Below are 488,864 nucleotides of genomic sequence, written 5' to 3' on the forward strand. Positions count from 1 at the left end.
AACACAGTAAAAATAAAAGGAACCCCGATATCTACTGCGAACAACTCGAGCGCGATGTGCCCGACATTGATGTCAGGAGAGTGGAATAATCGCTACAATACATCGGCATATCAAAGGACTGCGGAGAATGCGGTACAAGATAACAATACCGCATCTTGGCAATCTCAAATACTGAACAGCACAGATTCTTCGCCATATCAACGAGGAGCTCCGAATACGGAATCACGAAGCGACATTGTCAGCATGCAATGGCAACCTCAAAGTTACAATTACGAAGCTCCCTCGTTTATAACATACAAGCCCGAACTCCCTTCACATCCGACCTCATATACCCCTTCGCAAAAACCAACGACTATAGAATGCCCACCTCAATCTCAAAGTTCCAGTGTCTCAGACTCAACATCTCAAGCCGAATCACAATGGACACCCCCAAAACATCCTCTCGAAACCATCACTCCGTTCATAAACCCGACTCCATTTGCCTCCACTCTGACATCCACATTTCACTTCTTCTATTCTCACTCCCTCCTATACAAATCGGGTGTTACGCCTCATGAACTACAAATGCATCTTGCCGCCGGCTCCTGCGGCGTAACTATACACGGAACTGTTTCCATTCCCGAAAACACCGACTGTTACCAAAACGGCACACTCGGCCTCATAATCGCGCAAGAAATGCCTCTAACTCCCCGTTTGTATTTACCCACCCAGCGTAAGAAGATTTCTGAATCCATGCGTCAGGTTGTGTGGGAGTTGCATGAAAAGGGAATTGTGCACGGTGATATCTATCTTTCGAATTTTCTGCTCTGCGCTTCTGGAAATTCAAACGATCACGTCGGTGTTAAACTTAATAATTTCCACGATTCTCTCTTTATTTCAAATTCTTCTTCTCAAACTTCACTTGATCATGAAAAAGAAGAACAATGGACACCAATACTTAACGGAAGGATAGTTTCCCCAAATCGGGCAAATGAGTGGATGAAAGGAAGGGATAGGAAAGCGACCAAAGAAGACGATCTTTATGCGTTGGGGATTTGTATGTGGGAGTTGTGGAGTGGAAAGAGGTACGATGAAACGTGTGGAATTTGGGGAGATGTGAGGAGGGGTGACCTAAAAGGAAGAGGGGTTGATATGAAGGGGGTAGGGGATAAGGAGGTTAGAGCATGGGTTAGGGCGTGGTTGAGAGGCGGGGGAGCAATTGTTTGATATCTTGAATCTGGTTTAGAATTATAGTAGAAAAACATTCATAGGGCCCCTTGTTGGAGCTGATTGCACTGTGTATTGCTTGAGTTCTCCCCTTAATAACCTTGGAACAGTTTGATGTGCAATATTTAGTGCAAATTTATATTCATCATTCTCAAAAGTCAACGAAAGGACTAATTTACAACTCTGAGCCTAGATAAGACGCATCGAACGACACACTGATTCACCACAACTCTACTGTTTAATTATCCCACTAACTGCTAGGAAGAATTCTGAGATTATATAGCTGCTGCTTTTGGGGTTTGAAGAGAGTGACTAGTAGATCGAGACGCACAACAAGTCTTACCTTGATTAAAGTTCCAATCCTTAGCTTAAATTACAAAAACATCGATTTGCTCGAAAACAATGTGATATTCATCAGCCAGATTGTTCACCATGTGCCTCGAAACTCGAATCGATGGAACTTTGAGTGAAGTGATCTCTTTGCACTGACATTTCCCTGCTTTCTCTCTCTTGGATTATCGCGCCCAAAAAATATTGTCAGGTAAAATAGAGAATAAAATGGCAAAAATTCAATCTCTCCTAGATAGCGCGTACGGAGACCGGAACCAAACCAGACGAACTGAGTTATCAAGCAAATTAGTCTTCGGACATTAAGCAGAGGTCCCGTTTTAGGGGATGTGAAAAACCTAGTGCGCTGCCACTAAGCCATCTGGACTATGTTTGTTGTTAGAGAACCGAGCTTGTTTTGATTCATAATTAAGCGGTTTGTGTTTGCTGTGTTTGCTCATAATTAAATTTTGTGATGAGAGCGAAAAGATGAGATAAGAACAACGTATGAGCTTTCATGGTTTATACTCTTCCAAAAGCGGTCTCAGTGAAAGAATGATATCCACGTCACTGAAGGGGATAAGCGGAAAAGACTCGGGCACGGCTGAAAGTAGAGTTTTGATACTACGCAGAAACCATACGATATCAGCGATTGATTGGTATGCCAATATATTCAGGTTTAAGCAATCCATCAATTTCGCGTTTGAAAGATTATTCATCTCATCACAACGATTCTATTCCTTGCCACTAACATGGCGTTGTGCCATTTACACTTGTGACGCATATAAATATAAAACTATATCTGTGTATCACAACATTTATAGGGTAAGCTCATGACTGCGCTTGCTAGTGGATCTGAAGTTTCGGTTAAGTAGATGCTGCTTTAGACTGTACACATCCCCATGGGGAAAGCATGAAACAAATGAAGAGGGGTAAGAAAACAGCTGAAGACACATGTTCAACCGACGCATCAATCGCTAGGCCCTCGAAGGTTCACAATTTGATCTCGTGGTAGAAGCGCCTCAATAGGCGTACGCAATCCAAGTAAGTAGAAAACGGCATTATCAAATATTGATATATAATGCAATGTAACCCAAAAGTTCATGAGAAACCTGGAAGGAAGAATCAACAGGGAGCAATACGGGGAAAACATTGAAGCGAAATCGAAGCGAACACCTCGGCATATACGGTTAGAAATTAATCACCGATTCAGAATTTCAGATCAATAGATACCCACGGTCTTGGAAGATTTTATATATCCCTTTGGTAAAACCTTGGCCGATGATATCCTATGAATATTCGACATCAGATGTATCATCCATTAACATTTCAAATAAGCCTTGCTTACGGTCAATACAGCGGAGCAATTTAAGTGCTTATCAACAGGACGGACCGCAGATAGTCTCTTGATACGGTACATGGTGCATGGCACATTATGACATCAAAAATCAAGTTTCCGTAGCTTGTCGATGTCTGCCTACAGTGCAGTATTCGAATGAAATGGATAAGATGTGATTGTAAACGTCGTGACAAGGCCCGAGGCACGAGAGGGTGTGGTGGAGTGTGGTGAAGTGTGTGTGGGACCGTGGGTGGTTCATGCCAAGCGAACGGAAGTCACCATCAATTTAAGATGCATGTGATCAACATCTCCTTCCAACAACAACAAAAACATCAACAAGGATTTAGATTGTCTGAAACTTCTTATTGGTGATTTTATCGGCTTATCGAGGGGCTGGACATTTTCTACCTTCCTAACTGCTACCTCTGCATCTTTACCTTTTACCATATTTGTTCATTTTTGTTGTGATATTTTCATTCTACCTGCACCTACTTAACGAAGCATGGGCTAGTCATTGAATGATATTCTCTACCTAGGCCTTGTATATTCTATCTCTGCCAGAACATAATCGTTATCGAATGCTTCTTGTATATTGTGTTGTTTTGTCATGGAATGAATAATCATTCTTCATGTGGATTCGAAGAGAGCTCAGCTGCTACAACGGCGATCGCCTAGATCTTTCCCCCCAGAATGTTTTCTCAATACGATTTGCGGATCTGCTTACTTGTTTATGTCCTTCCGTGTCCCGCGTCCAATCAAATTATTCATCTAGGCGCAGCAAACTGCCGGTCAAGTGAAAAACGGCTCTTCGAGCCCTAATCATTGCTTCCTTCTTGGCCATCCTGATAGGCTTTTTATCTTTTCATGCATTCAGTATACTGGGGCCGCCCACACCCAATAATTCTTTAGTGAAGTAGTGCGCGCTTATGGCTACTTCATCCGCATCCAATAAGATGATCATAAACTTTTGGGACGACCCGACAGTTTGGTTGAGTGCACTGATTAGGCTGTGTGTCGTGGTGTCATCCCGCCGATCCTCGCAACAATACCTGCGACTTTTTTGCTTTTCGCATCAAAAGCCCCCAAGGCTCAGGTATACCTAGATCAATATGCACAAGGTTTAATTGAAAATCATCCGCTTCTTCTTTCTAATATATCTGATATATAGGTTGGTATGGTAGCACAGACCCAATTCTACATTTTTACGTTCTTTCCTTAGTCTTTCGATAAATCCGATATGTGAAACTGTATTCAGCGGACACAAGATTGAAATGTTGTGTTGGCTCATCTTCATTGATCTGGTGCTGCTAGTCTCATCTATGTCGTCTCCTGGAGAATTCGTCAATCCGAGTGCAGAGGCGACCCAGAATCCGATCTGGGTGACAGGGACTCAGCAAATGTTATCATGGGAAACGAATCTTAACAACTACACAATCGCATTATGGAATCAAAACTCGGATGGAAATGGATATTCCAAAGGTCCGGCTCTTTTAGGTAAGATGATTGTTTCCTCGTTGCCGCAACCATTGTCTCTTACTAATTCTGATATCACAGAATCCTATGATGGAGATACGTCACTGAACTGGACAGTTCAGACATACGCATTTTCATTATCTTCATCTCCTGTGTTTTACCTACTACTTGTAAGCATGGCGAAATTTCTTCCAAAGACATCAGATCAGTATCTTTATCATTTGGGCATTGTATCACGGGCGCGTTTGTGAGGGCAGACCATGAAAAGCTTCATGCGAATAAATTGGGCGGTTACAAATAAAAGTCTAGTTTTGGTAAATGTTTATGTTTGTACCGTATCATTGGCAGCACCCATCTCTTTACGCGTCGTTTCAGTATGCTAAGTGATGAGAATGCGCGAAAGCATGAAGTGTCATCATTTACTCCATTAAGTTTTCGAATCTAACATTTCTGATCGAATATAATCACATTGAGCATACTGACGAATTGACAGGAACCCGGGACTCTCAACGATAACGGCAACACCACCATACCAACGAGTCAATCTATCGTCTCGCATACTTTCAACATAACCACTACGACACCGAGTGCAGAAGGGGACAAGAAAGATCACAAACTGGGACTTATCCTCGCTCTATCCCTGACCATTCCATTCGTTCTTATATGCACCGCATTAGCTATCTACCTCATTCGCTCGAGACGACGACGACAACGCGCCCTTGAAACTCCACCCCACTATCAATACCCCCATCATGTTGGATTTCGACGTCGGCCGAATCGGTTCTTCGCCACAAGCAGCTCCCCTACTGCATTTACTTTTCCAGATCAAGAAGACTCTCAAGATCAAAGGCGAAAAGGCAGCAAAAGCAGCAATAACGGCATTTACTTTCCACCTCCTCCGACCACTCCAAAGTCGCCTCTATCATTCGCATCTAGTCTCAAAAGCCTACGCGGTCTCAAAGGGAATACGATGAGTCCAGGTCAAAACTCAATTAATAATTATCGTTTTAGTCCAACATATCCTCCAAGTCATCCTCGAGGCCCTGGCGAATATCATCAGACTAATCATATATCACCTACATATTACCCTCTGCAAAGAATTCCATCACTTACCTCGACAGAGGCTGGGAATCCGCACATTCAACAATTGCAAGAAGCGCAAGAGGAGCTTACTATCGAGCGTCAAAAACAAGGGCCACGGATGGGTTACCAGCCTCCAGAGATAAGTCCATACGACGGACCTCGAGTCGGACAAGACCACGGAGATCAGAAATGGGTCATTAAACCTTACATGCCACCGGAAATGCCAGCGTCTGTCAAGAAGAGATATCTTGAAGAACAGGCCGAAGAAAGAATTGCGAGAAGGAAATACGATTATGATCAGCCGGATGAATTATGGTAGGGAATAATGAACGGTGTTCAGGCTCAAAGACGATGTGAGCTGCGGCACAATTTCGCTTCAAGTTTGTCACCCGTCTTCATTGCAATTTTCACTTCTCCTGTATATAATTAAGGACGCGACGGAGATTTTTTCTGGACATCGGAATATCTGTAGAGACTATATGGAGAGATACCCAAATATGCAACGGCTAATCACGAAGCCATTATTTCATAACCTATCATGTAATTCACAAAGAAACAAATTCAATTCATTGTTTTTTAGTAAGCCCAGCCAATGGAAAGCCAATTCTTACAGAAGCTATTGAGTGGCCAGTCAATACTACTTCACGACCACATCGCGTCCAAAGCTCCTGTATCATTTGGACCGATTTCGCGTTCCCTGCATGCGTGGATTGAGGCACAGCAATGTGATAATACGACCTGACCCCACCAAACATCCATACCCCTCACCATTGTACTACTGTGACACAGGAGCAATTTAGCCGGTTGTTAACATCGTACGATGTTTGATTCGGAAAACAGGGGGCATACAGATTTCCATTCATGGGGTTTAAGTACTGATTCAATTCGGCAATTGGTTGAAACTATCACTGCGTTAGAAGTATACTTAAATCTAGATCCTAGGATTAGCTAAACAATACTCAATTTATGGGCTTATGAATGCTTCGAATCTTAATTCTAAAATCGTAAGGAAATTATTTTAAACTTTTGGGGTTCGCTTATCGGGCTACCTAAACCTAAACTCTTGGCTTAAAACACCCTAAATAATGACTCGGCGGATGTCAAGTTTTCCGAGCAAACACAATCAGTTCTGATTCATGGCTCATTCACTCATGAAAGTAGAAACAATACTTGATTTAAACTGTATTACCATTCTATCACGGGTAAATATGAGATGAAATGCAACTATTTCGCCTTAGGAAGAGGTAGTGGTTGTGATAACGGTCCATCCCCTGGTCTCTTCGCAATAATATACTGCTGCATTTCTGGATCACACCTTGGGTTGTCTGGTTGGAACAAATCAATTGTTTCGCTCACAATCTCCAGGCCCATCGATCGGAAAAAGTTCCTTTGGCCCTCTGCGCTCATTAAAAAGGTTGGCAGCGGCTCTCCCATAAAGGGGACATTGTAGTCCTCAACGTAGGTTCTAGTTTCATCATACGCGGACTCTTCTTTGACATGGTGATCTCCTGGCGACTGTCCCAGAGCGATGATTCCCCCAGGTTGAAGCGCTCTGGCATATTTATACACTGCGGCATGAACGGCAGCGTACGACATCTGGAGATGGGCAAAGATCATGAAGACTCCTGCAAACGTTTCCTCCTTGACTTCGTACTCGGCCATGTCGGCTACGGAGAAGCTGCCCTTAACTCTACTTTGTGCAAGCTGCGTCATTTTAGGAGAAATGTCGAAGCCGACGACATCTAGACCGGCTTGAGATAACATTTGTGAAACCGGAATTCCGGTTCCACAACCAACATCAAGGACCTTCGATCCCGAAGGGAGTATGGAGATGGCCTTCGTAACACAGGCAATTTTGAATTTGTTGTTTTGATAGGCCTTTTCATAATCTATATTGATGCCCTCGAAAGTCTCGAGTCCCGCCTTAGAACCCACATCTGTAGTCGCCATAGCTGAGATATAATAGAAGGCAGCAACTTGAATCTTATGAGTGAATTGATGGATGGAAAATCAAAAAGCTTTTCGTCTATCTGAGTGGAGATTTCGGTTGTGGTGTGTCTAATTGGCGGTATGTGTATTGAGGCTATATTCTCGATTCGCGAAGGTTGATCAATCTGATCCGCGACAATGACATGCATACGAAAAACCTTTGGTTCAATACTTCAACGGTGAAGGTAGTAACCATCTGAATTTATCTGAGAGAATTTACCGGATAATTTGACGGGAAGAGATATTGCTGAAGATATCTCCGAGGACCGATGCAAGGGGCTTTCCTGAAAGAATTAATTTCAAGGACCACAATCAGTTGCATCTATGACTATCTATCTGTGGGGAGGATGAATTAAATCTTACCAGGGAATAGAGGAGAGATGTGGATTCCTCCACAGTTTTGCTTATGCTTAAAGCAAATTATCTGCATCAGGCAAAATTTCAAATGTGCATATCAACGTTCTGTCACACAAATCTACATGGAATAGTCGCTTACCGAGCCAGAAAACCAGTGAGCTGATTCTCAAGGGACTTCAGACAGAGGCCAGAGGATTAAAACCCCACAGGCATGCAGAGTATCATTAAATTCTCCAAGCAGATAAGTCGCATCTTAGTGTAATGCAATCTAAATGGTAAAGCCACAAGATAGGAAAGTAGTTTTACCGTGATTTCTCGGTTCCGAATCTGGCAACGAATTGGCCCTGTACTCGTTGGCGAGTTGAATTTGGAATGGTGTGTAAGAATGCAATGATATTCCGGAAAGGAAATGATCACCTCAAATATTGCAGATTGCTTTAGTTCGTTAGTACTACGTCAGATCTAATACTCTTTATGTCTATTTCTAGCGGCTTTTGCGCTAACAGAGCCTCATGTTGCACCAGACTCTTATCGCATTGATATTTGAATCGTACATTAAGTTGGTGTGCTTTTCATTTTTGGATTGTCTTATCTTGCTCCCCAGCCGTCACAAAAAATAGAGTATCGCTCGTTGAATTTGACTTTACCTTTTGATTATCAGTAGTTGAGAACAAGCATGGCCTACACGATCAGCAAAGAAAATGGCACTAACTTTGCGACCCACGAGCTTATTACCTTGGAATCTCCCATTGCAGAATCTAATGGCCAAGACATGGAGAAGATGGGAGTTGATGGTATTCCTGGACAGGTTGCGGAGAAATGGCGAGGTACTCAATCAGACAAGCATGATATGGCTGTCTTAGGAAAGAAGCAGGAGCTACGCGTAATTATCATTCTTCATCTCATGGTGCTCAAGTAGATTATTAACTTGTGCTATAGCGAAACTTTAAGTTCATTAACATCTTGGGTTTATCAAGCACCGCCATGGCAAGTTGGGAAATACTACTTCCGTAAGAAATTTGATATCTCCATTTCATTTATGAATGACGATGGTGGTTTCTAATTGTAGTCTAGATTATTCGCTTACTCTCTAGAAGATGGAGGGACTGCCGATATGTTCTGGGGTTTCATCGTTGGTACTTTTGGTATGAGTTTGGTATACGCCAGTATCGCCGAGATGGCTTCAATGTGAGTAGTTTATCACATAGGTTTCCTATGCTCATATACCGATGGTTAGATCGCCTACTTCCGGAGGCCAATATCATTGGGTATCGGAATTTGCGCCACCTAAGATCCAAAAGTTTTTTAGCTATCTCGTCGGTAAGTCAATTTTAGTTCTTAAAGTAGGTAAATCAGAAGCTAATTGTGTCTAGGCTGGCTTTCTGCTATCGGATGGCAACTTTACTTGGCCGGAGTTTGCTTCGTGGTCGCTCTGATTATCGTAAGCACAATCGATCTTTGCACACCAATCGATCTCAAATTTCTGCATCACAATTTATCATTTTTTTTCCCTCGATTTACATACGAATTGCTATCTGGGTTTACGCCAGAGCTCTCCACGTCAAATAATGGCTGATTCACCGGTATTGTAGCAAGGTCTCATCGCTTTAAATATCGAGGATTATATAAGGCAAAGTTACCACGGGACTTTGCTCACCATTGCCGTGCTCGCATTCTCAGTCATTTTTAACACTTCGATATCTTCGCATTTGCCTATGATTGAAAGTGTAATGTTAGTTCTGCACGTATTCGGCATGTTAGCAATTACCATTCCTATTTGGATTTTAACCCCTAATCTCAGCCACGCCTCGGAAGTTTTACTCACTTTCACAAATGAAGGCAGTTGGCCAAGTAGAGGATTATCGGCTATGATTGGCTTGACGGTACCTTTTGGTGCTTTGGTTGGTTTCGATTGCTCTATTCATATGTGTAGGATATTCCATTCCTTCTGTTATATTGAACATCGACCAGTAGACACTCGGCAACGGTCGCCAACACTGATCAATGTGCTGATATCCAAATTTTGTAGCTGAAGAAATCCAAGATGCATCTATCACAATCCCCAGAGCTATTATGTGGTCCATCGTACCAAATGCTGCCATGGCATTTTTCATGATTCTCACCTTGATCTTTTGTATCGGGGACGTAGACAGTATTCTCGACAGTAAAACTGGAGAGCCATTTATCCAGCTATTGTACAACTCTACTCAGAGTTACACTGCTACCAATATTATGGTTACACTAATAATTATCTTGCTTCTATCTTGCTGCGTCAGCGAAGTAGCCACCACATCCCGACAAATTTGGTCTTTTGCCAGAGATCAGGGCCTTCCTGCTTCCGGCTGGTTATCCAAGGTAATGATTCTCTCGCCATTTGTATGTGTATTTTGTTCTGAATTATGAGATAGATTTCACCAGGTTGGAATATTCCTCTTCGAGCAGTATGCGTATCGATTGTTGTGAGCTGCTTGCTGTCTCTCATCAACCTGGGCTCCGCATTTGCGCTCAACGCTATCAACTCTCTTGGCGTTGTTTCCATTCTCTCATCTTACTATATCACCATCAGCTGTCTTATTTGGAGACGCACGCAAGGACCACTCCCCAATCGCAGATGGTCTCTTGGAAAATACGGAATGGCGATTAACATCGGGGCCCTGATGTTCCTGACACCCTTTTGGTTCTTTGCTTTCTGGCCACTTACTCTTCCGGTGACGCTTGAGAACATGAATTGGTCTTCGGTTATGTTTGTTGGTGCTTTTAGCATTTCTCTCATCTACTACTATTTCAAAGCACGACATGTATATAAGGGGCCTATGGTACTTGTCAAGAGGGATGAGTAGGGGGTGGTCTATTCTCAAAAGATATATGAGCATAAGATATAGAAAATTGTTTGATCATAATAGATTGGTACAACTTGAACTCACTGTAACTTCTACTCCTTTCAAACTCGCATCATTCACCAAATTACCTGAGCCATTGCCAATAGTCACTCTATGTCACAAATAAAAATGGGAGACATTTCTGCATACTCGAATCAGGTTCATATTCACAATCACAACCCATCTTTGCACCTACACACCCATATCGCTTCGTCAAAACCCTCTACCCTCACATCCTAACATGAAACCATCAATCCTTCCCAAATTCAACCAAACATTAACATTTCATCACTAACGGAAGTGAGAGGTGGTTTAAGGGACATGTGATTGCGAACATTGGCCTAGTGTACCCTTGCGAAACTCCATTGGCAGCGATACCAGTAGCAACTGAAATGGATTATTCAAAGCCTATACTAGGGGAAACCATCTCCGGGGAATGCAGAACTACGGGAAAATGAATCTCTCACTTTTGGATACTCTCGTCACAGATGGCAGGTTTTCAAGAGTGGAAATTGTTTAGAATTGAAACTATCGCTACGTGGTCTCAAAAGTTTGATCTCAAATGATCCGGTACGAGAGCCTAAACACCCCGCATGCCCTTGATGGCGACCTTGCTGTCGAATTTGAAGAAAATTGTGGACTCAATGTTCTTCTTCAATCCAACCAGTCCTTTCAACTCTGGAAACTTCTCACCTTGCTTTTCCAATCGGTGGCAAGCTTCATTGATAACTTAGTGAAGCTCCGCTGGCTCTACTTTGCATATCATTTGCCTTTCTCTTATCAATTTTCCAAATTGCTCGATAATGGACCATTTTCGCTGAATTTGATAGAAGCTGCCGACAATGACAAATGGGACGGTCAAAAGTAGAATCTTATTATTGAGGCAGCTGGGACAAGCCTTGAAGACCAAGAAAGCCATGGTGATAGTTCGATACGTGGGTTGAAGGAGGTCTGAGTTTTCGAAGCTGTTGATTGAGGGGGCAATGAGAATCCGAATCTCGAGAATTTTGGCGAAGATAGTGATGAATGGATGATAACTACGGACTTTCGAGGTTTTTCTACTTGTGGGGGTTTAACTTTTGTGCTAAGGAAGACTTGTGCGAAGCTAACTAATATCTAGAGTAAGTGCAACGGGACAATCTTTCACACTATAGGTGACATCACTTGTTTCACTGTTATATAACCTAGATGGAACTTAGAATAGATAGACTTAGACTTAAGATGAACAAAACATTTACCCTCATGCTCATACATTAACATACACCTCTTTTGTTTGTATATACTCTTCTTTGGTCAAGTATTCGTTACAGGTTAAACCAGGAAGAGGGGGAAAGTATTTTCAGAACTACCAAGATGCATCCTCTACGGCAGGGAAATAAGTAACAGGATTTGGGTACTTCAACCTCATTGATTAATTGGAACTACAAATCAACTTACTTTCTCTTTAACTTAAATTTCATAACAGAATAAATCTTGTTCAATTTTGAAAAGGATCAGTTGAGTTGTAAAGACCTTTCGAACGCACTCAACCCCCATTAATTTCGCTTACGTAGAGGCATCATGTATAACAACAGAAAGCAACCACCAAAAGCAGTAAGCGTTAAGAATCAGTTGACCTAAAGAGATCTGTATATTTATTACTCAATAATTAACACTTAACGTAAATCGGTCCTAAACGGCAATTTCCTTTACAGCATTTTCAGACTACTCGAAATAATTCCGAGCAGTCAAAAGCGTTGGCCATTATTTCCCACTCGGTAATCCAACTCATACCGAAGCGTTGAATCCATTCAAGAAAGAAATATAAGAAATGGAAGATGCAAGTGCATTCTTATAGCTTAAGTTCAATTTGCGTGACTTCACAAGATGACTGAGTCGTGGGCCATGGCAGCTTGCAGGCCTCAAGAGTTGAGACGTTGATGGTTCTTCGAAGCTACTACTGGGAGCAATTTGTTGTTCTAGGCGCATGAGAGCATACAGACACTTGAGCCACTTGACAAAAGGAATGCGGTGCTGAGACTCCAATGCGAGCAAATCATTAGAGACGCGATATAAATATCATCCTGATCATCATACACCAGAAACAGCCAAACGAATCAATATAACGCAATCGATCGATATCGTAACACTGTTGAGAATCAATCAACATGCATGCATATATATATGTACGAGGTTCGTCCAAAGATCCATCGTTGACGAGGCTGAATAGCAGCCTTGTTTTAATTGGTCAAGGCTCGGTCTCGACAACCATCTTTCGTTAATGCGAATAGATAGCATCAAGCAACTCCATGAAACCATATCATCAACAATATGAGTTCCGAGGCTTCGCGGCCATTGATTCTGCCTCAAAATCGGAAACTACGGCACTTACAAGGCATATACGTCCGAAATCTGACTCTTTCTCGTCCGCGGGGGAAAACAATCGACGATGCAGGTCTAAATAAATCACCACAGAAGCTCGAGGCTTTGCGCCGCGAGTCGCAATTGCATCATGCGCAATCGTCGGGGGATTTACGACCTTCTGCGAGAACCAGGAGATCGAGTTCCAATTGGGTAGGGGCAAGTCCGTCTATAAGACAGAAGAAATTGGAGGATGTAAGGGATAGTCGAATGGCAGATAGCTTCTTCACATTGCATTGCGAGGGTCAGGATGATCCGATATATATCAGCGAGGTTGTAGAGAAGGCAATGAATCCTACGTTTCGATCCTTCGATTTATCTCCATTCGGTCCTGCGACGACGCGACTCGATACTGTTATTGTAAAGATATGGGTTAAACGACAAGATTTCGTTCCACTGATCGAAGAGGAAGTTAATCTCCAGTCATTGCAATTCTTAGGACGACTGGAGAATCACCCTTTCCCACCCAATTCTATTATTTTCCAGCTCGTAGATGGCATATATACCATTGATCTTACTTCCAAGCCGCCTCGACCAAGGCCTAGCATTGCGCTTCCTACATCCTCCTACAATGCATTGATGCGCCTCTCGAATCTCGATGAATCCATCCAAGATGCTTTAGCTACCCGCGAACAACTAACTTCTCAAATAAACAACATACTTACCAACAACACTTCTCCGTCAACATATATCCCCGTTGCCAAAGAGTCTCTCGCCCTCGCAAAACGTTATGTTACCACATCCCGCAAACTCCTCCACCAATCCCAAGCTCGTCAGCACGATCTAAAAGCATCTATATCCTCACGGCGCGCCGCAATTTCCTCCGGTTATGCGGTCCAATCTGCCGCCGAGACCGATGTTCAAAATGCCCAGGAACATCTCAATAATTCCCGTACTCTCCTCACAAATACTAAGTCCCTTATCCGCGATCATCGCCGTCGCCTCTGTGAAGAACTCATCGAAATCTACCCCATCGAACCCACCTCTCACCCTCTTCTCTTCACAATCTGCGGTCTCCCTCTCCCAAACACCACTGATGACGACAATATCTCTTCTGCCGACGAGGATGTCGTAGCCGCCGCTCTAGGCTATGTCGCGCAATTGGTCAATCATCTCCAGTACTATCTAGGAGTTCCACTCCCCTACCCCATCACACCGCATGCTTCCCGATCTCTCATCCACGACCCTATCTCCCTCGTACAAGACCGGCAAAGAATTTTCCCCCTCTACCCCCAATCGGTCATTCGCTTCCGTTTCGACTGGGGCGTATTTCTCCTGAACAAAAACATCGAAGCACTAGCCGAATCTCAGGGTCTCCGTGTCCTAGATATCAGACAAACAGTTCCGAATCTAAAATACCTATTGTACGTTTGTAGCGCAGGCTCCGAAGAATTACCAGAAAGGAAAAGAGGCGGGGTAAAAGGATTGCTAATTGGAGGTGCTGGAACCATCAGAGGAGGAAGCAGAAGGGGAAGCGAAGATAGCGCGGTGGCGACGGGGGTCGGTGATGCGGTGAGAAAGGCATTGGAACATGGAAATGGGGGAGTAGGACTTGGATCGGGCTTGGAAAATGGTGCTGGGAATGGAAATGCACAGGCGGCGCATAATGGTCAAATTCAAAAGGAGCCATTGGTCATGGCAGGACGTAGTTTGAGGACAAGTGGGTTGAGAGAAAATGTTCATTAGATAAAGCGAGGTAATTTTTGGGTTGGGAGGGCTTAAATGCCCCTGGTTATATACTTAATACTGTGTTTGCTCAATACAACACTAGCGAAGAAGAAGGGCGAAAGCAATAGCGAGAATAAATTAATTAATGCTTTGACTATACGTATGCATGCATATCATCTCAACCTTTTCATTAAAAAAAGGTGATATAAAGTGATGGGAAGGTCAAAAGCGTTGTCACAAATATCGACTCCAATCAGAAGTTAAAAAGACAATGCCATAATACTGACAAATCGCAAATCAAGCTGGTGACTATCAAGTCTCATTTGAATCTAAAATATCTAACAACTCTTCTATATCCGAGTCCATTCAACAAACTTCAAATATGAGAAACAAGAAGTGTTCCATAAGCGAAAAGGTAATACACGTATCATAAGCCTCCGCTAAATATCGTTGGAAAAAAAAACAGTCCCGTTGCTATGAACAAACCCCTAACGCCATTTTCTTCATGCAATCGCACTTCTCTATGCCTATACATTAAATACTATCTCCTATTTCTTCGCTCCTGCACCTCTAAGAACAGCAGCCGGAGACAAGGCAGCCATACCAGCTCTCTCTCGCATAGCTGTCATTGCTGCAGTCACTGGTGTTTGTGCACCACTTGCTGGGCCTGGGGTATTGGCTCTTGTGGCTGGGGCACTTCTGTTGTGTGCCATATGACTCTGTACGAGATGACCAGCTGCCAAAGCACTACACAAAGAAAGTTCACCAGCCAAGACAGCTGCGGCGATCACACGTGCAAGTTTGCGGGCATTGTCACCAGGGTTCGTTGGGTGAGAGCCTCTAACGCCAAGAAGATCTAACATGGCACTTTGAGGTTCAAGAATAGTACCACCACCCAAAGTACCAACTTCGATAGAAGGCATGGAAACACTAATTTGCAAGTTACCGCGAAGACTGTAGAATGTTGTTAGTGAATATGTCCCTGAACTTTAATATAAGCAACTTACTTCTTCATGAGTGTGATACAACTACTGCTCTCGACTACTTGTGCGGGGTCTTGACCCGTAGCCAAGAAGATTGCAGCGACGATATTAGCAGCGTGGGCGTTGAAACCACCCATAGCACCGGCCATTGCACTTCCAACGAGATTCTTGGCGATGTTCAGTTCAACCAAAGCATCTACATCAGTCTTGAGAACCTTGCGAACGACATCACCGGGAATAATTGCTTCAGCAACAACACTTTTACCACGTCCATCGATCCAGTTAACAGCAGCAGCCTTCTTATCGGTACAAAAGTTACCCGAGACTGATATGATTTCCATGTCGTCAAAGCCACATTCGGTAGACATAATTTTCAGAGCGTGCTCAACGCCCTTTGAGATCATGTTCATTCCCATTGCATCTCCGGTAGTAGTTTTGAAACGAGGGTAGAGATTGGTACCTGCCAAGGCTGTCTTGATAGATTGAAGTCTTGCGAATCTACTGGTAGAGTTGAATGCTTCGGTCATAGTCTGCTGACCAGCTTCGGAATCAAGCCAAACCTTAGCGGCTCCTGCACGCTCAAGAGTCTCGAAAGCAATACATGGGCCACGAGTCATACCATCACCAGTCAACACGGTAACAGCACCACCACCAGAGTTGATGGCCTTGCAGCCGCGACTGGTACTTGCGACAAGAACACCTTCAGTTGTGGCCATGGGCAAGAAGAAACTTTGTCCATCGATGACAATTGGACCAGCGACACCAAGAGGCAATGGAAGATAACCAATGACGTTTTCGCAGCAGGCGCCCAGAACACGATCGTAGTTGTAGTGCTTGTATGGCAACAATGAAGTTTCGAGAAGATGTGTGGTTTCCGAAGTAGCAGGGGTTCGTGAGATGATGGCACGTCTGATTTTCACGGCGCGAGTGGTATCTTTCAAAGTTTTTTCTAACGAGTAGCCAGGAATCTTGCCTTGCATGGATAACTCTATGAGTTCCGCATCATTCAACTCTGGCGCACGTTTCGCTTCGAGCATTTTTTCAAGCTCTTGCTGACTTCGGCGCAATTGAGATTGAGTTGTACTCTTATCAGGCATTGTTAATCCCTCGTCCTCATCGTCAGTGGAAACCGGAGTCATAGCTGGCGTTCTCGCGGGGGTCAATGGTACATTGTCGGAAGCATTAGGATCGATGTTTGCCAACCTCAATACAGGGGTGGAGGCAGAGTTGTTGAATCTCTCAGCCTGGTCGAGCTCCTTGGGATCAACAGTATGGTGTGGGGGCATTTGAAGTGGCTCCTTGCCAATACTCCATTTAGCGGCATTGAAAAGATATCCATTGAGCACAACACTCAATGTGAGAGCGACGACGATCCATTTGGAAAGAACGGGGTCCTCAAAACTCTTCAAAAGATTGTCCACAACTCGACCACCCATTCCATATTCGGCAAATTCAGCATCAAAGTCATCAGCAGCATGTTTACGATGCTTAGATGCCGGTTCAGCGTAATGAATTGAAGGATACTCGAGCTCATATTTGATTGGCGTAAGTACGGTCACAATTGTTGACTTATCATGGGCTTTTGCCATCTCGGCAATCATATCCAGGCCGTTAGATGCAACCTTGAAGGGATCCATTGGCGGTGGTGTCAAGACACTTGAGAAACTTGACCCTGAAAGCATGTTTACACCTGGAAATTGAATACTGCTGTTGCCGCCTCGGAATGGGATAGTGCAGAGGTTGAGAAGATTGATGATGATAAACCCAGAAACCATCAACCCTTTGAACTTTGGGATGCTGCTACCCTTGACCTTACGGCCAAAGATGTTTGCCTCACTAGTCTTGGAACCGTCGGCCTGAGGCCAGTCGTCACTTTGGGCAACGTTCTCAGCTACTCGTGGGCTAACTCCATCGTCCTCCAATGCCTGGCGCAGAGCAACATGGCGTTTGATTCGGTTAATTTCAAGCTTAACACTCAAAATTGCAGTATAGAAAGTGAACAAGAGAACACAGTCGAAGAATAGAATCCAGGCAGCCAAGAAACAGAACTGCTGAAGACCTCCCTGGACGCCCGAAGCAGCTCCCGCAATCAATATGCAAATTTCAATGGCATAATCCCTGACAATCTCGAATCCCTTCTCGCTTATGGCAACTTGGACTGCGTATTGAATGGAAGTAGGAGATACCCCGTGCTTCTTCTCTGCCACTTCAGCATTAGGTCTTTGGGTATTGAGTGACGCCGACAAAACCGCCTTTGTCAAGACAATAGCCTTCTCAAATCCGATGGTCACAACGAGAAAAGGGAGACCTTCCGACAACAATACCATGTTCATGGGAACACCCAATTTTGTAGTGACGATCAACCCGAAGAGGAAGGCAAAAACCGATGAGAAGAGTGTGGTAGCAAAAAGCCAAAAGTTTGAACCCATACGCCTCATGGAGACAAACAACGAGACAAAGGTAAGATGCATCGATATGTAACCAAGTACCATGATGATGATGTCAAGTGTCTCGGCATTCTTGAGAAGGTCTACAAATTCAGTCCAGGCGTTTGTTGCCCAATTTCTCAATCCTCCTTTGGTTTCATCTCCCTTTGCAGCTTTCATAATCCACATCTTTTTCTCCTTGATAAGCTCTGCCTCCTGTCCTTGACGAGCATTAGGATCGGTGGGAATTGTAGCAGCGGAATTGGGCAATTCTTGTGACTTGGCGAGGAATTCAGGGGCTTGATTGTAGGGAACAGCAAAAGCTAAAGTACTGTCTTGTGACAGGGAAGCCAAAGGGTTCGAAGTTATTGGAAGAGGAGTGACTGAAAGGTTTTGTGGTAATGGTACCGAATCTGCTAATGGGGCTGCCTGCAAAGAATTGGCGGCAGCAGAGTCTGGGAAGACAAAAGTCAAAAGTGCCAAGTGATCAACGTTAGATGGCACAATTTCCACATCCGAGGCCTGCCATTTCCAGGCAGTCTCGGAACCGATCTGAAGTTGACGGTTACCGGCAACAAGAGAGCTCCATGTTGCTTTATCGGCACCACTAGCTTTCACGGAATCAAAGAGACTACTGTCCAAAAGTCCCATGTATGTGGTACTCGCCAAAACCGCAACTATAACGATGGTATGGATTGGATGTAGACATGCTCGTCGGGAGAGAAGCTGGAGAAGTGGGGTGGCCTTCTTATTGAGCCATAACGGAGAGGCATTGGTTTCACTGGTAGACGAGGCTCCCCTGAACCGCGAGGGTAGGAACGAATTTCCGATCATCGTGGAAGAAGTACAAACAGGCTTAGTTGTATTCTAAATCAAAGCCATCGACAAGGGAAGTATGTGGTTCCGAAAAGGCTGGATCTGAAGAAACCGTCAGTAGATGAGCCAAAAGCGTGTGTCGGGCAAATGAGCAAAGGAGCAAAACTGGGGATGGACCCAAGACGAAAGAAACTCCCGCTCCCATGTGCTGAGCTGACGAGAAAGAAAGCTCGCACAACAGAGAGTTCTGAAGTAAATGCATGGCTTGTAAGAGAATACAACCTACCGATGTGCTTTTGAAGTTATCTGTCTCTACAACTCCAAGAATGGCGACGAGATGGCTTTTGAAAAGGAAAAAAGGAGTGGTGTGCTGGTGTTGAGACCGAGCAAAAAAAGATGAGATATAAGCAAAGATAGAAGTGGCGCGATATCTCCTGGAGGTGGGATATCTTGATTTGTGTGACCAAGAGAAAGAGATCAAAGGACACAACGGGGCGTGATTGTCATGTAATGGTCAAGTAATAGTTATCACATAAAAATCCACCGCGAGAGTTTAAGCTTTAAGAAGAAGGGACTCCATAGTGGAAAGGAAGCGTGATATATTTGTTGACTTTTTGCTTGTCAATCAGGGATCAAATTAATCATTAGCTAGGCGGTGACACTATCTGCGAGTTAACCTTGAAAGGGATTAGTGTTTGCATCAAGCATGGTTTGTGATAAAGGAAATTAGAAAAGTCGATCTTTTAGAAATCTTTTTCAATTCCACTCCAACCGACTTCAACTTTTTTCTGCCCCTTGGAAAAGATTCAATCTCTTTCTCTCAGATCCTTCATATTGTTCTTCCATCCCTCAAACATTGTTCATTTGTTTGGCTGTTTGGCTGTTTGGCTGTTTACTTGCACACATTCTCACGTCTACATATCGTTCTCATCCCACACAAACCAGTCAATCCTAAAGTGCCAAAGTATACCGAGTATGTTGAGAGCTACTACTGGATCCAGGTATAAAACAAAAAGGCCTCATCACTCTGCACACTGTACAGCTGTTCCGACTGTTGTCCTGTCCTGTCCTGTCCTGTCCTGTCCGAGACTTCCTTTCTGCAGGAACAAGTCTCTTTCTTTTCATTGACCAATTCATCAAGCAGACATGAGAAGTTCTTATCCAATAGTATAATAGTATTGGCTAATATCCCGTCCCGACAAATCAGCATCAGCTATCCGTATCGGAAATAAGCTTTCTCCTTCTACCGCATACGTATGCCGCATATCGTATTTCCATTCCCTTCCAGCTTCTTTCTATTCCTTCCATCAAGAACTTTCATCAAGAACCAAATCACATGATGCTGCTGCTTTGTATCGGCATCAAACCCTTTTCATCGTGAATGCCAATGTTTTCTTGGTGGGGTTGATGTCAAAGTTCAATCTTTTATCATTGTTGGAGTCCATCCAGATACAACATCAAAACAGACCACAAGTTGGTTCATACTTTGTCGGATAAGAATAAACTTTGGGAATTTAATCTATTTTATCGATAGTTACTTCACCAACAATCACTATCTGATCAATCAACACCAACTATCCATCATATCAGTCCAACTAACTTTATCATGTCACCTCCTTCCATTTTCAAGCCTGCTCTAATTGTTGTAGATCTTCAAGAAGATTTTTTACCTCCAGTAAGTTACAATTCCTATCAACTCCACTCCCCTTTCATCCATCCACCAATTCATACTGACAAATCTCCAGAATGGTTCTTTAGCTGTGACCAATGGTAGAGATACAATTCCTATCATCAACAACCTCCTCAGTCTTCCATTTCACCTTAAGATCGCCACCAAAGATTGGCATCCTTCAAACCATACATCTTTTGCTTCAAACCATGCAGGTAAACAACCATTTGCAGATTTTACCACGATCATCAACCCATCCAATCCTTCCGAGACTTATCAAACACGTCTCTGGCCACCTCATTGCATTCAGGACACGCTCGGCTCCGAGTTCCCATTTGAGTTGGACACACCTAAGTTTACCCAAATTATTCTCAAGGGACAACATCCTGATGTAGAAATGTATTCAGCATTTTACGATCCCTTGAAGAGTCCTCGGTGTAGTGATAGTGGATTGGCGATCTATCTACAAGACGAAGGTATCACCCATGTCTATGTAGTAGGTCTAGCTGCCGATTATTGTGTCAAGTGCACTGCCGAGGATTCCGCGGCGGAAGGTTTCAACACTTTCATTCTGGAAGAGGGAACTCGGGCCGTTGATCCCAAATCTTGGGAGACTGTGAAGTTAGGTTTGAAAGGAGTCGAAGTTGTGAGTGTGATTGGAGAGGAAGTCAATCGAGTAAGAAGGTTAGGCAACTGAGGGAAGGTCTAGCACGGATGTCAAATTACAATTCGGTCTTTTTTCAATGACTGTTGGTTGTGCCGAAGATGTGCTGAAAGCAAAATCATGCAAGTATCTCAGGTGGTGACACCGAGTACAATGTCCGTACTTCAATAACCTTCTTTATGAAGGGGAAGTCATTGTATTGCAAACATACCATTTCAATTTAATTAGAATAATAGAAATGTCAACCGGATATCACAACATCATCTCCCACTTTGCAAACTGTAACCTTGAATCGCATGTTATCATGATCTCCATGTCTCTTCCCACTCCATGCAATTTCACAGGTGATGGGGTGAAAGGGTAATGACCTAGGCCCTGTAAAGTTGTCGGCATGACATCATGTTGATCAAGATGAGAAATGTAGAAGTCATAAATTTACCGTACATTTAGCTCATCCAGTTTATTCACTTCATCACAACATGGTATCCCCCAGGCCTTGATGATACCACTTTTACATTCATATACTTATTCCAATTCGTACATGCATACGTATATCATGCACCGGGTATGTAGATATCTTCAAGGGAGAAGAAAAGGAATTTGGAAGTGTCTTTCTCTTTCTCTTTCTTACCTACACATCTATCTATATCTAGGTAGCTAGACTCTAGAGAAACCTGGCAGAAATTATATAATGCTTTCAATCTCAAGATTCATGTCGAATATCAGTATGAACTAGGTCGCGACTCACAATCCAGCGTGTAGAAGAATCAAAAAGTTGAGTAGGTATATATTGTATGTTATATCATAGCTATCTATCTATCTACCTAGCTAGATATACTATATCAGATGTTAGATGGGTATTAGGATTACTGATACACACTTGTAAAGTTCATCTACTTGTTACCTTTGCAAATTTGATTTACTGTTTTGAGATGTATTAGGTGTTTGTATGTGTATATGTGTATATGTGTATGTGAATAGACTCTATCTCGTGTTGTCTCTCTCTTCTCCTTCTCCTCTCTATTAGTATCCATCTCCATTAACCGACCTCCTATCCGAGGAAGGTAGATAGATACGGCTAATAGCTAATAGCCAAATTATTCATCCACGATTTGGATTCCATACATATTCATCCATCCATCCATCTCTACCCCTATGCCGCAACCCACCCTCTCCCCTCCAAGAATCAACAAGCAACACCCAAAGTCCAAGATACACAACCTACAAACTATATACAGTCTAAAAAACTCAAGAAGGCAATAAATTCAACGTATATTCATCCAGTCATATACCTACCTACCTACCTACCAAACAAACAAAAAACATCACTGAATCAGACTACAACAAGCACAATAAGTACAACCGACACACACGTATAGACACATATAGATATATATAGATGTATATAGACAACCACAATAAACATCCAAGTCCAAGGTCGTAGGTAAACCAAATCATCTAATCATCTGACATTCCCATGATCCAACACTCCACCAATTCCAATCATCCAACACAGAAGAAAGCCCAAGATCTTCTTCTCCAGAACCCACACCGAGTATCTAGCTATATCTACTCACCCATGAAGAAATCGTGACTTACAAGTTCGTACTAGCCATGGATGCGAACAACCACGTCGCATTCGCATCACTGCGCGTTCGAGACGAGAGGAGAGAAAAAACACGACCTAGGTAGGTATTCAATTTCCATAGTAATATATCTATTCCCCGTTTCCTCTTCTCGCTGGCCTAAATCCCCAAAATATGAATACATATATATCAATATTAGGATATACTAAAAGATACGAATATATAGACTCATCCACATACTCAATACAATACAATACAATACACACAGACCAAAAAGATACGTAAAGCATGAACACATAAAAACGTTATAGCATAATTCTTCCTATCAAAAAATGCATCATTAGACCCCATCCATCCATTCATCCATCATCAATATCATGCTAATCCAGCAACCCCTATGAATTCCCTTCCCTTCCTTCCATTTCCCAATTCATCCTACTCCTACCATAGCATCACAGAGACAGAGTTAAGACATATCAGAAAGTTCCTTTTCCTTTGCACTCCCTTTCCTAGAAAATCTAGAAAATCCATCCCAATCTCCCAATCGATTCAATTCAATTCCTATAATAACGTATCATATATGGCACACACATCCATCCAATCACCTGGTATCACTATCAAATCCGAAGAATCCCACCCCAAAATTCATATTCCATCTCGTCTACTAATTCATAATACTCGTGAGCAATGTATGTTTGGGTTATCGAGCCGGAGTTTCGTGTGTCTCGTTTGTTGTGTCATTAGAAGAATCGGCGGGGCTTTCGGGGCTTTGAACGGCGACTGATGGTGAGAGCTTTACTTCCGAATCTGAATGAGTGGATTCAATAGGTGCTGTATTACTACTCGGCTGCTCTTCAAGCTGCCCATTTGTAGCTTCTCGACTACTGGGTCTTTCTATAAGACCCTCATGAGAGTTAGGTATAGTAGGCGTATTGGCTTGACTGCCACCTCGTTGCCCATGATAATGTATAACTTGAGGTGGAGCTTGACCAGCCTGTGTTCCCAGAAGATGTTGAGGGTATAGGTGTAAATCTTTAGAGGATGTTGAGAAGGTAGATACTACAGGCTGTTGATACCCATTGCTCCCATTACTCGAACTTGGGTTGTGCCCGAATGCTTGGTTGTGTTCCGCTTGAGTAGGTGTACCCGAGTCACCTCCCACGGGACTAGCAAGCTCAACTTGTCCTGTTAAGCTGTTTAAGCCTCCTTGAATATCTCTCAGTAGCCTAACATATTCTTCAGGAACCAAACCGCTTTCCTGTGTTTTGGGATCTTCTGCGACAAGCCAGCCTTGGCCATGTCGATATGAGACCCAAATTACTTGACCCTCTACCAAAGGCAGTTCATTTTCATTCTCTCGTTCAAAGTCAAATAATGCAACGGCTTTACCATGCATCTCTTCGTCCGGCGAGGCAATTGTAAACTGATAATCGCGAGAATATCTCGATTCATCATGTCTAGTCATGCCGGGCGATGATGCAGTACTCGAAGCATCAGACTCCGAGCGGTAGTCTTGGCCACTCTCGTCCGTATATGAGCGACTGGGCAAAAGGCCAGCGAAGTGAGAATCTCGTTGACCTGGAACATTATACGGCGCTAGCATTGAGCGTCTTGCCAACTCCGAGGGGTATGTAACATATTCTCCACCAGGTCCATCTGCCTCCTCTCCTTGATTGACATAATATCTTTCGCTATTATCACCACTGCCACCGGCGAAATATCCTCCGTCGTCCTCAAAGTTCTCTTGACTTAGCATGCTTGTTCTGCGCTCTCCATCCCTGGGCGTTCGCCCTCTCCCACGCGAATGTCCATATTCTCCCACTGATGATTTGTGCTTCCTGTGGCGTGAACTAACGACAACCGGACTTTGTAGATCCTCGTCTTCACTCCATGGAGGTCCATCACCAAAGTGTATAGGCGCCAATTGTTCCCCTTTCATAAATCCATCACCACCCCATGGACCAGGTCCCCAAGATCCGCGATTATCCCATGAAGTTGGGGGATCTGACAATCGTTTATGCGATTCGCTAGCTGGTGTCGAGAGGCCCGATGGCGGTTGAGACGGCTCTAGAGGCGGTCCATAGTGCATAGGATGCAAAGAAGGGTATGCGAAATCGCGAACTGTCGTGTATGAAAGACTAGAATGAAAGACCGGAAAGATATGTGAAGGAGGTCGCGAACGTGACGGCGCAGAATAATTCGAGTATTGTGATAATCTATTCTTTGAGGCATGAGATGTAGGACGCTGCAAATTTGGTCGCTTTGCGGTTGGTGAAGTGTTTAAAGGTGGGAGGGAAGGATGGTTAGGATTCGACGAGGGAGAACTAACTGGTGATGGAGACGTAGCTGGAGACGTTGGAGAAATTACGGCTGCCATATCGAAGCAAATATATTTGCGATCAGCTTGAAGGCTGCGCTTTGAGGACAAAATTGTATGCTTTGATTCAGACAAATGGGCCTAATGTGAACAATTACTTGCCCAGCAAGCTTGCCGTTATGTTTCGCAGTGAGAAGGCTGGCAGAAAGACAGTCACTTGTCGTTCAAGATTTGAGATTGAAGGGAGGATCTAATGGTCCTAGCGCTTAAAGCAAGCCCGAGGTTGGCCTCAATTATGTCGAGTATGAGACGGAGAAAGGTATCGTCGACGATGTGTATTAGGAATGGTAGATAGTCGTTCAAACGAGTTGGTGCTAGCGCGGCAGGCGCGCAGTTGCAAAAGGATAAATACTGAGAGAACGAAAGTCAAATTCTTGATAGCGCTTGTCAATAATTGAGGTGGGTTGTGAACTTGTATGAGCGTATAGGTTGATTGGAGTTCGAATTCAATGTTAAAAAAGATCAGAGGAAGCTCGTGCGTATTGTCAGACCTTTTCCCTCAACTTTCAAGGTATCCAATTACAAACCAACAGGGCTCCAACGAAACAATGAAGCAAAGAGAAAAGAAAAGAGTCTCTGGGATTGCAAATGCAGGATACTGTTGACTTTGAAGATTCACAAATCAACAGAGTAGTCTTTGCGCCGAAGGGATGCTTTGCTTTGAATTAACGCTCTAGAGTTCAAAACGACTAAGGCGAAGTTCCTTTGAAGCTGCGTGAGTTGTCTACGAAGCGCCGAGGGTTCAAGGCTCGAGGTCCTTTTTCAAAATTCTCTTGGGTGGATTTCGACAAGGGACCCCGCACACTTCGAGTATTTGACATGGAAATTAGGCAATGAATGTATGCAGATAGCAGTCTGGGATGTATGAATGGACTGGGAGATGGAGGAAACCGGTGGTACTGTCAACGTAGGTAGGTAGGGAGGCAGACATGCGAATCAAAAGAGTTATACGATGTACAGATAGATTTACCCCAGACTATAAAAGCAGAGAGACGGAAGAATTGGAAAAAGAAAAGAAAGGAAAAGAAGAAGCTTGAAGTTTGTGCTAGAGATATAATGATAAGTCATACAAAGTCGTTTCTCCCACTCTCCAGGTCGAACGGAGTACAACACCTAGAAGAAGATGGGGAGGTCGATCATAATAGAGAGAAGTAGGTAAGGGCGAAGCAAATACTATAGAAGTTTCAAGACATGTGTGTTCACTCATCACTCATCACTCATCAATCTTCGCTCTTTACTCTTCACTCTTCACTCTTTTCAGTCTGTCCATTTCGTTCTTGAGTTGAGTGGCTTACAAGACACTTTGTATGAAAATACATGCGCTCTATTCGGTTTCGGGTTGGAAAGTCCGTTTCTCGTTGATGCGATTGATCAATTTGAGTCGAGTGGGCTTTTCAGTTGATGACTTTAAGAACAATTTCCATTTCTATTTCTATTTCTATTTCTATTTCGGTAACACGCCATTACAATTCCCACCAACACCAAAGGGTAGGTAATGATCGTTTTTTCCCAAGTTCCGTTTCAACGTTTCAGACTTGCAGAAGAGCCAATCATGTGTTAGGAAGAGAACACCAAATTGATGTAAACATGCACGTAGGTGCCACAGGCTGCAAGTAGTTGATCAGCATGTGCTCTTCAGTTGGTTGATCTTTTTGGATGCTACGACACCTAGATATATACCTTGTACGTGCTGTACGTGCTACTCTCCGTAAGAGGCTAAGTGCGATTCAGCATAATTCAATATTATTGGTTCATCTTTCTCTCTTTTAACCGAGAATTTTCTTAGCTTCATTATTAATAAGCTTTCAAGCTCTTCCATGTTTTAATCATACAACACCACCATCGTCAACATCTCTCTTGATTTGACTTGAATCAATGTCTCTTGCGATTCTCACTCTACTGGAAACTTTACAGTAGAACTTGAAATGTTTGGTATGTACCATATCCTGAAAGGAACCAATATCTTCCTGGGTCTTCTCTCTCTCTTTCTTCCTGCCCCATCCCGCTGTAGCAACCTGATGATTCCTATTATTGGAGCTGTCTTATCAAAAACTGATGACACAATTTTTATTTACGCAACTTAACAATATCTGAATGCTCTGCAAAACAATTCTGTTTATGATCACATACATTGTAGTGTATTGACACGTAGCTGACTTTGAACATAGCTTCTGCAGTAATATCCACAACTTGAATTCGGTACCATTGGAAGTTTGAACCCCGTGTCGAGACGAAAAGTGCCCGAACTTCTTCTGTCCCCGCAAATATCTAGATTGCAATAACTTTACAACAACTACAATTCCTCAAGAATCATGTCTCAAGCTCCAGTATCGACTGCCAATGGTGGTAGCACACCTCAGTTCGCGTCAAACGGTGAACGAGTAGATTCGGGAGGCTTCAAACTCAAATTCTGCACTGTTTGTGCCAGCAACAATAATAGGTACACTGAACACATCTCATATTTCTTCTAGTTTGTATCTAACATGGTCCTCTCACAGATCCATGGAATCACACCTACGTCTCGCTGCTGCTCACTACCCTGTAATATCATTTGGAACAGGTTCTTTAGTTAGATTACCAGGACCTTCCATAACACAACCTAATGTCTACCAATTCAACAAGACGTCGTATGATAGCATGTATAAAGAACTCGAATCTAAAGATCCGCGTCTCTATCGCGCGAATGGTATTTTGAATATGCTTGGGCGGAATAGATCAGTAAAATGGGGGCCAGAGAGATGGCAAGATTGGCAAGTCGGTGTTCCAAGACTACAACACAATACAGATCAAGGTGCCGAAGGAGTAGAAGGAGGTGTCGTTGACGTTGTTATTACCTGTGAAGAAAGATGCTGGGATGCTGTCGTGGATGACCTCCTCAATCGTGGCTCCCCATTAAATCGTCCAGTGCATGTCATCAATGTTGATATCAAAGATAATCATGAAGAGGCTCTAGTCGGCGGCAGGGGAATTCTTGACCTTGCCGATTCCCTCAACAAAGCTGCTGCCGAGGAAAGGGAACTTAATCCTACCGGATTCGACAGTGGTAGTGCTCATAGCAGGGCCGGTTTTGATGAAAGAGTGCCGGAAATAATCGGAGAGTGGCAGGAAAGATGGCCAAATCTACCAGCAGTATGGACATTAGCATGGTTTTGAACAGTTGCATTACGATTTTCTTATAGTGGCGTTGAGATTACGAGGGTATACCCATTTCTTGTGGCGTTCAGGGCGGGGATCTGATATGAATGAGCGTCTTCTTAGAAAGAAAGATAGAGGAATGAAACACTTGATATCACTCGCAATCGCATAATGCATTGTTCAGATTCGTACCTAGCATGACACCTACTCACATACTAATGACCGGTGACCCAGAACCCGTTGAAATTAATAAGTAGAACATGGCTGTGCTTGAACAGTTCTTAAAGGGAAATAAAGAGACGGGCCAAGGAAATTGATATGCTGGGATTAGATTGATGAGTATGGGGGCCAATGACTGAAAAGGTCAAAAGGGCTAACGAAGTTCACAAAGTTCTACTCCATAGTCTAGAACTTATGGAAGAAGGGACAAATCTAGAAGCAGAAAAGGACTCTATTCTATAAGATTGGAACTCGGATTAATCGAAGTCGAATCACCGGAGGGAACACTGGGATGAATGTGTGATATTGTATATACGTAGGTCTGTACTATGTATACGGAATACAAAGTAATGTAAACGAATGCTTGAATTCATTATTGTTCCAATTATCGAGAATACCTAGCAACCTAGGTACCAAAAGCAAAAGCTGTACATGCACACGTGCACAAATGAAGTAAATCCGAACCACAAGGTGCGGTACTGCGTGGATTGACCAAGGAGAAGCCGCGTATGGCGGGTTCCCCTTGCTCGTGATCGCTCGAGCTGGCGAAGGAAATGAGGAATGATGAAAGTGGAAGGACGGATTCCTAGGTCCTCTTACAATAGAATCTCAAGGCGAGGTTGATGATTTATGATGATTTTGAGGTGATGAAGACTTATCTATCTCGTATGCTCGTATAATCGTACAATCGTACAATCGGACACTCGAGTATATCTACTAGGTAGCTACTCAGTACTCTGAGTCAACATGGTCTGAACCATCGAGGGGAGACGAGCTGAAGTGCAGAGCGGGAAGTTGGGGATATTCCTTTTGCCCAGAATTTCTGTTTCGCCTTGAATTGTCTTGTATCACCGTTTCCATGACATAATTCGTACATTTACGCCCTGGGAGAAGATGGGAAATGTTGTTTTTAGCATAATGGAATATGGAAATTTTACCTACACATTACCTACACATGTAATCTGTACATCCGAGTTACAAATCATTCTCCTATACCACTTCAAGCTTTCCACATATTGAACAAACTCGAACAAACTCGAACAAACTTGATCAATATCCAAAAACTCAATTTCCCCTAATTTCAAGCCATTTCCTTATCGATCGACCACACAGGTATGGAATCTTTGTCGGCCTTCTTTTCCACATCAATACCCGCCCACGACCCAATCTAATAAATCCCCTGGAAGCTGGGCGACGGGCGTTCCTGGGAAACAAACCAACCACATTCAATTCCGTAAAAGGCAGCTACCACTAGCCTAAACGCGAAAGTGAACCTGGTGAACCTGGTGAACCCAAGATTCAGGAGAGAAAAGTATCTTTTGAGACTTTGGACCTATTTTGATTGACTGGCGGGACAACTGGAGAAAAATAATAATCCCCAGGATATATTCGAAATTACTTGGAATTGAGCTATCACCTGCATCAAGACAAACAGCCATCCATCCATCCATCCATCCAGCCTACCTGCCAGCCAGCTATCCATCCATCCATCCATCCATCCATCCATCCATCCACCACTTTACTTTCTGCATTGGAATTGGAACGGTACTGACTTTCTTACGCACAAACAAAATTCTCTGTTCTCCTCTCAAAAATTAAACTATGAATTACGATTTCTAGAATAAATTGTAGAAACGTCATATTACAGTTTATTTGTTCTCCTCATCTACCTACCTACCTACCTACCTACCTACCTGCTCAAGGTAAATTCATTGTCGCTGTACAACAATTCAGTTACACAGTCCTTACCACTCCAAGACGAATTCATTCCTCAAAATACCACCATTCTAATTGCCCCGATTTTCCAATCCTTCAGCTTCGCTATCTCGCTTTGACCGAACGACCTTGTCAATTCACTTCGTTTCAAGGAGACTATTGAGTTGTTCCAGCCTGAAATTATCCGCATCGCATGTGTTGATCACATAACACGATATATCATTCTCTCGCACCTTAACCGTCAGCTATTAAGCTTTCGAAGTGTCTCGCTCTTGTTTTTCAATAATCGAAGGGTTGCGCTGATCTATTCTCCGAGTCCAAAGGGTTGCTCATTCCATTCATAACCGCGACTTTACGATGAACAATCGCAATGGACCTTTGTCACCAGTTTCAATAGGAAGCAACAACGAATGGTCAGGAATTGAAAAATATCAAGACGATAACGATTCGCCCTACCCGATGAATCGCGGACAACTTGCTTCACCGCCGATATCGAGCGGATCAAACGGTACAATGAATGGGGGAGATTTCCCACCTAGAGGTCCTTCTGGTGGCAGCCCTGGCAATCCATCTCCTCCAAGCTCCATCGGCCGTTCAAGCATTGGCACAGGTTTATACGCAGGAAGCGAAAGTGGGCAGGACAAGAAAGATGAACAATTCGAGGCCTTACTATCAGAGCACTACGTCTCATTGAAACGATACCTGGCAGCGTCATTGAGAGATGAGAAGGGGAATCCTAGACCCAACAGAGCGCGAGACAAGTTGCTACGATTGTCTCCTGTTCAATTCCAGGAACTTAGTACCGATGTCTTTGATGAACTTTTACGAAGGCAGCAGGCAGGGAGAAGGACTCCCAATGGACAGAGAAATGATCAAGGACCTCCGCCGTACTTGTTGCCGAAAAACACGTTCCACCCGAAACGAAATCAGGCCCGCCAGAAGTTATCTACGCTGCCACCGCCCAGGTTTAGAGATTTAGCTACAGATGTATTCTATGAATTGGAGCGAAGGTTTCCGCAATTCACTGCTAGTGATAGAAGTCGCATGGGTAGTCCCGTATCTACAAGAGGACCTCCAAGCAGGAGTGGGAATGGCACACCTGTGGATATGCCACCGAGAGGCCCAAGCCGTATGCGCCGACCTTCAGACGCTAGCTCTATAGGTCCCTATTCAATAAGAAGCGAAAGGAGAAGTGAGAGAAGCGAATCACGCAATGGGTCAAGGATGGCGCCGCCAAATGGTCCAAATGGTAGTTTGGGTATCCCACCTTCGCCTGGTATACCACCTAATGATTACGGCCGACCGACACCCAAAACCTTTCAAAGTAACACGATTGTACCGAACAAAAGTACCATGGTTGAAGATGATGAGAGCGGGCCTGAAGATAATGATGATGATGATGGGGATGCTTTCGGATTGGAGGGAGCTGCAAGAGATCGAGAGAGTAAGAAAAGCATGGGGGGTTCAGAGGTAAGATCAGTGCCTACTTATCTTTCTAACTCTATTCTAACTTCGCAGATCGATAAGAAACTTATCGATGATTACCAATCCCAAATTGCAGAGCTTCAAGAACGACTTGATTCTATGGAAGATGACTTGAAACGAAAGGACGATGAACTTAATATTGTTATGGACCAGCAAAGGGGAAGGGATGCATCGGCAGATGCGGATAGAAAGGAGTGGGAAGACCTTAGAATAGATCTTGAAAACAAGCTTGCAGATGCGCAAAATCTTAACGACACTCTACAATCAGAGATTGACCGAGCACGGGACTCACAAGCAAATTCGGATAGAGAGCTAAAGTCTCAGATTGAAGAGCTTCAAATTGCTCTTGTAGACGCTGGTAAAGGTATAGGATCCGGAGATGCAGATCTGGAACGGGAAAACGAAGAGCTCAGAGCTGAGCTGAGAGAGCAACAAGAAATCACCGAGGACGTTCGAAGTGAAGCTCAGGAGTTCCTTCGCGAAATGAGGATGTTGTCCGAACGAAGCACTGCATCTTATGAACGCGAGGAGCAACTTGAGACCATGGTAAACAAATTAGAGGATGAAGTTAAAGAATGGAGAAATCGATATGCGAAAACAAAGACGCAGCTGCGCACCCTAAGAGCATCTTCAATTGGCCTCTCGATACAAGATGCAGCCAAGTATGCAAAAGACACTGGATTTACAGCAGAGAACGGTCTTATCAAGGATGTTCACATTACTAAGTTTCAACTTTCGATTGATGAGCTTTTACAGACTGCACGCTCCAGCGACCCTGAAAAGGTCATTGAATACATGAAGAATGTAGTTATCAATGTGCGACAAATCTCTCAAGATATCGATCAAGCACCACAAAGTAGTGCAGAATTAGCCCAGAAGCAGGTCAAGCTTAAGTCTAGACTCTCGGCGACAGCGAATAATCTGATCACCGCATCCAAGAATTTTGCTGGGGCCAAGGGACTCTCGCCTGTTTCATTACTGGATGCAGCCGCTTCCCACCTTACCACGGCGGTAGTCGAGCTTGTCCGGACGGTAAAGATCAGACCTACTCCCGCAGGAGAGCTAGAAGACAATGGTGATGGTACTTTACTCTCAAACGACGTAGTAGCACCTGCGCCTGTATCAATTCAACCCTCTACCATTGGAGGACTTTTCTCATCTAAGTCTGCAACAACAACTGAACCCAAGCCTGCAACAACTAAACCTGCTACTGGAGGCATCTTTGGATTCTTTGCATCGCGTGAAGTCAAGCAAGAGAATGTTCCACCACAGCAAGAAGCCCCTCAACCACCAATAGAGAATGTTCAACCTCTAAAGAATAATAGCAAGCAAAGCATAGATTCGCCACGTCAAAGTTTAGACAATTTCGACAGGCAAAGCGAGGACTTACCGAGGGAAAGCTTCGATGACTACGTCCCTGGCCCATTCCTTGGTCTCGGAAATAATCGTGCTAGCACCAATTCGTCTATGTACAGTCCTATCAATTCTCCTCGCGAGTCAATCGTCATTCCCACAAGTTCTGTAAAAGACATATTAAATGCACCTGAACCTAGTCCTAGAGAAAATTCTTTGAGTCCAATGACTAATGGCGCCGAGCCTCTTAATGGGAGCGCGAAGCCACTTCCATTGGCGCTACAAGCGCCCCGAGGCCCCCCAAGTGGTCCTCCAAGTCCCCTGCCAGCTTCAATGGGGGCAGGATTTGGCCTCAGATCGCAAGATAGTGATATTGAAGATCTCAAGGTATGGAACTAAATTATCCCCCAGGGAATTGCTTATGCTAATAATATTCTTCGCAGATATATCTAGAAGATCAAACGGCGCTCTTAGTCCAGAACATTCAGTCACTAGTCTCTTCCATTCGTTCAGAAGGCGGCATAAATGCTATTTCAACCCAGATTGATGCAATTGCCAGTGTCGTTGGTGAAGTTGTTGCTTCTACTGAGGAAGCCATGGTTAACAATCCAGCACTCCGCTCACAATGTCAACCAGTCTTGACAAAACTTTCTGGGTGCAGAGAGAAAATCATGGCTGCAGGCGAAGAGGGCAGAGAAATTGCAATTGAGGGAAGAGAAGATGACGAAGGTGATGCAGAATGGCGAGCTTGGAACCAAAGCCTACCACCTATCGCGTTCGAAATTGCCCGAGAAACCAAAGAATTGGTCTTAAGAGTTGATGTCCTTGATGGGGAAGGTGGTGGAGATGACGACTTTTCATAATGATTCGTCCAGTTATTAATGGGTTCCCGGGCACCTCTTCATGCAAGGACCACCCACATATCGTCGTTTGTTCAGTCTTTTTGCTGTCTGCTTCATTTTTGCATAGCTATGGATGGTCTATTTCGTTTGACGCTCTGTTCCCAATTTCTGTTGTTTTGCATTGGAATTTTACCCCTTTTGCGTTCAACATTTTTGTGTTTTTCTACTTTTTTCTTGTTATACGACAGAGCACCATCAGACGAGCGCACCAATTGACGATTTGAATTGATTGAATGGGCACATATTTTTGGAGGTAGTGGCACACCTCACACACGCATGCATTATTGATGGATACCTTTTTATGTTATTTTGGGGGAGGGGTTTCTTTATTTTGCCTGCCTAAATGCTAGCTGGCATTTCTGCTTCTGACTCAGGGTTTGAATCGCATACAGCATAATACGTATCTACCGAGTCATTAATGAGAAGATAATTGCTAGTTTTATTTTGGGGATGGAATGAGAATGAGTTGGGATGGACATTTTATCAGTTCAGTCTTAGGGGTCACCGGATTAAGGAGAGGAGGCCATTCAGACTTGTGTATATATTTGTGGGATATGAAATGGGGAGATGGGATGGGAGATACAAAGTTCTCATAAACTAGGTACTTGCTCATTTTCGAGAAGTGCCAGTTGGCAAAATGGAATGGAACATTGGGAAGGCATGAGATTAGGGTGGTGATAAAGGAAAGGGGGCGGCAATGATAATAAGATTCAAAATGAATGTTGATACCTGCATGTTTGTAATGTGTTAGGAGTGTGTTTAATGTTTCTGGAGAAACAGTGATAAAAGTATATTCTAAAAAAGATCTGAATTCTGGGTGTCAAACATTTGAGGATTCTAAGTTAAAGTTCCAAACTCTGGTCAAGAAAGACAGACAGAAGTCTATGTATGATTGATTTGCATCCATCTAATTTAACCTTGCATCAGATACCACGCTTGAATTCTGAGTTAGGCTAGGGGTCTGGAGATTGCAATAGTCCCTGTTTTATAGATGTAAAGTGGAAAAGTAGACTTTGAAGTGAAAAGTTAACTTTGCATAGTTGATAAAAACAGTCAAATAGGCTCAGACAGATCATTTAGACATTAGACATCTAGACCCCTAGGAGTAGTCAAAGATGTTGGATAGCCTTGCTCGAGCCTTGTTTCCCCCACCATCCCAAAATAATTACTCATGTGATTTGAACAAGAAGCTCGGACCATTCGAGGCGGGCATCGAAAGCTCTGGAAACAAGTGGAGGGAAAATAAAGAGATGCTTGTCCAACCTCCGACTCAACTTTATAATTTGAGCATTCGAGTTTTAGTATTACTTTTCGACCTTTAATTATCATATTTTCTGATTTTCTACTTTCATAACTCTCTCACACATCATGGCGGACGCATTAAAAGCTGCTGGCAATAAAGCCATTGCAGAGAAGAATTTCGACGAGGCTGTGTAAGTTTTCCTTTTCTTCGTCTTTCTAAGGCTGTATAACTCTGAAGAGCTATCTATGGTATTGTTGCACTGAGTTCTTGTTGAGGAGGAATATACGTGAAGAGAAGTTACTAATGACTTCATAGCGAAAAATTCACCGAAGCTATTGCTATCGAACCAGAAAACCACATCCTATACTCCAATAGATCGGCTGCATATGCTTCAAAACGAGACTTTGAAAACTCCTTGAAGGATGCTGAAAAGTGTACGAGTATTAAGCCTGACTGGGCCAAGGGATGGGGCAGAGTTGGTACTGCTAAGCAAAGTTTGGGAGATCTTTTGGGAGCGCATGATGCTTACGAAGAGGCTTTGAAGCTTGATGCAAATTATGCGGTTGCTACCAAGGGTTTGGCACAAGTCAAGAAATCCATCGATGCAGAGGCTAAAGCAGGTGAGTTTTGGAAAGTCTAGAGTTACATAGACGATTGGCTAACAAAGCATTTCTAGATGGTGTAAAGGGTGATCCAACAGAAGGACTAGGAAATATGTTCAGTGATCCTCAACTCATCAATAAATTAGCAGCGAACTCAAAGACCGCCCAATTCCTTTCAGACCCAACCTTCATGTCAAAACTTCAACAAATCAAGTCCAACCCAGGCAATACTCAAGAACTTTTCTCAGATCCACGTATGATTCAAGTCTTGGGTGTCCTGATGGGTGTCGACATGTCTTTCGCCGATTCGGGTGCTTTTGGTGGCGCTCCAGGTGCTGAGGGTGCTTCCGCGCCTAAGGAGGCTGAGGAAGATATCGCAATGCCAGATGTACGTCCAAGCTCGCAAGAACCACAAGCCAAGAAAGCCAAGACCGAGCCAGAACCGGAGCCAGAGGATGAGGAGGCTGCCGAAAAGAAGAAGGCAAAGGCCGAGGCCGACGAGGAAAAGAGACTTGGTACCGAACAGTACAAGAAGAAAAACTTTGATGAGGCGATTGCACATTACAGCAAGGCTTGGGAAATCTACAAGGATATCACATATCTTAACAACCTTGGTGCTGCATATTTCGAAAAGGGAGAGTATGAAGAGGCCATTAAAGCATGTGAGAAGGCTGTTGAAGAGGGACGAGAAATTTACGCCGATTTCAAGATGATCGCTAAATCATACGCCCGTATCGGAACTTCTTATGAGAAGATTGGAGATCTGTCAAAAGCCATTGAGAACTACAACAAGTCGCTCACCGAACATCGTACCCCTGACGTCGTCAACAAGCTCCGTGCCGCAGAGAAGAACAAGATTGATAGTGCCAGAAAGGCTTACATCGATCCAGCAAAGGCTGAAGAGGCTCGTGAACTCGGAAACCAAAAGTTCAAGGAGTCAGATTGGCCTGGAGCAGTCGAGGCTTATAGTGAGATGATTAAGCGTGCTCCCGAGGATCCAAGAGGTTACAGTAACCGTGCAGCTTCTTTCATCAAGCTTCTTGAATTCCCTTCTGCTTTGGAAGATTGCGACAAGGCAATCTCCAAGGATTCTAAGTTTGTCAGAGCATACATCCGAAAAGCACAAGCATACTTTGGCATGAGAGATTACTCCAAATCTCTTGATGCTTGTAACGAAGCTAGCGAGGCTGATGTTTCAAAGGCCAATGCTAGAGAAATTGAGCAGCAACAGCAGAAGGCTGTTACTGCCATGTACAGTGCCAGAGAGAATGAGACTGAGGAACAGACTAAGGAGAGACTTTCAAGAGACCCTGAGGTAGGTTTAAAAGTAGATTTTTCCGAGATTGTGTCGCTAACAACCATTACAGATCCAAAGAATCATGGGTGATCCAGTCATGCAAAGCATTCTCCAACAAGCTCAAAACGACCCCGCCGCTCTTCAAGAACACATGAAGAATCCACAAATCAGATCCAAGATCCAACAACTCATCGCTGCCGGTGTCATTCGTGTAGGAAGATGATCGGATTGAAGATCTGATTTGATGGAATGGAAGGTAACTTGAAGAAGATGAGTTATAGGTTTAATAATTAATCGTTCCCGAGGCTCGTCTCTGGAAATGATGATTTGATATGATATGATATGATATAACACGATCCATGAGATGAAAATGAACTACGGGGGAGGAGGAAAATACCATGAGAATGCATGCAAAGGGGGATGTATGTTAAAAGATATCGGGCGTGCGTGTCAGTTTCATTTTTATGGAATGCACAGCAGGGTACTTAGGTAGTCAAGCACTTAACTTAATATTCACAATTTACTCAATTCGGAATTCTCTTTTCTTTTCCTCTCTATTTGGGAGCACCTCTGTCTCCTTGTTTGACTTCGCAGTTAAATTCAACCTGAACCACGCTTCGTTTTCTACAGTTCAAAGCGACATTCAATCTAGATATGTTCGAGAACAACGATGTATAAGTGTGAATATTTCTCTCTTTGACATCAGCTATTGTATGTAATGGATCAACTGCACTACTATGTCCGCCAGCCCTGTATTTTCAACCGTCGACTCCGATCCCAACATGCCCCCAAGTCCCGCCTCCCTCCCACCCATCCATCCATATACATCCCATGCGATCGGATAAAAGTGAAATTATATCGATCTATGTGTCCCGCCTGCCCCCTCATTCATTCGTTTATTCATCAGTCACCTCCCTGAACACCCCGGAATCGACCTCTTCAAATTTCCTTTGAAACCCTTCCCCGCCGATCATGTCCTTCCCATCCATCCCACCATCCCACCATCCCATTCATATGGACCCGAACCATGTATACCAGCCAGAACCCGGAATCAAAAGCCGAGGCCCATCGAAAATATGTCGATAAAGAAAAATAAAAGTAAAATAAGATAAACATTCGCTAAAGGAGCACAGAATCATAAGAGACTTGTGACGGACTAGAAAATTCTGAAGACTAGCTCAAATACTGAGATGTATCGAGTGTCTTGGTATCTGAGTGTATGTACAATGCCTGGGATATGACGGATCGAAATTAGGTATTGAGACGACTGAAAAGGGGGTGGGTTGAGATCGTTTGCTGGATTGGGACATGGGCACTTTCGGATTGGTGGGTTGATGGGAAAGGTCAGCGAATTGGAAGCGACTTGGAAATGTTTGTTGAGAAATGGTTGCAAAGGATCAGGTACAGCTTGGTAGGTATGTACTCGTGATTACACGGTCACAGGTAATTCTCACTGTGGTGATGCCAATGATATCACTGAATTGTTCTCGAAAATTCCCCACGCACTCAATAGACGACTCAACTTGCCCAGTTGAAGCTCAGTTATCCTCAAGCAAAACGATGACCTGCTTCTAGCTGAGAAGGCGTTGGCTCGGCATTGGCTGATTGTGCCGAAGCATTTCCTGTGGCTCTATTACTACCAGGCATGCGGATTCCGGTGAAAGCCGCCGGTATTCTTGGCCTCCATCTGCTTGCTGCTGGAGCAGTGGTGACTTCGGGTGCTCCTCCATCGGCTGCTACACTCGTCGGTCCAGCTTGAGCTTGGCGTGCGCGCCTAGTTTGTCGTTCATCACGATTTCGGGTATCCACATTTGATCTAGCGGATGCTCCGAATATTCCTGGCATACCTCGAATTCCAGTCCAAGCTGATTGTGGCTGTTGGGGCATATTTGCCCTCGAGGCGTGCGCTCTACGTGAATGTCGCTCAGGCTCAGGCTCACCTTCAGGTCGGGGTTTTGGTGTAAAATAGTCCGCCTTGCAAAGTGGGCAGCAAGCACGACGACTAGTCAACCATGGATCTAAGCACGAGGCATGGAAAGCATGACCACAAGTCAAACCACGAACGTCATCATCCTCTTCTAGGGAGTCGATGCAGATAGCACATGAATCTCCTGGGTTGTTGAGGAGCTCGAGAGGTACGGCGGTATGAATATGGTCATCCTCGTCATCATCCTCAACGTCTTCGACTGTTGCGATATTCTTATTATCGATTGTGCTGGCTCTCGTTGGAACTTCTTCCAAATGATGTAGTTCTTCCTTACGCTCCTCGGTCGTTGCAGGTGTCTTCTCCGCAATTACCGCATCCATACTCTTTCTGTCGCCATACCCACCTCTAATAGTATGTGCTGGCGATGATGGTGTTGCTTCATCTCTGTTCGAAGTGGCTGTGGCTGGCCTGGTGTTGATAGAATGCTTTGTGCCAACAGGCGAAGATGGTTCTACACCCTCCACTTCTGCCACGCTTGCAGCTCGGCTTGGCGGCGCTGTAACACCCCCACTAGTTGGTAGTCCTTCGCTAGCTCGATTTGCTACCCAGGTTTTGTATTTCGTCAGAGGAAATCGTTCGTTCACTTCGTCCATGGTCATAAGCTTCTTTTCCCGGCGCCTTCGGTGTGGTCGGGGTGGCATATTATCGAGATTAATTGGGTTCTCACCCATCTCTCGCGCTGCCCGATTCCTAGCATTGTATCGAAAGCAGTATTTGACACCAACAATAATCCTTCGCAAAGGTTAGTGATAAGCAGTCATTCGAACCCTTTGAGATACTTACCATAAATTTGTAAATACGACACCGAATCCCAGCGCAACAAAGAACAACAGTGGTGAACTAGTCGGGCTACTGTTGTTGGATGATGTTGGTGTAGATGGAGTAGCAGATGCTGAGGTTGATGAGATCGGGGACGAAGCTGCTGCTGTTGACGAAGGTGCGATTGTAGTCTGCCTCCCGACGATCTTGATGACCTCTAGCATTCCATTAACTAGCGCCATCTTTTAGTTGAGCGATGTGTTGTTGTAATTGTGCAGCGCCGTTCAACCCTCTAACTTTCCCAGAGTTAGGTCGTATGGGTGGGTCAATGCAATACAGGATGGGATTATTGATTGCCACAGTGGTCGTGAATGAATCAAAGAAATCCTTTTACCGAGATCATTTGAAACTATTGATTGATGTTCAATTCATTTGAAGCAATCTTTTCCGGTTTCCAATGATTAATACTATTGGCGAGAGTGAAAATTCAAGGTTGAAGTGAGAGGTGAAAGAAGGTAAAGTAAAGTGAAGCGATTCACACGAGTCCTTTCCTTGGTGCGACAATGTGCATTAATGGGGGATGGGGGAGATGGGGAGGGGGTGGATGGATAGATGTATGGGTGGATGAAATTGAGAGGCTGTCTTTGTGGATAAAGTACCCAAAACTGGGCGTAGAGGGCGAAGGCTGGAGAAAAAAAGATGGGGTCAGCAAGTTTAATGGATGATGAATGGGATCTTGCAACAAGACGCACGAAACAAGTAAAAATTTATCCTTATCAATTGAAAAGGGTCATTTTTGAATGTGACTTGCAAACATACCTTTTTAATTATTTGATCTTGAGTTGGGGGTAGATTGAGGGTTGAAAGTTGGAGTTGAGTTGAATGAAGTTGGAGTTGGAGTTGGAGTTAGAGTTGGAGTTGGAGTTGGCTTAATAATAAGAGATCAAAGTCTTTTTGATTTTGATTAAATAGATGGCTAAAGAGGAAGTCAAAGCAACCGACAATTATTGGCCAATCGAGCTGAAAGTTGATCAAATCGAGTCAGGGTGGAATGGTAATGATAATGTGGTAAATCAACAACAACAATAATCAAAGAGGACTCGGGTTAGATATTTTGACTGGATTTGACTGGATTTGACTGGATTTGTCTTGATGTTGATATTGATATTGATACCGTTCCCGTTCCCATTCCCGTTCCCAATATCAATCTCAATCTCAAATCAGTTGAAGTGATATGTGAGATTGATAGGTAGATGAGTGAATTAAATTATATAGTCAGGTACTTCCCGAATGCGTACAGACAGGTTTTGGAATTCCTTTTGGCGGAGTCCTTGAGTCGGTAGATGGTGGATCTAAAGAACTGGGTACAAAGTATATGTAAGTGCTCAAATATCGTACATCGTACATCGTATATACCAGTAACAGTATTTGATAATGAAAGAGAACAATGAGAAAAGACAGGAATAAGGAATAAAGGAGCTTGAACTCTTTCATTTCTTACCCTGACAACTCTCTGCGAAGCTCAATGCGGTAATGTAGCAATATGTAACAAGTAATATATTCTTCACTTCCATTCTACGCCTCCCTTTTCGCCTCCCTTTTCGCCTCTCCCATACCACCCAAAGTATTTGAAATACATCTCATCATCTCACTTCCATACACAAATAAAAGAACAGTCGGGTCCTACCTACACCTTACAAGTTTGGTAACGGTTTACGGCAAACGGCCATCCGTAAGAAATGATTGGACTTCATGAAAAGCATCGACTGTGTTGCGACACTTGCAATGGAATGGGCAAGACAAATCCCGAATGGTAAGCCACATGAAATCTAGATATTGATCGGATACACAATCCGGAATTCTCCTCGTTACTCTAGACGCATCCATCCACATCCACATTAATGGGTTTTGGAATTTTGATTCTGGTGTGTGCATGTAAGATTACTATCTACCTGCCTACCTACTACATCGTGGATATCTAGCCATGTTCTCACTTCCAAAAGATGTTCATGAAATATGGATAGGCCGGAAGCGATCATGAATTTTCCAAAAACGTTTAAATCTGAGACAATTGTGTCTCCTTCTTTGAAACTCAAAATGAATGCTAAGAGATGGGATTACAGTACATTCAGCATATGCATATGCACACAACGTCCGTCTCAATACAATCTGAACTGATATCATTGGATAATATCAACCCGGGGATTTCGGAGCGTGTTGAGTTAGTTTGATACTAAACCATCCCTCCTTGATTCATCATGCAAGAACACCTATCGAAAGTTCGAAACCTGGAAGATCGCAGAGTGAGGTGACATCTCATGATACCTACCAGTACATCACCGGTTTGAAGATATGCATGCACTCACTCGTATTGATCTTTCCGATGCCAAATCTCTTTTTGTTGTGAAGTGCACTGTTTTCCAGATTATCAATGAATCTCTGCCCCATCCCAAGCTCAAAGAAATTGAGATTGAACGCCGTTCTCCTCTCGCTTCCATGTATCTGGCTGGTGTATCGTATGGCCACTTTCATACATGCAGCCAACGATTGATCTATTGGCATATGCACATGTCAGAAATCCTACCTCATGAAAGTTAGCGGCCAAGCAATGTCACATAGATATAGGAACACTACACTTTTGGCCGAGAGCCTTGAGTATTCGATCATGGGTAGGTAATGATTCTTGACGATTCGTGACAGTGATAAGATACCTACTAGTATCCTCCCCCTTACCTCCCCTCCCCTCCTCTCCTCTCCTCTCTCTCCAGTCAAAAGACTCAAATCTGTGCCGCATTTTCCAGCAGTGGATTGATTCATCCATTCATCAAGATCTATGATGAAAAATCAAGCTTTTCTGATTTTCCCCTCGCAAAACCCTTGTAACTTTTCCAATTAGTTCTGCACGTATATGACGCTAAACTTTACAAAGCGACGATCAATCTTGTCTGCCGAGAGACCTTTTTTCTAAGGAATGACCCGTGTTTTTCCAAATACCACACAAAGATCAACACCTGACAACGAAAGACCTAACACCTAGGTGACCATCTAATTGGCCTTACATCATCCAAATCATTCTCGAGATTTTTGATTCGATAAGGAATTCTTTGTCTCCTCATTAATCATACGGCTTCTATTTGCCCACAACACTTCTAGATCTATTGTTAAACCCTGTCAAAGATTACAATTCCCGATTCCCCTCCAATACACCGTATTGAATACGCTTTGGACCTCTTGATACAATTCGGGAACGATACCTACGCTTGCAGGAGGACAATCGGAGTTAATCAGAAAGATTTCCTCTTTCTGACATATCTCAACACTCCAAACACCACACCCTCAACACCCACCCTTGAAAATATGCCACCAACTCAGTTACCCGCGTCGGGGAACCCTCTGTTCGTATACCTAGCTGATGCAACCTTCAACGTGTGGAGAAGATCACGATGTACTGACAAATATGTGAATAGAGTCTTCTTTGATATCACAATTGGAGGTTAGTCATTTTCACGGCATGATCCATCCATCCATCCATCCAGCCAGCCAGCCAGAAACTATACTATTTTTCATGCATATCTTTAAACACGGAAATGGCGGAGTCTAAATGTTAGCATTCCGAAGTACCAGGTCGTTCCACATCAAATCGTGTGATCGCTGATCTCTTTGTCTTTTGCTTCTTTTGTCCACGTGCTTCACTCCCCTTAATTTTTTGAAGGAGTGTTCCGGTATTTCCAGCTAGTAGCTTGAGGAACCAGTTTTTTTTGTTGGTTCATTGAAATTCATCACGTGTTATCTTCGAACATCTCCCATTCTGAAGATGGTACATGATTCTCTAACATCAACCAGGTGAGCCACTCGGTCGTATCCAATTTGAGCTCTTCGCCGATGTAGTTCCCAAGACGGCCGAAAATTTCCGCCAATTCTGTACCGGGGAAACCAAAAACCATCATGGTAGACCGCAAGGATACAAAGGCAGTAGATTTCATCGAATCGTATGACCCCTTCCCTCTTCCGCTAATTCAGTTCTAATATGTTATGTAGATCAAGGATTTCATGTGTCAGGGTGGTGATTTCTTGAATAGTGATGGTACGGGCTCTACTTGTATCTATGGATTGAGTAAATTCGATGATGAGAATTTTACCCATAAGCATACGGAACCGGGACTTTTGTCGATGGCGGTATGTTTTGAGTCCAATTCTCCTGGTATTCTTGAAGCTGGATATGAAGCTAATATGGATATAGAATGCTGGTCCAAATACCAATGGTTCTCAGTGTAAGTCATCTCAACTTCTTACATCTCATTTACATATCCCTCCCCTTTACTTCATCCATCATATCCAAATCAAACCATTAATATCCCTCCAGTCTTCATAACCACAGTCCCCACTCCCTTTCTCGACAATAAACATGTCGTCTTTGGCAAAGTAGTCGATGGAATGGACGTCGTTCGTAAAATGGAAAATACTCGCACGAATCCAAAGGATGCTCCGCAATTACCTGTTGTCATTTCTTTATGCGGGGAAATGTAAATACGGAAATGGAAAAAAGGGGTTTGGATCAGTTGTGAACGCGATGAGAAAATGAGAGCGTGAAAAAAGAGGTAGGGTTCCTCTATGATAAGGCGAGCTAAGAAAGTTCTTCCAAGAAGGACGAGAGATGTCAAATCTGAACGTATTACATCATACCGAAATCGAAGTACCACATTGAGATATTGAAGGATAAGATAGAAAATCTCATCTTATTCATTCGTCTATCCACATTTTCTCATCTATCATACATAACGAATGGTCCGTTCTGGTATCACATTTTCCCTCGAAACTCACAAGTATCGAAATACATGCCATACATACATATATCCTTCCAATCTCCCTCTCTCCCTTTGCCTTTAAAACTTGAATCCATCATACCGCTCAACTTATCCATCATTCATTCATGGCTCCTTCATTTATTCATAACTCTTTACACATAAATCCTTGATCACTCTCCCTCCCCATTTCTCTCCCTCTCTTCTAATATAATATCTATCTCATCAACACATATAAATCATACCCAAAACACCACACCACACCACGAAACACAATACAATACATCTCAACCCAATCATACTTCCATCCTCCCACTCGTACTCATCACTATTATCATTTGATCCTCACTATGCTCATTACCTCGCATCTAGAACTCTGGATTCGATCGTGTTTCAATCTGTCTATGCAAGGAGACGGGGAGATGGGGAAGTAAGCAAACAAAACAAGAACACCAAGGAACAAAATCAAGTACCGAGAAACAATTACTATGGAGTTTGAAATTCGAAATTGAGGATTGGTCGGAACTGGGGTGTTTGGAGCAGAGCAGGTGTGTATATCTAGGTGACTAATTCTACGATAGAGTATCCATCTATCTACTCTTTCTTTTGATTTCATTCCCCCTTATTGCCTAGATTAATCACTACGCACCTCATCGCACACATCATATATATGAATGACACACATCTAAATACCATTATTCAAATTTCAAATTTCACAAGAGTTTTTCCATTCATTCATTCATTCATTCATAACCAGCTACGAACGATTTGACATCTAACCTCCTAAACACCTAAACACCCAAACACCTAAACATCTAAACATCTGAAAACCCTTCCTCCCTTCTCCATATGTAAGAAAAAAGAAACAAAAAACGAGTGTAGTAAAAAGCCATGCAAGTCCAATGGGGTATCATCCATATCCATATACTTTTCATATCCGTTCCATGCACCAAACTAATCCAAATGCCTGATATGTATTCATCCATATGCACCAAATCCAAATCCATCACCGCAAGCAAAAAGTCGTCATCATCATCATCATCGTCATAAAAAAGCAAAGAGTAAAAGTAACGTAAAGTAAAACGTAAAGTTAACAAAAGAAAAAACAATCTGTGTTGTGCTGTATAAACCAGCCAGCCAGCCATCTCGAAGAACCATAAAGAATTCTAAAAGAAAAGAAGGAGAAGAGAAGAGAAGAGAATGAAAGAGGAAAACCGCCTGCAAACTCCGTAGTAATGTAAAAAAACAAAAACAAACTGAACTCCGAGGGTATCCTATCTATCTATCTATCAATTTTGGCTGTGCTATGCTGTGAAAGTAATTGAGTTGCCTCAAAGGAAAAAGGGGGTATCTATCTAATCTATCTATGTATTTATCCGCTCATCTATTCCTCCAATCCGTCCGTTGACTCTATCCATCCCTGTTGAACTCAGTTCACGTTGCGACCTCGGATCTGGAGGGAGCGCTTCATGAAAGGTTGGATGGCAGGGTAAGGAGCGTAGGAGCCGCTTGCGGAAGCAACACCTGAAGGTGCTGAGGCACTTGCTGATGCAAATACAGAAGGAGAAGCAGAAGCTACACTTGAAGGGATTGAGGTGCTTCCTGATGCGAATCCAGAAGGAGAAACGGAGGGAGCTCCAACGCCTGCTTGCGCACCGGTGGCGACACCTGTTGGATTGGATACGCCGGAGGTCTGGGTAACGTAGACGGTAACGGTGGTGAAGCCTTGATGTGTAGAGACTGAGGTAGCGGTTGCTACTTGTTGGGTGGTGGATGATTGTTGCTGAGAGATGGAGGCTGCAGTGGTTGGTTGAACGTGAGCTGTTGTTCCAGCTGCAGCGACGACGGTTGGCTTAGCAAAGAGATCGGTAGTTGCGCGCATAGACCATGGTTTTTGAGCGGCGGTGGGATCGACGACAAAGGGATTGACCATCTGACTCCATTGCGCAGCGCTGTTGAGATCTTGAGGTGCAACATAAGAGACTTCTTCCTTGTTGGCAGTACCAGTGATAGCGATGTCGGCACATGAAGTGTAGATTTCGCTGACCGTTGTCTTGCCAGTCTTCTTATCCATGGTAGGCCAATCCCAAACCCAGTAAATGCTGTAGTCCTTGTTTGCTTGTGCTTCTTCTGGAATCTGGAAATCAGTCTGGCACCAGAGATTTGCGCCCATCTGAGTTGTCGGTGCGAATTTATAAGCTTCTGCTCTTGCCATAGCAATAGTAACTTTGTTGGTCGGTGCGTCGACGAATAGGTTGCCATTAGTATTGCCTGCAAGGAAGCATGCCATGTCATCAAAGTACTGAGTGGCAAGGAGCTTTCCTCGCTTGTCTCCGCCAGTTCCATCTTTGTTCCATACTTTGTGAATGGAGTTGAATTTGTCAGTTGCTTTGCTGTCAGCGGTACCGTAAACGTAAACAATACCGCTGCCAAAGCCCTTGCCTTGTTCTGGAGTGTCTGCTTGTGTAGGCTCAGTAACGTGTCCATTCTCTTGATATCTGACGGCAACGAAGTCTCCTGGGGCAGCGCTCAAAACTTGTTGAGATGAGTCTAGAGGTTTTGCTCCTGGCACTTGTTTTGGGTTACAGATCGTGGTAGAATCGGGAACAGTGTCCAAGAGTTTCCAGAGGTTGTCATCGGGGTTGTATGCTCCAGTCCGGGGAGTGTAAGCACGGGGGTAGCCTTTCGGAGTTGTAAAGGTTCCATTTCGTGCAATGACTCTCAGTTCATCTGCCCACGTATGGGCTACGGTTATTTGGAAAAACAGTGCGAGAGCCGCAATGCTGATTGAAATTGTAGACTTCATGTTGAAGTTTTTTGAGTTTCGAGCTGTATGTTTGAATATTTGAATCGGAGGATTTTTTCTTGCCTGCAAGGAAGTGTATTTGATTTAAACTTAGAGGTTCGAGTTTTGATTCTTCTGATCGAGTTCTATGTAAATATTTATTCGATTCGGAGAGTTGTGAGATTGAAAGAAGTAATGGTTCGATTTATGAAGAAGACATTGAAAGGTTATTGTGTAGAACTTTATAGATGATTCCCGGCCAGCGTGAACATTGTTTAGTATGACTGAACAATAGATATACTCGAGTAACAACAATGATTGTAAACCAAATAAAGACTATTGTATGAATCGAAGGTTCTTTATTGTGACAGAGAACAATGGGGTGACTCCTCAAGCGAACTCGAGTGAATGCACTCGAGGAAAAGAAACAAACAATAGAACAATGCAAAAGCGAGATAGACGTCAAGAAGGAAAGTTGAAAAGTGAAGGTCCTTGGCATATGCTTTCTCTTTGTACTTCCAGAGACAAAGAAAACTTCAAGGGAATGTATCACAACAGACCGGCTGGTATAATGGAAAGGAATGAGCAATAACTGGGGAACATTGTATTAAAACTGTTTCTTGTAAACAGAGAAACGAGTAATGGAAGAAAGAAAGAGGAAGACCCAAAGCAAACAATTGGTTGGCAAGAAAGCTTAACAATTTTGACAGTACCTAACTAGCAGCAGATACCCATCCAAGTCCTTTCAAGTGTCTCCCAAGTGTCTCCCAAGTGGAGTATTCAGGTAAACTTTGTAAGAAGAGAACGGCTAAGGTCCTATCGTCGGTCCCAAGTATGAATATTCTGATATTGGAAACATTTTCTGATCATTAGTTTGAATGACTGAAGAGCCAGGACGTGTTTTTGCGGGGTTGTGCAAGGGGTAACTCGGGAGAGAGCATTGCAAGAAACGAAATGTCGCGAAAATGCTTGGTCGATGGTCAAAGTGTTTTTTTGGACCTTGTCATAAATTAACCATATCCAATTAAAATAGTCCCGTCAGGTCGAGATGGGAATCTTAACGTTGGCTTCAATTACCAATCAACTGATATCTCTTAATTCATCTGTGGCACATTTTCGGTCTGGATGTCGGAGGTTGAGCCATTTAAGTCGATTCAAGTGGCTTGAAAAGAGACACAATCAGGAATGCCTAGCCAGGAAGTGTAGAGAGAATTCATCGATTCATCGTTCGAATGGTGTGTGTTGTTTTCGTTTTTCATCATCATATGAGATAAACGCCGACCTCTTGCCACCCCATATTATCATCATTCTAGACTCCAGTCCAAGGCACCTAGTAGATAGTACTTTGATGCTAAGGCCATACTGAATCCTCTGATGTTTTCGGAATTTATGCGGTTTGGACTGTGCAGGTCATCTCGTCTGAGGTTTGAGAGAGATGTGATGAGGTGTGTATAGGTTGAGATGGAATTACAAAGGTTCATTAAACAAACATCCGAAGTTTGAACCAGTTCGGCCCAGATATTTCGATGGGCGTGTACTTTATACCGTGTTTCAAGTATCATTGTGTAGGGTGATTCTGCAGTGCGATGTAAAGGCAATCTGTAACGAAGAATGATCGAGTATCGCGGCCCTTGTTTCAAATTTGAGAGAGAAACAAAATGTGACACGTTCCCGTGGTAGATTCGATCTAGATGTTCAGCAAAGAAGTTTGTCTCGAGATTACTGCCGATAGTTGAGTAGAGGTTCCTTTGAAGAATCGCCATTTTTGAGTCATGTGTCGGAGAAGATACGCCTCTTGCTGTATAATTTCATGTGAGGGATTATTTGAGTGTTCTGAATGCCCACCTAGGTAGATACTCGTACCTTCTATTAACATCTGCTAATAAATGTTGTGTTTAATGAAAGTTTGAAGAGTATTTGACAAGCGATACTTGGTATATCGATAAATATCTGGGGTCAACAGAAAAAAATGGTATAGTTGCAATTACATAGATGTTGGTTAGACTGCCTCGATACTCCCTAGCTCCCTGGTACATTTAACACTCGGAAAGAAAATGCATTTCGCTCCAAGATCGGATTATCCACACATCCTTCAATCAGCCTTCATTACGCACAGACAGGTAGATCAGCATAATCTTTGGTTGATATTTGCTTACGAAAGAACATATGACTGACTGACTGGTGACTGACATGAAAACAAACAGACGAAGAGTGCCTTTACATCAATTGCCCATAACTTACCTTTTGTGACCTAGCTAGTGACCATTCGAAACATGTTTGGCGGGCACATGAAACTGATTACTACACCTAGCTAGGTACATGCATTTCACGACATATCTTCTCAACCGCATCTCCAATCCATCGTCAAATCTGTTGACTTCACACATCTACCTATCTACTATCATATCTTTTGCCCCGCCAGTACATAGTGAGAGTGGATAGGTAGGTAGGTAGGTACAGGTAGCCTTATCAAATAACAACTGGAATGGATAGATGATGTCATAGACACAACTCACAGGATGGATGGACCATCTTAAGGCCAGCGAGTAAATCATCATCAGATACTTCACATCTCATTGGCTTTCCTGCGAAACGGCTCTGAAGGACTGGTCTATCACAAGAATAACGGCTACCTGTGATTTGTTATGAAAGCCATCTCTAATCTGAACACATCAGTTTCTCCTTCCTCAACGGGCGTTATAGAGAATAACATCCTGTTATTCTCGTCGCTGGAAATCTTGCCGTGATGGCTGACTTGAGCTTACCTTCAACAAGCTTTGTGAGCAGAAGGTTAAATCCTTCTACCTTTGTAGTATCAGAGGACGATTCGTATGGAGAGCAACCATATATCTACATCAAATTGGGTTTCAACTCCGTGATCATAACGGATACGGGATGCAATTCGCCTCGAGACAGGACAATCAAACTTACATCATTACGCCAATTTATCGAAAGATACCCTATTTCATCCTTTAACAATCAAAGTTTGAATCCGAATGGCGAGAAGCCATACATCATAATCTGCACTCATTGTCACTATGATCATATTCTTGGCCTTCCAGACTTTCTGTCGTCAAAACCTACCATTGTAGCCTCGGAGAATGGTAAATCTTTCATTCTCGAAGATTTGCCGACGAGTTCTCTTTGTAAATATATGAACGTATCGACACCCAATTACAAAGTGTCACACTGGGCTCGTCAGCTGGAGTACTTCTCGATGCACAACACCCACTTCCGCATCCAGTTCATACAAATCCCAGGCGTAAGCTCGATCGGCCATTTCATATCATTCTCTACTATCTTCAGTTTTACTTGAATGTTTCATCTACCACGTCCTCCTTCTCTTCCGAAAGTCTTCCTTCATGTGCGATCACTAATTCTCGGCGTTAGCATACACCCGACTCACTTGCCTGGTATGATATTGAAGAACAATATTTGTTTGTTGGGGATACTCTCTACACAAGACACAGATATCCTGTCATATCCGAGCTTCCAGATGAGGCAGATCAAAATCCTAGTCCACCTTCTACTCAAGGCGCGATAATTTTTCCGGAAGAGGGAGGCAATTGGATTCAATACATGGCATCACTTAACCTACTCTCATCTTTCGCAAAGCATCGAAATTCTGAACTCAGTAGGCTGCATGAATCGAGCGAGACAGCGGTACCAAGAGTACGAGTTGCTTGTGGCCACTTGACGTATGCAGTGGACGCGGAGGAGATGATACTCGAGGTACAAGCTTTGTTCTGCAGGATCATTTCAGGAAAGGTTGCAGTGAAAAGGACTGACGTGAAGAGAGGGGTCATACACGACTATTGGTTGGAGAGCGATGAGTCTAAATACGGAGTTATGGCACCTCGTCATCTCGCCGAGGAGGCGAGACTACACTTTCAACCTAAGCAATGAGCAGTAAAGTATCTGAAGTATTGATTTTCAGCCTCAATGTCTTGGTATGGCTGTGATCTCGATCTCAGCTATTACAAGGGCAGTTCTCTAGTTGCAGAATTCGCTACATCAATTCGCGATCCATGCAAGCCATCAAAGGTTTGGACAGGGAACCTTGAAATATCATTCTTGACCGCTACAATGCATACAATTCAAGGAACAATTGACTTCCGGAATGAACTGCATTTGACATTGACATGTCCGCACTACAGAAACACGTGCTTCATCCCCTCTGGTACTTCTGATACGCAAATCATGAAACGCATCTGAGATAAACGTTGATTGAAACGTTGCATTGCCTTTGTATATCAGGGCTACTTTCCCGCTGGTCATATGGTACTCAGAGCATTGCATACACCTAATTCATTTTAGCGTTTCCAAAAAATTTCTTCAATTTAATCCCAAACCCCCAAAATCGGCTGTCTGCCCAACAAGACTTAAGCATAATAGACAATAAATACATCAGATGAGACATCCATTCCCATGCTACGAACTCGCAAGCCCAAAATCGGAAAGGCGCAGTACCCCTCCACCAAAGTGAAAGGCTTGGAAGGCACGTGAGATACTCGTGCAATGGTCTGGTGGATGTGCTGTCACGGAAAGGTGCAGATTCCAAGGGTACGAAAACCGCTCGGAAAGGTGCAGAGGTACTGAGGTTGTGAGAGACGGGATGGTTATAGAGATGAATATCGGAGAATTGTATCTCTAATAGCGATGCTGTGAAATTACATTCAGTGTTTCGTGCGCCAAAATGAGAGAATGTCTGATTGTCTAGGTGAGGCGAGGGGAGAAAAGGGGCATAAAATTAGCTGAAACATACAGGTCCCGACCAATCAGTTGTACCTTAGCGCCACTTTCCTAGCTGCCAGAAGAAAGAAGAAAGTTCACATCGGACCGTTGCACAAGAAAAACAAACGCCGAACTTCTAACCCATTTGGTTCACCCGGACAGTTCCGATCGGTTATGCTTTCCGCTCGCACACTAGAAGGTGTCAATTAATCTATCGCTTGAAGCGACTGGTTGGCACATGTGAATAAGATTTATTCAGGGAAAGATAAGCATTTGAGTGAATATCTGATCTTGTCACAAGCATTGATGAAGCTTTCGGTACTTCCTCCATAATGCTCATGCCATTAATCTTTCCGTATCGTCTTCTAAGGTCATTGCTTCTCATTATTCCTCACTCCCTTTGAACGTCAGCTCATTTCCTCCACACCTCTGCACATTCACAATCATCATGGTGAGACAAACTCAAACCTAGCCTCCACCCCTCGGTGGCTTTCACAAAGCTCATTGACTTATCAATGAACGCTGCACAAACCATCAAATCACATCCCAACTACGTCGGCTCAGAAACCCATTTCAATATTTTCCCTTACAAAAATGCCACCGACAAAGCTGTCGTATAACCCGATATGCACACCACAATGCAGAATCCATGAAGTGGTTTCTACTATTGTTCTCACCGTGGTACTGCATATACTTTGCAGTAATCAGTACTTTTATCATTTTGAGTTGCTGTTGTATGCGTAAGTGACTTGGGATTGCATCCTGGATTACCTTGTATAAAGTTTATTTCCAATTGTTTATATTAAAGATCTGATAGTTGGATTGTTGTTTTCTTCTACGTATACTATTCTGGAAATAAATTCGCTACGTTTTTATCCCGCTGCTTGCGGATTATCTTTTCCGCAATATCATTTCGGCATCGCCTACTTTCCCGCAGGAGGTCAATTTGTTTGCTACAGAAGATATGTCATCCTACAATATCTAGCAATCACTCATACTGAATTCCTATCTGAAACTTCCTGGTAGAAAACGGCGGCATTTAGTATCCGTTGGTCGGTCTCGGTGGCACCTTCATACTCCACACTCTCCTCTCCACTTGATTATAAAGAGCTGGTAAACTTGACATTCTGTGAATCATACAATCCTGTCTTAAGATCCCAGATGATGATCGATGAAAGGAGAGAGATACTGTGATTGCTTCATCCACTAGCTTTTGGACATTTGAATCGAATAAATCACAGGGGAGTTGACTGAAAGTTGAATGGTAATTCACTTACACTGAATCACCTATACGGAAATCAAGCCCCATACGGATCCAATATCTAAGATCAGCCTCTACTAGCATAGCCCAGGCTATGAGATTAATTCCTTGAAATTTTGGGGCTGTCAAAGTCTTTCCACGTCTCCAAACAGACATAAAAGAAGCAAGACTTCCTTCAACCTCCTCCCCATATCCCACAACCAAACAATATAACAAATAACAACACTCTCTCAAACATGCCCTTCACAAGAGAAAGGGTCTACGACCCCGAAATCGCCCAAACCCACACCACCACCTCCTCAGACCAAGACCAACCCCTCAACTCCAAGGAAATCGCAATTCACAGAACATCCCTCCAAGAAGGGAGTACCTGGTACGCCAAAGCTCATCGCTACACCAGTCGTTTCGGCGTCGAATCCCGCGGTATCGAACGCGTTCCCAGCGATGAACGCAGTACTGCTGGTATGAGCCAGATAGGCACGTTATGGTTATCAGCCAACTTGGTCGTGTCGTCTTTTGCGCTTGGGGCATTGAGCTACCCGGTTTTTCATCTGGGGTTTGTGGATACGGTGCTGATTATTCTGTTTGTGAATTTGCTGGGGGTGGTACCAGTTGCGTTTTTCTCAATGTTTGGACCGAGGTTTGGGTTGAGACAGATGGTTTTGAGTAGGTTTTATTTTGGATGGTATGGAGTTAAGATTAGTGAGTTTGCCTCCCTTTTTTCTGAATCTATTGTATCATCAAGTTTCGCTCGGAAAATTATACTAATTTCTCTAGTTGCAATCCTTAACTGTCTTGCATGTATTGGCTGGTCCGCCGTGAACGTCATAGTCGGCGCGCAACTCTTCAACGCTGTGAACCCTCGCATGCCTGGCTGGGCGGGCATAATCGTCATCGCAGTGGCTACCTTCGTCGTGACCCTTTTTGGCTACAAAATCGTACACACTTATGAACGCTACTCCTGGATCCCCTGTCTCATAATCTTCCTCATTGTGCTTGGAGAATTTGCCCATAGTGGCAACTTCATCAACACTCCCATGGGCATGGGTAAATCCGAAACAGGCGCTTGTCTCTCCTTCGCAGCGAATATTTTTGGTTTTGCCACGGGCTGGACAAGCTATGCCGCAGATTATACCGTATATCAACCTGTCGACCGCAGTCGACAATCCATCTTCCTCTGGACATTCGCCGGTTTGATATTTCCGCTTCTATTCACCGAAATGTTGGGCGCAGCTGTCGCTACGGCAATGGCTGGCAACGGAGGAAACAACGTCTTCATGAGCAACTACACCAATTCAGGAATCGGAGGACTCCTCTCTTCAGTCCTCGACCCCCCACTTGGCAGATTCGGACAATTCTGCATCATCATCCTCGCTCTCTCCATCATCGCAAACAACTGTCCAAACATCTATTCCGTCTCTCTCTCCCTGCAAGTGCTATCCTCAGCCACCGCACGCGTACCGCGTTTCGTGTGGACCTTCATCGGAACACTCATCTACTGCGCGATTGCCATTCCGGGGTACGGAAATTTCGAATCGGTGCTGGAGAATTTCATGCTCGTGATCGCGTACTGGCTTGCGATATATGAGGGAATCGCACTCTCGGAGCATGTGTTCTTTAAAAAGGGATTCCAAGGATATAGACCCGAGAATTACATGGATGCGAGTCGGTTGCCGCCGGGAATAGCTGCCATGGTGGCTTTTCTTTTTGGGGTCATGGGCGCGGTGTTGGGTATGGCGCAGGTGTGGTTCACGGGGCCGATTGGGAAACTTTGTGGTGCGGAGTATGGCGGGGATGTTGGGTTTGAGCTGGCTTTTGCGTTTTCGGCAATCTCGTATTGTGGCTTGAGGTGGTTGGAGATTAGGAGGTTTGGTAGGTAGGTGACATGGTGGGTCTGGGGTTGGATGCGTCGCGCTAGGTTGAATGTATAATATATGACATGACTTGACTTGACATGACATGATGCGATTTGGGATATGGTGGCGGGTGCTTTGTTCATGGAACTATCATGGCGACGGGTTTATTCTATAAAAATATCAGGACAAAGGTTGGTGGGCGGCGAGATTTATGAAAGTATGTATTCATAGGTAGGAGAGGAAAGCAAAGCAAGCAATAGAAAGCAAATATCAAATGTTAATGCGACTGACCTCTATTGGTCCTAACAGCCGCACTTGGGTATCTATCTTTGTGAGCGTAAAAATTATGCGAGCAACCTCTATTGGTCCTAACAGCCGCACTTGGGTATCTATCTTTGTGAGCGTAAAAATTATGCGAGCAACCTCTATTATGCATTGCATTCTCGTGAATTCTCTATCCTTGCTCCGGTTTAAATGGCCTTCCTGGTTCAACCACGCTGCATCACAGATAGCTACCCTTCTGAAATCGACTGCCGAAGTCCGCCGCTTTATTCAGCAATTCCTTCTTCTTTGCATGTCCTAATCGCCCCCCTAATGCCATATCCTTTTCTCTATCAAAACCCCTCTTACTTGGGTCATCCTCTTCCTCCTTCTTTCCCTTTCCTCCTACTACGCTCCCTTCCGCATGTGCTTCATATAGAGATTTCCCTCTATTCTTAGCGTTGTATTCCCTGACCCTCCTATCTGTCTCTTCCGCCGCCCTACTTTCAGCTATTGTACGCGCAGATCCATTACTAGTAGAGGCAGCAGATTCTTGACGGCCCAAGACCGCATCCTCAAGCCGTTGACGCTTTTCTTCCGGAGTTTCAGTCCAGATAGCAGATACGCCGGTCTTCTCCGCCGGAGCTTTGGAGCCCTTGCCTCCTGCAAACTTGCGCGCTTTCAGCTTGGTAGGATCGATCTTGGTGGTCCAGTCGGAGGAAGTGGGAGGGGCAAGCATCCAGTCTGGACGTTGGGGTTTTGCGGGTTCATTTGATTTAGCGGCCGCGGCCTGGGCTTCACGCGCCTGCTGAGATGCGAGAGCAATGGCGGCAGCACTTCCTGCTGTAGGAGGGAGGGAAGGGCCATAGTCCGAGTCGCTGTCGGAATCTGAATTCGCTGGATATGAAGGTCGTTCCGAGAGAGAAGCGGGTGGAGGAGCGGGCCCTAAAACGCGTTTTGGCGGCGGGGATGGCTTTCGTTGATTAGGAGTTGAAGGACCATATGAATCGTCATCGTCTGAACTTGCGATTTCGAGCTCATCTGGGTTTTTGGAAGGTAGGGATGGTCCTGTCATGCGTGGAGAGGTAGGTTTCGGTGGTGCAGAGGGTCCTATAACTCTTCGTGGTGGAGATCGAGATATCTTGGCGTTGGAGGACTGAATGGATGGGCCATAGTCATCATCATCGCTGCTCTCTATATTGACTTCATCTGGATTTGTTGAAGATGGTAGAGGGGGACCAAGAACTCGTGGTGGAGCTGCTGCTTGTATTTTGCGCGGTGGTGAATTAGGTAGTTCGGAATCGTCAATTGAGCGTTTTCGCTTTTGAAGATGGGGAGGTAGTTCAGGGCCTACGGAAGGCATGATGGTATTCAGTAAATTATTTTCTGGGTATGAAATGTCGAATATGATTAAAGGTGTATGTTGTGGAAAGAGGATGTGAGGATGGTTAACTTCAATATTTATGTAACCACGATCCAATTGGATAGTTATTTCCGAGCCGTGCCACAGAATCTCAGAAGGTTGCGTGCCTGAGCGATTGTCATCACGAATCAATCAGCACTTAATTCATCACTTGCAGTTGGTTTGACTTGTCCTGTGAATACTTGACTTTATAATAGGGATAAAACGTCGCGAGTGCAGTAAAATAATTGTCGCCGGTTGTAAGCGACTTGTCCTATCACAAGCTTGAAGCTATTACATAGGGTCTCAAACACCACCTTAGAGCTCACCAGCCCATGCAACACAATTACGATAACACTTTGCAAAGGATCAAATCACGACGCTTCTAAATTTGTTTTGTACTAGATGTTGGTCTGAGAAACCAGGTCTGCGAGAGTCCACGGACTGCGGCGCAAACAATTTAAGCTGTGGAATGATGCGCCAGAGCAGGTAGTCTCGATGACCCCTCCTTCGGAAAACAGTGGTGGTGCGGAGGAAGATACGGTTGATGAACACGATATTCTCGGAAATGGATTCGCGGATACATCGCAAGACGTCGACACAGAAGATGTAGAGCATTTGGCTAGAGGTCGGATTTCTGAGCTGCTACAAGAAGAGAGAGATGAGGGCACCTTGACGCCGCAGAAGTTGGGGAATGGTACAAAGTACAAGCAGCCTCAAGATTTTGAGAATGCATCCGAGGATGGATCTGTGGGAGCACCTCCTCGGAGGATCAGTAGTCCTATAGACTCAGTCTTATCTATTCCGGACGATTCTCCCTCTGTCCAGGTAGGATAAATCATGAAGGCAATAGAAGATTGCTAATATTTGGTAGGGCTCAATGTTGTCTTCTCCTGCTGGAAGTGGTATACTGCCATCAGTCGCATCAAGGCCGGGCCTCGATAGTCCTACTCCATCGTTTCGACCATTCGACCGCCGGTTCTCCTCGCGTCTTTCCATATCATCCTTAAACGTTCCTCGCTCTAGCTCGCCTGGATTCATGAGACCACATTCGCGGCAGGTTTCAATTAACAGCCAGATGTTACAAGATTCAGGAGATACAGATACACCGTCCCCACCTTGGGAGGTTGTGCGGTGGACAAAATTGAAGAAACTTAGCGGGCAAGCGTTTTCTGAAGTTGGCAAGCGTAATTTTGGTACAACAACATGTATAGCAGTTTCTGCATCTATAGTGCTAGGCACATCGAAAGGAGTAATTTTAATTTTTGACTACCATCAAAATCTCAAATCTATAATTGGACCAGGTACAAAGGGTAAGCATCCAAGATTCAATATTCGTTTTAGCTCTATAACTGATCACCCTAGCTGTTGAATCTGGCGCCGTAACTTCTATTGCCATATCTGCTGATCATCTTGTGGTTGCTGGTGGTCATGCCAATGGCAGTATTTTCACGTGGGAAACCGCAAGACCAGCCCGCCCATTTCTTCATATTCCATCGCTCGAACCCTTCCAATTAGCGAACCGCAGTGCCGATGGCCATGCTCCAAACATTGCGATTCGACATCTAGGATTCTTGGGCACTAGACATACGGCACTTGTGTCAGCAGATGATCGTGGAATGGCCTTTTCGCATCTTGCAACAAGAGGTATGGGTGCTGTTGGACGAACAGTCCGAACCACTAGAATACTCGGTCGGTATCCCAACGACATCGGCACTTCCGGGAAGCCTCGAAAACCAAGCACGGTCTTGGCTTTCTCACCTCTGCCGCTTGGAAATGTAGAAAAAGGAACTGATACTCTAGGGTTGACTGCAATGCTAACTCCTTATCTACTCGTAATTGTGTCCACAACTCCAATCGCTCAAACTCAACACAAAGCTGCTCGACCAAAAGAGGTTGCTGCTCACAGCGCTATGAGTGGTTGCCTCGCATGGTTTCCTGCAGTAAAACTGAAGGTTCCAGATCCTGATGATGGTAGCCAGAGCTCTAAAGTTAAGCTGGTATATTGTTGGTCCAACATTTTGACTGTGCTGGACGTGGAAGAAACGCCATCTGACAACAAAGATAAACCACCAAGTCTATCCTTTAAACCTCGTAGTCGGTGGAGGGCGGAAGAAGCTATTGTTGCCGTTCAGTGGCTTAGTCGATCCGTTCTCACAGTATTGACGATTACACAGCGCCTGATAATTTTGGAAGACGTAAGTATGCGAATGACTGAAGCATTCGACTTAGTACACAAACATATCTTTCACCAGGATTTGTTTTCCGAACAACTGCATACCTTGGTGGAGCAATTGGACGAAGAAGATCCATCTATGCATGGTGTTGTTGCAGATGCATTTTATACGAGCTTTAAAGCTTACAAGAGTCGAATGTTTCTCCTTGGCTTCAATGATGTATCAATAGGAACACTATCAAATTGGGCAGACCGACTAATCGCATTGATGGAAGATGGTGATTACATTGGTGCCATTCAATTGGCGACATCTTACTATACTGGTGATGCAGATAAGTTGACCATTGGGCTACCGGAGGATACTACATTACGACATTCTATGGTACAAGACAAATTGGTCGAGATTATGACTGCTTCTCTCAAATTTGCTTTCGGTCAGCGACAAAGATACCCGGCTGCTACAGATGACCACCTCAAGCAATTGGCTGAAGCTTGCTTCGAAGCATCTCTTAGTATCAACGACGTTGATTTCCTCTTCGATGAGGCTTTTGAATGGTACGAGGATGGAGGTTCGGAAGGTATTTTTCTTGAGGTTCTAGAACAGTACATATTAGAACAACGTCTTACCTCGATACCACCTACTGTGGTTAAATCCATGGTTTCCTACTTCGTTAGCAAAGGCTTCGAAAGTCGCTTGGAAGAGATGATTTGCCAAATGGAGACGGCAACATTAGATATCGACGAGGTCACTACCCTCTGCAAACAGCACAATCTTTACGATGCCCTTATTTACGTCTGGAACCAAGCATTGCACGATTACATAACCCCTCTCATTGATCTTCTCACATTATTGGTTCCCCTGGTTCAAAATGGCGAATCTTTCCACGATGGGAACTTGATGGAAGATCCCATTTTTGGTGTTAATGCATTGAAAATGTTTCCATACATGTCATATACGTTTACAGGCCGAGTTTACCCTACCGGCGATCAACTTGAGGACCAAGAAGCTATGAACGCTAAAGCCGAACTATACTGGTTTCTCTTCTCTGGAAAAACAATTTCTTGGCCGAAAGGAAATACTAAGCCCTTTCTAACAAAGCCGAACGAAGAGATTGAGCCTTCTTTTCCTTACTTAAGAATGATTCTCAAATTTGATGCACCAAGCTTTCTCAGTGCTTTAAACGAGGCATTCGAGGATTCTTTTCTCAATGATACGCCCGACCGTGCTGTCAATGGTGGCTCAAATCGTGATATGTCGGAGGAGCATGTGTTTGGCCTTTCCGTCAACAGACAATATATCGTCACGATACTCCTAGAGGTGATGAATGCCCACGAATTTGCATCAGAAGATACTATCTATTTGGATATGTTCATCGCTCGGAATTTACCAAAGTTTCCTCAGTATTTATTGCTCTCTGGGACATCTCTGCACAAAGTCTTGACAGGCTTATGTAATTATCCTGGTGAGGATCTTGCAGATGATGCTCAACTCAGTGCAGAATACCTACTTTCAGTATACCATCCGACTGATCTAGCCTCATTAATGCCTTTATTTCAAAAGGCAGGTTTTTATCGAGTTCTGAAAAGCATATACAAATCAGACAAACAATATAGCCAACTTGTTCAGGCATACTTTGATGATCCCGAGGATCGAGAAAAAACATTCGATTGTATAGCTGACTGCCTGAGACCTCGCTCTGGATTAACCAAGCGACAGGTTCGAGAGGTGCATGAAGTTATTGAGAAGCATGCAAGTGATCTGGTCGGGCTCGACGCTAAAAAAGCTGCCTTGACGATCCATAACTATGCTCCTACTCTCCACGAAAAGACGTTGGCCTCTCTTCCCGAACTTTCAGAGGTACAGTATATCTATTTGCACAGTATTATGGAAGCAGCAACTGGACAAGAAGAGAGCCCAAAACGCCCATCCCCTAGTGAATATACCGAGCAATATGTTCAGCTTATGTGTAAATATGACGCTCAACATGTGGTGGATTACGTTGAATTAGTGCAATCATCTGATCTCCGACTTGAGAAAGTCTTACCTTATATGGAAGAGAGCGGCGTTGTCGATGCTGCTGTGGTTTTGATGGCTCGCGAAGGTCAAATCAGAGCTGGTATGGATCGACTGATAGAACATTTAAGGGTATTAGAGGCTACTCTGACGGGTATTCTTTTCGCATCGGCTGACGCTACGGGATCCTTGAATGCAAGCGAAGCCGTAGAAAATGCTCTCACTGCGCTTCAAAAATATATCAATGTGGGAATTTGGTTATGCCAAAGCCAAACGTCGACGCAATCAAACCATATGAACGGAACTCCTAGTAAAAGAAAGTCTTCCGGAAAATCTGAGCTTCTTCCCGAAGAGGTGCTTTGGTTAGATCTTATAGATATTGCGGTACAAATCACCCGCACACTGTCTCCAGGCCTGGACGACGCAAAAGCATCAATGCCAAATGAAGTGGATCGTGAGAAGTTCACCACTCAACTCCGTACTCTTGTCCAGCGAACTTTTACAGCTCTCTTAACCTCGACATCAACGCCAACGTCCTTCGGTGAAAACTTATCTTTCTTGCGTATCTTACGAGCATTCTTGACGAAGGCATCAATTTCGTCTCCAAACCTTAGTGATCTGCGCTCCGTGCTTGCTTCAGTATTTTCAGCATATGCTTATGAGGAGAGTATTCTGAGCTTAGCGAATCGATTACTCGACAAAGATCTCTTCGTCAATGTGCAGTCTGTTACCAATCTTCGTCAAAGAGGATGGAGACCACGAGGCTCCACTTGTGAGGGTTGTGGTCGAAGGGCATGGGGGCCTGGTGTTTCGGGTGATGTATTTTCTCAGTGGGAAGAACGACAAGAGCTGGAAGAACAGGAGCGACAGAAAAGACGAATGCTTTTGAGCGGAGGTGCTCCTGAACGAGGGAAGGGGGTAGCTCCAGCTAGAAGTGATAGTTTACCAAAGTTTGACGATGATAGTAGTGGGCACAGGAATGGCAAAGGTAAAGGAAAGAGCATGGATGAAGAATCGGCAGCAGGGCCTCGAGATGAATTGAATAGTCAACGGGGTGGCAATGATGATAATGATAACAAGGGTCAGCAGGAGTTAGGACCACTAGTGGTGTTTGCTTGTAGACATATTTATCATCGGGCTTGCTTGGAGGCAATACAAACCGATGATACTGCGACAAGGCATGGGATTCATGATGGAAGGGAATTCAGGTGTCCTATAGATGGGTAGTAATAGGAATACATTAATGGTATTTGTTGTGTAATATTTTAGTTGACTCGCATATCCTTTTCAAAACTTAGTTTTCCCGTGACGACCACCATTTCATCACAACAAAGTTCCATACGAACGCTGTATCATGAGTCCGTAGAGCAAACCGTTATTGATGCGAAGCTCTTTGACTTCACTTAACTTAAAAATGTTCAAGCATCTTGCTTCGTATTCTCCACCACCGTACGGAAACATACAAATTTTCCGGACCAGCCACACTTTTACATTTCCAGCCACGCTGCGACTAGTACATCGGTACCTGAAGCTAATTTAGATGACTAATCTGGCAGAAACGAATCATGTCCTTGATTTTGACAGAAAGGATGATCACTGAGGTATTTTTGTATGGAAATTAGCAGGTGAGACCATAAACCGGAGGATCTTGGCCGTATTCCAAGCCACCAAATATATGTGATGTTGTTAGTATAAGGTTCTCGTTCGGACATCTTTCGTGCTTGCGACGTATCCTACTTTTCTTGTCTCACATTTCCTACTTACTCTGAAGTCGTGATTTAAAAGCAACTCGCGAGTCGCAATCAATATTCATTAAAGAAATACCCTAGACCTCAAACGAAGTCTTGGTGTTGGATACGCTTCTGTAACACCGCATGAAACTCGACAGCCGGGTATTGAGATTACCGTGTGAAAGAGACCCAAGCACCGCCTCGTTGGATTTGGGTACTTCTGGAGTACTTCTCTAGAGCAGGAAGTCCTGAGTCTTGGTTTTGGTACTTTGTTTACACTAATTCCTACAATCAAACGATAGCGAACGGACGGGAGATATTATTAAACGATAACATTTCATATATTGTGATTTCGAAGACGACATAATTGGGGTGTTGATCGAAAGATGGACGGCGACTTGTCAATAATTATGGAGCGGGCGGCCAATGAGACTACAATCGAATGTGATAGATATGGTACTTGTTTTGAAAGTGATGATGTTCCTTTTTGGCTCACCAAGGTTTGTTTGCTGGTTGAAATAGAAAGTTAGGCTATATACTAACGATGTTCAATAGACGGGACAAATAATCAGATGGTCAGTCTTCTGGGGGCTGTTCCTCATTTTCATGCTATGGATTATTGTCGGATATTGGCATGCGAAGAGAAGAATAAGAAAGGGCTTGAAACCGTTGGCATATCATAGGGTAAGGAGCCTTAAACAGACTGCACGGAAGGACAATGCTAACAATGAGTAGTGGATGTTGAACAGACGACAACGAGCACAATATGACCCAGCCTATCAGACCCCCAACGTATACTACAATCAATTTCCAGCGGCAGGGGGACAATATGGCATGCACCCTATGCCACCGCCAATGTATGATCCGAATGCGCCATTGCCACCCACATATCAACCACCTGCTGGAGCGACTAAAGTCGATCCGTCACAATGGAGATCAGAACCAACAAGACGTCCAGCCGATGATGGTGGAGAGTCTGCTCCCGATTATGAGGCACCTCCTGGACCTCCTCCAAATCTCCAAACAAACAATACTGGCGCGAGCAATAATCCATTTCGAGGTTAGTCGTAAAGGGATGTTTAATGAATGTTAGTGTTTGGGTATGCTTAATACGGCTGGTGAGGAGATTGAAATTGAAGAGGGATCAGCTTTCATGAGAAATCATTGTGAATAAATGTACTATCCGGAATAGAACAATAGAAGATGCTGAAATTCAAAATATGTTATTACCCATTACATAGTCTTACACACCACTAAGTGAAGCATTGGACACTATCCAAGGTCCATAGCATCAGGATCATCTTCTATAGCTTCCACACTCATATCTTCTACGTCAGTATCCCCTCCAATCATACTATTTGTATAGGTACGATCTTGTACAACTTCACCCACCGTTCCATCTGCCCCTCTCTCCTCCAGCCTCGCCTTCTCGTCCCACTTAGCTCTAGCCTTCTCCCTCGCCTCCAGAAATGCCTTCCGCACCAAATCTTGTTCCTCGGGAACATTGTGATTCCTTGGAACAGCTGTATCGTATAAGATGAGCTGATTGCTCATACCGGCCAACTGTCCGTCTTTGTTTGCCAGGATGTGAGGTGGAATCCGTGTTTCTCGCAGATGTTTGGATATGTCGGGGAGAAATATTAGCCGTCCATCATCGGAGGCGTCACTGTCTGATAGCTCATCGTCAAGATCGTAGATGTAGACTTTGTGTTTGGAATCGTCTAGTTGCATTACATCACCTGCATCTTGCTGTTGTGTCCTTTTAGGTTTTATGGGTTTATGATCGCTGGCAGTAAATGTAGAGCTGGTGGTCGGTAGATCTGAGCTTAAGGTGGGTTGCTCGACTGGAACGTAGAGTTTCTGGCCATTGCGCTCTAGAATATTGTTAGCCTGTGAACCTCGTGTATTTGAATAGAGATAGTATTAAATTATTGTAGGATATTTACCAAGATTAAGCAAGCTCATCCGTTTGGAAAGTCGTTCATTGTCTTGTGTTTCTGCCTTCCTCTTCCTAATACCTGTCGCTTGATCCATCTCAACAACCCATCCCTCCCCTGATCACAAAGCTTCTTTTCTGTTACTTAATGTGTGCACGATAAAATAAATCTCAATCTGTATGAACAGAAGAATAATTGTCAGTTGAAAATCTTCCTTTCCTAGGGAAATTTGTATTCTTATAGAATTGAGCGAATGAATGCGTTGCGTGGAAGATTGAATCTGAACGTCGCAAGAGTTCCAGGTCCACTGAGTCACTGCTCGAGAATATTCTACGAACCAGAGACGACACGACTTTCTTTGTTCAACTCGCGCACCACCTCAATAAGTTCTTACAACACAACCTTGTATCGAAAATATTCTGGGACGTCGAAAATTATGGCGAGCTCTCAAGATACCACTAAATGGACGGCCCCGGTGGTCAGGAAACAATTCTTAAGCTTTTTTGAGAAGAATGCTCATTCTGTTGGTAAGTGGCGGTGTAATTCTTTTTGGGATCTCTGGGGAACTTCAACCACTGTCTTCCTCTGAATGGGACTATACTTCTTCTGCGGCCATGGCGCCTGTCTGCGATTGTTTGAAACGTCTATTCAAGCGATTATTCTAACAAAATGCAGTACCATCATCTTCTGTGGTCCCTCACAATGATCCCACTCTCCTCTTTACGAATGCTGGTATGAACCAGTTCAAGCCGATTTTCCTCGGTACGGTGGGCAAGACCGATGATATGGCACAATTAAAGAGAGCGGTGGATACACAGAAGGTAGATGATTGTGTTGCTGCTGTTATTGTAGGGTTGTGCTAACGGAGTTGTAGTGTATTCGTGCTGGAGGAAAACATAACGTAGGGCTATCTGATTTCGGGCTGGAAAGTATATGATCTGATGGTTTATAGGATCTCGATGATGTCGGAAAAGACAGTTATCATCATGTAAGTTGACACTTTGACATGCTACATTTGAGCAGCTTTAACATGTGAGTCATAGACCTTCTTCGAGATGTTGGGAAATTGGTCGTTTGGCGACTACTTCAAGACAGATGCTATTGGAATGGCATGGGAGTTACTTACAAAGGTCTATGGGTTAGATCCAGATCGCTTATACGTTACATATTTTGAAGGAGATTCGGAGAATAATGTACCAGCGGACACAGAGGCCAAGAACTTATGGTTGAAGGCTGGAGTCAAGGAGGATCATATCTTGACAGGAAACATGAAAGATAATTTCTGGGAAATGGGAGAGACAGGACCATGTGGACCTTGTAGTGAAATCCATTACGACAGAATAGGGGGAGGACGCAATGCTGCTCACCTTGTTAATCAAGATGACCCTAACGTATTGGAGATCTGGAACATCGTATTTATCCAATTCGATCGCCAGAAGGATAGATCTTTGAAGACTCTACCAGCTAAGCATATTGATACTGGTATGGGTTACGAACGTTTAGTTTCGGTATTGCAAGATAAATCATCGAATTACGACACAGATGTGTTCTCGCCATTATTTGCCAAGATTCAAGAGGTCACAAACGCCAGACCTTATACCGATAAATACGGAAAGGATGATACTGATGGGATCGATACTGCTTATCGTGTTGTTGCTGACCATATTCGTTTACTTACTTTCGCTATTTCAGATGGAGGCGTTCCCAACAACGAGGGACGTGGTTATGTTGTACGCCGGGTCTTGAGAAGAGGATCTCGTTATGCTCGAAAATACTTCAATGCCGAAATTGGTAGCTTTTTCTCCAAGATCCTGCCAGCTCTTGTTGAACAAATGGGCGAGCAATTCCCTGAAATTGTGAAAAAGCAACAAGATGTGAAGGAAATCTTAGATGAAGAGGAAGAGGCTTTCGCTAGAACATTAGATCGCGGTGAGAAGATGTTCGAGAAATATGCCGCTCAAGCCATCAAGACGAATACCAAGAAGCTTTCTGGTGCAGATGTATGGAGATTATATGACACCTTTGGTTTCCCAGAAGATTTGACCAAGATCATGGCGGAAGAGCGTGGCCTTGAGACAGATGAAGGAGAAATCGAGATTGCAAAAGAGAAGGCAAGGGAGGCCAGTAAATCCGTCAAGGAAGCTGCCCACACTTTCGCCAAATTGGATGTTCATCAAATTGCCGAGCTGGACAACATGGGTATTCCTCGACCCAATGATGATGCTAAATTTTCGAAGGGCGATTCAACTGGCAAGATCCAACTCATCTACGATGGCAAGAGCTTCCTTAAGAGCACTGCGGATTTGCCTAATGATAAACCATTTGGTATCCTATTAGATAAGACAAACTTCTACGCTGAACAAGGTGGGCAAGTTTTCGATACCGGAAAAATCATAATTGATGGTGTTGCGGAATTCAAAGTCCTTGATACTCAAGCATATGGTGGATACATTGTGCACAATGGTTACATGGACTATGGAGACTTCAAGGCCGGTGATGAAGTTATTTGCGAATACGACGAATTAAGGAGACAACCTATCCGCAATAACCATACCGGTACCCATATCCTTAATCATGCATTGAGGGAGCACTTGGGTGAAGATATAAACCAGAAGGGATCACTTGTTGACCAAGAGAAACTACGATTTGATTTCTCGCATAAAGCTCAAGTCACACTACCTGAACTCAAGAATATTGAAGATTCTGCAAACTCTTATATCAAGCAAAATTGCAAGATCTACTCGAAAGACGTTGATCTTGATATCGCAAAGGGCATTGAAGGTGTACGTGCTGTCTTCGGCGAAACATACCCAAACCCCGTTCGAGTGGTGTCTGTTGGTGTCGAAGTTGACGTTCTGCTCGCCGAGCCCAAGAATCCAGAATGGCGAAAGGTCAGTGTTGAATTCTGCGGTGGAACTCACGTCGACCAAACCGGCATTATCAAGGACCTCGTTATTGTCGAGGAAAGCGGTATTGCTAAAGGAATCCGAAGAATCATCGCTTATACTGGTGATGCCGCGCATGAGGTACAAAGAATTGCCTCGGAATTCGGCCAACGTATCGCAGCTTTGGATGCTATGCCTCACGGCGTCGAGAAGGAACAAGAGGTCAAGGCAACACAAAATGATTTGAACCACCTCACTATTTCGGTACTTGCTAAGGAGGACCTAAAGAAGAAATTCGCCAAGGTTCAGAAGGATGTCCTTGATGAACAAAAGAAAAAGCAAAAGGCCGAATCCAAGACTGCTTTGGATACTGTTATTGCTTATTTTGCTGATTCAAAGAACAAAGACAGCACCGCGTATATCGCACAATTGCCAATCTCTGCAAATTCCAAGGCTATTGCTGATGTCATGAACCATTTTAAGTCTAAGGCAAAGGATAAGACAGTTTATCTCTTTGGAGGAAGTGCTAGTGAGGGTGCTGTTGTGCACGGAGTATATGTTGGTACAGTAAGTTCAAAACGCCCTTTTTACCTCAAAAAAGTCACTAACACTGCATAGGATGCTTCTTCTAAGGGTGTGAGTGCGGAGCAATGGGCCGCAGCAGTCTCGGAGGTTGTAGGAGGTCGATCAGGTGGCAAGGAGCCAACCCGTACTGGTCAAGGTACCAACCCTGATAAAATTGAGGATGCGGTTGCTGTTGCCGAGAAATGGTTTGCCGAAAAATTGAAGCTTTGAGAATTATACCCCGGCCCGAGAGGATTATCTTAGAGCAGAAGCTACTTTTTCAACATTTAGACTTCAATCAAGGTTTCAGGAGGAAATTCCTACTTTCACTGGCTTGTTTCAACTAATATTGTATTGTTTAACATCAATCTCGATTAGTTGATAAACGGAAGGGTATAGGTGAACCACTCGGTTCGACTTCAATCTACCAGTTGTTCATTACACTGCTTAGACTTTATCATCTCCGTGTTTTTTTTTTTGTTTTTTTTTGTTTTTTTTCAAAATGAGGAGCTGTAAGTTGGCTTTCATTTTCATGTGATTTTTCATGCAGCTTGCGTTCTAATCATAAGAACCTTTGGCTTGCTTTTTTCAATACCCATGTCTGCTATCGAGAATTTTCAGGAATTGATCTAGGATATGGAAAGTGTGGTTATATAAAACTCTCAACCTCAAACCCGAAATAGAAAGGGCAACTATAAAGTAGGTGTCCAAGTATGCCCTCCAATCTCGAATTCAGAGGAATTGCTCTAAACAAGTTCCCGCCAATTCTGCACAGCAAGTCCAGTCGGTATGAATACTTCTTGTTCTTCGAGACATCCTCACTGCTCGTTAATCCATTTACATTTCATTACTTTTTTGCTTATCACTTTGTAGTATTAGCAACTCGCGATCATGCACGGTCATGATGGTAACTCTTACGACGAACATGGCAATACTCAAAGCGATTACATAGGCTTTCCACCACGCTATATACCGCCAAATAATCCACCTTCTCAAGATAGTCACTCAAATGCCCCATAACAACAACCATCACAGTCTCAATCGCTAGAATCCTCTCAACAACAGCAACCTCTTGATGAACGATATGAAAGTTTTGGTCGGCACAATTCTCTTGAACGTTGACAGCTGCATCAGCCGCAAACATTTGTCCAACAACAAGTCCCGTCTTAATACCTAACGCCACAACCGTCGTCAAAGCCACATCCATATTTATTGCCTCCAATCCAGTCGTCTCAACTCCAATCGATGTCCCAATCGCAGCCATTGCCCCGATTGCAAGATTTCATTGGTCTTGATGTCATGATTTCCTTCAAGACTCAATCTCAGTCCTCAGTACAAAGTCATCCATGAATGTCCACGGATTCCTCCTCGGGCTCAATGCGAAAAATTGAGAAGTCGGCCTTGTCTGAAGTCGAAAAACCTCAACAAGAGATTTGGTATCTGCTTTTCGAGACCGTCTTCTTTCACGCAGCTACTTTTGTTTCCGTTGGAACAGAGACCTGGAACATATTCTCTCAATTCACGTTTCGGAAGCTCTCAATGACGTACATATTGCCATCGGCCAACTGTGGCCCACATTTTCTAAGTCTGACATCAAACTGGCACATTCGATGCTGTTCAATATGCAATACCAAGATCCTTCGATGGCGAAGAGACCTTTTGAGTATCTTCTCGAGAATCGACTCGCCCAGCTTCTTCAATGCCTGGGCTGCGACTTGCATCGAGTTTGCATTATTCGCAAAACCCTGATGTTCATATGCAACCAAAGAGTATCCGGAATCGCGGATAGTATTGGAATCCAACCTCTATTAAACCACATCTACTCTACTGGAAAGAAAGTGGTACTTATGTCTAGGGGCAAAAGCAAGAACAGTGATAGGGTTTACAGAAGCTATTTCTGTTTCCCGGTAGAAACAGAGGAAAGGAATCAAGTCTACGCTCCTCTAAAAATTCCGATTTATATATATGGCATCTCAGAATCTTTTGATGCAAGAAATCACGGGGATATTTTCGAAATTGTAGGACAAGCTTTTAAGGTCAAAGACGATCAAATGTTGCGAGCGGTGATGGAAGACTTGTCGTGCAAGGCAGATGACATGGTTCTTATGAGGAACAATGTACATGACACTGAATCTATGACACTGGATGGTATCTTGCTGGTAGATATCCAGACAGTGGGGACGAGACCGCCAACCTTGTATTCCACACATGAAATGCGGTACGGAGTCAATTCACACACGACCCTGACACGTATTTTGGCAGGCGATTTGGACGTCTTGTAAAAAAAATCATTGATAAAGACAAATAATGTACGTCAGTATCATTGGTTCCGAATTTGGAATGTGATGGTATAATCTTAAGGTTGATGCGTACATAGGAAGACCTAAACTTAATCGTTAAATAAAATTGCTCCCTAGTTTGTGTCAAATACCGAAGTGGAGATGGATTCTCCATCAGTGTGTATTTGATGATTGCCATAAGCGCCATAGACACCCAACAGATATAACTTTCAAGGCACAGTCACAAATAACGTCCAAGTGCCTAGATTTTGAGATTGTGCAGAGTTGGTTCTCAATTTGAATCTGTTTGAAATATAGGATGAGGTCTGATTCACCAACGTTCAAGGGACGATAGAGGAAGGTAAATACGTCTTCGAATGTAAAGTAAAAATTTGACCTAATTGGTAAGATTCCTCCTCGGCCTTATTTTGGAAGATTCGAACTCGGTGTCGAGTTCAATTGCGAAGACCCAAACGTGTATTGGATGTCAAGAAACGCCAGAAACATATATGAAACCCAAATAAAATATTGGTTGGTAGATCCTTTCCAAGACTGACTGTCCTCTTGATATCCCTCAAACCACACATACATTAAAGATCCATTCTTCTTTTCTTTTCCCTGGAACAACTCGTCTTATCCCTTGAGCTGCTCGAATTCGTCCTCGTCCTACATCTTCCCCTCTCCACATCCTCGTCTCCTAAGATGCACCGCTCACAGCGACTTTCGCTATAACTTCCGAACCCAGGACCGGATTCCTCACCACCGTGTCTTTTTTGCATCCCTCCACTTCCACAGTGGCATTGTCTACTGTTGCTAATCATGTCCGACCTTTCCGAACCCGTTGAGCCAGCACGATCCCGCGATTCAGGACGCCAATCTGATGGTGCGGATGTGGGTGTGAAGTTTCGTGATTGGTGTAGTGATGACGAGGAGGATGTTTCATTTCCATTCATGATGAGCTGGTTTAGAGAAAACGGATTGAAGTTCGGACTTGAGGATTCAGAGTTTGAGAGAGACATTGCGGTGGGTGAGTTGAAAGGGGTGTCTGGGACGTTGTCTGGAGAGTGAGATACGTCTAGACGGGTATAATCGCGGTGTTTTTTATTTGTAGGATCGAGATACGGGTTGTGCTTTGGAGGGAAATTCATGATTTTTATGATCTTTGAGAGAGTGCTTTTGGAGATTTTAGGTAATGTAGGAAAAGAAATATTCAGAAATTGTTTCGAGTTTCGAGGAGCAGTAGTTGGTATTAGATATATTATTTGGTTTCTTGTTTTGTTCTTATATTAGAGCCGTTTGACTATGTGCATGAGATGGGATGGAAACTATGAGCAAGTGGTGCGACAACATTGCGAGAAAACGGGGATCTAGACATGGCATTGATCTTCTTGTTTATTGCTGATCGATTTTGGTGTTTCGATGTGATTGGAATTTCGAAAATCAGGGCATCATTCGCAGGGATATCATTGTCTGGGGTGAGCATAATGTATAGGGCTGTGCAAGCTCGGTTTCCATTCTTGTCTCCACGCTGTGTCCACAATTAACACGCGTAAATGGACCATGTGGGGAGATTGAGAAGATTTATAGAGATCGCATGGAAGATCGAGGGGAAGTGAATGAGTTGGAATGTATGGACTGTTGAATTCTAGAAGGGCTAGAATTGAGTATTGGTATTAAAAGTTACTCCTTTGAATGAGGTATGATGGTACAGAATACGAGGTTAAGAAAATAAACTTTCCTCTTCCCTCTTTCCTCTTTGCCAAGTAGGTCTATTGACCGGCTTTCTCGGAAAGGACATAAGAATTGAGGTTTCATGTATGTATTTCATAAAATGAAGATACTTTTTCAAGTAAAACAAAAGTAATTAGGATCAAAGTACATCTTACTATATGCAGACAACACGTGCTATTAAAAGCGTACGGCTGAAATGCCCCTTTTCCCTCTCGGTACTTGTGATTTCAGCCAAAATAGACAAGATTCCGCTATCTTCAATAACATCACTAGCACGAGTTCAGAGTGAGCAACTAGTAACGCCCTTGTGTCATTTTCTTCTTCTCTTTCCTTAGTCGCGTTCCATTTGCTCAAACTCTCGCGCATGTTTAAAAGGAAAAAAAGTCGACTTACCAGCCCCGCGCCCATGCACCCCAGGAATTGACCGTCTTTCATTCAACAAACAAAAGTGCAAAAATTCAATGAACAGAGGGGGATTCGAACCCCCGCGGGCTAAGCCCATGAGAATGCTAATTGATTGAATCAACTAAGCTGTTGAGCTTGAGTCACACGCCATAACCACTCGGCCATCTGTCCTAATTGCTTGTGTGAGTGGGGTTCATTTTAATATATTAACTGTTTGAAGCCGAATATTCAGGTGAACCATCTCTCCAAGCCATAGAACTCCAACAGCGGGCGAAAGAAGGTCCCATCATGCAATGATATGAGCCGCAGACGGTGTATGGAGTGGCGCTCAATATCCCTCCCCTTTCATGACAGCCAAGCACTTATGAATTGCGGTGAATAGAAGCAGAAGAATGTATGACATGTACATTATTTTTGAGGTACTGTCCGACCACAGCTTGCCAGCCTGTGAACTCTTGGTCATCTTCGATTGAAATTCGAGACTTCTCAGTATGAATTGTTGTCTCTTCTAGACTGGTTTTCCTGGAGAGAATGACAGATAGATTATCATTAAATACATACTAGAAATCATGTACTCGAGTATTGTAAAGTTTAAGGGGTTCTGACACTTGTCCCTAACTATTAAAGTCAAAGTTACCCGTGGATAAACCTTCGACATTGTTCATCAATGTCCTATCAGACTACATATCTCCGAACTACTTCAGAAAACATAGTATAGAGTAAGCATGATATCTAGGTACCTAATCCTTTGAGTTAGCAATAGCAATAAAAAAATCAATCTGATATTCACTTGTTAAGCTTACACAATATCCCTTAACATTGGTCCAAGGGAAGGAACTGGAGTCAAAGAGATAACTAGATTTAATTAATTAACATTCACTAATGATTCTTGCAAAATAAACGGTCAAGCCTGACAGCGTCAAAGCGAGCACCCCTAAATAATGACATCTTCAGGGTCGGCCGCACAGTCTTCGTACATCAACATATATTGGATTGGTAATATTTCCATATAATTCTATCCACACTTTCAATCTCTTCGGACCAAGCATTTTCCAAAATTCTGTAGCTTGGATCTACTAGATGAAAGTGCTTTAGTGATCGTCTACAAAAGCGTCATGTTCGGAGACTATCAGAACCAGCAGGCAATCGCTATCCCACCAAATTCGACGTACCCCTCAGCGTTATCGATTCCCCCTACTGTCCCACCTAGCAACCCCGATGATGTTCGGCGGCCATCAACATCGGCTCCTACTGCAGTTCCCACTGGACTGAATGCGCGGTCATGTGTTACATGTCGCAGACGAAAGGTCAAATGCGACAAAAAGGTGCCTTGCTCGAATTGTACCAAGGCGCAATCACCATGCGTATTTCCAGCACCGGGTAGAGCGCCCAGACGCCCCAGGGTCGGAGGAAAGCCTATTAGTGATCGAGAAGCGGAACTTCTAAAAAGACTAAGAAGATTGGAAGGAGTGGTGGAAGAACTCAGCGGACAAGTGGAGGCGGAAAATCCGAAGGCCTCCCCATCAAGCAGCCATTCCTCCCCGCACAACAATGTTGAATCGAGCAGCGAGTCTCCTGGTGGAACGGCGAGAACTATAACGAATAGGGTGAATGGAATTGATGAAGAAAAGGGCACAAAACGACAATGGGCTACGAGATCTTTCAATATGGGACTTGCAGCTCCGAAAACTGCATTCACTATGGAAGAAGGAATAGGACGCCTGGTATTGGATTCCGGAAAGAGTCAATATGTATCAAATCCGTTCTGGGCAGAATTATCGCAAGAGATAGCAGAGCTCCGGGCCATGTTTGATGAGGATGAGGAGGACACTGATGGAGATTCCCCGATTCCAGCTCTATCTTCCACCACCCAACCAGATCATCAGAGTTTTGTGATGGGTTATAGCTCTGCCGATGTCAATATGAAGGCTTTACATCCTTTACCCTCTCAAATACCTTTTTACTGGTCAACGTTTCTGGAGAATGTGATGCCACTGGTTAAGCTTCTCCATGTGCCTACGACAGGGAAAATTATTAAAGAGGTTCAACATAATCTAGACACTATAAGCAAGAGCACAGAAGCCTTGATGTTCTCTATATATTTCGCAACTATCACTTCTATGTCAGATGAAGAGGTTTGTATTTCTAATTCGCCCTATGAAGCTATGACTGACGTTTTTAAGGTTGCTACCAACTTTGGAGTCGAGAAAGATGCCTTACTAAAAAAGTACCGATTTGGTACCGAGCAGGCTCTTGCCAGGGCAGGCTTCCTCAATACAAACGAAATTATGACTGTTCAAGCATTCGTGATATTTTTGACTTGCGTTCGTAGACATGACGATACTCGATTTGTATGGTCCCTAACTGGACTCGTTATGAGAATTGGCCAATCGCTTGGTGAGTTCTTGTGTAAGTGATTCTCAAATTAAATATCTAACAAGCTCAGGATTGCATCGTGACGGGGAGAAGTTTGGGTTATCCCCCTATAATACGGAAATGAGGAGACGGCTTTGGTGGCAAATATGTGTCCTGGACGTGAGGGCGTCTGAGGACCATGGATCTGACCCTTCGATATTTGATCATACATTTGATACCAAATTCCCACTTTCGATAAACGATGAAGATTTAGATCCAGACGCAAAGGAACCACCACAACCCCGAGAAGGAGTTTCGGATATGACATTTGTTCTTGTAAGGTTTGAGATATGTGCTTTATCAAAACGCCTTCAATACACTCCACCAGGTCGTGGTCCTTGTCCCATAGGAAATCCAACGAAACTTACACTCGAAGAGAAGGAAGAATTGATCAAAGAGACTGCGGCTCGAATGGAAGAAAAATATCTCAAATACTGTGAGAATGCAGGCCCTCTCTATGTAAGCAAAAGCTTTCATTCGTGCTTTATCTTGATTATTCAAATCTACAAAGAAGACGCGATACATACCTCGCATACCTCGCGTATACCCGCATATTCTCATTGCATTGCTTATTTACTAATCTTTGAAACGGTAGTGGGTAGCGGGTACAGTGGCACGTCTCATATTTGCAAAGATGTCGTTGATAATTTACCATCCATTGATCCAACCTGGTAGGCCTCAATGTTTATCTCCACACACCAAGGATCGTCTTCTCAAGTCATCTATCGAAATTATCGAGTATTCAAGAATCTTGGAGACGGAAGCTTCTACCAAAAAATGGGGCTGGCTATTCCGCACTTATGTATGTATATGTTGGGCTTCTTGGTACTTGACACTACTAACCGCCATAACTACAGGTACAATGGCACGCCATTGCTTTTATTCTTGGCGAACTCTCTATTCGCAAGAATTCTCCACTCGTGGAGCGAGCTTGGCAAGCTATTGACAGCGCATTTGATGATTGGAGTTCTGCTGTCGGTAGCAGCAAACGCGGTATGTTTTGGCAACCCATGCGAAAACTCATGGCGAGAGCTCGGAGAAAGCGAGAAGAGAATATGCACTCGATGGAAGAAGAAAACGATGAAGACCATTGGGAAGGAGCCCCTCACGATTGTCCTGTCGCCATGCGCAGAGCTCAAACGTCAATGGACGATGCTACCAATGTACCGATTATGGAAGCGGAACAGACTTCAATCTATAGGGAGCAACAACATAACCCCAATAATGATTTCGGCATGGAAGTTTCTCCACAGGTAGTAGGAATGGGTATGCTAGCGCCCGAGCAGATACAACTTCAACTTCAAATGCAGCAACAGCAACAACAATTACAAGGCCAGACTCAAATATCTTGGTTGATGGATGACAATGCCTTATTAGATCTCGACATGAATGCTATTGATGGCGATCCTGGTTGGGTTGGCTGGGATGATTTAGCGAGGGATTTCCAAAATCAAACAGGCCAACAAGGACCGGATGCAAATACCTTGGGCGGTGTGGAGAATTGGTGGTAAACCCTTTTTGATTGCGTTGTTCGTCACAGGTTATGATCTTTTGATTGAGATTTGAACAATGAATGATTACATGAGAGCGATGATTTACATATAGTTTGGGCTCGGAGGCAATGGCGTTTTATGCATCTATATGCATTGGATAATCAATTCATATTCACGCATACGTAGGAGTGGATCGATTGGGCAACATAGGTTTTGGATATACAGTCTTGATGGGGAGTCACTTTATGATCTTTGAAGAGGTTATATTTCAAACTCATAAGTATGGGATGTCTACCAAAGGTCGTCTTCATGTAATCTTACATCCACATATTAGGATGGTATCTTTAGATAACTACTTTAGAGGACGGATTTTCTGTGATATAGGCTAGATATAAGGAGATAATATTTACTGCATTGGACAATCTCCATTTCATGTAAATAGTTTTCAGTGAATCTGAATCAAAATCATGAAAACTAAGTCTTGCTTCTAAATGCTTGTAATGGTTTATTAGTATTGGTCATTATTTCCTCATTAGCTAAACTTGAATCTTTCCTAACTTTCTATCTTGACCTTGCTGTCGTCAGCTTCTTTCCATCAAAATAATCTCAAATTCGGGTTTTCTCTCAAGTATGACAACTTTATGATTCCTTATCATTATGAGAAAGTCCCCTCGGGTTTATCCTGCTGAGACCGTTCTAAAAGAGCGAAATTTTAGTAAGAGTGCCCATCTTGGCAGGCAAATATGAAAGTCCTGCCTACTCCTCTGGAGTTCGTAAGAAGTCTGACATGGGCAAGCGCTTCTGTTCATTAGTATGCATGATCCCTCTAGACAGACAGCATTTGATGTGCTTTCCTGAGTCATCCCGGCTTTCTTTTTCTTGTTTACTGATAATATATTTTAGATATCCTGCTTGCCAATCCTTAGACTTGATTGTGTTCTTGAAAGTGGGGGATCTCTGTTAAAGATGTAGTCAAATACTCATTCTTGAGAGAGAGTTATACGTTAATGTGACCTCGAATCTGGTGGGCTCAACAGCTTGGGGAAAAAATTCAGTTTGTACTCTGCTTGTGATCTGACTCGTTGTACGGCTTTCTGGCTGTTTCTGTGCTCTCACCATCTATGTCAGGTCAGCTTGTCGTATCGCAAGGCTATATTCACGGTTGACCGGGAAAGAAAAAGAACGGCATGAGCGAGTCGGGTTTGTTGAAGGTAGATCCTTTTTGGGTACTGAGTTTAGGCTGGACGAAGCAGTATCTTTGTTACAGGTATTATTAAATTGTGAGTTTTATGAACTATATAATGAGACCGAAGCTTATATTTTGATTGTTGTTCGAATTCATCAGCACTGGCTCAAAGAGGGGGAAATGGGAAAAACATAACGGGGATGGAGTGGCGATTTGATACCATTAGACATTCATAGATTTGAATGTGAAAATGGGTATATAAGACGTAATCATTCTTCTTTGAGTTCACGAATTGAGGACTAACCAATAGACGAGAAAGTGTCTGCTAATAGCAGCTCTTTCCCTCAAAAGACATAGAGATGTTTCTAATCCGAGTTGATGAAAGGATATGTATACCCTTGATTATCTAGAACTCTAGGAAAACATTGTAGCAAAACATTGATATCATTAAACTGCACCTTTGAATGACCAACATGAGTAGTCAAACTAGAGGTAACTTCAACTATACAGAGAGATATGCAGTGTTATAGGAAATTAATCTTGGGTATGCGCGCTCAGGGACTCGCTCATTCTAGCATCAACATAACAGCAATTAACCAAATACTGGAGCAAGTAGAGGCATGAACTCGGACGATATTTGCCTAGTAAACCCTCTGGAAGATCGTTAAGATAATCATTGAACGAATAAGATAAAGATTATCTTCTGATTTATATCAATTGATCAAAGCATTTAAGCCTTAAAAGATACCGGATTTTCGAACTTTCGGATTTCCATTGGGAGGGATGAGAAGCCAAGAGAGAAAGATGCGTAGAGATGGATTCCGATTTCAGTAATCAGGTTGTGAAAATGCCAGGTACAAGAAAACTAATGTAGTATTGCCCCTTTACAGTACGATTTCACTTGTGCCTCTCTTTTCCCTATTAGAATAAAACATCATTATTAAAGAACCACATCGTAAACACTGAATTCACCCCACACCTCCCGCCAAGTAGCTGATACTCACGTGATGATCGCTTAAGTCTCTACAAGTTTTCTTCTATCGGCAAACGTGGAGAACATTAGGTAGTATAATCGACTCTCCTCCATCAAATATAACAGGTAATCCGGCATGGTGTAGTGGCTAGCATTTCCGCCTCTCAATGAAAGCTTCCACGCTTCAATTAGGTCGCGGGAGACCGGGGTTCAATTCCCCGTACCGGAAGGAGGTATTTTTTCGAATTTCTAATTCATTTTGACAAATACTTTGTTCACAGAGTGCTTGCTGATCAGGAACCAAAACTTCGCTGAAACGACGATTCACTGTAACACACCCGATGCTTGCTCCGGCGGCCATGACTAGTCCGCTTGTCCGGGACATAATCAGTAGATCCCGTCCGTTAGGCCGGAATCAATGAATTAAAGTTTTTGTTTTTGTTAATTCACCAGGAACCAGTTTATCACGCGGGATAGAAGAATCAGCAACAGCCACTAGGTCCGGAGTCAGTATCAGCTTTGACTGACTGACCGAGTCAAATAGGAGGTATGAAGTCCTTCTTTTGATAATCTCATCTCAGGAGTTCCTCATGCAATGTTATCAAATCTTGCTGTGGCAAAAACATTGATCAATACGAAAAAACCTTAAAATGCGCGAACAATTATGAGGTCAAGATTCGCTGTTCATGATTAATGTAAAAGGGGAATCGATTTTTGATATCCAGGCGCCAGGGATATCCGGTGTACACAAAGTCTCAGGCGAAGGTTTGACTGGACGGATAGATGCATCCTACATAGCATTGTGCAGCCAACACATCGATTCCCTGGTAACAACAATGATTCGAGATCTAACAGATTGTTTGCGTGGACCGGGAGTTCTTCGGGAAGTGACAGTAACTCTCCATTCGATTTTGAGAAAGAAAAATTGGTGTGCTGCATGCCTGTTAGCGGATCTACGAACACCTGCCGTGTGGCGTGATATGTACGCCGAGTATTGCATGTATCCTCGTGCTGTACCGTATATATGCAAAAGGATGAGTGTTCTCGGTATCGGAGAGTTGGAGTCCACGAAACATATTGGAATCCGATGGATATACATGGCGTCGAAGTTCTCGTCGCTGTCATCAGTCGTTGCGATTCAAGATTCTCATAGGCATAAAATCATACTTGTAGTCCGTGAAACCGTGGTTAGCTGTATGTCGTACGGTATTATTAGTCAGTTACATAGAAAATTTCTATAAAATTGAGGTCATCGACATGGCCATGCATTTGATCATGACCACTTTTTAACTTTTTGTGGATAATCAAAAACTCAAAAAGCTTGTTCGTGAGAGTGTCATGAGAAAAATCGTACCTTTGAGTGATGGCTGGATGGTTTCCCCCCACTTAAAAATCTCATTTGCCGAAAAGCATGCATACAAACCGTCTTGCATCCTTGGCTCCCGTCGTCTTCAAAGCTCAAACACACCATTCAAAGTCGAAATCTTAAACACTTTGAGATGAAAATGAAGACAATACTACACAATAACTGTCTTCTTGGTCACTCCCTGAATACTACTTGTTGTTACAGCCAACTTGATAGAGTAGACCGTGGAGCTGACTTACTTCTTTCAGTACGACAATGCTACATGCTAACCGCTGACAACCCCCAACAGCCTTCCGCGACAGCCCTCCCTCAATTTTAGATGGCCTGCAATAACCTGAGTCATTCCATATGCTTATCCGCATCTGCTGTCATACGCATCTGGCTGGTGCGCCTGGTGATCATTGGTTAGCAGAAAAATTAAGCTCTAAATCATACTCCGGCATTTGCTATGCCATGCCATTCATGCAATGAAATGAAAGAATGATTGAGGCAGTGGTCATCAATATGCCATAAAAAGCTCGGGACTTTCGGGAGTGGATACTCAATCAAAAATTCTCAGGCATATAAAGGTAAGTGCCAGCCATGCTGAGCCGTCTGGTTTTGCTTTTTGTGCTTGATGCAATACTTTTTTTCCAATTCCAATATTGGATTATGCTTTTGGCTCTCCCGAAAACCAATACAGTATCTCGCAACATAATCCCAACGCTCCTAAATATCCGCAATATCACGATCACGTGGCTTCGATATTGTCCAATCATGTCCTCGACACAATCTTCACGAGAAGGAAGTTTCGAAAGAGAACTCCGCAGCACACCTTCGACTCCTGGAAAAGACAGTCAAAGCTCTTCACCACTCGCCCAAACCTCCGGTGGACTTCCGGATATTTTGAGGTCACGGGTTTTGGCCAGTCCAAAAGAGTCCGATGCAGAATGCTGGGAAAGGATGTTGACATTGCAGAAGGAGTATCATTGCTACCAATCTGCAAGATTGGAAGCTGCTGTAGAGGCTTTGGAAAACGGTTGGCTTCCTGAGGATGTTCCTAGACGTTAGTACAATCTTGAACTATGATGATTCTTCAATATACATGCTCACACAAGCACAGCATCTCGACTTTGCTTAGATCTTATTAACGATGGTTTGAAGGCTCAGATTCAAACATTTGATACCTTTCAAGGAGACTTGGTACAATAAGAGTAGGCTCTGGTTGCATCGCAGGATCTATATCTGTTGAACGACGACGAGACCACAGTGTAATGGGTGGAGGGAAACGCCGGAGTACGGGTACATTCATTGGGAAAGCCAGCGAATATTGGTATTTTAGCATTGGCGTTATGGAATGGGTAAATTTGGACACGATAATATTGGATGGAAATCGATACCCACGGTCTGTAGTTTTGCGTTCTTGAAGGCTCATTTATAATTCTGGAGGATAATGACTCCAGAATGGTAGGGCGTTAGATCGGGACATATTTTGATACATAATATAGAATTATCAACCATAGATGGAAAATATATAAGAATCGCCCAAACTGAGGAATCGAGCAGTGACTCTCATGCACTTGAGCTGAATACAGCAGGTACATATATTAGTTGCATGAAATGGGAAGGCCTGGCCTGGTGTGCCATGTCACGTGTCGTCTGTGTTAGGCCAGAGGGAGTGAAACCCAGTGTTATTTTTCCAAACGAGTAGCAAAATTGTATTCAACTTTTCTACGCATTGGATTAGAGAAACTTTCTGCATCAGATATTCTTCTCAACTATTATACAATGATCCTCTGTGAATGGATTGAAAATAAGGCAGGAATAGAATATCAAAATTCGAATGACATTCAATGCTTTTCCTTCTTCGATCACTCATCCAGATTGCGAGTGTGATGCACACCAATATCGTAACGGGGGTTGCAGAATATCATTCGGCTCTTACGGGAAATTAATCTCAGGTCCTCGCTGTGGTTCAGCTTCTCTAAATTACAACTTGTTTACGGCTGATCACATATTTTATATCAACCTCCCGTGGTACATATCCAACCGTTCTTTCACTGCCGTGTGACTGCAACCCGGTCTGGTTCCGAGTGGAGACTATGTTTTCGGATCAACTACCTTTATCTTTTAATACCTGACTGACAATATCCCAGTATCGACATGATGGACCGCTTCGTGAAGCTGGCCTCAATTGATGTGGCTTTGATTATCATGATGGTACCGGTCTCTTCTCGACTGATTATATCATACCTATCAGGAAGCTCAATCAACGTATCCTTCGTGGGGTGGCACATAAATACCCGGAGATAGGGCCTCGGTTCGGTACGTGGAACAGTACCACAAATGGATGCTTTGGCCTATCTTGGTCAGTCTTTGTGCCAACAGAGAATGGAATTTAGGGAGGAGCTTCATACTCTACGCTTTGGAATCAGAATGTGCCTATCCTTCTATCTATTGCAGTAACAAATTCGAAGAAAAGGATCCACGACTCAGCCTTGCAAGATGACTCGTTACTGCGAGCCCCCTGCGAAATTCATGATCGACCACCCACATGTTCTGTGACCCCCACGTATCCAAGTACATTTGCTCTGTAGGTACTGTCAAAGCTTATCGTGACCTCGGGACCATTTACACAAATTTGAAGCAGAAGTCTTCCAAAGTTGTTTGGATGAATCAAACACGAGACACCTACCCGAGAGCACACCGAACCAGAGATACTTCCAGACTCTCTCGAAGGATCTTTCAATAGTTTGAAGAGGAAATGGTACACGAAGGCTCATTTTTTGCGAAATAGAACGGAGGATTGTTTGGATACTGCCAATCATATACTCCGCATGCAATGAGACATCCTCCAGCAGCATGGCATTGATATTGTCCTGTAGATAACCGCATAGACGCCTCGTGGCAAAATTGATCTCAATAACGAGTTCTTCTCATCAGCGATCTTTTTGAGTCTTGTATTTCTTTAACCCCGCCAGAGAGATGGTACAGCTCATTTTCAAGTCATACAGAAACATGATCTGTCATATCAACGCAGATATCTGGAAATCGTTCTTACCGTTTAGATGATTCATGCATCGCAACGCTCATCTATTGTATCGCTATATACAAGATTGTTTCCGTCTAGACAATCTACAAATCCGGGTCTATTTACGACTTGAGTAACCAAAAACAATTCAACCACAGCGATACTGCACAGTGCAGATACATACCAAGACCTTGGACCACCTTGGTAATACTATACACAAATAAGGCTTGTCTCACTCAATACTTGCTGTCAAAGAAACTTTGATAAGGAGCCTCGTCACCACGCTATGCCTTAGCACCCGGTCAAGATTGCAAGGATAGCGATAAACCTATTGCTTACTCGTTTCGATAAATTCAATCCCTTGCACTATCAAGCAGTTCATGCAATTCAGGATTGCATCCAATGCACTGAAACCCACTAAATCTTCTCCAGGACTTTCTGTCTCACCCACGCGATCAATCAAAAGTGGAATATATGCCTTTTAGCTGGGATTCCCTCATGTTTTCGCCCCTCACCATCTGATCCTCGTTCCCGCTTTCGCACTGTTGCCAATAGATTACATCCAGCTTGTTATCACTTGCTTGTTATCTGCCAATCGCAACAACCCTACTTTCGTACTCGATCTATAACAGCTTGTGAAAATTTCTGAAAACTCCAGCCATGGAGTACAGAAGAAGCTCCATGGTTATGAATCGAAAGCAACAAGCTAGTACAAACCCTCAGATATATGCTAGCTTCGCCGGTGCTGGTGTCCCCCGGACCTCGAATGGAATCTTAGACGATATGCCTACAATGTGGTGGGATGAGGAAAGAATCCAAACCACTGTTACACGACAATTTGTGTCATCAAAATTACGTCCAGACGAGCAAGAGCGTCTAGACGAGCCATTAGGCTTTGGCGACGGCTTGACCGATGACACGTATATAGAATGGATTGAAGAGAAGGCCAAGAAAATATTTTTGATCTTGGTGGAATTGGGTGTGCCCGATCAAATATTTGGAGTCATCGACGATTCTTGGGGCGATGATGATTTACCAATACCCATGGACCAAGTTGGGAGGCTGCAATTGACCTACGATAGGAACGAAAAATTGGAAAAGAAGTTTTTCCAGCGCCAATTCAACTACCTGCTTAGATATATTGCTAAAGGCGAACATATTTACTACGATGATGTAGAAGTGGTACCGCTAGAGCTAGTAGAGAACAGACCCGCTAGATCAGTAACCAGTCTTCTACCGAACAGTGTTGACAAAGTTCATTTACCTGGGAGGCCAGACGCTGTCTTCCTACGCCGACGAGTACTCTTAGGCACTTCGCCAGACCGAATGCTACATGAGGAATTTCTTTCGGGCATCCAGGCAATGAAAGGTGTTGAACATACACATTTTACTTCCTTGTGGGCGTCTTATATACACCAGGATAAAGGCTACCTACTCTTGACTCCGGCCAACGCCAACTCGCTCAAATCCTTTCTCACAATAATACCTCAATCTTTTAAGATTTTAGCAAAGCAAGATCGCCGTATCCTCATTCTAAACTGGCTTCACTGCCTAGCCTGTGCCCTGTCCTTTCTTCATAAGACTGGCCTTTCGCATCGTAACATAAAGCCCTCAAATGTGATGCTCGACCTTGACAATCATATATTTCTAGGTGATTCTGGTGTTTTTCCTACACAGCTCTCAACTGGGGAGAAAGGAGGATTTGATAAAGAGACCTACGATTACTCTGCCCCAGAACAGCATCATTATACAGCAGCTTCTACATCCAGCCTCCCCAATACCCGGCTAGTGTCGTCGCGACCGCCGGCTTCTAGTCGGTCAGCTCGCATCCCGAGTGAGTCTATGTCTCAACCCGCTTCAACGTCCCTGGGAAATGATTCTTCGTCAATCTATACCACTTCAACCAGCTCACAATCAGAAGGCTCAGGTCCGTCGCAAATCAGGATACAGAGCAGAGCTGGCAGACATGATCCCCAGAAAGCCGATATATTTGCTTTAGGGGCCATTTTCATTGAAATTATAACATTTCTTATGAAGCGAGCCACAAGGAATTTTGCCTCTCATCGATCATCTAAAAACAAAACTCCGGGTCGTGGTGGAGGAATGCCAGATTCCAGCTTCCATAAAAACTTGGCACAAGTCGACAGCTGGATGAATACGCTTCTGAAAGACGCCACAAAAAAAGAGGACAAAATCTTCAGAGGCGTTTCTCAGTTGATTGCGATCTCTCAAAGAATGCTCTCGCCCGAGCCAGATGAAAGACCATCAGCGACGGAAGTCCAAGAGAGAATATACGCCATTTTGACTGAAAACTGTGGCCTGAGAGATAGTTCTGGAGGAACCAATACAGAAAAAGGAGAAATACACTGCGAAACTCGAATTACAGAAGATCAGTGGAACTTTGGATTCGATCAATTGCGCCTGGCAAGCCAGAGAGCCGCGGCAGAAGCGTGCGCTTCGGTGGCGGGTGATACGATGGCAAATATACCGCTTGGAAATGGAGGTGTAATATATGGCGTGGAAAGAGTAGCGACGGTAGTGAATAATGGAGTTCCTCTGTCGTCAATGGGAGGAAGAGAAGGAGATCGCGTTAGTATCAATACGAAAACTAGTAGTGCAAAAAGTAGCGAGGGAAAAGGTAAAGGCGCTGGAGAGGGAAAGGCAAGACCTAAAGCTAAGGCTTGGCAAGCTCCCATTTATGCCGGTATGTCCATGCAATTACATCTTGATCCATACTAATCTAGTATGCTTGTACTAAAAATTGTCGTGCAGAGCTTAGTTTCGGCTAACAACCCCCTTTTATTGCTGAACCGCCAGCGATCCGCGATTGTGAATTGTGATCGTTGAAGCACCCGAACTAAAAGAATGATGCAACAGATGAATTTTTATAATGAGATTTAATAGTGGAAGGGATGTGTTGGAGGTAGGTTCAATACAAACAGAGTGGGAATACTTAACACATATGAATACTGCCGGCAATGGATAGGCTGGTGCGATAAACTTTATTTTCGGGAGTTTTCTTTGGTTCTTTGGAATGTTTTCGCAGCAGTAATGGACAAAAACGGAATTGAATGCGATATGAGATGATATGATGACATGAGACACGACACAATTATCCAGATGGAGACTGTTATTTCATACGGTGTCTTTCTTTGTAGTATATAGCAGCCAGCTTCTACGTATTTAAAACGCATAATATGATCCGGATGGAGACAAATGTACTATAAAATACTCTGAGAAGGATCAGAAAATGTTTTTGAGATCCCAACCGAGTGCGAATTGAAACGGCGAGAAACACCAGTGACTCTTTTTTTCCCACCTTATCTTTTCTCCAACTCTCCAACCTGAAGCTTTTAAAACATTTTCAAAGTTGAAATTACCAAATCATCTGTGATTTCCATCAAAAGTAAAATCAGTTTCATCAATCTTGTTCAAGTAAGTGAATCAATCGTATTAAGGTAGGTAAGTTTGATGATTCTTTTCCTTTTCTATTTGGAATTCCCCCTTGGTCTTTTCCCCTTTCATATGATATATTCATCATCAATAAGCGAATACAACTAGTAGTACATCTCCAGATGTAAAGTAGCAAATACACCTTTCGCAAAACACGAAAGAGTCAGAAAACGCAAAAGCAGAGCCAGGAAGGAAATAAATCATAAGGAGATTCAAAACAAATCAAACGATGTTTTGAGGTTCAAATGCTCTTTTAGTGTATATTTATCTCGATCTGAGGAAAAAGTGTGCGCTGTCAAATATTTGAATATTATGATTTTTGTGCCGTGTTCTATGACTATTGGGACCATACCCTAGACGACTTATTGGACTGTAGTATAAGGTTGATTAGTTCTACAGAGTAGGGAAGACGGCAGGGAAGATGATACTTGGGTCGGTGTACAGATAATCTGTTCAATACATGGACACGGAGATGAGAACGAGGGTCAAAATGAGTGGCAGTGGTATTGGAGCTCAAATCCCAAAATTTCCTCGTCCTCATCTTATTCAGTCCAACATTTACGTGAATTATAACCATCTCATCTTGTTCATTCGTTCATTCGATATGTAGGATTACCGCGAAATTTTACGCTTATTATGTATGCCTTTTCGTCCGCTATCCAAAACCCCAAAGTTATGATCCCCTTTCCCATCCCTGTAAATATTTTCACGATTTAGACTTAATAGACGCTCCCCCTGATACTTTTGCCCAATATTTCAGCTTGTTGAATCTCAAGTAATTTGGGACTCGGCTCACCACCCTCATCACTCTGTCCTCCAGCATCATCATCCCCATCATCACTTTGATCCCCTAAAGCATCAGCCTTGACCCCCTTTCCCATCCCATCCGATTCTTCTCTTGTCAATTTCCGCGATAATACTGAGATCCCCAACCCGTTATTCCCGTTTCGCCCCTTCGCTAACCTTTTCCTAACATCTTCTTCTGCGCTAAATTCGGCATCGCTATTAGCACCACTAGCGCTTCCGCCCCCATCTCTTCCCGCATGGCGTATGCCAAGTAAATCATTGGGACTTCGAATGCGACTACCCAGTCGGTCTTCTATGCTAATGAAGCTGGGTGTTCCATCGGGACTGCTAACGGTTTCTTCGAGACTCTTTTGGACATCTAATTCAGGTGGTCCAGATTTCCCCCTTGGATCGTCCTCGTCTTCATCGGAGGAAGATTGCCAGCGACGGGCTGCGGGTCGACGGGCTGCGATTGTCTCTATATGCGTGGATGACGTGGATGCCAAGGCGATTGGGCGACCGTTCAGTTGCATTGCATGCATGGAGTTTTCCTTCTTGTAGTAATGCTTCCCGTGATCGCAGCCATTTGGACAGCCCCCCCATCTCTTATGTGTTGGTATTGGGCTAGAAGAACCTGCAGGAGATCGACCGGCCCCTAGTAGTCTACTCTCCTTTTCTTTGTCCTTTCCAGAGGTTTGCCCATTTTCGGGCGTTGAGGAAGGCGTTTTGGTTGCGGCGGCAATCGCTAGACGCTCTTGCCTTAGTTGAGACCATGTGCGTAGTTGATTTTCTAATATATACTTCCCGGAATCATTCGATTTGCGCATAATAAGGAATTCGCAGTGATTGACGTTTCGAAGATCTTCAAAGTACTCAACGGAGAAATGATACCATTTCATCAAAAAGACGCGAGACATAAGTCCATGAGTCACTGTCACCCATCATGTTAGTGATATTAAGATGTACGTGAATACTAAAACATACCTAGAACGCAAACGCTTGCGAAATCATCATCCCCAAATTGTCTCCATAGACTCTCATTGAATCCACTCACCCTATCATATGCATCCGCCGCACTCTCTCCATTAGGGATCCTATAGAAAAAGTGCCCATAATCTGCTCTTTCTTGCCACATTCTCTCCATTTCCGCACTGCAGGGCTGAAAGTTACCAAAGTCTTGCTCACGAAGGCGGGGCTCTTCATATACTTTTATAGAGTGCCTTGGGAACGGAGAAGGGCTTGGTGAGTCGGAGGTCAGGGTAGACAAAATGCCCTCTGTAGTTTCGCGGGTCCTTCGATAGGGAGAGGTGAAGAAATGGAGAGTATCATCTGGACGTAAGAGATTTCGCAGTTGTAAACCAGCTTCGTGAGCTTGTGTCCAGCCTTCGGGGGTGAGCTTTACTCGGTGATCGGGTATAGTTTGATGAATATCACGGTTCTCTGGATAGGTTAGCTAGAAATCAATAACAAGGCTGGCAGCCTCGTGAACGAAAGAATCGTGGGAACATACTGTTTCCCTCTGATTGAGCATGTCTAATCAAGATGATCATACGAGGTTTTCCCATATTGGCAAATCGAATACCATAATCTTCCGTTCCACGGATTTTTATGCTTCAGCAGTATAGAATATTTGAGTAACAGCGGAACGAAAGCCAATGAAGTGCTATCTTGTATTTGTAAGACCAAGAGAAAGGAGGCTTAAATCAGATTCTGTAACAATGCTGAGGAAGGAATACCGTGTGAGTTGTTTCAAGTCGCCACCCCTCTCCTAACGATCGTTCGTTATCGTCTTATCGTAAAGTACATTTGATGTGACGAAACATATAAATGGCATTTCAAAATTTGGCGGGCCTGGCCCAGGCTGCAGATTAGTCAGGGGCTGGCGACAAGGCTGCAGAACCTAAACTCCTAAATAAAACAAAACCTTATTCATCAAACCTCAAAATAGCTACCAAACGGTAAACATTGGAGCTGTTTTCCGCAATTCAATACAATATCAGCGCCGAAATTACAATAGAAACACCCAGAGCGAAACTTCTTGGCCAACAACAGACAGTCATCAGAGCATTTTCAACAATGTCCGAAAACATCCCCGAATCTATTCCCACATCCGCCGACCCTCGTTCCAAGCGTCCTCTGAAACGTCGTGCGATATCTCCTCGCTCAGAAACTGCCTCTCATATCGACAAGTTGATGTCCGCCGGCTTACCCGAAGATGGAAAATTCACAGAAAAAAATGCTTTAGGCACGAGAATAACAGGAGCTGTTCCTGAAATTGTGCAGAATGTGCAAGGAAGTTCCGCAGGAGCTGGATCGGGGGAGTTTCACGTATACAAAGCGAGTCGTAGAAGGGAATATGAGAGATTGAAAGGGATGGATGAGGAGGTTAAAAAGGAAGAGGAGGCGGAGCGATGGGAGAAGGAGAAAAAGGAGAGGGAAGAGAAAGATGCCGAAAAGACGAGGAAGGCTAGGGAGAAGAGGGAAAAGAAGAGACAGAAAAAAGGTGGTAAAGGCGACCATTCTAGCGGCGTTGCCGGTACGCATGCAGGAAAATTCATGCCTAGGATTGATGCAAGTGTTAAAGGAGATAATGATAATGAAGTATCTGGGACAAATACTGTTAGAGAGGCACAGGAACAAGTCGGCGTCATCATCCACGATGATGATTGATGCATAATACGAGTCAGGAAAAGCTCAACTTCACCAGTGATTTCAAATTCCGGCACAGTCAGAACTTTCATAGGGATTGGAAAGAGTGGCCAAAAATGGTATATTGGCTTGATATCTATTCATTGTCATAAACAGGAACATGCAATCATTAACCGTGAGCTCCATGCTATGGCTAAAAGGGTATGATCAACCATATTATCATCACTTTTTTTTATACACTGACATTGGAAGGTTTATTCCTCCCCACCTCCAGGTGCACCAGGTGCTCTTGCGGCTTTGGCGCTGCAAATATCATCGACCCTCAGGAGGAGGCAGGCGGACTGTAAATTAGATTAGTTAATGGCTCGCAAACTACTAAGCATATATCCACATACCTCAACTGCAGTTTTGATACTTTGTAATTTGACTGCCTCTGGCTCCCAAACACCGTACTCATTCATATCAACCAAGGTACCCTTGTCACCGTCAATGCCCCATGAACTTCCACCCTCAGCATGCTTTGCTCTCAATGCTGTGAGGACTCTGACCGGACTCTGACCGGCATTTTGAATCAAAGTTCTTGGGATGACTTCCATGGCTTCAGCTACAGCCTTGTATGGCCATTGTTGCACACCCTCGATACTCTTTGCGAGTTGGCCTAATCTGACTGCAACAGCCATTTCAGTAGCACCTCCTCCGGGTGATAATCTAGGGTGGAACATAACATTTCTTGCAACGGCCATAGCATCAGCCAAGTTTCTGTCAATCTCATTCAAGATATCTTTGGATGGACCTCTCAGTAAGATAGTGCATGCCTTTGGTGATTCGCATTTGGTCAAAAACGTGAAGTATTCGTCACCAATCTTCTCGATCTCGAAAAGGCCACACTGGGTTCCAACATCAGATTCCTGGAGGTCGTCCACTCTATTGACAACAGTGGCGCCAGTTGCACGAGCTATTCTGTTGTTATCTGTTTTTCGGACACGACGGAGTGCAGTAACGTTTCCTTTCATCAGGTAATGTTGTGCGAGATCTATCAAGGTTTAGCAAAACAAACTATAACGAGAGCAGTCAACATACCAGAGACACCCTTTTCAGTGATGACCAAATCTGGCTTAAGAGCAAGAATAGAATCGCACATAAGCTTGACCTGCTCCTCCTCAATCTGCAAAATCTTGTTCCAATCGTCCTCTTTGCTGATCTCAATGTTCGTCTGTGATTCTCCCTTCTTGTATTCCAATGTGCAATCTAATAGGATAATTCTGGGATTCTCGATTCTCCGTCTCATCTTTGGGTGGGTAATATCTTTATTAAGCATAACACCATCCAAAACTCTGCTGTCCTCGATTTCTCCACCTGGGATCTTTTCAACTCTTGCATAACGCTTGATGTCAACCTCTTTCTTGCCACCTCCGATCTCGTGAGTTACCGTTCGTACAGCCTTGAGTGCTAAGCTGCACATGAGTTCAGACCATCTAGAAACGAATTTTGTGCCGATTGAGGATGAGATGAGTTGATACATGGCTTTGTCATCGTTGATATCGACTGGGAGGGAAATTTCTTCAATGATCTCGAGAGCGTCTTTCAGTGCGGCCTTGAAAGCGGAAATAATAACGACAGGGTGGATGTTTCTTTCTAATTGTGGAAGAGATTGTGCCAACATTTCACCAGCTAGAAATTGTCAGCTGCGTTTTTTACAAGTTCCTAAAACCTTTTCATACCAAGAATAATAACACTAGTAGTTCCATCTCCAACTTCCTCGTCTTGTGTTCTGCTCAACTCAATCATACTCTTCGCTGCAGGATGTGACACTTCAATTTCTCTGAGAATGGCATGTCCGTCATTTGTCAAAACAATACCGCCCATAGGATCCAACAGCATCTTTAGCATAGCTTTTGGGCCCAAACATGATCGAATAATATCTGCGACACTATTTATGTGTCAGTTCTGGTTTGTTGAAATGGCGGGGTGCTCGGTATGTGCTGTGAAGAGCTCCTACGTTTTGGCTGCGGTGATATTCGACATCTGAGCTTTTCGACCAGTTTGTCTATCACCACTCTGGGTATCTAGAAGCTATAGTCAGCGTTCCGGTCGTTTCTTAAGGATGAGGGGTAGTGGGCAGAAGAGCTTCAAAGCCTTCGAAACTTACTCATTACTACTACAGGCGCCTGCATATTGGAAATTTTCTTGTATATCTGCTGTGAAGGGTAATAGGGTGAAGGGCCAGAATAAAATTAACACAACGTTTTCCTGTATAGTGGAGTGTTGTAGTGCCGTTTGAATAAGTTTCCACTACTCTGCGCGCTGATATCGCGTCTCGACAAATTTATTGAGCACAGACCAATTTTAGATTTTCGATTATTGTCGTCGCCTTAAAACATACCTAACTACTACGCCATGGCCAACAGCACACCACATCACTCACGTAACTTCACTGATCTTCACAAGTGTAGTTTGCCAGAGTATTGATAATCGATTGTTTATCACCCAACTCGCTACCAGTATATAATCTAAACAATGGCTAGTGCTATTTGATTGAATATCAATGCAACGGGATAGCTCTCTCAGTCCTTTCGTCACTCATGCATATTCTACTTAAATGTGGATAGAGTCATATAGCTAGAATTGGGATACTCTTCTTTGTACTAAAAGCACTTCATCGTTCTGCCTCCAGCAGTATGCCAGGCCAGTATTCCACATGTCAATAGATCTCTCCTTGAAAGATTGCTTCAAAAGATCATATCATCACTTTTCATGCCTAGCTCAAACACTCTGTCTGTAACCTGACAAACTTCCCTCCTAAATGCTATCAATTCTCTTTGCGCTCTTTCTGCGAATCATCGACGAGCTACAGTGCCTAATCTCGAGTTTTGATCACACGGTTGAGGATACAGAATCCTCAATTTTCAAAGGTTAACAGAAAGTCAATTGTCTCAATTTGCATACGATCATATATCAGGGGCGTGAATACCCTGTGGATACCCTTCCAATACTGCCTACAAATTGTGCCTACAGTGTAACTTTCAAGCATTTGATTTTATGTTCAAATATTATATACTCAAAGTGACAACCTTAATCGGAAAATGGGTTGCTTGGATCGAGATGTTCAAAGCAACAGACTATGCAGACATCAATCCAACGATCCAAATCATTAGTAAATTGAATTTATTTGGAGATTCAAAGCTTTTAATTGACAGGTTTCAATCCGAACTATTGGACAACACGTTTTTGGACAGAAGATGATAGTGCTTGACGCTATCCAAGAACAATATAGAAGCTCATCTTCAAGAGACCTTGCTTTTTTTGACACTATCCCGTCCGGTACCTAGGCAGTCACAGGCAGATAGAGGAATGTCATGTTGTTGCTGTATCGGACCAGTCTCGTTCTTTGCAAGTGGAGAATGCAATTAGCCGTATGCTAATCTATACTAGCTACTTCACCTCTTTGCGCTAGTCGATCTTTGTATTATTACTTGTGATAGTACTTTCTGTAACCTTATTCAAACACCTGATCAATTGAGCAAACTTCCGTAATCCATCTTTGTTGGGTATATAAAGTAGCAGGACGAGAGAACTTTCTACGCAATAAAATTTTATCTCCAGATTCAGCCGACACGCTTCAACGCCATGAGTCAACTCGCATTGCAGTTCCCTCCCAGTCACAACGAGAATTCAGATTGTTTCTACAGCTACCTAAAGTGTTATAAATCATGGTTTGGAAATATGCCTTAATTGACTGTGATCCACGAAGTGTCATCATCAGACCTGCAAACATGTGCGAAGCGCTTTCCTGGCTTCCTCTCCAGGAACTCAATACGATACAACGCCAAAGCATGCTGCGATTCTCCGCCTCTGCTACAAGTCTGTCATATCTCTAGAAAGGAAGCTCTTAAGAATTTTATTCTAGCATTTCGGTCGCCTCTTGTTGGTCCTATCTATGTTGATCCTAGCAAGGATACTCTTACAGTAAAGGACATGAAAGGATGAAAAAGCAATATTGAAAATGTACCAAGAGGTGATTCCTAAGGCAAAGACTCGAGTGATCAGGATTAGATTTGTGTCGTGTTAAGCTTGCAACCCCGCAAGATACACAAAAGGCTCTCTGACAGAGGAGACCTCACTAGCAAGACTAAAAGATTGATGAAACCATCAATTGTTCCCTGATTCACCTTTCTGTAGTCTATAGAATATGTAATTGGCTTTGATGGCTGAGGATATTGAGCAACAAAACCCAGTTCTTGATGTATTCAACAAAGAGAGCTGGAATGTGTTAACAAAGTTTCTCATCCTCTCTATTACAGAAACGGATTTAAGATTAAAGAGCGCTGAAATATTCTGAACCCAGTTTTTGTGCTCTCAAATTTCATTTCTTTCTTTTCATTGCTCTATATCAGTGTAGCATACTCCCTTCCTCCCCCGCAACACAACCTGTCGAAACATCCCAAGTCCAATCAGCTACTCTAAATTTTGCCATTTATGTTGAACTCTGTCATTATATATAAAGATAATGACGTTATATAAACCTTTCGAGGGAACGACAATAGAAGAGCTCAAGCTCCACCGTCCAAAAAGTCCAGACTTCTTGCTTTGCCACGTCTGTGGATTAAACTCAAGCCTACAGGAACATGACGCGTATTTCAGTCATGTCAAGGTCTCAATGAATTCCTGTAGGGGTATGTGGTCTCTGGGCGAAAAGTACTTTTTGAAAGAGCTCCCAAAACACGAAATGGGACGTCCCACGAAACCAAATTCGGACTATGCAATAAGTAAATTCTTGAGCGAGAATTCGAATGTTCCTGTAGCAAAAGATATGCGTGCTTGGGAAGATAGTACCAGCTACTGGCGATTGATGGAGAGAGTCCCTGGCATAACACTCCTGAACGCTTGGGACGATCTCACTTTAGAGCAGCATCGCACAATCGGCACGGAAATAGCAGAGTATTTGGCGGAAGCACGCAAATTCACATCGACAAAACCAGAAGCTCCAGATGGTAAGCCGCTCAGAGATCAAAATTTTGGAGCTCGATATTTCTATGTGGATCTGATGACTACTGATCGAGAAGAATGGTGGGCACGTACAGAGCCCCGAATTCTTAACCGATCCAGCACCCCGCAGGAAAGAATAATGAAGTTCAAGGAGAGTTATCCCCTCAAGGAAGGAGCAAAATATGTACTCTCTCATGGTGATCTCAACGCATCTAACATTATGGTAAAAGATGGACATGTTACCGCTATCATAGATTGGGAGCATGGAGGTTATCGTCCAGAATGGTGGGAATGGAGCGAGTGGCAGGGGAGTCGGGAGCCCATTTTGAACTTTATTCGAGACCATCCAGATGAAGTTACGTGGAACCATGTTGTTACAGAGCAGATGATACGGCTCGGTATCGATGTGGATATGCCTGCCGATGCTTCAGCCTGCGAATCATCGTATGCTCATGGTTGTAGGGAGCCCTCAGATGAAGAGGTACCTAAGTACGAGTGGGAAAAATTCGATAGGTACCTGTATTGGGGCTGCACCAATTACAAACGTTATCTTGACGATGAGGGTCCGATGGCGGGTTACCTTGCGGAAGAACGCAGAAAGAAGGCAAAGGAGGAAGCGAAAAAAGTAGCAATCGTGCGAGCTTTCGACAGGCTAAGCTCAGACGAGCAGGATATCTTCTTGACCGGAAAGATACAAAGGGGGTCGGGCGAAAAATGTAAAAGGCTTAGAAACTTGGATGATGATTTCGAAAAGCTAGGAATCTGAATGATCACAGCCTATAGTCATTTCCTATACGTATAGCGGGTGAAATATTCTTTATTATTGCAGCTTTCTATCAACCAGCTTGTCCTTAAAAGTTCCGCTGTTTTTTCTCCTTTAAAGTCATCAAATTTTACACACAAAAATTGGAATTTTCTAGCTATTAGCACCTTACAACAAGAAAAAAGCCTTTGGTCCTTACAACAAAGTATTAACACTGCGGAATGCCAAGCATAAATTTATTATAAACCCAATCTGCCATTACATTATACATAATCCATCTAACAAGCCAGGACGTCTCTAAAATGAAATCTCTCACTACATGATAAATCTCCCATGGCGTGTCCCCCCAAAATGATCAACTTATCTTATGAAATCTCCACTTCAACTTCTAAATTTACCATTGCAATATCCATCTAACAAATAAAAGCGCCTCTACTGGATTTCCTTCACTGAACCATACATTTTCCACCGCATCTTTCCTCTAAAATGTCGAACTTCGTCCCATCAAACTTGCCGCCTCGACTTATTCATCTTAAGGGAAAACGGCAGTCTCAGTGGTCTTATAGCGCCCCCCCAAAACATCACCAGGATTTTTCTGTGCGAAAGAAATCTTAACCCCGCGATGTTCACAACTGGGAGTCATCTGACAAGTGTCCTCTCCACAGTTCTCCACGATCACCACTAATGCTCTAAAGCCAAACAAGCGAATCTCAATAACCACATCTTTCATCTCTCCATCAGGAACACTTGTAACTTCTTTTCCATCAGAAGTTCCAATGTAATGCTCAATTGGTGCCATTTTTGTTGTACTCCCCTCTTTATTTGTGACGATGTAATGTTCGACGTAATCTTTAGTGGAGAGCAATGCTTGACAAGTATCGGTTGTGCAACAAGCAAGTTTTGACATGTTGTTCGTTCCAGAGATAGGACAGAGCATAGTAAATGTAAAGGGGTTGGTGATAGTGGACTGTCTGGATGACGAATAGATGATCTCGAGGATATAGGGATTCCTGAATTTTGAGCTAGCTCGATGTTAGCTACAAGACGAAAAGGAGTATGAGGGGCCGCAATGACAGGTGATGAATACACACAAATGGAGGAACTTCAGACGCTTAGGAAGATTTGTTCGATCACCTGAGTATTGGAGTGTACAGATGCGTTGCTGTTTGTTCATTTCGAGAGCCGGGCTCAAGCAATATATGTAGATATTATTGAAGTTTAAGGGAGGTCATGACAAAGCCAATCAACTGTGACTACTTACAATACTCAGATTTTTGAAAATCAATCACTTACATCATCTGAACCTGTTTCTACCTCAAACGATAGGGTTCAAAGTTATTGCCGTAATGGATAAAGGCTCGAAGATACTGAACGAACCCCAGGTCTCGCAGCCTATATCAGACCAGGGTAGAGGTGCAAAATTGGAATGCTCAAGCCGGAGAGTGCGCAAGACTTCGTGCCATGAGCTCCTCACCTTAGCAAAATATCCAGTTCGAGAGCTCAAATCCTTACACGAGGCCTTCTGAGACTTAAAGGTCCTATCATGATACATTAATTCGGACAGCAGACATAAATGTTAGCCGGCGAGCAAACGAAACGTGAGATAGTATGAGATACATAGGAATAGATGTAACTTCAACGAGGAAATCTTCTATGCAGGTACCATCACGTTAAAATTCCTTTGTTATTGAGGAGTTGAGTCGAACGGTGGCGTTGTGACACAGTCAATACCAAGGAACTTTCCTTTCTGTCGGATGAATCATTTGTTTAGCAATGTACATTTGAAGGAATGGAACGTCTTGTACCGACCGATATAAGATACTGAGACCCTTGAGCACAGGCAAAGCCAACACACCTGGAACAGTAGAGAATTACCAAATAACCCGAAAATCTTTTGACTCTTTATTTCCAAGTCTGCAAGTCTCCAATTCGTTGCATTGAGAATCGATGTCATATGCTAGTAGTATCAACGGCTGTGGGAATGACAGTGTGTGATTGATTTGGCCGAATCTTTTCGGCTGTTAGTGCTGGAGGATCACAGGTATTGAAAGATGACATTTTCAAGTGAAGAGAATAGTTCAAAAGGGATTTGAACGGAATCTTCGGAATGTTACCAAAATCTTTACTTCCTGAACGCGGATCCGATTCCAGCGTCGAACATGATTTCGGTGAAGTAGCACGCTTGCCATCCTAATAGTTATTATTAGCGTTACCAATCATGCTGCCTGTACCAACAACAGAAGAGCTTTTTCGAATATCAATCTCACTGCTTTCCTGTCAATTGCTGTCTTTCCTTCTACTTATGAGAAAATTCGTATTCAGCATGAAAGAACCGCAGCTAGGAATTTTAGGCGTTACATATATAATCACTCTAAGTGTGTTCAATTCCTTGACTGAATATCAAAATTTGATTTATTCATATGGGGATGTGAAGGAATATAACTTGTAAATTGGAAGAGGTATGATATCGAAGGGATTTTTCAGTAGAGTTCCGGGCGGATTAAGATACCATCCTAGACAGCTTTAGTCAATGTGATAACACCCAATAAAGTAATATGACTACAATACTGATTTGAAGTTCAAAATACGTGTTGAAGAGCTCGATATCATCTTTTCACAAGCTTGTGTTAAAACTAATGGGATTCAAGTAAGGTAGTGTCATCTTGCTTGATTTGACTATTGATTTAAGCATATGGTAGCATCAAAAAAGACGTTATGAGCACTTGCTGTATTAGCATTTTGTTCATTCGGGAAGCATAATTGACAGATATGCAGGGCACTTGAACCAGCGATATAAATTCATTATCACATCTCCATTTTCTACCTTCAAGTCAATCAATGTAATGTGTGGTATTCCAAAACCAGCCATAGTCTCTAAACGCCTCGCGTATACCGCCAGTTACCTTGACTCCGCACCCATAGATAGTGTGTCCCAGACAATCATACATAATATTACTTTTCGTTTGCCAAAACCATTTTCTCTCTTTCTGCTCGCCTCTTCGAGAATTGCTTCTTAGTATGTTTGCGTTCATTCTCTTGTCTGCGCTTAATGGCCTTGAGTTCCTCGGATTTGATCTCTCCAGCTTTCTTAATGACCTTGGGAACATGTCTGTGACGTTTGATGCGTCTAATTTCGGGCATATGAGCATATCGCTCCGACAATGCCTCATTATATTCCAGAGCAGTCCGCTGTTTTGCCGATTTAATGCCTTCTCGCTTTGAAGCATTGGCTCTCCATAATCGAATGTTGCCATCATCCGAACCAGAAAGAATGAACTTAGAATCTGGTGTCCATCTTGCCGAAAAAACCCTCTGCATACGCTTGGTGTGGTAAATATCTCTTGAGTGCCCCTTAGTCCGGCTCCATAGCCTGACTGTCCTGTCGTATGATGCTGTAACGAGCTCTTCACCAGTTGGGCTGAATTCTACATCCATGCAAGCAGCAACATGACCCTTCAACACATTTAATGCTCTCTCCATCTTTCTCATATCGAAAATATAGACATTGTGATCTTCGTTGGCTACCGCGAAATTAAATGCTTCCATAGGATTCCACGATATAGCGTTCGAGGCAAAATTGAGCAGCGTTTTGTGAATGGGAAGTCCAGTTCGAAGATCATATAATACGACCGACCTATCAGTAGCAGTGGAAGCAAGTATAGAGGTTTCAACCTGATTAAATGCCACGTTGGTAATAGTATCAGTCGAATTTGGCCATTTCAAAACATCGGGTGGCGCATTCTGTTTTTCGAGATCGTATATTGAGATGACTCCAGATGCCGCTGCGAATGCATTATTCGAACGGTGATGTGATAAACTTGTAAATGCATTGGTCCCCAACCACGTTGCCACGGGCGCAGATCCAGTAGTTGTATTGTAGGGGTCGAAAAGTTTGATCGATCGATCACTTGCGCAAGTTAAAAGTTTCTGGTCCCTTGTCCAACTCATGCCTTTGATGATATTCTCATGCGCACTAGTTTGCCATATCTCATCCCGAGAGGTCAGATCCCATACCTTCACAACACCATCACCACTACCACTTGCAAAACGTTCGAGAGCATTGGGATCCTTTGCCATCGTGTATACTCCATCGACATGTCCTTTTCCTAATTGCGCGATGAAAGGAGCGGCGAACATCCTCTCCATTTTTGTGGCATTGAGGGCGCGGGTGTATTCTCGGGCTCTTTCGAATGGATGTAATGCTGGATCTATAGAAAGTATCAATATCTGCCTTCCAGTGCCCTTCATAGAATCAATTATACATACCAAGGTTGCGGGGCTGTTTGGCTTCAGACCCTGGGGCCTGAATGGACGCCCGACTGAGTGCTTTAATCTTCTATAGAGAAGCTGAATTAGCAAAGTATACAGATCAATGATTGATTAAAATCTTAACTTACCATATTAAAATCAGTATGTTGTTGTCATTATTGAAAAATTGAAAGTTACAGTTGAAGTTATCGCAAAGAAATATTGAGGTGATAATAAAAATCCAGCCAAATAAATTTTTGCAGGGGTGTTGCTTTTTAGCGCAGTACCCACAAGCTCCAGGTTCCTAGTGGCATCGTAATGGCGAGTTTACCTACAAATGCGATTCCCTCAAAACATCAAACACAACTTCACAACTCTACCCAAATTTAATTCTCTAAAATTATCAAATATGGCACCAGCAGAATCATTAAGGATACAAGAAGCCCAAAAGTTGGCAAAGACAGATCCAAGAAAGGCAGAGGCAGAATACAAGGACATCATTTCCAAACCACCTTCAGTAACATCAGAAGCTTCTGTTCGAGAATACGAAACTGCGTTGGTGAGCTTGGGAGAATTGTATCGAGATGAAAAGTGAGCGGCATATAACCCAGAGCTTACTTAAATCTGGGGTAGTCACTGATTTCTGTATAGGAAAGCAAATGAGTTGGTAGATCTGATCACAACAAGCCGGACAGTATTATCATCATTCGCAAAAGCTAAAACAGCAAAGCTAGGTAAGAAGATTGGGAACTTCCATGTCTGGCCAGATAGTGGTCTGTATAATGGTATTGTTGGGACTTTGCTAATAAGCTTTTACTTCAGTGCGACAACTTTTGGATCTATTCAATGCCATTCCCAACACAACAGATACCCAAATTACCGTCACAAAATCATGTATCGAATGGGCCACATCCGAACGTCGTGGCTTCCTAAGACAGAACCTTGAAACCCGTCTCGTCAGTCTTTACATGATCAAGCAAGATTACTACGATGCTCTTACCCTCATCAACAGCCTCCTCCGCGAGCTCAAGCGTCTCGATGATAAGCTTGTCCTCGTCGAAGTTCAACTTCTGGAATCCCGCGTCTACCATGCTTTAGGAAACACAGCCAAAGGACGCGCCGCACTTACTGCTGCCAGAACAAGCGCCGCATCTGTGTATACCCCTCCTCTTCTCCAAGCCGGCCTTGATATGCAATCTGGAAAACTCCATGCCGAGGACAAAGACTTCAATACCGCATTCTCCTACTTCATCGAAGCATTAGATGGGTACCACACACAAGACGAGCCGGAGAAAGCTACCGCAGCGCTTCAATACATGCTTCTTTGCAAAATTATGCTCAACCTTGCCGACGATGTCAACCAACTCATGACCTCCAAACAAGCCATCAAATATGCAGGCAAGAATCTCGAAGCCATGAAAGCCGTCGCTCGTGCCCACTCCAACCGTTCTCTAGAAGAATATGAAAAAGCACTTGGCGATTACCGTCATGAACTCGGCTCCGATGCCTTCATCCGCAACCATCTCCGTCGTCTCTATGATGCCATGTTGGAACAGAATCTAATCAAAGTAATCGAGCCCTTTTCACGCGTTGAAATTGCCCATATTGCCAAGATGGTCGGTCTTGACACACAACAAGTAGAGAGGAAGTTATCACAGATGATTCTCGACAAGGTGATTATTGGAGTATTGGATCAAGGAGCCGGATGTCTGATTATTTACGATGAGACGGAGAGAGATGTAGGATATGATGCTGCATTGGCAACGATCGAAAAATTGAGCAGTGTGGTTGATGTGCTTTATACCAACCAAGCGAGTATGCTCGAGTAGGCTGGCGGATGGAAGGCCAGATGAGAAGATAATGCATGCTTGTATCATAGAGGCGTAAAGACTGGAAGAGGGCAAACGATATGATATGATATGAAATGGCTTTTAATTCCCAGTTCCAACATTCGAAACAATTTCCATTCATGAATAGTAAAATGAACACAAATACAAGTGATGCCACCAAAACATGCACAGCAAATCCTCTCTTGGTGTCCAATTTCGTCAATTCTCTTTCATCCTATCATAATATGGCTTCTTATAATAATACACGTAGTACTCTTGGGCTAAAACTCCGTACCCAAAAGAAGTAGCAGCAAACTCATTTTGCTTTTTACAGTCCACGCATTTTGCTTTTTACAGTCCACGCGTTTCGCTCCCAAAATCATACATGCACGCTATGCTTATGCTACCCAGGTATCCCTCCATCCCGACATTCCTTGACTCCAAAGTGCTCCAAATGATGAGCTCGCTCGTTCGCTTAAGACAGCTCCAAATACAAGGTATACAAGAACCATGATGTGTTCCAGAAACCCCCCAAAACCACACGTACATATTTACAGAGTAGAACAAAAGAAAGGAGAGGTGGGTGATGTGATTTATCCAACTATGCACCCGTCTCTCAGAACCCCATACCCGTTGTCCAAAGCTCAACCATAACTTTGATCAAACCACACTTTACCATTCATCCGCACCCACAGTGTCGGCAATCATTAAGAACTAACTCCCTTCCGCCTCCTCTCCTCTCCTATCAGTAGCGCAAAAACCCTCTTTGCCACAACTGCCTCATCCCACCCTGGAACTTCCCCCCTGAACTCATCCACCGCTTCCAAATGCCACTGTTCCAATCTCATCTTCTCATTCCCGATTTCTTTTCCGTCTTTATTCCCATTTTTGAAAACCCTAACTCCACCCTCGCCAATGCCCACTCCTTTATCTTTGAGATTTACTATTTTTCCCAATAGTCCACTAATAACTCTTGTGGAATTTCTTCTCCCGTATTTAGAATTTGAAGATCCAGTTGAATTGGCCTCGGAATCCGAGACCTCTTGATTCTGATTCTCGGGCTTCCAGGTTTGTAGAATGGAGTCGAGGAGAAGCCAGTGATCGCGTGTCCAGTGTGTAGGAGACAGTTGGGGGATTAGAGGAGAACTGGGTTGTGGAGAGGAGGAAGCAAAGACGACGTTTTTGCTAGGGGAAGGTTGAGACGGCGGGGCAGTAGAGCGTAGAGGTGAGCGGAGTATAGATTTGGCAGGGGAAGGAGGAATGGGAGCTTCGAGACGATGTTCGGTCCATTTTGGCTTAGGATTTTGAAGCTGTCGATTTTCTGTTGCTTTAACGGGCGCGGCTGTGTTAAGTACTGAAGGTTGGGAAGGCGAACTCTGGGTAGGGTCAGCTTGGATTGGGGGAACTTTGAGCTTGTTGCTCCTGCTTGGTGATGTGCTTGTCAGAGCACCGACTAAGGAGGATGATGATGTTTCTGGAGTTGGCAGATTGGTTCTTGTGGTTCTCAGTTTTCCAAAAATGCCTCTTATTGATTGAGAGATGGGTGCCTTTGGCGCTTCACCATTCTTACAAACTCGAGGTTGAAATCCCGCTTTTTGGGGAATGGGGGCAAATGGGCTCGTTTCTTCCTCGGTATCTCCAGATGGACTGTCTTGAGGAGGATCAAAATGAGATGCCCGAGGAGATGGTACCTCTTTCGACGATTGTCCCTCAGTGCTCGGCCGTTCTCTATTAAAAAGAGTTGGTAGACCGCCAAATGGCGATGATCGTAGAAGTGCAGATATATCAGGCTTCGTATTACCTAGGCTACGAATCTTTGGCTGAAAATTCTGCTTCTGTGGTATCTGCCACCCAGATAAGTCAAGGGTCGAGTCACTATCGGGTTGAGGATTTTTTTGAGAGCTTTTCGATACATCAACCTGCTTCGAACCGCTTTTTGGCGATGGCTCTTCAACCGTGGGAGCTTCTGCGTCATGGTCAGGTGATACGCTAGCAAGCTCATCGCTATACACTAAACGCTTGCTATTTGTTCTCCACGGGCTAGGAATTTTACTTCGTTTAGGTCGTTCCGCGTGGTCGGATTTGTCAGAGTGAAGCTGGTTTTCCTGGTTGGAAGCATCAAGGGTCTCCAGCAAGAGCCCAAAGCTTTCATCGTCTTCAAAGCCTTCTTCTTCATGATTACCGACACCATTATCGGCATTATCATCGTCTTCAGGATTGGCACGCATCTTTCCGGGTAAATTTTCCTGTTCTTCCCCTGCAGCCAGATCATCATCATCGTAATCTTCATCTCCGTCTTTATTGTCATCATCATCGGAACTTAGAACCATAACTTCATTGGTACTTGCTGTAGAGATTTGTTTGCTTATCGCAGCTCGTTCTGCAGCCCATTTCTCTTGTAAGCTACTCAAAGTTCTTTTAGTTTCCACGGGTTTCTTCTCCAATGACGATGACGACGGCACTGGCTTTTCAACGACTCCGTTGCGGCTATTCTCCTCAAGCTGCGAATTCATAGAATTGATGGTCCTTGACGACTCGTGCTGAGGAATGACCGCCGCATTTATAGAAACAGACATGCGACGGCTACTAGGTAGCTCAAGATTGACATTTTGAGATTTATCCGTAGATGGGTTTCTTTGTGCCGCCTCATTTCCAACAAATGGGCCCTCGTCGGGAACAGGTCTACTCCAGCTTCTTCTCCGCGAATGTTTCGAAGCCAAGTCTCCATTATGATCTAATTTTGGCAGCGACGTTTGAGGCTGCTCGGCAGGCATAGAACGACTAATATTGGTATCTGGATATGCGCTTGAACTTGATCTTCTCCCTGTTGCTGGACTCTTAAAGGGACTAGCTAGACTCTCAGATCTACTTCTGGGTAATGATGATGGTATGACAATATCTTGCAGAATACGGCCAGCCTTTTCAGCGGGTGATGATGCATTTGTGTTCGAAGATTCTGGCCTCTCGGATGGTTGCCTTGGTGGCTGGATAGGTGGTGGCAATGTGGGGGATGAGAACACAATAGCTGGAGTCTGTGCCAGCTTAGGGTTTGTTTGCCTTTGCTGTTGAACATGTGCTGTATATGTAAATCTGCGTGATGCAATTGCAGGCGGCGAGGAATGGATTTGCGAGTTGATGAAGGACTCTTCAGCAGGGTTTTCAGTATCTTGACTTCCTGTTAATTTGCCCTCACTGGTTTTTATCGAAGTTGGCTGCTTAGATTCTTTCGTTGGTGGCGAGGGCGATTTAGATGGCTTTGGCGATGTTGCAAGATGCGACGATTTCGCGCGATCTTGTGACGGCTTGGAATTTATCTTAGAATTAGGTCCCAACTTCTTTGTTGAACTCGGCCGAAGCGGTGCCTTGCGCATTAAACGTGGGGTGGCAGCGTCAAGTAGAGCTGCATGCTTGGTAGACGACGAATCCTCGCCCAATCCTCCAGTTTTTCTAGAAGGCTTGATACGAGTATCCGACAGGCTGCTATCAACATAGCCGGCTACATTTTCTCCGACTACCGTAGAACTTTCTGGATGTGACATCTTGACGCCCCTTTTTCGCGCAGGGGCTGGGGTTGCGGCCTCGAGAATTTCGGGTGGTATGCTTGAAAATGAATCATCAACTCGAGCTTCCTGAACGCGGAAAACGTGAGGATTTTTAGGTTTCTTGCCTGGTGTTGCAGCCTCAAGAATCTCTGGTGCTATACCCGAAAATGAATTGTGCTGTACTGTATTTTGGGCTGAGAGAACATTTTTATTCTGTGGACGTGCGGCTGAGTTTTGCCCCTCATCTTGAAGTACCCCATTCAGGGGCTTCCTCAACGATGGTACAGAATCAAGCGATATCAAACTAAACCCTTCACTCTCCATAATGGTGTCAAACTCAGGTCTATGATCCAAATCATCGTCCATTTCATCTTCAAAATCCTCTTCTTCCATTTCTTCGGTAGCATTTTTCATTTTTCCGTCGGAAAATTGTCTTATCTCACGCGTTTCGTCAAAATCTTCATCCGTCTCATCATCAAACCCATCGCCTCCATAATCGCCGTTGTCGTCATCATCTTCAATGGGACCATTTAATTCCAGAGGTGGAGCGCCATTTCCTAAACTTTCACTCAGAGGACTCGTTTCCTCTTGTGCCCTATTTGACGAACTTGGCATTTGGGAGGTCTCCAAAACGCTTGACCAACCTGTTGTTGGAGGCGTTTCTTCTCCAGGGTGAAATCTTGCAATGACAACATCCTCTTCAACATCTTCACTACTTGGGAAAGTCGATGTGAATTGATAGGCGGGGTACTGGGAAATTGGACTTTCCGAATTGGCATCAATGGTTGCCAAAAGATCAATCTCTTCCGGCATCATTCCCTCATGAATGTCAGCCTCTACCACCTTAGGCTCGGCATTGGGAGTTTTCAATTGCTCTGCCACATCACTTCCGTCAGATAGTCGTATTTCTTCTCGCAGCTTGGATCTTGGTCTACCACGACCTCTCTTGACAACACTCGATGAGACCAAATCCGAACTAGCTTTCCTCTTACGCGGTGTCGCCTTTTTGATAACCTTCGCTGACTTCGATCGTGATCTAGAATTTCCCGCCGAGACTTCTTCTTCGTTTACATCCTGGCTTTGATTGTCTACCTCCTCTCCAACACTTTTTCGTCCACGCTTCCCAACTCGATTCAAAGTGCCTTGTTTTTGGACCGGAGTATTTGATTTCCTTGGACGACCTCTGGGCCTCTTCGGCGTTACCTCATATCGAATGCTATTATCATTTTCAGAATCCGAAAGTCCTCGTAGAGGCACTGTTGTCGTCGTCGTTCGCTCTATTCGACGGGGTACTGGCGCAGGTGTAGGTGAACTGAAATTATGAGGTCTGAGGTTGGCATGATCATCCTCGCTGTCCGAATCTTCTGCTTCCACTGTAACTCTAATTTTCTGTGGTGATAGTGTGTTTCCTACGTCCAATTCGAAGATTTGTTTTTTTGGAGAACTGGCTGGTAATGGCAGTGATAAACGCGATGAGGGAGTCTTTCGTCGTTTCGAACTCGGTGGTGCCTGATATGTCAAGGAGTCGGCGAGGGGATCTGGGGAAGATAACAAGGCTTCATCCATGCCGTATTGGACCATCATAACAATGAATGCGCAAGAGCGCGATAAATAAATGAAAATCCTCTGTTTCTATGTTCTAATGGAGATAGATGTATGAAGATCATTCACTATCAAATTAATCCAATAATTTCATGTTATGCGGAGGCGTGTATAATTCGTTGTGAATATTGTCGCAAAATGATGTCTCTATAATCTTTCGAATATTTGAGTTGCGACGATGCGGTTTGTTTACATTGAAGTAAACTTAATTTACAGGCAATTTAGGACCTCAATCTTATTGGTTGATGGCTGGGCTCGCTTAGTAATCACCCATCCCTGAAACACAACGTTGGAATAATCGTTGAAACATATTTCTTCGCTACCGTCGTTTATTTAGGGAGGCATCTACTCTACTGGCTATGCTAGAACTATACTAAAGCCACAAAGAACTGTTCTTCTTCGTAAAATTTAGTGAACTCACGCAAACTCACATCAAGAACTTCAGAGCTTATTAGCAACGAAGGGCTTTTGTTATCAACTATCTAGATGGGCTCATAGGTAGGCTGGATTGACACCGTGTTTCTGCTTTCATTGCCCCTCACAATGCCTTGGCAATGCCCGTGTTATTGTCCACTGTGCGTAGATATCTCATTATCGAAGGTGGCTCGGCGGCTCGGTGGCATGGTGACTGATGTTTGAACTATAGATTCATCGCAAATGTGTCTTCGGACTCTCACATCAATGATTATCATTCAGTGATTACCTTGTAGTAATCATGATGAGACTCATCGGAATGATTTCCAATGTGTCAAGGCACTACCCTTCCACGCAGCGTCATGAGGTTCTCTGGTGCTGTTGTGCTACAGTGATAGATGAGTCGACTCTTCAAGCGACTGGAGTGTAATAAACTATATAGAACTCCCAACTTTGTAAACCTTAGTCAAAGCGTGAAAAAAGTGTACCTCCCTACCTATCTAAGGTTACCCTCGAGCCTCCCAAGTGCCTACTTATTATTATTAGTACCTAGTAGATCCATTGCCTAGGTAATGATTGAATCTGGGGTAAATCATGAAGATGGCTCGAGGATGGCTAGCTTACTAATTACGAAATTGAGTAATTCAAACTTTGATTGGTCTAAATTCTATTTGTCAACAAAAATCTAATATCCTCCTGGTGCCCCAACTTAACATGCTTACCTAATACTTGATTACTCAGTTCCAGCAACCCGATTTGTTGCATCACTCACCTCCGGCTAGTCACTCAGCAATTCCAAAGGAGACATCGCGGTATTCCGAAGCCACTTTGCCACATGGCGTGCTACTAATTGAATAGTCATCTCGCCCTCGGCTTTTGGGAAGGGAGAGGTACGCTTTTCGACGGTGATAAGATATGGCCGAGTAATCTTACCCCTCGATTTCTAAGATCTCAATGACGTGCTAGCACGGCACCGTTTTCGTTGCTTACAATATCAGAATTTGTCGTTGCATGCTCTTTGTACTTATACATACGCATATATATACGTCTATATCCATTGCTGTCAATTCATTTTCTTTACTTACATTAATACAATACAGCAATTCAAACACATATACATATACATACATTCTCGCATCAATTTGTTAGATTATAATTGCTAAACAATCAACATACACTTGACTACGTCACTCCTACGGTATTTGACCATCCAGCCTAGAAGTACGCATAGACAATTCAACATCATGACAACCGCTGCACCTCTCCACAACACACCCGCCCATAACCTCTCTCAATCTTCACGGATTGAAGCCGCCGGCCAAATCAGTATCAGAGACAGTAGTTTTGTCCCTCGCGGTGATACAATTGTCACCCTCAATTATTTCAGACCACCCGAAGACGGCGCCGCACCTTTCAATTACGTCGAAGCACCGCCCCAAGGACAACCTCAACGCAACTTTGGAGATTTTGACATCCAAGTTCCCATCAGCGATATCCGCGGCAAAGAATCACAATACAATCTTAACAAAGATGCATTCGAGGTAATCCTCGAAGTCCCGGAGTCTGCAGAAAGGGAATTTCGAGACGATGAATCAATCAAAACAAACTATTATCCCGAAGTCGAGAAATTAGTCTTGGATCATGTACCCGGCTCGAACAAGGTGTTTATTTTTGACCATACTGTTCGTCGCTCAGATCCCAATGCTCATCGAGGCCCGGTCGCAAGAGTCCATATCGATCAAACTTTGAAATCGGCCAAGCAACGTGTACATCGTCACTTGCCAGAAGAAGCAGAGAAACTCCTTCAAGGTCGATTTAGAATTATAAATGTATGGCGTCCAATCAATGGAGTTGTTCAGGGGAACCCGCTAGCATTCGCTAGCTCGGCATCTACTCTCGACGAAGATGTTATCCCGGTCGAACATCGATATCCAGATACAACTGGCGAAACAGCTGGTATCAGATATAACGAGGGACAAAAATGGCACTACCTGTCTGGAATGAAGAATGATGAGAGATTATTCTTAGAGTGCTTCGACAGTGAATCGTTGAAGCCTGGTACTGAGGTTCAGGGTGGTAGAGTGCCACATACTGCATTTGAAGATCCTAGAACACCCGAGGGTGCAAAAGGTAGAGAGAGTATCGAAGTTAGATGTTTGGTTTTTGGTCCTTGAGGAGCGAATTGTACTGCACAGGCGATAGAGGGTATCCATTTGGAGTTTTGATTTAGCATTAGGGGGTTACCATACATGATCTGAATTTACGAATTATTTAAACACCGTTTAGTCTTTGGTGGAGTGAAGAATCCGTGACTGCATGGCGATACGCACAAACACGTCAAGCTCTAATCTCTTTCTCTTCAGAAGATGACCAGCATTGTTCAATTTAGGTGCATGGAAATATCATCCAATGCATGCGTGAACAACCCATCGTATCCACCTATCTACCCCGAGTCAGTATCCATCACCACATCACCAAGTTCTCGCACCACCAAGAGAAATAATGATCGAATCTACGCGTTCCTACTACCATTACCAGAAAATCGTCATCAACAACGCAGTAGTATCATATCATTGCATACTCCACGTATCTGCGTGTGAAGAATCTTCTTGTTAAAACAGCACATCGATCTCAATTAAAATTACTAGCACTCAAATTTCATCCAATCCAGCAAGAGAAAAGTAAGTAGAAAAAATATGTTTCCATTTTCTTATAGTTTTTTTAATATAGATATTTCCCATCGATGCGAGGAGAATCTCTCAGAACGGTCGCTTAGGAAGTTAGGGGAAGAATGGCTGATTGATTGACTTAATTTGAGATGGGGGCTTAAGCTCGACGGTATACCGTGGTTTTGGAAATGGATAAGTGGATGATAAGTGCGAATTTGAGTTTCTTTGTAGGTTCTTGGATTGTGATAAAATTTTTGAGAGGGGTTCTCTTGGATTTGACGAAGTGATAGTCGGGTGCTGAGGATAAATCGCAAGGACAGTAGTGAAAGTGTTAGTGACGATGATGATGACGATGATGATGGATTGTCTTCTTTTGTTTCATTGATTTACTCTTACTCATTATTGATTTTGTATTGGATGAGTAGTTTGTATCTATCTACTTATCTAACTTCTACATCCTTTGCTCCGGAATGTCGAGGTCGGGTGTGTTATATTATATTCGTGAGCTTCTATATATCATTCTTTATGGTTCTTATGGAATGATAATGATGATGATGATGATGATGATGATGATAACGAAGCTATATCTAGAAATAAATGATATTCGAGAGCTTCTGGGCTTCTAGTTGAGAATCGGCGAGGACTTTGCAAGTCGGGATTTCTTATATATTTGGAGTTGGGGTGGTGATTTGAGTTTTGGGGGGACATTAGAGGGGTGCGTATGTGTAGAGAGAGAGAAAGAAAGAGAGAGAGAGAGAGCTGAAAGAATATCTACACACAGAAAGCATCTAGTAATTTCTTTCAAGGATATCAAGTATCCAACAAAGTCTCAGATATATACAATAGTAATCCTAACCAACATTTACGAGAGTCTCAACCCCCTTGAAAAAATATTTTCGAAAATGTGTAAAAGCGATTTCGTTCCATTAAACATACTCTCTCCTAAATACGAATCCGAAGATATTTATACATATTTATTTCTATTGGTTTGAAAAGAACACGAATGTCGCAGAACGTAACATGATAAGAGTTCTGGAGCCTACTTACCGCACAGATTTCGTTTTCCCCACTAAAACCATCAATTCTTCAATATTTAAACCCCTTGTTTATTCTTTTGATTTCTATATTAAATGATAAAAGTAATATTGATTTGCTTTTTAATTATTCAAATTAAATATAAAAAGCTAGTTTATTTTTAGTTATTTTATTTATAAAGTGATAAGCTTTTGAAGATAAAAATCATAAAAATTCTAAAAAAATCGCTTATTTTGTATGGGAAAAGTATTACAAGTTAGAAATTTTCTAATTTTTCAAATTGAAATTTATATGATTCTTTTATAAAAATAATGAAAAATATATAGTATATTTTTTCAAATAAAATATAATTTCAATTATATATTATTGAAATTTGAAAACAAAATTCCTCAAATTGAAAGAGTTATTAGTTTTTTTTAATTTATATAAAAAAAAAACATTTTTGCCCGGATTTTGTCACAAATTTAAGAGTGTGCGGTGAGTAGGTTCCAGAACTCTTACATATAGCTTCTAATGATCAATATATCTTCAGTCCCAACAGCCAACGATGCACAGAACAGAATGAGTAATTCTCAAGTAGGTCTTCGTACAAAAGCGAAAACCAGCATCTTTATCGCTCAAAAACTATCCATTCCCTCTCCATTCCCACCGTGCCCGATCCCGTTCCCAAACCCAGCCAACACATATTAATTTTCGCAGAAACAATTACGCAAAAGCTCAAGGGTGCAAGAAGCACGTTGAACCAACCGCGAGACCGGGAACAGCATCCGATACTAAACACGAAAACAAATCTTGCAAGATCTCGAGATCTCACAATCGGACGTGGTGCTTCGTGTGTGGAAGAGTGCAAAAGTACAGTGCCAACACAGAACCCCAAATCCAGAGGAGAAAAACGCAAAGAGCCAAGTACTTAGATACCTATACCTACCTATACTTACTCATAATAGAATACTATATTATACTATACTATACTCAACCCCCTCTTATTTACATCTCCATCTCCATCTCCATCTCCATCCAATCAATCCAATCCATCTCCTCACCCCTCTCAACCAAAAGTGAGATTTTCAAAACGCAAACCCCATGTAACAATCAATCAAATTCCAATCCCAATCCCAATTCCAATTCCAATCCCAATCCAGTTTCAAACCCCTACACAAACAACCCGGTATATAACAAAATCCACAATACGTTCTTTCTCCCTCCCTCCCTCCCGATCTATTAATATTCAAAATTATTATCAAAGAGTATGATACATATATGAATGTATCACGCACTATCACTAGCTACCTAATCCATGGTAAATTGAAAAAACGTCAACTAATGGGTAAGGGGCTCGCTTCGCGTTGTACTATGCATGTGTAATCTCATAATTATACTATATATCTAGTAGATTGAATACACCTACTGATTCATCTGTAGTACACCCATATACACTTTTCATCACATTACATTACATCACTGACTCACACGACAAAAGTCATCATCAGATAAAATATTATGACTCGGGAAGATTTTCATTGTTTATTCTCCCACTCCCTCAACCGCTTATAATTATCTCTCAAGTCTTGAAGAAAATTCATCTTTTCATATTCTCATCCCATTCCATCTCTCACACTCTCTCTTTCTACCAAATCCCACCCATCCACATTCTATCAACCACCTAAACAATGAACCCCCCAAATTCTTCTCAAGCCACAAAAAATCTCTCACATAAGCTGAAAACTCGCAGCTAAAAGATCAAGATCAAGATCCAGCTTGTCAGAGCCATCTTCAATGGCAACCACATCCACAATCAAATCTTTCTCATGTGTATACAACAGAAAAAGTCCCCCACACTGTAAATTCCCAGATCCAGGCCGTCATATAATTATCCCATCCATCCATTGAATGCAAAAGGATCCCTTACAAAAGAAAAATACCAGAACCCCAGGATATGAAACGCCAAAATAACGATCCCATCATAAAGCTCCAGGCGAAGGAAACAAAAACAACGCATAGAGCCAGTCCAGCAGATTCGTATATGCTTCCGCGATGCTCCTGTCCGTGCAATCCAGTTCCATCCCATCCAGTCCCATGCCATCCCAAGAACTCGACCCGCGAAATATTTGATGCAAGGGGAATCCTTTGAAGAGAGAGAAAAAAAAAACACAAGGAAGATGTAGTATGCCCGCTAACTACCATATTACCAAAGTGAAAAAGCAAAACAAATGAAAGTTTCTAGAATTAAATGAGTGGAGTTGTTTTTTTTTTGGTGGAAAATGACATAAATCATTCACGCCAAACTGTGGAGTATGCAGATGCCCGACCCCGTTAAAATGCAATCGCTAGCAAAAACGCGCAGCGCGAGCCACTTTTAATATCCCAGCCCTATGTGTGTGAATGCCGCCCGCGCCCTTTCAAAATGAAATCATAATCCTTATGCTGTGATATTGTAAATCGCTTGGTATCCTTTGTTGATTTCCCGAAATAAAAGTTGCGCCTCGCTCAAAAGAAAACGCGTGAAAAGAAACAAAGTCGAATATGGATCGATTAAACTCTCGAGACATCTGGATGCGCCGTATGAAACCGGAATTGTTGAACCAAAGAATTGATGACTGCTTCTGTCCAAAGAAATTGAAATGTAATATGGTATCTCGCCTTTTTGATACAAACGCCCCACATGATGTATATTACAATGGATATAGTATGTACAGATAAATCGAATATTGTTGAAGTATGAAGTAAGTTGGGATCATTGGTGATTGCTGTCGACGGAAGGTTTTGGTGAAAGAGGTGTTCGGTTGAAAACGGTACGACCGAGACTCTTAAGTACTCCAACGCTTTCGTTTGATTCAGCATTGACATAAATGCTTGTAGCTGGATCAATCTTGACACGACAGAAGAGTGTGGAGAAGAGGAATTGATCACCGTTTGTGTCGTAGAGAGGTAAAGTACGGTAACCTTGTTTGAGACTGCTGAGTTTGGCAGTATATGTAGCCAGTGGTAAAGTTTTATCGTTGTAACTGTGGCCGTCCGATGAGCATCTAACAGTCCAGCGAACAAAAACGAGTTCTGGAAATTTAGTTGTCAAAGCGAAATTGAATTTTTTATTGAAGACTGGATTAAACCCATTCTCTTGGACGATGTGTGTACGACGCTTGTGAGGGGCTCCTAAACCAGAAGAGCCATCTTTAGCAGAAGCGTCAAGACCGCCTTCACCAATGACACCTTTAGTCTCCTTGCTCTTATCATCAGCATGATAAACTTCGACTTCAATGTATGGATCGACAGAACGATTAGAAGGAAGACCCTTTGGGCGCATGAGTTGTTGAGCAGAGATAATGTCAATTGAGAAGTTAACATTTTTGCGTTCTCTCTTGACATGATCAGCTCCTGCTTCCTCTGGAACGCTAGGAAGCATTTTAATCTCTCGAAGCTCACTTGGCTTGAGAACATAACCGGATTGATCGGTTCCTCCTGCAAACATAGCATCATTCATTTGCATGCCCAGATCGTGAGTCTGCCAATTGAGAGCCACCATCTGAACACTTCGTCGCCAGTATTTGAGGGGATCAAAATTGGTAGATGCCACACGCCATCCATTAGGATACACTCGCATGAGATATCTCATGTTGTGTCTGGTCATCGCTCGGCGATCAATTTGCGTCTTGCTATTCCTGTCAAAGGTAGACTCCATGAATGAGAAGATGTGATTGTAAGCTTTGCTTTCTGGATCATCGAAACCACGGAATTTAACACCAGCACTGTAGATGCCAAGCTCTCCAAGGACCTTGACAATCTTGCTTGTCTTGGGCTTATCCTTAGGTCTGTCTTCGTTGCCTTCACTATCGCTACTGCTGCTACTCGTAGTTTCATCAGTTCCAGTCCTTCGAATGTTTTGCTTGATATTGCTTCCACTCGGGTTTGAGGTTGGTGGGGGTAATAGAGAGCCACTGGAAATGCTTGAGTTATCGAGTCCTGCAGGATAGACACGAGGTGAGCTAAGACTGTTGCCACGAGACCGACCATTGATCTTGGGGGGAGTTTCATCGGAGATTCTGGGTTTCTTGACCTTGATTAAGATTCGGTCCATCAATTGAGAGGGCGAAGGAAGCTCCTGGGATGATGGATCAAGAGGCTCTGTGACTAGTAAATCACCACACGCTTCTTTGATGATCTGAGCCATAGCTGCCTGCTGGGCATCGTTGCAGTGAACCTCGAGGGAAATCCATAATGGAAAGTGTGATTTGACAAATGCATATTTCGCAATAGTGTACATCACATCAGAGAACATGATAGGTCTGGTCATGGTGTGACCGTGATTGACAATCGGTCGCCCGTCCTTGCCATCCCAACAATCAATTTCAACACATCGGCAACCTTTAATCAAAGCGGATATGTAAGCCTCAACACTCGATTCCCCAGCGACTTGTCGCCCCATAAGATAGGTATTGTGAGAGCTAGAAATGAAGTATTCATGCATAGGACGATCGAGAGTAAAGGTTTCGGGCACAGTTTCGAGAGGAACGTTATGAACGGAGGTGAAAAAAGTGGCTAGAGCTTCTTCACTCATTCGTGCCGCCTCACCCTCTTGTAATGGCTGATCTCGTGATCTTGATCGACGGGCAAATTTGGCGAAGATAGATTCCCACTTCGCTCGGTCCTTCTCAACATTTTCCCCTTGCACTACACTGACGAAGTTAATAAACTCTTCAAGCGTAATTCCTTTGGCATTATCAGAAGCGAGGTCTTTGTAGATCTCGGAGACATCCCCTCTTCGTTTCATGAGCTTCACAAATTCTTGAAATTCGGAAAAGTTTAATTTCTTGGACTTGGTAGCATCTGCTTGTTGAAATCTCTCACGTAAGAATCTGGAAGAAGTGTTGATGTGGAGGTTTTTGCAAAGCTGCTCGACTCCTTCGAAATCGAGAGCCTCTTCATCTTCGGCATGAGGTACGTCGGAAAACTGCTTGGTCATCTCGCCTCGCCAGTAATTTCTGACTGCCTTTTCGTTAAACGCGACAAGACTTGACATGTTTTCATACCTATGCTTAGATATAGCTTCAAGGGTTGTTGTCCACAGGTCGAATGTTTGTTCATCTGGTGCGATCAAATGCATGATTTTGGTTGAGCGACCGGTTGACTTATTGTCAGGTACAACGTAAAGGATGGAGAAGAAACGAGGTTCGTCCTGAGAGTCAACCTTAAACTCCTCGCGATAGTTAAGAGCGTCAGATCCGAGTCGGATTTCCTTGATGTTGTCGATGAGGAAGCTTTTCGCGGGCCTTGTCTTATCCCACGATACTTTGCAAGCTTCATCTTCAAGAACAAAAGTTAGAACCTTTCTTTTCTTCTTTGTGATCTTGATCATCGTAGTGCCTTGGAGGAGAACCGTAGGTATAACAGGTCCGAATGCGAGGCCTGCGTTGCCGCCAGTCATTGTCGAAGAGCAAGCGAACGAGGCATTGGAACTTGGATAGTCACCGGCGAGACCTTCGATACCCAATGGCGAATCCACCCATTCAATGGTATCCTCGTGAGCATCCTCGTCGGAATCAGAGTTGATTGGGTAGTGTCTGGAATCTGGGGCTGTATTGGTACTGTCACTTCGACGTCGCAACATGACTGGACCAGCGCTTTGTTCCCGACTTGTGTTTGTAGACTGTCGTCTTGAAATCTTGTTCGATAACCTCCTCATCAACCCTTGCGATCGATTGCCATTGAATGATTCGGCCATGGCAGTTTGGCTGTGTTTCCTCGAGACTACTGAGTCGGGGAGGGGTTCGAAAGGGGGGAGGCGATACTCAGGTTCGCGCCCTCGTGGGCCTTCGGGCGATACTTGTAATGAGGAGTTGTTGGTCATGATTTGACCAATTTCGGGTGACATGATCGGCGATGCTTGTACAGAGCTTGAGGTTGTGACCGAGGAAGCCGACATTGGAACGGTGGGAGCGGAAGAAATAGTGGGCAGGAATTCGGTTCGCACACGCGATATACCACGTCTTCGATTTAGGGAGGATGATCTCTGTGGATATGAGGACATATGAGGAGATTGTTGTTGTGTGGGAGCTCTCGAGGTGGGAGTTAGGTTCGGACTCGAAGTAAGAGAAGACATCTTGGAAGAAGATTCGCTGTCATTCATATTGCGATTGAAACGGAAATGAATTGTTCAATGGCGCAGCTTCGTATAATAAACTAATAGCTGAACTCGGGGTTGAGAACACTATACCATGTAAATGTAATTGAGCGCATATCTTTTGAGAAATTGGAGAAAGTGGTCAAGTGGTAAATGGTGGGCGGTGATGGATGAGTCGTATGTTTTGCAGCAGGTATGGAATTTATGATTTCGAAAGGGGAATCGATTGGATGCGCCCAAACATGTAACTTCGTTTTCCTTTGGAGTAATTTAAATCATGTGCAATGTTTTTTCGTTTGTTCAGTGAGACGTCGGATCTGGATGATCTTGCATTTGATCGCAGTGAATCGTAGAAGTAGGAGACCAAATTGGGAATTCTTTTCGAGACCTTGATATTGCGTCGGAATGAAATTTGCGTGGATGGTGGGGGAAGGGAAGGGGGGGGGATTAAGTTTCGGTTTATTTATTTTTTGGGTTGATGTGTGGATGTAGGTGTAGGGAGTGGTGTGGCAGGTGGTGCAAATGGAGCAAATGGTAGGTAATAAGGGAGCAAGGTAGTGGTGATAAGTAAGGTGGTAAGGTAGTAAGGTAGTAAGGTAGTAAGGTAATAAGGTAGTAAGGCTAGCTTCGTAGTGCAGATGGGCTGTCTTTTTTTAGGTGGGTGGATGAGTGGATGAGTGGATATAATAATAGTAATAATAATAATATAATAATAATGAAAATAAAAATAAAAATATAATAATAAAAAGAAGTATAAATCTCAGTGCTATCAATAATAAAAGCTGGGGCACAGCCGACGGTATGGTGCAGGAGCTGATTATGCTCAAGAGCTAATATGGAAGGTCAAGGTAGAAAAAATTGAACAATGTGGATTTGGATTGAATTTTCGGATTTCGAGTGTCAATTGCAAATTGCCCTTTTCTTCCCTGGTCTTTTTTTTCTCTGGATTTCGATTCCCCCCCTTGGAGATGGAAAATGAAGGATAAGGAGAGAAGAATGAAGGAAGAATGAGGGAAGAATATTGTATTGTGTAATGGAATCAATGATTCTCTGGGTGCCTTTTCTTCTTCAATTTTCCACCGTGAAACGAAAAAGTCGATGAAGAGGTGTCGTTATATCGTTATGTCGTTTTATGCTTTGGGGGCTTCTTCTCGCCGGAAAGGAATGTAAATTTGATGATTGATATGATTATGATTGATCTTGTGTCAGGAAACAAAGGAAGGAGTGAGGTCAAAAATGACTGGTGATTTTTCCGTGTAGAGGAATTGAACGAATAATAAATGAACGAGGAATCGATGAATGAATCAATTAATAAGAAAGGAGTGATGATTGGAGATGATAATTATGATGATGATGATGATGATGATGATGTGACGATGATGATTTCTCTTTCCCCTCTCTCCCTCTCCGTAGTATTTCTCAATCCAAACGTTAACCCTAAAAACGTTCGTCCTTTCCTTTCTTTTTTCTTTCTTCTACTACCCTTAGGAGCCTTAGGTAGGTATCTAGCTAGTGAGTGGTTGGTGTGTACGAATCAATGAAGGATTAACCCAAGACCCAAGTTTCCCCTTCACTCGGTACCTATGATATTGGAGAGCCACTAAAGAACTAATTGTGTTGTGGGTTTGGGTTGGGTGATTTGGTGGTTTGATGATTTGGCGATTTGGTGAGGAATGGGTATCAAGTGTAGCGTCAAGTGTAGCGTCAAGTGTACGCTCTCACGCTGTAATATGAAGTGTAGGAAGTGTCTGTAGTGTATGTAGTGTATGTAATGCGTGTATACCTACACGTAGCTGTAGTGATACCCTCCCGCTATGATAGATAGACAGCTTAGGTACCTAGCTAAGGTATAGAGAGAGAGAGATGCCAATGAATCCGAATGGTCAGGCTGATTTAAGGCTGCTTAGGGTCGATGCTCTGAACACTAATGTAGTAATGAAGGACGCTACCAGACAGACCTTGATACTTTTAACTTTGGGACTCGATTGATCATCAGGGATTGGATTGACAGTTCCAGGTTTTGCTTGTCGTGCTGTGCTGCTTGCTGCTCGCTGGCCTTAAAACAAATTTATAATAAGAATTGCTCGGTGCTCCGTAATCTGGAAAAGTGTCCAGGCGATATGTGGAGGCCGGTGCCGAAATAAGTAATATCGCAAGTTTTGGGTCCAATATGATATGTCGCAGTCAGTCCATCAATCAATAATGAATAGGTAGTGTCTGGTGCGTCTAGTGGAGTTATTGTATCGACTCTTGCTTGCTCGCTCTGGGAATGTATTTGGTGGAGAGATAGATTAAATGTATGAATCGGTAAATCCGTGATATCCCATCAATTGCCGCAAAGGTAGCTTCTGGTGCTTGGAACTTTCAAACGTCGTACAGTCAGCAGCCAATGCGCCAAAATGGTTTCGCTTTTCTACGGATATCAAATGATTGAAGTGGAGAGCTATTTTCCAGATGTTTTACTTGAGGATCTTCACAATCATCCGTTTCCAAAAAGTATCTTTCTTTGGCTTCCCTCTTTCTTCCCGTCTTCCAATCCTTCTATCGCTAGGCCTTCCCTTCCTTCTCATCGATGGATCGAGGACCCTTTGCGACACGAGGCGAGATGAGATGAGATGAGACGAGACGAGACGAGAGGGTGGCTTTTAACTTCTGACTGCTTTAGTTGCTTGTTGACTACGCCGTGTGCATGTGATAAGTGGAGTGTGGTAAATCGCTATATAATTTGTCTTTGTTTGAAAGATGTGATTGGTAAGGGGGAGATAGGTCGATATACGAAAACCAAAGGTTAAGCCTTGATGTTTGATTTGACTTTGAGCTTCCTGCCGTCTTGTCCGCTGGAGCGTATGCCGATCGCAGCTGGCGTGTTGAGATACAAGGAACAAGGCTCTCGATGATTTGTTCGGAATAGATGCGATTCGTAAATTGAAGGGTGGAAAGGAGGTATGGTAGAAGGAGATAGCTGGGCACAAGTGATAGGTTTATCCTGACTTCGTTTGGGATGGCCGAAGGAGCAGGTTACAAATTCAAGGCAAGATGGCACGAGGAGAGCAACATGTATTTGACTGTACTCGAAGTAGATGTGATGAACTCTCGTGAGTAATCTCAGCACGTATGTCAAAGTCAAAGCAGGTCAGAATCCAGGATCAATTGCTTCATATGGAAACATAGACGTCAATCAGCATTAGGATTCTGGGGCTATACAATAATAATATTCCATCCTATTTCTGGAGCACCGTATATCGTGAGCAAATTGAAGAGAAGCAAAAGCCAAACTCAACATCATTCGTACACAACTCTTTCGTGCATACATCGCGATTGGGATCTGAAGCCCAGCAAATTCCCCCTCCCCTCAAGTTCCCAAGAACAAGGGACCAGGAGGAAGACCAACAGGCGGTCTCATCATCTCATCATTTACACAGTCAATTGCGCAGTGCAGTGTAGTGCAGTGCAGTGCAATATGCACAGGAAATACTGCAAATGATGCTACTCGCTGCAGACCATAACCTCTCGTACCCTGTCGTTATTTCACTGCCACAGCATTCTCCATTTCATCAATCCCATCTTATCCCATTCCATCAACAACCAACCGAATCCCCCCGAAAGTATTCCAGTATCGCGCCGTAAGAAATTTAGACGCTGTTCACCTGTGATAAAGTAGGTCTCGTGGTCACATTCATCAACAGGGGGACGGTGACAGTCAGGTTAGGTAGAAAAAGTAGGACCATGGCATATAATGTTGTCATTGGGAATCAATCATGAAATCAGAACCGACGAAGCATGTTGCTTCGTTGGCACACACGGTGATATCAACGGGGTCCAATTATAAATCATTACCCCTCGCGCACCTCGAGCAAGCAACATTTTCTCCCCCCCTCTTGTGCCTAATCGTCCATATGTTTGCAACCCCCATCCTTCACCGCTTCGAAAAATAATTTTCAATCTGTGCATACAGGATACCGACCACCAGTTCGACTGACTTGTTCTGCAGAAGAAACACTCACGAGACCAAATGTAATTAGAACAGACCCATCTCCCAGCCCTTCTCGGGTCTTCGCAAATACCTAATCGGCACAGTGCTCGCTCTCTCGTTCCTTCGTCCTCATGCTTGGCGTCGGAATGATGCGATCCTCAATGTTTCGCTCGGGGAAAATGTGGTTGTCTGCGACGGTTGGATTACATTCGGAAGATACAGATAGATAGATATCTCAATCTTGTACTCTACCTATGGATATCCATGAACCATCACATATTATTTTTTCCGTGCTTGTCTGCTAGCTACCCTTTCCCAGTAGGTAGTCTCCGTAACCCAGCTTCCCAGCTTGCAAGCAGGGTTATTACTTACAGGCTACCTGGGTATAACATGACGCGCTTGGAAAGACGGATAAGGTTAGATATAGATACAAGGGAACTAGAGAGTGAGTTCATGCAGCAAGATTATATGGAGATAAGAAGAGCGATAATGGACCATGAGAAACGTTCTCGTGTATAAGTGCCATTTTCAATCGCAGTCGGACTTCGGAGCTGGAGCTTATAGGTAAATGTCAGTATTTGAGCGCATTCACCATGGATCACCTTGAGGTCACTTGGGACGAGAAGCATATTTACGCTTGAATCCATCCTGCATGTACGGAGCTTCTACCCTTCACATCACATCCTGTACCACAGTGGAGCGAAGATGCAGCATCGATAACCTCGATAGAGTAATCAAAACAGAGTTTCCCCTCTTGCCCCTCAATCTCAATCCTACCTGAGAACGGTTATGTTCACTCAGGCCTCGGGAGATATGACTCCTCTTCGATGTTGTCCCAATATACCATCTATCATATTACATGCCTCTTTGAACAAATCATGTAAACATCGCGTTTGCACGTCGTTATTTCTTGCACGCCCATTCAATTCACGTTTAAGCCTGTCTGAGCCTGCCTATCATTCTATCCAAGCGCAAGGACAACCATTCCCTATCCCATTTCAGCCACAAAAAAAACGCCGTCGTACCGATCAGCATAACCGTTCAAGGAAGTCAGGAACCTTCCGTCATAAGGCTCAAACCTCCTTCAGCACTCAACCAATAGCAATAGCAAATCCCGCCCATCAAAAGAAAGCTGATGCTTGCCCCATGTGCTATATCCCCTGCATTGTATGTACTTTTCATGGCATGTAAGCCAAAAAGCAGCATTGATGTTTCGCCTTGTCTATTCATCCAGGTTGTTGATTAGTCGATGGCTTGGATTGCTTCGACAGATTACGAGGTGAGACCTCCCTATTGAAGGTACAACCCATGTTAATCATGGGGCTCCCTTGTAATCAGGGGAGAAGGATCGAAGCATTAAATTCGGTTACTTTTTATCGGATTCTTGGTTTGGCAGAAATCGTCTTTTGCTGATTAGACCTTTTAGATTAATCTTGAACTAATCCTCGGCCCTAGCGTTGCTTGGATGATCCTACCCGACAAGAAGGTAAATTGGATTACTAAAGAACGGTTATTTTTAAACGATTAAATAGTTCCGCTGATTTCGTGTCCCGTCCGGAGCATGACTTCCTCTATTCCTAGATTATAGACATTCTAGTGATTTCCGTATTGATTCTAAGTCAATGAAACATTTGAAGACCTAACCGCCTAAGATGACATACAATATTGGTAGCTTGGTCTTGGTATCATGAATAATAGTGTCAAGTGAGTTAGCGTTAACTCATCAGCCAGTCAACATGCACGCAGATTAAAAACAACGGACGAAGATGGATCTGTAGCTTTGACGTACCTCGGTACAAGTCGCGCTCTGTGCAGTGCAGCCAAGTCGGGCTGCGTGGCAGGATCTGGCGGGCGTTGTTTTGGCATTTGGAGATCATGCTACGATGTTTGGAAGCCCTGATGGAAAATTCTTCCTCAGCCCTCAGCTCTTGGCAAGGGCAACGAGATTGTTTCATCATCAAGCAGGTCGTACGCCCCACAACAGAGATTCGTGATCGTCCTTTTTATTATTTCCTTCCGTCCTAGCTTATTAGTTGGTAAATAGCTTCTGGTCTGCTGAAGGGAGGATGCTCGGGATTCGGATCCAGCGTACCAGCCACGGGATAGCTAAGACTGGATTTGTAAGAAACCTCCAAAACCAAGAGGGTTGGCATGTTAGGGTTGAAGCCTTGGAAGGTTGAGTAAATCAGGTACGGGGTCCAAATGCGAAGAGTAAATCCTTGCTCCCGCCACAGGAAGACAGCGGAAGAAAAAGTAGGAAGTCAGATAGAAACTGTTGAACCAAGGGGAGTGACCATGGCACGGTTGTGCTCGGTTTTCCTTCGCTCTCTAATTATTGGCATAAATCCAATCACTCCACTATAGCATACTTTCCTTATTATGGAATAAACTCTGGGTCGGGAGTGCGTTTAAATTCAGAAATTGACCATCCATAGGGCATAGCCTTAATATTCCACAATCATTCATTACACGATGCAAGTGAGTTTATACCATGAATTATACGACAAGGAAGGATCAGCTTCATGTACTCCGCAGAAGCGTTAACTCTGCAATGCACCAATGCGAGTGGGGTTTGCGAGCATGAGATAATCTCTTTGAAAGACTCAAAATGTGCTGTCGAATTGAGATGTGATGTTTTGGTAAGAGTAAGGAAAATCTCTGTGAACATCTTGGGTGAATCTAGTTGAGAAAGAAAGCCTCGAATGCTTATTCGTCAAGGCTTATTAGATTGAAAACAAATGAAAAATATGTTGTCTCAATCTCGTATCCGGGGTACGACTTCGTAGCCACATTCAGAACGATATCGAACTTTAGAAGCAATTCCCTTCTCTTCAACTTTTCTTTTTTCCTTCCATTGGATTCTCGGGGAAAATTTAATATGCAAGGCCCTTCCCACACCGGTTTTGGTCCCATCTTGGTACAACGTAAGCCCAGTTTCAGTCCACCTTCAGCGTTTATAATGACTTCTTTTTTCTTTTCTTTCTCTCCGTGGATTTGTGCGAAAGGGGCGACGAGACACGAGAGAACGTAAAACAAAATACGGTATACGGGACCGATTTGTTCGAGTATCCCCAGTTGTGGAGACAACAATGAGCTCGTGACTGTTACAAATGAAGATTCATACGATATGTACATTCGTACCTTCCTGTACTTAGAGAAAGATTGCCCGATAGTTACATTACCAAGGAACCTACAGACCTGCTTAATCTTTTGTCATGCAATGTCGACATCCCACATAATCACGCCGATGAGCAATTAAAAAAGCGTTCAAACGGCAAGTCCTGCTGCCTGGACCGTCTGTGGGTATCTAGGAGTGATATTCTTGCTTACTCACGATGGATTGTTATTGTCCTTGAATGGATATGACATTGCTCCAATCCGTGGCATTCGGCGTATTTGATACGACTCAATATACGCTCGGCGACGTGTACTCTATCTTATTTTAGGGATATACCTGCCAGTTCGGTTACTTATTGAATCTCCAAACGGCGAGATATGCGGCCAAGAAAACGGCATTCAGCAATGTAACGCCAAAACAACCCTCCTGCGTCTACATATGTAATATCAATACCTACGACACTGTAACTTTATGCTACTTACTTGGCATCATTCGATGCAGTTACGGGATAGGACGAGCACATTGTCTGTGTACAGTACAATTAATCAACTGATCCGAGGCAAATCCCCTCTGCATGTACAAGCTTTCTTTCTCCTTACGAGCGGGAACTCTAAAGTTTCCGTTGTATCTAGGAAGATCCCTCAGGGAATTAAGCAGGATTACGATCACTTCAGTACGAGTAGAGTCTCAAGACGTATTCAGCCCCTGGGAAGAAAAGCTGAGCCGGTTGTATCTCATACATCATTGCGTCAACACGTATCGTAAGACCCTTTCGAGCTACTCAACCTCGCATACGCTTTCCAACATCTTACGTTTTTCGCTCCAGCGACAAGGCACCAGGAAGCATGGCATCATCTTTCCATACTGCTAACAACCTGTCCGAATACTGATGCGAACAGACGGGTAGGTAGGTACCTGTAGCCTTTCAAACAAGAATACCGGCTTTGGTGACTATGAGGTTGCGTCTAGTCGGAATTCCCTGATCCATGATCATGATTTAATTTCTTATCAACCAAGATCCATCCCATCTAATTAATTAATCTGTATGTTACGAACCAACTCTCTGGATATTACAAAGTACTCACTTGGGGGACTTGATATATTGTTTCTATTGCGTGGCCAGTTCCATAGAATCGACCAATCATACTACTCAATTAACTCGGGAACACTGAAGTCTTCAAGTCGATTTTGGTAAGAAGACAAACGAGAATAGCTTCTCAGATCTTTCTGGAAGCTTTTTCGATGAAAACCCTTGGATATTGAAACCCTGCGCCCACATGTTTGGTTTGATCTACAGTGGTACTTTACCGTTTGATGCCGCTGTACGCTAAATAACCCCTCGTCCCTCTCATACGCAAGCAAGCAAGCATCATCATCTCATTTTCGTTTCATCGGACAAATTGGATACCAATCCCACCCACCCCCACTGACAATCCTAGAACATTGTAGGAACCTTGGAATGTACGGAGAAATATCTGGGGATAACATTTCTTTACCCACAGCGTTAATTCGATTTGTGAGTGTACGATGTACCTAGAGTCACATCACGATCCACGGCTCTCATATAATTTTATATCGTTCCAATTGCAAAAGCAAAAGCATCTACCGGACCAGTACAACCTCGAAAGGGTGCTGGTCTACCAGAAGACCAGGCTTAGGGCTCACAATCTCGGAAAAGTTCATCCTTTGGCCCCCAATGTTGGAATAACAGGGGCGCATGTGGTCCAGTTACATCAGGGGTGTTACAGCATATCTGCCAGTACTGGAAAGCAGCAAGGTTAAAGACAAGGAGAAGGAGAAGCAAGGTACCTGCACATCCTCGTGTTGAAGTATACGACCAAAATCACATGATGGATGTATAACTTCACGCAACATATTAGCTATTGTCATACAATGGGTACGCGCATTCCATTTCATCTATATTTCAACGCAAGTGTGTTTATACGCAGAACAAATGGAATGCTAAAGACCCTACATACCGTCATCATCGCCATGGCATCTGGCGTAGTTACATCACTTTTATATCAAATACATCATGACTGTCGTACTGCAGTGTATTTCTGCACACCGTGAAGGCATACACACATGTATATTACAATTAAACCAGCACCGAGATTGGATTGCTTAGTTGCATATCTTGGCAGATCCTTGTTGATAATTATGCCTCTACAGAAATCCTTCTCTAGGTCATATTTATTGTCTAACGGGTGAAGAGAGGAGAATCAAGATAAATGATAGATTTCTGCTTACTTGCTCGATTCTCGCACCAAAGCATCATTATTGGTAGTCCAATTAGGATAACTGGCGGATATCGCGGATAACTATTTCCTAATAACATAAATCTCCACGCAGAGAACGACATGGTTATATTCCCGAAATAGTTTCTACTGCATGAGCATGCAGAAAGACGTAGCTTCCCGAGCCGATTTTGTTTTCATCTCCACCGAATTTGACATTTATCTGTAATCCAAGAAAATTCTCCAGCAAAGTGCAGATAATCATTTATTGTGGGAATGGGTTTAATGTATGACAGGCTATTAACGACACTCTCTACGAGAGTTATGGGCTACCCCTCATCCTCACTAAAGAAACATTCCTCCAATGATTCTTTCGCCAGTCTGTTCTGCACATGAAAATGTGGGTGCTCTTTTTCATTTCGCTACATGATGCATCTGATAGATCGCATTCTTTAAGTGTATTCCAATTTCGCAATGTGACCGCCCGAATCACCTTTCTCAACTAGCTGCAAGTCGGCTACGCCCCATAATAGATTATCTCAAGAGAAGTATGATGGCCAAGTCACGCATCAGACGAGGTTCGCTACTGCACCTACCAATCTGATGAAGAAGAATCGTGTATCGCGATGAAGCTAGCCATTAAAGGAGTGCTCAAGATGGAATATAGTTTGTCGATCTTTCCAAGGCTTTCCAAATAGACGACTCACGCACATCTTCAGGCTGACATATGTTTCTAAAGCAGATCGGGAATGTACGCCTTGAAATGTGGCTATCTCTGATTGACCGGTAGATTCACTGTCTCACACTCGCTGATATCAAGAAAGTCTTCTCCAAGGTGCTGTGCGTATGGTTTCACTCAGCCGCACGTACAATGAGATCTCGGCGCACAAAATATCTCGTCGGTCTCGCCGGCATCTAAATGAGACGGCTATGAAGATATCTTTGATGAAACCTTCGACGAGAACCTGATTGGGTTTACTGGGGCCTTTCGACCGAATTGGATAGATTTTCATCGAGATTCAGGCCGACTCCAATAAAAGTCGTTGTGCTTCTGAAAGAGGCAATGTAACTCCTGTTGTATTACCGCCTCATTTGCCATCGATAAATCGGTACTTCTAGGCAGCAGTTTCACATCCTGAAGATGGAGAAAGGTAGATTTCCATACCCTTTCCATATCGTAGTGACACCGAAGGATAGAAAGCCCTATATTACATGATGGTATGGTATGGTATGATGTGATATGATGCTATGATATTTTCCCCCACCAACAGAGGTCGTGCACGTTGGCACCACTTTTAGCGGAGTTTGGCTGCAGGTACTTGTCTGCGACCAGGGGATTTCGGTCTGCGTGATGAAGATAGGGGAGCGAAAGGTACAAGATACAAGGCACAGACGCACTGTGGTCTTATTATATCATATCATCATCATGCCATAATGGCGCCAAAAAAAAAATTATCAACACAACGCTCCGGTTTATCTACCGTCTCCGCGTGTTGTAAATGTGAAGATATGCATCAAGGTAACCTGGTATATGCATGTAAAGACTAAATGGTGCAAATTGCGGGGCGAGGCGAGGGGCGCGGGCGCTGTACATGTCTTGCGGGGTAAACGGATGGGAACGTTTACTTTCAGATTGAAGTTGTCCATACTGCCGGGATAAATGGGACGAGGAGAAACAGGGCGGCATAGATAGGACTGGAAAGACATAGCTCGCGTTACAAAGCAGACATACTACATAGAATAATTGATCACCAGATCATCGGTCAATGTACGATAGCGCTTAGTGTTTTGCAACGGAAACTACTCAATTCTTCCCTCGCTTTGGGCGGGCGAGCGTAAGTAATATTCTTCGCCGGAGGTACGGACGCGAGTACAACGCGGTGGGGGTACACACGAATTACGCCATTTTGTATGTATGCAATGTACATCATTGTATGTTGTACGGAACGTCAAGCATTGACTTTCCTCCTCTTGAACATTTTGACGATAACAACACAGAGCCCGACGGCAACTTTAAGCTAAACCTTATTGGAAAGCTTCAACCTTGATTTTTGGAGGGGAAGTGGAGGCGTGGGGTGCTTCCGTCACACGTGGTTACATAGAACAGGTTTGGATGTAAATAAAACATCAAATTACTGTTGGACACGGCGTCGGGATCGCCGTACTAGATAGATAGTGAGGCGGGTGGGTGGATCTCGCATTTTGTAATGGGGACACGGGATTAGTGCATTGGCAGGAGAATTTGGTGATAGGGCCGTGGGCGGAACACATTTCGATGGCGATGGGATGTAATGTGATGTTTTGGTTCAACGTCATGTCGAGTGAGGATTCTGTAGCTTTTGTACCAACGACAGAGTGTTAAATTTCGATGTAATGCGATGATATGGGGCTACATCTGGAGGAGCTCGGCGTTCGGGAAATCGGGGATGGAGTCTTTTTGGGGGGGGGGGGGGGGGGGGTAGACTCGTGTATCTTTTTGTGTTGTTGAAAGAAGTACAGCGTTGGAGATAAGTTATGCGAGAATGAGGGCTCATGATTGATAGATCGGTGTAGCACAAGTGTGTGATGTTAATCACCTCCTTTCACGAGGAGAGAAGACTTTGTTTTGGGAACGGGAATGCGCAGTGGGTGGAGATGTGGGTTTTAGGGTGTTCTGGATCGGGGTTCTTTAATGCCTGTTTGTCTATATTCATCTCGGTGTGCTTTTGCGGTCGGTTGTTGCCGAAGTTTTGTGGGGAGGTGATCTGAATGGGATGTAGGTTGCCGTGATAGTTACACGGCGAGAGGGAAGACGCGTTGACGGATGGAATTGACGTACCTGGATGTGGAGGTGTTCGGGTGGTGAGTGGGGTTAGATATTGGAAAAGGGGGAGGGGATAAAATAAAGGTTGTTGTAATGGAAATAGGATATGGACGAGAGAGAAAATTTTAAATAGGCACAGCAAGGGAGATGGGAGTTCGAGACAAGTATGCTGAACTCCCGAGACTCGTCTCAAGTGGGCTCAAATGAAAACGTGTCTGAAAGCTTGAGAGGAGTTGCAGTTATTGCTCAGGGATCTCAAAAAATGATGCTGATTGTCGTGGAATTAGCCTTTCGAGTATAATGCACCAGGTAGACTATGAACGGCTTTCAAGTTCTCGATATTGTGTGATAGTTAGTCATATAAGTTGTCCTGCAAAATCAATCATTAGGGCTATTTTCATTGAAAGTATTCCTATATCTGTCGGTGAATCTGCATTGCTACATCTTGTTGTTGTCGTTATTTCCTCACATCATTGATCCAAGACACGCTTGCAAAACGACCTGATGATTAATGCCTTTAGGTGTTTTTGCCCAGTAGCCCTTTCTAGCAGAAATGGCACTAAGACTTGTCCAACCAATGTTTTACATAGTATCTTATGATTCACGGAACACACTCGTCAAACTCATTGCACGCGCGAGTATAGAATCGAGCAGGTCTCTCGTTGCAGCGTGATGGAATGTTGAGCGAGCTATACAGAAATAAAGACAAGTAACTTGGTTCCGGAAAGTGTTGAGCAATTACAATTTTGCTCCCGTTTCATTCTTTTTCCTAACTGAGCAATTATTCCTTCGATCAAGATACTTTTGAAAGCCACTCAAGATCCTAAAGGTTCTCGTGGTAGCAACAGAAATAGCATCAATTTTATTTTCCGTTCAATTCGCCACAACTTCATCGAGCCCAATTCTCTCTGCAAGTCTCACCAGCGGTAGGGGTCCCAGAGCCATGGTTCTAAGGGTAATGATTGCGTGTGATAACAGAGCAGTAGCTTTGATTTCAGCTGTCCACCAGAATCGCGAATTGGTCTCTCTCGCCTATTGCTTTATCGAGAACACGTGTTTGAATAGTGATAGCCTTTCTGTTCTTCTCGTTCATGGGAAGGCATGGGCGTCCTAGGGTGCTCATAGCTGTGCATTTTGGCTTGTGCTTTTGTCTTGCTTGGTGGTATCTTACTATAGGTTCGTTAGGATAGTCTACCTCAGGCTGGGATATCGTTGAATTTTAGGTAGCGAATAATGCCTTGATGTGTATATGAATAAAGTTGACCGCGCTGATCTTTCAAATGAAGCTCGGGAAACTGTCTAGTTGACGTAAAGAAAAAAGCGAGATATTAGTATACGACGCCGCACAGATCGTACTACATTATCATGTAATGTCAATTGTAATAGGCCTCGTTATACCATGCAACCATGGATAACTATCCAGGTACTTGACTACTTTTTGAACCAACCGAAAGACCTACTTTACCAGCAGCAAAAATAGCTAATTAATAGTCCTCCCAAGCCAAGCCTCATGCCAAAAGTTTAAATGAAGCTTTCAAGTCTAAAGAGTAGATCAAGATCTTCTGATGTCGGTGGAGACATGTTTAGTTTAGAGCCATTTCGACAGGCAGAAACGATAGAATTAAAGTGCGCGAACCAGCGATTATATATTGATATTGAGTGAGACAAGATAGCTAACAAGCAAAATCTTGATTCGATTGAATCTTCTACAGTAGATGGCAGCCATATCTACGCTAGTATTGGCCAATTGTTGCATAGAACCGAGTATCTGAGATTCATATGTAGGGTATTCAATATTCCGGACTATAATTCAACAATATAAGGGTTCGGATGTCTGAAAGCAATTAGAAATTTGAGAAAAGTACAGTAATCTAATCAAATTTAATATCTGAGATGATTCAAATGTTGTAATTGGTTTGGGGATTGAATAATCTTCATTGTTGGATTGTAGTCCGGAGTATTAGACACTCTGTTCATGTAGATAAAAGATCATCAGATGGTGATCAACATGCGCTTTTAGAATTCAGACTTTTCGAGACTCAAGCCAAAACTCGAAATTATTCAACACCAAGCTCAATTTCCCCTCTGAATTTAGACATAAATCAATCTAATAGGATCTGTCTGAAATCATTATACCCTTGAGCTTGTGAGGATGGGCCTGTAGAATGAAGAATTTAGACACGCGATGGAGCTCTCCTGGTAAAGTATTCGGTAAACCATCCCAAAAGCTTATTTATAGTGGCAGGAACCAGAGAAACTAATACTTGTAGTGCCTAATGGAACGAATGGCTGCTTTACTTGTCAGGACAAACCCTGCAAAAGTGAAGTTGTAGATGTGCAATAAATCTGCATGAAAAGTTTTCTAGACAGTTCTAAACTAATTACTACAATACTTTAGATGATTGTGGGGTAGCGAATAAGTTCGGAGTAGTGCGGAGAGCTACGAAGAGCTAAAGTCAGAATTTATTTACCCGAAGGCTTATTGGGATCCCCTTGTAATCCAGGAGTGGTAGACGTGCAACATTTCTTTTTGTGATTCTAGGTGGAATAGATCGCAAAACAAGTTGAAATATTCGTTTATTTGCCGAAATTATTGAAAAATGGGTTCAGTCACATTTAGCGTCAAAAGGCTAGGGTTCCTGGATATCTCGTCAACTTCCATGTTTTAGGATAACAAAGATCGTGCTAATCGTGAGTGTAAGAATCCTTCTAATGTATTTTAGTTGAGTGCGTGACATCTTCTGTACAACCCACTAAACGAATAGAGCCGAGCATTCCATCCTTATTGAACGCAACGACGGAAGTCTATCAGTATCGAATCTGAAAGTATCAAACTCTGAGACATACCACATGACATGTTGTAACTAGGTATCTTTTGTTGCAAATCTTATATTCAACCCCACCCTTTAGACTAAAGTGTGACCAAGACTGAGTAGAACCGAGAAAGTTCAACTACGTCTTCGGACCTCACTAATATCAAAGCTTACTGCTAGGACATACCTTATATCGAATAGCAATACACATATTCGGGTTGTCAGATCTGAATTGACATACCCCACTCTTCTTTTCTATGCGTGTATGGTATTGAAAGTTAGGTCGATCTCTAGTAAAAGGATGGAGTCTCGAGCGTGAGCCCGAAGATAAAATACATGACACATCTAAGAAAAAATAGCCTGAAGCCAGCCATTGACCAGGTCACCCAATGTCTCACGTATTTGTCAACAATGATTGTCTGACAGAGTACCTCCACTAACACGCCGTGCTCCATCTGAGAAATATTTCTGCTGGTTCACTTGCTTCACTTGAGATTTTTATGAAGAGAAAGCTTTTGAGCTTATGAATTGTGTATGATCCAAACGCGCTGAATCTAACACCAAAGTTTTTCATGGAGGTATGTAGGAGCTGAGAATTTAAGGTATTGATTCTACCAGTCATGCTCTGCCGTAACCATGATAATAAATTGCGGAATATTGAGTACGGAAAGTGCGAGGAAGAGTAAAAGATTGATCAAGAAAGAAACTCACAACTCATGTATCTCCAGAAGTAAGATCGAAGTTATAGAAGCTATGCTTCAAATTATGCAGAAATTGATGGTGAGGTGAGAGCGGTGATAGTTTGAACATTCAGATGATATGATGCCAATTGTCAGATTGCACTCATAGGTCCCTGAACGGAGAAATAGTCATTGATGAAAATCTGTTTAAGAAAATGTGTTATATCATTTGATTGGCTGAGATTTAAATCTTCATTTTTTTGTGTGAGCATCAAAATGACAATTCCATTTCATACGAAACGGGTTTTCTTGCGCCATGTAAAGGTTGAGAGACAAAGCTTTGAGTGTGTGTTAAAGATTCAAACCATTCTTGAGAATGATAGATACGAATAAAACTTTTCAGAAATACTCTTTGCGAACAATACTCGATAAACGTGAAATATGAATACTGCGAGTCTTATTATGAAAGCCATCACCTCGTGATAGAAAACTCTCTTTGTAATTCCAGCATACCTTCTCATACACTTACTTACTTAACACTCCCCAGACACACTCACTCTCTCTACTATATAAGGAGCAATCACTCAATTCCCAGTACCGGAGCGCAAAGGCAGCAAACAGGCTTGTTTGTGCAGGTCAAATGCGCTCTGGTGGTGGAGTGGTAACACGCCTGGCTCGAAACGACGAACGAACGGAAAAAAACCCCATCGAGGGGTTTCTCCTCCCGCCCCCTCGAGGGGGCGGCAAGGTTTTGCTTATCAGATCTGTGGGAGTCATTTTGTCATTTTTTCTGGTACCAGATGGAAAATGTGATCTGTTTATGAACGATTTTTTGGAATCGCTCGTCGTCGTCGTCGGATGTGGAGCGGGAGTGAAGTATCTCGCTTATTTCATCAATTTAATGGCGGCGAACTGAGATTACGCTAACGGCCTCGGAATTTTAACGAGGTTCTTACCGTTAAGGACTTTCAAATGACGAAAACTGATGCAGTGGAAGGCATGATACTCGTAATATGATAGTTTTCATTACACGGAATGTAATCTTCCACTTCTGTAGAGGAAGCCTGGTAGTTTATCCACACCTAGGTTTCCACGGCCAACACTATAAAAAGCATGGCGCCTTTGATCGCGCAGAACTCATTAAACTGAATACTTGACTATGTCGGTGAAAATGAGTTATCAGGAATACCTTTAATGGTTTGGCTGGAAATGATATTCGTAAGTGTCATAGTGAATTGATGAACTGGTAAGTAACTTGGAAGAACCTTGATCCATCGATTGCGGTTTGAAATTATTCAACAATTCACACGACTACCACAACAGACCACTCACAGATGTTTTTACTTTCTTTTGTTTAACTTTGCTGGGTAAAAGGCTGCTACATTAGACATTTACACTTATCTCATCTCGTCTAAAGCATAGCTGATTTCTTAACACTGTTTCAAGCACTGAAATTGAGAGATGGGAAGTAATCATCATACTAGTAATACACGAATGAAATCTTCTCTCAAAATGTGTACAGACAATGGCCAAGATACTTGATCCCTATACGTTGGCAATCAACCGAGGCGGCGCTCACGCGTCCTTCTTAAGATACCGATCCCAAAATGCAAGAACTCCATCTACTGGGATCTTCAAGCATGCTCCCATCTTTTTCCTTGCTTTACTACTGCAACAAGGAACAGCTGCAGCAGGCTTTCGGTATGATAAACGAACTCCGTAATTCCATGGTTCCATTAAGAGATTATCATGTGAAAAGTTCTTCGGATAAGGGTCAGACCCGAGTCGGATCATATAAATGACCCCCTCCCCAAGTCATTACAAAACTGTAGCTACGCTCTTCCTTGACGCTTGGCTTCAAGCAAGTGATCTACATGGCCGTTGACGTGTCATATATATCTGAAACGTTTAACCCCGTCAATTAGTGCATACCTCATTCTTCTCGAATTTGTTGCACATCTGCGTGCTCCTACCCCACCATTTAGTTCGGCCATGACGATATCCCTTGTTCATTCTAGATCAGCCGATTCCCAATAGGTAGACTCCAGGAGGACGAGGCCTAGCTCCTTTCTACGTTTCTTGCCATTTTAGCATTCTCACCAATTGAATATATCCTCTTATGATCACGGGTTCTTCTTCCACAAGCCTCACTCACCCATAGATAATATACGGCTTGAACATTCTTGAGATCGAAACCCCACCATATGGTCCGCCCTCTTCCGATAAAGTACACAATGTGAAATGTTGCACATCTGATACCCCACACCCCACCGTTTAGTTCAACTTCATTATTAAAACGATAAAGGTTCGTATGCTTGCACGAGGAAACAAAATCACAAAAGACGGATCTCACTTTATGGCTGCACTGAAAACTTATGTCAAGGCTCATCTGGCACTAGGTCATGAGAAGGTATTCAGAGACTCATATGCTAGTCATCTCTTGTGTACCACATAATGGGTCTGGCTATAAGTAGTGGTGTGGGTTAATCAAAGAGCTCAGCACAAGTAAGAGGATTCCGAGCCTGTTTAAAGATAGCACCAAATTTTAGGAAATGGGACTGATAGTAAAAGGTTGCATTTTCTTGCGCCGTGTTCACTTCCTGTCTATCTCTCAGGAAAATGTAAGGCTCCACCAAATCTCAAAAAATGCATTCCGACGGTTTGACTTCGTCTATTGGATTTCCTTTGGGTACTATCGGTGGAAGATCCCTTGAAGAATCATCAGAATCGACGTCTTCAGTGGTTGCCGGGGAGATATCGAAGATGGGGAAACGATATATATCAGGTCATAACAAAGGACGCGTACGTATCCAAGGCAGAGTGCTAGACTCCAAATCATGACAAACTCACCTTATGTTTGTTTTTGTACTAGAGCACGCTTCACTCTTTACCATTTGACCTCTTTATACTTCAACTTCAACTTCGAAATTTCTAGATTTCTCACATCAAGCCATGATTCGCCGGCTATGAGTGGGTTGAGTAGTCAGCCTCCAGCTTTGAGTCGAAGCAAACCTGACAACCTAAACAGGGATTTTGTGGTTGTACTCCATTCCCTGATTTTGGTTCTCATTATGATTGGCAGAATCCTCATCCGTGATTCTATCAGAGAGTTGTGGTCTCTGCTCATTCCACACAGTTACAGGAATCTTCTTTTCTATTATAGTAGCCAGAAGGTTCGCATGTTCAATCCCCATATGTGTTCCAATATATCGCAGGTTCTTGACACAAAACGCTCGAACGTCTGGAGTCGAAAGGCGCAAATTGCCTACTAGGAATAATGGCCAAATCAAAAAATATCCACCCGAGAATCTGATGGTGGGAAAATCTGTTCCAGAACCATCTTTCTCGAAGCCACTCCAGAGTTGTGTATGCCCACTGTTTCTCGAAACGTAGCCCATATGTTGCGGTACACTTGCGAGAATTTCTGCCTGTAGATGGTAGATTATTTCGGTGCAGATTTGGAATCGCTCTGCGTATTCGGACCCAAGTAACGATGGTACAGGAGAAGTAAAGTCTTTCAATAAGACCTCTCTGATCGTTTCATTAAGTAAAATTCTGAGTTCTCTTATTGCATTCCAGATTTGAGCTACCCAGTGATCGTAATATACGTGATAGTAGCCATCAAACACAACATCCGGATCTTTGTCCGTCTGAATTATTGCAAATTCCCACCCTTTTGGTATGTTTGTAAAAAAGGCGAGAAATCTTTCGTCCAAGGCCTCAGCATCATCAAGAAGTTCTTGAGCATCACTATAATAACCTGCGTGATATCTAGCATTGAAAGATGTGTAGTCGATCATTATTCTTTGAGCGATCCAGGCCGGATCAACATTTGTCATCTCCTTTTCTGCAAATTCTGTAATTTCAACGATGTATTTCGGTAGTGAGATATCCCTCTGAATACATGATATCAGCAGGCTCGAAGTCACTTGTGCTAACAAGCGTATGCCTCCACTTGTCTTGATGGCTTCCGGGCCCCGAAGCTTGACAACTGCCGCGGCACCATGAATGTGTTCTGCCCATGCTTTCATTGATTTTTGGTTGCTACCAGTGATAGTTTCGAAGATACCGAGGATCAATATCGCTAATAAGGTACTGTCTCTCTTGACGGCAGTTGGAGATTGAAGGGCAGTATTAGTAAGCTGAAGTGATTTGGCATATTGTGCGCGTGCTTGATTGATAAGATGGGGAGCTTTCGCCGAGTGTGCATAGCCGGCCAGACCCACTGCTTGAACTGCGGCAACAAGATTGTCATCTATGCTATCAGATTCGTACAAATCGGAAAGATGATCAAGGTGTCCTCGAGTTGGGCCATTATCGCCTATCACATAGTTTGACAGGAAGAACGCGGTAGCTTTATCTTCAATTGATGGCGTAATGTTGAGATAATTGACAGAGATAATCTGGTTGAATTGCGGAGCCTTAACGACGTCGCGTGGTGAGTTTCCTCGACTTAAATGTGGCGAAGGGGTGGTTGAACAAGAAGTAGCGGACTTTGGAGACACAGATTCCGCGCTCTTTTGCTTGACCTTCTCGTGTTTAATCTTTGCTTTTTTGATGACGTTTTTAGTTTCCTCCCGGAAAATCAGATCAACTTGGGATCTATACCCGGGGCATTTTCGACCCGCATTCGAACATTGAGTGCACCCAGTGGGTACTGCATCACACTTTCATTTGTTGGTCAGCAACTGACATGGACACATGGTGAATCTTCGCATGCGGAAAGTGCGCCAGATCAAGTAATTTGTGAACAAACCTACTTTTGTCTTTTTAGCTCGGCATGCATGGCAACCCTTAGAGGGTCGACCACAAAAAACCATAGTTGACCTGCAGTGTTGGCTTGGACAACAGAATCAGGTGCTTGATACTCCGCCGACCCTTGTTAAGTTCCCGGCCCTTTTAGGGGATGAGATACTGAAACAGAATCACAATATTGGGGACAAGTGCCGCAAGCGGTTGTTTTGGCAAATAGTTTAGATGATGTCCGACACGATAACGCAAATGTGAGGAAATCCAACGGGGATCGCTTCACTCTTCGCAATGGTGGCCTCGAAAGGGGTGGAAGAAGTATGTATCTTGAATGATACAATCTTAATAAAGTAGCCAAGAGAAGCAGCGAAACTCCAACATGGATTTGAGATCTTCAAAGCATATTGTTGGGACAGATCAGTCTTGTTTGACGTCTACGGTGTAAAGGGTAAGCATATCACGTGAAAGCTCATTCAATGCAATTGGTCGAGCTTTTTTCGTTTATATTTCCTATTAAAGGGTATGAGGAAGTTGACCAATGAGAACGGATCTATGAGCCGGCTGTCGGAGTTCTTCAACTAGTTAAGCCTGTATTTGTGGGACCACTAAAATAGTCTGACAAGGCACATCAGCATGCACCGACAATTTGGCGACCAAACGAAAACAACAATGTTCAGGGACGAATGAATAGATGTCCTTGATCTTTCTAATCTCCTCCCACTAGCACAAGGAGGGCATTGCCAAGAGTAGTGTATACCAATTTATAAGGTTTATGCCTTATATTAGGCTGCACACTTCAATTCACTCCTTCAGCTAGGTGAAGTAATTTAGGTAAGTGGGCTCTTTTGGCATGGCAGTAACATGGGGACATCAAATTTCCTAATTGGGCTACTATGAAGTTCCGTCGGCATCTATGCTTCATTGTGTGAAGTTAAATGTTCAAACGCAGCCCTGTGGATATTCAAAAGTGGCTCAGCTGGGTGAGGTCAACTGTACGGTCGTAGTATCAAAGCCTCATAATTTCCTAGTTTGGCCACCATGAAGTTGACATTAATGGTCGTTTATATTTCCCATAAATCTTCATGTTTCGGTTTTACCATTCTGTTATATACCAAATCAACCTCAATTATCTTACAGTGCTCTCATACGTTATATTCAGCTCCTGTAATACTTTTGTTCGAACGTTTTCGGCTCTCTAGTTTGCATATTTGTACCTTTCTGCGTAGAGATGGCGACTTATCTGTACAAAAAATGGAAAGCAACAAGAGAAACTCTTTCGGCTCCATCAGGACCCTCGATCGAAAGTTCAAAGTCTTCAAGCCCGTTCAAATTGTGCAAACACAGAGACGGTTCCCTAGATTTCACTACAGAGCAAGAGTCAGCAATTCTTCTCGAATCTCAAGCAAGGAACAGTGAAGGCAGAGAGGGTGGTACAAGTAAGCCACAAGCCGGTATATCTTACGACGAACCATGTAGTCTTTGTATACAAGAAGAGAAGGCATCCAGACGATATAGATGGAGGTTAACTGCCGGGCTTATGCTACCATATATGGTACAAGCCCTAGATATCACCATTATTGCCGGGGCTTTACCCTTCATTGCTTCAGATTTCAGTGAGCCCCAAATGATCCATCTCTTTCACCATCTTTAACTAATCGCTATTCAGACCAACTTTCACAACTTAATTGGATTATCTCCGCCTTCAATTTAACCGCAACGACATTTATACCAGCCTGGGGTCAACTTGCCGACATACTCGGCAGATACGCGACTCTTCAGGCAGCCTTAATTCTTACCTTGATTGGAAGTGCCCTTTGTGCTGGTGCACCAGTGACTGCTTTCCCCATGCTACTCTTCGGTAGGGCATTACAGGGACTCGGCTGTTCTGGACTTTTAATTTTGACCAAAGTTATCCTTGCCGATAAAGTCTCCCTCAAGGAAAATTCAAAGAATAATAGTTTATTCGCTGTTGTTGGTGGCCTGGCTTATGGATTTGGACCTATCGTTGGAGGAGAATTGACACAAGTTTCGTGGCGATGGTGCTTTATCATCAATATTCCCATTGCGCTAGTGGGTATGGTTGGTGTACACTTCCTTCTTCGACCAATAATGCTTGGGCCTCAGCCAATTAGACGAACAGACGATAATACCGAAATGGAAGGACCTCAAACATTGACAACAAGACTCTTAACACTCGACTTTTGGGGACAATTTTTATTTCTCTTTGGCATGGGTCTCTTTATTCTTGCCGTCACCTGGGCAGGAGCTTACTACCCATGGTCAGACGCCAAGGTGATTGTTCCTCTCGTCCTGGGTTCCCTCCTCCTCATTTTGTTCATAGTCTGGGAATACCTTATGATGCCAGGCTTAGCACTAGCAGTGCGATATCCATATCGTCGTGCCATGCTTCCATTCAAGCTCATCTTAAGCCGCAACTCTGGACTCCTAATGTACATCAATTTCATCACCGGAATGGCAATGTACGCCGTCTTCTACTTCGTCGATATATATTTCGCTCTCGTACTACAATTTTCTTCCAGTAAGGGGGGTAAGAATCTTCTTTACTATATTCCGGGTTTGGCAGGCGGCGTATACCTCGCCATGTTCGCCTGCAATGTATTCCCCCGCCAAACTTGGTATCCACTATTCTTAGGTGCGGTCATCGAACCTCTCGGTATCACTATCCTTGCTGCAGCCCTTTCTTGGGGTCACCTGCCTACCATCTACGGCATGCTTGCTTTGACTGGTGTCGGAACTGGTATCAGACTCATGCCCGGCACCCTCCATGCTATAGGCCATTATCCTACGCAAATCGCACCCCTTGTCTCAATGATGTCTCTTTCTTCTTCGCTCGGTGGCACACTCGCCCTGACAATTATGCTCAACATCTTCAATAACCACCTCTCCTCCTCCGGTATATCCGTATCCGGTACTACAACCGCAAGTTTCTCGGGCATCGCGACTTTAGAATCGGCAGAACAGGATTATGTGAGGAAGATGGCGAAGGAGGGGATAGTTTTAGCTTTTTATGCTATTTCGGCCTTTTTGTGGTTGGGAGTGGGTGCGAGTGTAGGATTGGGAAATGTATGGATTGCTAAGGGGGGTGAGGAGGGCAGAGCTAATGTGGAGGGGGGCGAAAAGGTGGGACAGACATGTGAAGGAAGTTTCCTTGGGAGTTTATTGAGGAGAAAGAGTAGGAATAATGCGGAAAAGGTTTGATGTGAATATAACAGTTGTCCATTCATCTGCCTATGAGATTATAATAGAAATGTAGCGTTAGAATACGGCTGTGGCGCATCCACAGATTTTGTAGGTTTTGTTTCTGTTGCACATCTACAGTTTAAATACAAACCCGAAAGTTCAAAATGTCAAACAGGAGAACAGAAATTAGAGATTTTTTGTCGCAAGTCTAAGTTGTATCAAGCGCGAAACTTAGCAAAAAGAACTTGGACAAAAAAGAAAGTGTCTGAAATTTGAACTCTCGAGGGCATTTTTTATCTTCAAGTCCCCAAATTCTGAAAAGTTTTTCCTTGTTGGATTGATCCAAGAGCAATAAATCAGATATGCAACGAATGGTTCCAAGAATGAAAAGAAGGTTCCTCATTGATCTCGGCTAACAATATCAAAGATTGTACCATAGATATTAAATTCAAAATTCGAAGACTACAAACCACCCCAAGCTCTTAACATGATATATTGGTATCCAGATCCACCGACTTAAACTCCATTGTTTTCAATGGCTTGACTAACAAAGCAACTTATAAATTCTCTTCCACATTGGCCACTCCTCCATCTCCATTTCTCTCCTCTGCCAACCCCTACTTCCTCTATACAACATCCCTGCATCCACTTCATTTCTTCCCGTCCTCAAATCAATATCTTCAATCTTCATCCATCTCGTTCTATACCAAAGTTTATACCCCGCATAGAAAATCAAGACCACTGGCATTGCCAAATACGCCTCAAAAAAGCTGCTAATCTTGGTATGAATCCCCGTATGTACGTTCCCGATCGGATCAACCGCTACCCAAAACTGTGCTATGAGAACCAATACTATCATGGCGAGGCCAATCCACGACCCAATTGTACCGACCGGGGATCGATAGATCAGAGAATTAACACTGTGGCCCTGCTGTGCCCACGCTTTACGAAACCGTATATGCGAATAACAGATAGTGCCCCAAGTGAAAAGCGAAGATAGCCCCGAAAGAGCTAGTAACCATGTAAATGCCGAACTTCCAGCAGGAGAGACATACAGATAAGCGAGGAGACCAAACGCGGAAGCGATAGCAATGGCAACCAAAGGACGGCCTTTTCGATCAATGTAAGCGAGAGGACGAGGAGCTTGGCCTTGCGCTGCGAGAGAAGCAAGGAGACGAGAAGAGCCGAATACGCAAGAATTAGCGACGGAGAGAACGGCGATTAGGATTACGACGTTCATTGCAGAGTCTAGACCAGTGATACCTGCGGATTGGATGGCGATTATAAAAGGAGAGGCTTTGTTGGTGCTGACATTTGCGGCGGAAATGAGAGAAGGAGAGTTGTAAGGAACGAGCAGGCCGATGATGGTTATACTCAGGATGTAGAACTAGGGAATTTTTAACTTTTGACAATTTAGTTGATAGAAGTAGCTTATACTCACTAAAACAATACGCCAAAAGACCTGCTTGATAGCTGTTGGTAGAGATTTGCTTGGATTATAGGTCTCGGCAGCTGCTAGTGCAACTAGTTCTGTTCCTGCAAAGGAGAATGCTGCCGTAACTAGAATATTACAAAATCCCTTGAAACCATGATTGAAAGCTCCTGGGTCGGTCCAATACATACCCCCTATATACCCTGTTTCAGGAGTTCCCGTGCAGTTTATCACTGCACCAAGAATACTAATGAAACCTTGTTAGAAAGAACAATTGAGAGAGACCTACTGAGTACTTACATGAAGCCTATTATAGCCGTGACTTTCAATATGGAGAAGGCATACTCTGCTTCGCCAAACGTCTTGATGCCACAAAGACTGATGAAGGTAACAGCGACTAGAAAAATTGTGATACTAGCCCAAGTTGGTATTGATGTACTCCAGAATTCGAGGGTGATTGCTGCAGCGATAATCTCTACTGGCATGATTATGAGGCATTGAATTGCATAGTTCCAGCCCGTTGCAAAGCCCCAAGCTGGATCTATGAACCTAGTCGCAAATGTTGAGAACGAACCTAACGTTTGTTAGTATTTTGCAGCCATCATAATCTTTACTTCCTTACCGGCAACTGGGAAAGTAACTGCCATTTCTCCTAGTGCTTGCACTGTACAAAACAACATCCCACCCATCAAGAGATATGCAATAAGAAGAGACCCAGGACCTCCAGTGGCTAGTGCTGCCCCAGAGCTTACGAATAAACCAGTGCCTACACATGTTAGTCATTCCAGACTTCAAAAACGCCCAGATATAACTAACCTATGGACCCTCCAATGGCTAACATCTATCTCAAAGAGTCATTTCTTGCACAAATAGTTTCATGTGGGATTTTCAATACCTGCAAATGACGACCTTTTAAGACCCTGACCAAGTGTGTGTTGGCTATATTTGAAGCCGCAGCTTTATCGTTGTATGTTCTTCCGTTTGTACCAACAAAAATAGTAGGTCCTACATCTTTCTGGGCATCGCTACGAAAGTTATCGAAAGCTTTAGTCGGAAACTTTCTTGTCTCTTTGGGTCTCATTAAAAGAGGTACAATAGTCGAACTTGTGGTTGCATAGACTTTCTCCATTGTCATGGCGGGGTCAACCATCACAGAAAAGGCCCTTGACACCTCAGGTTGTATAAATAAATCTGGTCTGGTTCTCGAAGAAGATGATGGGTTTTCTAGGGCAGTGAGGCCGTGGGGCAGCCCGTGAGTTTCAATGATATGAGATGCGATGGTTATCAAGAATCCTCGGTCCTGGAAATCGGATGATACAAACCGAGAAAACATGCATGTGCTTCACAAACCAGGCGATAAACTTTTATCTTGAAGCTTTTACAGTATGAAATTACTTCGCAATTTGAGAGATAATGTCGAAATGGGCATATCAACGGAAGAATACAAGACGAAGAGGTCCTAATCAAGGCCGATAAGTTGCCCCTGTGTAACGTGGCGTTGAGTAGTGAATGACATTCAAACTCGGGAATTGTACACGAAATGGTCTTATGCTGCTAGGTGTGTAAGGTAGTCGGCACGGAGATAATCGTCCCCTCATGATTGATTGTAGCAAGAATGCAGTATTTGTGTTCAAGTTTCAAAGGACACCAAGCCTCCAACCAGACTATCCGTTGGGAAGTATGCAAGGTACGGCCTGATGGCAAAGAACGATGCAATCTATTGATTCCAGTGCCCCTGGATTTGTGCATATGTGCCTGCAGAAAGCAGAGTGCAGCTCATAAAATATTGCTATCCAGACAAAGAGTGGTAAAAGTGCAAGAATTCGTCCCGCGAGTGTGGTAAACCTTTGGATATGGCATTTCTAAGCTTTAATTGAGCCGTTATTCCGATATCCTTATCAATACAAGTGCGACAGGACAACGTTGAATGTCCGAAACTCAAAAGGCTTGAAAAAAGTCGGTTGATAGGTTGAATGTTTTTGACGTTTCCGACGGGTACGCTAAAATATCATACTTCATCCACTTCATAGCTTCCTTTAGGAAAGCAACTCCGAGGTTTAATAACTTCCCGTCCCAAGAACAGAATTTATTCGTTCCGACCTCATTTTCTCAATTTTAACGTCTTCACAAATGAAAATTGCAATCTTACAATTCTGAATATTGTTGGTTCGGATCATGATATCTCTTATCTTTTAATCCCGCATTGCACCAGGTCCGAAAGCAGTCTTGGTCCATCTCTTCGGTAGCCATAATTCAAAACTCGAAGTCGAGTCTGCAGGGGAAAATGTCACCAGTGGAACGATTCTGCTTTCCGTTTCTCACGACCGCCGTAATGCTTGATAGCTACTCAATATCCGGTTAAAAGAGAAAAATATTGCCAACTCGTTTCTTGCCGGACATGAGAACGGGGAAGTAGTCCCCAAAGTTTGGAACTTTCATCTTCTTTCACACACACCGGCCAAGGGACTTGATTGTCTTGTTTGCATGTGCAGAATCGCATTTCCATAAGACTTCCCTCATCATGCTTTTAATCAACAGTTTTCGGTATTAGCACCTACACGAACAATGGAAGTTCTTCGACGTTATGCCACAGAAGCGCCCGAACAACGTGCTTGGATAGATACTAAGCCTACATTCATTGTCAGCTGGTGGTGTACATGTTTTGCCATTGTTATAATTTTGTTTCGAATTTTTGGAAGATATGTTCGGACGGAAAAGATCTATCTCGAAGACGGCATTATGGTGCTGGCCATCATACCGCTGCTCATGAGAATGGCTTTTGTTCATGTCATCTTGATGTTTGGCACCAACAATAGTCTAACATTCGGTTTAACATCAGAAGATGTGCGGAAAAGAACAATTGGCAGTCAACTCGTTTTAGTCTCTAGGATTATGTACGCTGTGTAGTATGTCAACGCCCGATCACCATCCAAAGAAATGTACTGACGATTGTAGCCTTTGGGCCATAAAGTACAGCATCAGCATATTCTTACGTTCTTTGACTGGTCAGATTTGGCAACGAGTACACCATAAATTACTCAGATATCTTCATATTATGCTCGGGGTGACGTTCTTAGCCACAGTCATTAGCGATATTTTTGAGTGCCAGCCTTTCACCCATTACTGGCAGGTTATTCCAGATCCTGGACCGAAATGCCGGCAAGGATATGCACAACTCTTCACGGCCGGTATTCTCAACATCACTACGAACGTGGCTCTCATTGTCTTTCCTATTCCGATGATTCTAAAATCAAATTTATCGACACACCTTAAACTCAGCGTCATTCTACGTTTAGCCCTCCCCGTTTTTTGTATTTTCGCAACGATCAACCAACTCAAAAAAGTTGTATCTCATAACGGCGATCAACAGATTCGCTCACTCTTAGCTTCTTGTGAGATCCTTTCTTTTACCACCCCATAACATGCAATCTCTAGCTAACAAAGAACAAAGTCGACATTCTCCTCACAACTCTGATATCCAATGCTTCGGTGATCGGCTCGCTACTCCAAGACAAAGGTTACAAGAAGACGAAATACAAAACTCCTATCTACCGCGACATTCCCTCCAGCGTCCCCTCTACTAGCTATACTCGAAGACATGACAGCGATGAGGACCTCATGATCACCAGTCCTGATACAGACGGAAAGGCAGCTATGATGATAGCACTGGAGGTTCTACATGAAACTGCAAGTCGGGAGAATAATGAGGCAAGAGATTTTGGGACAGGTGCATTGGGAAGCGGGGTCAGGAAACCCGAACATATCTGGGCTGGTGATCAGATTAGAGTTGAGAGGGCATGGGACGTGCAGGTATCAAGAGAGGAGCTACCCAGGAGCGCCTAGATGAATAAGAGAGGCTGTATGGATTATTTGCGGTCTGAATTATCCTCAGGTTTAGCGTATTGGGTTTATTGATACGCAATGCTGTACAAAATATTATGTCTCGTACGATCGAACTTCATGTATATAGGTATTGTTGGATACTGTACAATTTGATACGTAGTCTCTCTAATATTTTTGCTCATTTATGTGATAAATGAAATTGGACAGGTTTTGAGAATGACATCGATTATGCCTGATGGCTGCAAAATATATTCCCTCAAGTTCCCGGTGAGCTTAGAACTTGTTATTGTGAATGTGCTTGAAAACCCGTACCGACCTTCTTGCACAGGCTGACTTCAAATGAATTGGTGTATACTAAGTAGATATATATATTAATTTGCTCTGCAAAGAATTCTTACAGATTTCAATTTGAAGAAGGAAGTGCCAACATACTATGTTCGATCAATGAACCACAAATATTGGAAATATTTCTGTCTCGAGATCGACAACGTAGACATCAACACCAGGGTTCCTGGAGCTGTTGAAGTGTCTTCCCCACTTTCCCCCAGCGCATGTAATTTAAAGTTGACAACCCTAGCTTAACAATTGCCTTGATATTTCAGCTGGTCTAGGTACAGTACCGGCTTTTTTCCGAGGCTGTACAAACAATTCATGATTTTGGATGTCCAAGATACCTCTTTATTCTTCAGCCATTTCCTCGAAGCTCATCATCTTTTCAATTGTACAACAATAGATACTCAAGATGTCGTCTTCCTACGCTATGAAGTCAATGGGCTCTAAAGGTTAGATACATATCCCTCCAGACTGATTGCTTCTCGAAGTTCTTGATTTTCTGCGTTTGGTTTGTTGTACCATACTCACTCACTCAACAGCCTTTAACCATTCCTCTTCGAATGATGCTGAAGCTGAATATGACCGACTGCGCGACCTCGCTCATAAAGAAGCTGCCAAACGCTCTCAATGTTTCGATCAATCGCGTCAAGCTTACACATCCGGCGACGGTGCCAGAGCACACGATTTAAGTGTCGAAGGGAAGAAACACGCGGCGCAAATGGACGCATACAATAAACAAGCATCAGACTACATATTTCGAGAGAACAATGCCCAAGGCAGAGTCGGAGACGATGAAATCGATTTGCACGGACAGTATGTTGAGGAAGCAGAGCGCATTTTGGAGGACAGAATAAGATATGCCCGACAACAGGGACAAACTCATTTACATGTTATTGTCGGAAAGGGAAACCATAGCAAAGATCATGTCCAAAAGATCAAGCCGAAAGTGGAAGAGATTTGTAGGGAGTTAGGTTTGCAATATGCGACTGAAGAGAACGCGGGAAGGATGTATATCAACTTGCAAGGCGGTGCTGCAGTTATACCACCCAGCGGAGGAAGTCACGGAGGACAGCAGCATCATGGTGGCCAGCAAAATTCTGGACACCAACAACCCTCTTACCAGCAACCTCAGCAAGGATATCAACAACCTCAACAGAGTGGATATCAACAAGGAGGATACCAGCAAGGCGGTCAACAACAGCAACAACAACAGCAACAACAACAACAACAGAACAACAACGACAACAACGACGAATTGGAGAAATTGGCAAGGAAATTTCTCCCAAGAATATTACGAAAGGCAGAAAAAGCTTGTTGCGCGGTTATGTAAATATTTGGGTTGCACAGGTTGGATATATTTTTACATGCGTGGATTTAGTTTTCTTCAAAATATACCTTGGGTTCCACAGGGGTTTAATTGGGTGGTATGATATGGCTAGATGTTAATAGAGATGGTGTTTTAATGTTGAATATTATATGTAGATAGAAGATCACGATTTCATGATAGGTTGAATGAATGAATGTTTCTAATATTGGTCTTGATGTAGTTGTCTCAACTCATTTGCCCTGTAGAAACAAGTCGAGTTGTGCTAGATAGGTCTGTTATAGAACTCATTCATGGATATTTGCCAGTATATAATTGATGAAGAACAAGGCTTTCTTTCACCTCGAGAAATCTGCTTGTATGCAGAACTTCTATAGATGAATACCACGCTCCGCTAGACCACTGCCGTGGAGGCTTCTTCGCTTCGCTTTAAAATCTAAAATATTTCATCACACGGAAATTCCTTCTTCTCCTATTCTAGAGCGAAGCGAAGAAGCCTCCACGGCAGTGGCCAAGCGGAGCGTCATATTCAGATGTATTGATACATGAACCGAGAAGTGCACTTAATATGCTATAAAGGAGGATTTCATGACTACCTACCTACCTGTACCCACCTATGTACAAGTATCGTTATGTAGGCAATTGGATCATTCAAGATTTAATTGTTATTTTACACCTACCTGAATATCTACTTACCTATAGAAGTTACGCCTATATATCATCGTATAATTTACCTTGGTACTGTCATCTGATCTTTTATACTAAAAGTTTATCGGTTAGCGGAGAGGGAAAAAAACCACAAAAAGCCTTGACTCTTACCTAAGTATCACCGATAAGTAAATCTCTTCCTGCAACAACTGTGGACAATTGTCTTTCCTTTTAATTTAGCTTTAACAACCCCCCACCATCCGTAATCGGCCTCAATTGTTTAGAAGAGCGACACCGGACAGCCATTGACCCATTTGATTGCACAACGCAGAGGTGCCGATAGTTATCCTTTACAGCTTCCCTTCGTCCTAAATAAGAATCGCGGCTCAACTATCCGATACAGGATTATCGCGCATGGAGCCTTCACATGGGATTGTGGGCGGGGCACCCGCTTCCAGCCCAACCATAGGCGCGCGGCCAGGTACAGGAGAAGGCTTCAACAAACGCAAGAGAAGTGGTGCGGGTTTTGAGAGTAGTCCTGGAACTGGAAATGAACAAACAGGAAACGAACAAGATGATGAAGATGCCGAGAGGAAGCGACAACCAGCTGTGAAGAGAGCTTGCAATGAATGCCGTCAACAGAAAGTGAGTCATTACTTTCGAATCGGCTGAACACACTTGCAATGCAATGCAATCATGCGAAAGCGGTCTTATTCGAATCGTAGCCAAAGAGTTCTTCAATTGCTAATACTCAGTAACTACAGCTTCGATGTGATGTCGTTCAAAATCCTTACAGCACTTGCGGTCGATGTCAGCGATTAAAGCTCGAGTGTAAGATTGAGCATAACTTCAAAAGAGTGGGAAAACGAACCAAACATGCGGAGATGGAGAAGCAAATGGAAAGATATGAGCAATTAATAGCTCGTCAAGAACAATTAATAGCTCGCGCTCGACATCAAGGATTCGTTTACGATGATGAAGAACTTGGATCCCCAGTCACGAATAGCAGCGTTTATCAACATTCGAGAAATCAGTCATACATAGGAGGAGGATCAGATGAAGCCGTGTCATCTCTACTACATCTCAAGCAAGGAGGTTCTTACAAAGTACCACAATATGCGCGACAAATCGAGAACGTGGGACTAACGCAGGATGCCATTGACCATCTGTTCGCCGATTTCTTCCAATTTTACCACCCATATCTCCCATTTCTTAGCACTCAACAAACCCCCGATCAATATTACCAACAAGAACCCCTTCTTTTCTGGGTCATCATTACCACCGCGGCACGTCGATATACTGTGGACCCAGATTTATTGTCTAATCTTCGTCAACCTGTTACTAAAATGATGTGGTCGAAAATCGCTGACGTGCCTAACAATTATCATTTTGTGAAAGCAATAATTTTGTTATGTACTTGGCCAATGCCTGTAGCTTCAACGGCAGCAGACATCACGCATATTTTGTGCGGTGTAATGATGAAAGCTGCAACTGGCATTGGGCTTCATAGGCCAAATAATACTCAAGATTTCTCCCGGGTATCTGTTGATCTGAACAGGGAGCAGTTACATGATAGAGTTGTGACGTGGGCGGTCTGCAATATTGTAGCGCAAAGTATAGCGACTGGATATGGACAGCCAGCCTCAACATTATACGATTGGACACTTGCTCCTGTACAGCCAGGCGAAGAGGGGCCTTTTACACTCTCGCCAGAGCTTCAAGCTCGTCTTGATATCGAGAGGTTCTGCGATAAAGTCTCGAAGGAAATGTATAGCAATGCTAAAGATCCGAAGGGTGTTGCTGGTGATGATGCCAGGCGTCAATTGACTAGAATATTCCGCTACGAGTATGAAAAGATGGAGAAAACAACTCTATCTCAGCAGAATTCATCGCCAATGATTAAACTTTACTATCGTGCGGCTGGGCTGCACCTTCGCCTTTCGGGTTTCTTTGATTCAAGTACCACATCTGGGTACTTGGATGACTTGATGGGATTATGGCGGGCTACATATGAGTTCTTGGATGTTGTTTTCGAGCTTGAAAATCCATCATCTGGGAGCATTACTGGTGGTATCCTTCGATTCGCCACAGGCTACATCTCCCAACTAATCATTGCTGCTTCCTTTTCACTACTAAAGTTACTCAGTTCTTTCTTTGCCAAGTTCATGGATTTCGACCGCGGTCGCCAATTGTTCCATCGTGCAATCGACGCCATCAGATCCATGAGCATCGTACCAGGGGACTTGCCTCAGAGGCTTGCGGAACTTATGGCCCAGATGTACAATGGAGCTCGAGTTGAACAGCGCCAGATTGCACAACTAAATAATGGCAACGAACTAGGTTCGGGCTTTGGTGACATAGATGATAGCTTGCAATTGAAACTCAGATGCAGGATGAGCATGAGCTTGGTATATGATTCAATATGGAGATGGCGAGAGGAGTTTCAAAGCCAAGGCAGAAGTATTGAAGGTCAGTAATCTTTAACAAGTGTTCTGCATGATTTTAGTTCGTAAAAGATCTCCAACTAAGGACTCAGTACAGCAGCGATCCAAAATCCGACCAATCTCGATAGTTCCAACGAATCGTCTGCCTCTTCTACTCACTTGGACAGTACTCTTATTCCTCCAAATCATCAAATGCAGAATCAACTCCTCGCTGCAGTTAGCGCGGGCAACCCGAGCGATACCATTCTCGGTGTCGATCAGACGCTCGGTGGACTTTTTGGTTATGGCGAACCGAACTTCGAGGGAGGATTCGATTCGCATTCCTGGTTTTTCAATGGAGGAATGGATTTGGGAATGGATTTCCCCTACAATCGACAGGCACTTCAAGGTCTTGAAGCCAGCGGTTTTCTAGCTTGAAAGCCAGAGAGCTTTCAATTGCCAAGCTAACTTGCGCACTAGACCCATTCTTACCTATCCAAGGCTTTTTTCCATGATCTTTTGACCCTGGGGAATTCGGCCTCGAGAAACAATTGATGGGAATGATTATTTCCAGGGCTGCGTACTTTAACACCTTTGTTACTAACCGCCCAGTCTTGTTTCTTGATTCCGAGTTTAACATACTTTGACTCTGAGCCGCCTGCTTCTTTTCTTATTCTGTCTTCCATTTTCAATTTTACGAAATTCACGACTCTTTTAATGGCGCATTCGACGGTGGATAAAATACCCCTTTTGAAATTTCTTTCCTTTTTAACCGACTTGGCACATTTCGCTATATGCGATTCTGAAGTTATTCCTAATTATGCCTTGATTTTTTATACTTCGATTATAACTTAGTCTTCCTATGCTCGTGTGTCATATCACTAGTATGACAAGAACAATAGGTTGAAGTAATTTTCTTTGATGATTATATGTCCCCTTTGAGCGGAGTCGTTGGACGGAGCGGTGCTTGGAGAAAATTTTCTTTCGACAGTCGAATAGGCGATGTATAACTTGCCATTGTCTTTCTTCCGGGTGGGTGAGGGGATGGATGACAATGGGGTTACTGGGAACTGGGGTTTAGCTTGGGTGTGCAAGCTATTAGGCTGTGGTATACCCCAAGCGGGTTGATAACGGTCGCATGATAATTGATAATTTGCTTCGGTAAAATGAGTTGAAATTGACGGTTTCAGGGTCTAATTGCGGAGATTTTAAACATCCACTGCCATTAGTTGGCTGATTGATAGCTGATAGTTAGTTGATTGTTATTGTCGCATCGTAGGTCGTAGATAGCAATTAATTCACAGTCATCAGAGTAATTATGAGCGGTGACAATATGATCTTAGCGATGGGCGTACTATTGTGGCCATGGACCGCCTAGCCTTCTATGGTTTAGGAGATGTAGACGGGCCATTCATGTCGCACCCATATAATGGATAACTAGCAATGGATGAAATGGATGATTCGAAAATACTACACTCGATCAGATGTTATTGCCACATGTGCACATCCCATGTCCAAAGGTGCTGGTCTGAAATTCTCCGCTCACGTTAGATGGCCTGGAAAACATATGGTGAGAGGAAGAAAGGGAAACCTTAATTCACTTCTCGCTGTAAAGTATCAGGCGGGATAATACCTTTTAGTCTAGTGTTTAATCCACTGGCTGGGACGTCCTCGAATCCCGAATTCTGCTTAAATTTTGTGTGTAGGATGATCTCAATGAGCCGTCTTGTTTCGCGTGGCTTGATCGTTTTCAGATGGGGTGGTTCTTGTATTGTAATTTGTGTGAGAGAATAAATACGGTATGAAAGATACTCAATACTCTAGTGAGAGATTATCAATGCTGAAGAGCTGTTTGGTGTCAAAGAGAAGTCTTTTGCACAAAAGCGTATTGTGGTTGAGGGTACAGTGTATTTGTATATTTGTTCCTTTCTTCTCTTCAAACCCTTCTTCTGGGGGTTTAAATGTGTGGTATCGTTGGTGTTGGAGGCTAGGTCGAAGGTATATACGAAATCAACGGATTTTGAGAATTTGTGAAAGTTGTTGAGAATTTTGGGGGAGATACTGGGTTAAAGTGTTGTGAGGGGAAGTTACTGCTTAATTACTGATGCTTATTTGCGATGAGTTAGTTACAAAGCCTGTGGGAGGTTAGTATCGGTGTTAAGATGATGGTTCGCTAATGGAGGGGGTATCTATTTGATAGGCGCGGACGGAGTTGTGAAGCTCTTTAATCAGATACTTAGGTGGTTATAAGAGGATTCTGAAGATTGATCGGTAGGTGGTCTTGTTTGTGCGTGTTGTTGACGTCGTTTCTGGGTTGTGAAAATTTGTAGGAAAGGGCAGAAATACGATATTGAATGATATCCTGTGTATGAATGGAAGTAGATGTGATTGGAAAACACGACTCGGCACAAGTAAGGAATGTTTTGGGGGGTTGTCTAATACTCAAGCGTTTGGCTTTTTGGGAGCGCGTGGCTGTCTTCAACGGCCTTGCTTGACTTGTTGCACTGGAAATCTTCTCGGTATGCTTGAGATTCTGTGCTTTTGGATAGTAGTTGGACGAAAACGCTTTTTATGTGTCGTTCCTACAGTGTACGATTCCGCGGTTCCGCTTCCTCGACACGTAGTTCTAGCAGCAGAAGATGCCGACTATCAAAGATCAAGGAATGGGTGGCTGAGTAACTACTTTGCTTTGGGGTTTCGTTGGGTTTCTTTACTTGTGTGTATCGACTAAAGTTCGTCTTGGGCCGTAGCACCACTGGTATTTTGAAGGAGGGGGGCTTATTCTTTGCTTCCTAACAAGCTCTATAAGCTCGGGATTCTTGAGTTTAGTCACATTGGAAACTTGAACTCATCAATTGCGTCATTGCTTTCATGTTCCACATTTTTCTGCTAGATTCATTGATCATGACTGGAATTCACTTCCCGTGAACAGCTGGTTTCTTAATCTTACCTCTGGTTTATATATCTCATGGTATAACTTGGAGGCCATTGTTTTAGGTAATTTCTCAAGAGAAGTGAGTTTTTAGAGTGCGGGATTCCAAGCACACTCCCTCTGTCCATTCTTGAATTTGCTAAAACGAAGCGTAAATGTAGTCAACTCTGAGCAGATATTTATTGAGATATAGTAATTTATGATACTTTTAGACGCACACAACGACGTTCAAGCTTCGTTCGGCCAACAAAATGTTTACCTTGGAATGGAAAGTCGATGGCTCCATATCTGGGGATTTGGGTTGGCTAGTAAGTGAATTAAATCGATCAGTGAGCGGGCTTGAGAAATCAGTTTGAACTGTTGGCTTATGAACATCTGCTTAAATGAAATGACATAGCATATGAAGTGACTCCAGAGCCACTTTCTTTGTATCATTCATGCCAAAGACTTCATGTGCATAAATTATGGCTTGCGTTGTGCGAGATGCAATGGTTTACGGTCACATTGTCTCATTATTGGCTTCTCCATTGCAATGAGTGCCTGTAATTACTCGAGTACATCTAGCAATGACAAAATGTATAGTATTACAAATGATGAGATACACTAGGATGTCTGAGAGATTTCTGATTCCTCGAGGCATGCAAGACAGGACATTTCATATGCAGAATGTGATATTGAGGTGGCAGTATCATTTTGCTTAATCAATTGTAGCTCATGAATCTGCTACCTTAGGTCCCCAATCTCAGACGAGTTGATTAACTGAACTACAGCCAATTTCAACAAGTTCGTCTGCAATGAAAGATTATGGATTACCCTTTCCTTTTCCTCGAAATCCACTTGGATTTTCGGAGTAGAGATCTACACAAACTGTTTTCATCAACAAAAAACAAAACAAGAAGAAGATAGAGTGGTCATGAGAACCAAGACTATACACTCCATTGTCAAAAGAAATTCCCCAGAATGCAAACCACCTTCACCATGCAGCAACCCCACAAACAATTCCAAACCCACGTGTTCCAGCTTCCCGATATTCCATCACCGAGTACAACTATTCACGATCTCATAAACCCACAGCCCCACCAATACAACCCTACTCTTAATAGCATCTCCATACCAGCCCGACAATTCCAAATATAATCTCGCTCCCGTATCTCGCTCTCCCCTTCGCAATCGTACATCGTACACAGCCCACCACTCACATGCGCGCACTTCTTAACCCCGATTTTTGTCATCATACATCTGACCAGGTACATCGACATCCCAGCGAATCTAAATTCTTACCATTTTCTCGGAACGACGCCACATGTCTCGTTCGAGGCCATTGCATACAGTCTCTCACCCAATCTCAGAATGTTAATTTCCTAGTTCTTACTCTGAAGACTCGGCACCGCCGATATGCTTAGATATCTGCACTGATATTCAGGGTGCTTTGTTCTCTTTCGTTTTTGTTTTGGCTGCATATGTGGGTGAGAATTTAGCTTGCTTTTGGCCCCCAAATTATTGCTAGGGTATGTTTTGTAGGTAAGGTGATGTTGTCAGCTTACTTGCTTTTTTGGAATTGAATGTTTCCTATCATAACGGGTGAATTGTGTGCAATTTTATTGAAGGAAAAACATGTGAGAGTGAGATGGAGATGGCTAGTTTGCCGTGTGCATGGACTGCGCCCTAGCCCTATGTAAAGATTGCTAGCTTAAAGAGTTGTGGGCTTGTGGGCTTGTGGGCTTGCAGCGGATGACGGATGACGGATGACGGATTAGTGGAGAGATATGTATCATGATGTATGAGGTAGGTGATACGGGTAAGGCGATGTGAAGTGAGGGGAAGGGGACGGGATGCATCTAAGGAGAATGGCGATTTGTTGATTTACGGTCTTATCGATGATGGTGGGCTCAGAATGAAGTATCTTAGCCACGTGTTCTCAGTGTTAGGTCAGCGAGATAATGTACTCATGCATTTATGGTAATTTCGGAGACCGGGGAGAAAAGTTCAGTAATGTAGTGTTGGGGAAGTGATTGGAAGTGATTGCGGTGTGACGGGTTGATGGAATGGGATGCAAATATTCTAAGCAATATTCCGGATAGATATCGGTGTACTGTGCTTTGGTGAAACCATCAATGGGCAAACTTATGACAGACCAGATGTCTTCCTTGGCGGTAACGATACGAAGGGCAATTATGTGAGTATTCATTGATGAAATTGGATTGTGAAGAGGAGGCACGTTATCTGTCAAAACCTGTACTTGAGGGGAAAGCTCAAGGTAAAGTTTAATGCAGTAAATCTACCATTCAATGTCATATTGACAATCCATTTGATCTCCGCCTCCTATTAAAACAGGAGGAGAAACAGTGACATAGACTATCGCCCCATCTCTCCCAATTAGATGTATGAGTGGAATGTCAAATATGAAGGTTTCCGTCTCATAATGGCTCTCATTTCGAGCTGATGGGATCGATGATCTACCTACCTACCTCTAGGCGAGTAGTTCTCACTCAGATGCCTTCTCCATTGTCATTGCGATACCGAAAGAGGCCTCATTGAAACAACTGACGCAAACATGTCAAAACATATCACATTCTCATCATAATCCTTCAAAGACGGCACACAACGTCATTCCTTCAGTGAATCCCAAGACATCTCCACAGTATGATATGGGCCGACCTAGATATTATAGAATTCAGATAAAGAATGCGCAATACGAAATTAAATTCGTAAAAGGTGGATCGGGTTCCAAAGGAAAGCGCTTGCTTTCATTTCTGCCTCGAAGGATTCATTCTGTAAGCCGAACAACCGTGTTGTTGTCCCGAGCTTCAGGACCACTTGGTTTCATAGAGGATTATCCCGCCATTGAGTGAAGCCTTTCTTTATCGCATTTATGTGTAGAATGTAGATGCCGAAACTATATTATACGCGTTATCTGGCTTACATTTATTGGTACTGCGGTAATTGTTGGGTTTCATCTGTTGCGGATGCAAAATGTTAGTTTATGTTGTGTTGTTGTTTCTGGGGAAGATGGTGTGGAGTGGGGTTGACAGAAGCTTGGACTTACTATTCTGAAGGATGGACCATGTTGCCATGTGAAGTTATTTTGAGATATTCTTAGGGCGGAATGTGGTGGAGATGTGCTATCAAGGTTATGAAATGTTGGTCTTGGCGGCAGCGGCAATATCAGTTCTGGTAGTAGAAAAGCGGGTTGAAGGTTTTGAGAAGAAGGGGATCGTGAGTGTTTCGATAATTGTGCCCGTAATGGTAAAGAATGCTCCGATCCGAGTGATTTGCCGTTCATGCCATGGCGAAGTTAAAGAGAAGGAACATGTTGTATAATGTTTGTGGCACAACAATGAGCTAAGAACTTGGGTTGTGAAATTCTTTTCTTTGAAGATTCAGTGTCTTCTATGATTGTCAGCAAATTTGACCCAGAAAAAACCGAAGTGGCATCTAAAAAAGCAACCTGGATGAAATCCTTCAAGAAGTTGACCCCATCATGAAATAACCTTAGTTTAAGTCGAGGTTACAATCAAGGAGATCAGCAGGCGACCACAAAATTTCCCCCTTTCAGAATTAAACTCTAATATTGCAAGGCATTGCAGAGACTTGAGGGTGTACTGTCGTCGGCTTTGATCAAATGGCAGGCTTAACATCCAGCCATTTTGTGATATTGATGTGAATTAGATTCTGTGGGTTACATGAAAAAGGTGACTTGCAGTTACGAAACATCCTTCTCATCCTGAGGGTGTGGTGATGTTACAGTAGAGGCCGTCAACCATGTGGCCACTTGTGCTGCAACGAGAGACTTTCCCCGTAGAATACTCTAGTAAGGTTCTTCGCACTGTGAAAGCTTTCGGGGATTCCTATTTTGTCGTATCGCCAAAATTAATACATCGATACTTGTGGATTGATAGTACGAAAGCCTTGAGTGCGTATTCACAAAGAACAATTTACAAATTCAAAAGGTCGAAAATCCCATGAAAACGAACAAGGGAATGTAATCGATCCTTCTCGTGGCAGGGTTGGTAACCAACTTCTGTCAGCTCACCATCCTGAAAGCTCAAGATGGGTTGAATTCTAGAGAATTTAAGCTTCAGATAGCCATTGAATGAATATCGAAACACGTTCTGTGGGGGAGGGGGTGGCACAAAGAGTGTGAATGTGGGCTGTTATGTGCCATATCCCAGCATTAGCTTTGGATATTTCATCCTGTCCAGTATTGCCTGTTGCCACGCCGCCATCCTTGGTCTCCAAAGCTCCAGAAGAGAAAAAAAGACTCGCCAAGGTTCTCGCCAAGGTTCTTGACAGGAGTTTCTGTCACCGTTTGATGGCATGCTTGTTAATCGCAATTCGAAATCTGGGGGCCATGAAGTCACTCGTACCTCAGTCCATAGTTTGTTCTGAATCTCATCAACAATTTGATTGATGACCAGGGTTAATGGCTTTTGTGGGTTGCCATGAGATTGCCTACCGTTACCTCAGAGGGAACCACTGATCCTTCGTGAATATTGCCATTTCAATCGGAGCATACACCTGAACATGTTTCTGACCTTCCAAAAGCTGACTATCTGCCGATCTAATTTTTCGTCAACGCAGCCTTATGGTAAGATATCCGCCATCGATAGCTAAGATAGAAGGTGCATTGTGTGGTTTTATCTCGCATGAAACTGGTTGGTTGTTAAGCTTTTTCGTCGGACCCGTGAGCATCTATCTCATTCCGACAAACTGGTAAAGACCGGAAATCCAAGCCTCTTCTGAGTATGCATACAGATGGTAGCAGCCAACCTGACCGATCAAAACATCTATCAAACTGCTGGATTACACTGTGAGATCCTGGTTCTATTGGAGATTCTGGCGGTGTGTCTGCCTGCATTAATATCCGCAATCGAAAGAGAATGGTGGTCTGGAATCCTATGAACCAAACGACTGGATTAATTTGTCCTCTTTTGAGAAGTTTTTTCACTCGCTCAGAAATGTATGTCCGTGTAGGTAGTGAAGGCACGATCGATGGAAAAATGGACGGGCTAGATGTCCGTTCACCACGTTCAAGGGGTTCAGATAGTACTACTTCTTACCCCAGCATTATCGGCACATCGTTTTTTCCCACTTTGTATCCTATGATTGGCTGGTTGATTACGAGCCGAAATCCGTTTACAAAGCCAGATAGGAATGGATAATTCCAATATTAGTTTCGATAATTTTAATCTCATTAAAACCTTGCATATTAGGATTAGGGTTGAACTTCATCGAGGGATATTCTCTCCATTGTACCGCATTGCGTTGTATCGGGGAAAAGGAGGGAGGGTTCCGTTGACAACTGATAATTATTCATGGTTGAAGGGTGAATCGTCGAGATTATCAAGATCGAGATCAAGTATCCGTTATTTCTCCAAAGCCTAAGCTATGTTAGTACCCAGTAAACCTTGAGTTCGAGAGGTCTTAGGCAATCGAGTGATGTATACGTGGCTGCGCATGGCATGATGGTCATCTCCTTATGCTTAAGCTCTCACTTCCTCCCCGCCATATTGATACAGTGTATCTTGTACCATTACCACAGACGAAGCCGTGAAATGTTACATTCGGCAAGAAATCAGCCATGCATTTCGTGTTTATTGCTGTTTTGTGTCTAATTTTTGAAATCGGCACCGTCAACACTTTGCGGACCGTAAGATTCGTGATAGTTTTGGCAATCAGGATCAAATTAGCAGATTGATGATGTAATTTCATTGGAAAGATAGGATTAACCTATGAAACCCCCAAAATTTACCTGCTTTTACTGATAGGATGCATGATCTACAAGTATGAAAGATTGACTCTTCTCACCCCTCCATCATGTTCATCAAAGGGGGAATCACACTGTAGCTTTAGTAAATGGTCCTCCGGATCCGAGTTCATTGGCCCACATTGGTTTTGGTGTTTAAGCTGGCGCTGAGTTATAGAATGATTGTAAAAGTGGTCGCGGAAGGTTTTCGCCTGTATTGTTACCGACAGTTTGGTTCAGTCTAGCAGGGGGCGAGATAAAATGGTGTGCTGTCTCGAACGGTCGACCATTCAAAAAATATCATGAGACCGAGTAGACTTGCCGGTTATATTTGAAGTAATCACTAAACCTTTTTGAGAATCCCGTACAAATCGTACCATCTTTTCCATCTCACCCAGGAAATTTTTTGAATCATTGATTTTTACCCTTGATAGAATTCGTGTCATGCTTACGAAGTATCTTCAGTTGTTCATAACGGCTTTGATTGACGCGGCTGTCTTTATGCCAACAAAACCAACGGCGTCAAAATGCGCTTCTCTGTACCCCCTACATTCAGCTTAAGGATGTCTAAGTCGTTAATCGCGGATCAGTACCTTGGAGCTGAGATTTATCCTCGCTAGTAGATAGGCTGTGTGTATGCTCGTTCTTGCAAATGAGTACATTGTGGAGTGAGGTAAATTCAATTTCAGACGGCTAATGCAATGTCAATCACAAAAGAGAAATTTTGGTTGAGTCCCGAGTTCGGTTACTAGGATGTCTAGAGGGATGAAAGAGAAAACAGGGGGCTAGAGGAGCAAGAAGGGTTGTTGAGATGAGGGGATCTCGGAAGATAGCCCTAGATTAAACAAGAATTACTCACGGATTCGTTTATACATTAATTTCTCCTTCACAGCCAGCATCATGCTTTCTTTCAAGATGCCGTATTCCGTAGCGTTCCATGTGTGTGTATATATACGTACTTTGTACCGTGTGTAATGAAGTGTATATTATGCAATCTTTTCTGAAGTGGGCATCAATGATGTTTATTGTGTTTACGGAGTAAGCACTAGATTATATAAGGAAGCTGGATGGAAAGTACATTCGCTTCGAGATCATTCAAAAGAACGTGATTGGATACTGGCCCCATAAATTTTCTGTTAGTAAATCATATTAAGTTAGATCATATGGTCAACTGTCTAGAGACGCTAATGCAGAAACGTAAAGTTGTGATTTCTACATTCACAAATCCACAAAAGTCCACAAAAAGCGCGCGGTTCGAATAATTGTTCGCTTCGCTTGAATAATCCTCCATCAACATATGAACATGACAAGGCTCTACTTCCTTCTCCCCACCACATCTCACTATAGTCATTCCCACACCAACCGCTCTACAGGCTAAATACTTCACAGGCTCTCCTTCTATCGAACTTCTGATTTGTTCAATGTCCGAGTACTTTTTGAATCCCCACCATGGGAGGAACCGTTACCGTGCCCTCGGGATCAAGCACGTCGCTACTTTCGACACAATCACGTTACAATTGCCAGCATCCCTTGCCAGATTTCAGCAAAGCATGAAACATACCCCGTCAATTGGCAGGCTCCAAAGTGAATTTCCTTGTAGACAAGCTGTGCTGGCCTGATTTTATGGAGAATTCAGACTCTTGCGGACAGGTAAGCCTGCCAGTGGCCGTGTGCGTAATTTCTTCGGCTGCCCGGTGGCCACAAAATATGTCCTCGATTCGTGTGTCACAGGATGTTTTTCTTGTATCTGGAACCCAGAATTCTATCAGCTACCGAGGTACGGGCAAGACCTGAAAAACAATTCCCAATGAATACGATTGCGAAATGGTATTATTTGCATCCGATAATCACTGACCTAAATGATCTTTTGATCATCAAATAAAAGGACTCGCGTAATAGCTGCCGTCGGTCCGGACCCTTGAGATCGATCCCTTTATCACTGCACAGTACCCAGTGCACATACCCTTAGACTCTGAATCTTAGAGTGTGATGCCCGCAATTACTTGCTTAAGCCATATCAGCAATCCCAGGAAGGCGATAACGAAATTCAACATTGGCAATAGGCAAGGTTGTGTGACAACACCCAGCCGCCGTTGCACGCGCTGGGGTACCGTATACTTCTTAACTTTTAAGCTTGAAATAGCACTATGCCACATAGGGATAGTATAATAATCAAGAGCTAAGTCGGCTAAGACTCCCAGCGCTCAAATCATATTTGCTACCAAGTACCGTGCATTCCCCTCATATCCCGGCGGCTACCCCTTCCCCTTGCTAACATGCATATCCCACTCTGTTTAGTTAAGGCGCTACCTTGCTCCTGCTTGCTCACTGCCACCTGGTCCCCGGCCCAATGAGTGACCAGGGCTGAGTTTGCTGTGCCTCTCATTCTGTTTAAACTTATAGGTCCTGACTGGCATAAAAAAAGTCAACGATTTTTTACTTGCTACCAAGGCTTCTATTGACTCGACATTGTCAGGCAGATTGATTTCGTTGTGACTACATAATTATACCACGCTATACTAATTTCAAATGCTTGATATATATTCTGGTAAGATATCCTCTCTCCTGTCGGTCTCATAAATCCTCTCTCCATTTATTAAACTTTTTTACCAGCTCCTATTCCATCTCCTACATTCTTTGAGGATTCTTTTGCTGTTACATCTCCAGCTATCTTCAAGAAACCTCTTCTACCTCGTCTCAAGATGACCACCATGGGGGAGCCTGCCTTTGGCGGGGGTCATGGTGTACCTCACAGTGCAAGTCACACAAGCGCTAGAGCTTCAGATATTCCCTGGACTCCTTACAGTGCTGTACGTTTATGCTATTACGACTAGTAACCAGGAGTCTCTAATCAAGAATTTAGGTCTCGTCATTTAATCTTCCAGCACACTACGATTCATCTTTAATCACGCCTATTGCAATGGCACCATCTCCAAGCATTTCTTCAAGGCCAGCACCCACAGTGAGAGAAAGGGATATAAAGCTATCTCCATCCATGGAATCACCAGATTATCCGCTCTTTGGTGGGGGCGAAGACGACTTTGGTTCCAGACTCGGTTCTGCCCCAATGAAGCGAAAAGACCCAAGTTCCAATAATTCCAAGATTCCTACCAGCGAGCCTAATTATCCTACTTCTCCTGCTCTTTTCTGTCCTTCTCCGTATTATGGGGCATTTGGAGTTTCCGCTACGCCAAAAACAGGACGAACAGCTGAGTTAACATCTCCAAACATGAATACCAGTCCTCACAATACAAATTCAAGTGCTATGAGCGCCGATCTCCGAAGATCACGCCACGCCACACCAGCTCAAAGTCCTGAAAGCTACAGGGTAAACAATCCCGCACCGATACTGATTGCTCCTAATCCCAACACAATGCGACCAGCGACGGCTAGGCCTGGAGATATGCCATATGGCCGTCATGATTCTACGCATTCCATGCATTCCTATAACTCGACACCACCCCAATACCAAGAGCAACTTGCTCCCATTACTGCTCGAAGGAAGAGAAAGGGAGCTCCCACACAGTTGGACGGAGATATTCTTTATCATGAGAATATTACTCACGAGGAACAAATTCTGATGCAGCTATCAGATGTTGAAGGCCTCGCTTGGAAAGAGATTGCTAAGCAGTTCAATGAGAGGACAGGCAGGACTATGAAAGTGCCAGCTCTACAAATGCGCAAGAAGCGACTTTGTGAACGTCTCCGCGTTTGGACTGATTGCGAGGTACATCCCTAGCTCATTATGTATTTCGGTCAGATCAGTCACTAATCCAGGCAACGAAGAAGCTAACCGAAGCTTAGGAGCGAGCTTTGACACTTGCTTGGGAAGATTACGAGAGAGATAAATGGGAAGCAGTCGCAAAAGGCATGATGAAGCATGGAGTTGAAGAAAAGTGGAGTAAAGAAGCCGTCCAGAGAAAGTTCAACGAAATGTTCCCTCCCGACGATCGATCATACAATACGGAGTATGCATTATCCAAACATGCGGAGCAACTGAACTACGATATCAAGATTGAACCACGAACGCCGTGGCCAAATCATGATGAAAGAGACAGCGCAATTCACAGTCTCACAGACGAAGAGCAAACTTTAGTAGGCGAGTTGAGGAGTAGGACTGCAAGTGATGCTAGTTCGCTACATTATCAGCAGCATCAGCATCAACAAATCATGTATGCGCAACAGCATCAACAGCAGCATCAAGAGATGTGGGCAGGGAATTGAGCAGGGACTGATGAAGTACAGGATTCTGGGGCGATAGATATTGGTAATCTTTTTTAAATTTTTCTACAGTATATAGAATTCTCGTTGCTGCGAAGTTTTGGTACAATGAAAAATCGTTCTACGGAACCATTGGACTGCACGAAATCTTGTGTAGACGGAAAGTAAAACTGGGTTTACAGGCAGGCCATCAATAGAGACATGTCTCAGGGCGGCAAACATCTGACTTCATTGTCATGGAGAATCTATATTCCTAGAGAAATCCATATATATTCATTGTACAAATTAATAGAATAGTCTTGAAGAAGCAGCGTAGTCCTTCACTGGCGATATATATCTACCCGTCAAACTTTCCCAGATCGAGTTTTCCAACTTTCTACCAGTTTGTGGTGTGTGAGCGGCGCGGCAAAGTCCAAGGTTGACACCATTCTAATGTTTTCACTTGCAACAAACAAGGCATATCGACAAAATACTCTCCACCATGAACGTTAGAATTTGGCATACTCAGCAAACCCACAAATCAAGTGACCTCTCTATCATGCGGACAAGGGTATCTATGCATGCACACGAATTAAATATCGTGGACCTTCCTTGTAAGGCTGTGAACCAACTGTTTCCTTGACCAATGCGAGTCATACCCGAGTTATACCGTCAGGGGGTTGATAAACTACTGAGCCGTAAACACGTTTTGACTCGAATTCCAGGACTTGACAGCCAACTTTTTTCGCTGTCAACATAGCTTATCTTTGGGGTTTAGAATAGGTAGCACGTTTTCTGAGACCCGGGGGCCTTCGAAAGGATGGTTGAACGCAAAAACTCTTTCGGTTGCGGTGGGCCAAGTACACATGGTCTGCTGGGTTTAGAGTCGTATTGGCAATATGGTTCTGACCTTTCTGTGCCTCTTTGAAATTACGGTCTGTGATGGTTAATTGATTGACGGTGTAACAGTGAGAGTGCATAATAGAAACCTCCTAGGAATTCCCGGAAGTACTGAATATTCGTATCTTCTTACTATTCCAGAAATAAACCAACTAACTTCTTATTCTAGCGGCGCAGATTGTGCCAGAACGATCTTAAAACAAAATCTCGGAGTATTTGGAATTTGTGATATCTACAGCCCTGTATATAACTTTTTGTGGTTAGTTAGTTGATACGCGGAGACTGATCTCGTCGGTTTCGTATGACTGCTTGGCCCTGCGATGCACTTTTGAATTTCAGTGATTTCGGTCTTTCTCTTCCTCGAACATATCATACGGCCTCGTTTATCGGATTATATTGTGTGCATGTACCCTGGAAAATGAATGCCTGTTCATCAAGTGAACGATACTATCGGATCGATGAATGCTCATTTTGCATGATGTGATCGACTTGTTTTTATCCTATTCAGATTTCCACTTGCACCTTCTAGCCTTGAGCTCCTAAATCGCAACCAATCAAAAGTAAAATACAAATCTGGGGTGTGTAACGTGTGCTGCGGTACAACTTTTTCCTATTCTGTCATTCCTTCCTACGATCATCTCGTCGGTGAGCTCATCCTTTTCAATTTCATATCCTCCGCATGACAGATATACAACATCTTCTGAAGATACCCATTCATTGCAACACCCAAATTCTCGTCACCAACTTGAAGGAGTCGTTAAAAACAAACTTCCTCAAGCTTCATGAAGAAAGCCATTGGAGCCAAGAAATCCAGCCACCAAAGTTCTCACCATCTTCCATCCTTACTACCCCTAGCCTAGGAACACTCACTGCCGCTTCCAACACATTCAACAATAAGCGGCGGAGAAAGTGGGCTGAGAAAAATCATGGATTGTGCTTATGCTCTTTCGCATGCTTGATATCCACGCTGCGGCGTTGACAGATTACAACGGTTGGTTCAACAGGGGTGCACAAAACAAGGCAGAGCGGACGGCAGAAGCTCATGGATTGATGATTGAATTAATGATGCTGAGTGGCGCGCCTGACATGGCTCATCAATTAGCCTAGAGTTGTAAGTTTGTGTGGATTCCTGTTGCTCAATTTATGTTAAATGGGGCTTCGGGCAGCAGGCGATAAGTTAGCATGAAGGGGGTGGAGTTGAGTGAAGAAATTCGTCTCGGTAGTAGGATCAAGTGCGCGGTAGCGTTGATTAGGAGGAAAATTGATGGTTTTTGAGACAATACGTATGCGTTTTGTAGTATGGTAGGTCAATTCCACACATTGTAATGTAATGTTAACTTGACTAGGGAAGACGCACCCAGGTGTTTGACCTTGTCTCTCATCGAGTCTAGGTAAATTACTAGATCGGATGGTTATATTCGACGAAATTTCAAACGGTTGATTGCAATCAGATGTCTTCTCACAGAGTTTGAAAAAGCCATAGTCTCGCAATAGTGTCTAGCGGCAACTCTTCTTCCCCCTTTAGCACCAACGAAATTATATTGCCCTACCGCGCTCCCAGAATTTCCTAAACGGTAATTTCTAACCCGAGATTACACTTAGCTTAACGAAGCTTAAATTTTAAATGGAGTGTCGTGTAACAACTCTATGCAAGTATGGAGCAAGCATAAATTCATCTCGGGTCCTCGGTTGCCACATAAACATTGTACCGAAAGTATACCCAAGCGTAACCCTAACCCCTGATGTGAGGAACCACTCTCCAGGCTCAAAAACCCAAGCAACTAAGGCCGTTAAGACAATTGACCAACTGTGGATGTACAATTATTCGAACTTTTCCCTTGTAGTAAAATGGTTGTCATTCACTATTGTATGGCAGCAATTCAATGGGCACTATACCACGACAAACGATATAATATACACATCTTATCTCGTATAATTAAAGGATATAGTGGGGGAATGGTCATGTAGTGCAAAAATACTTCACGGCTAGAAGAGCGATTCTTCCCCGACCTCTCACTCCTTACAACGGTGAACTGGTGATGATCACTATTTGAAATACGGACGGAGACAGATCCGAACAGGCGCTAATATGAAGTTGAATACATAACAATGTTCCAACTGAATGTAAACGTTTTCTAATAGGGGCTGACCAGTACTGACATTTGGCTAACTTCACGGAATGTTCGTGGTGCCGAGAGATAGGCACTTGACAGTAATTTTGGGGGCTTGAGACATACAGAAAGCTTGCAATGGTATCGAAACTCTAGGGACGAATCAGCGGTACTGATAGGAGCTTGAATGAGCTTTTGTCCAACGCGTGATGATATTCGGATCATAAGTTAGTAGTGCCGCATGACAAGAATATGGATATGGCAACATCTAGCCCCGATGACAATCCACGATCTATTTGGTGTTTGCTATAGTCGTGATATACTACTTCTTTCATGGTTAGCACTCGTTGCATTACCATCTTTTTCATTCGTCTTTAATTACATGGTCAGTTATCATATTCGTTCTCTGCTTGCCTGTCTATGACACGCTTATCAAACGCTCCCCTTCAATTTTCACGTACATCTCTACAGGATAGTGAGACCATTTTACGAAAATTCAACGCATGTGCCTCTCCTTCTACAACAGTCTGCAGCATGACTTGAGCGTAATCTCTCTGGGCTAGAAGCTGAATCTACGCAATTTGCTTGAATGAGCTTACAGTGGCTTACCGTAGTGACTACTGCCCATAGAAAAGAATCGGGAGGGAACCGAAAAAAATTTGGTAGAAAAATCTTTCGATATCTTGATTGAAATTTTGTATGTATGACATCCCTCTCCAATCCTCTAGCCAATCGACACGAAACGAAAGGAATTGGGTGCCGAAGAGAATAGTCACCGAGAATTTACATTTATTCCAATGGCTGATCAGATGAGAATTTCAATTGTAATTTCTCTCGAATCGCGAACGATCTCAGAAGCTGTTGATTACACACCTAATGGTTCTATTCATTACATATCTTAGGTACCGTACACACATATCCTTATCCACCTCCAAAATGGACAAATTCCCGTCCCATAACCCATAAATCTCATCTCATCCTCTCACACATACAAAATCTCCAAGATATTTCTTCCCAAACAACTAACCTCCCAAGCCATAAACTCGACCTGAAAATTTCTCCTCATCGTCATCCCAAGCTTGTGTGACCACAAATCCCTATACAAAGCTACTTACCTACATAACAATGAAATCCCCTAAACAAGCGAACCAAGTCGCACAAAATCATCATCAGCAGCAGTATCACAACAATCCGCATCCACACCCACAGGCACGAGAAAGACTAGCATCTATCCGATTTCTAGAAGATTTCCAGGATGCTAGGTATGCTATTATCAATCTTCCATGGCTGTACCACGATACGATGTGTGCTCCTGTCTATAAGCATTACATATGCAATATCATGTACTAATTCAACTGGACCGCGACAAACTAAGATTCTGAAAGAAACAACGATTTATCTCTAATGCATGTAGTATATCAGCTCTAGATGTAAGAAAGAAGAAGAGTGATGTAAAAGAACAGGAGAGATGAAATATAACATAAATAACTTAATAACTAACCTTCTCCGACGAGAATAAAGCAAAAACAGATAAATGTATGTTTGAATAACACTTACGACTCTACGTGGATGGACCCGCTTCCAAACTAATGCGTCTGTCATATATTCTGAGTTTATCGCAGTAAAATGGATATCGTTCATTCCTCCAACCGTCCGCTTACATAGTCAATGCTCTCATTATGTGCAGGGTAGCATGATGGCCTTGCGTTACAGTACGGCTTCTATTTACTATGCCGGGTGTATGGAGAGAGTAGGCATTTGGATTTGGATCTTGACTTGCGTTGGAGGAATTTGGAAAGACGTGCCGTTAGAATACGGGATATCGAGAGTATGGTAAGGTGTGATGGTGTGATTGAAAACACTGGAAGAGCTGATAACTGGTATATGAACGTAACGAAAAGTCAAAAGAGAAAGAAAGAAACACAAATTACAGGACGTGAATAAATGTATTGAATTCCATGCTTGATTTAATTGCGATACCTTAGAGCAGCTGATTTGTTCTTAGAATGCACATCAAAAAGTATGCGTTGTACATCAGAAAAATACATCAAGCAGCAGATGCCCTCAAAAGGACTTTCTCAAAACTCAGTTGCACTATTCAGCTTCACTCCCACTAACTTCCGGTTCACTCTCACCTCCCCCGCCTTCATGAACCATCCCGCTCAAACCTCGCGTCTCCCCCAATAACGGTGCTCTTTCTCCCTCTTTTCTGAGAAAGTGACCTCCTAAACTAATACCCATCACGCTCAATCCATGTACCATTGTACTTCCGAACACCACGAAACATATTACCGGCCATATAATCCAAATTGCCTTTGTTTCCTCGCTGACGGGGCCTGGCTCGTTGGGAAATATTGGCTTAGGAAGAGGTAGTGATGTACCAGTTTCGAGTTGTGCTCTTGCTTCTATGGCAAGGAATAAAGCGCCTACGCCCATAGGACCAAAGTGTCCTGCAAAGAGCGCTTCGCGATAAGTACATATATCAGGAATGAAAGATTTGGTCAAGAGAAGGATTGGAATCCTGCGGAAGAGAAGAACAAGAATGAGGAAGAGGATGAGAGTCCAAGGTTTGATATGGGGTGTAATGGTTGTTGGTTGGAATTGATTCCACGGAATAATGGAGCCAAAGTATGCGAACATAGTAGAATTCAGTAGATGATCTACGATGACCGGAAAAGCCACGGTCTTGGTCTTTTTGGAGAACCATCCATCGTGGGCGAAACCGACTCCAGCACCAAAAGCGACTAGGAAATCATCTGAACCCAGGATAGATCCGATACCGATGGAAAGCATGGCAAGGAGAAGGTAAAATACCACAAAACAAGGTCTAGATATGTATTCCCGAGTATCTGAGAATCGAAGAAGTCGATTGGCTATATTTCCAAGTATGAGACCTGCTACGATGCCGAGTAGACATTGCCAGAGTAGTGTGATTGTTACCCATTCCTTGATAGCTTCTCCAGGACCTCCATGGGTAGTGAAGATCACAAGACCGATATACAGGAATGGAAAAGAGACTCCATCATTGCATGCCGACTCGGCTGAAAGAAGATGACGAATACGTGGAGGAACTCTTTCGCTGAATTGAGATTTGGAAAGGACGGATGCAGCGAGAATAGGATCAGTTGGTGAGAGGCAAGCTCCTATTATCAGAGCTGTGGGTACAGTGGTCTGAAAAATGAAGTAGGCGAATAATGAAGTGATGGCCCAGGAAAATGACATGACTGGACCTAGGAGATAGAGAACAGATTTCCAATGTCTTTTGAAATAATGTTTGGGAAGTTCTAACCCTACAGCAAAACATTGAATGCCTACGATCACACGAGTGATTTCCTGCATGATTTCATCGTCAAAGCCCCATTCTTCTGGGGTAAGTACCTTGAGAACATATGGTCCAAGGATGATACCAAAGAGAATGGCGAGAGGAGGCTCTGAGAGATGAAGATGATTGCGGATGAAATTTGAGAAGAGGGCATAAGTGATGAGAAAAAGTGGAAGGACAAAATATGTTATATGGGGAGCAGTTGGTTCCAATTGATCCCACATCTTGAGGTGCAACTTCACAATTTCTGTGACTGTTCTGTGGATGTTATGACAAGATTGATTGACATGAATTGTGAAGTATGGCGACCTGGTCATATAACAATGGCCAAATCTCAAGCTTTATCAGAACATGGAAAACAAAAATAAAACAAAGCAGTCATCATAAAAGTCAAAATAAACATTTCGAATCTTGGCAAAAGAGCTCCTTAATTCGTCGCCCCCCCCAAAGCTAGGGCGAAGGGATTGAATAGTGACGTAGGGGTCACGTGTGAGTTTATGTCAATCATGAACGGAGAAAATGCCACATGACTTTAAAAAGCGAAAGAGAGGGAACAACTGAAGACAATTTGGAAGGAATGGCACACCAAACGCTTGTTGGAGACATGAATAGGATATATTTCAATGTCCTATTTTGAAGAAAGATAGGCAGAAGTGACCAGAAGCGGTCAAGAGAATGGATCAAATCATATCAGTCAGTGATACTCAATCATCATACATGCTCGACCTCCATTCGAAACGAAGCTAACCTGACTTCTCCAGAACATGGTCGACTGCAATGAATAAAGATTGGAGACAGTGAGTTTTGAGACGAAAGATGGGTGATGGGTGGTGGATGCAGTATGAATGAAAATGGAAATAATCCAAAAAACGAATGGCGCAATGGAAAGAAAGTTTACGAAAAGGGGAAACAGGGGGGGAGGTCAACTAATTCATTCATCTCATGTTTCCATGCCACGAAACAGGATCACAGCCAAGGACCTTTCGACGACCCAAAAATGAAAAAACATACAACAGTGGGGATTCGCTGGTGGTCACCCACCCAACTACTAATCCACCGATCTGAAGCTTGTGTATGGCAGAGCGGACGGGATGCCCAATTCTCTTCAGTCTATGGTCGTATGTGTCATGATTTCTTCAATCTATCAATATATTTACCAATTATGTTTGTCCTAATCCCTAAACAATAACTACAATCTTTCCCGCCGCCCCCTCCGTCTCCATAACCCTATGCGCCTCCTCAATCTCTCCCAATCCCTCAAAAACTCTAATCGGGATTTTAACTTTCCCTTCCCTAACCAATCCCGCCACCCTGTCCAAAGGCGTTTCCAAAAATCTATCTACACTACTCGCATACGCCGTGAAATATCCCGCCCCTACCGCAAAAGAATTCCAATTTTCCATGATCCATTTGCCGCCACAAATACCCGCTTGACATATTATACCCCCAGCTTTCAACAGCTTGAAAGAATCATCCAGGGTGGTAGGACCGACTAGTTCGAGTATCTTGTCGAAACGGATATTAGTGGTGGGAGATATGAGACCAGATGGTGGATCGATGATAACGTGATGAGCACCTGTATCGAGAAGAAGTTGGGTGCGAGATGGTTGTCGAGTGGTGGATGTAACGATTGCGCCGTGGTGAGATGCTAGTGCTGCGGCTGCGAGACCGATCGAGGAAGTTCCGCCACGGATGAGGAGAGAGTCGCCTTCCTTGAGTTTGAGGGAAGAGAAGAGGGAGCCCCACTGTTGGGGTGTGGTTAGTATCATTAATAGATACCATAGACGTATGAGTGTATAAATAAGGAAAGACAAAAAGTAGATCACATAAAAAGAGACTACTCACAGAAGTCTGAATCATCTCTGGCAATGCACCCCAAATATCCCAACCCAACTCCTCCAACCCTGCTTCAACTCCAATCCTCACGACTTGTCCCCTAGGTACAACACAAAACTCCGCATATCCACCATCAAAAGCACGGCCCATTCCACCCATACACGTAGCTACTTTATCTCCAACCTTCAACCCATCTTTCCCTGCACCATCCTCCTCCACAACAGCAGCAACAGTGCCAACACACTCGATACCCAGAACTCTAGGGAGAGGAACGTCGCGGATAGGGGAGTGACCCTGTCTTGTAAAAACTTCTGAGCGGTTAAGACCGAACGCGCGAACTTTTATCAATACTTGGCCAGGTTGGGCGGTGGGAATGGGAATTGTTTCGATTTTGAGAGAGGAGGGAGGACCGGGGTTGCGGAGCATGACGGCACGCATGGTTTCGGGAATGGCGGTGGACATCTTGATGTGGTGGTATGATGTGGGGAGTTGTATAATAGGATAATTTGTGTGACGCGAAGTATAGTCAAAATACTAAGATGAGTACTCGATGAGTATTCAATATCAAAGGGGTGTTGCAAATTTAAATGATAATAGATACGTCTAGACACCCAACTCATGTCCACGGATATATCATTTGGTGAGTATGTTAAATTTCTTGTGGCATCGTAACTCCATGGAGTTAATGGATTTACCCGGGAATTTTCTCCTGTCGGACTATGTGTGGGAAAACTATATCAATTATCGGAAGTGCCAGTGACTACTGGCGATTGAACGAGATGCAGAAGAGGAGTCAGAATTTTAATGCTGACCAGAGAAGCTGTGATGTTTCTGGGGGAAATAAGACCATTCACCGTCTGGTAGATATTGAATTTCAAAGGGAATAGTTTCGAACTACGCGAGTCACATCTCAGTGAATCAAAGAATCAACAGCTTAAGGACATCAAAGAAGCTCAAATACGAAGAAAAAAATTTGCAATTCTTAATATTGGCCTCAATGGTATTTCTAACATCTTAGGAAAATTCCTTTTCTGTGCTCACTCTCCCTTACTTCAAACATAACCTGACACCCAACGAAAAGTGCACCCCAGGCCGTAATCAGAAAAACGATTCCTATTGTTTGGATTAGTTGAATGCCCCTTGCCAATATTTGAGTAAAGCGTACCTGAAAAGTCCTTGAAGATGCCAGAAATAATGCTCTTCAACCCATCAACACCGACAGCAAACCCAACCAAGTTTGCTATCATCATGAACATTAAATTCGCCACTGCACCAATACCGCAAATGACTCTGTAATATGTAAGATCATTGAGCCACTTCTTTCTTGGGAAGAGCATGCCAGCAATAACTTCCGGTAACATGAAGAAAACTATGAGCCAGCCCCACACCAAGAGGTTAAGACTTATATCATGCCATAAGGCGACAAATGTGAAAACAACGAGATAGTTGACAATTGATCGGACTTGGGCTTTCCAATTTTGCGATGAAGAACCTCCCATAGGGATGTAGATGTAGCGGATGATCCAGCGGTTGTAGCTGCGATGCCAGCTTCGCCAGAATTGAACAGTAGATGGGTTATCGGAAAGACAGCGAAGCATATTTTCCGGAGGGTCAATTCCATCGATGAGAGACCAAAGTCTGAAGAATCTCCAAGGTAAGAGAAGCTTCAACCATAGTACATGAAGATTGAAATATGAGAGTAAACTCAGTTGAGCTGGGGTGTAATCAGACCAGTTGGGATTGCCTTTGGAAATAGCCACACAATAATCGAAATGTAGGAGAAGTTCGATTGCCAACAGACAAAGTAGGAAACGAATACCATACTTAAAGGTTCGTTTACTGTCTATGCTAGCAGGGCGATATTTCGACTGAGAAATGTAATCGTTAAATGTAAAGATTGGTCCTGCTAAATACAAAGGGGCATAAATCGCATATGCGAAGTAGTTTCGATAATTGTAGTCTTTGTCCGGCGCAGGCATCGAAACACGATCTCTCTCGGAAAGATTGGCAGGGTTAAGTTGCTTCTTCTTTTGCGCATTAGTATTAGATGAGAGCATACGGACGGCACTTTGATGATGACCTACCTCTAATGCACTTCCAGCTCCTTTCTCTAAACTCCAGTAATAATCCAGATTGAAACTGATCAATCTCAAGACAGTAAGATTAAACAGAATCTCCCATCGTGGAATGATGCCCGAATAACTATCCATCCACTCTGCCCAGCTATGCAACATAGCCCCTTCTTGGAAACCGGCTTCATTCTTGGGAGATAAATATTGTGCTATTGATGTATATCTGTACCCATCTGAGAGCTCGTTGGCAAACAATATACCGATATTGAAAATCCATGTTGCTACAGGCACAAACTTTCGAGGAAGTCGAGTGGCCAGACAGTAGTTTGTATAGACTATCGCAATGACTTTAAAAGCGGAAAATCCATGCAAAGCGAGGAGGTATATGAAAGCAAAAATGAAGTCGAACCCGGTACGTTGTTGAAGTCTCGCATTGCCTTCCGCCACAGATATGTATGTGTTATTGCCGTTTAGTTTCGGCGATCCTACTCGAGCAGAGATGGGTCTGAGAAATTCATATATTCGTCGAAGGAGAGGATGAAAAACGACGAGAATTGCGAGATATGGTACATTGGTTCGAAAGTTATAATATTGTGCATCCGAAATATCCTACATTGAATTAGCATTTGCCATAGTCATCTCTTTCAAATAACCCATACAATCTTGCGCCCAGGAATCCATCCATCAGAAAGAAGGTGTTGGTATTTGTGGTAATTAGGATCGGAAGCTGGACAACAGTCAGATTTATCTTTGCTAGAGAAGCAAGTCATATACTAACGTCTAGACACATCGTAGGCGATCCAAAACATGTATGGCACGACCGTTAAGAAGACGAAGTAATAAAAATAAAACTCTGTGGTGTTCCATCTCGACGGCTGAGCAATTGGTCTGCCATTACTGTCTGTTCGTACCCCTTCGCCTGGTTTCGAGTCATCTCGTTTTGACTTTGCTGCAGCAGGATCAATTTCATATGGAGTTGAAGAAGAATTCGTGAAGCGTGTATCGATGGTATCTAGAGCATAAATGCTCCGCACATATGAGAAAATACTCATTGCTCAATCATATCATGGAATCGAGAGCTCTGTAGCGGCAAAGAACGAGGTATAGAAAAGGCGAGGAGGCTATGTGAGTGAGTGTATAGAAGTTGGAATTTATACAAGAAAGTGAAGAAAGACTGAGAATATATCAACAATTCATAACATGAATTCTAATCCTGATTAGGGGTTCAATTCAAATTGTGGGGGGTCCCTGATGGATTCAGCCAGATATGGAATTTATTACCTAGTTTCTACCTACCAAGTATTATTTTTATATTTTTGGCTTTCCTCGGCCCCTCTGGTGATCCCACGCCCATGCTGGTGGTGATTGATACACGGACACGTGACGGATCACGGAAGGTCGGTGCTCAAAGCAACGCGTTTCTCTATCGTATCAGGAACCCGGAATTTCTAAAATTGAGGCTACGACAGTGTCAATTCAGCTTAGTAAGCACAATTCAGTAGTCGCACCAACAAACGATTGCAAACAGTCACATTGCACCTAGGCAGTGATCAAGGCAGCGTCAACAACGTTTCTGGTATATGGTTTCCAAGTTGTGCTTGATTGAATACCATCTCAAGCATACCTATCATAATGTATATACAGCCAGGTGATTACAGGTTGTTATAGGTTACCGATGACCAAGGACTCTTACTTGACTGAGAATGCAACTTTGACTCCATTTCGACTGGATTTGGTCATCACATACTCCTCCACATACTCTATGCAATCATCCCGATTATGGATGGTCTTGAACTCTTGTACCATCCTGGCCAAGAAGTACGCCATATCAGTGTATGCGTTTTGCTGGGCCGGGCATGTGCGACGCCCTCCAGAAAATGTAATGAATTTCCAACTGTGTTTAAGTCGAACCATCCTGTCCGGGTTGAATTCGGATGCATCATCACCCTAGATATCTTTGTCTTTATGCATACAACCATACATCAGCTCGATTTGGTCGCCTGGTTGTAGTAAAATAGGGTCGTTCCCCGACTTCCCACCACCACGTGGTAGGATACAAGTGGATTAACATGTCCTCCAAGCTCGATCGACAGGATAAATTAGTCGAAGCGCTATGCATGTGTTAGTTGATATCTCAATATGTGTTTTGGAATACCACATCAACATACTTTCGTCAATCACAGCTTGCACATATTTCAACGATTTGAGAAACTCAAAAGTCAATTCTTGCTCAGGTGCGATAGCGGCAACTTTTTCTGTCAACTTTCCCCAACTTTCAGGACTTCTAGCGAGGAGAGATAGCATGCTAGAGGTGACCGTTCCTACTGAATCTCTAGCTGCAAAAAATGCATTCATGAGTTCATTTCGAATGAGAGTCTTGTCGTCTGGGTACTTTGTAACAAGCTTTTTGAGAAGAACATGTTGGTAACCCGATGAGCCATGGGTAAGCTTGGATGATGCACCTGGCAATTTTGACTGCTTTTGGAATTTGATCTCTTCGTCGATATAACTATCCAAGGTAGCATGGATCTTGGCGTATCGAGCAAGCCATTTCTTGTCAGGACCAACAAGGCGTCAAAATTTGTCTGTCGTGTAGTTGTTTCGCATTCCTCTGAGGCCCTCGTCAAAGTCCTCTGAGAACTGTTTGGCTTCGGCAGTTCTACGTACTCTGTAAGCATGTTTTCAACGAGATTAGTTGACTAAAAGAGATATACACACTGTTCGGAAGGTGAGAGGGAACCAGACGATTTGCCGAAGATAAACTCCATGGAACTATCTAAGAAAAGCCCCTGGGCGAGAGGTTGGATGTCGATCGTAGAACCATCACGAGGAATACGTTCGAGGAAGCGTTGCAGGTGAGATTCCAACCCTGATAATTGAGAAACTTGTGACCGACTGAAGACGGGTTGGAGAAGTTCTCGAGACCTCTTCCATATATGCCCATCGGTGGTAAAGGCGCCATCACCTAGTAACAGCCCATCTGGCTTACGATTTGAAGGCGCGCTTCCGAACTTATCGGCTTGAGTGGCGGCGACAGTTTGTATCATCAAGGGATCCATAGTCATCCAGTGATTTCTACCAAAAAGTAATGTATGCAATGTTTTTCCATATTTGGCGAACAATTCATCGTCTAGCGCCAGCAGATTCCCAGCTTTCGTGTATTTTATCTTCTTCGCGAGGAGGTCGAATCCTAAGATTGGATCAAGGTGTTTGTACTTGACCGGAGAAGAGCATCCGGCTTTATTTCTAGTAGACCAAGCCCGTATCTTTGTCCACATCCAGTAAATTGTTGGAAGAACAATACTCAACAGGAACAGGGTATTGAAAATTTCGCCATTTTTTAATTTATGCTGGCGTTGTTTAGATAGTTGGACCGTGGGCATGAAAATAACGAAATCAAATCCGTCGAAAGCCCAAGACTTATAAGAGAATCAGCACTAACTGTTGGTTTGTTAATATGTCCCCACCAACAACGGCCATTTGAATGATCTCTACAACACTGTATAATGCGAGTTTTCACCTTCTATATTTAATTGGCGTGTAAGTAGACGCAAAATCCGTCAGTATATAATATGTATTTACTTTCACGTCAAATTTCATTATCAACCGCATCCGAAAGAATCTTCTCTGGTTTTTAGACTGTTGCAACAATTGCTACGAGAAGCAATGCAGACTTCATACCTACCACCACCCAAAAGACATCAATTTGATTTGATCAGAGTATCAAATACGACCTAAACTCGCAAGAATTGAGTTCTAAATCTTCTGCTCTGCTCTACGCCTCCCCACATTATCTTTTCTTCGCTACCTTAAGGTACGTAATGATTGAATGTACGAAATTCGGTATTCAATCTTTTCAAAAAACAAGCACAAAACTGACCGAGACGAGGAAGTCTCTCAATCACCAATATCAAAAGCACCTAGTTCGAATTGGGACTGGTAAGGTTACCTTCGGCATCCTGTGCCATTTTGGTCTGCCTCCGTGTGTTATTGTCATTCTTGTTTCTCATTCTTGATACATTTCTATTGTTTCAACATGCAGCGTCAATCACTTAAAGCCATAGCTTTTACTCTCACCTCCCTTGCTGTCTCTAGTTGTGCCTTACCAAATCTAGTTCAGCCATTACCTACTCATGAGGCTGCTAATGCCACTCGCGTCTCCAATGACACCCACAGAAAACTAATCGCGATAAATACTGACAGTGGCACAAACAATCAAGTATCGATTTACACCAAACATGAGGAACCTCCATACGCCGTTCTTCTAGTGCAGTCCTTGCCCTCTTCTTACAATATCACGCTCCCTGTCTCTACCTGTCTTAGTATCACTGAGAATATAGATCTTAGCGTCAGAGAGAACCCCATTTGTCCTGATGGCCAGAAACTTTACACCCTGCTCTTCGACACAGCCTATTGTGTCGGTCAACCTCGGCATACATTGGAAGGAGCGAATCAAATGCTTAATGGGGGCATGTGGATACCCACTGAGCCCATAAGATAGATTGAGACATGGTCCATTATGTACAAATGTGCTCGCATCAAAAGAGATATGCTACATATCCTCGCAGAGACAAGTGGTGTCCAAACTCTGGACGCTCGCCGCATTCGAACTATCGTATATCCTATTATCAATGATAATGAAGTGGGTCTCGCTTTTGACCCTCCATCGGCAGGCATTCTTGGTCCGCAAGTAAACAAGCTTCCCGAAGGGGTCTGTCTTTGGTCCTCTTCTCCGGAATATGCTAATGTTACCCGTCTCATGCGTCCACTCAAATGTCCTGTACGCCAAAAGCCATACATGCACCTTTTCAATCAACGTGAATGTCGTGGTAAATATGTTCTCTCTGATAGTTTTGGATGGAATGCTACGCTTTTTGATAAGGTCGTGGAGGAGTGGTCAATTTTTTTTTACATGCTCCGACTATGGGTACGGAGCAGAAGATAGAGAACCAGCGATAGAGAGACTGCAAGAATTGGAAATTCGGGATGCAGAAGAAGAAACAGCCGCCATAGAATCACTTCTCACAAAAGTTAAACTCCCCGCAGCACATCAAATATCTGCCATTCCACAAAACGCAACTCTTGCACTGACTCAAACATACCATCCACAAATCTTCCAAATCCCACTCTCAACCTGTCTATCATCCACCTCAAAAACCCACATATTCTCCTCCTTTGTCCGCATCGTCACTCCATCTACATGTCCACCAGAACTACCGAAATTATGGACGTTAATATATGCCAAGCCAGGCTGTCTTGACCTTCGTCGCTCCTTGCCTACGGAGCACAGCTACCCGCTTTACAAATCGCTGTTCGAGAATTTTTCTAAGCCTAATCCAAGGGTAGATGGCTGGTCACTGGGGTTTGTATGCCATCCGATCCATTTTGATGGTCTTGACAATCCTAGATACTGGGAGATGGACGCGGAAATGGAGTTGATTTTGGAAAGAAAGGGGATGGATACTGCTGTGAAGGCTGTGAGGGCTGAGGCTGGCGAAAGGGGAGAAGAGGGGTCAACACAAGGTGTGCAGCTCGAAAGCCAGATGAAGATAGAAGCAGCAGCGCAAAAACCACTCAGAGATGCGTGAAAGTTACACAACCTGGCCGAGTTTGAACTGGCTTTTCTTTAGGGAAAACCAGCTTGGTATGCAGTCCGATCTCAAGAAACCTTCAATTATAAAACTTTGATTGTATAGTAAATGGATTCGATATGTAATATCTTCATAGGCTACTGAAGGTAGCAATTTCAGTGTTTTATTCGTTAATCCTCACTGCGATCATTTAATGCTTGGCACAATGTATCACGTCTCTTTCAACTTAGAACCCATTGTATCATTTGGTTATCCAACTCAATTTGTCCTCTACCTTCAATGAAGTGATACCGGCGATAAATCCGCAGTCTAGTTCTTTGGTAGGCTTTTCAAGATTGAGCAATTAGTCTTTAACGATGATACATTACTGAAATTTTACAGAGAATGAACCACCAAGACCAAAATAGACATTCTTGGAGCCAGATGTGGAAAACCTTAAAGCTCGAGCTGTTCTGAGACTACGAATATATTATTTTTTAATCTAAACATTGACAATCATCGATCCTACCGAATCTTCTCCGTTGACTTAGTAAACTTGGACACATAGTTGCGATTCGCAAGTTCGAGCATTGCAAAAGCAAATTCCAAAGTCTCTCAACTGTATACCCGAAATATGGTGCATCCGGCCTGTCCAAGTTATTACCAATTATAGTCTCATTGTGGCTCCAACCAGTCGTTGATGTTATCGCACTAAGCAATTCCTCATAGATGCCAAGTGGAATTCCTCTAATACGATTTGCGGAAGCTATAAACTGTCCTTTGTAAGACAGCAAGACAGGCTCCTCACACGTCTCATTATGATGCAGTCTCTTATATAAAGATGGCACCATTCCCCATTGATCTTCCCAACCCCATCGATCACTGCAATCTTTGCTATTACATAGCACACCGGCGAACCCTAAGTTAAGCATCCCCGTCTTCTCAACGAGGTAATTATCAATACGAGGTATCAGCTCGCGCATATTATGAGCATGTGCTTGAATAAACATTGTTTGTTGAGCCAAATTATCCCAATTTGTGACAATATGATGTAGGTAAGTGCCACCTTCTCGTCCGCGATTCTCGAGCTGCTGGACAGTATCTGCACCTGTAGAATTTCGTAGCGCAGTAAGATCGGATGACGGCTTCTTGGTGTAAATAATGACTCTTGGGTGAATTGTTTCGAGGAAAGTCGTGGACTTGATCGATGCAAGCATGGTCTTGACAGATACTGGATCTTCATCATACATGCTAACAACTATATCAAAACGAGACTCGGGAACGTAGTTTTTATCTAATTGTGCGGGGCTATCGGCAGGTACTGCATTATTGCTCGTTATAATCGCTGATACAAGTAACCAAATTATGGGCAGGGTCAAACCCAAGAAAACATTCCTCAATACTGCTGTTTTACTTATGAATCGCGAGACTTCAGCAGGAGAGTTTGCGCGAAACGTTGGACCGGGGATCATTCTTTCACTTTCTCTGAGACTGTGATAATGTGAACTGGTGTTGGTGGACTTTCCCGATAAGGCAAGTAAAGCAATTACTGTAGTGTAGTATACTATGTGCTGCACCGGCGAGACATAAGATATCGGGTTAGATAGCATCGAAAGCCAAAAGATCAAGGTAGATGAAGCGCTTGATGCAACAATATTAGAGACAAGTGATATGTCATCATTGTATTCTGGAGGTGTTCGTACAAAAAGCGTTGGGGAATATGCAAGCAACGAATTTCCTGATAGTATGGCTGCAGCAGTAGAACCAAAATTGATGAAAAGCAATACAGAGGTATGGCTCAGAATTGGACTCGAGTGAGTAAAATCTTCGAAGGCATAACTGGAGAATCCGGTGACGACAAGACCAAACACGGCGGTCAGAATAATAAATCCATGGTGAGCGCTCACTAGGACTGGAGGGGCCTTATTGAGTTCGATCCGTCTGCAAGCTAGGGAAAGCAAGGCTTTAGAAATCCCACAAGAAAGTATTCCGGTTACTCCAAAGATTATACCAGGTACTGTGAGTCGATATTCTTCCCAAAGAATGATGGTTGATGCAACAACGACTACTCCCGTTTCGCAGAGAGCATTTCCTCTTGTAGGTCCCGCTGTAGAGCCAGATATAAATATAACTATCCTATCTGTGGTCCACGCCAAAGGCTAACCAGCAGAATGTTAATTCTCAACCTCAACTGGGGGAAGAGTTAAACTCACAAATAGCATTACTAAGACAGGCAAGCTCGGCATATGTAAGATGGATTGCATAAGTAGAGGTATTGCAATTGCAGCGGCAATCGAGGCGGGAGCCATGCTCGTCCATCCTTCGAACCATGCTGTCTCTCGCCATAAATGGTTCCTGAGAGTTAATCGCTTCAAGTTGTTATGATAGAGGCCGGGCGGTTTGAGTTCTACGTATAATGATAGGATACCCGCACCCAGCAATAGGACAAAGAATCGAAAGGTAATCGTAAGAGCTGTGATTTCGTTATTCAGGAATCAAATGAATTAGATCGGATGGAGCGTACGGTAATCTAGATAGAGTTAGCTTACATAATTGAACGGTGGAGGGCTTGACTTGCGATATGAATGATGAACCAGAAGATGTTTGCTTGAATATATTGAAATTACAGCAGAGATTATCCAAAGACTGCAGAGGGGTCAAACTGTTAGCGGTTCGCATCGAATTAGACTCCACACCGAAGATAACCTAAGGAAACAAGCTTTACTTACTAGTGTCTTAGTCCATATGATGATCTAGGCTGCAAGTAGCCTACTTCTGGCTCAGATTCTCCTGGCATGTCTGCCTCTGGAACTAAAGTGCTCTGGAGCAAGACTCGACCTCGGTAAATTAGATTCTAGGTCGACACAATCGCTATAGCATTGTTTCTTGGTACCTTTTTTTTTGGAATTTGAAAGTGAGAATTGCTGTTCTATCTTTTATTGGAATCTGTTAGGTAGAACTACAATATGATTTGATTACATGAGGAAATATTGGCGGCGCAGCAGACGGAGATAATACTTCTTCGGATTGAAGTAAGATTCTAAGTTGGTCTCCATTCCTCCGTCGTTATAGAATGGACCTCTTAGGATGATTCGTTGCCACTCCATTGCATTACGACCGGGTCAGATCACGCACTCGATACTCGATTGAAACGTTTGTTTTTGATAATCTGGCCCGAATACCACCTACATGCGTAGAATAAATTATCATATCTGCTAATACCTCGGTACTCCGTTTAAACAACTTAAAATTACTAAACAATAGTGATTGTAAAAGCAAGATGCAAATCTAGGGCATGGAGCAGGGAAAATCGAGAAAAGTGGTTCATGTTGTTATGCTAAACAGCAAAATTCCATATCTTCAAGTCATCTTTGGTTCGGACCTGTTCCCCTATCAGGTTCGCTAGGCCGATCCAACTGTTGGGATGACGTTTGATGTACATAGCGGGACAAGGATATCGAAAGAACTACGGAAGAGGCTCCTTTTTAAGAGCACAAGAGATGGATCATATGTCAGACTGCCAATAATAAACTTCACAAAGAGCAGCTCTTCGGCTTCCGATTTCCCCGTTGCAGCGTCAAACTTTTCATACTAGTTGTGAGAATTTCTACTAACAGATAAGCTCTCAAGTTCCTGTTCCTAATGCGACCTGTGCTTCTTGCACAACAGCGGATCTGCCCCAGTGAAGATCTTGTACGGCAGTGGGTTCGAGAATCGCGAGAACGTCGAGGATTAAAAGTGGATTGAAAATAGACTAACGCAGGTCTCACCATGTTTGGTCTAATTCGGCTGGGGTAATGTCGCATTATCGCTTACCAGATGCAGGGGGTTCTAGGAGATTAGATCAACGCGGAACTACCAAAGCATCTTTGCTGAGTTGAAGACTTGAAGACTAATGAAAAGAGTCGCATCGCTTACCTAGACGGGTTAACCTTGCGGCAATTGTATCCTGGTACTTCTCTTATCGACTTCATACTGTGAAGTTATAGAATTTCGACCTGATGAAAGATCCAGTTCTCTGCGATGAATGGGTTATCTGATCAGATAACATCAATAGTGAATTCGAAGGAAAACGTGAGCGCCAATTCAGTATTGAACTTGGCCCACTTGTCAATTTCTTTACACATGGATTCGGTTTTGGTACGGATTGGGCTAGCCATATATTGATGATGTAATTTAAAACTCATGCCCAAGAAACACTACACATGATGAATTCTGAGAGCAAGGAAAGAAATAAATGGTTGCCTGACCATATATGACAGGAATAATGGCTGTAATTCATTTGAAAGAAACATCCACTCCCTGCTGCGATACTACCCACTAATCAATTTCACACTCGATCCCAGCCCTAAGACTACCCAGATCCAGCGTTCCTTATTTCGGAACCTCGATGATTCCATCGAGCGCCATTTTAGTGGCGTCGGTAACGAAAGCTTCGAAGCCAGCCAGGATTGCCTCTCCAATCTCGCAAATAGCTGGTGTATACCAGTAAACACTTCCGATTCTGCCTGCCGTGAAGTGCGTGTCCAATTCGGCGCAGCCCCCACCGATATCGCCGAGACCATCTTCGCCGTTTGTTCCGGGGTTGCAGTTCTGATTGGAGTATGCAAGCATACGCTGCCCGGACATAGCAACCAAATAGGCAGAGACATCTGTCTTGTCAAGAGAGACGCAGGCACAAAGACTTGGTGTGTGGGCCCATGTAGGCGTGTTGGATCCATCTTTGGCCAAACTGGTAAATGTTAGCAATAGTGGTTAGAATATTCGCTCACTCTTTCGATTATCAAAACACATAAGGAAATTTCGGGATTTGTTTATGTAAGTAATAGAATTCTTACCATTTTCTTCTGGATACTCATTGGCTTTATTAAGTGCACGAGGAAGTGTGTATCCTTGAACTGAGAGTCCTAGACCGAGGACTAAAGTCATAACGGAAGCTGTGGAGAATTGCATCTTTACTAGGAATGACAAGCTATTGGTTGAGATAAAAGGCGATTTTGAATAATGATAATGTAGCTATAAAAGGTGTTGAGATGGAATCGTAGTCTTCCAGAAGGTCAAATGAATGTGGTGCAGTTGGTGCTTCGTAATCTTTGAAAGTTAAATGAGTGTGTGCTGTTGAACGTTATGAGAACCTGAGGACTTATATATGTATCATTTCTCTTTTCAAATGTAATAGAAGAGAAGTTATCTCCAAAATACCTACATCCAAGAATAGAAAGTTTCTGGTTTCCAATTTACGAGGGAAACGCAAGGTTGAAGATCCAACTTGCTAATTGTGAGATATCCTACCAGCTTGAAATTGTCACTCGCAAGATTCGTTCTTTCAGCAATCTCCAACTCACTCAATCCTTCTCTTTTTCAAACACTCTTGCTCCTAGAAAACTCAAATGCTATGGTAGCAGTAGGAGGAGCGTGAGACTTTCCATCAACTTTCATTCGACAGTGAGCGTGATACGCTTACTCGTATCTGTATCAGCCTCTTGAAGATATCTTAAGAACTTTCGCGGGGGGTATGTATATATAGAACAGAAGAGCGAGAGGATGTATCGGCTCTGCAAGATCCAGTACATACCCATTTAGTGCTGTGCCTTATAAAATTGTTTGATGCTTTGCATGGATTATATAGTGCTCTTTGACTAAGAGATTATGAGCTTGATAAGAGTCTTCAACAAACAGTAATCTCGTTAGTCCATACGAAACTTTCCTTGCAAACCCCAGTTGCAACATGGTTTTAGACGTCGAGCTCACTGTTCTAGTTGGCTAGTCTGAATTCTTAATTGTAAGCTAAGCCAAAGAGAGCCATGCATTAAAAACAGTATCATCAACTTTGTATTCGTAATACTGCTTCTAATTTCTTACTATTCACTGAGAGAAAAGATGGCAAGATTTTCACAGGCTCTAAAAGCAAATACCACATCGTGTCTTCCTGCTGGAGCTATATCTCAACTTGATAGACCCGAAAGTAAGATCCCGACACGGATATCAAAAGTAGATGAATAGAAGCCTCCCACTTCCAACACAAACGCAAATAAGAACCTCGCTTACCCTCATACATCAAATTAACCCCTTCATCTCACTCGCCGAGACACGGTTGTGAATTCGATTCACCACTTTTCTGATGCAAACACGTACCAAAGACTAGGTGGGCTAAGTGAACTTTCTTGTAAATCAATAGCTAATGCAAAAGTTTTGTATCTCGAACCATGTTATTGTGTGTCCCTCCTAGATTCATGCCACGCTACTTAATATCACAATCGCAGCTCGCTACACAACTAAATGATCGCATAGCTTCCCTCTTTGACTCTACAATCCTTCCCTATTACTCAAATCAATTTTCTTATTCTCACATTGACTCAGCCAAGAAGTTGACATCTCTACGAGTGACTTCCTTTGAGCTTGAATCTTGCCTGTATCAATTTACATTCCACGTTCCTCTACTAACATTTTTATCTCGAGGCCGTTAAATCAACGCCAACTCATCAAGTTATCAAGCAAACGCCAAGAGCATGGATAGAAATAATGAGGCGTAATTAGATTGGCAATACTGAATGCCTAGCTAGCTTCACACATCCATTCAAATTTAACATCCCTGATGAATAGTTGAGCTCCATTCTCAATCACTCACGAACCATCCTACGAGTACTTTGACATGCATTCAGGAGAGTCTTGTGAAAATTCAGAGCCTAGAAAGACTGCAGCTAGCAGGGCCTAGCCCGATGATGAGAAAAAGAATACCTAGTAGTAACATCAAAATACACCATGTCACACGTAAAAAAATAACAAATCCAAACTATTGGTATTATTCTACTTGTCAAGTATCAAGTATCAACTTCCAACAGCAAATGCACCATGCATCGATCGGTAGCCCAAAACACCACGCTACACGCAGCAAACAAAAACATTTTCATCCTCCAGTCACCCCATAACAGACACACCCATGACCTATATCATCATCATCAGATCGATACTATATTCAATCAATTCCGCAGCTGAATCTCCATCTCCCAACTTTCCACAATACACCCCACATCCATTCCCGCATCCACACCCAACTGCCCCCACCCCTCCTCTTCACACCCCACCACAATTTGCGGAATATCTCCAAAAACACGCTCCCTCATCGAATACCCACTAGGGTTTCGAAAATTATCTACAAACTCCTCACTCTCACTCTTACTCTCACTCTCACTCAAAATCAAAACCTCACAATCCTCTCCCCCCTCATCCTTCGAACCCCTGTCCAACCGTCCCAAAACCAAAGGCGAACACGGCGTATTCGGCGGCGCAATCGGACTCATCACCAACTCTCCCCTTCCTCTTCCAGCCCCCTCACCATCGCACTCGGACTTGCACTCGCTAGAAGAAGACGAAGAACTCCAACCCTTACACCTCACACTCGGACTACCCACTCCAAAATCCGGGACTCCCAAATAGATATCTCGCACCTCCGGCGACGCGGGACTATTAACCGGCGTCAGCGGCGATGTCGGAATCGCATTCCTGCGATGGACTCTTAGATTTCTGGTTGAGGGTGAAGTCATCATGAAAAAACGAGGAATATTAAGAAAATTCGAGACGGAAGATTGAGGCGAAGAAGAGGAAAGCGAGGAGAACGAGGGGGTAAAAGGAGAAGAGGAGGAATAAGAAAAATGATCAAAATCTCCACCTACGATACAGGTATCGATGACGATGACTGGAGTTTCCAGCGCGGATGCGGATGCGGATGTAAGTGCGAATGTTGTCGACATCTTTCTTTCTGCATGCGCTCGCTCTTGCACTAATTCAATTCAATTCAACTAAATCTAGAAGCGGAAACGATAGAAGCAAACCAAAAGATACAAAATCAAATCTCTTTCAAAAGTCTCCAAAAATCCAGATGACAAGAAAAGCAATCCGAGTCAAACTCACAATCAAAAACCGGCACAGGCCTACTTGACACTTTAAATATATTTCTTCTCATGAGGTCTCCAGGAAGTCCCGGTCCTCTAAGTGGTTGCATCATTTACATGTGTTGGTTTTAATGCATTTCATCGGCTAACTGCTTTACTCGTGCCATGTTGATAGTCTGCCACACAATAATTTCAGGCTTACAACTCGGTTGCACCGCCTGCGTCCATACAAACCGTCCTTTGATGTCCAGGAATCTAGAAGCTCGAATTTTTCGAACCACCGCATTCATGGCCGACCAACTAGGTCTCGAACAATTTTTTGGGACTGTTTCGTGATAAGGGGGTGTAGATCGGTCTTCAGGGTGGCCTTTTCATAACATTGAAAAGAACAAATAGAAAGCGCTGCAAGGAAAACGAAAAACACACACACAAAAGCAATGCGAAAGAAAATGAACGATAGTTTCAATATATTTCTTTCTTTATTCTTTCTTTATTCTTTCTAACGAAATTGAACTGAGGGGATATCCATGCAAGGACTTCTATCTATAATGCCATGCCAAAAAAATTGAACTCGCCAAGGATAGAAAAATCTAAAGCAAAGGATTGGACCTATACTCAGGAACAACAACATTGCTACCCTTTTCAGCATCTGCCTTTTCCAAATCATTTTCAGCATCTTCTTGCTCGGCAAGGAACTTCTCGGCCTCGAGAGCTGCTATACATCCGGATCCTATAAATATAATTAGTCTTTTTCTCACCAAGTCTACAAAAATAGATAGATGACCTACCTGCACTAGTAATAGCCTGTCTGTATCTCTTGTCCTGAACATCACCAGCAGCGAAAACACCCTCGACGTTGGTATAACTGGTTCCGGGCTTGGTGACAATGTATCCTTCGGAATCCGTCTCGATTTGCTCCTTGAACAATGCGGTGGCTGGGTCATGTCCTACAGCATAGAACAATCCATTTGCCTCTACCTTTTCTTCCTCGCCAGTAGTAACGTTCTTGAAAACCATGTGGGTCATCAATCCCTTGTCATCACCAGTGATTTCGCCTCCCACAGTGTTGAATCTAACAGTAACTTTCTTATTGGCAAGCAATCTCTTAGCCATTGTTTTCGACGCGCGTAGATGATCTTTTCGGACCAAAACAGTAACGTGGGATCCGTATTTCGTGAGGAACATAGCCTCTTCCGCAGCACTATCTCCACCACCAATAACTACCAAAGGCTTGTTTCTGAAAATTGGAACAGCCCCGTCGCAGACTGCGCATGCGGAGATACCGTTTTGCCAATATTTCTCCTCTCCTGGAAGACCGAGTCTGCGAGCCGAGGCACCAGTAGCAATGATGATCGAATCGGCTGTGTGTTCTGTTTTGTCGTCCCATTCGGTCCAGTATTTGAAAGGACGTTTGGAGAGGTCTACTTTGGCAACGGTTTCGGTGATGATTTCGGTACCGAATCGTTCGGATTGTGCGCGCATGTTATCCTTTACACAGATTTATCAGTTGAAGTTCTACCTAATACATGTAAGCAGTGCTGATCTACTTACCATAAGTTCTTGTCCACCAATTCCCTTGGGGAAACCAGGGAAGTTCTCTACATCGGTAGTAGTGGTCAATTGACCACCGGCAGCAATTCCATTGGCAAGGAAACCTTCATAAAGAACAGCTAAATACCGAATGTCAGCCTGATACTCCTCCATCAATTCTCAATTTCCGATCTCAGGATATAGACTTACGTTTCAATTCCGCACGCGCAAGATAAACGGCAGCAGTGTGAGCCGCTGGGCCAGAGCCAATAACTATTTCACAAAGTCAGTATACGTTCGTAGATACCATCTCCTACATCCATTTCCTCATGTTCTCCATCTCACTCCCGTCCCATTCCCATCCCCCCCGCCACATTGAAAGAGAAGGGCAATACTCACTAACAACCTTACTATGCATCTTTCTCTCTATATTTCTTCCCAGTAAATTTGCAGCAGTATTACTCTTGACCGAATTCTTCTGTTGAAAACAAGCAGCAGCCGCAATTGAAACACCCGAACCGCTTGCCCTCAAAGTACGTTTAAGAGCTGAAGAAAACACCTTGTCGATTTGCAATGATCTGCCCCTCTTTTTGTTTTGTTTTTTATCCTGAAGTATGTGTATGTGACTGTGAAGTTCAAGGTCTTCGATCTATGAATCTATAAATCTACTCGCAGATATTGTAATGAATAATTATTGCACAGGAAAGAAGAAGGGAGAAAAGTAGTTGTGGTGTTAAGTATTCATTTATTTATTCGTTTGTATGTAAAAAGACTCGAAGATTCGTTATTACTATTATTACGATTATTGATTTCAAACAATGTTCCCAGTTCCCCGCCAAAATTTCGTGATCACCAAAGCCTTAAGGGATCTGGACCGCCTTTGTGTCTGGCTTTTGCATCAATAAGCAGAATTCACAATTTGTTATTATTGAGATACAGATTGGGCCTAGACAAAGGTTATTTATTACCTAGGTAAGATTTAAGTTGACATAATGAGATCAGATCAGGTCAGGTCAGATCAGATTAGATAACATTTATACTCTAGATCTTGGATTCCAACATTTTACAAACATATTCAAGGTTCAACGGCGAGACCGGATATCGTATTCATGCGAGTTCATGCGATTTCATCCGATAAATACTGGGTAGGTAGGTACTAGATATATATTTACGATATATCCCGAAATCCCAAGGTCAATTCTCGGTACCCCAAAGTAGATGGATCTCTATCGATCCTCACGCATTCCCCCTTGTCATTAATAAACACTGTCCAGAAACTCTTCAATCGTAATTCCGATACCAAACACGCTTTGAAACTCAACATCAATTTCTCTAACTGCAACGTTGTATTTTTGCAGCTTTCCTCTTGCTCAACCCTTCTTTTGTTCATTCCTTAGACTCATCTGCCTGCTATCTAAGCGATGACCTTCACCTCGGATCTTATCCGGCCCTGAGTCTCGAATTATGGTGACTACAACAAATAGGTCTATATTTTATTCAATTCACTATGCAAAAAGGTATCGTCACTACTACAGGACTGATTTTATTCTAAAGTCCATCCATAAACGTCCATCTGCTACTTGGTATAATCATCTATAGTCCCATCTCTCTTAGCACCAAACCTACCCCCTATATTCATCCCACCAAACCCAGACATATCTCGTCTGAAGAACTTTCCAATACTCTTCAGATTCCCTTCCACGGCAGACTTAGCATCCTCGCTCAAAGGACTTACCCCTCTATCGCCAACCCCTCCAGTTCCCATACTATCCCTGGCCGCACTAAATAACTTTTCTCCAAAACCTGCGGGGTCAAATCGTGTCTGTAATCCTGGCATACCACCAGGTGTTCCAATTCCTAGACCTGTACTACCAAGCCCGGCAACATTCATAAGTGGTGTGAGAAGAGGTGAGTTTTGAACCAGCTGCTCATTAGCCTTACCATCTCTGTGCATACCAAACATTTCCACCAATGCAGCCTGATCTTGCTTTCTGACACCCTTCAATTCTAAAATTTTCCGGAAATTTGTATCGCTACGATCGGCGATGTGAATTAGGTATGCTTGAACCAGTCCCTCTGGCGGTGAGGGACGGACCTGTAGCGTCTTGAGGAGCGGGTCCAGGCGAGCCATTATGTTATTCACACGCTTCTGAAATGCGGTATTTGCAGTGGCTGAAGAGGGAGTGGGGGAGTGAGAGAGCAAGGTGGTCAGTCCTTTAGTTAAGACGTATTTATCTAGTAGCATCTGAATAACAGGTTAGAAAAAAATGTTTAATAGAAGTGGGTACCTTGCACTCGGGAAATTTACATACCTGCTCTGCGCCTACCTCGGATACAGGTCGACATTGAACGATGTTTGCGATATACGTATTGGCCAAATGCTCGACAACGTTATCACAGAATGCACGCGCATATTGCTGCTTCCCCACCAACGGTAGTATTTCCCCCGCTTGATCATTGACATGTTTCAATAACTCTGCCACATAACTGCTCTGATCCCCCACGCTTTCCATTTTACTCCAATTTGTATTCTTCATCTCACGCCATGCTCCTTCGCAATCGAGTTCAACTCTGTTTACCAATGATAGAACTGCTGCGCTGGCAACACCCATAAAAGTATCGGATTGTGACGATAAGTCCACTTTGGGTGCCAATTCACTGTCAATTCTCCGTTTCAGATTATCTTCTAATTGCTGAGTGTTTGCGTGCCAATAATCCGCTGTGTTGAGAACAAGGATAGTGTTCTCAAGACTGGGTCCTCCAGCTCCTTGTAAGAAAAATAGTAAAACCTGCTGAGCATATTGATCGAGATATTTAGCTAAGATCTTTGAGAAGTCAAGAAGCCGTTCACTGGTTGACAACTTGGCACATTGAGCCAGGGATGTCTTGTAAAAATGGAAAAGCTCGATAGATGACGCAATCACAGCCTGTGGAGAGAACTCTTCATCGGCTGCTAATAATGGTTGAATTCGATATTTGGGTATCATTGTGGCGAGTTGCTTGTCTTGTGAATCAACCCAAAGACTAAGATATGGTTCGAAGGCTTCCGAAATAGACCCGTGAAATGTCAGAGGTTTATCCTCGAGTGAGCTGAGAGTATCAATGCTTGCTCTCGCCCCTGTAGCGAATCTCTTTTCAAGACTTTGCTCGAAATCCAGAGTTTCCTGTAGGCAACTTAGGAGCAAATTGACGTCTATCCTACTTCCATCTGTTCGCCTCATGCTCCGCTCCAAGATTCCCTTAAAATCATCCCTAGTGCCTTCGCAGAAGGCATTTGCCAGAACCTCATTGACTCTCCACCCAGCAGGAAATATTCCCGCATGTTCATCCTCGAATGTCTTCAGCATTCTCCTGAACCAACTGTATCTTCTACCAATATTATCCAAGCTTCCAGCTTCATCGTTTCCCCTGAACACCTGCCTATATTCCCTCAATTGCGTATTGACATACCACGTCACCAATCTTGCCCGAGCGTTATCTCCCAATGCGTCCATCACCAGACATGACTCTGCCAGCACTGCTTTCTTGCTCCCCACTTCTCCTTTGGCAAACGCCATCTCAAAGTCCTCGCAGACTTGCTCCAACAACTCTCTTTGTAACTCTGAAACACCTCTACTCAAGGTAGCAATCTGGTCTATGCTCCTATAGCTATTGAAATGCTTCATAAGTTGCAGTACAGCTTGAAGCAAGCTTGCACATTCTCGATATTGTCTTGTTTTGGCTAGACCCCTTAATTGTTCGTAAGCAGTTGTAAGCATTTGTAACCTTTTCAGAGCCGTCATGCTCAGGGTAAGGTTCTTCTTTGTGCCATCCAGTCTCTTGATATCTGCGGTCATCGAGGTGATCGTTTGCTCTGTTTGTATAGCCCGTGTTCGTACGGATTCAATCTTTCTAAAAAGATCTGCAAGCTCCGACTTTGCAGACTGCATCCGTTTGAGTGAGGAATCATCATTGTATGCTTGAGTGGCCACGAGATTCGCGATATTATTCGACAGCTCATCCTGATGAGTTTGTAGAGCAGCAGCCGTTTGATCTATAGAGGACAAAGTCGAAGGATGGGAAAATATCGTGTTCAAATGGTCAATAGGATCATAATCAGCTGCGGGGAGTGAGCATGATCAGTGGGGATTATTATTGAATGTCGTAGAAGTGAGGTTGGGGGACTTACATGCATCCAGGGATGAAGGGATCGATACGCCATTCATGCTGTAATGAGTGTAATGAAATAAATTAAATTATTGAGAACAGCACTCAATATACTAATGACCAATGCATGTATGAATAAACCAAGTAATTATTGATGTGCAGTTGTAAAAAGGTGTTTGGTATCATTCCTTTCTCATGATAAAGTAGAAAGTGGTCGCACTGTCTATGCGTGCATCCTCAACACATGTCAGCCTCGTCAGCCTTTCAACCAAGTTAAATTTCAAAAAAGGTTTGATATTTTTGAGCTCCATTACAGAAGTATGTTTTTTTTATGAATCGCCTTATTATACATTGAGCCGTATAGCTACTTATAGTATGAGTATGCTTGACCCCATAGTGTTTTAAGAACACCGCCCCATGCTATTTCTTTGTCGTTTCGTCATAACTCGTGATAATACCGAATAGAGAGCCGGCCTTCAATTCCATCTCCAAAAACAATCAAAACCCCTGAGAAGACTCTATTTCCCAAATCTGCCTAATCGGGTCCTTGAGCATTCAGAATATTTATGAATGTTGAAAGCCCTCGTCTTCCGAACCACCGAATTAGCACACTCGATGCGCCATACAAATACGAACATTCGGTTCTTTACGCATCATGTAGAGCTTTGAATCCAGCCGATATCAAACTTCGCGGGCCTGGTGCATCTGCTGTCCCGGTCCAGTAAAACAGTCCCTGAATTCTATCAGTAAACGCCTATGACCAACAGAAAAGGGGGCGACCTACTCCAAGACGCCTTTGTCTACAATAGTCAGCTTTCATTCTGACTGTTTGTGGGTTGTCGTAAGAGACCCATCCCCCGTCACCTCCATGACAGGAGGCTGAGATAGTGGTAGTATCAACTACTTCTTGAGTTCCAGGCCGCGGTAATAACTTGTACTCAAATGTTCCCTCTTCCCCACCGCAGCCTTGATATGGGTGCCCTGGTCCTCTAGAGTTCAAAAAGGATCTTCCATATACTGGAACTCCAAGTAATATCTTTGAGGCTGGGAACCCAGTCGATACAACATAATCGACAGCAGCACTTCCATTTGCTGCATCCGGCACGTTTCCAGGAAAAAGTTGGGCGTGATGTCCTGACTTTTGGGACCATGAACCATGAAAGTCGTAGGCCATAAGATTGATCAGATCTCTAAAACAAGAGAACATGTTAGTACAGCTAGTTTATGGAATACGGTAATGGGGAAAGAATGTATTTCATAGATCAAGACTTCATGGCTCGAGGATTGTGGGTATAAATCATCCTTACAAATAATCTTGAGCTTTATAAAGATCGATATTTTGCAAAGCCCATCGTCCGGCAGGTAAAGCAGCTGTTAAAAGATATCTTTCGTCGGGTAGATGAATTCGAATGGCAGCGAGAAGAGCAAGGAAATTTCGACCTTGTTCAGGATCTGATGGATGTTCCCAGTCGACTAGCTTGTCAGTATGATTGTTGTCAACCATAGAATCAAAACTTACTATCAACACCATTGAAACCTGTGGCATCAACTAGACCTCGGACCGACTTTCCGAAATGATCTCTCGTGGCAGCTGAAGCAGCAACTTGCGGAAAATGTTGGCTTGCCGCACCACCACCTATAGAGATGATGAGCTGGAGATGCGGATGCTGTTGTTTTAAACGCATGAATGACCCTAGACAGCCACCTCCAGTGGCACCGTCAACGGGCATTTGCATATCTGCCCATTCATCGCTCAACTGATGTAGTTAGCAATAGTCGGAGGTGTCATTTCAAGGGACGAAAAACCAACAAAAACTCCACCATCCGGGCCAACATGAGCAAAAGCATAAAAGACATGGCTGATACAGCCAAAGTTCAGTGATCCAGGTGTCTCTCCGCGATACACTCGATAGTTGGGGTAGTACACGGCGTTTTTATACATAATGTTAGAGATACTCGCGGCGATTGATGGTTGAGAGGGTCTCCGAGTGTCTATCTGTGGTCTCGAGTTCCAGGGTATAGGAGGAGCTCCGTATGGATATGACATCTTTAAGCAGGCGAGAAAGAATGGAAACCAGTGAATGAATTACCTCCCGCAGATACCTTCGTCTTGATTCAAGTCCACGTTGGGAAGCAAAAGTATCGAAGAGAAGGTAGATGAGTGACTGATTTAGAGAAAGATGGGGAAGATAAGAACTTGAAAGCAGCTCCCTTGATCTTGAGGGGAGCGTTAATGTTTGAACAAACTTGGTACCAATGAATTCACCTGCAAGGCTGATTATGCTTGAAGATGGAGAATCAAAGGTCGGTATTTGGTAGTACATATGCATGAGAAATGACGAAGGAGGAGATCAATCATACATATTCACTAATAAATCCACCAGCAGACTAGCATAGCTGAATTGTGGGAGCTTGTGATAGTGGAGCGATGAAGGAAAAAGTGTGTGGGGATGATGACTTTGTAAGGAAGTTCCTAGTTAAGGATAAATTTCAAAATCGACGGCAAGACGACCTAAGGGAAGATCCGAGCCATGAGCGATACTAGCCAAATTAAAGCTGGTTTCAATAAGTCGAATGGGACGATTGCCATGTACCAATAGGTATGTATGTAACTCTCTTCTTCCTCTGATACATACGTGAAGGGTCTAAAGATAAATCTATGACTGCCGCAGCCGTATATACACTCATACCTAGGGAGGTAGGTATCTTTAGGTTAGTATCCCGGAGGTAGATCTGCACCACCTGCACACCAGACCAACAAGCAATATGTGTATGTGGCTGTGGCGTTGCGTAAAACAGATCGAATCAAATTCACTGTTCCGTAGCTTTACCATTGGAATCAGAGAAAGCAGTATCGTATCGATGTAGGCTCAAAAAGAGTATCGGAAGAACGACGGAAGATCATTCGGCGAGCTGAGAATAGCTTTTCGTGAAAGAGGAGAACGTTTATTACCTTATTAGTTTGAAGAATGCATCTCAACCTCCACCGGCCAATATTATTTTGAGTATCACTATCAATCCAAATTTATATTCTGTTTGCCACGCCACCGAACCGACGATACCGTATTCGGAATCTTCCCCTTTGCTCTCGTCGAAGTTTGAACCATTCACCATTCGATTCATTAACCTGTTGCATTGAGATCGGGATTAGGATCAGGATCAGGATCAAGATTAAAAGTTAAACATGCTTTTCGACTATACCTGGGTACCCATTGCATCCACCATGTTACAGCAATCTAATGCAATGCTCATCGGCTAAACCCTTAGAAACTAGAGGGGTCAAAAAGAAAATAAATAGAAAATCCAGTGCTGGACAGATAAATGTACAATTTATTTTGCCAATTGAATGTGGGTTTTGAAGATTCCAATAACCAAGATCAACGTGCAAAGTTCGTGTTCTGACTCGTTCATCCATCCTGCATGCATGCATGGCATTGCATGCGCCATGGCTCATGATATCGATGCAAAATAGCGACCCTACCTCCTACCTAACTCATCTACTGAGCTACTGACCTGACATACCTAGTAGCTCCATACATATGACCTACTATCTACCTACTACCTCCCTACTATCTAGGTACCAGGTATCATCACCAGCCTACTCACAATATGTGAACAGCTCTGCAGCGTCAATGCACCTTCAGGCATCGGTAACCAATCTTTCAAAATTCACCGTCATCAACTGTTATAACCCTATCCTTGCTTCATCAGTATCGTGGGAAAATGTTTAAAACCTTCATGATCTTTTTTTGTGGAGATTTGGCTTGCTAAGGACAACTGGCAAGTATTTGGGTGAGGTGCTGGTATCTGAGAAAATGAGTGCAAACACCCAATGGCTTAGCCAGTAACCTATCGCAAGCTAATCTATGAGGATCGCCCGAGGTCTGATGTGTCAGTGGACATTCTGAGAAATCCGATACACTTATTGCTGTAGCAATGTGATAGAAGTTCCAGCTCTATATCTAACAGATGCATTGAGCAAGTATCATGGTACCGGCTCAGAATCGGCACAGGGCATTCCACAAAGATAAAAGATGCAAGCAGCATAGCAAAGAAATGTGAATCGGATCGGCAAAAGAAAAGATCAATGGCCATAGCTTTAGCCGCAAAACAACCTGAAATGCCGAATGGTAGGTCGCGCTCTTTATCTTGAACTGAGATGCAGAAGGAGCCGAGTTGGCACGCATATTGAAGTGCAGTAGGTGTATCTAGCCGAATCGTGCCAGTCCTCAGGTGTTACCTACCTCCCTACTTACTTATCTAGTACCGTACTTGTTGTTGGTGCGGCAGAGTAGTAAGTAGCTGCATCAAAAACTTGGTATCACTCAAATGAAGATTGATATCTCATTATTGGGCATGAGTAAAGCGTACCTACATGATTGCCCATTACCCGGTATGTTTGCTGTTCGGTTCTAAAAACTGTGCCAATTGTGGCTGCAATTATTATTAAAATACCCATCCACCTCGCGAATTCATTTATTTGGGTTAACATGCAGCTCAGGATGTTGAGGTGACCCCCAGTTTCACAATTATAATAGGCTGGCGCTAACCGTATTGATAATGATGAATTCTGGAATACGATTACTAATACGCGAGGCTGTCAAGAAATCAATCTTTCTAGACATCACCAGATCACTTCTTTGAAATCATCACTCTTTGTACACCCACACTCAAGTTGAGGTTCGGATCTTGATCCATATAATGTGAATTTCGCCTTTCAATCACAATACATATCGCACTGTTCAGGTAAATTCAAGGCACATCTTAATTGTCTATCTAATAAAACAAGCCTCAACACGTACATTGAGCTCCACCAGATTCGCAATCACCTACATAAATCGTCTGCTTTGCTCCCTCCGGCAGATCACATTGCGAAATCATTCAATCAGCAACAAAAAGCTCAGTTCTCAGCCGACCCATAAGATACCGAATATGGCTGAAATACTACGGCAGAAACCCAGTGCTTTCGCAGCACAGGCTTCAGCTTCTGCAGCCCAGCAAATTCTAGATCACAAAGCCCCAGCATACAAGTTTTCATTCACACCTTTTCTGTTTAACAACTATCGCATGGGTATTTCGCCCGATCGGCCTACGTGTAAAGCATATCTTCAAGGGCACTGTCCTCTCGGGGCTAATTGCCCTGATAAGCATGCTACCAATCCCAACAACTCATGGAATTTCAACAACATGGTTTGCAAACATTGGCTAAGGGCCTCTGTAAAAAAGGTGAAACATGCGAGTTTCTTCACGAGTTCAACTTGAGGAAGATGCCGGAATGCAACTTCTTTGTAAAGAACGGCTATTGCTCTAATGGAGGTAAGTTTGTACAGCTATCTGATGCTTCAAGAGTTACACTAACTAGTCTAGATGAGTGTCTTTATTTACATGTTGATCCTGCCTCGAAAATGGGAAATTGCCCGCATTATGATAAGGGGTTTTGTCCGCTGGGTCCCAGGTGCTCCAAAAAGCACATACGCAAAGCACTCTGCGAATTTTACCTAGCAGGATTTTGTCCAGATGGACCCAAATGTAAAAAGGCTCATCCCAGATGGCCTTCTGACTTACCGAAGCCAACTATCAAGGTCGAGAGGGATCCAGAAGAAGTTGCCGAAGAACAAGCGAGAATCAGAGAGAATGCAGAGAGAGAGGCGGACAGGGAAAGAGGATTTGGAGAAGGTCGACCTAGACAGAGGTGGAGGGGTGGATTTAGCTATCGTGGAAGGGGTGGTGGAGGCGAAAGGGGTCAACGAGGGCGCGGACATTAAGGATACGGGATGCGAAACCAAAACTCAATTATTATGCAGCTCATGAGGGGAACCCTGATGATGATGGACTACAATTACGGGATCTTGAGCTATTTTCCATCAGGACAAATTACTATCGACTTCCACGTTGTGGGTTACACAGGCCTTCCACTCCATACCCATCAAAATTATATCGATCTCGTTGGTCGTCTCACCGCTACTAACAAAGAAAACGGGTCTGTCATGCAAGGCAAGCCCCATCCTTCCCGCAACATATGCAAGAAAGCCGTCTTCATCACAACAAGGCTGAGACACGACTAAAAAGCTGGATATTACCAGCCACTTTATGAACAGGGTACTGAGCGACTCGACCAATAGACCGAGCTGCGTCATGCAAACATTCCCGAAAGCGGAAAAGCTCTCAATGGCATAGTGTCGATCAATTCTTTTCTTGTCATTTGTAGTTCCACATGGGATGATTATCTCAACCATATCGGTCTGGAACATCGTGACATTCCCAGGCACGGGAACGGCGTGGCTTGGGACATAACGAACATCAAGCCTGTTTGATGCCGAGTTTAGATCTACCAATAGTGCAATGCAAATTATATTCAATGAATTAAGAACTAGCATGGACTTTTGTAGAAGCCAGTACTATCGAAGAGGAGCATGCGGTGGAAAAGATAAATTGCACCCCAAAATGAAATTATGCCTTTGAACATCTGGCCCATCTAATAAACATCGTTAAATTATTGTTGTATTCGACTGGGATGTGTTTTATTCGTCCACTTTGTGAGAACTAAATCAATAACTATGGTGCAAACAACTTGACTATGTTTACAAGTGGAGATGTCTGCGCCTGTCCAAATCCCATATCCCCAAAACGCCATGTTTCACAATCCAAGATTCCAACGATGCAAACTAAAAACAACCACATGATCCAATCCACCCATTAGATTCCATAGCATGTCCTATATACCTTCTCAAGATGTCAACATCCGATGGCTTAATTTCCCTGTTGACTCGTAACCGAAATGTAGTCACTTCCGGCTAAGCCAGCTCCCCCGCTCATCTCGCTACTATCGGGCGTGAAAGGTCTGCCCTCAAAGCTCGATGTACTAGAACTTCCAGGTATGCTCGCGTGAGAAATTTCGTCAGCGGGTTCCGGCTTGAACTTCTTAACTCCCATCATCCACCCTACCAATCCCCGAGGCACCCATGCCCCAATAAATCCATACACGCTGCTTCCCATACCCACTCGAATGATTCCACCATTCTTTCTTTCCATGGCGTCGAAAACCGCATTGTTTAGTTCTCGGAGACTACTGCCTTTTCCGTAGCCTCCACCTTGTGATCCACAACCCATCGCTGCCCCTATGTTTGACCGATTTACGGCAGCATAATTGCGTGAATATACGTGCCGGGACGATGAATCCCAATCTGAGTTAGAAGGAGAGCGAACTCGGTATGATTGAAGTTGATTCTTAGGTCCAAAGAAAGAGAAATCAAAAGTTCCAAGCTGGAGGTTGATCACGGGGATGGAAAGAGGGGAAAGCTCGGATGTGAGAACTTGGGTAAATGTTTTGAGGAAAGATGTGGTGGAGGACTCGGGGCGTGGAATGCAGGTGAGAGAGACGGTATAATGTTGGGAGTCAAGACGAGAACGGAAGGCTTTGGAAAGTTCTTGCTATGAGTGCCCTGAAATGGTAACTCCGTGAGAAGAGGAAGGAAGTTTTGAAGGGTGAGAATGGGATTCAATAGACGAGTATTGAGGAGATCCGATAATGTCGACGCCGATAGAGTGGCGATCGGAGAAGATGGATAAGCAAGTGAAGGAATAAGAATAAGAGATCGGAATATCAAGTGATGGGTTTTACCACCTTGAAAAGGGGAATGTGGTGCTCGTAAATGCGCCGTGAATCTTTCGATTGCAGCAGAGGCGCTTGATGGCTACAATAACATTAGTTTACATAACTCGGGTGACAAATATTACAAACTCACATCAACGATATCGATCATCAAAGGTTTAATATCTTGCCTAGATTCGTTCTGTACGAGGACTTCTTCCTCTATCGTATTGCATACGACATAAACAATGAATCCTCGGCGCTCCAAATCCAAAGAGATCGACCTAGTTATTGGTTCTGACGGGGATCCTGCAATTACCACAACTTCTTGTCTTGCCCCGGTCGCTGCCCGCTTCGCTCTGCGTTTTTTGCGGTAGTTTGACTTCTTTCTAATGACATAATATGTCACTCCACCCATTACTACGATGATAGCTCCTGTGAGGAGCTTGTTCTTTGATACCCATTGTTCAATCCGGGTATATACTGATTGAGATGCCGCGACGGTCTGAGTTGACGGCGGTGGTCTGGGTCGCGCAGATGCAGGAATCCATTCTGCAGAGGCGAGAGACACTCTTATTGATTTAGCTACCTTATCAATATGTCTTTCGATATAATCTGCAACATCATTGCTATACTTCTTGATATCATTCGGTACGGAGGACAACTGTCAGAACATGCTATCAGCAGCTATGACCTTGAATAAAACAGGATACTTACAGTGTCAAAGAAAACTTGATCATCTGCAGACATTTTGAACAGCTTTTTGATGAAATTTACTCTCAAGTGACTTGGTGATATTTAATCTAGAAACTTGCTTGAAGTGTGGGGAAGGAAAGCTCGGCCGACATCATTTATCTTCAGCCTTGTGAGCCTTATCTTATCGACAAGCAAAATCTAGCGACCCATTTAAATTTCCATAATCGAAATGCGGGACAAGTATATGTGAATATGTTGGCGCGTCAGCCTTGTGTTTGCCTGCTTGATTACAATTTCGATACGACAGGATACCTTCCATTACCAATAAAGTCTTCCTTCTAGTAGTTTCTAGGGCCGTTCATTTAGGTTTATACAACGACAAAACTTTCCTCCTCCATCTTAGAGAAATCATAAACGGATCTATGCATATTCTTCCATAACCAACGGAATACTTGACCCCCTCATCATTGTTTTGCTAGCTGGTTCCTAAAAATGTCTACTAATACTGAACGCGATGCACTCATATCGTCATACTCTCACTTAAAAGGAATGAAACGGGAAGCTGAAGCACTCCATTCTCTCAAGAAAATTGCGTCGTTAGTCAAACCTATTATGAGAGCACGTCTTTGGCGTGTAGGTACTTTAACAGAATTCTACCCAGACCAGCAAAATCTACTAGGTATGCTGATCTACTCGCACGATTTGTAGCGGTAAAAGAACTCACTTTGGGAAACAGGTCTTAACGTAAATAGAGGGCAGAAAATATGTCTACGGTTGAGATATCCTGGAGATCAAAATCAATTTCTGCCGATAGAACAGGTGGTTGATACAATGCTTCATGAATTATGCCATAACGAGATCGGACCTCACAATCAAGAATTTCATGCTTTATGGGATCAACTACGGAAGGAACATGAAGGTCTGATAGACAAAGGATATACTGGAGAAGGTTTCCTGTCAGAAGGAAAGAGTTTGGGTGGACGCAGAGTACCACGACACGAAGCAAGACGTCTAGCCCGCATAGCTGCAGAGAAACGACAGAATTCTTTAAAGGGATCGGACCAGAAGCTGGGAGGTCGACCAGTGCCATATGGTACCGATATTCGGAAGGTTATCGTAGATGCGATCGAGCGCCGAAACAAAGTCCTCAAAGGTTGTGGAGAGAGCAGGATGAACCCTATCGAGATCAAAGATTTGGCCGATGAAGCTACGCACAATGGATTCAACACTGTAGCAGAAGAAGATTTAGCTAACGAGGCAGCAATTGCTCAAGCTATGTGGGAGCTTGTTCAAGAAGATCAGAAGAAGGAGTATGGAGACCTTTATGTTCCTCCTTCTGTCCAAAACCCTGCGGGAACTAGCGGCGGTAATGTTGAGGGGAGGGCATTGGATGAAAATTTCAAGTCTTCGTCTGAACAACCTTCAGCTGGACGACCCGCAACTTCGGCTTTGACCTCGGCCGGCTTGGGAACATCTCGGCAGCCTTTGGGCCATGTCAGTCGTCTAGTGCTCGAGAATTCAATCAAGTCAAAATCGCCCCCAAAGCCAAAGGATCCTCAAAACGAACCAGCACAAGTACCAGTATACACTGCACCTACCTTGACGGGATGGACATGTACTATATGTACACTTCACAACCCGATCGATTTTTTGTGCTGCGATGCCTGCACTACCGAAAGGCCAGAAAGCATCACGAAGCAGATTGATCGAAATTCTCAGAGGAAAGCCGCAGCCAGACCTCTTCCACCCCAACCACAAATGTGGACTTGTCGATGGTGCAGCACCAAAATGGAAAATCAATGGTGGACTTGCTCTACTTGTGGAAAAATGAAAGAAAGTTCATGAGATAATGAAACTGTTCGATGAAGGCGTCAACGAGAAACAGGGCTATGATAATACTGGAGTATATGAAATTTTGGGCGGGAACGGGAATCTGGGCGGGACATAAATCTGTGGAGTTCTTTCATGGCCATATGGCTAGAGCAGCACGGTTAAAACTTACGGAATGAATTACTCACAATCGAGGTTCCCCATCAACCGATTAATGTGGTCGTCCTCCAAGTGGATATTTGATTACAAATCTTGTGGTTCGAGTTGTCACACAAAATCCGAATCTTCACTATAAAAATTCGGCTTTTACAATTCCCCTTTTCGTGACTCGCGTAAAGCTACCGCCGTGATCGGAGGCGATGATGTCAATTACAGTGATCAACCCTGCGACGATTATTATGCTTTAGCACATTTAAAAGAACAACGCCAAATTGAATTCCTTTAAATCTAATCAATAAACGAAACCAAGCTCAATACAATATGACGACCGCCGCCAAGCTTCGAGCTCTTTTAGCTAATGAGAATGAAGTTGTTGTTTGCCCAGGCGTATACGATGGCTTCACAGCGCGTCTTGCACTGAATACAGGATTCAAAACATTATACATGGTATTTCTCGACCAATTAAACGTTACTCTCAGTTCAGTCCTCAAAATAGTAATTGACGATGTGAAAAATAGACAGGTGCCGGGACAACTATGTCTTGCCTTGGTATTGCAGATTTAGGGGTCGCCACCATGAATGATATGCGAGATAATGCATCCATGATCGCCAACATCGATCCTTCCATCCCATTGATCGCAGATGCAGACACCGGCTATGGAGGTCAGTAAATAAACAATTTCTTCCTTGTTTGATCAAGCGATGCGAGTATCTACAAAGACTATCATATAATATTAACAATTGCTAGGTCCCCTTATGGTATCTCGTACCGTCGCTTCATACATTTCTGCAGGCGTAGCTGCCATGCACATTGAAGACCAAGTCGTCAATAAACGTTGCGGTCACCTCCGCAATAAAGAACTCGTTCCACTCCCAGAATTCGTCTCGAGAATTCGGGCAGCAGATCTCAAACGCAAGGAGTTGGGAAGAGATATTGTGATTATTGCGCGAACTGACGCATTAGCTGATCATGGTTATGATGAAGCTGTTTTGCGCTTGCATGCGGCAGTGGATGCGGGTGCAGATGTGGTGTTCTTGGAGGGTGTCAGAAATGTAGAGGATGCGAAGAGAGTATGTCAGGAATTTGGAAAGAAGAAGATACCATGTTTATACAATTGTGTACCTGGTGGTGTGAGTCCAGTGTTAAGTGTCAAGGAAGCCAAGCAATGTGGATATAGATTGGTTATCACGCCTACATTAGCACTAGGAGCCGTTTTTGAGAGTGTAGGAAAGGCATATAAAGAATTGTTGGAGGATGGGAACACGAAGGGTGATGGAGTGGCAGTGAGAGATCTCTTTGATAGTTGTGGGTTGAAAGAGGCTACTGAGTTTGATATCAAAGCTGGAGGAAAACTATATCAAAATGGTATCTAAGACTGGTAATCTTGGTTTAGAATCTTGGGATAGAAGGGAATGTATATTAGACTGGGAATGGGGTTGGATTAGACACTGATATCGGAGTTCCACATATGGATGTCGTACCGGTAGCGCGGGAGTACGGCAATTTTCAAATGATCATTTATTTCGGAATATCGTATTTCCTCATCTGTATGCCCGGTGCTTCTACTGTACCTCGACAATATGTTAGATCGCCACTGCTCTCAAATCTCGGTCGTCATTGAGTCCAGGGTGAGCTGCTTAAGAATGTTTAAAGATTCTTAGAAAATTGTCTCCATGAAAGTATCTACTACACAGGGAAACCTTAACTGAAGATTACTGAGAGGTATTCGATAAATACAACGCAGCATTGTCTCAAATCTTAAAGGCTTCAAGCAAGAGGGTGACAATAATTTATCGGGGAGTCTCTCAAGTGTTCGAAACTTTCTATCAGCAAAACATGTGTATCGATATTCCATCAGAGAATGGCCCCCTTTAAAGATACATGAAAAGACACAAATAGAACCACATACGGAAGACAAGCAAAATCATGAAATTTATTGAAAGAGCTCATTAAGAATTGAAGAAGTGTTGAATATATTAATTATGAACTTTAGCTATTTGAATGATAAGTCGGACTTCGATCCTTTTGACTTTTGAATCTCGAAGAAATTTTACCGAGAACATGGAAATAAAATATTATAATTAGGATCCCCTTATACAAAGCTGTCTTACAGTATATTGTAAAAGAGTAGAAGGTGACAAGGTCGTAGAGAAAGCCTTCGTATATACCGTAGAAATGTCACTGTGAATGTAGCGCCTCCGATGGAAGAAAGGGATAGGAGGCTCTAAATAGCACTCACGTAACACGTAAGAGGGATAATAGGAAGGTAGGAACAGAATGCCTTTTCTAAACTACACCAAAAAAGTCTATGAATACTAGCTACAATATGAGACACGTGACTAGCACGTGTTTTCCATGCACAACATATGAAACAAATTTTACCGATTGCTGGAAGTTCTGAGTAAATTTGATGGCTTCGTTATCTTTATCTGTGTGAACAATCCCCTTTCCCAAACCCGTTACCTATCATTACGATAATTTTATTTTTTTCGAAGATTTGAAATATTACCTATGCTACATTAACACAGAGCGATTGCTCATCCTATCGCAGATACTACTCCACACATCACTTAAATCTCAAGAATAGGAAATAGATTGAATTTACGGACTCATTGAGTCCACGTAGAGCATGTACCTATCTAAAACATTTCTCAGGTAAGCTGCGACAACTCCTCTCTCACGGCTCGAATATCCATTCGTGCCGTTGGTAGTAGCTCTAGCATCCCGGTGACTATCCACAGGACATGCTCCTGGGAGTATGCGCTTTTCCAGCAAAGTCGCCGTAGAGTCTCCATAAACTCTTCGGATTCCGTCGAGATTCTGCAGGAGCAGTTTGGATCATCGTTGTTAAAGCTTCCCCATAATTCCCATGACCCTCGGGATCCTTCACTAAGAATTACCAACAAGAACGCAAAGCAACAACCCATCTGCCAGACATCTGCCTTAAGACTACTGTCTGTGTGGTTGACTTGTTCGGGCGCAAGATAATGATACGTGCTCTTGGAATAGTTCGTGGTTCCACCTTGCCTGAAGACTTTGCTCTCACCGAAATCTGCAATTATCGGCCGGATCCCTCTAGTACTATCATCATAAAGCAGGATGTTATCTGGCTTTATATCCTTATGCTTTATCGAATGTTCATGGAGGTAATCAAGACCGTCTGCCAGCCCTTTCAACACCATCAGTATCTTTGTTCCTTTCATTATTGAACTCGATGCGAACCATGGACACGATTTTCGTCTCTGATTGTCCGTCTCATGGATAAACATTTCCAGCGTATATGGCGCCCAGGGCTGAGTAACCAGGTAAAAGGTATGTGGATCGTCGTGTACTTGGTAGGCGTCCATCAAGGTGAGCAGGTTTGGATGGTTGCATCTATCCAGTAGTCCCAACTCCTTCAATATCATACTCCGCTGCTTTGAGGAGTATACCTTTTTAAACATCTTTACAGCGAAGACAGTATTGTTTGTTGTATTCACTGCTTTGTAGACGATGCCAAAACTTCCCTCGGCCTGAGGGATATCAAGGTCGGCTTCATATGGCACCTTCTCCGCTTCTGTAAATGTGTGAACATAGATCCGGTCATGGTGAGCATTACAGATCTTTACAATCTTCTCCATGTTGTTCCTTTAGATTCATTAGCATTTGCATGTTAAGGCTTTTGAAGGTAACTAACATAGAGTCGTGATAAGAATCTCGAAACCTTTGATATGCATCTTCTACCTCGTGATCTTGTGCAGTCCGAACTTTTCTTAGTTTCATAAGTTGTTCCTTGGCATCGCTGATCATGTTTGGAAGGAAGAGGCTTTCGGTCAGCTCCCCCACTCGTGCCATCTTCGTTTTCATGAATGACGTTTCTTCTTGAAGAGATCCGGTTCGAAATTGGTCGGCCACGGGTGCTCGATTCCCGTTCATGTGTGAGTATGACCCTTGATCAAGAATGGCGATTGAGTCAAGTAGTGACATAACATGCGCCATTTCGCTTCTACATTCCTGCGACAATTCTTCTAGATCAAGCACTAGATCTTGTGCCGAATTCCTTGTCTTAGCCCGGCCGGGGCAATGTTTGAGTGAAGAGCGACCCTCATGTTCCAGAGCGGTGGCCGTTAAGTACTGTTGATATTTCTGATTCAGCAGCTTACATAAACGTGCTAAATCTCGGACTGAGATACGCAGTATAGGATCTTCATATTTTGAGGTTCGAAAAAGAAGTCTTCGGCAGATTGAATCGAGGTCCTTGAACACAGAAGAGTTTGATAACGACATTGAAATACTTTGAGACAGCGAACTTCGAAGATGAGTTAAAGGGATGGATTGATTTTGCGCACCATTAAAAAAAAAAGGAAAAGGAATGTATTTATACAGATATTTGAATACTCTTTGCGTTTTCCATTCCTTGTTGAAGGTATATTGCCGCCTGTTTCGTCTATCAGCAAATTACTAGTAAATGTACACCCATTCAAGAGGAATACAATAGAGGAAGTCATAAAACCGGCAAGCCAAATTTTCCCCTGTTTCATATTCACGATTTTCATGCATATCATGCAGTCACTTATACTCCAATGATTACGCGATTTACTTAAATCAATGGCATCCCCAATGACAGCAAAAACATACTGATCATACTTATCACTATACCCTGACTGCTTCTAGAACGCAATAGAAACAAGATGCTAGCACGATCTCGGAATCCTGATTGGAAACAGTATTGGCGCTGAGATTCGAGCTCGTACCTGCAAGGTTCACAACTGAGTGTTTACCACACGTGTGCACGCGTCTGCTAACTTCGGTACACCCGTACCTGCAAGGTTCACAACTGAGTGTTTACCACGCGCGTGCACGTTTCTGCTAATTTCGGCACACCCGTACCAAACTTCGGACCAAAGTTCCGTTCCGACGGAAGCTTGGGTTGTTAACCTTTTGTCTCTCCGGGGAGAGGATAGCTCAAAGGCAACCAGGTCGCAAAATGTAATGATCAAGGGCCCATGCAACAAAACAACTCCAAATTGGGCACTACACGATTATTAGCTCAGTCAATCTGTCTGATTGCGGGTCAGTAAACAGTGAGCATCCAACGTCGATAGTGAATCTCATCCACCCATCTCAAAAATAGGGAGGTGAGCCGCCGATCCAAGTTGTATGATCTTTCAATCATGCAACTCTTTGTGTCCATCGCGCAGTCTAGTCAATTGATGACCACGTACAGGTATCAAGTCGCGATCCATAAATGCGCAAGAATCTCAAATAGGAATTTCCAGTGCAAGTAATTCATCAAAAAGTGCGCACTTTGAAGCTTTTGAAATAAACCGTTCAAAACAAAGAAGGTGTGCCACCTCCATTTCAATGTCGTGTAAACATCTCAAGCCGCTAAAATTTACATTTGCCCCATATAACCCATCACAATCCTTGGAAAGTCTCGGCTATCCACGCTCCACCCCTTCATCACATGAGACATCACAGCACTTCTCAAAATTCCGTATCAAATCAACCAATCAAAACTTCGAGCTAGTGGTAGAATACAACATCTTATAATCTTTGAATCTATTGATTTATCTATATTCATTGACGTAAGTTGTGTTGACTTCCCATCTAATACTGATGCACTGTCAATATACAGATACTAGGTAGTGTTTTCAATCTTTCAGTAGATTTGAATTGACTGGGCGTGTGGCTTCCCTCTTTTCCCGGGGTATGATCATCTTCCTAGTAGATTCATTTCCTCCAAAAAGCAATTCTTACTAGCCCGCAAACTTATTGCTGACGTTCATCGGAAACTTTTCTCCAGCCACTTTTATCACATAATAATTACCATAGCTTAGCTCTTTAATCAGTCTGTTCATAAATGGAAGCCTCAATATGATAAGCTTCGGGAGTACGTCCGAGAATAGGTGATAAAGTTTGTTTTGGGGAAGTATGACGTGGATGCGTGTGCCTTGGGTTCATGGTGATTGTAGGACGCGCATGTGCATGCATGTGATGATATCCATTGTCGTGGGACGGTGGGATAGTGGGGTGTACGAATTAAAAGGAATCACTCGTAGTTATCACTTCATATTTGTACAAGTAGAAGACAAAAGGAAACAACATAATCTGGTAAGGTCGAGGTGGAGATGAGTGGGGGCCAGATTGAGGTACAGATTCGATTTTGCATTGCATATGTTATGTTATGTTCGGGAAATCTGCGAGGATGGGTAGAGCGGTGGAATATGCAGTGCGACTGGTGTCTAGATTCCAGTAGATGATAATGTTACACGACAGATATAAAGTTTTCAAGGTGTTGATCTGATCCCACCCCATTTGATATTGCGCAGGCTATCTATCGTATAGCAACAAAAAAAAAGAAAAATATCGCATACTATGCTACAGCGCGGGAAAGAAACGTAGTGATATCAATCTATATAATCTCGGCACGCGTGGAAGAGAACCCTCAGATCAACATATACCTGACCAGATCTGTCAAGTCAAATAATGTAAAGAAACTCCAAACTGCAGTACTCCTGTCAGCGCCATGGCATCTACGAACCATTTATATCCCTCGTATCCTTATCGTCCAGCCTTTTGCAGTCATTAACACGTCGCAATCGCCAATCGCCCATCGCCCATCGCCAGCCATAACATGTAAAACAATCGCAGATGGAACAGCGAATAAAAGAGAACTCCATGACCCATTACCGTAATCCCCTTTTATATAGTCCCAAAAAATCAAATAAATAGAAGAATAACGAATCAAAACGAAACAAAGCACTTTTTCCCAATCCCCCATTCCTTGTCGTAATAGTACGTATAGAATTCTCTTAAGGCTATGGAACTCTCAAGCGGATATTTCCGGGTTTCTTCCACCATCTTCCATAGCTCTCGTGGGCTTTCCGAATCGACGACTTTTCAATAATGAATAGTCGAGCGAGTAGGATTCGATGCGTGTCGAGTACTTAGAAATGGCACCTAAACCTTCCAAGACTGGCTTTGATGGAGTGAAAGGGATGGGGCAAGAATTTTCGGATGTGAGTGCAGTAGTGGTTGTGTTGAAAATGGTGGCATAACTTGAGATAATCGCAGTTGGCCCTGTCTTGGAAAGAGGAGGAGGAGGAGGCTATTGTTTGCAATCCTCGAGTACTGATTGCGAGCTGATTGCAGATATGATGGAGTAATCATCATCGCTTTCCTAATTAAACAAGAGCCAATTAGCGTTGGGAACAGCAAGCCAATCTTCTGAGATATACGAACGTGGAGTAAGTAAATTCCAATTGGAGAGATAAGAATGAAGCGTGTGCGAACTAAGAACAAACTGTTAGTAGTGAACAGAAAAAGAAAGTTCAGATGATATACACACGTGACATTTATCTGATGATGATGAAGCAAATTGACAATTTCCTCCTCGGACTTTTTGTCCATGATAAAGAGTTCTGTAATCCAATATCTATGTAAGTCGAGAAGTTGTTCAACAGTGAACTCGATAGTTTGAGTCTCCATGTTAGCTCTGTAAGAAATTGTTGGTTGTTGACTTGATTGATAGTAGTTATGAAGTTTTAGTGTCAAAAGCTATGAGGGTCGGGGGATGCGATGGATATAGTGCTTCGGGTGGCAAGTCCATATTAATATGCAAAGAGCCCTTGAACACCGGATAGACGAGAAGCGGAGATGGTAACTTCCCGGTAAGACACAGGCAAGGCAAGCCTACAAGGCAAAACAGTCTCTTGCTTAATGCCACATCAAGGAATAAGCGATGAATAACAGGGCGGAACATGTTAAATCCTGGTCAAATAGCAGAATCGAGAAAAATGATTACCCGCTTAGGCACCCACCAATCAATATGAACACCGGTTGACGAAACTGGTGTGGCTTGCATATACGTGGAGTTAGGTTGAGGGGGGAAGAATAGTTCGGATGATGTTACGAGAAATAGCATGGCCGGCCCTGAAGACTATCCAAAACCTTGCAGATAGATACATATACCATATCCATGGTGTCGGGTACCTTGAAGACCCAAGTAGTGGATCAGTTCGCGGCAGATGGCGTATTTGGTTGGAATCATAGATTCCAGATCAAATTGAAATCAAGTGGTCGTTTGAAGGCATTTTGGGGCGTAGGGGTAGCGTTCACAGAAGCGGTGAAGAGGCTTAATTGAAAGAGATACAATTGATTTTGGGAAGTCTGTATTTACCTTTTTGCTCGTCCGGTAGATCTTCTAACTTCCCCGCTTGTAGCGGCAGAGAAGATTGGAAGCCGGGCAGGGGTAGCACTTCAAGGTATAAGTACAAGAAAATGATGGAGTGAGATGGGTTTGTCTTTAATATATCGTTCGGATATTTCTTTATGTGGCTGAGTTGAGAGATATATCTAGGTTTCGAAGAATATGAACTAGGAATATGTTGAGCTTTAACGGCCTTGGCTATCAGCCACAAAACACAAAAAGGGGCGAGCAGCGGGAAACTCATCATTGAGAAATGACAAGCATTTAAGCCAGGGTTGATAATACTTAATCGCAAATGAGAGAAACCGTTTGTCGTTAAACTTTTCTTTAAGCTTTCGAATCGGCTATTCCGCTTAAAGTTTGAGTTTGGGCGTTTTGACCACTCAATCGAAATTTGCGAGATGGTTCAGGTCACAAGTGGTGAGTGAGGCAAATGGTTCACTACCGGGTCTTTCGGGTTAATTTCCGATAATGAGCCCCAGTCCTGTTACAGGTAGAGAGACCTTATGGTTACTGTGGTAGCTGTCTCTGTTTCTGTTCCCGGCCTGCTGTAAGACTCCTCCCATGTCTTAGAACTTGGAACGGATCAGCTCTTTGTCAGCTAACGTCGTATGCACTAAGCATCCTAATAAAGAAGTAAATCCGAAAATTGAGCATGTAGGGTTTAGTTGATATCAAATCACATCGATGCCGGTAGTCAAGCGTTCAGCTCTAACCCCACAACCCACCAATCAATAGCCTGTTGTAATCTTTTAGTCTACTGCAATTCTTCTTTTGGATATCGCAGGTCCAGGTTCAACAGCATTAGGACGAGCGATATCTGTCACGAAAGGAGAATAAATCGGTTGATCTTTAAGAACCTCATCACCTTATGAAGGTCTGTGCCAGTCATGCCAAGCATTGAGCCTATTGAAACGGTTATCAAAGCGCTTCAGCATGTAATAATGGATGTCATAATACAAATAAAACTGCTGTGCGGAGTTGCTAAATCTCATACTTTTTCGGATCGGTTATGAAATTCGTGTGGCATCCGATGCAACACTAATAATTGACCCGAATTACAATTCGAGTATGGATCAGCAGATTCAATCGCCTCTAACGGCCACCTGCATTTGAAGGCATTGAACGCATGCAGCTACGGGTGAATGCATTGCTGAGTAGACGTTTGAGAAGCTGACCATGTGGAAAACACATGTCAGCAAGGGCTGGAAATTTCCAATGACTGCAAATAAATACACATTTGAGTTTGTGAAACTTACCCGACTATATCGTACCACTTTTAAATGTCTAAGATAAAGTCGCAACATTCCGGCTTCCCCGAGCATACTTTTGTCTAACTTTTGAATATACACGCCCTATGCGCCAGCAATCAAGGGTAAGTCTCGCTTAGTGGTCTCCCATGTCAATGTCAAATATACTAAGACAAGTGCTGTTTGTGTTGTAGATCATCATCATCAGACGGGAAATCAGACCAGCTATCATCTGAAACAAGAACTCAGTATGTGAGGATATGCCCTACTCTTCCCGTGTGATCCTTTGCTATTTCGGGAATGATATAGCGAGTCTGATTGTGATCGGCCTCGGTAGATACCTTTAAGTCAAGGTACCTTAGATACCTCTGAGGTATGTGCACGCCTCGACCACTCTGATTCATCTCATTACGAGTATCCGGAGTTCCGAGTAATCTAGCAAGGTTGACATTGACCAAAGGTAGGGGCTATCGGTTTGTGCCTTTGTTTTTCAGAATGGATTGCTAGGTAGGTAGGGCACATGCGATATGGTAAGGTTACATCTTGGCTGCCTGCTCGCCCTGTAAACTTTGAATCGACAAGGTGAATCATCGAAGAATACGAAAGGTAGTAGATCTGTTCATAAGTCTCCAAAGCCCTGCCCTGGGCTCTGCTCTCTTGTTCGGGTATTCTCGACCATTCGATTTTCTACAGGTATACCTTGTTGATTTTGATTGGATTACATTTAATATTATTCGTCAAAGTGTAATATATGGGGTACATGTATCTAAAAAGGGCATTGTTCGTAAGGTAAAGGTTGAGAAGAGTTGGTCGACAAGATTATAGGATTTTTCCATGATCCTTCCATAATCCTTACCACCAAATCCCTTCAACCTTTTTGCTTCACGCCAATCATATAATTTATATCACTACCGCATCGGACAACCTGCAGCGGGAGGGGCCTGCCGATATTGTTATTCCTAATGTTTCTAACCTAAATAAGAAAGAAGGTATACCCGATCATAGCTTTTTACTTTGGGGAATGCCTCTTCCCAGTTTCTAGGTTTGTCACTTTTATTTTAGTAATTGAAGAAGCAGGGTACATTGGACTAGGAATTTCGATGCAAAGCGTCTAGGATATAGGGGTTGGATGACGTCGACAAGTCTCGCAATACGCATATTTCCGTTCGTAGATACCTCCTTCAGCCCCTTATATCGGAGATTCCCTTTCGAGAATTTATCCGACATCGAACAATCACAAATATGTATATATATCAAGCGGTCAGAGAGGAAGAGGTGCATTGCCTATCGTTGATCGAATAAGAAGTCACATGCCTTACTCTTTACATTCAGGTCACATTCAAGGCACAGTGACATCCAAATGCGTTGCCCCCTCCGCCTCATCCCTGGCTATCACGCGATCACCATCAATATGCAGGAAAAAGATGTGTTGTCGAAAAGAACTCGGGATATTCAATTTGCACTGGTGCTTTTTCATCTTCGCGCTCGTTGTGCGGAACGTTATTGAGCCATTAGGGCGTCAATCTCGCCCACCATTACATTGCATTAGCTTGCTGTAAGGAAGGTAATGATATCGTGCTGTGGTACCACTGTATCATCCAACCGGAATTAAAGCCATTTGATATAATCATTAACCTCAAGCACCGCAGAGCATATTACTGAGGTAGCAATTGTCAAGGAACATAAATCCATCACTTCACATCACGGTACCTGGATGTCGGCAGTGAACCAATGATATGACCGTTTCCCGAATATGACCCACGGTTTCGCGAACTTTATGCACGTACTGGGTAGTCGGGTCGGATCTACCTACTAGGAAATTATCTTCGCTGCAAACGCGAAAGATGTCAAACATATCCGACTTACATCACAGGCAAGAAGCCTATTGTTGAAGTTTCTCTTATTCAAACCAGGAATTCACCAGTCAGATTCTTATCTACACCTAGGTCTAGGATTAGAGTCACCACAGGGAAAAGATCCACATCTATGCCTCTTTGGTGCAGATTCTTTGCGTGCTCGATGATGTGTGGATGCCCAGATGCTTGCGCATGACAAGAACCGATATATTCCAGTCTTCAGCGCTTCCTCTTCCGCGTTTTTGATATTTGCAAAAATCGATTCAAGCATCCTTGCGTACCATAATCGAGATCGAAGCACCCAGCTATCTGTCGCACAACATAAGTATCCGCATTCCGGTCGCTGGGGAACCTGACATCTCATCTCACACAATTGGGCCAACATCAACGAAATATACAAATCGATTCTCTTACATAAGATATTGGGCTCTTCGCTGATCATATGCTAGCCTTATCTCAGTTATGGCTCCAGTTTACATTCGCAGCCTAATATCTTGCATTCCACCGGGACTCCCAGAATGTTTCCGGTGTAGCACTAAGAAACGCACCAGAAATTGTTTCCTAGTCTGACTGTGTTCGCGGGCCACTTCGTGAACAGAAATAAGCATGTGCTCCCATGGACGACAGTGATTGAGTGGTTCTAGTGCAATTATTGGTGTCGCGAAGTATTATCAGAATCATAGGAAAGATACTTACAAGTTAGATTTTCACTTCCTCTCTACCTCCCAATCAATTTACTCCCAGTCATCATGCAGCCAGGCTTCTCATGGGCCAAATCGAGCTTTCACAGACTACCCAGTTCTGAATGTGGGAGTGAATTTATGGAACCCTATCGTAGTACTTCCTAGCAGCTACCTCTGCCACTACCCAGGTATCGGGCTTTTCCGCTGACAGGGCTTTCTGAATATTGGAAGCCATCATCACGCAACAAATATACCAGTTCGTTCAGCAATTATTGACTCGAATTTCGCATCGGGCTCTTGAATCCTAGGAACATTAAGTGGCTATAATATGTCGACCAATTTAGGTTGGCAGCGGTAACGAAATGATCAGTCGACGCAACTTCTTAAGATATTGTCGAGTATCATATGTCGACTCTCGAGAATCAACCAGGTGCGAAGTCCCAGATACGATAATTTTCATTGGAGAATTTATGGAGCATAGCACACGTTCATATAAATTTGATTCTACCATGCGACTGCCCGACCAGAAAGTTTTGATAGCTATGAAAGCCAACCACCACAATGGAAAGTCCCATGCCCAGGACCTAGGTGGCTGCAAACCTAAAATCGACCAATGGCACGAGAAAGAGTGTCCCGGGGATGCCTACGTGGACTTGCATACGCCTTGAATGATTTTGACTCCTGCTCTCAAACTGATCAAAAAACGTGGGCATCATAATCTTCGTTCTCAATAATTGGACCAAGGCTCCTGCCTTTGATTCCTCGAAAAGAGCTGACGAGTTCTACTTGATTCGAATGCCATGCATGTCTTCTTCCGTTTCTTCGGGGACCAACTTTCTGAGCATTCACAGGTTCAATAATCAAGGACTTTTAGAGCAATGTGGAGAGATCAATTCTCAAGAACCATTCTGCCCCGCCTCACCCAAATCGGAATTTCATGTAGCACGCGCTACCCGCTGTCCGCCCTTTCAGCTTAAATCTAGATTGGAACATTGCTCGGCCAGTCCACCAATGTACCGTGCCGTTCTGTGATTTGATGATGATGATGAAGGTAACTCCACGCCAAACAAAAGACATAAATTCCAAGCGAGTGGGACAGTAGTGAATTTTAATGGATACATTCGTCACTCAACGACCACATACTTGAGCATGGTTTAATCTGCATGACTGAAAGTCATGATTGTATACCATAGCCGACGCAACGCGGGGACCTCGACTCGTTTTGGCGATCGCTGGGAACTTTTGCTTCAGCAAGGGTTTCGTAACCACCATCTGGTAAATTTCGGGTAATTGCGGGGGTCTTTGATGAGGAATTATGGGTTCGAACAGGATTTGTTCACTTGATAGGTGCACACCAAGTGCACATTGATATCGCCGCTAAGCTACGCCACGCATGGGGACGGGAGTGATGATTGTATCGGTTATTTGAACGATATGTCTACTTCCATGAATTTTATAATATCATACTCGCGATACGAAGGTTTTGCAATTTGGCAAATAAAGCGAAGTCGTATGGCCAAACTCTCACGTTGACGAGTCCGGCTGGTAGCTACACGACCCATTCCGAGATTCACATTTTCTTACATTCCCACCCAGACACCGAGGAATAAGCACCGTCTGGTCATCATAAATTGCACCTAGTGACATCCTTCCACCATATGCAATCATTAAACCCCTTTCAGCTCATAAGAACGTCCTTCTTACTAACCCTCAAGTTCCATGTTCTAGAACTCAAAAATTAGTAGAGCAGTTGACCAAGGGCTTCTTTCCTCTAACATCACACCATTGCACAGTACGAGGTCTTGGTTGCATATCAGTTATTCCGAAGCATGAACTATATCAAGTCTTCACCAACACCATTTCTCCCATCCCCCAGAGATTTCCATCACTAAAGCTGTTCCGACTTCGAGTAAACACTCTATTAACTTCTTCAGATAAACTATCGCATTGCGCGAATCCAGCCTACCACACTTGAGCCACAGTACAAATCACCACTTCAACCCCGACGAAGCCAATTCATGGAAGAAAGGACATAGTATAATCTACATGAAAAATGATATACTCGCTGTGTAAACGTGAATCAAGAAAACATGCCTCCTACCTCCTGCCTCCTACCAAACGGCCGATTACCTAGCTGAAAGAAGTACAATATCGCAATGAAAATACGAACTTAAAATACTTATGGTGTAAGAGCAATCACTATCCACAACAGAACTATCTATTATACTCTCCCTTCCTGTTGCCCTTAAAATGCCTTAAAACTTGAGTGTCAAAAGTGCCAACCGTTCGAGAAGCATTTGTCTGTCAAAAATTGGAATATCTCCGGGGAATGTTTGATTGAGAGAATGGCATTGTGCCAGTTTCTCGATGAAAGATGTCTCCTTAATGTCAGTTTTCCCCAGTGTCTCGATTGTATGTTGCGAGAGTTACCGTATCACATAATCAGTAAAGGAAAGAATAAGTAGAGGACCAGGACTAAGCTTGCATTAACTCCACCTCCAGACCAACTATGTCATTGTAGAGATTTTTATGCTAAGCTCTAACTAGCAGCCAAACGCCTATTATACAGTATCATATGGAAATCGTTACAATTCTTCATCAACATCCATGTCCTGTGGTGCGTGGCCATTTGCTCCGTTCTTTTCCTTTGGTGCAGAGGCCTCCTTATCAATCATCTGTCTCGAAACCGAGACAATGTTATCTTCGATAAGCTTTTGGCCAACATCTTCCAAGTGCTTCTTTGGATCAACCTTTCCAACATATCTAGTCTTCAATTGATCTTTTGTCATCTCAGTCTCTTCCTTGACACGCTTCTCATAGCCTTCGGCAAGTCCAACTAGCTTTTGTAATCGCTCGGTATTGCGAGTTCCCTCGACTCTGAAATCATCCATCTGCAGACCTTCGGTCCATACATGCTTGTGTAAATTCAGTAACATACTCTCTTCTAAGGCATTCTTGCGATAGTCGATTCCTATGCTGTAGTAATGCCTATTGAGACCGTGAATGAGCGCTTGGATAGAAGGTTTGTTGAGATGTCCCAAATTGGATGTACTCTGTCGAGGTTCTTGGCCGAGCATAAGTGATTGTGGGTTGATGAGACGGAAAGCATCAATAACGACCTTTCCCTTCACGGATTGAATAGGGTCGACAACAACGGCAACAGCTCGAGGTGTCAATTGCTCGAATGATTGCTGAGTGTTGATATCGACAGATGAGAGCCAGCAGCCAAAACCGGGATGCGAATGGTACCAGCCAACAACGGTTTCCGGTCTGCGAGATATGATGTTAGAGCCTTCCGGATTTTAGAGAAGGGAAAGGTATACGAACCGTCCTGTCTGTCTCAACATATCCATCATTTTTGTTTGGAACACTGGGTCTACTGCCTCAACACTGACACCTGTACCGCTTTGGGGCATAGCGAATACATCCACAACTCGAACTGTGAAGTCGTCCACGAACTCTCCCAACATTAAACCCATAACTTCCATGGGTACACCAGCTCTGCCATGTCGCAACATCTTGAGTAGTGCCAACGAAGAGATATATACAGTTTCGGAGTTATCGATCAAACCTGGGTTGTCCTAAGAATTATGTTAGTTTACTTTCATATTATTCCTCGAGATAATCAAGCTCGCCGTGCTGGATTTTGGAAATAGTATAGCTTACACCTCCACCTGGACTTCCGCCTGCCATAGGCCCGCCACTGGCCAATAACTGATTTAGTCTATCCATTGTGATTTGATCAATCTATGAGTAAATGAAAGAAGGGTATCTCGAGAAAATTGGATGAAGAGGTTGAAAACGAAAAGTGTCAAGGTATTAAATGGTGTTGTGAAGCTCCAACTTAAGGCAGCTTAGAAACGCGCATGAAGTTCGTAAGGGTAAGGCCATTATGTAATCAACAACACATGACCGTTCAGCCTTGCGATATAGCCTCGACAGTGGCACTCATCCAATTAGCGATAGGAGTGTTTTTTAGTACATTCGGTCATCATTGCTTGACCCCTGCTATAAGCTCTCTCTCACCTTTTTATCTCCCACGGATACCTTTCCCATTTATTCTTTCTGCCTCGTCTCAAATAGCCCTCCAACAACCACAACTCTGTATGTAAATCTAACCCAACATCTTATTCAATTCAACAACAATTATCAACTATCCGATTGATCCCACACTTCGAGTTACTTCATAGTGGTTACAATTACAAACTCATCCAATATGTCGAATTCCTTCGCGCCTTTAGATCCGGTGTCGAATGGGCCAAGCACCAAAAAGAGGGTCGCATACTTTTACGATTCAGATGTCGGAAACTATGCTTATGTTGCGGGACATCCTATGAAGCCTCATAGAATACGTTTGGCGCATAGTCTGATTATGAATTATGGAGTCTACCAGAAAATGGAGATTTATGTGAGTTGTGATCGAGAACGCCCTTCTTCAAGATTGCTATGCATCACTTACCCCATTTGCGAATGCAAATTTGAGGGCGAGTATCAGATGATTCAAGCAGACTTCATTTAAGTAATGTACTAACGGTGCTTGACAGCGAGCAAAACCAGCAACCCGGCACGAAATGACCCAATTCCATACCGATGAATATATCGACTTTCTTCAGAGAGTTACTCCAGACAACATGGATTCTTTCGCTAAGGAACAAGGGAAATATAACGTCGGCGATGATTGCCCTGTCTTCGATGGACTGTTCGAGTTCTGTGGAATCAGCGCTGGTGGTAGTATGGAGGGTGCAGCTCGTCTAAATCGTTCAAAGTGCGACATTGCTATCAATTGGGCCGGAGGGCTGCATCACGCAAAGAAAAGTGAAGCAAGTGGCTTCTGCTATGTCAATGGTAGGAATTCTCTTCTCCGTATTCATGATCTCGTGCTGATTTAGTTCCAGATATCGTTCTCGGCATAATCGAGCTCTTGCGCTTCAAGAAGCGAGTTCTCTATATTGATATCGATGTTCATCACGGTGACGGTGTCGAGGAAGCCTTCTATACGACAGATAGAGTGATGACAGTTTCATTCCACAAATATGGTGAATATTTCCCTGGGACTGGTGAACTACGAGATATTGGAGTTGGACAAGGCAAGAACTACGCAGTCAATTTCCCACTTCGTGACGGCATCGACGATGTCACCTATAAATCCATCTTTGAACCTGTAATCCAGAGTGTTATGGATTACTATCAACCAGAAGCGATTGTTCTTCAGTGTGGCGGAGACAGTCTTTCAGGCGATCGCTTGGGATGTTTCAATTTGAGCATGAGAGGCCACGCGAATTGTGTTCAATTTGTCAAAAGTTTTAACAAGCCCACTTTGGTGCTGGGAGGAGGTGGATATACTATGCGTAATGTCGCGCGAACTTGGGCATTTGAGACCGGTGTTCTAGTTGGCAAGGAAATGGACCCTGTACTTCCTTACAACGAGTACTACGAGGTATGGTTCCTGCTGGATCTTTTTGAAAATATTCAAGGATTGACACACATATTTAGTACTACGGCCCTGATTACGAACTTGATGTACGAGCTTCTAACATGGAGAACGCTAATTCCAAAGATTATCTCGAAAAGATCAAAATCCAAGTCATCGAGAATCTGAAGAGAACTGCTCATGCCCCATCTGTACAAATGCAAGATGTACCTCGTACTACCTTGACTGGAGCAACAGACGAAGACGATGATATTATGGCTGATGCCGATGAAGACGAAAACATGGATGTTCGTCATACCGAGCACCGAAACGATAAGCATGTGGCCCGGGATGATGAGTTCGATGAAGGCGATGAAGAAGAAGCGAATCTTGCAAATGGCGCATTTGCTCAGAATGGACAAGTAAAACAGCGCAACCACACTTACTCCGATGTTGATATGGACAGTGGTGTTCCCACTCCCGAAATTGAAGTCCACGACGAGATTGAAGATGCACCAACAGCTGTCACAGAAGCGAACGCAAAAGTTAATGCAGAGCTCATGGAGCAGAAAACTCAAGATGCAGCAGCTACCGAAACCCTTGAAGCAGGCCCATCGAATGCCCCATCTCGCTCAAACTCACCTAAGCCAATTGTTGATGACGAAGGTGATATTGATATGGCAGAACCACTCGAAGCCACGACCGTAGCATCGGTTCAAGAAAAAGCCGAAAAATCACCTATGCCCCCAACAGCCTCAGCGAAAGACCCCCCCAAGACTAGTATTGCCACGGATATAGAAGCTGCCGCTAGCAGCGAGCAAATCGTGCCCGAAACAGCCATTCCTGAAGCAGATCCTGTTATACTAAAGCAAGAAAGCGACACTGAACGACAAGATGCCAATGTGACAGCAGAAGCAAGTAAGGAGACTACCGAGCAGGCTAAGTCATGAGCAATTCCAGGGACATTGATATTGTTCCAATCACGTCTGCTTTCTAAATTATGGGGTTATTGGATTTCAAACGGCTTCAGAATTTAACATTTTGTTCTCTGCTCTTCTGGGCAAAAAAGTCTCTACATTGGGATACACACAATCTAAGGCGAACGGCAGTCTGATGAATTAATATATACAACAACGGGCGCGTATGGAAACTTGCGTTGTATGATGTCCTTCAGAGCGGTACTAATCTTGACGAACTTTGAGTCCGACAATCGGTCTTGAACCTTCGCATAATTTCCTTTTGTAATTCTTCAGTTATATGTAGTAGGGATGGTAAACTGAGCAGGGCGTACATGGCGAACAAGATCAGGAATTTCACAAGGGCGTGGAATTCTCGCAGACTATGATACTTTATGGAGATGGGATCCTTTCAGCTCAAGCTGTCTCTGTTTCCCCGGGCCCAACTGCCTCTACATGGAGAGTATACCAATACTTTGGTGTTATTAGGATTAAAGGGGATTTCAATATATTTGACTGTAATTAAAGAAGCTATGAATTATTCATCGACTGCCAATGAAATTGTGAAGGAAAGCAATATTTTGGGGGTTTTGGTGTGAACAATTTGTATTTAGTCGTGAATACGAGAAAGTTGCCAAATGTGGACCATTAGAATAATAAATATTTACTCTTTAAGAATAATAAGTTTTCCAAATTATGCTGGTGTTGAGTCTTGACCTCACGAGGTAGAGGAAGAAATTCTGTGCCATTCACAATGTAAAGTGGATCCATACTTTTTTTTTCGCTTATTTCAGATTAGGGTTTCCACTACCAAATGGGTTTTTTGCAATTCAACCTCGAAATAATACCGACCGACGACAACCTCTAATTCGACAAATTACATTTTCGACCCTTTCAGTATACCGAAAGCAATACCGTCGAGATGGCAAAGATTTCGTGAGTTTGCCTTTTTCACAATCATTACGGTCTGGTGGAGTCAATTTGTGGAGGGAATGCGCCAGAACTTCGATGAGGGGGAAACGTCTGAAGAATAAGAAATTGGGAGAATTGAAGCTTGGTTTTAAGGATGGCATTGAATTATTGAGGCCATGCGGCAGGAGAATGAAATTTAAAAGGATTGAAAACTAATGTGATGGTGTTAATAGACGTGGAGCCCCTGGTGGCAAGCTTAAGATGACTCTCGGTCTCCCAGTGTGAGTTTTCACTCTAATTTTCACGCCCCGCAATCTGCGATATCGAACAATTCGACCACGATATATTTCCTGATTATGCGAACCTACCCTTTTTCGAATTCGCAATACAATAAAGCGCAAATACTGACTAGAAAAATAGCGGAGCCGTCATGAACTGCTGCGACAACTCCGGTGCCCGTAACTTGTACATCATTTCCGTCAAGGGTATCGGTGCCCGTCTCAACCGTCTTCCAGCCGGTGGTGTCGGTGATATGGTTATGGCAACTGTCAAGAAGGGAAAGCCTGAATTAAGAAAAAAGGTTATGCCAGCTGTCATCGTTAGACAGTCAAAGCCATGGAAGAGAACCGATGGTGTTTTCTTGTATTTTGAGGACAACGCCGGTGTTGTGAGTAGAGAATTTTCCTATACATTTATTTGGGCAGGAGTGCGGACGGAACACCCAAGTTGAGGCGATTAACATCGATCGATAAACACGACTTGATGTATTGAATCTGGAGGATAGATTACGAAATCCGAGTGATGTGGATGAAATAATTGCTGACGACATTTCCTACAGATTGTCAACCCCAAGGGAGAAATGAAGGGATCCGCCATCACTGGACCAGTCGGAAAGGAAGCTGCTGAGTTATGGCCAGTAAGTCACCCCATTCTGTATCTTGTTATGTGAATTCAAGCGACTAACCAAGTATCAGCGTATTGCCTCCAACTCTGGTGTCGTCATGTAAAGAGGGCTGTTCTTTTTTCGGGGTTCACAATGTCAAATGGATGGAAGTCATGGATGAATGGAAGGGCGTTGCATCATTGCGTTAGGCCTACTTCACTTACATACACTAAGACTTGCCGGTCGATTATGAAAAATTGATTCAGCTTCCTACCAATGCTGCGAGATTTTGGACGAATTTGTGATGTGCTTATGATTGTGGTCGGATTGGAAGAAAAGTTTGGTTGACACTCGATCGATACGCGGATAGAGTTGGATGGACCGCAGGATGAAGCTCGAGAGGGGATATTATGGGGAATGAGCAAGTGCCATATTGGCTCAAGAAGCCTAGACGGAATACCGACACCAATGCAGTTTCCAGAATCCAAGATTTACCCTTCCACGGCTCCACTAAATTGCTCCAACGGATTATTGCAGTCTGCAAAACAGCTTGATTGAAAACATGTTGGCTGACCGCAAATCCCTACATTGAAATTACCTCATCAAAGGAACACCTAGTCACAGAACGAATATGATAGCTATCAGTCAGGCTCTAGATCATTCGGGTACAGTATGTATTGCTGTGGTATATTGTTAAACCTGCTGCCAGTTTATATCTATCCCAAAACCTGTACCCCATGCCGTGCCCATCGCTCAATGCAGTTCTTCCTACCCAAGTAGCGCCCAATCAAAATATGGGATATGCAAATGATGATACAGAAGTACAGGAATAATCCACAACTTATTTGTTATGGAGACACATACATTCAGTTCCTATGCCCATGCCCCTACCAACGCCATTAAACAACTCCCGCCCAGAACTGCCACAAAAGCTTCCCATCTTCTTCTTCCCTTGAGAATGCCATAACTCTTGTCGCTCAAGAAGTCCTCGGCTAATAATTGTACCAATCCCGCAAATAACAATAATCCACTGCTAATAGCATTCATGAAACCCACCATCAAGAGTCCAGCCGCTGAATGCGGATCATACAAATTATGTACAATGAGGCCAATAGCCTGACCAATGGGCGTCGTAGTTCCGTATGCGAGAACCATGAGCCAGGGACGAGGAGAAGAGGAGGGGAAATTTATAGCGGCGATGCGAGATCCAAGGGCGAGTCCTTCAAAGGATTGGTGGAAGGCGATTGCGACTAGGAATACGATGAATGGAGGGCCAGTGGCTACGGAGATGGCCATGCCGATGAAGATGGAGTGGAAGAGGATGCCTGCTTCGAGGAGGAGACATTGCAGTATTTGCCGTTTCTGGGAATCTTCTGCCGAGACTGGGGAAGAAGAGCTGGTCTCTGGGTCGTGTGGGGAATGTGTAGGAGCTTTTGTGAGGGGGTCATCTAGCTCATCGAGTTCGAGGTCAAGATCAGAATCGTCGTCTGAGATATTGTCGTCTTGATATTTCTTGCGCTCGGAGCTCTCAGTAGGTCCAGTTTGGGGTGTTGAAACAGGGAGGGGCGAGACTCCTGCCACGAGTCCTTCGGATTCTCCCATGTCTTCCAAGGCTATATCTTGCGGCCGACGATTCAGACCAATCTTTCCTAATCTGCCATTCGCTTGCTTTCCCTTTTTCTTAGCACTTCCGTTTCCTTGTGCTCCTTCATTCTCCCCTCCGGGCACAGCGTCCCAATTTCCTCCATGTGAATGTGAATGGCCTGCCCCTCTAGTCGTTAAAAACATCTCTAGTCCTACAACTACTAGTGCACTAAACATTGCAATAAGTCCTGCTAGAGGATGATATCCATCGCTGAAAAAATAGGGTAGACATGGATCCGTTAAGGACATGAAAGCTGTTGGTAATAAATGCACGAATGCTGTAGCTATAAGAACTCCGGTTCCAAAATGTTGAGAGAGAAATATGAAACGATTCGGGCCTTCAGATTTCGAGGAACGGCGAGATATCAGGGGAAATCCACATGCTGTGCGGGAAGTTGTTAGATGGCACAAAGTGGGAAAGGGTAAAATGTGGCATACCGATTGTACTCAGTATAAGTATTAGCACAAGCGCATATACATGTGCTGACGTATTATAACTGCCTTTAACTCCCGAACCACACACGGGTTTCTCTGGAACTCCAGGTTCATCTTGTTGTTGTCGTCGTGCTAATTCGGCCAAGAGATGAGATGTAGACCAGGACGAAACTAGGGATATTTGTTAGGTCGTCGCATATCAGGAAAATAGAAAAAGGAATTTACCATCGCGATTGACGACCATCTTGAGGGTTTCAATGTTATAATTGTAATATATATCGCAAAATCATTGTGTGTGTGGGAAAAATAGAGGAGAGGTTGTCTTTTAGAATAATACGAGTACTTTTTGGTTTGGCGGAGTGAATGATGTTCCGAACGCTAGGGAGCGTTTCATCGTTTTGTCTGGGCAAGGGTAAGGGATGCGTACTTAGCTTCCTTCATCAAAAAACGTTTTTGCTTGCGACGGCAATCATCAATTCGAGTGGATTGATATACTTAATCGCAATGAATTTCTGTTGCATTTGTGTTGTAATGTTCATGGTTGGTTTTTGGCCATATGATTACAATTGCAATGCCTTCCTAAAAACATGAGGCCATTCCATGAAGCAACCAAGGAAAGAACTGCATTGAGATGGAATCCATATGGAAAGCATGCATCATATGATGTCTACCTACGCCATTTTGTGCATCTGCCTTGAGTGCATCTTAAGCTCTCAGTACGAGCAAGTAGGAGTTGCTCCTGTAATTCGAACCAGGTGCGAAAAGCTACTTGGGCGTTGTTGTGGCAGGAATGCTTGAAAGCTTCATTACTGAAGAACCTCATACTTCTCAACCTGGAATGAATCTTAGCAGATCCTTAACTTCGGGCACATATCAATCTGATGCCATGTTTGAAATGCTTCGTGTGAAGACGATGCCAGGCGTACTGAAGACTGGACGCAAGAACCGTCAGAACTGTTGCCCAATAAATGTCTCTCATCCCGACTCCGCTTTCTCACCTTTGAAATAAAACGAATATATCATATCGTAGGCTCTTCCCTATTTGGATTTGAGACTAGTGCTCAATCCAATGGATACTCACTACAGGTTTAGAGACTTGATTTACTTACACCCCCGCCGTCGCCCTTCTTCCCACCAAATTCTTTTCCTTTCCTACAACCTTCTCTTCCTTGAGAGTATTGATCCTCATCAACAACAGTAATTACTTATCACATACTTTCTGGACTCAATTCTTTCTTCTCAAGCTGGCGCAGCTACTCTAAAGGATAGATAGATTCCGGAAAATCGCAATCTACCGCTTCGTAGTATGCTCTGAAGTAAAGCAACTGAAGAGTTCGATTTATCCTTGAATCGCTCGCCATATTCCTGAGATCAGCGAAAGCATCGCTTCTTGATTCGTTATTATTTTCTATCATTATCATTATTACTACTCGGTCTCCATAATCTCAGTCACTCAAGGGCAGCACTTGTAAGACGCAGTTGAGTCTTGAATATCGCAAACAACACCCCAACGAATCTCCTGTTCTGCGAGCTGTCTTCAATTTGATTGACGTTCGTGAATCCATTATTATCACTTCACGTTAAGGAACCACAAAACTACATTTGGTTATCAGTCCATCAATTCACGATAACATTGCAGATCTTGCCAACATTCTGCGAGAACTGAGTGCCACCGCCTGGCCGAGAAAGAATTCAACATTTAAGCATTACCAGTTGTCTGAACGCGTTGAAATCTTCCCTGCTGCTTGAGCTCATATCTCAGGATTGAAAATCACAGTCTTGAAGAATGGCTGACAAACATCACGATGTCATAGAGAATGCAGAAGTAACTGAGCTCAATGCAGACTTTATTGCTATTGAGCATGCGCCCACCATAATTGATTCCAATCATGAAGGTAGGAGCTTGGCTATTTCAGCTTTGGTAGATTGGGGCTGATGATGATATACACAGACAACACAGCGATCGATGGTGCCCCTGAAGTATTGGCGTCAGAAATGAATGCGGATACATCGGATGAAGATGCAAATGCTTCAAGCGAACAAGGAGACAGTAAAAATACTCGAGAAGACACAGATATGTCTGAAAACGGTGAAGAGAGCGAGCGTCTTCGTGAAAATACCCAGCAGACTGGTAGTCCTGATGATGTGCAACCTCAACCTGCCGGATCCAAAGAGAAAAAGTCTTCACTTGCCAAAAAATACATCTCCTTCAGCAGTGGCGCACTCATCAAACTTTTACGAAAGCCCGGTAACCTGTCTCCAAGAGAACTTGATTATATCGCAGGCCTTTTGAAAATAAAAGCAAGTCCAGTAATTCATCATGTCATTGAGAAGAAAGTCCGCAGAAGTTATGGTTCTGGGAAAAAGAGATATCATCCAAAAAATCCTACCGAGCTACTCGAACTTTTACGTTACATGCCATTACCAGCAGATCTTGGGAAGCCCAAGCCTCAGGAAGAAGACAATCACAGGTGGGCCGTGGTAGACTCTCAAACATTGCCTCGAATGGACACCAACAAAAAGGAGACTATATGCCCAGGACTATTCATGCGACTCTCTGACCCGTCTAGTAAGTCCAGGTTAGACGATGATCATCATGGCTTTCTTTCGGCAGCTCCGGCCTTGCCTCTTCGCACTAAAAAGGAACGCCAAGATTTTCTACGTTTTCATACCTACTGGAGACACCGAGGTCTTACTCAGGGTATTTCGGTCACAAGTCACTTGAGTATGCTTACGTCTGATCACATTTTACCGCGCTTTTATGGCACCCGGAAGAAGACTGAAATGATCTGTGCAAACCTGACTCTCATCAACGGCTATGCACAAATTGCGGCTGGATTTCCAATCTTGCGAGTGACCGATGAAATGCGCCATTACGAAGTGATCTCCCTCTATGGCGACCAGGAGATGTACGGTATCAGCTTCTTCGAAAATGAATATCTTGTTCCATATTGTGTCGTTCCTGATGCCATCATTACCACTTACAAATGGCGAGATATCGAAAGTTGGATGAAGCAGAGCAAATGCAGCTATCAAGATTGGTATACGACATGGGCAGTTCCAGCATATCAAGCACATGAGAAGGCTCGTGTAGAGGCGCTTGTGGCAAACCCAGACATGTATGAAGACGTCGAGTCTATTTTTGTCGATGATAAGACAATTGATGAGCTAGAAGCCTTGTTTTCTGCTCCTATCAAAAGCCCACGTGCTCCTGGAGAATCTCGACGACAATCAAAAGCAGAAAATTTCGAAGTATCTGATTTTGATGATAACCTTGATTCAAACAGCATGAAGCGACGTTGGGTTCTTTACGGACAGTCCGGCGATGCAGCTACTTAAAGACCCATATTTCTAAACCTAAGTACTTTCATTTTTGCGAATCGGCGATCGGTAATATCAAAAACATTTTCTATATTTGCACGGATACAACATGAGCCGTGCCATCTGGAGCTGGACATATCGTTGAATGGGGTTGATCTGAGGGTAACATATCTTTGAAGCTTTCCGCGAGAACAATCTATTACGACTTGATCAAATTAATCGAAATAAGATATCGATAAAAAATAAGCAGTCATCATTTAAAAATAAACATCATAATCATGCCAAAAGATCTTCCCACTCAATTTCCATATTTCCATGCTCTGAAAGTAAGTCATCCGCGTAATGGAATAATTTTAAAAATCCAGTGATCAATATTCTACATTGACCACAAACACAATCCCGTTCTTTCAGAATAGGGCTATCTAATATCTTGTCGGAAAGCTTATCATCAGGAACATGTAAGCACTTCTGACCGTGATATTGTATGATTTGATTGCGCATACATGAAGGGATTGCACGATGAATGGCTACTGCAAATTTTGCGATCAAGTTTACCCTTTCTGTTCAAATTCCTAAAAAAGCTTAGCTACATATATGCAATTCTAGAATGCTGTGACACTCCTGGTCTCGTCAACATCGGATCTATCATTTCATTGCGAAGGAGCTTAACAAATGAATAATTTTCGTACCTTCCTTCCAATTTCCCAGTTGTACATACAAAAGTCGTTTCATTCATAAGATTTTCACGAGGAAGTAAAATGTTACGTTGTATTTATCTCACGATGTATTACATCCCTCCTGTTTATATTTACCCTAGTTGGTAGCACTCAGCCTTATTCTTACGTCAACGTGAAACTTTCTGCTAACCATTTTCAATGCGGCTACAACTCAAGCAAAGCATCGCCACATCCCCGCATCTTAACATCTCGGAAATATAAGAACTTTAAATCTGTTTTCCGCTCCATAAGTATTCTTTTTCTTCATCGCTGACTAAGTTTTTCTCAGTCCCCAGACTTATAATTTCACTAGGCTTCGGTGAATGTCACCTTGAATCCTTCCCCTTTCTCGCTTAGTAAAGATAGCAAAGCGAACCACTTGAATTTGATTCCGCAGTTCTTGGCACTTATGAGTGTGGCGTCTTATTATGGTAAATTTAACAAGAACTTTGATCCCTTGTTTGAGGATTACGATGGACAAATTAAGCTTAGAGGAGCAGGAGTAAAAACACGTGAAGACAGCTGACTGCTGTAATTGCGCAATGTTATTTATCATACAAGGAGAAACTGGGCTACGGCGATTTACTTCTCGGCATAGATACTAGCATCGGATAGTTCAAGGAACAATTCTTTAAACTTTTAGTGTTTCTTTGTTGTGTGGATTTTCGGATAATATTCGTTCTTTCAGTAACATCCTTCAATGTTTTAACTTGGCGATTTTGGAGCTACTTAGCCTCGAATAGTCTTCGAAAACTAAACAATCCGTGAAAGATAGTAGTTTTTAGATATCACAACAGGACAAATCTCTTGGTATCCCTTGAGGATCGGAAAGATTCGACTTTATGATCAAAGGATTATTGTTCGGGGTTCGAACCCAAATGCTTTCTTCGGAGTGTGCCTGATTTCCTGTGCCTGAGCTAAGCCTTATAGTATTTCAAGCTGTTTCATCCCATACAGTGCTTTTGCTGAGCGATAATTTGTCTCGTGGACCAATGCATTGAAATCGATAGATTTGAGTACTGTCATGAAGGATGTTTTTATATTCCTCTACATCCATGATGAGAAGTCTCATTTCGTTGACCTTCCTTCAAATCTCTCAAGATGTATATAGAGCTCCCAATAGTCCATCATTTCAATATCATTCTATTCTCATCAACATTCAAACATCTTTCTACAGTCTCTTTATTCACATTCCTTTGTAACCAACTTACCACATACACTCCTTCTATTTAAACATTCTCTTCTTCCAACAATCTTTCCAGACCTTTCCAGACTCCTTCTAGAATATTTCCAGTATATACTCATCATTCAATATGTTCTCCAAAGCTTTCATCGCCCTCATTGCCATGGCATCGGTCTCCTTTGCAGCTCCAACTCCTGTTGCAGAACCCACAGCTGAGAACCTTGTCGAGCGAGCTGTCGCTTACAAGATGTTCACCGGTGATGGATCCAACTGGCCTGCTATTTCCGCATGGACTACCTTTGAAACCATGTATGTTCTCTTATTTACCCGTGAAACCAATTAGTTTATGCTAATATGAAATTTTAGGTGGGCCAACTCCCAAGCCGTCATGACTATCTCCTGCAATCAATTCAGCGGTGCTGCCAACAACTCTCCCGCTGAAATAGCTGACATCAAGTCCGCCATTACTTCAGTTGCGGCTTCTTCCGGTATCGACTCCCGATTCATCCTTGCAATCGTCATGCAAGAATCTGGGGGCTGTGTTCGCGCTCCCTCTACAGCAGGACAGGTCTTCAACCCTGGACTCATGCAAGACCACAACGGTGCACACAGCTGCAACATGAACGGCAACCCAATAAGCCCATGTCCAGCTGCCACCATCACCGGCATGGTTAAGGACGGAACAACTGGTACCTATGGTGTCGTAGGTGGTGGTGACGGATTGCAACAATGCTTGACCCAGAGTGGATCTCCAAAGACCGCTCAAGGTGCCTATGCTGCGGCTAGAATCTACAACTCCGGAACCTATGTCAAGGGAACTGATCTTGGCGCGCCACTTTGGGGTACTAGCTGCTATGCTAGCGATGTTGCAAACAGACTTTTGGGATGGGCCGCCCCAGTCACTGCTTGCGTTCTCCCCAACCCAGTTCACTAAGCAGTTTGCATGATAGACTTAGGTGTTCGGATAATATCTTGATATCTATGAAAAGATTTGTTTGGAATGTCTGGTACTGTAGTTCAGTATCCGGATTCTTTTGGGTTTTGGCAGAAGGCTTTTTGGATGGATTTTCCTTTGTTATTGTTTTTGTTTGTACTTTTAGATCGAGACTGGATTCTGTTTGACTTTTTTGTATTTTGTTATTGTAATTCCTAGAATGGGAATTAGTTGGAAGGGAAAACCTGCTTTGGGTGCATATAAAACTATATCATAGATATCTTCTGCAAGAATTATCATGTTTGATTTCATCCTCATTTTCTGCTTTTTATACATCTCACTACAATAGAATAGACATCATAGAACAGACAGCACCCGAGAGATATATATGGATTTTATAGCATGTTGTTACTTTCACTCTGCTTTGACGGCGCCAATCGACTTTGTCTAGTGCAAGCTTTGTAAGGTGGGCCAGAATGGTATGATATTGAATGACAGAAGGTTCCAATAATACATTTGTAGGACCGATTCGCGAACAGAAAGCTCTAGTTGTCCAACTGGAATACATGACATTGTCAGCGCAAACTCCTCAATTATACCCTCTGATGACGTGTAGTCAGTCTCATGGTCATCTTAATTTCGCAACCAGCATTGTCCGACACGTTTTGAACGTTTGAAATTTAATAAATTCTTGCCATAAATCTCACCTGCACAGCCAACCCAAGATGGTAATCTTGTAACACAAAATACATGTACACAAGGAATATCTACACTCCGAAGCTTCGCCATGGAAAAATTACGCATCGCTAATACCGAAACAATCAATCAGAATCCTCCCCGTTTGCCAGTTCCACCATTCCTGGTTTCCTTCCATAAAAGACAACCCTAGATTTTATCAGCCTCTATTCTTCCCAAAACACATAACAATTTTCCAAGCCAACAAAGAAATACAAAACTCACACATCAACATAAAAATTAACCCTCTTATTTTGGAGATCCTTCCTGACACCCACCAACAACATTTCTACCTCTTCGGGACTCCACCCCAACCCCGCCGTCAAATTCCTCATCGTCATCCCTTCAATACCATCCAACAAATTCTGCTGCGTCCATATTGCTAGCATTGTTTCCTTCTCCCCTTCCACCCACGGATTACACGGCCAAAAGAAATGTTTCTCAACGATATCCACGAACCCAGCCTCGGCCATCCATTTTCCGTAGTGTTTTGAATTTGTTACTTTGCGCCCGCGACGCTCGGCGGCGAGGCATGTTACTCGAACCCATTCTTCAAGAGCGGTGCCGTTGATCGAAGAGTCAATACTCACTATAGGCATTTGCGGGTCTTGCATCTCAAAGTAACCGCCGGGACGAAGGGAGTCGTAGGCAGAATTTATCACGCCGGCGGGATCGCTGAAACAACAGACCATGGCCCGGCCGTGGATGTAGTCGAACTTTTGGGAGTAGTTCCAGGGTTCTTCTGCGTCGTTTACCTCAAAACTACAGTTTGGAGGTACACTGGAGACGATTGTTAGTATCGGATGTGGAGTTTTAGATTAGTATAGTGCGTTACTAGATCGGTTGAATTGGACTGAGATCTGTGCCGATTACTTGCGCTGAAGGATATTTCTGGGCTAGAAATGAGAAAAATTGAGTTAGGGGCTTTCATCATTAACCAAATATCGAAAAGGTGAGGGGTAAAATGGCCTTACCAAACTCTGTTGCCCATAAGCCAGTTCCAGTCCCAATGTCTAAAACATTGTGGAGCTCAGAGGGAAGAGGAGCAAGGTGCAATACTCCATCAAACAACAAAGAGAACAAGTGATGTTGCAGATCTGAGATCATTAACTAATGCAAGTACATTAATCACATGATATGTCATGCAATAGTTGACTTACCCAATCTCTCTTGCTCGGCATCATCATTAGGGAGAATGTACTCTAAACTCATGTCAGCTACTGAGCGGGCAAAATCATAGTATATCCGTTCAAACTCACTTCCCGAATTATATGCGTGATATGTCCGGCCATTTTCCTCTACATATTCGTATACGCTATCTCGTATAGAAGCTGTAGAACTTCTATATCAAGTATCAGCTGCTATATTGTGCTATTTGAATCATGAATAGAAAACTCTGCCCACATGAATGAATCACCCATAGTAGAATCTGCATCACTACTATTTGAAGACTAATCGTGTATTAGTCCTGAAATCGTGCATTAATATTTTGCTACTCACCTGTATAGAATCTGCCTCCAATCCCGGTGCATTGGCTATCTGTGGTTCTGTTGCTGCACTACCATGATAGCCATATGAGGATGTGTGAATGTCAGTCGTCGCATTTTGATTGGAATGTATGTTGGTAGATGGAATGTGCTCTGTTGAATCCAAGTTGGTCAACAATACCGCATCCACGCCAACTTCATTCGGTCCCGGGATGGCTTCCTGGATATTCGAGGAGTTTGACATCAGATCCAATTGTTCACATTTAGTATCGTTCATCGATCGGGATTGTTGACATGAATCTAGATCCGCACTTGACCTCTCCAAATCTTTCAAAAAATATGAAAATCAGGACGTTACACGTTTGAGCCTTATCAGATATCCGCTTATATGATCGTATGCAAAAGATCTCCGAGATATCAACGGTCTCTTTAACGGCCGGTGCAATCGTACCGATAAAGTATCCAAGTAAATCAGCTAACCAAAATCCGTAAGATATATTCCCCGTCAAGCTCTCGTACTAATCTGTTCTTCAATCAACAGCTGTCAAACCCGCTCGAAATAAGCATAAAGCGGAGGTATTTTCGGCGGTTGCTATTTACGGGTTAATGAACCGCTAATCCTTGCTCAACCTTATACAGCCAATGGCAGCCAATGGGGCCTTGTTTCTCTACGTGCTTGCCCTGTTATCAGTCCCTGCAGATAGTGAGATAAATCTTTGCGTTATCCTTGGGCTATGAGATGTGTTTACACGACCTTTAAAGGGCTCATCTTGAGCAGTCTAGGGGGGAACAAGGGGTAGGAAGCGTACATGAACCACCCCGGCAATGAGTGCTCAGGAATATCGTAGGTGTGTGTTTATCAGGTCTTCATTATAATTGTATGTTTTTCCACGAAATGACCAACAAACGCGTTCCTAAAACTACCGTCTCGCCATCTACTCGAGAGTTGCTATCTCATCTGTCCCACGAATGGTTTTGATTATCAACGCCACAGAAGATATCAGACATTGAAGGGTGTCTATCGCCTGAAGTATTCAAGAGAGTATAATATGTATGAAGTTTCATTCCAAATTACACATTTACATACCTGCGGTGACTATGGGACGACAACCGAACGACAAGCAAACGAAGCGATAAAATTCCTAGGAGAAAAGAGTGCCTAAAACATTTATACAGGTACTATGAGACCATGTTTTGTAACCCTTGGAACTTCACAAAACATCAAAATAAAATGGCGGATCAGCGAATTATAGTAGTTGAATATTTAAAACTTGAAAATATATACAGGAGAAGCTTAAGGTTTGGAATTTGTACATCGCCCATCGGTTCTCGTCAACTCTCATTAAGCAGGATGTAAGATCATGACTATCATGCCATTTACTCGTCAATCATGACCCTTTTGCACAATCTAGTAGACTGGCATTGGGAAAGAGTCAAAGTCGTAGATCCAACTATCAATTGAAGCTTGGTCGTATTCGCAAGCCATGGTGGTTCCATTGTTAGACCACATTGGTCTCAATGGCCAAGCGCAAATTTGTTGTTCCTCTCCCTCGAACTCACCTTGGAGAATTGTGGCATTGAGAGTAGTAGGTGTTTTGCCATTCTCGACCCAGTCGATCAAGACAGCGAGATTGGTTTGAGGGAATGGACCGTTCGGCTGATACGAGTTGGTAGCACAATGGGCTGCTCCGGGAACCAGGAAAAGACGATACCAGTCGCCGAGGGCCTCAGTACTCTCATTGAAAGTCATGTTGGGATACATGACAGAGCGAACAGACTCGTGATAATGGACAGATGAAGCAGTAGGGATACTGTTGTCTGATTCACCATGGAAGTGAAGAACCTTGCCACCTGCTGCTTGGAATGGAGTGAGGTCGGGCCAAGTGGTTTGCAATGTATCTTCATACATTTGCCATCCGGTGTACATCCAATCTCTAAGAGTGTCGTAGGTGACGTTGTCGAAGGTACCGGCATCAAAGGTAGAGGCATCGAGAAGTTCAATAAAGCGTACTGGGAACTCAGATCCAAGCGAGCTGATAGACAACTCCCAGCTTTTGGTCTCATCATTGTATGTGGTAGCAGCATCATCAAAAGTTGCAGCTGGCTGATAGGACAAATAAGCCCTGCGACCTTGAGTGTCGCGGAGACCATCGATAATCTTGGCAGCGACTGCAATACCTTCAGCCGAAATAGTACCGTTTTGTGCTGGAAGAGCGGGTTTAGGGTTATATGGGTTTGTAGAAGCGGGGGTTGCAGCACATGAATATGCCTCACCAAGTGTGGAGTTCAGATCGAAGTTTAATTTGCAAAGATCTGTACGGGCAACAACACCATCTGTCTTGCCATCCATAGGGTCACAAGCAGCGATTGTAAGGTTCGCAATCATATCCAGCTCGCAGGGTGGTGGGTAGTAACCAAGAGTTTTTTCAACCACGTTGGAGTAAAGATGTTGAACTTGTTGGTGAGCAAATCGCATGGCTGGAGCACCTGTGATGGCACCATCCCATTCATCAGCGTAGCGTTGAACTTGACTCCATCCTTCACGTCCACCCTCGGAGCATCCCTAAGATAGTTAACAATTAAGTTCTCGCTAGAGAAATGACACAGGAAAACATACTTGGTAGTAAGAATAAAGCTTGTTGTCTCCCATGCCGAACACGTTCTTTGTGAACTGTTTTCCGATCAAGCTCAATTCGTGATGGGCTTGATAGCCGAACATGAAAAGGGAGTCATAGTTGACAGTACCATTGGCAAGGGGAAAAGTGGTGTCGAAATTGTTAGTGAATCCTCCAAAGCCTCCGTCTGTGATACCAGCACTGGCACCATAGATAATACCACCAGGAAGTGATTGATCTTGAGAATTGATTGCATAACCACCACCTCCAGTGGACAAGTAGCGACCCTGGAAGTTTGCTGGGGCAGGCAACCAATACTGGACAAGTACTGAATCCTCTCTTCCAGTGTGAGAATAGGTGAAAGTTACATTACAGTAACTGATTGTCGCGTCTGGGAAGAAGGTATTGCCAGTAGTAGTAGTGTTTGAGACTGCGTTAGCCGTGACGGATGTAGAGTTGAGAGTGACGGCAAGGTCAATAGTAGCAGGGTCCGGAAGGGATTGTTGGATGTAGGAGGTTGTGCAGATATCACTGAGAGTAGAATTTGCTGCGGCATTAACAATGCCAGCAGATACAGCAGCAGTGACTGTCAAGGTAGAAGAACGCATGGCGACTTGTTGATATCTAGAGAACGGAGAAATAGGATATCACTGGCGACTGAAAAGCTGATGAGAAAAGAAAGATTCTACGGGAAGAGAAAATACTTCAGATATATACTTGGTGTCCCATCGGAATTTGCCAGGGTCTAGGTTTCGAGATAGAGCTAGAGCCATGTATATTGACACTTGAGATGATTGGAATATTTCCCCTGCAGTAAAACCTTCAGGGCCGATGCATCCTACCGTCTATGGGTGACGTAAAAGGCAAAGGGCTCTCCTTCTTGTCACTTTCATATCGGGCGGAAACAAACCAGATGAGGTATAGGAGAAGCCAGAACCCACGTTCAAAATTGTATATTGACTAGCAGGGTGCCACGATCGGTCCCCACAATGCTTGCACAGGGCTTCCTCTTTGGCGTGGACTGCAGTAAACAGATGAATTGCAAACTATTCATCATCCTGTACTGTTTTGAAACAACACTCAAAAATGGACTTCTTCGGAAGTATGTACTCATTGAGGCACCCTAGAGCATGTCAAGAACCGGAAGATAGGATTGTTGTAAATAATAGTACAAGGCGTGGAGGGTATACATTGTTGAAGAAAAAACACAAGTTGGTGAATGCTAAGATTGAAGTTGACCTTTCCGAGTTCATCAAAGCTCAAGATTAAATCCACATTTTTTATCAGTAACATTTTGAAAATCGTTACCGGCGGGAGCTATGGGGCTCAAGACTTACGCCCCCAGTTCCCATGCCAATGGTGGTGAGCCAGAGAAGTACTGGAGTATGGGGATATGAAAGGTTGGTAGATAGCCGAGGTGACCGACTGTGTTTTTTATTCTCCTTCTCCTTCTCTTTGTTGTACGGCCAAAAGTACACTGGGATTATCCAGCACATCAATCAAATCTATCATAGTATTGTTGGACCTCCAATTACTTCCCATCCCCCAAAGAGACTTGCTTCTGTCTTGATCTGGGTAAAAGAATCGTTCGGGAATCGGGTTCGAAACATCAGAAGAATTACATAATTGTGTTAGCGGCGCTTGTCTGAATATCGGTAGTGTGTTGCAGATTTTGGAATTTGCCAAGATTTGCACCATGCTATGATATTAGATATGATTGAAGGACTAGGTCGATCTCATCTATGAATAACTGGATCGGTGGACCTTGGCCGCCAATTGCCATTACATAGCTAAAAGTTGAATATGGGACCAAGAAAAGACGCGCGTGCAAGTTCAATCCAGACATGGGGATTTAGGAAGTCTGCTTAAACTCAGAAACAAAGTTAGGCAGGTGGGAACTCGGTGCACAATCTTCTTGGCGATTATAGAGAAAGGCCCGAACCATTCTAATACCACTTGCAGTATAACTGTGAACTGTGAACTTGGAAGTCGATGGTGGTCGGATGATACCAGTACTGAATTACGGAGTACAGGATCTTTTGGGCTTGGGCAACGTTCGTTGTGACACCTGCCTAGGTAGGTAAGTTTTGTAAAGCTGTAGCGATGCAAATGTCTTTTTGGTTGATACTCGCAGCCACGATCTACTGCTGAGCTTGGCAAAGCTATAATTCTCGGTCCCGAACGAGGAAATGGATCCGCCATGGATTGCGTATTAAGGTGTCTATGCCACCCTTGATCGAAATTACACGGTTACACCTTTTTCTTCCTCGATTTTGACTGCCGACGAGAATGGGGGTTAAAAGATTAACCTTATAGGTAATAATGTGGAATTCTACTTAGTCTCTCGGAACCGAACAAGTTCGAGTATGGAGATGTTTTGGCTGAAATATGGCAGCCAAAGGAGTTGAAGCCGTGGCTCAATTTGTGGCGTAAGAGTTTAGCAGCTAGAAGGTTACCTGGGTAATCATTGAGAGCACAGTATCCGGATTACACTTTGTTGACATTTTTATCATGAGCAAGTAAACATCAAAGAGTGAAGCTTTATTTCGCTTTTTACTACTGAGTTAATTCTTTTTGGTCTCCTTCTTCAACATCACTTATACAGCACCTTCCATCAAAAGCAGTCATTCAGATTTCACTTCAGACTTATCTAATATCCATTGTTGCTACCTAGGTAGTCTTTTAGTATCTCCACCCTCAAAACCTATTTCGAGAAGCTAATGATCTTTTTCAAGCAATTCAGAATCGATTTGGGTGCGCCAATATGAGCTGCTTGTTCGACTGGTAATGATTGATTTGGAATGAAATTCAGGGAAAGATATACACGCCGAAGCACAAAGAGGACATCTGCTACATGCAAGTATCTCTATCCATCTACATGGAATGGAAGGATGCATGCGTAAGAATACCTCCTGCTACTCTTATAGTCTTACTTTATAGACCATTTTACGATTATATACGGGCTGGGGATCTTCTTGAGAGAAGGCCTAGAAATTTGTCCTCATGGCAAGCAAGTGCATGCTATCGACGCTTCTTTGGCTTCAGGATCGATTCGATGACCGCTCAGATCATGTTAGATTTATGTTGAGTCGCATATTCAGTGAAGGTTCTTTCGACGTCATCGATCATTGACTTAGTGCAAATCCTGCTGTATCTTCTAAACTTTATTCAAAGCGACCTACCTTCTAGGTACCCAAGATCTGAGGTATTTCGCAATTATACTCATTGTGGTCCAGGAGATTTTGTTCGAATATTCAGTTAGTGAATGCAATCTTCTCAATCATCACTTCCTTGTGATCTCGACTTCGAGATCAAGTTTGAACTCATGCGCGGTACAGCGGACTACATCACTAGCACTATGATTATTTTATCAAACGTTCGCACCTCTCATCTTTCTTGCCGTAACTGGCAAGGCCTATAGAAGATCATTGATAGTCTATTCTTCGACGTCATCGTCCTAGCTTTCTATACCAAGTATAACAATCCGACGTCACCTTCACTGGAACTGTCTTCAGCGTAATCAATAACCTAAAAGTATAGGTAGTCTACCAGATACCACATTTACCGCTTCACCGACCAGTTTTCAAAGCAACCGTTAATCCCTAGAATTTCATCGCCACAAATCATCACCACAAAGCCAAGCTTGACGTTCCTTATTGTTTAGAAATGGGCTTGATTCAAGGTATCAGGAAATCTGCTACTTTCTGCGGCGATGGCAGGTGTCAACACTCTTTCTAATGCATCAAGTCCTGCTCCAATGTATTCCTAAGAATTTAACATATGGGTCAATGCGTGCTATACGAGTAGGATTAAGCGGATCTAAAGCTCTCTAGTACGCATGTGGATCTATAATGCGCAAGTATTTACTCCTCTGCTAGAATACGTTCAATCGTTTTCTTCGATAGAGAGGAGCGTCAAGTTCATCTACATTTCTGAGAACCTCCATCAAATGGACCAAAAAGAAAGAAAAAGAAGCTAACTACCCAAAAGTGTAGGATGGAATCTACACAACCTATATACTCTTATCATTCCTCGACTAGATAAGCAGCAAAAGAAGCACCAAACGAATATCAAGATGAAACCTGCAGTATATTTAAGTTCGGACGAGACTTCCCGCAGAATCCGAATGGAATTTCATGCCCACGGTTCGCAAAGTTCGATGAAACCTTAAATGCAACTTTAATTGGAACCTTAATTAAGTTTGAAAAGGGGCTCGGAGTAACCTTAAATGGAACGAGCTTTAAATAAAACTTTAAATACGAGTTAATATCTGAATGAGATTTGTACAGTGATGAAAAGGAATTTTCGGACGAAATTATAAGGAAATTTCGAGATAGGTTACGAAGTGTAGAAATGCTTCGTTCTTGAGCTACCTTAATTGAATGATGTGTGTAGATTTGTAAGTTTGGATGAGAGTTGTGAAGTTTTCAAGTATATGTGCGACGAGAGAAGCGATGCAAAAAGAAATCGTGAGGTTAAAGGGATATTCATAGAAATTGTACACTTGTATGATGAGATAACAGAGCATCGTCCAGCAGACAAATTCCACAACATTAAGACCAATTTATCTTAACAAAATTATAACATTAACATAACATCATTTAAGTTATACAACGTCTCTTGACATGAACTGAGTGCCACAAACATCCATCCACCTAATTAAACCCCAAGAAATCTGTAGTACAAGTAACATCCAATGCGGTCTCGTTAACATTGAGACAATAAGCCTCATCTACACCTGTAGGACTCAAGACGTCGATGCCACTCGCGACAATATTGTTACAAACTGTATCGCTCGAACAAGCAAATGTACCAATCTGTGGTTGGTATTTAGTGCTAGTTTTGCCGGTGAAGTTTCTGAAAATGATATCGGTGATGGTGAGAGGAGAGGGGAATTCGAGACAGAGGGTTAAGTTCTTTTGACCGTAGCATTGGTCGACCTCGATGGCATAATCAACGTTATCGATGTACATTGTGTCGTAAGTGATGTTGTTTACTCTGCCAGATCCTCCGCCTCCTACAGGTGTGTTAGTTGTGTAATTGGCAGGTGAGCGCAGGGGAATATTCTTACCTTGGAGATCACCACTGAGAGCCGATGCGGTGTTTGGCCAAACCTTGATACGTGCACCGTCGGTGGCATTGTGTAATGAGGTGTTGTAGACGTATACGTTCTCGACGATATCAAATTCTCCAGGATATTGACCGAGGGATCCAACGGAGATTCCGTGAGAACCATTGCAGAAAAGGTTTTGAACTAAGATGTTGGTGCTGTTGGGCTTGAAAGAAACGCAATCTAGAATTTGATTAGCAAGGTTTCAAAGTCCGGAAGGAAGGGTATTTACCATCTCCATTGTTGATGACAGAGTTCTGGATAACAATGTTATCACTTCTGTATGTATCCCATCCATCAGTGTTCTTTGCAGGGTTATTGCTCGTGCTTCCACCGGCAATGTTGATATTGTTGTATACAACATTGCTTGAATTTGCAATGAAGTTGTAGTACTCTGGTGAATAACGTAGAACCAAATCGCTCAAGATAGAGTCCTTGAGTCCATCAATTCCGATAAGGACTGGTCTGAGTGTGTAGATGTCTGTGGCGTAAAGATCGTACCAGACTTGGCCATTTCCATTGAGGGTACCACCACCATACATGAAGACGTCCTCTCCTCCAAGCTTGAAGAATGAGGTGACATTTTGAAAGACGAATGGGAAGGCATTGGCTTGCCAATAATCCGTATCGTCTGAGAAGAGAATTTCACCCTGAATGTCTGCAAGAGTCATTAGTAAAAAAAATGCATTGATTGGCATAGTATTGGAAATTGCATACCGAGATCAATGTGCTTAAGGAAAGTCCAGTCCATTGCTGTGCCGATCAAGTATGTCACACCTTCACTGAAAACTACATGACCGCCGTTGTTACACTCGTGAAGTGCGCTCAGAATGGCTGGAGAGTCATCTGTTCCATTGCCGGAACTCTTGACATAGCATGTCTTAGTTCTGGCTGGCGGAGAAGGTGCAGGTGTATGTGGACTCTTGGGGTGGCATTGCACGTTTGGCCTTGATGATGTGTGCTTTGGGTGACCTCTACGAGCGAGCGCCTGATCCCATGAAGCGTCTTGCCATGTTGGGCTTGCAACTGCAGCTGCAGCGGAAGCAATTGAAAGAACGGAGCTCAATTGGAAATGCATCTTGAAGTACGAAACGAATATTTCAGTTGCCCAAGTAATTGAAGAGGTAGCTTGGCAGTTTCCATAGCTATGCTCGGGGTCTGGTAGGACTTATATACTGCCCTGTCTCCAAATTAAATTGAGCATGAAAAGCCTCCACATTACTTTCAGGGGAATTAAGGAGATTCTATTTCTCCGGACTTGTTCCCTTGGCTTGGGTTCGGTGACGAAGACGGTGAGCTCATGATTGGAGCATAAGCCTGTCATTTCATCCCATCTTCAAGAAAATGTGGAGATAATCTCGTCCCCAGATTATCAAAGGAAAACATGGGGGAATGAAACCCCGCATCAATTTGTAGCCCCATATAATTTTGAATAAATTGTATTGGTTCATCTTGTTTTTTCAGGTACAAGAAAGCTTCATCCTTGTTTTGAGCTCTCTTTGCACTTGATTATTGGTGGAACTCAATAACTTCTTCCGACCGGTGAGCTGTACCCTTGCGGAAGATCTATCAGTCAATGCTACCGGCCGTGGTCGGTCTCAGAAAGTGTCACTCGTGTTTATTAGTGTTCTGGATATTACTCGGAACCTCGGACGATATACACTGAAAGTGAAGGGTGGAGATTAAAATCCACAAAGGCACCGAAGCATTGATAAGGTGTGCTATCACGTGACTGACAGGACAACATGTATTCCATCACTGCCTTTTCTCATCATGATTCTCTACTCCTCGCCATTTAAGAGCTCGCTTTGTTACGTATCGCGACCTCGCTTAGCTGGTAGCAAGCGTATATCAATCGATGAGATATTTTTGGCTTTACTGAATGGAAAACAGGCAGCCAGATTTCTTGCAGGCAGAAAATTAAGCTTCAGGGGTAGTCCAATGTGTCAAATCGTTCAAGTGTTTGCTTTTGACAAATCCTTATCATGGTTTCGGAGGGTATTCCGGTTATCTCGTTCATGTTCCGGCCCTGGAAAGACCCTGAAAAGGCCCTGAAAAGAGGACTTATCTCGTATCGTTATTGGAAACAGCATCGTATGTTTTGGGTGGATACAGCGGGTAGTGGGATATCTCCGGTATGGTTTGATGCAGCGATGTCTCATCCTTCGATTCACACTATCTGACGGGTAGATCTAGCGGAATCATCCGAGAAATGCGAGATGTGATGCGATGCAGAGGCGGCTGATATACCGACATACTCGTCGATCCCCTATCAACGACCCACCTTTCTGTGGTAAAAAAAAAAGTATGAATGGAACTGATCCGAGTCGCCAGTTGATTCGAAAATAAGCTCCTGACATATTGCGGAAGAGAAAATGCAGAGCGTTAAGACAATTTTTCATCATATTGAGGTCTGCGCTCATGATGGGCGCATGCACAGGAAAAGAATCCTAATGACAAGATAGAGCAAACAGGTATACTGTATATTAACGGCTCAGACCTTGATGCCTGTAATGAGGAAGAAAAGAATCCTCAGGGGCCCGATATTTGCGGGAAGTGTCATGTTTTGTAATCTTCGAAAAGCCGTTGTGGCTGCTGCCTCTGCACGCCTCCCTTCTCAACAGTCATTATGTGGACTTGGCGCGCTGTTTCTTTCGTCAAAACATTTCTGAATGACATCAAAAGGATTATTCTTCGCCGATAGTCACGATCAATCCCTCTTTTGGGTTCCTGATCGGTTTGAGTGCATGTTGGCAAGAGCGAAACCGGTATCTTACTCGTGTGGCTTTCAATGATACCTGTCACCAACACCAGAAAATTCGGAACGTTCTGTTTGATCGAAAATGGAACTTGATTCGAGACGGAGGCGTATTATGGATATTCTGCATGTCGAATGGTGTGTATCTCCTTTCGAAGTCGTACTGTAGTTGAGCTCCTAGCCATCTGATGTTGTAACAGAGCTCGATTTTCGATTCCGTCGAGGGATTCACTTAGTAGGACGTGGTCCAGTAGCCCGGTTCCTGGAGCTGAGAATCAAGATGAAGAACTCGTGATGGAAACGCTGTGCTCGAAGAAGCGTACACTTATTAGCATAGGCTCATGGTAATGGTAAAGATGTATCTTGGTAGATACGTAATACACTACGAAGAAGGATTTCGATGACATTTTCAACATCTCCGAAGCAAGGTGTGGTTACAATATACAGACAGGGACAAGGTCCTTTTGAACGCTAACAATGCTAAGGACCGTCCATTGGACTTTGGATAGTGGAGTAGGCTGCATGCTTATGGGTTTACTGGATTGAAGGATGGCGCGCACTTTCATCCGGCGGGGCCACCGCATAGAATCTAACCAACAAATTTCCCAGGATATCGGTGGGGTGATGCATTTTAACCTCATTTTAATCACGGGAATTCTTGTTGAGGAGTGTACTTTGAGGCAATCGAACCCTACATCCCCTGCCCTCGAGCAGATCAAAGAGGCAAAGAGGCAATACTGATCAATCCTACTTCATACTGCAGGGAAAATGATGATATCTAAGCATATAGCCGATGCAGAAGAGCATGGAAACCACTACCCGGAATGAAGACCTCATTTCTCATGCGAAGCACACAACATTTCAAAATTCTGAAGAACACCAAGAATATGACCCATCATAATGATAAACAACTTTGGCATACCCCTACATACAAACGCTCATGATATTTGAAGTTTTGCCGCTGATGCCGTTGATCAAAGAAATTAGAGATCCTAGACAATTACCCTCCAGACAAGCTATAGCAAATAGACAAGGAACCGCAACATTAGAACCCAGTACATACAATGAACCCCCAGCAATGCAGTGTTTTGATAGCAAACGAAACGTGCATCTATTCGATGTATCAAAGCAGATCTGCCACCCTTACGATACATAACAAACACTTTGATACTCTGTCCTCCAACAAATTTTCATGGTTAGTATTGGTTGCTCGCGCACATCGGATGAACTTGCATGAACTGTGGGTTTTGACTGTCCATGAAAAGCGGGTCTTGGTCATCGGGAAGCACTCCTTGGCAATCCTCAAATCTGTATAGATCGTATGCAGTATTGTAGTTTTCCTCTTTGATGACGGGGCTGTAAGTTCCGGAGCTCTCTGGGACAGGTGTCAGAGGTAGTCGTCGTGGAGATCTTGGAACAGAAGTCACATCTGAGGTATGGAATTGGCTACCTGGATATCTTGCCGGTTCAGATCTAGAGGGCGTTGAGAGCATTCGTCTTGAACTTGAATCATCTCTGCCTCTTTGACGTTGTAACTTTCCCTTGCCAGCAGAGTGAAAGGAAGGCTTTCTAATCGCATTAAAATTGTGTCGATCTAGATAGTTCTGACTTGGAGTGCTTTCTGCTTTTGCGTATTTCTTGTTGCCTGTCCCCTTGCGATACCGAGTTGTAGACTGAACTCCATCTCTGATTGCGAAATCTTCCAAAACCCACTCAGTGGATTTTTTCGTTTCTTCTCCAGGAATCTTCCGTTCTGTCTTTTTGAATGCCTGTCATTGGAAATATTAGCCCCAGCATCGCTGAGCATACTTGATCATAGAATCTTACAGCGTTCATTGATAGATTGTGACGAATGCTATTCATCCAACCTTTGGTATCCGAGCTCCCTTTAGTAGTGTTTTCTCTGAACCAACGATAGATTTCTTGTAGAACCATGGAGTGGTCTGGTGCACTCATCAATGCTCGATAGATCAATTTTGCATATGGCTGCTCATCTGCGCCATGACCATCAGCGTCGACATCTATTGCAGTAGGTTCGCGCGAGCTGTGTCCATCTTCTTCAGAGCATAAGCTGGAAGGAGATGTAGAATTGATGGCCTTGTGCGTGGTATCCATCATGATGCAATCGTCGGATCTTTCGCCATGGTCAGCCCTCGATGCTACCATAGATCCAAAATTGTCGCGAGTATCAAATGGATATACCGGTAATGTCATGCCCATATTAGCATAAGGTTGTTGCCAGGTAGTTCGAGGAACATTATCGAAAGCTTTCAAAGAATTTTGTTGTTCAAGACCAGGAAGATCAGCTGGACAATCGTAAGAGTAACCACTTTGGTCACCTGCAAAAACAGAATCTAATGGCGCTTGATGGGACCAAGATGTTAAGTTTTGAGAGCCCGGCATTTGCGATGTAGTAAGGTTATAGTCATTATTGGGCATAGGAGATGACGATGAACTAGCCATAAAGTACTGCTCTTGACCTATTCGAGGCAGACCATCAAATGATGGGAATATAGCATCAGCCTGCGAATTTGCTGTTGTTCCAATATTCTCCGAAGCTTGAAAGTCCCAAGGCAAATCGTGGTGTTGAGAATTCTGTTGAAAGTGATCGGAATCCATATTGAGGACCATCTGAAAACAATTCACTCAACCTCGCTGCCTATGATGTGTCTATTGAACGAAGTGCTACCCTTAAGATGGATTGCTCTATTGTAAGACGATAGTGTCTGTCTTCTCGGAGAATTCAAAGAGTTGGGATAGCAAAGGACTTCGGGTGCAGTTATTCAAAAGAGGAAATCTAGAACGTAAGAAGCAGTGGGATCATTGAAAGCTTTGTGACTATGGGCATAGAGTCCTGAAAAGACAAGGTCATAATGCAGGAGAGCGAATGCCAGCACATGGATGCAAGCCTTTGACGTGTGTGCAAACAGGCTCCCCGGACAGCAACATTCCAAAAACAGTGTGAGCTCTACAATGACCTTTTCATAATAGCAATCGCTTGTTGTTCTGCTGTAAATAGGTGGGCTGTAGGTCTGCATATCCAGGTAATACAGGAAGAGAGGAAAACGGGCTGCTGCATAACGCTAAAGATTGTGCCAGGAGAGGCATTGTTTGAATTTAAACCTAGAAGAGTATTCCAATGTTTCACCGTCAGCCTCGAGCGGGCACAATCACAAAGAATTGTCTGGTTCAATTGTTCTTGATTCTTATTCTAGAAGGAACACAGAGATGTTTTTGTTTGAAGTAACTGGACTGTGTGGAAATCAGCCACCCGTAAAACCGTTTCGACTTACTCAACCAGCAATCTTAGCGATACCCACGAACGAAAGCCGAACTGGAGTTTTGTGTCAAGTTTGAAAATGCAGCTACTTTGCATTGAGAAAAAGGTCTAGTTAACCGTTAGATACCATTCCGTCGCTGGTAAAAAATTGTGCCGATAGTTCCAAATTATTACTATTAAAGCTTTTAAGAAAGGTCATCAGATACACAAAGGATGTTAATAATCTCAATTGTATTTCCCGGTCTTAATGCTTCCATGTATAGATAGTTTTGATGATCTCATTTCATTTTCCCGTGTTAACGCTGCTCTCATGCATCGAATCGTTGCCGTCATGTACGTAGTATTATTTTTGACGGAAGTACAAAGTTTCTTTGTGTGATATAACACACGTGGAAGAAATCTGGGGATGTTTATTTGTGAGCTCAATGATTGCCAAAGAAAAATCTCAACCAAATTGATACTTCCCAAACTCTGGTGCCACAATGGAGCAAGCAGGAAACTCGCGAAATCGTGATTACTTTCGGTAGTATATCTAAATGGCAAATTAGCTTTGTTTAAAAAGTGGGAATATTTGGTTTTATTGTGATTGTTACTGACCTTTTTGAATTGAAAGTGTAATTGGAGAATACCCTGATGAATATGTCAGCAAGGAACAAGCTTCAGAAACAGAAGTAAGGTTTGGAGGTTGTCACTGCATGACGGGTAGACAAGATGCAGAACAACAGAACATTACAGCCACACACATACCTTGTCAAAAGTACTGCGAAAGCCACGATCTTTCTTCGCAGAATAATCCCATTCTTTATCGACAATACGGAAGGCAATGTCCTCATAAGGAGGTCCAGCTATGAAGCGAAGTAGACACGTATCTTCCTCTCCAGCAGGCGCAAATGATTCTCCTCTCTTTCGACCATGTTCCCGAATGATTCGAAATGTTGGCGCCTTTGCTTTATCTATGAGATCGGGATAAAATATGTTGAATTTGTAACCCTGAACGACTTTTGGAGGGGGATTGTCATGGTCGTAATGAGTTTGGTTGTATTTGTTCCACTCGTAACCCATTTGAACTCGATTGAAATATCGCGGTTTCCTTGGCCTGTATTTATCTGCCCATTGAGGAGCCGAAGTCGTTGTAAGACTTTCCTCCGCCGTGAAGATTTCCTCATTCTCATTTACCCCTCTTGCCACCTCTCTATCGTACAATGCTTTTGTAGCTTGTGAGAAATCTTCAGTGACTACGGCGGAAAAGCGCTGTGTACCTGGAGGCGCATTGTTGACAGATGTGATGGGTTTACTGATGGAGCCTGGAATACTCTTCTCTGGACCAAGTGGACGTGAAGGCACGTAACCTAGCTTCAAGACTTTGCGGCGCTCGGCCACGATCTTTTTGAGGAAATCAGATTCGTCAATAATCTCGCCAGATTTGTCTTCAGTCCGTAGTTTGAGTAACGGTTCTGGGTCATGCTTCTCTGAGTATGCAAAGTGAGGCTGACGACGAGATGTTTGCGCGGCGATTGAACTTGGTATTTCGGATCCCTCTTCAACCACTAGCGTTGGGCCAGACAATAGTACTCGTAACTTCTTTTGAACACTTTCTGCCTCCTCCTGTTGTTCTCTTCGTAAGGCGTCGAGCCGAGTGTCCAGCACAGATTGGTACACCTTCTTTAGTTTAGCTTTCGCCTTCCAAATCAATAAACTCTTCAAAAGTTGTTCCCAATAATCCGTATCTATTGGTTCGTTCGAACGGAGCTTTGCCCTAATCTGTCCCTCCAGACTTTCCAGCTGCTCATATGTTTTGGGTCCTAGTAGTTTGTCCACATCTGCAGCAACAGAGCTTACGGCTCGTTCATTAGGGCCGACTGGTTTTAATTTCTGACGGCGCTCATGACAGATGATTTGCATCGTCTTCCAATAATCTTGATTCTTTTTGTTCTTCTCCAAAGCAATGTAAGAATTAATGTCGGTCTCCAGGTCTCCTAGTTGCCCATCATCAAGTCCTTCAAACACACCCTCTGGGTCTACAACATCGAGTTGAACCTCTTCTTCATCGGCATCAAGGAGATCTTTATCGGGATCGATCACTCGAAGAATGACCGCCAACCAGTCAATTGGTTTCGCTCTTCCTTCTCGAACTCTGATGTCTGCCTTCTTCTTTGCTTGCTTTAGAACGAACGTATCCTCTTCTGCTAACCATTTTTTTGATTGTTCGTCTTCGAAACTTTGGTTGTTGCGATAAGGCCTAGAATTGGAGTTGCCTGCCGGTCGTTGTGGTTTTGAAACTCGATTGGCATCGTCGCGACGTGGAGAAGTGATATCTCTTTCCCGAGGCGCGCGACCTTCCAACATGGCTCTTCGTCCAGGATCCATGGTTCGTGAGGAAAAGGTAAGATCTGGTTATTTGGGGAGTAGGGAGTTCGTAAGTTATCGAATCAATTTGAAGGGAAAGAGCTCAATTATGCTTGCTGCCTTAGGTTTTCCATTTCAATTCAACAACAAGCTTGGACATAATCATGACAGTGCCACGTGATCAGGGACTCCGTAGGGCTTATCTGTGTGCATTAGCGTCTCTCCGCGTGCTCCACTATCACTATCATTGCCCACCTAATTATCAAACGCTGTCTTTCCTTTCCTTCCTCACCATTCAATCGATTATAGACTGCTGATATATTTTCAAGATATAATCAGGAGGAAAAGCCGCGCTTGTATTGGCAGTCAAACGGGCCCTCATACTCAATATTGATTCACAGAGCTCGAGTCCATCATAGGAATTGATGGAAGATTACTCGATTCTTGCGTAGTTTCAGTTCGTTCGGAGCAGTGACGTACATTTACATCCATTGTAAATCTTCTAGTGAAGCCAAAAAAGTCTATCAAAGGAGCTTCAGAAACGTCATCTGCTAACGGGCAACTTTCATTATTAATCACTAAGAGCTAATCGATAACACTGAAGTTGATGACATCCAAGACATGAGGATCAGGGATAGTGACACGGAAGACAAGTCTTCATGACAAGATGCGTGGGAGGAATTGCCGTAGTACTTCACGGCACCAAAGAGGGCGGGACGTCCAAGTCTTATGAATCAAGAAGCTACAAATTAGAAGAGCATCCTGATACAGACAAAAAGCATCCCAAATCCCTTGAACAGGAAATCCACATTATCATGTCACGAGGCAAGTTCAAGATATATAATTCCAAACCAAACACCATTCAATCCAACAGATTACATTAATGTCTCAGCCTAAAACAACATCACCGTTATACAAATACAAATTCCCCAGCAAAACCCAGAACATAATCAGGATATCAGAGTGCAAGTCTCGCTCTGTAGAGATACAATTTACAAATCACCTACCACGACTTACGATCAACCAACGTGCTAAAGATCCTATCTCACTCTCCCTCTCCCTCTCCCTCCACCCCCGAAAATCAAGCGGAGAAGCAATCAAGCGAGAAAACCCCCGCCAAAGCGAAAGCAACTAATAAGATTCCTCTCTAACCATAACCACAACCATACCTAGGTATTTCTACGAGTAACATACCAAGATGTCTGAACATATCAGAAATTTCATCTATCTAATTATCTAAATCCAGATATCACAAATCGCAAGAGTAAGAGAGATACTTTAGGCCAAGGAATATTCCCATCCTATCTCATCACAGCCCATCACATTCTATATATTCATATCATATCATATCATATCATAGAACAAACAAACAAACAAACCAACCAAAAATAGGAAATCAATGACTAAAATCCCAAAGTGATACATATATCTTCTTGTGCGAATTATCAAATACCTACCTAGTAGGTATCATTTCGATATCTGAGTTCGAGCACTTTACACTTCGCATCTTGCACCTCAAACTTATTCGATAAGATGATTAAGTATTGAATGCAGGAGACGAACCGAGAAGGATGCATTCTACTCGCTCGTGCTCCTTGATTTACGCGAGTTGCGGTTTCTTTTATTTTGTTTCAAGTATCCCGAAATCTGCTTTATTGAAATAAATCCTGTGCCCACGATACCGTGGTTTCCATACATGATACCTTGTTCAAAACAAGATTTCCAAATATTTCAAAAAAGTAGTCATTCTGCGATGACGAAGTAGTATGTATGTGTTGCAAAATTAAAATCTTTCAGTATAATACACTCAATTCGCATTCCTCTCGCAAACAATCAATCTTTCCACCATCTATCATGTTGAATCCCCTCCGCTTCCCTCCATCACAAACTAGTCCTCCAACGGCGGGAACTTCCTCGCAAAATGACTTGGACATTCATAGCCACCTGGATTATTATCCAGATACTTCTGATGATACGCCTCCGCATCCCACCACTCTCCCGCCTTCAGAATTTCTGTGACCACACCTCCCTTCCACCATTTCTCATTAACTTGCTTAGTAATTTCCCGCGCTTCTTTCTCTTGTTCTTCATTGTGGTAGAAGATTCCAGATCGATATTGAGAGCCCCTGTCTGGACCTTGTTGATTTGAAGTTGTGGGATCGTGCATGCGGTAGAAATAGGTTATTAACTGGCGGTAAGTGATTTGTGCAGGATCGTAGTGGATTTGAAGGGCTTCTGCGTCTAAATTGGGTATTAGTATAAATTACTATGAGAGAAAACAAAGATGAGAGAAAGAGAACATACGTCCAGTAGAACCGGAACACACGGCTCTGTAACTAGGATTCTCGGTATCGCCTCCGATATATCCAACGCGCGCGTCGTACAAGCCTTTTCCGCTAAATTCTTTGCGATACATGTGTTCGACGCCCCAGAAACAACCTGCGGCAATGGTACATTTTTGCGCGGTTTCAGGAACGGATACTTGTGATGCGGCGGGGGTGACAGAGAGCGAGGAGGAGGATGTGAAGGGCCGGATGAGACGGTTGAGGAAATTGGGCATGGCTGCCATTATTGTGAGGAAAATGAGGAGGAGGAAAAGTTTGAAAGAGATAGGTTGGGAAGGCAGATTGTAGGATTTGAGATTATTGAAGATCTCTAATATGGGTGCTGAGGAGTTTATTCGGATTCAGTGGTATGATTGTTGTATAAAGATTCGTACTGTAGGTATGCGCAAAGATAATTGAGGATATACGTATCAATATAAGCAAATCTGAAGTGGCAATTGTATCAAGTCGTCATGGTCAATGGAGGGGTTGAACAATAAGAAAAAGCTGGCCCAAGCTTCAACGAATCTGACAAATCACGACTTTGTCCAATAGGAAAGCTTGGAAAGTTTAATTGATTCCACATGCTGATAGCTGTGCAAGCACGCAATTATTCCAAATCTTGTGGCAACCTTCCTGTTATGGTTGACCGCCATGGGATTCTGATTTCAAAGAGACTGTAAGTAAATATCTGTGAGATCTGACTGAACATGACAACTGCGGTCACGATAACCTCAAATGAGGAATTAAAAATACCTGGAAGAGCACAAGCTCGACAATCTCTAACAGACTAGAACTGCTAGGTAAGGATGAAAGCTCAAAGGAGCTCAAAAGAGCTCTTTGCATCTCTAGCCACATACGTCAAGATATTGTACCACCAAAATAGAGGTGATGGATGCGCACTTTAAGGTGTGAACACCACGTTTCGCTCTCGGAAATCTACACTTCGCTTCGAAGAAGGAGAAGAAGAAGAAGAAGACTTCATGCCTCAAGTCTCACAGATGCGCCACAAAGCCGAATTCCAAATGCCAAATGCCTCACTCCGATCTCGCTATGACGGTTGCAACTCTCTTGACTCCACTCAAGCAGTAGCTTTCCGCTTGGTCCTTTTTGTTCATGCCGTGAAACAATACTACTGTAGTATGAATGAAAATTGGAGTTCATGGAAGAGATATCGAAGTATATGAAACGAAGCGATAGATTGGAGTCCCGCACGCAGGTTCGCGGAAACGGATGTTAATGTGAATGAGACGATAATCTCCATTATATCAGGGACGGTCCGAATCGAACTTCCCTTATGAGTTCCTGCAGATCTCCTTTAATATCTTTTGATTTTTGACAAGGTGTAGTAGACCAATTGGGATATAGGCTGTTCGCTTGACAAGAGTGCTTGAAACATTTCTCTTCGCGTGGAAGAGATCTTTACCTACGTACGTGCCAGGCTTCTTGAGACATGATAGACGGGGATTTTCTGTAGATAACGTTGATTGCAAAAGGAAAAAAGATCGATTTACACAACTAAAGTTCCCCTTTTCCGAAAATCGGGAAACTGCTGAATGGGGGCGAAATGAATGAGGGATGAAAGTTACATGTCGCGTCGCATGCGAACATGATCTTAAAGTAGTATCACATCAAAACGGTTCTTATGGTTGACATCTGATGATACAAGGAGATGATGAAGGAAAAAGTCTATTTCTGATGTTGCACCCATCAAGCACCTTTTCGGTTGGAGATACATCCGTAATAAAAATAGGTGAATTGATGCAGCATGGATTATTTAAAGGTCGTCGTCGTCTCTTCCGAAGCACCTATTAGCGATTATATGTATCATGTAATCTTACCTAACTGGTATCAGACATATGCAAGTGAGAGAAATAAAAAAAAGATATCATATCATATCATATTATATCATTTGATTTCATCTCTGATCTATTTTGCCTGATATACGCATGAAAAGTTCCTTGGAAATATGAATGTATTTGGTATCATCTGGTGGGATTCTATGGATTCATTCCCGGTAGCATGCCTCGGCAGGAGTAATGATACATATGTAAGGCTGAAGAACCACTGACTTTAAGCTTCTAGAAGATGAGATGGAAGAAGTCAATCTGCTTTTGTTAGAGGAATGCATGGTAAGCGATTTAGGCTTACAAGTCTTACAAGCCATGGATACCTGGGTTGGCTTACGAAGAGACCCCTGAATGCATTTCTTGGATATTCTCACCGCGAGATGGATTTGAAACCTATGGGGCGACGAGATGATGGGATTGTGGATGATGACAAAACGACAGAGCTGAAGATTGACTGGCGGATAGTGAGAAGAATAGCTAGGTATGTCTGAGTGGGCAAATGATCCATGAAGGAAGAGTTTTTATACGAAGAGGCGAAGAGGCGAAGAGGCGAAGATTGTATGTACGACCTACTCCCTTGGAAGGTACTAACCTCATAACTACTGAGTACTAGGTATCTAGCAAGTAGACTGGTTACAATAGGAGAATGCAAATACATAGTATCTAGGTCCTAGGTAGGTAGAATGGACACTTTGATATTGCCATTTCAACATTCTGATTTCCCCTTGATTCTATAAAGATAGATACAGATACCTACCTATCTATCTACTATCTATCTACCACCTATCTACTACCTATCTACTACCCATCTACCTACCCAGGTAAACACTAGGTTCAATTAAGATTAGAAAATTCTCCGAACAGAAAATATGTTCATCTTGATCTCTTTGCAGGGAATCCGTTGCTTCTTGTCTACCTAGTACGATATATGATACATCGACATCGTAGCAAAGGAATCTTTTACCACTCTACGATGGACGATGGACGATGGACAATGTAATCATTCTCTCTCTACCCAAGTCCCTAGTAAACCCCCCGGAAAGGCCTAATAAAAGTGGTTGGAGAGAGAGAGAAAAAGAAGCGAATTGAAATCGTCATAGCGCGTAGCAGCCCACCAAAAGGCAAAAGAGAGCAATCAAGTAAAAAAACTACCAGTATCATTATTCATTCTCATTCACTCCAACCACACACTTATACATACATACATCAATACACCCACTATTGTAATCCCTTCTCACTGATCAAGAGTCTTTCGCGAGAAAAGGGGGACAGAAAAAAGAAGAGACCGTCCCAAATCCCCAACCTAGAATTCCTCCAGTCGAATCGAATTCTCCCCTCAATCATTGGTGATTAAGGGTCTTTGAGTGCTAGGAGCCAAACCAAATACATGCTCCATTTCCATTTTAGAGCTCGTCGATCATAGAGCGCTCCGTGCATTATACTTTCGTTCAAAGTCCTATTGATCTTGTCTTTCCTTCACCGTGATTGTAGATGGTTTCTATTTCTTACCTCATGTTCTACTCTCTCATCTTGTTCGTGCGTTGTCAGCTTCATTGAAGAAAGATTCTTAGAAAGGTAACTTTTCTTACCCCTCCAGTTATATGATCCTAGGAAAGCAATAGTAAGCCATCTATTCTAACATCGTGTGCCGTCCGCCCGCCCAGCTTTTTGGATATCTTTCATATAGGTATCCAATGCCGTTAACGATGTATATAATAGCTGACCAAATACATCACAGACTTGTCCGACGATACTTCTACGCGTTATATTATCTGCAGACAAAGAAATTTTCAATCTGAATTAAATCTCTTGTACATATCGCAATTCCTCCACGAGAACATTTACATCCTGAACTGCAATCCACGAATTCCCCAACCCTCTTCGAGTGTGGTATTCGAAACCAGTGAATCTGCGAATTGCAAAACGACAATCGCTCCAAGTAATCAATCATCCCCGATTTTGATATTGCCCACTTTGGCAAACCTACATGCAGGACGGCCACTAGGCCGCAAGGTACCCACATGAGCTTCTGCGAGATCGTAGCTTGCTAAATACACACACAACATCATGAGTAGGAGTCGACGGGGTGCTGGCTCCTTCAGGGCCCATGGCGCAGCTATTCCAGACTCGTTATCCTTGATCCGATCATTCAACATCGAAACCAATCCCGCTCGACCTGTACGACCCTCTCCCCTCACAGCTTCGACAATTCCAGATATGCCACTCGACCTTGTTGATCGCATACGCTCCTTCCCTCTTTTTGTTTCAGCTCCCGATTCCTTTCTTGCAGCTATTGGAAAACATCTTCGTCCTCAGGTTCATTCGCCTCACGATCATGTTTTGACTGAAGGAGATGATGCAAAGGCCATGTACTGGTTAGTACGTGGGGCTGTGGCGGTCACATCTCGAGATGGAGAAGCTACATACGCAGAATTAAAGCCTGGTGCTTTCTTTGGCGAGATTGGAATATTAATGGATGTGCCCCGGACTGCTACAATTATAGCAAGAACGAAGTGCTTGTTGGTGGTTTTGAAGAAGGAAGATTTGAGAGCTGAGCTTCCAAACTTTCCAGAAATGGAACAAGCGATCATGGAAGAGGCACAGGAACGATTGACGATTTTGAATAAGAAAAGAAGGGAAGGCGGGTTTGGCCCAAAACTTGTCTCCACTGAGCTTGTTTCTAGAGGTGGCAAGATCGCACGAGAAGCTGCACCAGGGGAAGTTTCTACTGGTGAAGTAGGGGTCATTGAGAAAGGAGTGGTCATCAACAAGAAGAAGCGAAAATCCCCAAGTCCAGGCATAATTGAGGATCCTTCGGCTGGTAGTGCGCTGGGCAGTGGATTAGTCAATGTCAGGAAAACACTCAAGGAATTGCCTTTATTCTCAACTTTGCCGCCAGAAATACTTCACTTTCTTGGGTTGAGCGCCACGCCGAAGGCATACCCACCGTTCACGGATATCATTGTACAAGGTTCAAATGGCAATGAAATTTACTTTATTGTTAGAGGTGAGGCGGAAGTTATTCATGAAAGTTCCAATGGACACGCTGGACTATCGCCTCAAGGCACAAATGGATCATACATTAGACCAAGACTGAAAGCCGGACAATACTTTGGAGAGGTTGTCAGTTTGTCTTTAGCTCCCCGGAGAACAGCCACTGTACGATCAATCACTTCTGTGGAATGTTTGATGATCGGTGGAGAAGTTCTTGAAGAGTTGTGGAGAAGATGTTCGCCAGATATACGGAAACAAGTAGAGCTGACAGCGAAAACTCGAATTGGAAAACCCGAAGACGAAGATATCATAATGAGTGATGCCGAATCTCCAACTATCAATGATTTAACCATCAATAACAGTCGACCTAAACATCAAAGAAGGAAAACATTGCCACAAGTTACATTTACCCCTTCTAAACCTGCAAGTCCTCATAAACCTATTCGTGTTGAGGATAGTGGGGTGATGGAACCTATAGACCCAGATCCATTCCTCAGTGTAGATATGGACAATATGAGGGCGAGATCCCGAAGAGGTTCGTGGGCACCGCCTGCTCCTGAGACGCCACCACCAGATGATAGATCTTCTGGCCCAAGAACCAGATCTAGATCTCAAACACCCACACCTGCAAAATTATCACATGCAATCACCCCCCCAGAATCAGCTTTTCGGCCAAAAAGACCTAAGATTTTCGAGCGGCGTCCAAGTCAATTTAGTCAGGGAATACTACCGGATGCAATTTTGATCCACATTTTCTCATATTTAGACATCTATCATTTGATGAGATTACGCCTCGTATCTCTCCATTGGTCAACTCTCCTAAGTACCTCACCAAACGTTTGTCAAAATCTTGATCTATCACTCTATAACCGCAAAATGACCAACAAAGCACTGATCGAATGCATCTGTCCATTTGTTGGCCGTCGTGCCCGTAGCATCAACATCAGCAACTGTTTCCATATAACTGATGAAGGATTTGCTGCAATTTACTCCCAATGTGGCCCCAATATTCAAATCTGGAAAATGAAGTCAGCCTGGGACGTAACTGCCAACGCCGTCTTGGAAATGGCCAACAGCGCTAAAGAGCTCGAAGAAATAGACCTTTCTAATTGCCGCAAAGTATCCGATAATCTCCTGGCCCGTATCGTTGGCTGGGTTGTAACCGAGCCCATTGCCCCTCAAGCCTCTCTTCGTCAAAAAGCTGCAACTTTCGTCCCACCGGTTGGGACTGTAGTCGGATGCCCAAAGCTCAAACGTCTTACTTTATCATATTGTAAACATGTCACTGATCGATCGATGGCGCATCTGGCTGTTCATGCACACCAGAGGCTACAGAGTATTGATCTGACGAGATGTACAACGATTACAGATAGTGGATTTCAACATTGGAGCATTTATAAATTTGCAAAGTTGGAAAAGTTAATTTTGGCGGATTGTACTTATTTGACGGATAATGCTATTGTTTATTTGACGAACGCGGCGAAGGGGTTAAAGGAACTAGATTTGGTATTTTGAGCTTTCGCGACCCCCTAAAATGTTTTCACTAATAGTCATATCTAGTCATTCTGTTGCGCCCTCTCGGACACCGCAACCGAAGTTCTAAGTCTTGGTTGCCCCCAACTCCAATCCCTCAAACTCTCATTTTGCGGCTCGGCAGTCTCAGATTCATCGCTTCGATCTATCGGTCTCCATCTTCTCGAACTCAAAGAACTTTCTGTAAGAGGGTGTGTGAGAGTTACGGGGGTAGGGGTGGAAGCTGTAGTAGAAGGTTGTAGTAAGTTAGAAATCTTTGACGTAAGTCAGTGTAAGAATTTGAAGGGGTGGCTGGATGCAGGAGGAATCGAAAAATGGAAGTCGAGATGGAGTCAGAGTGGGAGGAGGGAGACTGTAGGGAGGAGAGGTTTGAGGGGGGCAGTGATGCCTAGAAATTTAAGTGTACGGAAGGGAAGGGGAGATTTGGTCTTTTGGGTTGAGAAGAGGAGTGGACCGGACGTTGGCTTACGATGATGGATCTTGACGAGAAAGGGTTTAACAGAACATGGAGAAAAGGAAACAGTGGGATTTTTCATCGATGTCGATTTTTATATGCATACTCTCGAGAATATGACATATTTGCATGCATGGACGGAGTTTTTATTCAGTTTATCCACATGAATCGCTTGTTAGGACCAATCCAGAGGTCATTTTTTGGTCGAAACGAACGCGCTCTTTTTGTTGTTTTGACGGTGGTGGTGTATGTATGTTGGTTTGTTGGTTTGTTCGCATATTTGTATGTATGTATGTATCGATGAATGAACGGATTGGCGCGGTTTTTAGATTTTTTTATCATTACTTTTTTGTGTTTTGTGTTTCTTGTATGTATGGATGGGTGTATGGATGTATGTATAACGTTGCGGAAACGGAAACGGAAATGGAAATCGTAGGTTGTGGAAATAGGAGTTGGATGGTAGGGGAAAGAAGGGTTGGCATGGGATGGATGGCATAGGATGAGAAGGGTTGAGTTGAGAAGTGCGAAGAGGGGGAGAGAGGAAAGGGGTCTATACTTGATATTATCGGGTCTACATCTGATGTCATATGATCGGATCTGGTCTTGTTCTATAGGACAAAACGAAATGATACATGATTTGAGATGAAAATAGATGAGAGAGGTGAAATGATATGAGGTGAAATGAGATGATAAGATGTCATGATATGATATGATAGAAGCGCACAAGGAGGTGAATAGAGATGAATAGATGCGAGCATACCCAGGCATGTATAGAATTTCCTCATCTACATCTATCTACCTAGGTGCATATCTACTATTGCATTGTTCATTAGGTAGGTATGCATGATACATGACTAGCTGGCTGGGGACGGAGTTATTTTGGAATTTTGCGGTGGCTTTGGGATTTTTGTGGATGGGCTGGATGTGATTTGTGTGATGAATCGTGATTGGTTTATGGTACTAGAAGAGAGAGAGAGGGGGAGGGAGGGAGGGAGAGATGTGATGTGCTTTCTATGCAGATAGGTAGGTAGGTAGTTGAAGGCGTTCAATCTATGAATGTATATTGGGAAAACTTAAAGTGCTTAGGTAGGTAACTCTCATTGATCTACTCAAAGCACTCCAATCTGTCGAATCATTTCGATGTTTTCAAAGATACAATGCGAATGAATAAATGATTAACTGAATAACTGAATAACTGAATAACAGAATAACTGAATATGGGTATTTTACTATTTTACTATTTACTATTTTAACATTTGTTTTGTTTTATTAATATATGTTAATGGCACACGCATCAAGTGCGCATGTCCAAAGGAGAGGAGAAGCGTGTAAGGCAGAAAAGTCCGCAGACTTTCGTAACTATCATCCAATCTCGAAGAGGAGAGCTGTTTTTTTAGGACAACCTCCGTCTGCTTTACCACGTAGTGCCACGGTATTGTGTCTTCGTTCCAACCCCCCTTGCCCCAACCTCTCACATTGTACAACTCTTTCTCCTCTACTTCCTCCTGTTTTGCTGCATCATCAAAATCTGTACCATCCTAATGAAGATGTTCAGGAAATCTAATTCCAATGAAATACTCTCATTAACCGCATCTCTCCTCATCATTCCTCGCTCAGCCATTCTAGCATGTGCCAAGATCTTCTGTACGTCATAGAGTGTGAAGCCACCAAAGACAGCCAAACCTCCCCACAACCAGATGTTTTCGGTAAAAGCCAATGTTCTGACTGCGGTAGCTGGGAGAACCAAGGGAGCCAATCCGGAAACAGCGACGAGAGCAACACCAGCCAAGAGAGGTCCACCGAGGTAAAGATATTTTTCTTGCTTGGCGGTTGCGCCGACGAAGGAAATACTACCCATCATGGCAACGGTGTAGAGACCAGCGCGGGCGATGATGGCAGGAGGGGCCATGAAGAGGAGGGGTGCAACGAATGCAGCTTGGGTTACGTTGAAACCGGTCCAGAGTGCGTATTTTTGAACATAGCTATTGAATATTAGTTTTCTGTCTTCATTCAAATATATGTCGCATAATTCTAGATATCAATATGAAATGAGGGGCAAAACTCACTTGCTTGGATCTGTAGCTCTAGTGCCCATCATAGTACCAATACTGAGTGCAATGCCACCGATCATGACAACCCAAGGATTAGTCGCCATCAATCTGTAAGTAAAGCCACTTTGGAACATGGCGCGCGCAGATAATCCGATGATTCCAATTCCCATTCCTGTGTGCATAAAGGTATCGTTTAGGTAACTGCGTTCGTATTCGGGCATGCCGCCATCTTCACGAGTTTCGCGGTTGAAGACCTGTTGTTGTTGTTAGTATTCTTTACTTATATGAAGATGAAAGAGATAGCGAATGTGGAGAAGAAGTAGGTAAGAAGGTATCATACCATATTGATCGCAAACAAAGTTCCTCCAAACATCGCACCACCGACCAACAATTTCTGCATCAGCGTTCCATTTGGATTCGCAACAGTCGCCGGTGGCTGCAAATAAGTTCTCGAGCCCTTAATTGCATTTCTAGCTTTTACGAGTGTGCTGACTGGTGATGTGGTGCGCGATGTGAAAAAACTGGTGGTAGGTTTGCTGGAATGAAAAGCTCGCGCGGGGGCGGATCTAAAGGCAGTTTTGGACGCTATAGCCAGCGAACTGGTTAATTTGAATGGTTGGCGCATGGTGAAGGCCATAATTGTGATATTTTTTGATCAAGATCGATTGTGACAGATGGTAAATGGTTGTTGAATGCAAAGGTTGTGTTTAGGTTGTGTTTAGGTTGTATTATTTATGGATGGCGAAGTTATTTAGGTGTGGTGGTGGTTATGACGTTCCGGAGTTTGGGGCCGGAGAAAAGAGGGATGAGTAAAGAAAGAAAGAAAGAAAGCTCTGGAAGCGAGGACGGGGAATAAATGTTCTACGCCGTTGACGCCGCTGTCAGTTTATGATTACTTGTGTATGATGGTATTTAATTATTCTCAGACGAATTTCACCCAAAATTGGTCTAAAATTACACATACAACGCCGTTGAATAGGTAATGCGTGGTATCGAGGCAAGTACTTAGGTATCGTGGTCTTTTGATCTTTTCGAATGCATGCTGTCGGACAATTTATGAATTGGCCATCCATATTCCCAGGATTTCAAATCCTGGGGTAAATACTATCAGAGGTAGATGATGCCTCTTTTACTACCTCAGATCAAGCATCCCGTCTTAGTCTCGGAACAAAGATATGTAGAATTTAGTACTACATCTCTCAAGATTTTGATCTACCCTTTGCCAGTGTTTAGTGCCAAAAGATCCAGAACTTTACTTCGAGGCCTTGATTTTGATCCAAGGGTATATGTAATTGAGCTATATCTGCGATGGTTATTGACATTTGGGGAACTCAATGTTGAAACCTTCATGAGAGCACACATCCGCATGGCAGCTATCTACCAAAGACTGGTTAAGGCGCCGCAGAAAAGGCAAGGGAGCGCAAATGGTCGACCAATCGAATCATCTTTATTTGATCATACTTTTGATGGCTGACAGCTTTACGGAATCATCTCAATAACTTCTGATCATCAGTTGATCAACCAGGCATGGAGGCAATAGACGATGTCCCACCAGAAGGAATATGGACTTCTCCATACAAGCCACTGCTTGAGCCTGATGGGATTTGACTTCTTCTCGAGCCCGGAGCAACGGTTGAGTTACAATGCGATCTCGTCCATACCATATTAATTGATTGTTACTCGGACATGGCGAATCACTTCACCGCACTATTTTATACACGAGGTAATGCGAACATATCGGACTTTAGCCCGAGTTGATAATCATTCATTTTCAGTCACAGCAAATCTCCCGTTGAATCTTGATTCCTGTAATCTTTTCCGAAGTATCCTAATCGTATAGAGCATCTTGTTCATGTTCTCCCTCCGTGTTTACCCCTACATCGCGGAACGCAACTTTGTGTTTTCTGCTCAACTACCCTTCCTTATATCAGACCGTATCCTTAGCTCTTAGAAATCAATGAGCAGCTCTCGCATCCCGAGCTAGAATGATTATATCTACCAAGCGGAGAGTAGTTTGCTGATAATATTTAGCTCCAGCCTACTCTGCACGCTCACAGTTCTCCGCAACCTTTGCTTCCCCATGTACAAAGTTTTAGCTCACTAACTAACTAAGCTTCTCAAGATTTCACTTGGATCTTGTTCAGTAATCCAGCAATGTTGTTCTGAAGTCGTGAGGAATTAGACAATTCTATACATATATAATCTCCAACTTGCAAAAGTTACATTCTTCTAAGTTGTGATAGAAATTTATAATTAAATCAATATCTAATCTAAGTAACGTTGGGCTTATAAAGAAACCCCTTCATTTTTGATGGATAAGCGAATAGCTTCATTTTCACAGTCGAATTGAAATTACAATTTCCCTCTTTCCAAACCGCCTTGATGTTAATCAATCAATTAATTAGTTAGTTAGCCTTCAAATGATCTCGACTCGAAAACGTGATGTGCCTGTTCATTTTTGTTAAACAGTTGAGCAGATTCACAAGCCGATACATAAATGCTACGTAAATAACAATAATAATAGACAGATTCTGTTAAAATATGGTCACAGTGGGAAGTGAATTAGTTGAATTATGGGTATAGTCCATTGTGTTGTTTTTTTGACTAAAGAAAGCTAGAATAATAAAGGTTGTGCCCTTTGTGAGGTGTAATCACCTTACGAATTGACGTAAGTACCAATTAGGCCATAGTGCCATCACTACGGAAACTGACTACTTTAAACAGATTCCAGTTCGTATGAGTTGGTCAGAACATTTTCCAAAACACCATGCAAAAAATATGCAAAAAAAAAAGTCCTCACAATCTCCCTCATCAAAACGTACAAAGAACCATAAAATTCTCGACACGTCCTCTCAAAAAGGTGCAAAAGAAAGGGCCTAATCCGGGATCGAACCGGAGACCTCTTACATTTTAGATGTTAAACCCAAAGCAAGAATTCTACCACTGAACTATCAGGCCTTGATCACTTTCAAGCCAATTTGGCTGATTTTGATGGAGGAGTGTGCTTGTTTAAAAATATGTACTGAATGTCAAAACTAGTGTAGGTAGAAGCGAAGCGGGCCCCTCCCCGCCAACTTTCATGTACAAAAAATGGTGCTGCTTTAGATGTGGGGTGAATAACAGCATAGCGGCGAGTGAGTCCACATGAAAGAAGAGAAGAAAACTATCAAGTGGGACATCGTGATAAATACCTAGCTAGGTCTTATGTAAATTTTCGAAATATCCCATAGATATTGAGCAAGGCTAAAGTCTCGATGCGACGGCAGCCAGCTAAAGACTTCTGTCTAGATAAGAAAATCCTGCAACAAAATCCCTCATGTCTTCTCACGCCCTTTAACCCTTGGTTGGAGACTACCTGTCGTCGTATTCTATTCAAAAGGCGGTCTTCGATCTCCTGACCTGGCCAGTCATCATCCTCGGATATCAGAATATGGTCTAACAGTTGGCTTCGCGGAAACCTTATAAGTATGAATACTTTTACCAACCCTTTCAATTCTGCAATGTTTTAGATATTCAAGATGGCTTTAATCGACCCCACCAACTCCTCAAAAGCTCAAATTGTGCTAATCCCTTGGGATCCCACCTCTCCTGAACATGTTGAGCGACTAGTACAACAACGCATCGCTTGCGGATGGGATTCTGAATGCGTTGAATCATGGAGGAAAGCTCAAGAAAGCGGAAAGCTCAATAATCAATGGATTGTAAATATTCTTCCCCAAATCGATTTCACTTTCCGAGTTCTAAATTATCCAGGTGCTTGCGGATTCTGATCCCGAAAAGAATGCCAAGCTACTCAAACATTCTGAGATGTATCCCCAAGAGAAAGAGCCTCTAGTTGACTCTGCGAATTTCTTTGGAGGTATACTTCGGGACATTCCCTCACCTCAGAGAACTTTCATTCCGATTGGGCACATCTGTTTAGGTCCTCCGTCCGAAAATTATTTGAATCTCGGATATGTTCCAAAGACAGAAGGGTTCTACTGGATATCCATTTTTTACGTCTCGCGAGCTCTTCAAGGAACTGGGCTAGGAAAGACAGCCATAGATACAATCGAGAATATAGCCATTTCTGAACCATTGTGTGCCAAGACTCTAGGTATGAATGCGATTAATAAAGTCGACCCAGAAAGAGAGGAAAAATATAAAGCTCTTGACTTGGTCATTCCTCCGGTAAATATATCTGAATGAATTGCGGAGATAAGATATTTGCATTGTTCTAACCTTCACCTAGTTTTCCAACCAAGATTGGTATGAAAGAAGAGGTTACAAAGTTTACAAAAATGTGGAAAACTTGTTTGGCCCAAAAGTTGATCCAACAGGAAAATCCTGGTATTGGAATGCTGTGTTTTTAAAGAAGGATATCTCCCATTAGACTGAGATTTGACCAAGCAGGCAGAAGATACTGCCGGTTTGAGTCCCGCAGGACGAAACCCCGGGCGGGACATACAAAATCTACAATGTTTCAAATATACATACATAGGTATATATATTATATATCCTATATCATGTATCATATACTTGAATGCCAATTATCATCAAATAAAGTACAAAAATATGAATGTTCCCAAGGTATGACTTTGTTTGAGCGATTTGGTGTGTCGCTTTATTCGTCCACAAAGAGCTCTGGTCAGCATGTATTGTCTGCGCCGAGTAGATGGGTCACAACCTTACATCTTGCAACTTCAAGCATCGCAATCTTCCTTGAAAAATGGATGTAGCAACACCAATTCTCACCTCAAAGGCTCCGGATTCTCGAAATGGTTAGCATTTAATAACAATATCTATGAGCATAAAGACCTCGAAATGTCTGGTTCTATTCATCTTATACTCCTCCATCCTGGACACGCTACCTCCGATATATGCTGCAGCGTCATACATACCACTTTTCAAGCAATACACATGGGTATCTACAACAGTACATATACTACACTCTCCTATGTTTGGTGAAATCCAAAGGAGACCAAAAATATGTATATTAATGGCCATCAGTTTTGTATAACTATAAATTTGACAGCTTCATTGAAGGCTTGACGTAATGAAACGCAACCATTCCGATTATGGGTTGACTTGATTTGCATCAATCAGAAGAATACTGTAACCAGAGCTTAACCAGCAGGTTGCTCTAATGGCCCAAATTTATCGTAATGCACGACAAACAGTCGTCTATCTTGGTAGTTCCACGCCCCAAATCGATCAACTTTTTGGAACTATTCAAGCAAAAAAATTCATGATGAGCATTGCTGAGTAGTTCGAATATCTAAAATCCAAAGAGATCAATATTCCGATAATTGATTATGCAAAGAGCGCGAACGCAGTCTTTGTGAGTGCAGTTCGATATGTAGTCTTTTCAGTGATACCTCCTCGATTATGGGAAGTGCTTTATCATTCGGAAGTCAAAGACCCAACTTTGAAGACCAAGAGTCTTCCTTCATGGGTTTCTAATTGGACATTGGACAAGGACAGTCTTCCGGATCCTCCCTGGTTTTACGTTGACAAATATGAGATTGTCGATCCTTCATCAGAAGATTCTGATAATTCTAAGATCTTGGGATGATGCTGTTGGGAGAACTGTTGGCTCACCTCACAATCAGTATCCATATCATTTTCATGGCTTCGTGGGGCCGCTTCTTATACCTTTCGTTGAAGAAGTTCCGTAGTTTTTTTCATTCTAATTTTTGTCTAGACATCGTTGATGAGCTTAACATTGCATTATTCGAGCAGAACTCTTTTGAGGGGGAGAATGTTAAACAAGAAACATGGAATATTGTAGACAAAATTTGGAGGAAACGCTATTCAAATGAACCCATCATTGAAAATCAATAATGCATCAATCTCTATCAGCTCATCTATTTCTCGTGGGAAACATTGGGCGTTATGGAAATCTCCCTGTCACCAAAATCATTTTCAAAAGATAGTACTTGTTGGGCGAAGTTAATAAACGCGGTAGACTCGACTGTGCAACCTTTCATGAAAACGAGCCCAACTGAAAAGATAGAACGAAACCTTCCAGAGGACATGGATTGTATTCTTCTTATGCTACTCACTATACCACAACATTGGCTTCGAGACTATTTGCCTAAGGATTTAACCTTTGCGCGATTCCGGTCCGGGCCGATCGGACTTGTGCCCGCGGCCACGAAAAAAAGGAGACCCCATGTTTCGTTTTGGTTCCTCGCTCGCCGGAACATGCGGAATTCTGAGACAAAGGTCTAGTCCTGAGGATAATAATCTCGATAGTGGTATAATTTCGAGAGTGACGATCGATGTTGAAGATGTTTGGTTCTGTATTTCATTGCACGTTTGTTGGTTCGGGATTTGTGGAGCATACGGAAACTTGGCAATCGAGGCACGAGGGTGGTTTTGTATTTTGAATTATGGCGATGCATCGAGGGCAGGAGAAGATCTTTGAATAGAAAAGAGAGAATGGAAAGCTGCTATGGAATCAAATGGACGAAATTACAGATTCAATTTGTTAGTACTGGACAAGTTTCGACTTAGTTGCGGTGCGAGTTTACGAGTCTTGTAAACAAACCATAGGCAGCGTTGAAGCTACTTTTGGATCCAGCTTCCTCAGAACATCTGTCACTTTCCGTTCACAAGTCAAAGGGTTTCAAACATAATTTTTTATTTATCTATGAAACTCCTTTAACTCTCAATTCCCCTGAATCCTCTTCATCCTATTCTCCTAGTCTGTGATTTCATACACAACAATTTGTACAGATATGTGCCCTGCGATCTCTATTCCAAGGTTCCATCTAAACATATAACCCACCAAAAGAAATGAAAATAACGATCTTGTTCCCGATCTGCAACCAGACCACATGCTCATCTAAACAACCCCAAGATATCTGCAATGCATCTTCCCACCAACCTAAGCCGTGATAGAAATAATGCCAGTCGAACTCTCAGAAGCACAAGTAATTGAGCTCCACAAGTACCAATTATCAGTATAACTCTGCCACTGGGCAGCCATCTGCTCGAGACAGCCTGCGACGGTGCTGGCATCTTCCTCAGATCCAATAATCGCAATGCACATGTGACCTTGTACACTGCCTTTTACACACCCACCACCGTTAGTGAGGATGGAGTCTACTTGGGCAGAAGGAACGTGAGCATCAGTCCAGAGACCGGGGTCGTTGTTGTGAGCGCAGATGCTGCTACACGTGCTACTATCTGCGATGGCGAGGCTGGAGAAGAATCCGGAGAGTAAGATGGAGATGGTGGGGGTAGTGAATCTCATATTGGTGGTTTTAGTGGGGTGTTAGATAGTGTTTCGAAAATATGGTACTATTGTAGTTGTAAGTTGTAAATTTGAGACTTGCAGATAGAGAACGAGATAGTTCTTGCTTTGTTAAAAGATGTTTAAAGTTGAGCTGATAATGGAGCGATATTCAAGGTACTTCTCCCTCCTATATATGTTCATTTCATCCCACACCGATCGCGAGCAAAGTGAAGACCGAGATAATTTCACGGCTTGTCCAACCCCAGCCTCACAGTGTAACTAATTCGAATAAAAATGCATCTAAACATAGCATTACCTCGTCGGCGCGTACATGTCGTTTTTAGGGTCTCGGCTATGTCCTTAACAGCGGTGGATGGATTCGGATCCTTCTGAGATATGTATGAAAGGGTCCGAAATTCGGAGCCCATTTCTCATTATACTGAGTGGTGAATATGTTAATTTAAAGTTTCCCTCTAAATTATGCTTAAACGCCACTCTTTTGAAAGCACGCATCGCTGCAAGCGCATTCATCGCCATGCAATTCAACGTCAGGATTAGACGAGTGATTCCAACATGTCGCGCTTATACTTGTGGGCGCTTATTTCAACTAAGTGTTAGAGTTGAAGAACTACAGTACGTACTTGAGAGGATGCAACATACTTTTTTTCAATAGTTCAATAAACAAATCATCTGTCGGTATACAACTATACAACTTTATTGCCATTGGACATGTTTCTCGACTAAAGAACTTGTGGGTAAGGAGTCGCATGTGCATAGGCACGTGACTAAGATGCGCACCATTAAGGCTAGTAAAGTACGTTAAGAGGATGGCAGTATATAGACCGTTTACGAGTGCCAAGCTAAGTTTTTGAAGCGGGTCGCTCCTTATCTCATCCCAAGCCCTCGTACCAGAATTTGGCAAGTTTGTAGGATTCCACTATCACGTGCGATGATTGCAGAGTCGAACCCACAGAAAAAATGTTATATCGATAGAATTTGTCTTACAAATCTATTAAGAATGAGTCCCTCTGAGTCCTGGGATCTTGTGATGAGTAGATTTTACAGAGATCCTATTGAAAAACTAATTGAAAGCACTAGTTTTGTACTTGACACTGCCATGTGTTTGCTATGTTTGAAATATCTTTTAAGAGAATTGCTAAGGACCAAAGATAAGGGAAGAATACGATATAATTAATGCAATTTACTTGCTTTATTTGTAACTGTCATAACTGCGGTCCCGCAACCTAGATGGAAGATTGGGCCCTGACATTGCAACAACATTATGGACTGCACAAGATAGGATAGAATCGGCCTACATTAAGCAAATTGCAAGGCCTCATTTTGGAACATCAAAGAAATCCTATAGTTCCAAGAATGAAGATAGATTGCACTGCGTTTCTAGAAATCAAACGGTTATACAATGCTGCAGCTATTAAGATTATAATTATAACAATGATGTCCAAGCACCAAGCCCCTAAAATACAGCTTTCTACCCCTTAAAACGCGACACCACTTTTCGCAGCGCCTGGATAAGTATCCTGAAGTCCTTCAAACAATGATTTTCCATCCATACTTAAATCGGCAAAGGCTGGACACCCAGCGAGATCCAAGATTGATGTATCAAGAGCATCGGTCAATAATTGCAAGGGTACGGCGACTGTAGCAAACAAAGGCGAAAGAGAATTGGGCCCAAATGTCTTGACAACTTCAAGGGCAAAGCACATCAAATTATTGCCCTCCAAAAGGGTCTCGACATTGAGAACGCCACCGGTGACATTACTGATATCAAGACCTGTGAAAGTATTTACTTTACCGGTATTGCCTCCAACACTTGCTAGTGTTGGGTTTGCTACCATCCAAGCAACAATATCCAGGTTGAGTTGTACTAATCCGTAGTCGACAGGGATGCGGTACCAATTGGAGGGTATTTGCTCACAGCCTTTCTTGTATACATATGTTCCATTCTCAGAGTAAACGCCGAACATGGTGCGCATTAATCCTTGAGTCATAATTCCGTCCGGATTCTCGGTGGTGTGGTTACTCAAAAGGCGACCAGAGAATGCATATCCAGCATTTCGTGCAATCATGCCGGTGTAGGGTCCGTAGTAAAAATAAGGGTTGGTAGCTATGCTGACTTCGAGACGTTCGGCAGCGCGTTTTCCAATATCTTCCATTGTGATGACTTCAGAATCGGATCCATTGGCGACTTGTAAGAACAGAGTCATGTTCATTGTTGATGCGTCTCCTGTCACATACAAGTCGTCTCGGGTATTCGAGGAATCTGCTTCGATCCAATTGTGAGAGCTGTCAAGACCACGAGGTGTTCCCAAAAGACCGTCAAGATTATCAAGAATGTTAGAGACTTTCGGAGTGTAGCCTCCAATCGAAAACCCGGGATTTAGTGAGATAGGGTCGCCGACACCGACCGTTCCCATTACAGCCAGGACGGTGATGAGCTCGATTCCCATTCCGAATACGGAATTTACACCAGCGATGATCTCTACCATTGAAGCGACACCATTGTGAGGAATGTAGTCATGGTTTGCGAGCATATTCAATCCTGGACATGGGCCTCGCTGGTCCCCATTGTCGAAGTCAGGTGGAACAAATACATGGTCTCCAGTGACTATCTTATTGTTAGTGATGTTCAAAATAGAAATCTAGGTTTGTGGTATTACCATCGATGGGAGTGGTCAAAAAATCAACCAACAATCTTTTTTTGACTTCCGGGTGATTCTCAACTTGTCTCTTCAAATTCTCGTACCAGCTGTCTCCCGGGGCTCTCTCAAAAGATTTTGGCGAAGCATTTAGAGTTGGAAATGCCAGGGCACTCGTACACAAAAGCGGAAAGTAAAGAATGAACGACGAAAACTTCATCTTCAAATGTTAAAGGAGTGACTGTGAAGTGGAACGATTGACACGACGAAATGTAACAAATCTTTTACAATTGAATGTTAGATGAGAAACTCATGACATATCATGAAATAGGATATTTTCCACTGGCTAGTGACATCGTTCGAAACTTCGAATAGCTAGCCTAACCCGGAGGATACGACGGGGAAGCAAGGGTATGTGTACGCGGATATCCATTATATTCTACTTGGAAGTTATAGTCGAGCAAGAGTGGAAATCAAAATTGCTCAAATACTCCTCAGGGCTTTGATGAGACACATGAGCGGTATTTGGATCGACAACAGACTTTGAAGTGATCGGCAGTGCCTTCATTGACAAGCATTAGGTCAACAAGCATAGGCCCTAGGTTACTCTAGTAGGCAATCTTTCCGTCAGGGAACAAATCTTATAAGATTGATCTCGCAGATAGGGAGTTTAGGGGCATTGTTCCCCAGTGTCTTTAACTGCTTCAGTCTTGCGGGTCGAGGATATTCATTACTTGGGTTACGTATCGAAAGATGGGAAATATTAAGAGATATGGTACGCCCATTGGATGTAACATTACTTGGGTAGGTTTACAATATTAGGCGTAGCTATAGTAAAATGTGTACAAGATAACCAGTAAATTATGTGACTATGACCGAGCGCAGATAAACTCACACCCCAATGGTCATAAACACTATTCGTCTACTTTTGAAGCACCAATGAACTTGACTCCACATTACTCTATTTCTTGAATTCTCCACCTCACACGTTTAGTAAAATACTGATACACTTCAATCTCAACAACCAACGTACGGCAGCTGATAGCCGTAGGAAAATTTATCTACTCCCTACCTCCTACTCACCCCTACGCAACTTCAGTAAGCGATTGGACAATACCTACCTTGTCTAGCATCAACCTCTCTAAGGCTTGTGCTTCCACAAACATGGCTGAGCAATGAGCATGGCACAAACCCCGGGAAAACTTTTAACATCCATTCTCTCAAAAGCCGAGTTCAGTCCCAGATTGTATGATGTTGATGAAAATCTAACGGTCAAAGCAGCCCAACCATGTCGATGCCAATTGGAAGCATACCTAAGTTTGACCGAAAGTCTAAAGTCTATATTGGTAGATCATGGTACGATGGAAAGAAAGAACCATTTTCCCAAATGTTTTCCGTTCCTCTATTTGAATTTCGGAGAATTTATTGATACACCACGAAGTACGGACCCATTAGAACGCTTCGATAGCTCGAATGTTTCGTAATGTTCTGTCGCAATTCGACGTCCCCGATTGTGATAGACAATCGTCTATGGAGTAGGGTGGTTCAAGCTTCTTGAAATATGCCGCACCACTGTTGGGTCAAATGCCTGCTCTTCGCTGACTGGATGAGCACTATACTTGCTTGATTGGTAAAGTTCCCAAGAAAGTATCTTGCCAAGAAACATGGATAGAATCTTCTCAAGGGGTTGACACGAGACTACGGATACAGTTATCCAAAACCCACTCACTCCCTTACCATGTTGGGGATTCTGACAGGCAAGGGATATGTCGGCCACGACCGTTGACTAGAAGCAGAATAAATTATGGGGCCGATCAACGACAAACTTTGACATCAGTATTCGTTCCACTTTGCTGGCAAATTCTAGCTTCAAGGTTGTTGGAGCATGGCATACTGTTTAATATTCGCAGGGTTATAGTACACGCACTTATACATGATCAGATTCTCCCAAGTTTACGATAGCGTTCGTTGTAGTTTTGTTTGACTTTTTGAATTCCTTCTTTTCATTTCGTACTTTACTATCGTTAATACTATCGTTAATATTCATACGAACTAAAGGCACTAAGGAGTCAACATGAAGTTGTCCCTCAATTTCATGGCTGTCATGGCCAGTTTGACCATGGTTTGCACAGCACAGTCCTCGTTAAACCCCAGGGGTTCGTCCGCCTCTCTTTTAGCGGCCGCCCAAGCATCATATCCGACTTGCTCGGTAAGTTTCATTGAGTATCCTGTTCTTGCTGGCTCCTCTGACGGCTGCCTCTAGCTAAAATGTATGGCACAAGCTATTCCTACGTCTGGATGTGATGCGACAGATATCATATGTCTTTGCACAAATGCTGAGTTACAAGAGAGTATCACACTCTGCGCGATGCAAAGCTGTACTGTTTTTGAACTTTTAAGTAAGTTAGATCTGTTGGAATAATGAAGAAAACCCCTGCACTGAGCTGTCTCTAACCTTTTTAAAGCTACCAAAAATGTTACCGAGACCATGTGTAGCGCACCGGTGCGAGATAGGAGGAAGGATGGCGAGTATATTGGTGTTATTGGAGGATGTGTTGCCTTGCTAGCCTTCTTTGGACGGTTGCTGGCTACCGCTCTGAAAGTGAGGCAATGGGGTATGGATGACTGGGCAATGTGTGCTGTTGTGGTCAGTCGACAGCTTTCAACCTAAAACGTGCGACCTCAGCTAATGTAAACTAGGCTTTGGCAACTCCTCCAACTGTTTTCTCTGTCATCTGTAAGTAACATTCATGAGCTCAAGTTATCATACTAATACAAATCACAGTGGCCAACAATGGTCTCGGAAAAGATATGTGGACATTGACAGCTGATGAGATCACAAATGTTTTATTTGTTTGTACACTTGATCCTGAAGTCATCGGCTAAGAGCTGACGTGAATTAGTATTATGTTCTTGGCGAATGTTTCTATCTTGCCGCAATGGCCATGACCAAAGTTACATTCTGCCTTCTTTTCCTTCGCGTATTTCGCGAGAAGCCATTCATCTATTATGTTTGGGGCACACTCGGACTTTCTGTTGCCTATGGTGTTAGCTTTGTGATAGCAACAATCTTCCAATGCTGGCCGGTTAGCTATGGATGGCATCAATGGGATGGCTTGCACACTGGAACTTGTAACAACATCAATCTCCAAGGATGGCTGAGTTCTATTCTCAACATTGTTTTGGATGTTATAGTTATTGGCCTGCCACTGAACAAACTTTCCAAATTGGTCATGTCTCCAACCAAAAAAATAACTATTATGTTTATGTTCTGTAAGTTTTAATCTGCCTCTCAATGCGTAGAATCTTGCTAACAGACCCCCTAAGCTCTAGGACTATTGTAGGACTTCCTTCAATTATTCTGTATTTCTTGTTTGCTAATTATGTACAGCGTTACTGCAGTAAGCATCATACGACTTCATGCGCTCATTCAATTCGCCAGCACAACAAACATAACCTGTAAGTTCAACACTAATTTTCTGAATTATCTTTACTGAATAATGGTTTAGGGGACTACAGTCCAGCGGCATATTGGAGTACTCTCGAAATGCATGTTGGCATATTCTGCGGGTGCTTGCCAGCATTACGACCTCTGCTGAATCTGATAATGCCGAAATTACAGACAACTGCTGCAGTCAGCACTCAAAGAACTGCGGGGACAACTGGCAAGAGATCATTCATGAGCTCTAAAGCTTCAGCGCCGAAGAGGAACGAGAAGGGTGACTTCATTCCACTTGACGATGTCGATGCCTCGAGCACAAAGTTTTTGACCAGTTCTCATTGCAACGCTGTCTGAAGGCATCCCATTGATGGCTATTTTATTAGAGAGGGTTGGGGAGTTTATTTATGAAACGCCGGCGTGCATTATGAGATAAATATTCCAGAATTGTTTTCCTTCAAAATTTGTTTTAATTCACAAGCGTTTGAACTGGGTCTGAGACTCCCCGAAGGACCTACACGTAATGTAAATATCTAATTATATCCCACAGCACGAGATCTGATTTGTCAACAGTATCTCAATATTTTAAATCTCTTCAATTGAGGCTGGAATTTTTTTCGTCGTTTTAAATAGACAGTCTTGGCCAAACCTTCTTTGCAGACGAGCCTTACCATTGCTGAGGTCCTACATATATTCATATTTGATTTGCCAATCTATTTCCATCAAGGTACTAATGTGCACCACACCGCTAAATCTGACATCACATCACACTTGTATCCCGACACTAACCCCCCCCTGCGTTAGCAGAATTCGCTTACTCTGTAGACCTATTCTCGACCCCTAGAGAGAAGCTTTGACAACCGTTGAGCTGTCAAAGAGGAAGATCTGCAGCGATTGCCAGATATTTTGCCAAAAAGGGACTTTTAGTAATTACGGCTATAATTCGCGTTTACATCCAAAATGAAGTAGCACATCATTACTCTAACCATTGAGGTCGAAAATTGAAAGTCTGGGGTCCCATGCAAGCTCTGATTAAGCTTTTGCGGGGCGTAGCAACTAAATTTTCAGGGAAAATGTACTTCTAGAAACGTTTTGAGAGGGAAAGACAAGCATCTCGTATGCAAATTTTAGATCTCTATCGGTTTGGGAAAGTGTACGCTTTATCCCTATGTCTTTCTCCACTTTTGAATTTCATTACCAAAATCGTATTGGGAATTCCTCATGAACATCACGACTGCTGGGTAAAGGTGTCGCGAGTACACGCTGTGTATTCCACCATCTAGACACCTGGTAATGATCTTCACACCTCCCCTTACGTTGCGATCCCTTCAGGGGATTGTATTAACGATCACGGACAGTAAAGAGTGAGAGATTGCGAATACAGTTCCATTAGAAGTGGTCCAGTGGAGGGCTTCGACAATATATAAAGTTCAACTCAGCATCGTGGACAATCCCTCCTCACACACACAGTCACTCCTTCATTCCTTGGCAATTGTCTTTGTTTTCTTTGGTTCCATTTGATCATTTGGAAGTACCATGTTTCCCAAAAGATCTCTGAGCCTTGTCGCTCTTTTCAGTCTCACGGCTTCTGCATTGTAAGTGCCGGAACCTCCATAAGTATACTCTTGCAGCTGACTAACACGTTTGTAGCAAGTCTCAACATACACATCAACATCTTCACCAACGTACCGCGAACGCCACATCGAGTTCCGCGAACATTACTCTTGATCCCTATGAGTATGTTGTAGTAGGAAGTGGGCCGGGAGGTGCTCCTCTGGCCGCCAGACTTGCTCTAGCAGGCCACTCAGTCTTGCTTATTGATGCTGGAGAGGACCATGGAGATGATATTGAGATGCAAGTCCCTGCATTGCATGTTTTGGCTTCAGAGTACGATCCAATTCGATGGGATTTCTTTGTTCAACATTACGCAAATGAGACCAGACAAGCAAGAGACTCAAAGATGACGTACCAGACGGCTGACGGAGACTTCTATGTTGGTCTTGATCCTCCTGAAGGTAATTCGGTTTCCTCTTGTCGACTTTAAGTCGGGGTTTTCTGGATCTTGCTAATCAATATTCTAGGCGCAACTCCTTTGGGAATTCTTTACCCAAGAACGGGAACTCTTGGTGGATGTGCTGAGCACAATGCTTTGATCACCATCCTGCCCCAAGAAACCGACTGGCAATACATCCAAAACGTAACCGGCGATGATTCCTGGGCTCCAGCAAAGATGCGCGAATACTACAAAAAGCTCGAATCATGCCACTACCTCAGCGCAGATGTCACAGGTCATGGTTTCGACGGCTGGTTGCAGACCGAAGTTACCAACCCAGAACTTATTGTTCAAGATCAAAAGGTTCTTTCGCTCGTCATTGCCGCAGCTACGACTATGGGCAAGGGTCTTCTTGGAGGCTTGATCACCACAGTCACTGGGTTGGCTGAGGTTCTCGCCCTGGATATCAACAATGATTCTCCAAATCGTGATCAGGTCGATGCTTTGTACCAGGTTCCTCTCGCTATGAAGTTCCCGGAATACTCTCGTTCTTCTCCTCGAGACTTTGTCTGGAGCGTTGCAAATGCTACTAACTCGGATGGATCCAAGAAATACAAGTTAGACGTGCAACTCAACACTCTTGTTACCAAGGTCCAATTCAACACTACTGCCGCTACACCAAGAGCCACCGGAGTCGAATTCATCGTTGGAAAATCTCTCTATCGCGCTGATCCACGAAGCAAAAATGTAGACGATTCCGAAGGCACCTACGGAAGTGTCACCGCTACCAAAGAAGTGATCGTCTCAGGTGGTACATTCAACACACCCCAAATTCTCAAATTATCCGGTGTTGGTCCCAAGGCTGAGCTCGAGAAGTTTGGTATCCCAGTTATTGTTGATTTACCCGGTGTAGGCACCAACATGCAAGATCGTTACGAAGTTGGTATTGTCGGAAACTCCACATCCGACTTCTCCCTACTCAAAGAATGTACTTTCCTCAATGGTACTGATCCCTGTCTCGAACAATGGGAGACTCTTCCTTTGCTCAAGGGTGGATACTCTACCAACGGTATCGCTATCGCATACCCTAAACATTCCTCCGTTGCAGATGGAGTCCAAGATCTCTACCTCGGAGGTGTTCCCGCTTACTTCAATGGATACTTCCCCGGCTACTCCGTACACGCACTCGCAAAGCGCAACATCTGGACTTGGTTGACCCTCAAAGCGCACTCGCGCAACAATGCTGGAACCGTTAATTTGAGATCCGCCGATCCCCGTGATACCCCCGAAATCGTATTCAACTATTTCGAGACCGGTGTTGGTGGTGACGAAGATCTCCAAGCTGTTTACGAGGGAATGAAATTCGGAATCGAAGCGTTCGAGAACCTCATTCCGCTCGATGGCTCCTTCACCCGTATTTGGCCAGATGAGAGCATTACTTCTGAGGAAGATCTTAAGCAATTTGCGCTCGATGAGGCTTGGGGACATCATGCATCGTGTTCTTGTCCTATTGGGGCTGATGATGATGAAATGGCAGTCTTGGATACCAACTTCAAGGTCAGAGGTGTCGATGGATTGAGAGTTGTTGATGCCAGTGTCTTCCCAAAGATTCCGGGCATGTACATTGCACTATCCATCTACATGATCAGTGAGAAGGCTGCGGATGTAATCCTTGCCGAAGCTAGCTCTTGAGATGATACTCAAGCAAAAATAAGGGTGTATTTTGATAGTAATGTATAATTTTGTAATTTGAAAAGATTGTAGTGGAACCACTGTATATAGAAATAAAACGCACATATCTTCTCATTTTTGACGCTTTCTTCATAATATGGATTGATCTTGAATTGACCTCTGAGTTCTTGGGAAAACCTGCTCGAAGGCTTCATATATAAATATCATTGCACATGTATGAAGTCTTTGTGGTTAAAAGTATTCATTCACGTGTTTCTAAGAAAGTGCTGGGCCTCCGAGCAAGCTCTTTGCATGACTTCATGCAAACCTACTACTCCCTACAAAATTAAAACAGAGCAATACTTCAGCTAAAGTACTAAGACGAAGTCTGCCACGACCCCTTGTTGTAGCTACATACTGATAGCCCGAATAATAATATTCGATATCCAAAATTCCAATGAGAACCCAAGTGATTGGTAGATGTATTGCCCAGTGCCAATGATTTCAACACCAAGGGCTGCTGCTTGTTCACAGCTGAGATTCTCCGGAGCCCGCAAACATAGATCGTGTTTCTGGTCGTAAAACTCCGTGAAAGCTCCATCTGCGAGGTTGCTCTGAGGTCTCTTGGAGAGGATATTCCTATCTTTTTTAGAGGACATACATTTTTACCACCATAACATAAGCCATGTACTTTATCTCCGATCCAGATGTTGCTATTGCAAGTCTTGCCTACTGCTTCAACAATGGCTGAGTAATCGCACCCTTTGTGGGATATCAAAGCATCGCGCAAAATGCAAGAAGCGTTAGAGAGAAGACATATCAACAACACAATCAGCCTGACTTAGTAACTCAATGTGCCTCCAATTAGCTATGGGTATTAGCAAAACCCACCTAATTTTAGTCTTGTGATCAGGTAGTACTTGGGCTCAAGACCAATGCCATATTTTTCACCCAAAGGTGATCTAGTTGGAATTGAAGCTCATCAACACTAAAACCCTTTATTTTGCCTGGTTTCTGGATGGCCACAGCTTTCATCTTGCACATATGGCAAAACAAGAGAAGATACCACTGATCTATTGAAGATTCTATATCCACAAGAGCCTACCAATAATATGGGGTAAATGCTTGTCGAAAAGCTGAGAGTTCAAACGGATAAGAGCGACCGACCGACAGTTGGATATGTGTATGGAACGCCGTATACGCATTATTCTTGAACAAAAGAAACCGGACACCTTAGATTTAGGATATAGATGGTAATGTTAGACGTTCGTATCCCACAACACATTTCCAAGACTTGCACTGGTATATCATACGGAGCTGACTCTTCTCTCAAGCCATACAAATCATTCTAAGATCCGGAATAATCTGATCGACAGCAGATACAACGCAAACTCTCGATATCTGAAACGTAACCTCAGGGTGAGATTCGTATTTGAACCTCTTCGATTATCGAGCCCCAAATCCACATCAACCCCTAAACAAGTCACGAGAAAGTCTAACTAGCTCTGTAGTCTCCCCATTCGCAATGAACTATGCCACTACAGCTTCTCAAGTTATAGTATCTTGGGCATACACACTCAAACTATCGTATCCGAACTCGACTCAACTCAATACTCCAAACAAAATATCGACGGTCTATATTTCAGACTTCCGCAGTCCCCTACCATTCATTCCCACCTATCACTATCCAAAACAATAACACTCAGTTCAGTACCTTGACTACTCAGACAATCACGAAAGATCTCACATTCTCGAACACGACATGAAATGAGCAAAGTGAACAAAAGAATCAGGCATGGAAACAAAGCCTCGAATTCCCTCCCGCTTTCCAATCCACCAAAAAAATCCTCTTATCACCCAGCTCCTCTCTCTATAGCAACTCAAACCATCAAACAAGTAGATCAACCCAAGCTACTCCCCCCCTCGTTCTTTCCCACCCTCTCATACTATACTCCTAAACCTACCATCCAAACATTAAACACATTACCATTCATATCCCGTAAACCCATCCATACCTGTATATACCAGTACATCTCCACACTGACCAATTTACCGCTATAAGAAGAAAAGAAGGGACGGCTTTTGTATTTTCTCCACAACATCAGACGATAGCTGAAGTTAATGTATTGTATATGAGGGGGTTTACCTAGTGCGTTTATTGGTCGGAAGATATGCTACGAGAAACTCGTCATTCGTGGCTTTTCCATCACTGCAAATCGGATGCTACGACACACTCGCCATCCCAACCAATGGGCGATGGAGTCTTCAGTTCCTATTTTCGTCAACTGAGCAATTCGATTTGTTTGATTGGCGCTTGCCGAATAGCGAGGATAATCTTGAATATACCATATACCACAAAAATGCAAGTCGAAAAATGGACAGAAGTTACTAGAGACATGTTTGTTTGTCATTCTAATGATACAAGAACCGGAGTATATACAAAATTACTCGACCCCTTCTCCAAACACCCCCCTTTTTTGATTCCCCCATCTATCATCCAGAAATCACTCAGCGCGCCATCCAATGCCCATACAAAACACCAGAAAGATTGAGTAGCCAAATACTCCATTTTTAGATCTTATTTCTACCATTCACTTTTGGTTCAGACTGTGCGGACTCGTTTTTTGCATCCGCTTCCTTTTCAGCTTGCTCGGCCTGGTTCTTCTCTTCTCTCTCCTTGGCATCTGCGAATGCTACCTTTCCAGCACTCTTCATCTCCCTAGAGATTTTATCTTTGTTTTCTTTACCCGAGGATGTTTTGCCCGGGGAGTGGTTTCTTTCTTCTGCTGCTCTCTTGCGTTCATTAATGCGGCGCTCTTCAGCTTCTACCATATCTATGTATATCGATTAGTATGAATTCAGATTTTGGCCAAAGCACAGTGAAAATGATTGCAACATACCACGCCATAAATCTTCTCCTTCATAAGCTTCGTGGTGAATCTTCTTCTGGATCAAATGTTTATGTTCCGGATCGTTTGGATCCAACACCGTAACCGTTTCCCATCTTCCTGTTCCCTTCTTAGCATCTCCCATCTCGAATGCCGCTGATGCAACCAATACAGCCAATGTCAACCCTTGCGCATAAACTCTTGCTTGTACCAACTTCTGGGCTCCAGTCAAATATTTATTTTTGGAGACCATCCCAAAGGCGATTCCCATACTGGCCACCCATGATGCGGTAACGATTGAGTATCGGTTTTCTTTTCCCCATGCCTTGAGGCGCTGCGCAGTAGTTTCATTGGCCTTTTCTTGTTCGAGAAGGAGCGTCGATTTGTCCTTGTAATTTCGCGAGGGGTCGCGATTCCATTCGTATGAGCGAGATGCGCGATCCGCGCTGATGATGGCGGCGAAAGTACCGGATGATGTGACGAGGAAACTTTTCATGGGAATGGTGAGACTGCGGATGGTGTGGAATCGTCTGTTGGCCACGTAGAGTGCGGCGCCACCCTGAGAGATTCGGTCAGTTTTATCTGAGTGAGATATTGAGAATGCGATGAAATATGTACCATTGCGAGACCAAGGAAACCTCCTGTAATACCACCCTTTAAAGTAGCATTGTAGTGCTCAGCCTCTTCTTCCTTGGTAAGAATCTTCATATTTTATCTATAGTGGGTTTGGCGGGTTTGAAGAAATTCTTGTGTGGCAAGCTGTTTGCCTGTAGGTTGAAGATCGAATTGAGGGGTAATATGGAGATTGATTCTTGCAAGAAGCTTTGGAAAAGTAGATTAATCGTTCTTCTTGATTGTACTGCTTGCTTTTGGTTTTGTATTTGCAGTTGTTGGTGTTTTGTTGTACTTTTGAATCGATCGTACGTTTGGTTTTCGTGAAAATGGGTCGTTAATAAGCTGTCAGTCGATGATGTCGTTCAAAAGTCTTTCTTTAAAGAAGTGGGGAGGGGGGTTAGAATCAAATCCCGAGAAAATGTTAAATGATATTGATGTTGATATTGATTTATTATTTCACAAAGGAATTGATTCTTCTTCTTCTTCTTCTTTTATATACGAGGTAGGTACCTCTGGTATATTGATTAGCTTTCTTATACCATTTTCCATTTTCAAAGCCCGAGAATTTTGATATTCGGAAATGGTGGCATGATGCGGTTTGGCAGTTTGTAAGCTCCTTGCAGCCAAATAATTCCAGAATGATGATGTAAATTTTTACATCGTAAGTTAACCTGATGTGATGGGATCCCGAATCACGATTCCCGAGATAATTCCCTTTCTCATCACGTGCAAACAAAATACCCTGATTTGGATTTGAGTTTGAGTTTGATGCTGGAATGGAATGGAATGATAGATATGTATATACAATATCAGTCATGATGCAACACGGATGATCGAATGGATAGATGCACTTGTGAGAAGGCAAGAAAGACGAGAAGCGTTTCCATGCAGATCCGATCCAACCTACTTACTGTACCTAGACGTGAACCATGAAAGGAGACTGAGTAGTAGAGCGGATTGATCATTGGCCATTGAACACACATGTCTGTCTGTATTTTCCAAGATCCTCGTTCCCATGAGATGTGCAGCAGCGGACGTTTTGCCCCGATAATTACGAACATAAAGTTCGGCGTTTGGCTTTGGCTTTGGCATTAGCTTGGACTTTATCTATCTTTAAACTTCTTCAACCTCTTCTACCCCTCCATTAGAGCATTCCTTAAACCATCCATTTAAACCATTTCAGCCCAGCTATCGATACCAAGGACGATCATCACGTGGTACAATTGGCGTACGTACGATACGATGTGTAAGAGGTAGGGACTTGCGAGTCAGCCTCCTAATCAAATCTAAAATGTCAATCTAGTAAAGCCGATAATCTTAACCTTCGTCCAAGCTGTCAAATAATGATAATGATAGATCTCTCAATAGAGAAATAAGTCGGATCGGGATTGGATTTAACCCCCGCATCTTACGACTACTTGCTGTCTTCCCGTCCTGTCAATCGGATACAGATACTGATTGGCGTAAAGGATACAGAGAAAGATATTGAGTTTGCTCTCTGACATCATGGATCCAGAGGCACACTCTGTACATTGAATCTTGATGTCTTCTTGCGGATGAAACTTTTGACCGCTTGCCGTTCATAACTTTACCTGCCGAACTCTAGGCGTTTGGCGTTACAGTCTGCTCTAGCAATGGATACGATTCGTGTACAAGCAGTTAGGATCATGGCTGTAATATACAATCCACAACTTCGTACGTCGAACACGTCCACAACTTATTCGGATGACAGGGTTTTTGCCTCTTGAATTAATCATTAGATGCTCTACTCCGTACGGGTAATAATTCGAGTTATCAAGCTGCATATATTAAATATTGCCTCGGAACTAATTGACATAACGATTTCCTGGCGAATGATAGTCGCCATGACATCGAAATGAGCAAGAGTGAGCTACACGGATCCATAGCTTGTGGTATGTCCACATTGAAACATTTAACGCTCTTGGATTGATCACGATACTCAGTAATGATTGACAGTTTTCAAACAACTACTTGACGTTCTAAACCCCATCTCCATCGGGAACCGAGGTTGCACGACTCAAGGGTAATTTAAATGAGCCACTGTGGTAGAGAGATCTGTCAAGATCCATTAACGAGACGTCTCAGGGAAGGGAAGGAAGTATAGAATCTTCTATATTAATCTTTCCAAGGTCGAGATCTTTCCTTCGAATCCAGCACACTGTCGCTTCTCTGAATCGTCATGTTCCGTTCGTACGGAACTGTCGCCGCACAACGTCGGCAGATTTGGCGGGGCTCACCGCTTGGATTTGGCGAACGAGAAAAAGGAGAGCTGTTTGGGTTTCATCTCACCGTACATCTATCATATGATCTATCATGTTAAAGGATTCCGGTAGTATAGTAAACACATCCGAAGCATGATGTAGACTGCAAAGGAAAGATATGTTCAATTTGGTCTCATACATCAAGCAGGTCACAAATAAGGTCGATACATCTCCACATCTAAAGATACACATCATCAATGATAGAATCCTTCAAGCTTCTAGAAAGATTAACTGCGGAGCCCTCTTCGCATCTCATCCAAAGCGTTGGGACTGAACCCATTAGAGAGACCTTGGAGCCTTGAGCCTTGTAAACATTTTGACAAAATGCTTGACCACTCATTGACCACAAGCCAACCACCCGGTCTTTGATAATCCGAACGAAACATCCATCACTTCAAACTTTAATTTCATAATTCTAGTAACAAGCTTGAACCCTCCTGCAATGTTCACTACCCTGATTTCAGACGGTGACCACCTCCAGTTGAGAAGTAGTTAAATACAGTCCATGGACCCCCATGGGAAAACGTACATTACATTATTTTATCAACGGTACTTACTTTCACATGCACTAATCGTATTGATCTATGCTACTCCCTTGCCTGCAGCGAAAATAATCGAAGTTCTCCATCAATTACCGTGTATTTTTCCACATCCTATTCACTATTCGCGCCACGATACAACCCTCCTTTATTTGGTGTGTGTCAAGTTCAACCCCGGCTTCAAATTGTTCGCTACCACTCCATACGGACCAGAACGTCTTGTAAATATTGGTCCCAACGGAAACCAAAGTATCAGAAGTGACATACTTGCTTACTCCCCTCCATTGAATACACCTTGCAACGTTCGATTCGCTTTCTGGCAAACGAAAACCTCTTACACTTCTGGTTACGACTACACGACCTCACCCAATTTTAGTTCATACGAGTGCCTAACTAGCTGACACAAGCGCACTCACTATTCATATCGGCCTTCTTCCACAGAGTACGTTCGCCTACTGTACCAACCTGCTGCACATCTATTCTATTTGTCAATTCGTCTATCAACGGCCAAGGTAGACGGTAGACGAGTTCATGAGAACTACTAGGTAGAATTCAACTAAAACCCAATTAGGTAGGTTGTTTTCGACCCAAAATTGCCGGGTCATATTTGGTTTCTCAACTTGTACGTATTGGTACCTAGTACATGCTCAAGAGGCCTTCTTTACATGAATGGAACCAAGTACATTTTGTAACCCATGTTTCCTCCGACAGCCCACATCCCATCTCTCTTCCCTTCCCAACTTTCCTCTCCACTTAATCCACCCTGCCCCCTCGTCCGACCCTCTTGTTGTTTGTTCCCAGTCAGTCCTGGCACAAGTGGCATGCACCGTCCGCACCAAGGACAAGACTTCATTACTGTTAAATGTGCTTTAGTGGCTTTCTTAGTTTTACTTACTTTCCACAATTTTTCCATTAGACGCTAATTAGATAATCCTAGTAGCGGAGATCAGACCCATTTTTAATATCTATATGCCTCTTTCTCATTGGTTCAAACAATCCCACGCCGCCTCATGCGAAGAAACCCACACGGACTCGATACTTATCGATTCGACTGCTACTAATAAATTCAAGTACGAAGGCAACTCCAACTCTTCTACATTACATATACAAGCACAAGAATCTTCACATTCTTCTCCAGATTCAAACAACACTGCTTCATTCCCTACGACTCCAGAGGATTGCGATTATAACTACCATTTGAAATCTAACATGACGACAACCTCTTCACCCATAAATATTGCCACGCCCACAAGAAATACATCGTCATCTCCGTCATCTCAAGGCAACAAAAATAATTCCAATTATCTCGACCCGGATTCACAAACGTCCGCCAGAATCATGACTACCGGTACAGGATTCGACGATAACATGGGTCGATCGAGACAAGAATCATTTGCTGCTGCAAAACCCATATCTATGCACAATCCAAATAGAATTAATGATCGTCCCCGTCGCGAAAGTTTGGCGGGTAGCCTCGTTGGAGGCATGAGCTGGGGAGGCGTATCTGTTGGAAGTTGGATTCGAGATGAGTGAGTTCAATCTAATCTTCTTCCCTTTGCCACTATACAGGTTCAATTATTTCGTGATTCATAGAATTAGATTCTTCATTCATCGCAATTGCCAAACGAAAATGTTCCATCTTCCCTAGCAAGTGCGGGGCACACGATTTCCATTTTCATGACACTGACAATTTTTGATTTAGTATTATCATGGCCGGCACCTCCCCATTTCCATATCAATCACCTTCATATCATTCTTCTTCATATCTTCCTAAGCTCGAAGCCAACTTTATGAAAGATTTCAGCTGTTGTGGCAATACATTACCAACACTACATGACCTTTTGCAACATTACGAAGAGTGTCATGCGCAACAGACCCCAGCATCCCTTCGCAATAATTCATCCATTGTACGAGCTCGGGAAAACTCAACACCCAACGGTAGAGCAGGTATTGCAGCACAAAATACATCCGCCGCACAACATCATGTTCAGCAGCAACAAACCCAGCCGTCACAACAGCCTCGGCTTTCGGGCTTACAGATGCCACAAGCTGGTGCCAGTGTAGGAGGTATTCAATTGATGCGACAACAGCAACGCTCACAACCAGCTACTCCTATACAAAAGACTAATCAAGGTGCTACTGATGAGATGGATGGAGTTGAAGATATGGAAATGGACGATGCTATCGGGCCTATGGATTCTACTCCGGATACACCGGTTCAATCTTCACATAATCATCAGCCTGTGCAAGCAGCACAACAGTCTATGTTCGGCCAACAACCAAGACCCACCGTTAATCTTAACTCCACCATGCAACACTCTGGTCTCCGAGCATCCCAACCACCGACTCCCGCAACTTCCTCTTTTGGATTCCAAAATAACCCGACTGTTTCTTCTGTTAATACCCCTACTTTGACAGCACAACCCATGCAGCAATCACAGACATTTTCACCAGATACCTCGGCTCCCGGTACCCCATCGGAAATGGATGGAGACTTTACAAGCATGCCTATGAATATGAATATGGGGAATAGAAATATGAATATGAATAACATGAATTTCCCTTTCAATTTCGGCGGACATGATTTGGGCTTGGATCTTTGTATCGATGAACCCGCCAAGCGTCTCTATAGTCCTAATGGCGGTGGCTTCAATAACCAAAGAGCCCTCCAACAACAATTTGCTCAATTTGGGCTTGGCCAAGGACAATTTGCAAGCAACACTGATTTAATGAGAGCATACCAACAACAACAATTGATGGCAAGCATGAATGGAATGGGAGATCCTACAGGAATGATGATGGGAGAAGAGCACAAACCATTTAGGTGCCCCGTCATCGGATGTGAAAAGGCTTACAAGAATCAAAATGGTCTCAAGTAAGCATTGTTACCCTGTGCGATATAGATTTATACTAATTTTGTTCAGGTATCACAAGACGCACGGTCATCAAACTCAACAGTTGCACGAAAACGGTGATGGCACATTCTCGATTGTCAACCCAGAAACTTCTATTCCCTATTCGGGCAATGAAGGTATGGAAAGAGAGAAGCCTTACAAGTGTGATTATTGTGGCAAGAGATATAAGAACTTGAATGGTCTCAAATATGTGAGTATTGTCAATTCTTCAGAATCAGAAAATTTATCGTCTAATAAAAATTTAGCACAAACAACATTCCACTCCCTGCGACCCCGAGCTCAAATTAAACAACCACTTGGCTGCTGCTGGATTGGCAGGTCTTGGAGTCCCCATGGGAGGCTTGCCAGGTATTGGTGAAGAAGGCATGATGTGATCTATCCTCTACTCGAACTCCCGACGATTTTCCGAAATAAGCCACTCGATTTATTTCGATTTCGATCCCGGTAATTACCACCTCACGAGTAACGAATTTCCCAAGGTCCTTTTTTCAAATTCTCACAGGCGTTTCCAAAACAAAACGATTGCATTGGGCGGAGTTCTGAATCATACAGATGAGTATAGAGATTATACCCCGACATAGATTGAATTGGTACGAGGGACTCAAACGATGGCTTTCAGGCGACGGTGACGTAGCTTCACAAACGCAAATATATATTCGTTGTCCTTTGGAACTTTAGCAAAATCAGCAGAAGGGCGGCTGATCAGTCATTGGCTGAATCTTGCATTCGTCTATTACTTCTTTCCGTATATTACACGAGCCTAATACTCATTTTCCTTTTTCATGTTTTTCAAAACAAAAATTGCACCGTTTTCTTTTTGTTTGCTGTTTTCTCTGCCTTTCTTACAGTTATTCTGTGAGAGAAAAACGAAGGCGTTGTTCATTAATAGCGAAGAATGGGGGTATAAGTCGCTTCAATAGATTGGTAGGATTCGAACTTTTATGTATGTATGGGGGGGTTTTTTTTTGAGGGGTTCCGAGTGGTCAATTATTGAATATCATTTTGGATATATCATTGACGCTATGAAGACGAATCTCATTTGGTACCGAGTTTGGAGTTGGGCAAAACAGTTTGGGATGGGAATTAAAACTTAACGGATGGCTGGTTGGATTGCTTGGGCTTTGCGAGATGGAAGAGAAAATGGAAGGGATGGATTGAAATATCTAGAGGCGTTTGAAATTGTGAAGTCCCTACTCTCTCTTGATAGGGTCATTAGTATGGGAATTGAAGATGTCATTTTACTGGATCTACTGAATCTTTCTTTTGCTGTAACTCGATTTTGTGGAAAATGCTCCTTTCTTGTGCACATGATCTACAGTATCTCAATTCGATTATGGTCGAGATTTCTAGAGATCCAACATTGTGCATGATTGTGGCTAATATCTATGGAGTACCTGTTAGGTCTCACAAATGGAAATTGGTGTCAGGGAGTACAGGACGGTTAGAGGACCCCTAGTTTCAGACTGGGGAGGCCCTTCCCTCCACCTGTTCTGATCGGTCCCGTAAATAGAGACCACGTGAAAATCCAATAATGAGGTGAAATGAATGAATGAAGTGAAACATGTGGGGGTAGTGCATGAGCATGAGTAAGGAGGAGGCTTGTGTGCTCGTGTGGCTTAGTCATTGGCACTCGGTGGATTTTCTACAAAGCTGGTACTTTCTGAGTTTGTGTGGTTGCGAAGGAGAGAGGTAGATAGAGGGAGCTTGAGAGGTGGATGGAGGCCAAGGGGAGGAGGGCATGATAGATCTACAATTCAAGATACGCATGACGAGAAACAAAATGTCATGACCTCACCTTACATATAGTATACCCGGCGCCCAGCATGCATAGTGCAGGTAGCAGTGGAATGAATGACGTTTGGGATGAAGATCTCTTGGGAGCAGATAGGAGCGGGAAAGATTGGTTTGTTGAGAGAGCGATGGATCGTGATTTTGGAGATCGAGATGAGATATCTTGCAGTTCACGATAAGATGGTTGGGACATCTTCGATGCGATGTCTGTGAAATGGTTGATAGATAAGAAAGGGGAGAGGGAAAGAGGGGGAGGGAGGCCGATGTTGAGGCGAAGATTAACCTAATTTCCTCTCCGGATTCATGTAAATGCAACGTTGTAACGTGCTTCGTACATACGTATGTATATCAGAGAGCAGATATGATGGGGAATTTGGAAGTATTTGGAGATTGAATTCAAGCGGTGACAAAATTGTGCGACAAGATACATGAATGAGTATGCTGCGTAGTGGATTGGTGATCATGATGTTGAGCTGCAGTGTTAATTAAGGGCGTAGGTACCTGGTGCCTACACCAATGAGCTTAGCACAAGGTAGACAAGCCATGGCAAGTGTAGCGGTTCAAGCCTGCTCATTATCTGCTCCGTGCTGTGGCATCATTTATCTGACGGGTATTGAATCTATTTGACTTTTCCAAGGTCTTGTAGTAATACATGAAAGAGTGGATCTTTGGCAGAGAGCTTGATATTTTGAGTTTGAGCGTTCAACGTTTGGCCCATGCTGGAAAGTCAAAACCTGTGCGGCGGTAGTTGAGGTGATAAAGGTGGGATGTGTATGCCTGGGTAGTGGCAGTAAATCATGGAAGAAAGATCTTCCATGATGGAGAGGAGAGGGGAGGAGTGGAATACTGAACTCCGCTCGTAAGTTTGCATTTCTCTTTTGGGAACGATGCTAAATGGATGACGAGTGAGTTGTTGGAGAGAGATGAAAGGAAACCCCTGGTGTGGTGCAGGACCCTGCATTGAATGTTTTATTCGGCATCTTATTGATATATCCAAGTACCCAGTCTTGTTGACATACTGCGAATCCGGCTTGGATGTGAAATATCATTTGTGCGTTCGTATTAATAAAGATGTTTAAATATTATAACATAACACTAAAGTGTCGAATAGCATTCGTCCACCCACCGCCGCTTCTATTCTTTCTCTTCCACTCGATCCGTATGCACATCCAATCTCCGTTAGTTCTTTGAATCCAATATACACACCATTCGTGAATTGTCACACCAGAGGCTTGGTTCATTACCGTGCTGGACTGCCACTTCGGTAGACCCCAAGCCACACGTGGAAATCCACGCCGCACTCTCGAAAACAGATGGCTTTCCGAGACCATTTATGTAATTGATGTCATCGGACGGCCCGAAACGATCCTTATAAAACACATGTAAAGAGTCTAAATCAAATTTCGTCTCGGGAAATACCCTCAAAAAAACGACGGCAAATTCCCACAAAATGAACTCAAAATGTAAATGCATCGCTTCTTTTTCATAATTCTCTATCCGGACACAATTCTAGACTTTACGTTTCACCTCTCGTCCCGTAAGCTAAGATTGGAAATCCAACGGTTGTGGTTCATTTTGATTATATGCCCACAAGAACTAGTGAGTGTTATAGCCGAACTTCCTTTCCACACGATTTGGATCAAAAAGTCCTAAACCCCGAACCGTCCACTGCCAAACGAGGAAGTTGTAGACGATTAGTTTCGGTAAAGGCGTTTCGGTAGGCAATAGCATCAGGAATTTTCGGTAGCAGACACGCTCGACCAGGCAGGCTAAATGAGCAGATCCAGTGTATAAAGTTAGGATTGAGTAATGAACCGCTGGCGCACAGAGCGGAACTCCCCGATTTTGTGACTAACATCCCTGGCAAGTATCTCTTAATATGGAGCATTGGTGCAGGTAATGAATTTCATGTAAATCTTAAGTTATAGCTAATTTACGACGTTTGTTTATGAATTTCCGTTACGCAGGCTACGCAATGCTGAAATTTTTAATGTTTGGGCTGGAGATTGGCGATGGATATCCCAAAATGATCTTTGTTACGTTACGAGATTTATATCACCTGCAGGCATGTGCATATAATATATCGCCGTACATGACATTACATTACATTGCATTGCAGATTACTGGTGCTCATCACAGGTAAACTTCCATGCTGCAATTTACCTGTAGGTGATGGAGTAGATCCATTATGAAGTATCTCCTCGCGTGGCATTTCCTTGCTATTTCTCGCAAGAAGTGTTGGATGGAGCTTGCTTGAGTGAATCCTGTTCCTAATCCTAATGCACTGATGCATTGATATTGTTCCAACTTCCAAAATGTAAGAGTAATCGTACATGAGGAGCTATGGAAATAAAGAGGCGGTGTGAAGAAATTAATAGGACATGTACATATACAAAAGAGACGAAGGAACGAGCACATGTTTAACACGACATGCGACCTTCCATGCAACCTTCCAGAAGAAATTGAGACACTTGGCGCACGCGAGTAGAAGGCGTACAGTAGTTTGTCTTGCTTGAAAGGAACATGCATGCAGAATCGTAAGCAAATGAGCTGTTGCGAGTGGTCAATTGAAGTATGTTGAAGAAAAGGTTAGTTAGGTTAGCCTTGATCTATTCCTCCTACAAGTGAAGTTTTAGCTAGGTTTGCCCTAGCCTCTAGGGCTTTTTCTCCCTTCCATTCCTTTTCTAGAACAATAAGGATCCTTTGCGTCCTCTTGAAGCACACGCATGTGCTTGTGGATCAGTATCGGGAATTGTTTTTCCGCCCCATAGACTCTTGATGAAATTCCTTACTTGCTTTCTCGCTTAGCTTGGGCACCATCCTCAACCTTAGCGTACTCGATTTTAATTCACAACTTCCTTATTTCGCAGTTCAGCATCTCAAGACTCAGGGTTCTTCGAGTGCTTAGAGTTTGACATAAATTAAGGGTCTTTTTTCTTTATGCTGAACGACATTTACAAACATAAATTGTCAAAGCGTTAAGCGCCAACACGGAGGGTCAATAATACATTGACCCAGGGCCGGTACTCTAGTGTAACATAAGGTCTGTCTGTAGGCTGTATCATGGCATGTGCTAGTGGAAATTCTCTCTATGGTTGGGATTTTAATAGCGCATGGTAGTCGCATGATCAATGAACCTGCCATCCTGGTCCTTGGAAGCGCACTAAGAAATTAGCTCCACCGTCCATAAGGCAAACAAAGCAAGTGCAGCGAGTCTGCACGCGAGGAGATTTACCTGGAAAGAGGCCAGATAGTGTGACCTGAGCGACAGGGACAGGGGATGATACAAAGGTTAATTTTGGATCTGCTCAGTGGTTGGTTGGTGGCCCGAGTCTCAGAACCAGGGGTTTGTGGTGGGGCGGAGCGGACTGGGAATATTACTAAGTGGGCGGGGACGCAAAGTCCGGTGGAGTCTGGATTGAAGCAAGTGCCGGACGAAATGCAGAGAGACAAATGCAAGATTTGATGTATTGTGATTGGGTGTGTAATTGGACCGGGGTCATGCCGTACGGCCGGTGGGGTGAGGATTGAAGATGCCTTTTGGGCAAAAGGTAAGGGCGGCCATAGGATATTGAAGCGAGAAATTTAAGACTTGTTAGTGGTTGTTGCCTTTGGCTTCGGTTAACGATGTTTTGTAGATCCATCAGATTAAGGCGTCAACGGCGTCAACGATCAAAAGTCCATAGATTGAGGTACATGTCGGATAGGAACCGAGGCATAGATATACATGGGATCGCCCCTTTCCAGCTTCAATCATTGGATGCTGGAGAGATCTTTTTGCCACGAAGATGTATGATCAAGGGATGAAGAATGGATAAGAAGCGTAGGATGTCCGCGATCGACAGATTGCGAATCCGAAAAACCTGGAAGTCTAGGTGCGAGATGATGCATGTGATCGGATTATCACTGATGATCATGATATGATATGTCTCCGACCTTCCGATAAAGGAGGGAGGATGATTTAAGTGGTCGCGGGGAGATAGGGAGTGGAGTATCAAAATCCTTCGACCTTCAACATGAGAGTTCATGTTATTGGAAATTGGAGGGCTGGTATCTATGCTGTTGGTTTCTGAAACGTCAAGGAAGGCGAAAGACCTCGTTGCATATGTGCAGGTGGTTTAGACGAAGGAATCGTTTGAATGAGAAATATGGACCTGTGAGGAGTTTGCAGCTGAGGTGGTTACGTGCATGGGGAAATATTGAAAGGGGGCTGGAGAAGCTTTGATGCTGAATTATTGCGCGTCTTATACACTGGCATGGCAACGCAAGACAAGCACGGATTTGGAATGAAGAAAGGGGCACGCAATCGAATGAGTAATTCTTCTTATCGTGGCAGCCTGTGCCGGTATCCTCCTTTCATAGTGCTTCAAAAGGCGAGGAGGAATTGTGCACAATCGGTCATGTCATGCCAAGATAGCAGCACATTTAGACATTAGCTTCGCTGTTGAAACTAGGCTGTAGATCTGGGCTAGATCGATAGGTGAGCAGTGCACTGAATAACATCCATGAAGAGTACAATCACGTGTGTAGTAGACACGTGATTCGCGGCACACAACAAGATAAGCTGCTCGATCACCAGAGAGTAGAGTTAAGAAGATATGGAAGCAGCGGAAGGGGGCAGAGAGAGATTACCGTTGCTCAAAGCTGAAGAGTCATTGAAAGCAAAGCGCAAAGAATAAAACATTTGCTTTTTTGATTCGTACCTGAAGTTGGGGAATAGATCCATAATATCTAAAGCCTAAAGCCAAGAAGAGACATATGGAATGTGGAAGCTGAGTAGTAGCTCGCTATAATGATTAGTTAGTGGTCAGTTCGATAAAATCAGTAAGAAGTAATATCTGAAGCTGAGCACAGATCACTACTGGCTAGAAGTCGAAGCTAAGAAGTGACACCAAGAAAGGGTGAGAATAGACAATAGTCTCGTTATATCTGAGGTCGCAGGCCGACAAAGAATAGCAGCAAAACTCGAGGCCGGGTAGTACATTTTCACGATCCAGTTGTTGAAGCCAAGAAAGTGTATTGTTGAGAGCAGGAACAGAGGAATTCATCGTTACCATATCGCGGATCCAAGCTTGGAAGAAACGAAGTTGTGCTCGAGAAACGAGAAAGAACAAGTGCCATCTAGTTTTCAGCATGCAGTATAGACTGAATATCGAAAGAGTCTCAATACATAGAACCACACAGTTGAGCCATCGCTGGTAGTAAGATCGGCTCTTCTCGCTTGAGAATAAAAAGAATGTCAAAATGAATTAGTTCGATTCACCCTCCCTCAAGTTTGCTTCTGAAATCAAATTGATTAATCAAATTCAAATATTTTCCAAGAATTTGCAGATTATTAGCTATTTCCAATTTTTCATTCCCGTGGTCTACACATCTAGACAGCCAAGGCTAATAACATATAATACCGTCTAGCTACTGCCCTCCGTCAATCTTTGGGCCAATCTCCCCGTGAAAACCCTCATTACTTCATACCACTCCGTTGTTTGTCCTTCAGAACGCCACAGAATGATATCAGCCATGAGGTCAGCCGCTGCTGTGACTTGAACGCGAGTACTGCTGCCGATTTGACTGATAATGTGACGTCTGAAGTACAATTCGAGATGTGATTGATCATGAGCGCTGAGGACGTTGTGGGAGGCCGGCTGTTTTGGCATTAATTTATCAGTGATGCGTGAGAATTGGTATCGTGATCCACTTACAACTAAATTCGGATTTTGGGTAGCACTCGCATCACTACTCTGTTGTACTGTAGCCTAACCTTCACATTAGCTCAAGCTCGCCATCTCACTGTCATGAATGCATGTTAGCGCAACGAGGTTTAACGTACACCAGGTCCAAGTGCCAAAGCGGGCGCTGGGTTGCGTGCGCCTTGTAAATAGTGCACGCCGCGTCTGGCCAACTGGACTTTGGCAGCATGACAGCTAATCTCGGAATTCTGCGACCGAATACGGTGGCCCAGTACAGTCACTTGTAGGACGAAGCGGGCTTTATTATGGGATGTAACCCTGTAAAATGTTGGAACAGGAATCTGAATGGTGTGGCAGGCATCAATGAAGTCTTGAATGTTGGAATTCATGGTGGAGATGGTTGGGTTGAGAAACTTGAGTACCAGAAGTTATCAACCTAAAGTTGATAGAGGCGCAGGTGATGGTAGTTCCTTGGAGAAATGTTTTTACAGTAGGCTCGTGATCATGATATTCACTTCATCATCGACGCGCCTGACGCGACATTACAACACATTCAATGGTGTCTATCATGAAGTGAATCTCCATGTTTGGAGACATACAAAACGCTTATAGACACCCTAGGTACAACTCGCTCGAACCTATTCCGCTATACTTATTTCCAAATAATACTGTCTCCTTCGTCTTCGGACACTTAGCGGAACGGTCTGATCCATTTGCTTGAGGGCACAGCGTTTATCTATATTGTTAAACTCACTGGCCGTCCTCTCCGACGGCTTCATGGTCTTCATCCTGTGGCTTAGGTACGCAGCGTTCATCCATGTTGGTGAACTAACTGTACATACCTCTCTACCTATCCTTTTGCACTTTTTTCTGTCGTTCTCTGGCTCTCTTTGCACATGGGCCCCACTTTTGTTCTGATGTTGTTGTTCCAAAACAGGAAATTTACTCGTGTATTTTCGATCTATTAATTGTTTGCTTATATGACAACGCTTTTCAGTTCCATACATACAGTATGTTAATAAGGAACTGAGATGTGCGACACTCGCATCAAGCAAAGATATATTTATCATCAGCGCGAAGCTGCGCAATCAATCTTAACCTTTTGCTCGCATCACAGCATCACAAGTTTACCTTTTTGAAATGATGCAAGAGGGATCTTCTCCGATCTTCTCGTGTGAACATTGTGGGCATGTCCACCTTTATGTTCTGATCTATCATCTACAAACTTCCCTGTCTTTGGCTCTGAGATTGAACCAGCAACGAAGTCTTTGGACTTTATTTCCTTTTGATTTCCAGGTATGCACGAAGACATAACAGCATATGTACCTATCTCAAGTCGACAAAGACTCAGTTGTATAACAACCTAAATGATTTCGAGGCTAATGAATTCTAGTATCTGCCTACTGCTTCTATATCTATCATACGATGCCATCGAGATGCCCTCATGTCTGCGAAGTCCTCGATGCTTTTTACACCGACGCAGTAGCAATCTCCAGCCACAGAGAACCTATCATTGCAACCCTACGGCATGAAATTCATCTCTCGTGCGCAAGATACTCGTATGATTCGACAATTTGTCTCCATCCGCGCACCATCTCTGAGCGACCATGATCTCGAACTTTCGAATTCCTGAAACACCCTTCTGCCCTCAATCTTTCAACCTTTCCACACAACTGAATACATTAGCACTTTTGCATTCAGACAAACCTGTGGTGCAACTCTTACAAATTCACATCGTCAAGCTTTTTCTCTCACCAACACACTTGCTCTGCGATATTATATAATCAAATGCTGGTTTGGGGGTTCACGGCCATTTTATTATACGTATCCACTATTTCGACATCAAGGTGAAATTCTTTCTTCACCTAGGATTCCGTCACATAAACAAAGAGCTTCTATATAAATAAAGCTTCTGAACATATTTCGAGTTTGTGCCAGATATATTGAGTTGGACAGTTGCCATGCTTTCGAAATTTTCCTAGTACCTTCCCCTCAAAATTGAGATTTCATCTGGAACACTCTTTCCTACTTATTTTACATTCCTTTGGTGACCAAGATGGCTTTGGACAGAAAATGTCTACTTAGTTTTGGTTTCTGTGAAGATTACAGCTATCCGTTACAAATATGGACAATGATTTCGCCCTTCCACTTAATAGAGTGTGGTTTTACGCAAGGAGATTTAAATAATTCAGTACTTTGGATTCGCACGAATAAACTACTTGACTGGTAGCATCTTAGTGACTCGAGGTGGAAAACAAAATACAAGGAAAATCTCAACCCCCAACCCATCCAGCTGAATTGCTAAAACTGCTCATACCATTCTTAGCAAATCATCCCGTAAATCAAAACCCCAGAACTCTCGAATGATAATAACCACTCCATAAATATGCCTTTGAAACCCTAGCCAACGCTCTAACCACGATATGCAATTCCCCACAACTCCCTGGTACCGTTCATTGAACCCTCATATCATCTAATCCTGATGAGCCACAGCAGATTGTGTTGCTGTGATATTGTTTGTAATCTCGACTCTATTTTAATTAGTCCTTAGATAGATCCGCGTATGTATCATCGTCTTCATCACTGTCTTCATCACTGCCTTCATCACCGTCTTCACCATCTTCATTGACCTCTATGGAATTTTCGTTACCTGCATACCCATTGGTAGCTCCGAGTAATCGATCAAGGTCAATCTGATTGCAGAGACAAGTTTCCCATGGCGCGGCGCAGCAATAGCAGAATTCATAGCCGCATCGACATCTAGAGTGTGAGAATTAGTTTGAGATTTTGGGGAGCAGAGAACGAGAGGAAAGATCGAGACTCACTCTATCTGGCAACACCCATCGACATATTCGATCAAGTTACCACATTTCGCACATCGTTTCCAGCCTTGTCTTTGGGCTTCGGCAAGAACTAGCTCTTGATCCTGATCGCGAGGACATTCTCCATCATGCCATCCGCTCTTACACTTTGTGCATGTTATCGTATTACATGGCGACTTGGCGCAGAAAGCTTTATGTCCTTTGATATTTTCCTTCATGATAAAAGCAGAGCAAACTTTGTTGGCGCAATAAGTACGATCAACGGTTTCGTATTCGATTTTCTTGGCTTCATAGTCGCGAATGATATCAGGAGGCAATAAATGATGAAAAGGCGTGAGATTAAAATCCCAGCAGCATTTGACAGGAAACATGAACTCAGCCTCTATCGCGCGAGTGAAACGTCTTTGGAGGCAAGTGCTGCAATACACACAATCGCAAGGGAATGTAGCCATCTGTTGAAAATCTTGGAACTCTCCACAAACAATACATTTGAGTTGAGCTGGATTCTTGTTGCTACCTGTTTGTCTGTTATTTCTCAAGTTGGCTGCCCGACGTGAGGAAGACTGTAATATGTGTAAATAAAGAATCACATGATAGAATACTGGTGCTACTTACATCTGCCATGTTTACCGACGATCTCAGGGATAGAGAAATTGTCTTTGCTTTGGTAATGTCAAGACGAGATGGTTGAAGACAAGGAATATAGTATAGAAGAAGGATTGAAAAATAACCTAGAAGTCAATGATCTCAGGGGATTTTCTGGGGTATCAAAGGATCTTGCTTTGTCAGATTTGTTGGAGATTGAGTTCATGGAGATGGAGGGGGAGCTTTTATATCAATTTAGAAGTACATGTATGAACCAGATCAACACCTAGCTTACTTCCTAGCTCAATGTGGTGCAATAATATTGTATAGTGATGCAATGTGTGGGTTGCAAATTGGATTGTATCCGCTAACAACATTAGACGATTTACATGAACTTTTGGTGTGAATTGTTTCATTCAGTCATGGGAAATGAATTGCAGATTCCTTGAAAGCCCCAAACTACACAAATAAAGAAATTTTGGGCGGGGATATGTTTCTTAAAGCCATGTATTTTAGATTACAGGGAGGTGTATGGCGTTGGTAGTATCCTTTGGAATTCATCGCACCTATCTGTTTCTTTTACACGCTGGAAACCTTGAGAATCTTCAAGACAAGGAAACTTCAAGCTTATTGCATGTACTTGGGTCTCCCTGCGAGGAAAAAGCCCTCTGTTTGTTTAGAAGTATTTTCGCAAAGGTAGAAATAGCCCAATGACACCTGGAAGATGTGCACATAAAAGAAATCGGAACATAGAACAGAATCATATTTCCTTGCCAATCTTTACTTTATCATACAGCTCGTTAGTAGTTGCCTTGCACATGTGAAAAACGCCCAGCAAGTAGCTCTAGGTGCTACTTGAGACAAAAGATTCCAGACATAGCGCTACAATTACCCGGCAATTTGATGGTGTCTTATCTCTTCCCACAAGACGATTGGTAATGCTAACAGCAACTTGTCAAGTCTGTAGTTAACATTGTGACTCGAGCAATCTGATTCAGAGTATTCGTTACACGTTTTAACAATATCGTGTGAAAGCTATAGTTTAGAGCAATTTGCTTTATGTACATTGTTCTCATTCCGAGACTTACATGCTGCGGATTTTGATCCCAATCAAGTGCCCAAGAAAGCATTTGTTGCATGTCTACATCGGTAACAGGGGTTATGAAAGTTCAAAATGACCTCACTAATTGTAAAAGACTATAACTCTATATTCGCTACCTAATGTAGATATGCAACATGTTGATATTTGGGTCTCAGAAAGGGTCCGGGGCTACCCATCTTTGGCCTAAAATGTTTAATTATAGTAAGCCATTATGTCAAGATGCTTCTCTTGGTCTCCTCAAATATGACCAATCTAGTAAATCTGTCTAGACGCGCGCCTATCATGACATGCAACAGAGCAAGATATCTGCAGGCAAACTACAATATGCCTTAGCTTGGCCACAGCTTTCAGTAGCTATAGCTCGCCAAGCTCAATACACATCATTCATCTATTTTAAGGTGGAAGACCACGGACTATCATATAATTTAGCTGGCCTTCTCTCTTTACCTAATGCGTATATATAGACTTGTGGTGGTTGACTTGTAGGTTGGAGACCAGGCAGCAATTGTGAAGTCGCCAGAATCAATAACTTTACGTACATCCCCAAGAAAAAAAGAAAACTAGCTTGAGTCCCTGCTAAGAAATTCCTTATAAAAACATGCATATAATTAGTTCTTTGAAGAACCGAGACCGGAATGAAGACCTCGTGGAGATATCTCATAATCGCAATTAGGCGCGCAATGAACTTTCTAAGCGAATGCGGTACGGTTGGGGCTTCGATATTGCGCAGAGGTGCTTTTGCGGACCGCGGCAGAGGGCATATCTATCAAAAGACCTCACGGATGTACGTTAGATTTATGGGCCGTTTGGAGGTAGGGCCAGGAAGGAGTTTACCATATTCTAGCTGGGAATATGCAAAGAGATGAACTTCCCAATTGACGAGATCGAGGTGGGAATGCCTGCTAGTAAGATAGGCACGGAGTAACAAATGACATGAGCTTCCGAGAACATTGTGCCGAACCATATACCGCTAGAGAACCGAGAGACCTGGCAGACTATATCTGGAAGCTTCGTGATCGAGCTGTTGAGATTTGCAAGTGCAGAATTGCGGGCCCTATGACAATCAAGAGTTGACGCACTGGAGACCATCCAATCGAAAGCCTAGTGCAGCTAAGTAGCGATTGAGAACCCAGCATGGAAGATGAGGTCTGCAACAAGACGTTTTCGAGGTAACGGTACAACCAACAGGAGCACAGACGACTCCAAGAAGGAACGCAACAAAAGGGATTCACTACATGCAAGGAGGTTTAAGCAGACAATTAATTGGCCAATGCCCATCCGTGCAATCCAGGCTAAATGGGTATAGACACAATCGTTCAAAATCCAACATCCTTCAAGATATATATCAGATAAGGCGCTTGCAAGTCCGTGTGTATACGCGCCTCGTATACATTGACGAATAGGAGCTCTTTCTCAAATTCACCCTGTACACGAAAACTTGGGGGTAAAATTTTGGGAGATCACCCATGTGCATTGATAGTTGAAGCACCAGACTTACAGGCTTCAAATGCTTCGATGACGTGGTACATTTCAGACTCGGTAGACCCAGGTTTTGGCCTTCTTTCGCAGTACTTCGTACCGTGATATCCAATTGATATCGGTGCTTATCTCGATCCGTAAATTCTATGGCTCCTCTCTCATTCCATCATAGCCAATCATCCATTCCTTGAACGCAATAGGAAATTCGCGAGGAGAATGCGATGTGCAACAAAAGTCATCGAGAGATTAGTTTTATGGTAAAGGCTGACGGTGTAGGTAATTGTCTGAGGATGATTGTTCGCAAAAAAATTGTTTGGTCGAGAGTGAGAAGAGGAGTGACATTTCGTGATGTGTGAACTTCAATGATTGGTGATGCGATCGGGAAGTAAGATTTGAGGTTGGAAACTTGGGATAAATATAGATGTGGGGAAGCGCTTGCTTAATTTAGAGTGAGAGTTAATCTAGAGCAGGGTCCTTGACGCCCAATTGAGTAAATAGCGAGGATCAAGACTAACGTGAAATGAATACTATCAGTGATCGGATTTCGATACTAAGTTCACAAAGAATAGGAATGAATTTGACCTAGGAGCTAATGAAACATGATGTCTACCTTAGCTGTCGTCCCTATCGGTGAGTTCACCGAGCACTAATCGGAACAAGATTGGAGGATACCGTTATCAGATGTAAGAGCAATAATAACAGGTAGGGAAATCTCGTATTGTAAAGAGAATTCCTTCTCATCGAAAAATCACACTACCTCAATCCGAAACCTCACGTTCTTTTCCCCTCGCTTGTCAAAGCGTTGAAATATCTTATCCTTCTAGTTTAGCCTCCATTCAGTTCTTCCTCAATACCATCGCTTGTTCTCCAATTAGATCATCGCTTCCAATCAATCAAGTATTTGGGAATATTCCGAACAAGACCTTCTGAGCGTTTTGTTGCACATCTCAAGTCAAAGCACGATTAGATAACTGAACATGCTGGGTCAGCAGGTTTATGTTGGATTTTATCATTGGCTGAAAGCTAAAGGCACGAATGGAAAGATGGATCTAAACCAACTCCTTCAAAGGCTATGTTCACTAAACACTTAGGTACTGCAACCCCTAAACTCCAATACATAACTTTATCCCTCCACATCTCCAGACTTTCACTGCATATTACTCTTCTTGTGATATCATAAATCTTAGCAACTCGCTGTTCCATACCATCACCATCTCTGGTAAGCAGAACCAACATACTCTTGTAAATCCCAACCTTACGACGTGCAACAATACGCATATCCTGCACTCCCTAAAATATGACATGACATGTACAACAAGTTCTCAAAGCCGTTGCAGACATAAATGGAGCTATCAGTATGGGAATTCAACAGCTAATAGCGTCGTATGAGTCGACGACGTGAGGTCCGAGGCCGTTGGACTATTTTGTGCTTATATTTGAAAGAGGATGGACCAACACTCTGGTAAGGCCAATAGATTGTACCTGTCGAGACAAAATTTGGGCTTACATCTATGTCGTATGCCGCTGCTCCGTGGAGATGCTTCTAGTGTCTCGAATATCACAATGGAATCCTCCTCTACGTTGTGTAGGAAAACACGATGATGTGTGTTGATTTTTGCAGAGACTAAGCCAGAGTAAAATATATATACACGTTATCCCAGCTGTAGACATCAATTTGCGAACTCGATATGCCATAGTTTCAATCACATCGAGTCAGGTAACCAGCACGGCATATACACGCATTCAAAAATTCAAATAAAATAAAAAGTTAAGAAACATTTCATTATTGCACTATTGATGCTGTTTCCATATTGTGTTATCATACAAACCCGAGCCAAAGAGAAAATAGAACAAATTTACCCATCCCGTCCATCCCGTTCATATCTCCATCCCAACGCCAATGATAAGCAAAAATCAAAAGCTCAGCGCGAAACCCAACGCTATCACTGATCCATATGTCCATTTTTGCAAAGAAATAGTAATGCAAAGCCTACTGAAGGGCCTGGAAAAAACACCTGCATAGACACGGGGTTTCGAAGAAAACCACTAGTCGGTGCCACAAGACCTCCTTCTGAACATTCATACTCCATAATAATGAACCAAGTCAAGCCTTGATCTTCTTGGGGCGACCACGACCAGCAGAGCTTGGTGTACCAGCATCATCAGACTTTCTCTTCTTGCTAGCTGGGGTAGCAGATGCTGGAGTATCGCTAGTTTGCTCTTTGGCGGGTCTTCCTCTCTTCTTACCCGAGCTTGGTGTAGCAGCAGGCTTTTCCGCAACATCACCATCGGCAGCAGGCACTTTTGCGGGTCTTCCTCTCTTTCCTGGAATTTTCTTCTCAACGACAGCCCCTGCCTTTGGAGACTTAGGGGTCTTAGCAGCTTTGGGTTCTTTAGCAGCTTTGGGTTCTTTGGCAGGCTTGGGCTCTTTTGGTGCTTTAGGTTCTTTGGCGGGCTTAGGTTCTTTTGGGGCTTTTGGCTCCTTGGGAGGGTTTGGAACTCTTGGCGTAGGTTTAGGCTTGACGATACCACTGGAAGGTCGGCCACGTCCACGCCCGGAAGGAACCTTGATTTTTTTTTCACTATCAGGTTTGGCTGGACGACCTCGGCCACGGCCACTGGGAGCGGGCTTCTCCCTTGGGACGAGAACTGGCTCGGTTTCCTTGATAATGACGAAAGCAACCTTCTCAATTTGAAGAGGGTTGACACGGAGACGAGTGGCCAAGGATTTAGCTGCGGCGTGGATTTTCTCAAACTCGGCAACGTTGTACTTTGGTGTTGGTTTATGTTCTCCATCATTGACGAGCCATTTGAAGCATTCATCGCTGAAAAATGTCACATGATCGGGATAACGAACAGAGAGGATGAGGGAGGCAGTAGCCGGTCCAATTCCCATCAATGGATCCTTGAGTTTGTTGATGACAACGCCAATATCTGTTGGATTGGTCTTGTAGTAGTCGAAAGCATCCTTGGTAGCAGCCTCGACAAGCTCATCCGAGTTCTTGCTAACCTTCTTCAAGAAACCTGGACGGTAGGCACCATGTCGACTAAATAGAAAATTAGCATCGAAACAACTTTAAATAACATTACATAGTAACTTCAGACACGAAGAAATAATAAAAATAAGATGAAATATTTTTTCTTAATTTTTTGCGATGAGGGTGGGAAAGTGAAAGACCTCCGGAAAGCCGAGCTTCAGACCTCAAAACGCGGCCTCTTCTCCACCTACCAATCGACAAACAAAATATCGCGAAAAAAGAAAACAATTGAAAATAAAGCAAATGATGCGAATAGGATAAACTCACAGTTTCCAATCAACCAACTTCGTGATATCTTCAATAGAGAAAGTGTTTGAACCATCCTTAAACTTTGCTGGCGCCTCAACATATCTGAATCTATCGAGCTCTTGAAGTGGAGTAACACCTTCTTTTGCTAAATAGAATATTAAATCAACAACGCAATCTTTTGTGAGCGATCAAGGAGAGAATGAACTTACTGTCTTTTGCATATTTATTGAGTAGAGCAGGATATCTTTCTAACGTTTGGTTGAACTCAGCAAGAGTAATATCATTTGGTGAAGACATGGTAAATTCCTGATCTTTCTCTCCCTCAAAACGATGTTCAACTGTCGATTTTCTTGGACTTCCGAATAGAGGATTGAGAGAATTTGAAATAGAACGAAGCATTCAAGAGGGGATTTCGAATTATATTGATGAATTTGATAGAAGTTTTTATTTTGAGAAATAAATAAAAAGAAAAATAAAAAGAGAAGAGACGAGGAGGGAATGCGCGACGCGACGTGAATTTATGTTGTGAATACTAGATAAAATGTCAATGCTGTTTTGGGCTTAGATAAAATATGAGATTATTACTCAAATGGAGCTAATTCATATTATACACCGTAGTTAAGCGAATTAAATTAAAATTTATTTATTATTTTGACAAGTTGAATTAAAGAATATGAGACAAAATAAAATCTACTCTACACCTATCTTATCGGACTCCGTAAGCAAAAAAAATTATTGGTACACGCATTAAAAGTTCCAGAACTTCTTACTTTTCTCCTCTTCTCTTCTCTCCCCCCCAACTTCTTCTTCTTCAAGTAATCAAAAAAGTCTCGGATTGCCTTCAATCTACATACATATACACAATTTAATAACTTCTTAATTCAATCAAAACATCTTTCAAAATGGGAGGAGGTAATGTAAGTTTGATCTCTTTTACCTTTCATCCCCTTTAAACTCTATAACCCTTTTTTCTTGTCCGGTCAATCAAGGCCAGGGAAATTCTCCACCCAAGGGTCTCTCAACCCGGCTTTCGACCACGAACTATGATCGTCGCATTCTAAATACTGGAGACCTGACCTTTTCACAGGGCGCAAAAGCAGCTTCTAAGCGTGCACGCAATCAAAAAGATGCTGAGAAGGGTACCGCAAAGTCGCAACTGAAGGTCAACGAGTCAGCAAAGGATATTCAATGCGAGGTTTGCAAAACCACTTTCTTGAAGACCACTAGACTTCCTGCGTGAGTATTTTGTTTTTTCGTTTGCGATTTATATTTGCCATTTCGCACAATCGTCAGTCTTGAAAGAAAAGATGCAGGTATTCTGGGAATTATGCGTCGAGGCGGGGAGAATCCTGCAGGAAGAGAAAGAGGGGGAAAAAAAGGATGCAAGGAATTTTGGGAGACCCGCAGTCGTTTTCTTTCTTAAAGCATCAAGCCGAATTCAAATCATACCGAAACTAATATCCTATCACCAGTCTCACCGAACACGCCATGAACAAGCACTCAAAGGGACCGGAACTCTGCTTCCCATCGTTTATGGCTCAGCAGGCTGCATTAGTTGGCAAGAAATAAATTCTCGACACTTCTTTGTGCGACTCATCTTACGATTTCGTATGACGCAATGACGAAGACACGATATTTTACGGTTGGACAGATGTGGTAGAGGAAAATTTTGGGTTTCGATGATCAGAGGATTGATATCAATTTGCGAAAGAAGAACAAGCGATTGGCGCATGGGCGGGAGATATAATGGCGTTTATTCAGAAGCCAGCAGACTAGCTATTTGAACCAGAACAATCTGCTTCTTATCTACAAATGTGTGTTTTACTTCTCATGATGAGTAATGGATCGGGACTAGTCAGGTAGTTCGGATCGCCATACAACAACGAAAAGGGGCTTTCCTTGGTTGGATTCATTTGGACTATTGAATTTATTTGAGACAATGAATCTCTACCTTATGTTTCTGCGGGTGGAGTAACCGGCAAACCCTTGTGTCTGCGTTCCGCTTCTTGCTCTGCTCTTATATCCGCAAGAATTTCTGGATACCATTTTTCTCCCACATCCACATGGCTCTTAATCCTATTTCTTAACGTCGCCTCCCCTAGCGTATCCGCCTTTCCGCCCCCTCTGAAAGTAAACTCCACATCGTCCAACCTACCCCCCACACTCTCCAAAACCTTTCTCCTCATCTGCCTAACTTCCTCCTTCACCTCCCCAATCCCCACCTCATTCAACTCTTCAAACCTCGTACTTCCCCTCACCCCCTGAAAAAACGGCACACTATATCTCGGCCCCCCTCCATACTGCGGGCTCAAAACCCTATGCGTAGTACTCATACAAACCCCCTTCGTCAACGCCTCCATTCCCTGTCCAATAGCCACCACCAACGTCCCTTCAATCGGCGGACAATCAATCCACTCCCCTTTCAGATTCTGCACCTGTAGCCCCCTCTTATCCCCAACTTGCAATAAATACGACGTCAACATGGAATCTTTATGCGGTCCTACTCCCTGACCCTCTTGTTCGGGACGCAGACCCAGTTCCTTCAAATCCGGGTATTTAACCACTTTTAATTTATGCTGTTGATCGGTATCAAAATATCGCTCAAAAGCATTCGATGGGAGTCCAATGGCTTCTGCAATCAAACTGGTGAAGAATATGGATACATCACCCATTTGTTTGATATATGATTCGAAAACGGGGCGGAAATTAGGGAGATAGGTGGGCGAGGGCCAGAGATTGGGAGCGAGTAGATTGTAGTGGAGGGGATCGGAGGCAGTAGGGATGGGATGGGGGGTGGAGAGATCGATTTGTTCGCGTTGATCGATCGCGTGCGCGGTGATTTCTGCGGAGAGGGGAGAGTAGCCTAGGAATGAGGGCGCGTTGACCATTTGGATTCTAGTCCTGGATGGAGTTAGATTGAAGGTTTGGTATACCTATTAGGTGTTTATGCAAGTATATTGATAAAATGAGATGTGAGAAGTGAGCAGAGAAAACCTACTTTTCCTCCAGTGGAATGTCAAAGAACTTGACCCCTTCCTCGATAACATTGTCTATTAATTCCTGGGTTATCCCAACGTTCTTCAGATATAGAAATCCCACTTCGAGTAATGCATGGCGCAGTTGATCCAGAAACTCGGGTTTAGTTTCTGGGGATCGGGCGAGAGAAAGGTCGAGGATTGGGATATTGGTGAAGGACATTATGTGTGATAGTGAGTGGTGTTTCTTTGTACAGTATCAACTATTGAAATTACATTATAGAAATGGAAAATTTATATCATGAGATAGATATGGAAACTGTAATCCAAAGTATTACGAATTTGCTAGTAACATGATGTGATGTTACTCCTAGCAGTGCTTAGTGAACAAATCCATAAACCTTAGATGGGAAGTGGGGTGCGGGGTGATTTCGTTATCTGGCGCGATCCGCATAAAACGACCCTTAACGATAAGTAAGATATGTAACCGCTGAAGGGTCCCCTCACAAAGGAAGAAAAAAATCATGAAGCACATCGATAAGTAATATTAACATTTTATTCCAAGTCAAGAAAAACTCGCCGAAGTCTGCAAGGTATAAATACTTTTAAGCTCTGTACAGCCATATACAAAGCTCCCTAACGCTCAAGGTTTTATAAACCGCCCTCGCTATGCTAACTTAAAGTATAGAAACCATTAAAATTCATTATACCATCTTTTCCAAAGGTTTACTAGAAAACAATCCTGCCACTTGATAGAACATCTCCTCCAAGGGTGGCAATGCAAATGCTGGCCCAATATCAAATACACCTGAAAGTGCTTGTTGTGTCACAACAGGTGTATCATCATCATCCTCAATAACTGCAGGCGATAAAGGTTCAGCTTCTTCCGGCTCATCCTCAACATCCTCGAGCATTTGTAGCAGATCACCGGTTGACTCATCTGCAATCGCATCCAATTGAAGCTCAGTAGTTGATTGGGCTAATGCGGTCATTGGTTGAGTGCCCTTCTTCATCACATTTCGGACTTCAGCAGCTCCGTTGAGGACCAAGAATCCTTCCGAATCCTCAGTGGGTATAATAGCCGAGACAGCAGTCTCGAAGCACTCGGTCAACAGTGGCACTTGACTTTCCTGACCAAAAACGGCGAACCCAGAATACGTTGGCGGGAAAGTTTGCTCTCTGAGCTCCTCTGCTGACGGAGGGGTAAGTCTCATTGGAATAGCGACTGCGAATGTGCGACTGTTTCGATTGATGGCTAGATGCATCATTTCAATTTTTTGTATAATATGCATGCGTGTGATAGATTTGTAAAGCTTTAAGCTATACCTCAATTGATCCGAAACCAAATCATGTACACGAATCGAATCGGATAGGGTTATGAGATCTCTGCCCAAGATCTCCATGGCCACGATACTACCTTCAAATAGGCCGTGCTGTGAAGCGGTGACGGAGCCTTGTTCGGGATCGATCATGTGAACTGTTCCGTTTCTACCAAATGCTGCAGCTAGAATCGAGCCATCATCCGCGAAGGCTATAGCACCATTGTATGGCGTACTACGCAAATAGTCATCTGTAAGCTCAGACTTTTCAAGTTGAATTTCATGCTGGCAGTGCCAGTTTTTGAGAGCGTTGCCCTTCCCATCCTTGACTGCAATGCCATCTCTTTTTCGAGTTTTTGGAACCCATGTTCGCACCACACTGTCTTCTCCTATCGTAGAAAATCTCAAGGAGCTAGGATCTGTGGCGAGACCCAGGATTTGACCGGCTCCAGGTGCGGCATCACTTGCCATGTGTGGAGTATTGATTCGCGATACCAATTCCCATGTCTGCTCTGCTTCTTTCCACTGCCAGAACTTCAAACAGATTTCGCGCCTCAGTTTCAATTCAGCAAATGGGTTTGTAGCCTGGTGAGTTACGAAATCGAGGTCGGCGTGAGATGGCGTCCACTCATCAACAGTAGCTAGCCAAAGGCCATCGTGAGACTTCTGGATGTGAGTTACTCTGGGCTCCGACACTGGAAGTGCGTTTGGTGTCTCGTTAATACTGGTGACATTTGTCCTTGCAAGGGCTTGCTTTGATACATTGTGCCCAGCACTGAGGTCATAGGTCTGTAAAAATGAACAATTTCTAACAGGAGCTTCGTAAAATGGCACTTCTGGAGTCTGCCCAACACCAAGGAATAGATGAGAAGGGTTTGAAGAACTGATAACAGCAGGTGTCCGCTGGACAACATGAAATTTATAGAAATGGGATTTTGCTCTCTGCACTTCATCTGCTCGGGGTTCAGCGTATTGGGTGACGCTGGATTGGATGCCAGCAAAATTTGCCGTCGGTTCCAGCTCGGCTGTAGACAATACCATTGCAGAATTGTCAGCAAGCTGAATGCCGTACGATGATCCAGAAGGAGATACGACCACATTGAGAATAGTAGATGTCATGTGAGGCAAGAACTGCGTCTTTCCGGTGTCTAATTGCCAAAGCACGAGGACTGTTTCGCTACCTCCTGATATAATGTAGTTTCCTATTATCGGGTCAGTTCAGGTGTTGCCAGAGAGTAAAGCGCGAAAGATATACATACCATCCAAAGACCACTTGACGGTCTGGACACCCCTTCTGTGCCAATGTAATCTTGTCGGTACAAGGTTGATCATGGATGCATAGTTTTTATTTTCTGATTGTATGAGATTGCCTAGCAAATCACGATGTATGAAAATGAATCCTTTCGCATCGCCAACCACTACATCAACAACTGGAATCTTTTTTGATATATTCCTGTCATCGGTACCTGTTCTAGGATATACTCGTGCATCCAAGGACATTATAGGAGCAGTCGAATCAAACATACGGAATACGTACTTGATCTTGTCAGTAGTATCAAAATCCAAGTTCCGAACATAACCAAGTAAGATACTCTTTCCAGAAGCCGCGAGAAGTACAGAGCCTCCATTGGCAGTTTTTAGATAGTTGATCGGGTTTGTTGAAGTATATATGGTTCTTGCGACTGTTTGTATTGGCGAACCAGGCTGGGTCAATTCATTCGCAGTAATTCGCCAGCCGCCGTCCTTCTTAGGCTCAGTTGTGAATACCACATCTCTTCGTCGTCCAGCGGATACCATAGAAGCGACAGTCATATGTATGCACCCGGTAGACGAAATCTTCCAGGATTGATCGTTGCCAGTTCCCGAAGTCCAGTCCAGGCGGTATATGGCTCCATCGGACAAGGCTGCCCAAACAATATTAGAATCAGTCGGGGAGAGCTCGTATGCGACAATGTGAGCGAAAGGATGTTTCGAGTGGTCGAATTTTATCGTTCGAGTGAGGAGAGAATCGGAGGTTGAGTAGATGAGGAGGCTCATTCGGGTTGCTAAGATCATATACCTTGGTTTCAGTTAGCAATTGAGCTCGTCGCAAAGAGTAATCGGTGTCATACTTCTCATCTTCTGTAAAAATAGGATCGGCATCAATCATACGCCCACCAACAGGTTCAGAAATATTCCAGCTTTGATCTTTCACTGGCTTGGGTGCCTGTGGAATTTTCTTTTCCCAAATTTCCTTCTTCGGCTTCATTCCTCGTTTTGCCTGCGAGTCCGTAGATTGTAATGGCACATCCTCAAACAGATCCTCAAAATCGATAACCTCTGTTGATTCTAATTCATCTTTATGCGCGCCATTGACCTGGGCCAATTCTTTTCCCTTTCCTAGCGCTTCAAAAATGTCAAACCCGCCATTGCTCTGGACAAATTTGGTAGAAGTATCCGCAGATTCTGAGGTAGGTTTAGACCTCTTTGGAATATCTGCTACCTCTGTTTGAACTCTTTTGCGCTTCAATATGGAAGCCATTATGTTGTCAAAAGTTCTTGAAAGTCAAAAAGAGTTCAAGGTTCGGATTGGCAAATATGAGGCAGAAGCTCTGAACGTTTTTTATTTTTTATTTAGTAACCGAGGATCTACCGATAGTTGTTCCGGCGATAAAGAAAAAAGTTCTTGGTATCAACTCACGCGCAGAACTTCAATTTAAATCCTAGAAACTACAACATCATCGCAGATCTTCACATCTACCCCTATACACATCAAAATGATCATTCCAGTTCGTTGTTTCTCTTGCGGAAAGGTAAACTACATCAAGCATTTGCGCGAGAGTCGTGCGCTAACCGTTAGAACAGGTTACCGGAGACATCTGGGAGCGATATGTCAAGCTCATTGACGAGGGAGTCAACGACGGGTTAGAGAACCACACTACACACTGTTCTTATTGCTTCACAATACTAATACATTGTTATAGCGATGCTATGGATGAGCTCACTTTAAAGAGATATTGTTGCCGTCGCATGATCATGACCCATGTCGACCTCATCGAGAAACTTCTTAGGTACGAAATATCACTCCCATTATTGTGGCAGACGAACAAAGAAGCGGAGAGCTGCATTTATATGTCAGATGAATATTTGCTTCCTCATTTACTGACCGATTCGTTAGATACAATCCTGCGGAGAGAGATGCGAAAAAGGCCGCTTTGAACGGTTAATAAGTCAAATCAGCCATATTACCTTTTACTCGTACATAACTCGATTCGGATGACCTCAATTGCTCAATCGGAAGAAGCGCGATATGCGATTAGACGATACCATAGCAGACAGTGAGGCAGATGGTATAGGCGTTGATTGGAGATCATAATCCAAATGCTACAGATTTTGGCGTGGGCGTTCCAGGGCTACCCCCAACGGTGATTGGTGTGTAGTAAACATTTGCGAGCGGTGTTGAATTTTTACACGGAGGAGTGGGGAGATAATATTTGCGGCTCATTATCGAATTTTCAGAATCAAGGATTATTTCCAACATAACCATACCATACTTTCGTACATGCATTGTTGTTTGTTTTGGGAACACTATCAGACGTTCATCAGGCGCCCAAATAATACTTGATCGTCGCTGGTAGAAGTTGTCCCAAGGAACTGGTTCTCTATTATGCACGTACAACGCATTGGACTTGGGATGTATTGATGTGGAGTGCACTTAAATCTGACAAGCCACTAACAAGAAATTTCTAGCATTCACCGACGGCAGGAGCTTACTCTACCAACCAGGACTTTGCCATTTTGTAAGAGCGATAGTCAATGAGTGGTCTCTTATAACCTCATGCAATGCAGAGAATGGGAAAAGCTGGCGTGTGTATAAGGCTAGAAGCGGTGGAGTCATGTTGGTGCAAACTTGCATCAAACTTCGACGCGTATTGCTTGGTTTTGATAAGTCGTCAAAATTACGAGAAACTCGTCGAATCAGAACAAACATGGAGTTGGGGATTTTGCATCGATCGATCTAAGGCCTTGAAGAGAGAAAACTTTCGACAGAGGTATCAACAAGGACTAGGATAATGTCATTATCATCGGAATGGACCACCACCAGATAGAGAATATGATTCCGTGTTAGCCAGTCCACGATATTCATTCCGCCCGTACTGGTAAATTTTGTTTGGGCGATGATGACCGGCCGACCTATATGACTGACTTTAATGATATTCCCGTGGTTTCGGGTATGCTTATGCTTATTACTTTGTCCCGAAGTGCTCAAATATTGGCAGTGATTCTTGCAGTGAACCCAGTCTGGGTATAATTGAAGCTATTATTGCTGTCATGATAGACCCGGCCGTTTGGTTCGCGATTTGCAACTGTTGGATTGATTGTCAATGTTTTTTTTTGTTCCTTGACAATAGACGTTGTTCCCTGTCCCTTCATCCTTCCATGGCGACTTTACGAGTTTCGAGACATGGAATATCATGAGATACTTTATTCCCGTCAAGATGTTACTTGGTATATGAAACAGGAAACGGTTCTCCGGTTTATCGAATGTGTGATAAGATGAGATTAGCTGCCGGTATCGTACACATGCTGCTGTGGTTTCTCATGTTTCGAATTGAGATTACCCACCTTCCGTTGTGATCAGGATAAATGGAGTCAACGACATGTCAGTTGAGCACTAAGTTGTATATCTCATGTAGATACAAATATACTCGGCCTACTTCAAGACAATGGAAGCCGTCAAGAGTACCCAGGCTCGCCAGGTATGTAGTATATCTGGAAAATAAACTTGTAAGCGCCCGTCATGCTTGTAGTCTGCATATATGCAAGCGGGGAGGACCAAAAGACATGGATTGACGTATATGATTGGTTGAATTTTGATTTCTTCTTGCATCGAGAAAGCCATGATGGATGGTACCTACCTAGGTAGTCCTTTTCTGAACGGCGTTATCAGCCTATTGTTTGTTCTCTTATGCTCATTTCTTGTCCCGCTTCAACATTGCAGATTTTGTACTCATCGCGACAAGGGACCAAAGAATGTGTTTGTTTTGGGACCGGTACATCTCTCGTATATTGTGTTATGTATCTATTCGCGACAATAACAATGATAACAACCAAGTCAATGAAATCTTCTTAATGCGAGGAAAGAGAAATCGTAATTAAAACAAAAGGGTTCGTTCTCTTATCTGTACGCATTGCCAGGTACTTTGTAGACATGGTAATCCTCACATCCTCACACCCTAAACATCCTTAACATCCTCGCTCCATCTTTCCCCACAAGGAAAATCAACCCCCGCCGATGCCAGGTCCACGCGCGAAAGTCATAATAAAGTACCACTTTATATCGAAATCCTCCCCGAGGACGTGACCTTGCGGCACAGCGCTTTCCTACCTATCTTTTGCATCTGAGCGTGTAAGGTTTGTTATTGATTTTGAATATTTTTGGCTACACGCATCCACTCATTCTACTAAACTCTTTACGATCCAAGTATATTTCCTTGTGGTGCCAACACTTCTGCTAAACTCAGTTCCAAAGCCCTGAGCTTGGAACTCTTGATCCGCGCCAGACTTTCCACCATTCAGCCTCAGTGTTCTCTGATCCACCCCAACGTCCGAAGCTGTGAGTGGTAACCCCTCCCAGAACCTGGCGTTGTAAGCATTACCATCTCTTCTTTATACTTGAGCTTCGAGGTCCCACCTAGACAATCTTTTATGAAGTGTGCGAGCTTCTTATCTTTTTATTGGGGCCTCAAAATATCAGGAGAATGGCAGTAGAAAGTCCATTGCTTGCCTCACCTGTCAACGTCATGTCAGCCATCTCTCCCTATACAGACTTCTCTCTTTCACCATGTTCTCCTTCAATTCAAAGATCTCCATATTACCAATCGCTGTATGTTGCACCATTTCAAAAACTGACCATGCTAATAATATCATATAGGCCCGCGCGAAATTACTCAGGCTCCAATCTCCAACCAACTCCTTTCGAGGACGGCCTCTCTCCTGCCAGCGCGCACCTACTCAGTCCAATGAGTGATATGGTGGGACCTTCGCCAGTGACCTCAAATGGCACTACAACCACAGATATTGAGGATGATGAAGTGGCAGATGAAACGATGAACCATGAGGATATACCCAGAGCCGATTCGCAACTTACTGTTGGTACATCACCACGGTTGGAAACATTGTTGCTGATACTATAAATAGTTGAAAAGGCTCAGCACAAATCTACCAGAAGAATTTCGTGCTTCCATCGAAGATGAGTCTGTTTCGGTCATCCACGCCCCCGAGGGCTACGCAAAATTCGTGAGCAATAGAGCTACGTGATGAAGAATTAACAGCTAATTCATAACAGCCGTTCAGTGATGCAACCCCAGCACAATCGGCGAAAGCACTTTTGGATCGTTCAACACCAACTCCATACCAGCAGTCTAGAAGTTCAAGAAGTAGTCCAAGAAGTAGCCCTCGCACCAGTCCTAAGTTTAATCAAAGGACAAGTCCGAAGACCAGTCCGAAAACGAGTCCAAGTGGAAGCCCCAGTAACAGCCCAGGAATGAGTCCAGAAATTCTCCAGGTTGCTGAGCATGCGGATAAAGTAAACCCCCTTATATTTTACGTCTTTGCCAAGCTAACAACGACATAGTCTATCGAGCCAGGTCCAGTTTCACCTCCACCGATCACTACAGACATTAAGCCGATGCAATTTGGTTTGGAAAATCAAACACCTCGAGCGCAAACCCGTCAAGAAGTCGAGTCGTTTTCGGAAGAGAGACGACCATCTCGGCCGAGTAGTCTTGAAGGTATAACCGAAGAAGAAGATACAAAGATTCCTTACTCACTAGATGTAGGGATTCCCGAGGAACTTCCCAAGGACTTTTCGGAAGACGATTTCGATGCTCGTACAGTTCATAATGCGGACGAGGAAGTATCAGCCTTGAAGACGGCGCTTAATGAATGTTGGACACTCTGCAATACGTTGGCTAGTCTTAGCTCTATTCACCGTGAAAGGATATTTAGCTTTTCTGGATCCGGGGATGCTCACGAAAAAGCTTGGAAATGTTGTTGGAAGCTCTGCAAGAAATTATACGATAGCCGCGACGAAGATCACGAGTTTCATGTTAGGCCAACACTGGATCTGTGTAGAGATTTTTGCCAATCTCTATTTGATGTGCGCCAAAAGAAAGACGAGGTGGCTGACTCAGTATTGAGGGTCAGTTTCGAATTGAACAACCACTTGTATAATACACACGATCGCAATTTACCGGAAGCTTTTCGGGAAAGAACTCTGGACTTTTACATAACGCTATGCCATCGTCTCATGAAACAAAGAAGTGAACTTGCCGAAGAGACAGATTCTCTTCTCCGAGCTTGCTGGAGTCTTGCTGAAATGCTTTTCAGTCTTCGACAAAACAGAAGAGAAGGTAAAATGGCAGATGAAGAGCTTCTTGGGTCTGCTGTTCAAGCTTGCTGGGAACTATGTGACCTTTTCCGAGAAGGTTGGACACAGGTTCGTCCTGAGAGGGGTACACCTCGCCCATCCCAAACGACTTTCAGAACATCATCCGATCAAATGTCTCGCTCTTCACATACCAAGTCTAGTAGTCTAGCTTCGCTATCAGAGAATCCTGAAGAGCATACACCTACAAGATATGTCATCCTTCCTGAAACCCCAACAACCGACTTTGAAGATACCCCCATCACACCAGAGGAGAACTCGCCAAACATTCCAAATATTATGGTTCTAGGTTCAGAAAGACCACCGCGATGGTCATCTGCCGCATCTTCACTTTCAGGATATTCTCAAGAAAGTGGTGCTAGCACGGTAACCAACGGAAACCAACCGGAGGATCTAAATTTGACACGGCTCAAGATACTTATCTTGAAAGCTTCAATGAATGTGGGATATTCAAGAACTGCGATCTCGTCCAAAGGTTCACCCTTGACACTTCAAAATTTTGTCAAGGCACTGCCGACTGGTACCTTTGGTCCATCGCCAGCGCAAACAAATCTACTTTCATCATATCGAAACCTGGTACTGAGCGACCCTACCTTCAGAAATCCAAGCTCACTACCGCCGCCAGGAAAGAAAGTCTCAGCCAATGATCTCGCTAAGAGTGTCAGTTGGATGATGAGGACTGGACAATACACATTTTTGAGAGATTTATTCAGGATGGTGTTTGGCTTCCGTGTTGATGAAGCTGATTCACGAAAGGGTGTCAGCATCTCGGTTTGAAAATGATGCTTTATCTTAGGACCATCATTGCATCTATTTCCAGTCGCTATGTCCCATAAGATAGGCCGCGTTGGAATTTTGCCATTTTGCTGCGAGCCTCATGATGGCTATAGCTTACATGCTAGATTTTTGGTGTCACAAAGTACAAGACTGCTTCAAGGGACTCGAGCAATACCATTGCTCTGAATGTGACGTTAAAGAAGACGATAATGTCTCAATTGGCCAACTTCACTCACACTGATCATATCATCTCTGCCGATGCCAATGTCCCCGGAACATTGCAGGACGGTCCGTATTGGAACGTTAGATGCAGCTAGATATTGCTCAACCTCCTTTTACCCATGTCTCTATCTCTCAATGGCATAACTTGTACGAGAACGAGAACGAAAACGAGAACGAAATCAACGACGCAAGGGGAATTTGGGAGGCTGTTTTATATTTTGTGTTTTTTTTTTGATACCCTTGCTGTAAGGCGTTGCGGCGCGAGAAGGAAATGTTTTCTCTTCGCCCTGTGGATATTATATATGCTTGTGGATTTTAACATACTTCTACATACTTCAAAATTTATAATATATTTACTTCTCAGATTTTCGTAGAATCCATCCCCATGAGTTCCTTCCTTCAATCTCCACGCGTTCATATGAAGTGCATTGCCATTTCCCGCTACTCTCAATTACAAGTATCATAAATCATAATAAAGCCTCAAAAACAAAACTTTCCAGCATCTCTGGTATTAAACCCCGGTAGTTACCTAATTATAGAAACAATGCAATGCATGCGACGTTCACAGATAGGCGAGATATTCAATCACATCACGTTACATGATGAACCAATGAGGAACGAGTAGCCCGGTTCTATTTTTTGTTATGGCTTGAAATAGAAAAGACTTGGGAACGAGTGGGGTTGAAGATGGGATTATTGCGCGAAGCCAATGGCCATCGGCGCTTGCTTGCAGAATTGTAGGATGGATGGATGGATGGATGGATGGATGCGTATGGTATAGGTATATATGGGTTATCGGCGCGCGGCTATTGTTATATGTATGTGTATATGACTGTACCGTACTGGACCATGCTGGAGTCTGGAATGGGCTAAATCATTTTTTAATTTTGATTTTTTGGTGTGGAAACTTGGATTTGCTACTTAACCTTATACAAGGTATATGGATTCATATTGTATACTGCGTTGGAAAAGGTAATGGGCTCGCTCCTTTTGAGATTATGTTTTGTGTTGACATCTTGGTGGTGGAATTGGTGTCGCTGGATACGTAGATAAAGATATTTTCAATCAAATTGTTGGGAGAGTAATATGTTAGTATTGCAGTTACAGGGCAAGATGGAATAGAATATGATATTATTATTATGTGATGATTCTTGGGTGCTGATATGATTTGGGAGTGAGGGTAATACATAGGTAGTAGTTAGGAGGTATTTGCATATCTGATGGCGTTCGAAATTGTGCGTGTACATCCTGCGTGGGGTTTCTGGGAATTTATTTCATTATCAATTCCTGCGGGAGAGCTATATCCTCGATCTCATTTAGCTGTCCTCGGTGGTGGACCCTTCCTCTTTTCATCGCCCCGCGTAGAATAATCTTCCATCCAGTCTTCGCCCCGTGCCGAAACATCAGTAGATGAATGTAGAGAGGTCTTCTGATTCTGTATTGAGGAAAGCTCTTGGGCAATTGCTGTATAGAATTGAGGTATGGCTTGTCCCGTTTTTTCAGGCACAATGATACGGGAAGGGGTGATAATGATATAGCACAGCTGAATCTCATGCACTATTTGTTTGTGGCGGTGATCTTTCATCATGATGCTTTCGTCCCTTGTATACTATGGACGATTCAACAATGATGAAGCGCGATACTTTAGGTGGGAGTATTGTGGGGGAAATGACCCCTGGGTTCCGCTAGATTGTCTGAGTGAATGTGGTTATTTTGGTACGTGAGAGAGGTATTTGCGCTTTTCCTGTGGCAGATTATTGCATTATTGGATGGATGGATAGTTGCGAATGAAATGTTTGAGAAGATGTTATGACCACCAGGCTACGCGTGAGAGATTCTGATTTTCGTGTATTGAATGTGAGATGATCGAAATATCGATGCAGTCTCATCGATAAATAACCTCCACATCTCCCTTTGGAAATTTGCGCAGTCGTTCCATAATTTTCGCTTCTCCAATATTCAGCACCGTGGTTATTTGGTCAAAACAATGACACCCGTCGGTGTATTTCCGCAGCGCATCATCTCTTCTATCCATATGAATTGCTTGTCTAGAGGCGATCGATGTCAAATACATGGAAGACACTGCATACCTATGTACGCGATAGATGAGGCCTTTTATGACACCGAATTGAATGAAACGACGGACATCGATATAATTGAGGACGTTGAGGCCTTGGTCCATGTGTAATTTGAGCCATTCCTTGAGCGTCCTTGAGGTACAAAGAGTGGTGAAGAGTCGATAGAGTAGAAAATTTGTGAGGCGAGGACCATTGATGTATACGTAATTTGCGCATTCATCTTGCATGCCATCTTTATCAGCTACAAAATCGTTCATTTCAGATGTGGGTGCGTAGATGTTGCTGAAGAGAAAAATATCGAGCATAAGAATGGAATCATAGTAGAGAAGATGCTGCAAGGCTATTTTAGTGAGATCCATAGCAACATTCGCGTCGTGAGCGATTCTTCGGACGTCCTTGATGCCGTCAATGTGCTTGATTACTTTTCTCATGGTGAGATCCCAGGTGTCGTCGACGATTTCGGCAAATTTGATCTTGGAGATTGGAACGTGCCATGCTTTTATGGGGGGTGGATGTCTGTGAATGGGGAAAAGCTTCATGTTAATAGTGTTTGCATCATCTACATGGATTGTTAGTTCACAGGCCTCACAAACTTAGGTGGCCCGTAGGATACATACCAACAGGAATCATGCACTCATTGTAATTATTCAAATCCTCCTTAATGATCTCCAACAACGCAGCTATAGACCTTCGATCTTGACATGAAAATGTACCCTCCTGACTCAAATACTCATTCTGAATTTCCATTTCCGTAAATGTTGATGCCAAACGTTTAACCACAGCTTCATAAGGAATCTTATCCACCTCAACTCTGGTCACGATGCAAAAATTGAACATAAATTCATTGCGTTCATATTTTTCATTTTTGATACAAACCGGGTGGCCTAAAATGCGATATTTGTTCTCGGGATCACATACTGTAACATGACGATTGCAAAATGCTTGACGGGGAATGATATATTCGGCCAGCTTTTCAAAGTCGAACAGACGTGGTTTGTCTACATCAGGTTCGGGGACAATACATCCTGGAGGACTTTGATGGACGACTTTGGTACCTGGCAAAGATATTAGTGAATGTATGTATTGAAGGTAGATACATGTATGCATGTACCTTTCTGGGGAAGGAAACGAGCAAAGAATATTCCCTCAATCATGGTGAGTTCTAGTGAGTATCGCTAGGAAGAACCAGATGATATCTCTCACTGTGAAGTCTTCCCTTGTGGTCTAGATTTCATCCTGAAGATCGAATTTCGTTCGAGTGACGTTAAGTCATTTGAACCAATTGGGGCAATTTCAGCCACATGTCTCGTGACTGACTCAATATACCCGTGTGTGATTAGTCATCATCTCTGAACCGTAATATCACTGCTTCATCATGTCTCTATGTCTCTATTGCTGTGCTTACCACTACTTATGAGCGTCTTTCATCTATTTGTTGTGAGTCTACCTAGGTAATTTAATATCACTTTGAACAGTCTTAGTGAATTATATGAGTTTCATCCCCAGGTGCTTCTATCATTGACAGGCGGACGAGCCTGCGAACCTGATTTTCAAGAGATAAGGGACTTCCCTCAAGCTTGTTAGTGTTCTGTAGGGATTCACATGTTTCAGAGGCTTTGATTAGCGAAGCACGCTGCTTCTCTAAATTTTGGAATGAAATCTTGACCAAGTTTCTTTTCAATGCGATAATTTGTATCTTCATCATTTATGGTTAATGTCTGATGTCTTTTGATTTCTGGTAATAGGTATTGAGGTGGCCAAATCCTTATCTGTTACTTCGCTTACGTAGAGAGAAACTTTGCTGCACCAGAGATATCGGTGAACCACAGGCCAATTGAAAGATCTGGATCCTTCGGTCAGATATTCGATTAAAGTACGGAGTAGTAGGTACTAGGGAAACAGTAAGGTTTAACTGAAAAGGGATTAAACGACCCACACTTTGTCAGAAAACAGAAGCATTTCAGCAAATCTTTTCTTCCTTCCGTTCTTCCTCTCTCTCATTCACTCTTTCAATCGTTGCTAGGGAATTCTATCAAAGATCTTTCTTCTCATACAAATTTCATCTAATCGTTAAAGCTTTGGTCAAGATGCGGGTCTGATTTGGTGAGACTGTACAAAAGTGCAGTAGTACTTACATACAGCTCACTTTCATTCGAAATTGATAAAAGCAACAAGTTCTCCACTTTTTGATTTGTGGTTTTGACTTGTCAGAAACTCTTGAGAATCGCTGTTCTCTGACCATTTCGTCGCGTATAAAAGGGGTTCGAGATAAGCAGAGCTCTTTGACGGTGATAAGAGAGAACTCCATCTGGGAGGGTGAATAGAACTTAAGTTATTGCGTTCTCTTACCTCGATCAGGCACTATCACTTCTATACCCCTTGAAGCTGATCTTTAAATATAACAAGGTTATATTAATCGTTCTCTCCTAAACTCTCATTTTCTGCAAACGGACCTATATCCAGCAAGTTGTGTGTTGGTAATTTTGACTATCGTAGTCACTTGCTACACTCAACATGCCCTCTAATGAGTCACTAGATGGCCTGGCCACCAACGAAAATAAGCCTATTCACTGTCAGTTTGTTATTCAACCATTTTCAGATGTTTCATGACTTAAATTGTTGCTAACACGATACCATTGCTATAGCTTTGGATCTCCCACAACTTTATAAACGCCCATCATTCTTGGAACTTTTGCAGGTATTAGAACTACTAAAACTTCCACCGCCTTCTTGGAATTCAAAATCCAGGAGGTCTCAAGAATCTGACGACGCTCAAGGCATATCTCGTTACCTGACCAAAATCATTGGAAGCGAACTTGATTGGTTGTCCATAGGAGTATCTGAAGAGGAATGGGAACAACAATGTGAAACTATCCATGAGCTTGCTAGTAAGAGACTGGCCGAACGTTGTGGACGTTCAGGTAAGAAATCTAATTTCTTAGATGCTTGAACTTGGGATTCACACCACAATCAAGAAATCATCTGACTGAATGTAGCAATGCCAGAGATGATCCGCACTTGGGTCATTCCGACATCTGGAAATTCAGAAGACCTCATCATTGAACTGTGTGAACCTCCACTCACTGGTGATAGTTTGGGTCTCAAAACATGGGGTACTTCCTTCGTAATGGCCAAGAAGTTGGAAGAGCTAGGAACCCTCTATTTTAGCGGTGTACTTTCCAACAGTGATTTGACTGGGCAAGAGCTTGCAACTTTACAAAATAGTCAAACTGTGGAAAGTGAGTCAACAGTAGAGATTCAGTTGACCATGGGGTGCGACGAAACATTGAACGGCACCACGAGAATGAGTGGCAATACCGTGATAGTAGGAGACACTATGAAGGCCAGTAACTCGAGCGTGGAAAGGGATCTGATGTATCAAGGAGACTTCTCGAGACAGGATGCCAGCAACGAAGGGAAAATCCTAGAGCTTGGTGCTGGTACTGGACTTCTTGGATTGACAGCAACTATGCTCTGGAACAAGACCACCGTCTTGACTGATCTTCCTGACATCGTTCCAAACCTGGATGTTAATCTCAAGAAAAATGGTTTCGGCCACACTTCTGAAGATAAAGCAAGTGCAGCAATCCTAGATTGGAGTGACGCAAAACACTCCGTGGTGTTTAGTCAAAACCCAAATGATAAGTTTGAGGTATGATGAACATCCTTCGCATATTTTCCCTTCTATGAATCAAGTATCTAATCACATTCATAGATAATTCTTGTTGCCGATCCCTTTTATGATTCTCACCACCCTCCTCTTCTTGCTGGAGTTATCCCGAAGTTCCTCAAGAATAGTGAAGACAGTCGCGTGTTGGTATCAGTGCCGCTAAGAGACAATGCAACAAAGGCGATGAAGAATAACTTTGAGGAACTGATGTCCATTGAAGGATACCAATTAGTGGCTAGTGGTAAAGAACGCTGCTTCGACGATTGGGAGGATTCAGAACGAGATGACGATGATGATGGCGTACACTGCTGGTGGGGCATCTGGAAGCACGATTTAACGGCATCTATTCCTAAATGTCTTTGATTTTATATCTATCAAACTGCTAATGTCCTCGACTTCTTCGTAAATGAGATGAATTGTGAATCTTATAGTAGCAAAGCAAAAGTTATGTGACTGGCATGATGATGGTAAAACCATGCACAATCAATGTGCTTTGTAGATTGATTCAAATTTGCTCCATTCCGCCCCCATCCCCCTCAAATTCTTGTTCTTGATATTCAGATATGCGTTCTTCAATCATAGATAAATTGTATTCCCATTCTCAGCAACTTTCCCTGTCACTGTCCACTAAAATATAGCCTCGTGATTTCACGTACTATACTATGATGTAAGCGTTCAAGGCATCTCTTCCAGTTCTTCACTTGATAGATGATGGAAGATGGAATTATTTTGCCAGTTAAAAAATGAGAATAAGAATGTACAGCATCATACAGAAAGAGCAAAAGTTTAGTTCAACATCCACGGATCATGAAACTGCCAATGTGCCCAAGCTAACCACTATCGGAGCCTCCATTCTTACCAGTATCATATATCACGTCTGAACGTGAAAGGCTCAGAATAAGAAGCCATCCGAATTAAGTGTGGGTGAATTGAAATTTTAGATCATCTACTGGTTCTAGTTTTTTTTCAGGATAATTCACTTCTGTTATATTTAAACATAAAAGACATTCCATGGAAGACTCTTCCTTTACTCTCCATCCTCTTATCCATCAACCCTCCAAGCCGCAACTTCCTTTCTATCTCTTGGGTACATTCCCATAAGCTGGGAAGGTCTACTTGTGGCTTTAAAACTCTTGCGAAATACCTTCTATATTGACTCCCGTTATTAGACGCCGAGTATCCTACTTTGATCTCTTATATCATACATTTCTTGCACTTCTTTTTTAGATATTATCATCTATTACTTTGACGCGCTCGCCCCAACCAATAATTCTACATCAAACCGCATATCAAGGCATTAAGAAATCTGGCATTTCCGACCTGGAGTCTTCTATCATACCCTCTCCTCTTTCCTGGATCCACACAACTACAACTTTCTTCTAAGCTTTGCGGCAAAGATACAGGAGGAAGCCGCGATCACTATCGCCCTAATCGACATCTCAAAGTGTTTTACGCCCCCAACTTCGGTTTCGCAAAGTTCGGGAAACATTATATCCAAAAATTTACAATCACTTTTACATTCAACGATATTGGAATCATCACTTACATTTTCTCAGTTTTTTAGCATTCAATATTTGAATAATCCACGAAAACTGGCTTTCGGTTACGTCTATTGCTGTGAATGTCCCGCGAATACCACTTCTTCCATCAATCTTCTCATATTTAAACTCCTCCAAATCGAACCTTCGAAAACTCTTCTCTTTCATCCTTACAGTCAATATTACTACATACAATACGCCTCTTCGATCCCTAACATTATCTTTGGAAACTTGAGACCAAATTCACTTTGTCAAGCACTCTTCAAAATATTTTCGACAAGGACCTAATACCAAGCCACAAACTTCCTCGGTACAAAACTTCTGGCTTGAATGATCATCTAGAGGATCTAGAGGTGGATAAGAGGAAATACATCGCATACAGGCCTGGCTTTCACTGAGCTCCCGCCAACTCATAATATCATCTTCATTGTTCTTTTCTATCTCGAGAGGTTTTACAAGATCGTGAACAGCAACGATAATAAACGGATACTCGTAATCTGATCCTATAAAATCGATCAAAGCAGTGGTGAGTCGACTAGAGATGTCAAACCCCAGAAGGAAAAAAGAGGTACTGGAATATTTGTTGCCTGTTTACATTTGTCCAGTGTATGCGCTAACTTACCTTGAACAGCTTTCACCATTCAGAAAAGTTGAAGCGGATACGTCTACATCTCACGATTTGAAACTTGACCTCTGGATTTAAACATCATCGGTTGTCAACTGGCAAGATGGTAGGTGTGAAAACATGGACTGAAGACGGGATTTGGTTTGTTCTCCTGGCATCCAAAATCCCCTCACCGCCTTCCGCCCAAAAAAGCAAACCAGGCAGGTTCTTTACGGATGAAGCAATAGGACTTCTCTGCAAGAAGAATGTTAAGGACTTGCGTCATACACCTAATGCGGCGAGCGTTAGATATGCTCGTACTCAGAAACCGGAGTAAGTCTCTATCAATTCACCTTCACGTGTACCATCCTCTAATTTCTTAGGGCACAACCCTCTTCAGAAGTTCTAGAAATCATTGAGCGACTACGCAGTTCAGTTTCTCGAGCTCAAGATAGCACAAGTGGAAACATACTTGAGAATCCGCGGAATGACACTATAGCCCCCCAAAGACGATGTTCCCCAGGGAGCTCTAGTAATACTAGTTCGAACGTGATGTCACCAATGCCAATGGGGAGTCCTCTCACTCAGCCACAACCTAGAAGAAGCGGTAATTGGAACAGGAGTGAAGCTGGTCAATTTACTCCCAATAGATCTCACACCATGAGCATGAGTGCAAATGGACCATTCGCTAAATCATATGGACGAGAGCATGAAAATACGTATGTGCTGTCTTACTAAACAGAGTTCACATATTAAACTAACTTTAACACAGTGTTCTGCTAGCTAATATCAACCAACAACAACAACATGGAAGTAGCTCACTTGGAACTGGAAGTCATCAACAACAACCTAAACAGGTACACCCCGTAACGACTAGATCGAATCCATTGTGGTATCCTGGTGTAGAGGTTTCATCTTCAACGAGACAACCAATGGGCAACAGTCAGGGAATGAATGCTTACATGCATAATGGCGGTGGGATTCCAGGGTATTCCCAGCACGCACTATCGGGTACTATGTATCAATTTTATGGGAATCAAATGGGTCCAGACACGCACCAAATTCAGTCTTACGGCCATGTAACGCCTATAGATTCGCCATACGCAACAAATTACGGGAAATATGCACAAGGCTTACCAGGTCTAGGTATAAATGGAATGCAAATGCCAACAGGCCCTTTTGATGTTGGAAACTCTTCTTACCCATATGATACGCCTTCGTATGGCCAGTTCGATGCATGCATAGTACCACAAATTAGAGAATTTGATGGGGAAACGGTTTCACAAAATGGATTGCCATATACAAATCAGTACTCTCAACAACAACAATACAGTATCGAATATCCCTTCCCACCATCAAACATCGATTTGGACGGTATGGAAGTTATGCCTCAAAGACCTCATGGTCTCTCACAAGCCACAATGAATGATTCCAACTTCGCCAACATTCCAGCCCTTAGTCTTGCACAATCCATATTCAGCAGTCCTAGTGATACTAGTGGCTCAAGTAATGGTTTCATTGAGCTTCTTGACAACCAATCTAAGTCAGACGACCTTGAAACACAAGGAGGCCTTACCCATCAAGTTAGAATCATGTCTCAAGAGTCACAACTATCTGACAGCGCAGAAAAGGGCAAGAAAAGAAGTATTGACGAGGCCGAGATATTCGATATCAATTCTGATGAAAGCTGTGAGAGGCACAAGAAAAAGCACAATAGCGAGGATAGCGATTGCTCTAGGCAACCAAAGTCTAATGACCAAAATGCAAAACATGATCAGGGATTGTCTGAACAACAACCAGACAATACTCAAGAGCTTTTTATTGCTGCTTCAAGTGGTAGTCCGATTGACTCCTCTGCTATTGCTCTCGACATCACTTCAGATGCTGTTGTAGTTGCTGAGACTGACTCAGCTACACACATTTCAGATGAAGCTGAATTGTCTCCCATTTCTACGAACTTGGCCGTCGATTCGGATTGTTCAACAAGCACCAAAATCGACGACTCACCCCATGGAATGCCAAATTTGAAGTCGCATGAAATTTTCCACGAGTCAGTTGAGATATTTCCTCATCAAGAAGATGGAACTACGGCCAGAAACTGCAATGGCACAGAGGATGATTCTCTCAGCGAGGAAGATTTCCTAGGCCTTTCGGATCATTTTGATGATATATACTACGAGCTGAGCACGAGTTTTCACGAGATGTCAGATGATGTTATTCAAGCGGACCATGTCTATTTGATTGGTCAGATGTGAGAGACGGATCAATATGATTCGAAGCATTATGAACCCTATTTCTCTTATCGAAGTCACTAAGCTCGCCTATTCATTTTCATTCGCAGTGCTACTACCATTTTATTCCACTAGAGACTCTTGGTGGAATTAAATTTAATTGGCACGCAGTATGACCAGTGCCATCCATTACATTGGTTGTGTCAAAACATTATTACGATTGGGGGTGGGGGGTATGAAAGACGAGCATATAGATATTTAGGTCGAGTTTGGGTATCATGGATAGAATTGAGGATGTTACAATAAGAGGAATTTATTCAGGAAATAATTGGATAGTATGGTTGGATAACATGGTGCTTGGAAGAGTATCATTTCATAATATATTTGGGGGCTGAGTTGGAACTCATGCATTATGTCTTTCAGCAAGGAGTTCGAAGATTTTTCAATGGTTGGGTTAAGATATTCTTTTTGTGGTGGGATTCAATGAAGAACTACGGCAGTGGAGCTTACCAGGTATTATTATCTGTGATAGTAGATAGAAGGTATCCATTTACTCAATGATCTCATGAGACCCTCGTTGGAAAGATTGCTATTTGGATCGACAGGGAGTCAATTGACTTTTACTTATTTATGATCCAATTTTAAACATGAATGCCAATGTCTTGTGATTAAAGGTGATGTATTCAAAGGTATGCATGTTCTTAGTGATTCAAATATTTAGTGACGTTATAATATTCGTTGGGTAAGAAGGAATAATAAACGAGGCATCTCACTGTGCACGGCCATTACCCCTGAATAAGCCTACAAGCATACCTAAAGCTTATTCGCACATCGAGATACTTGACAAAGTCACTCACAGTGAAACTAAGAGTGATATCTTCATTATTCAAAAGGGAATGCGATATTGATGAAATCTTGGCTAGTGATGTGATATTCTGAGATGCATTGTATGTAGGTCAACTTTTATGTTCACTTTAATCGATATTATATGGAGATCCATATCAGCTTGTAGATTGGGATGATGTTAATTTTTTTGCTTACTTGATATCTCGTGTATTTCTCTGGGGTTTATATAGGGTAAATTTAAATATCCTATTACGCTCGTGGAGTGTTGAACAGTATCGATATGAAGTGCGGGGATGTAGATGGGGATGAGGATTGTAGGTGGACCTCTTCCAGGATGTTGAGGAAGGTTTGTTATTGACAGATGAAAGATATGAATTTAAATGGGATGAATACTGCTTTAGCAATGTCTTTTGCTGATACCTATGTATAGCCTTTTCGTCAAAGGAAATCCTACTTCAAGACAGAAAACGAGGCAGAGCTATTGCTAAGCTTTCATGCCCCGCAATTCTCACATCTTGATACAACTGATCGCTATGTATTGACTACTTTTTACTTCTTCTCGATCGAGCTCTTTTGTTAGCAGGCATAGATGACTCGATCAAATCTTCATCGCGTTCTCGCTTGATGACCGATTCAGCCACATCTTCGACCATGTCTTCGTCGTCGCTTTCGATCTTGATCATAGGCTCCCTCTTGATTGCTGCATCATCCCAGCGGATAACAAGAAGGGCTTTAAGAGATTCTACGAGAGGTTATGAACCAATGAGTTGTAGAACATTTGTGGAGGGGCCATAGAGAAAACTGCACCTTTAGATCGATATCTCAACTTGAAGACTCCCTGGGGTTTAACGGACCTAGATCGATCGAAATCCATATATTTCACGTCGTACACAGCCCTGATGCATGGATCTTCAACGGCGGGCTTAGCAGGTCCCAAGCTAAGGACTGTTTAGCAATGAAGTCTAGAGCACTGCTCATGCGTGTACTAACGTTGCAATATGGGACTGGCTTTCCAAACGTCCACTGATCGCGTCCCAATGAACGTCTTTGATCAAGTGATCGTTCAACTCAGGTTGCTTCCAAAAATTCGGGCAATGCTTGCGCGCTTGGGTTGCCGACAGCTTTCTGACAGACTTTGCCCGATAAAGGCCGACTTTTACTTCGCCCGTCTTCTTGAAGCGCGATAAATCATCTTCGATCTCGTCTCTTAATTCCTCGCTGTGGGCTTTTAATGTTTTCAGCAGGAGACATATCAATGGGAGGCATTGGAAGAAATGCTTACACACAGATAGCTTTGAGAATCTGAAAGGGCTAACTACCTCCTGTTCATTTTCGATCCCGTACGAGCCAATACACTCGTGAACGTGTGATGAAGACGCTTGGCAGTCTTACTCGAACTCCTGGCGGCCAATCGGAAGGGTTCTGATTTCCATACCATCAACCATTATGTCTAGAACAATGTACGGACTAGTCCATTTAAAGCTTTTATCAGTAGTGATTCTGATTGTGAATTCCTTGTCTGGCACCACCTCGACATATTTCAAGACGGTACTCTGCTCGGCCTTCGCGTTTCGATCGGTGTGTTCGATTAGCGGTTCATTGTCAACACAGATACTGACTTCAATGCCAGGAACAGATTTCAGAATAGCCATCCTAAACAGCTCAGACTTCTTTGGTAATATCACGAAGGAATGCTAGGAGTGGTATTTAGATAGACTATGGAAAAAAGCAGAAAATCAATGTAAACTCGTGTTTGTATTGAAATTTAATGAGGTCTTGCCAGGCTGCTCTCTTTAAGCTCCAGGAATGATTGGCGAACTGCGCACCTTCTCATCCAAAAAGCACTCCACGAGAGTTTGCGAAACAGACGTGCATAATGAAATACGCAACAGTACGATAAAGGTAATAGATTCAGACCAGATGTGCGTCTGAAGCCTTTCATTTGGCAGGAACCTGGCAACCTGCATCGTGTCTCCTTAAATACATCACCATTTAAGTTGTCTACAAGGCTTCGGAAGAACGTTTGAAATTTTTGATTACCGGAATGTGGCGACCTGCATGCTTTCTCCTCCGTCAAAACATCACCATTTAAAATTGCCTAGAAGGCTTCAAACGGATTAATTCATGTGTAACTCCAGATGTATTGCACAAACATTATATTGAGGCTAAGAAATCAGGATTCGAGAAAATTGTCCATCTTAGAATTTTTTTGAAGCATAGATGAATACGGCATTTTCGAAGTGGAGAAAGTAATGATCGATAACCATGGTATTATATTAATCATACGGATTTCATGACATCGTTCGTACGCTCGCAAGATAAAGACAAAACCACAAACACCTTTTCCTTTCCGCTCCTCCTTCCCAACTCTATCGCTAAACATCGATGCTAAAATGACTAATTTGACTATAATACGCATGCACCGCCAGCTCTAACAACCATACATCTCCGAACACATCTCCCCCATCAAAGCCTCCTATTACCATAAGTCTGCTATCGTGAAGTACTGTTCCATGGTAGCCGCGAGCTTTGATGGGCTCTCCGTAGACTTTCCGTTTATCCCAAGCCATGGTGACAAGATTTAGGAGTAGCACTTCATTTGAGTATTCAACGCCGTCGTGTCCACCTATCACAAACAGATAGCTTCCTACAATAGTAGCAGTATGGCTCAATCGCGGATATGAAAGCGAAATATTGACCGGAGAGAAAGTCGACGTCTCAATATCGAATACCCATACATCTCGGAAACATTCCCCACCATCTGATCCACCAAATATAATAAGCTTAGATCCAACAATATTGGCCGTATGATACCCGCGAGCTTTTGGCTTAGTTCTATCATCGACAGATGATGGCGTCGGAGCAGAAACGAGTTTCCAAGACATTTTGTTTGTATCCGCAACGTCTAGCCTCCACACGTCGTTCAATGCCCGCACCCCATCTCCGCCACCAAAAACATATATTCCATTCTTATATAAACATGCCGTGTGAGCTCTTCGTTTGCTTGGTATCTTCTCCCCAGATATTCGCGGTTTTGACCATCGAAAATTTAATGTGTCGAGTACATATATGTCATTGTAGTATGCAGGTCCATCCCCACCACCAAACACTATCAGCTTTTTTCCCACAGCTGTACACGTCATTGCTCGTAAAGGAGCAGGTATATCTCCGCAAACAAAGGGTGTAGACCAGTAGAAAGCATCGGCATCTAAGACATATAATTCATTGAAACATGAACGTGCATCACATCCGCCAAAAACGTAGATGTTGGAACCAATAAGTGTGGTTGTGTGTGCCCGCAAAGATGTATGGGACGAGCCCGAGACAGGGGCGCGAGACCAGTACATTCCTGATGCTGGCGCAGGAAGGACATCGGGTGCCAGTTTAGGATCTGGCAATGAAGGATACGGAATAGAAAGCCCACGAGGCGGACGCTGTGCGGGCGGTACAGGAGAAGACGAATTTGCGGAGGAAGGTACTTTCGGTGTTATGGCAGATGTGGAACGGAGATTAATGGGTTTATGCGTATCATCTTTGGGAAGCTGCGGTACTGGGTTACTATCATCGGATGGTGACAAAAGATTCTCCGAGGGAATTGGTGTACTGCTAACATGATGTAGCGAGGGTGGTTTCTCGGTCGTTGTTTTGATAGATGAAGCTGAGGATTCCTTTTGCGATAATGACTGTGATCTCTGGCGCAAAGCTAGATCAGATTTCTGCTTCCGCCTATCTTGACTCTTAGTTGATAGATGTCCCGGGGTATGACTGCGAGGGGGAGGAGGCGCATTGTCTCGAGATGGCGGTGGTGGTTCGGAATCCTCAGGAATATCCTGAGGTCTTGTCTCTGTTGGAGATAATTGTATGATTTTCTGTGAACGTACGAGTTTCGTTTTCAAAGAGGGACGAGTCTTGTCATTGGGAGAATCAGCCATTGTAAATGCGCCTTTTTTTACTTGAACAACAAAATGAGGTTTTCATTGTTTTGCAAATGCGACGTGTGGGAAGTAAAATTAAGATTTGAAGGGATTCAGTCGTGGCTGATGATTTTTTGCGGTTGGATTTAAGTACAGTAAGTTTAATATGCAGTAAACGTCTCGAATGTCGCAGGAAAGATGGAGTTCTTCTCCCCTGATTCATTAGCTGTCCTTCACTGGCAGTGGAGATTTACTATATGTCTATGCATATCAGAATGGAACGAAATGATTGACCGAATACAGATGTCGGCAAGAGGTGGTTAGTTATAGCCACGATTGAAGAGCCATCTATCTGATCTGTGTTGGAAGATAGAGATTGTCTCTTCTACCCAGCAGAAGACAATGATATCAATGGAACGTTATAACATTTGCTCAAGTCAATCATAAAATCGAATTCATATGAAGGACTGACTGAACTGTGGGGAGGGAAGGAAACGGGGACAACGACTGGATCCAGAAACAGACTTATGTTTCAGAATAATAAGCCCAATCTCGACTAGCTGGCCATGAACGCTTCAGCCACTTGTTGATTCGGTCTAGACATTCAGCCACACATCTGTGGCTGCAATACTCTTACATAGGTAGGGTAATTGTAGATCTCGAAAAGACGCTAAGATAAAGCTCCCCTCAATTTTTTTGCTCGATTGCCATTCTTTGACAAGGCGAATCGGGAACATTTTCGACATCAACATCCCAATTCCATCCCACATCGATATCAACTTGAGGGATTGATCGAAAGAATCTACCAACTGTTCAAACTGTTTCTCGATAATTGAAAATTACTATGGCCGACGAAATCCCCAATCCAGTGGACCCTTCTCAGTCCTTGAAACGACCATTGGATGGCGAACAATTGGAGGAAGCACACCCACCACAACCAATTCTTCCAGAAGATTCAGCAGTCACAAAGGCAGAGAAGGTAGAGAGAAATGGCACAAATGGGGATGCTGTGGACAATGGAGAACCATCCGCAAAAAGAGTCAGAATTGAAGAGCAAAATCACAAACCTACTGCAACAGATTCTCGTGATAGAATCAGAGGCATTGCTCCTGTCAAGGCCGAGTAAGTCAACAATCATACGTATTCGTCCATATTTTAGAGCCGATAACTCAATTGCGCTTCTAATTCGATCCTTACTAAATTGTTTCTAGGTATTTGATTCAGCCAGCCGGGAGTCGATCGGCCACTGATGGTCGCAATCCTGCAGAAAACGACGATGCTGCAGAAGGAAACACCCACGGGGATGATCGGGACAATGGAGGCAAGAAGAAAAAGAAGGCAAAGGGTCAAAACAAGGATCGCCAGTTTGGTTCCTGGGGTGACAAGATCAAACTTTGCAATAGCGTATCGAATTCGTCAGAATTCTCGCCAAAGGAATGCAGTTTTGGAGATAGCTGTAAATGCGAACACAACCTTAGGAAGTATTTGGCCGAAGGAAGGAGAGCGGATTTAACTACATTCAATTCAAAATGTCCAGTTTGGGAAGACAATGGAACATGTTTGGCTGGCTGGAAGTGTCGTTTTGTAGGAAGTCACTCGAAAGAGATTCAAAGAGAGGATGGTAGAATGGAGTTGGTCCTCATAGATGATTCAGATCGCATGGATGACACAACACTCGGGTATGAAGAGGCGTTGGGGAGCGTCGTGAATGTGATCAGCACTAAAGATAAGATTGACCTGGCTAAAAAGAAGACGCCCATGGAGAAATCCGATCTCTACACAACATGGTTGGATCAGAATTCAGAGGAAGTCAACAGACAAAGTAATCTGAGAAAGGACCAGAAGAAGGATCAGACTGAGGAAGAAAAGCAAGTGAATCGAGCGCGATATGTGGAGCCTCCATTCCTCCCATCTGAGAAGCGACGAATTTACTTTGGCCCCGAAACACCTGTTCTTGCGCCGCTCACAACTCAAGGCAATCTCCCATTTCGCAGGCTCTGTGTGGAGCTTGGTGCACAACTTACTTACTCGGAAATGGCAATGTCGATACCTTTGCTTCAAGGTCAAAAATCAGAGTGGGCATTAATGAAGGCACACAAGAGCGAAATCGCACCACCACGAGTCAACGCAGATAGGAGTTCTATTGTTCAAAAATACGACAACTCTAAAGACTTGAAGTTCGGCACCCAGATTTCGGCTAGCAAACCGTTCATGGCAATTAAAGCTGCTGAAGTTCTAAGTCGATTCGTGCCTCATTTGCGAGTAATTGATTTGAATTGCGGATGTCCTATTGAACTTGTTTATCGACAAGGAGCCGGCTCAGCATTACTCGATGCACCATCAAAATTAGAGAAAATGATCCGAGGTATGAACGCGGTTTCAGGAGAAGTTCCTATAACAGCCAAGATTCGAATGGGTACAATGACCGGAAAGCCTAATGCTTTTAAGACCATTGAACGTTTAGCATTTGGAGGTGTTGAATCACGCGAAAGACTTGGTGCTCCTGGTTGCGCTGCTATCACTCTTCACGGTCGTAGTAGACAACAAAGATATACCAAAAGTGCCGATTGGAGCTATATCGCAGAATGTGCGGCTCTCGTCAAGTCATACAACCAAAAGAAGGATGATTTGACAGATACAGTCATGGAACCAGATGCCCGTACATTACCAAATGCCCCTGATGGAAAGATACACTTCATCGGTAACGGTGATTGTTATTCTCACATTGACTATCTCGACCACATCCAAAATGCAGGCGTTGATTCCGTCATGGTAGCACGTGGTGCACTCATCAAGCCATGGCTCTTTGAAGAAATTGAAAAGGGACAAGTCCTCGATAAATCCGCCTCGGAACGTCTACAATATGTAGAAAAATTCACCCGTTACGGACTTGAGGCCTGGGGATCGGATGAGATTGGTGTTGGTCAAACTAGACGATTCTTGTTGGAATGGTTGAGTTTCGCTCATCGATATGTTCCCGCAGGTATCTTGGAACATTTACCACCTAGTTTGCAAGATCGTCCACCAGCTTATAGAGGCCGAAATGATTTGGAAACCTTGTTGGCTAGTGATAATTATATGGACTGGATGAAGATTAGGTATGTCTCATTTCTCTCATTATATCGTTCTTTCCTAACAATCATGATACTAACCAAATAACCAGTGAAATGTTCCTCGGTCCCGCACATGAGGGTTTCAAATTCCAGCCCAAGCATAAATCAAACAGTTATGAGATTGAAGCAGAAGGATAGTCAACTTACATGAGAATCATGTGGGAGTGAAGAAGTTCCAAAGTTTGCATACCATCAGGCGTTACGTTATATTGTTAGGGAGGAGACATGAAATCATACATGGGCGGGCAATGCATACGTTTTAGGAAATACATACGCAAAGTACTTGGTAACTAGTAGGCGGCTGAATAGAAGCCAGCCTCTGAACGGCATTAACACAAGTGTAATTCTATGGGATTCTGATATACTGCTTGGTTGTTGACTCGTGACTGCTTGGGTGAATCTTCACCCACATGCACAATGTCAATCTCATGGGTGTGTTCCTTGACGAAGGGAGATGTATTAAGGACTCCAGTGAGCGAGTCATAAACAATTTGAAGAAAAACTAAAAGGGCGATTGGAATGGGAATTTTGGAATGGGGAGTGTTTAGCATTTAAGTCTGTTTCTCTGATCAGGCCCAAAATTAGACCCTAACACAAGTCATGTCCAGCAATCGTGTTAATTCATATCAAATTTGTATTTTCCTTTTTCATGGATACGCCACTAAAACTCATGAAAGCCAACTTTTCCCGCCATGAACCATCAAAACAAATACACTCCATCCTCACTCCCTACCCTGCTCCGTCCCCAGATTGTCCACTCCGGCACCACCATATTCATTCTTTCCATTCATTCATTCCCTAGTATTGATTCGTCGATGTAGTTCGCCAAAGCGCCCGGCACATTAAGAAATCAATTTATTTTTCCTTTCTGCTACCAGCAGATGGTTCACCGGCTTGAGCTTTATCAAGAATGTCATCAGAGAACTGCTTGTTTCTGGCGGATTGTTCCTTGAGTGTCTCAATATCTCTCTCCTTTTGGGCCAACAAGTTCTTAAGCTTGCCAATTTCTCCAGCATTTCCGGCACGCTCCAATTTGTCAGAATCCTTTCCGCCGGTCTTGCCGGTACCCTCGTAACGGTTAACCTTCTCTTCCAAGCGGAGAACTTCGAGGATCATGGTGTAGGTTCGGTTGAGGATCAAGGAGAGGAAAAGCGTGAAACCGCAGAGGTACATGTTACGTTGAGAATAGAATTTACGTGCTTGTACTTCCATGCGTTCATGGCCGAGGACAGGGTTACTGCTAATCGTTAGTTTTTGATCCGCCCGATAAAGTGGAGAGGAAAACCTACCCAGCTTGACTTTTGTTGGCCTCTGCTAACTCGACTTGAACCCGATATACTCTGTTCACACTGTCGAGGAACAGAATCAGGATGAAGATAAACGTAATCTTCATCCCATACTGTAATTTTGCTACCAGTCGACTTTCGCTTCTAGTGGGGTATTAGTAGCTGCAGGCGGAAGAAAAATAATGGGGAAACACGAACATGAAAGTAAACATCTTTCTGCGGATGGTGAAAGGCAGAGGCACGATGAGAAGCATGAAAAGTGCCATCTCTGCTACAAGGAGCACAAAGACCTGTACGGATTATTGTTAGCATGCTTTGTTGAATTTGCGGGAGCTGCGGATCAGCATATTGGGTTGAGGGGTTCGTGAAATTCATCGTCGAATGGCAGAAGATGGTAACGTACAAGACTGTAATAGAGTGTCATCTTTTCGGTGTTGATTCCTCCAAATTAAGTGTTTTGTTGTTGATTCGTGGCCTATTCCAATGTAAATATCAGTAAATGTTCGAAAGGGTTCTCGTAGTGCATTCGTAATGTAATGTATTGAGCTCGAAGCATTTATTTCATTGAGCTTATGATAAGATAAGATCAAAGAAGAAAACTCACAGTAATATAGATTATCTTTTGATGTGGTGGAGGAGAAGAAAGTTGAGTGTGTTGTTGAAGAAGGAAGTGTTGATGAAAAGTCAACAAGCTGTATGTTACAGTAGTGGTTAATGTATCCTGTAGCTCGGAGCTTCAACGTCATCAGATATTTTTGTGGTGAGAGAAGAGCCGAGCGCTCTCGCTTCCAAGGAAAATCCACGCTAAACTTGGAACAATGTAAGCCACATGAATCTCACGTGATTTTCACTGTCTGCATTTACTTCTTGCCATGAATATTTTCAGCTCAAGTTTTGTCAAGAAAGGCAGCTTAATTAGAAATTGAGATAACAAATGACTTGTTGTTTGTGCCCAGAACTTTTTGGTGCATTGAGCTTCCCAAAGCCAACATTGGGTTATTCTCATTACCCCTCCACCTGCAAGCTACCAGCTTTGATAAGTATCATGCCCGCATATCAATATGTACCTTTCTTCCCAGTCATCAAATGCCTGATATGCCTTCATTCCAATATCCGTAATATCCATATGTACCTTCATATCTCAAGCTATCTCCATTTCCGATTATCTGTATCAAGCAAACTATCTTCTTCATCATCGTCATCCAATTTGATAGCCTTTCGTTTCTCATCCCTACTAGCCATCTTGGCAGGTTCTACCTCTTCGTCCTCGCTATCACCTGTCAGATCAACTGTAACCCTTCCTCTACTCATCTCCGTTCTGCGTCGCTTGTTGGATGTCTGGCTTCCTTTAGGCTCATCATCATTATCTCTCTTGATGCTCTTTCGAGTGCTCGAATGACCTCCGCCTGCCGAGTTGGTAGTCAATCTCTGTAAACTCGCCATTTGCTCCGCAATCTGTTGTTTTTGCGTTTCTAAATCCGCCATCTGCTTTGCCAAGTTTGCTTGAACAGCTATTAGGTTGTTACCACTATGGTCCTCAATTTCTGGTGAGCTAGAGCCAGAAGGAGTGGGCGTATGTTCAATGATGTGCATAGATTTAAGCGCTTCTGTATCGAGTGTGTGATGGTCAGTGATCGATTTCCATTTATCAGCATGGACCAGACAAACCTTCGGAGCGGTATAGAAAGCGAAAGACTATCATTGGGCGTTCGTCATGCTTTTGGGCGTTTGAGAAAACCTTTCCTCTACTAGTTTTCTGTCCAGCACCCAACCTGATTTGGGCATTCGTTAGGAAGCGTTCTCAGAAACAGGTGGAAAACGTACTCACGCAGTACCATGGCTCTTGGCCTCAGCTCCCTTCAATGCTCTCTCAGGAACATTTATGTTGCTCTTATTTCGAAACGCTTGTTTGTTATTCATGACATCTCCGCCTGGCTTTCCATACTTAGTTTTATAAACATTGATCTCAATTTTGCCAATTTTGTTCATGGAATCCTTGATACGTTGAAAAGCGGTAGGACTCGGTCTATCGTCGTCTGCAAAGTCTCATTAGTCTCTCATACGGTCATTGCATTGATTCATCTAATCTCTTGTGTGCCCTCATATGTAGCAAAGGGGTAAAGAATTTCCTTCACTCATAGAACTCTGAGACTCAGACCGCATTGAAGATTGATCTCCACCAAAAAAATTGTTTGAAATTTACTTACTGGTCTTGATAGCACTGAATCTGAACTTGCTGATCTCGCACTTATATCCTTTGCCCACCTTCATCCCATCAATAGTCTCCTCCCACATAAACTTTCCATTTCTTTTGTAATCAGCCCTCGCACACCAAGCATTCCACACAAATTCTCCATCCACAAGAATCTCGAACTGCAAATGAGCGCATTCCATGGTCTTGGGATAGGGTCGATCAACCTTCAAATGAATGGAGAAGGATGAGTCATTGGTCACCGCAATATATTTCGTGATGGTATGCAGGCGAAAGTATTCAGAATCCTCGTCGTCTGGACTAAGAGAATCACTTTCTCGAGGATCATAGTTTGGGAATGCTTCCCCATGGTTGGAGATGATCTGGGCCGTGATACCCGGAACAAATGGGAGGTAAACTCCTTTAGGAATTCTAGGGTAAAGAGGTTTCAGAACCGGGATATTGTTACGCATAGGCATGATGAACGAGGTAGAGATAAAGTAATAGTAATGTCAAACTAATGGAGATACAATTCGAACGTGTTAGAAAGGTGAGGTTTTTAAGAATGGAATTTTTGCGTTGAAAATGAGGATTTCCGTAAGAGTAGATCCTGTGTGGAGGGCAAAAATGAACCTAGGAAGTCTTGGGGATGCAGATTACCCCTAACCCCAGTTCCAAAGATCTGGCTTTCAACGAATTTGGAGTTAGCTTTTGAGCGAAAAGCCAGGGAGGCCGGATTGGCAAGTCAGAAAAAGAGTAGCTTTCAAAACTTTAAATTCGTTATTGACAATGCGAACGGAGGTAAGATGTATTCGCGATAATCAGAGCAAGCTTGAGAGAGAATTAGATATCTTGAAAGTTTTGAGAGGTTCAGGAAGAGAGGAAAAGGCGGCTTGGGGATTATATCTTCATGCTTCATTTGAAAGCGGGGTTATCAACGTTGAAATTGAGCTAGACTACAATTTTTTGGGAGAGTTCTCAATAAATGCCACGAGGATACGAGTGAATTCTCGTCGCTCCTTAGTTTAAGATTTAGATGAAGTGCGAGTAGAAGAAGATGCGGTAATTTCTTCGTCCGAGAAGTGGGAGAGACCAGTGTATATACTCATCAAGTCTTGGGCACAGATTTGGTGTGGAAATTATACGACTTTGTATTTGTGGAATACTTTGATGTATTATGAATATTTAAGTTGCCAGGAGTATTGGCTTGCTATGAGACGTCTAGCAGGCTTTATCTTTTCTTCAAATAAACATCCCAGTAACGTAATGATGTTATTTAACCATGTGTTGGATTACCCCCAAATTTACCAAGCGCCCATAATGATTCCCCAACGTAACAAAAGCACTGTAATCATTAGATTAGTGGTGTAAGACCTGGCTCAAAAGAACCAACCTAGATGACCGTAGAGGTTGTTTGGTACCCATTGATCCCAAAGACATTTGTAAATCTCAATCCGAATCAAGATCAATCACAACGTCATCATCAGAATCGCCCTCTGTAAGGTCAATAGTAACTTTCCCCCTAACCTTGCGACGTCTCTTGCGACTTTTGTTCTCATTTCCTTCTTTCTCGCGCTTAACCGGTGGCTTCGGAGTAGCTGTAGTGACAATTTCGCTGCCACTGGTGGATGTTGAGAGACTGGGAAGAGCCGCGGGAGTGGTTCCTACTGGGGGTGGCGAAGGTGCTTGTGAGGGCTGCCCGCCTCCTTGCGTTTGTAAGTATTGCAGGAATTGTCCAAATAATTGTCCAGTCTGTGTTGGATCTAGATCTAGAAAATTACAGGATGCAGAATTTGTTGGAGACGTGACATTAGAAGATCCGACAGGCACTAAAGGGGCTTTCGAGGTAGCATTTCGACCAGGTCCGGCATGTTGAACTTCTTGCTTGATTGATAGAGGGGTTGACATGTTTGGCAGTGGACTGGAAGTAGATCCGCCACCAGAATTGTTGTTTGATAGCTTTGCATCTGCCTCCGCCTCCGCCTCTTTCATCGTACCCCAGAACAACTTCTCTGGAGCTTGAGGTCCACTCATCGGTATGGGTAGCCGTTCAGAATCATGACCACAACCAAACGATGACTCTGGCTCCGGCATTCTTTCGACAATACCTAATGCTTCAAGATCTCCTATGCATTAAACGATTAGTGATGACTGGACGTGCTTTCGTGGAACAAACTCCAACCTTTCGAGCCATATTGAAAATTGAAAATTCCAATAGGACACTCTCTTCCACCATCGCAGCGTTTCATTTTTACATATTTACCTTCTTTTTCAGCCTCTCCCTGACTAAACCTATTCGTAAGATTAGCTGACGGTCCATAACTCTCAGGAATATAGTAGTAAGTGGTAAAAATATATAAGTCTTACAATGTGCTATGCGATTTTGCTTGGCCCTTCAACAAGTTCTCCGGAATCTCGGTTTTACTGACCAATGGAGCTGTGTTGACAAGACTGGCCTTTGATGGGGACATTTCTCGAAAGAATCTCACTTCGATTTCACCCACGTAACGTCCGTTTCCGTCAAGCCGAGTGGCTGCTTCGATCGAATTATTCCACTGAGCTGATATAGTCTTAGTACGCTACTCAAAATCGTGCGGCCGTTGGAATCTTACTCAATTGCGTCTCTGTGAACTGTAATCTCTGCAGTAGTAGCTTTCCTTCCTCCTTGTAGAAATTTCCCTCGACCACTCGAGTCAAGCTAAAACTATTCTTTTCATATGTCTCTTTGTTGAAAAGAGGGGCCCAAGACAGGTTCTCGCCATCGATAGAAGAGCAAAATGAAATATGCGTACAAGCGCCTGCATATCTATATGGGTTTTTGACGGAGCATTTAATGGTAAAGAACTTGCCGGCCGTAGATTCGACAAACTTTTTGACAGTCACAGAACGCTGATGTTTGGTGACTTCAAACTTCTTGCCGAGCCCTTCTGGTTCATTCAACATCTCCTCATCTTCGGTGTTCTCATACTCTTTCAATGGTTTGTCATCAACACACACCGTAACCTCAATTCCGGGTAAGGACTTGAGAACAGCCATGATATCTAACTGTTAAGGACTTCCAGGCGATTTTGATTGTTGACGTTGAAATGAAAGAGTTAGAGATCGAATGAGATTTCGAAGATGACCTTCTTGATGATCCAGCTCAAAGCAAGGTGCTTTGAAGCAAGTTGAGTGATACCCGCGTTATCAGCTGCAGCTGAGCGGTTGAGGGTCCAAACGAAAGAAGAGTTGACAGTGAATTTGAATCCGAAAGTGAAAATGAAAGCATGCTGTCGAATAGCACCTCCAGAGAAATCTATTATTTCAATAATTGTGAACCAGAGTTAGTACTTGTGTTGTAAGCATAAGCATACTAGCTGAACGAAACAGAGTTGTAATATGCGAAGGAAGAAACGCGAATTCTAAGGCGGCGAGCAAGTGCGGGCATCATTGGCCTAGATGAGCAGACTGAACTTTTATATTTTCTTTGAGGAAAAAAACGAGGCGGGATACCTTCTGTGGGATGCAACAGTGAACAAATCATTCAAGTCAGTTGCCACACCAGCAATCCTTCGTACTAAATCATTGTATTCCTCGCTTAAACTGGTCACTAAAAGAAAGGTCGTCAACAAGGCTTGTCGTGGAAACGGTACGCCCGTGGACTTTCTCTCTAACGTTGCACATGGGCCCTTTCACTTCCATAAGTCACTTATATGCTCGTGCCTGCTGTTATCTATTAACAGGTCGCAGATCGGTGAGTCTTTTCTGCCTTAACATGCAACCTCGACATACAAAAAACCTCAATGCTCCATAATCCTTTCTCAACCTCAGAATTTGCATAGAAACCATGATTTAAGTGTCTCATACTTTTAAGAAGCCGATCAAACAATATTTCGGCTCAAGTATTTTCCTTTTTGACAAAGAAAATTCGACAACAGCTGGCTTTGAAGATTTATAGAAGGAGATCGCTGCGCCTATACGTATTCGTGAGCTCCGGAAATCTCATATTCTTGGGAACAAGACCTTTGGCCCAAAGTGAATGATAGCGAAAAACGGGCTTCCAGGTTCCAGGAAACCACAATGAGAATCATGATACACGACTGGAGAACATAATACCTAAGAAAATTCGGGTACCAACAAGTCGGCCAGTATGGACCCCGCGAAATTTCTAACGAACTTACTCAATAAGAGTACATACTCAAGCAATAACTTAACCCAGAGCAACGGATAGTTCTGATAAGGTCAAGATCTAAAAGCTTCACACACGAGAAGTTGTCAATCGTTTGAGATAGCATTATCTTCCGGACGATTAAAAATGCGCAACCAAAAGCAAGACTCGGATTGAATCAATGTCCTAGAATGAAAGAAGAAATGGTTAAGTGGGTTATACCTTGTTGGACTGTACTCCAAACCTTTATGAACCCCATTTGGTTCCTCGCCAAGAGGCTGAGTACTTATGAATTGCCTCCTGGACAATACAGCCGGCCTTAAAATCGATTTTACATTCTCATCAAGTTCAGAGATGACAGAGTGGTGCCCCCTATTTAGCTTCAAAGCAGCTAGATAGGTGCGAGCCCACGTACCTGAGCTGCGGCACTCGATACTGGCTTATATCTCTCCATAAATGCAGTCATCGTTTGACTAAGCTCCATGCCGAAACTACTGGCAACTCAATTGACTAATGTCTTTTGCAAAAGATGTTTTGTAGTTACATGTCTGGCTAGGACACTCGATACCTTCCCTCGCATCCTCGATGCAGTCATCGTTTGATTAAGCCCATGCATGAGCTAAGTGCATCTGTACCGACTTTTTCAGTGACAGTCTCAAGTTGGCACCCACGTCAATCGTGTCAATGACAAAAATCATGTGCAGACGTCTGCTTAAAATCTACAACCCTAGCTTGGGGGATGGTAGATTCTGAACTCACGAATCATTATACCCTGGACAGAGAGATCGTGCTTGCACGATTGTCTGACAGAATGGATGCATTCATTCGTTTGAATAAGTACGGTCACTTTGAAGTGATCTGCCCATGGCAGGTATAGAATCGTCTTCGACTAGGGTGCTGGCTTCATAGTGAGAAACTGGGAATAATCAACACCAGAATGACAAACCGTATAAAGAAGACATGGTCTCCCCATATCTCTGCAGACTTGTGTAGAAGAAATCACTCATCAGTTATATCATTCTTGAAGGAGACGAGAGTCGAAAGAGGGCACCAGATCAGAGTCAGCATGGTGCTCAGGTTTGCACGTAGAGAAGACGATGCAAAGAAAACAATAAAGGGAAGATGTTATCTTATGGGAGGACACGAGCAAGCACTTCACCACGCTCACGACAATCCGATGATTGTAATATCTTGAAAGATACGACCGATGCCACACAGGCTCCTCAATGTGTGGTAGCTCACCATATTCCATTCCAAATCACTTCAAGCACTTGTATAAAATATGTTATGGTGTGTGACATTTCAATGCAAACAAAAATCGGGAATTGAAGATGGACAAACCGTCATAAGTAAAACACAACACCGCCAACGTCGTCAGCCTTCACTTTGACGTGAAAAGAAAAGAGATGCGATGATAGGAATGAAGAAAACGGATGGATGTCCAGAGTGAAGTGGAAGTGGATAAATGAAATGATACAATTCATCGACTGATCGTAAATAATTTCAATGTCCTCTTCACGATCATTGTGATCAACAAGTGGTTGCGAAGAAATGAAAGTAGTCTCAATTGTAATTGATTGATGTGAAATTGTGTTGAAGTGTGCGTTACATACTACATAGGAAGATAGATACCTTGATACCTACCTATGCTGGCTACCTCTACCTATTCGTGATTTTCATCTAGAAAATCGTTCCTTCCCATTTCAATTCCCTATGGCTCAACTCAATATTAACGAAAGTCAAAACCCCCCTTTTGTTAACAATCGAGGTTGACAAGAATACGGATTGATCAAAACAACCCATTTTTTGAATGAGTTAACAATATCGATCATGAACTTTCCAACTACACCCACTGTCGAAGATCCACATTCTCCCACATTCGCTCAGATTCTCCCACTATCCCCAATCGAGCCATGTTTGCTCTATTTGCACCAACTGGCCTCTTTGTTAGCGTGCACAAGCCATCTCTGATTTTCTATATAAGGTCCTCTTTCTTCCCACACTTTCAAAACTTCATACTTACCTTCTCGGAGCATTTTTAGATCAAGAATTAAGAATGCTATGATACGAGTCCTCCATTGCACATCGGGGCGACGAGAATCGTTGGGTATCCTTCGGGGTCCCCATCGGGGGAATTTTTGATTGCTTCCTTCGGGATAACCTTTTTTTTTTCATTGAGAACTTGGCTTTATAGCTGGGGCTTGAAGAAGAAACGAGAGAACGAATCATTTTTGATGTAGATGTAAAGAGAAGGCGGGCTGAAGATCGTTTTCCCTTTTTTATGTTTTGTGAACAGAATATAAATGGAACACGTATACCACAAGAAAGCAATGTCAAACTCTTCACTCCATCACCCCAATATGCAAAGAAGGGCTCGTATCATAGCGTTCTTAATTCTTGATCTAAAAATGCTCCGAGAAGGTAAGGAGGCTGTCTTCAGCTACCTGTTCACAAATTTGACGTTGGATGCTCATATCTTGCTGGCCAACTTCAATTCTGCTACGGAAGCAAAGGTATATCGATCGGTTTCGCAGGTGGATGGTAATGTATTTTACGAGTTCGATCTACATGGCAGTTTGATGACAGTCTCTTTGGATTCTGCCGCCGTGAAAATCCAATAACAAGATGGCTAGCGTATGTAAAGCTGAATACAGATAGATGAGTTTGTGGAGACTGTTCTCCTGGCGGAAAGGTGGTCCGACAGCGCGACTGGTGAAATGAACTGAAAGCTCTACAACAACTTGCGGTGCAAAATCTACGGATGGCACACAGTCTGATCAATATACTAATCGACATTCAGTTCTCCAAATGTCGACATACACTATCTAACATCGGATCTTGTCTCGGATACAACATCGCAGATAGAGGAGTGAGCTTTGCGGAGCTGGGACACATCAACCAATATAGACTTGTGGCGAGAGATAGAGACGCGACCTGGTTGCTTAACATACGGGAATTGTTATTTTGATCTCTCGATTCCCAAAATGATAAACTCAGGATCTTAGAATAGAAGTATTGGTATGCTTATGCCACCGTCTCATCGATAGGTCTTCAGTACGGGATATCTTATGGCAACTACCTAGATACCGTCATCATCAACATCACAGCAAAACCCCTTAAAACTCCAATCTCAATATCGCATCCCATCCCATCCCTCCCTCCCAACACCAGGGCTCCCTTTACCAAATATGCCTTTCCCACCAACCCAGATCTATCAGCCAGTTTCGCCATTCGGTACAGGAACCTTTAGGTCCTTAAAACCCTCCATCTCAATATGCCCCAACCCAAACCTCTAAATCCCAAACCTCCATCATCCAAAACACTCAAGACGCGTAAAACATACTCTACAGGCAGCTCTCATTTCAATCTTCCAAATCCTTCAAAGATCTTCCGCTTTTACATCCCATACCCTATGTCCTATACCCATTCCCCCACGCTTCCAACCTCCGCCCCCGCTTCCCTCAAACTGCCTCTTCCCCTCTCCCATCATCTCCATTCCTGCCCACACAAGAATAGACTATAGATCCCAGGGCCCAGAAAAGAAATTGCGCTCCATGATCATCGATGAGCACTAGAAATACCAGAGATGAATAGCCCGATCGTCTGAACGACTAACTGGCTACACCCCAAGTGTGAAGCACTAATCACTGATAACAATATATCCATACATCAAGAACAATCATCAGCATTTTCTTCTATTGATATAGAAATGTTCTGATGACTCGAAACTACGTTTGATTTAGCAGTGTATATGCATATATGTCATCGTCTATCTAACCATCTATTACCTTTCTCTCTCTCTCTCTCTTCCATCACCACTTCACCTACCTTCACAATCACAATCACAATCACATCCCATCCCATCATATAACATCCTATCCATCCATCGAGAACCATCACAAGATAAGCAAACATAGATAATAGATAGATAGATAGATCCATTCATTACTAAAACGTAACCACTATGCTATGTACCTACTCCAACATCTAATCTCAACAACCTCCAACCTAATAGCCATCATATCAAATCCTATCTTATCCTATCAAATCATAACCCCTCCTCTCCGCTCTTCTCCCCTCCTCTCCCACCATATCAAAAAAAAGAAGGAAAAAAGACACAAGCCAAAAACTCCCCTCCCCTCCCCTCCCTCACCAATCCAAATCATCATCATAAACATAACCATAAACATGAACGTAAATAAAACTAGGTACTCATAAAAGTAAAATAAAATAAAATGAAAATAAAAAAATCAAAGAAGAAAAAATTGCCAAGGGTATCCTGCCAGAAAGGTTTCGTTTCGATATCAAAGCCATCCAAAACCACCACTCGCTCGCCCTCAAAACAAAAGAAAGGAGGAAAGAAAGAAAGAAAGAAAGAAAAGCAGAAAGAAGAGATCATCGTTTCGTATCATCCAATCTTGGTTTTGCTCGACTCGTCCATCATCGTCTCGACTCATTATTCGTGAAGTGCGTACTGCTCATGTTCGTATATCGCATTTGCTTCCTCTTTTCCAAGTACCCTTTCCAATATCGTGTCGCAGAACCGTATGTTCATTGCCTCTCCCTCTCTCCCTCTCTTGAACCAAATGATTATCCCGATTGAGTTGGTTGATTGTTCCAGCGCAATCGAGTAATCCAAATAAGAAAAATCCTTCGAATTGGTTGAACGATGCATATGAAGGAGACCAAGACTCAAGAATCTGACTGCTAGACCGCAGCCTGAAGTATTGGGTATTTTCAGGAGCGGGAGTGAAAATTGTCGTTTCCCACTTCCCTCCCCCTTCCTCCTACAACCAAACAAAATCCCTTTCTTCCACTCTCGTACACGTTAAATATCCCACCGCCACACCCTCCCCTTCTAATCCACACCTCATCAAAGGCGCCACAACCCTCCTTGCCATCTCCTTCATCTCATCCATCCTCTTCTCAAATCTTCTTAATCCCTCTCTACTGTAATGTTCTGGCGTTAACTTCAAAAACCGCTTGCAATCTTCATGTCCTAAGTATGCACTACTCGATGCATTACCCAATAATTTAAACGTCCTGCCAATTTGTTGATTTTGCGATATAGTTGATGGCGGAGGTTGTTGATGTTGAGTGATCGCTAGAGAAGAAGCTCGCGAATGATGTGTATTATGGGAACCACTAGATTGACGAGATCTAGGGCTTGGTTGAGGAGGAGCAGGAGGCGGTGATGTATTTTCTGCAAGCCATTGTCTGAACAAGCTAACCACCAGCCAATCCGCATAAGCATTACCCGGGTTGACTCTCTCTCCTCTTGAATTCAATAAAGTTAATCGAAATAATTGCCCTTCAACACTCCCAACCATATCCCTTAAATCCTCTACTTTATCCTCTATAATCTCCAATACTTGATCGGGCAATTGATTCCTAATATGTCTCTCCCCTGCTGGCCAAGCGCCTACAACATGTATAAGAGCTTCTCCAAATATCGTTTTCGATTGTGAGAGAAAGCCGAGTTTAAGATATGAGGAAGGATATTTAGCGATTTGTTTCCAAAGACGACCTTGAAATTGTAGGAGATGATGATCGATACGCGGTCCAACAACTGCCAAAGCATCGTAGAGATCGGCAAGTGTGAGAAGTGATTTACATTGTATGTATGCGGTAGCGATATCGATAGAATCGAGAAGTGGAGAGTGATTATAAAAGATTCGAAATAGATTATCGTAGTCGTTCAGCAGATCTTGATCCTCTTGTGTTATTTGCGGGGGCGCTGGAGTTGAATGCGAGGAGATGGATAAGTTTGCGACAGAGCGGAAGAATGAAGGATTGGATGAAGGAGGTTTATTTCGTACGGGAGGTGGTGGTTGACTATCGTTTGCGCCGAAGGGGGACAGTGAGGTTTCCGACCTTTGAACGAGCATTGGTATATCATCGGTATTCCTATCCAATTCATACCTCCATCTTCTTTTTGGAACACCATCATTTCTTCCCACATCACTGCCCGATTCTTCACCTATCCTGGCTAATTCCCCTCCACCCGTCCCTCCAACCTCAGTAGCTCTCGACCATTCTTGGCTTGTGCTTGTCTCAAAAAACCCCGAACAATTCGTTAGGATAAGTCGGTGTAATAAGTATCGATTCGTTTTCGCGCCAGCTTTTATAATAATTTCCACATCCCCGGTATGCGTGAAGATTGGAAAATCATTCTGCGGTATGTATGAAGAACTTCCCGTATGGCTTCGACCGTGACGTCGATGATGTCTCGAAGTACTCGCTCTTGAAACCACCGACGAAGGACCTCGAACAGTCAGCGAATTGGTCGGCTCTGCCTGCGAAACCATTGCTTGTTTCCTAAGCATCCCCCAAATAAGCAATCAGTATTTGTGAATTGGTTCTATGAATTCATTTCGATGACTCCAGTTTAAGATTTTCGCATCGCATACCTAAACAAAAACATATAAATTCTGGACCAAACAAACAAACGTACCACAATATCTAGCCTTCACTTCATTCACCTTACACCAAGTCGACACAAGGCTGATGAAATGATGCGATGAAGCAGTTCATAAACTCATCCAAAATCTGCTACGCACAGCGCGCAATCCCTTCGTCTTTCAAATATAAATAAATATAGCTTCTTCTCCAGACCCGAAAATCCCCTCACAAAACGATTATCGATTCGTTCGTCCCAAGCTTCCACAAAAATGTCAAAATGTCTCAAAACCCACCCCGAACCTCACAAAGTCGTTTTTTGCTCCTCTTTCTATCTTCGCCAATCACGAAAAACGCGTGAAAAGATGTCTTCAGCTGCCTCACTGTTTTGCGTGTATGTATAATAGATATGATATATACACCAAGCAAATCAATAACATCAAAGAATCAAGAACGCGAAAAGAAAAATATCCATTCCATTCCAATATCAAACGCATCTTATGATCTAGGTACTAATCAATCTATTATCTATCCAATTTTTATCTATCAACAATCAATCAACCCGTTCTCTCCCAGGACCATCCAAGTTTCCAGCTTCAGGAACACATATTACGATCCAATCAATCTCATCCGTTTCTACCCACCTCCATTCCATTCCTACCTACGAAGAGAAGAGACGGAAGCAAAAAAACCTTGAACTATGCTTGCTTGCTTGCTTGCTCGTTCACTCACTTACTCACCTTGCGTGCACGCCTTGTCTTTCTTGTCTTTCTTGCCCATCGACTGCAAGTTACACCTTTGAGAGCCCACTCCACTCTGCGCGCCCCAGCCCAGCCCAGCCCAGTCGCGAAACGGACGGAAACGAAAGGTTGGTTGGTTGCTCTCGCCCAGCCCCTTCAAATGAAAATGAAAATAAAATGCACACGAAAATTCCCGAAAGCCATTCGTTTTCCACGCGCTGCTGCTCGCTCTCCTTGCATTACTCCTCCTCGGTCCCTCTTCACAAATTATGTCCACCTACTGTCCAGGTCTGCTTATCACTTGTGCATCTCCAATGCTAGGTATTGTATTGTGTGCAATCCAATCCATCCATTCACCTTCTCTCATGCATACATACGTGCGTGGTGTATCCATTGCCCCATATCCCAATCCCTATCCATACCCGACTCCATTGCCATCCATCGCTCCCAAGAAACCCCTACCTGCTTGATGATCCTCCCCAAGTCCAACCAATCACCCCTCTCCATTCCCACCTCTCCCATGTCAACCCAGAATAGCAAACCAGGGTCACACATCCAAGAACTGGTCAACAGATGGTCGGCCGTCCCTCAGCCGGTTTTCTAGACTTTTGGTTCTATCACATTCTGGGGAAGACGTTTGCACATATCGAGATATCTCATATTTCATTGGGAGGGGGAAATCATCGGGAGAATTGCAAATGTATATGTATGTACCGGTAGGTACCTATGTATGTGTGAACGAACGAACCCACGATTACGAATGAACGATTATGAAATATCGATCGATGATGTATACGTACATTGAACAAGTCACTGATACATGAACATGAACCATATTGTCAAATACCTACATACATAGTGGTAACCAGAACATTATCCATGGAATCAAATTGCCTACCTCTCCCTTCTACATCATCTTTCCATAATATCCATAATATCCATCTCATCTCAACCTTTCCCCCGTCTACATAACCAAGACCGTACGTAGACTTTCACGGTGCATACTCCTTCCCATTCTTAAGTTCTTCCATCCATCCTGTATTTCCTTTCAATGCTCACCGCTCTCTTTCTTCAAACCTGGAAATCTTTGACAGGCTATTGCAATCCCAAGTGGTCTTGCAGCAAATGCCTCATTTACCTGCCTTCCATTATCTGGCTCCATTTAGGAATTCACTTCTCGACTCGAAGCTTGAATTAAAGTTGCTGTCTGAGCGATATTTCGTCACACCATCTCGTTAAACAGGTAACCCGAACCAGTAACCTTAGGCCCCAATCTTCAAAATTCACCTTCACCTTCACATTGCATTCATATGTTCATATCAGTTCGCATCATTTCCAAGGATGGAAAAATATTGGGATACAACAGACTTTTTGTATTCGATTTAAATTTAGTACGACAGCTTGCCCTGACGTTAAGCACTCACTACTAAAGTCGTGCTAACGAAAGTTGGAACGTCTTGCAAAGTATGCAAAGCCAGCAAACTCATGACCTACCTCCCTCCTTATTCTATGTTACAAATGTATGCTAGACCTAGCCAGGTAGCCTTATTGATGACCCTAATTCCGAAATCCCATGTGCAAAGCCGAATGCAGTGAAACTAGAAAAACTCCGTGTCCTGTTAACTTTAGGAATACCCAATTCGTTTTTTACATTGGTGCCCAAAGCCGTAAATCGCGTTTAACTCATATCCATCTCAACCTCCACAGCATGGTTAGGGAGACTGGTCGTAGGAATTCCACCCATCATCATTTCTTCAACGTGTTCATTTGTCATAGCATTCATAACTGGACTGCTAGCCTTGGGTGTTTCGCTAGCCTCAAGTACCATATCTCCTTCAAATATTGGAACTGGTCCTCGAAGATTTTCAAAAGTCTTTTCCAAGCTGGTGCTCACAAGTCTACCTTGTTTGAGATCATCTCCAAATAAAAAGTAACCTTCTTGCGCTTCAACGAGATAGCTGGCCAACCCTCTACTTTGCAATCGAATGATAGCATTGTTGACAGGATAGTGGTTCTCAATATATTTGGTCCAGCCACGAACCGCAGCTTGAATATCTTCATCGGTGCTTAACTTTGACCAGCCGATTCCCAAATGCCTGGTGTATTCGTCAATGGACGGCTGGATAGGGCCAGTACTTCCTGTCTGAAGAGGAGCTGAGAGAACACTATTTGCGACATTTGTCTCTTCGACCATTGATGATGCGGGACCTCTATCAATTCTTTGACTCTTTGCCGAACGCAGGATCGGTCTATCTGGACTGGCCGCGCGCAATGCTGCTTTTGCTTTTTCTTCAGCTTCTTTCTCTTCTTTCCAGGTACCAGTTTGACTCTCTGCCGTTAAGTTGTAACGATTACTCGGTTTAATGAGCGTCATGCCTGGCCCATATTCCCATTCTTCTTCATCTTCGACAACTATTGACTCAACAGGTGCTTGTGAAAAGTATTCTTCGTCTTCAAGCGCAGCCTCGTCGCGTGAGCGTTTACGACCTGCAGCTGATTGAGGTGCCGAAGTTGGAGTGAGCCAAGAACCTGCAGATGGTGATGACATGGGAGCTTTTACGAAGGGTGATGTAAAAGTCGGTCGATTAAAAGAATGTTGCGGTGGAAGTTGCGGCGCCATGGCAAGAACGGGTGAAGATTGAGAGAAAGATTGATGAGAGAAAGAACCCATGATGGTGGATAAAAAGAGTTGGTTAAAATGATTGATGGACGGCCAGAGAAAGGCGCGACTTTTGGGTGGCTATGTTATCAATTGATTGATGTTATTGGATAGAAGATAGATGATTGATGATAGATGATAGATGGAAAGGATGAAGTATGTATTGAGTTGTGATGGGGAAGTAAAAGTATTGATGGAGAAAGAGGAAGAGGAAGAGGAAGAGGAAGAGTAAAAAGTTAAGAGTTGATTAAGAGGGATGGATTGATGAAGATGAAAGGGAAAGGGAAAGGGAAAGGTGGGAATACTTATTTTATTTGGAGATGGGAGATAGGATAAGGGAAAGGACAGAAGGGAAAAGAAAAGAAAGCTGAGAGAAAGGACGGCATCTTTAAAATGTAAGAATAGGAAGGGAAGAAACTTGGGGTACTTTTTTTCGGGAAGCTCCAGTTGGGTTGTCACAGTGAAGCTTGCGTTTGCTGCGCGACAACGATTCTTGAGGCTAGATCAGATGCAGGTTAGAGTCCTCCGCCTAGTCCTCCATCTTAAAAGAGGTAAAAGAGGTAAAAGAGGTAAGAGACGACTTGCCTTTTGCCTTACCTTGCGGGTCTTTGCGGTGTGGGTCGATTTGTGAGCACCTAGTGGTCTAGTGAGAGGCATGCTGAGGTATGCTGAGGTATGTCCTGATTAAAGCAGTGTCTGAGCGACTTTTCATTGGTCGAGATAAAGAGATCGATTCAGAGACATTTTGGGGAAAAAGGCGAGAAAAGGTTGATTGAACAAGGATTATCACCACGGAAGATCGGTCATGTACGGATAAAGTCATTTAGCCAAGTTGACCAATGGAATGAAGACTTGTTGATCTCTTTTAGTAATTACAAGGCTAATGCTTCTTGGCCAATGAAATCAATCTACGCGTGATCCTTTCCAATTCTTCTCTCACTTCAGCCAGGTGCTTACATGCTTACCTGCCTCCGAGTCTACCTAGTCCCTACCCGCTCTAGCTCCAACGGCAACAAGCGGAAGAGGAAAGGTACGAAGATTGATGAGGCCTGATAACTTAGGCGCACCACATGCTCCAAAATGCCGTCAAAACGCTAGAACCTCGGATCTTTGTTCAAACTCTAACCCGCAACTTCCAAGGTTGGCTTACTAATCATTAATCCGGTATGTACGCTCTGCACTCTGTTAACCTTGTGAATCATATGATCTTTTTTTAGCTTTTGATCACTTTCCGAAGATCCAAAATGAGAATTTTCGTGTGGATCCCGCAATCGAAGAGTCTTTTTTGATGTTGATCATTACATGAACATAGGTGACTTTGACAGTCTGAATGGAGTCTTTATGTCATAATACACTTCGATCGAGCCTTGTTTGACAAAAAGTCACGTGCGTGAATGAGAAACGTGTGATATTCTGTGAAAACCCACTTTCAATATGCACATACCTGCCTAGTAGGCACATCATACATCATACATTGTACTGTACATTGCATTGATTCAAATAACATCATTCACTCTAAGAAACTCAATATCAATATCATCATTGATACCATACAGAGGTAAAAATAATAACAATTTTATATCCTCTTAAAGTTCAAATGTTGCCTGCTTACCTATCCAACATCGTTTTTATGTGATTTATTTCCTTCTACCACATTCCAGGATCAGCCTTGCCCCATGTTTAGCGCCGGCCACCTTTTATGATTTACCGTCATGCAAATACGTCTTATGAATTTGGATTGTGCTTGTAGATTTGAGATTGCGATTTGATTTCATAACAAAAAGGAGTCGCATCCTATTAACAAAACAGAACCCAACTACTGATTTACACATACAACGATGATCATGGCTTCTGTAACAAATCTCGACAATGATGTCAATAGCAAGCGGGGTGATCGAGTTACACCAGCTGCTGTGAACGAAGCAAGGAATTTCATCGAAGAATCTCTGGGGGAGAGTTTACCTGATGTTGGAGATGATGCACGATTTGGCACATATAATATATTGGCTGCACTGAAAGATGGCGTAGCACTTTGCAAGTAAGCTTCTCTCCTTATCACATACCGGTCCACAGTGTACTGACTCCCTACAGACTTGCAGCCATGATTGATCCTATGAAAGTCCGTGGATTTAAACCCAAAGCAACGATGCCTTTCATACAACGAGAGAATATCGCTTTGTTTCTCGGCGCATGCGAAAAGCCACCGCTAAGTCTACCTGCGCACGATAGGTTTCTTACGGTCGATCTCTACGATGGTAAGGACCCCGCGCAAGTACTTCAAGGTATCGCTGCATTTAGCAGAGCTGCAAATCGAGTTGATCCTTCCAAATTTCCTAACCCTATCGGCGCCAAATCTCGCGGCGGTGTTGTGAGCCCGCAGGTTACCGGACAATATCTTGGAATTGGATTCAATAACAGAGGAAGAGAAGCTTCAACCGCTAGCACTGCGTCATCATCAAGTCACAAGCCTGCAACTTTGACAGCTTCAAGAACTGGTGGTTCGGATAGTGGTAGGAGAAGTCCTAGCAGATTTGGTGCGCCTACATCGCCTAATTCTGTCAGTAGTTGGAGTAAGAAATCCGACGAGAGTGCCACATCCCCAGCCTGGAATATTGCGCAATATGGATACATGGGAGGTGCGAGTCAAGGTAATATGGGAGTTTCATTCGGTGGCAGGAGACAAATCACAAACGCTGGTCCGACCGTTCCGAGTCTCGCAGAAAAGGAGAAGAAGCGAAAGGAAAAAGAGGCAGAAGATAAACGATTGAAACTTGAAGCCGAAGAAGGGGAACGCCGAAGAGTTGTGGCCGAAGAGGAAAGGGCTCGTGTGGAAGAAGAAAGAAGATTTGCCGAAGAAACCGAAAAGTTGCGACAAAAGACATTGAACGAGAAACGAGAGTGGGAGGAACAAGAGCGCAGATGGAAGGCAGAGGAAGATCGCAGAAAGCAAGATGAGTCTGATGCAGAGAGTAGAGCTGCGGATGAGCGAAAGAGGTTAAGGGGTACTAGCGACACTCGATTACAGGGACAATTCCTCAGTCAATATCAAGCTGAAAATGGTTTGAGCAAGAAGGGCCAGAGAACTGATTCTAGCGAGGCCGACAGGATTAGACAATTGGAACACGAACTTGCAGAAGCTCGGGACCGAGAGCGTCGATATCAAGCAGAAAGAGTTTCAAAACATAAGACTGGCGATCGAGACGCCATCCAAGATCATGATTTAACATTACGATTAAAGGAGGAGTCATCAAAAGCTCGTCCGAGATCTCGTAGTCGCCCTCGTTTGCCATCACGAAAGGGTACCGATGAAACATGGAGACAAGATGAACGAGACTACCTTCGCAAACAATGGAGCTCACATAATACAAGTGAAGATGCAGCACCGCCAGTCAAACCTCCTCGTCCATTGCCTGAACCAACGGCAAATCCCATCAAACCTCAACGCACTGGTGAAGCAAGACCTCTACCTGATCCAGCGAACTACACATCTCCAACCTCTAAAGCTTCAAACCGCACCGACCGTTTCCTTTCCTCAAACCCTCCACCGACCCCACCAAGACCAACCACAACTTATTCGAATGAAATAGGAACATTTTCCAGCAATGCCGAACGTGATGCAGAAGATCGTCGCCGTGTCGAATCACAAACTAAAACCAAAGCTGGCGGATGGGCTTCTAAATCTCTTTTGGAAAAGGAAATGGAGATGGAGAGACAACGACAACAGGAATGGGAAGAGAGTCAGAAGGAACTCAAGAGTCAAGTTCCGGGCGGCGATGGAGTTGATGGTATTGGAGGAGGTATTGGAGGGAAGTGGGATGTCAATCAATGGACGGGGTATACCGGTGGCGATGGGCAGAACAAGGGAGCTCAGGGTATTGGAGCTGGTAGACGACAAATTGTGGGGCCGAGACCACCACTACATGGAGGGCAATAGATACGAGATGTGAGATGCATCTTTACTTATCGGTCAGGGATGTACAACCCGAGTTTGGGGATTGTTGAGTGTAGATGGGGATCAAGTCATTATGCATCTCTTGCAGTGAAGGAATGGGCGGATATCTTGCGTGTTTTGGGATTGATATATGGAGGATCTGTACCTGGTTGAGTGGGATCGTTCGAGCCTGGATTGGGTGGCATAGAGTGTAATGGTTTGCGAGTTGAATCAATACCAATAATAATACCTTGTTTCGGAGGGAACGTATAGTCTAATAGTAAATAATAAAATATAAGATACATCACAATATCTTGATAGAAAGAGCATCCGATCATGCATGAGTTTTGATGATATGAGATGATGGGTCTGTGTCTAGTGAGAAAGTATTGAGTCAGCGTTCTCCAGTTCACTTCCTGCCTACCTGCCTGGGTAAATATCAAGCAACCCACCCAATCATCTATAAAAACGAAATGGAAGAGACAGGTGGAATTCTCTTCTTAATTGAATCGATGTTTCATCAGATGAGTGAGTATGTAAAACTATCTCACAATCTCCCACATTCTATAACCCTAGATATTATTCATTCAAAGATACTTACTTGCTTGCTCCAATCAGTCAGTCAGCCAGTCAGTCAGTCAGTCAGTCACTTACAGATCTCATGTTAATTTACGCGGTTGGAATAGAGAAATGAATGGAGTGGATGGATAGGGGCTATTGTTTTCTGGGTTCTTGGTCGCGGATTCCTGGGTGTCGTGATTTTTGCTGGATTTCTGGACTGGCTGGCGTCTCATCTCTTGATTCTCTTCGCGCCACTGAATCCAGATTTATGTTGCTGATGGATTATGGGTGGATTTGTGGTTTGCTATTGTACTTGCTTGGTTGGTTGGGGGTTTGTGGGGATGTCTGCGTAGGGGATGGGGGATGGAGTGATTTGGGTAGTATTCTTTGTTGTGGAGAATTTGGGAGAGAGATGGCTCTGTGAACTTGCGTACGAGGTTTTCGAAACTGTGTTTCAAGGACGAAAGGTTTGGCTGTGTGGAGATTTCTTGAGCTTTAAGGGGGTTTCACAATGTGATTTCATGATGGGCGTTTCTTCTCTTTAGCGCTTGTGTATACCAGATTGCCACTGGTTTCTTGATGTATGTATTAAGTTCTCACACTTTACTTGCGAATGATTATTGAGGATGTAATGCATTGGCATGCCACGGATTTCGATCGCGTAAGATATGCAGTCTGATCTCCACGCTCATAATCACTACTTGTTGGGTTTTGAATGAGTACAAAGTGGTGAGCCTATGTATCTTGGAGTAGCTATAGCTTGAGGATTTCAACTTTCAACAGAGATGTACTGCTGATAGGTGTGTAGACTTGTATGGCTGTGCGTACTAGGTCGTCTGCAATGGTGAGTATAGATCTGAGATGTATGATTGTGAGTTTTGAGGGGTAGTGGGGGGTTCACGTTGTCGAGGTAGTGAGGGCTTTTGTTGGGGGATCTTGATCAAGTTTATGTGTTTTGATATTGTGCTACGGGTAATTATAATTCACTTCATTGTGATATTGTAGATACTCATTGAGGAATGTAGACTTATTTGGTAGTTACAGCATAGGATGGCTTGTTGGATAACACGTTAGTAAAGTACTCCAAACAGAGCATGTAGCGAGCCATCTCGTTGGTAGACTAACATCATCTGTAACGAGCCATGGATTGCGCTCAAATAACAGGTTGCATGTGCTATTGAGCCTCGTGCTCTAGACTGCGCAGACAGTGGTAGGAGACCCTGGTACTAAATAGTGATGTGAGCAACCCTCGATAGACATTGTGAGCTTCACGATCGCTGAGCGACCATTCTTGCTTTCGATACCCACTATGGTTGTATTTTTGTATTGTGTAGCGTGTGTTTTGTGAGGTCTTATTAGGCTATGCTATGTCGACTAACTATTCCTATCTTTTTACACACATTGGGCTTAAACACCAGCGAGACTATTCAACATGCCAAGTCCACAAGAGAGGAGTTAAGAAAGTGTATTCCTGGTTAGTACTCTGTACTCTCAGCATCGCGAGGAGAGTAAGCATATTTGGATATATGCATGGATGACTAGAACTGGATTGGTCTAGAGCACATCAGTCTGATTCGAGTGGTAAGTTTGATACTGGGGATGCTGACATAGATGTTTTTATCAATTGGGCTTGAAGGATACTTTATTAGTAGTTGAGCATCGAAATTGAATGACGTTGATTGACTATTACACTCTTCTAGACAATATAAACATTAGAATTTTTGGAAAGCTATCCAGGTAAATGAATGGTGGATACTTCAATAACTTTGCTCCGCTACCAGTTGAAACTCGCATGAAGTGAATGATGGTAGTTGAATCCTGCCAATGGATTCTCGAAATATGAACTCATACTGACTAGTCAAACGGTGATTCCTAGCTACTAGCGTCTGGATTTAGGTAAAAGAACTTTAGATGTGAGTTTTAAGATTCCAAGGAGTTGGCTGAGTGTTGTCCCAAGATCAGACACCCTCTCTTTAATGTGTGATCGTATTTCGGGGCCTATACTATTGTGGAACCAATAGATCAGGAATTTGAGGTGTTCTTGTTCGAGAAAACGTGGTGCAGTGAAATAATGAAGCGCTGCTGAATATTTCGAGTTTCTCCGTTGGAGCTGTAGATAAATATGGACTTCATTCATGAGAGGCTGGAGTTGATCTTCTTTGACACCTTCCACCGAATACCTTGATGCTTCTTTCCCCATAATGTACGACTGAAGTGCAGGTTTTAGACGAGTCTGTATATATAATACCCGACTACTGAACTTACAAAGCCCGCAGAAACATGAAGTATTGAAGGGCTAATGTCTGAGACAAACATTGATTAGAAGACCCAAAAGACTACTCCACACTTGCAAATTCAATACTTTTCTGTTTGACAATGACACTTGTGGGGGAGAACCCCAATCAACCACTCAACGCATGTCAAAAATAGATCCATTCACGTACAACTTTTGATAGGTTATGCTAGTGAGGTCGCACCATAGAGGTCATCGAGGTCATTCATACCTTTTTCAAGTGAATCTATTCGCGAATTGCTCATAGCCTGCGCAATCAAGTCAATAGTAGTCATCTACTCACAAAACTGTAAGAATGGCCACGCTTTGATTCACTTGGACTAACAAGCCATCTTTTCCTCGAGTACTTAAGAGTTATGCCTTTCCATGTTGGCACTGTCATCAATCCGCGATCTTGGAACACCAAGCAAAAAAGTCATCGGGCCAAATGTTGATTGAGGCACCGAGACATTAGCATGTAAAAGAATTTTGACTCCCGCCACGTCAAAATTCATAGAGGCGTTGACTTTTAGCAGAGCATGCGCAGACTATTGATTTGTATATTGAGCAGAGTGTAGGTAGCTAAGTAGATAGTGCAAGGTTGCGAACATTGTGGCACTGCTGAGAGTGCAAATAGTCACAAGTAACAGAACCGCATTTGGTCTCAATTCTGAATGATCGCCGAACTTATGTAGCTTATGGATAGTTACTCAATAGCGAACCTTGACGGCATCGAATGTACTTCACTAATGCCGTCGATCTCTTGATTTCTGTTGCTCTTTTCGGCCTCGGGAAATCACTTGATTTCTTACTCCCTTCCGAGTTTAGATTCAACAATAGCTATAAAGCATGCAAAAACATTGTATGCATATTTGCATATTTGAATCTAGGCAGATGACAACACTGGCTTCTCTCATGCTGTAACTTGTACCGGTATATGCAAGCTCAATAAAATTATGGATATGATATGAGGAGGGCCCTCTCCCCGCCCCACTTTCTGAAAAATTTCTTCTTCCCTAAGACCCTCTTTCCTCAATCCGAGATCTGGCCCTAGATATATATCTAAAACTCTGACTCACTTGCATCAATAACTAATCATGTACAAGCGTTTGTGGTTTAGTGGTAAAATCCATCGTTGCCATCATTCTCCCACTTCTCATCTGAGAACTCGGGTTGAAACAACATCGATGGGCCCCGGGTTCGATTCCCGGCGAACGCATTTTGCTTTTTCCTTTTGCCCGTAATCGTTTTGATCTTTGAATGGTGGTAAAACAATGAGTCGTTATTCCGAGGTGAATTTTTGAAGTTGTGATTGGTACTGAGTGGAGAGAAGGGGAGTTGAGAGGTAGGCGAGTCTTGCTCGCTTCTTCAGAGGAATTGTGATGTATGCTTGAACGATGCTTGCATCCAAATGCAGTATGCCCAATTAGACAATACATCTGTTTGAATGTGAGTATTACATGAAAAAGGAGGTTTTGTACGCCTTACTTTTCGCTTTTTGTAAGCCTCGATTCAAATTGTATACGTAAGAGGCGCAGATTAGATTAGATCTTCTAACTGTTTGGAGCAGTGCTGAGTAGGAAGGCGGAATAGACAAATATACAAGCTCTGATGGGAAATTTGAGGAGCTCATGATTCACGATTAAAAAACGTGTGTCGGTGAAATCTATCTTTTGTCCAGCGTTGAATGAAAGCCTCGTTCAAATCGGAGTGTTTATCGAGCCTCATGATGAAGGAGTTAAGTCATGTACGGACTTGCAGTCAGGTTTTTTTGGGATCGAATGACGTCTTGCGCTCCAAGAATATGCTGAGCATGAGTAAGATTCTAGATCAGCTATCACATCTTACAGCAGTGCCAAACTCTCAGTTCAAATACCCATGAAGAAGTCTTACAACCACATAAGATGTTGATATTGGCAGTATTGAAGCTAATAAATGAATTCGAAGAATTTCTCAAAGAAGCCCGGGGCTTGCTATTTGCAGATGATCGATGTGAGTTTATTCCAACATCTTCAGTACCTACTTGAAAGCTTCGACCACGTCCAAATCGATCGATCATGCATGATCTGCACCACAAACGCCATTCCAAAGCCTCACAATAACAACTTCCCGATTCATTGTGTTGTGCACCCATTGTTGGTGCCAAGAAGGAGAATTTACTATTAACAGCTGAAGACATAAGATTGAAAACTCGGCCCAAATTGAGATGTCGGTACATTCTCATCCGTGAAAATGCTTTGACCTCTTTTGGGTATTAATAAGATCATTGCAAACCCGGATAGATTGCCCCGAGAGATATCACAGATAAGAAGCCAGGCCCGAGTCTACTGCTGACGTGAGAGAAAGTGGGAGGAAATAGAGTTCCGAATCGAACGGGTGGACATATAATCCGACGCGACGAGAACACTGGTCGGGTTGGGCTGAGAGAAGATGGAAGGATTGTGATGGTGATATGTAGCGTCAAATAGAATGTGATACGAGATCCGGGGAGTTAAGTCTATCAAGAACAAGGGGTGGTCCCAAGCCCACGGTTCACAATCTCTTGGAAAATGAGCAAGTACTAGAAAAGTGTAAGTGAAAACGCTATGGATTCAAGACACACATGGAAAGGAGTCGGCGATCGCGGCTGGTTGAAATGAAGTATTTGAGTACTGCAAATATGAATAGAGAGAGTTGAGGTCCAGATTCACTTTTGGTGCTTTGCTTGAGTCTAGATCTATGGAAGCGCGCGGAATGATTGAACCTTATGAGGAAGGAAACAAGGCGAACGGATCAACAACTATACAAAAGCAACCTATAACAGGGCGATCACATCAATCTAGACTGCGATAATGATGCTTGGAAGTTTGAATCTCAGAAATGCTTTTCTTGATACAATCACGTCGGCGACTACGGTTAGACCTTTTGGTGTCTAATTAGAGTTTAGATAAGAAGACATTGTCGAATTCTTGTCTTACAGTAGTCATGTGTCTACTCGCATATATCTATGTATGTGATGTACAGACTGCATGCAGTGACGAGACAAGGCAACATCACCATTAAAAAGCGGTTAGTTCTGCGGGGTGCAGGAGATCACGAAGCAAGAGGGGCGAATAAGCAGGATGATTTGAGTGAGGAAAAGTCCCGAATCATAATCAAGTAAGAAAAGGGAGCTGTGGGGCTGAACCCTTACCGAGTACGTATGTAGACAAGTATCATTCTACCACAGAGCTGGATGCCAAGGTATTAAATGCAAGGCTGTGTGAGACAGAAATGAATATTGCGCGGTGGATATAGTGTAACCCTATGAAAAAGTTGCAAATTAGTTACTGACTCGGGATCCTTGTATTGCGTAGCCATTGGCCTTTGGTGGGTTGGACCGTATTGTTATCGGAGCTGAACGTTGATATTGTTTGGTTCGAAGAAAGTTTCTTTTTCTCTCTTTAAGTAATTACTGAATTGATTCAACACGGACTGCCGGCCAGTAAACCTATAAGATGAATTTGTGTGCAAAAATAGCAACAGCAGCAAACAGGACCCCTCCCACCAACCAAGATTATGAACATCATGACCTCGAGACTATCTTACAATTCTCATACCACCCAACCCGATTGAGCCGATATTATTCATAGGCATAAGAAAAGGACCATGGGATTATTCGAACTGAGGGGAGAAGACCGAATTCTAACTTCCAGAATCCGCATACCAAATTCAGGTACTCCTTTGCCATCTCCTATTCCGTGCAACAACTGTGGAGACAATGATTTACTTACCTCTGGAGATGGGACGAGTCTTTACGGCGTAAAGATCATGCTATCAATAAATCTTATTGTTCCTTCGGACTTTGTGATATTCCTCGAGTTCTATATTGTACATTGTTGTGTCGTCGTCTCTTGTTGATGGAGCGCGACTATTTCTCACGTGGTTGTTTATGTGTCCAATTCTGCCTACGTACTCAGCGCCTAAATCCGAAGCGTCTAAGGGCTAGAACAACATCATCAGATTTCCAGGGAGATGCTTCTCGATGACATGTCATACCTTGAGAATATTGCCACTTTCTAATCTCCGGAGAAATTTCATATCGAGACGGCGGCAATCAGGTTTTGTCGCTCCACCTAGCGCGGTAGTTGACCGCAGGCTATCCTTCGTTGATCTCATTGAAGGTTTCTGCTGTGTAACTGTGAACCTGGGTAGATTTCATATGATCTCCACACTGATTCCTCGTATTACATTCGAAAGATTGGTACTGAGTGTGAGTCGGTGGTTCATTTTTGGAGGGGTATAGACAGACGCGTCTTTGCCAGATCAACGGTTCATCTCTGAACTTTTCAAAGAATAAGGGAATTATTGGCTCTGTTTCATATGCTTCTAAAGCATTATTAGGAACGAAATTTTCCTATTGATAATAGGACCAGAGAAGTGGAACTCCTCTTTTTGCCATCAGCATGAGTGTCTGACGTGTCTGTACTCGGTCATGTCTGTGATCAGAGTTTGGTTTCTGGTACAGTACAATGCAGGGCGAATTGTAAGATACAGGGAGTGGGAAAGCTACAGTCAAACCCAAATCTTAAGAACCGCATGGTTCAAGCTTCATGGAATGTCCGAGTTATTTGATTGTATTGTTTGTGTAACATCGGCGGCAGATTGTGATACCAATGCCACGGTGATACTTTTGGAATAGGGATCAAAATGAAACCCAGAAGTCAGACTCCGCTGTCATAAGGTTCAGTTACTAGTAGGGTTCAGGCTTATTGACTTTAGGTTTTGTAGCTGATTAAGGGATGTAGATGCCAACTTAGGCATTTAGCTGCGTGTATGATAAGGTTAACCGATAGCTATTCATTTTTGGATGAGGTCAACTCAGCTAAAATTGCTTCCAAGGAAACTCAAAATCTACCTAGATGACTAAGTACAGTGTGTTAATTTGTGTTTTAGTTGGTCTGTCCTAGCTCACACATATTTTAGAGGTGTACTGCCATACCGGCGATACCGTATGGCAAGCATCCCCACTCTGAGTCTTCTAGCTTGAATCACCCCTTGCAGGTTTATGAAATGCTCCGAATTCAAAACTATGCCATCGGGGACGGCATATGATTTTCGCCAATATTTCGATTTCAATGTGTAAAAAAAGAAATACGAAGCATACATAATCTAGAAACAATGCTGGACCCTCCCATGGAACAATAGAATCTTCTATATGCCCTATGAGGTTTCGATGACGGCTGGATAGAAATGAGAAAAAGAATACCCGTGACGCTAATTTCCTTAGCTTGATGCCGCTACAATAAAGCGGTGGAGCAATGCGCTGATCGACTTACAAGTTCCATCAGTGCCTGACCTCAACACCTCTGTGAATTCGTAGTTGTGTCTTCAATAGAAGATCCCTTTCAGCAAGCCTAGTAGGGCATGCAACGCTACGGATACATGTAAGCGCTTGACCAACTTGTAATATTATGAGCATTTGATCTACGATCAGCATCTAACTACCGACAGGAAAATACTTGGCTACGTCAAGACTGTGCCGCTGCTCAGACTCCCAAACTAATTTGGACTTTCTACCTGAACAAGATGTTGTTAATCGGGCACATTCCTCACGCGTATCGGTGATAGCGATGCGAAGGTGTAAATCGTCAACATCTCCTGAAAAACAAGATTATGGTTGATTTCCTTACTAGAACCCTCATTTGTTTGTGTCTCTAGGTTAGAAGCCCGATCCTTTTACGGGGTCTAAACTCTAAAGACCCAGCAACGTGGTAATGGTCCGACATATCCTCCACACCCCCCTAGCAACTTAGCAACTTAGCAACTCACTTCGCAAGTCATTCATCACGCCAGTTCTGATAGCGCTTCATACCCTTGCGACACTTTCTTGAAAACAGCAATTTTCTAACATGAATGCCGCCAAACTACTGAGCTGGAACTTCTGAGTATCATACCTCTAATGGGTTTGTTTGGTTGCTTTTTGATATAGTAGTCGACACAATCTTCGCAACAATATCCAGAACAAATCTTAGGCTATGTTTGTCTTTTAGAAGATTCTTGACTCCTGCCGTGAGATTTTTGCCCACCACAATGATTTATGTCGGTTGGATTAACCCGAGGGCGCTTGAAGATTGGATTAGTTGTTTGCTAAAATATCCACTTCCACTGGCCAAGCAAGCGACTTTGAATTCTACTGACCCCGTCTTTCAACGTTCACTTGCCATTTTTCAACAGTGTTTTATAATTTTTGTAACAAGTACTCGGCGCTTGCAGAATCTGTCACCGAAAATCTCTGAAATGGGCCCTGAAGCCCTTGATGCCAAATGAGATATCCACTTACTATTCTGAGACAAAGCCAAAGAGGATTCTCAAAAGCACCTTTAGCACTGTTCGGTTAGCACCGCAAATCCATGCTGCTGTTAGTTAATTAATAGCTAAGGATTCCACGTGTTGTGAAAATCGCTAGAATGGCCTGCTAGAAGAGTTGACCAGTAAGTAGACCTTGTTCTTTCATTCAGTTGACTCTTCTACCCCCTGAAATCTGATTGTCGACCGGCATTCGCTCGTCCCCTGCAAACCTACACTGTACCAATTGTTCTCAAACCTTGTTGCACTCTTTTGAAATTCTTGAAAAAGTTGAAAGCCACTTGTATTACCTTGTCAATTTTGATTAATTAACTGTCATTTTAAAAATGAAAAATGAGGCTTTTCCAGAATTATACTCGATCGAGTTAAGAGCTAAATGTTAGGAAAAAGCTAAAAATTCATTATAACATAGAATGTACCTAGGTATCCTACAATATCGAATCTACCCCGGAGGACCACACCGTGAATCTTTTGATCCTAAATGGACCGAATCAACCGGGTGGAACCTAAGATCGAGGGGTGCATGCTCTGGTGAGCTTTTTGTACATATGTAGTCGCTCATCGTTCTCGATCTTGACCTCGAAACTTTTCTTGAAAGAAGAAAAAAAAAGGAACATCAGACTTTCTTCTACTTCAACCCAACTACTTCCCCTCTTCGACCCGATCTCCACAACTACAACTACATAACAAACAAGATCGACTTCTACTTTTACACCTTATCCCTTCAATCAAAGAGAACCTCGTACACCCGAAACTTTTCCGTCATTCGTTTTCTTTCTTACTTCGGCTCACAATATAAGATAAGAGAAAACGAATATCCCGGTCCGAGGCTGAGATAAATCTTTCAACTACCCCCTCGTCTCCTCTAAGCACTTTCACTCTCTAAACGTTGGAAATGTGCGATTATACTCAGGTTGAGTTTCGGTGTGGTTAGTGGTTCTTTTCCCTTTCACTGGTGGAAATCTATTTGCGATCTATTTACGTATTGACAAATTAGACTAACAAAGTTTCTGCTGGATTTATAGGTCACGTTCGGTATACTGTGCGGGCATGGTGTATCAATTATGAGACGACACATCGTCGGTGCCCACCCAATGTTGTGGCAGTCGAGTTTAGGTACTTGCATTCCAGCTCTTTCAACATGTACCGTGTACCAATTTTTTTCCGAATCAAATGTACTAATTGTGGATTTTTATAGGTTAGGTGAATCGGAAATGTGCGGTTAGTAGAACCCCTCCTTCACTTCCGTCAAGTCTAGACCGCTCGGACCGAACACGAAATAATATGATATGTCTAACATTTGCTAACAAGTCATTAGGTGATTGTAAACATGTTGGAGAGATGCCAGAATGGTATTCTCGAATCACCAAAAAGACGGCTCGCATTCACCTATGATAAATAATTGACTCGCTCATATTCGGGACTTGTGCTCATCCATCTATTATGTATGACGACGAAACCCGGGAACGACACAAGAGACAAACGAAAAAGGAAAGGACCAAAAGAACGAAAGGAAGAAGAAGAAGAAGATCATCGGATCAATTGGAACCAGGACGAAAGAGGCGAAGTCTTTTCTGGATCATCACTGGCCTGGCATACTTCTTACTTTACCATATGTTTGTACAGTATGCTGGACATAAACGTTTCCAACACAAGGATTTTTGGACAATGCAAAGAGTAACACTGGGATGGAGCAAGGGAAATGGATGGCTTATGTTACGGGTATGGATTTGGGTATGGGTATGGAGTAGGAAATCTTTTTATACATTACATATCCAGCAACGGACGGGGAATTGGGAAATTATTAAGGACAGACCAGGCAAGGAATGGAATGGAATGGGACGGCGTTCTCTCTATGAATAGTGTGGTGCATTTGGGAAGGATGTCACTTTTTCACTGGAAATTTACTCGCTGGATAAGGGACTTTCATTTTTTCTACGAGTATCAAGATTCATATGAATGATAATGGATCGTTGAGAATGAGATGTATGTATTCCACATACAACATTTTTACAAACCAAACAAAAGCGCATTCGCAAGCCAAAGATGCATTTCTCTCTTCTTCTCTTTTGTTCTCTTTACCACTTCCAGGACTCGGGAATGATCCAGGCCCGAAAATTTCTAGAAACTAGAGCAATCCGTATTTCACGGCCCAAAAACACAAGAAAGAAAGACATCCGTTAGGCATCCAAGATTTTCCAATATCTCGGGGAAGACAATCTCATCCACTGGTCATGGTAACACACATCTCACATCCTACGTCCAGCTTTTAGCTTCTGAGTTTCCTCCTCTCATCTCCCACGGCCGGGAAAAAAAGATCATGATAAAACTCAACTTACCGCAAGAGCCGGCCGTAAACCTCCATCTCCCCTTATCCCCAGACCTGGAACTTCACTACCGGCCCGCGTTTAAGACAGGGAAACCCCTCAGCATCACTCCTCGAAAAGTATTGGATGATGAGGAAGTACAAATTATGCAGCCAGGGGCCTTCTACATGTATTTTTCTTATTATTAAAGTTTTTCACATGAACGCTTGGACGAGTGGAGCGGCTTGCGAGGACGGGAGATTCGATGCAGAAGATGGTTATCGACAGGTAGGTAGGTACCTGTGCATAGCCGTCGCGTCCGCTTTGATCTGTTTCGTTTCGTCTCAGGGAGTCATGTCATTTTATGCATGGGTCATGACGGTGGTGATGCGAGATGAGAATTGATTGCATGTGGATAGATGGAGGGGTATATCGAATATACAAAAATTCGATGTATTATTTCTACTACCACTTATCGAAATGTCTTTAATTCGACTCGGGATATTCTTGTCGCATCAAATTCTGATGAGGAAGGTGGTGTGGTGACCGACTGGCTAAGGAAGTGGGAGATCTAGGTGTGTTTCGGAAGGCACTTTGCATACTTAGATATGTGGATTTGTGTACCCTTTGGTTGCTGAGTCGATGTACTGTGCATCATTATGCACGAAGAAAGACGAAATGTAAGTACAGGAAAGACATTGGATCGATTACATTCTATGGACATCATTTGTCTAGACGATTATTTATTATCATTCCTGGGCGATAATAGATGGAGTGGGATTGCAGTACAATGAGTCGATTCTTAAAATTTAGAGAAATCTAGAAGAGGGGTTGAAAATAAGAATTGGTCGGTGGTTAGTCGTGTGTACAGACAAATTTGTATGTATGTATGTATATATGTACGTATGTGCTGGCTACCGGCGTAGTACGCAGATCCAAAGGATGTTGTGTTGATCATTATGATTTGGGGATTCCCAGTACCCGGGTTAAAGGACGGTGTGGGGTTTTCGAGTGTAGGATTAGGTTTGTACGCAAGATACATACACATTCAAAAGGGAAAAGAAAAAGGAAAAGGGAGGGTAAGGAACGATAAAAAAAAAAAGAGAAGTGATGAAAATAAGGAGGTGAGGCAAGAAAAGTATCATCGACGGTGAAGAGCATCGGGATTATTTTACGATATGATTAGGTAGGCATCTAGGCAAGTGATTTGTGCCAAGATTCAGTCGTGACAGGTGAATAATTACCGAGTTCGGGTACACATTTGTACGGAGACATATATGTGGATGGGATTCTGGCACACAATGGGAAAGGAAACGAAGAAATGGGATGTTTATGCCCTATGTGATGATATGTGAAAGATGCGGTCCAATACCATGGTTAATCTAGATGCGATGCGTTGTTGTGTGCGGGGTCTAGGATCGTAGAGTGTGGGAGGTTTGTGGACGTGTGAGGTTAGGAAATATGATAGATGACTGATGATTGATGGTTTGATGTTTGAGCTTGTTGAATATGATAGTCGTGGTGTTTGCGCACAACATGTGGTGGAATTCTTTTTGTATGTAGTGTTACAGTAAGTCTATTAGTTGACCGACCTCATTCTTGGTTCTGGTCAGTTAGAGAGAGAAGTTGGTTGGTTTTTTGTTGAGTATGCGGTGAAGGTTTTGATTGATGTACAATAATGATATGATGTAAGCTCAAGTTATTGAATAGAATAGAAATCAAGAATTGAATATCTCTTCGCTTCGTTGCTATTGACGATGATTCAATTGCATAAACCAGTGAGAATGTATTTCCGAATGATACTTCGTGTGTTTACCCCCCTTTTTGGTTGCAGTTTTCTGCGCAATACAGTCATCTTACAATCATTTGTTCACATCAGCATCATTTGTACAACGCGTTCGCTCACTGAAGCTGGTTTGCTGTATCATTTTAGTAACATAATCGCAAACACATCCTGTTTTTGAATACGAACATGTTTTGTTATTCTTACTCCGAGGTATTTTTTAGCCACTTTGGTACATTCTTCGTAATCAATACTAATCTCGCTCCTTGTACTTTCTCATTGCGTTAATCACAATAACACGACTACTATCTAGGTTGTCTTCCTTGCATATTTCATCATCTATAATACATCCGTAGACCTCGATGAGCACGATTACATAGCTTTTAGACGCTACTGTTACAAGCGAGTAAAAAACTACTCAGCATACAAGAAGATGTGTTGCACCGCAGTTTAATACTATCCAGGTCTTCGGGCTCTCTGGATCCCTTCTATATAAAAGAAAAGAGCGGGGTGTGTTTTAATTTCGGTACCGAGACGATTTGATTTTGAATTATTTGAATTATCACATTTTTCTGTTGTCTGCTTTGTTTTTATTCCCATCTGCTTGGGACGATCAGCCACGCATTTATGGAAACCCCCGCTGATATGCCAAGTGAATTTCACGCAAAATGGATAACTAGTTTTCCATATGTAATGTACTAGTGACTTCCTTTAAGCAACATTGCCATGTATCTGACTGGGTACCCGCGTGGGAAATGTACCGAGTAGAAATTCTAGAATTTACGTCGCCTAGGTCTAAACAGGGTAGTTCATCCTGTCATTCTTCCAAACGGTCGTAGAAGACGTGGGGTTTGGTGGGGGTGAACTGCGGCATGCAGCTGTCGTTCAATCATGGTCGGAAAAGGATAAGAATCCATGAAGAGGTCATTTCGTGTGAGGACTAGGAGTTATTGTATGTTGAATAATTACCCGATTAGGCAAGTCACTATCAATCACCTCATGTCACAATATCTTCAATGATCCCGATATACTTTCACATTTACTAGGGATGTCGATATGGACGGATATCGGTATTCAATTCTATTAGAATACGATGTGGATAGATGTGATTAGGAACCGGGTAAGCAAAGAGATTCGTAACAGCGTCGGAGGTAAGCATTGCTTTCCAGATAGCAATACATGCCCAACACCCAAGACATATAATACCGGCTCTTACCGGAGCCACTCATAAGGAAGCGCCTCGTTCACGTGCGGAGTATATTATATTACAATCTTCCTTTTCTCCTATGACATCCGTTTCCATTCCGTCCGAGACGAGACGAGACAAGACGAGACAAGACAAGACATGCAAAGCTAGCAAACGGCTGCAACTGCAATGGCAAATACCGATGTGAATCAATATACAATAAAAGAGCCGATGAACCGGATGCGAGCGGTCGAAGCAGTAAAAGACAAGGATTAGAAAGAGTTTGGATGGATGTTTGGTGGCTTGCGGGAAATAATCCTGTTTGTAGCACCTTGCGGGGATTCGGAAGTATGGATTTGTAGATGAGCGAGATTGGAGAGAATTTGAGAGGTGATAGATATTGACGTACACAAGACATGTTGTGCCAGGTTAACATTTCTATAGTGTTTCGATTGATTGATTCTTAGATGGTTAGAAAAATTGGACGGAGATGCAGACACCTGAGGTCCTGAGCAGACGGGATGGAAAGAGGAGAAGAGTTATCTCGGCAGATGGTAAGGGGGTATTTTGGCTTTTGGTCAAGAGTTCACTAGCAATTCATCAGCCGGTGTTGCATCTGTAAAGTCTTGATTTTCACTGAGTTATCAACTAATGAAAGGTGTTAGGTTATAGTGAGAAAGAAATAAGCGGCAAACTCATTGTATCACATTGGATATATCATGATCACAGCATACACTGGTTTTGAATACAGCATGGAGGTCTTCCCCATAGATCTCGGAGATCCTTCTACCGAATTAGTTCAGTATGCCCATATCCCTTTCCCTTGATTGCCATTGTCATTGCAGCGACAGACTCGAGAACAAAACACAAAGAAGAACGGATAATTACAGCCGATCCCGTCCCTCCACAACATATGTACGCACTGTCATTATCTCTACCTGCCCATCGAGCCCGTTTTAACGGGTTTTCTTCCGAAACCTGGTTCCTCAATTGGGAGAAAAATACAATGATATCCAATATATATAGCTGCAGTTAGGGTGCTATAACATGTTTACCGGATTTTGACTTATTGCAATACATATACATACAGTCTTCCAGCATGAAAGATGGTCAAATTTAACAAATCTATTTCCATTAACTTGGCCATATCTGATCATATGGTTCCTGCATATCGTATGTAGCTGTAGATTCATGCCTACTACGTGTACAACGGCCCAAGAAAGCGTTGAGAAAATCATTGTAAATTAATAGCAAGATCAATAATTTTTCCGCAATTTTTATTTATTCTAGCTTTCAATGGATTAACCTCAACACACCTGAGTAGTGCAATTCTAACAGGGGAGCTCGTTAGACATTTCTTTCTCCGCTCAGTCCGAAGCCAGCCATATTCTATGAAGTTGTATGGATGATATACTAGATTCCTTCACCGATTATTCATTACTCATCATCACCGGCGTCATTTGCTATGAAGTTCTTACTCGGTGCGCGCGACTTCATCCATTTACTACTAGCTAGCGAGGCCAGCTCATCCATCGATATACGATAGAAGGTGTATCATTCGTGTAACCCCCACCTGCCTTATTCATCCTTTTGACCACTGAAGATGATCTTCTCGATAGTCTGACTTCCATATCATCAATCAATTAATAACAAATACAAAGCCGTGTATCTCAAAAGAAGTCACAAGCTCACCATTTTCCTTATCCATCACTGAATGATAAGTAAAGCTGCCCAAATTCTCACCCCATCTCTAGTTCCATCCAACCTCTCATCTTAGCAATACCTGTTTGTTTACAGCTAAATGAATAGTCCAATCTCACTCGTCCTCACTCACATATTTTCGTACCAATAAAACAAGAGCATACCCCTCACCCACATATCCCCTTTATACTACCCCGAATATGCAGCGCTCATCATCTATTCCCTTCTTAGCTGCGCATACATTCGCTACCAAACTTGGACCAACTGTTCAACGTCTTCCATGTTCCCATTCCCAGGTATCCACGGTATCCAATTCCCTTTTGCTATTTTCGCTGTATCGGATTGTTATGGTGCGTATTGTTTAGTAATTTTTAACCTATCGCATAAATCGTATTTTCACGAAAACAAATTCTGCGCAGCTAGAGGTATTCATGAGTATGTGAGCATGCATGCTGGCGAGGCTTGGTGTTGATATCAATAGCTATATACATACCTACAGTAAGTAATACCCCTTCATTTTCGTTTACCGTAATCAACACAATTGCAAAGCACACTACTCGGTACAGTACCGTGGCTCGCGTGCCTCAAAGCACTTCAATCTAAGCACTCCAACCTAACCATCTGTTCTCTCTCCGATATCTAATCCATCCAACACCCAAACAAACACCCAATACAACATCGTTATAACATTTGAAATAATATCCGTGCCGCACCATGCCCTTCCACATCCACATCCACCATCCATCACCACTCATATCTCTCCACCCCACCCACCATATCTCATCTGACAAGCATAGGTATACAGGATATCATGTGCGCGCATCCAATTCAACCCCAGCGTCCCATCCATCCATCCCAAACCCATCTTGGGAAATGTGAGAAGACCCCTTACCTCACCCTAAACCCTACCAATGTCATGTCCGACCGTTGTGATATGATGTGATGTGACGTCCTGCACATCACTCACACAGACGGGTCTACCTTACCTAAATTAGAACTTCTGGAAGATGAAAAGATTAGATTAAATTTTTTCTCTTTTAAAAAAGATTAAAAAATTAGTCGATGCTGCAACTCCTCCTTTGGTAAACTTATCCAAAGTTTTCAAAGTGGTGAGAATTGTTGTTTGGGAAAATGATATGACACCCCCAAGCTATTTCTTCTCCTTTTCAGGAGAAAGAAGTGCACGAGAATATCCATCATACGTACAACGCAAACTCAGGTCTCCAACATCGCGTGCCAACCATCTCGAAGGACTCACCTCTCCAAAGCTTCTAGAACATATCTTCCCATTTGCCCCATCTCGGCATCCCACTTTTCTTCTTATTCTTCAAAGGATTTTATATTCCGAGACAATTCAATTTGAATCTTTTATAACGTAGGAACTTGGATACTTTTTTTCCATTCGTCTCTTTCGCATAGGTAGGTAGGTAGTCTCTCCCCAATTAGCGAACTCGGAGCGTATAGCCACTTGATGGAAAAGGAAACCGCATACTATACTACTGATATACTAAAGTCTTATTTATAGACACTTAATTAACTCTCAATCTACCAATCTAATCCTCAAAATTCAAACCCTCCATAAACACTCAATTCCACTTTGACAATCCAAGAATCAAACAATCTTTCCTCTCCCTCGATAAGTACCGAGAAAGTGCAAGACTTCCCTCCCATGCCAAGCCATGCGATGCGATGTTTCAATACAATACAATACAATAAATACTCCACCTATATTTCTCCCATGTATTCCATATTCGTCCATTCATGCACTCCCAATATCTAGTGAATACTCATCAAACCAACTCCCAGCTCCATTTCCCTTCCTCACTCCTCACATACAAACCATCCATAGAACCCCCATCCCGCACCCCCATATTCAATATCCAATATACCACATGCACCATCCAATCTCAACACTCCCTACCCCCTATCCACACTCCGGCACGGAGAATTTTTCAACTCCCAGCGTTACATACATGATACATGATATACAATACCTAGCACCTACATGTGTCAAGATCTTTCTTTCCTTTCTTCCCGCCTGCCTGCTCGCCTTCCCGTTTATTTTGGTACGAAAGAAGAATTCTCCGATGCAGAGGACCTGGATCTGGACCTAGACATAGGGGTTTCTTTTCCATAGCTGTTGTTACCTCATCTCTTTCGTAGATGTATATGCATATGTGCATACATACATACATACATACATACAAGAGAGAAACAAATCATCCCATTCCACAGCCTACTCCCCTCAAAAACATTTCTTCAACAAAACAATAAAACCCTCAATCCTCGTCCAAATCAAGCATGCTACATCAACCATACATCTGACTACCATTTCCAATCTCCATTCACACTCACCCACACAAACACACGCGCACATGAAAAAAGACAAAAAAAGCAATGTATCACCAAAGCAGACCCTTGAAACACAAAAAGCATCATCCATACCTCTACATAAACCTGACATCGTCATCCACCTGCCGTGTAATCCATTACCGTCACACAACAGCTCACCCCTACCTACCACCACCATCAATTTCAGGGGTTCTTTTCCCTCTCCCTTTTCCGCATCCCAAATATCAACATAAACATAAACATAAACATAAACGGCACAGTGGTCTGATTTCAGATACTCGTAACAATAAGCGTAGATTATCATTTCCATGGTATCATTGAAGAAAGAGAAATACAAGACCCTACGCAGCTATACATTTACACATCAAGCAAGCGGGCATCCATCCCTAACCTATACTTCGTAAACATGTGTGTATATCTACGCACATGACAACCTTTCCCCTCAAACAAATGTGCTGCGCTCGTACAATAAAGCAGAATATAGTACAATCAACGCCAGCCACGACCACATATGCATATCGAACACGACATATGAGCATAATCATCGTCTCATTTCGCCTCACATTCATTCGCATTCGCCTCGCCCTCGTCTACGACGACGAATAAAACCCCTTATATGCACCAAGACAGAAGATGCCACCTCAAACCACAAGGGAAAAGATTACCAAGCACGACCATAACACCGTTTGATCAGTGCCAAATAAACCTTTCCTTTCCTTTCCTGTCCTTTCCTTTCCGTTTCGCCATCTACCCGATACTCTCAATTCCTATTCTATCGTTGGTTCATTAAATGTTTGATTTCCATATGCTTAGTGTTTGGATATGTTTTGTCGTGCCTATAAACCAATTGTTATTAGTACCGTGAAAACAGTATGTAAGTGCATGTATAAAAATCTTACCTTCATAAGCTCAATTTTTGCCTTCAAAGCACTTGTGACCTCGGCAGCCCTCTTCCAGCTTTCTACACCTGTTCCATTGCCACTAGGAATACTACCAGTTCTAGACATGCGATCACTTGTGTAAGATAGTGGCGCAGGGCTAGCCCTGCCACTACCACTAGCAGCACTTGATCTTCCATTACTTGTAGGTTCCAAATCAGGACTTAACATATTTCGACCATAAGGACCCGCCCCGTTTAAATTATCTTCTCCAATTGAAGATGTGATAGACATACGAGGGCGACTTCTATAATCTGGGCGTCCACTGTCTGAAGGAGCGCCATACATAGATTCGCGGTGATTGACAGCCTCATCATGTGCTCCATCACGTCCGGGGCTCGATAATCCTCTTGATGGGCTGTGATTACTCGCTCTTTCAGCGGCTGATAGAGCATGCTTTAATCTGTTTTGCTCCCTCCTCAATTGCGCACACATTGCTTCCGCCGTTTCGGCATCTGCTCTCGAACGAACCAGTTGGGTTTCCTTTGCTTTGATTGATAAAACGTCTCGTGTGTGATCCTCTATTAGCTGTGCATTTTGATTCTTCAATTCTTGAATTTCTGAAAATAGTCGCGAGCGTTCTTGGCGCATTTCGTCAGCTTGGCGTAATAAACGATCTTTGTCCAATCGCAGTTCTTCTAGCTCAGCTTTCTCTAAAGCAGTCAGACCGGCATTTGGTGGAGGTGACATTGAGGACATGGGAGGAGCTGCATTAGCGGATGGTGCTTTTGCCAATGATCGACCAGCTGGTCCACGGCCTAAACCTACACGAGGTGGAGGTGGAGCTTCATCTTCAATCGGAACTGGTGATGGGGCGTTACGTTTAGGTGAAGCAAGTGCTGGTGGTACCACTTTTTTCCCTGGTGGCTTCAGTCCAAGACCACCTGGCTTCTTTAATCCAGCGGCACTTCTTGCTGTAGGCTGGGGCTCTAATGGAGCTTGTTGAGCATAAGCACTTGGTGGTGGAGGTGGTTTCTTTGCGACTGTCTTCTTTACCATTTTCTTAGGGCCTGCTGCTGGGGCAGCTTTAGGAGCTACAGGGGCGGGAGGAGGCTTAGGCTTATCCTTTGCTTTGACTTCTGCAATGTCAAAGAATTCCTTGATTTTAGTTTTCCGAATATCATCCAGCCCTTCAAGGTGTGGTCCCATTGCACGCTCGCCCATAATCTTCATTATCGTACCCAATACTTCAGCTCCACTAGATCTCAGTACTTCACTCGATTCTGCGAGTAACTTCTTTGCAGCTTCTGAAATCTGAGTTACTTCGGCTTTGGAGGGAGCTTCTCGAGTTGTCCTGAGTGATCTAATCAAAAATTTAACGGTTCCCTCTTTGACTTGAGGATTCTTGTGTTTCAGGAACTCAAGAGTTTCCTCTAAACATTCAGTCAAACTCGTTGCAGCAAATACCTGATCAAGTGCTGCACCTAGAGCATCTGAAACAGACGCCTTCTTCTCTTTCAATCTCTCCATAATAGGGCTTTGAATGACGGATCTATATTTGGCGAACCCCTTTCGTAAACCTTGGGCTAAAACTTCAACACACTGTGCAGCTTGAGTGACAACTGCAATGTTAGCGTCCTTCATACATTTTGCCAGACCGTGAATTATCAAGCCAAAATCGGCATCTTTAATTCTAGGAACATTGACACAGGTGTATAGAGCCTCCAGCGCTTCCTTTCGCTCTTTCCATTTTGACGAAGCTAACTGTTCGTGGAAATTTGCAGGGACCTTGGATAATACATCTTGTGGTTCAGCTAAGTCAAATGCATCAATCTCGACACCTTCAGCCTCTAACTCATCCTCCTCTTCTGCACCACCTTCACCGGGGGGAGGTGCCCTAGACATTGCTGCTTGTTGTGATCTGAGGAATCGTTCTTGTTTTGGCGCTGGCTCCCCCTTGATCTTTTCAAACTGAGCTTCCATATCGGTCTGTTGTGTAGGTTTAAGGTCCCCCAGAACATTGGCTTCATGGCCTCTCGTAACCATCTATAAAACTCGATAGCTAATTTTGTAGCTTCCGCACGTACATTCTTATCTGCATGACCGAATGGTTTTGGAAGAACTTTGAGAACGGGCTTAGGATCCACCGTCTTGCATCCGTATTCATGATATATGGCGGTTAGTGCAGTTACCGTCGCTGCGACAATTTTTGGTTGTTTATGCGACAATGCAGGAAGAAGCTCTTCGACGACAGGGGCAGCTATATCTAATTCGACATATAACAATAGGGCTTCGAGCGCAGATGCTTTGGTAGCAGCTCTTGTTGAACTTAGTCCCTTCTCGACCAGGGAAGTTAATGTATGGCTTCGTGTCCTGGTACAATGTTCGCGCCCACCAAACTTTAAGAAAGCGCATAATGCCGCAATACCATCTTGTTGTGCCGCAACGTTCGAATCTGCCACGGCTCCCTTCCATAGTCCAGGGTCGTTAAGGAATGGTTTAAACACTGGGTCATGTTCATCTGGTGTGATTTCGAATTGTTTTGCTGCATCTTCATATGCTGCCTTTCTTACTTTCCATATCTATCACCGAGTATAAGTATTAGTCTGTGTTTGCTGCCAGTCGAAAAGGGTTGATAGCGCAAAGGAGAGAAATAGTTATGATGGACCTTCAGCAGAGAAAGCATACCTTATGTTGAAATCTATCTGGGAGGGGTAGAGAACTGAAATCTTCTTCTTGCTCTGCCATCTTGGCTCCTGTAACTTTTTTAGGGCTCTGTGGTAGCTTTCCAGTAGCTATCCGTTTGGTTAGCTTTAGCTTTGACAAAGACATGGGTAATGGAGGGGGATGCTTCTCCAATCCCATATAGAGAACGGAGAGGTGGATTGAAGGTGTCGCAGATTAGAAAATGCCATCATTATTGCATGTAGGAAAGAGCACCGGAAGCTACCTACCAATTTGATGTTGTATGCAAATTTGAGAAAGAGTTTATGGTCGTGGGGTAAATTTGGGGAGAGGAAAGCACCGGTCGGTGTTTAGATAGGATGGATTGTTTTGGTTGAAATTTGAATGATACTTCTGATATTGATAGAATTATCTCATGTGAAAGTGGAAGGGAAAACGTGCTTGAGGTTGATAAAAATCCTGTGTATGTCAAAATAGTAAACAACACACTTTATTCCTAATAGGTATTGAGATTACAATTCCACAATAGAGAGTACGGGTTCAGAAGAATTGAATTGAATTGAATTGAATTGATGCGTTGTGTTGTTGACTTTACCGCAAAATTGAAGAGAGGGTACTCCCGTCACCGTAACCGTAACGACCGATATCGATAAATCCCTGCCAAATTGGCGCGTGCACGCTTTCATAATAAAGTTGGGCGTCCAAAATGTATCAAAAAGACAAAAGAAGAATAATCAAAGAATGATAAACGCGTAGTCTGTCTTGAGTGAATGTCAACATAAGAAAGAAATATCAAATCAAAATGTTTCCAAAATACCTAGGTACCACTTACCTACCTACCGTACCCAGTACCTACCTAGATACTATTAGACACTCATCGTATAACAAAACGTCATGAACCTTCCGTGGATTCTGGAATTCATGGCATAAATCATTGATTCTTGCATAATGTTGTTTCAAATCATAAATAAGAATCCGCATCAATTGACCAAAGTATTCATTTTGTCTCAGTAGAACACAAAGAAAGAACTTCTGCCCTACCGCCTATCGTCAAAACAAAAGTTGTGGACACCCCGCGCTTCTGAGCATAAATAAAGTAGGTATAGCCAGCCAGCCAGCCAGCTATCTAGCCATCCAGCCATCCATACCCAACCTTAACACTTTACCGGTACGTGTGAAGGAACGTGTGCAAAGCGTGTGTGCATACTTGCGCTTCGAAAAGTCAAAAGGCATAAAATCACAACAAATTACCCATCCACGAGGAAAAAAAGAAAAAAAGAGATCATTATCAGATATCGGAGACAAGAAACGAACCGTTTAATATTTCGCTTGCCAGGCGCATCAGCCTTGGAAGGAATCAAATATCAAAGTCCCGTTCAACTTCATGTATCGCATACAATAGTCGTCATGAGCCAATATCTGACGTCGCGGCAGGCCGAGGAGCTGTGAGTTGAACATATCTTCTTCATCACATCCTCATGATGGCTAATATTACTCTCGCAGGCACAAGTCTATGATAGCATACCTTACCTCGACGAATCTTTTACATAGTGCCGCGACGTTACGTGAGGAACTTGATATCGGTGAAAGCTTCGATTCTGCCACGAGTAAGAAATATGAAGGTCTTCTGGAGAAGAAATGGACAAGTGTGGTGCGGTTACAGAAGAAGGTGAGAATCCTCAATATCAAACTCAACAAGAGTTCTATACTGATTATTGGGAAACAGATAATGGATCTCGAAGCGAGAAATGCGGCTTTACAAAGTGAAATCGACAATGCAACACCTACATCTCTATCAAATCGAAATACCGATCCTACAGCTTGGCTACCAAAATCACCAGCAAGGCATAATCTTCAGTCGCACAGGGAAGCAATTACTTGTGTTGCGTTCCATCCAGTATTTTCATCGTTGGCATCGGGTTCGGAGGACTGCACAATCAAGATTTGGGATTGGGAACTTGGAGAATTAGAACTCACTGTCAAAGGACACACGAGAGCAGTACTGGATGTTGATTTCGGTGGCCCGAGAGGAGGAACATTACTGGCATCGTGTTCTAGTGATCTGACTATCAAATTATGGGACCCAAGCGATCAGTATAAAAATATTCGCACATTACCTGGACACGATCATTCTGTTTCAGCCGTACGATTCATACCTAGCGGCGCAGCTGGGTCACCTTCATCTGGAAACCTTTTGGTATCAGCAAGTCGAGACAAAACTTTACGCATATGGGATGTTTCCACGGGATATTGTGTGAAAACTATTCGAGGACATGCGGATTGGGTTCGTGATGTAGCACCTTCTTTTGACGGCCGATGGCTTCTATCTGCTGGGGTGGATCAAACCGCAAGAATATGGGATGCATCATCAGGAGACATAAAGGCAACTTTATTAGGTCATGAAAATACGATCGAATGTTGTGTATTCGCACCACCAGCAAGTTACCCTCATCTGGCTACCATGGCAGGATTAAAGAAACCACCTGCAGCGAGCAGTTCTGCTGAATATGTCGCTACCGGAGCTCGAGATAAGAGTATTCGAATATGGGATGCTAGAGGTACATTGATTAAGACACTCGTTGGTCATGATAATTGGATTAGAGCCCTTGTCTTTCATCCTGGTGGAAAATATTTGTTAAGTGTGGCAGATGATAGAACATTAAGGTGTTGGGATCTTGCACAAGAAGGAAAATGTGTGAAGACGATAAGTGATTCGCATGGTCATTTCGTCAGTTGTATGAGATGGGCTCCAAGTGTTATTAAGGATGTTCCTATCCTCAATGGAGAAAATGGCGTGGCAATTCCGACCAAGAATGGTAATGGGACAGCGAAGAAAGAGGATGCAAAAGTAAGCATCAGATGTGTTATTGCGACAGGGTGTGTAGACCAGGTTGTCCGAGTGTTTGCATCATGACCACATGTAAAGCATGTGCTATCAATAGGAGAATCGCCAAGAGAGGACTTTGATATCAGAGCAGCAGGAGTTCGTGGAGTTCGCTCATACCATAAGAATAAATTCCTTGCTCCAACTTGGCTATTGGAGAAATATGTCACGAACTTTATGCTTAGAATGTGTATAGGAGGAGTTGCATTGACTAGCTTCTCTCAATTACAATTCAATTTAATATGAAGAATAATTGACTTTAGAACACAGAATCTACGCTCTCAATACAATCAGTGATGTTCCAAAAATATGAGATCAAGATTAAGAAGTAGAATCCCAGGCTCGGGATAACGATTCACAGGTGAGTAAATACCTAGCTGGATATCTGACATAGCCCCCATGAAGGGGGGGCAATATATCGTACATGGTAAAATGATTATGCGAGGTAAGCACATGACATGAATGGTCAATCGAGTGTCAGTAAATTTGAAGCACTCCCCCCTCCCGTATAGATATGCATTGCGCAAAAGTATCCAACCTCGGTGCAACCTGCCTCTTCCTGGACTTCATCGTACTACCTACGCACTTCTCGAATTGCTTCTCATAGGTTCTCACTAACCACCGCTTTATTAATTAATTCTCAATCAGGACTCCACTGCGAGATGCGAGATGAGCCGTGAGATCCGTCGACTTGGTGCTTAGGAGTCTCCAGGCTCTAATATCTTGAGAATGGTGGAATTTCTGTGTCGAATTGAGATTGCGTTGATATCAATATCGATGTAGCGCAAATCAAGCTTGAGAGGACCTGTTTTAAGAAAGAGGATACGTCCGGTCCTATTTTTGAAGAGGAGCGGTTCAAAATTATATCGGCAAGTCTATTATTATCTTTGGAGTTAACAAGTAACAATTAACAGCCCACTGACGAAAAATAATAGATTGAGAACAAGGCTAGGCATCAGAATTTCTATGATCAAACATTATTGGGCGTGATGACCGACTGAAATCAACTCGTACCGCCAGGAAGGATGTGAAAAATGGAGATACAGTGCGCGCACACGAGCCTTCCAAGTGGTCAGGGTACGAGCAGGGAAATTATCACGTCGTGCCTGTTCAGTGCGAAGCAATGCCTCGTCTATAATTTATGGGGCACGAAGTAGGTACTCTTCACACACATATTGCGGGTATAATCATCAATGTGGCAATTGTCATGCATGTCAGCGCTAATGAACAATACAGACGAGGGCTTGAAGAGGATTTGTACCGAATACTACCTGTTGGAGACCTTTTCTCGTTTAGTGCAATTAAAATTGGCATGTAGTATGCATTCAAACAGTCTGTGATATCAGGAAATATGCGTTTGGGGGCTTCCTTAGTGGGTTGGATCCGTAAGCCTTTGTTCTATCAAACCATGGTAGACTAATTTTTTCCTCTTTCCTCTTTTATTTTGTAGAATGTCCCTCGCAATTAAAAGTTTTGAGATTTGTTTGCTGTTTCCTTCCATTCCATAAGTAGATAGCAGATAATCATGTCAATCACTCTACGCCAGCGCTATATGCTACTTAGTGTATTCGTAGCCTCGACTATACTTCTTACTGGTTTCTATCTACTAAATAGTATAAGACCACTCACATCTTTTGCTCCTCAATCCGAACCACTCGAGACTGGTCCAAAGCATCCAAAATATAAAGCCTTCAAGCCTCCGAAAAGCTATCCTATAGTTGACAATTTCCCTCTTGCTTTGAACGCACATTCAGCTTCAGAGCTTCCGCCAATTCCAAAATGGAATCAACCTCCTAATCCGCATGTCCCCGAAAAAACTCCTCTACTTATTGGGTTTACAAGGAATTGGCGTCTTCTTCAGCAAGTTGTTGTTTCTTATATTACTGCAGGATGGCCTCCTTCGGATATATACGTCGTCGAGAATACAGGTGTTATGAATTCAAATAAAGATGGACAACTATCCCTTCAAAACCCCTTCTTTCTCAATCATACTCGATTAAATATGCTTGGTGTGAATGTCCTCATAACGCCTACTCTACTCACCTTCTCCCAAGTACAAAACTATTTCTTATGGACAGCGATTGAAAACAAATGGCCAGCTTATTTTTGGAGTCATATGGATCTCGCCATCCTGTCATTCGAAGATAGATGGATAGATGCTCATCCAGATAATACCAACCCCTCACCCAAAGAATTCCAATCCCTCTACGATCACTGCGTCTCCACTCTCCGTAACGTAACAACTCCAAACCCCGAAACCGGAGTCGTAAAACCATGGGCCCTCGAATTCTTCTCCTACGATCGCCTCGCTCTCGTCAACACGGAATCGTATCAGAAAGTCGGGGGTTGGGATACCTTGATACCTTTCTACGGCACCGATTGCGACATGCATGAAAGACTCGCCATGGAAGGATTCGAAATGAGAGAATGGCCTGCGGGTGCTATCTGGGATGTAGCGAGTAGTCTGGATGATCTCGAAGTTTTGTATCGGAAGAAAGAGGGCCCAGATCCCTCTTTCATTGATCCGAATATCGTCGAAGAAGAACTCGCTAAAGCTAAAGCGGAAGCAAACTCAATACCTGATGCTTCTCTTCCCTCTGGAAAAAATCCCCGCGATTTAAGCTCGAGAAATCTGTTCTCGGATAAGAATCACAGAGAATGGACTGATGAACCCGTAGCCCAGGAATCATGGCGCAAACTTCTAGACGTATTAGACCATATGGGACACTCCAAGGGCGCGAATAAAAATGGTCGAAATACATGGCAGGGAAGACAGGTAGGCGGACAAAATGATCCTTATTACAGGGATTCCGAGGGCTTTGAAATAGGCATTCAGATGTCGATTGAACATGGGAGGAGAGTGTTTGCGGAGAAATGGGGACATAGGGATTGTGATTTGAGGGCACAGGGGTTGGTGCCTGGTGATGCTTGGAGGGTGGAACGGGATTGGTAAGTTTTAGGGGGCGGGTGAGGCGTGCTTGGCTTTTGGCGGTTGGGTTTGTATGTATCAATGGTATTTGGGTGTTGAAAAGATTGGCAATATTGAGTAGCAAAATCGCTGAGTAAATCGAAAGAGACGGACGGTAAAAGATAATAGGAATAGGTATGCGAGTAGGAAGAAGGGAAGGCAAAGGCAAAGAGAGACTGGGAATTTGTACACTTATACCATATGAAGCGCGTGTTTCGGGGCGCTATGAGGGATCGGCACGGAATAGCTAGATGGGTTATGTGTGTACTCGAGTAGGATGAAATGTGATGTATTATGAATTTAGATATATCGTATAGGTTTGCTACATCTGTAGAGTTATTGATTTTTTGGATAGTAGGATGAGGATGTGGAAGTTGGTTCGGTTCGGTTCGGTTTGGTAGTTTGATTTAAATTTTGGAATGTCTCGGGTGGAGTTTGTGCTGGGTTAGGTTGAGGTGGAAGGGAGGGAGTTGAAATGATGAAAGCAAAGGAGTTGAAGTTGGACTTGTATATTATGAACCCTGAGTTCTCCTATCAAAATAAATGAAAAGATGAGGAACGATGTAAATAGGAATTTCAGAGCCGACTTCAGGGGGAGATGACGATACGATAAGAGATTGATGTAATAGGTGGATGAAGCTATGTGGGAGGTGTAAGGAAAAGGTATGATGTAGATATATGTTCAAGTAAGGAATATTTATATCATGTATACTTTGATATTTAGGTAGGTAGTGTCAAGTGAGTTGTGTCAAAAGTATCCCGTAACAAGATTGAGATGGACAGAGTATAAGTGATTGATTAATTGTATTCCAAGATCCCTATGATGTATACCCTCTCACCTCGCGATCCAAAAATTCCAAGTCTCCAAACACGAACACCAAACCCCGAATCCAAACCCAATTCCCACATCCCACATCCAAAATCCAAACAAATAGATACCTAGCGAAACCAAAATCAAAATACCGCTCCACGTTCAAAAACCCCTCCCTCACTCCCCCGTCAAATCCAAAACCTCCACCTCTTCCGCCCTCCACGCTCTACTCCTACCCTCCACCAACTCCTCCCTCCCCACTTCCCTCCAAGACCCAGGTAACGATTCACGTAGCATAATATATCTCCTCGTATTTTTCTCCTTTTTTCCATGTTCAAACGATACATTTTCCTCGACGATTTCCGTTTCGATTGTCTGTTCTCTTATCGTTTCAATTTCATTGATTTTTTCCCCTTCTTTTTCATTTTCTCCTTGCGGGTTTCGTTGCGAGAGGGATTTGAGAGATTTAGGTTTGAGGGGTGAATGGGAGGGGGAATTGGTGATGTTGTAGATTGTGGTGTTGATGTTGATGGTGGTGTGGTATGTAGGTGTATAAGTGTTATGATGATCGTGGATATGTTCGTAATCGTAAGCGTAATCGTGGTTGGTATATTGCGGACTCGTTTTCATTGGGAGGGGAGAACTAGATGGGATGACAAGTTTGGGATATCCGGGGGAGTCATCGAAATCTCGAATCAATGGTTCGGGAAAGGCGGATGGAGTTCCGGGAGGAGAGGAAGTGAGATCGATAATCCTTCCTGGTGAGTAATTTTGCGAAGGAGCCGTTTTGTAGGAGGATTTGGAGATGGATGAGCAGCCTGAGGAAGAAGATTTATTGCTTGAAGAGTGCAGTGAGAAATCGATTTTGCGGTTTATGGGTTGGGGAGTGAGTGGTGGGCGGGTACTTGGATTTGTATGGAGAGCTGCTAGAGGTGATGAGAGGCCTGATGTTGTGTTTGCTGGGGGTGAAGATCGCTTTTTCCGCGGAGAGGGACGATCATTGTAGATGGGAGTTCTGGGAGGTGAAAGAGATGGTTCGTTGGCTTCGTCGTCACTTAACGAAATGGGTTGTTGTCGATGCTTTTGTCTGGAGAGTGGCGAGGGGATGTATTGAGGCTTGGGACTTGGACTCATTGAGCCATAAGTTTGAAATGTTTTAGTTGGAGTTGAAGGTTTTCGAAGACGTGAGGGCTTCGTAATTTGAGGTAAAGGTTGAGAAAAGGATGATTGAGATGTAGCCCATGGATTCAACCTTGGATTTTCCTTCTCTTTGATAGCAGCTGGTTTGCGACCGCGTGTGAGTCGTTTCTTTGCTACTCCTGGTACTGGTGATTTAGGACTTCTAATGCTTGGAGCCAAGAATTGAGGTGGTAGATCATCTTCCGATAATTCGACATTTTGGGTACGCTGACTCGATGCTTTGGCTGTGGACCTGGTGCTTTTTTCTGATCTCTCGATAAAACGATCCATTGCACCCTTAGACATACCACCGGTACTTTTACTTGATGCTCTAGATTTGGTGGTTTTGGTTTCTGCTCTTTTTGCAGCAGCCTTTTGTTGCAAGGCCTTTTTAGGATCTCGAAGAGCTTCTTCATAGTCCTCCACAGTAAGTGGTACGCCAACCTTAACAATAGACTCGAATATCCATAATTTATCTGCTTTTGTAGGATCATATGGAGAAGGTCCACGTTTCCGTGGAGTATCAGCCGGTGCCGCATCATCCGATGCGTACGCCTGTATTTGGTCATCCTCAAGAAGAGGGGCCAAGCCATCTCTTCCGTAATCTTCGACCTCATTGTCTTCTTCATCTAGATCAATATCAACTATTTCAAGAGGCTGGTAGATGACTCTCAATTCTGGAACTTCATCCGTAGTGACATGTCTTCTCTGGCCACAGATAGACTTTACCAATTCCATCTCATTAAGCTTTGTAAGCATAGGGTCATCGTATTCGGAATCTTGTCGATCTCCACGTTGACGAAGTTTTGTTAGCAACAACACTGGTGCTAAACCGCGTACAAACTTTTTTGCTCCCTCTTTCCCTTTCCATTCAAATGCATCGCCCACGAAATTTCGAAGTCTCGGAATATTAATCTCTCCTTCCCATACAATTTGATTCCGAAGCCTTTCAACCTTCGCTAAAGACGAAACAACAGGATGGGTATAATAACCCAAAACTTTACGGTCCGGAAAATCTTCAGGGATTTGTAGAGCCTTTCGTTTGGTTCTAAAGAACTTGCTTTCGTTTGTGAATAATTCGTGAGCCAAATCCGCTCTCCATTCATCATACGCGGCAACATCCTCTCTTCGAATCTGACACAATCTCTTTCCAAAACCGGCTCTAGCAGCTTCGCAAGCAACCTTCACACCACATCCAGGAATTCCTTCGGTTTTATAATCCCCTCCACTCATCAAGGCTACCAGAATCATACCTTCGCGATCTAATCCTGATTTGCCAGCTTTGGTAGCTTTAGCATCATAAACATTAACATGTGTTGGTGAACCAGCACCACTCTTCTTTTCCGTTGCTCCAGCAGACCAGCTTCGGAATGTCAGCCCACTTCCAAACATAAGTGTATCGACATCTTCACTCAGCACAGCATCTACAATCCCTTCACGCTGTAGAAGAGCACACTCTGCTTCGGCTTCTCCAGGAGCAATATGATATGCAAATCCAAATAGCTTAAGTAGTTCTTTAGTCATCAAATCCGGAATCGAAGCACCGCTTCGTCCCGTTTGCTTGTTACGTTTGACGGGCGGTTTATGAGGCCCATCGAAGACAAACAATGGTTGCACGGAAATAGAAAGAAGTCTAAGAAGTCGATAGTACAGTGTTCGCAGCGCTGGATTCGTACCACCTATGACCGATGAGTTGGATATTCCCATGATCATGTGCTAATCAGCTTACCTTGACCAGACTGGATTTGGAAGTTCCAAATCGAGATATCGATTGCTATCCGCAAAGGAATCCCAGTTTTCTCGTATTTTTCAATCGAGATCTTCGAGAGAGCTACTCTTTCTCCGGGTCCAATCTCCCCGTAAATTCTGAAACTTTGATCAGTATATAGAGCTTGTGTTGTCGAAAATATCATCACTCACCCCTTGATACCCATGATGGCAAACGCAATTTTTCAAATCTAATTCCAAAATCTATACATAATAATAGCACTGCTATTAAGAAACAACAATTTTACAAGGTAAAAGCAAAGAGGTATAGTTTGAACGATAATGCTAGTGAGTGAAGTTGAAGAAAATCGATAAGAATAGTTTCACCGATATCCTTGTTGTCAGTTTCTCGTTGCCACAGCAATAGAGGCCAACCCTTCAAAACCAACTAAAAAGAACTATGGATACTAGCAATAGGTAATTGATACGACCCCGGTCCCCAAGCTTGCATGTCGAGTTAGGATGGAAATGGAATCATAGCAATATGTCACATTCATCCGGGCCAGCTCATCGCAGCGTATCGAATATTCGTCCATCCATAAATCCACAGGGTGGGAGTGGTGCGCCCTCAACACCGCATACGCCTATTCGACAACTCTCAAACTCATTTGGTTCGCCCTCTACGCTGCGTGCAGAAGAAGAATGTATAGTTATTGAAATCGGATGTCGATACGTAAAGGTCGGTTTCGCAGGCGATGCAGGACCTAAAGCAGTTGTAAATTTTGGACCAGAAGAACAGAGAAGAGCGGGGGATTATAGGAGATGGCAGCCGGGATATGATAAAGCTTGGAGGGAGAGGATACATGGGAAGAAATGGGGAGAGGCACATGAGCTATGGAAGTTGGATTTGAGGGATGTGGATTTGGGGCTAGTGGGTGATAAGATTGAGAGGGCTGTGAGGGATGCTTATACAAAGTTTGTAGAGGCTCTTCTAGTTGGGAGAGGGAATGTTACTGACCATGGCTTTGCAGATTCCTACTGATTGATTCGAGGCCGAGAAAAGTGGCTTTGGCACTCCCGTCTATATTACCATCACCTCTTCTCTCGACAATTTTAGATACGATGTTTACGAATTTCCAATCTCCGAATATATCTTTACATTCTACACCAGCACTCACGACGGTAGCTGCAGGTCTACGAGCCGCTATGATTGTCGATATTGGTTGGAATGAAACCATAGTAACTGGAATATACGAGTTCCGAGAAGTATCGAGCCACAGATCTATCAGGGCGACGAAGTTATTAGGACAAGCGATGCGCACACTGTTGGCCGAATCTTTCGACCCAAAGATACTGATGCAGGAGTCACTAGACGGCCAAGAAAATGTGGCCTTGGAGGAATTTATAAGTTTCGAGGAGTGCGAAGAAATAGTCAATCGAATGGCATGGTGCAAGCCATCTCGAAATTTCGTCCCCAAACTCGCACCCGAAAGCGGTCTTGCGCCATTAGAAGAAGAAGAAACCGAATTACAAGCCGGTATGCGATCGCTAAACATCACCAAAGTCCCAGACTCCAATGATATAGTCACAATCCCACTAAAATCCACTCTCCCGCCACGCAAACTCCGCATTCCCTTCTCCCAACTCGCACAACCCTGCGAAGAAGCACTCCTCGCAACCCATCTCCCTGCCCCTGAACTGGACGATGAAGAACTTCCCATCCATCTTCTCCTCTACCAAGCTCTCCTCCGTCTTCCTGTCGACCTCCGCTCTGTTTGCATGTCCCGAATCGTATTTGTGGGCGGGGGCTCCAGTATCATTGGCTTGAAAGCCCGAATTCTAGAAGAACTTAATACGCTTGTCGAAGAACGAGGTTGGGATCCCGTCCAAGGAAAAGCAGTTTCGCAATACAAAAGCAATCCTAAACTCACTCGTTTTCGCCAAACACAAACACCCACTTCCCCCATCGAAATTCCCTCATCTCCTCCTCTCTCCTCCCCCTCTTCCTCCTCCTCCCCCGTTTCCCCAACCACACCCCGTCCCCCACGTATCATCCCCGCCGCCCACCAATCCCCCGAACCCGACTCCATCGCCGCGACCATCCATGCCCGATCCGATAAATTCACCATCCCCGAAGAAAAAGGCATCATACGAGCCATCGAAAGTCTGGGCGCCTGGTCCGGCGCATCTCTACTATCGCAACTCAAGATTCCCGCAGTAAGCTCCATCGATAGAGAAGCATGGATGTCGCATGGTCTTTCCGGCGCAAATCGAAATGCGGAGGTGAGTGTAGCTGCGGGTGCAGGAAGCAGAGGGAGTATGGGACCCGGAGCTTTCAAGGGCGGTATTGGGGAGAAGGGGAGCTGGACCTTGGGATTGTGGGGGTCGTAGATGGATGGGAGAATGAGGGAATAATGGGTTTATGAATCATGATTAGAGAGGTATTAATGATTATGAGATATCGCTATTGTTGAAAACCTAGGATCGATGCATTACCTATCGTAGTAAATGTAAGATTCAATTTGCAAAAAGAACCAGAGAGAGTACAGCGAGCAAGTCTTCTTAAAGCACATGCTCAGAGCTATGTACAAAAAACCTTGTCTCCTCGATTCATCGACCATCTATTAAGGGGCAAATGCGGTGCCGTGAAGCAGAGGTGAGGAATTTCATAGATGATACTGTGCTTGCAAGTAAATCCCATCTTCAGTTTCTCTCACGTCATAATCCAGTCAAACAAACGTTGTATAAAGTAATCTACTTTTGGATTTGCAAATTAATGCCGCTAAACTGTAAAATCTACATCAGAAGATGCAAATAAAAGCTATATACAAGAAGCGAACGTATTCGCTGGTTAGCCCGAAGCTACAAACGACGCTAAAGACAGGGACAGCAAGTCAGTGTCCCGTCGTGCAATGTGTGAAAATGATTGGGTATCTGATGAATCTGAAAAAGACTCCAATAGTATACCGAAACTCCTAAGCCTTACTGATTATCTCGAGCGCCCCCCAAGCCAGCCATGTGTAAAGAGTATTAAGTGCGCCCAATCCCATTCCCATTCCCATGCAAATAAATGCTAATATTTTACCGCTCAATATTCATGTCCTCGTGGTCGTTCATTTAATATAATTTGTTCGGTCAAACAGCACTGCACGACCTATCATAACTCGGGATGAGAATGAACATAATAAGGCATCTCCGTGTGAGTGAACAAGTCCATATCTGCATCAAGATTTGGCGCCTCTGTATGCGTGTATAAAGGCATCTCTATATCAGGTTGTGGCGCATATACTGTGTGAAGTTGTGCCATGTGTGCGACATCCTCAATTGTTAAACCTACTGGAGGGTGTGTAAGTTGGCTTGCCTCAAGTTGTGCCTCAGGTTGTGTGCTCTCTGCCTCATCGTCCAATTCCGATACTGTAGATCTATAGTCTTCGTCCTCATCTCCATCCTCACTTCCAGAATTCATCACTTCGTCTTCATCCTCACTCTCAGAGTTCATCACATCATCTTCGTCTTCTGAACCGTGTTCCAGATCTGGTTCAGTGATAGTATCACTAATTATGGAGGCACGGGATACTGGACGTGGAATTGATCCTGCTGTTGGTTGACTTGGAGAATATATGTCGTTCCTGAGAAACGTAGCAGTATTGGCCGCCTCCTGAGTATCGGTAGTAGCTCTTTCTGATAAAAAGTCCCAGTCTCTTTGATCCAAAACATGTTTGATCAGTCGACTTTGTTCAGGATCTGCAAGAGCATCTCTGAGATGCCAGATTGGTTTACCGTAACTTGGAATCCAGAATCTGCAGTCGCGAATCGAAAGTACGCGAAGATTTGGTCCCATCTTTCGAGAAATTTTCTCTGCAAGTTCCTTGTTCTCACATTCAGATTCTGCGAAATGCTTCATGCCCAAAAGGTGATCATGAACCAGTGAATTAAGTCGAGGACTAGACTGATCATGTGGATCGGGGAGAAGGCCATAATTCCATAATAGCTTAGGATTGAGTACTAAAACTTTGATATTATGCCATGCGCGGTACGATTTAAAGCCAACATCTATGTTAGTAATGTTAAATCGATCAAGTCTAGCACGGCGAAGATCTTCGCCCCAATAGCCTCCACCATCAACGGACAGGAAATCTGCAGGTCGAGTCCACTCTTGTCCTCTAGGAACATTGGCATAGTGATCGGGAGTATGTTCTGAATCCAGTCGAATCTCTTTGATTGTCATCCATCCTTTAAGCGCTTTATTCAATGGATTTTCATATTTCAATAGTCGGTTATCTTCAGCTGCATTCAGGAGTTGAAAACTCTGTAGGGTAGGTCTGTGTGATTCGATAAAGGCGAGCATAATTTTGGTCATGGTGCGAGGGTGTTCGAATGAGTGTTTCTCAGACTCGGGCCATTGTAAATGAAGATGAGTTAGGCGAGGAAAGAGGGGGGCTTTCTCGGAGGAACTTTTGAGAACGAAGGAAAGTAAGGTTTCATCTAGAAAGTCAAAGTAGAATCTGGTCAAGTTGTGTCTGCATCTGCGGAATGATTGTAGGACAATCTTTGGAGGAGCAATGACACTATAATTTAAAATTAGTAAAGAAGAATGCTAAAATGGAAGTTGGACTGACAGGTGTGCATCGTCTTCGAGAACCAGCTCACGCATGGAGGCGGGGAAGCCAACGTTGTAATTTTGAATCAATGGTGAACTCTCATCAATCTCATTGGGTACAAGGCTCGCCCAGAATCTCGCCAAAGTATATTGTCCTTGATTGTGAAAGGATCTATTATCACGAGTCACAGCAATGTGAAGGACTTCGAGGTTGCTTTCTCGGACCTCAGCACCTAAAGCTGCTGATTCCAAAGGTGATAGCAAACCAATCTCGAATGTTGTTAGTCTTGATAAACCTCGGAAATTCAATACCATGTTATCAACCAAGTCTTGCTTCTCGTTACGGGAAAGTTGACTAATCGCTTCTGCTGAATGATTCCTGTCTAGAAGAGCTTGGGAGTCAACTGTCGTTGTTCGCCATATCCTTAGTTCTCGAAGCGATGGCAATGCGAGTAGTAAATCCCAAGTTTTTCTATTAACTTCACCATCGATTCGAAGGGCATGGAGGTTCTGCATCATAGGAAACAAGTCTCCATAGACCTCTCGAATCGTCCAATCTTCTCTCGAACCTCCTTGGGGTAAATCTCTCGAGTCGACATCCCATACTGTTCTGAGGGCAAAGTTTTTGACCTTCGGTAGCCTCGAAACGATTGAAGGCACTCGGTGCTCTCCTCGTCCCATTCTCATCCATGGAGGTCGTAAATGTGTGTCATTTCGTCTTTCGTGACTTTCATGGCGTAGGATTCGAAGAGGGTCTTGTCCATCTGAGGGGTAGGATGGATCGTAAAATTGGGCGGTATTGATGGTGACATTTGACCAAAGGATTCGTTCGGCAATATCATTATATGCCCAGCTAACTAGCGCCCAGTTCTTCAATGATTCTAGGTCGTCAGTCCGAGATATGATGTGGTTGATAATTTCCGTGGGAAGATATGGGATTGTTATCGGTTTCGCGGATCGTGGTGTGACGTGGTTAGCGATACCTGCGATAACGTTAATGAGATGGCAGGGTGCAGAGCGTAGAGGGGAGAACACATACTTGGCCAGGACACCATATTGTTACCGGTTGAGATATTTGAATGTTCATCATGGAGGATAGAACCATCGGCTGGCAAGCAGTTTTTGAGAGCCGCCGACTGCCAATTACCATCTCTCTTACTTTTGGACAGGGTAATCGGTTCACAAGTAGCTTTACCATAGGTGGAATGCCGTTTGAACTTCTCCATTATTACTAAATATTGTTGTGTATGTTGTATGTGAGATGATTAAAGATCGATAGATATCAAGAATCTATATTAATGTTGATTTGGGTTTGCAGTTGCAGTTGTAGTTGCAGTTGCAGTTGTAGTTGCAGTTGCAGAAGTTGAATGCTCAAAAAGGTGAGGAGGTGAGATGGTTATATCTATGATCGGTAGTAGAAGTATTGTACCTGGTACGTTCCGGTGCATTAGATGGCTATTTCAGTCTAACTCGATGATAGCCGAGCCCAGAGATATCCACCACCTTTTCTTGAGGGGGCGCGGAAGAGTTTCAAGGGTTATGACATTTCTTAACCTTGCAATAACTCCCTAGTAGTACTACTATTGTACTATGGAGGAGATGTCCTAATCGTTGTACCGCCCGCCACATTGAATTATGAGAGAGGATGCACACTTGACTTGAAAGGCTTCAATTTTTCATTCTTGAGTGGAGAGATTTTACAGTATTACTCATGTGTATGACCGTAGATGGAGCCAAAAGGATCGATTGCACTACCTAGGTAAATATCATACTCAGCTCAGGTACCGGGAATCCTCTAATTTGCCTCTGGATGCATTTGAATGCCCTTGAATGCCTCTTGAGTATCAAAATATTAACCTTATACGGCGGGATGAATCCATGATACATGTCATGATGATACCTACCTACCTGGGGCTCACTATGAGATGAAGATTAACTTATAACAGTTGGTAACCATGGGCAAGTTGAGTATATTAGGCACGAATACATTTATTACTCAGTCATCATTTCACACAAATCCCTCAGCCGCTACAAGAACAAGCTCAAACACAATCGATAATTGTTTCCGATAGACCATTGTTGATTGTCAAAACGTCTCACAACCCTTCAAAAATCTTCCTTGGATATGTTCCCCCATTTCATCGATTGGGTATAAAATCCCCGAATGCTACTCGGTCGGGTACTATAAACAGTGGATTTCTCTTGCCAGCGGCCGTACACGTTGACCTCGAGAAATTTTTCAAAGCAACACGTTCTTCCAATACTTTCAATTCTACAGCCACAAAATGGCCTCGACCTTGTCTTTTATTTGAGGAAATCTGAGAGTGGTGGAGGCAATGCGTTTTCAATCGACCCATCACCAAAGGAGGAACATTTGTGAATACTCCTCATGACAAGATGACTGCTTTGAAAGTATTACAGTATACAGTACACAGTATACATTATACAGTATTGACATCATGACAAAGGGATTGATGATTGATCACCTACCCTCTCTTCTCTATTCGATATGGAGTAAAAGAGGATCCTTTCAGAGACCGCCTCAATGCAGGCCCATCCATTTTCAGTCATGATATCTGTCAGTGCTTGTATCATGAACTTAATAATAGCCTGAGGGAAATTATTAATGTCTCCACTGTGGAGAAAGAGTAAATCTATGGAGTGGTAAATTTATGGAGTGGTTCTAGAATCCAGCCATTTCACTTATTTCTCTACTTGCATTTACATCTACATCTACATCTACACCTACTCGTTACAGCTTATATCTAGCTTTCCTCTCGTCTCTGTTAATCGGCTTCCTCCTTTATACCTCATCTGCTATCCTGCTACACAGGTACATCTCTTGCTTGAGATGACCATCGAGCGTACACGGTGAAGGCCTCTGCCACATATTTCAGCTCAGAGGCTTGAACATGGCCTTGATTTGGGTCTTCAGGATCATATATTATGGGACAGATGGGGAATCTTTCCACTCTTATGCTCTTCATTCCAAGAGTATCTTCGCCGTTCCGGTTGACGAGGTATCAATCCATACAATCAGCTGATGTTCTCGAAAAACTTCCAAATCCTTCCGCCTATCCAGTGATGAAAAGGCAATCCCGTTGCGCCTCATAGATGCATCTTAGATGTCTCGCTCTTATCGTGGCCGGGAGCGTACAAGATCGAGAAATCACGATGATCGGGTACAAATGATATCATGTTTGTCCTCTTGAACTTACGCCACGAGATTACGATCTGTACTGTTCCCATCGATTCGATCTTCTCACGATGAGACAATTCCATTCTTCGAAATGAACGTTACAGAGACCATACATCCAAGACATATGTGCTTTAGATTTCTACACAAGTATTTCGCGGCGCATACTTCAAAGTACTTATGAGTAGAGTACGAAAAGTGATTTGTCTCACATAGGTATAAAACTTGACCCCAAAGGAACTCACCTGATGATTCTACCCCGTCTCGAAGAGAATATTTTGGAATTTAGGCAATCCCAGTTAATGTACTTTGAGTCTTCAGAGTAGTGTTATTGATTATTCCAGCATTTTAGAACAAAGCAAACTCCGACAAAATAGCCTGTACCATCCATCTCACACGATGTACTGTGTACCCTCACGTTACGAGAAGGAAAGAAGGCATTCGTCAGCCTTGCTACGATGATTTAGCCTTGCATAAGGGTCCAACAATACCCAGGTGGTCCCTTGAAGTTCAATTAATCAATCTGAGATCCTGCATAATTCTTGATGCTGCCAACGTTTCGAATTTACCTTCTCCATTCCCTAGTATCTCCATCACAACACCGATTTTGATTGGTCTAGAATCTGCGAAGCACGGCATTTACGAATTCCCAATATTGTTTGATAATTGATTCCAATTGGAGATTCGGAGATAATGTTCCATACTAAAGATGGGAATTTGATTGGCATTTGTTCTATGCTTATCGATTATTCAGCTGTGTGCTTTTGATACCCATCTACTGGTTGATTAGAAATTACCTGGTAGCATCTTTTCCCACTCTTTGAGGACCGGAGTACAAACGAAAATGATGACTGGAAATTGGTACCAGGTTCCAACATACTACTGTACTGTAACTTCCACTTCTCTTCTACTCGAATCATATCATGGCATAGACATCGAATTGATCTGATCTGAAGTGCGTCTTGAACTCATTTATTCTTCTGTTTTGGCTAAAGCATAGAACGATTATATTATCATTGTCACATACCTAGTTTCATCTCTCCTTTCCCTCCCCCCACAGACTTTGATTCACTACCTCGAGACTACCTACTTTCCCAAGTACTAAGCGCTCTCTCCATATGACGTACCGGCCGTGTAATTTTGCATGCTATTTTCAATCTTAAAAGTCAAGACCCAATTTTCTATTCCTCGCAGACCACTCACCAAACTTTAACCATTGGAATTGGGTCAATCCGTGGCTCGAGGGTTGGTAGCTCAATTATCAGAACTTGATTCTTGGCTCACCTGGTCAAGAGGAAAAGATCCGGCAGAAGGAAAAGAAACCGAATTCTAGATTTCTCAATTTACATCTCTTTAGTATCTTATTGTTCCGATGGTCCCCTAAAATATTTCTCGATCCTTTCTATTTACAAGATTTTAGACTTGTTCTTAGTATCAATCAAGCGGACCTTGATATACAAGCAAAAAACAAAAAAAAAACAGAGAACGAAAGCCCCCTGGGATCATCTGTGTTTTCGCTCTCGAATTCTTTTGTTTACAAAAGATAAGCAAAAATGCAATCGCGGCGGGAATCTGCGATTGAAGATCCAAACTTCTTGACAACAACGGGGACAGAATTACCAACATTATCGACATCCGGAGTTTCTGGAAACAATGCAAGAAGGAACAGTAGAAGAGAAAGTATTGGGGCATCTACAGCACGTACATCGGCGAATTCACTGGCACAACAAAACACCCTGAATTCTCAAGGAACAACCGGACAACCACAACGACCTCCACCAGCGGTATGGCGACCAACTATTCGAATCAGACGAATACCATCAACGGCCAATCTTCCTGCTGGAAATTCGCAGATTAATCAACCTTACGACAATACATCTCGGAGAGATTGGCAGACCCGCAATAATTCAACTCCACATGTTGACAATCATCTCACATCGGTCGACGATACTATTGATACATCGAACAGGCGTCGAAGTAGTTCTGAACCACAACGCCCAGCATGGCTAACCTCTCAATCGGCTACAACCGCCGGTCCACCACGAGTTAGGGCGGGTTCATATATCCCGTCCACCATCGAAGAGGCTTCTGCAACAAAACAAGAAGGTCCAATTTTTGCTTCAATTAATACCGGTGGAAATAATACGACAAATGAAGTCCCTCCCCCTCTACAACATTCTCATACCCATAGCGAAGGGGTCCCAAGAACACAAGATGAATACGACACTGATCTTGTTGATTTCCTTGATCTAGTCGGTTTGTCTCCCCTCAATGTTGTTGTAGGAAACTCTTGAATATCTCTCTAACCATTTTCCAGATCCCGAAATTTCTACTTTGACAAGTCTTACTAATATCCAGAACTCTTTATTTATTCCATCACTTGGAAACCTATTTAACCGTAATCCAACATATAATCTTACCCGAAATGAACTTATCCGTCGACCAACCAATGATCTCGCTCGTCAGCAAACAAATGGTCTTTCTCGTCGTCCAACAAACTTGGCGGATCTTCCAACGATAGAAGAGCCTGGGCCAAATGACGAATTAGGACAAGCTCTCCCTCGCCCAGAGAGGCCTCGACTTCAAAGTAGAGATACTGGTGCTTTTACTCTCACTGAATCCATATCACATCCAGATGAGGAACATCCTCATTATGCCGTAGTCCCAGAAGGCATTAATCTGGATGGTTGGTCACCAGAGGATAAAGAAGAACTCAATGATCATGTGCGACATCTATTACATTCAAGAAGAGAAGGATTCAAGCGAGCAATGAAAGGATTTGGACAATATGTTAGACAGCGTAAGTTTTCTACAATCATCTATAGTATACATTAGACTAATATTTTTAGCTCTCGGATTCTTCGTTACCCTATATGCAACTCTTATTACTTTATTTGGATTAGCATGGGTTCTTTTTCTGATTGGTTGGGTTAATGTTGGAAGTAAACGTCTCTATGTGATCAACGTTATTGACAATGTTCTTGTTGCCCTGTTTGCTATCATGGGTGATGGACTTGCTCCATTTCGGGCTATCGACACCTACCATATGATATACATAGCTCACTATCATCACTTAACATGGCGACTCCGCAAAGAAAAGGCTCTACCAAAATTAGAAGATCACAACGATTTACCAGCCATATTACCGGAAGATCTAGAAGATCAGATTGTCGAAGATGAAGTATCAGTCCTTAATCCAGCTCAACAAAAGAAACTTCAACATCATCAAAAGAAGTTCAACCGATCTCATACGTTTTATAAGCCTCACGAAACTAACACACATCACGCATTTCCTCTTAGGTTACTTGTCGCCGTTGTCGTTCTTCTGGATTGCCATTCTCTTCTTCAAATAGCTCTTGGTACATGTACTTGGGCAATTAGTTATAAGACCAGACCATTTGCATTGACTACAGTTATTCTATGCTGTAGCATCACAGTCAACATAACAGCTGGTGTACTTATCAGTATTGGAGATCATAGGACTAGAAAGAAGGATGTTTTGGAAAGAATGTTTAAGCAAGATCTGACCAAAGAGGCTATACATAAGATGGAGAAGGCTAGAGAAAAGGAAAAGGAAAGAAATGGTGAATTGGAGGCTGAAAATAAAGCAGAAGTTGATTTCCTAAGGGACAACAGACAAAATACTAAAAGGGAAAAGAAGGAGGCGGGAATCGAAGTTGAGGATGAAAATGGACAAAGTGACACTACGACTTCGACTGAAGCTAGTACTTCGAAAGATCTATAAAGTTGTATAGGGAAGACATGAGGGATGTGTTGAATGGATTCTTAATAGGATGTTTGGGATATGAGTTTGAGAATTGCATGGGCGTGGGTGCGTGCTGATAGATGATGGATAGATGGGAATTTTATATAATAGATACCAGGGGCTTCTTTGCCATTCTACTATTTTTTTTTAATTACTTCGATGAGTTATGAAACGATTACATCACAAGGCAATTCAACTTTTTCCTTTCGTCTCTGGAACTCTTTTTTTTTTCGTCCTAGCATTTGGGTTGAATGGTTGAACGGGATTTGATATGCAACAATCCCATATGCCGAAGAGATAAGCGGCCACTGCTAGTACCTATTGGATCGGTCATATGCACTCCACCTCCACTCCCCCACTTTTTGCGCACATACATCGCTTACTTGATTAGATCAGCCACGAAAATTTTCCATCCGTGTTATCCATACCTGTAACCCCACCCTCCTATCTATCGTAATTGTCCATCTAATCCATTCATTGATCAATACATAACCCCACTCTCATCCCAAAAAGATTATTTATATTTTTAAATTGTGAACTATCAGATATCAAAATAGGCCGGATGGTGTAGTTGGTTATCACGTGTCCTTAACAATTTCATGATTTCTGAAAGGTGATTGTGTCTTGTTATGTTCGGACAAGGTCCTGGGATCGTGCCCCAGTCTGGTCAACAGATTTTTTGGAGTTTTTTTTTGGGAGGGGGGAATGTTTGGGAGGAGGGTTTTGGAAGGTTTTGGAAGGTTGGTGAGGGGAGGGGGAGGGGGAGAGGGGGAGAGAGGTATACTGACTGTACTCTGGATTATATATTATTTGCTTGTCTTTTCTATGCTTCTTTTTTCTTCTTTCGATTTTCTCTTGATTGTGTGTGTTTGGGATGGTATACCTACCTACCCGTCTATCTAGTGATTGCATCTCGATGCAAGTCATAAAAGAGATTTAGTTTGAGAGATCTAGGGAGAGAGCTATGAGTGTGGCTCCTCCCGATGTTGTGTTTGATGTTTCTTGGGCTTTGTGGTGCAGATATACTCTCTTCAGTTTTGTGGTCCTTTGTCCGGTTCTTTTTTTCTGTTCGTTTATTGCTTGTTTGGGCTGTGGTATTTGTATCCATAAGTAGGTAGTTTCTACATTCCATGTATTATATTTGTCGGTTTTTATGTTTAAAATCTTGGATGGCAGCAATGAGTATAGGTTTGACTTGGGTTTACGGTTGCGTATTGAAATGAGGTGGTTATGGTTCTTGAATGGTAAGTTACGAGGAAAGGTTGAGAAAGTTCGTCTTGACGACTCGACTCAACTAGACTCAATTCGAGTGGCATTGTTTATCAACCTGTGGATGGGTCAAGAGACTTCTGAAGTTGAATAAGAGAAATTCTCTTGAACAGAATTAATTCGATTGTTGCGCTGCATCAATTCGATATCGAAATTTTGATATTTCATCGCGACGATAATAGACCCCTAGTCGTATGTTTGGATCTCACAATCAAATATGACGAATTTGTGATTATAAATTGCTTCAATTTTTTGAAAATTTCCGCAGGGACATCGATTACAAATTTGCTTACGGGTTGCTCTAGGTGAGATGATCACTAGTGGTCGCTTGAAGCCCCCATTCTTGTTTTAAACCTCACACGTTCACGCTTACTTCACTTCATCGCTGCCATTAATCGAACTGTTCAAAATGACAACCCTTTCACTTCCTCCCCCCTTTCTCATCAATGGACTCTCCTACATCCCACCCCCATCAGCAAAAGCATTCGAAGAAGAATTCGCCGGTATCCTTCCCCCAGGAAAAGATATCCTATCATCTCGAGGAATAATCCACTACTATGATTTCAATCCCTCCTCCTCGTCAAATGCCAAGAAAGTCCTCCTAATCCATGGTATTGGAACATGTGCTATTGGTATCGCACCTCTTGCTCGTCAACTCACGAGCTCGGGATCTCATGTTGTGATTTATGATCTCTGGGGCCATGGAAATTCTTCGACTCCTTTGGAGGCACATACGCCGGCGTTGATGCATGTGCAGATTTTTGAAGTCCTGTCGCATTTGGGATGGAGCAAAGCACATTTTGTGGGGTTTAGTTTGGGCGGGAGTATTTTGGCTACTTTCGCGGCGCTATATCCGCATGTTGTGGAGAGCGCGGTTGTGGTAGCTGGAGCGGGACTTTGGAAGAAGAAAAATAGTGGATGGTGGAATAGGTTGCAGGAGGATGGAGATTGGATGGTAGATGAAGAGAGTGATCATACTATCATTGAGGAATTAGAAGGTTTTGCTTCCTCGAATAGAAACTGGAAAAATGCATTTCGACAAGGAGAATTTGTGTCCCAACCGATCGAACAATGGCAGAGAGAAAATCATAAAGGTCATGTAGTCAGTGTGGTTAGTATTTTTAGGTATGGGAATGTTTTTGATCAGCATGAGAGTTATAGAAAGTTGATTGGGAGCGGGATTAAGATTTTGGTGATAGTGGGGGAATTTGATACTTCATTTCCGCCAGAATTTGTGAAGAGAGAGTTGGGAGAGTTGGGGTGGGGGAGAGAGATATTGCAGGTAGATGGGGCGGGGCATAGTTTGGTGAGGACGCATGAAGAGGTGGTAGGGAGATTTATTGAGGAGTTTTGGGAGAGGGAATTTGGGATGTGAATGGGTTTGTGGGTTTGTATTCAAGGGAGGTTTTAGTAGGGAGAGGGTAGGATTTTGGGTGTTGGGATTTACTATATGGATAAATTGATGGGCGTGTGAAGAAAGATATAAAGGTAGAAGAATATTCATACAACCATAAGCTTATCAAGAGTCGTGGGAGTGTTGGTTGAGGTGCTGCCATTGAAAAGAGTACTGAAGAGTATACATTTTTGTAGAAGGCGTGAGTGCTAGTGTATTTTCGATATCTCATTTAAGCTTTTCGGCGGCTACTTAATCGCTGGGACATCTGATCTGTAATAAGAGTGAACTTGGGGAATGTATTTGTGGAGAGAAGAAGCTGACTACAAACATATTTTTATCTCTATAGACAAAGGGAGAAGTACATACAATGAGTGTCTGAGAAGTATTTAAGAATGTAGACTTCAACACTCTAGCACTATGGCTTTCAAGTCTTCAAATGAAGGGGTGGATTTGTTTAACGAGGTATGTACGAAAGATCGCCTAGATTAGAAGACAACTCGGCACAAGAATTCACAGTGATTCTCCCATAGATGGTTTTGGATATATTGTCATTAATCATATATTCTAATAGTATGTAAGTTCCATGCTAAACTTTTACATGCTCTATGGATCCCATACTGAAACGCCTTGCTGTAGAAATTGGTTTAAAAAAAGAAAAAGAAACCCGCCCATGCCAACCGTAGTTGAAGGTGCCACGCATATGGTATTAGCATTAAGAAACCTCTCCCGTAACTTTTTTCCTTCCGACCCGAAATGCTACTCATGTCCCCCCTTCATTATCCCGTGCAGCCCCATATGCTACTCATACCCTCCCTTCGTCATTCCATTCCATACCGATCTAGACGGATTCACTCGCATAGCCATGACCTTGGTACTTGGTCGCAGATGGAACTCTATCATCCATCGGATATCCATCTCCGCTTCCTCTCGCAACTGGAGTCGAATATTGTTGTCCCTTTCCTTGAATAATAGCACTTGGATGTCTCAGATTGAAGATTACCATAACCAAGAACATAAGCGTAGCATCAAAGACGTAGATGTACGTCTCGGTCGACAAAAGAGTACCATCAGATCCTTGGACATACTCTGCGATACGGAATATCGATCGAATCATGATAAAAGTACTGGCGACGTAAAGAATAATTAGATATTGTTGCCATGGTACGGCAGAAGCTTGAGTTCCGCCTTGTGCTTTTGTGATTCTTTTGTGAAAAATGCCGGTCGTGACGATGAAGAAAGCGAAGAAAACAACTTGGACGACGAGACCACCCGTAATGATGTTTTCTCCCAACTTGACTTTCGAGGCGGTGCTGGCTTTAGCGAGCATTCCACCACCACTGGATTGCATCAGGAAAGAAAGAACATCGCCGGCGACGAATATTTTGGTGAGCCAGCTCGAGCGGATGATGGAATATCTTTCGCCGTCGGTGAGCACGATGATACGTCCAAGCACCATGTAGATGGATGCTGCGAAAAGGGCGGGGGCGATGAGGATGAGTAGCGATTGCATGATGTATGGTGTAAGTGACCAATCCCCGTAGTCCTCGCGAGAGGATAGGAGACGCCCGACGTAACCCACGGCTTCAACTGTAGAGTTGGTTAGTATAGGTTAAGAACTGTGAAAGATGTAGGTTGTTGGCAGCGCTCAGATCATGTGAAATGAAGCTGTAAAGATTTGTGGAAGAGTACACTTACATAAACCTCCGATGATGAAGGGAATGAAATACCATGTTCGCTTGGAGAGTAATTGGTAGATATGGAGGATGGCGGAGATGCCAAATAGGACTACAAAAACGCAAGCTGCGGCTGTTGATGGTTCATAGTGATAGAGCATGTATTTTTCTCCATTGACCGACATGATGATTAATGTGATGAGTGTATCACGTTCGTCTAATCTTTAAATACGAATTCGAAGCTCGGGAGAAGGGAAGGCGAACAATATCGGGATTTGAGATCTCGAGCGGTCTGGGTCTTTTAAGAGGAAAGAAAGAAGCTTGTGGATGGGAATGAGATAGAACAGAAGACTCCATTTTGAAGACAGGAGAGAGCTATATAATATGTGAATCCCGGAAAAATGCAAATTAGATAAAAAGTCGCAGCTTCGTACTGAGAAGCTCTTCATTGGAGACGTATTGGCGCATTCGTATATCGCTTTCTCGCTTTCTCGCTTTCTCGCACTCGGAAGGACCCGCATATAATGCGAGGAGGGCTAAGCTTAGAAGTGGGTACAAATAGGCGGTAGACTCTTCAAATCCCTGCCTCATGTGAGAAGCATGAATAGCTAGAGGTATCTTAGGATTGGAAAGAGTATCTAAAAACGTGATTTTGGGAGGACAACATTTCGAGGTGTATTTGTTTTGCTAATTGTGTTTCCTGATGTTTTCAAAGAACTGTTAACTTGGAGCACAATCTCGTAGATTGAATAGGTACAAACAAATCTTTTGGTCTGTTCCCTTCACCGAGTCTAGAATACTCGCAATCAACAAGCTGATGATCGTAATCGCCGTGATACGAAATTTGATTGGGGATGAGATCCAAGACAAATTGTCTAATTGGATCGCTTGGTAGCTTCCTTGCTAGCTTAAGCCACTCGTGCATCGCACTCGCACTCGTACAACTCTCGCACTTCTCGTATACGACTTCGCTCGCAATCTGACAACCTCATTCCATCAAACCACAGCCCCGACAACACGCAGACTTTGATTTTGGCTCCACGGCAACCTCCTTTCGGCCTATCAATTACTGGCTATCTTGATCTTCTGCCCATATATTTGTTGTGCCTCCAAAAATAACTGATAGCTGGCAAAAGGCTCACAAGGCTTCGGTTCAACGGAGTATTCTTCCATCGACGTACTCGGACTTCTCTCGTTCTTCTGGCCACTCCACGTGTCTTGCAAACGCGATAAGATAAGATATCGTGAAAATTGGATCATGCAAGGGACATCTCGCAAACCGCATCGAAAAGTCCGGACTGGTTGTCGCGTTTGCAAAACTAGGAAAATTAAGGTACGGCTACTAATGTTCTCTTTGTATGGGGAATGCATGGTTAATGATTTCTACTTCAGTGCGATGAAAATAAGCCGTCATGTAAGACACTTCAAGATAATTTGTTAAGTAGTCTGGATTGCAGTCTGTTCTTGAAAATTTTAAAGACATGTTGAATTGATCATGCCTGGATTGATTATATCTTGGAGATGATAACAAACCTCAAAATTTCTTAAGGTTGGATTGCAATCCAGAATATTGAGCGGGCGATGAATGATCCTTTCGAATTCTAACAATCACGTAGGCAACAATTGCATCAGGCATTCCGTACAATGCGATATTATGATCACCAGCGCGGCAGTCACACCTGCTGCATCGGTCCCGTCGCCTAGTCCTAGCTATAATGGCGCCGGTACTCCCATGAATACGTTTAGCCCTATGAGTGCTGCTGGATCATCAATTTCTACCCACCAAATGCCGTTACCTTCCATTTCCATGCTCGACAGTCAAGCATCAAACTTCACTCTTCTTGACATGGAACTACTTCATCATTACACAACATCTACGTCCATGACTTTGACTTCGAGCCCTTCAATCGCAACATTATGGCGAGTCAACGTTCCGCAACTTTCATACTCTCATGAATTTCTGATGCGAAGTCTTATGGCAATTGCGGCCCTTCATATTGCTTATTATAAACCAGAGAAAAGAGATCTGTATGTCGCGAGAGCTGCATTTCATCATCAAAAAGCATTAGCTGATGCGATTCCCATGATGAGTGACGTCAACGATGAAAATTGTACTCCCCTATATGTATTCACCTCCCTCACCGTAGTATACTCTATAGGAAGTCCTCGGAAACCTTTGGATCTCTTGATTGTCGGCGATAATGATGTATCGGATTGGGTTTCTCTTTTGAGAGGAGTCAGAGCTTTGACAGATCATGCTCCAGATTTAATTTACGGTGGAAGTCTAAGACCCATGTTTGATGTTGGAGGGAGACGTGATCAATTGAGAAATGATCAGATTACTCGCCCAAACGAAGATCTCATCAATCTAGCCAAATTTCTGTCAGAATCAACGACTGATCCACTGGATTTGGAAGCATATATTCACAGCATAGATGAGCTCCAAAAGTCTTTCGTCGTGCTTGCAAATAGGGATCGTCATGATTTCGAGCCGACTGATATGTTTATATGGCCGTATCGAATACACGATCATTATTTCGTACTTCTTCGACACAGGACTGCGGGGGCTCTCACAATTTTTGCATATTTTGCCGTGTTATTGAAGTATCTGGATTCACATTGGTGGATGAAAGGTTGGTCGGAATATCTAATTGCTCAAATTTGGGGTTCATTGGATCATGAACATCGGTTGTGGATTAGAGGACCCATTGAAGAAATTGGATGGATTCCTTGATCGTTATTCCAAATCGATATTGAGCTTGTACGATTAGAGAATGGTTTTGACTTTATCGAATGTTGCTGGTCAACAGTTTTGGCACCAAGTCAAGAGAGGAGAAACGATTGCAATTTGCGGATATGTTATTATTGTGATGGCTACCACGAATTTGTGGAATTACCAATACATCGCTCCATTCACTATCGCATAATTCACGAATTGAGATCACGAGGCTAGGAAAGTTGTCTATAAAATCATTCGATCACAAGATTCATAGCAGACATCCAGGTGAAGAATTTTTTACCTCCTTGGAGGAGCATGCTCAGACACCCAATTGCAAATTCAAATAGAAAAGGGGGCTCTAGATACCTTTCTCAAGGGAAACATTTTATACGAGCCTCCGTAAGTAGGTTTGCAAATTACTTTCAGTACCACTAGGTCCCAAGTTTGGCTCACAAGTATTTTTAATCAACCAACTAATGTTCCTACTTCACATTCCCTACTCAAAACAAACACAAAGCAATTTTCCTCCTATCCCAAAACAGAATAAAACAACTTCCAGCACTTTCAAAATCATTGACATCTTACTCAAAATCTTCTTATCAAAGCTTCAATTCGTCATTTTCGGCCATGCATTCTCCAGAATGACACATCAATCCATGACAGCAGTTATCATTTTGCATCATACATGATTCTACTCTCAAATTAGCAATCCCATCTCACAGAAAGAAAAATTAAAGGTTACTCACCTCCTTGTGGTAAACAATATTTTTTCTCGATTTTCTCCACAAACCCATGGAACATCCCTTTCAATGCGTATAGACGAGAGTGTTCTTCCTGATCGTCGGGTGGCATGCAATATGACATACCCGATTCCGACATACCTGTGCAACTTTGACCTCCGCAGCAGCTATTATCTTGATCTTTTTTGCATGGACCTTTTTTCTGTCAGTTCTACTATTGCATGAGGAGAAAGGGGGGTTCTTACATCCAAAAGGTGAGCACCCAGTAGGCTCTTGTGGTGCGCATTTTTCAGTCATCAATTCATTCTTTTTCTTTTTCGACACAGCGGGTTTCTTTGAGGAAACAATTTCAGTCTTTTCGTTCGAATCGGACATAGAGACACAGAAAGATTCACGATAAGAATCAATATATGCGCATTGGAAATCTGGACAGCATGGAGCCGGTGGGCACTTGGAATTTTGCCTGTGGCGACGACACATCTCTGCATTGTTGAGTCAGCTCTATTTCACGAACTGTGATTGGAATGGGATCAGGAACGTACGGCCTCCTTCAATACACATATTCCTGTCACAATCTTCTTCAAAGATATTTCTGTCTTTTGATGAGAAGAGTGGTTTTTGATCTTGGGAGAGAGTAGTTGAAACATCGTCTTCATCATCAGAGTCTTTTGCACACATAAAGCTTTCACCTCTGACATTCTTACAACTTGCTCCAGGACAGCATTCCATGCCGGACATGTTGCAGTGGTGTGCTAGCGAGATATCAGTTACTATTCTAAGATGGATGTGATGTAAAAGAGTATAACATACCTCCAGGAACCAAACATTGTTTCTTATCATCATCATCAGACTCCTTTTCGCACATGAACATGTTACTATCGGACTTTCCAATCTTGTTGCATTTTGATCCGCTACAACACTTTGGGGAGCCAAGGTAGTTGCAATGCATTGCTAGCGAAGACTTAGTATTATACAGAAAGTGGTGAGGGGTAAACATACAACCAGGTTTCAAACACATGTCATCACCGTCTTGACCCTCATCATTGAATTCCTTTTCGCACATAAACATTTGGCTATCGGATCTTCCAACCTTGTTACATTTCGCCCCGGAGCAACATGGTGGTGCACCTAGCAAATTGCAATGCATTGCTAAATAGGCTTTAGTATTAAAGTGCGATGAAGAAGCAGATTGGAAGAGAACATACAGCCAGATTCCAAGCATTTTTCCGCATCTTCGATTTTCTTGAGTGGATTCTTCGACTCATGCGAAGGTTTACATTTTCCATAATCGCCATTTGGGTTATTGGTCATATCACAAAAGAGACCGAAACAGCAATTGATATCGGATTTTGGATGGCACACATCTAAAATATTTGGTTAGTTCTATGTTTTAAAAATTTGGAAATAGAGCTCTTACCATCAGACATGGAACACATGCATTTGTCATCCTTCTTGCGATCATTCGACGCGCGACAAATACCATAATCCCCATTGGGATTATCCATCATTTCGCAGGAGAACCCATTGCAGCAATTGACATGGGATTCTTTGTGGCAGACGGCTGGATTTGTTAGTCTGATGCTATCTAGGGGTGTATAGGTATGGGAAGAGTATCATACATCCCATAGCAGAACATTGGCAATCCTTCTCAAATCCATCTAGCCCCTTATCCAGAGCTGCAGATCTCGGAGCCGCAAGCGCAGAGATCGTAGAGGAGAGAGAAAAAATTGCGAGAATAACATTGGTTGAACGCATGGTTACTAATACGCAATTGATGATGTGATGTGGTTGAAAGTGATACAATACTTCGTATTGTTATGGGGATACTATTCAGGGGATTGGGAAGATATATGTTTAAGACGGGGAATGTGTAATTGAGATACGTGGTTTCTGAGGTAATGGGGAGGTGAGATGAGGAGTGTACATTCCTGAGGATTTTGACGATTATTCTTCATTTTTTGATGTCGTGAAGAATGTAAGTTGGTACCGGTACGATGGTTATACCCAGGTTTGCCTCGTGATAATTAGATCTATACATATTCAGCGCACGCTATCGTTCATCTTTTTGAAAAGCAGGTCTTATTGAGTTACTTATTGGGTGAACGTTGAATTCACACAAGCGAGCTGCTGTTCCATCCCTTGAGTTAGTGGACCTGGCATTTAAGGGGGCCTGTATCTGTTCCATATCTTTTTGATCTCTCGAGTTCAGAGGAGTTTCATGGGATGCAATCTCATCTATTTTTGTCAGAACGCTCGATCACATCTATGGGACATTAGGAAGTACGGAAATTTCTTCATGCATGAATTTTTGTAAAGATTACATGAAGTCTCACCAAACGTAGTTAAGACTAGTCCGAAGTGCAATCTACTTGTCTGTTGCGCACAAAGCTTTATCAAAGGTCTCCTGAAGCTTAGACTGATGGGAATACTTGTCTGCTTCCTCATTTTAGCGAAAAAATATGTTGGAAGGCAAGCGCTTGTGTAGTCGTATTCTCTCCAGGTAGCCGCTGAAACTGTGATGGGTGGGGTTTCCATCATTACTGTTCACTTGACAGAAAATGTCCGTACTATCATCAAAGGGTCCTTGATATGTGGGTAGTCCAAGATGTATTGGTATTGAGTGGCACGTATCCATGTTTGATGTGAAACTATTTACTATTCATAATAGTTAAAAACGCCGGAGGGAATATGCATAAGCCTATGCGTACACGCTAAGACATACTAGTACTGTGGCACATACAATGCTGCGGTAATGATACATAGTGATCAACCACCCTTTCTCCCATCACCGCCATTAGGAGACTTTAAGCACAACTCCTCTTCCGTTTCCATCCATGCAACCATACACTTCTACGCTATCCCAACAAAAGATAAACAAAAGACGTATGAACTACTCGATGTCTCGTTTTCTAACCGTTGACGGCAGTTATACCAATTCAGCCCATTCAGAGAACCGTCTCGATTTCATCATGATGGCCCATATGTTTCTTCCATCTGCCCAATTAAGGGGGAAGGCTTTCAGAGGTTCGATGACGGGGAACTCGCGCAGGAAAACTGATGTCGACTGACTCTATCAGTGAGTTCTTCAATTTGATCCTCAATCATTGACAGTTTCTCAGACTTCTCTTGTCTCTCCTTTGTTCTCCGCATATGCTGCCTTTTCTTCTCTCTCTGTCTTTGCAATTGCCGATACCTAGATGAGTAATCTAATAGTCTTGGGTCTCCCATCGTAACTTTTGCGCGGTATGGATTATCACCGGCACATGGAGAGGCATCCCAGCTTGCACAAATTTGATCCATGTCCTTCAGATCTTCGGGATTATCCTTGACGTATTGATCCCGGTACTTAATGAAGTTGATGGTGCGTGTGAGCAACCTGTGGCCATTCTTTTCGTTTGCCTTAAATGTTTCCCAATCAAACGGGTGAACCGTGATCGTGTGGCCTTTCCACTTAGATTGAAGTCTAACCATCAACAAATTCTGTGTATTTAATACAGCCCTTTCATGGTCCCATTTCCATTGGTATTTTAAGAGTTTGTTGCTTTTCCCATGGAATGCCAAAGCCGGAGGCTTGTTTTCAAGCCTTGAGACTGATGTCTTGCACCCTCGATCCTTTCTTTGGGATCTGGTAGCCAATGTAACTTGCTCAGTGTTATTTGAATTTATAGGGTTGGTACGACCTCGTATGCCGTTAGTCAAATAAGAAGAACTTTCCGTGAAGTTTTCTTTGACCATCATGGTGAAAAATTGGAGTTTTTCGTAATGGATGAGAAAGGAGAAAAGTTGAAAGAAGAATGTTTTGATGAGTAAAGACATACCCAAAATAAATGTTGAAAACGTTGAAATATGTTTTTAGATTATATATGAGACCTTTAGAATTGTTTTGAATGATTTGACAAGGTGTTTGTTTGAAAGAGTGAAGGATTGAATACATACCGTTGTCCTACGAATAACCTTCACGAGGAAGGAGCGTAGACCTCTTCACCACCTGCCAGTATGAGGAAGGGAAAGTTTGATAGCAGAAGAGGATCAGGTAGGAAACTCTACGAATCTTGAAAGTTTGAAAGTTCTAAAATAATCATTCGATTCTTCCAAATGAAATCAAAAACCAAAAGATTCTCTGTTTTGACCTGCAGTTCCAAATATCGGAAATCTTGTTATGGTCAAGGGGCAATTCGAGTTCATGATGATGAAAAACAAGGAAACTGCCAACATAGAAACCCAACCAAGCAATGTGTCTCGGGAGAAAAGAAAATGATAAGCAAGAACTTCTTGAAAAACGATATTGCTATTCAGGTTAGAACGAAAAGGAAATCAAGATCATGGAGACAGTGATAATTTAGATTTGGATTTGAATCTCAAGAATTCCCCACGTGTTCCCCCAGAAAGGTAAGAGAAGAATAGAGCAAAGGCAAAGTAACATGATCTGGGGAATCAGGGAAGCGCATAGCCACCAAATATTCATTGATAACCACTTGACCATGAGCTTTCCGCAAAAATTCTGGCTGCCTCACATCTGGCGTAGTTTTGATATACCAATATATAGATGGCAATTGGACCATATCTAACACAGCTTATGGACATGTACAAAGTTTGCTTGATTCAAAAGCTAGGCCAAAATAGCATCTTCGAGGAGTTGATGGCCACCCCGCAGTTCTAATGTACTGACTGCATTTGAGAAAAGAAATCAAACGAAGATAAGTACAACTCAGCGTGTTCTTAGTGGCTGTTTCGTATTGATTAGTTAAACAGCTTCTAGAATTCATCAAGCTAGGCTTTCCTGTCAAACCACAATCTTACTTCCTGTCCGGAGATATCCAGATATTTCCTTCTGAGATTTTGAAAGCGAATGATTTTAATTTGTGTTGTTATCTTATCGCGCAAAGCAGTCCAGAGCGGACATCACTGATGTCAGTTCGTGAGCTACACACTTAGCACGTGCTTTAGCTTGTAGCTTGACTCCTACCTCACAGCGGGATATCTACTACACTGTCAGCTCTTCCTCTCTTTAAATAGAAAAATTAGACAAATTAGATAAAACTAGCTAGCCAGTACGCGAGTTCAATGCAGATCGCCCGACGACGTGTACATCCAAACACGTGATGTCCGAAACATCGCACGTCCGAGCGAGTAGCAAATGTGACTACCGATTATGCATCTCGTCCCGCGTTTGTTTCTTCACTCCATTCCAAACCCTAGCAATCCCGTTTCAGATGGAATTTGACAGCCGTGAACTTCCAACGTACTGGGAAAGTGCTCTATCTGGAAATTTCTCAATCTGACGAGCAGACAATCTCCGTTGAGGTACAGATGGTTGACAGGGACAGCCAGTCCTTTTCGGACATCCAGACGACTAGATGGTATCTGGAATTGGATGATGAATCATCGAATTTTCCATCTTGAATAAGCAAAAGCTCAATCTTAATAAGATGCTTAACAACTCATATGAACTGGCGGTCAGCTAGGCAAATTTGGGGTGGTCTAGTTTTTTTCAAAGCGCTGAATTCTCCGATGGGCTCAGATCCGCGGCGCTAAGACCTCTCATTGGTCGTTCATCTGCGGCTCGTTCACAGACTTCCTCAATATACCAAAATCCAAAATTAATTTACAAAGCACTGTTCTTTTAACTCTGGGCTGAATATGAGAAATGTATATAATCTCAGACCATGGGTGATCAATTTTATTCAATATTATAATACTTTAATCATTTCACTCTCAATTTTCAACACCCTCCCATTCTCTCATTTCTATCCTCACACAAATTAGTTATTGTATTCTGATATTGGAAACTAATTGAGACTATCACATCACGAGATAATGGCCAACCTTCTCAAAAACATTCTCATCCTAGGTGGATCATATGCTGGAGTCAGTACAGCACATAGAATACTAAAGCAATCAGCCAAAGCTGGACTCGCCATCAAGATCACCTTAGTTTCACCAAACACCCATGTATACTGGAATCTTGCAGCCACAAGAGCAATTGTACCTGGAGGAATGCCAGATGAGAAAGTTTTCGCATCCATAGCTACAGGATTTAAGCAATACACTGCTGATAAATTCGAATTTATTGTCGGTACCGCTGAGGGATTGGACGTGGAGAACAAAACAGTTGTTGTTTCGAGAGATAGTGAGAGATCGAGTTTGAATTATGACATTCTTATTCTCGCCACGGGCTCAAGACCCAAAGAAGAATCACCTTTCAAGGGCAAGGGTTCATATCAAGAATCACTTGACTTGTTACATGAATGGCAAGCCAAGGTCAAGGATGCATCTTCCATCTATGTAGCTGGGGCTGGAGCGACAGGTATGTTCTTCGTCTATGACCAACCACAAAACCCAATGCTCATATACCCAATTAGGTGTCGAAACGGCTGGCGAGTTAGGTTTTGCATATGGTTCTTCGAAGCAGGTCACTCTGGTAAGTACTTGAACGGAGATTAATGTAATTTCGAGCCTATTTACTAACTCCCATGTACAGATTGCAAGTGGCCCTGTTATACTTGAAGGTACCCCCGCAAGTGTCTCCAAAACAGCCACTAAACAACTTGAAAACCTCCAAGTCAAGATCAAAGTATCCACCAAGGTTTCCGGCACAGCAAAGACACCTGATGGAAAAACCGAAATCACATTATCCAACGGCGAGAAAATCATTACCGACTTGTACATTCCAACCATGGGTCTCATCCCAAACTCTTCATTTATTCCAGAGAAATATCTCAACCCAGCCGGTTTCGCAATGGTGGACCAGTTCTTGAGATTGAAGGATGCTGAAAATGTATGGGTCGTGGGTGATGTGTCGGCTGTTGAACGTCCCCAATATGTGAATACCGACAAACAAAGCACTCATGTTGCGAAGAACATTGTATTGATATTGAAGAACTCCGAGCCTTTGAGCTACAAGGTCGCGGATAAAAGTCAGTCGCCCCCCTCTCTCCCCTCCTTTCCGTCCCCATTCTTTTATCCCCCTTTACTCTTATTTTAATTTCGTCTAAGTATCCTGGTAAACTAACTCTATTATAGATATGTTGGCAGTCCCAGTTGGCAAGAAGGTTGGTACAGGTCATATGGGAGGAATGAAATTCCCTAGCTTCGTAGTCAACATGGTGAAGGGGAAAACTTTATTTACTGAGAAGTTGGCACCTATGGTTAATGGATCTGCCTTTTAGAATGGTTGTATTGACGTTCCTCTCGTAGAGGAGAAGGATTCTCAGGCGTTCTGAAAAATAGGAAAGGAAGATACCCTTTTCTTTTTCCTACTCATTAATATCTAATTATATCGTTCGTTTTGCTATGATAGCAGGGCTCTATGAAGTGATGCTGCTGTGGTTCGAATGATAAGATCTATGATGTGTTTAAATTTTAAGTCGCTCAGGCCGTATCCCCCAATTTACATGAGGCTTTATTATATATATGAAATACTGGTAAAACCATGTTTTAAAGGGACTCGTAGAAATATTGAACGAAAATTATTTTTACATTCAGTCGTACTCAGTGGCGATGATATACGACTGAGGCTCTACGTATCGATAACAACAATCACGTGGTGTTTCTGATGGCCCCACTGTACTGGCCCAAATATTGTGTTTCGAGGATCTTACTGAGTCGCAACATATACAAATTTTGCAACACTTCAATCGCAAAACATATCCTTCAATCTCATATCAAAGCGCTTTGAGAGATCACAAATTTGAGCAAGATACCGATTCTTAACTGGTGTCGTCGGATACTCAAATTATATAATCGTACACATCTTCCATTCACGCATTACTCTACACCGTAGAATCAGTAGAATCATCCTTTGGAACACGCACATACAGTCCGAATCTCTATCCCGCGACCGAGAATGTTGCCATCGAGCGATGCGCCCAAAATTTCCATGAAAGGTTTCTCCTTGGGCGCAGGATCTAAAAATGGCCCGGCGAAATCAAATGGTAGGCCGCAGCCTAAATCGGGGTTGGGAAAGCGGCCTAGAAGCACCTTTGCGCATGATGACGAAGATTCAGATAATTCAGATAATGGCACAAGCGCGAGAAGGGTAAAGCATGAGGTTGTTACTGGGTTTGCGGATGGAGGCGTTATTAGAGAAGGAGATGAGAAGAGAGTGGCTGCGCCACTGGTCATTCCGAAACAAGAGAATAAAGATTGGAAGGGGGAAGCGAGAGAGAGAAAAGGAAGAGGGAGGAATTTATTGCCAGAGGAGGAGCAGAGGAGGAGAGCTGGAGAAGATAATGAAGAAAAGGCAGATGTTGTGAATGGGAATGATGGGGAGATAAAATGGGGATTGACTGTGAAGACTAAAGTCAAGGAGGAGTTAATCGATAGCGAGCGAACCATTGAACAGACGATGCAAGTGGCGGAAGTGGAAGATAAGCCAAATATAAAAACGGAAGATGAGCTGGCAATCGAGGCATTAATGGGGGTGGAGTCAAAACGAAATGGGCCAGACTTGATCATTGCTTCTGTTAATGAAAACGGAAATGATATGGCCACAGAAGAAGATGCCTACAAGAGAGCTATTGCATCAGCACCGGATGTTTCGACATTAGAGGATTATGATGCGGTGCCGGTGGAAGAATTCGGTGCCGCGCTATTAAGAGGAATGGGATGGGATGGCAAAGAAAGAAAAGGCGGTGGAAAGGAGGCGAAGAGGAGGCAGAATTTACTAGGCTTGGGAGCAAAGGAACTGAAAGATGCAGAGGAATTAGGGGCCTGGGTTCAGAAGACCGACGCTAAAAGGTTGCGACCTGGGGGCTCGTCTCATTCACATAGAGGAAGTGATAGGGATAAGAAGAAAATGGGTGATTACGCTAGGGAGAGAGATGAGAGAAGTCATCGTAGAGATAGAGATGAGGGCCGTGACCGGGAGAGGGAAAGAGATCGTCATCATGATCGTGACAGATCGTATAGGAGAGATAGAGATGATCATAGAGAGCGCAGGAGTCGATAAATCGTTTGGACGTAGTGCACGGAAGAACGGATATTTCCACATCATCGGCGTCACACAAGATTCGTGTATAGTAATAGCATATGGTAGGCGGCAAGACATAAAGATTTTTCATTGATGATGCACTGTAAGGATACATTATAGAACGGTGTTCCGACGGCCGAGGGTAGCGGATTTGGGGACATCTCGATAAACTTGTTTTGCCAATGTTACATGTTGCTATCCATCGAAAGATGTCTTTTTACAACTTGCTACACCAATGACCTCTCCACGAACTCGTCATCAGACATTAAATCTTACGTCCGTATCTGTCGGTAGTAAGCATGCATACTAGGTAAATCCTTATACTTGTATTTCACTTGTATATCCAAGATGGCACAGGAATAAGTACCGGATCGTTGTACAAGAATTGTCTCCGGGATCAAAACATGAACCGGAATCCCGCAATCGTACCATTTTTATTTGGAAAATCAAAGCAGTCGATCGAGACTTCTAGTAAGGGAGTTTCAAAGATTCAAGACGGAGAATGAAACGTTCTGTTTAATCTCATCACATGCGAATATGGTCGCACAAACATCAAGAGGCGGTTGGTAGTACCTTCCGTTTCTACTAATTTATTTTATCCGCTATGGTAGTTCTACAGGCTCATGCAGGCTGCTATTAGCAACTTCTGCAATCTTACATATCGATCAGCATGTCCATTTCTTGAATCGTCCCTAGCTCCGTCAACCATCATACAAGTGTCTCGGGGCTGAGCGACACCATATGTTACATAAAGCAGGAAAATTGACCCTTTCTTTATTTATCTCTCTCTTCCAACTTCGAACCTCAAGCTTTTGAGTCATTTCTATCAACCATGGACTACTCCACGGGTACAATCTTGGGGTATTCTACAAAATCGGCAGTCATAGCTATCTTGGGCTCTTATGTCATCTATGCCATTGTCAACAGTTTAATACAATCACAGCATCGTCGAAGTAAAGCTAGGAAGCTTGATTGCGAAAGTCCAGCCGCCCAAAAGAATAATCTTCCTTTAGGTATCGATCAAGTGACTCGAGCTCTTAATTCTCTCGCGGTGAAGAATTTCCCTCTCGACACCCAAAAGAAATTCGAAGAAGTAGATGCTCTTACGTACAGCAATTCAATTCTCGGCAACGATGGCTTCGCAACTATTGACGAAAACAACATCAAAGCGATGCTTGGAACACAATTTCCAGACTTCGATCTAGGTGCTCAAAGGATTGATAATTTCAAGCCATTCTTGGGACCTGGTATATTCGCACAAGATGGAAAAGATTGGGAACGATCGAGGGCACTTATGAGGCCACAATTTGCAAGGGATAACTTGAGTGATTTGGAAATGGAAGAAAGACATGTCAAGGTCTTGCTGAAGGCTCTACCTGAAATCGAAAAAGATGGCTGGTCGGGCGAAATAGATATTCAACCGTTACTATTCCGATTCACATTAGATACGGCAACGGAGTTTCTTTTGGGTCAGAGTGTTGAGAGTCAGCTTGCGGGAATACAAACTACCCTTGGTATCAAGGGTGAGGAGACAGATGCCGACGCCTTTGCAAGAGAATTCGACATTGGCAATATGGGCTTGACAAAGAGGTCGAAATTTGCTCCCTATAGTGTGGGTACACTTCAATTTTTTGAATTTATGTCTGCAACCCCCAGAGCAGGTTAAATGTTAATGTTTTGGAACCCTTTAATGTCACAATGCAGCCCAAATTATCTACCTGTCCCCATCAAAGCTCCCCTACGATAGCCTTACTGACTATCTCAAATTCTAGTGGCTGGTGTGGCCAAGTGGTTTCAGGAAGGCCATCAAAACTTGCCATCGAGTCATTGATCGAATTGTTGCCGAAAATCTCGAGAAGATGAAAGCAGCCGGAGAGGTCAGCGATTCAGACCACTACGTTTTTCTCGAAGCTTTAGCAGAGCAAACTCGGGATCCAATAGAACTACGTGCACAGGTCATGAACATCCTCCTCGCAGGTCGGGATACCACAGCATCTCTTCTTGGATTTACTATACTCAAACTAGCCCGAGATGCTAAATGCTACCGAAAATTGCGAGAGATAGTCTTGGAAGAATTCGGCACTTTCAATGAGCCGAAAAATATCACGTTTATGCATATCAAGACTTGTAAATATCTTCAGTGGATTCTGAACGAAACATTAAGATTGTATCCGCTAGTGCCATGGAACTTCAGAGTGGCGAATAAAGATACTACGTTGCCACGTGGTGGTGGTAAGGATGGGAAGAGCAAGGTTTTTGTGAAAAAGGGTACAGTGGTGGAGTATAGTGTTTTTGCGTTGCATAGACGAGAAGACCTTTGGGGTGAGGACGCGAATGAGTTTAAGCCGGAGAGATGGGAAGGAAGGAAAGTAGGTTGGGAATATTTGCCGGTATGTTACGATGCGTGATTTCTATTACTGTTCCTTTACTCCTCCCCTTCCCCAAAAGCGTTTTTTCCATTAATATAGACATTGAACCGCTCTATCGAGCTCGCAAGCTCCCTTGACACATTTCAATCTTCTTCGATTTTTCTCACATGACAACGCTTTCCAATGTTTAATACTCTTACAAGTAAAAACCCTTACTAACACAAAACTACAGTTCAATGGTGGCCCTCGCATCTGCCTAGGCCAACAATATGCACTCACAGAAGCCAGTTTCTTTCTCATCAGATTACTGCAGAAATTTGATCAGATAGAAAGTGTTGACATGGAGGAAGTTACGTTTAATTTGACGTTGACTATGTGTAGTGGCAATGGGGTTAAGATTAAGTTGCATGAGGCCGGGTTGTGAATGCGGGGTGGTTGTTTCGGAGAAGAGTGGGAATATAGATATCAGCTGAACGGTAAGAGAGGGGGGAGTGTAGGTCCTGTTGTTACATCAACTATGGCTCTCACGATTGGAGGACTTCTGTGGAGAGTTGAAATTTTGGTAATCGTCTGCCAATTTTTATATACATATCTTCAGTCCAGCTGACTGTATTTGAATCTGTACGCCATCGTATTTCTTGACAAACTACCAGCACATCTGCAAACTGCCAATATTTGAATTCGAAGTATATTTCGCTCTGCCTCAAACATTGAGTGAATAAAAATACTCTAGTATCCATATAAGTCAACTAAAGCATTGAATTGATCTCAATTGACATGGTGAGACGGGAACAATTTTTTGATAAAATTGCCCTTGCAGCAGCACAACCAATGATACAAAGATTTTATCGCCCTGAGGTTTGTCATTATATAGTACAGCATATTCAGAGTACGACGACTCTATCATCTTTATCAAAGGAATCTAGTAAATCTAATCCCCCAGTTTATGCACCGAGTTTCTTAGCTGCATCAAACGCATGGCCAAACGATGTCTTGTTATCAACCTTGCCTGCGCCAGGCCCATCCAACAACTTTCTGGCTCTCAGCTCAAATGCCTCAATCATCTTCGGTGCTACCTGGGGCGCAACCGCTTTACTCAACGCTGTATACAACGGATTCGCGAACTGAAACTCGATAACCAAGTTCACCTCTGTTTGTTCCCTCGCATCATGTTCCGTTTTATCAGTTTGTGGTTGACCACTCGGTGGTTTATAATGGAAAGGTTTCAATGACCAGCGCGTATTGAGACTTTGGAATATACTGTTGGCAGAAGCGGATTTATGGTATGTTTCTGAATGATGAGGAACTTTGGATTCAGGAATGGAAGTTGCAGCATCCCCGCCAAGTGCTTCGACGATAGTGCCTGGAACGCAGAGAAGCTTGGAAGTAAAGGTTTCTTCAACGCCAGCCCAGCCGACGGTGAGATTTGCTTCAGCCGGCCATTTTTTACCCGTGGAATCGGGTGCGGACCATTTTGTTACAACGGAGGAGGTGCAGTAGGGAACGAAGGTCGAGTAGCTGTCTACGTCGGCGATTAGGCTGTAGAGGGATGAGGATTTATAGGGCAGAATTCGCTTTTCCGTTAGAATCTGCGGTTCGCTGCCGGGGAGGGTTATGAATGTTCGTTGGGTTGAGGGGGCAATTGTGCGAAAAGCGGATGTTGGACGTAGGCTACGGAGCATGCCTCTTATTGGAATCGACATTTTGAGGTGACGGTATTTGATACGGCTGCGGGGTAGGAGGAAAGCAATTGAGAGGATTATGAATGGGTTGTTGATTTCAATTGAAATTGTATGATTTCGAACTTCATATTTTATCAATTGGCCACAAGAATTGAAGTGACCTGAAAAGTTGGGAGCTCTGGTAGTACTTGGGCCCTACGGCTTTGATGTCCTCCAATTATCATAAGCGTCATTGAAAAATTCTGCCAAAATAAGTATTCACCGCCTTTCATGATCTAGAATTGGAGTTATTGTCTTGTTTTCTTGTTTTTGGAGAGCAACTCGAAGAACTTGTACATTTTATTCAATTGGATTTTTAAATGTTTACCTTCACATATCTCCCTTGATTGTCATATTCTCTAACTATGACTTCCCCTTCTCCAACTTCGAATTCGTTCAATAATTCAATCGATAATGTAACAACGGAAAGTTACCGGATCGGATATACTATGCTGTGTGATACTGCTGTGTCGACTTATATTCCAGCACTTAGTTCTTGGACAACTTTCACTCCGGCAACATGTTCGTATAATAGATCTCTCACTGCTGCTGCTTCTGCGACTTCTCCATTGTCTATCACTGCCACAGAAATTACAACTCCATCGCCTCAAGAAACACCTTTAAGTGATGTATCCACCGTCACCGAATTCAGTAGCACCATGTCAACTACGACCGTCACCGGTAGTCTGAGTACAAGTTCCCAAACGAGCAATGCGCCAAAAGAGACCTTTGGGTTTGAAATGTCTGGCTTCACGAGTCTGGCTTGGATACTTTACTTCAGCTACAAATTCCTTCATCGATGAGTGAAAGGCGTGATAAATTCAATACCGGTGAAGGATTTCATACATCATCGACAATGACGTCAGTCGAGCGAAAAACAAATTCACATTGAAGTCAACTTTTGAATGCACCTACGGAATGATATCGATCAAATACCCAATATATTAACGAGCGCATATAACTTCATTGTCGCATAACTTTTCGATATATTTGAGGCTCTCGTCGTACCTTCCCGCCGAGTTTACGGGATATTCGGATTACTTTCTTCCATGGCATCATATGGTCTGATTGGAGCGGATAAACATGGATAAATCGTCGCGGGGTCAATGCCAGAGTGGGGTGATATGACCGACCCATTCAACAGCTTGAAACTACACATCTCTTTTTCAATCCTTCAACTCGATTCTTCAATTTACAAAACAAAAAGGACTGAAATTCGACAATTACCTGGTGTAATAATCCTCAGACACAATGGCAGATATATCAGGAAAAAGCGTAAGAAATACTAAATATCTCCGTCTGTTATTCAAAGCTTCTTTCTAACGATCTTGTCTCTTATAGAACAAATCATTCGTTCTCGAAAAGCCTTTCTCTGTTAAATTCGAAGAGAGACCAGTTCCCAAGCTCGAATCGGAACACGATGTTCTCATTGCCATAAACTATACCGGTATCTGTGGATCCGATGTTCATTACTGGGTTGAAGGAGCAATCGGTCCCTATGTTGTGAAAGATCCTATGATTCTTGGCCACGAGTCTGCAGGTACAATTGTTAGCGTCGGCTCTGCAGTCAAAACTCTGAAGGTTGGAGATCGTATTGCCCTTGAGCCTGGGTATCCATGCCGTCGTTGTCCAGCTTGTCTTTCGGGTCATTATAATCTGTGCCCTGAGATGCACTTTGCGGCCACCCCTCCTATCGATGGTACTCTTACAGGGTTCTATTCTTCTCCAGAGGATTTCTGTTACAAACTACCTGAACATGTATCGCTTCAAGAAGGTGCTCTGCTTGAGCCTCTTGCTGTAGCAGTCCACATTTGCAAACAAGCTGTTATTACCCCAGGACAATCTGTCGTGGTAATGGGAGCAGGTCCCGTCGGTCTATTATGTATGGCAGTAGCTCGTGCATACGGAGCTTCCATCATCGTCGCAGCAGATATCCAACCTAGCCGTCTCGAATTCGCGAAATCATTTGCCGCTACCCACACCTTTACTCCTCAACGCGTCTCCGCTGCAGAGAACGCCGCAACTCTGAAATCTGAAATTGGACTTCCAGAAGGCGCAGATGTTGTCATAGATGCCAGCGGAGCAGAACCCTCCATCCAAACCTCTATAAATGTCGTTCGTCGTGGAGGAACATATGTCCAAGGAGGAATGGGCAAAGCAGACATCAATTTCCCAATTATGGAATTGTGCACTAAGGAAATCACTGCAAAGGGAAGTTTCAGATATGGAAGTGGTGACTATGCATTGGCTCTTCAATTGGTTAGTACAGGGAAGGTAGATGTAAAGAAGTTGATTACTGGCGAAGTGCAATTTGAGGATGCGGAGGAGGCTTTCAAGAGTGTGAAGGAAGGAAAGGGAATTAAGGTCTTGATTAAGGGACCCAATGAAAAGTAAATGTTATGGATTGAGCATGTTGTAGCGTAGGAGTCGGAGTACGAAGAGTGTAAGTGTTTTGGGATACGGAGGGTCATGAACGATGAGGGTTCAGGATATCACATCTAAAGTTCTAAAAACGAAAATAGGGGAATCTTGTTCTTGGCAAGTGTATTTATTGTATATAATTAACTGATGAATATATGTCCTCTGTACTCGCATAGCTGTCCATCGAAACTTCTCTTGAGCTGTCTTGTGACCACCTAGGGTGTTCGGATGGGATACAGGTACAACTATCCGAAAATAAGACTTCATGGTTCCAGCCTACGAGAGATGAATGTACTTGTCTGATCTGTATGCATCTTCTACCAAGAATTGAGATTTAACAGTATCGAAAGACAGATCTTTGTATTTGATCTATTTCATGAACGAATCCCCGCCTAGCACCAATCCATCATAAAAATCCTCATATAATCATTACTGCGACCCTAGGAAACAATACCTATTTATCCTCTCAGCGGAAAAGAAGAAAGAAACTTAGTAGAAGAAACTCAGGAGACTGGCTCTTCTCGAATCCCCTAAACCATCCCCAAATACCTGACTCCAATCTTCGTATCCGCCTTCGCACCCTGAACTCCCACCTTAACCATCTCTCCGGGCACCACATCCACCAAATTATCCTCAAACACCACCTCTTCGTCATCGCACTCTAGCGCCACCCCCTTCACCGGAACCTCGCTGCTAATATCCACCGTCTTCGCATCTTCCGACAAACGGACACGCAAATCCGTGGGTTTTTGCAAATGTACGTATTTTAGCGGCTCGGGCCAATTGACGTAGCGAGCGATGTGCACGCCGTCTTGGATAAGATATGCGGCGACCACGGTGCGGGATTCTTCATCTGAATTGGGGGTTTGCACGGGGACATCCAGTGCGATGATTTCCGTGGAGCGGTTTTCGGGTAGGAGGAGAGAGGAGGCGATGGTTTTGGAGTAGGTTTCTTGGCCGGTGATGACGTCGAATGCTTTGACGAGGACGTCGGCTGTGATGTCTTCGAGACCTAGATTTGAACCCCAGATTTCGATTTGGGTTTTCTTGGTGAGATGGGCACGGGTGTATTTATCTTTGGGGGTGATGTGTTCTTTGCGTGTGATACCTAGGGAAATAGGTGCCATTTCACGTTTGACGGTATAATAGGCGTGTTTTGGTCGGAGATAGTAGTCGACGATTGCCCAGGATGTCACAGGCCAGCAATCGTTGATTTGCCATACTAGGGCACCTCCACAGTATTCTCTACTAGGACCTTTCCATTGGCGTTTCCATAGTCGATAGGCGCTAGCTAGACACTCGGCTTGCATGAGCTGAGTGGAATAGATGAATTGCTCGAGGGGGTCAGGAGCGTAGCGGAAATTTTCGACGAGATAAAGAGCGATACGGCGCTCGTGCCCATCGGCTTTGTTGTGGAAATCGACCGTGGAGGATTGGGCAAAACGGTCGGGATCGTCTTTGCCGAGTGGAAGAAATGCTTCTATAGTTTTAATATTTGGGAATGCTTCCATGCCGAATTCTGAGACGAAGCGTCCAACGAGCTTGTCGAAGTTTTGATACTTTTCTTGAGAACCGTGCCATACATTCCACTGATGCAAATCACCAACGGTAGGATCAGTGGTTTTCTTTCCACCCCATGGACTACCATAGTGATAGTATGTATCTGGAATTAGTTCGGTGCAAGCATCGACTAAAATCTTCTCATATATGTATCTTGCTGGAAAATTGGTCTTCAACCAACTCTCCGAATCCTTGTTGTCAAAGTCGTAAGTGAGACCTTCCGATTCTTGATATTGGTAATCTTCGTTGTTGCCAGCCCAGATAACGATGGATGGATGGTGTCGAAGAAGCTTGACATTCTCCTCAGCTTCTCTCTTCACGGAAGAGAGAAAGTCTGGGAAAGCAGGGTAATTTCCACAACCGAACATGAAATCTTGCCATACTAGAATACCCAATTCATCGCATGCATCATAAAAGGCTTGCTCCTCAAATATTCCACCACCCCAGACTCGAATCATAAACTGATTCCCGTCTGCTACCAGCTTAACCCAATCATAATACTTTTCTTTGCTGATGCGGGGAATGAAGTTGTCGGCGGGGATCCAGTCACTGCCGCCACAGAATATTGGAATGTTGTTGATTCTGAAAAAGAACGATGTTCCTGGCTGGTCTTTCAAAGGATCCTGCACTAGCTCTGCTCGACGCAACCCAAACTTCTTAGTTTGTGTTGATATACTTTTATCATTGTGGATTAAAGTTGCAGTGAGATCATATAATGGCTGTTCACCATATCTGATCGGAAACCATAGTGAAGGGTCTTCAACCGTAAAGGCATGGGTAGCATGACCATCAGAAGAGGTAACCGTCTTACTTGCAACAAGCTCGCCGTTCAAAGTAATATCAAACTTAACTTGCGATGCTTCACCCTGAACGTCCGCCTTCGCAACGAGTTCCGCAGTTTTTAAGGATTTGTCCACATTGCTTGTGAAATAGACGTCGGAGATGCGGGATGTGAAAAGCTCAAGGTTTATTGGTCGCCATGGCCCACAAGTCATAAGGGTTGGGCCCCAATCCCATCCCTAAATGAGGTCAAATGTCAGTGATCTATAATTCCTCTCCATACAACAATATTTTCACATACCCAGTGATATTGTGCTTTCCGAACAGCAAGTCTAGAAGTATCTCCATTCCAACAGCCCCAATGATGATCCGGATATTTCTCCACTATGGCACATCCTTTGAGATATGCGCTCTCAAATGTGATTTCTAGTTCATTTTCTCCCTCATCTTTTAGGTGAGATGTGATGTCAATTCGTTCAGGTATGAACATATTATCTGTTTTGAGGATTTCCTTTCCATTCAAGAGAACGGTGGCATAAGTATCCAATCCATCAAATGCCAGCACTGCTTTGGTGCCAGCTTTGTCTTCTGATGATATCGTGGGTGATGAAAATGTTGTTCTGTATATCCAGACAGTTTCACCAATCCATTGGACGTCGTTTTCGTTCTTTCCCATGAAAGGATCTTCTATGATGCCATTTGCAATGAGATCCAAATGAACATTCGTGGGAAATTGTGCGACGGGGAGAAATTTAGAATCTTCACTGTCCGCCTGTTTGAAGGTCCAATTTTTATCGATTGGAATTATGGTATGCTCGGGCATATTGGATGAATTTGATGTAGATGCAGTTTGGTGTAAATTATTGTTTGAAAAGGTATGGTCCGTACGCATTGTAGAAGGGGGGCAGAAGTATATTATAGAGGAGTTGGCATGCAGATGATACGATCTATCAGCAACATCAAAGGAATGATGCTCTTCTTATATCTGAGCATTGATTAGCTCTCTGACTTGGGTGACAAGTAGCAAGTTCAAGAAGTTTTGTAAATTCATGGATCCCATATGTGAGGTTTCGGAGCTCCAAAATGGGATTACTACATGCGGGGTCTTCATCCCGCGTTTGACAAAGATTGGGTATTAAGTTGTCTTCTAGGATAAGAAGGAAGGGATGATGTTTCTTGCGGCCAATACTGCCCAATCTGATTGGTCGTTTGCACACTTTTGCAACATCTGCGCAAGACTAGGGACACTCGGGAATCCATTTATTCTGCATGTACGGAGAAGAAACGAGGAGTTGTGATCATACAGTACCTGATGTTAGATAGATGATTGGTAATTAAGTTGACGAATCAAGGAAGCTATTCGGACTATCTTCGGAACATAACCTCGGAAGGAGCAAAGCAACTTGGAAGTCATTCTAGAATGCCGAGCATCATGACATTCGTGTCGATTTCTCATTCTACCGATTCCGTACAATCTGGCCATGGAAAACATAACATAGTCGAAGATCCTTAATATCACAAGTTCCTGGTAGATTTCTTGATATCGATGTCGCACAGCCAATAAGGTATGGACTGTGACAAGCACCCTGGTAGGGCTTTCCAAGGACGACTTTCCGGGATACTGTAACATCAAACCCCAAACATTAAAACGCCGTACCTGCAGAACGACGCCGAACTTCTCAAAAAGCTTTGGATATTGTAATGTTGATTGGCGATAGTATCAAGAGCACATGGCAGCCTCAAGAGTCGACTAGTATAACCTTATGCGTTTGACAAGCCATCTATCTACTTTACCCGTTTTGCTTTCTGCGTCCTGATGTGATATAGTGAAATATCACAACCTCAACGTTTATACCGTAGAGGCTTTTGCACTTCCCAATATATCTTGTTGCGTCCTATTTTCTAGCACTAATCGTCCAAATATGATTCTATCGGACAGTTTCGGCAAAGTCCCCATGCAACAGGGCTCGTCGGCTGTCCAAAATAAGGTTTCGGAAGCAGTGCCTCCGCATTTTGCATATGAAGAAAACCTCTGCAACAGCTCAAAGTGGTGATGATGATAAATGCACGTCACAAGCATGGGCAAGAGTTCTGTCCAGGCAGCTGAGATTTGCCGATGCCCCTTAAATTTAATTAAATTGAAGGGCTTGAGAACGACCCTATTTCCCGACTCGTGACGGTGCCTATCTATATCTACCGCAACCGGCGTACTACGGAGTATATATATGCGCGACATGCAACGAGGTTTCATTCACTATTAGATATGTTAAAACCCGACGGATCTATGTACCGCTGCCGCATCGATGGAACCATATATCTTACATTCACATGTTGGCAAAACAGATTCATTGTTGCACAGGCTTCACTGCGCATGCATGACATAAAGAATGTCATTTTCTTAGAGCACTTTCAACGGTAATTACAAAATCTTCCCTGACTATAACAGTGCCGTTCTATTTCCTGTATCCTTTTCTTTTGCCAGTTCTTAGCCTGAAGTCGTCGGATCCATCCTAAGTTAGTCCCCGAAGTTTCGGATCTAGTTTATCATATAGGTACTATCCACTCGTATTCTAAACGGGAGGAATTACTTCGTTTGCATGCAACGTCTCCTCAATATTCTATCCTGTAAACCATATTCGTCAAACTTCTTTCCTAAATGACTGTACGACATCGTTTAGGGCAACCAATGTCACCGGTGTCTGAGGCTATGGCGGATGCTGTGTGGTACTGTTGAATACAAGATACGTACGACTTATCTTGAATATCTCGCATCAGAGCCTCTAGACTAGGCTGTATGCTTACTCCCTTGCCATTCTGAGGTAATAGACTAACATCTATTGCTTCTCGGTGGGGTATATGCGCTCTATCAACCGAGAATGATGCTCATGTGGCCTCTATGCTACCATTTGCAGGAGGAGGTTAGCAAGGAAAGATTGAAACTTGTCAAAACCCCCGCAATATTCTGTCTCATGCTCTGAGGGAAACAACGCCATGTTATTTTTTCACCAATCCCCTCCATCAATATGATATTCCACGGCTTGGCGGCGACCATTTCTCATGGATGAAAGACTCTTGGCTCAATATTACATGCACCTTTCTTTACTTTTGATTCTTAGGAAAAAGGAATAATGACCAGACCAGCCTTGGTCAATCTCAAGAACCTTACTATCGAAGCCGATATTCGACACTCGATGATAAGCAGTGAAGCTACCAGTTTCAACCGGGTTTCCACGTGATGCTGAAGATTCTGCTTCGTATCTAATCCCAATCTCAGTAAACACAATCAAAGAAAAGCTACTCCTCGGCCTTCCTTTAAACGTCTCTCTTTGTGCTGACTAACTATCGTTGGCCAACAATCTGAGATACGACGTGGTTATACCGACGTGTGCAATTCTCGAAATAATAGCTAACACTCTGCTAGCAGATAAACGTATCGATTTGCACCGCTTTTGCTCCAATAAAAATCATCCTCGATTATAATACTAATACAGCTTACCAATAATGACCAAGCATTCTAGATATATTCACAACTCCGATCGGTCGAACTCAAGATGAACTTCCCTTGAAACAAGAGTTTGGTTTCTTGAGTATGCTATCTATTTGGGAGATGGTAGATTTTCACTTGTTAAGAACATAGAAGAGATAAGTGATAGGCTGAATAAGATTCATCATTTATTTTCACCTGTCCTCTACAAGATATAATATGACTGTGATGATATTTTGCCAACATCTCTGAGCATGGGTCTGTTGAATCAATTGCGTATCTTTGAGCACATGAAAAGTCACAATCTGCGGATGATGAATTTTCATGAGGCATGTTTTCCAATTCTAACGAGCCTTCGCTTCTTGTCAGAATAAAGAAAGCCTCCCATCTCAACCTTATTACCAAGCAACAAACCAACCATCTACCTGTCTTGTGTCTGTGTCAAGGATCAGCCCCTGCTAGAAGTATTCCCTTCATACTAGACATCTTCGTTACTCGACTAGCATTGACAGGGCATCTCATCTTCGCTCTCTGATTCTGACTAAGGAAAGACATAACTATCATCATCACTGTCAAGGCCGCGAGAAGCACAGCACGTCACGCAGAGGCAACCACAGTCATCCTCATCCGCATGAATCTTAGGCGCCGCCATCTCACGGGCACTACAGGTCGCCGTAGTTTTGACAGGCTCCTTGTCTCCATCTAAAGGACCATTCTTCCATGGATTCGTTGTTATCCCACAAGCGAGGTATTCGGTGCCGGTGTTGGGATGAATCGGACAGTGACAGAGGTCTTCATTCTCATCTTCCTCGCTACTCTCATCACAATTAGGGCAATACACCTCTCGGAATTCGGGAGTTTCCTCGTCATCTCTGTGATCCTCATAACCATTAGATTCCAGCCAAAGTTCGTCTCTTTTTTCCTGCGTCGCAACAAGAGCTGTCATCAAGTTCAAATCTAACGTACAAAGTTTTTCGATTTTAGAACGATAAATGTTGCTTTTGTCGACGCAGATTTCAGGCCAGATGCTTAGATATTCATCGAGAATTGGGGAAATAGTACGTATTTTATCTTCGTTATACGGAAAGACCATGCGGCAGAGAACTTTAAGTGTAGCTTCCATAAAAATATCCGATTTTTTGGAATCGCCAAGATCTGGGAATTGAAATTGAGGAGGATGTGCATTAGATTTTGGATCCTCGGACTCTGATGCACTTTTTCCCATGACCATGTAAGGAAGTGTGATGCCCGGAGTTGTGTCTTTGGGGCTCGGTTGTGCTTTCGCGGCGGATTCTTCGCTGAACATTGTCAAGAGCTCGGATATTGTACGATGATAGATTGTCTCCGTGGAAAAGTTTACGGGTAACGACGATAGACAAAGCAACAAGTTACATGATTAGAAGATGTCAAGCATATGTACCCTGGCACAAAAGCTTGGAAATTTCTACTAAACATTGGGAATTCTCTAGATGTGTCTCAATACGACCAGCAAGCAGAAAATTATCTCGTGGAATATAGACTTGACTTCCGCCATTGCGTTTTGAATCTGCACAAAGACATTGAAACACCATGGACAACCTCAAACTTACGAGACGTGAATGGAAAAGACTCAATTATACGGAAATGAAACAAGTAAGTACTATGAAAGGGCTCAAAGGGAGGGTACGTGCAGCGTTTGTTCTCAAGGTCGCGTTGATACAAATGTTCTCTTCATACCTATTATGAAATGAGCACCTCCACTACAGCAGTGGCGACGTTCACGATAGCTTTCTAGAAGGTCACTGTGCTATACACGCGAAGGTAGATGGCCTTGTTTAAACTTTTAAGAAACATATATATGAATGAATTCTTCAGGGTTAAGACATCGATGCAAATAGTGCTTTTAGATCCCGCGAGAAGATCATTGTGTTGAGATTTTCTCAAAAGTATTTTGCGGGAGGTCTTTGTATGCCGTAAACGTTTGTAATTGGCCGGACTATATAATCATATGCTCATTATGGTATTGGTGTGATGCAATATTTTTGATTCTCTTTGATACCTGGGGGAGCGTTTCGCCCCCTTCCCCCTGTGAAGGAAAGCGAATAATGAGAAAAAAGCAGAAAAAGTAGAAAAAGAAAAGGAAACAGATAAAAGAACAGTATATACGGTGCATACTATAATATAGCATAGTCATATACTGAATCAGATTGCATATTTATGTTGCGCAATGTAGTCCTACATAGCATATTAGTGCTGTACAATTACATTATTTTGAGGCTCTTTGATATCAGAGGAGAGAGGACTATTCCGCCCTTTGCTCCTGGTGAATAAAAGAGGTAATGAATGAAAGAAGAGAAGAGAAAAATGGAGGGAGGGGGGATGATACTACAGATAGGCTGTAAATCAACGTATGCGACGCGCATTAGAATGGTCCAAAAGTGTCAGTCTTTGTGCTCACATACTCTATTATGTAGGAGAAGTGATTGACTGAGCCAGATATCGTAATTAGACTCTGAGTATTCAAGTACCTTGATTGTCCGATTCATTGTGAGAAATGGAATGATGTGTGTTCAACACTTCGAAGTGACCGGACTCCCCTTCTTTGACCGAACTTGGCCTAGAGATCCAATAAGCACCTTGCCAAACCTACATTTTCATTCAATAATCGATAATTGAACGTAGGATTTAGATCCACACGAAATCGAGTTATTCCCGACGTTGTGGTTGATTTGAATTATATCCATGTATGCTTCCCCTGCTTATCATCTTGATAGACATATTGAATCTAGTTTATTTTCAGGGATTCTTAATTCATGGATGTCATGCGATAAAATGGGGTCGATTAAGAACAAACTATTGTACAAAATCTCCGTTGTGATGGAATTTGACAGTTTTTATGAGCATAACAGCGAGCTCGAGTCCGGGTGCAAGTGCAACTTCGTATCTCATGTGCATTGACTGAGCATGAAATATCCTTCAGAAAGAGATTGAAAGATCGAGGCAAGTTCAAGGACCGTTGTACTTCCCGAAAAGCTGATGTTATCAAATAATTCGGTCCTTGGTCTCGAGAAAGATTGGAGAGCCCGTTAATCCCTCACTTGGCACATGATAATATGAGGTCACACATCTAAGCGGTGATAAGGCCGATTGGATAGGTATAGGCAAAGGCAAGGGCAAGAAACAAGGATTGATAGCTTGGATGCGTCTGGCATTCTCGTGTTTGTTCCGCTATTGCGAGTAACGAGAGTGAGCTCATGTAGGTTAATGTACTTAGTTAAGAGGTAGCTCATGGGCTGAAATGCTTACCACGGAGTCCAAAAAAAGTGATCACGTGTCAGAGTAAGATTTGCCGAATAACCATGAGCTCACCTTCCCTCCAATCACGAATCTTCAATTTTCATAACGATGCTATCCATGAACATGAGCATTTTTTACATCAACCGCATCAACATTCGAGCCCCAGCAAAGCATGCCTGCCTGTACTCGTCGCCTGCTTCTGTGCCGCCGGAGAATTTTGTCGTTAGGCAGAAGTCAATATCACAGATAGCAAGCCACTGATTATATCGTTGATTTCCATTCGTTGTTTCGGTTCCATCACTATCTTCTCCCTAGATTGTTAGGGATACCACCGGCCGCGAATAATCATCATGTAGATGTGAGTATCGATGTCTTCAATATCCTCGATACTCTACCACCATCAAATCCAAATCAGATACAGTCAGATTTTAGTGGTCTCTCTCGCCTGACTTCTATCGCACCGAAATGCTCGGTTCTTACAACGTTGTACTCATGAATCGTCATGGTAAGTCATTACGACATGCCAAGCACATACGATCGGTAGTCGGAAGTTAGAACAAGCTTTTCCAAGCTTTTTCTACAAGTTATGGATAACTGTTGGGCTGGCGCGCAGAAATGAACGGAACATAAGATGACCAGGTCGAAAGAAAGGTAACTGGTGATATCAGCATTCAGTTTGGTGAGACTTATCTCCTGTCAGAAGTCACCGTCTTGAATAGGAAGGTGTGCATGCCGCCATGCTTTGACCCCGGAAAGTATTATCAACATGATGAACTATTGGCTACTTTCCGAAGCTTTCAAACTTTATTTACGAAATTGTGTCAAATCATCAGGGTCTGGCGAACTTCATCAATCATTCTAGAAAGCGAGTCCTCCAATAGTAATTTATCGCGATGGCAATTCTTGGCCTTTCGTCAAACCCTTGAGTATTATGGTTCTTGCCGTTGGTGGAATACTTACTGATTGCATCGAATGCAGTAATAACATAGTTGATACTTGTCTGCATGATCATCATGTTAGCTGCTTAAAGAAGGTGTGAAGGGAACGCCACTTCTACCCCTCCTATGCATTATTTTGGATTGGGTTATTTGATATTTATATACTCTCTCTTCCCATCACAATGGGCTTTTTCAAGTTCATTCATTATTTTTATTTTACAAGACGCCTTGGAGGCTATCACCTTGACTTGATCTCCCCATACATTGCTCAGCATGACTACACCCATGGCAAGTCTCGCCTTGGAAGGTGGTGATCCACGAGATCCTCATCACCCCATAACAGGTGACGCTAAGGCGACTGAACTGGCAATGTTGTCTTCGATCCATGACCCCAGTGTTACTTTCGAGGAATATATATACTGGGCCGAAATCACTCGTGCTGAGGAGAAAATTGCCAATGAGAAGTTTGTTGCGGCTCAAGGACCGAGAAATTGGAAATCCACAATCACAAATCGATTCTCCAAGGGAAAAGGCACAAAAGAATCGTTTGACACTCCACCCGCAACAACCTTAGCTTCAAATGAAAAGGACGGCCTAGACGAGAAGTCTGTTGTTCCTGGTGGACCAGTACAATCGGCTGTTTCGGAAGCTGAGTGGAAGACGGCGAGTCGTGCTGTCCGTACCGCTGGTTGGTCAGGTGTCTTTTATCTCATTACGACTGATATCCTTGGACCTTTCAGTGTTCCTTGGGCCTTTGCTCAAATGGGCTGTAAGTAGAGTAAATATTCAAACATCAAGAACAGTACTAACACAAGCTCCAGATGGACCAGGAATTGCTCTCTACACTGTGTTCGGCGGATTTGCTTTATACTCCGGCTGGCAAATCTTCAGCATCTTTCTTGCTCTGGACTCGGATAAATACCCTGCAAAGTCGTATGCTGACCTGTTCTTCCGTGTTTTTGGTACTTGGGCTCGTCATGGTATCAATATAGCCCAGTGTATCCAACTGCTATTCACTGTATCTATCCTTATTCTCTCCAACGGCCAATCCATTTCACAAATCGCCAAAGGAAATCTTTGCTTTGTTGCTTGTTTGATAGTTTTCATGGCTGCTGGGATGATCTTGGGACAGATTCGTACTCTTCAAAGATTCGGCTGGCTCGCAAACTTCGCAGTTTGGATCAACGTCCTCATCATTTTCATCTGTATGGGTGTCGTAGCTAATTCGCCTCCTAATTATGCTACAGTTGAAGCTAGCTTCGGAGATACGTTCGGCCCAGGACCCATACAAAGGTACGCCGGTACACCGCCGAGTGGTAAAGCAACGGGAGGAGATGGATTTACCGGATCTCTGAATGGTCTTAATCAAGCTGTCTACTCATACGGTGGTGCTATGCTATTCGTTGCTTTCCTCGCCGAAATGCGTCATCCCATGGATTTCTGGAAGGGTCTCATCTGTGCTGATCTATTCATCTACTTTGTGTACATGTTCTTTGGTATCTTCGTTTATTCCTACCAAGGTCAATATTCGTACAATCCTGTCATTCAAGGTCTCTCGCCTTACAACTGGCAAACCGCAGCAAACATTATGAATCTGATCACAGGTCTCATTGCGGCCGTACTCTACGGTAACATCGGTATCAAAGTGGCGTACATTGAAGTTTTTCAAGGTCTTCTCAAAGCACCACCTTTGACCACAAAATCCGGTAAAATCCTCTGGACTGCAATGGTACCCCTATACTGGGCAATCGCTTTCCTTGTCTGCGCTGCCATCCCTCAATTCTCTTACATTTCTGGTCTCGTGGGCGCGCTCTTCATCCTCCAATTCACATACACATTTCCCGCTATTCTCGGGTTTGGATATCAGATCCAAAAAGATGCCATGCTTCCAGGAGAAGAGTCGTTTGATCCTTCAACTGGAACATATAATTATATTGATAGAGGTGTCAAGAGATGGATTAGAGGATACAAGGCCAATTGGTTGTTCAACACGTTTAACCTCATTTACTTCCTTGGGGCTTTGACAACGGCAGCGTTAGGTATATATACTAGTTGTCTTGGCTTGATGAGTGCTTTTGATGGGGCCAGTGCCGCAACTAGTTTTGGTTGCACGCCACCTGTTTAGGCGTGTGGGATCTCTGATTGAAGCATAGAGTCGGTGGTTGGAGTCGCGAGGGTGGATTGACTTGGAGCGTGAAAGGGTGAGGGGTTCAAGATGTATGATACCCATGTGCGGAAAGGAAATTCAAAGTGTCTATGAGAGGCATTGAATCATATTCATGTTGCAAGAGCAATTTTCCAGAGGCAGATGATGTTCGTCGTATGAATATCTAGTGGAGCCACTACTGTTTAGTCGTACCTTCACATTTTAATATATTAATTTTGCTGTATGATAATAAGTCAGCGCAGTATGTTTGAATTCATTTCAAGGTTCGAGTCCAGTTCAATATTCCAGTCCAGCTTAATACTCGAATTCGTTTCAATGTCTAAATTTATCTCGACCTTCGAATTTACTTCAGCATTCGAAATCAATTTTTAAATTTCATTCATTTTAAGATTTGAATTCATCTCGATATTCGAACCTCTTTTGATGTTTGGATTCATTTCAACAATCAAATCCATTTCAGTATTTGAAGTCCTTCCAATCTCTTGCAAATCAAGAAGTTTCGATTCGATTTACGAGAGATTTGATTATACACTATTAACTGGATCGAAAATTGCCCTCTGCTTATCCATATGTTTGTGATGATGCAAGAGTTCGATGACTGGTCATGAGAGATGTGCATCATGAGTATCATGGCAATGCCATCATTATATCTATACCTAGCCATGGTAGACAGTACATCTGTTCAAAGCCTCCTTCTACGCTCCCACTCCCACTTTGTTATCCACTTTTCCATCCCCATCCATAAGCCTTAAGGTAGATTACTCCACTGTTCCCACCAAAATAGAAACTAAATTCCCTGTCCAGGTCCCACTATCTGGATGATCACTCCACATCACAAACCTTATATTCACTGATCGATATCGCATATCCAAACTTCAGTAGCACTATATAGTTGAGTGTACAAGTAATAAGAGGGGGGCGAGTGGGAAAATCTAGTGAGGTATGAGATGATGTTGATGACTGGTTATTTATAGTATGTTGTTGATTGTATAGAAGGAAAGAAGGAAGGAAGGAGGCAAAGGAGGAAGTGAACCCAGATATCGAGGAGATTATTTATTACATATAACAACTATAAATAGGAAACAAACTCGATCATAGACTGACAATTGTAAGTTCAAAAGACATCAAAAATGATTCTTAGTCTATGTGTATCACATGACGAAATATTTCCAAATTCGGCTTAGTGGATTATTCGAGAATCACCACATTATATCAATATCTTCGTCCACGAAATTTCATTTCCTTTCCTCTTTAGGCGTTACCAAAATTCAACTTTATCACCTACATATTCTTGAGCATATCATCCTTATCTCTATTCTTATCATGTTAATCTTTCAATCAATCGCTATTGTATTTACTAACCGAATCTACGGTAGAATCGTAGTTAATAGTGAAAAGCCCCAAAGTATTTAGGGGAACTCTCACGCACGCCTCCTACGATGGATCTACAATTATGAGGCAGTATAAATAGCATGGCATCAAATTTACACTCATTAAAAAATATTTCTAGATCATTCATCATGATTTCCGAGCTTTGTCAGTATTTTGGAAGTCACGTTCGGCGTGCTTTTGAACCCAGCTATCTTACCTGGAGCTCTCTTTCCTCAAATTTATGTTGCTATTTTCCCTTTTGATGCTTTTAATGCCTTTGGTACTTTTGTATACGTCATTTATCGATCTATTCCTTCTCAATATGGTGGACATGCTATCAATGTCCAGGAGCGTTATTGCCATTGCCATGGTTCCTTCCTGATATGATAAGTTTTCACCGAATCTATTGAACACATCAAATCCATCAACCTCCATTCTTCTCTTCATTTTCTCCTGACATAGGCAACAGACTGTAAATTCATTTGCAAGCAAATCATCGCTCAGCTATCAAGCTAGCATGCATCCATTCATTCATCACACCAATCAACACTCTCAACATCATTTTCAATTCCTTCTGCGGAAAAGAACAGAGATTGTCTGCTTGTGGTAGATTTAAGCTGACTCTATGGATTACTTCAACATGTAAGTGGTCACTTACATTTCTTGCTTCATTTCTCTCTTAATATGTGGCATTTCCTCGTTTGTACAAGCAGCATTCATTTCAACAAGTCAAGGCATCAAGATGAATCCCCGTCACCATGGTTTTCGTGAGATTTATTCCTCAATTGAGTCTCTCTTCTCATTTGATGTTCATTTGACAGACAAAGGTATCGAGGGAAGTCCGCGATGCCACGATTTGTATGGAAGCATAGTATGAAGATCTATTCAACAATACGTATAATATCTTCCTCCATCTACACCAGCGTATCTGTCTGTTCCTGAATTTATTTACAGACGGTGATATATTGATACTCATATAACGTGTGTAATATTGACGATCATTGCTAATGATTGCCACTGGTATAGGCAACCGCGGAGTCCCAATCGCCCATCGCTTTAACCAAAGAAGACACCAAAGTCAAACTCAAACTCGATGATGCAAGACCCAATCAAAGAAGACATCGAACTCGGAGTCAAAGTCACAAGGACAAGATGAGCAAAGATAAGACCAACCTCCGATGCCAAACGCCAACGAGGTAAACGCAGATGGAAGAAATTCAGATTGAAGAAGAAACAGAAGAAGCAGGCGAGACTATTGAAAACGCAGCAAAATAAGCACAAGACAAGCGAACAACTTAATGGCAAGTTTTATCTCAAAGAACACGATAATCTGCATGTCTAACAATCTTACTCAGGAAACGACAACAACAAGAACAAGCTACCACCAACACCCCAATTGAACCCCACCGAATCATTCCCGAATGCAGCTCACGATGAATTTTGTGAATTTAGCGACCCCATGTCTATAGATGATGATCATGACGATGATAGTCCTCTTCAAAAGTCTACTGCTGGCGTTACTGTTCATCCTGTGGTTATTACTACGATTAATGTGGGTAGCACGTTGCGAGCTATTGCTAGGAACGCATAACCCTCGCTCTAGAGAGCTAGTTTAGTTACTTTCAATCGAAAAAGTTCTTTTATATACTCTGCATCTTATCTCTGGGATACGCGAAATATCTGGTAATAAGAAGCCTATAATATAATAGAATCTTTCCATTTCTCATCCAAGATAGAAGAACGAATGATGTATAGGTACCAAATAAGACACTCGGCCCTATATAATGACTACAGAATGTCTGGGTATGTATAGTTTCATTCGAATTCAACATTCAACAGGTCTAGTATCACTACTGACTTGGCATATGACCATCCTCCTCTAGTATAAAATACAGAAATAGTATCCATTAGCATTATCAATGCAAATCCAACCCCACCCCACCTCACCCCCACATCTACCTCTCCCTCTACCACTTCCCTGAACTACCTCCTCAACTCCTCAAGTAGATAACCAAAGATCCCCAAACCGCAGAATCAACGCATCAGCACCAGCACCAAGCTTGTGCCCCTCCACCCGAACTCCCTGACCTCATCTACTCCCCCAACTCCCAGTACCCAAGTCTCCAAACCATCACTATTTGACAAGGAAGTTGATACCGGTAGGTATCTAGACTTCAATATTCAATATGGAGAATGAAGAAACCACTAAAACAGAAACGACAATCTCGTACTTATTGTCTCAATCATATCTAGTAAACCATGATGATAGTTGTGAGAAAACCCGGTTGCGCTACTCTACTAATGAATTCTCATTGCATTGTGGAGGGAGAAGTACTTATTACTTCTTTACCTAACGTTAGGGTATTAGTAATAATAGAGAAGACGAGATTTTTGAAAGGTCTGAAGAGCTATTGAGGGAATGGTGTAGAGGTAGCTGTACGGTTGAATGACGTAATATCGAGTTCTACATTTAAAATTGCGGGAACGAGAAAAAAGTAATGTGGAAATGAATTCAGGATGTCTGGCTACACGAGAAAACTCTTCAGGTTGTGTATTGGAAAAAAGAATTGTTGGAATAAAGGGTTGTGATGCAAAATGACACCAATTGGTAAAGTGTTCGAGCTTGGGATAAGAAATAACATCGTACAAGTGAAGTTCCACCACATTTAGTAGACTACTACCAAGCGTAGACCCATGGATTTTGTGGCATTTGAGAAGTGGTATCCCAGAAAACATCCCGACTTAATTTATGATTGTTAATTGCTCCATTTGTTGACATCTAAAAGATATCGACCTGCTATTTTCATCGACTCTCTCCTCCAGTAAGCGAGTCAGTCGTTTTTCAGCTAGACAGCTTCCCGCCCTCCCACTTCCCACTCCCCAGTCTCCTAATCTCGAACCTTCTAGCTGCGCTTCGTCCTCCACCCCATCGTCATAATTTTCCAATATCTATCCGTCCCAATTTATACTTTTCTCCAATCAGTCATGCATCTTCCCACACATCCTAGTCCCGCAACCTCCACGACCTTTTCGTGCCAACTGAGCAACACACTCATTGAAGAACCACTACTTTCATTCTGTGCTCCTGGTCTTCCACCTCCAATTTGTGAGAAGCCGCCGGTACTTTGAGGGGTAAGTTTACTCGAGCTTGCATTTGCCTTTGATTCCATGCCCTTGTATCTACCATCAAATCAAGTCATTAGCACACTCTGCAGAGAATTTCTCAGCCCTACAAAAATCAAGAATACGCACAAATATTTCATCAAACAATCCAACACATCTCCACCCCCTTCGCTAGCCATAACCCTCTTCAACAATGGCGTCATCTCGCTCGCCTTGATACTTTGCAAAACCTCCATCACAGTACCCAAATGCACCTCCTTCACCAAATCAGTACTTCCATACGGAGCATTCTCGAGCGCACCTCGAAGAGCACCCTCTGCATCTCCTCCGCGAAGTAATTGGCGTACCTGCTGAGCTAGATTACGGATATCGGCATCGGAGACAGGGGGAAACTGGGCGGAGAGAGTAGAGATATCGAAGTTGGTGGAGGAATCGGGATCAAGGGCGTCGATGTTGATGGTGCGCCAATTGTCGGAGAGGGTGGCGTTGGATACTTGCTGGATGATAGACATGGCGGAGGGATTGACGAGGGAGTATGATGGGAATGGGTTTGTGGTTGAAGTAGCGGGGTTGTGAGTTTGGAGTGAGCTGGCGGTTTGAGGAGCTGTCGATTCCGCTAGTTGATGATTTCGTAAGCTGTAGAGTGAAGTTTGATTGCCTTTGTTTACTTTCACTCGTTCAGATTCCCGAGTCTGGAAGCGTGGTCGTGTGATTCTTGTTGTAGTGAGTGTTTATTTGAATACACTTACGATCAATGGATGGCAACGGTAAGCTCCTGAAGCCTCGCTGTAATTACATAACGCATCGCTGTTCTACGGTAACCCATTGAGCACCCCAGGTCCCATCTACGGTTTGATCTTCAAACCACAAACGCATTTCTACCCCCTTCATCCTTCTCTGCATATTCCAGAATCGCATTCGTTCGTTTGTCCCTACCATTCCATCGACCTATTTATCCGCTGCAGATCTCATCACACTATTATTTGAACCTAGATCGTTATCGCACAGAGATGCATACCTACATACTCCATACATATATATCATATGATAACACCCAGACAGGTACATTCCGTCCACTTCCAAGAGAAAGTAAAAATGTATATTTGGCATTTTGCCAATATATTGATTGTAGGAGGGACAAACTTGCGAGGAGGGTATGATCGCATGATCGTATCTCGAAACCTTTGCTTTTGCATTTATTGTTTGTACTCACTTGCTTTTTTCAAGGACAAACATTATATATATCTTGATTCGGGAGAGCTGACTCGGATACGGGAAAGTTTGTTTGTCTGAGTTTCATGAACCCTTCCCGATGAAATGTGATATATTGCTTTTGGTTTAAGAGTAGTTCTAGACTTGTGTAGATCGATATGGGGAGATGAGAAAGAGGACTGCTTGTTTTTGTTATCTTATTCTTCGCTCATTTGGTTACGTAGCTTCTGAGATCTGTATCGAAGCTGGCACATGTCAACGTCATTAAGCAGAATTGGGACGGTGCAAACTCAAAGTATTAAAGTGGTGATTTTGATTACTAAAGTTTAATTACGAAGGACCCGAAAGCCAAAGTTCGCGCCATTGCTCTTCTGCACTCCTTGCGGAGATATCTCTTGCACAGTCTAGGTTGGGTATATGGGTTCCACCTCCACATCACTCGCTCGTCGATCAGGAACCCGTCCGTGAAAGTAGAATAGAGAGCAAAGACCAATCTATCAGTTATTGCAAACAAAACAAGTCGCTGCGCAAGTACAAGCAATAGAAGTGCAAAAGCTTTGAAAGAATAGTATAGAATACAAGATAATAGTGTAAGTCTTTCTTCCAAGATACAAAGCATACAAGTTCCACCAGTTCATCAAAATTCCAAATATTCCCATCGTGTACAAAATTCCCACGAGGCGTGCCCAATCCGCGAGGAAGATAGCAACAGACCCTTTCTTTCCAAAAAAACAAGTGTAACGCACCAAACGACCCAAGGAAATGGAAATAGTACAACCAGCAAGTCTATATGCAAACCCTCGCAGAAATACCAAAGATAAAACACACAGGAGTGCTCCTAACTAACCAAACGTTTTTAATATCCCGAGCAATTCCCAATTTTTTGTCCGAACCATTTGAAAAGAATAAAAATACAGTGCAAGTCTAAAAACACCGAAAACCAAAGAAACTGCCGCAGCGAAAAAGGGAAATGTAAATGTGTTGAATGAACAACGAGCCCAAGTCTAGATGCAACGCCTTCCCTTTCTCCCAAAAATTTGTGTATCTGCATGTAATTCCGGAAAACTCGCAAGAAATCAGACCCCGAAGAAAAGACTTTTTGATAGGCAGTGTGTACTGTGGATCGAGACCGCCATCCTTTCTCCCGAGTGAACTTTTGAATGTAAGGAGTGCGATTGAGGTGTCTCAGAGTCGGATAAGATTATCGAAGTTGTCTGGAATGTAGATAAAATCGTGTGGAGAATGGATTGGGGGAGGTCAAAGTCGCACGCAGCGCGAAAAAGGAAATTCGTCGCGAATCGTAGGCAAAATTATTATACAGAAAGGTATTGTTGACCAATATTAAAAGCATGATTTTTCGAATAGTGTATGTTGAGAATGTTAATCAGAGTAAGAGATGTGTGAGAGCTGTGCCGGGAATCGTGAGGTTCGAGATAGACGAAGCTGGAATCTGGAGAAGGGTAAAGGGTAACGAGTTGACGTGGAGATATCCTCTACCGGACCTAGATCCTGCGTCTCCATGAGGTCCTCTGATGGTCGTGAGCCATTTCGTGGACAATCGTGAAAGAGATGAGGTTCATCAAGGCCATTTATTTAGGCTTTGGTGGAGGAGGGTTTGGTGAAGGTAGGCCAGTAGTATCATATGCGCCGCGACCCATGTTGGAAGATGCGTTGATCCTGGTAATCATTATTATGGTGTATGTCGTTGAAGAAGTCTAAGAGCAAAAACATTCTAGATCAGTATGATAGTTCGATGATGTTTATATATGTATATATACAAGAGACGGAAGAAAATAAGATTGCCAATTCCAAAGCATGTTAAGATATGGCCACCATGGCGTAGTAAGAAGTAAAGTATATTTTGATAAATATAGTTTTTGGAAGTATGAGAATGAACATGGATTATATCTGACTCACGTTGCTTTTTTTGGCTTGCGTTAACAAGGCTGTCTGTCTCCTTTAGAAGAAAAGGAGGTTAACTGGTGGATGGTTCCGTGGATGGTGTGAAGAGCTTCTTGGGTAAGCTATAAGCTACAAAGCTATTTCCAGGGGTAAATCGCCGAGGATAAGATCAACGTGGATGAAGATAGATGAGTGGATAAGATGTCCAAAATGGCTAAATGTCGTATCCTAAATAGACTTTTCGATTTCCGATGATGGAAGAAGGAGAATTGAAGTAATTGGATGCCGATTGAATGAAAGTGTTATGGAAGAACTGAATGGAAATGATCGACTTGAAGTTCAGAAAGAGATGGGCGAATTGCCTGGGTATTATTGAAAACTATTCTGGTGATGTTACTCTTGGAGATGTTCGTGTTGCTTTGACTATCTGAGAACTTTGCGACAAAGTCTGCGACGGTGCGGAAAGCGTTGAATCGGATAGCTGTGACTTTAATGCACAGGGTTCGTGGTAAAGTACCTAGCCGATAGGGATCTTGCGTGAACTGATGAGCCGCCGGATATCGACCTTTTGACGCCGATGAAAGCAGTGCCAATGGATGCGAGGGGGAGTGGTGTAGTAGAAGTAGTCGTCGTTCGTTCGGTAGTATTGTACGCTGCCAAAAGTGGATAACACGAATGGAGGAATTATTATCAGAAGTAGATAGGATTGGTAGTAGTTGACAGTTGAATCGATTCAAGTCTCAAGATGAAGGAAGAGGAGTAGTTTCTTGAGCAGGATGAGGGAGGAATCTACAGGATATTTCAATATTAATATTTTTTTATTTCTTGTGCGAAGGGGGCTTTAAGTTTGTCTTATATGATCAAAGTGATTACATGCCAGAGAGACAGGGAGTAGATCTTCTTCGGGCTCCGCCCTGGCTCAAAAAGATGCTTGACGGCTGCGGGACTATGGGACCAGGGGAATACGGAAGAAAAAAAGACAAATCGAAATGAGCAAGACGCATCCCTTCCTTTGGAAAATGGGACAAAAATTGGGAAAATCAAATTTATGAAATTATGATTATGTTTCCGATTATTATTATTACTATTCGGCTATTATACTTTTCCAAACCAGCTGGGGTTCGGGGAGCGTCAACCTTGGTGTGCCTAGAGGCAGGAAGGGTAGTTTAGTGTCAAAGCAAGCAAGCAAAGTAACACATTAGACAGCTTAGACAGCTTAGACGAGCGTTAAAATGAACCAGAGTGAAAAAAGTATGTCAATCTCAATTCTCGATATTTCGACTCTAGATGTTGACCTACCCATTCAAGCATTGGTATGGTTCAGAGGCCAAAAAGCGACAAACTATCTGACACCAGTGAAGTGAAATCAGAAAAGAAAATATGGGTCCTAAGTCAGACAAAGCTAGATCGGTCAAATTCTATGGGCATTCAGGATCATCTATTCATCTACTTGTCAATTTGTCATGCAAAATTCCATGCATGTTTCTGGAAGAATACGTATGTGATGGTAAGTTATTTTAACTTCGTGTTCTATGACCTCCCCGCCCCCCTTTCATGGCCGGAAAAAAAGCATGTTTCTATCCTTGAATAACCCTCTTAAATGCCCCCCCCCCCCCCCCCTGCTTTACCGATCATAGTGCCCATCGAGCCTATGTACATCATCTTATTTGCTATTCCGATGTTTATGGATAGGTACCATACATACATCGTACATATACTTACTTGTTGTACTGCAGCGGAAAAGTATAGCTGCGATGCAGCATAAGGACAATTGCGATGTAAATATGTGTGTGAGTGCACAAGGCAGACCGAATTCAGTTATTCCGAGCGAGCTCTTTTGGAAATTTCAGTTACAGTCCATTCAATGGATCCCCGACTCGGAGCTGAATCTATTTCCACGATCCGTTCGATGGGTGGTAGTATTATATGCCGTAGAGTAATATTGTCAAGAAAGAAAAAGCCATTGAATTACATATTGTTCCAGTGGTGATTCCCGAGCCCGAGGTCAAGCACCCAGCTCTTCATTTTGAGCTACATATCCGGTGCCCCCTGTGCCACTGTGCTATCCTAGAGGTAACACAATTTCTGGAGCCAAAGTTTTAAGGCTGTTTGGTTGTTGAAATGATTTTGGACTGAATTTTCCAGGTACCCATGACAGGTTGGAATGTTCGATGGTAGGCTGGCATGGATATGGGACCCTCGTTTCTGCCCTGAATATTGTCCAGGTTTATACAAGGTTGGGAACGAATCGCTGGGAACTGTGACCTTCTCTTGGAAAGAATTTCGAACAAAGTGGATTACGATGAACATTCTAAAGCTAGACAGGGCATACTCAGGATGTTTGGAAGACCGACTCAAGATGTTTCAGCAACGGTTGACGACCATATACATGGCATGGCATAGCATCAGGGTGATCACATGGCCTTTCTGAAAAGATCATTAAAGAACCTGGATTGGTCAAAATCGAGGTGGAATGGATGTGAAGCCACTGTAAAAGCATGGTGAGCTCATGGTAGAAACTCGGCTTAAAACATTTCACCTCATTGGATCATACCGACCGATTTCGCGGGTCGTCTCGCTCGAGAATCTTCAATCAGAATCGAACACAGCAGATATTTTGTTGTTCGTTGGGCCTTCATGTTGCTCTGACGCCGCATTGCGTTGACTACTGGGGGGGATTGTCACTATGTATGTACCTGTGCTTTACTTTTGGCCAGCAAACAAACATCAGACTCGTACATAATTGCATTCACAAACTTGAATCCAGCCAGTGATTGATCAAAGAATTGACGCCTCAGCTTGCATGATTGACTACTCCTGGAGGGGGGAGGTTTGGTGGTTGGAGTGTATCAATAATTCATTATTAATGCAATTCAAACGAGTCAATCCTCATACATACACGAAAGGAATCAATCAGTACGTCAACAAGATTTTTCGAAAGAATAGGATTTTCACTACCCATTTCCCACCTACTTGACTCTTGAGTCTAAAAAGGCTGGACGCTGGTTGCTGGCTGGCTTTGCGTGCACTGGGCAGACATCTATTGATGGCTATCGAATTCATCAAATAATTTCTTATGATTGATCTACAAATACGGGACAGCTTGGGTAACATAACTTCGGTGGAGCATTTCCATTAGTTTGACTCTCTTCCTAGACTCCAATTGGATATTTCCAAGCATGATAGACTGATTGATCTCCCCTTAGAACATTAGAACAATTCGAAGCGTGTTTGGCTTTAAAAGAGTTTCCATTTGGAACCTTGGAAAGTGGGCTAATCTAGAGAAAGAACCAGCCTAGAAGGATTTCATGGTCAAAGTGGTTACGCTCTCCCATGACAAGGTAGTTCAAATTATTTTCAGGGGTAATTAAAGCCAATCAAAACATAACAAAAAGGAAGTGAATCCGGATTACCAGGACCACTTCAGATCATTATTTCCCTTTTCCACCAATTAAGCCAGCTGGCATTACCTAGTATGAAGTAGATGATTATTCATTCATTGTGATTATCTACCTACCTATTGACTACCATCTACTGATATCGAAGCTATATACGTAGTACAGTAGCAGTTTAGAAGGTTAAAGCTCGGAAAGCTATTGCAAACCACCACGGTGCGGCCCGGAGTAAAGTCTAAAACTGTTCCTAAATTTCATTAGTACTTAGAAGTGGCAGACTAGATGCTGCAAAAGCCGTCGTGATGAAACTTCCAAGTTTCCTTTTCGTACTTATAAGCAACGACTATTAATCTATCCGTCCTTTCTAACGATGCCAGCGAAAAAACGACTGGGTACTAGCATGGCAATAGCATGGTTCTATGCAACCTTCCCGGTGGCCCGACCGACCAAGAAATGATCGAAAGTCTTTCCGTTTTATTGAGAATCCCTGTTGTAACCTTACTGAAGGACCGCGACCGACCGCCGGCTACCAATTCTACTTTGCTTCTTTCGACTCTAGTTTCTTTACCGTTCCGGCTCCATACACAACAAAGCCGGTTGCTAGACCAAACAACGATTTGGCGATTCAGTGGATAGATACCCTTGATCCCAACCCAGCACTGCAACAGTTCGTTGTTGGTTCGTACCTGACATTAGCGTACACTCTTCTGCTGCGCGATGATCGTAGTTGACAGCGGTTAGGGGCAGATTGCAGTAGCTTCTAAGTTATCACTGGGTTATAGCTGTATCTGTATCTATATCTGCTCGACGGAGAATTATTATTATCTTAAACACGACATAGGTCAAGAATAAGACGATATCGACAATCATATCATGATCATCATGATAAAGCGTACTGCAATTTAACATGGAATTACTACCCGAGTAAGGAAGGATTCAAGATGACGATATATTCGATACGATCCAGCTATCATGTGTGCTCCAGCTTCAAATAGAGTAAGTGGTAAGGTTAAATACGTGCGCATGCTAAAGCATCAGTCTAGATAAGACGCTTTAATATCAGCGCAGCGTATCTTCAATCGGTGCGGGCAAAAAAATAATGTATGTACGCTGTGCAGCGGACGATGACACTACCATAAGCTTCAGAAAACGTTCAGCCCCAATCATCCTGCATGATGAGGGAATAGAATACAATGCGTATGGTCAATTGACACAAATAGATACAAATTAGGGAGGTGAGTCCAACTTTTTGGTCAGCTCACGTTTTCACCTAGTAACCTTATCCGGGGAACAGTCCCCGATTTTGCCAAAGCTGTAAAATTGAATCATACATAATATATACCTAGCATCCTAGATAGATGTGGACCGCGAATGGTATCGGTCTCTTATTTGCGCGCGGCTCTGCTTCATATTAGGGATCTAGTTATGTCTCGGGGTTCAAGCAAACCCTGATCAATCACCGGAGAAGCTTTCGAATGCTTCCAAATGAATTCTAGCCATGTTTTGGGATCCGCTAGCAATCATAAATGTCTTAAGGAATAATATGTCCACCCAATCTTGGGTCAAGACTGATGAACCAACTCAAAACTCAAAACTCAAGAAAGAATAATGTCCACATTATCTTTGACTTACCATGGATAAGATGTTCTTTCATTTAATCTAGTAAAGCTTAAATTTAATCGTCATGTTGTTGCTAATTATCGCCTCCATCTTTCAGCTGGCCTCGCGTCTTCCGTACGGAGCACCTCGCCAATTTCATCGATTCTACCGATTCTTACAATTAACATATTGACTGACTACCGACTACCGAATACTAACTATTGACCTTGCAACACAGCACCATTGATTTATCACACATACAACAAATGATAGAATTGTATGCCTCGCTTTGGCTCTCCGCAAGATGAAGTAATCGGTCCTATCTCATCTATTTTATCAAACAGCCATCAATGATCACTTGTGCCTGACACTGGCATTGACACTGACACTGCCTGTGCCTCTTCTTTCAATGTCCATCAAAGCACGAATTAGGCAGCTCAATTTTGAAGGATAGCGATCCTCGTTGTATACGACGGCGTAAGCTTTATCCAAGTGAGTTATATCTTACTTTCGTAGTCATTTGTCATTCTACATTCCCAAGAATCTCACCATTCTTACACACACCCTTCATATTATGTCTATTAACTTAAGTTTGAATAACAATCAATCCAAGAATTCTATTTCGAACGGCCGAAAAACTATCCAGGTATTCTAATGAGACCATAGCACACCGGCCGATTATGTAACCATCCTCCCGTCAGCCCCCTAAAGGACTAACCTTGTCCCCACGCTTTTCATGATCTCATGTCCCCTACCTCTCGCGTGGAAGTGTGGATGTCACTTAACTCTACCGGAAGCAGCCATGCTTCCCCTTGACTTCCACGACTCTCAAAACTCCCCACCTGTATCCCACGAAGGCATCAATGAAAAGGATCCACACATATTACCTTTAGCATTGCATGAATAAGAAGCGCGAACGCGCGACCGTTTGCACTACCCGCTCGCCGTTGCTTGCAAACCACCAGGATGCAGTGGAACCGATGGAACACTGAGAAACATTCAAGAGAACCAGGAAGTTCCCAACTTCCTGATTCATCTGCAGTATCGCCCCACAAATTGAATAAAAGAAGTTTGAAAAGTGTTCTATCGGAGCCCGGGTCCCTGCATACTGCAGCCCCTTCATCTCAAACATCTTGGACACCCATGCGTGGTTACTCAGGAGTAGCATATTCTGTACCATGTTACTCTAATGCCCTGTAAATGCCCCGTCGGCAACGCTTCCTTGCCTTCCATATGTGTTCTACCGAGGTTTCTAGAAGGAATGGATGGTTCTAATTAATATTCCAATCGGATACCATACGAAATCTTACCTTATATAATATTGTACGACACGTTGGGGAACAAGTTCATCTCATGCACCAAGGTTCCCGACCTGTTGGGCGACATGCAATGCAGCAGCAATCTCCGCTAAGCCGTACCGTTCAGACGGGATCTCTCCCCGTTAGGATCCAGTTATTTTACTTGGTCACAGAGTTCTCGATTTCGATCTTAATTCAATAGGAAGAACATTTGGGAATTCTAATACATTGCCAACTTTGAGGATCATAAAAAGTTTTCTTTTCATTTCATATCACGATTCAATATGAGATGTCGATTGTAGACCAACCCCTCTGATTGAGGCGTGAAAATTTTCTCTCATGACGAGGATCCGAGCCAGCATCGTATACGGAGAATATGATGAGCCAGCCTGAGCCTCATCGGCGTTCGTATCAATTTACTTATCAACTAATGATAGGGATCGGTATATCTGATGTGGATATGGATGGCAATGAACTCATAATTCCCCTAGTACGGCTCTACCTAATCGAGAAATACTTTCCCCGAGACTTTGGTAGCTGGTCTCATTTTTCTTGTTGGGTACTAGGTAGTCATGGAGCCTTCCGAGACTTATCAATGCGTATGATAGATGGGCCCTCAAAGCAAGATACATGAGTAGCTGCAGGATGAACTATGATCTCCTGTCTCTCCTTCTGTCTTTCCTTCTGTCGCTCACACGTGGGAATGACTAAGATTTTCGGGAGACAGGGACTTTTGAGGGCTGGGACTTGAGTAAGTCTAAGACAAACTATATCCAAAATGGTACAGGTGATTCCACCCCTTTCTTTTTACACATTCCAATCTTCTGGATCATCTCATGGATTGATGTTGAGTGCCGTAATCTCGGGTTTTAGCTCAACCCCTAATAATCCAGGCTTACATATGATCTTCACGTGTTTTGGCCATCAAGGAAGAACACGTCGATCTTCATTTCATAATCCCAAAATTATGTCAAGTAACAAGGCAATCTTTCTAGATGGTACTGTGCCTTGCTTAGGCCTCGAGACCCTTCCTCGAGACCCTTACAATATTGCATCACTGAGTTCCGGAAATCACTTCCGAGTTTCCATTGCGATTTGGGAAAAAAAACTTTAGACTCCCAATTTCATTTCAATTTATTTCGCTCATGGCCGAAAGTATATTTGCTGCCGTAGTCCACATCCTTAAAAGAGTTATCTATTCCTGGAAAGGATACTAGATTTACGAATAAGGGTTGAGATGAACCCACGTTCCTCGCCCGAAAGGTACGTGAGTTGTTCTCCGACCATCGTTTCATCCAAAACTACACTGAAGTTATCCGAGTTTCTAAACACAGTAGCAAGTGCCGCAAATGTATTTCACGAATTGCAATATAGTACAGGTATGTTAGTCACTTACGCTTTGCTATGGTCTATATAAAGACAGACGTTTTCATCTCAACTTGAAGTTCGTGCAGCGCATGCATGTTTCGATTTGGAGGCAAATGCTGCGGAAATACGAGAAACGGGAAAGACAGGCGGAATCTGGGATTATGCTTGTTTGAAAGGCAGGATGCAAATAGTCTTTCCTGGTGGGAATATTGACTTATGAGGAAATTTGCATAGAAAGTTCTAATCTTTCTGGTCTGAATCAGTATCAGATATCTTATTCTCTTCCTATACCTCATTTGATCTTGTGTAATACTCTTTATCTGATTCTTTTTCTTAGGAGGCTTAGGTTGAGGCTAGATTTCAACAGAATCTCATCTAGATTACCCTCCTTTGCAAAAACGGTGGAAATGCGATTTCAAATGACGTGTCGATTCTAGTAGACCACTAATGGGTGTGTGGACGGACGGGACAGTCCTCAACTTTCGAATTCTTCAACAAATTCATTCTTCAACTGTTTGATATTGGAATTTATGTATTCATTGTTCAATCTCTGATAAATTATTATGACCGTTCTTGAGATAACCCAATGGATATTTCAAAAGATATTCATGAGTCCAATTTTGCAGTGTCCCATTAGTCTGTACACTCACAGGTGGACACATTTACATTTTGGCTTTTTGGAATATCTGTTTGAGTTCATTGCTGATTAAGTTAGCTTCCAAAAGTCGAATTCAATTAAATTGAGTATCAATTTTCTGGTCCGAAGACCCCGAGTCGATGTGTGTTTTTCGAGGGCCATTTATAGTTGAACCTCTATGTAACAACTTCCTCTCGTTTCTCTTTTTCATGGAAAGTGCATGATTGGAGTACTCGTGTCTCTATAAATTCTAATCCCATAAAGTTAGAATCCAGAAGAAATGTCACTTGATTAGTTTTCAACACATACATCTTACCAATCTATTCATGGGATCTAACGTACTTTCCAATAAAATTAAACCAACTCGTTGTCTTGCGAATCTCACACTTTCTAGCCCTATGTCTCCTCATACCTTTACCTTTTCTCAAATCATACGTTGGCACGCGGAGAGACGAATGTCCCCCCGCGTATTGAAACCTCATCGTTGTGAGGCTGAACTCGGGTCCCATGTGTTCCTTCTTACCCCGACATACAACAGTTCTGACAACCGCATGACAGGTTTCAATAGACGTACTATATTCTATTCTTGTCATTTCTAGGCTCACACAGGTACCCGTGGTTAGACTTTGCTTGACGTACATCTATCTGTAGGATTGAAGCAGCAAGTGTAATGAACGGGTAGCAAGCATACCTCTGATGTCTTGCTCCACCTCCAATAGATCAATCATTCTACCAAGTCATACGTGAGTCTTCTTGCGCTGATAATTGTGTCTAACTATGATTTATAAGAGACCTCCCTATGAGTGTCGAGCAAACCCACTCCATGAACTTCCCCTTGCTCAATTCCCCAACATTCATACCCTTCCCCCGGAAAATTGTCCCCCTGCTTCCCCTTCCCATAATATCTCTACCAATCACAACATCTCACACATCTTTGTTGCATATCTACAGCCTCTCCGAAACCGGCCTGGGATTTGTATTTATAGTCTCAAGGATCTGTTGTTTACTAATGCAATCGTCACTCCTCGGGTTAGTAATTTGAGATCTTACATTCTACTGTGTTCTTCTACAGCAGTGTGGTTACTCTTCCTGTTATCTCTCCCTGTGTTTATATTGTTTTGGATATGGGGAGGGGACTTTAATCAAGACTTATATCAATCAATCGCTCTAGGAGAACTTGGATGATTGGATGATTGGATGGGTATGGAAATGTACATATCAAACTATGTTCAGGATTTTTGAATTGAGTTGTGTATGTAAGATCTTACTCGGTGGAAAGTTTTTTGAGGCATCGCTAGAGAAAACCTACATGATACTCGCTTGTTGTTCGTGTACGCAAGATTATCTATCGTAGGCTGGTGCCGTGAAAAACTTGCGGAGAGGTTTACGTGCAATAAGTGCACGTTTGGATAGCTGGTAGAGGGCGTGGGCGTGGTGACGGATTTTGTGGGGGAGAATGAGATTCTCCAGTCAGTCTGCAAGAATTATAAGTATTACGAAAGGATCTCACTCTACGGAATTGTGTAGATTAAATGGAGCCGTGCTGTTTGAGTGTCTTATTGTGTATCTCGAATTGTTGAACAGATCTTTTGCGCTTCGAAGTTTGAAAGCGATGTAATTGATTGTGTGAGAGTTCTCGCATCCTCTCATCGTCATAAGATTAAATGATGGGAGGTTAGGTACTGTAATAAAAACATAAAATTAGAAAGGTGGAAAAAGGGGATTCATCTAATCAAGTCTCCGGTCCTGAAGTTATCAATAAGAAATATAATCTGCAATCGAGAGAAATCATGTATATTAGCTGTCTAGTTGGCTAGTTGATTAGTTGATTAGTTAGTTATGCATCACTTCGTCTACGTATAGGATCTGTTTTCGTAGAAAAGTTTAATGAGGATATTGGGTTTTGGTATACTTACTAGGTAGGTACTTTGAAGTACGTATTTTTCTGGGTATTAAGTGACTTCTGCTGTGTGCTTGTGCTTGTATTTGTGTTAACGTTTGTCTTTGTTTGTTGAGTTATATTTGATAGGAGAAGTTTTTGTATATCACCATGGGAAAGAGAACATTGCGATGATATAATGTGACGTGAGCTTGAGAAAGGGAGGAATGGGTTGAGAAGGAAATATGATCACGGCTTAGAAACTAGGAGATAGGGGATGATAGAGATGAGTTATTCAGGGGGGAGAGAGAGTGTGTGAGAAAGGTGGTCTGGTATAGATAGAATAGAATATAGGAGGTGAGATGGAATAATATTAACACCTATATACATGTAATCAGCCGCATCTTTCCTTCAAATTTCTCCTTCTTCTTGTATCAACCACTTCTTGAGACTCGAGACTCGAATAGAGAATACAAGAATGCTTCATATCTTTCCATTCCCCCTTTCTCCCATCCTCATTCCCTACCTCTCATCTGTACTCTCACTACTCCCCCTCAACTCTCCTATTTTCCACGCTCTAATCTTAATCTTTCAACCTCTCGTTATGACCACAAGAATTCTTTATTTCACTCAATTCCAATCAATTTTATTTTCATAACATAACATAAGACAACATAACATACAATATACAATATACAATATACAATATACAACATTAAACCCAAGAATTCTTTCTACACATACACATCACAACAAAATCAGCCACCTACAACAAACACTCTCCTTCATCCCCTTACTCTGCCTCTCCCAAACTTAACTTCTAAGTGAATTCTACATTCCAAATCTCACTAGCTGCAATTCCAACCCAATTCCAGTCCCGATCTTTTCACATTAATTATCATAGACATAAGGGAAAGAAAGAAAGAAAGATACATACATACATACATACATACCAAAAAAGACCTCATAGTAAATACCCCAATCCTAAATCCAACCACATGTAACACGTAAATCAGTTTCTTCCCTCCAAAATTCATGACTTACAATTCCCAAGCTTTCATCCACACTCACACTCCTCTTTCAAACTTCCATAATTTCCACAAAGATCTTGATCTTCTACTGTGAAAAAATATGCAGGTAATTGCTTACTCTACTCTCGAAAGCGTAGACGCCATCGCGTGATTGCTTCTACTCTGGCCACGTTGTGTCCTTGTACCTGTCCTCTTCCCATCCTACTTCCATCTCATTCCTGCCATGATCATGGTTATCCTCATCCTCACCCCTCTACCATCCAGCATCCCGTCTCATTCCAAATCCATCCATCCATCCATTCCTCCCCATCAATCCTCTTCTTCCATCAACTGCTTTCTCCTCACCACCCATTCTCCTCTCTCCAACCCCCCCCCTAAAATGATCATATCGCATCTCCGCTCACCCACTCCCCTATCTTCCAGGCTCTTCGTAAAGGGTATTTATCCAATCATTGAATTATGTAAATGAACTTTTAAATACACACACACACACACACACACACACACACACACACACCATCTATCTGCACACATATGAAATCTTACCTTTCTCTTCTCCCATGTATCTCTCCACCCCCTGCTCCCACCCCACACATTCCCTTCGCCCCCAAACTCCACCTCTCGTCTCGATCCATTTCCAAGAACCTCACCATTTCTTCTCGCTCCTCCTTTTCATCCCTCATCCCTCATCTTCCACCTCCTCACTTTCACCCACGCTACTCTCCATCTCTCCACCTCTCCGTTGCCGTGTTGCGGGGTTGCGGCTCTGCACCTTTGAAACTCAATACGCGATGCCATACTTCCTACTCTCATAACCTCATAATCTCATGATCTCATGCCTCACAATTCCTATCTCCCTTCATATCCATCAATTCGCATCTACTCATTCATCTCTCTCCGTCTCTCGCTCCACCCACCCTTTATCCCCTCCCCTCCCCTCCCCTCCCTTCCATCCCATTCCATTCCACTTCACTTGCTCACTCACCTATCCATTCACCACTCTTCTCCATCTACTTATTCCTCCCCCCTTCCATCCATCTCCATTCATCCATCTCCGAATCTACAACTCCTCCTCTCCCAAAATCAGCCCTTGTTGAATCCACAATTCACAATGCATATCCATCACCAAATCACAAATCCACAAAAGCACTCACATACCCACGAAACTGTTGCCATAAACCTATCATTCGATAAATATATAATCTACCCATACATATCTATCCATCTACTCACCCTTTCATTCATCCTTTACCATTCTCCCACTCCTCCTTGTACAACCATCTCCCCTCATCTACCCCCCTCAATACACCCCACAATATCATATACAAACAATCAACCCATCATAAAAAAGCAACCACTTTTTCCTTTCCTTCCCTTTCATTCCCTATCACCAATCCCCAAAAATTTACTACTCGTAATTTACTAACAATAAATATTCCATTCCCTTCCCGTCCCTTTCCTTAAACCTCAACCTATCTCAATAAATAAACATCCCAAGGCTGCCGTTTGTCTCATAAGTATATATACGCAACGAAAAAGAAAACATTCCCTCAACGCCTTTGCCCAACTTTCTACTTTGTCTTGCTTTCGCAAACTACTTTGATTCGCTTCGTTAAAGAATAACGAAATTTCTACCCCTTGAAACCAGATTTCGTACGATGTAAAATTTTTAATCATATCGCCCAACTACCCCTCCTAGCTCTTACACCCCAAGCACTAGGTGATGATGCACCATTCGACATGGAAGGATGTTGTCGCGCCCATTCTAGAATATATATTCGTAACGCTTTCCACCTAGCACCATAACCCCCTTCACTTCTTTCCCCATTAATAAATTTCCCTTTCTTCTCTTCTACATGACCATCAACTGCCACTAAACCAATATGTCCTTTGATATTCTGACTCTTGTCATCTACTCTCAATTCCTCTTCCGGAATTTGAGAAATCTTTGCCAACTCTTCGTCATATTGCCGAGCTAAAGATGGATATCCGAGGGAAAGGTAATTGTAAACTTGTGTAACAAACGTATCATCAAACTCCTGCAACAACATATCTTCAGATTTTGACCTCGCCACCTCGGCTTTTAACCTATCATCGAGTCCACTGAGCATATGAACACCACCCTTGTTTCTCTCGGATGATTTGGCAGGAATATTTGGCGTTGCATTTGAAAACGCGGAAGAAAACGGATCATCCATTTCCATGTGCGGGGTTGCAATCATTTGTGGTCTTTTGACAACATCCGGGCTGAGGTATTGTTCATTTTCCTCGGCAACACAATAACCGCCCCATAAACCTCCTCCATCTTCGACTCGGTGTGGTTGTACGTCATGTCGTTGATCGGATTCGAATTTTGTCGCCTTTGGAGAAGGACACATGCGAAAGACTAAATCACCACCAAGCATTGGAGGAGAAGCTGCGTTACGCATTCGAACTAATTCAGCTTCCTTTTGTTTATCTTGAGGAGTGCCACTTGGTCGAGTTTTATCCGTCATTCCATTTGTCCAAAAAGGATCGTGAAATGTTGGGGCTGTGGCTTCCTCAGCTACTTTCTTATTGGTCTCCTCTTCTCTCAACCGATTCAAATTCTCCTGATGTTGTTGCATTTCTTTCGCTGCCCACCCAACCTCTGTAGAATTTCTGCGAAGTTCCTGAATATGTGCATCATCCACTAACATGCCTACACCTTCTACGGAATCTTCTTCGGAAGCTGTGTCGATCTCCCTATCGTAGAAATGTTCTACAATCTCGTAAGCCGACTCGTTGGGGAATGCCGCTAATGCTTGTTCCATGAGTTGTTTCTCGGCAGCTTTAGCAGCTAGTGCCAGGAGATAACCCGCAAATCTCTCATCACAACTTTCTCGCGTTCGTGCCATTTGCATCTTTAACATGGAATCTTCCGAAGATCCCAGTGATCCAGATAAAGACGGTGTGGACTCGGCATCTTCATCCTCGTTCTCCGAATTTTCCTGTGAATTCTCATCCGAGTCTATAGGGTCTAATTCTGGTTGATAAGAATTCGATCGCGTGCTTTTTCTAGTATTATTGTGAGGGCGCATTGAGGGTTGTCGACGCGGTAGTGAAAGTGGAATGTGGGAATGGATATCTGCGGAGGAAGAAACTGGCGTGTTGTCGGGTGCCAAAGGAACTGGTATTGGACGTATATATTTTCGTTTTTTCTCCGCATAGATATGATTTGTACCCTGGAAACATTAGATACCGAGTGACAAGGAGAACTTTAAGTGCGAAGCATACCGGTGTTATGTCAGTCTTATCAGTAGGCAAGGTAGCCGGGCCAGGAGTGGTAGATCTCTTGAACCTTTTTGACGTTTCTATTAATTGAGGTGTGAACCTTCTTCTTGGGGCCGATGGATCTGCAGCAGCTGGAGCTTGTGATTTGGACTCGGGAACAAGTTCTGGAGTTGGCAGCGGACTTGGTGATTTTGCTTTGCTTGACTTTTGTGTAGTTTCCACGGGTTGAGGCAGGAAGCGTCTCTTGGGCGGGGCAGCGGCAAAGTCCTTCTTTTCTATAGCATTCTCGACTTGCTCTACATTCTCTTTCTTGTTACTTCTTGTCGTCGTTTCGACCGGTTCCACGGCAAACTTTCTCACTTTCTTCACCGTCTCCTCAATCGGAGTTGGATCGAATCGAGTTCGTGGTGGGGTGACGTAGCTGACATGATCTTGAAGAGAGTTGAGTCGTGGGAGGAAGAAATGGAAATGATGAATCCCTAATTTTGTTATTATATCGATGCATACCAGAGTTCAAGTGAAAAGAATGAACCGATTGAAGTTGTGATGGAAAGTAAATGGGTGATGTGTGTTGTGGTGGTTTGTGGTTGTCATGTATTAGTAGATTTTATTATGGCCCTGGTCTATTATCCAGCTTGTGAATGGCATTGCATACTAAGTAGGAATTTTGGGTTTGAGATGGGAAGTATGGTATGAGATAGGACACCCAGTCAGTACTAGGGAGAATGAAGAATTACAGAGGACTGACATAAGTCGGTCTAAGAAGGAACGTTGATTGGATTGATTGAGTTTGAGTGGAGAGGGGAAGGGAGGGGTGGGGAGGAATTAATCCTTGGTTTCTTCGTTCTAGAAGCGAAAATGTGAAGGATGAGTGGAGTCGAGTTTGTGACTTGAGTGAAGTTGAAGAGATTAGCGGACGTAGTTTTGGCTTTCACACGTAGAGGTGAATACTTCGATTACCGGACGTCGTTTTTGAAAGGGTTAATAAGTTTGGGAAGAAAACCCCCGCCATGACCAGGGGATTATGTATGAGTGAGAGGGCAGGTAGGAGGTCGATATAACTGGGTAAGAAGGTCACATGTGACATGTAACAACTCATGAGATTTATTAGGTCCTTTCGTATGTGGTTTGTAGTTTCACGTTGAAATATGTGTCGAGGATATTTTATCTTTTACCTGTTATATAAAACATGTTGTATTTTATATGGTATATATGTTATATTTTACATGTTATATATATTATATATTATGTATTATAATGATTATATATTATAATAGGCTTCGAGAGATACACATCGGAATAACTACAAAAGTAAGAGAAACATCTACAGACCGAGGGGCAGATATCTCCTCCCATAAGTAATTATCAATGATTGACTCAACGTATCGTATCTATGAATAGAATAATCTGCAAAGACTGGTACGGTAAAACCTTATCAATCAATTAATCATTCATTTCTTCAATCCATAAATCCATCAATCCATCATTCCATTCATTCCATTCATTCCATCCAATATTCCCTACAAAGTTACAAGGCTAGGATGAGCGATACCAAATAATCCAACGTGAACCCCTTGAAGACTCGTACAATCCCTCTCAACCCAATTCAACAATTTACAATTGGGCCATCCATGAAGGACTTGCCACTGGATGAATGTCATGTAATGTAATGTAATAGGAAGAGGAAGGAGATATCAGATCTAGGTATGATGTTGCAATCTCCTATGCTGATATCTATCGTCTATCTAGTATATACATATCTACATTTATATCTACCTACCAGGTACCGCCCGCCCTCTTGCTTCTTTTCCACATCTCGTCTTTCCTAAACCAGATATCCGGTTTAGTTAGTTATTAGCATCGTTCAGTTAGCAAGGTGTAGGTCGTTCGCTTCTGTCCATCTGATCCATCTATTCCAGATCTAGGGATGACATCTCCTCCCATCCCGATACAATAAGCAAACATCAATTATCAATTATCAATTATCAATTATCAATTATCAATCATCAAACATCCAACATCCAACATCCAACATCAAACATCAAACATCAAACATCAAATCCAAAAAGCATACTTCCATCTCTACTTCCACATCTTCTTCCCTCTCTACTTCCACCCACCCACCTTATCACACCCAAACCCCAAACCCCAAACCCCCCTTAAACAATCATCTAGTCCAGCATCCAAACCCTCACGCGACCTCCATCTCAAAGTCCAGACTCCATCCAAATTCTCCATCCATCCAAACACCAATAAACATTACACATACATACCGTTCACCGTTTCTTCACGATCCATCCATCATCCATCATCCATCATCCATCCATACTCCGTACTCCATACCGCATACGTAGGTACCGACTCCATATCTTTCACCCCCCTCCCCTCCCACATCATCAATTGAATCTTCCAACCAGCAAACGCTTCGTTTCGTTTCGTTTCGTTTCAATCTGTTCCATTCCCGTCGTGACTCCAACCTCCAACGCCCACAAGTCCCTAGTTCTACCGTACCCTATATACATCAATTGATTCACCTAGCGCATGCATGCATGCATGCATGTTTCACAATTTCTTTTTCTCTTCGTGTTCTTTACTACTAGCTATACTCATACATACACACATGCATGCATACATACATTGTCAATCACTTCACATGAATACTTGAATTCACAATACTTCTTCTCGCACACACGCGTACATACATTTAACAGTCCAGATTCAGTTGAATATTATCATTATATTGAATATCATTCAATTCCCATTACAGACCCAACTTCACATGCCTATCAATCATACAAGACTTAAGATGGCTGCAAATGAATCCCGACGCCATTTCCTCTTCTACCTTATGCTCCCTATGTGTATAAGATCAAAATAAATATAACGAATGAGTGAATAAACAGTCAATCAAATAGATGAATGAATGCAAAAACCCGGCACTATACATGAGCCAAAATATCTGATACAACTACACATTCAAAGTGTAGATTTGTGCAAAGAGAACCTTAAAAGGTCCAAACAATACACAAATGAGTCGAAAAGACTCGAGCAGAGTAAATCGAACAAAGAGTGAGAAAAGAAGAAAGAAAAAAAAGATCTCCTGTCACAGGGTAAATCATTTCTCCTTTAACTGTCTTGGTAATCCAGCTGCTCTCCTCATTTGAATATCTCCCTCGGCCAACCATCGACTAGCTTTGACCAATTGTACGACATTGATGATTTGTTTTCCTGCCATGATGGGGAATGAGATTCCGGCAATGATCCATGGCCAGGTTGAATCCATCTTATTGGCGCGCGCAAGCTCCAATGCGCCGGCGCTGTAGGGATTGGCAAAGAGGGATGCGGCAGATGGGTTGGAGGGGCTTCCGGGGACGAGTGTGCTTGCTGCTTCGCCATTGTTGGTAACTTGGAGGAGAGATGGTGAGAGCAGAGGAGAGGAGAAGGAAAGGAGGTAGAGGGCGATGAAGAAAACTTCGTTAAGAGCACAGAAGAGGAACAGGACAGTCTATCATCTTTTGTTAGTTTAAAGAGTAGAAATATCATGCATAAGTGTACATACCTTATTTGTGTAATACAAGTTCAAAATCCAACTTCGAGATTTGTCGACTTGCTTATGACTGGTATCTCCTCCTCCCATAACAAGAGTCGCATACATGTGAATGTAATGACTAGCCAAATCCAACGAGATGAGTCCTTGGAAAAGAAGAGCCCATCGAGGCCAGGCTGAAGAAAGGAAGACCAGCAAACAGGCGGTGGTACAACGATCGGTCACCATATCCAACACCGCACCAAATTTTGTAGATTGTTCAAAGTAGCGGGCAGCATATCCATCGAGAGCATCGAGAAGACAGGAGATACTGTAGAGAAGAGTACAGGTACGTGGATGAAGGGGCATGTAGTATAGAGAAACCAATGCGAGAACGATTCGAAAGTATCCTATGAAGGATTAGCATGCGCCATCCTGTTCGCACATAGATTTGAGGAAGCTCACCGATAACATTGGGCCAGAAGAGAAATATGTTTTCTTTAACATGCACAGCCTCTTCAGACTTATGTGCCGAACCATTACCATTGCCATTCATGATGACTTGTTCACGAGCTGCGGGCGTAGGAGTTGATGGTGTAGAAGCAGCAGCTGTTTGTCGTCTGGTTTTGACACTGGACATTGTTTGATATTGATTGAGAAGCTTCCAACTCAATGATATTATGTGCGGAAAGATGTTGTGGTGTGAACAGCAATGTTGTATTGAGTTGGACTCGAGGAAATGGTTGGCGTGGAGGTTTTTGAGAAGCTGTGTCGAGGTAGGTAAAATTTGTTAACTCGGTAGGTGCCAAAGCTTCGATTAATACGTAGAACCTCTTAATTACAAGATGATGTAGTAGAAATGTCGGGGTATGGAAACGAAATAGAAGCTTCAAAGTATAATGTGGGAAATGGAAGATAGTTATTGGAAGTGTGATTGATTGTCATAAAAGGAATGTTAGAAAATGGGTAGGATGGTAGGACGGTAGGATGGTAAAATGGGTGAAATGGGTAGAAAGTCAAGAACCAAATTCCTTATCGCAGGTTTATTAAAAGATTTGGACTTCACTTCTTCTCTCATATGCATGCATGCAAGCCCAAAAAATAAAAGGATAGGGCAATCAATGAAATGTGTTTGCAGCTGCCAGCATCAATACCAGTTACTGGGGATGATTAAAATTCAATGACATGGATTAAAACCCCCTTAACCTTACACTCGGAAGTGTCGGGTCTAATAAAAAACGGTTCTACCATACCAGCATCCCATATTTATTATTATTTGCACAAATTCAAACGAGGGGCTACGGTGACCTACATTCCGGAAAACATCTGATGCTCGAACATTCATTGATAGCTGTGAAAGCTGCGTTTTGACAATATCAACCAATATCTCTCGTCTCTTGTTGTTTGAACTGTCTGAGTAGACTTTGGGATCTTCAAGCTTCCACATACCCTCAATAACCAGCGACATCTTATACCTCGATCTCCAAAATGTTAATCCAGGAAACTCACCATGATGTTCCAACGAAAGCTGGAGGAAAAGAAGGATCTATGAGTACAACTTGATTACCCCCCTCCTCAACGCAAACCAATCCCCGCTAATCACATCTAGGAATCTTTCTCTTCCATCCTACTATCCCCAACTACCCTCAAGCGTGTGTAGTGCAATCTATTCTACTATCTAATAAGGTTCAAAGCTGAAGCCTTTTGTCATATATAGACGATTTCCCGGTGTTGTTGTTTTCAGTGAGATTTATCAAGGTTAGTGGGGGTTTGGTGGGGTGTTTCAACTTCTTCCTTAATCTGTATATTTCTTCATGTCATATCATTGGTCTCCGTTGAGTTTTTCATATCCTTATCAGAGAGATAGATTTTCAAGTGACAACTCATCGATTGGAGTCCCACGGGGCTTGCTCATGGGAGATCACAATACCCCATCTCTTCCTACTTTCTTATCTTACAACCCCGCACTCACGTGCTACACATAAATATACGGGAGTACATGCTGACACTTTCCTCATAAAAGTCACTGGACCAGTTGCCCGATTCGCAAGACAGATTGCTGGACAAGGCTATATAGTCGCAGCACCTTCATCATACCATGAGTTTACCGGCCCAGAACCGCTCGCTTATGATGTTCCCGGAACTGATGCCGGCAATGAATATAAGATCACAAAGGTATGTTCCTTCAACATCAGATGTCGACTGCAACTTTGAGCCCCTATACATCCGAGATCAACATCTCCTATACTGTTTTTTAAATATCAATCCATTTCTCACCACATGACCCACAGACCCTCGAAGCCTACGACGAAGATTCCACCCTAACAATCGACTACCTCCTCTCCCTCCCTACCTGCAATGGCCGCATCGGCAGCACAGGAATGTGTCTCGGCGGTCACCTCGCCTACCGCTGTGCTCTCGATCCTCGTGTCGCCGCAGCAGTAACATATTTCGCCACCGATCTCCACAGCGCGACTCTCGGTCTCGGCAAAAAAGACGACAGTCTCGCTCGTGCCTCGGAAATCAAGGGTGAACTGGCCATGATCCATGGATGCAAGGATAATCATGTACCTCCCGAGGGAAGAGATCTTATCAGACAAACTTTGAGAGAGAAGGGGATTGTGTTTAGTTGGTATGAGGTTGCGTGGGCTCAGCGTAAGTTTTCATTCCTCAATATCAAATACTCCTTCATGCTAACACGAAACACAAAGACGCATTCATCCGCGACGAACTCTCAAAAGGTCGCTACGACCCCGCCATCTCCAAGATCTGTTTCGAGATCCTCCTTGAACTCTTCGGACGAACTCTCAAATTAGATCTCGGACCTCATGATGGAAAGGAGCAGAAAATAGAAGATATCTGTTAGTTTTCGCATGTACTTACTTGTATTTACATCCAAGTAATGAGATATAAAATACATTATTTTTCTTCTCCGAATCTTGATTCAGAAAATGTGTTTCCTTCATTCCCGTGATTGAACCCGATTCGATGATCAAAAATAAGACATCTAGCATCTACAAAGTATCCATCCATCTACCTGTTCACCCCACCCCTTCGATCTCAATATCCAGCACCATCTAAATTCCAGATACATGATAATCTAACCCACTCTCTCACTCTCCCACACTCTCACTCAGAATCTCAGAATATCCCATAGTCCAAACCACAATCCAACAATACCAGGTCATGAATATCTGTAGACAATGAGAACATTCAAATCCCCAGAGATATTGAATGTGCTTCGAATATCAAACTACGTTCAAATGTCTAATGGCTTTCAGATATTCACCCTCGCACGAGAATCTCACAGCATCCCACAGTCCAATTCACAAACCCACAATACCAGATCTTGAATATCTAAAAACAATTAAAAATCTGAAAATAGTCTGATATTCGAATCAAATGCAATATCTCAAATGATTTGAATATTCTCGCTGGGCTGGGGGAATTAATAACCTTCATTTTTGAGCTGCAGTCCCGGACTATTGGACGCCCTAATATAGATATGTGAATTTACCATCCCACAATACCTTACATACCATGATTACACAGAACTGAATCACTCACCTACCTATACCTACCTACATCTTTTCATATCACGAGAACTTTTATATCAAATGTAAATACGCACGTAAAGATACATGTACACATACACATACATCACAATCAAACAACTTCACACATCCACCCATAAAGTATTAAATCTCTCTATTAAATAGGTAATCAACCGACTCACTACCTACCAATTCTCATCCACTATATATAGATACGTATATAAACTCATTGCCCTCGTCATTGCAATCTCCTCATCGCACCACCTCACCACCCTCCCCAGTGCCAGATAGTTATATCAAAAGCCCCAACCAACCAACAAGGCAATCAAGTATCTAAATAACCCCACCGCATCCATGCCATGCCATCCCAACCTCTCCATCCCAAATTCCAATTCCAAATCCCTCTAACTTCCCATTCCCAAGATTAAAAACTTACACAACCAAGCAACCTTATACGCCACCAAATGCACATTCCATATCCTACGCTATGCTTTCCACCCACAGTCAATCTTGCAAATTCTCCTTCCCTCTCCCCCGAGAAATCTCAAGCGAAGGAAGAAAAGAAGGGGCTCAAAACAGGTATATCTCGCAACCATCAATCGAACGCTGGATAATTTGCAAAAATCCAAAGTCCAGATTCAAACTCAATTCAAAAGATTCAAGAAAAATTCAAAAGCAATAATGAAACGCCAACTATAAATGCTGCATCCATGTGTATCTATCTATAAAATTCCATCCATTCCTAGGTTATTGTTTTGTACCATCCTTGCATTCCCCGAAATCCAAAAGCCAAAAGCTGAAAATGATGAAAGAAGAAAATTGAGATGTGAAAACAAATGAAAAAGATCGGCTTGATCAAAGAGTGTATTCGATTCAATGCATAACACTTTGTCTCCATCGCTCCACCATATCAACTTGTCCCTGGTTAAGTGGTTCACCACCAGGTCCTGTAGCCAGGCCAGTAATGGGATTTGTGTGAATATTCTGCATTTGCATTTGCATTGGCATCGTGTTATTATAGCCGCCCATGGGCATGTTGTTTTGGTAGCCCATGTTAGGGTATGCATTTCCATATTGTGTCATGGAGTTATTGAAGTTATTGTAGTTCATAGTTGGTTGAGCGAATTGTGGGTAGCCGCTATTGGGAAGTGCGCTGTTGTGAAGGTTGTAGTTGGAAGTATTTGGTGGTCGGATTGTATTAGGTTGCCCATGAGGTTGCGGGTCATTGTACGTGCCACTCTTGACACGAGTACCACGGGGAGCCATATTTTGTTGAGTGACAAGGTTAGTCATTGTGCTAGCTCTTCGCTGGGTTTGCTTCTCGTGCAAGCCAAGGAGACCAGTAGCTGGTCGGGATGGTTTGGCAAATGATGAATTTCGACTTGCACCAGCGGCTGGATGAGCCGAGAGGATGTCAGCCATACTATTCATCTTGTTAATGACCAAAGGTTCTGGGGTCGCTTCAGCATCACCGGCCGTGCCGACTTCTTTTTCACGAGCTTCCTTTTCTGCCTGGAGACGTTTACGTCTCTGGCCTAATGTTTCCTCTTCTTCATTGACTGGAGTTGTGGAAACCTCCTTTCCTTTTCCCTTGCCCCCATCAGCATTCAAAATATCTCCACCAAATTGACTCATCATTTCAGATGCAAAATCACCGCTAACAGGTCTCGCAGCTGGAAGTCCAGTTGCTGTTCCTCCTTGTTCCTTCAGACGTCGAATGCGTTGTGCAAGTGTTTCTCCTTCCTCTTCTTCCACAACAGGAGTGCCTGTAGGAATGTGCATCATGGTAGTAGCTCGAGGCATTGGCATGGGTTGGCCTGTTAATCGAGCTCTGCGTCTACTAAGTGGCTCATTGTCTTCTAATTCACGTCTTTCCATTAAACCAAGGGGCCTGCGTGTATCTTGAACGTGAGCCCTTGTTACATTTAACATGGCCAAGGGAACATCTTCATCTTCTTCGGCATTAGGATCGTCATTGTCTCCAAGTTGCCACGCTAAATTAACCCGTTTTTGTTTCCTGGTTTGTTGTTGTCTTTGTAGAACTGTGTCCATCTGGAGTAATGTAGACTGCATGCCATTAACACTGACAGGTGGTCTTGTTCGAATCTTCTGTTGCTGTTTGCGCAACTGCAACTCGGCAAGAAGTGTGGTTGGTGGACCGTGGTAAATTTCATCGTCCCTTTGACCCTCATCCTCTTCACTTTCTACTTCACCTTCCTCGGCTCGTATGAGATCAGTCGCACCACTAACCCCACGTGTGTGCCGTAAAGGCGTCGTGTCTTTGTTATTAATGTCATCTTCGTCATCTTCAATAGGAGACCTTGTCGCCTTTCTTTCTACCTGAATATTGGACATTGTAGAAGCACGCTTGCCATCATCTCCAAGTAAATTATTGCTACTTGACCGACGGCCCAATAGAAAGTTGAATGAGCTTGTTCGTTTCTTTGAATTGTCATGCTTCTCCGGTGTCGGTGCCAGTAATTGAGCGCTACTCTTGTTGCGTTGGTGTGTTTTTCCGTAAACCTCGTTTCCAAGATGTCCAGCAATTGCATGATCAACGAATGCGGTGACAGGAGCATGAGCAGATGCATCCAAGATACTATCCAGAGTAGCAACAGCCGATTGATCTTTTAATTCCATAGCCTCGGTTTGCCCCTGTGGGAGCTCAAAGAACGCGTTTGCTCTCAGGTGGGGAGGCATATGCGACAAATCTTGTGTATTCCTTCGTCCACCCATACTCATTCTCTGATGTTGAGGAACGTATTCCAAGTTTTGCGCATCGTCGTTTTCATGTAGAGGCTCGCCATTCGTCTCCAACACATCAGGTAACCAAATAGCTGATTGCCGAGCAGCAGCTGGAATATTGCTTAGAACTTGCGATCTTCTCTTATTCCTTGCCATAGAAGATGGATTCTTGGATAGTTTTTGGGGCAAATTGAGCATCATAGGAACTCGTGCTGGGTAGTAAACCATCTGCTGCCCAGTACTTGGATCAGCATATGTTTGCGGCCTAGCCATCGACTGCCGATCACCAGATGCCACTCTTCTCTGATCATTGTCCCCTGGCAAAAGCTGTGTACCAGATGAGTATCTCCTCTGATCATCATGTAGCTCCTCAGGCATTCCGGATGTAGTTTTGTTGTGTTCTTCCATGATGAATTCATGATCAAATGATGTTCTCAAAGGTGCAGAATGGACTCCATCAAAATCCGCAAACATTCGCTCTGCCTGGTCAAATGTGTTGGTTGATGTTGAGGTTTGAGGTCGAGCTTCATCAACCTGGCCTGCCATATTCTCCGCCGTATTTTCTGTGCCGAGATTCTCAATTGTTGGTCGTGTCAAGGTCGCAGAACGTTCATCTTGCTCCGCGATTGAGGGCGTTCGGTGGTCGACAAGTGAGGGAAAGGACATGTTAACAAATGAATCCAACGGTCTTCCTTCCAACTCTGGTTCTGGTCGATTTCCAAATCTCGAGCTCTTCGACGCAGATCTCCCTCGCGTAGTGGTAGAAAAGGAGCCCTTCGGAGACATCATATACCCTGCAGGTGAATACCCCCGGATCTTGCCGCATTGTTCAATTCGATGATGGAGCCGGGGTTAGAAACTTCTCGTGAGACTTGTGGCATTTCGTTAAGCTGTGACAGAATGGATGACCGGCGACTATCAGAACGCTTCTGCTCCATATGGAGTTCCCGAATCGCATCATCGATGGAGGAGGTCATACTCAACCGTTCTGCTGTCTTTTCCAATTTGTCAATATTCCCTACATAAGCTCCTTGCAGCGTTTGTAAATCGGGTGTCGGGTGCCGTAACGCAATGCTGTGACCTGATGCTGTACGAACAATCGGCGCACGTTCTTTCGATAATATTGCACGAGGTGATATAGGAGAAGTTGTATTGTTGGACGACCCTGTAGCTGTATTATTTCGGGGACGGGGCCGTGGAATGCTCAAAACTAGGGGTTTCTCCGGTATAGTTCCCTCTCGCGATGTGACGTTCTTCCTTTCTGGTGATAGCGCCAGTGAAGGAGGGGATGTTGGCTCTCGTTCTACCTCGTGCTCCTCGTAATCGTCGTCTTCTACAATATCATAACTCCCACTCGTCTTTGTACTCTTCGAAGTAATCGATTGTACCATTTGGCTGAGACTCGGTGTATTTTCTGGAGAATATGCTTGCCCGTGGCTCGTATCGCTATTTTGCGCATCTAAAAATAGATGATTTGATGACAATCGTTGGAATGGAGAATTAGAAGAAGTAGAGTTTATTTCATGATCACCATCATGGTCCCCATCAAAATCGTTTTGATCCAGAGCATTATAAGCCATGATGGGCAAAATAATGTATGTTTTTCTCGAGGTTGTTGGTGATTGAGGAAGTAGAAGGGCAGATGACAAGCAACTACCAGGTAATAAACAAGCACACGAGCTAGAAACCAAGTAAATAACGAATAAGTTCACGGTAGCTTGCAAAAGCAATAGCCAAGTTCAAGTCCACCCGCCGCTACCAGGAATGGCTTTGGAAATGGAATTGGGGGGGTTTTTATTTGTTTGAATCCTTGATAGGGATACAAAGCTTTGAATCTGTTTATCGCGACTTTCCGTTAATTCCCCAAAGTCATTTCAGGTGTGACGACTTCGAGGGATAATGACAGACGCAAACGTGTATGCTCTTATTAACGTCTCCAGGGTCTTTATGTAAACAAAACGGGAAGGGGAAAAAAGATAAGATGGACAAAGTTTTATGAATTCGACGAATTCTATGGATTGGTTGCCATAAGTAAGATTATATCAAAGGAGGGAAAAGCTAATCAGTATCCTTGACCTTGTGTTCTTGATTATGAAAACGTCGACGAACGGGGTTGACGGGTTGATATCGATATGTGTTGGTGTATCAAGAGTGTGTATCTATGTTGAGATATCCCAAACACTGTATATTCCATCCATCCAAAGACGTTGTTTATATAATATGTTGATTCCCCTAGAGCTTCCCCTGAGAACAGTGATTGACGATCATAGTGAATCAAAAGACATCATAGGATTTAATTATTGAACTTCACACATGAAAAAGGAGGATTTCCACTACAGACATCAAACGGTATCTGCAACTATCAGGGCGCGCAAACCTTGAAAGCTTATCTACCGTGCCAAGGGGGTCGACAGGAACATTACATATCTATCTGCGGCTGCTATCTATTCCTGGACGCCATCTTTCAGCTTCTTCCAGCAGGACAAGTAGAACCCTTGAAGTCAATGAAACGAGGAAATTGTTTTACCGCGTAGGTCTTGAGCACAGCATTGGAAGGAAATTAAGAAACAAAGAAACTAGAAAATACTAGCGGACCAAAAAGCGTATATACACGACATGTCAAGAGGCTGATGATATCGTTTGGTGTAACAGAGATCTGAACCTCGAATTCGACGTCAGAACATTTGAGGCTAGAAGGAGTATGTGTGAATATCGGTGTCTTGAACACACATTCATGTTCAAGACATCGGTTTCGTGCAGACTGCAGTATAGCTTTACAGGCCGCCAGTTCATTAAGATAGGAAATTGGCAACAACAATCCTTATGTTGTAAGTGTGCATTATCACGTGCAAGCAAGCAAGACTCGAGTCGATTGAGGCTCTTTGGTGAGGTGATCCTCATTCTATATTCATGATCGTCCGAATGTTTTAGATCTGGCGAGAAAATCATAGTTGCCAAGGTTTTGGCGGCAGGGTCTTGTATATCGTAAGGGGTCATGTTTTCTATACTAGGACGTATTATGATTATGTGGTAATATATAGCGTTGTATTATGAGACGATTCAAGACCTTTCAACGCTGAAGGAAGAGGGTCTGGAAGGAGAGGGGACTATCCGCCCCTCCCGTCAGTGAATAAAGAGCGAGAAAGAGAATAAGAAGAATTTAGGCATGAATGAGGCAAGTTCTGAAATGAAGCGTATACCAGTACCCATTGAATCTACTCGATTGTATATTATATGGTCTCTGTTGAAGTGATGGGAGTTAGGAGCAAGTCTCAAACAAGTAGACCATTTCCGAGAAGTATACATATTCCGAATGCCCGTACCAGAGCAACATAAAACGAGAAATTCTCGTCGGGCAATGAGTGATCAGGGACCGAAAGAACTCTAAACCACCATTATGCTGTTTATTTTTTGATGTACAGACATGGTTCTACGAGTACAAGAAAATTGTATCAGGATATGTGCAAATGCACCCCAATCTCACCACCCGTAGCTCCTCATGCCACGGTCGAGAAAGAATGCTACGCCCTTTTCGTTTACCCCACCGAGAGTTCCCTCCACGTCTTACGCAGCTCCATTATCACTGCCCGCTCAGTGATGAGCTCCAGTGTCCCCTCTGTATCCTACCAACTTCATTCTACCGATCATCTCACCAACTGTGAAGAATCCCAAAACCTCAGCAACTATAACACCACCCGAGACCATCTGAGCTGTGCTGATATTTCGGATCTGTTCGAGCAAACCAGTAGGTGTTGCTTTGTTGGAGTTTGCTGCTGAATTGAAAGCAGAGCTTGGGTTTCCGGATTTAACACCCTTTACGATCTTTTGGAAGTATGATTGAAATGTTGAGGCTGGTCTGAAAGCCAAAAATCAGCTCACGACTTTGGAGAAAACGTTTCATCGTTGAACTTACGGAGGTGCCATCTTTTGACCTTGAATAACTAATTTGGAGAGCTCTAATCCAACACGAGCATAGTAGACGGTTGGTGGGATTTGTCCTATGAGCACAAAATTAGCCATTGACTTGTCAAACCACCGGAAAATCATCTCTGTATGCGGATACAAAATGAAACTTACGCTCAATGAAGGCAATCAATCTTCCGGTTCTTCCTCCAATTTTCCCTAAGGCATTTCCAAGGTTTTTGGCAGCACCCGAGATAGCAGGTCCTGCGGACGAAGTGACACGAGAAAGACCTTCGCTGGCTTTCGACTGGAAATCTGATGCTTTCTCTGATGCCTTTGCGGCGGTATCTTTGGCTGCTTCGGTGGCCTTAGTGGAGGTAGATTCAAATCTTCGTGCTGCCCTTCCAGGAGCCTTCATAGATTGCCGCAGCACGGTGCGGGAGATATGTAATGACATTATGGAATCTATGCGCCGATAAACAGAAAGAAAAGGACTCTCGCGTTACTCGAGGTGTCGATTATCGAGAAGTGCGTGGTGGTGGAGTGTAATCGCGAGAGAAATGCTTGTCGACTTTTTTGCCGACGCCGGGAAGCTTAGGAACGTTCCGTGGTGTGGAAATTGCAGATTACTAAGCACAAATCAACCTATTATTTTCAAGCAGGAGTTTTATATCTCTAATCTATCTTTACATTTCACATTTCGCCCAACTTTAGGAAAGCTTCTTATTATATTCAATTGAAGTGTCTACACTATACTATCGCGACAAATTGCATTAAATTTCATCCTAATCGACCCTATTCGTCGTTCTTGATTTGAACTTTTATAGCACCAGTCTTTGGATTTGCTGCTGTCTCGAAGGCTTTAATCGCATCTTCCAGTGGGAAACGATGGGTTACCAGCTTCTTCATATCAATGATACCACTCTCGACCAGTCGAATGGCTCTTGGCCATGTGTTACAGTATCTGTACTGAAATTGTAGGTCCACCTCGCGGTACTCAATCTCATAAATGGTAGTGTCATCTCATCTTTGCCTACACCGACCACGAACACCTTTCCACCGAATTTGACTGCCCAGCAAGCTGCAGCTACACTGCTTTCAACTCCAGTACACTCCATGGCGACTGCTGGCTCAATACCCCCAAAGGATTTTACAATAGATTTAGCACCCTCTTCCGCGGATAATCTCTCGACTTTGTGCGTAGTAACTGAAGGAACAAGCTCCTTGGCGAAAGCAAGTCTTCCCTCATCGATATCCGTGATAACAATCGGGCAAGCTCCAGCAGCTCGAGCACAAAGCAGGGTGATGAGACCGATAGGGCCAGCCCCGCAGATGAGAACTGGATCTCCCAACTTAACATTTGCTCTTTCTAAACCAGCCAATGCGACGCTCAAAGGTTCCAACATTGCTCCATCTTCGAATGACATGTTTCCAATCTTGTAACACCAAGTAGCCGGGTGGTTGACATATCTGCGAAGAAGACCTGGAACTGGTGGTGTTGACAGAAACAAAACCTTCTCACATCCGTTGTATCTACCAGAAAGACATCGCTCGCATTCACCGCAGATAATGTTTGGCTCAACAGCGACTCGATCGCCGACTTTCAGACTATCAACCGATGGATGAACTGCGAGTACAACGCCAGCTGATTCGTGTCCAAGTATGTGTGTGTCTTCGACAATCATTGGGCCTATACACCCAGCATGCCAAAAGTGTACATCCGACCTGGAATGACTGTTAGAATGATTATGTGCCATAGAATATCTTGAAACTCACCCGCAGATACCGACACTTCTAATGCCCACTGTAACTTCTCCTGGCTTCAATGAATCGCCCTTCTCAATGCTTTCTAAAGATGGTTCTGCTTCTGCAACCCACAATTCATGTGCTGGGTTGGTATAAACACCGATGTTAGACTTGGTAGGCTTTGCCATGGTGGTCTCTGAGATTTCTGTTGCTGAAGGGCTCATCGTTACTGCTTTTTTGGTCTTTGAGGAAAGTATATTCTTGAGGGATAGAGGAAGTTAAAGTATTCAGAATTCACCTGTGGTAATTACAATATTTGTCAAGTGACCCACGGTTCCAATAGCGTGCAGCAGAATTATCCGCGACCACCCACCCTTTCCAATAAGATGAGACAGTTCTGATATACGTTCTCCACGAATTATACGTGTTCAAGTCATCAACCCAATTCCCAATGCGTACAAAACGAGGTACATATTGAGATATACTATCATATCCCCGCCAAAAATAGTGGTGGGGCAGGACAGGTTATCGGCGGAAGAGAGCCCGACCAAGAGAAGTAAAAAAGAGGATTGAATGTTCATGCGCTCCAATCATATATCACCGACTTTTGCGCATGCTCGGTTTTTTACGGTGTACCCAGGTTAAATTGATCAAAGTAACCCGTGCTCTTGTCCTGGTCGAACATAATAATCTTTCGTGTACACTTGGTACGAAGTGATCTTTCGAGGAGTAACCCCACGGACACTCTCCAGTTAATTTACGAAGCGGATTATCGTGGGGTTTGAAGCAACGTCCCCCATTCATCATCTCATGTGGATGCTTGCTTCCGACCTCGGATATGCAGACCTCACTGTTTTACTTCCAAGTGCTCTCGGAAACTCAAGGCTTGTTCATGAATCAATCATTGGTTGGTAAATCTTACACATATTGCCTCGCCGAGAAGGGTTCCTGAATAACTTCATCCAAAGCAACACTTTAGCTAGTCCTCTTTCCCCTGCTTTTGACATACTGTTTGATCCTTCATATCAGCGTCACCCCACATTTTACCCCGCACTGTTTCGTTTCCGACAATTCAATACCTGCCATCCATTTATATCACTATGCCTCCTGTACCTCGGCCACTCATCAAATTGGCTATTCTTGATGATTATCAAGGGATTGCTTCTAAACATTTCGAGTCACTCAAGTCAACCTTTGAGATTACCGCTTTTCCAGATACCCTGCTACCTTACAATGATCCTTCAACTCCGGAAGATGTCAAAAATCAGCTGGTGGAGAGGCTTAAGCCATTCACAATCATCTCATCGATGAGAGAACGGACTCCCTTTCCCGCATCACTCCTAGAAAAACTTCCCAATCTCAAACTCCTTCTCAATGCAGCAAGTAGAAACAAGGGCATTGATATGGAAGCCGCCAAGAAACTTGGAATTACTGTCACCGGGGCGTCGGGGAAACCAAAGAGAGGACCAGATAGCACCACGCAACATACTGTTGCCTTGATTTTAGGAATTGCGAGAAATGTAGCCTGGGATGATAAAATAGTCAAGGGGGGTGGCTGGCAAACAACGTTGGCAACTGGATTGAGTGGAAAGACTTTTGGAACTTTGGGACTAGGTAGATTGGGCTCAAATGTAGCCAAGATCATGCATTCAGCGTTCGGTATGAAGATTATAGCATGGAGCTCGAATTTGACTCAAGAAATCGCGGATCAACAGGCTAGAGACAGTGGTTTCGATACTGAGGATGAGGATGGAGAGAAGGTGTTCAAGGTTGTGAGTAAGGAAGAGTTGTTTTCAACGGCCGACGTGGTTAGCGTGCATTTGGTGTTGAGTGATCGTTCGAGAGGAATAGTAGGTGAAAAAGACTTTGATTTGATGAAGAAGAGTGCTTTGTTTGTTAATACATCACGAGGACCTCTTGTTCAACAGGAAGCCTTGCTGGATGCTTTGCAAAAGGGAAAAATTCGCGGGGCTGCGCTGGATGTGTTTGATCTAGAGCCTTTGCCAGAAGATAGTCAATGGAGAAGCACAAAATGGGGAGAGGATGGAAGCAGCAAAGTCTTGTTGAGTCCGCATATGGGTTATGTGGAAGAAGGTACCATGAATGATTGGTATCAAGTACAAGCTGAGAACGTTCAGAGATGGTATGAGGGAAAAGATTTAACACATGTACTGGCTTAGATCTCGGATAGTCTCATCTTGAAATAAACAATCTTTCTGGAACCGCTAGTGCGATATGGCGGTAAATTGATGAGAATAAATTTGAACCTGAATCTCCGATGCGAGTGTCGCTCATCGCCGTAGTCGATTTCGCCCATCCCTTCACAATTCTTCCCAACAATTCAGTATCACAAATCTTAGACACTATCGCTTTTTTCCCTTCCACCTGATCACATTATACATCGGCTTTCTTCACACAGCTGCCACCAATTGAAGCACAGCAATTATGTCAGCAGAAAAGGCACAAAGGTCTAATAAATACCATGCGTATTCCCCTTCGTAGACGACAAGCATTCAATTCTTCCAGGTGTTCCTCAACCATGACTTGCAGCAATCTTCAACACATACACATATAATATTGAAGATGAATACACGCTCAATACTACCTCTGGTTGAAGAAGATGGCTTGACCCCAAGAAGTTTCGACATTGCACTGTCCTGCAAATTTCGGATCGTTAAGCATTGAGAAGTAAAGCGGGTATGATAACGAAAACAGAAATGGAGAAAAGGAAGTTTCAGATGGTGAGCTTGTCGCAAGAAAAAACTCCACAAACCCATGAGCAAGAAATGCCGAATTCAATCTGGGTTTGGTACCTGATACCGAGTTCGAAGGCTGCTGTCATGGCTCTGGTGCTCATGATGCTTTCCGTATTGCTACTTAACTTCTTACACTGCGAATATTTAGGAATTAGAAGCCCTTTCCAATGTCTCATGACCGAGATTCCTTCGTTGTGATATTGTAGGTTCAGATGGGACTAAATTGTCGTGTTGTTTTATAGTTAGCTAAAACTTTGTCTTTTCATGGCTGTCATGAGGATATATGTATCTATCTCAATGCTTGAGAAGCTAGCTGGGGATACTCGCAAAGGATTGACTACGCTGGGTGCTGTGTTATGCTATTAGTATGATTGGAGTAGTTGCCGGTGTACCTCTTCGTGATATTGAGGTTATGACTTAAGACGGGACTAGCAAAATGCATTGAATTGATTGGGGAGATAGTAAGTGTAGAGAGTTGCTCTAGTTGTACATGTGAGACTAACATGCGCTACGAGTCCTTGATATAGGAATATCGTCGTTTCAAAGTCTTGATAGAGTTTGATTAGCATTCTTGGATGGTGGAGAGAGATAGAAGGAGGTGCACAGTGATTAAGTACAGCAGTATACGATGGTACTCCCTCTCATAAAGCAGTTTTCGGTATGGTATTTCTAATAACCGACCTTGCATTGTTGGTATGCATTGTTCCGAACCTATGACTTACCACATTAAGAGGTTTCCTCGTCTCTGAGCGCTGTCGAAATTGCGACTATTAGAATAAGAGTGAACTTACCCTGTAAGCTTACTACCAGCACTTGATTTTATACTCATGACTACTAGCTCTAGTTATGCTACGAAGCAGGATTCCGAAGATCAGGCGGTTCAAACTTTTATCGCTTCTCTTTTATGTGGATTAATTGTTGGGCATAATCTGGCTCATTCTGTCATTCTCTTGGAATTGGAACTCAGGCAAGAATGAAACGCCACGGATTCTTATTAGTCTAGTCGTCACTTGTCGTTAAGATGAAGCGAAAGAGAATCCAGACGAGGAAACCTCAGATTGTATCTCTCAACTTCACTAAGGATCTGACAGCTAATGTATGCATTTACGGCTGTTTCTACCGATCAGGTAAACCAATCAAAGAGATTGCCAGTGCGTAACCATCGTGAATCATGTATGTAAATTCATGGGAGTAAATCAGTGCACGTGAAGTATTCTTTTCTTGCCCTCTTTCACATCATTTTGACCCACGAAAAATCCATCTCCAACCACAACACGAAAATTCTCCAAGTCTTATCTGCTACCTCGATCATTCCTAGTACCTTCTGTCTATCTCAATAGGAAACAGCAATCATAGCAGAGAATCAGACTAACGCGTCTGGCCCCTATCTTCTGCCACAAAAGTTCTTCGTAGTATATCCGGATAACCTTCTAGAAACACTGGATAGAATATGCGAGGAACTTGAAATTGGATCATGAATGATGAGGTGAATACAGCTTTTAGTAGCCTGTCACTCCGAAATGATAGATCGTGCTGATATCAGAATCAGAGAGCATGTAGAAACCGAGTCTGTATCTTGAGGTGATGATCAAGTTCGCATAGGGATTTTCAGTAAGGGATATCAGCTCGAAGGAATTGCAGTCAATGGTGTTGTAAATCAGGCTATCGCGTGGCTCAAGGTAGGTTCTACTATATTATAAAACTGTGTTCGAGGCCTAATGCTATACGAATAGAAAGCGGTCTTTGACAAAGGTGGATTTTTTTGATATGAAACGATGAAGTGAATGCAGATGTTTCTCGTTCAAAGCTTGTTCTTTCAATTTTGATAGATGATAGCCATATAGCTGTCCAGAAAGAGGAATCAGACAATCTGAAGACCAAACGCAGGATTGAGGAGAATGAAAATAAGCTCGAGGCCCTAGACTTGTCGAACGAAAGACCATATGAACCTTCTATATGCAAAGAACGCACGAACTGGTAAATATTCTTAGTGAATAATGGTGCATATATTCTATTTTTGACAGGTTCAGTTCTTCCGACAGCATACCAAGATCTTCATCTCATCTCGTTCAAGGTCGATGGATCACTTGATCCGGACAGCGCATATGTGGTCCGTTGCTGAACGCTTCGGGCATCTGACAAGTGATAATAGCTTCATTTTAGCCATTTCTTCATTCTTCTTCTGCTGAGGTAGATTTGCTCTGAGTAGATCAGATTATAGTCTTCAAGATTTTTGGAACGACAATGCCCAATTAATTCATGTGAATTATCAGGCGTGAACTGACCGGCGTGAAATTGTAAGTGAATTGAAATCTAAACAAAACTCACATAACGGCATTTCTAGCCAGTCGTCAACAGTCAAACACAAGAGTAGCTGACACTTTTTTATTGAATTGTTGGCACATTTGGCCTAGAAAACTCACTCATATATACGACATCACACTCTAGTGGTCAAAATCGAAATCTCTTCTTGGGTCATGGGATAGTAGTAGCTCTATAAGTTTTATACCTTGTCTAACCACGTTATAGTAGTATTTTCTTCAGCTTCATATTTTGGCAACGAGGTCGAAGAGATTTACAAGCTTTTGGTTTAACCAGTTACGACGGATTATTGAAAATCTCTACTTCTGTTAATTAGCCATTCAGGAACAAAAGGCTGCACCTGAACGAAAATGAACCCGCGACTAAATGGTTTGGCCTCGCAGAAGCCGCAGACTGCATCAAACAAGTCAGAATCAGAATCAAAATATGCTTTTACTCAGAAAATTGTTTTGAGGACACTTGATCGAAAGATTTTGGACGAAGGCCTTCGAAAGCAATGGAAATTCTTCTCAGAAGACGATAAAATGTTTGGATCATTGAATATTCGTGGTGGTTACATCGCTCATGATATGTGCATTTGGCGTAAATATATTTCATCATCCAGCCCTAAAGACGTCCTGAATTTGAAGCAATGTCTAGCTGAAAAAGCATGGCGCTTCTGGGAAGTAAGTTCTGCATGACATCGTGATATAGAAAAGACTCAAGCTAACATATTTACTTGCAGAAAAATCCGGACCCAGTATGGATTCCGGGCGCAAAAGAAGAAGAGGCGTTTGTGGAGGCTTACGAAAATATGGTTAAGATTATCCAAGGTATACCTGCAGAAGAGACCGACAACTATTGCGCTTATATTGAGCATCGTTTGCGCTTGGCAACGTCAACTGAGGGCGGAGAAATCCTTGGTCCTGTAAGCGTGTTAACCAAGACTTGATGACACAACTAATCAGATACATCTCTAGGTTCTACATGAAGTACTTTCCAATAAAGTGAGCAACCCTGAAATGAGACTTGCTGCCGTAAGTCCCCCATGTTTTCACTCGTCAAATGGCACAGACTGAGACTAAGGAACTCAAGTTTGAAGCAGCACAAGCTCTCCGCCCTGAAAAATATGTCAAGCTCGATGCGAATGATGACATGGACTTCGACTATTCTTGAAAGAAGAAGCGGAAGAGTTCGAAGGAGGTTAAAGCAAAGAGTCTCGACGCCAGGAGCTTTACGCTATTGAAAAAGCAATCTTTGGGCAAGAGAAAGAGACTTACAGGCGACGGAGACGATGATGGCATGGACTTGGTGAACAACAGTAGCGATCGAAACATTATTACTACAGCAGCCGGTACCTCCACTGTCTATTCGAAGCCGCTTGAAGATGAGACGTTCAAGTTTCAAATATATCATTCGTCAATTCCATTACTGGGTGTACGGTTGTGGTTGCATGATCCGTTCCAAAGTCATCATCATCGCATACAAATGCACGATGACTTCTACTAAACCAAGAGTTCCAGCATTGTTACGAAAGTCACCAAAAGTCTTAACGGCAATCATTCAACATTCATTTTAACTTTTTTTAGATTTTTTTGGGTAGTAATCTATCTAAACTATCGTTTTCGCTACCATAGTGTATTTGTTCGCCCATGGTATAACCTGCTCATCATTCTCATCCACATTAACAACTTGTAACTTTAGCTTGATCTGCCTCTGTATCTACCTTTGATATGATTTTTTGTGACCTTTTAATACCACTCAACATCATCACTTATTCATCGCCATCCAACCAGCGTACCATCTATTGAACATAGTCAATATCCCCTCCCTGGCAAATCATGATGAAATACAATCTCCACACTATCTTCAGATCTCAAAAGACGCAACGAACAATGAAAACAAAATGAAGTAATGAAACATAGACTCTGAACATCAAAATACCGCAAATATCTGTCCATGAAGAGGAAGATTGCCACCGGAGGAAATTTTGCTGATCACACGATCGAGAAAGTAATATCTAATAGTACGATGAAGATCGGAATTCCCGTGCAGCAGAAAAACGAGAGATAAAATCAGATTGTTGTATCGATTAAAAGGGTCCGGTTCTACATTCTAGGCAAAGTATTTTGCCATCGTGATGTATTTTGTATCCAGGGCGGGGGCGGGGGCATTTGACACACTTTCCACGAGCGAGGATCGGTCTGTCATCGGTATTGGCTGGGTTGGGTAGAGTTGTGCCGTTCTTCTTTGATTTTTTAGAAGAAGAGCTGCTGGAAGGAGTCGATAACTCGGAGCCTGTGTAACTGGATTGCCATTTGAAAGTGGAGGTTTGTTCTGATGGAGCTGCTGACTTGGAGCCTGAGAGACTACGCTGCCAATCAAAGTGGAAGGCTTGCTTTGGTGGAGGTTGAAGTGATTGAGAGGCCATATCAGATGACGAAGAGGCCATAGCTGACGTCTGGTGGGATGATTTCATTGCATCAGTTCCGCCAGTTCCTACGGATATGGGTGTTCCTGACATAATCTTCTGGTTGCTTCAATTGCCTCAAAGACAGCAGGACTTGTGGGCCCGTTCTTAAAAACAGCAGCTACGTGAAACAACTGATTGAAAAACAAAGCAGGATCTGTTCCAATGAAGTCAAGATTGTCCGAAGCCCAGCCTTGTACATCCCAGCCGTACAACTTTAGAGAAAAATTGACGAACTTGCTAAGTTCATTAGATCCAACATTTTCAAACTCTAGTTGACTCGGATCTGTGCCGTCTCCTGTTCCACAAATAGAGTCCATCCATGCAGGCAGGCTTTGCAGTTTATAAGAAAGTGATGTACTGAGAAGTCTTGGTCGGATGTTTGGTGTTAAATCCCGTGTAAAATTTCCATGCTCACCTCGAGCCACGACTGCATTAATTCAATATTAACACTACCAAGAAGCGAGGTAGCAATAATTTCTCTACATTCGACATAATGAATCCGAATCTGTTTCCGCGCTTTGTTGCCATAATCTTATTACAAGAGAGATTTTTAATATTGTGAAATAGTTTTCTCGAAGTTGATGACAGGAATGGTATTTAGTTGAAGCAATTAAAGTATTCTAAAGTCATGATACTTCACCTGAATTATTTTATTCTCCGAAAACATCCACGTGAATGACATAAAAAATTCGAGTTAGACACTCTACAAAAGGGATCATCTTGAGGAAGGAACTTAGCTTCAATCAGAGGCATAAAATTATTCTGGGTGCTCATCACTAAATGTCATTCTCACTGACAACCATCAAAGTTCTTTGCTCCCAACGCTTGATGCCCTCAAATCTTGATGCAACGGGTGATTCTAACTATTTTTTGAACCTACTCGGTTCCAAAAGGATACTGGGCTACATGATGCGGTTTTGGATATGACTTTAGGTTTTAACGCATCAATTATATTTGAATTAGTCGTCACCAAGAGTTGTGAAGATTCATACACGCGGAAACGCTTCACCAAAGGCCCAAACTTGACATCTCATGGTGGTGTGATTGTCTTTGTCTTTTGTCAAGGTGACCCACACTGAGATTTGATTTAAAGCTATACTAAAATCACCTTCCGATCCACCGTAGATCTAAGTGGGGTTTACGTTCAATTATTCTCGCCGTACTTCTGCCCATTCTAGTACGGCCAGGGTGGAAGAGCGGTGGCGGAGTATTTTCATTAGTTCATTAGATGATACTTGCCCTGAGTACCTAGGTACGCTCTTACGAATAGTACAATTCGATAGACCGTATACAAGGGGAAATTGGACGTATGAATCAGATACTACGGTGTCAGAGATAAATCGATTACGCTCATGACAATTGATTGCCATGTAATCAACTAATCTGAAACGGTCAAAATGGTGAACAGCCCAAAGATCTCCGCCAGATTTCTGTACGGTGGTCCATTTGTTCACATAACTGGAGGAACAATGTTGTAGTAGTCTTACTGATGTGGTGGTCAACGCCAATGATGACTTTCAGCTGACCGACGTCGTTGTTCTCGTCTCGTCCACGCTCGCTTATAGCCGTGCCCCATTTTAATTAATTCTACCCCGCAATTTAACGAATCTGATGTCGAGTAACACAACAGAAGTTGACTATAATGCAGGAAGAAATGCGGCATTCGCATGAAAATTTGAAAGAATTCCACAAGGTAGTTCCGAAATTGATTTTAATTGCTACCTGATTCAAATAGATACGCATTCTGTAAGGAGTCCGGCAAGAAAGTCTTGAGGAATACAGCGGCGATGATAGCTACGTCTATTCTAGTCTGATTATTTGAATGAAGCATTATGGCTAATTCAAGTAGTTTTACTCTGTCACTCTCACAATCAGAATTCTCTCATATGGATATTCATTTACCCAGTATTAAGAAAATGATGAGGACATCTACATCGAACATATCTCATGATGTGAATGTCCTTGCTTCGACTTTGGTCAAGATACACAATCTTGAAGCGTGAATCAACGACAGCGCGACCCTGTATCTACATCATATTCTTGGTACAGTATGACCGTACCAAGATGATTCATATTCATCTCATTTGGCCGTACTTCTGTCAATCTTTGTATTCCAGTACGGTGTATGTGTAGATACGGCGCCGGCCTAGTTTTCATCAGTTTAGAAGCTCCTTCCGCTGGGTACTTAAGTATCTAACATTGCTGCTCTCCAACAACTTCTAAATCTCCTAACTTACAGTTTAATCCTCAATCCAACTTCCAAAGACACCAAGAATCTAAAATCATCAAACAAGTTACCTCTCCACCAAATCACCACTTCAAACCTTCAAACCTTCAAACTTCAAACACTTCTCGCCATCATACAACTGCAAATATGATGTGCCCAAAGCATTACGACAACTTGCTCAGAGAAGAAGATTACTTTCGATCCCAGTACAGAATCGTTATCAGTCTCAACCTCACTGATGCTCCCGATACTATCCATTACACCGATCGAAATATCCATACCGCCGTTATGAATGTCCATGGCAGCCTCTCTATCTTTGAAGACTCTCCTAAATTTAGAAGCGATGAAAATGGCGCTTTCTATAGACAAGACGATGCAATTGTCAATGCTCGCGTCAAGCTTGTTGAATGGTTCAAGGTAAGCTTTCACAATCCACAGCTTTAGCTATAATTTGAGGAATAATATTGTACTAACATAGACATATGCAGGACATGGAAGCTAAAGATCTTTTGCAATAAGCGATTCAACAAGCCTAAATTACTCGCGGTGATGTAGAAGGTCACAGCCGAAGTGCAGCTTTGGGAGAAGCCCAGAATTACGATCAGTGGTTCTCGTGCCATGTGGCGGAATTTGAGGAAATTCAGTCGACTAATTGATGTTTGGTCTGAAAGCAAGGGGTTGCGGAGTTAAAATCAATCAAAATATCAACTGTCACTGTTGAATGAGGGGATCTCATAGTCTTTTCAGTTGAAAGACTTCTTTTAGGATAATAGGAATATCAATACTACCCAATCCCATAATTCGTCTAACGTTTTAAAGCCCACGTGAAAGACAACTGTGCATGCTCTTGTAGATTATTTTCAGTGCCGCGAATAAAGTACCTTGTGATCCAATAGCATCATTAAATCTTAACATTTTATTGTGCAGTGCCTAATTGAGAGGGAAAAAATAAACCCAGCATAGGTAATCTCAATATTTCCGTACTGCTAATGTCCGCAGCATTCTCCAAGACAAGATTCAGAAATGAGAACAAACTCTGAACCTCAACTCATGAATTAGCACAGCAAAGAATTCCATTCACAAGATATAATCGTATAGAATATCAAACCGGTAGAGTGCTCATAGATTACACATCGCTTGCTGTGTGGGAAGCGCGGGTAAACTCCGGATTGTGATATTATCCGAAGTATGAAAGGGGAAATATCGTAATTCAAGTAGGACACCACAGTAAGAAGATTGATGAAGAGAAAGAGCTTTTATTTGTGATACAAGTGCTTATAGGAAATAAACATAAGGCTCTTCAATGTTCCAAAAGGGGATTTGATAGAATCTTGAAGTATATGCTATAAATGTGACCCTCGCCGCGCCAGTTGACCTTGAATTTGCAAAATATTTTACTATCGCAAAACTATTCATCGACCAAACATCGGCTTTATCATGAAACTGTCAACTCATATCGTAGCGATAGTTTAGAGAGCGGAGTGACATCAATCACCTCAAGCTAACAGAAGAATCACACTAAGAGATCCGGAGACCCTGGTGTCGAAACCCCATGATGACTTTTGCATGAATTAACCTTGGGAATCCGCCAGTATCGCCATTACTTTCGATCTCCTTGCCGCTCTCTTTCTTCCTTGTTTGCTTAACTTTCGTGGCACATCTACATCGCCATCAGGCGTGTCCGTATCTTCCTCTCTAACCCTCTTCATTCCGCGTCCATTATTGTTGTCGGTGGTATCCAGCTGTGACAAGTTCGAACGACGTGTTAGCCTTGTAAAACATAGAAACAAAAACAAAATACTGGGAGTAATTGAGTTACCTGTGCTATTTAATTAGATATACCAGATTCCGATATGGTTCCAGAAACAACGACCCAATTCGATCTTTTGACACAAGATGACCGCAGATTCTAGCATCAATGTTGATGAAAGTTTCATATTCGTCCGCAAATTGCTAGTCTTGATATTCTGATGATTGTATCTTTGCTTTTAGACTAATATACAGTTTTTCCTCTTTATGACTAAAGTGTAGCTTCGCGCTATTGTCCTAAAGATTATCCGTCAGCATAAGATTACGATCCCAAGATACCTAGCCGGTTGTTTCATTGACATACCTGAAACCATTTGATGACTTGAGAAGACAGATCAGCTTTCGATTCCCGTCTCCCAAGCAGATCGACTCGATTATGAAATACTGGACAGCTCCTAATTCCGAAGCAGCCATCTTTCAACCCCATATGTGCAGTAACTCCACAATCTCTACCTTCCTGGTTGGACAAATGCAGAAAGACATCTTCGTGAGACGGAGATGTGAAATATTTGACCTTATCGAAGCCGTAGAGTCCACGAAGTTGGTTGACCTTGCCAGCTAGGGATTTGAAGATTTCTTCGGGCGAAGACATTGCGAATAGTTTGTGTTATGGAGATTGATCGAGATTGATCGAGATTGATTGAGATTGCTTGCTTTATGGTTGAGAAGGTGTTATGGGAATTTTTCAAGGGTGCGAAATCGGCTGAGAGCATTGCGATAACTATTCGTTTCCAATACACACCGGTGAATTAATACAACGTTGTATGGAATACATTCAATGCAAGAACAAGAGGCTCATAAATTTAGCCGCGCCATCTCCAAATCACTCAATCCCCCGCCAAATTGAATCTGACCTCAAGATCTTTATGTCCGATTAGACCGGTCATACAATTTACTCGAGGTGAGGTAATATTGTAAAGCATCGTAATGTTCGAAGGCGGGACAATCTAGTATACCAATACTAAGTGCTCAGATAGATTCTTGAAAATTCCTCCTCCGTCGTATCTCAATCAGTAAGAATTTATCCACCCAAAAAAATCCAACAAAACCAACACAAAGCCACACAAGAGAGCTAACATCCTCATAACTCTCATCAACCCCCAATCTTTGTCCAAATCCCAACATCCTTCTCAGCAGTCCCACACTCCCCAGACAGATATACACGGAGCTAAGCCCCCCATCCCAACTATCCCTTATACCAACTACCATCCACTCTCGACCTCGAAACTAGACTTCCACCACTCATCCAAATATCCAGAAATCCCGCATACCAACCCAACATCCAACTTTCAATCGACCAAATCCCAGACACGGAATGAGTAGGATACAGAGCGAGATACTGCCTGATAAGTATCGCAATGAATCAAGGTCTCAAAATCCCTTTTCCCAAAAGGAAGTCGCGTCGAAATTATCCCAGCGGAAAATACCAATACAGCATCTACACAACCATCTCACAAGTCAACTCACGCCCAAATCACGAATTCAAAAGTGCAATATCGATCCGACACAAAAAACCAGCTAAACAGGCTTTCATCATCTCATCTTCATCCCAATTCCACATTATTCCTCCCAACATATCCGAAAACGCCCACCTGGAAGACATATCATTCCCGATGGAAATATATCAACCAACACATAATCGACAAATATCCATCAAAAAGCGCTATCCTAGACAGGGAGCCTTGAAGAGACACCACAAATAGGCATCAAGCACCGTGCCACTTTTCCGAGATTCGTAGGTCAAGCTCGGAGATCTAATCAGATAGAGATGGCAGGTACGGTCTGACTACTTGGTGGGTATGATATCGAGCTATATTTTGGGAAATGGATGATGTGAGATTCTACGGCAATGGAAGAGATTAGTGGCGCTGGCTCGTTGACACCACACAGCATAAGCAGTATTTGACCTTCTCGTTTCCTGCAAGAATGCTCCTCGAACTCACTTCACGATAGCGACTACACAGGGGTAAAAAGATCCATATACTCATTGCGAAATCATTATTCGCTATCAATTTCATGCCAAAACGCCATCGCAATGCCTTCGGATGTTCCACATTTGCTCCGCGCTAAGTACGATCATACAAAATACTTCTAATAATTACACGTTACACATTCTACCTTTCAGCCCGACTTCTTACTTCTCGCTCGCAAGCTGTCCAGCATCATGTGCTCTCGTATCACTAGGGAGTGCTACTCGCCCATATCCCATTCCCTCCTCAATATATCCCTCTTGATGATAAGTATCTTCACGTGGGGAAGCCGGCATGCTTGCTATACTTGATGATGACTCAGAGCTGATACTGGTCCTATCTTGAGTCGTTCTATTTGGTGAGGCTTGAGCAGTCCCGGCATTTTTCTCATTACCGACATCTTCTCCATTCGAAGGTCTTTTCGTAGGCGTGGGTGCGAATTTAGATCGTTCTCGGATGGCTCCACCATATTTATAAAATAAGAAGGGGATTGGAGCGAGAAGAATGGCGATTCCACCGATCAGTGAGCCACCACCACCGACGCCGAGAGCATCGAACATATATGATGTAAATAATGGAGCTGCGGCGCCAGCTGCCGATCTGCAAACAGTGTTTGCAGCAACAGCACTCGCGGCATACATCAGGTATGTATCGGTTAAGTAGTTGAGATAGGCGACAAAAATGAGAAGAATTGATGTGGAGAGAAATACCCCTCCCAGGGTGGGAACAATCCAGTGAACCTCATTATAATTTCCAGACCACGCGAACCAGAACATGGTGATTGGAAAAATGATTCCACCGGCCATTGCGACTGGTAAACGATCCTCTGCGACTCCAACATGGCCAGCTTCCAACTTCTTTCTATCGCGAGAAGACACCATAAAGATGGCGACACCTCCTATGAAGGCTCCAATAATTGTACCAATCAATGGTAGTTCTCCCACCCCGGAATTCCAACCACGCTTCTCTTGGAAAATGATAGGATAGATGGTGAACAACATATACAGCAGAGCATACACGACAGATAAGTAAACCGCAACAGCGAACGAGATCGGGTCGACAAGGAGTTGCCATGGTCGAATGAGTGCGACCTTGAAAAGTTGCCATAATGTGCGATCGCTATCTTCGACAGGAGCCTTGACATTTTCGTAACCTGGAATTTTCAATGCCCTTATTCTCCTAGCTTTGTTTACTAATATTTTCGAAGGTAAAGTCTCTGGGATAGTAAACATCAGAAGTTCGGTGATACCCGCAAGCCATAAGATAACGTAAAAATTCCACCTCCAATCTTTTTTCAATTCGAGAAAGCCAGAGATGACAGGACCCAAAGCTGGACCAGCGAAGGTCATCATCGAGAACAAAGCCATTGCATTTCCTCTTTCCACAGGACCCCAAATATCAGCGAGGACTCCAGGCGCATTCGAAAGTGGCGAACTGGCCATGGTACCGGTTATGAATCGTCCTATCAACAGAGCTGCGAAATTATTGGCGAAAGCACAGAGGAAATTGAATGCCAGGTACAAGGTAAACGAGATGTAAAAGATCCATCTTCGTCCAAAGAACTCTGATAATGGGGCCCAAAACAAAGGTCCAAAGCAGTATCCCAAGAGGAAAACCGAGATGACCAACGCTGCAACTTCGGCAGAGATACTAAATTCTTCCTCGATTCCCGTCAGACATCCCGATGGACTAGACGATGCAAAAGTTGCATTTACGACGAGCAAAACTGATATCACAGTAATATACCATCGTCTCGCGGTCGACCAATTCTTCGGATTTTCGATATCCCCTGGTCCAAAGTCCAGATGGCCATTTTCATTTATGTATGGTTGGTCATCGTTGATGTGTTTCGTGCGGTATGGCTTCGCATTTGGCCTTGATAAAACGCGCTTTATTCGATCCATCTAATCTTGAATAACAGCACAATTGTCACGATGAGAATTGTTGAAGAAGAATGAATCGGGGGCGGGGGATCTACGTCTATAGATTGGCATTTTGTATAATTGTGGATAATCGGCATCTTCGAGACTAACTCCTAGTGAGAGTTGAGTATGATTGAGTGAAATCGGATAGAAAGTGCCGTGTCATATCGTCATCATTGATCACTTACTTTACTGCTTTGGATTATAGTTCGGCTCGATCCTTATAAAGCATTCAATGGATAAAAGCTTACGGCCAATAACGATACGTCTTGAGTTTCTCTAGCAGCTGAGATTTCAACTCGGCGAATGGCAGTTCATTTTCAATAAGGGGTATAGGGGTATTTACTCCTAGATGGGATGAAATCGAGAAATGATTGACATGATTATCAATGACAATGTAAATATAAATCTGATCCTTTGAACATGGACATAATGATGTTTGGTGATGCTTGGAGCTTGGAGACAACCTTGAACTTATTTCTCACATCACAAGGTCAGAGCTTCTGCACTCTTTGTCAGACTAAATTGGGTTACATAAGCGAAAGAATGATTTCCGGATTTAAGGACTTTGCATCCTTTATATCCTTTAATGATGGGCCGCTTGAAGAGCGACTAATTCCTTCAAGCGGCCGACTAACTTCTCGTCGGCCGCAAGAGCCGACTCTCATATGGATCCTTGAGCAGCTTCTGAGAACCTTGATATTGACGGAGACCTCTCCGCTCTCGTTACCCCAGGTCGTATATAAAACCCGCAAACTCGTGGTCACATCCTATTCGATTACTACATCTCTATTTATTCTTCATTTCATCCATCACTTGCATTTTCTGAAGCTATTCTGGTATTGTCAAGCTCAA

General features: G+C 43.1%; 148 protein-coding genes across 148 annotated transcripts; 70 read left to right on the forward strand and 78 right to left on the reverse strand.

Annotated features, from left to right (window-relative positions):
• Positions 1 to 54: 54 nt before the first annotated feature.
• Positions 55 to 1,206, forward strand: Bfra_012170 (uncharacterized protein; the record flags this gene model as incomplete). The annotated part of the gene is made up of 1 exon (XM_037342489.1): positions 55 to 1,206. The coding sequence occupies one exon, from the start codon at positions 55 to 57 to the stop codon at positions 1,204 to 1,206; it is 1,152 nt and encodes a 383-aa protein (XP_037187473.1).
• A 2,937-nt stretch (positions 1,207 to 4,143) lies between these two features.
• Bfra_012171 (uncharacterized protein) lies at positions 4,144 to 5,747 on the forward strand (the record flags this gene model as incomplete). Its single annotated transcript, XM_037342490.1, has 3 exons — positions 4,144 to 4,366; positions 4,427 to 4,515; positions 4,839 to 5,747. The coding sequence occupies 3 exons, from the start codon at positions 4,144 to 4,146 to the stop codon at positions 5,745 to 5,747; spliced, it is 1,221 nt and encodes a 406-aa protein (XP_037187474.1).
• Positions 5,748 to 6,652: 905 nt separating this feature from the next.
• Positions 6,653 to 7,378, reverse strand: Bfra_012172 (putative methyltransferase protein; the record flags this gene model as incomplete). Its single annotated transcript, XM_037342491.1, has 1 exon — positions 6,653 to 7,378. The coding sequence occupies one exon, from the start codon at positions 7,376 to 7,378 to the stop codon at positions 6,653 to 6,655; it is 726 nt and encodes a 241-aa protein (XP_037187475.1).
• Positions 7,379 to 8,450: 1,072 nt separating this feature from the next.
• On the forward strand, positions 8,451 to 10,614 carry Bfra_012173 (putative amino acid transporter protein; the record flags this gene model as incomplete). Its single annotated transcript, XM_037342492.1, has 8 exons — positions 8,451 to 8,657; positions 8,714 to 8,784; positions 8,849 to 8,962; positions 9,012 to 9,094; positions 9,148 to 9,215; positions 9,367 to 9,703; positions 9,804 to 10,129; positions 10,183 to 10,614. The coding sequence occupies 8 exons, from the start codon at positions 8,451 to 8,453 to the stop codon at positions 10,612 to 10,614; spliced, it is 1,638 nt and encodes a 545-aa protein (XP_037187476.1).
• A 2,349-nt stretch (positions 10,615 to 12,963) lies between these two features.
• Positions 12,964 to 14,739, forward strand: Bfra_012174 (putative uv radiation resistance protein; the record flags this gene model as incomplete). The annotated part of the gene is made up of 1 exon (XM_037342493.1): positions 12,964 to 14,739. The coding sequence occupies one exon, from the start codon at positions 12,964 to 12,966 to the stop codon at positions 14,737 to 14,739; it is 1,776 nt and encodes a 591-aa protein (XP_037187477.1).
• A 530-nt stretch (positions 14,740 to 15,269) lies between these two features.
• On the reverse strand, positions 15,270 to 18,964 carry Bfra_012175 (putative 3-hydroxy-3-methylglutaryl-coenzyme a reductase protein; the record flags this gene model as incomplete). Its single annotated transcript, XM_037342494.1, has 2 exons — positions 15,270 to 15,675; positions 15,729 to 18,964. The coding sequence occupies 2 exons, from the start codon at positions 18,962 to 18,964 to the stop codon at positions 15,270 to 15,272; spliced, it is 3,642 nt and encodes a 1,213-aa protein (XP_037187478.1).
• Positions 18,965 to 20,552: 1,588 nt separating this feature from the next.
• Bfra_012176 (putative pyrazinamidase nicotinamidase protein) lies at positions 20,553 to 21,312 on the forward strand (the record flags this gene model as incomplete). Its single annotated transcript, XM_037342495.1, has 2 exons — positions 20,553 to 20,621; positions 20,692 to 21,312. The coding sequence occupies 2 exons, from the start codon at positions 20,553 to 20,555 to the stop codon at positions 21,310 to 21,312; spliced, it is 690 nt and encodes a 229-aa protein (XP_037187479.1).
• A 2,253-nt stretch (positions 21,313 to 23,565) lies between these two features.
• Positions 23,566 to 25,242, reverse strand: Bfra_012177 (putative sh3 domain-containing protein; the record flags this gene model as incomplete). Its single annotated transcript, XM_037342496.1, has 1 exon — positions 23,566 to 25,242. One exon carries the CDS (start codon positions 25,240 to 25,242, stop codon positions 23,566 to 23,568), a length of 1,677 nt encoding a protein of 558 aa, XP_037187480.1.
• Positions 25,243 to 27,554: 2,312 nt separating this feature from the next.
• Positions 27,555 to 28,395, forward strand: Bfra_012178 (putative protein ssu72 protein; the record flags this gene model as incomplete). Its single annotated transcript, XM_037342497.1, has 2 exons — positions 27,555 to 27,682; positions 27,741 to 28,395. The coding sequence occupies 2 exons, from the start codon at positions 27,555 to 27,557 to the stop codon at positions 28,393 to 28,395; spliced, it is 783 nt and encodes a 260-aa protein (XP_037187481.1).
• Positions 28,396 to 30,669: 2,274 nt separating this feature from the next.
• Bfra_012179 (putative cell polarity protein) lies at positions 30,670 to 34,013 on the forward strand (the record flags this gene model as incomplete). Its single annotated transcript, XM_037342498.1, has 3 exons — positions 30,670 to 31,782; positions 31,831 to 33,537; positions 33,594 to 34,013. 3 exons carry the CDS (start codon positions 30,670 to 30,672, stop codon positions 34,011 to 34,013), a joined length of 3,240 nt encoding a protein of 1,079 aa, XP_037187482.1.
• Positions 34,014 to 35,420: 1,407 nt separating this feature from the next.
• On the forward strand, positions 35,421 to 37,417 carry Bfra_012180 (putative heat shock protein sti1 protein; the record flags this gene model as incomplete). The annotated part of the gene is made up of 4 exons (XM_037342499.1): positions 35,421 to 35,485; positions 35,611 to 35,915; positions 35,972 to 37,212; positions 37,265 to 37,417. The coding sequence occupies 4 exons, from the start codon at positions 35,421 to 35,423 to the stop codon at positions 37,415 to 37,417; spliced, it is 1,764 nt and encodes a 587-aa protein (XP_037187483.1).
• A 1,325-nt stretch (positions 37,418 to 38,742) lies between these two features.
• Positions 38,743 to 40,182, reverse strand: Bfra_012181 (putative ring-8 protein; the record flags this gene model as incomplete). The annotated part of the gene is made up of 2 exons (XM_037342500.1): positions 38,743 to 39,913; positions 39,965 to 40,182. 2 exons carry the CDS (start codon positions 40,180 to 40,182, stop codon positions 38,743 to 38,745), a joined length of 1,389 nt encoding a protein of 462 aa, XP_037187484.1.
• Positions 40,183 to 43,297: 3,115 nt separating this feature from the next.
• On the forward strand, positions 43,298 to 44,467 carry Bfra_012182 (putative peptidyl-prolyl cis-trans isomerase protein; the record flags this gene model as incomplete). Its single annotated transcript, XM_037342501.1, has 5 exons — positions 43,298 to 43,433; positions 43,784 to 43,929; positions 43,979 to 44,116; positions 44,181 to 44,211; positions 44,304 to 44,467. 5 exons carry the CDS (start codon positions 43,298 to 43,300, stop codon positions 44,465 to 44,467), a joined length of 615 nt encoding a protein of 204 aa, XP_037187485.1.
• A 1,704-nt stretch (positions 44,468 to 46,171) lies between these two features.
• Positions 46,172 to 47,548, reverse strand: Bfra_012183 (uncharacterized protein; the record flags this gene model as incomplete). Its single annotated transcript, XM_037342502.1, has 1 exon — positions 46,172 to 47,548. One exon carries the CDS (start codon positions 47,546 to 47,548, stop codon positions 46,172 to 46,174), a length of 1,377 nt encoding a protein of 458 aa, XP_037187486.1.
• A 2,725-nt stretch (positions 47,549 to 50,273) lies between these two features.
• Bfra_012184 (putative metallo-hydrolase oxidoreductase protein) lies at positions 50,274 to 51,433 on the forward strand (the record flags this gene model as incomplete). The annotated part of the gene is made up of 2 exons (XM_037342503.1): positions 50,274 to 50,789; positions 50,918 to 51,433. 2 exons carry the CDS (start codon positions 50,274 to 50,276, stop codon positions 51,431 to 51,433), a joined length of 1,032 nt encoding a protein of 343 aa, XP_037187487.1.
• A 2,325-nt stretch (positions 51,434 to 53,758) lies between these two features.
• Bfra_012185 (putative purine-cytosine permease protein) lies at positions 53,759 to 55,402 on the forward strand (the record flags this gene model as incomplete). Its single annotated transcript, XM_037342504.1, has 2 exons — positions 53,759 to 54,224; positions 54,300 to 55,402. 2 exons carry the CDS (start codon positions 53,759 to 53,761, stop codon positions 55,400 to 55,402), a joined length of 1,569 nt encoding a protein of 522 aa, XP_037187488.1.
• A 478-nt stretch (positions 55,403 to 55,880) lies between these two features.
• Positions 55,881 to 57,002, reverse strand: Bfra_012186 (uncharacterized protein; the record flags this gene model as incomplete). The annotated part of the gene is made up of 1 exon (XM_037342505.1): positions 55,881 to 57,002. The coding sequence occupies one exon, from the start codon at positions 57,000 to 57,002 to the stop codon at positions 55,881 to 55,883; it is 1,122 nt and encodes a 373-aa protein (XP_037187489.1).
• Positions 57,003 to 57,539: 537 nt separating this feature from the next.
• Bfra_012187 (putative vacuolar assembly sorting protein vps8 protein) lies at positions 57,540 to 64,026 on the forward strand (the record flags this gene model as incomplete). The annotated part of the gene is made up of 6 exons (XM_037342506.1): positions 57,540 to 57,869; positions 57,916 to 58,354; positions 58,407 to 62,340; positions 63,320 to 63,461; positions 63,517 to 63,645; positions 63,697 to 64,026. 6 exons carry the CDS (start codon positions 57,540 to 57,542, stop codon positions 64,024 to 64,026), a joined length of 5,304 nt encoding a protein of 1,767 aa, XP_037187490.1.
• A 207-nt stretch (positions 64,027 to 64,233) lies between these two features.
• On the reverse strand, positions 64,234 to 64,995 carry Bfra_012188 (uncharacterized protein; the record flags this gene model as incomplete). Its single annotated transcript, XM_037342507.1, has 2 exons — positions 64,234 to 64,835; positions 64,908 to 64,995. 2 exons carry the CDS (start codon positions 64,993 to 64,995, stop codon positions 64,234 to 64,236), a joined length of 690 nt encoding a protein of 229 aa, XP_037187491.1.
• A 156-nt stretch (positions 64,996 to 65,151) lies between these two features.
• On the forward strand, positions 65,152 to 68,578 carry Bfra_012189 (putative alanyl-trna synthetase protein; the record flags this gene model as incomplete). Its single annotated transcript, XM_037342508.1, has 6 exons — positions 65,152 to 65,425; positions 65,574 to 65,719; positions 65,773 to 65,799; positions 65,851 to 65,886; positions 65,942 to 68,350; positions 68,402 to 68,578. The coding sequence occupies 6 exons, from the start codon at positions 65,152 to 65,154 to the stop codon at positions 68,576 to 68,578; spliced, it is 3,069 nt and encodes a 1,022-aa protein (XP_037187492.1).
• A 658-nt stretch (positions 68,579 to 69,236) lies between these two features.
• Bfra_012190 (uncharacterized protein) lies at positions 69,237 to 69,611 on the reverse strand (the record flags this gene model as incomplete). Its single annotated transcript, XM_037342509.1, has 1 exon — positions 69,237 to 69,611. The coding sequence occupies one exon, from the start codon at positions 69,609 to 69,611 to the stop codon at positions 69,237 to 69,239; it is 375 nt and encodes a 124-aa protein (XP_037187493.1).
• An 86-nt stretch (positions 69,612 to 69,697) lies between these two features.
• Bfra_012191 (uncharacterized protein) lies at positions 69,698 to 70,629 on the forward strand (the record flags this gene model as incomplete). The annotated part of the gene is made up of 2 exons (XM_037342510.1): positions 69,698 to 69,932; positions 69,983 to 70,629. The coding sequence occupies 2 exons, from the start codon at positions 69,698 to 69,700 to the stop codon at positions 70,627 to 70,629; spliced, it is 882 nt and encodes a 293-aa protein (XP_037187494.1).
• Positions 70,630 to 71,216: 587 nt separating this feature from the next.
• On the reverse strand, positions 71,217 to 71,774 carry Bfra_012192 (uncharacterized protein; the record flags this gene model as incomplete). Its single annotated transcript, XM_037342511.1, has 1 exon — positions 71,217 to 71,774. One exon carries the CDS (start codon positions 71,772 to 71,774, stop codon positions 71,217 to 71,219), a length of 558 nt encoding a protein of 185 aa, XP_037187495.1.
• Positions 71,775 to 73,877: 2,103 nt separating this feature from the next.
• Positions 73,878 to 76,688, forward strand: Bfra_012194sa (putative c6 transcription protein; the record flags this gene model as incomplete). Its single annotated transcript, XM_037342512.1, has 5 exons — positions 73,878 to 74,897; positions 74,946 to 75,159; positions 75,209 to 75,636; positions 75,773 to 75,979; positions 76,035 to 76,688. 5 exons carry the CDS (start codon positions 73,878 to 73,880, stop codon positions 76,686 to 76,688), a joined length of 2,523 nt encoding a protein of 840 aa, XP_037187496.1.
• A 4,158-nt stretch (positions 76,689 to 80,846) lies between these two features.
• Positions 80,847 to 81,386, forward strand: Bfra_012195 (uncharacterized protein; the record flags this gene model as incomplete). Its single annotated transcript, XM_037342513.1, has 2 exons — positions 80,847 to 81,240; positions 81,298 to 81,386. 2 exons carry the CDS (start codon positions 80,847 to 80,849, stop codon positions 81,384 to 81,386), a joined length of 483 nt encoding a protein of 160 aa, XP_037187497.1.
• Positions 81,387 to 83,865: 2,479 nt separating this feature from the next.
• Positions 83,866 to 85,944, forward strand: Bfra_012196 (putative protein kinase domain-containing protein; the record flags this gene model as incomplete). Its single annotated transcript, XM_037342514.1, has 1 exon — positions 83,866 to 85,944. One exon carries the CDS (start codon positions 83,866 to 83,868, stop codon positions 85,942 to 85,944), a length of 2,079 nt encoding a protein of 692 aa, XP_037187498.1.
• Positions 85,945 to 87,377: 1,433 nt separating this feature from the next.
• Bfra_012197 (putative phosphoglycerate mutase protein) lies at positions 87,378 to 89,053 on the reverse strand (the record flags this gene model as incomplete). The annotated part of the gene is made up of 3 exons (XM_037342515.1): positions 88,955 to 89,053; positions 88,429 to 88,884; positions 87,378 to 88,375 (listed from the first exon to the last, which is right to left on the reverse strand). The coding sequence occupies exons 1-3, from the start codon at positions 89,007 to 89,009 to the stop codon at positions 87,378 to 87,380; spliced, it is 1,509 nt and encodes a 502-aa protein (XP_037187499.1). The 5' UTR covers positions 89,010 to 89,053.
• Positions 89,054 to 89,520: 467 nt separating this feature from the next.
• Positions 89,521 to 90,114, forward strand: Bfra_012198 (putative duf1168 domain protein; the record flags this gene model as incomplete). The annotated part of the gene is made up of 1 exon (XM_037342516.1): positions 89,521 to 90,114. One exon carries the CDS (start codon positions 89,521 to 89,523, stop codon positions 90,112 to 90,114), a length of 594 nt encoding a protein of 197 aa, XP_037187500.1.
• A 233-nt stretch (positions 90,115 to 90,347) lies between these two features.
• Positions 90,348 to 92,267, reverse strand: Bfra_012199 (putative t-complex protein 1 subunit gamma protein; the record flags this gene model as incomplete). The annotated part of the gene is made up of 6 exons (XM_037342517.1): positions 90,348 to 90,434; positions 90,489 to 91,126; positions 91,174 to 91,764; positions 91,815 to 92,023; positions 92,093 to 92,159; positions 92,243 to 92,267. 6 exons carry the CDS (start codon positions 92,265 to 92,267, stop codon positions 90,348 to 90,350), a joined length of 1,617 nt encoding a protein of 538 aa, XP_037187501.1.
• Positions 92,268 to 94,819: 2,552 nt separating this feature from the next.
• Bfra_012200 (uncharacterized protein) lies at positions 94,820 to 95,845 on the forward strand (the record flags this gene model as incomplete). The annotated part of the gene is made up of 1 exon (XM_037342518.1): positions 94,820 to 95,845. The coding sequence occupies one exon, from the start codon at positions 94,820 to 94,822 to the stop codon at positions 95,843 to 95,845; it is 1,026 nt and encodes a 341-aa protein (XP_037187502.1).
• Positions 95,846 to 96,374: 529 nt separating this feature from the next.
• Positions 96,375 to 96,779, reverse strand: Bfra_012201 (uncharacterized protein; the record flags this gene model as incomplete). The annotated part of the gene is made up of 1 exon (XM_037342519.1): positions 96,375 to 96,779. One exon carries the CDS (start codon positions 96,777 to 96,779, stop codon positions 96,375 to 96,377), a length of 405 nt encoding a protein of 134 aa, XP_037187503.1.
• Positions 96,780 to 98,794: 2,015 nt separating this feature from the next.
• Bfra_012202 (putative u3 small nucleolar rna associated protein) lies at positions 98,795 to 100,242 on the reverse strand (the record flags this gene model as incomplete). Its single annotated transcript, XM_037342520.1, has 3 exons — positions 98,795 to 100,050; positions 100,109 to 100,178; positions 100,240 to 100,242. 3 exons carry the CDS (start codon positions 100,240 to 100,242, stop codon positions 98,795 to 98,797), a joined length of 1,329 nt encoding a protein of 442 aa, XP_037187504.1.
• A 257-nt stretch (positions 100,243 to 100,499) lies between these two features.
• Positions 100,500 to 101,919, forward strand: Bfra_012203 (putative 26s proteasome non-atpase regulatory subunit 11 protein; the record flags this gene model as incomplete). The annotated part of the gene is made up of 3 exons (XM_037342521.1): positions 100,500 to 100,681; positions 100,742 to 100,824; positions 100,913 to 101,919. 3 exons carry the CDS (start codon positions 100,500 to 100,502, stop codon positions 101,917 to 101,919), a joined length of 1,272 nt encoding a protein of 423 aa, XP_037187505.1.
• A 707-nt stretch (positions 101,920 to 102,626) lies between these two features.
• Positions 102,627 to 107,042, reverse strand: Bfra_012204 (uncharacterized protein; the record flags this gene model as incomplete). Its single annotated transcript, XM_037342522.1, has 1 exon — positions 102,627 to 107,042. The coding sequence occupies one exon, from the start codon at positions 107,040 to 107,042 to the stop codon at positions 102,627 to 102,629; it is 4,416 nt and encodes a 1,471-aa protein (XP_037187506.1).
• A 1,679-nt stretch (positions 107,043 to 108,721) lies between these two features.
• Bfra_012205 (putative 7alpha-cephem-methoxylase p8 chain related protein) lies at positions 108,722 to 109,651 on the forward strand (the record flags this gene model as incomplete). The annotated part of the gene is made up of 1 exon (XM_037342523.1): positions 108,722 to 109,651. The coding sequence occupies one exon, from the start codon at positions 108,722 to 108,724 to the stop codon at positions 109,649 to 109,651; it is 930 nt and encodes a 309-aa protein (XP_037187507.1).
• A 4,264-nt stretch (positions 109,652 to 113,915) lies between these two features.
• Positions 113,916 to 117,305, reverse strand: Bfra_012206 (putative phosphoinositide-specific phospholipase c protein; the record flags this gene model as incomplete). The annotated part of the gene is made up of 1 exon (XM_037342524.1): positions 113,916 to 117,305. The coding sequence occupies one exon, from the start codon at positions 117,303 to 117,305 to the stop codon at positions 113,916 to 113,918; it is 3,390 nt and encodes a 1,129-aa protein (XP_037187508.1).
• Positions 117,306 to 123,978: 6,673 nt separating this feature from the next.
• Bfra_012207 (uncharacterized protein) lies at positions 123,979 to 124,502 on the reverse strand (the record flags this gene model as incomplete). Its single annotated transcript, XM_037342525.1, has 2 exons — positions 123,979 to 124,366; positions 124,471 to 124,502. The coding sequence occupies 2 exons, from the start codon at positions 124,500 to 124,502 to the stop codon at positions 123,979 to 123,981; spliced, it is 420 nt and encodes a 139-aa protein (XP_037187509.1).
• Positions 124,503 to 130,303: 5,801 nt separating this feature from the next.
• Positions 130,304 to 130,631, reverse strand: Bfra_012208 (uncharacterized protein; the record flags this gene model as incomplete). Its single annotated transcript, XM_037342526.1, has 2 exons — positions 130,304 to 130,462; positions 130,602 to 130,631. Coding segments are annotated over 2 exons (189 nt in total), but the record flags the coding sequence as incomplete, so codon positions are not given.
• A 3,867-nt stretch (positions 130,632 to 134,498) lies between these two features.
• Bfra_012209 (uncharacterized protein) lies at positions 134,499 to 134,936 on the reverse strand (the record flags this gene model as incomplete). The annotated part of the gene is given in 3 exon segments (XM_037342527.1): positions 134,499 to 134,684; positions 134,704 to 134,793; positions 134,856 to 134,936. 3 exon segments carry the CDS (start codon positions 134,934 to 134,936, stop codon positions 134,499 to 134,501), a joined length of 357 nt encoding a protein of 118 aa, XP_037187511.1.
• Positions 134,937 to 135,943: 1,007 nt separating this feature from the next.
• On the reverse strand, positions 135,944 to 137,743 carry Bfra_012210 (putative transcription factor cys6 protein; the record flags this gene model as incomplete). Its single annotated transcript, XM_037342528.1, has 2 exons — positions 135,944 to 137,590; positions 137,684 to 137,743. 2 exons carry the CDS (start codon positions 137,741 to 137,743, stop codon positions 135,944 to 135,946), a joined length of 1,707 nt encoding a protein of 568 aa, XP_037187512.1.
• Positions 137,744 to 138,900: 1,157 nt separating this feature from the next.
• Positions 138,901 to 140,891, forward strand: Bfra_012211 (putative mfs multidrug transporter protein; the record flags this gene model as incomplete). Its single annotated transcript, XM_037342529.1, has 2 exons — positions 138,901 to 139,285; positions 139,339 to 140,891. 2 exons carry the CDS (start codon positions 138,901 to 138,903, stop codon positions 140,889 to 140,891), a joined length of 1,938 nt encoding a protein of 645 aa, XP_037187513.1.
• Positions 140,892 to 141,417: 526 nt separating this feature from the next.
• On the reverse strand, positions 141,418 to 143,455 carry Bfra_012212 (putative amino acid permease protein; the record flags this gene model as incomplete). Its single annotated transcript, XM_037342530.1, has 6 exons — positions 141,418 to 142,260; positions 142,315 to 142,552; positions 142,606 to 142,879; positions 142,928 to 143,071; positions 143,122 to 143,146; positions 143,201 to 143,455. The coding sequence occupies 6 exons, from the start codon at positions 143,453 to 143,455 to the stop codon at positions 141,418 to 141,420; spliced, it is 1,779 nt and encodes a 592-aa protein (XP_037187514.1).
• A 1,415-nt stretch (positions 143,456 to 144,870) lies between these two features.
• Positions 144,871 to 146,148, forward strand: Bfra_012213 (putative integral membrane protein; the record flags this gene model as incomplete). The annotated part of the gene is made up of 3 exons (XM_037342531.1): positions 144,871 to 145,211; positions 145,261 to 145,697; positions 145,757 to 146,148. The coding sequence occupies 3 exons, from the start codon at positions 144,871 to 144,873 to the stop codon at positions 146,146 to 146,148; spliced, it is 1,170 nt and encodes a 389-aa protein (XP_037187515.1).
• Positions 146,149 to 146,890: 742 nt separating this feature from the next.
• Bfra_012214 (putative smr domain-containing protein) lies at positions 146,891 to 147,811 on the forward strand (the record flags this gene model as incomplete). Its single annotated transcript, XM_037342532.1, has 2 exons — positions 146,891 to 146,930; positions 147,021 to 147,811. 2 exons carry the CDS (start codon positions 146,891 to 146,893, stop codon positions 147,809 to 147,811), a joined length of 831 nt encoding a protein of 276 aa, XP_037187516.1.
• Positions 147,812 to 148,867: 1,056 nt separating this feature from the next.
• Bfra_012215 (putative c6 zinc finger domain-containing protein) lies at positions 148,868 to 151,314 on the forward strand (the record flags this gene model as incomplete). Its single annotated transcript, XM_037342533.1, has 3 exons — positions 148,868 to 149,098; positions 149,218 to 150,922; positions 150,995 to 151,314. 3 exons carry the CDS (start codon positions 148,868 to 148,870, stop codon positions 151,312 to 151,314), a joined length of 2,256 nt encoding a protein of 751 aa, XP_037187517.1.
• Positions 151,315 to 162,083: 10,769 nt separating this feature from the next.
• Positions 162,084 to 163,778, forward strand: Bfra_012216 (uncharacterized protein; the record flags this gene model as incomplete). Its single annotated transcript, XM_037342534.1, has 4 exons — positions 162,084 to 162,102; positions 162,168 to 162,364; positions 162,418 to 163,281; positions 163,359 to 163,778. The coding sequence occupies 4 exons, from the start codon at positions 162,084 to 162,086 to the stop codon at positions 163,776 to 163,778; spliced, it is 1,500 nt and encodes a 499-aa protein (XP_037187518.1).
• A 5,081-nt stretch (positions 163,779 to 168,859) lies between these two features.
• Bfra_012217 (putative na(+) h(+) antiporter 2 protein) lies at positions 168,860 to 170,311 on the reverse strand (the record flags this gene model as incomplete). Its single annotated transcript, XM_037342535.1, has 1 exon — positions 168,860 to 170,311. One exon carries the CDS (start codon positions 170,309 to 170,311, stop codon positions 168,860 to 168,862), a length of 1,452 nt encoding a protein of 483 aa, XP_037187519.1.
• A 954-nt stretch (positions 170,312 to 171,265) lies between these two features.
• Positions 171,266 to 172,385, reverse strand: Bfra_012218 (putative quinone oxidoreductase protein; the record flags this gene model as incomplete). The annotated part of the gene is made up of 2 exons (XM_037342536.1): positions 171,266 to 171,832; positions 171,933 to 172,385. 2 exons carry the CDS (start codon positions 172,383 to 172,385, stop codon positions 171,266 to 171,268), a joined length of 1,020 nt encoding a protein of 339 aa, XP_037187520.1.
• A 544-nt stretch (positions 172,386 to 172,929) lies between these two features.
• On the reverse strand, positions 172,930 to 175,047 carry Bfra_012219 (putative glycerol:h+ symporter protein; the record flags this gene model as incomplete). The annotated part of the gene is made up of 4 exons (XM_037342537.1): positions 172,930 to 173,036; positions 173,089 to 174,604; positions 174,655 to 174,722; positions 174,774 to 175,047. 4 exons carry the CDS (start codon positions 175,045 to 175,047, stop codon positions 172,930 to 172,932), a joined length of 1,965 nt encoding a protein of 654 aa, XP_037187521.1.
• Positions 175,048 to 175,684: 637 nt separating this feature from the next.
• Positions 175,685 to 177,273, reverse strand: Bfra_012220 (putative cytochrome p450 alkane hydroxylase protein; the record flags this gene model as incomplete). The annotated part of the gene is made up of 4 exons (XM_037342538.1): positions 175,685 to 175,942; positions 175,977 to 176,106; positions 176,208 to 176,504; positions 176,696 to 177,273. The coding sequence occupies 4 exons, from the start codon at positions 177,271 to 177,273 to the stop codon at positions 175,685 to 175,687; spliced, it is 1,263 nt and encodes a 420-aa protein (XP_037187522.1).
• A 758-nt stretch (positions 177,274 to 178,031) lies between these two features.
• Positions 178,032 to 179,583, forward strand: Bfra_012221sa (uncharacterized protein; the record flags this gene model as incomplete). Its single annotated transcript, XM_037342539.1, has 3 exons — positions 178,032 to 178,412; positions 178,497 to 178,824; positions 178,934 to 179,583. The coding sequence occupies 3 exons, from the start codon at positions 178,032 to 178,034 to the stop codon at positions 179,581 to 179,583; spliced, it is 1,359 nt and encodes a 452-aa protein (XP_037187523.1).
• A 479-nt stretch (positions 179,584 to 180,062) lies between these two features.
• Bfra_012222 (uncharacterized protein) lies at positions 180,063 to 181,874 on the reverse strand (the record flags this gene model as incomplete). Its single annotated transcript, XM_037342540.1, has 2 exons — positions 180,063 to 181,724; positions 181,779 to 181,874. The coding sequence occupies 2 exons, from the start codon at positions 181,872 to 181,874 to the stop codon at positions 180,063 to 180,065; spliced, it is 1,758 nt and encodes a 585-aa protein (XP_037187524.1).
• Positions 181,875 to 183,939: 2,065 nt separating this feature from the next.
• Positions 183,940 to 184,518, reverse strand: Bfra_012223 (uncharacterized protein; the record flags this gene model as incomplete). The annotated part of the gene is made up of 2 exons (XM_037342541.1): positions 183,940 to 184,297; positions 184,358 to 184,518. The coding sequence occupies 2 exons, from the start codon at positions 184,516 to 184,518 to the stop codon at positions 183,940 to 183,942; spliced, it is 519 nt and encodes a 172-aa protein (XP_037187525.1).
• A 2,027-nt stretch (positions 184,519 to 186,545) lies between these two features.
• On the reverse strand, positions 186,546 to 187,316 carry Bfra_012224 (uncharacterized protein; the record flags this gene model as incomplete). Its single annotated transcript, XM_037342542.1, has 1 exon — positions 186,546 to 187,316. One exon carries the CDS (start codon positions 187,314 to 187,316, stop codon positions 186,546 to 186,548), a length of 771 nt encoding a protein of 256 aa, XP_037187526.1.
• Positions 187,317 to 188,047: 731 nt separating this feature from the next.
• On the reverse strand, positions 188,048 to 193,192 carry Bfra_012225 (putative garp complex subunit vps53 protein; the record flags this gene model as incomplete). The annotated part of the gene is made up of 8 exons (XM_037342543.1): positions 188,048 to 188,187; positions 188,246 to 188,945; positions 189,009 to 189,127; positions 189,198 to 189,260; positions 189,387 to 189,533; positions 190,614 to 191,232; positions 191,300 to 193,086; positions 193,156 to 193,192. 8 exons carry the CDS (start codon positions 193,190 to 193,192, stop codon positions 188,048 to 188,050), a joined length of 3,612 nt encoding a protein of 1,203 aa, XP_037187527.1.
• Positions 193,193 to 193,779: 587 nt separating this feature from the next.
• On the reverse strand, positions 193,780 to 195,180 carry Bfra_012226 (putative glycoside hydrolase family 18 protein; the record flags this gene model as incomplete). Its single annotated transcript, XM_037342544.1, has 5 exons — positions 193,780 to 193,866; positions 193,918 to 194,323; positions 194,441 to 194,606; positions 194,653 to 194,890; positions 194,944 to 195,180. The coding sequence occupies 5 exons, from the start codon at positions 195,178 to 195,180 to the stop codon at positions 193,780 to 193,782; spliced, it is 1,134 nt and encodes a 377-aa protein (XP_037187528.1).
• Positions 195,181 to 198,065: 2,885 nt separating this feature from the next.
• Positions 198,066 to 198,898, forward strand: Bfra_012227 (putative zinc finger ccch type domain containing protein; the record flags this gene model as incomplete). Its single annotated transcript, XM_037342545.1, has 3 exons — positions 198,066 to 198,323; positions 198,344 to 198,449; positions 198,501 to 198,898. The coding sequence occupies 3 exons, from the start codon at positions 198,066 to 198,068 to the stop codon at positions 198,896 to 198,898; spliced, it is 762 nt and encodes a 253-aa protein (XP_037187529.1).
• A 99-nt stretch (positions 198,899 to 198,997) lies between these two features.
• Positions 198,998 to 199,384, reverse strand: Bfra_012228 (uncharacterized protein; the record flags this gene model as incomplete). Its single annotated transcript, XM_037342546.1, has 2 exons — positions 198,998 to 199,183; positions 199,214 to 199,384. 2 exons carry the CDS (start codon positions 199,382 to 199,384, stop codon positions 198,998 to 199,000), a joined length of 357 nt encoding a protein of 118 aa, XP_037187530.1.
• Positions 199,385 to 199,883: 499 nt separating this feature from the next.
• On the reverse strand, positions 199,884 to 201,474 carry Bfra_012229 (putative duf1776-domain-containing protein; the record flags this gene model as incomplete). Its single annotated transcript, XM_037342547.1, has 4 exons — positions 199,884 to 200,446; positions 200,485 to 200,827; positions 200,879 to 201,388; positions 201,442 to 201,474. 4 exons carry the CDS (start codon positions 201,472 to 201,474, stop codon positions 199,884 to 199,886), a joined length of 1,449 nt encoding a protein of 482 aa, XP_037187531.1.
• Positions 201,475 to 201,912: 438 nt separating this feature from the next.
• Bfra_012230 (putative zinc metallopeptidase protein) lies at positions 201,913 to 203,695 on the forward strand (the record flags this gene model as incomplete). Its single annotated transcript, XM_037342548.1, has 3 exons — positions 201,913 to 202,099; positions 202,157 to 203,257; positions 203,589 to 203,695. The coding sequence occupies 3 exons, from the start codon at positions 201,913 to 201,915 to the stop codon at positions 203,693 to 203,695; spliced, it is 1,395 nt and encodes a 464-aa protein (XP_037187532.1).
• A 35-nt stretch (positions 203,696 to 203,730) lies between these two features.
• On the forward strand, positions 203,731 to 204,783 carry Bfra_012231 (putative oxaloacetate hydrolase class protein; the record flags this gene model as incomplete). Its single annotated transcript, XM_037342549.1, has 3 exons — positions 203,731 to 203,856; positions 203,928 to 204,072; positions 204,158 to 204,783. 3 exons carry the CDS (start codon positions 203,731 to 203,733, stop codon positions 204,781 to 204,783), a joined length of 897 nt encoding a protein of 298 aa, XP_037187533.1.
• A 1,278-nt stretch (positions 204,784 to 206,061) lies between these two features.
• On the reverse strand, positions 206,062 to 207,676 carry Bfra_012232 (putative serine threonine-protein kinase chk2 protein; the record flags this gene model as incomplete). Its single annotated transcript, XM_037342550.1, has 2 exons — positions 206,062 to 207,037; positions 207,087 to 207,676. 2 exons carry the CDS (start codon positions 207,674 to 207,676, stop codon positions 206,062 to 206,064), a joined length of 1,566 nt encoding a protein of 521 aa, XP_037187534.1.
• Positions 207,677 to 210,221: 2,545 nt separating this feature from the next.
• Positions 210,222 to 210,880, reverse strand: Bfra_012233 (uncharacterized protein; the record flags this gene model as incomplete). Its single annotated transcript, XM_037342551.1, has 3 exons — positions 210,222 to 210,500; positions 210,635 to 210,684; positions 210,739 to 210,880. The coding sequence occupies 3 exons, from the start codon at positions 210,878 to 210,880 to the stop codon at positions 210,222 to 210,224; spliced, it is 471 nt and encodes a 156-aa protein (XP_037187535.1).
• Positions 210,881 to 212,470: 1,590 nt separating this feature from the next.
• Bfra_012234 (uncharacterized protein) lies at positions 212,471 to 212,926 on the reverse strand (the record flags this gene model as incomplete). The annotated part of the gene is made up of 3 exons (XM_037342552.1): positions 212,471 to 212,569; positions 212,599 to 212,736; positions 212,861 to 212,926. The coding sequence occupies 3 exons, from the start codon at positions 212,924 to 212,926 to the stop codon at positions 212,471 to 212,473; spliced, it is 303 nt and encodes a 100-aa protein (XP_037187536.1).
• Positions 212,927 to 217,975: 5,049 nt separating this feature from the next.
• Positions 217,976 to 219,122, reverse strand: Bfra_012235 (putative 26s proteasome regulatory subunit protein; the record flags this gene model as incomplete). Its single annotated transcript, XM_037342553.1, has 3 exons — positions 217,976 to 218,660; positions 218,718 to 218,971; positions 219,057 to 219,122. 3 exons carry the CDS (start codon positions 219,120 to 219,122, stop codon positions 217,976 to 217,978), a joined length of 1,005 nt encoding a protein of 334 aa, XP_037187537.1.
• Positions 219,123 to 219,606: 484 nt separating this feature from the next.
• Bfra_012236 (putative histone deacetylase rpd3 protein) lies at positions 219,607 to 221,750 on the forward strand (the record flags this gene model as incomplete). The annotated part of the gene is made up of 4 exons (XM_037342554.1): positions 219,607 to 219,798; positions 219,935 to 220,235; positions 220,286 to 220,827; positions 220,884 to 221,750. 4 exons carry the CDS (start codon positions 219,607 to 219,609, stop codon positions 221,748 to 221,750), a joined length of 1,902 nt encoding a protein of 633 aa, XP_037187538.1.
• An 828-nt stretch (positions 221,751 to 222,578) lies between these two features.
• Bfra_012237 (putative 60s ribosomal protein l23 protein) lies at positions 222,579 to 224,019 on the forward strand. The gene is made up of 5 exons (XM_037342555.1): positions 222,579 to 222,692; positions 222,902 to 222,949; positions 223,089 to 223,335; positions 223,507 to 223,584; positions 223,643 to 224,019. Exons 1-5 carry the CDS (start codon positions 222,679 to 222,681, stop codon positions 223,673 to 223,675), a joined length of 420 nt encoding a protein of 139 aa, XP_037187539.1. The 5' UTR covers positions 222,579 to 222,678; the 3' UTR covers positions 223,676 to 224,019.
• A 405-nt stretch (positions 224,020 to 224,424) lies between these two features.
• On the reverse strand, positions 224,425 to 225,874 carry Bfra_012238 (putative zinc-regulated transporter 1 protein; the record flags this gene model as incomplete). The annotated part of the gene is made up of 3 exons (XM_037342556.1): positions 224,425 to 225,578; positions 225,634 to 225,801; positions 225,856 to 225,874. The coding sequence occupies 3 exons, from the start codon at positions 225,872 to 225,874 to the stop codon at positions 224,425 to 224,427; spliced, it is 1,341 nt and encodes a 446-aa protein (XP_037187540.1).
• Positions 225,875 to 227,416: 1,542 nt separating this feature from the next.
• Bfra_012239 (putative cholesterol 7-alpha-monooxygenase protein) lies at positions 227,417 to 228,969 on the forward strand (the record flags this gene model as incomplete). Its single annotated transcript, XM_037342557.1, has 2 exons — positions 227,417 to 227,525; positions 227,582 to 228,969. The coding sequence occupies 2 exons, from the start codon at positions 227,417 to 227,419 to the stop codon at positions 228,967 to 228,969; spliced, it is 1,497 nt and encodes a 498-aa protein (XP_037187541.1).
• Positions 228,970 to 230,980: 2,011 nt separating this feature from the next.
• On the forward strand, positions 230,981 to 231,784 carry Bfra_012240 (putative exo-beta protein; the record flags this gene model as incomplete). Its single annotated transcript, XM_037342558.1, has 2 exons — positions 230,981 to 231,159; positions 231,217 to 231,784. 2 exons carry the CDS (start codon positions 230,981 to 230,983, stop codon positions 231,782 to 231,784), a joined length of 747 nt encoding a protein of 248 aa, XP_037187542.1.
• An 821-nt stretch (positions 231,785 to 232,605) lies between these two features.
• On the reverse strand, positions 232,606 to 234,283 carry Bfra_012241 (putative methyltransferase domain-containing protein; the record flags this gene model as incomplete). The annotated part of the gene is made up of 8 exons (XM_037342559.1): positions 232,606 to 232,669; positions 232,745 to 233,299; positions 233,355 to 233,415; positions 233,494 to 233,616; positions 233,680 to 233,721; positions 233,779 to 233,861; positions 233,924 to 233,970; positions 234,020 to 234,283. 8 exons carry the CDS (start codon positions 234,281 to 234,283, stop codon positions 232,606 to 232,608), a joined length of 1,239 nt encoding a protein of 412 aa, XP_037187543.1.
• Positions 234,284 to 235,414: 1,131 nt separating this feature from the next.
• Positions 235,415 to 237,229, reverse strand: Bfra_012242 (putative tannase subunit protein; the record flags this gene model as incomplete). Its single annotated transcript, XM_037342560.1, has 2 exons — positions 235,415 to 236,569; positions 236,624 to 237,229. 2 exons carry the CDS (start codon positions 237,227 to 237,229, stop codon positions 235,415 to 235,417), a joined length of 1,761 nt encoding a protein of 586 aa, XP_037187544.1.
• A 4,047-nt stretch (positions 237,230 to 241,276) lies between these two features.
• Bfra_012243 (putative extracellular exo-polygalacturonase protein) lies at positions 241,277 to 242,809 on the reverse strand (the record flags this gene model as incomplete). The annotated part of the gene is made up of 4 exons (XM_037342561.1): positions 241,277 to 241,638; positions 241,693 to 241,914; positions 241,964 to 242,389; positions 242,449 to 242,809. The coding sequence occupies 4 exons, from the start codon at positions 242,807 to 242,809 to the stop codon at positions 241,277 to 241,279; spliced, it is 1,371 nt and encodes a 456-aa protein (XP_037187545.1).
• A 2,876-nt stretch (positions 242,810 to 245,685) lies between these two features.
• On the reverse strand, positions 245,686 to 247,120 carry Bfra_012244 (putative forkhead domain-containing protein; the record flags this gene model as incomplete). The annotated part of the gene is made up of 2 exons (XM_037342562.1): positions 245,686 to 246,258; positions 246,317 to 247,120. The coding sequence occupies 2 exons, from the start codon at positions 247,118 to 247,120 to the stop codon at positions 245,686 to 245,688; spliced, it is 1,377 nt and encodes a 458-aa protein (XP_037187546.1).
• Positions 247,121 to 248,283: 1,163 nt separating this feature from the next.
• Bfra_012245 (putative cactin protein) lies at positions 248,284 to 250,136 on the reverse strand (the record flags this gene model as incomplete). Its single annotated transcript, XM_037342563.1, has 3 exons — positions 248,284 to 248,301; positions 248,367 to 248,399; positions 248,517 to 250,136. 3 exons carry the CDS (start codon positions 250,134 to 250,136, stop codon positions 248,284 to 248,286), a joined length of 1,671 nt encoding a protein of 556 aa, XP_037187547.1.
• A 1,727-nt stretch (positions 250,137 to 251,863) lies between these two features.
• Positions 251,864 to 252,751, reverse strand: Bfra_012246 (putative peptide methionine sulfoxide reductase protein). Its single transcript, XM_037342564.1, has 2 exons — positions 252,420 to 252,751; positions 251,864 to 252,356 (listed from the first exon to the last, which is right to left on the reverse strand). The coding sequence occupies exons 1-2, from the start codon at positions 252,682 to 252,684 to the stop codon at positions 252,004 to 252,006; spliced, it is 618 nt and encodes a 205-aa protein (XP_037187548.1). The 5' UTR covers positions 252,685 to 252,751; the 3' UTR covers positions 251,864 to 252,003.
• Positions 252,752 to 256,356: 3,605 nt separating this feature from the next.
• Bfra_012247 (putative cyclic nucleotide-binding domain-containing protein) lies at positions 256,357 to 259,290 on the forward strand (the record flags this gene model as incomplete). Its single annotated transcript, XM_037342565.1, has 2 exons — positions 256,357 to 258,789; positions 258,844 to 259,290. The coding sequence occupies 2 exons, from the start codon at positions 256,357 to 256,359 to the stop codon at positions 259,288 to 259,290; spliced, it is 2,880 nt and encodes a 959-aa protein (XP_037187549.1).
• A 1,475-nt stretch (positions 259,291 to 260,765) lies between these two features.
• On the reverse strand, positions 260,766 to 261,958 carry Bfra_012248 (putative bax inhibitor family protein; the record flags this gene model as incomplete). The annotated part of the gene is made up of 3 exons (XM_037342566.1): positions 260,766 to 261,252; positions 261,337 to 261,575; positions 261,662 to 261,958. 3 exons carry the CDS (start codon positions 261,956 to 261,958, stop codon positions 260,766 to 260,768), a joined length of 1,023 nt encoding a protein of 340 aa, XP_037187550.1.
• Positions 261,959 to 264,839: 2,881 nt separating this feature from the next.
• Bfra_012249 (uncharacterized protein) lies at positions 264,840 to 265,693 on the forward strand (the record flags this gene model as incomplete). The annotated part of the gene is made up of 3 exons (XM_037342567.1): positions 264,840 to 265,022; positions 265,075 to 265,491; positions 265,553 to 265,693. The coding sequence occupies 3 exons, from the start codon at positions 264,840 to 264,842 to the stop codon at positions 265,691 to 265,693; spliced, it is 741 nt and encodes a 246-aa protein (XP_037187551.1).
• A 336-nt stretch (positions 265,694 to 266,029) lies between these two features.
• Positions 266,030 to 266,268, forward strand: Bfra_012250 (uncharacterized protein; the record flags this gene model as incomplete). Its single annotated transcript, XM_037342568.1, has 2 exons — positions 266,030 to 266,081; positions 266,117 to 266,268. The coding sequence occupies 2 exons, from the start codon at positions 266,030 to 266,032 to the stop codon at positions 266,266 to 266,268; spliced, it is 204 nt and encodes a 67-aa protein (XP_037187552.1).
• Positions 266,269 to 266,446: 178 nt separating this feature from the next.
• Positions 266,447 to 266,875, forward strand: Bfra_012251 (uncharacterized protein; the record flags this gene model as incomplete). The annotated part of the gene is made up of 2 exons (XM_037342569.1): positions 266,447 to 266,565; positions 266,626 to 266,875. The coding sequence occupies 2 exons, from the start codon at positions 266,447 to 266,449 to the stop codon at positions 266,873 to 266,875; spliced, it is 369 nt and encodes a 122-aa protein (XP_037187553.1).
• A 268-nt stretch (positions 266,876 to 267,143) lies between these two features.
• Bfra_012252 (uncharacterized protein) lies at positions 267,144 to 267,730 on the forward strand (the record flags this gene model as incomplete). The annotated part of the gene is made up of 2 exons (XM_037342570.1): positions 267,144 to 267,235; positions 267,535 to 267,730. The coding sequence occupies 2 exons, from the start codon at positions 267,144 to 267,146 to the stop codon at positions 267,728 to 267,730; spliced, it is 288 nt and encodes a 95-aa protein (XP_037187554.1).
• Positions 267,731 to 268,192: 462 nt separating this feature from the next.
• Bfra_012253 (uncharacterized protein) lies at positions 268,193 to 268,561 on the reverse strand (the record flags this gene model as incomplete). Its single annotated transcript, XM_037342571.1, has 1 exon — positions 268,193 to 268,561. One exon carries the CDS (start codon positions 268,559 to 268,561, stop codon positions 268,193 to 268,195), a length of 369 nt encoding a protein of 122 aa, XP_037187555.1.
• Positions 268,562 to 270,039: 1,478 nt separating this feature from the next.
• Bfra_012255 (putative oxidase protein) lies at positions 270,040 to 271,420 on the reverse strand (the record flags this gene model as incomplete). Its single annotated transcript, XM_037342572.1, has 2 exons — positions 270,040 to 271,169; positions 271,222 to 271,420. The coding sequence occupies 2 exons, from the start codon at positions 271,418 to 271,420 to the stop codon at positions 270,040 to 270,042; spliced, it is 1,329 nt and encodes a 442-aa protein (XP_037187556.1).
• A 1,854-nt stretch (positions 271,421 to 273,274) lies between these two features.
• Bfra_012256 (putative cfem domain-containing protein) lies at positions 273,275 to 274,996 on the forward strand (the record flags this gene model as incomplete). The annotated part of the gene is made up of 9 exons (XM_037342573.1): positions 273,275 to 273,409; positions 273,464 to 273,599; positions 273,666 to 273,847; positions 273,901 to 273,937; positions 273,986 to 274,053; positions 274,104 to 274,473; positions 274,528 to 274,540; positions 274,592 to 274,659; positions 274,710 to 274,996. 9 exons carry the CDS (start codon positions 273,275 to 273,277, stop codon positions 274,994 to 274,996), a joined length of 1,296 nt encoding a protein of 431 aa, XP_037187557.1.
• Positions 274,997 to 276,175: 1,179 nt separating this feature from the next.
• On the forward strand, positions 276,176 to 278,324 carry Bfra_012257 (putative choline dehydrogenase protein; the record flags this gene model as incomplete). Its single annotated transcript, XM_037342574.1, has 3 exons — positions 276,176 to 276,234; positions 276,290 to 276,654; positions 276,721 to 278,324. 3 exons carry the CDS (start codon positions 276,176 to 276,178, stop codon positions 278,322 to 278,324), a joined length of 2,028 nt encoding a protein of 675 aa, XP_037187558.1.
• A 2,462-nt stretch (positions 278,325 to 280,786) lies between these two features.
• Positions 280,787 to 282,143, reverse strand: Bfra_012258 (putative mitochondrial hypoxia responsive domain-containing protein). The gene is made up of 3 exons (XM_037342575.1): positions 281,810 to 282,143; positions 281,204 to 281,750; positions 280,787 to 281,137 (listed from the first exon to the last, which is right to left on the reverse strand). Exons 1-3 carry the CDS (start codon positions 281,897 to 281,899, stop codon positions 280,875 to 280,877), a joined length of 900 nt encoding a protein of 299 aa, XP_037187559.1. The 5' UTR covers positions 281,900 to 282,143; the 3' UTR covers positions 280,787 to 280,874.
• Positions 282,144 to 282,257: 114 nt separating this feature from the next.
• On the reverse strand, positions 282,258 to 282,898 carry Bfra_012259 (uncharacterized protein; the record flags this gene model as incomplete). Its single annotated transcript, XM_037342576.1, has 2 exons — positions 282,258 to 282,548; positions 282,788 to 282,898. 2 exons carry the CDS (start codon positions 282,896 to 282,898, stop codon positions 282,258 to 282,260), a joined length of 402 nt encoding a protein of 133 aa, XP_037187560.1.
• A 2,698-nt stretch (positions 282,899 to 285,596) lies between these two features.
• Positions 285,597 to 287,916, forward strand: Bfra_012260 (putative c2h2 transcription factor protein; the record flags this gene model as incomplete). Its single annotated transcript, XM_037342577.1, has 4 exons — positions 285,597 to 286,156; positions 286,330 to 287,502; positions 287,552 to 287,732; positions 287,788 to 287,916. The coding sequence occupies 4 exons, from the start codon at positions 285,597 to 285,599 to the stop codon at positions 287,914 to 287,916; spliced, it is 2,043 nt and encodes a 680-aa protein (XP_037187561.1).
• Positions 287,917 to 294,741: 6,825 nt separating this feature from the next.
• On the reverse strand, positions 294,742 to 296,332 carry Bfra_012261 (uncharacterized protein; the record flags this gene model as incomplete). Its single annotated transcript, XM_037342578.1, has 4 exons — positions 294,742 to 295,071; positions 295,161 to 295,390; positions 295,673 to 295,756; positions 296,152 to 296,332. 4 exons carry the CDS (start codon positions 296,330 to 296,332, stop codon positions 294,742 to 294,744), a joined length of 825 nt encoding a protein of 274 aa, XP_037187562.1.
• Positions 296,333 to 297,560: 1,228 nt separating this feature from the next.
• Positions 297,561 to 298,466, reverse strand: Bfra_012262 (putative ibr finger domain protein; the record flags this gene model as incomplete). Its single annotated transcript, XM_037342579.1, has 3 exons — positions 297,561 to 297,780; positions 297,846 to 298,405; positions 298,458 to 298,466. The coding sequence occupies 3 exons, from the start codon at positions 298,464 to 298,466 to the stop codon at positions 297,561 to 297,563; spliced, it is 789 nt and encodes a 262-aa protein (XP_037187563.1).
• A 4,646-nt stretch (positions 298,467 to 303,112) lies between these two features.
• On the reverse strand, positions 303,113 to 304,694 carry Bfra_012263 (uncharacterized protein; the record flags this gene model as incomplete). The annotated part of the gene is made up of 3 exons (XM_037342580.1): positions 303,113 to 304,055; positions 304,314 to 304,440; positions 304,505 to 304,694. 3 exons carry the CDS (start codon positions 304,692 to 304,694, stop codon positions 303,113 to 303,115), a joined length of 1,260 nt encoding a protein of 419 aa, XP_037187564.1.
• Positions 304,695 to 305,134: 440 nt separating this feature from the next.
• Positions 305,135 to 306,062, forward strand: Bfra_012264 (uncharacterized protein). Its single transcript, XM_037342581.1, has 3 exons — positions 305,135 to 305,212; positions 305,383 to 305,531; positions 305,768 to 306,062. The coding sequence occupies exons 1-3, from the start codon at positions 305,198 to 305,200 to the stop codon at positions 305,862 to 305,864; spliced, it is 261 nt and encodes an 86-aa protein (XP_037187565.1). The 5' UTR covers positions 305,135 to 305,197; the 3' UTR covers positions 305,865 to 306,062.
• Positions 306,063 to 306,247: 185 nt separating this feature from the next.
• Positions 306,248 to 307,493, reverse strand: Bfra_012265 (putative isopenicillin n protein; the record flags this gene model as incomplete). The annotated part of the gene is made up of 2 exons (XM_037342582.1): positions 306,248 to 307,196; positions 307,294 to 307,493. 2 exons carry the CDS (start codon positions 307,491 to 307,493, stop codon positions 306,248 to 306,250), a joined length of 1,149 nt encoding a protein of 382 aa, XP_037187566.1.
• Positions 307,494 to 307,974: 481 nt separating this feature from the next.
• Bfra_012266 (putative wd domain-containing protein) lies at positions 307,975 to 311,110 on the reverse strand (the record flags this gene model as incomplete). Its single annotated transcript, XM_037342583.1, has 3 exons — positions 307,975 to 309,791; positions 309,849 to 310,648; positions 310,701 to 311,110. 3 exons carry the CDS (start codon positions 311,108 to 311,110, stop codon positions 307,975 to 307,977), a joined length of 3,027 nt encoding a protein of 1,008 aa, XP_037187567.1.
• Positions 311,111 to 311,345: 235 nt separating this feature from the next.
• Bfra_012267 (putative dna-directed rna polymerases n 8 kda subunit superfamily protein) lies at positions 311,346 to 311,795 on the forward strand (the record flags this gene model as incomplete). Its single annotated transcript, XM_037342584.1, has 4 exons — positions 311,346 to 311,381; positions 311,434 to 311,492; positions 311,553 to 311,639; positions 311,747 to 311,795. 4 exons carry the CDS (start codon positions 311,346 to 311,348, stop codon positions 311,793 to 311,795), a joined length of 231 nt encoding a protein of 76 aa, XP_037187568.1.
• Positions 311,796 to 314,330: 2,535 nt separating this feature from the next.
• On the forward strand, positions 314,331 to 316,795 carry Bfra_012268 (uncharacterized protein; the record flags this gene model as incomplete). Its single annotated transcript, XM_037342585.1, has 5 exons — positions 314,331 to 314,455; positions 314,504 to 314,720; positions 314,770 to 314,868; positions 314,918 to 315,157; positions 315,206 to 316,795. The coding sequence occupies 5 exons, from the start codon at positions 314,331 to 314,333 to the stop codon at positions 316,793 to 316,795; spliced, it is 2,271 nt and encodes a 756-aa protein (XP_037187569.1).
• A 2,107-nt stretch (positions 316,796 to 318,902) lies between these two features.
• Positions 318,903 to 320,249, reverse strand: Bfra_012269 (putative tumor suppressor candidate 4 protein; the record flags this gene model as incomplete). Its single annotated transcript, XM_037342586.1, has 3 exons — positions 318,903 to 319,654; positions 319,713 to 320,150; positions 320,207 to 320,249. 3 exons carry the CDS (start codon positions 320,247 to 320,249, stop codon positions 318,903 to 318,905), a joined length of 1,233 nt encoding a protein of 410 aa, XP_037187570.1.
• Positions 320,250 to 321,609: 1,360 nt separating this feature from the next.
• On the forward strand, positions 321,610 to 323,128 carry Bfra_012270 (putative glucose-inducible sam-dependent methyltransferase protein; the record flags this gene model as incomplete). Its single annotated transcript, XM_037342587.1, has 4 exons — positions 321,610 to 321,667; positions 321,741 to 322,016; positions 322,092 to 322,747; positions 322,811 to 323,128. The coding sequence occupies 4 exons, from the start codon at positions 321,610 to 321,612 to the stop codon at positions 323,126 to 323,128; spliced, it is 1,308 nt and encodes a 435-aa protein (XP_037187571.1).
• Positions 323,129 to 325,031: 1,903 nt separating this feature from the next.
• Bfra_012271 (uncharacterized protein) lies at positions 325,032 to 327,162 on the forward strand (the record flags this gene model as incomplete). The annotated part of the gene is made up of 3 exons (XM_037342588.1): positions 325,032 to 325,240; positions 325,291 to 325,626; positions 325,680 to 327,162. 3 exons carry the CDS (start codon positions 325,032 to 325,034, stop codon positions 327,160 to 327,162), a joined length of 2,028 nt encoding a protein of 675 aa, XP_037187572.1.
• A 1,364-nt stretch (positions 327,163 to 328,526) lies between these two features.
• Positions 328,527 to 329,636, reverse strand: Bfra_012272 (uncharacterized protein; the record flags this gene model as incomplete). Its single annotated transcript, XM_037342589.1, has 4 exons — positions 328,527 to 328,726; positions 328,792 to 328,922; positions 328,975 to 329,202; positions 329,377 to 329,636. The coding sequence occupies 4 exons, from the start codon at positions 329,634 to 329,636 to the stop codon at positions 328,527 to 328,529; spliced, it is 819 nt and encodes a 272-aa protein (XP_037187573.1).
• Positions 329,637 to 330,359: 723 nt separating this feature from the next.
• Positions 330,360 to 331,916, reverse strand: Bfra_012273 (putative rab9 effector protein with kelch motifs protein; the record flags this gene model as incomplete). The annotated part of the gene is made up of 1 exon (XM_037342590.1): positions 330,360 to 331,916. One exon carries the CDS (start codon positions 331,914 to 331,916, stop codon positions 330,360 to 330,362), a length of 1,557 nt encoding a protein of 518 aa, XP_037187574.1.
• Positions 331,917 to 332,742: 826 nt separating this feature from the next.
• On the forward strand, positions 332,743 to 335,149 carry Bfra_012274 (putative trna-dihydrouridine synthase 3 protein; the record flags this gene model as incomplete). The annotated part of the gene is made up of 3 exons (XM_037342591.1): positions 332,743 to 333,020; positions 333,110 to 334,996; positions 335,062 to 335,149. 3 exons carry the CDS (start codon positions 332,743 to 332,745, stop codon positions 335,147 to 335,149), a joined length of 2,253 nt encoding a protein of 750 aa, XP_037187575.1.
• Positions 335,150 to 335,866: 717 nt separating this feature from the next.
• On the reverse strand, positions 335,867 to 336,721 carry Bfra_012275 (putative bap31 domain-containing protein; the record flags this gene model as incomplete). Its single annotated transcript, XM_037342592.1, has 4 exons — positions 335,867 to 336,248; positions 336,301 to 336,441; positions 336,496 to 336,587; positions 336,701 to 336,721. 4 exons carry the CDS (start codon positions 336,719 to 336,721, stop codon positions 335,867 to 335,869), a joined length of 636 nt encoding a protein of 211 aa, XP_037187576.1.
• Positions 336,722 to 337,443: 722 nt separating this feature from the next.
• Bfra_012276 (uncharacterized protein) lies at positions 337,444 to 338,967 on the reverse strand (the record flags this gene model as incomplete). Its single annotated transcript, XM_037342593.1, has 4 exons — positions 337,444 to 337,904; positions 337,966 to 338,069; positions 338,126 to 338,333; positions 338,505 to 338,967. 4 exons carry the CDS (start codon positions 338,965 to 338,967, stop codon positions 337,444 to 337,446), a joined length of 1,236 nt encoding a protein of 411 aa, XP_037187577.1.
• Positions 338,968 to 339,937: 970 nt separating this feature from the next.
• Positions 339,938 to 341,524, reverse strand: Bfra_012277 (uncharacterized protein; the record flags this gene model as incomplete). The annotated part of the gene is made up of 4 exons (XM_037342594.1): positions 339,938 to 340,614; positions 340,665 to 340,780; positions 340,856 to 341,048; positions 341,101 to 341,524. 4 exons carry the CDS (start codon positions 341,522 to 341,524, stop codon positions 339,938 to 339,940), a joined length of 1,410 nt encoding a protein of 469 aa, XP_037187578.1.
• Positions 341,525 to 347,422: 5,898 nt separating this feature from the next.
• Bfra_012278 (uncharacterized protein) lies at positions 347,423 to 348,943 on the reverse strand (the record flags this gene model as incomplete). The annotated part of the gene is made up of 1 exon (XM_037342595.1): positions 347,423 to 348,943. The coding sequence occupies one exon, from the start codon at positions 348,941 to 348,943 to the stop codon at positions 347,423 to 347,425; it is 1,521 nt and encodes a 506-aa protein (XP_037187579.1).
• A 2,509-nt stretch (positions 348,944 to 351,452) lies between these two features.
• On the reverse strand, positions 351,453 to 352,445 carry Bfra_012279 (uncharacterized protein; the record flags this gene model as incomplete). Its single annotated transcript, XM_037342596.1, has 1 exon — positions 351,453 to 352,445. The coding sequence occupies one exon, from the start codon at positions 352,443 to 352,445 to the stop codon at positions 351,453 to 351,455; it is 993 nt and encodes a 330-aa protein (XP_037187580.1).
• A 1,826-nt stretch (positions 352,446 to 354,271) lies between these two features.
• Positions 354,272 to 356,367, forward strand: Bfra_012280 (putative calponin domain protein; the record flags this gene model as incomplete). Its single annotated transcript, XM_037342597.1, has 2 exons — positions 354,272 to 354,471; positions 354,525 to 356,367. The coding sequence occupies 2 exons, from the start codon at positions 354,272 to 354,274 to the stop codon at positions 356,365 to 356,367; spliced, it is 2,043 nt and encodes a 680-aa protein (XP_037187581.1).
• Positions 356,368 to 360,614: 4,247 nt separating this feature from the next.
• On the forward strand, positions 360,615 to 361,363 carry Bfra_012281 (uncharacterized protein; the record flags this gene model as incomplete). Its single annotated transcript, XM_037342598.1, has 4 exons — positions 360,615 to 360,646; positions 361,048 to 361,116; positions 361,145 to 361,189; positions 361,214 to 361,363. Exons 2-4 carry the CDS (start codon positions 361,102 to 361,104, stop codon positions 361,361 to 361,363), a joined length of 210 nt encoding a protein of 69 aa, XP_037187582.1. The 5' UTR covers positions 360,615 to 360,646; positions 361,048 to 361,101.
• A 5,056-nt stretch (positions 361,364 to 366,419) lies between these two features.
• On the forward strand, positions 366,420 to 366,919 carry Bfra_012282 (uncharacterized protein; the record flags this gene model as incomplete). The annotated part of the gene is made up of 4 exons (XM_037342599.1): positions 366,420 to 366,453; positions 366,550 to 366,640; positions 366,723 to 366,745; positions 366,843 to 366,919. The coding sequence occupies 4 exons, from the start codon at positions 366,420 to 366,422 to the stop codon at positions 366,917 to 366,919; spliced, it is 225 nt and encodes a 74-aa protein (XP_037187583.1).
• A 48-nt stretch (positions 366,920 to 366,967) lies between these two features.
• Positions 366,968 to 367,387, forward strand: Bfra_012283 (uncharacterized protein; the record flags this gene model as incomplete). The annotated part of the gene is made up of 2 exons (XM_037342600.1): positions 366,968 to 367,246; positions 367,304 to 367,387. The coding sequence occupies 2 exons, from the start codon at positions 366,968 to 366,970 to the stop codon at positions 367,385 to 367,387; spliced, it is 363 nt and encodes a 120-aa protein (XP_037187584.1).
• Positions 367,388 to 375,661: 8,274 nt separating this feature from the next.
• Bfra_012284 (putative spindle pole body component alp14 protein) lies at positions 375,662 to 378,478 on the reverse strand (the record flags this gene model as incomplete). Its single annotated transcript, XM_037342601.1, has 4 exons — positions 375,662 to 375,688; positions 375,752 to 377,776; positions 377,818 to 378,312; positions 378,419 to 378,478. The coding sequence occupies 4 exons, from the start codon at positions 378,476 to 378,478 to the stop codon at positions 375,662 to 375,664; spliced, it is 2,607 nt and encodes an 868-aa protein (XP_037187585.1).
• Positions 378,479 to 379,822: 1,344 nt separating this feature from the next.
• Positions 379,823 to 381,329, forward strand: Bfra_012285sa (putative nuclear migration protein; the record flags this gene model as incomplete). Its single annotated transcript, XM_037342602.1, has 3 exons — positions 379,823 to 379,860; positions 379,919 to 380,084; positions 380,142 to 381,329. The coding sequence occupies 3 exons, from the start codon at positions 379,823 to 379,825 to the stop codon at positions 381,327 to 381,329; spliced, it is 1,392 nt and encodes a 463-aa protein (XP_037187586.1).
• Positions 381,330 to 382,824: 1,495 nt separating this feature from the next.
• Bfra_012286 (uncharacterized protein) lies at positions 382,825 to 384,252 on the forward strand (the record flags this gene model as incomplete). The annotated part of the gene is made up of 1 exon (XM_037342603.1): positions 382,825 to 384,252. One exon carries the CDS (start codon positions 382,825 to 382,827, stop codon positions 384,250 to 384,252), a length of 1,428 nt encoding a protein of 475 aa, XP_037187587.1.
• Positions 384,253 to 385,255: 1,003 nt separating this feature from the next.
• Positions 385,256 to 388,191, reverse strand: Bfra_012287 (putative flap structure-specific endonuclease protein; the record flags this gene model as incomplete). Its single annotated transcript, XM_037342604.1, has 3 exons — positions 385,256 to 387,936; positions 387,987 to 388,123; positions 388,178 to 388,191. 3 exons carry the CDS (start codon positions 388,189 to 388,191, stop codon positions 385,256 to 385,258), a joined length of 2,832 nt encoding a protein of 943 aa, XP_037187588.1.
• A 317-nt stretch (positions 388,192 to 388,508) lies between these two features.
• On the forward strand, positions 388,509 to 390,355 carry Bfra_012288 (putative actin-related protein ro7 protein; the record flags this gene model as incomplete). Its single annotated transcript, XM_037342605.1, has 2 exons — positions 388,509 to 388,939; positions 388,996 to 390,355. The coding sequence occupies 2 exons, from the start codon at positions 388,509 to 388,511 to the stop codon at positions 390,353 to 390,355; spliced, it is 1,791 nt and encodes a 596-aa protein (XP_037187589.1).
• A 766-nt stretch (positions 390,356 to 391,121) lies between these two features.
• Positions 391,122 to 393,790, reverse strand: Bfra_012289 (uncharacterized protein; the record flags this gene model as incomplete). Its single annotated transcript, XM_037342606.1, has 3 exons — positions 391,122 to 392,532; positions 392,584 to 393,547; positions 393,604 to 393,790. 3 exons carry the CDS (start codon positions 393,788 to 393,790, stop codon positions 391,122 to 391,124), a joined length of 2,562 nt encoding a protein of 853 aa, XP_037187590.1.
• A 3,523-nt stretch (positions 393,791 to 397,313) lies between these two features.
• Positions 397,314 to 399,505, forward strand: Bfra_012290 (putative integral membrane protein; the record flags this gene model as incomplete). The annotated part of the gene is made up of 3 exons (XM_037342607.1): positions 397,314 to 398,016; positions 398,078 to 398,560; positions 398,610 to 399,505. The coding sequence occupies 3 exons, from the start codon at positions 397,314 to 397,316 to the stop codon at positions 399,503 to 399,505; spliced, it is 2,082 nt and encodes a 693-aa protein (XP_037187591.1).
• A 1,699-nt stretch (positions 399,506 to 401,204) lies between these two features.
• Positions 401,205 to 402,170, forward strand: Bfra_012291 (putative valacyclovir hydrolase protein; the record flags this gene model as incomplete). Its single annotated transcript, XM_037342608.1, has 1 exon — positions 401,205 to 402,170. The coding sequence occupies one exon, from the start codon at positions 401,205 to 401,207 to the stop codon at positions 402,168 to 402,170; it is 966 nt and encodes a 321-aa protein (XP_037187592.1).
• An 859-nt stretch (positions 402,171 to 403,029) lies between these two features.
• Bfra_012292 (putative rta1 domain protein) lies at positions 403,030 to 404,049 on the reverse strand (the record flags this gene model as incomplete). The annotated part of the gene is made up of 2 exons (XM_037342609.1): positions 403,030 to 403,778; positions 403,887 to 404,049. 2 exons carry the CDS (start codon positions 404,047 to 404,049, stop codon positions 403,030 to 403,032), a joined length of 912 nt encoding a protein of 303 aa, XP_037187593.1.
• Positions 404,050 to 405,518: 1,469 nt separating this feature from the next.
• Bfra_012293 (putative c6 zinc finger protein) lies at positions 405,519 to 406,598 on the forward strand (the record flags this gene model as incomplete). The annotated part of the gene is made up of 1 exon (XM_037342610.1): positions 405,519 to 406,598. One exon carries the CDS (start codon positions 405,519 to 405,521, stop codon positions 406,596 to 406,598), a length of 1,080 nt encoding a protein of 359 aa, XP_037187594.1.
• Positions 406,599 to 407,182: 584 nt separating this feature from the next.
• Positions 407,183 to 409,078, reverse strand: Bfra_012294 (uncharacterized protein; the record flags this gene model as incomplete). Its single annotated transcript, XM_037342611.1, has 9 exons — positions 407,183 to 407,274; positions 407,330 to 407,518; positions 407,569 to 407,805; positions 407,866 to 408,075; positions 408,134 to 408,274; positions 408,323 to 408,472; positions 408,529 to 408,687; positions 408,741 to 408,884; positions 408,943 to 409,078. The coding sequence occupies 9 exons, from the start codon at positions 409,076 to 409,078 to the stop codon at positions 407,183 to 407,185; spliced, it is 1,458 nt and encodes a 485-aa protein (XP_037187595.1).
• Positions 409,079 to 410,341: 1,263 nt separating this feature from the next.
• On the reverse strand, positions 410,342 to 411,061 carry Bfra_012295 (uncharacterized protein; the record flags this gene model as incomplete). The annotated part of the gene is made up of 1 exon (XM_037342612.1): positions 410,342 to 411,061. The coding sequence occupies one exon, from the start codon at positions 411,059 to 411,061 to the stop codon at positions 410,342 to 410,344; it is 720 nt and encodes a 239-aa protein (XP_037187596.1).
• A 2,079-nt stretch (positions 411,062 to 413,140) lies between these two features.
• On the forward strand, positions 413,141 to 414,492 carry Bfra_012296 (putative amid-like mitochondrial oxidoreductase protein; the record flags this gene model as incomplete). Its single annotated transcript, XM_037342613.1, has 4 exons — positions 413,141 to 413,630; positions 413,686 to 413,744; positions 413,805 to 414,240; positions 414,347 to 414,492. The coding sequence occupies 4 exons, from the start codon at positions 413,141 to 413,143 to the stop codon at positions 414,490 to 414,492; spliced, it is 1,131 nt and encodes a 376-aa protein (XP_037187597.1).
• A 677-nt stretch (positions 414,493 to 415,169) lies between these two features.
• Positions 415,170 to 416,273, forward strand: Bfra_012297 (putative pre-mrna-splicing factor spp2 protein; the record flags this gene model as incomplete). Its single annotated transcript, XM_037342614.1, has 1 exon — positions 415,170 to 416,273. One exon carries the CDS (start codon positions 415,170 to 415,172, stop codon positions 416,271 to 416,273), a length of 1,104 nt encoding a protein of 367 aa, XP_037187598.1.
• An 853-nt stretch (positions 416,274 to 417,126) lies between these two features.
• On the forward strand, positions 417,127 to 419,114 carry Bfra_012298 (putative cytochrome p450 family protein; the record flags this gene model as incomplete). The annotated part of the gene is made up of 3 exons (XM_037342615.1): positions 417,127 to 417,906; positions 418,067 to 418,684; positions 418,896 to 419,114. 3 exons carry the CDS (start codon positions 417,127 to 417,129, stop codon positions 419,085 to 419,087), a joined length of 1,590 nt encoding a protein of 529 aa, XP_037187599.1. The 3' UTR covers positions 419,088 to 419,114.
• Positions 419,115 to 419,607: 493 nt separating this feature from the next.
• Positions 419,608 to 420,366, reverse strand: Bfra_012299 (putative cyclase dehydrase family protein; the record flags this gene model as incomplete). The annotated part of the gene is made up of 1 exon (XM_037342616.1): positions 419,608 to 420,366. The coding sequence occupies one exon, from the start codon at positions 420,364 to 420,366 to the stop codon at positions 419,608 to 419,610; it is 759 nt and encodes a 252-aa protein (XP_037187600.1).
• Positions 420,367 to 420,749: 383 nt separating this feature from the next.
• On the forward strand, positions 420,750 to 421,187 carry Bfra_012300 (uncharacterized protein; the record flags this gene model as incomplete). The annotated part of the gene is made up of 1 exon (XM_037342617.1): positions 420,750 to 421,187. The coding sequence occupies one exon, from the start codon at positions 420,750 to 420,752 to the stop codon at positions 421,185 to 421,187; it is 438 nt and encodes a 145-aa protein (XP_037187601.1).
• A 448-nt stretch (positions 421,188 to 421,635) lies between these two features.
• On the forward strand, positions 421,636 to 422,778 carry Bfra_012301 (putative xylitol dehydrogenase protein; the record flags this gene model as incomplete). Its single annotated transcript, XM_037342618.1, has 2 exons — positions 421,636 to 421,659; positions 421,726 to 422,778. 2 exons carry the CDS (start codon positions 421,636 to 421,638, stop codon positions 422,776 to 422,778), a joined length of 1,077 nt encoding a protein of 358 aa, XP_037187602.1.
• A 557-nt stretch (positions 422,779 to 423,335) lies between these two features.
• Bfra_012302 (putative glycoside hydrolase family 2 protein) lies at positions 423,336 to 426,037 on the reverse strand (the record flags this gene model as incomplete). Its single annotated transcript, XM_037342619.1, has 2 exons — positions 423,336 to 425,384; positions 425,447 to 426,037. 2 exons carry the CDS (start codon positions 426,035 to 426,037, stop codon positions 423,336 to 423,338), a joined length of 2,640 nt encoding a protein of 879 aa, XP_037187603.1.
• Positions 426,038 to 429,170: 3,133 nt separating this feature from the next.
• Bfra_012303 (uncharacterized protein) lies at positions 429,171 to 429,935 on the reverse strand (the record flags this gene model as incomplete). The annotated part of the gene is made up of 1 exon (XM_037342620.1): positions 429,171 to 429,935. The coding sequence occupies one exon, from the start codon at positions 429,933 to 429,935 to the stop codon at positions 429,171 to 429,173; it is 765 nt and encodes a 254-aa protein (XP_037187604.1).
• Positions 429,936 to 432,039: 2,104 nt separating this feature from the next.
• Bfra_012304 (uncharacterized protein) lies at positions 432,040 to 432,409 on the reverse strand (the record flags this gene model as incomplete). The annotated part of the gene is made up of 2 exons (XM_037342621.1): positions 432,040 to 432,216; positions 432,386 to 432,409. The coding sequence occupies 2 exons, from the start codon at positions 432,407 to 432,409 to the stop codon at positions 432,040 to 432,042; spliced, it is 201 nt and encodes a 66-aa protein (XP_037187605.1).
• A 707-nt stretch (positions 432,410 to 433,116) lies between these two features.
• Bfra_012305 (putative amino acid transporter protein) lies at positions 433,117 to 434,968 on the forward strand (the record flags this gene model as incomplete). Its single annotated transcript, XM_037342622.1, has 2 exons — positions 433,117 to 433,612; positions 433,665 to 434,968. The coding sequence occupies 2 exons, from the start codon at positions 433,117 to 433,119 to the stop codon at positions 434,966 to 434,968; spliced, it is 1,800 nt and encodes a 599-aa protein (XP_037187606.1).
• Positions 434,969 to 437,679: 2,711 nt separating this feature from the next.
• On the forward strand, positions 437,680 to 437,972 carry Bfra_012306 (uncharacterized protein; the record flags this gene model as incomplete). The annotated part of the gene is made up of 2 exons (XM_037342623.1): positions 437,680 to 437,686; positions 437,737 to 437,972. The coding sequence occupies 2 exons, from the start codon at positions 437,680 to 437,682 to the stop codon at positions 437,970 to 437,972; spliced, it is 243 nt and encodes an 80-aa protein (XP_037187607.1).
• Positions 437,973 to 439,344: 1,372 nt separating this feature from the next.
• On the reverse strand, positions 439,345 to 440,016 carry Bfra_012307 (putative arp2 3 complex subunit protein; the record flags this gene model as incomplete). Its single annotated transcript, XM_037342624.1, has 2 exons — positions 439,345 to 439,561; positions 439,634 to 440,016. 2 exons carry the CDS (start codon positions 440,014 to 440,016, stop codon positions 439,345 to 439,347), a joined length of 600 nt encoding a protein of 199 aa, XP_037187608.1.
• Positions 440,017 to 448,578: 8,562 nt separating this feature from the next.
• Bfra_012308 (uncharacterized protein) lies at positions 448,579 to 448,812 on the forward strand (the record flags this gene model as incomplete). Its single annotated transcript, XM_037342625.1, has 1 exon — positions 448,579 to 448,812. One exon carries the CDS (start codon positions 448,579 to 448,581, stop codon positions 448,810 to 448,812), a length of 234 nt encoding a protein of 77 aa, XP_037187609.1.
• A 6,686-nt stretch (positions 448,813 to 455,498) lies between these two features.
• Bfra_012309 (uncharacterized protein) lies at positions 455,499 to 457,554 on the reverse strand (the record flags this gene model as incomplete). Its single annotated transcript, XM_037342626.1, has 2 exons — positions 455,499 to 457,028; positions 457,081 to 457,554. Coding segments are annotated over 2 exons (2,004 nt in total), but the record flags the coding sequence as incomplete, so codon positions are not given.
• Positions 457,555 to 460,192: 2,638 nt separating this feature from the next.
• Positions 460,193 to 461,243, reverse strand: Bfra_012310 (putative cdp-diacylglycerol-inositol 3-phosphatidyltransferase pis protein; the record flags this gene model as incomplete). The annotated part of the gene is made up of 3 exons (XM_037342627.1): positions 460,193 to 460,582; positions 460,637 to 461,013; positions 461,069 to 461,243. The coding sequence occupies 3 exons, from the start codon at positions 461,241 to 461,243 to the stop codon at positions 460,193 to 460,195; spliced, it is 942 nt and encodes a 313-aa protein (XP_037187611.1).
• An 848-nt stretch (positions 461,244 to 462,091) lies between these two features.
• Positions 462,092 to 463,469, forward strand: Bfra_012311 (putative dienelactone hydrolase family protein; the record flags this gene model as incomplete). The annotated part of the gene is made up of 6 exons (XM_037342628.1): positions 462,092 to 462,155; positions 462,213 to 462,255; positions 462,321 to 462,361; positions 462,627 to 462,778; positions 462,895 to 463,258; positions 463,315 to 463,469. The coding sequence occupies 6 exons, from the start codon at positions 462,092 to 462,094 to the stop codon at positions 463,467 to 463,469; spliced, it is 819 nt and encodes a 272-aa protein (XP_037187612.1).
• A 1,561-nt stretch (positions 463,470 to 465,030) lies between these two features.
• On the reverse strand, positions 465,031 to 468,482 carry Bfra_012312 (uncharacterized protein; the record flags this gene model as incomplete). Its single annotated transcript, XM_037342629.1, has 2 exons — positions 465,031 to 467,651; positions 467,711 to 468,482. The coding sequence occupies 2 exons, from the start codon at positions 468,480 to 468,482 to the stop codon at positions 465,031 to 465,033; spliced, it is 3,393 nt and encodes a 1,130-aa protein (XP_037187613.1).
• A 2,011-nt stretch (positions 468,483 to 470,493) lies between these two features.
• On the reverse strand, positions 470,494 to 471,262 carry Bfra_012313 (putative mitochondrial f1f0-atp synthase g protein; the record flags this gene model as incomplete). The annotated part of the gene is made up of 3 exons (XM_037342630.1): positions 470,494 to 470,758; positions 470,816 to 470,900; positions 470,980 to 471,262. 3 exons carry the CDS (start codon positions 471,260 to 471,262, stop codon positions 470,494 to 470,496), a joined length of 633 nt encoding a protein of 210 aa, XP_037187614.1.
• A 338-nt stretch (positions 471,263 to 471,600) lies between these two features.
• Bfra_012314 (putative sorbitol dehydrogenase protein) lies at positions 471,601 to 472,775 on the reverse strand (the record flags this gene model as incomplete). The annotated part of the gene is made up of 3 exons (XM_037342631.1): positions 471,601 to 471,769; positions 471,793 to 472,530; positions 472,582 to 472,775. The coding sequence occupies 3 exons, from the start codon at positions 472,773 to 472,775 to the stop codon at positions 471,601 to 471,603; spliced, it is 1,101 nt and encodes a 366-aa protein (XP_037187615.1).
• Positions 472,776 to 473,651: 876 nt separating this feature from the next.
• Positions 473,652 to 474,731, forward strand: Bfra_012315 (putative d-isomer specific 2-hydroxyacid dehydrogenase protein; the record flags this gene model as incomplete). The annotated part of the gene is made up of 1 exon (XM_037342632.1): positions 473,652 to 474,731. One exon carries the CDS (start codon positions 473,652 to 473,654, stop codon positions 474,729 to 474,731), a length of 1,080 nt encoding a protein of 359 aa, XP_037187616.1.
• Positions 474,732 to 477,979: 3,248 nt separating this feature from the next.
• On the forward strand, positions 477,980 to 479,117 carry Bfra_012316 (uncharacterized protein; the record flags this gene model as incomplete). Its single annotated transcript, XM_037342633.1, has 4 exons — positions 477,980 to 478,294; positions 478,354 to 478,536; positions 478,589 to 478,645; positions 478,788 to 479,117. 4 exons carry the CDS (start codon positions 477,980 to 477,982, stop codon positions 479,115 to 479,117), a joined length of 885 nt encoding a protein of 294 aa, XP_037187617.1.
• Positions 479,118 to 482,455: 3,338 nt separating this feature from the next.
• Positions 482,456 to 482,826, forward strand: Bfra_012317 (uncharacterized protein; the record flags this gene model as incomplete). Its single annotated transcript, XM_037342634.1, has 2 exons — positions 482,456 to 482,725; positions 482,797 to 482,826. 2 exons carry the CDS (start codon positions 482,456 to 482,458, stop codon positions 482,824 to 482,826), a joined length of 300 nt encoding a protein of 99 aa, XP_037187618.1.
• Positions 482,827 to 483,879: 1,053 nt separating this feature from the next.
• Bfra_012318 (uncharacterized protein) lies at positions 483,880 to 484,709 on the reverse strand (the record flags this gene model as incomplete). The annotated part of the gene is made up of 3 exons (XM_037342635.1): positions 483,880 to 484,078; positions 484,311 to 484,354; positions 484,422 to 484,709. The coding sequence occupies 3 exons, from the start codon at positions 484,707 to 484,709 to the stop codon at positions 483,880 to 483,882; spliced, it is 531 nt and encodes a 176-aa protein (XP_037187619.1).
• A 1,542-nt stretch (positions 484,710 to 486,251) lies between these two features.
• On the reverse strand, positions 486,252 to 487,991 carry Bfra_012319 (putative benomyl methotrexate resistance protein; the record flags this gene model as incomplete). Its single annotated transcript, XM_037342636.1, has 1 exon — positions 486,252 to 487,991. One exon carries the CDS (start codon positions 487,989 to 487,991, stop codon positions 486,252 to 486,254), a length of 1,740 nt encoding a protein of 579 aa, XP_037187620.1.
• Positions 487,992 to 488,864: the final 873 nt, after the last annotated feature.

Source organism: Botrytis fragariae (genome assembly GCF_013461495.1).
Source record: "Botrytis fragariae strain BVB16 chromosome Unknown tig00000270, whole genome shotgun sequence".
NCBI lineage: Eukaryota > Fungi > Ascomycota > Leotiomycetes > Helotiales > Sclerotiniaceae > Botrytis > Botrytis fragariae.

Bases quoted from the DNA above. Each gene is read 5' to 3' on its own strand.
- Bfra_012246 (XM_037342564.1), bottom strand. From the start codon at position 252,684: ATGGCAGCCATGCCCAATTTCCTCAACCGTCTCATCCGGCCCTTCACA. The intron at 252,357-252,419 runs GTATGTTCTCTT...TACCCAATTTAG, and splicing joins GTGTTCCGGTTCTACTGGAC to ACGCAGAAGCCCTTCAAATC.
- Bfra_012237 (XM_037342555.1), top strand. The intron at 222,950-223,088 runs GTGAGTTTTCAC...CTAGAAAAATAG, and splicing joins ATGACTCTCGGTCTCCCAGT to CGGAGCCGTCATGAACTGCT. The intron at 223,585-223,642 runs GTAAGTCACCCC...ACCAAGTATCAG, and splicing joins AAGCTGCTGAGTTATGGCCA to CGTATTGCCTCCAACTCTGG.
- Bfra_012258 (XM_037342575.1), bottom strand. From the start codon at position 281,899: ATGAAGATTCTTACCAAGGAAGAAGAGGCTGAGCACTACAATGCTACT. The intron at 281,751-281,809 runs GTACATATTTCA...CGAATCTCTCAG, and splicing joins GTTTCCTTGGTCTCGCAATG to GGTGGCGCCGCACTCTACGT. The intron at 281,138-281,203 runs GTATGTTGCAAT...CGATATACATAG, and splicing joins AGGAGAAGATTTATGGCGTG to ATATGGTAGAAGCTGAAGAG.
- Bfra_012264 (XM_037342581.1), top strand. The intron at 305,532-305,767 runs GTGAGTATTTTG...TCCTATCACCAG, and splicing joins AAGACCACTAGACTTCCTGC to TCTCACCGAACACGCCATGA.